This window comes from Chiroxiphia lanceolata, chromosome 12, assembly GCF_009829145.1.
Source record: "Chiroxiphia lanceolata isolate bChiLan1 chromosome 12, bChiLan1.pri, whole genome shotgun sequence".
Taxonomy (NCBI): Eukaryota; Metazoa; Chordata; class Aves; order Passeriformes; family Pipridae; genus Chiroxiphia; species Chiroxiphia lanceolata.
Genome location: NC_045648.1, coordinates 15,505,001 through 16,060,248, shown reverse-complemented (window position 1 = coordinate 16,060,248; position 555,248 = coordinate 15,505,001). Strand labels below are relative to the sequence as shown.

The 555,248-nt window shown below is 51.8% G+C and overlaps 24 protein-coding genes, 1 long non-coding RNA gene and 1 other non-coding gene across 51 annotated transcripts in view; 13 read left to right on the top strand and 13 right to left on the bottom strand.

Annotated features, from left to right (window-relative positions):
• The first annotated feature begins 13 nt into the window (after positions 1-13).
• On the top strand, positions 14-11,611 carry AP3B2 (adaptor related protein complex 3 subunit beta 2). 2 transcript variants are annotated; one of them, XM_032700612.1, is made up of 27 exons: positions 14-163; positions 2,731-2,806; positions 2,898-2,972; positions 3,102-3,197; positions 3,276-3,436; positions 3,566-3,632; positions 4,261-4,443; positions 4,559-4,735; positions 4,942-5,039; positions 5,311-5,365; positions 5,510-5,581; positions 5,736-5,798; positions 6,028-6,160; positions 6,243-6,352; positions 6,428-6,604; positions 6,689-6,875; positions 6,977-7,095; positions 7,306-7,417; positions 7,787-7,997; positions 8,072-8,243; positions 8,333-8,387; positions 8,813-8,919; positions 9,050-9,281; positions 9,393-9,477; positions 10,012-10,109; positions 10,786-10,924; positions 11,155-11,611. In XM_032700612.1, the coding sequence occupies exons 1-27, from the start codon at positions 51-53 to the stop codon at positions 11,303-11,305; spliced, it is 3,324 nt and encodes a 1,107-aa protein (XP_032556503.1). In that variant the 5' UTR covers positions 14-50; the 3' UTR covers positions 11,306-11,611. The 2 variants fall into 2 exon arrangements, with proteins under 2 accessions (XP_032556503.1, XP_032556502.1); XM_032700611.1 differs by having other exon boundaries at positions 4,556-4,735.
• Positions 11,612-13,990: 2,379 nt separating this feature from the next.
• Positions 13,991-52,990, top strand: CPEB1 (cytoplasmic polyadenylation element binding protein 1). Of its 12 annotated transcripts, none has more exons than XM_032700148.1 (12): positions 13,991-14,111; positions 19,362-19,518; positions 29,216-29,404; positions 43,954-44,168; positions 45,686-45,935; positions 46,207-46,320; positions 46,424-46,528; positions 47,403-47,539; positions 48,591-48,789; positions 50,375-50,469; positions 50,666-50,746; positions 51,462-52,990. In XM_032700148.1, the coding sequence occupies exons 1-12, from the start codon at positions 14,097-14,099 to the stop codon at positions 51,573-51,575; spliced, it is 1,671 nt and encodes a 556-aa protein (XP_032556039.1). In that variant the 5' UTR covers positions 13,991-14,096; the 3' UTR covers positions 51,576-52,990. The 12 variants fall into 12 exon arrangements, with proteins under 12 accessions (XP_032556039.1, XP_032556040.1, XP_032556038.1 ...); XM_032700149.1 differs by having other exon boundaries at positions 19,362-19,539; positions 46,424-46,477; XM_032700147.1 differs by having other exon boundaries at positions 19,362-19,539; positions 46,424-46,513.
• Positions 52,991-53,620: 630 nt separating this feature from the next.
• Positions 53,621-56,217, top strand: RPS17 (ribosomal protein S17). The gene is made up of 5 exons (XM_032700161.1): positions 53,621-53,737; positions 53,941-54,092; positions 54,491-54,596; positions 55,637-55,702; positions 56,088-56,217. Exons 1-5 carry the CDS (start codon positions 53,735-53,737, stop codon positions 56,166-56,168), a joined length of 408 nt encoding a protein of 135 aa, XP_032556052.1. The 5' UTR covers positions 53,621-53,734; the 3' UTR covers positions 56,169-56,217.
• On the top strand, positions 54,216-54,344 carry LOC116793118. Its single transcript, XR_004359383.1, has one exon. It is a non-coding gene; the product is annotated as a small nucleolar RNA SNORA71 (small nucleolar RNA).
• A 439-nt stretch (positions 56,218-56,656) lies between the features above and the next one.
• TERB2 (telomere repeat binding bouquet formation protein 2) lies at positions 56,657-62,154 on the bottom strand. Of its 2 annotated transcripts, none has more exons than XM_032700160.1 (7): positions 61,464-62,154; positions 60,630-60,711; positions 59,224-59,369; positions 58,165-58,223; positions 57,269-57,357; positions 57,062-57,147; positions 56,657-56,987 (listed from the first exon to the last, which is right to left on the bottom strand). In XM_032700160.1, exons 1-7 carry the CDS (start codon positions 61,525-61,527, stop codon positions 56,842-56,844), a joined length of 672 nt encoding a protein of 223 aa, XP_032556051.1. In that variant the 5' UTR covers positions 61,528-62,154; the 3' UTR covers positions 56,657-56,841. The 2 variants fall into 2 exon arrangements, with proteins under 2 accessions (XP_032556051.1, XP_032556050.1); XM_032700159.1 differs by having other exon boundaries at positions 57,062-57,150; positions 61,464-62,144.
• A 1,169-nt stretch (positions 62,155-63,323) lies between these two features.
• On the bottom strand, positions 63,324-66,019 carry B2M (beta-2-microglobulin). The gene is made up of 4 exons (XM_032700622.1): positions 65,895-66,019; positions 65,460-65,738; positions 64,968-65,003; positions 63,324-63,776 (listed from the first exon to the last, which is right to left on the bottom strand). Exons 1-3 carry the CDS (start codon positions 65,965-65,967, stop codon positions 64,990-64,992), a joined length of 366 nt encoding a protein of 121 aa, XP_032556513.1. The 5' UTR covers positions 65,968-66,019; the 3' UTR covers positions 63,324-63,776; positions 64,968-64,989.
• A 2,436-nt stretch (positions 66,020-68,455) lies between these two features.
• On the top strand, positions 68,456-74,202 carry PATL2 (PAT1 homolog 2). The gene is made up of 19 exons (XM_032700712.1): positions 68,456-68,532; positions 68,986-69,085; positions 69,204-69,505; positions 69,627-69,695; positions 69,807-69,872; positions 70,208-70,375; positions 70,491-70,580; positions 70,769-70,923; positions 71,032-71,115; positions 71,198-71,336; positions 71,445-71,565; positions 71,641-71,738; positions 72,074-72,118; positions 72,275-72,411; positions 72,649-72,808; positions 73,080-73,220; positions 73,301-73,398; positions 73,477-73,626; positions 73,834-74,202. Exons 1-19 carry the CDS (start codon positions 68,509-68,511, stop codon positions 73,871-73,873), a joined length of 2,187 nt encoding a protein of 728 aa, XP_032556603.1. The 5' UTR covers positions 68,456-68,508; the 3' UTR covers positions 73,874-74,202.
• A 3,018-nt stretch (positions 74,203-77,220) lies between these two features.
• Positions 77,221-89,693, top strand: SNX1 (sorting nexin 1). Its single transcript, XM_032699620.1, has 15 exons — positions 77,221-77,368; positions 80,647-80,749; positions 81,549-81,685; positions 82,230-82,296; positions 83,370-83,413; positions 84,349-84,490; positions 84,970-85,048; positions 85,300-85,375; positions 86,069-86,182; positions 86,309-86,402; positions 87,326-87,531; positions 88,192-88,335; positions 88,689-88,769; positions 89,072-89,143; positions 89,269-89,693. The coding sequence occupies exons 1-15, from the start codon at positions 77,237-77,239 to the stop codon at positions 89,317-89,319; spliced, it is 1,542 nt and encodes a 513-aa protein (XP_032555511.1). The 5' UTR covers positions 77,221-77,236; the 3' UTR covers positions 89,320-89,693.
• A 583-nt stretch (positions 89,694-90,276) lies between these two features.
• On the top strand, positions 90,277-94,774 carry SNX22 (sorting nexin 22). 2 transcript variants are annotated; one of them, XM_032699628.1, is made up of 6 exons: positions 90,277-90,360; positions 93,563-93,646; positions 93,757-93,861; positions 93,934-94,028; positions 94,171-94,241; positions 94,368-94,774. In XM_032699628.1, exons 1-6 carry the CDS (start codon positions 90,292-90,294, stop codon positions 94,451-94,453), a joined length of 510 nt encoding a protein of 169 aa, XP_032555519.1. In that variant the 5' UTR covers positions 90,277-90,291; the 3' UTR covers positions 94,454-94,774. The 2 variants fall into 2 exon arrangements, with proteins under 2 accessions (XP_032555519.1, XP_032555518.1); XM_032699627.1 differs by having other exon boundaries at positions 90,279-90,360; positions 94,174-94,241.
• Positions 94,775-94,934: 160 nt separating this feature from the next.
• PPIB (peptidylprolyl isomerase B) lies at positions 94,935-97,127 on the bottom strand. The gene is made up of 5 exons (XM_032699626.1): positions 96,859-97,127; positions 96,211-96,324; positions 95,987-96,080; positions 95,427-95,611; positions 94,935-95,285 (listed from the first exon to the last, which is right to left on the bottom strand). Exons 1-5 carry the CDS (start codon positions 97,012-97,014, stop codon positions 95,163-95,165), a joined length of 672 nt encoding a protein of 223 aa, XP_032555517.1. The 5' UTR covers positions 97,015-97,127; the 3' UTR covers positions 94,935-95,162.
• A 1,415-nt stretch (positions 97,128-98,542) lies between these two features.
• On the bottom strand, positions 98,543-201,284 carry CSNK1G1 (casein kinase 1 gamma 1). 4 transcript variants are annotated; one of them, XM_032699621.1, is made up of 15 exons: positions 201,265-201,284; positions 180,759-180,862; positions 159,111-159,524; positions 150,908-150,948; positions 146,297-146,366; positions 127,936-128,087; positions 121,937-122,171; positions 119,371-119,456; positions 117,316-117,400; positions 116,035-116,183; positions 114,388-114,492; positions 110,585-110,692; positions 107,047-107,153; positions 104,785-104,808; positions 98,543-101,806 (listed from the first exon to the last, which is right to left on the bottom strand). In XM_032699621.1, exons 3-15 carry the CDS (start codon positions 159,286-159,288, stop codon positions 101,752-101,754), a joined length of 1,395 nt encoding a protein of 464 aa, XP_032555512.1. In that variant the 5' UTR covers positions 159,289-159,524; positions 180,759-180,862; positions 201,265-201,284; the 3' UTR covers positions 98,543-101,751. The 4 variants fall into 4 exon arrangements, with proteins under 4 accessions (XP_032555512.1, XP_032555514.1, XP_032555513.1 ...); XM_032699623.1 differs by lacking the exon at positions 104,785-104,808 and having other exon boundaries at positions 201,265-201,283; XM_032699622.1 differs by lacking the exons at positions 180,759-180,862; positions 201,265-201,284 and adding an exon at positions 172,015-172,122.
• Positions 201,285-206,219: 4,935 nt separating this feature from the next.
• PCLAF (PCNA clamp associated factor) lies at positions 206,220-209,189 on the bottom strand. The gene is made up of 4 exons (XM_032700214.1): positions 209,121-209,189; positions 208,933-209,010; positions 208,044-208,185; positions 206,220-206,657 (listed from the first exon to the last, which is right to left on the bottom strand). Exons 1-4 carry the CDS (start codon positions 209,164-209,166, stop codon positions 206,600-206,602), a joined length of 324 nt encoding a protein of 107 aa, XP_032556105.1. The 5' UTR covers positions 209,167-209,189; the 3' UTR covers positions 206,220-206,599.
• Positions 209,190-209,571: 382 nt separating this feature from the next.
• Positions 209,572-237,219, top strand: TRIP4 (thyroid hormone receptor interactor 4). Its single transcript, XM_032700498.1, is given in 16 exon segments — positions 209,572-209,641; positions 209,644-209,668; positions 210,486-210,514; positions 210,517-210,651; positions 210,872-211,007; positions 213,097-213,328; positions 213,906-213,982; positions 215,926-216,057; positions 216,392-216,484; positions 216,486-216,605; positions 216,929-217,055; positions 217,746-217,933; positions 218,888-219,012; positions 219,367-219,458; positions 232,731-232,833; positions 236,977-237,219. Coding segments are annotated over 16 exon segments (1,737 nt in total). The 5' UTR covers positions 209,572-209,586; the 3' UTR covers positions 237,045-237,219.
• Positions 237,220-240,577: 3,358 nt separating this feature from the next.
• Positions 240,578-327,476, top strand: ZNF609 (zinc finger protein 609). Its single transcript, XM_032700739.1, is given in 12 exon segments — positions 240,578-240,652; positions 254,434-254,764; positions 254,766-255,247; positions 255,250-255,284; positions 289,520-289,745; positions 296,543-296,630; positions 296,978-299,333; positions 299,644-300,010; positions 300,171-300,346; positions 300,851-301,067; positions 301,208-301,286; positions 327,113-327,476. Coding segments are annotated over 10 exon segments (4,236 nt in total). The 5' UTR covers positions 240,578-240,652; positions 254,434-254,549; the 3' UTR covers positions 301,282-301,286; positions 327,113-327,476.
• On the bottom strand, positions 305,090-317,727 carry OAZ2 (ornithine decarboxylase antizyme 2). Its single transcript, XM_032700741.1, is given in 6 exon segments — positions 305,090-305,877; positions 307,560-307,645; positions 309,500-309,675; positions 314,274-314,354; positions 314,356-314,431; positions 317,636-317,727. Coding segments are annotated over 6 exon segments (573 nt in total). The 5' UTR covers positions 317,656-317,727; the 3' UTR covers positions 305,090-305,743.
• Positions 327,477-342,578: 15,102 nt separating the features above from the next.
• Positions 342,579-367,845, top strand: RBPMS2 (RNA binding protein, mRNA processing factor 2). Its single transcript, XM_032700740.1, has 8 exons — positions 342,579-342,772; positions 354,677-354,754; positions 355,393-355,431; positions 355,959-356,021; positions 356,828-356,978; positions 357,603-357,751; positions 366,243-366,312; positions 366,556-367,845. Exons 1-7 carry the CDS (start codon positions 342,713-342,715, stop codon positions 366,303-366,305), a joined length of 603 nt encoding a protein of 200 aa, XP_032556631.1. The 5' UTR covers positions 342,579-342,712; the 3' UTR covers positions 366,306-366,312; positions 366,556-367,845.
• Positions 367,846-375,613: 7,768 nt separating this feature from the next.
• Positions 375,614-379,684, bottom strand: LOC116793112. Its single transcript, XR_004359381.1, has 2 exons — positions 379,572-379,684; positions 375,614-375,728 (listed from the first exon to the last, which is right to left on the bottom strand). It is a non-coding gene; the product is annotated as an uncharacterized LOC116793112 (long non-coding RNA).
• Positions 379,685-382,719: 3,035 nt separating this feature from the next.
• Positions 382,720-401,466, top strand: SORD (sorbitol dehydrogenase). The gene is made up of 9 exons (XM_032700398.1): positions 382,720-382,881; positions 386,889-386,922; positions 387,649-387,813; positions 389,485-389,644; positions 392,211-392,329; positions 392,580-392,645; positions 398,427-398,602; positions 399,422-399,543; positions 400,310-401,466. Exons 1-9 carry the CDS (start codon positions 382,819-382,821, stop codon positions 400,473-400,475), a joined length of 1,071 nt encoding a protein of 356 aa, XP_032556289.1. The 5' UTR covers positions 382,720-382,818; the 3' UTR covers positions 400,476-401,466.
• Positions 401,467-402,274: 808 nt separating this feature from the next.
• Positions 402,275-420,606, bottom strand: LOC116792787 (dual oxidase 2-like). Its single transcript, XM_032700113.1, has 33 exons — positions 420,528-420,606; positions 419,732-419,812; positions 418,070-418,234; positions 417,270-417,457; positions 416,061-416,262; positions 415,343-415,509; positions 415,198-415,258; positions 414,979-415,075; positions 414,700-414,787; positions 414,271-414,373; positions 413,796-413,959; positions 413,187-413,353; positions 412,902-413,020; positions 411,942-412,079; positions 411,612-411,725; positions 410,795-410,997; positions 410,416-410,601; positions 409,787-410,012; positions 409,104-409,197; positions 408,729-408,904; positions 408,425-408,491; positions 407,878-407,973; positions 406,940-407,118; positions 405,927-406,157; positions 405,600-405,699; positions 405,433-405,482; positions 405,179-405,306; positions 404,818-404,971; positions 404,447-404,679; positions 404,141-404,299; positions 403,841-403,996; positions 403,617-403,745; positions 402,275-403,129 (listed from the first exon to the last, which is right to left on the bottom strand). Exons 1-33 carry the CDS (start codon positions 420,589-420,591, stop codon positions 403,007-403,009), a joined length of 4,608 nt encoding a protein of 1,535 aa, XP_032556004.1. The 5' UTR covers positions 420,592-420,606; the 3' UTR covers positions 402,275-403,006.
• Positions 420,607-425,632: 5,026 nt separating this feature from the next.
• LOC116792891 (dual oxidase maturation factor 2-like) lies at positions 425,633-430,591 on the top strand. Its single transcript, XM_032700328.1, has 6 exons — positions 425,633-425,779; positions 425,914-425,971; positions 428,180-428,314; positions 428,493-428,706; positions 429,676-429,890; positions 430,297-430,591. Exons 1-6 carry the CDS (start codon positions 425,633-425,635, stop codon positions 430,488-430,490), a joined length of 963 nt encoding a protein of 320 aa, XP_032556219.1. The 3' UTR covers positions 430,491-430,591.
• A 2,917-nt stretch (positions 430,592-433,508) lies between these two features.
• Positions 433,509-438,499, bottom strand: LOC116792960 (dual oxidase maturation factor 1-like). The gene is made up of 6 exons (XM_032700465.1): positions 438,353-438,499; positions 437,421-437,478; positions 436,749-436,883; positions 436,392-436,605; positions 434,491-434,705; positions 433,509-433,720 (listed from the first exon to the last, which is right to left on the bottom strand). The coding sequence occupies exons 1-6, from the start codon at positions 438,497-438,499 to the stop codon at positions 433,509-433,511; spliced, it is 981 nt and encodes a 326-aa protein (XP_032556356.1).
• Positions 438,500-447,174: 8,675 nt separating this feature from the next.
• NMB (neuromedin B) lies at positions 447,175-450,122 on the bottom strand. The gene is made up of 3 exons (XM_032699793.1): positions 449,892-450,122; positions 449,211-449,413; positions 447,175-447,452 (listed from the first exon to the last, which is right to left on the bottom strand). Exons 1-3 carry the CDS (start codon positions 450,022-450,024, stop codon positions 447,405-447,407), a joined length of 384 nt encoding a protein of 127 aa, XP_032555684.1. The 5' UTR covers positions 450,025-450,122; the 3' UTR covers positions 447,175-447,404.
• Positions 450,123-459,194: 9,072 nt separating this feature from the next.
• SEC11A (SEC11 homolog A, signal peptidase complex subunit) lies at positions 459,195-465,877 on the bottom strand. Its single transcript, XM_032699792.1, has 6 exons — positions 465,747-465,877; positions 465,525-465,634; positions 463,728-463,877; positions 460,335-460,454; positions 459,816-459,873; positions 459,195-459,671 (listed from the first exon to the last, which is right to left on the bottom strand). The coding sequence occupies exons 1-6, from the start codon at positions 465,795-465,797 to the stop codon at positions 459,621-459,623; spliced, it is 540 nt and encodes a 179-aa protein (XP_032555683.1). The 5' UTR covers positions 465,798-465,877; the 3' UTR covers positions 459,195-459,620.
• Positions 465,878-466,654: 777 nt separating this feature from the next.
• Positions 466,655-503,622, bottom strand: ZNF592 (zinc finger protein 592). 3 transcript variants are annotated; one of them, XM_032699790.1, is made up of 10 exons: positions 503,452-503,622; positions 502,117-502,228; positions 497,140-499,457; positions 482,389-482,567; positions 477,924-478,100; positions 476,981-477,140; positions 474,291-474,569; positions 473,125-473,237; positions 469,574-469,709; positions 466,655-468,403 (listed from the first exon to the last, which is right to left on the bottom strand). In XM_032699790.1, exons 3-10 carry the CDS (start codon positions 499,447-499,449, stop codon positions 467,885-467,887), a joined length of 3,873 nt encoding a protein of 1,290 aa, XP_032555681.1. In that variant the 5' UTR covers positions 499,450-499,457; positions 502,117-502,228; positions 503,452-503,622; the 3' UTR covers positions 466,655-467,884. The 3 variants fall into 3 exon arrangements, with proteins under 3 accessions (XP_032555681.1, XP_032555680.1, XP_032555682.1); XM_032699789.1 differs by lacking the exon at positions 503,452-503,622 and adding an exon at positions 503,119-503,203; XM_032699791.1 differs by lacking the exon at positions 503,452-503,622 and adding an exon at positions 502,429-502,726.
• Positions 503,623-508,994: 5,372 nt separating this feature from the next.
• Positions 508,995-539,761, bottom strand: LOC116792594 (mucosa-associated lymphoid tissue lymphoma translocation protein 1-like). Of its 5 annotated transcripts, XM_032699662.1 has the most exons (16): positions 536,421-536,536; positions 535,951-536,045; positions 535,566-535,684; positions 535,225-535,378; positions 534,555-534,733; positions 533,985-534,081; positions 532,313-532,339; positions 531,311-531,514; positions 527,425-527,602; positions 524,250-524,324; positions 523,519-523,646; positions 523,133-523,264; positions 522,856-523,007; positions 518,844-518,969; positions 513,806-513,941; positions 508,995-509,402 (listed from the first exon to the last, which is right to left on the bottom strand). In XM_032699662.1, exons 1-16 carry the CDS (start codon positions 536,519-536,521, stop codon positions 509,326-509,328), a joined length of 1,980 nt encoding a protein of 659 aa, XP_032555553.1. In that variant the 5' UTR covers positions 536,522-536,536; the 3' UTR covers positions 508,995-509,325. The 5 variants fall into 5 exon arrangements, 4 of the variants coding, with proteins under 4 accessions (XP_032555553.1, XP_032555552.1, XP_032555551.1 ...); XM_032699661.1 differs by lacking the exons at positions 508,995-509,402; positions 513,806-513,941; positions 536,421-536,536 and adding exons at positions 515,755-516,734; positions 537,082-539,761; XM_032699660.1 differs by lacking the exons at positions 508,995-509,402; positions 513,806-513,941 and adding an exon at positions 515,755-516,734.
• Positions 539,762-541,802: 2,041 nt separating this feature from the next.
• The window catches only part of ALPK3 (alpha kinase 3), a 33,677-nt gene continuing 20,231 nt past the window's right edge, over positions 541,803-555,248 (top strand). Inside the window, exons 1-3 of one of the 3 annotated variants that reach the window (XM_032699659.1) lie at positions 541,803-541,975; positions 551,730-551,768; positions 554,916-555,037. In XM_032699659.1, coding sequence (XP_032555550.1) covers positions 541,833-541,975; positions 551,730-551,768; positions 554,916-555,037 — 304 coding nt within the window. In that variant the 5' untranslated portion in view covers positions 541,803-541,832. Of the gene's footprint in view, positions 541,976-551,018; positions 551,662-551,729; positions 551,769-554,397; positions 555,038-555,248 lie in introns of those variants that run through there. The other 2 variants (XM_032699658.1, XM_032699657.1) reach the window with 2 other exon arrangements.

The following is a 555,248-nucleotide window of genomic DNA, read 5'->3' as shown; positions in this document are numbered from 1 at the left end:
GTGCCGGCGTCCCCCCCCCGCATCCCGCATCCCGCATCCCTCCCGCCGCCATGGCCGCCAGCCCGGCCTACGGCGAGGAGAAGGGCGGCTCCTCCAGCCTGGGCGAGCCCGAGTACGGCCACGACCCCGCCAGCGGCGGCATCTTCTCCTCCGACTACAAGAGGTGGGGACAGTGCGGGGACAGGGGACAAGGCAGGAGCCTGGCGCGGCGGCCGCCACCGCAGGCCTTGGCCGCCGTGCTCGGCGGGGACGTGGTACCCGAGCCAGGGCTGGAGCGGTCCCCGGGATGGGGACGGGGATGGGAATGGGGATGAGGGATGCGGACAGGGATGGGGACACGGGATGCGGTCACGCCGCCGTCGCTGCAGGTTGCAAAGGTCGCTGCAGGTTGCAAAGGCCAGGGAGGGTTTTGTGGGAAAACCCCAGAGTTTTGGAGATGGCGTGGTTGCAGGGGAATGTGCGGGGACCCCCACTGCACCCCCTCCTGGCCACAGTGTTCTGCTGTGGCTCTCGTGGGGTGACAGCCCCCCCTAGCCGAGGTCCCTAGCTTGGGGGGAGGGGGGCGCTGAGAAATGTCACCCACCCCTGCGTGGGGCAGGCTGCTGGGAGGGCAGGGATGCACAGGAAGGCGGGGGGTGTCCTGGAGCTGCAGGAATGTAGGGATGTCTTTGTCCCCACCTGCCCTGGCAGTGTCCCCAGTCTGGCTGTGTCCCCTATCCCTGCCCTTCTGGAAGTGTCCTCCAGTATGACAGTGTCCCTCCAGTACTGACCCTCTGGAAGTGTCCTCCACTCTGAACATGTCCCCCACCCTGACCTCAGTGTCCCCAGTCTAGAAGTGTCCCCCCCTCCCTGTACCCCTCCGTGATACCACATTGTCCCCCCCTCTGGATATGTTCCTCCTCCCTGATTCCCTGGCAGTGTCCCCAAGCATGACAGTGTTGCCCCACTCCTGGCCCTCTGAAAGTGTCCCCCATTCTGGATGTGTCCCCCATCTGTGACAGGCTGGCAGTGTCCCCATGTTGTTGGGTCCTACCTTCCCTGAACCTCTGTCAGTGTTCCCCCCTCCCCAATGGCCTGGCAGTGTACCCCACTGTGACAGTGTCCCCCCAGCCTCCAGCAGTGTACCCCTGTCTGGCAGCGTCACACTCCTACCCCTGACTATGTCCCCCAGTATGACAGTGTCTCCCAAGCCTGATCCGTTGGCAGTGTCCTCCAGTCTGGCAGTGACAACCCAGTCCTGGCCTGCTGGCAGTGTCCCCAAATCTGGAAATGTCCCCTGACCCCTGCCCTGCTGGCAGTCCCCCTGGCTGGCCATGTCCCCCATCTGGCAGTGCTCCCCATCCATGACCTACTAGCAGAATCCTCATCTCAGAGTGTGTCCCTTCCCTGAACCCCTGGCAGTGTCCCTCAGTTTGGCCAAGTCCCCCCCTCTCTCACCCCTGGCAATGTCCCCTGGCCTGGCTGTGTGTCCCAGCAGTGTTCCTCTGCCCCCAAGCCTGGCAGTGTCCGCATACCCCCTCTGGCAGTGTCCCCCAGCCCTGGCCACCCTGGCTATGTTCCCCAGTCTGTCCCATTCCCCTCAGTGTCACCCCACCACCCACGCAGGACATCCATAGGTGTCCCATCATGCCACCCCACCACCCAGGTGGGTGTCCCACCATGGTGTGGGGTCCCTGCCCAGGACTGAGCCACTCAGCACCCAGGGAAGGAGCTCCCTGCAATGTCCCCAAGCCCCAGCTGCAGGTCAGATGTCACTCGGGACGTGACATCCCAGGGTGGCCTCATCCACCACGAAGGGTGTTGCAATCAAGGCTGCAATCCAACCCCAACTTCAGCATCAGGTTTCAGCTGACTGTGCCAGGCACCGGAGCGGGGCCACAGCCCTGCCACTGTCCCCAGAGCCACCACTTCTGGCCGAAGCCATGCTGTCCCTGCCGCCCGTGCAGAAGCTGCTGCAGCAGCTACCAGTGGGACCGGCCAGCCGGCCAAAACCACCGGAGAGTGGTGACGTGGCTGAGGAGGTGACAAGCCCGGTGCTGGCCACTGAGGCTGGACAACCAGCCTGCTACAGCGCCCTGCGAGCTGATGAGCTGCGGCCACTCGCCGGCACCGAGCCTGCAGTGGCCACTGGCACCGGGTCACCACCACGGTAAGACTCCCCCAAGGAGCCCCCCCAGCCCTCCGATGACGGTGGCTCTGGACGAGCATTGTCCCATGGGTGCCACCCCCAACTGATGCAGGTGGATGCAGCCTTGCAGGTGCCCCCAGTTTGGGGAGGACACATGTCCCTTGTAGAAGAGGACAGTGGTGACAACGAGCCTTACAAAAGGCTGGTGGCATTTCACCAGTGCAGGGATGGGACTGGGGAACAGCTTTGCGTCAGGGTGCACTGGCACATCCATGACACCATGTCCATGAGGGGACAAGGGACACCCAACCAAACTGGGATGGAGCTGGTCATGGGCACCTGCAATTTGGGGACATTGTAGGGTAACAACCACAGCCAGGACAGGACGGGGTCTTTATCCCAGTGCCTGGGATGGGGACAGCACTGGGTGCCAGCACCATGCCAGTCCCTCCGGCTCCTCTTTCACCTGGCTGTAACCCAACTCCTGTCCCCATAAATACTGCATGGCAAAGGGTTGGATTGCCGGCCTGGCGGGCTGGGAGGAGAAAAACAGGACTAAAAATGGTTAAAAATGGGAATTTTTTTCCCCTGATGTGGTGCAGACATGATGACCTCAAGGAGATGCTCGACAGCAACAAGGATTCACTCAAGCTGGAGGCCATGAAGAGGATTGTGGCGGTGGGTGTTGTTGTCACCGTCGGGGACCGCTGCCGGTGCCGAGCCATGCTGTGCCGGCCACCCAGTGTCACACTGCTCCTTTACCCCCTAGATGATCGCCCGGGGTAAAAATGCCTCTGACCTCTTCCCAGCTGTGGTGAAAAATGTTGCCTGCAAGAACATCGAGGTGAGGAAGGTCTTGGGTGGCCCTAGTGACATCCATGGGTGTCCCCAGGGTCTGGCGCCTTCCCTGCAGGAGAGTTTTGGGTGTGGGCTGTGTTTTGAGGGGCTCTGAGATGGCACCTTCACCCCGCAGGTGAAGAAGCTGGTGTATGTTTACCTGGTGCGCTATGCAGAGGAACAGCAAGATCTGGCCCTGCTCTCCATCTCCACCTTCCAGCGAGGACTCAAGGTGGGATGGTTTGGGGACCCAGGGGGCAGTCTGGGGGAGCAGAGAGCCCCCACTGCAGCCCCCCACATGTCCCCATAGGACCCCAACCAGCTGATCCGCGCCAGCGCCCTGCGGGTCTTGTCCAGCATCCGCGTTCCCATCATCGTGCCCATCATGATGTTGGCCATCAAGGAGGCCGCCTCCGACATGTCCCCGTACGTGCGCAAGACAGCTGCCCATGCCATCCCCAAGCTGTACAGGTAACAGGGGTGTCAGCTCCTAAATTCTGGGGCTGCCAAGAAGGGTGTCAGTTGCTTGATGCAGGCAGGGACAGGCAGGGATGGGGAGGAGTTTGGTCCAGCCGCACCTGCCCTGCTTTTCCTTTGCAGCCTTGACTCGGACCAGAAGGACCAACTCATCGAAGTGATTGAGAAGCTGCTGGCGGACAAGACCACGGTGAGCAGGGCACTGTGTCTCCCTTGCCCCTAAACTGGGGACATCACTAGCCTAGTGTCCTTGAGAGAATGGAGATGTCCCCACTAAACTGATGTCCTTGTGGGAATGCAGCCATCCCCGCAGGGTTGGCATCCTCCTGGGGATGCCATTGTCCCCACTGATCCAGCATCCTCACAGGGATGGTGATGTCCCCACCAGATTGGTGTCCTCATGGAGATGCAGCCACCCCTGCAGAACTGGCATCCTGGTGGGAATGCTGCTGTCCCCAGTGGGCCAACATTCTCAGGGGGAATCCACCATCTCCACTGAGCTGGCATCCCTACAAGGAAGCCACTGTTTCCACCAAACTGTCATCCTCATGGAGATGCCACCATCCCCACCAAACTGGCATCCTCATGGAGATGCCACCATCCCCACCAAACTGGCATCCTCATGGAGATGCCACCATCCCCACCAAACCACCATCCTCATGGATGTGCCACTATCCTCACCAAACAGTCTCATGATGAAAATGCCACCATCCCCACCAAACTGGCATCCTCAGGGAGATGCCACCATCCCCACCAAACCAGCATCATGATGAAGATGCCACTACCCCAGTGAGTCACCTTGGGCTTTCCCTTGGCAGCTGGTGGCTGGCAGTGTGGTGATGGCATTCGAAGAGGTGTGCCCAGAGCGCATCGACCTCATCCACAAGAACTACCGCAAGCTCTGCAACCTGCTAATCGACGTGGAGGAGTGGGGGCAGGTGGTCATCATCAACATGCTGACCCGCTACGCGCGCACACAGTTCCTCAGCCCCAACCAGAATGTGAGTTCAGGAGCCCAGGGTGCCCTGGGAGCCTCGAGGTGTCCTGGGAGCCCCCAGGGAAGTGAGGTAAGGGGGGGTGCTCTTGGAGGGTGCAAGGTGTCCCACCTCCCAGCAGGAGTCCTTGCTGGAGGAGAACGCCGAGAAGGCTTTCTATGGCTCCGAGGAGGAGGATGCCAAGGACGCCAAGGCAGAGGCAGCCTCGTTGGCCAAGCGCAAGCCCTATGTCATGGACCCCGACCACCGCCTGCTCCTGCGCAACACCAAGCCCCTGCTGCAGAGCCGCAACGCCGCGGTGAGACCCTCACTCCAACCCTGTCCATCCTCTGAGGCCTCATCCCCACAGGCCAAGGAGACACTGGGGTGCTTGAGGGACACCCAGGGATGGGTGTCCCCAGGGTCAGGCTTCCTCCAGGTGCTGCCAGGTGGGACTCTGGGGGACAGAGCCATCCCTCAGGGTGTCCTCATGCCAACTGGTGACGCTCAGGTGTGTCCCTGCAGGTGGTGATGGCCGTGGCACAACTCTACTTCCACCTGGCACCCAAGGCAGAGGTTGGAGTCATCGCCAAGGCGCTGGTGCGGCTCCTGCGGAGTCACAGGTCTGTGGTGCCTGGGTTGTGGTGGTCTCCTACCCCTCCACCCCAGTAGTGGGACCCGTGGGGAGCTCCAAGACCCTGGGAGAGATGCCCAAAAAGCCCATCCCCAAAGGGACATAATGTTGGAGAGCTTTTTGGGCAGGCCCAGTCCAGACACAGGGTGGAAGCATCATGGTGGCACCACTTGTGGTGGGTCCTGCCCCCTATTGACAGGGACTTGCCAGGGGGGTCCGGCCCTGCCCCACTGATGGTAGCCCCCTCTCTGTCCCCACAGCGAGGTGCAGTATGTTGTGCTACAGAACGTGGCCACCATGTCCATCAAACGGCGGGTGAGTCTTGGACTTGGTGTGGGACGAGTTATCCCTATTGACTCTGGAGCAGAATGAGGGCTACCCAACAGGGTCACCAGAGCCTGCAGAGGGCCTCAGCAAGGGGGACAGGGATAGCACTAATGCTGCTGGCTCTGCATGCAGGGGATGTTTGAGCCCTACCTGAAGAGCTTCTACATACGCTCCACGGACCCCACGCAGATCAAGATCCTCAAGGTGAGCTGGAAACACCAAGCAGAACCCATCAGGGGTGGCTTTGGGGCTTCATGGAGCCCTTTCCTTGGGTCTGCTGTCCTCAAGCCCTGGGGACAGGAGGACAGCAACGCCCTGTCCCCTGGCATGTCCCCATGCTGCCCATCTCTTCCCACAGCTGGAGGTTCTCACCAACCTGGCCAATGAGACCAACATCTCCACCATCCTGAGGGAGTTCCAGGTATGCCGTGGCCACACTGAGGCCACCGGGGTGTCACCCTGGCATGGCTCTGGGTGCCAAAATACCATCATAGAGGAGACAGAGGAGAGCCCCATCAGGAGGAGTAGGCTGAGGCCATGCCAACCCCATGAGTGGTTCCAAAGGGCCCCAATGTGTGACCACTGCAAGGGGGGATACCTGGCACTGAAATGTGGGTGACACGTCATGTGTGTCTCCCATGCCTCTGCAGACCTACATCCGCAGCATGGACAAGGACTTCGTGGCAGCCACCATCCAAGCCATTGGGCGCTGTGCCACCAACATTGGGAAGGTGCGGGACACCTGCCTCAACGGCCTGGTCCAGCTCCTCTCCAACCGGGACGGTGAGTGCACGTGGTGGGAGTGAAAAGGGAGCTCCATCGCTCTTGGGGCAAGACCTCGCTAAGGCCGGGTCTCTGCCCACAGAGCTGGTGGTGGCTGAATCTGTGGTGGTCATCAAAAAGCTGCTGCAGATGCAGCCAGCCCAGCACAGTGAGATCATCAAGCACATGGCCAAGCTCACCGACAACATCCAGGTGGGTCAGGGCATTGCATGATACGCAGGAGCTGAGGGGTGGCAGCAGTGCCACATGTCCAGGGGCATTTTGCAGGTGCCAATGGCGCGGGCCAGCATCTTGTGGCTCATTGGCGAGTACTGCGAGCACGTGCCCAAGATCGCGCCCGATGTGCTGCGCAAGATGGCCAAGTCCTTCACCAACGAGGAGGACATCGTCAAGCTGCAGGTCATCAACTTGGCGGCCAAGCTCTACCTGACCAACTCCAAGCAGGTACTGGGGGTGTGGTCCCACGATGCGCCTCAGTTTCCTCAGCTGGGAGGGAGAGGCTGGCCCTGATCGTGTCCTCTGGCACAGAGCAAGCTGCTGACCCAGTACGTCCTCAACTTGGCCAAGTACGACCAGAATTACGACATCCGCGACAGGGCTCGCTTCATCCGCCAGCTCATTGTGCCCACCGAGAAGAGCGGGGCCCTCAACAAGTACGCCAAGAAGCTCTTCCTGGCCCAAAAACCCGCTCCTGTCTTGGAGTCCTCCTTCAAAGGTACCCATTCCTGGTCACAGGGCATGGGGACACAGGGCCAGCTGTCACTGCAGTGCTGCATGGCTGTCCCTGAGTTGCTGCCACCTCTCCCCTTGTCATAGATCGGGACCATTTCCAGCTGGGCTCCCTGTCCCACCTGCTGAACGCCAAAGCTGTGGGATACCAGGAGCTGCCCGACTGGCCAGACGAGGCCCCTGACCCCTCTGTGAGGAATGTGGAGGTGTGTGGTGCACCTTGGCTGCATGGGCCCAAGGTGGGGGCACCATCTCAAGGTTTTGGGAGAGGCCCAAAAGGTGCCCGGATGCTGTTTACCTGCCCCATGTCCCCTGTCTAGTGTTCACACACCCGCTTGGGGACAGGGGGGATGAAGGCTGCTGTGGGTCTCCCACCCATGGGTGATGGCCCTGCTCTGTCAACCCTGTGCCGGCAGGTTCCTGAGTGGACCAAGTGCACCATCCGGGAGAAGAGGAAGGAGAAGGTGGAGAAACCTTTCTACTCGGACTCGGAGGGAGAGTCAGGGGCCACGGAGTCGGCAGACAGCGGTGAGGACCCAGGGGTATGAGGTCACTGTTGCAGGGCCATCAGTCAGGTGCCAGGACGGTGGAGCCATGGGACAAAAGTGTCATCATGGTGGGGCCTCAGACAGGAGGCACTGCAGTGGGGACATCCATTCATAGTGGGGACATGGCAGGGGATGTATAGGGATGCAGGGGGGGATTGTGGGGATGCAGTGGGATGCAGTGGGAGGATGGGAGGATGTGGTGGATGCAGTGGGACACAGTAGGAGGATGAGACGCAGTGGGTGATCGGATGGGGGGATGCAGTGGGATGATGGGATGCGGTAGGATGCAGTGGGATGATGCAGGGGCATGGTGGGATGCAGCAGCAGGGCTGAGCTGTGCCCCCTGCAGAGCCTGAGTCCGGCAGTGAGGAGAGCGGCAGCAGCAGCAGCTCTGGCAGCTCCAGCTCTGGCAGCGAGGAGGAGGAGGAGGAGGAGGAGGAGGAAGAGGAGGAGGAACACAGTGAGGAGCAGTCAGAGGACAAGGAGGAGGAGGAGGAGAAGAGGCCGAAGAGGAAGGAGAAGGAAGGCTCCCGGAAGGCAGCCCCGAGGAGTGTGGGCAGGTACCCTCTGGAAAATGGGGGTGCCCCCAGCCAAACCTCCACCTCAGCCCTCCTGAGCTGGGCTCTCCCCACAGTCCCAGTGAGGAAGAGGAGGAGGAGGAAGGGGCAAAGAAGTCCAAGAAGAAGAAGGCCCTGCAGGGGAGGAAGGGCCGTGCTGAGACCTCGTCAGAGGAGGCCAGCACCTCTGAGAGCAGCTCCTCTGGCTCTGACTCAGGCTCCGAGGCAGAGACCAAGCGGAGGAAGGCGGTGAGGGCAGGGCTGGGCTGGGCTGGGCTGGAGGAAAGCATGGGGACACCCAGACCCCCCCCTTCACCCCCATCTCTACCCCCCTGCAGCCCCCCAGCAGCAAGGCCGGCCCCAAGGAGATCTCCCTGCTCGACCTGGATGACTGTGAGTGGCTGCCCAGGACACACAGGATGGCCATGGTGGTGGTGCTGAGGAAACTGAGGCACCGGCACCCACCCCAGTGGGACCAGGGACTTGTGGGCCCTTTGGGAGCTGCAGAGTTGGGACAGGGATGGGTGGGGTGAGGGGTCCTTTTCTGCAGAGGATGGCTGTGAGACATGCAGATGTGCCCATGGGATAGGCCCTGTGTGGCTGTGCCCGGGGGGTTGTGTCTTACACCCAAGGAGCTGTGCCACCAGGGCTGTCCCCATGGAGCTGTGCCACTGGGGCTGTCCCTGTGTGGCTGTCCCCATGGGGCCATGCCACCACAGCTGTCTCCACATGGCTGTTCCCATGTGGCTGCCACTAGGGCTGTCCCCAGGGGGCTGTGAGTTCTGTTAACCCTCTCTTCCTCCATCCCCACCCTGCAGTCACTCCCCCTCCTCCCCAGCCCATCCCCTCCAGCAGCATTGTCTCCACCAGCCTGGTGACTGACCTGGAGGGTCTCACGCTCACTGACACCTCCTTGACACCCACCGTAAGTGCCCCCCACGCCTTCCACAGGGAGCTCCCAGGGCCCCTGTCACCCACAGGGGGTTTTGGGGACCCCTGTCACCCACAGGGGCCACAGGGTGTGCTCGGCAGCCCACGCTGGTCCCTCGGTGCAGCTGCTGAGCCCGGCGTTTGGCACGGTGAAGACGTACGAGCTGCTACACCGCATGGCTGGCGAGGGGCTCGCTGTTGAGTACTGCTTCAGCCGCCGACCCTTCCCGGGGGACCCCCACATGGTGGCCGTCCAGATCCAGATCTCCAACAACACTGACGCTGAGGTGAAGAACCTGCGGGTCAGCGAGCCCAAGCCGCTCTCCGGCATGCGGATCCAGGAGTTCCCCGAGATCGGTATGGCGTGGCACAGCACGGCATGGCACGGCTGTGATGCTGCAGGAGAACGGGGACAGGGGTTGGTGGGTGGAGGGGACATGAGATGCAGTGGCACCCCTGTGGTTCCAGAGAGCCTGGCGCCAGGGGACACGGCCAGCGTGGTGATGGGCATTGACTTCTGTGACTCCACCCAGGCGGCAAACTTCCAGCTGTGGTGAGCATCTGGCACTGGGAAGGGCAGGACGGGTGTCCCCAGGGATGGAGGTCAGCAGAGTAGGGCATCGGGTGCTCCAGGGATGGGGAAAGTGGGATGGGCACTGATGTCCCTCCAAGGGATATGGAGCAGCTAGGGAGAGGGAACAGCAGGACAGACCACAGCATATCCCAGGGGATATCCCAGCAGGACCAGGCATGGGGTATCCCGGGGATGGGGGACAGCAGTACAGGCCATAGGGTATCCCAGAGTATCGGGGACAGCAGGACAAGCACCAGGGTCCTTCCAGGGGAGGGAGGAAACTGAGATGGGCACGGGGTGGTTGGGGGCAGTAGGAAACTCACTGGGCTCCCTGCAGGGGACAAGGAGGTGGCAGCAGCTCCAGGTCCAGCCTGATGGGTTCCCCCTATTCCCAAGCCCTTTTGTGCCTCAGTTTCCCCCCAATCATCCCTGCCCAGGGCAGGGATAGGAAGTGGGACATGAAGAGGGGACAAATTTTGAGCATGTGCCCCCCTCACCTGCCTGTCTCCCCAGCACCCACACACGCCACTTCTACGTCTCCATCCAACCACCCGTGGGGGAGCTCATGGCCCCCGTCTTCATGAGTGAGAACGAGTTCAAGAAGGAGCAGGGTGAGTGGGGGACAGGGATGGGGACAGAGCGGTGTGCGGGCACCCACTGCTGACACTCACCCCTGATTTTGTCCCCTGTGCCGCCCTCGCCGTGGCCCTAGAGCACCTGGCACGGCCGGGTGAGGGTAAGTGGCTGCTCACAGGCCCCTAGACTAGCTCTGTTCCCCTAACCTCCTCCTGCACCCCCAGCCTGCGGGTTGGGGTCACCAACCTGGTGCTGAGGTGGCCCTGCTGGGTCCCCACAAGGCATGGAGGGCTCATGCCACCCCTGGCGCTCCCAGCACTGTATCCGGTGAGTGATTAGGATGCCCCGGCCCTGTGTTCCCATGCTCCTGGAGCAGCACATCCCTGCCCTGGCCCCATGGATGGGGGGCTGTGCTGAGCAGGGGGTGCTTGGTGACCTGCAGCATCCAGCCCCATCACTACTGGTGACAGGAGCAGCCCATCCACCAGGCAGAGACATGGGGATGAGCCTGGGCAGGGTTGCGAAAGAAGGATTTTCCCAAATCCACTGAATCCTGAATAAGGAGCAAGCAGGGCAGCCAGCTTAGGATGTGCTGGGGGACCAGGATACAGTGAGCTGGCAGCTGGAGGGACTTAGTTTGGGAGATGGCAAAGCAGGGCACAGCAGGGAGTGTGGCTGGAGACGGGCAAGCCCCTCTGCTGCCTGCTCCAGGGAAGCTGACGGGCATGAGCGAGATCACGGAGAAGCTGACGCTGCCCGAGAAATGCCGGAGCGACCATGCCATTGTCCAGCAAGTGACCTCGGCTGCCAATGTGGGACGCGTGCCCTGCGGTGCCAGCAACGAGTACAGGTAGCTGGACTCCCACACCGGGATCAGGCAGGTGCTGTCACCTCTCTAGTCCCACCTGAATCAGAGTGGGGACACTCAGGGTTTCCTTTAGGACAAGAAACCTGCATGAACCCACATGTGACAGTGGCTGTGGGTGGAGGTGCCTGTCTGGTCCCTGCTGGAGCATCCCAGGGGACGGGAGGGAGACAGGGGACAGCTTGCCCTGAAGCTCCGTGTTCACTATTTGGCAGGTTTGCAGCCAAGACAGTGACAAGTGGGAGCCTGGTGCTCATCACCCTGGAGCGGCGGGAGGGCGGCGCGGCCCAGCTGACCATCAACAGTGAGAAGATGGTTATCGGCACCATGCTGGTGAAGGACATCAGCCAGGCCCTGGCACAGTGACAGCCGGGCCCCACCACACCCACGGCCCTGCCCTCCCACTCCCTCTGCTCCACACTGCTCCCTAAAACATTCCCTGCCCCGATCCCAAAAGGGGTGGCAGGCAGCGACCCCTGGGCCGGCTTTGCTGCTGGAAGGAAGGAGCGGGACAGGGCACATGGGATGCAGGGAGATGTCCTACTCGGAAGGGTGGCAGAGGTTCCAGCCTCCACGGAGCACAGCGTGCCCCCAGCCCCTCACCACCATCTCCCAGTGTAACCCTTATTTATTATGTCCAGGATCTCCTAATAAAGCTCTTCTCCAACCTGCTCCATTCCCCTCTGCTCTGTGTGCACAGTGGCTGGATCAGCCCCAAACTCCCCCCATGCTGGGCTTTGCCAGCCTCCTTTGGGCAGCCACAGGGACATCAGGGGACCAGCCATCCCTTAGGCAACTGGGAACATGCAGAGTCTCCCAGGAGTGTGTGGCTGCTGTCTCCTGAGAACATGGAATTGGGGTGAACCCTCTGGGGCAGGAGGCATTTGGTCCAACCAGGGATCCGAGGAGTCCTGGGAGGGTTCCAGCTATTTATTCAAGGCAGAATTGCTCATGCTTTGACCACAGAAGTACCTGCTACGTCAGGGCTGGGTCTGTTCTGCAGTGTCACTGGAGGGATTCCTGACTCCAGCTCCAGGAGGTTTTTCATCTCCAAACTGGGATTAAAAAAAAAAAAAAAAAAAGGAAATTTGACTCTGTATTAAGATTTCTCCTCCCAGCACAGGCTGGGTGGGATTTCAGGCAGCGCTGGCTCTCTCCATACAAAGCTGCAGCCCAGCTCAGAGCCAGGCCTGGTACTGGAGGCAGAGGATGAGCAAAGGACGCGCAGGAAGGTCTGAATCCCGAACTGCCTCCGCTGCTGCAAAAAGGGTGAGACGCTTTCTGCTTTTTTTGGGTAAGAGACGGGATAGAACCATCTTTATGTTTTCTGATGGGTGAGGAATCACTGGCCGGGGCAGCAGCACCAACCACTGGATGTCAAGTGCCTGTTCCACAGGGAAAAGTGCATTTTCAAAACAACATGGGCTGTAGCTGCAGCCTCAGTGCTGCCTTGCATCTTGGGAAGAGGATACAGTTGTGAGCCCCAGTGATGCCACCACTCCATTCCCCTTAGGGGGGCTGATTTAAGCTCTCAGGGGTCCCATCCCCTCACAGGGGGACAGGGAGAGTGCCACGAGCCAGCATGTGGAGAGCTGCTGGTGCTGAGGGTCAGGGCTGAAGCAGGACTCACAGTGCCACCACCACCCCACTCCACTTAGCGGGGCTGATTTAACCCCTTGAGGGTCCCATCCCCTCATGGAGGGCTGATTTAAGCCCTAGGGGGTACCATTCTTGCGTGGGCTCATCGAGCACCACAGCCTGTATGTGGAGAGATGTCAGTGCTGAGGCTGCCCTTGGGGACCTCATTTTAACCCTTTGGGGGTCCCATTCCCTCATGGGCTCAGTGAGTGCCACAGCCAGTGTGTGGAGAGTGGTTGGCACTGAGAACCTAAGCCAGGCACTGCAGTGCCACAGCTACCCCGTCCCACTTAGGGGGGCTGTTTTAACCTCTTGGGGTTCCCACTGTCTCATGAGGAGCTCAGTGAGCACCACAGCCCATGTGTAAAGAGCTGCCGATGCTGAGGGGACTCTGAAAGGTCTAAAGCCAGGCACCACAGCACTGCTATGACTCCATTCCCTTTAGGGACCCCATTTTAACCCCTTGGGGGTTCCATTCCTTTCACAAGGAGCACCACAGCCTGTGTGTGGAGAGCTGCCGGTGCTGAGGTGTGGCTGGGAGGGCTCCAGCTGGGCTGGGACGGCTCCAGCTGGGCACCACCCCCTTCCCCTTGGATGGCCTCATTTAATCCCTTGGGGGTCCCATGTCCTCATGGGCTTATGGAGCATCATGGCACAAGTGCAGAGAGCTGCTGGCACTGAGGCTGCCCTTGGGGACCCCATTTTTATCCTTGGGGGTCCCATTCCCTTCATGGGGGGGGCACAGTGAGCACCACGTGCTGCATGTCAGAACTGCCAGCACAGCTTCCCCCCGGGAGAGGGGCTGCACTCAGATACCACAGTGCCACCATCACCCCATTGTCTTTATGGGGGCTGATTTAATCCCTTGGGGGTCCCATTCCCTCATGGGCTCAGTGCGTGCCACAGCCTGTGTGTGGAGAGCAGCCAGCGCTGAGGTGTCCGCAAGGGGCAGCCAGACCTGGGGGCAGCCTGACACCACAGTGCCACCATCACCCCATTTCCCTTAGGAGGCTGATTTTAGCCCTTGAAGAGCCCCATTTTAACGCCGGGGGGGGGGGTGTCCCGTCCCTTCACGGGGAGCACAGTCCACAGCCCATGCGCGGAGAGATGGCAGGTGCTGAAGCTGCCCTTGGGCGGACCCCATTTGAACCCCTCGGGGGTACCAACCCCTCGGGGGGGCACAGCGAACCCCACATCCCGTGTGTGGGCGCGGCGGGCGCTGAGGGGACCCCGGAGATCTCAGAGCGTCGCGCGGGAGGCGGCTCCGCCCCTCAGCCCGGAGCCCCCCGCGGCCGGAACGCGCCGAGGGCGGTGCCCAAGGTGCCACGCGGCCGGCGCGCGCCGCGCGCATGCGCCGGGACCCCTCCCCTCAGGTGCGCCCCCCCCCCCCTCCTCCCGCCCCCGCTCCCGCCCGCCCCCCCGGCCCATAAAAGCCGGCGGGGCGGGCACGGTCCCGCTGCCCCCGGTGTGCCCTCCGCATCCTCTCGAACGGACCGACCGCCCCCACGCAGCGCTGCCCATGGCTTTCCCGCCGGTGAGTGCGACCACGTGCTGCCGTCCCGAGCCTCGTGAAACCGCCCCCGCCACGTGGTTTCACGCGGCTGTAGGGAGGGAGTTTCCCGCCGTTTTACCTGTGTGGGGGGCGGGTGGGAACTCCCGCTTCCCTCGGTGGAGAGGGGCCGGGGACTCCCATCCCGCAGGAGAGCGGGATTCCCCCGCTTCTTGTGCAAAGCGCTGGATGGGATTCCCCTTTTCTTTTGGACCAACTCGAGGGGGTCCCGCTGCCGAGGTACCGCCGGGAGAACGGGGCTGTGAGGGAGCTCAGCCTCAAGGAACCCATCAACTGCCCCGCGCTGCCTTCAGGGAAACGCTGCAGGAAACCAGGTCCCAGTCCGGCGAGCGAGTGGTGCCTGCGGTTCCCCTCATCCCAGGTTTTTAGGGGGTTGAGGTTGGGCTGGAGGTACTGAGCTCTGATTTGGATGGTGGGGCGTGTTTTGGCTGGAGGGGGTATTTGCTGTTGCAAGTGGTAGTTCTGCGTGCTTCTGAACTGCCTTTTTTAGCGTGTAAAGTGAACAAAGCTGCTGCTTTACTCTTAAAGCAGGTGCTGTCAGCTCCATGTAGTGTCTGGCTGTTGTTGGTGACACAGGAGACTCTGCCCCTACGTGTGCTGTGTGGGCAATGTCAACTTAGAGGCAAGTCTGAAAAACAGGTTCTTTTCTTTACCCTTCGCTATTCCCCAGCTGAAAGCAATTAATGCTCGTTGTGGCTGCCCCTGTGATGGGCTAACGAGGTGTGTGCTGGCACCTGGAGCTCTGCTGAGGGGCTGCAGGTACAGCTGTGCGCAGAGGGGAACTGGGCTTTGTGAGGAGCTTCAGGAGCCTGTTGCTTTGTTGCAGTTTGTCTCGACGGAAAGTTTCCATCAAACAATTAAAACCTTATTCAGCTTGGATATTATGCTGCAACAGGCAGCTGTGGGTATTGCTTGTGTACAAGGCTTTTTGAGTGATGGCTTCATAATGTTTTGCTCTAAGAAACACAACAAAACTAAGAAGTAGCTGTCTTGACAGGGAATTGTTTTTTAAAAACTGTAATTTTGGCAGAATTGGTGTTGTCCTGAAGTCAGTGCTCTCCTGTGAGTTAAGACCATCAAAATCCTTTCCAGTTTTGATTCCAGCCAGCTGTGTCCAAGACATCTTCACGCAGTAAACCCTGGGACAGCTCCTTAAGCTCAGCCTTGCTGATGATGGGAGTGCTGGTGCAGATTTGCTGAACCCTGTCTGGGATGAGCTCGGGGTGGGAGTGTGTTGTTGGGTGGAAACAGTTACACCAGTGTTGTGTTTTGCCATGAGTGTAGCTGACTGCAGCTTGGGAAGCAAAACACATCACTGAAAACGGATTTTTAGAGCTGCCTTTCGCTGAAGTACGGAACCATCTTGGCTTGGTTATATTGAGACTGGCACCATATTAACAGCATCTCAGATTTTTGTCTTGGGATTCAAGGCCCTCTTGGCTGTAGCTATAGCTACAGCAAACCCTCCGGGCATCAGGATGGTGCTGCCCAGGTGGGATTTCTAGGGAAGATATAAAAAGCAAAGGCTGCAGTGTAGCTGAGGTGGATGAACCTTGCCTGCTCCACAGCATCCCCAGGAGCTAATGCACATCTTGGCCATACCGGCAGCCAGACTGTGTTTAATGACTTCCCTAAGGATTAGGATATCCTAATCCTGTGCCAGTGCTGTTGTGATGCTGCAGGTTCTACCTAGCCCAGGGATTTCATTATCTCTAGGTTTCCTGCAGGTGCGTCTGGGGCTGTGGAGGTGCCTTTATTTCCACTTGCCTTGGACAGCTTTGGTGGGTTTAGCTGCCCAGGTGTGTCTTATCCCAGCAACACTGAGTGCTGCAGGTTGTGCCTGGAGTGGGACCCCCTGCAGGTAAACTGTGGGCTGTGGGGTTGGCTTGGGGCTGCTGGGCTGGGAACTCCAGGGACTTGCCACCTTTGTGATGCACAGCCAGTAAACAAGAGCTATCTGCCGCGGTGTAAGACTTGCTGGTGGTCTCTATGTTACTCTGAGGGAGGGGGAAACTCCTCCTCCCTATTTTTTGACGCTTGTTTTCTCACTTCCATGTGTCTTGTCTGGACTGCTAGAGGTGTCTGGAGCCTAAGAGTGCCCTCCTTGTGCCCTGAGGATGAATTTTCCTGCTTGGACGTAGGTTCTTGGCTGAGCCAGGATACGGAGGACTGCACTCCTGCTTGAGCATCTTGTGTCTGTGTCCCAGCTCGGCCACAGTGATTTAACCTGCAGTCTCAGGATCGTTTGCTCTGTGGCGCTAAGCCTGCTGCAGGGAACTGAATTCCCCCCTCCCTGTGTATGATCAGGAACTTCCCCAGAAACTCGCAGCTCTTAAACAGACAGTGGGTGTTTTAACAGGTGTCAGGAAGTGGCGTCTGACTCCTGGTGGCTTTAAAGCACCTGTCGATCGGCTTGGTAAAATTGTCTGCTTCTCTGGATTGGGATTGTGAGCTGGAGCTGGGTGGAATGGCTGAGAATGTCTGTTGGGTCCCTGGTTACGCCTCGAGGTGTCTCACATTGTGCCTGGTCACTGCTGGGGCCCGCAAAAGGACCCACGAGTGCTGCTGGACTGGTGCCTCTGGGAGCAGTGGGGATCGTTGGGGCGTGGGCTGTAGCTGTAGATTGTAGCTGCCGTGTGAAGAACTTCCAGGGAACCCTGGAGAGGCAGCGTTGCCAAATCCTTCAAGGTGGAGTAGGGAAAGTGAATCTGAGCTGGGCTCGGGAGCGCTCGTCTTGGTGGGGGGATGCCAGAGCGGAGTCTGCTCTGAGGACGCAGCCTGAGAGCTGAACTTTGGTATTTTTGGTATATTTTGGAAATATTAGTATATTTCCGAGAAGAAAGGATTTGGGTGGATTCTCCAGCTGCACGTTGCAAACTCTTTCCACCGTCCTATCCAGGCTGTTGGGGGTGGTTTGAGCCCTGCGTGCTCTGAAGACCTCCAGAGCCCTTCTCAAAGGAGTAGCTTTATTTTAGGGGTCGAGGGAGGAGGGTGAGCAACGAGCCCCTTCCTACATGGGGTCGGGTGCCAACTCCTTGTGTCCAGGATGCTTCCAGTATCTCAAGGATATCCCTGACACTCTAAGGTTAAAAGCTCTGTAGTGGAAGGGATTTTTGTGGAAAGCCTTGGCTGTGCTCTTGCTGGTTTCTGTTCTGTTTGGAGCAGGACTGGTGTTGCCAGTTGTGGGAAGTATCAGAGGCTAAATGAGCAGCAATGGGTGGGGTGCTCGGCTGCCTGCTCGGGGTTGTTTTGTCTCGCTAGCACAGACTCCGAGCGAAAAGCTTTGCCTCCCGCTGGAAGTGGTTCTTTAGGAGGAACAGGAGTAGAATGTGGAGTTCCACAATTGTGCCAAGGCAGCCTGATGCGGCGCTTCTTTTTATTAAAGACGACTGGCAATAGTTTTGTAAATTGAGCTTCTGTACTCCAGCTGCTTTTTATAAAGATGACTTAAAGCTTGCTCTGCCTGTTCCCTCAGCCTGCAGCTCGCTTTCAGCCATACCTGTTCTGCTTTTGGAAATACTCCTGTAGAGTCCCGGGACCTTGTCTGGGGGTGGGCTGAGCGTTTCAATAACCAAAAATCCAGCCCTCAGTGCTGAAAAGGTGCTAATAGTCCTAAATGGGCTGTAGTTCTCCAGCAATTGTTCAGGTCCCGCCAGGAGGCATCGTGCGAGTTGACAATGCAGTAGCTTATTCCTGCTGCTTCCAGGACTGGGTTTCGTTTGCTTTTTAGCTAAATGGTGGGGGGGTGGAGAAAACTGTCAGATCGAGCATTATGGCAGTAAGAGTCCTCCTAATGAGGAGTAGAATGCAAGTCCCAGACATGGGCCGGGCTAAAATTGCCTTCTCCGCGTGAAAGCGGTGTAGTCCTGCCTCCTGAAAGATCACCAAGGGGTCATTTGGAAGTGCAACCAGCTCGACGCTTCAGACTTGCTTGCGAGTGACGCAGAACTGTGGGGTAAGTGAGGCCCGAAACTTGCAGGAGCACATCCAAAAGGTGGTGCCTGTATTAAATGTCTCCTTGACAAGTACAAATGGCCCAATTTAGAGCTTTAGAGTGTGTTGGAGGAGCAGGGGCTCGTTTGCCAGCCTCGCTGCAGTTCAGTTCTTTAACTTGATTTGCTTAATAGCCGGGATTCTGCTCCGGAGGCCAGGACTGGCGAGGTTGTGCCTCCCTGCTCCTCTCTGTAATGCGGGTCTTAATTGCCGGCGATACCGATTGCTTAGCAGAGTCCTGCAGTGGCTTTTGGGTGGCGGGCAGACCTGCTCTTGGCCCAAAAATGCTGGGAGAGGTCATGTTTAGCGGTTTTTAGATTGGCAGAGGTTTAAATGTGGTGCAGCTGCTTCCAAACGATCCTGGATGTGAGCGGATTGTGAGCAGAGCCGGGGAAGCATCTGCTGTTCCTCGTTCTCTGCACCGGCACCAGGGAGCAGGAGGGGTTTGACCCTTCCCTTGCACAAACTTTACAAGAGGTAGTCCTTGTTTAGGATGGTTCCAAAACCTTGATGCTGGTGGATCCGTGCCCGTGGAGGGTTGTGCTAAAGCAGAGCTGTTTTGGGGTAAACTGCTTTGTGGGTAGGTGCTGCTACCTGAAGGGAAGATCGGGATTTGATCCTCTGCCTTTCCTCAGGATTTGAGGGTATTTGATTAGCTGGGAAGCAGTATTTTTGGGTTGGGTTGTGGGGTTTTTTTTTCTACAAACCTGTTTTCTGAAGTGATTGCTGCCGACTTGGATCATTCCAAGATGTTGAGAACTCTAACGCGGGTGGGGAGGTGAGCCCTGCTCTCCTCTGCTGCGCACAGAAGCTGCTGTGGTTCTTTGTGGTGTCTGCCTTGACCACGAGCATCCCCCCATTCCCCAGTGTCAGGAGGCTGATTCTGGGGGTAAGGCGTGTGGCTCTGTTACCACATCTGCTTTAGCGTTGTCATGTGCTAGAGAACAGCAGCAGGGAGCTGTGTTCACAACCCAACTAGTCTGGGTGCTGGAGCCCATCCCTGGTACCTGTGTGCGGCGGGCACTCTGCTTCGATGTGCATTGCTGACAAATTGCTGACCCGTTTGCTTAACTGCTTCTTTAATGCCAAGAATTGAGCTTGAGTGTTGCTAAGACCTGGAGCGAAAGCTAATGTGAGTACTGGAGGCACTCCAGCTTTCCACGACGTGTCGAAAGCTGAGTACTTGCCTATTTGACACAAATACTTGTTCTTTTTTACCAGAAGGAAGATCCTGGGAGGAGCATCAGAGACTGCTGGGATAGCCCAAATGCCCCTGCACTTTCCACTTGCAGCAATGCAGATATATTCCGCCGAATAAATGCCATGTTGGACAACTCCTTGGATTTCAGTGGAGTCTGCACCACGCCTGTCACAAAAAGTAAATGTGACACCCTACCAGGTGATGGATGTGACTGGGATGGAGGGGGGACGAAGGGGGGGAGGCACTTGGTGGGACCTGGTGAACATGTGGTGGAGGTGGTTACTGTTGGTGGGATGGGTACTGGCATGTGCTTGTGATCAGAGGTGCTTGGAGTCAGGGTTGATGCTGTTTTGGTTAATGCTGAGAGGCTTCGCTTGTGTGCCTGAAATGAATAACCCATGTATTCCCTGGCACTGAGGAGGTGCCTGGGAAGGCTTGCTTGCCTTCCTGTGATGCTGCAGGTCACTGCGTGGGCAGGATGTGAGTGCTTGCTGCCTGACCTGCCAACTCCTGGTGTGGATGATTCCAGCAGACTCCTTTAGCCTGCCTCTCCTGGAGGCAGGATTCATCTGCTTGCAGGGTTGGTGAGGCTGATCTGCTGCATACATTGAAATTTCAAAAGACTTTTGCATAACCATGTTTGCCACAGGTCAATTAACCTGTATTTAAGGGCACACCAAAGCAGCACAGGTGGGTGCAGACCTTCCTGCAAAGCGAGCCTGGTGTGATGAAATCAGTACTGCAACGTCTTGTTTCCTCCAGGCTGAGGGGGGTGGGCATGTTCTGCTGCCTCAAAACAGAAGTTCCGTGCCAAAGCAAAGAGCATTGGGTCTGGTCTTATTTTTATCTGAGTGAAGGACGTGCTTTTGTCCCTTTGCAGCAGCCCAGGTCTGCCAGTAAATGTACCTGTGCCTGATGTTCCTCTTGCCAAAGCAACTCTGAGCAACGGTGCTTGTGCCAAGGATTTAGGCACTTGAAAGAGGCTGCTGTTGCCTCTGTAGCCTTTGAGTTATAGGGTCAATAAACACTTCGGCCATTATTGGAAACAAACCGACCCTCTGGACATGTCCCAAAACAAAGTGGGAAGTAAAGGGCTAAACCTCCCCAGCTGGTGACCTTGCAGGCTGCTGTGGGCAGAGCAGCTTTCTCTGCAGTCACTTGGAGACAGGGTTGGCTTGGGCTCATGGATAAACTCAAGTTTTAATCAGATGGATGTGTGGAAAAAAGCTCCAAACAGGTGTCTAGGCACCCTGTGGGTCTGTCTGATGCCTGTGCAGTGTAACTTTGTTCTGGGCTAGTGAAATGACAGCTACCAGATGACTTCCAGTGCAGCTTAATCTCCTGGGTATTTGAAGGGCTTAGCACCGTGGACCAGGGGCTGATCCAGCCATGTGATCCTGTGCTGGCGCTGCAGAAATACCAGAGGAAGTGAATCCGTTGGCTTCGAGGGCTGGATCTATGGCCAGCAGTGCTTGAAGCATGCCTGGTAAGGTGGCGGTGGAGGATGTGCTGGGTGCTCCTGAGCAACTGAGTAGTGAATGCTAACTAACATCAGTGGTGTGGTTAGTGGTGCATTTTTAGAGATTTGCTGTCGGACTGAGCAGGTTTGACCTTTTTTGTCCTCTGGCACAGTGGGAGTCAGTGCTGTATCTGATCTGGATGCACTGGAAACATAAGGGAGGAATAAACCAAAGTATTTTCCTTTATCTCCATACAGTGAGTTCCTGAAAGAGTTGTTTCTGACTGTCTTGTAGAAATCTTAGCTATAGCCCTTCTTATTCCATTTGGGGTGGGAATATTTCATAGTGTCACAGAACACTTTCAGGATCTTTCCTAATTAAGTTTCAGCTTACTTGCCAAAGTTAACGTAGTTGACAGGGGAATTGTCTCCACCCTCTATGGCAGTCTCATCCTGTGAAGTTGTGGGTTAGTTCTGGGTTTAGGTCTGGGCTTAGAGCTGGCACATCAGTTTTAATTTGCAGTGCTGTCTTCTAGGCTTCGAGAACTCTTCTCAGAGGAATGGGGGTGTTTGCCTGACACTGAAATGGACCTGCTTACTGACCTGCTGCTTGTGAATGTTTGCTTGCTCTGCCTATTCCTGTGGTGTTTCTTAGGGATATCTGCAGTGGAGAGTCTGTCCTGGTGTGGAGCTGCTGCGAGGTGGTGCCTTGGCTGGAAACCCTGAGCTTCCCTTCAGCTGTATTAAACTGCTTGTGTTTCAGGTGATCACTGAGTAACTCCTGTTGAAGATGCCTTGTAGGGCAAGTGCAGTGGGACTTGCATGTAAAAAAGGGAGTCCTCCTCTTACAAATGTTATTTTTACTGCAGGGAAACCGAAGTTGTAGTTTGGGGACACCCCAAGCAGCTTTTTGCGTTCCTGCTGTGCAGCTGAGACCAGTCTCCCTCCCCTGTGAGTGCTGGTACAGCCACTCGTGCAGCCTGGGGACCAGGGTGGAGGCCCTGCTCAGCAGTAGCTGCCCTGACAGCAGGCTTTCAGCTTGTATTAAATCCCTGGTGCAGCGGCACAAATGGTTGTGATTGATTGTGTGAGGAAAGAATTCCTCACTTCCCAAAGGATACAGGGTGCTGCTGAGCCAGGCCTGGGGAGCAGCTGCCTTGGGTGCCCTCACTATTTCTACTGGTGGAAATATGAAAGTGCCCCTGGGCTGTACAGGAGACTGGTAAAAGAACAACCTGGGCCAGCAGTTACCAGGTGTAAGTTGGTGGATGAGTCAACACCTGCCAGAGCATCAGCAGTGCAGAGCTGTGGGTCTCCTGCAGTCCCAGCCTTGTTTCCTTAGTGTTGGAGCTGGGACCAAGGGCCTGAATGCAGCAGCTCTGCAAGCTGTGTCCTGTCTCTGGAGCTGAAAAGTGCTGCTCTTACTGTTTAATGGATTGCTGGTGAGAGTCTTTATGAAAAAAGCTGGCACTGCTAGCAAGGATGTGAATCCTGGGACATCTGTGATCCATAAATGGGGAGATGCTTTGGCACCTGGACCCTGGCCTAGGTTGTGCAGAAATTCACACCTGATGCCTGTAAAGCTGAGCACTAAAATTTGGAATATAGTATAGCTAACTGCCTGCTGCCCTGGGCAGATGGTTAAGCCTGGAGCAGGCTGTTGGACCTTGAACAAGGATATCCTGCCTTCTGTGAGCCTGGCTTCTGGGTAGGTGACCAGCAGAGAGAGATCCTTTGTAGTGTCTTGTTACTGCTCCAAGTCAAGTCGCTTCTGAAGAATTCATGAGCCTGTGGCACTTCTACTTTGTTCAGGAAAAACTGGTGTACTGTAGTTAGGCTAGATTATCATACCAGGCTTAATGAGCCTAGAGATCAACCATAAATACAGTAGGTATAACAGGTGAAAGGACTGTCTTCTTACAACTTAAAACTCTTTTTAGTGGGAGAACTTGGGGAAGAGATTTTACTCCAGCATTGTAAAAGCTTGGACCTTAATCTATTCTTGGTCCCTCAAGCTTTTCAGTTGTCATCTTCAGGTCAAACTAAATTTATCCTGGCTTGGACTTGTGTTGAAGAAGGCCCTTTGAGCATTAAGAGGATTACACGTGGTGGAGAAGGGATGGCAGAAGTTCATGACCTTTCACTAATGCTATTGGGGAAACACGTGTGGGGACACCTTCCTGGGTGCACAATGAGATCAGTACAGCAGCAGTCTGAGCAATGTGAGAGGACAGGCTGATTCAGCACTCTGGGATCCACGCAGCTGGAGTGTTATCCCCATCCAGGCAGAGCTGGGACTGCCACTGGAGGCTCTGCTTGCCATTCCTAATGTTTAATCTCTGTAAAGATCAGTTTGCAGCTGATGGTAATTCTTGGTGAATGTGGTTGTCTCATCAGAGTCATCTGTGTCATCATGCTCAGCCTCACCACCACTTCTGAGTTTTGCAGGGGGCTGCTCCGGGAGCTTTCCCAGCACCAAGCTCAGGCTTCTTTCCCAAACTTTGGGGTACAGTGCAGCAGTGTGGGGAGAGCTGTCATTGTAGAACCTGTCTGGTGGCTTCTGGGACAGGATTGTGGTGCTCTAGAACACCTGCCTGTCAGGCTGCTTCAGTCCTCCCTAGGGAAAGGCAGAACCTCCTCAGTGCAGACATCAACCTTCAGTGGCTTTTAGCCTGGTCTTGGAGGTGGGAGAAAGAACATGGCCTTGACAGAGGTGGGAGTCAACATCTCCTGCTGGAATCTGGAATGCTGCTTGTCCTTGAGCAGCTGCTTTGAAGGGAATGTGGTTTTAAAGTTGCTCTGCATGTTCTTCACTGGTCTGAATAAGAATCTGAGCAAGGCCAGTTTGCTAATGTAGCAAGTGGTTTGTTTGCTAGGCTTTAAAGCTGGGACTTGCTTAGTGGAAGGTGCTGCTACTGGATTTGGTTAAAAAAAACCCAAAATACTAAACCAGCTTTTGAAATAATCCTGTTCTGTAGGCACAACTTCCAGCCTAAGGAGAGTTAGGAGTAAAGCTCCCAGTTGAGCTTTTGCATGCCTGTTTTTGGCTTCAGCTGAAGGCAGTGCTGGCTTAGAAAGAACTTTAAAGAATTATAGGTACCCCCAAATGTCCCAGCTGCATTGATCTCCCTTTTGTTAGGCTCTACTCACTTAAAAGAGAGAAAGCAGCCATTATTTTGCTATAACTTGACAGTCCATTGTATGAAGAAATGGGAAATGCTTAAATGGTTTCCTGTGGATGGGAGTGGCTTCAGGTGCCAAGTGTAAAGGCTGTTGGTTGTGGCCCCTCAGGTCCTAATGATTCTGAGTGGCTGCTTTATTTAAGGAAAACTGAAGGACAAATGCAAACCCAGACTAGCTGATGACTAAATTGGCTTCCTGTTTGCTCTTAACTGGAGTCAGTTAATGATCTATCACTTGTTTAGCCACCCAAAAAATGTCTCTGGTATTGGAATGTCAATTCCTCTGCTCTTCCCTGTCCTGCAGCCTTGAAGGAAGATGCCAGACAGCACTGGGTGCAGCTGACTTGATGTGTATGGTCTGAGATCAGGGAACAAAATGCTGTAGGATGCAGAGACCCCAAAGGTAGCTCTCCTTACCTGTAGTGTGCAGGGTTCCCAAGGTCCTGAGGCAGAGTGTCAGCAGGAGGTCAGCTGGAGCTGGCAGCTCAGAACCCTTCTGCCTGCCCCAAAGGAACACTGGATGCCAGGCACACATCTGGAACAGTGAAATGCCACACCTGTGCCCCAGGACAGGAGCACACCTACTGCCTTTGGATTTCAAGTGTCCCATTGACAGGTCTTTGTCTAAGTGGATATGATGCTTTTCAGTACTGGAAAAGTGACTGTAGTAAATGGTTTTTGAAGCAGATCAGTGTTGTGCAGAGAGCAGGTGCTTGGCCTGGAACTGTTGCACTCTGCAGTGGTCACAAACTGGGTGGTGTTCCTGATGATCCAGCAGTTTCCTGATGTACTGAGCTCTGTCACTCAGGTTTTGGTACTGTACTTCTGTGATGGCTTCTGTTACTCTTGGAAGAGGGAGGTAGAGCAGCAAGATTGTTGCAGTGTCTCTTCCTTGGTTTCTGAATTAGCTGTTTACCAACTGTTGAAGTGTTTGTGGTTATGGAATAAGGCAGACTCCTTTATCTGGCTGGGAAACAGGTCACAGCAGCAAGTGACTCCACTTGAGGAAACCTTCAGATTAGAGGGGAGATGCTTAGTTGTGTTTCAGGAAAACCTCTTGTAACTTGTAGGTTTGTGACTAACAAGTGCTTTTCTGATGATCTCCACTGTACTTTGGGAATACAAATCGCTGATCCTCTAAAGGCTTATACTTGATATTTGTTTTTCTTGTGTGCAAAATGCGTTTGAGAGGCTTAGTTTTCAGGGGTGCAATTCTCAGCCTTTACAACTGGAGGTGTAAAGAGGTGTGAAAGGAAAAGCAGTGCTGCTGCTGCCAGCTGCCTTCCCATTTGTGATCCAAAGGCTACAGAACTGTGTATCTTGCCTCATGCTTCTCTGGATTTGGTTTGGAAGTTGAACCTTGGTCAGAGCTTTAGTCCACAAGGTAAGTCAGGTTTTGTCAGTGAACAGAGCTTACAGCTCAGCTGGGCTTATCGTTCCCCTGCCTTCAACACTAGGGGGCCTTGTTCATGGAGGGACTTTCTCTGGATTCAGGCTGTGCTAGAAACCAGCCTGTGGGAGCAAAAGGGAGAGCTCTTCCTGGCAGTGGAGGTGGTAGGAGTGGGATCTAGCTTGTTTGGTTCATGTTTGTTTTAACCTTTCTGAGAAGGTCCAGAGGAAGTAGGGAACAACTTTTAAGATAAACTCCATTTGCTGGATCATTAGCTGGGTTTGTGTGAGTGACCTGGGTTTGGAAGGCTCAGACATCTGAACATCTTTGTGCTTGGTTGAAGCATCACATTTCAAGTGTCTGATGGCACAGGGATGCTGCTGCTGTGGAATGAGGACTGAATCATACTGGTCTCTTAACATCTCTCCTGCTCTTCCTGCTCTCTTAACCCACCTACCACAACCTGCCTGTGGATCCCAGCTGCTGCTGCCAGGCCCTGTGTGTCCTTCCCATGCAGGCTTAGGCTGTAATTTCCTAAGTACTTTCTTGTTTAAAATGCCTGGTTGGTGCAGCCATGCTGCATACCAGATCAGGAGAATGAGCCAGGCTTAAAACTAACTCCCTGTGGCTTGGTTTTAACCAGATGAGCTCCTCAGCCCAGCTTCCTGTGTGGAAACTCACCTGCCTAAAGTGGTGTGAGTGGGGAGGGTGAGCTGGGGCGGGGTCAGGTGCTGGGAGCTGTCCCTGCCTGCAGGTGAGAGCTGAGCTTTGGAGGTCCTCTCCTCTAAGAAACCTTTGGAATGTCTTAAATCCAGTGCTGACAGTTGAAACCTGGAAAATGCAACTTTCCATGGGGGTGGTGGTGTGGAAAGCTGTCCGGCCTGTGCTGCGGTGCGTCCTGGCTCCAGGGATCTCCTGGACAGGCAGCAGCACGTCATCCAGGAGAGCCTCCTGCTCCGAGACCAGTGAGGGAGTGCTTCACTGAGGACTTTGATCTCATGATGCTGCTGAAATCAAACCGAACCGGCTTGGGAGGCGGCAACTCAGTCTCTCCCAGACGCTCGGGCACGAGCCCAGGGCAGCACGGCTCCTTCTGCCAGGATGGTTGGCTTCCAGTGGCAACTCCAGGGAAAAATCCAGGTTGGAAAGACTTGTGCTGGTGGTTGGGCCTTGGAAAAATCTGCAGTGAAGCATTTGGGTTGGGCCGTGTCAGGTTGCAAAGTGAAGTTATTTAGTATTTGGTAGATATTTAGCTATGAATAACTTGAGGTTATGACTCTTTAGACTGATTTTTTTTTTTTTTTAAGTTTAATTCTTCCTGCTCTAGTATGTGATTAGTTTTGTCTGCCTACAGCAGTTGATTACATTGTGACAAATTTCCAGACTCTAGCCTTTTAAAAAGAACTATTCCAGAAATCTGCTTAAATTCTCTTTTAAATTGGTGTTTTTCCTGGATGATCTGTATCCATCTTTTAGCCTGACTGGGAGCATTAAAGGAGAAGCAGACTTGTGCTGGCTGTTTGCTTCCGGTGGGAAAAGGTCTAATTAAAAACTGCTGGTTATCTGAGTGAATTCTGCTCTGTGCCTGAGCAGTTAAAGCTGTAACTGGATTGCAGGGAGCTTGTCTTTACTGTAGATTGAAGTCATCAGAGGGAATCGTGGATCTTTTGAACTTGAATCTGATTTGGTTTAATTAAACAAAACAACTTATTTCCTGAAAAATGCAGATAGTGAGGGAGAACGTGGCTGGATGCTGTGGAGCGAGTGCTTCCTATTGCTGATAAATTCGTTCTCTGTTTTCCTTACTTCTTCAGTAGTCTGTTTCTTCCAAGCTGTTTGGGTTCAAGTTGTGTTGTCAGTCAGTGCTGTATCCATGCTTCCCAGAAGAAGAAGCTTGGTGGGAATTAACCCTTTGAGTCTTAGCAAGATCCTGATCCTTAAAGGGCTTGGGAGTCTTCTGCAGCCAGGGATCTGGGCAAGAGCACAGCACTTGTGCATTTTCATAAACGCAAGGATGTTGCATATTCATATGGGCAAGTTGTGGTTGCTGTGGGAACTGAGTTGTCTGAGCACTGTGCCATGTCCTCTCCTCCCTACATCCAAAACAAGCAATCCAAAAGCTCCAGGAGGAACTGATGCAGTGAAATGCCCTGCTGGAGATGCAGCATGATGCTGCCGGAGTTAATAGTTGATGCTGTTACAGGTGCTTGGTAGCAATGTGACTGAACTGGCACTACAGCTTGTGCTAGTACTACTAGGAGTAGGAAACACCCCGGTGGGTGCTATCCTGGTGGAGTGCTGTGGAGGAGGCTGCAGCTGGGAGGGGGAAGGTGGAATGCTGCCAGCAGGTATGGTTGTAGCTGCTCTGATCCTGCCTGTGGTGCCACAGCCTCCTCGCTGGGATCTGGGAATGCTGGCGCTCCCCAAATCACCGTGGGGTGAAGGTGGGTCCCACCTCTGGTGGCATTAGCGGCCTGTAGGGTACCCAACTGCCACCAACCTGTGCCTGGGCTTCGCTCCTGGGCGCCCGAGTGGCACGGGATGTGGCTGTGGAAAAGGAGGCCAGGAATGCTGTCAGGCTGTCTGGGATGGCCGGGGCTGCACGTGAGGGATAACGTGACAGGCTGGAGCGACTGCAGCGCCCGCGGAAGAGCCGGGAGCGGTGTGTGCGAGCGAGGTGTACATCTGATGGCACCGTGGGAGGCTGTGGGGGCAGGGGGAGGAGGAGGAGACAGCTGCTGCTGCTTGGAGCTGGCTTATAAATGCCCTCTGACTCAGATTTCGGGTAGCACAGCTGAGCATCTTGCGGTTTCATCAGCCCCCAGATCCCTGCGTTAAACTGGAATTCTCAGACTATGAACCTGCTGTGTTTCCTTAGGCTGTTGGCACGGGCTTAAACCGAGGCAAGAATCCGGCATCTCCAGTACCAGTAGGCTGTGAACACCCTGCAAGGGAGGGGAGGGCTGGGAAGGGAGGACCAGGCGGGAGGAAGGTAAACAGGCCATGAAGATTCCTGGTGTGAAATGGGTCCGGCTGGTCCTCTTCCTCCTGTACCAACGGGATGTGCCTGCTCGGGCTGGACCCGAGATAATGGGCTGCTCTCTGGGTAGTGGGGGTTGAAGGTTATCCTTGTTACTCAGGGGTAAACAATGCCGAGTCAGTGAGGCACAGTGGCCAGGCTGAACCAAACAGATTATGCCAGCAGAATTGTGAAGCTTTGCATCGGATCTGAATCAGAGCCAGCAGCTGGAGGCTGGCCAGGACTAAAGTGTTTTTGGGTTTTGTGGGTGGAGGGAGGCGGGGAGAGGAGAGCTGGGTAGCACTAAAACTAACTGTCTGCTCTGTCGCTGCTGCCGCTCTCGTCGTTGCTGGGGGGATTGCTGCCTTGAGCCTGGTGTCTGCTGTGCTGGGGAGCCTTGCTTTGTGCTGCCTGCCTCCCCTGATTCACTGGAGCTGCTCCTCTCTCCTCCTGCTGCCGTCTTGTCTGTCGGGGGAAATCTTATCCTTTCTTCTTACCTTTATTTTGTAAGAGCTGATGCAGTTCTCTTGCATGGCTGAGTGACGTCACTGTCAGCACAGTAAGCATCAGCAGCCTGGTCACATGCTGACCCAGTCAGTAATGCAGACGGGATAGGAAGGTGGAGGGGCTGAGGGGGGTGGGGGGCTGGATTCTGGACATATGGTAGTCCTCCCTTTTGGGGTGCAACTGCTGGTTGCAGAAGCCGTGGCTTCAGAGCAGCACAAGACCTGGCTCGGGGCTTAACGCTTTGGAAAACTCCTTCTTTAAAAAGAAAAAAAGCAGCCCTGAACTCTCAGGCTTCTGTTTGTTCTCCATCTGAGCAGACATCCAGGACTCTGAAGAAGCAGTGGCAAGCAGGATGCTTTTCCCCACGTCCACGCAAGAGTCTTCCCGTGGCCTCCCAGACACCAACGATCTGTGCCTTGGCCTGCAGTCCCTCAACCTGACAGGGTGGGACAGACCCTGGAGCACCCAGGACTCTGACGCTGCAGCACAAACCAGCACACAGTCCGGTGAGTCTGCTGACACACGCAGCAACAGTTGTTGAATTTCTTGTATGTTTTTGGCTGGTTTCAAGCTAATGTGGAGCGATGAGCTTGTGTAACAGGGTGCTGGTGGGGGCTCACGGGGGCTTCTCGACCCGTGGTGCTTGTGTAACGTGGTAGCTGAGTTGGGGAGGCTGTGGCTGCCTATGCCACAGCCCCCTCTGCTCTGCTGTCAGTTCACTGCAGACAAGAAGTGCCCGGGGTTGTTTTGCTCGGAGCTGTAATGCTGGTGGAGGAATAGACTCGCTGGGAGAGGAGAAACCCTCTTGCTGCGTTTGGAGGGAGTGGGTGGGGGGTGTGGTGTCAGGAGGCTGAACGCTCCGGGTAGGAGTGAGGCTGAACTTCACTCCGGCAGCCCCAGGAAATCCCTGGTGGCAGGTAGCTCTGCAGGTGAGGGGATTGTGCTTGTAGAGGGATCCCCCTGCCTGACTGCAAAGGCCCTGGCAGCCCTGGCACTGCCCAACTGCTGTGGGGTGTGGTACAGCCAGCACCCGACAACTTCAGCTGGCAGCTCGCTAGCTGGGTGGGAGACTTGGAGGGATCCTTCTCCACTCCCACGCTCAACTAGAAATAGCGGGCTGTGCCTGGCAGTGGGCTGCAGGAGATGCAGTGGAATGGCTCCTTGTTTTAACTCTTCTGGTCCAGCACAAACCTACGTGATGGGCAGGGTGTGGGCTGGCAGCCACGCGCTGCTGGCTGGTGTACCCTTCCCCCTCAATCCTCTCCAGTCTGTTTTTGCAGCTGGCATTGGATGGGTGGGTTCCTGGGGTGCTGGGTGCTTCCTTTGGAGCAATGTGGGGTTCAGTTAACTCTTCCAGAGGCACCAGCCTTCTCTGTTAAATCACAAGAAAAAGGGATACTGAGTGCACAAACTTAGTGCATCCCTTTGGCATGGTGTTGGAGCAGAGGTGTAGAACAGGGAAGAATTCACTTCCTAGCCTTTGAGGGCTGTAAAATCCAGTTTCACAAACGATAGTGTGTTCGTTCAAGTATCAGTCCGTGGAAAGATCTAGTGCTTTGGCAGAGTTTGTACAAGTTCAGCCTGGTTGCTACAGAAACTCATCCCTTTATAGCAGCACGCTGCTGCTTTGTTAAAAGGGGAGTGCATTGCTGCGCAGACTGGGGTGACACAGAGGCCCCAGACATGGAGTTGGTGCTGACAGGAATAGAGAGAGCTTCTGAGGGGGCAGGGCAGTGGGATTTGCCCATGTAGATGTTGGAGGGGGGCAAGGGGGTGCTGTTGACCACCTCCATCCGGGGGATGCTGCCCTTGGGATAGGAGAAGCTTCTGGGACACAGCCTTAAATGTTGCTGCATGAGTTGTAAAACAGCAACTGAAAAAACCACACTAGTGGGGTAGCAGAGTTTGAACAGCTTGATCAGCACAGCACATCTAATTTGCACAAGTCTTGGTGTGGGGCCTGCCTGTGGGCCCTGGCACAGGCACTTGGGCTCTGCCTGCAGCCAGGCTGTTGTAGCTTTATTAAACCTTGCTCTGCTCTAGTGAGCAGATCTCTGCATGGTCCTGTGGGCTTCCCCTAATGAACCAGGGAATACCACACACTCCTGTCTGTCCTCCTTTCATTGCCAGCTGAAACCTTGAAGGAGAAAGGAGAAACAAGTTGTTAGTGTGCAGTGGGCTGGCCTGGTGCCTTAGAGCTGTGCTCTGAGCCCCTTCTGGCTGTTGGCAGCCAGTGGGGCCCTGCTGGTCTCTGTCTTTCAGGGTCTTTAATGGATGAAGAGCACACTTAGAGCAGGTGAACCCCCCCGTGAGTGGCTCTGCTGCTGCTGAAGCCCCAGCCAGGGGCTCAGCGCTGCGGAACGAGGCTGGCACGCGCAGTGGCGACCGCTTGGTGCGAATGTCCCAGCCCCACCTGCTCCGCTGTGCCATCTCCACTGCTCCCTTGGCCAGCTTCCTGCCAGGCAGCCTTGGCAGAGGCTCGGATGTCTCCGCAGTGCTCCAGCAGGCAGGCGAGCAGTGCTGGCATGAGCCTGGGGTGGGCTCTGTGCCTCACAGGCTGGGCAGTGGGGCTGGCAGGGCCTACTGGGGGGTTTCACTGCCAGGGGTGGAGGGGCTGCTGGTTTCAGGAGGGAGGTTCATTTGGAGATGATTCAAAGATGCTCCAGTGACCTCCCTGCTCGCAGAGGGTGTATCTGGTGTCAGGTGCCCCCGCTGACTGCAGTGCATCGTGCTGGAGCTCCTGCTGCCGCAGAGGCCTGGGAAGAGCCATGGAAAGAACTGAGCTTCAGGCACAGCCCTGGGCTCTGAACTGCGCCCACTGTGTGTTTGCGACAACCTGTGGTAACAGCTGCTGGAAGATGGCACCCAGTGCTGTCTGGAGAGGCCTGTTTCCTCACTCCTGGTATTCCCATTGGCCCATGAAGCTGGGATGTAAAACCTACCCAGCTGCAGCTGTGCTGCTTGCACAGAGGAGTCTCTGGCCTTCAGCAGCTCTGCAGAGGGTCTAGTTGCCCTATGGCTGGGGGTGTCATGGTTCAGAGACAGTGTTCTCCCTCTGTCCCACCTTCCCTTCCCAGCTGTGCAGCAGCTGGGCCAGGAGTGCTGATAGTCTGGGCTGCTGTTACTCTCCTGCTCTGAAAGTGCTGGGGACCGTGTGTGCTGGCTGGAGAGGTGAAAGGCTGGTCCCTGGGCACAGCTGTTGTAGCGCTTCAGCTCCACACACCTCCTGTGTCTGCAGAGCCTCAGCGCTTTCTCCTTCCTAAGGGCCGTGGACTGGCAGTGGAGCTCCTTGGGAGGGGAGAGCTTATAGTTCAGGAGCATCTCTTGAAAGACTGTGAAACATTCTGGGTGGCAGAGGAGTGTTCTGTGTCTGAAAGCTGTGTGGATCTGAGGAGCTGGCAGATGCCGGTGCTTCCAGGTGGCCTGTCCGTGCTATGACAGGAAGAGAGAGGATGTGGTGAGGATGCTTCTGTGTCTAAGTGCTGCTGAGCCCTGGAAGGCCACAGCTGGCCTTGACCCCATCAGGGTGTCCTGTGAGCAGGTGAGGCTGCAGCAGAGCTGGCCTTTGTCTGGGGACAGGGAGGGCTGGCGCTGCCAAGCAGAGCTGTTGTGCCGCTGGCACCCAAGCGTTTGGAAGGTTCCAGCAGTGACTCAGCTGTGCAGACCCACAGGGAGGTGGCTGGAAGGGTGGAAATGCAAAAAAAAAAAAAAGCTAACAATCAGGCTATAAATATTGCTGATGTGGTCCCCTGCAGTGCTGTGCTTGAGTACTGATGAGCTGGGACCTCCTCTCCTCTCCCTGCCAGCACAGAGCTTCCTCAGCCTGGGAAGGACCTTTGGCTGCAAACCCATCTGGTGTCACCTTGTGCTCCTAGGGCGGTGTCACCACGCAGCTTGGTGCAGTGGGATCAGGTGCCTGCTGATCCAGAGACTGGAGAGCAGCGGGGATGGTTTGTATGCCCCAATCCTGCCTATGTACCCTATTCCCAAAGGGCTGCTGAGCCCCTTGCACCCCAACAGGGTTATTTGTGAGTTTTCTTGCTGCACCTGGTGCTGTTAGACACTGAGGACATGTGCTGAGCTCTGGGGAGTGTGCCAGAGGCAATGCCAGTCCCTGGTGTCTGGAGAGAGGCTCTCTGGAGGCAGTGGCTGCTGCAGGCTCGAGCTGCCGGCAGTTATTGGCTGTAGGATTGAACTGCTGTCTCATAGCAGGCAAAGCATCTCAAACCCTCTGCTGCCACTAGATCTGTCAGGCTGGAAATACTTCAACAAGTCCCAGAAACCTGCTCTGTGGCCTGGGGAGGGACTTCTGCAGGAAACTGGCCTTGAACACTTCCAGTTCTGCCATTCCTGGCTGTATTTCTTGAGGCAGTGTTTCCTTATCTTAAAAGTAGCCTCACAGTAGGCAGGCACATGTGTTAAGATCTCGGAGTTAGTTCATTGCTCTGCAGAAGCAGGGAGGTTGATTAAGAGGCAGTGAGGTGGGACTGCCCTTGATGGTATCCTTTACCTTCACTGCCCTGTTCCTCAAGTGGCACAAGGAAATGGGATCTCGATCCAGTTTTTGCCTGGAGAACAGCAGTGCACAGCAGATCCCTGTGCAGATTTTGGGTCTCCCTGGCTTGTTTTTCAGCTGCTTAGTCTGACTGGTCTGTCCTGCCCTACATTGGGAGCTGTCCCTATGTGGGACAGTAGACTTGCCCACTGGGAAATCATCCTAAAACCACTCTCTTTAAGTTTGCAATGCTAACCTGCAAGGGTGTTTTCAGCAGGATCAAGTCTTCTGGAGAGGATGTCTGTCTGTCTCTCTAGGTGAAGCCAGCAGGTGAGCTCTTCTGATGGTGTCTGATGGAGCACCTTGCTGTATCTACCTCTCTGCTTATTGTGTGCCCCTAAAACTGCTGGTGCAGCTACAGATCTGAGCTTTTCCTTGGATCTGCTCTTGAGACTGCAGCTCCAGCCTCATCTGTGCCCTCTGCGGGGTGGCTGCTGCTGTCTCATTCTCCAACCTGCAAGGTTGCAGCTCCAGTCACTCTGCTGAGGAAATTGCCTTTGGTAAGGAAATGCTGCTGAATCTTCCCAGCCCTTGGTTCTCCTGCTTCCCAGAGCACAGCAACTAATTTTTTGCAATAAGCCTGCTTATCTGTAGTTGCTTAAAATCTGCTAGGCTGGAGCTACCGTCTGTTGTGTGTCGCCTGGCAGATAGCGGAGGCCTCTGAGCATTGATCACTCTGAAGTTTCAAGGCAAAACCCACCTCTGAAGGATGAAAGACCTGTTGCACAGGCAGAATGGTTGTTGTCATGGACTCCTGCTTTCTTCTTGAGAACAGCAGGAGGTATTCATAAGCTGCTTCTTCAGGTTGGGCTGTTTCCAGAGTGTCCTCAAATGCTGCGTGTGGTGGCAGGTACCTGAACCCACCCAGGTGAGCGTTGCTGCTCAACCTGGGGGTGGCTGTTCATAAACACGCTGTGGCAGTTGCTGACCTTCCTCAGACTGCTGCTTTGAGTGCTTGGATGCAGAGCTTGGGGCAGACAGGATTTGGATGAGGGAATTCCCCAGTTCTCCCTCTGTTTAATTTGCTGCTAGACTAACCCTGCTCTATAGAGTTCTCCCTTGTGCGTGTCCAGGTCTCTCCCTGCTGGTTTTCCTTCTGTCTTTTGGGCATGTGGCTTCAGAAGACCTAGTTGTACCCTCAGCTCCTGCATATTCCTGCTTGGCTGTGTAAAAATCCCTCTCCTTGTGCTAGAGGAATGTTTCAGAGGCTCATCCTGATGGGAGAGCTCAGCGTTTGGATAACACTAGGTTGGCACTAGAGTATCCAAGGATGGTTTTTCCTGCTCTCTAGTGAAAGGGAAGCTTTGGGTGCAGGGAGCAAGTGCTTCATCTGAGTAAGACATGGTCAGATCAAAGCCCAAATCTGCTTAGAAAATGCAGTGAAAGGTTCTTTCACACTACTGGTGGTGTGGCTGCTGGGGCAAGGAGACAAGGCTACCTCTTGCTGACCTCAAACCTGTGTCTGGTTCAGGTAAACAGGTATCCAGAGTTTTGGTGGTGTTCCTGAATTCCGTATTCTAGGTGCCTGTTGTTGCCTTGAAAAGAAGACAGGCTTTCCCAGCAGCCCAGTGATGTTCAGGGAATAGTAGTGGAAGCACAAACATGGTGGTGGTGCCTCCTGTGTGGAGTTGATGGGTGATAATGGCATAAGGGAACAAAGCTGGGAGCTGTCCTGACTCTCGGGGTCTCCCGCTTGGTGCTTGTACTCCAGGAGTCCCTGAAAGCTTGTCCTGTGCCATCCTGGCTCTTGTTGGGCTTTTCTGAGCTTGCACTTGGTGTGGGTGCTTAATGGGCACTTGTTCCTTGAGTGTTTCCATAAGGGCTGCTCGTGGTCCGTGGGCTGATTCCTTAGTGACCACGCTGAGGAGTGGGAAGCAGGGAAGCACTTAATAGCTGCACACTGCTCATGTGGCAGCAGTATTTGATCCTTAACAGAATAAAATATGTATCGAATAAGTAAAAGAAGTATCAAACTTGAGCTTGCTATTGGTTTCTAATGGCAGTTGCTCTTAATCCACCTCTTAAAGCTTCCATTTGAGCAACTTCTCCTAAAACAGATTTATTTTTATCTGTGCTGATGCTGTAAAACAGAAGATGCAAATAGAGGAGTAAGTAGAACAGGAACCCAACCAGCATCTCTGCTTGTATCCATCCAGAACTGAAGTGGGTCAGGGCAGCTCCAGTCCCGTGCTGGAGGCAGCTTGGTGGAGCAGGGGGGCACCACCCCAAACTCTCCTCTTGGCTTCTCAGGGAGGGGTGTTTGATTCTGGCCTCTGGAGCAGCCAAGTGTGCAGAGTGTCCAGTGGTGGTCTGGAGAACATTTCTCTTGGCTCACTCTGGAACTGAGCCTTAACAGGTGTGTTCTCTTCTGAGGAGAGCATTGGAGCTGCTGTTTGGTGGCTCTGAACTGCACCAGGCTACTGGTAACTTAGTCTTTTTGTGACTGATATTGGAGGTAGCAGCAGGGTGGTTTATTGTGTGCAAGCTCTGGCCTTGGGGGTAAGATTCATCCCCAGAATTGTCCCGGTCAGATGAGAAATGGGGTGGGTGAGTTTTCCTCCAGCCCTTGTACTGCTACATGTCTAAGCAGTGGATGAGATGGTTCCTTGCCGGACAGAGCCGACCTGAAAAGCTCTGTCTGCTGCAGCTCCATTGGTGGGAACATGGAAGCTCTCCAGAAGAGGGCCTGGGTGTGTTTTTGGTTCAGTACCTTCGCGGCAAACTCCACAGTGTGTGCTGGCCTAAGTGCTTCCACGTGGAGCTGGGATGGGGAACAGCTTTGGGAACTGCTTTCCCAGTGTGCTGGGGCTGCCTGTAGCAGAAGGTAAGAGTGATGCCTGCTCTTCCTCTTCCCCAGCTCCTGCTACCTTAGGCCTGAGTTTGTCCCTGGTGCTGTGTTGTCCCTGGGCCCAGTGATACCCAGGTGTGGCATTGCAGGGTGACCTGTCATTGGGGTGTCACCAGGGCCGCAGGGAGCGTTGGGCCTGTTTGTACAGGTGAAATCCCTCCTGCTGACTTTTTATGCAGTGACTGCGTGTGGAACTGCTGTAAGAGGGCTCTTAGTCCTCTGCAGTGTTCTTGGCAGGCTGGCTTTTTTTTTTTAGGGTAACTCAGAAGGGAACTCTTGAGGTTATCCAGCCCAATCTTCTGCTTGGGGTAGGAAATCTGCTGGAGGGTGGCAGAAATAGCAGTGGGCCAAGGGGGCTGTAGAAGCTAATTCCTGGGGTGCCACAGTGTTCCCAGAACAACACCCATTAAATGGGCATCTCCACTGGGTTGGCTCTGAAACGATCCACTTCCAGATGGTGCTGTGGTCCTTGAGCTGTCCCTGCACAGTCCCTTCCCGGTGCTGCTGTAGGACTGAACACATGGGGTGTGGCCTGGGGCACTGAGCAGGGCATCTCCAGCCAGGGATGCACCCTGGAAACACATCTCCTTGTGCCTGGTCCCTTAGGCACTGGCAAAACAGCTGAATCACAGGTGCTGTCTGTGCTGCTGCCAGCGAAGAGGCTGCTCCTGGGCACGGCAGCTGCTGCCACCCCTTTGGGAGGGATGCAGAGAAATGCCCAGCTCCTTGTCTCTCTGTCTGGTTTTCTCCCCAGGAGTGCAGAGGGAAGGTGAGGCAAACCCCCAAGGCTGTGATGCTGAGGCGTGCAGATCTCTGGAAGATAACTGGGAACCCACAGTCATCACTGGTGGGCCTGCTAGTGCCAGTCTGACAGTGGCTTTGTGCCAGCTGAAGGCCTTAGTGAAGCTCATGTGCCATTTCTCAAATAAGATTGCATTTGAGACTAAAGCCTGTCCTTCTTCCAGTTGTTTTTCCTTCACTACTGCCTTGTCCAGAGGGGTAGGGCCAACAGCCTACACCCCTCACCCTCCTCCAGAGAACCCCCCTTCCTAAAGGGGCTATCCTGGACTCACCACCCCCAGACTGATGCAGCTGAGAGTGAGGATGAGTCACTCTTGTTAGCACAGGTAACACACAGCAGAGTTTGCACCCTGGATGTTGCTGCAGATAATTGAGAGGAGTTTGGTACTTAAATATAGAAGTGTTTGTTCTTGAGACTTGCAAAGCTGAAACTTGTTGTGCAGAATTTGACCTGAATATGTTGGCTTTTAAATCTCTCTGGGACTGATACATGTTAAAATCTGCTGTACTTCAGTGTTCTGATCTTTTTAAAGACAGTTGTGGTTGTGGCAGCCTGCTTAGTGAATGCACCTGGACATTTCTAATTCTAAAGCCCATTCTAGCTGTCTTTTCTTATTTATATATTTACCTTAGGTGTCTGTTCTCCCTTCCTAGAAACACACAGGAGTGAATTCCCTGCCTCAGTGAGCCTTGTTGTCAGCCAGGCCCTGCTCTTGGTACCAGAGGAGGACTTGTGCTCCCTGGTATTAATGCAATAAGCTTCTCTCTCTTCCTAGTTCTGCTGCTGTTTTCATTTTTCAGGGCAAGTGACTTACCATGTTGGTGACAGAACCAAGAATAGACCTCAGGTGTCCTGACTCTAATTCTGTGGTTCAGCTGTGGGATCATGCTGCCTTTTTTATTCCCCTGCCCCCTTCTTAGCAAGCCAGAAATAGCTGCCTGAATATCCTCAGTTCTTCTTCGCCCCAAATGAAGAATCTGTGAGGGCAGAGGTTCCTCTTTTGTAGTTCAGAAACAAAAGGGAGGCTGTGCAGTAGTTCTTATTTAGATGGTGGTTGCTGCTGGTTTGATCACTTCTGCAGTTTTGGGAGCTACTTTTCTGGTAGTGAGCTGGTAGTTGGTTTGAGATGATTGAGACTTCTGTGGTGACACAGCCCAGAGAGGACTGTGTGCCTTGGACTTGGGTTGGCTCCTCTTATGACAACAGTGACTGCTTTTTTCAATGGATAATGGGAACAAAATCAAATTGTGAGGATTTGAGCTGGGTAGGACCTTTGGAGGTATCCAGTGTGCTGCTCAGGTGAGCTCCAAGGGCCTAAGGACAGAGTTCCCCTCCACCCCTGGCCTTGTCCCATGGCTGCTCCGCTTAAGAGGAAGAAATTCTTGTGCCACTGCTCTTGCTGCAGCTTCTTCAGTTTCTTTGTGCCCCTGTAAGAGTTCAGTGGTCTGTAAATGGAAGGGGGAATCCAGTGTCTGCCTTCCCTGTGCCAGGCAAAGCCCATTCCTGTGCTGTGTGGTGCAGCCCCACAGCTGGCTGTGGCTCAGTCGGTGGCCCTGTGGCCCCGTGTCCCCAGGTGTGCTGGCTCCTCACAGGCAGCTCCAGGTCCCACGGCTGCAGGTGAGAAGTGCTAGAACTTCACTTAGGATTAGGCTAGAGTATTGATCACCCCTTCCCTGCCTTTAGCTTTGAGCTGCTGACAGAGGGGGAGATCTCACCCTGGCAGCTTGTCTGGCTGTGTCACTGCCTGACTTAGAGATGTAACTGGAGTTGTAGGAGGAGGTTGAGGTGCCCATTTGCCTTTCAGACATGCAAATGTTTCTCTTGCCATGGAGTTGCTCAGTGTCTGTAGGAGGTGCTGCTTTTTTGGCTGACTAAAACATTCAGCTGCTCCCACCCCACCGGGGCAGAGCTTGGCTGGGTGGTAAAAACTGCAGACGAGCTGTTTTTTTGGAATTGCAGCAGGCTATTGTTTAGAACATCAGCTTTTTTTTTTTTTTTTCCCTTTACAAGCTTATTTGATGCATGACAAAAGAAACTGCACTGTGTTCAGTCTCCAGGGCCTTGGTCATGCTGCTTCCCTGCCCTGTTGCACTGCCCCAAAGTGTATATGGTTCTGCAGCCTCTGGGCCTCAGGTGTCACCTGGTGGGAGCAGCAGCGTGGTGGCACTGAAGTCTGGCTCTTCTGCCTTAGTTCTCTCGGTAAGAGCTTTCCTGTTATTTCTGCAAGAGCATCCAAGCAGAAGGGTGGATTTCCAGCCTTAGTAGTTGGTGGATGCAGGGGAAGTCTTAAGTTTACCATCCTTTCTGTGCTGAGTAGTCTCCCAGCAGATAAACTTCTGGAATCTCCTCTCTGGAGGTTGCAGTGTGGCTCTGTCTAACCTTGCTGGGGGTGCCAGCCAACAGAAGTGACCCTCTGAAGGCCTTGGCATCATGGACCTGCTCAGACAAGTCCTGAACTCTTCTAAATAGGCTTTTTTCAGCCCTGCAGTGAGCTTTGAGAGGCTGGAACATGTCTTCAGAGCACGACTTCAAAGAGTACATGTGTGTGTATGCTCCCCTCACACTCAGGGCTGTGCCAAGCGTGGCACGGAACCGCCTGCGCTCGGAGCCTGCAGGTGCCAGACGGTGCTGGCAGCATAAGAACTGGGGCCTGGCACCCTGCTCCTGCAACAGGATTGCTGTTTCCACCCAGGGGGGAGCTCCCACTGATGTTCTGAGCGTGGGGAGTGAACTTGAACAGAAGGACCTGGGCAGCTGTCAGGTGAGGGGGATTTTTGCTCTGGGAAAGATTCAGTTGCTACATAATTTGACTAAAACCGAACAGTGTCAGCACTGATCTCCTGTTGGCTTGTTCTGCGGGGTGGTCTCCCCAGAGCCGAGCGGAAGCACTTGTTGAGAGGACAGTGTGGTGGTGGCAGAGCTTCTGGTCAGCTCTGATTGTCAGGAGTAAATTCAGTGGATGCTCCATGTGGTGCTTAGTGCCATGGGCTAATTGACAAGAAGAGCTGTGTGCTCCAGGGTTCCGGGCACGTGCTGGGAGTCTTAACTGGCAGGTGGAAAAGTAAAAGCTGTTCTGAAGCTGTTTGGATTGGGTATTGGGCATCTTGCTGGTTTTTAGGCCAACTTTCCCAGGGTATGCTGTGAAGTGTAGCTTGTGCTGATGGAGTGATCTGCTTGAGACTGGGTAAATTCACTTTAAAAGTGGTAGTTCAGTGGTTGGTAACTGGACTTAAAGGATAATTTGGGGTCTGTGGGCAGAGTTGGCCTCAAGAGTTAAAACCAGTGCCTGGTGAAACCACTACTGTGGGCTCAGGGTAGCTGCTTATTTCTGTGAAGTGTCTGGTTTGGTGTGATGGCTCCAAGAGGCTTGTGCTCCCCTCAGTGTCTTCTGGAGCCCTGGGATGATGCAGGAATTAAGGTGCATTGCAACAGCATTGGTCTGACAGCATTTACTGGGAAAAGCTCAGCTAAGGAGGATGAATGGTTTTTAAAATGCTCTTTCTCCAGTGAGAGCCCTACATGCCCATGACCTGGCAGTGCCACATGGGTGTCAAGGCTGCTCCACAGAACTCTTAAACCTGCCAGTGCTGGGCTGACACGCTCTGAGATGGAGCAGAGCACACTGGCTCCGGATCAGTCGTTAAAGCTGCAGCAGTGAGTCAAAAGTCAGCACTGAGTTTCTACTAAAAGCTCCTTTCCTGCTGTCCCCTGCAGAGGAGCGTTGGCATGTGCCTCCCTTGCAGAGCTGAGCAGAGGCAGGAAAAGTTCCAGAAGCTCTCCCCACATGGCTGCTGTGCGAGCTGTGTTGACCCTTCAGTTAAAGTTTCCCCTCTAGATGTGAAAAATACTTACTTCTTTGCACTCACTTTTTTTTCTTAGTCTGTTTCCCTGACGTTTGCTGTTTCACTTTGGGACTTGCAAGGATGTTCTTGACACCAGGAATTGTTGATGCATCCTGCCATGCGTGTTGGGAATGATTATTCCCTTCCATGAGCTGTCTGGTTGGGAGGGGACACGAGGACAAACTCTCAGGGAGAACTGTGGCCACAAGGACTTTTGAGGGCTTTTAGATGGCCAACCTGTGTTGGGCTCTTGTGCCCCATCTGCGAGGAGGGGTTGGGTGGGTTGGAGCAGGGAGTTAGAGCAAGATTCCATCAGGATAGGGGTGAGGAATAAAATCTGGTGTCTTATGCTGATGTTTCCTAGGCCCCTAACAGGCTGGATTCAGGCACTCAACCTGGTCACTCAGCAAGTGTAAAGGAGGAAATGCTGAGCATGGCTCGTGGCTTTTCCTCCCAATGTCCCTGTGAGAGGCTGTGGGTACCAGCTGAAGCTGAGTCAGGCCCACTGGGGTGATGTGGGGTCTCCCACGAGCTCAGTGTATCCTGCAGAGCGTGTAACCAAGTGCTGCCTGTGCAGAGCTGTCAAAGCTGCTGGAGTGGATGGAATCCATCTGCATTAACAGCAGAATGTCAGCGCTTCCAGGACATGAGGTTAGGAGTGGGGCAGTTGGAGCCAGCAGGATTTTGCCTGGTGGTTAATGTTCAGACAGTGGATCCCTTTAAAGGCCAGTAATCCTGCTACTCCAGTGTGCTCATACTGGCCTTACTGGTTTTGTAGCTGTGGTGAGAGCTGAGCTTTCCTGAGAGAAATGTGTAAGTGGTGGCAGGGGTAAGGGTGAATAAATGGGGCGGAGCAGCTGGACCCTGTATGCCTTTGGGAGCTCCTTATGAGCTCCCAAACCCTTGCTAGTGCATCCTGAATGGAGTTGTGGTCTCTCATCTCCAGTAACCAGGAGATGAGGTGCAGGACAGCATTGCCTGGTAGCAAACTGCCTGGTACTTGCTGCTCCAGGTCTCTGGAATGCTGTGCAGCCAGGGTCAGCACAGGGCTGCTCCCTGCCCGGCGTTCCAAACCCACTGTCCTCGCTGGCTGGGGAGGAGGAGGGCGTCAGTGCGGGAGCGTTTGGGCCATGGGATCAGCTGCTTTGCTTTGCCTCTTGTGCTGTTTAGTGACTAATCAGATTTTGGAGCCTGTCGGACACATTCAGCTGTCTCCCTGGAACAATACGCCGGCTGTATTTTTAAACATGTCACGTGGCTTCAGAGAAGTCAGTGGAGCAGTGTAGTGTGGCTTGCCTGGGCTGGGAGATGCTCTGCCCTGCTCTGAGCCCTGACTAGGAGGGAGCAGCGTCCTCCCTGGCTCCAGCCACCTTCGTTCCTTCACCTCCTGGGGCTCTGCCCAGGTAAGGACTGCTGGGCCGACTGGGATTTCCCGTGGCTGCAGGGCTGGGTGTGAGCACAGGTGCTGCTGTTGGGGAGAGCCAAGGGCAGGACGTCCCTTTCCAGGTGTGGTCAGAGGTGAGTGTGTAGTCCTGTACTGTAGCCAAAATAGGGGAAACTTGTAGGGATAAGGCTCTGCAAATGTGGGAAGATGCTGTGACTGTCACTCAGGGCTCAGCTGGGTTGAGGGAGATGCTTCAAGTAAAGGACCTACCCATACCTGTCTGGGATCTCTGTTGGTGTTGTGAGGTTTCTCCCTAAGTGTGAGGCTGGAGATGCTAGTTCCACAGCAGGTGTGCCTCTGGATAATGTGACTTGGGACAGGTACAGCATCTCACCTCGGGCACCTCAGCAGGTTTCTCTGGTGCTGACACTGCCTTGTCCTGGTGTCTGACCGTAGTGTACTTGAAGCATGATGGCATTTTTACTTTCCTGGACTGGGAGGTGTTTTGGATTATTAATCCTCATCTGCACAGGAGCTGCTGAAAATCAAGATTAAAACCCTGTGGTCCAGCTGGCTGAGATCAGGTGGGGCTGGAGGAGCTGAAGTGGATCCCAAACTTGCTTTGCTGAAAACTGAAAGCTTCAGGACAAGCTGCCTTGTTTTTCAAGCTCTGAATAATTGAAACCATTTCTGAACGCTTTGCTCTTTCCATTGGGTTTGGGGACACATTCAACTTGCTGAGACTTGCTCCTTTTGAATAGAGCTGACTGGTGGTGTACCCCTGTGGGATCCTGCCTGGCTGAGCCTGCCCTATGCTCTCCCTCCTCCTGGGTGGCAGCTGCCTGGACATCACTGACCAGGACATGACTTTGACCCCTTGGTGGTCTGGTGCTCTGCCTGGGGGACAGCTCCATTTGCAGAGAGGAATTTGCCTGGATTCTGCTCAGTGGGAGACACACCTGCTGTGTGAGGGAAGCAGTCTGGCGAGTACCTGTCTGTTGGCTCTCAGGCAGAGGCCTGACCAGACAGGCTTGTTGTGAACAGGCACAGGGCTCACTGAGGGCTGCAAAGCCTCTCTATCAGCAGACCAGGCTGGCACCTTCCTGGCTGCCCATAACCACCTCCTGGTGGGGCTGATGTGAGGCAGTATCCCACCTCTGAGCTTGGCAATGCCTGCTGGTGTGCTCCTCTCAGCCTGGTGTGTGCCCTCATTGCTGGGGAGCTGCACCCTGGGCTCCCAGCTTGCTCTGGCACAAGCATCAAGAAGTGGTGTGGGCTGGTCAGAAAGGCCTGTCCAGAGCACCTCTGAGATCCATATCCAGGTTTTGGGGTTTCTGATTCTCTCCCAGACGAAGTGAGATTTCTGGCTGATCTCAGTTTCAGGGGATTAACCCACCCTCATGTTCGTCAGCCACACCAAGCTGCTGCTGCTGGCTCCGGCTGTGCAGCACTGTGGCACAATTGATGGCAAAGAGCTGTGGAGAGGGTTGGTACCTGCCAGAGGTGCCACCTCCCTGACATGCCATTTGTGGGCTGGCAGGAGCCCGGTGCCTCTGCCAGAAGAGCTGAGAGGAAGGCGGTGTGTTGTGCTGCAGCACTGACAGACACTGTCTCTCTGTTGTAGTTCTCAGCATGCTGAGTAACCCTCTCGGGAATGTCCTGGGGAAGCCCCCACTGAGTTTCCTGCCTCTAGACCCCATTGGTTCAGACCTGTCAGAAAAGTTTTCCACGCCGTCGCTGAGGAACTCCCGGTCCCTCCTGGACTCCCGCTCCAGCAGCCCCTCGGACTCTGACACCAGTGGGTTCAGCTCTGGCTCCGACCACCTCTCAGACTTGATCGTAAGTTTGGGTCTCGCGCCCACTCTGTGGTTCCTGGGATCTTGCTGTGTTTCTGGGGAGCACGGGAGAGCTGTGGGGGGCTGCCGGGGAAGGGAGTGCTGGAGGGAACTGTCATACCCGTGCTGACACAGCCCAGGGTCTGGGAGAACGGCTGCTCATGCACTCCCTCAGCACAAGCCAGTAATATCCTCATATTTTTTCTTCTAAATTAATATTTTGGCTGTTGGGCTCTGTGCTTACAGCCCTAATGGGTTATAGTAACTCCCAGGGAGGTCTGAGTGCTTGAGCTGGTGTGTGTCAGGGTGGGTGTCTTTGCCCTGATTCCAGCAGGGAGGTTGCTGATGAGCACAGCTACTTCCAGCGTCCAGCTTGGACTTCTCAGGAGCTCCTGTCCCTGCCTTTCATTGCCCTTCCCGTTTGCTGACTGCAGTTCCCCATCTCAGGGCTGTTTCTTCTTGAGCAAACTGGGTCTAGCCTGCTCCTATTCCCTAAAGCACAGCTAAATTTGGAAGGGAGGGAGCACGGCGAGTGTCAGTCTCGCTGCCCTAGTCTGTGCTGAGCTCTGTGAGCAGCAGCTCTGGATGCCAGCAGGACAGCCTGGTTTGCAGCCAGCTCAGGAGGTGCTGCTGCATGGCCTGACCTGGCCTTGGCACAGGAGGATAAAGCCAGGAGCTGCTCCTGGCTCTGCCACAGTGTGACTGTGGCCTTGACCCCTTGGACAAGGGGTTGGGATGTGTGTGAAGGACACAGCTGACTGGATGTGGGATTGATTTTGTTGTGATCCACCCTGGAGAATCAGGATCTGCTCTGGAAGTGGCTGCAGCACCCTAGGCAGGGATGGTGGCAGGCAGCGCAGGGCACAGGGCTCTGTGCTGGCCTTGTTTGGGAAGGTCAGGTCTCCTGGCATGGCCCTGGTGTGGGCAGCTGCCACAGGGATGGATCTGCAGCACAGCTGGCACCGTGAGCTGCACAGTGTCTCATATCCCTGCTGCTCCTTCAATCCATGCTTTCCTTCCTCCTGCACTGGGAGGGGCATGTGAAACCTGCTGGCTGTGGCCAGCAGTGTCCACTTCCTGGTCAGGCAGGCCTGGAGTTGGGCTGGAAGGGTGGGATCCAGCTGGTGCCTTTGGAGCTGGTGGATGCTACCAGTGAGCCCTGCCCACTGAAGCCATTCCTTCTGGGGGTTACAATGTCCTTGGAGTTGTGCAGCAGGGGGTAACTGTTGGCTTTGTGGTCTATGCGGTGCCTCCTGCTTAACAATCCCTGCTATTGATCATGGGCATGGGGGGAATGGCTGCAGGGATAGGCCTTTGCCAGGGAAGTTCTGGTCCTGTGAGGGTGCTGGGGCAACTGGGGGGCTACTTTCCTGCTTCTCCTAGATGTCAGAGGGTTTCAGGAGATCACTGAGAGCTCCTTCTAGTGCCATGGGTGAGGGCACAGCCCCAGTGTGGTGCCTCACCCCGGCATTATGCGCTCTTACTCTGGAGCTGGATTTCAATGTGGGCTTTCTCTTACAGTCAAGCCTTCGCATCTCCCCACCTCTGCCCTTCCTGCCTCTCGGTGGGGTGTCAAGAGAACCCCTGAAGATGGGAGTGGGATCCCAGCTGGATCAAGATCAAGCTGCCCTGGCTGCAGTAACTTCCTCCCCAGCCAGTGCATCGAAAAGATGGCCTGGAGCATCTGCGTGGCCTTCCTGGGATCTTCTGGACTCTCCGGAAGACCCCTTCAGTATCGAAAGAGAAGCCCGGCTTCATCGGCAAGCAGCAGGTGAGTTGGGGGTGGTCCTGGTAGGCTGCAGGGCCAGGGGATGGTCCCAGACCTCTGGTGGTGTCTGTGCAGGCACCATGGCTGGGCATGGAGCTTGCACAAGAGCAGGGCTTTCTCCAGGCACAAGCCTGGCTCTGGCTCCTACCTGCTGAGAGAACAGGCAGGTGTCTGGGCATCTCTGCTCAGCCTGTAGTTGGGGAACATGGGGGAGACCTATGAGAGAGTGGGAAGGAAGTGATCCTGTACTGAGTGTTACTGGTGTCTGTCCAAGCTGTGAACGAAGCAACCTGCACCTGGAGCGGGCAGCTGCCTCCCCGAAACTACAAGAACCCTGTTTACTCCTGCAAAGTGTTCCTGGGAGGAGTCCCATGGGACATCACAGAAGGTGAGCAGCCCCTGGCCCCACACAGAGGCCTTGGGTGTTGACATGGGGAAGGGTGCAGGATGGAGTTGTGGGGGCACACTGACCTCTCTCCTTCTGCCTGTAGCTGGGCTGATCAACACTTTCCGTGTTTTTGGCTCCCTGAGTGTGGAGTGGCCCGGTAAGGATGGCAAACACCCACGCTGTCCTCCCAAAGGTAATATGCCTAAAGGTAATAGCGACACGGTAGGGTTACTTTTTTCCCATGCTATGTTACAGCACGGATGCTGGGATGGTACGGCTGCATGCTGGTCACTGGATGGTACAGAGCACCCTGGGTAATGTCCCGCCCTCACCTGGGTCTGCACCTGGGCTGCAGAGTCACCCCCAACCCAGCGTCCCCACCCCTCCCTAGCAGGGCTGGAAGAGCTATGGGGTGATGGGAACCTTCTCTGGTTTGTTTCTGGAGCTCCACATGGGGCTGTGGCTCCAGATAACAGCTGGTCCCCACTGCCAGCATGTGGTGAGTCCAGATGGGCACCCACAGCACACTGACAGCCTGGGGACCAGTGAGACAGCAGTGTCCAGGGCCTGATCCTGTCTGGAGCAGCTGGACTGACATGTTGTATAAGCAGGAGGGAGTTCTGGGGTAGGAAGTGGCTGTTTGGTGCCCACTGGCCCTGTTCAGGTACCAGAGCAGTGTGAGGCACAACACTGGCACCCATGGAAGTGACTTTAAAATCCTGGACTTACCTTTCTGAGCCAGGATATTCTAAATGTGAAGCAGAATCCGTTTTTCTGCAGGCCTCACTGTGGCCAGGCTGGTTGGTGGTACCCACTTGGCATGTCCAGGTGTGGTTTGTGCATAAGAGACAGTAGCCCCTGTGGATGTGGGCATTCTGCCCCTTGCGCCACGCTGGGTTTGGGCTCTTCCCAGCTTGGCCATACTCTGGATTGTACAGAGAGTCTGCTGGGGACAGCAAGAGCTGTCACACAGAAAATTCAGGTGGCATCTGAGTGATTTTGAGGGTGTCTGCGAACTGGGATGATGCCTTCCTTCTCCACCACAGTTCTAACAGCTGCTTCTCTCCCTTCCCCTCCAAAAGGATACGTGTACCTGGTGTTCGAGTCCGAGAAGTCGGTGCGTGCTCTGCTCCAAGCATGTTCCCAGGACCTGCTGAGCCCCGACGGGCTCAGTGAGTACTACTTCAAGATGTCCAGCCGCAGGATGCGCTGCAAAGAGGTGAGCAGAGCCACAGGGGCAGCAGGGGATGTGGATGAGATCCTTGGAGAAAAGGGAAGCAGGGCTGGAACAGCAGCAGCAGGAGTGCTGGCTCCTGGCTGGCCTTAACTGGTGTGTTGCTGTGGTGGGGATGTGTCAGGGCCCTGTCTGTGTCCTTCACAACTGCTTGTGTTAAACTGATGTGGAGCTTGTGGGTTGGTGGCAGACCCTGCCTTCAGCTTCAGTTAGCTGGAAAGGAGCATGGGAACAGGGAATTCTACTGCTCCATTTCTTCTGAAATCAGACTGGGATCCCTCTGATGCTTTGTCAGGCCTCCTCTGCTTGCAAAACTGATGGCTTTCATGTTCCCCAGGCAGATACTTTAGATCCCAGGTTGTTCCCTAGTGCAGCCTTGTCTGGCTCTGACTTGTGCTCTGGAGGTACTGAGGCTGCTGGAGGCTCCATTTGGCCTTCCAGGAAAGGGGGACCTCAGATCAGGGACCACTGCCTGAGTTAGGGGAGTTACAGGATGGAGATCCAGCTCTCTTACCTAGACAGGCACAAACTAACTTGCTCCAGACAGCTCTCCAGGTGTCTAGTGATTGGCAGTGCTTCTGTGCTTGGTGATTTAACTCTACCAGAAGCTTTTCCTCTCTGGAACCCTCCATCAGCTGCTGAGCAGATGGGAGCTCCTGTTGGAGTTGGCAGTGGGTGGGTTGTTCCACTGATCCCCTCCAACAACAGGCTCCTGTGCTGGGAGGCGTCCGACTGGGCCATAAACATTTGGTGCAGGTATGTGGATTGTCTCCTGGCTGTGCCAGCCTGAAGGGACTGGTGGCTTAGACTCCAGTTTGGCTGGAAGCAGGAGTTGGTTTTGTTCTGTTGTGGACTCTCCAGATGTATTTGGAGCTCCAGAGCTGTGATGCCCTGGATGCGGACCCTGAGCAGCAACAACGAGTGACACTTGCTGCTCAGGAGTGTGGTCTGAGGGTCTGGGATGGCTCCTGTGAGCTGAGAACAGTGTGTGGCTCTGCAGGCTGTGCTGACCTGCCCTGTGTGTGTGTGGTTCCAGGTGCAGGTGATCCCGTGGGTCCTGGCCGACAGCAACTTCGTGCGCAGCCCATCACAGCGGCTCGACCCCAGCAAGACGGTGTTCGTGGGGGCCCTGCACGGGATGCTCAACGCAGAGGCCCTGGCAGCCGTCATGTATGACCTGTTTGGAGGGGTGGTCTACGCTGGCATCGACACGGACAAGCACAAGTATCCCATTGGTAAGTGACAGTCCCGCCAGCATCGTGCTCTGAGGAGGCTGCAGTGGTGCCCTTGGCTTGTCCCTCAATTGGAAGACTGCCCAGGTGCCAGGCTCTGGGAGCAGATGTCTCTTCAGCCTCTCCTACAGTCTGTGCTCCTCCTGACCATGGGGAGACAACACCAATCTTGGAGAGGGCTGTCAGAGTTGACGTGCCTGGGAACTGGAAGATCCTAGGTTATTCCAGAGCAGCTTGAGGGTTTTAATACCCCTTTAGGCATTGCTGAAGGGTTTCCTGTCCTTGTTTGGTGCTGTTAGTGATTGTTGGATGCTGCTGCAGCTACTCTTCCATCCCTGGAACTGAGACAGCTGTGGGTCTTACCCACACTTTAGGCTCTTGTCACTGGAGCTGAAACACTGCATGTCATGACATGTGTCCCCTGTACCTCCCTGATGGCCTCATGGGCCAGGGGACACCACTGAGGTGATTAGTCTGTGTGGGAAAAGCCCTACAGCGTGTACCTGAGGACCAGCTTTCCAGGCTCAGGCTGCAGCATGTCACAAACTTGAGGAGGGACTCTGAATCTCCTGGTGTTGCCAGGCAGGAACATCATCAGAGCTTGGTAGTGCAGAGCTGTCACTACTTGTCACTGTCCTTGGACAGTGGTCAGGCTTTTCTGGGCAAGTCTTGTGTTTAGAACTTGCCCATGGTGCTGAGAAGCCCTTGAAGTGTCTTTAGGGGGACAGTCCCAAGGGGGTGGGAATGGCAGAATGAATGACTGTTAAAGCAAATTCTGTGAGGCCATAGATGAAATATCACAGAATCTCCCTGTGCAGGGCCTGTGAGGTCCTTGGGTATGACCCCAACCTCCTGTGGTTCATGCAGAGCCTGTGTTGCTCCAGGTAGGCAAGAACCCTCTCCCAACAGCTCAGTGGTACTTCCACCCTTGGAGCTATCCTAAAGTCACAACAGTCTGCACTCAGTTCTGGTAACTAAGCTTTGCCCTGATTGTTTGTGCTGATTGAGGCATCTCCTATAACTCCAGACTGGATCCAGGCCCTCCCACTCATGTTCTGTTCCATGCTCTGGGAGGGGAATGATGGGTTTGGGTGACACTTGGTGCTGTGGCTGAACTGGAGGAATCTGCTGGTGTGTCAGTCCTGGAACACCTGGCACTCCCCTTAGGCCCCAAACAGGAACTGGGAGGAAAGCATGGATGTGTTTTCCCAGAGCTAAACAGAACTTGGCTGGAAGCAAGTGGTGCAGGATTGCTGCTGACTGGCAATGAGGCTGCAAAACATAAGGCTCTGGGGTGAGGGGGAGGCTGCAAAGAAAAGCTGCTGAGCTGTCTCAGCACCGGCATATCCCAGGCGCAGGTGTGGAGCCGCTGCTTTGCTGCCCTTGGCAGGGCTGTGCCAGCCTCCCTCCAGCTGCTGCTCCTCCTGGGAGTGTGGGGCCTGGGCAAGGGGGCAGGCAGAGCTCCCAGGCCCTAGAGACCATATTCCTGCCAGAGCTGAGCTGTGCTGGGGAAGGGGTGGTGCTGGCAGTGGCTCCCCCTCAGCCCCCACTGGTTCCTGCCTAACAGTTGTGGTCTGGCTCATTCCAGGGTCAGGACGTGTCACCTTCAACAACCAGCGCAGTTACCTGAAGGCTGTGACCGCTGCATTTGTGGAGATCAAAACCACCAAGTTTACTAAGAAGGTGAATGGGGCTGGTGGGGTAGCCCAGGGAGGGGGATCTGTGTTGTGGCTGGTGCTGCTGGGGGCACCACAGCCCACAGGCAGAGGGGAAGTGGGGAGCTGACAGCCCAAGGGGTGCTGGGGATGGATGTGGGGTACCCAAGAAGTGAACAGTCACCCCAGCACTGCTCTGTGCCCACTGCCTGGTTCTCCTGCAGGTTCAGATCGACCCTTACCTGGAGGACTCCATGTGCCAAGTCTGCAGCTCCCAGCCCGGCCCATTCTTCTGCAGAGACCAAGTAAGGCTGGTTCTCTTGTGCCAGGAGCAGTGGTTTTGTGTTGGTGTCCAGGGATGCCTCTTGTCCCTTCCCGAGTGGGCAGGATGGGGTGCCCAGCTGGGAGTGAGCCCTTGTTTTGGAGGAGGGGCAACTCTGGTGTTCACCAGGAAGCACAGGCACCTTTTCCCCTGCCTCAGTTTGGGAATGGTATGATTCTGCTGGTGTTGTGCCAGTGTGTCAGGGCCTACTGCGGGATGGGCTGGTGCCTCTGAGGGGGGAGAGGAAGGAGGGGAGGCTGCTGCTCTGCGAGCTGTGACAAGCTGGAGTCAGAGTGTGTCACCCTGAGGTCACTCGTGGGGCTGCCCAAGGCACTGGGGGCTCTGGCTGACCTCCCTTCTCTGCAGGCAGAGGAGCTTGGCCCAGGGTCTGGTGGCTTCCCACGGAGTCAGAGTGGGAGATGAGCAGCAGCAGCTCTGCTCCAGGGGCAGAGATGCAGGGGAGTTGGGGCAGAGCCTGGCTGCTGCCCCAGTACCCAGGCCCTGACTTTCAAACTGTTCAGAAGATGGAAGCTGGGCACATCATGCCATCCCTGGCATTCCCTCCCTCTCATCCACGGATCCACGATGCTGGCGGGGGCTGCTACACGGGGCAGGGAGGGAGGGGAGAAACTGCTTTGCTTCTGGCAACCTTTTGCTGCTGGAAAGCCCACGGTGTTGCTGCTCTGCTCTGCCCACAGATCTGCTTCAAGTACTTCTGCCGCTCCTGCTGGCACTGGCAGCACTCCATGGAGGTCCTGCGCCACCACCGCCCGCTGATGCGCAACCAGAAGAACAGGGACTCCTCCAGCTAAAGGGCGCCGGGGCCGCCGCAGGCGCAGGGGAGTCCCTTGGAGAACCTGCCGAGTGGGGAGCAGGGAAGCGCCTGCCGGAGCCAGGCCCGGCTGGGAACGTTCTTCCTGAGGACTGACGGGGAAAAAAAAACAAAACAAAACAAAAAAAAAAAAACAACAACAAATCTTACATTCATGTTTGCACTTGCTGGTCTTTTTGTTTCTGCACTAATGCACAGTGAGTTTTGTTGGGGTTTGTTTGGGGGTGTTTTGAGTGGGGGGGAGCGCCCCTCAAGCCATTCTGCAGTTCCCAGACTTTGGTTCCTGGTTTGCTGACGAGAAGCAAAAATTGAAAATGAAGAAAACCCAACCAACCAAGGGCCACGTGTCGCGGGGGTGTCGCCGCAGGCACCTCCGCCTCAGTTTTTTTATTTTTTAAAGGCGCTTTTTTACATTCCTTGCAATACTGGTGGAGAGAGCGCAGGTCTCATTGGTCATTGTTTTGCCGTTGCCATACAGTGCCTTTCCATTCATTTACCCCCACCTGGACGGCGTGACCTGGGTGTTCAGCTGGCGTTTTTTACTGTAACAACAAAGGAGACTTTGCTCTTCATTTAAACCAAATCATATTTCATATTTTACGCTCGAGGGTTTTTACGAGTTCCTTTTTACACTCTTAAAAACAGTTTTTAAGTCGTTTGAAACGAGAGATTTTTTTCTTTCCTGGCAGCTTTTAACATTATTGCAATTTGTGTCTGGGGGCTGCTGGCGGGACGTTGTAAATCAAGAGGTTTGCAACGGGACAGGCCGGGCTTTGTTTTTGTTTTTGGATTTGAAACTGGATGGGATGATGATCTCTGAGCTGCTGTATATAGTTTTAAAATAGTTTGTTGCACTTTTTTAAGTTGCACTTACGGGGGGTTGATAGAGGTTTTTAATCACACAAAGTCACAGGACTTAAACCTTTTCTTTTTGTAACAAGCTAAAAAAGGGCTGCGTTTCGGTGGACGATTAAGGTTCCTGGGAGCCCTTTCTCTTAGAGGGGACAAGTAATTTTCCATTCCTTCCCGAGATGTTTGGAGTAACAGTGCAGTCGACTGAAATGCTGCTGCTGGGATTTGAGACCTTTAATTATGCCGATTATTATTTTCTTTTTTTTTTGTTACTTCCCCCTCTATCGGAAGCTGTGTGCCAAAGAACCAGTGTCATAATTTCTCCCTCTTTATTATGATGATTTTTTTTTTTTCTTTCCTGCTGAGCTGATGTTGCATTGTTGCATATCCCAGCTGCTCTTTGTGGGGTTTTGTGAAGCTGTTTGTGAAGTCTCTACCTCATTGTAGTATATGCAGGCAAGACTGCACTCTCCTACAGACGCGTGGAGTAAGCTGTGGTGTAGTTTTTGGCACATAATAAACACGTTGCAGCAAAAAAAAAAAGCCCTTTCTTGTGCTCTCTACTGCAGGGGGGTTGGGGAGGTGTCTCTAAACTTGGGAGGGCTGTGGTGCCTCTTCCAGAGGTAGGGGAAGGGGTATGGATGGAGTTATGGATACTGTGGGTGACTTGGTGGGAGGGAGCTCTCTCTGCTGGGAGGTGTGTTTTTAGATCCCACTTACCAGAGGTGCTCGTGGGACTCCTGAGCTCTAGCGTCCTTTCTACAGGGGTGGGGAGGGCTGAGTGGGACTTGGGGTGCAGTGGAGGATGCCCACAGTGGGCACCCTTGGGTGCCCTATGTCCCTGGAGGGTTTTGGGGGGGGGGGGGGTAAGGTATTGGGCTCCTTCCTTGTGCTCTCTTCCAACTCTGCAGCCACCCGGGTGTGGTCATGCCTCCTTTGGGGCTGTGTGATGCGAGTTTGTGGGTGCTCTTATGTCTTTCACCACAGCCTATCCTGGGATGTTTTGGTGCCTCAGAACGGCCTCCTGGGCGGCTCCGTCCCGCCCTGGGGACACGGAGTGGTGCTGGGCAGTCCGGGTGCGGCCCCGGGGCCGAGCGGGGCGGGCGGCGCTGGGACCCTGCGGAGCCCCCGGGCCTGAGCCGCGCCCATCCAGCCACAGCCACGCCCCGTAACCACGCCCACGGCGCCCCTGTGGACACCCTCCGAGCCGCCAGGGGGCACTGTGCGTGCCGTGCGCTTCCGGCGCCTCCCGTCCCCGCCAGCTCTCTTTGCGCGGCCGCCGCCGACATGGTGGGTCCGGGCCCCGCCATCCGTCGCCATCCGCCCGCCGGCCTGCGGCGGGAGCGGCGGCGGGGACCGCGCGGGGACCAGAGGGAGCGGGGCGAGGGGCTGGGGGGGGCTGCGGGCGCTGGGATGGCCGGGGGAGGGGGCGCTGGGTGGGGAGGCGCTGGGCCCGGGCTCGGCGGGGCCTGACCGGTGCTGGCCCCGCGCAGGGACGCGTCCGGACGAAGACGGTGAAGAAGGCGGCGCGGGTAATCATCGAGAAGTACTACACGCGCCTGGGGAACGACTTCCACACCAACAAGCGCGTGTGCGAGGAGATCGCCATCATCCCCAGCAAGAAGCTGCGCAACAAGATCGCAGGGTGAGGAACGGGGGCGTTCTGGGTGGGGTTGGGGCACTGAGGGTGTCCCGGGGGGTTCGGCCCGGGGAGGTTCCGGGTGGGGTTTGGGCAGTAAGGGGTGTCCCGGGGGAGGTTAGAGCCAGGCCCTGCATTCGAAAGTGATCACGGTCCCGCCCGTGGCCGGGTCATTGATAGTGCAGGGAGAGGAGCGCGAGAGCTTTCCCGTGTTTGGGGGGGTCCCTGTCCCCCCCCAAACCCTGTTGCTGTCGGACACTTCGTCTCTGATGTCCCCCGGAGGTGGCGGTACATTGCCGGGGTGGGCGGTGACAGCTCCATCTCCTCATCCCCCCGCGGTTGGGGGTGTGAAGAAGGGTGGGGGGAGCCTCGGGGAAGCCCTGGACACCCCCGTGTCCCCACAGGTATGTCACCCACCTGATGAAGCGAATCCAGAGGGGACCCGTCCGTGGCATCTCCATCAAACTGCAGGAGGAGGAGAGGGAGAGAAGGGACAACTACGTCCCCGAGGTGAGGCTCTGCCGTTGCTCCCTCCTGCCTCAGCACATCTCCATCAATAGGTCCAGATTCCTTTAAAAAAACCCTCAGCTCAGGGAGGGTTTGGATCAAGGGGGCTGAGATGGACCCCTTCAAACCTACTGCTTGGGGTGGGAAGGGCAGCTGGTTTCTTGCATTTTGGTTTTCCTAACTTTAAAAAGGGGGTTAAAAAACAACTTATTGGGAGGCAGGAGGGTATTTCAGAGCAGCTGGAAACCTGCCCTGCAACCAGTGTTGCTGGAGAGGAGGAATTGGTGGCACCCCTTCCCCTTAGCCCTGTGCTCTAAAGATCCCAACCGTCACCTGGGCGAGGTGCTCCAAGAGCATTTCCTGTGTTCTAGGGGCTTGATCCCCTTGCTCCCAAAGCCAGTGGCCTTCAGGCACAGTGCATTTTACCCCTCTCCCAGATCTCCCTGGTGGGCTCCTGGCAGAGCTGCTGGTTTCTGTGCTGCACAAACCTCGGTGGTGCCAGGGTGTGGTTACCTTTGTATCCAGAGCTTGCAGGGAAGGAGCATCCCTGCTGCAGCTGTTGGCACAGTATCAGCTGAACTTGCACTGTTTCTTAGAAGAATCCCAATGTGATGTAGCTCTTGGGGAAGGAAACCCATGGTGATGGAGGTTTGGGGTCCAGAGAGGGCTGAGTTTCTCTGGGATTAAAGAGCAGGAGAGTGTAGGTGTGGAGGTGGGACACACTGTGGGCTACTACTGTTCGTGGCCAGAACTGGTGCAGTTGCAGGCCCAACCCCAGCAGCCTTGGCCTGGAGCATACTGGGCCTTGGTTTTCCAAGGATTTGCCATAAAACAGGCTCTTCTCTCATGCTGTGGCCTCTCACCACGTTCTGTCAAGAGAACTGGGCTCCATTGGGGTCCTCTTGGCTCTGCTGCTTGAGCTCTTCCCCAGAGTGGGCAGAGAGATCCTATTTGCAGTGGGACGGGACCGGAGTGGCTGTGGGGACGCCCAGGGGGTAGTGGGGCTTTATCAAACCACATCTCTGTCTCCCCTCCGTCCCCAGGTCTCTGCCCTTGACCAGGAGATCATTGAAGTGGACCCAGACACCAAGGAAATGCTGAAGCTCCTGGTGAGTGGCCTCAGTTATCCCCTGCATGGTCGGTGGCATGTCCTTGGCACTGCTCCCACTCGTGTTGGCTAAAGGCTCCATCACTGGGGACATGGTGGGGGTCCCTCTACCCTGGGTCCTGCGGGCAGATTAATTCCTATATGGCTTTTGGGAGGGGAGGGAGAGACATGGTGGCTTTGCCATGGGCAGGGTGGGTGTGCTCCTTGCCCTCCTCTCCAAGGATTCCCTCACCATTTTACTGATCTCCAGAGTGGGGTGATCTCCTCCTCTTTAGGAGACTTGAATTCCCTCATGGTGCTGCCACAGCACCTTCTCGCTCCCCACCCTCAGTGGTCACTGGGCAGGGTCCTGTTGCTGATCCTGTTATTCCCGTGTTGTTTTCCAGGACTTTGGCAGCCTGTCCAACCTGCAGGTGACACAGCCCACAGTGGGGATGAACTTCAAGACGCCCCGAGGAGCGCTCTGAGTCCGTCCCTGTGTGTCACTTTTCCAATAAACGTGAGGAAACCACCTCAGCCTGCCTGGTCTTTGGACACCTGTGTCCCTGGGGAGGAGGGAGGGCAGGTTCTCAGGTGCAGAGGACTCAGCACCTTCCTGTTTGCAGCATCTTCTTGAGTTCTTTTCTGGCTGCTTGGGGTGTGAGGATCAAAGTGGTGTTTTAGAGGCTCTCCTGCTTTTGGGGCCATGGGAGAGAATGACCGTGGTGGCTCCTTGGAGCTTGTGGGAACATGTGCTTCCCTGAGCAGGCAGCCCAGGGTCAAGCTGTGCCAGAATTAAAGCTGCTTTTTATAACCCCACTGGTCACTTTTAAGTGCTTAAATGAAAGGGAAAAGACTTACAGTTACTTGATAAAATAAAAGCAAGGAGACCTCGATGTGTCCTTCCAAGGAAAACTGTTCACAGCCATAGCTTAAACCCCCCTCCTGGTAGGAATAAAATGACAAAACATTTGTGTTTTGGAGAGAAATGTCTGTATTTGTGTTTGTTGTGAAATTTAGGTAGTTACTTGAAATATTTGCAGTAAATTTAGCAAGTGTTTGAATACACATTGAACATGTTGAGCTGCAGTCGGATAATTTATAAATCCTCTCTGGCAGCTCTTAAATTGGGAAGTTTTTGCTGCTCTAGCCACCTATGCATTACAATTTCCTCTTCATTTTGGTCTTCTTCTCACAGTAAATGCTAATTTTGGTTTGAACCCAGTAGGCTGTGTAGCCTGACGTGCCGGGGATGAAGTCGTGGAGCTCCCCTTCATATTTCTTCATGTCCCGGGAGGAGGTGTAGCCTGGGCAGGGAAAACAGGCTCACTGGGGTCCCTGCTCCCCCCCTCCATCCACAGACCTTTCCAGGTGTATTTACCTGTCACCATGTTATTCATTGGGTATTTCTGGAGGGCACGGTATGGAAATTCCCCCTGGGAAGGTGCTTCAGAGCCTGTTTCTTCGCTGCTGTATCAGGGTGGGGGCAAAAAACATTCTGTGTGTTAGTTCCTGTGCACTGGGATCGCTTGGAATTTGGGGGGGGGGGGGGGGTGTCCAAAATCCACCATCCAGGGTGGGAAAATACCTCTTGTCCAGATCTAGCGCTCCCTCCTCAGGTTCTTCCTCACAGCCATTTCTTACTGCCTCAGCTTCTTCTGTTGGATTTCCGTTGGGCTGTGAAAATCAGCACAGGGTTGAGTTAAAATGGTGCCCTTGGTCCCCCCCAGAGCACCTGGGACACGCTCCAGGAGTGGAATTGTTAAGGCTTGTGATTTCAGGTGTAATTTAGAGTTTAATTTTACGTGTAAGCACATTTTCGCTTCAGAAGTGCTGGGAAGTTGCTTTGAAAGGAGAGGGGGCACAAATGAGAGGGAAAATGCTGCACCAAAGGGTTGAGCTCTGCCTGTGGCAATCAGTGTCCCTGGAACGGTGAGTTGGGCATCTGTCTGAGCATGGTTTTCCTTGGCCCTCCTTTTGTTATTAATGTATTTATAAAAACACTTATTATCCTTTACAGACATGGCCAGACTAAGTTATAACTGAGTTTTCGCCTCTAATGTTCTTTCTGCCTGATCTAACTACTTCCTTAAACACTTCCTGAGTGTTCCTTTTCCCCAGGATGACACACCCTCCTTTTTTCCCCCTAAGTTCCTGTGAAAGCTCCCTGCTCAGCCAGGCCCATCTTAAAGAATGTCCAGCTTTCATCAGTCCCTTTGTTTTTAAGGTCAGCTTTCCAAGGCACTTTCCAAACTGGTGCCCTGAATAGACCAAAGTCAACCCTCTGGAAATCCAGGGTAGAGGTTTTGTTGTTGACTTTATGGAGTATTAAACACTCCATTTTGTGGTCGCTGTGCCTCCAGCTGTTTATACAAGACTTGATCCTGTATGTGGGCTGAGGGTCTGGGATGAAAACCAGGTTCCCTGGAGTTCATACAACCCTCATTTTTTTAAGCCACACCTGTAATGAATTTCTCATCTTACCTTTTCTTCAAGGACATCCACCTGCTCCCAAATAAAACAGCCGATTTTCCTTCTGATTTCTGCCAAGAACAACAAAACAAATGACTGAGAGCATCAAATAACGGGACTGTGGCCTTGCTGCCTGAGCGAGGCCCTGCAGGTGCCTCCGAGGACAACAAGGCCAAAGTGCAAGGTCCTGCCTCTGGGCAAGGGCAATTCCAAGCACAAATCCAGGCTGGGGGAATGGATTGAGCACAGCCCTGAGGAGAAGGACTTGGGGGTGTTGGTGGAGGAGGAGCTGGATATGCCCCGGCTGTGTGAGCTGGCACTGAGAAACCCCCTGTGCCCTGGGCTGATCCCACAGTGTGGGAAGCAGAGGAGGGGGTAATTCTGCCCCCTCAGGTGAGACCCCACCTGCAGTGCTGCTTCCAGCTCTGGGGTCCAACATCAGAAGAACATGGAGCTGCTGGAGTGAGTCCAGCTGGGGCCACAGAGATGATCTGAGGGCTGGAGCCCCTTTGCTCTGAAACCAGGCCGGGAGAGCTGGGGGTGTTCACCTGGAGAAGAGAAGCTCCAGGGAGACCTGAGAGCCCCTTCCAGAGCCTAAAGGGGCTCCAAGAGAGCTGGAGAGGGACTTGGAACAAGTGCCTGGAGGGACAGGGGAATGGCCTTAAGCTGCTAAAGGGTAGTCTTAGATTAGAGATTCAGCAGAAATTTTTCACTGTGAGAGTGGTGAAGCCCTGGCACAGGTTGCCCAGAGAAGCTATGGCTGTCCCAACCCTGGAAGTGCCTAAAACCAGGGCTTTGGAGCAACCTGGTCTAGTGGAAGGTGTCCCTGCCAGTCAGTGGCAGAGGGTGGAATGAGATGAGCTTTAAGGTCCCTTCCAACCCCAAACCATTCTGTGATTCTGTGATAATAGATGGGAGCATAAGCTGCCTCCGGGGAGGAGGAGCCACTAGAGCAGAAGTGAATTCCCTCCCTGCAGAGAAGTAACTGATGGTCCTGGTTTGCAAGAAGGCTGAGTTCATGGGGAAATCCCCTGGTGGGAAAACCCAGATGGATTTTTTTTTTTCCCTGACCTTCTTGCAGGCAGGCAGGGGGCAGGATGAAGTGGCCCAGAACCACCGAAGGCTTCTCCGTGGCACCAGCGCGCTCACATGCCGAGAGGTAACGGGAGTGAAAGACTGTGGCTCTGCCCTCCAAGTATCTGAGGCTCTCGTGTATGCTGGAAGAGAAAAAGAGAGCTGGTTTCCAAAGGTGAACCTGGAAACAAACCAAAACCAGAAAGTTTAGAGGGATGCTGTCATTAAAACCATCCTGCTCTGATATTTTTGCCAAAAGCACTTAATTTTCTGTGATTTTCTGTCTATGGGATTCCAGCTGCCAGCAACCTTGAAGGAAGGAGACCATGGACTGGGTAAGCATATTTGTAGGGATTAAGTGGCCCCACTCTGCTCTTGAGGTGAAACTCCTTTAGGGAGGGCAAAAACCTGACTTTCCTTGATTTATTCTTCTCCCTGCTGGTCCCTGCTCGCACTGATCCCTGCTCACACTGGTCCCTTCGCACAGCTGAGCAAAGAATGGTGGGTGGAGGGTGCTCAAGTCCTCACCGTCCTCCTTAGAGGGGAACTAAATCTTGTTTGCTGGGTTTAACGGTATGGATAATGATTAAATGGTATGGATAATGATTACATTTTCCCCAAGAAATTATCTAAGTACATAGATTGAATATGTTTTTTATAGATATTTACACAATATATAGTTATATATAATTCCCCTGGGAGAACAGTGCAGTCAGGCAGGAAGTGTGGCAGAAGGAATGTCGTTATTCCAGGTTTCTCGGGGTTCCCCTCTTGTGCAGCTGAGCAGGTGGCTGAAGGATTCCAAAAATCTAAGCCACTTCTAAACATTGGTGTGTTAAAAAGAAGCTGCTTAGTCCAGCCTAGCAATGCTGGAAGCATCGCAGCACCCTTTACCATAAATATATTTACATGACAGTAAATAATATTCACTGATATTGAGGAAGTGAGAAGTCTTTCCCTACATTTGTACGAATGTTCTGGAACTCTCTAATCTTTTATATTAAGCATTTCTGTCCTTTCCCAGCCATTTTTACCCCATGGTTCCTTTCAGAGTTAACTCACACCAGCTTTTTACCTCTGGGTTCCTTCCTTGGGGATGGTGTCACCTCTGTTTTAGACCCTGTTTTTCCAGCAGATAATTCACAGGCAGTGAGAAACCAGTACAATTAGTGTCATTGATATCAGAGTTAAGCCCAGCTCAACACATGGATGGTTTTTTTCTGTTCTGTCTGCTCACAGTGTAGCATGGGTGTGAGTTTCCCGACTCCACCAGGCAGTAAAACCCCAGCAGATCCGTACCAAGACTTTAAAAACACCCCGCTGACTTTTATAGGGTGTCTGTATCCAGGAAATAGTTCCCACTAAATACATTAAAGCCATAGACAAATGCTTCCATCACCCACCTGCGGGTGTCGGGGTGGGTGGCATCGCTGCTGAAGAGGTACTCGGCATCCAGCCAGTCAGTCAGTGCCCCTCCGCCGGCCACTGTGGGGGGACAGGGGGTGAGGGGAGGGTGGGCATCCCAGAGGGTTCCCATTTCAGGGTGACCTGTAATGGGGATGTCTGGTTGTGGGGCCCCAGGGGTGGGGCCTGTAATGGGAGCTGTGGTGGCCCTGCCATGGCTGTGGGACTCCCACTGCCCCACTGAGGGTTCAGGGCTTTTCCTCAGTGTGGGAGCACCATGGGCTGCACTGGTACAGGTGGAGCTGGCCAAACCCATGCTCTGCCTGCTGTGGGGGGCTCAGACCCACCGAGGGGTGGCGGGGCTGTGTCCCCACTGCTGTGCCATTAATGAGGGGTGGCGGGGCTGTGTTCCCCTCTCATCCCCACTCAGGGTGCCGAGGCTGTACTCCCACCAAGGGGTGATGGGGTCATGCCCCCTCCCCACCCCCATCCCCACTGATGGGTGGCAGAGTTGTGTGCCTACCGCTCTGCCCCACTGAGGGGTGATGAAGCTGTGCCCCCCTCCTCATCCCCATTGAGAGGTAACAAGACTGTACCCCTCCTGCTCTGCCCTGCCGAGGGAAGATGGGGCTGTGCCCCCATCAAGGAGTGACCGGGCTGTGCCCCCCCTCCTCAATCCCTACTGAGGGGTGACGGGGCTGTGCCTCCCCACGCTGTTCCGCCCCAGCGAGGGGTGACAGGGCTGTGTTCCCTTCTCCATCCCTCCGCGGGCTCCTGCCGGCTCGATGCCGCCGGGACTCCCCCCGGGCTCTGCCGCCGCCGGTTCCCCTCACCCCAGAGCCCCCGCGGGCCGGGGCTGACGCTCTGCGAGAACCAGGCGCGGCGGCCTCGGAACATCGCGGCGGGACAGCCCTGAGAGGAGGTGGAACAGCCCAGAGAGGAGGTGGGAACGCCCTGAGGCGAGGCGGGAGGAGCCTGAGAGGCGACAGTGGCGGGAAACGCCGGCGGGGGGACGGGGGGAGGGAACGTCGTGGAGTTGTGCCGGGGGAAGTTTAGGCTGGATATCAGGGAAAAATTCTTCCCCCAGAGGGTGGTCGGGCACTGAACAGGCTCCCCAGGGCAGCGGTCACGACCCCAAACCTATCAGATCTCAAGGAGTGTTTGGACCTCGGGCACAGGGTGGGATTGTTGGGGTGTCCGGTGCAGGGCCAGGAGCTGGACTCGAGCCCTGTGGATCCTAAGTTGTTCTAGAAGTTTTTCTCCCAAAACCACACATATTTCATTGACTCGGGAAACAGCTGGCTTGCAGCAGATTTGCTTGCATTTTATAAGGCAAAAATGAGGCTTGTTTCATGCTTTAAACTTCCCAAGATATGTCTCAGGATATCCTGTCTGCTGGGAACTGCTGATGAAGAGCCAGCATATCTTGGAACCCCAAGGATGCTGGATAAAACAGAGAAGGTGTTTCCAGATACTGAAATCCAGATCAGCCTCTAGGATGGGCATGTGTTGTTCTCCCACAGACAGGGGATTTTTCAGTAACCATCAAAATATTTCCTACGTAAGAGCAGAAAAATGCCAGACGTGCAATGAGGGCAAAGACTTCCCCCGTGTGGGAAGATGCTGACACAACTTTTGGAGATAGGTTGTCCTGCATTGCCTCCACAGTGTCTTCAGCTTCCGCAGTCGATTCCACTAGGATGAAGATTTCCTGGTGGAGGGGCTACCCAGCCATTACTCTCTAATGCTCTTGAGGATAGTAAAGGTGGAGCCAAGATGGTGGAAAGCACGTTGGTGGCCCTTTGTGATCCACAGGATCCCAGAACGTGCTCCACAGCTCCTTGGGCTCACGCAGCAGATTGAGCTGCTCTGCAGGGGACTCTGGGGGAGAAGTCCAAAGCTTTTCCTCCTTCCTAGACCATCTTCTCCCACACAAGGACCACTGCTGGGGCTGGCACAGTCCCTGGCCAGTCCCCTGTGTGGTGGCTCTGGTAGGTCCTGCTGTCCCACGCTGGGTGACAAGCCCTGTACATGACCACTCAGTTGTGACCACCTCACCTCTCTTGGTTTTGTTTTGAACACTCTGATGAGCCCAAATGGATCACCCATAACCAGGCCCTGCACCCCGGCAACCTCCCACCCAGATGCTGGAATGCAGTTATAATGCAAAAAGCTACAGAACAAGCCAAGATCCCTCAAAAATCTCAAGTGGGTGTTCTGCATCACAGCAAATCTTAATATACCAAGATGAGACGTGCAACCCCCTGGTCTCCAAGGACCCTTGTTCACATACTCAAGATCCACACTGGTCAGGTTCACCTCACTCTAACACTCCTCAAGCAATCACATTGATTTCTTCATAAAATAGGGTGATGGGAATAGCACCAGTTTTGGGTACTGGCATCAACCCCCCATGGTATGACAGACGACTTCCCCCTAATTGCTCTTCTCCACAGGGTCAGCCACAGGGAACAGAAAAACAGAACTGAAGTTTGCTGACACACACTTTTCCCAGGCTCAGCTTTACACCCCACACCCCAAGACACACAATCTGGAGTCCTCCCCCTTGGAGTGGGGACCATTCCCTGCCCCTCACTCGGCGAACCGTCCCACATCCCCAAGGTTTCTTTACCCCTTTTTTAAAACCTTATTCCTTCCCTTCAGAGCCGCGCAGGAGCCTCTAACCAGGCAGATACCACATTAACCAAAAAAATCTTTAATTCTTTTTTTTTTATTGATGGAAAAGTGTTTTTACACCTTCTCAGTAGGATAAAAAAGCACAACTGAGCATCAGGGCCACCAGGCTTCAGATTCACTCACAACCCAGCGGCTGCTAGAGCCCTTGAAATCAGCTCAGGTTGTCCAATGATTCTGAAAAAACATTTAAATGGCTACAATTTTATTAAGATAAAAATCCTGTACAATTTTGAGCACCTTAGAGCTAAAATTGTCTTTAAGCAGTAATGTAGGCATTTATAGCTACGTGCTCAAAAAGTCTCCAGAGCTCCCTTTCTGCTTCATGCAAAAGATATCTTGACAAGCATTATTAAAGAATTCCTTGAAGCAAGATAATCACTCTTGTGGTTATGATGAAGACTGGACACAAGCGTGAGAAGACTTTGATTTGCAAGAAGAATTTTTCAGACCTGCATAGAGAGAGAAGATGGACATCAATCACTCTGGTCACAGCTTCAACTATAATTATTTTAGGAGTCGAAAATGGTTTCCTCAGCAGCACTCTGACTGCAGCATCTCAGCTGCAAGTACAGACCCACCTTCCGGTGAGATAAAACTCCTGCAGAAACTGCTTTTCTGTCCCTTCCTTGGTGGGGTTCAGAGTTCAACAAGTCAAGAGGATCCTCGTTCTCCACCCCAGGCAGCTTATCCTGCTCTTAGCTCCTCCACCCCAGCTCAGTAAATCCTTGTCACCAGACTCCAGTGAAGTTGCCCATGTCCCACCTCCAGCCAAGGTTGGCATCCGTCACCATTGGTGACCTCCAGGCTGATGTCCCACCAACCTAAGCCACAGCGCCACTTGGGCACAGCACATCCCAGACCCTGCCCTGGGGGATGCCCAAAAGCAAGCAACAAACCAGATGAGTGGCCATATACAACTTTGTAGAGCTCTACAAGAGTAGGGGCACTTCAAGTGAGGTCCTGCCAAGGCTTGTCCTGGGCACAGTTAATCATTATCCAGCCTCTACCAGGGCACTTATATAAGTTGTTTCAGCCAGCGTGTTACGTCAGCTGGGACACATATCTTCAGTTTTCTTCTGATCAAGGGTTGAATTGGAATTTCCCTGTTGCTAAACCCACATCAGTTACAAGAATATAATCTGAAGAACATGGAACCCTCGAACTCTGAGACACTGGTAATAAACCCAAAACTGCTTCCAGTTTGTGCTTCACGAATCCCACATTGTGCTGCCTGTCTGCCACAGAGTTAACCAGCCTGCCTCCCCCAAGGCACGGATCTCCAGGCACAGCAACTGCCTCCTCCCCAGAGAGGAAATGGCACTGTGGGGCCTGAAGAAGTATTAGAGGACGTGTAACAACTCTCAATGGTACTTGGCAGACACAGCAAAGACATGGAAGGTTTTCTCCAAGGGTCTCCTTTCTTTAGATTCCTGTAGGCAAGGGATGGCCGAGAACAGGCCAAAATAGTGGGTAGAAGGAGTGTGGGGAGAGTCCCGTGCCCCAGATCAGCAGTAACATCATCTGCTTTTTGGGGATGGTTGCTTCTGTTCCTCAACTCTGCAAGTTACACACTCTCCTCCATATGGAAATGGGCTCACATTCCCCTTACCAGCACAGAAAGCAGCATCAGCATAACTCACCATGGATTACCCCAGACGCAGCTCAGAAGTCTGGTTCTGCAGGGAAGAAGGGTGGAGTGTTAGACTTCAGGGCAAATGGCACCCCCTCCCGAGTACCCACGAGCCCACCACTACTGGCTGTAACCAGAGAGCTGCCCTCGGCTGGGTCACCACCACAGTTCCCACCGCTGTGTCCTTTATATTCTGAAGGTAAAGCCCAAATCACTGTGTGACTCATCTTCTAGGTGAGTTCACTGATACTGGACAACATAGCACCACCAAATCCCTACGGACAACACCAAGGCACTCCCACCCTGAATCCTTCATGGATATGTGTAACAGCCTTTACAGCTGAAATCGAGTTAACTTTCCATCTCTAATGCAAGACCTTAAAAACCCACCCTGCTATAACACCCTGCTTTCCAGAAAGAAGAAGAGAGACACCATGGATATAAACTAACGAGCTCTGGCCCACAAACAGAAGCTGGAGGAAGAAGGCAGGGCAGAGCGTACCCCATCGGTAGATCCTCGGCTCAGACATGGTGGAATGCTCCACCCTGCAAGCAAAGGTGTCACCCTTCGTAGGGGTGAAGGGCACGTAGACCAGGCGCTGGAACTGCCACTTCTCGTTGAAGGACAAGTCCCCATACTGGACGCCGGTCATGGGCTCTCCGTTCTTCAGGAGTTCCACCTTGATCTTGGGTGGGTGAAATCCAGTGATGAAGCAGTGGAGGGTGTTCGCCTGTCCCTCCTTGGCGCGTGTGCGGGCGTAGACTTCGACCTTCGGCGCCTCTGGAGAGGGGGGCGAGGGCGGTGTGAGAAGCTGGGCATCGCGTCGATGCACCCACCCACCCCGACACGGTGACCGGACTCCCCGAGATCTGGGCCCCCGAGCCCCTCGCCCTCCCTGCCCCTCGCAGGACCCTTCACGCCGTCCCCGGCACTCACGATCGGCAGCGTCCCCCGGGCCGAGCAGGGCCAGCAGCACCAGGGCCGCGAGCCCCAGGACGCTCCGCTCCATCGCAGAGTCTCTCCCCGCGGCACCGACTGTCCCGTACTACTCGCGCGCCGCCTTTTATATCCTCGCAAACCCGCGGCCAATCGAAGCGCGGAGCGCCCGTTACGTCATCAGTGTCCGGGCAGAGCGGGAGAGCCGAGGTTGTGCGAGCCATCTGCGCGCCTGCGCACTGCGGGCAGAGCGACCTGTGCGCTTTCGCTTTCGTTTCTGCGTTGGGGCGGGGAGCCCGGGGGGCGCCGGTCACCAGGGGCTGGACGTGGGCCCGGGGGGGCACTGGCACCTGACTTGTACCTGCCACAGTGTGGCCACAGGCCCAGGGTAGTGATCACCCCCCTGTACTGGGCACTGCTGAGGTCACACCTCGAGTCCTGGGGTCAGTTCTGGGCCCCTCGTGAGGAGGACATTGAGGGGCTGGAGCATGTCCAGAGGAGAGAACAGAGCTGCGGAAGGGTCTGGAGCACCACGAGTGGCCTGGAGAAAAGGAGGCTCAGAGGGGACCTTCTCGCTCTCTGCAACTCCCTGACAGCAGGGTGAAGCCAGAGGGAGTCAGGCTCTGCTCCTAGGGAACAAGGGACAGGACAAGAGAAAATGACCTCCAGTTGCACTAGGGGAGGTTTAAATTGAATATGACTGAAAATTTCTTCCCTGAACGGGCTGTCCAGCCCTGGCAGAGGCTGCCCAGGGCAGGGGTGGAGTCCCCATCCCTGGAAAGGTTTAAAAGTTGTGTGGATGTGGCACCTGGGGACATGGGTTAGTGGTGGTTTGACAGTGCTGGGGGCACGGCTGGACTCGATGGTCTTAGATGTCTTTTCCAACCTAAATGGGGGTAAAACACACCACTTGCAGAAAACTTTGCATCCAGGGATCATATCATGCCAACAGCCTAGGATGGCACAGCTCATCCACCTTCCTTTCTGAACCTCCCTGGAGGCCTGTGTGGAATGTCTCAGTCCAGCAGCTGTGGGGTTAGGGATTTACTGTCGTTTGATGCAGCACAGACTCCCTGACATCAAGCACGAGAACCCCAAGGCCAAAGAACCAGGTTTTCTGGTGCCTTGGCTGGGAATGCTGCCGAGCAGTCTGGTAACGTTGCTTGGAAAGGGAAAAAAAAAAAGAAAAAGAAAGGAAAGTCATTACTAGTGGGGAGGAAACAGCAGCATTATAGGGGTCCTCTAACACCGGGCCTTTTAGGACTTGCTTTCTTAATACATCATATTAAAACGTAAATTAAACAAATACAGCACATATGGAGAACATCCCAAATGCAGCAGGTAAATCAGGAGAGGACAAGCAAAGGAAAATCCTGAAAACATTTGTTATCAATCCTCACTGGCCCAGACCCTGCTGGGTCTGTTGGCTGCCTGGTGAGTGGCGCAGTGGCCACGCAGCTGAAAACGCTCAGTGTTTTCACTGAGACAAGCAGAGCAGCTTCAGCCAGAACCTTATCAGGGATCTCAGGGCTCCAGCCTGAGATGTCTAAGGGCTGTAATGGTGACAGAGCTGCCATCAAGGTCACTGCATTGGGAGTCACCACCCCGGTCCAGCCTGACCCACAGGCAATTCTGACCCTGCTCAGGTGGGCAATCGCCTTGGCTCAGAGAGGACTGATCACACAAAGAGCTGAGGGAAGGATGCGGATCCTTTCCCTGCCTTTTGGGATGTGAATCCATGGCAATGACTCCACTGCAACCAGTGATGCTTGTCAGACTTTCCCTGTAAAGAGAAGCTGAACCGCAACTCTTTTCCACATGATGTTTTTAAAAGGCTGCAGTGATTTGGTCAGAGCAGCCAAATCTTCCTCTTTTGGAGCATTTCTGCTTTTACTGGCAGACAGAATTATTTGGGAGTGGGTAACATGATCGAGGTGCTCCCAGCACTCGGGGGGGGGGAAGGGGAATTAGGGCACTCTGCTGTGCTTTGCAGGACACAGTGATTCACAGTGTTAGCATTGACCCCTGTGCTTTCAAGCCCACATCTGTACATCTCCAGGGTGCTTCCAGCCGGACAGACCATATCCAACTGGTTTTCCATAACTCCTCAGAGGGGTATCAGCTTGGAGAACACAATGGCAGGCAGGGAACAACGGGAGCACTGGGAAAAGCTGAGTTGGGATGTTCTGTGCCCCGAGGGCCGCAGGTGGGGCAACTAAACCTCACCCTCCTCATCCTCATCCCTCGGCTTCCTCCTCATCCACGCCAGACGCGAGGGCATGCGCAGGGCTCGGCTGGGGGCCGCCATGTTGTACGGCAGGCACAGGTGAGGGGGCTCAGCCGGGCGCCGCCATGCTGTACGGCAGGCACAGGTGAGGGGGCTCAGCCGGGCGCCGCCATGCTGTACGGCAGGCACAGGTGAGGGGGCTCAGCTGAGGGCCGCCATGTTGTACGGCAGGCACAGGTGAGGGGGCTCAGCTGAGGGCCGCCATGTTGTACGGCAGGCGCATGCCGGGGCGGGGTGGGGCGGCCCATAAAAGGCGGTGGCGGGGGCAGCGCGGCCCCGTAGAGGGACGTGGGACGAACGGAGGGCGGGAGGAGGAGGCACCGCGGGATGGCAGAGGGCGGCGAGCCCGTTGTGAGTGCCCGCCCTGCTCTGCTGCTCCCTCCCCGCGGCCGCTTCCTCACGTCTCGCCCCATCGGCTGTGCCCGTTCTCCCGGGGCTGGCTCTCCCCGGAGCGGACACTGCTCTGGGGGTGCCGGTGCGGTGCTCGTCCCTGCCTTGTGCTTGCCTGCTTTTCGTGTCCTCGTAGCGGGCGGGGTGTTCCCTCTGAAGCCCAGTGTGTCTGAGCGCCAGCCGGGCTGGTGCCGTTCCGTACCGGCATCCGACTGTCCCGGCGGGCTGCGCCTGCGGGTCCTGCCCTCGCTGGCAGTGCCAGTGGCTCCCGTTCTTCCCTTTTCCAGCTGGGAGCCGTTAGGGCTGCCTGGCACCACCAGCGGGGTGGGGAGGAGGTTGGTGTCCCCCCCCCACTTTGAGAGCATGTTAGGGTTACCTCTCCCTTAGCGAGGACCCTGCTGCTTCCCATTCCAGATCCTTGAGGACTTCTTGCTGGTGGAAGATGCGCCTCTGCTGGAAATGGCCGAGGAGGATGAGGAGCTCGACCTATACAACGAGATGACTTTTGGGTTAGGTAAGACCTCAGGGGAGCCCCAGTGTTGGGAAGATCAGCCAGCCCCCAAAGGGGGAAGCAGGGACCCCCGTGGGCACTGCCCAGGCACTCACACCCTGCTCTGCTTGCCTGTTCCAAGACCGAGACTCCACAGAGGACGCCCCGAAACTCCTGGTGCCACGGAAGACGAGCCCTGAGGTGGCTGAAGTAGTGGCAGAGGAGACTGAAGTCGGGGATGAACCGGAGCCTGGAGCGGCTGAGCAGCCAGAGAAGCTGGGAGAGCCCCAGGAGGAAGGTGGGACAGAGCTGGAGGCGGAGCAGGTTGGCTCTGAGTTGGAGGAGGAGGAGCTGGGGACTGAAGAGCAGGAGCCCTGTGAGGAGCCCAATGACCTGGGAGACCCGGCAGTGATGAGAGCCGTGCAGAGCAAACCCACGCTGGAGGTGACGCGTGAGCGGAGGGGGGGGTCCCCCTGCTCCCCCCTTCATCCCCACTCCTGTGGGTCCTGCCCCACAGAGGGCACTAGGGGAGGGAGACGGACCTGTAACTCTTCTTTCCTTGCAGAGCCAGGACTCGGCAGTGCTGGACAGCAGGATTGGTGCTTGCTGGACAGAGTTTGACAAGGAGGACATGGTAAAAATGTCCCCTCCCATCTGGTGATGGGGCTGAGCAGCCCCCGCAGTGTCCCCTGCCCCTCTCCTCCTGGTCCTCTTGCCCCATGCCCATCATCTCCCTGTCTTCCAGCTGACGATGGATCCTGGGACGTGGGGCTCCTGCCCTGGCAGTGTCTCACCCCACCACGTACTGGAGGTGGGTACTGCCAGCTAGGCCCTCCTACCCTGGGACAAGGGTCACAAGGGGATTTGGGGTGAGTGGAGAATCTCCATCACACCTCTGGAGGTGCATGGATGTGTCTTGGGTGCCTGGTTTTGAAGGCAAAACTGTTGAGTTTGGGGGGATTTGGACCCCCATGCTAGGTGTCCCCTTGGGCTTCCAGCTGCTCTGCACTACCACAGTGGGAACCCAGGTGGTGCATGGTCTGTTTGAGCAGCGGTTGAAGGTTTCGGTGAGCTGCCTAGTGCTGGGGAAACTAAACTGATCCCAGCTGGGCCCCATTCCCACCTGCTGCTGCCTCCTCCCTGCAGGATAAAGCCATCCTCCAGGTCCTGGAGAGGCCCCCACCATCCACCAACATGGCCTTTGACTTCCTTGGCTCCTGTGTGCAGAGAGGCTATGGGGACTCTCCCCGGCTCAAGCACCCTGACTTAAGACTGATGTCCCCCAAGTCCTTCCCCCAGCACTTCATCCAGCAGGTAACAGGTTGGAGGGGGGCTCTTGCGTTCCCTCTTTCTCTGTCATCCTCTCCCTGGAGGTGCAGCCTGGAGGACAGGCTTGTCCCAGTGACACTTTCCATCTCCTGCCCTGCAGCAGGCAACTCTGATGTCTCCTCGCTCCCCGTGCCCCCCTCGGCCCTTCCCACCAGCTCGCAGGCCCCCTCCACTCTTTGCTTCCAACCAGGTAACACTGTGGGCTGGGAGCCACTACCATGGCCCTGGAGTGGCAGGGGATGGGGACAGTGGCAGGTGTGGTGTGGTGCCAGAGAGTGGCCCCTGTGGGAGCCAGAAGCCAGCACAGAACTGGCTGACTCGTCCAGGGCGCTCAGAAGGGGAGGCTCAGACCCTTGATTGCTTCTCTCTCCCTCTCAGACTGCAGCGTACAGGTCTCCAGCCCCTTTCCAGCCTGGGTCCCCCACCATGGACAGCCCACTGCAGCCCCTGGCCATGCACTTTGGGCCCATGTCCCCCTCCTTGGACCCTGCTCTCTTCTTCAGCCCCTCAGCCAACAGTCAGCTGAACCTCAGGTAGCAAGAGTGGGGTGTCCAGGTGGGACCCCACAAAGAAGCTGGAGGGTGTCCCTGGTCTGGGGGTGTCTCGAGCCCCTCCTGACCCCTGTCTGGTCTCCCCTGCAGCATGCCCAGCCACATGACCCAGCTGCACCCCCAGCACCAGCGGATCCTAACACAGCGGCAGCAGCAGGGCAGGCAGGCACAGAGGTATGAGGGGTCCCTGGGAAGCTGTGGGGTGCAGGGAGGGCTCTGGGCGGTCACAGCAGGCTGAGGTCTCTTCCTGTACCAGTATTTCCCCCAAGAAGCCATGGTCTCCTAAAGTGGACCCTCATGCTGGGCTGATGACCTCCAAGGAGAAGGACTGGGTCATCAAGGTGGAGATGATCCAGCTGCAGAGTGAGAACATGGATGACGACTACTACTATCAGGTGAGCTCCTGCTGGCAGCACCTGTGGCTTGTTCTCCTCAGGGCTGGGCTTTGGGAACCAGAGGAACCCTTCAGGGTGTTGGAGGGGACTCCTGGCCTGTTGTTGCAGTGGTACTACCACCGTCTGGAGCGCAGGCAGGCGGAGGAGGAGCTGCTGGGCGGGCGCAACAAGCTGGACACCCCCAAGCTGGTCACGCCGTTCATCCAGAAAGTGGAGACCTATGACTCTGGTGAGGGCTGGGGCAGGTGTTGGGGGCTGGGTGAGGGGCTGTGGCAGTGGTCTCACCGTGTCCCCCCTCTCGCAGTGGTGCGCATCGCCGGCTCGCTGGGCCAGGTTGCCGTGTCCACCTGCTACAGCCCTCGCCGGGCCATTGATGCTGTGCACCATGCCCTTGTGGAGGAGGTAGGTGAGGGGAAGCCAGGCTGGTTGGTGCCCTGAATTGCTTGGAATACTGCTTTGAGGTCCCACTGGACCATGGAGCAGCTTATAGGAGCTGCCCCAAGCAGTGGGATGGGGCACACAGTTGGAGGAGCTCCCACCTCAGCAGTGGCGGCTTGTCCCTGGCCAAGGGGTGGGATGGGGTTCTGGGCAGTCATGGTCCCATGGTCTCCCTGTGGGATCGCTCTGTGTCCTAAAGCCACCTCTGATCCCCAGGGAGCAGCTGGCCCCACACTGGGCCAGCAGCGGTGTCTGGGACCGGCTGTAACTCTTATGGTTTTCTTTCTCCTCTCCTGAAGGCTGCAGGGAGCCACCGGCTGCGGGCACTGCACAGGATCGAGAAGGTGAGCAAGCAATGATTTGGGGCAGGGTGGGATGGTCCAGGTGCTCCGTTTTCATCCAGGGATCTCCCAGTGGGACATCTACCTGGGCAGAGGCTCGGGTAACCAGTTGGTAGAAGATGTTCCAAGCTTCCTCCTTACTGTGTGCCATTTCTCCAGCTCTTCCTGCAGCTGCTGGAAGTGGAAGAGGCACAGCAGAAGATGTCTCTCGCCCTGGGGGTGGAGCAGGAGCAGCAGAGCCAAGAAATGGAGAGTCTCTACCATGCCTTGAAAATCAGGGCTTGCAACAGCGAGGAGTGAGTCTGTGCTGAGGGGAGTGGGCAGCACAGCTTGGTCCTTGTGGATCTGAGGTGGCTGTGGATGAGCAGGTCTGGGTGACGGGGAGTGTTGGATCCTGCCTGCTGTGTCACCCCGGCCTGTGCTGACCCTGCCTGTGAACCTCGCCCTCCACTAGAGCTGATGCTTGTCCTCTTGGATGGACAGAGATGCCCTGGGTCCCTTGGGATCTGTGCCAATGGAGCCTTCATTCCCAGGGAGGCAGAGGATGAATTCCTGCAGCTGCTGTGTGTGCGGAAGGGCAAGAAGCTCGTGGCCCGGCTGCTGCCCCACCTGACCCGGGAGCAAGGGGAGAAGATCCTGCTGACCATCACTCACCACCTGCCCTTCCTCATGAAGAAAGATGTGCTGGATGAGGCAAGTACCTCCAGCCAGGGCAGGGATGGCTTGGGCTGCCTCCTTCCCCTTCTGCTCTCACTGGGGGGCACTCTGGGCAATGGGGGGTCCTGTCTTGTGGGGTTGATATGAGACAGGAGCCTCTTCCCTTCAGGGAGGAGGAGAAAGGTCTCCAGGAGGGGTTAAAGCAGTTGTGGTGGCAGTGTCCGTCCCCACCTGGTGTTGGGATGGGGCTGTGGCTGTGACGGGTCGAAGGGTCTCAGATTCCTGCTCTCCCCTCTGCCCTGCCCAGTCTCTCCCCCTGCTCTACAGCCCATTAAATGAGGTGGTGGGCAGGATGACCTTCAGCAAACTCATCGAGGTCCTGCAGGAGCTGACCCAGCCTCTGCCTGAGTGCCCTGAACTCCCCCTCACCATGGCCTTGAAGAACCAGGTATGTAGCCCTGAGCCTTGTGGTGTCCCTGGGGTGCCACCACTGCTGGCTGTGACGTTCCTTCTGGTGCTTCCCTGCAGTTTGGGATCTCCTTGCTCTACTCCCTGCTGAGCCATGGGGAGAGGCTGCTGTCATCAGATGTGCCATTGGAGCCGCGGAGTGGAGACTTCGAGGCGTGGTGAGGGGCTGTGTGAGCTGTGGGGTGGGGAATCTGCCAGCCCACGGGGTGCTCACCCCTCTGTGCCGGTACCTCCAGGACAGACACGGTGTACGTGGTGGCCCGGGAGCTGTCGCAGGTGCCCAAGGCCTTGCTGGTGGAGCCTCTTTTCTTACCCAGTAACCTTCTCTCGCTCTTCTGCCGCTACCTGGACAAGCAGACTGTCCACCACCTGGAAGCCAAGATGGAGTGAGTACTGCCTGGAATGGCTCCCTGCCTCTCCTGGGGATCCTCTTGGAGAGGAGGAGCGGGACAGCATTGGGGCCTCACTGCTTCTGTCCCCCTTTGGACTTAACTCCAGACCTCCATGGGGCTGACCTGATCCTTGTGCCTTTGCTCCTGCTTCTCTGAGGTGGGTCAACAACCTGATGCTCCAACCTCATCCTTCCCCTGCAGGTGCTCCCCACTGCCATCGGAGGCTGCCATGTTATGCTGAGCCCCAGGAGTCGGGAAGGGGATCCGGGGCCAGTGGTGCTGGGAATGGGCAGGGCCCAATGCCATGGCTTTTGAGTTTGGAAGCAAACATTTATTTACCCTGGTGCAGGGCACTCTGGGTGATGTGGGCACTGGCAGGGCCAGCTCTGAAGGGCTGGTCCCACCCTGCCCCTGTGCCTGGGAGCACAGGGAGGGTGTAATTTATTTTGGCTTCGTACCCGGCAGTGTTGTCGAGTTTGGGGTCTGCACAGGGGTGCTGGGAGCACCTGGGGGGGGTGTGGAATTTGTGTATAGCACTTGATATAAAATAAAAAGGTGGTTAACCAGCTCCTCTGGCTCCTGCCGGCAGCTTCTGCTGGATCCTGTGGGCATTGCTGGGCATGGAGACCCTAGTCTGGAATGGTGGAGATCTGGTAAAGGGGAAGGAAAAGCATAGAAGGGGATGCTCAGAGTACACAGGAGGATGATAAAGGGGATGGAGGAGAAGGGAGTGCTTGGAGGGGGGATCAGAGGACCCATGTGACTGGGGACAGAGGGGGGTTGAGCGCCCAGGGAGTGGAATGGGCTGGGAGAGAAGGGATGTGGTGGGGAAGATGAGTCAGAGCTTGTCCTGACAGGGAAGAAAAGATCCATGCAGGTACCTGGGAACACATGGAAAGGATATGGGGGATCTTAAACATACATGGGTGGGTCATAAAGCACTTTTTGTCTCCAATGAACTCCCAAAGACTCTTTAGTCCTAAGTCTTGCAATCAGGACCACAGTAAAGTACCTTGAAGCATCTTTCTGAGCAATTTTGGCTACCCCAACCTGATTCTCACTCCTGCATCTAGACCTGAGCAGGTTCAATTTCTGCTCCCACTGTAGGAATTTTTGTGCCTCCTGCCTGGCTTTATGCTGGGATTTCCCCCAGTCCTATGGGACATCTGAGACTGGGCCACCTCCACCTGCCCAGAGGTCTACACCTGACACCCCAAGCCTGGTGTGTATTTAGAAGAGATTTGGAGCAGAAAATTGTCTCATCCTCAGACTGCCCAAGCTCCAAGCCAAGTAGGTAAAACTATCACTTTGAATGGGCATCTTTCAGGCGTCAGATGGGGAATTTGCAGAAAATAAGGATGTGAGAGTTTGGGTGGGATTTATCTCCACTGCTTATCAAGGCAGCTTGGTTTCCTCTGCTTCAGAGTGCAAGGTCCAGCTGGAAGGATCTCTAGATCCTTTTGGCAGCTGTGTTTGTCATCCTACTGCCTCTCCTGCTCATCTTAAAGGATGTGTATGCTCCTCATACTTCATCCTTGGGAAGTTTTGTGGGACAGCTGTGTTTCATCCCTAGCCATCCACTTCAAAAGAGTGACACTGGCAGGTTATCCTTGTTCCCAACCCACTGAGGCAATCCAGGAAAGATGCCTTTGTGGGGTCCCACCCGACAGCCAAAGGACGGGCCTTGCTGTTACAAATCTCAGAGGGAATTTCAGACAGGAGGGAATGAGCAGCTGTTTCCTGATAGCAGAAACTGAGGAGGACACCAGAGAGTCCTTCAGATGAGGATAAACTGTGTTATGTTTTTCTGTTTGCTTCTTGCCTGGCAGCCAGCCTGGATGAAGGATGGGAGTGTGACGTGGTTGCAACCACACACTAGACCAAGTTCTCCAGTGTGAAGGGATGGAGGTCTATGCTGGATTTTGCTGCTTCATTGCAGGAAACAGCTGAGGGAAAAGAAGGAAAATCCATCTCTTTTTGTTACTCTTCCATAACTGAGAGGCTCACAGCACCCAGCAGCTCTCTCAGTGCTTCCCACCCTCTCCATGGGGCAGCACTCAGGAATTCAGATGAGGGGCATCCAGCAGGTCAGGGACCCCCATATGGTTCATCTACATTCCTTAACCCACAGCTGGTGGAAGTCCAGGGCATCTCACCTGGCTCTGCCTCACTTGTTGCCCTGCTTGGCTCCTCCTGGTACTGTCTCGAGAGGATTGTGGCCTGAGGGAGTGGTGGTGACCCAGCACCATGAGGGGGCTGTCGCTGTCACTGTCACAGGGATATGGGGCTCATCCTGGGACGTCTTGGGACTTATAGGGCTTATCCTGGAATGTCTTGGTGAGTATATGGGGTTCCTTCTGGGATGCCTTGGAAAATATAGGACTCAGCCTGGGACATTGCCAGGTGGCTCATCCTGGGATGTTTTGGGGGAGGATGGGGTTAATCCTGAGAAGTCTTGGAGGTTGTATGGGGCTCATCCTAGAATGTCTGGGGGAATATAAAACTCAGCCTGGGACATCTTCAGGGTATGTGGCTCATGCTGGGATGTTTTGGGGGGTTATGGAGTTAATCCTGGGATGTCTGGGAGATACAGGGCTCATCCTGGCATGTCTTAGGGAATAGAGGACTCAGCCTGGGACATCTTCAGGGTACGTGGCTCATCCTGGGATGCCTTAGAGATTGCATGGGGTTAATCTTGGGTTGTCTTGAGGGTATGGAGCTCATCCTGGAATGTTCTGGGGGCTATGGTTCTCATCATGGGATGTCTGAGGGGGGTATGAGGCTCATCCTAGGATGTCTTTGGGGTTATAGGGCTCATCCTGGAAAGTCTTGGAGGTCATGTAGGTCTCATCCTGAGATGTCTTGTGCAGGTGTAGGGCTCAGTCTGGGACATCTTAAGGGTATAGGGTTTATTGTGGGATGTTTTGGGTGCTATAGAGCTTATCCTGAGATGTCTTGGTGTCTTGAGGGGTATGGGATTCATCCTGGGATGTCTGGTGGGGGGAGTATGGGGCTCATCCTGGGATGTTTTGGGGGAGTATGGGGTTAATCTTGGGATGCCTTGAAGGTATGGAGCTCATCAGGGCTCATCCTGGCATGTCTTGAGGGGTATAGGGAAGCCTAGGACATCTTCAGGGTATGTGGCTCATCTCGGGATATCTTGGAGGTTGTATGGAGTTCATCCTGGGGCATTAGCAGGGTACAGGGCTCATCCTGGGATGTTTGAGGGGGGGTAGTTCATCCTGGAATGTTTTGGGGAGGCAAAGGCTCTTCCGGGGTTGTTTTGGGAGGGGCAGGGGCTCAACCACGGCTGTTTTGGGGCCTGAGGCGCTGAGGGGACACGGAGCCCTGGACTCAGCCACTTCGACCCGGGGGACCGATGCTCCCCCAATCACCTCAATGGTTCGGCCCAGCCCCTCCGTTTCCATGGTGACCGCGCGACGCCCTACAGCGGCGCCGAGCGGCGGCGTTCATTGGCCGCCCGTGCCGGCGGTGGGCGGGGCGGACGGGGGCGGTGCCAATCCGAAGCCCGTCCGCCGCGGTGGCCCCGCCCCCGCGGGTTAAGGGGCGGCGGGCGTTTCCGGCGCGGGCGGAAGCGGCGGCGATGGCGTCGGGCGGCGGCCGCGGGTCCCGCTCGCCCTCCCCAACCGAGCGCCGCCCGCCGCCCTTCCCCGAGCCCCCCGGGCCCGGCGCCCCTGACAGCGACTCGGAGGGCGAGGACATCTTCACTGGCAGCGTGAGTGCGGCAGCACCCCTCGCGGGACGCTGAGGAACCGGGCCCGTGTCTGCGGGCTGCAGCGGGGCTTGGTGAAAACGGGGGGAAACGCCCCAAAGCCCCCCGAGATAAAGGGGGGGCGATGGCTCTGGGCGTGTGTCCCTGCAGGGAACCCCGCGCCCCCTCCTCTTGGGGGCCGGGTGGAGGTCGGGGGTGGCTCTCGTGTCTGTGGGGTTGCGAAGGGGCTCGTGCTCGGCTGCTCCTCGTTTCCCCGGGGTTGTAACCTCGCCAGTCCTGCAGAACTGGTGTCCAAGGCCAGGCTGCACGGGGCTTGGAGCAACCTGGTCTAGTGGAAGGTGTCGCTGCCCATGGCAGGGGGTGGAACAAGATGGGCTTTAAGGTCCCTTCAAACCCAAACCATCCCACAATGGCAGCTGCCGCTTGGCCTCTTTGCTGTGCAGCTTGTGAGGCTTCACGGTGGGGGGAAGCCCCATCTTCCTTCCCCCAGCATCGTCAGCTCTGGTCCCCTCGACATCCAGAGCGTCCTGGTGTGGCTGGTGTAGTGCTTGCTGCCCTCAGTTTGGGACTGAGGGATGAACCCCCAGTGCAGTGGGGGTGAGGTGACAGGAGGCATCCAGTGTCCCCTGCCTAGTGGGAGGGGGTTCACCAGTGCCCTACTGGGCTGAAGGGAGGGTCTTGGAGGGTTTGGTGGTATTGGTTCAGTGAACAGTTGCTACATTGCTGCACAAATTCCACACTGAAGGTGGAGGTGTGAAGGATTTCAGTACCTTTCCTTGTTTCTAACAAACTCTGTGCCAGCTCTGTCCTGGTGTTTGCTCCAGGCAGTGACTGGCAGGCAGGAGGGGAGTTAAAACACTGCCTCAGTTTGCTTTCCCAAACTGAATCCCTCCTCAACCAGCTGCTGGCCTGTCAAGGATCAGCATCTTCATGGAGCAAGGATCTCTGCTAGACAAGCTCTTCTAGCAGCCTAGAGGCTGGAATGCTGCAGGATTGATTCTCTGAGCTCCAGGAGCCTCTGCCCACCTCTCCCAGGCTTTTTCCAGCCTGTCTGATCCAGCCAGCAGTGCAGGAGGGATTGGTGTCTGTGGCAGGAGGCCCTCCAGCAACATTCTGCAGTTTCCCAGCCTGAGGAAGCCTTGAGCAGAGTGTGGGCTGTGACCATGTGAATCCACTGGGAATGACCTGGCCAAGCTTCTGCCACCGGCACAAATCCAGAGCAACCTCTGCTCTGCTTCTGGTGCAACTTGTACCTGGTGTCCTTGAGCTGTGCTGGTGTTGCCAGTGGCCTGGGATAAGGGAACAAGCCAGATCTGGGGGGGTTGTGGAGAGATTGTGACCTTGTGAGGATGAAACTCTGGCACTGCTCTGGGCAAAACAGCAGCTGGGTCTTGTGTTTGGAAAACAACCCAGGAAAGTGCAACCCTGGGCCAGGCAAGAGGAAAGTGCTGGTACCTCTGGCAGGCACCAGGTCCTGGAGATGGCCTGGAGCTTCTCAGGATCTTTCTTTGGTGAAGAACTGGAGGATGTAATAGGTGGCTTGTTGTGGCCCACCAAAAGGGATGAATGCCATTTAATTTCACAGGAATTCCTGTACTGGAAGGGGAGGCTGGGGAGCTGCAGCAGCTTATCAGGTTCTTAGTGGTGTTGTTGAAGCCACTGTCATAACTAATACTTGGCTCTTCCATGCAAACTGGTGGCTTTGTTTGTCTCTCTGCCCTTGAACATTAGGAAGACACTTTCTGGGAAGCAAGGGAGGCAGATCAGTCCAGCTGCTGATATTCATGTGGCTCAGTAGCCAGCAAAGAAGGGTTTGGGTCAGACCCAAATATAACTAAAGCTGGACCTCACCTGCCTGTGACAGAATCCCAAAATATGCTGAGTTGGAAGGGACCCACAAGGATCATAGAGTCCAACACTTAGCCCTGCACAGGACCATCCCCAGGAGTCACACCATGTACCTGAGAGCATTGTCCAAATGCTTCTTGAGCTCTGGCAGCCTTAGTGCTGTGACCACTGCCCTGGGGACACTTTCCAGCACCCAACCACCCTCTGGGGGAAGAACCTTTTTCTAATATCTGGCCTAAACCTCCCCGACACAACTTCAGACCATTCTCTGGGGTCCTGTCACTGGTCACCTCTGAGAAGAGATCAGTGTCTGCCCCTCCTCTTCCCCTCCTGAGGAAGTTGTAGACTGTGAGGTTGGATCCCTGTATGACCATATCCTTCTCTAGGGATGCCCCCAAGGACTAGCTCTTCCCAAAAAAGTGTCAGGCCGGCACGGGGGCACCTCTACCCACACACATGGTGTTGGGGGGTGCTGAATCCGGCCCTGGGACAGCTGGTGTTGTGTCGTGGGCTGAGCTAAACAAGGCCACAGCTCCGCTGTAGCAGCAGATGGAGAAGTAGGAACAGGGTGTGGTGCTTTCATGTCTGAGGGACTAAATTTAAGGCAAACTGGGAAGCGGTTCTGGTAGAAAACTGCCTTGTCCTCGCAGAGTGGGATTTGTCTACCAGCTTGAAGAGCTCCTGCAGCAGAGGATCTGTGTGAACCCTCCTCAACAAAACATCCTCAAACACAGGAGGACTCGCCTTCAAGTGGGTGTTTTGAAGGCTATTTCTTTTACCACCCAAAGGTGTGAGCCCACCTCAAAGAGGAGCTGCCTCAGCACTGCTTTGCTCCGTCAGGAGCAGCGGGATCTGACGGCGTTTCCTTGCTGGAGAGAGTGCCAAGGAGCCTGTCGGTCCGGAGTCACTGCTAATAGAGCTCCATTTACTGCCTGTCAAAGACCCGTTCTGTTCTCTGCCAGGACCTACAGAATAGCACTGCTGTCCCATTCTTCCTTGGAATATCTGTCTGCCTGCAAAATGAAGGGTGAATTGGGATGAGGGATGACTGAGGGATGATTTGGGATGCCGGCCTCCATAACAGGAATCCAGGAGCAACTTTGCTTTCTGCTGGGGTGGACTGGTTGGCATACAAGCTCTCATGTGGGCTGTCTCCTTGTCCCCAAGGCTGCTCCCAGCAGCCAGGATGGTCTTTCCTAGTGGGCTGGCACATCTGAGTGACCTGTGAGCTGCTCATGTTCTGCTAAAAATCAGAGTGGAAACTGGCTGTGGTGTTTGGTGTGACACTTGGTGTCCTTAACAGTGGCAAAGATACTGACACTGAAGGGTGGGTGGAAGGGCAGCAGGGTAGGGTGATGAAGAAGTGCCATGTTTGCTCCTCCATCCCTGAGAATAAATGACCTCATGTCTATGTGTTTTCAATCCTCTCACAGAGCAATCCCCCGGCCCCGAAAAAGGAATCTCTCCTCCCTGTGAGCAGCCCTTCCAAAGAGAACGGGGTTCATGTGGAGCAGGACGATCAGGACCTATTTGCAGGTGAGTCTGTGTCTGCTGGGTGTTTACTGGGCCACTTGGAGCTTCAGGACTATCACAAGTGCTCATCTCAAACTCCTGTTCTAGCTTGCATTGTGTTTGGGAAGGTTGGAGTAGCCTCTTCCAGGTGTCCAGGGTAATCATACCACAGGAATAACTGTTTGGGAGTTGAAGAGGATTAAAAATTGGTTTGCTTTAGTTTTGTTACCTTAAACCTTTGATGGTGAGCGTCTCCTCAGAGTTAAAAGACTTTCGTTATCCACCTTTTCCTACCTCTATGCCAGTGGAGGAAGCATCTCCAGTAGAGACATGGCTGTTCCCTAGGAACTGGAAACACAACACCCCTCAGCAGGTGAAAATGAGGAGGTCAGACCTTCCCCAGCATGGTGGGACAACTCTGGCAGAGAGTCAGTTTTGGAGACCTCTGCTAAGAGGTGGAGTTTTTACATCCTCTTGATGGAGAAGAGGCCTGGGAAGGCACCTTCCTCCCAGGCTAGCCTGCGTGCCAGGTAAAATCCGGCTTTAGCTGTTCCAATGTGCAGCTTCTCCAGCACACAGCAAGGAGATGATGCCTGGCTCCTTCTGGAATAAGAAGTTCATTGGATTAACATAATGTTCCCCAGCAGGAGTGATCAAATGCTCTTACTGCTTTAAGTCGTGCTCTTCCCAGTGCTTACAGGTGTCCTCTCAATGGATTTCTTTTTTTGCTAGTTTAGAGAGATCCTATGAACCAGAGAATATTGCAGTTGCCTTTCCAGAAACCCCAAGGAGAGAGACTGACCTTACAAACTTCTCTTGACAGATGCTACTGTGGAACTGTCCCTCGACAGCACACAGAACAACCAGAAGAAGGAGGTGGCCAAAGCATCCAACCCTCCCCCCTCGTTAGATGTAGCTGAAAGTTCTTCTTCTAGAAACCCTTCAAAGAGCTATGAAGAGGTGAGAACTGCTCTTCCTACCTGTCCTGCTGGTTCCAGACTATCCTTGGCAGGAACCTGTCCGTTTACTCAGTTGCAAACATGAATCTGAAAGGATGTAATTACTGTAATTGCCATATTGGATACCATGACTTGTATCTCAGGCCATCAGTCTGGGACTGATACCACTGGAGTGGAGCTTAGGTCAGACTGGTGACTTTCCACTCCTGTGGAATTGCAGGCTGCTTCCAAAGCTGGAATAGCAAGTGGTGGATCTGGTCCTGGGGGTCTCAGCTGGGACTCGGAGCTTTGCAGAGTTTCACCTTGGGGCTGAGCAGTTCGTGCATCAATCTGGGCAGATAGCACTGTAGGAAAGACAAATCCAGTTTGGGATCCTTGGAATGTGTATCCTGGACATGAGTGAGGAGCTGGAAGGCTTTATAAAACGGCCCTGGCTGGAGTGAGGTGCCCAGGCAGGGTGACAAGCTCACTGTAGTGGTTTGGGGTGGGTTGAGGTCTGGCTTCCTGGTTTTAACTTGCTGTCCCTATGTGCTTGCTCCAAACAGCTGGAGGAGGAGGAGCAGGAGGACAAATTTGACCTGACTGTAGGAGTGAGTGACCCGGAGAAAGTTGGTGAGTTACTGTCCTGTACTGCACAGTGAACACGGTTAGAGGAGCCAGGCTTGGCCATGGGACCCACTGCAGCTCCAACCTCCACGCTGTAGCTCTGGCTGTCAGGCTGTCTCCAAGAACAGAGTTGATCCTGGAGGAACTTCTCCAAGACTTCCTCCAGGATCTCAAAGAAATGACACTGTGAACAGCAAAATGCCTGGGGTGAAAATAAGCAAGGCAGAGGCAGCTTCTGGAAAACCAGGGAGCCAGGACTGGGGTTTTGGGATGCTTGGGGCCTGGAAATGTGACATGCCTTGTGTGGGGAAGCAAAACTCCCTTAGCCTGAAACTAAGTGTATTCCATGCTCTGGCACCTTCCCTAGCAGCTGTGCTTGCCAGGGAAGCAACTCTGGCTTCAAACTGAGAAGCAAGAGGGTTTCTGTCTATTGAAAGTGGGGGTCAGAGAGCCTTGTGCAGCTATGTGGAAACTTCTGGGATGCAGAGAACCCAAGGGAACACCTGATCCCAGCCAGAGGAGCAGCCTCACGAGTGGCAGGTTGTTCCCACTCTGTGGCTTGTGATCTCTGGAGCTGAGAGGTGCAAATCAGAGGTAGATTTAGGGGTAGCACTGGAGCTCTGAGGATGCCCTTTGGTTAAACTACCAGGTAAACAAGGGGATATCTGTGTTAGCTGGAGCAAACTGCCTGTGGTGTTCCAGGATCCAGCCCCATCCAGCCTGTCACTCATCCTGTGAATAGACTCTTCATGTGGCACACAGCCCCAAATTGTTGGGTGCTGAGCAGAAGTGTGGAGCCGACCCAAACACTGCCGGCGCAACAAGCGCCCAGTTGTCAGAGCTGACTCCATGGGAAGTGTGAGGAGGGATGAGCAGGCAGGTTGAGGAAGTGGCTGCTGGGCAGGGGCCTAGGGCCACGCAGCAGCACGCTGCCTGTGGTTCTGTGCAAAATCCAGGGCTCTGTTAGACCCAAAATTGGGAATGACGAGGCAGGAAAAGGCCAGGAGCCTTGTGCTTGTGTTCAGGGGATAGTGGAAAGCGCTGATGTGAATCCAGCATCTCGTTTCTGTCTTCCATAGGGGATGGCATGAACGCCTATGTAGCCTACAAAGTGTCAACACAGGTATGTCTAACTCCTCTGTGTCTGATTCTCCATTATTTTTCCATGTGTAAAGGCAGCTGGACTGTCTGTCCTTAGCCAAGCCAGCAGTGACCTAAATAAACAGAGGTCTGAATGCCTTGTTCCATGGATTCAGGAGTTATAATCCGCAAAGGATGAGCCTAGCTGTGGAATAGGGTTGGAATCTATTTGAAATGAGACTGGCATTATTTTCCCAGCCAGTTCCCTCTTTGCAACTCTGGCTAATAGGGATTCTCTGCATTCAAGGGAGCAGCAGGAATGACGTCCAGACACCAGGGCTGTTGCTGAAGGTTCAGTGCCAATGGCAGCATCAGACTAAGCTGACCTGAGCTCAGCACTTGCTGCAGAGCTGCTGTTGTATCTGGTTTCATGTCAGGACCTGTTCCCCTCAATTTCCAAGAGAAATGGAGCCTCCTGCAGCTGCTGGAGTGTTTTGGAGTGCTCCTCTGGGCTCTGGAAAGTTGTTCTAGCTGCCTGTACCATGGCTGCTGGGCTACAGGCAACACGTGGACTGAAGAGGGGACTAGAATACTTGTTATCCTTAATCCTGCTCTGCAAACACATCCTGAAGCACTGGTGGCCCCTGTAGTCTTTAGGTGACCTGCAGGGGGTCCCTGTTCCTGTGTGGAGCAGGGATGATGGGATTAGGCAGCAGGCAGGGCTTACCAAGCAGCCTGTGGCCACACTACCAGCTGCTCAGTTATTTAGTACCATTAATGATTCTGCTTGCTCCAAGGAGAACAGTTGGGAGGAAAATCAGGGAAAACCTGGGCCAAAACTTGCTCTGTTCCCTCCTGGCCTCTTGCAGAGCTCACGCTGTCCCACCACATCCCAGTGACAGGTAGAGCTGGCAAGGCCATGTGTGCCAGGTGAGATTCCCTGGGGATGTCTGACCCAAATCCCATCTCTCCCCCCAGACCAGCATGCCGATGTTCAGGAACAAGCAGTTCTCAGTGAAAAGGAGGTTCAGTGACTTTCTGGGTCTCTATGAGAAGCTGTCGGAGAAACACGCCCAGAACGGGTTCATTGTCCCTCCACCGCCTGAGAAGAGCCTCATAGGTGAGTGGTGGAGGTGCAGAGCACAAGCACTGGGCCTTCACAGCTCTTGTAGGTCCTTCTGGTGGTGAGCTCTGTGCCTGAGGACAGGCCTGCAGCAGTCTCAGAGCTGATAGAAGCTGCACAGTAGCCAAGGAAAATAACCTGGGTTCTGTGACACAGACAAAGCTCTGGTTTCCTACTTGCAGCTCTGGGCTGAAAGTCTTGATGGAGTTCACAGATGCTTCCACACCTGCTTGGTGTAGAGTAAAACCTCTGTGGTGTCACTGAATTGCTGTTTCACTTGAGTCCAAACCATTGGTTTGCTTCTTTTCTGTGTCAAAACTCCTTGGGTTTAAATTTCCGAGTAGCTCTTGCTGATCCAAGGTCTAATTCCTGTTGTAAGATTCCTCTACTATCACCTTGATAGTCTGTAATAAACCACTTTACCTTGTGTGTGGAGTTTAGAGCAGCTCATAAATCACGTCTTCCTTCTGTGCCAGGCATGACCAAAGTGAAAGTTGGGAAAGAAGATTCCTCCTCTGCAGAGTTCCTAGAAAAACGTCGGGCTGCTCTCGAGAGGTACAACCCCAACAGCTGTCCCTGACCAAGGGAGGGACCTCTGAGAGGTCTGGTCTTGCCTGGTGGCATCACCAAAGTCTGTGGGGAGGTAGGAAGATTGGTGGGTGAATTAGAACAGTTGTTGGCTTTGATTTCCTGCTTTCCAGCTGCTCTTCCAAAGTAAATACCAAGCGTGTCACAGCTCACTCTGATGGCTCAGAGCCAGGTTTGCTGCTGCCAAAGCAACTCCTGGTGTGTGTTCCCCTCCACAGGTACCTCCGGAGAGTGGTCAGCCATCCAACCATGCTGCAGGACCCAGACGTCAGGGAGTTCTTGGAAAAGGAAGAGGTCAGTAGCGTGGAATGAGGGAGCTCCAAGTTTCTTGGAAGTGCTGAAGGCAATGGTACCTAAGCAGTTAAGGAGGCAGGATGCTGCAAAACTCTCCTCTTAGAGTGGGAATGGGAACTGGGGTGGTGGGTTGACAGCAGGTACCCACCAAAGCTGCTCCACCATCCCCTCAGCTGGACAGGGGGAGAAAATATAGTGAAAGGCTTATGAGTTAAGGGCAGGGAGAGATCACTCAGCAGTTACCTCAGGCAAAATGGAATCGTGGAATGGTTTGGATTGGAAGAGACCTTAAAACCCATCTCGTTCCCACCCCCTGTCATGGACAAGGACACCTTCCACTATCCCAGGTTGCTCCAAGGCCCATCCAACCTGGCTTTGGACACTTGCAAGGATGGGGCAGCCACAGCTTCTCTGGACAACCTGTGCCAGGGCCTCACCACCCTCACACCCATCAATTCCTTCCCAATATCCCATCTAACACTGCCCCCTGGCAGTGGAAAGCCATTCCCCCTTGTCCTGTCCCTCCAGGCTCTTGTCCAAAGTCCCACTCCAGTTCTCTTGGAGCCCCTTTAGGCACTGGAAACATTTCTAAGGTCTCCCCGGAGCCTTCTGTTCTCCAGGTGAACACCCCTAGCTCTCCAGCCTGTCTCTGTCTTTTCACATCTCAAAGCAAATTTTTCCATTCCTTTCCAGCTCCCAAGAGCAGTAGGCACCCAGACTCTGAGTGGAGCAGGAATACTGAAGATGTTCAACAAAGCTACAGATGCTGTCAGTAAAATGACCATCAAGATGAATGAATCAGACATAGTAAGTGTTGGGACACCCTGGGCTGTCCCTGTCCTTGCTCTGGAGCCATGTGCCCTTCCCAGCCCCAGCTTTGGGTGCAGGGAAAGCCCCACGTGTGGGAATCAGCTGCGGATTTACCCTTTCCAGTGGTTCGAGGAGAAGCTGCAGGAGGTGGAGTGTGAGGACCAGCGGCTGCGGAAGCTGCACGCGGTGGTGGAGACCCTGGTGAACCACCGGAAAGGTGACCGGATCAGCACCACGCACTCCAGGGCTTGGGCTGTGACAATCACACCCTGGGCAGTGCCTGAGGGGGGTTAGCAGTGCTGGGCGTCCCAGGGAAACTTCTGAGTCTCTTCATCACAGGAGACAGAAGTAAAAATGTCACCCCAGTTCTTCTGTCCAGCTCCACAAGCTTGGGATGGTGGTGTGGAAGGGAACCTATGTCCTATGAGATCACAGAATCCCAGAAAGCTCTGGGTTGGAAGGGACCTTAAAGCTCATCTTGTTCTGTCCCTCAGCCCTGGGCAGGGACACCTTCCACTCTCCGAGGTTGCTCCAAGCCCCGTCCAACCTAGCATTGAACACTTCCAGGGATCCAGGAGCAACCACAGCTTCTCTGGCCAACCTGGGCCAGGGCTTCACCACCCTCACAGGGAAGGATTTCTTCCCAATATCCCATCTATCCCTCCCCCCTGGCAGTGGAAAGCCATTCCCCCTTGGTCTGTCCCTCCAGGCCCTTGTCCAAAGTCCTTCTCCAGCTCTCCTGGAACCCCTTTAGGCACTGGAAAGGGCTCTAGGGTCTCCCTGGAGCCTTCTCTTCTCCAGGCTGAACAGTCCCAATTCCCTTAGCCTTTTCTTGGGGGAATGAAGGCTGCTGTAGCAAACCTGAGCAGACCTGATCTTAGGTCTTCCCAGCCATCCTCTAGCAGGGAGTGAGAATGTTTTCCTTCTTCTGCATGTTTTGACTGACTCCTGCAAAGCTGTACCTGTCCCCCTGCTCAGCTGCTTCCTTTCTCCTCGTGGCTGGAAGCTGCTGGCTCTGACCCAGCCAGCATTGGCCCTTCCAGCTGATATCTCCTGGGACTCAATTCCTTGGGCTGAACCCTGGGCTGGGGAGCACCCGGTGCAGCCCAGCCCGTCTCCTGACTCTCATCCCTTTTCTAGAGCTGGCATTGAACACAGCCCAGTTTGCCAAGAGTTTGGCCATGCTGGGAAGCTCGGAGGACAACACGGCCCTGTCCCGGGCACTGTCCCAGCTGGCTGAGGTGGAAGAGAAGATTGAACAGCTGCACCATGAACAGGCCAACAATGACTTCTTCCTCCTGGCTGAGCTCCTGGGGGACTACATCCGCCTGCTCTCAGTTGTGAGGGTAAGCACTGCTCCTGCTCCTTGTACCCAGCTTGGGCTTAGGGATTCCAGGAGGTCTTTCAAGCTCAAGCAGAGGGTACACATGGCATGGCTTCTCCAGGAACAGAGAAACTTGTTGGTTGTCCAGGTGAACAGGTGGTTAGGTTGGAAAATTGTGGTAGGTGAGGTCTGGCCATGCCGCTGTTCTCCAGAGGGGATGTGGAGCAAGTTACCAGCTTGTAAGTGGCCTCAGCCCTTCCAGAGGTGAAGGCTGAGGCTGTGAGCTGATGACCTGTGGTCCAGGTGGTGCAGATAGGCCTGCCAATTGCCTGCTGGGGAAGAGCCTTAGTCTTCAAGTCTGGTGTTCTGGCCTTGCCGGAGGCTGGAAGAAGCAATCCCAAGAGAGCAGCAGGTCTTGCAGGCTGAGCCCTTCCCACCCCAAACACATCCTGCCTCTGAGCAGGAGTTTCTGGAGGCTACAGAGGCCAGGACACAACCTCCCTTGTCTGCCAGTCCATACTGGGAGCTGTGGGTGCTCCAGAGCAGGATCCAGTCTGTGTTCTGGCTCAGCTTTGGTCCAGCACCTCAGGTATCCCCTTGGCAAGTGTCTCCTTGCCAGCAGAGCCCCTTGGAGCCGCTCTGGCAGCACAGAGCTCAACGTCTGCCCCCTCCTTGCATCCAGGGAGCCTTTGACCAGCGCATGAAGACCTGGCAGCGGTGGCAGGACGCCCAGACCATGCTGCAGAAGAAGAGGGAGATGGAGGCCAGGCTGCTGTGGGCCAACAAACCTGACAAGCTGCAGCAGGCCAAGGAGGAGATCTCAGAGGTAGGGAATGAAGAGCATGGGATCTCTGCTCTGCTCCTACCCTCCATGCTCCGGCAGGGGACCTTCCGGGCTGGGGAAGAGATTGTCAGGGCTGGGGCGGACCTCCTGAGCAGGAGGGTCAGGTGTCTATGGCCAAGCTGCAACAAGGGATAAGCCAGCCTTGAGTGGAGCTGCTCATGGTCCCACCTCCTGTGACTTCCCTGCTGAGCTTCCTCTGGTGAAGAGGACCAGGAACACCGGGCTCTGCTCCAGCAACACCTCTAACACATCCAGTCATGGCTACAGACACCCCTGGAGAGGGGAGCAGGAGTTCCTTCCCCTGCCCTGAAACAGCACACTTCCTCTCTCCACAGTGGGAGTCCCGTGTGACACAGTATGAAAGGGACTTTGAGTGGATTTCTGCCATCATCCGCAAGGAAGTGATACGGTTTGAGGTATGTTTGGGGCAGCCTTGGGCTGGGAACACCAGCCTGGGTCAGCCATGGGGCACCTGGGTATCCAGCAGTATCCATAAATCCAGATATGTGTGAACTGTGGCATTGCTGAGGGCTTTTGGCTGAGGGGGTTTCTCCACAGGGTATCTGTTCAAATGAAGGTGGGTGGGCAAAGATCCTCCATCTCCCAGGCCCTTGTGCTGGTCCTCTCGTGAGGCCCCAGGAGGAACAGGAACATCCTGGCAGTTTCTCTTTCAGAAGTGTTTTGGTATTTGATTCAGCCTCATGCCCATCTCTTGCAGAAAGAGAAATCCAAGGACTTCAGAAACCACGTCACGAAATACCTTGAGACGTTGTTAAACTCTCAGCAACAGGTGAGTGGCCCCTGATGTAGTTTTACCTCCAAGTTCAGGCCCAGGTTGTGAACCCCTCAAGTGTGACCCCCCTCTACAAGTGCGTCCTCAAGGCTCCTGACTCTCTCCCTCTCTCCTCCCTGCAGCTGGTGAAGTACTGGGAAGCGTTCCTGCCTGAAGCCAAGGCCATTTCGTAATCGGACCGAGCGAACAAACCTTTATTTTGCCTTTTTTTTTTTTTTTTTAATATATATATATACATACACTATACCTCCTCCTCTTTTCCACGTGAGCGACCCCTCGTTCCACCTGCTGGAGCTGGTAGAGGTGTCACCCCCAGACGAGCAGCTTGTGAGCCAGTAACTCTTCTAACTGTATATTTTTCATTTAGCAACATATATTTTCTTACTGAAGAAGAACTAGTTTCCTGCTTCCAGACCAGACCCGCAGCCAGGGGGTTATCAAGATCTGGCAAATGTCTATTTTTCAGGCAGGGTTTTAGGGCTCTAATGATTTATCTTACTCCTGCAGTGCCATTAAAATTCTGTAATAAAACTTCTATCAGGGCAAACAGGCTCTGAGTGTTGGGGGTGGGTGCAGGGAGAGCTAACAGCACATTCTTTGGGGTTTGGGGGAGGCAGTGGAGCCTCCCCCGTATTGTGTCAGGGACAAGGGTGACCTTGGACACTGCCCTGGCCACCTGTCCCTGCTCCTGATTAGGCTTTGGCTCTCTGCCCTGCTCCTAGTGGGAGCCGTTTTTAGGATCTGAGCTCAGCAGGGGTTCTTGTAGTGGTTCCACTTTGTGGCATTCCTTAAAATCCACTGGGAAGCCTTTGGGGTGTGATGCTCCTGCCCAGGGACAGGTCTGCCCCTTCAACCTCCCCCCAGCCCCCTACGTGTGGATTTCACCAAAACCGATACCCCTTCTGCCTTAAAAAAGGGAAAACGCAGCTTGGTTCTGACTTCCCACTTTCCTTTCCCCATATCCCTCTAAAGCGGCGTCCCGGCGGCTCCTCCATTCCTCCCCTTCCCCTTGTGCTGGATGTGGTGTCGCAGGACCCTCCCCGGTGTGCTTTAGGGACCGTGTCCCCGCTGTGGGCGCTCGGGGCGGTCCCTCCCCGGCCCCGCAGCCCTTCCCCGCCCCGCGGCTCCCCCCAGCCCCCCGGGCCATGATCGCCGTCTCTATCCCAGCGGCGGAACCCGCGGCGGCTTCGCGCAGCCCCGACAGGGCACACACGGTGAGCGGGGACTCGGGGGGTGGAGGTTTGGCTGCCCACGGGGGTCCCTGTCTGCCCAAGAAGGGTGGAGCGGGGAGGTGTCTCCCTCTACCCCGGGATCTGGAGGTCCCCAGTTGTCCCCGAGGGTTCCCCATCTGCCTCGGGAGTGGAGGTCCCTGCGTGTCCCCAGGGGTCCCTGCCGGTGGAGGGGGATGGGGCCTGGTTCGGGGGTCCCTGTTGGGGGGTTCCTCTCTCCCGGCATGGCCCCACGTGCCCTGGGACTGGAGTCTCCCGCGCTCAGGGGGATTTGTCTCCTCCTGCCCCAGGGTTTGAAGGTCTCCAAGTGTCCCCAGGGGTTCCCCACCTGCCCCAGGAATGGAGGTCCCTGCCTGGGGGGGGCACAGACCCTCTACCTTTGAAAGGTGGGGGTGTCCCTGGTCTGGGAGTCCCCTCTGCCCCCGTGGGTGGGGGTTACCGTCTGTCCGGGGAGGGTGGATTGGCGTGTCTCCCTCTGCCCCGGGGTCTGGAAGTCCCAAATGTCCCCAGGAGTGACCCATCTGCCCCAGGGGTCCCTGCTGGTGGTGGTGGCGGAGCTGATCCGGGGGTGCCCTCTTGGGGAAGTCCCCGTCTCTCCCGGCATACCCCCACATCCCCTGGGACTGGAGTCCCCCGTCTCCCGGGGGATTTGTCTCCTCCTGCCCCAGGGTTTGAAGGTACCAGGGGTCCCCCACCTGCCCCAGGAGTGGAGGTCCTACCTGTCCCCAGGGGTCCCTGCCGGCGAGGGGCACGGACCCTCTACCTTTGAAAGGAGGGGTCCCTGCTCCGACCCTCTGTCCCCCTAGGTAGGGGGATACCTGTCTGCCCGGAGTGCCCTCACCCACCCTGGGACTGGAGGTCCCCAAGTTCCCACAGGAAACCCCACGTATTCTGGGGAGGAGTTTGTCTCCCACTGCCCCAGGGGCTGGAGGTCCCCAGGTGTTCCCTGAGGAGTCCTCACCTGCCCCATGGGCTGGAGGTCTCTACCTGTGCTGGGTCCCTGCCGGGGGCACCCTCTGCCCTTGAAATTGGGGGTGTTCCTCTACCCTCTACCCAGAGGGATCCCCTCTGGCCCCAGAGGGGTAGGAGGGTCCCTATCTGTCCTCAGGTACCCCCATCTGCCCCAGGCACGTGTGTCCTTCATCTGCCCCGGGGGTGGGATGTCGTGAAGTGCCACCCCTCCCCACCAGGACGTCCCCAAATGCCCAGGAGTGGCAGTCCCTGCCTGCATCCAGGGAATCCCTGCCGGGCGGGGGTGTAAGAGGAAATGACACAGCCCCTCTACCCATGGAAGGGGTGGGGAAAGTGTCCCTGGTGAGAGTGTGTCCCCTCTGTTTTTGGGGGAGTCCTTGTCACCCCCTCTGCCCCTGAGGTGCGGGTGTGTCCTTCTCCCAAGTGTCTGGGGTGTGTGGTCCCTGCCAGTGCACTCTCTACCCCTGAAATATGAGGTCCGTGGCCCGAGGGGTTCCCTCTGTCCCCGGGGGTAGCTGGGTGTCCCCATCTGCCCTTGGGGATGACGATCCTGGGGCAGGGAGGGGAAGGTCCCCCTTTGCTCAGGAGGTTGGATGTCCACCCCTGTCCCCAGGGTACCTCCCTGCCTGAGGTGCCCCAGTGTAGAGGTCCCCAGCTGCCCCCCCTGGTCCTTGCTGGAGGAGGTCACTGGGGTGTCTCTGTCCTGGGGGGGTCACCAGAGGTTGAGGTCCCTGCCTGGTTACCCTCTGTGTTTGAAAGGGGGGGAGTCCTGCTGAGCTGGGGGATTCCTGCTGGCCCTTGGTGGTGGTGGTGGTGTCTCCTGTTGGCTCCTGGTTGCCCGTTTCTCCCACAGAGGGTTCCCATTTACCAGGGAGATGGGGTTCGTCTCCACCTGTCCCAGAGTTTGGGGCACCCCAAATGCCCTGTGACTCTGTTGAGAGTGGGGCACCCTCTGCCCTGAAAAGGGGGTGTCCCTCTGTCCTGGGGGAGGTTCCTCTGGCACCAGGGAGTTGGTGGGTCCCTATCTGCTTCTGAGTGGCCCCTCTGCCCTGGGGATGAGGGTCCCTGCTTGCCTTGAATGGTGGAGGGGGGTGCGGGGTCCTAACATGTCCACCCGGATGTCCCTACATGCTCCAGGAGTTTGGGGGTTTCCTGCCTGCCCCCAGCGGTCCTGCTGGCTCTCAGGGGTCCCACCTGTCTAGGGGAACAGGGGGGGAGAGGGGAGAGAGGGGTGGATGGGACCATCTACCCGGGGGAGTGGAGGTCCCCATCTGGATCCTCATGGATCCCTGCTTGGGAAGGGGGACACACAGCCCTTGAAAGGGAGGGGACAGGGGTCCTTGGCCCAAGGGGTGCTGGGCAGGGGTCCCCACAGGGTTTCCTACTGAGGTGGGCCCTCTGCCTTTGTATCTTGACTCAGGGGTTACCCTGTGGCATCATGGGATGGAGGTCCCTGTATGTCCTCAGGGGTGTCTGCCTGGGGACATTCCACCCTTGAAGGCACTAGCTGTCCCTGGCTGGAGGATTCCCACTGATCCTGGGGAATGGAGGGTGGGGAACCCCTGGTCTGGGGGTTCCCTCTGGCCCCATGGGGAAAGAGCAGGGTCCCCTGCCTGCCCCAGGGGGTGGAGGTCCATGTCTGTCCTGAGGTGGGGGGAACCTCACCTGCCTTGGGGAAGGGTGGTTTTTCTCCCTGTCCCAGCAGCTGGAGGTCCCCATGTGCCCCTCCCTGGTGTCACCACATGCCCCAGGGGGTGAAGGTCACTGCCAGCCCCAGGGGTCCTGACTGCCCTGGCGTTTGGTGAGGGGTGGGATGTCAAACCAACCCCAGGCTGTCACACCTTCCTGACTGATATGGGAGGGAGTGTCCCATCTGCTTTTGGGGGTTCCTGCCTGCTCCCATGGTGACCTCATCTGCCCCCGGAGGTTTGGGAGTCTACCCGAGAGGCTGGAGGTCTCTGCCTGTCCTGGACAGTGGGAGGGGGTAGAGATTCCCAAGTACCCTCCCTAGGTGGGGAGTGTGTGTGTGAACTGGGGGCTCCTGCCTTCCCTGGGAGGATGATGGGGATGGTGAGGATGAGGATGGTGAGGACAATAAGGATAGTGAAGATGATGAGGACAGTAAGGATGAGGATGATGAGGACGGTGAGGCCAGTGAGAATGATGATGATGAGGCTGGTGAGAATGAGGCTGATGAGGTCTGCCCCCCTTGCAGGTGTTCCGGGTGGAGGTGCTGTGCGATGGCCGGCGGCACACGGTGACCAAGCGCTACAGCGAGTTCCAGGCGCTACACAAGCGGGTGAGACCCCCTGGCTCTGCTGGAAGGGGACACAGGGAGGGGACATGAGGAGGCTCAGCCTCATCCTCCCTGGCCCGTACTGCCCTGATGCCCTCCCCACTCCACCCCAGATCAAGAAGACCTGCAAGGTGCCTGACTTCCCCCCACGCCATGTCCCCCACTGGATGCCCAAAGCACTGGAGCAGCGCCGGCAGGGCCTGGAGCTCTACCTGCGGGTGAGGTGCACACAGTGGTGGTGGTGGGGGGGTGGGTTTTTTGGGGTGCTGACCTGTCCTGGGCCACGGTAGGGTGTCCTGTACCACAACAAGGAGCTGCCCCAGGATGTGCTGGACTTCCTGAAGGTGCGGCGGTGCCAGCAGGACCCCAAGGCCAGGAGCCCCTCGTGAGTAGATGAGTTCTGCCAGTACCAGGGTTATCCCGTACGGCACTGGGATCATCCCCCCGACCTGTGCGAAGCACCCCAGGACACGGGGCTGGGGATGATGGGGACAGGCTAGGGGCTGATATCCCCTCTCCCATGGCAGCAGACTCCTGCCTTCCCAGCGCCCTGTCATCGGCTTCTGCTCTGATCCATACGTGGGGCCAGGTGACACTGGTAAGGAGCAGGACCACGGAGGTCCCCCAAACCTCCAAAAGGTTCTCCTGGGTCCCTAAAAGATGTTTTTCCTTTAATGGGGCTCAGGAGGGAACCAGCTGCTGCAGCTCTCTCCTCTCCTTGCAGATCTGCTCCCCAACGCCGTCCTCACCGGGGTCCTGCAAGGCCTTTACCTCCCCCCGAGCTGCACCCCCAGCCAGGCAGTGCCTTGAGCCCCTGGAATGCCAGGCTCCCAGGCACCCACCCAGATCCCAGGGCTGCAGTGGTGAGGAAAAGATCTCTGGGGTGAAAATGACTCCTCCACACTGGACTGGGGCAGGAAAACTGGGTGGGAGAACCCAAGGGGACAGTGGGAGCCACAGCTGCTCTCCCACCACCATCCAAAAAGCCTTTTCTGAGAGAGTAGGAGCTCTGCCTTCTTCCCGATATTTTGGGGTTGTGGTTGGAGCCTTTGGATGCTGAACCATGCTGGAAAACCCCTCTGCATCTGGGCTTTGGTGCAATAAATCTCTTGGATTTCACTGCCTGGCAAAGTACTGTGCTGTGGAATTCTGTGAAGCAAACCTAGGGCCAACTGTGGCACTGCTCCCAGCTGGATGGAAGGTGGAAGAAGGGAGATGGAAGGCTGAGGGGTGCACACAGGTGAGGGATGGGAAGGGATCTGCACCCCCCTGAAGGTAGGAGAGAGGCAGCTCTTTAAAAAACACATTGGTCACATTTATTGGAGCATGTGCTTCTTACAAAAGTGATGGAAGAGAAGCCCGTGCCCCATCCCACTGGCTGGGAGAGGGGCCTGAGCAGTGGGACACAGCAGGACTCCGTGGCTGCTCCCCTGCCTCAGAAGCGGGGCAGCCCCAGGCCCGTGGCCCCCTCATGCCCCAGCAGGTCCCCAGTGCCGGCCCTGCCACCCCCACTGGTCCCTCACTCTTTGGCGATGGCAAAGGGCTTCTCCACCTCGATGGTGCCGCAGTCAACGATGGCAACGTCCTTTAGGGGCTTGTCCCGGCTGTCGGTCTTCGTGTTCTCCACCTTCCGCACCACATCCTGGGTGGAGGAGAGGTGTGAGAGTGGGACACACAGGCAGAGCCAGCTTGGCCAACCCCTGTCCCTTCTCCAGGTGCCTCCCAGCCCATTCGCCTGCCCAGTCCCACTCTCCCAGGCCCCCTTTTCCCCCTGGGCCCTCACCATGCCCTCCAGCACTTTGCCAAACACCACATGCTTCCCATCCAGCCACGGCGTCTTCACGGTGGTGATGAAGAACTGGGAGCCGTTGGTGTCTTTGCCAGCGTTGGCCATGCTCACCCAGCCCGGCCCATAGTGCTTCAGCTTGAAGTTCTCGTCAGGGAAACGGTCCCCATAGATGCTTTTTCCTAAAGGTGGGGACAAAAAGGCAGCGCTGGGGTGATGATGGTGATGGGGGAATGAGCACTTCCACAGTGGGGATGAACACCAATGCCACAGGGAACCATGAGCTATGGGCTGCTGGAGGGAGCTGGAAGCCCCCCATGAGCTGGGCAAGGAGGGTCATGCCCCCAGGGACCAGAGCAGGAGGCTCCCAGCACCCCAGTTACCCCAGCACCCAGCTCTGCTCTGAGGCCAGGTCTCTATGAGCTCCATGCCCACTCATTCCTACATTGCTCCAGCTCCACACTGGTCCCAGGGCAGCCAGGCAGCTGTTGGGAACGTGGCTTCTGCTTCACTCCCAGACAGTGGCTGGATCCATGGGCTGGCGTGGGCCAAGTTACCTCCAGTGCCATCGCCGCGGGTGAAGTCTCCTCCCTGGATCATGAAGTCCTTGATCACACGGTGGAACTTGCTGCCCTTGAAGCCAAATCCTTTCTGGAAGTGGGGAGGCAGAACACGGAGTGAGGCAAAGGGATGACCCAGAGCTCCCTGCACCCAGCACTGCCCCAGGTCAGTAGGAGCCTCCCAGGGGTCAGTGAGGCCCAAGGGGCTGTGGGCCCCTCACCTCTCCGGTGGCCAATGCCACAAAGTTCTCCACTGTCTTGGGCACCGTCTTGCCAAAGAGCCCAATGACGACGCGGCCCACGTCCTCCTCCCCGATCCGCAGGTCGAAGAACACCTTGGGGGGGTGCAGGAAGGTTAGGGGGACACCACGGGAGCCACACTCACCTTGTTGGGCCAACCCACCTCCCAAAAGTCCCACTCACCCAGTCCAACCAGGCCCAAAATCGCACTGGGTCCAGTCTCCCCGGCCTCTCTGCCTGCATCCCCTCACCCCACAATCTCAGCTGGGCTCCTCCAACCCAGGCCTTCAGCCCAGGCCTCTCCCACTCCATCTAGGACCTCCTCACCCCACGGTCCTTCCTCCTCACTCCAAGCTGGGCCTCCCCCACCTCAGCTCCCCCCAAGCTGGGCCAAGTTGCCCCAGGTCTCCTCCGCCCATCCCAGACCCCCCCATGCCAGCTGTCCGCCCCTCCCAAGCCCTCTTCCCTCACGGTCTCCCACCACACCCTCCCCTCCCCTCCATCCGGGCCCCCTCAGCCCCAGACACCCCTCAGCCCATCCAGGCCCCCCTCACCCCAACAACCCCGTCCAGGCCTCCCCCGCCCCATTCGCGTCCCCCACGCCGGCTCCGGCCCGGCCCTCCCCCGACCTTGGCGGTGACCTTGGGCCCCTTCTTGCGCTCGTCGGCGCGGGAGGCCGCGGGCAGCAGGAGCAGGAGGGCCGCGCCCAGCGCCGCCGCCGCCACCAGCACCTTCATCCTGCGCCGCTCGCAGCCCGGCCACAGCGCCCGCCGCGCCGCCGGCATCCGGCCACGCCCGCCGCGCACCCCCACCCGCGCCGCGAGGTGGTACCGCCCTCGCTGCCGCCTGCCCGCTCCGCCCGCCCGGGCGCGACCAACAGCGGTCGCGAGAGGGGGGGGAGGTGGCGCCTTCCGGCCGGGCGGGGCGCGGGCGGCTGCCACGTTGCCCCTCGCTGGGCGGCCGCGGCGCTGTCAATCAAGAACGGGCTGGCGTGATGATTGGACGTCGTAGGGAAGAAGGCGGGAGGGGGGCGGGGCCGAGGGGTGTCGGCGGCCTATGTCGGCCGGAGAGCGGAGGGCGGGGTGTGAGGCCAGCCGGGGCCCGTGACCCGTGACCCGAGGCCGGTGTGTGTCCCGGTGTCCCCTCCCGAGGCCCGTATATCCCCCTGGGGCGGTGCCCCCAAGGCCACTGTGTCCGGTGTCCCCCTGAGCCAGTGATCCGGGGCCGTTGTGCCCCCGGTGTCGGTTGTGCCAGTGTCCCCGGTGTCCCCAGGGGCAGGGGGACACTGAGCAGCCAAGACAAAGGAGCGCTCGATCCCCCCGGGAGGCCGAGCCGTGCCCCGGTGCAGCCAAATGGCTGCGAGTCAGTGTAAGTGAGCAGAAGGGCCTTATAAAGATGCCACCCGAGAGCCAAACAGCACCTTTGGAGCAGCTGTCACTGTCCCCACACAGGGAGAGCACTTGAACGAAGATGTTCCCGTGCTTGGAACCTGCTCCACGCTGGGATCACTCTTGGGACACCTTTCCCCCCATCTCCTAGCCTTAAATGTAGCTGTTTTAGTATGAGCTCTAATTGCCTGTTCCCAAAAATTTTTTTTTGGGATACATGTGCTTTGGCAAGGATACAAACCCCAAGCATCTCCTCCCTGGCCTTTAGAACCTGCGACTTCACCTTTGAGGTTTGTCTTTTGGGGGACTGACACCAATCCAGAGCTGACACTAAATAAAAACGTAACCCCCACATCTTCAACTAACTCCAGGATTTGTAATCACAGATCGGTTTGGGTTGGAAAGGACCTTTAAAAGTCCAACTCCTGCCATGGGCAGGGACATCTTCAGTGATGGTGCTAAGCTGCAACACCACAGTCGCTCCTGTGTGCTTCCAGCCTGGTCACTCCTGCTATTTAAGAGGAATTTGGGCTTCTCTCTCTCCCTTTTTCAATTTTTATCCCACAGCCTGACCCACTCTTCAGTTTTGCCAGGGGAAGAGGTGAGGCGGGCAGGTCCCAGCACCCCTTTCCTGTGGTCCCTCTCAAGGACTGCCCCAGGACAAGGCATCCTATTACCCAGGACAGCTGAACTGGCAATGTGCAGCCACAGGCAGAAGGGAAATCAGTGCCACCACGCCTTGGCCAAGCTCTGTGGGGCCAAACCATGGCTCAACACGAAGTTATTGAGAGGGTCCTGCCGGATCCCACCCCCTGCACCATCCCCTCCAAAGAGGGCTCAGCGCCCAGCAGAGCCAAAGGAAGACAAAACACAAGCACCATGCTCAGGCTGAGGTAATAAATACATCTATTCATGGAGAACAATGCAGCAGTGCAATGTTTTATTGAAAAAAAAAATAATAATAATCATCTCACTTGATACCTCAGAAGACTGCATCGCAATGTTGGCGGGCTGAGCCGCAGAGAGACACGTCGGAGACCAGCCCAACCCCCAGGGAACCCCCAGAGAGCCCCCTCCCCTCCAACCCCAGGGTTTCCCCGCTCCGACCGCTCCCAGCAAGGAGAGGAGGGTTTGCCCAGGTTAATGCCCTGTGTCCTACCACAGCATGGCTGGCTCAGTCTGGCTGCATCTCCTCATCACCTCTGAGCTCCCTGGGGACAGCGGTTCCCTCAAGAACGGGACTTGCTGTTAACCTGCTTTATTTGCCTTTTTTTTTTTTTTAATTTTTTGTTAAAAAGCCACCCCACATCTTTGCCCTTTTTTTTTTGAAGAGTCCAACGTACGATTATAGTGCAAGAGGGCTTGGTACAAGTGAGCATTACCAGCATGCCGTGGGGGGACAGTCCTCCCCTACAAACACATCATCGTAGGATTAAAAGAACATCATATCTCTGGAGAGAAGCCGTAGTGGGTCACCATGAAACAGCTTTCAAACCAACCCACTTAAAACCAAGGTCAGGAAAGTTTCTAAACAATCAAAATACATTCACTTAAAAAAAAAAAAAAACAAACAAAAAAACTGAAACAAAAGAAACCAAAAACATTTAAGAACAAAACCTGTTGAGATGGCCCCTTTCCCCCCCGCCCTCCCTCACCCTGCAAACACTTACATATGCTGCAACTACAAGCTGCTCCTTGAGTGGAGGCAGCGAGGAATGACCAAACACGGCAGGAGATGCAGAAGGAATCGAGTTCTGGTGACAGGCACTTAGTGGGGCTTGGGAGGGCAGCAACAGAAGTGTCTCAGGGCCTGGCTCCATCTGCAGCAGGCAGGGCGGCTCCCGAGGAGCTCCCATGCCCATGGACCCTCCTCCCAAGACGCCAAACCATGGTTTCCTACAGCAGAGAGGGGAACGCCTATGCCAGAGACAGACACGGGGCTCCTGGGAGCCCCTGGCAGCAGAGGAGTTCGGGAAGAGAAAGGTAGAACGTGGCCACGGTCCCTGTCCTCCCTCTGGCAGGAGGGGACAAGAGGGTGAATGTCCCGGCGGGAGGTGAGGGGTCCCCTTCCTGTCTCCTTCCTGCCCTGGCCCACAGCATGGCTGGAGGAAAGCGCTTTGCAAAGGGAGAAAGGGGTGCACGTGTGAGCTGAGAGCTCCTTGGGATAAGGCATGGAGAGAACATGGCCAAGAGACACCCCGGGGGGATCCCGGTGAGGAGTGAGGCCTTTCTGCTCTAACCAGTGTCCTGCCTGTCTCAGGGATGCACGAGGAGCAAGCCCAGAGCTCCCTGCCTGGGGCGATCTCCTGCCCTCTACACCCACTTCTACCCAGCCTGGGGAACTGAACCTCCTGGGAATGCCACTCTGTGAACTCCAAGCTATGCAGATCATCATTAAAATACATAAAAGATAATGAGATCTAGTCTCTCCCTTTCCTCCATTCACGCTCTCCAGGATTTTGGGGTGAGCCAGGCCCGAGTTTATGACAAGCAAGTCCCTCAAGTGAACAGTCCCTGCCTGGTCTGGTGTCATATATCGAAAGACTAAGTCCAAGGAGCTTATTCACAACGTTCCCAACAGCTGCTCGAGTTCTCCCACAGCCCTGCCACCTCCTGGGAACCCCTGGGCAGCCTCCGCCTCCTCTGATTTGGGAAACACTGCAGGAGGAGGCAAGATTTCCTTGTTTTTACGGGTATGCAGAGTGCCCCAAGCCCCTTCCTTGCTATTGGTTTGGCTCAAAGTGGTGCAGAACCGTGGCTGCTCCGGGGGTGGGACAGTGTCCCCCATGCCCGGCCCCATGCTCATGGAGAGGACATAAAGGCTATTCCAGTCAAACCTATCTGACCATCAGGAAATGGGATCAGTGTTAAGGCATGAAGTATCCTCTCTCTGCCAGGGAAGCTTTGCTCCTGCTAAGGTGTTCTCACAGAAGGTTCACAACCACCCCACAGAGGGATTTGGGAACGCTGCCCGGCTGCCCACACTTTGGGAAACGGCTGCTTCCCAGGAACCTCAATCCAGATCTACCTCTTAAACCAGCACAAATTCCTCTGGCTCAGCAAAGCCGATGCCACTTCCTCCTGCCAACACCGGGTGACGGCCTCACGTCTCCCGGCCAGCTTGGTCAGGCATGGCATAGGAAACCATGGAAGGGACATTCACTGGCAGCTAGGAAGGGTGAGTGGAAATTCAAGTATGCTTTCCTCAGCGTGTGCCCCAAGGCGGGCGTTGGGAGCCCCAGCCTGGCACGAGGGTCCTGGACATCCCCACTTGAGGGCATTCTGTGCATCCACCGTCTTCCCCGCTGGATGTCTGCCTGCGCTGGCGCGGCCACGGAGAGATCCACAGATACAATGTGCATCTGTAAATGCTAAAAATAATAAAAAGTGCAACGACGTCAGCTTCTTTAAAACAATCCACATTGCTCTGTTACCGTCAGAGGAGGGAGGTGTCAAGGGAGCCGGAAAAAAAACCCTAACTGGAACAGTAGATTGCAAATTTCTCACAGCTTGCACATTACAGTGTAACTGTTCCCAAGGAGCCGCAGAGGGAACCTGTCTCTTCCTGCTGCAGCGGTCAGGCCCTTCTCCCAGCAACTCTCCTGCCTGCCTCACATCCTCCTGTCCTCTCGACAGCCAATCAATCCTATTGGATTTCTTCACTTAATTAAGGAGGGAGGAGGACGGAGGAGCACGGAGCGCAGGGGAGGGAGGGGAGGAAAGTGAGCAGGAACTAAGCACAGTCCTCAGGTTTGCGTGAACGATGCCTTCGCCGTAAACAAGGGGAAGGAGGGTCAGCCAGCCAGCCCCCCTCCCAGGGCGACCAAGACCTGAGCCAGCCACAGTCCTGGTCCCAAAAGGAGCTTCAGGCTTGGAGTGAACGAGGGAGACCATTCAGCAGATCCACCTCAGAGTGGTTTGTTTTGGAACGTTTTCTTCTCTTTTTGGTTTAAAATGTCACTTGGTTGGTTTTTTTTTTGTTTTGTTTTTGTTTTTTTTTTGTTTTGTTTTGTTTTTCTCTCTTCCTCCTCTGCCTCCTCCTCCTCCTCCTCCCCCCTAAAGAGAAGCCCCTTCCAGTGATTCAGGGCAGGAGCTGCAGGCGCGGTGGTTCCTGCAAGGCCCAGGAGGCACCGGTCACTTGTGACGCTGAGCCGTCTTCTTCCGTTTCCTCTTAAAGAAGCAGCAGCACCTGGGACACAAAGGACAAGGAGAGTCAGCCCCGTGCCCTGCACCAAGTCCCGGCAACCCCAGGAAGTCCACACCGCCCCGGGGTCCCTGTGTTGGCCACATGCAACAGCACCTCTGCTCGACAGGCCCAGACACACCTTCGGCCCCTGGAATGGTCAGCAGGGGCTGGTGGATGGTGATCCCACCAGCCCAGACTGGGAGACCACCAGTGAGCCGTGTGGTGAGAGGATACACCACCAGGCCCCTGAGCTGGCCGGGCTTCTCCCTCCCAAGGCTTTATGGGGGTAGGAACACAAGGAGCCATCTGGGAAAGCAGTAAATCAGTATCCAGGTGCTCTGTTCCCTCTGTCCGACAGAGGAAGCGGACTGGGACAGTGAGCCCTGGCTGCTCTTCCCAGCCATGAGACACATGGTTTTCACCACTGTTCACTAAAAAGACAAGTTCCAAAGAGATCTTGGCTCTGGGACCAGGTTTCTTTACTGAACCTTTCATCAGAGCTTCCACATCGGATCAATCACTCAGTGCCAGGATGCAGAACCCCTGCTTCTTTCCCCATCTGATGTGAGGGAGGTGCACAAGCCCAGGGATTAGGGGAAGCAAGAAGGATGGAGAGTGGAGGCTGAGGTGGGGAGAGGAACACCCAACACAGCTGCACCATGAGGAGTGATGGGTCTCCGTGGGATACACTAGGAGCAGTCACCCAGATCCTATAGTCCTGCTGGCTTCCTACAGAATCCCTTGGTGCTGAAGGTGTATCTATCTTCCTGCCCTCAGCCCACTGCCAGGAATACTCTGCACAGGTGCTTGTTCTGTGCGAGTTCACCTGAGCTACGTGTCTTTCTCCATGTGCCAGGACAGCCACCTCTGGAGAAGTCTGGGTGATGCTGGAAGACTGCTCTTCCAGGCTGGTGGAAGGGATGCCTAGCTAAGCAGTCAGAGTAGACCACAGAATCACAGAAGATCCTGACTTGGAAGGGACCCACAAGGATCATCGAATCCATCTCTTGGCCCTGCACAGGACACCCCCAAGAATCCCACTGTGTGCCTGAGAGCGTTGTCCAAACACTTCTTGAACTCTGGCAGGCAAATGTGAAGATGCAAAGACCATTTTCTCCCGCAATCATCTGTTACCAACAGACTAAAAACATTCAAAACCACTGTAACAACTTCTCCAAACTATTTTCTGCTGGGTCCTTTGTGGAACGGTGGCATTACACCTCCATCCTCTCAGAGCTAGAGGAACAGATTCGTTCCTACTCGCATCCCAAAGGTGCTTGTCCCTGGGTGCATGAGCCTTTCTATGGGGTGCAAAAGTGATGGGTGACCACCACCACGCTGTGAGCATGGATTGTCTGTTGAGGAGAGCAAATCCCTGCCACAAAACCCTGTGGGAGAGCCCCCACAGGGCCCACAAGAGGGACTCCTCCCACCGCACGGACTAAGGGCCAGGAGAAAAATGTCCATGGTTTGTCTCAAGGTTCCTGACCAGGCCCAGTTTGGAGGTGGGATGAGGAGAAATGCCAAGCCCTTGTTCTTGCAGGAGCCTCCATCACTGCCCACCCACCCTGAGGTGTGTGTGCCACCTGCAGCCCCCCTGGCCCAGGCTGGAACCCCCACCCCAGGACAGCTCTTGTGTTTTGTTGTCCCAGGCCATCTGCCCCCTCCTCCTGCTTTAACCTGTCGCAGTATTTTTCTCCCACAGCAGCCACCTTCCTTCATGACATGGGCAATGGTGGGTAAGGGGGAAGGTCATGGGGAGAGAGGATGGAGGATGCACGAGTGATGGTTTTGCATGCAGCGGGTAAGGGAAGAAGAGGCTGAGCAGCACTCGACTCCTTGGGTACCCAACAAAGGGAGCTGACTGACTTCTGGCTTTTCCTTGTGACTGTCTTTTTAGGCTCTTACTCAGAGGTCCAGGGAAGGGTTCAGGAAAGGAAATCCTGGCAGTTCAGACAGGCAGAGGCAAAACACCAAAATAAAAGAATAAGGCAGGCTGACAATTACAGAACATGATCTCTCTGCATGCAGACGATGCCCAAGAGAACAGCCCCAGACTACGACATACAGAGAAGCCAGAAATGCCAGAGGTATTGGAGGTGATGCCTATGGAGAGCAGGGCAGAGGCAGTCAGTCTCCCATCCAACAAGGACATTCCTCACAGCACACGGGCCTGATCCCCTCACTCTGGGGCCATTCCCACCCATCAGCCCTCCCTGAGATACAAATTCCTCATGTGAGTCTCCACTTGGTCCCCTGCTTACTGGGTATGTGGCTTCCCCAAGGGGCAGGAGGGAGGGAACATCTCCATGGGACAACCTGAGACTGGGATGCTACAGCTGCAGCTCTGAAACCCTGATAAAGCCCTGAGCTGGGCTTGGACCAGTGCTAATCCCAACCCTTCCATCCCTTCTTTCCTGGAGACATCCATTCACCTGCACCTCAGCTGGCTGAAAAGGAGCTGCCTCCCACCCACTCTCTCCAAGCAGGGGCTCTGTCACTAATGAGGACTCCATAGTCTTGTCTTTCCATCCTCTCTGGCCTGTGCTTCTCCAGAGGAGACTCTCCAAGGAAGTGACTGCCTCCCCAGGATACCCAGCACAGGGTTTTCCCTCCATAATCGTCTGCGTGAGGAATTCCTGCAAGAGGCCCAGCAAGCCTGGTCCCAACTCTGCCCAACTCCATCAGGCATCATCTGCTCAGGGACATAAACGTTTGGGGGAGATGGAAAGCCAAATAGGAAAAGATTAAAGTCTGATTTTACATCCATGTGTTCAGAGATCAGCCGAATTGCTCGGCCTAGTGTGGCCGCTCGGACACAGCCCACACCCTCCCCAGTATTGCACGTGGCCCTAAAATCAAAACAGCTCTGGGTTGGCTTTGACTTTGTGCTTTTTTAGGGTTTGGTGGGTTTGGTTTTGCCAACCCCAGTCTAGTCTGGTCCGCTCCCCCTTGCATGTGGACTGGAGAGAGGGACTCACCACAAGTTGAGCATTTTCAGGCAGCTACAGAGAGTGTAGAGAAAAAACACAGAAAGGAAGAAAGAGCGATTAGTTCACAGAGGTGGGATGGAAGCGAGTCACCGCAGCCATGCAAACATGCAGTGCAGAGGCAGACACACACCAGGCCTGCCCGCCGCCCGCCCCAGCCCTCACACCACCTCTGCCCTCGCTGTGGTGCCGCTGACAGCCGCCACCTTCTCCAGGGGTTTTCCACCTTCCCCCTGTTTGCCATGGAGGTACCAGCCCCATCAGGTTCTTATCTGGGGCTGGGATCAGAAAGCGACTCCAGGCCACCATCTGCTCTTGTGCCCTGCAGCTCCAGCAACAGCAGGGCCTGATGATGGATCTACACTTGGAATCAGCCCTCCAGCAGAATCCATGTCTGAGATCAGGAGCTTTTCTCCAGCACACCACAGGCAGAAGCACTGGCACAGCTCTGCCCTCTGGAATGCCAGGGAAAGCCCCTTCTGCTCTTGCACACTGTCTCAAAACATAGAGCCCAGCTCCAGCTCCTGCCAGCTTTCTCTGGCACACTTTGCTGCAGAGCACAATCCCAAAGTCCTTTGCCCTTCTCATGTGCCTGAGGGGATTTCTGATCACAGATGTGAGGAAAGATGAAGCCAGTGCTCCCCGTGGCAAGCGGAATGAAGAGGACTATGCTTGGGAATTACAATAGACCCCAAAGCTGTCAGTGCAAAGCACCTTATGCTCTGCTTCCCAGCACCACCAAAACCAATTTGGGAGCACACAAACAAGGGATGGAGAGAGACAGACTAGCTCCATGTCCCTGAGGGACAGGGCCTGGGCAGTACAGCTCTCCCATGCTCCTTCCCACCTGCCTTGATGTCTCCCCTGTACATGGAGGGGGGTCTGGACACTGACCTCACTGCAGGAACATGGGCTGGAGGTGTTCCTGGTCCTTCCTTGCACTGGGTTGTTGTATCAGAACTGTTAAGAGTGACAATGTGCTGCATCCTAGGAGCCGCATGCCTGGGGGGGACTCCCTTCAGAGCCCGTGATGCCAAACTGGTGGTCCCTGCCGGCCACACTAAGAGGAATGTTGCCCACTCTGCAACCTGCACCTCAAGATCTCCCCCACCCTGCTGAGCCTGATGAGGAGCCTGCACCAAATCCAAGGCTTGCTTCTTGGGCTCAGAGGAGAAGGTGTGCCTGCTACTGCTGGGATCAAGGCCAGGCCAGCTACCAGCGAACAAGATCCGGCACAGGTGCTTTCCGAGGGAGAAGAACAGAAGACCTTCAGGACAACCAGCACAGATGACACATACCCAGGGACCTTTCCCTTCCACATACCCTTCCTTGCACCTGCCAGTTTTTCTCTTCACCCAGGAGTGCCCACAGAAGTTGGGGCAAACGATGTGGGACAAGCAGCACCAGTATCATCCAATCAAATAATAACCAGGCAGCTGGGCCATGTCCCAGCACTGACCAGTTCAAAGGCAGCTCTGGCCCCACTGACCCCTCGCTTGGGGAGTGCCAGGATTCTGTGGTGACCCGCCAGGGACCTGGTCTAGTTCAGAGGCAGAGAGAAGGTGCCATGTTGAGGATCATGCAAAAGGTGACACGATGGTGCCGGAAGCAGCACGTGTGCACAGGAGGCCAAAATGGGCAACGCAGCAACTCTGGACATCCGTTCTCACTCCTGATCAGAAGCTACAGGAGAGGTCAGTACAGAAGGAGCACCTTCTGCCCCACAAGCTGCTTCTGGTTCCTCTCATTCAGCTTCCACAGAGCTGGACCAAGACAACCTACAGGGAGAACTACCCATCCCCGTAGGAGTTACTTTTGCACCGTTCTGGATACTTGGCACTCACTTCTCACAGCCAGAAATAAAGTGTTAACTCTCAGACCAACAATCTCTTCACTGAGCTGTGCTTGAGCTACTCCTACACTCTCAGCACGAGAGCACAGCGCGTTCTCCCTCTGGAAAGGGGGACGCTCCCCAGGATTCCTGAAATTTCGGGATCTGTGCCACCATCTACCTGGCAGGACATGCTCTGAGTAAGAGTTACGTTCTCCAGGCATGACAAGTGTCAAAGAGAAGCAGCAGCAGCAGCAGCAGCAGCAGCACTGATGGCACCATGCACAAAAGCAGCAATATGCAAGGAAAAGGGCACGGGACACGAGCATCGAGTACTTTCCCACAGGAAAACATCCCCACTCGCTTCCCAGGAGGAGGATTAATGACCAACCAGTAGAAAGCCTGTTGTAAAGCAAACGTACTTAGCTTCCTCCACCACCTCCACCTCTGCCTGTGCTGTGATGGGCGCGTTGGAGTGTGCTCCCGTCGGGTCATCCACGTTCAGCTCCCCGTTGGTCGAGCTCACCACCTAAACACAAAGGAACACCCCATTAACGAAGCTCCCCAACAAGGAATGCTGTGGGAATGGGAAATCTGCAGGATAACCGTCTGCTCCTGTCTCTTTGCATGCTGTCAGCAGGCTCAGGTTCTGTGAGTGCCTTTCAGTCACTGGCCTGGTCCATCCCAAGCAGAGCAGCAGGAAGGGGACTGTTCACTAATTCCCACTCCCATGCCCACCACATGTCGTTCTGGCTTTGGGAGGCCACTTTGGGAGTGTAGCCACTGGTGTAAGCACTGTCAGCCCTACACAGACACATGATGTGGATAATGTTGATTGTTTTACCCTGACGCTTTTACAGGTGAGTGGCTGATCCTGTTGCCTGGCAGCACCATGGGCAGAAGCCACTCCAGAGCCACCAGTCTCACTCCTTACACAGCTGGTTTTTGGAAGTGTGTCCTCACCCAAAAGCTATTGACATGGTCTCTCATCTCTTTCTGCCTCACAGCTGCCATGATGGCTCACTTCAGCATTTCCATTACAGTGATGACCATCCAGCTCCCAGCTCGTGGCAGTTGAATGATTAATCACTGCTTCACTGCCACAACAACCACCAAGGAAGCCTGCAAGGGATGGAGGTTTGGCTGGCCTTTCCACAATCCAGCTGGATGTTAGGACAGGCACCTGGAGCTGCTCCTGGCTCCAGAGCTGTAAGGATGCCTGGTTATCCCTCCTGCTCCTCCTATTCACCTTTCTACAAGGCAAAAGGAGGCATCTCCTGTGAGGGGGGAGTCAAGGTGCTACCCAGAACTCCTGGTGGCTCTGGACGACCTGACCACCAGATATGAAGGGAAGGGAGCCCTTGCAGCAGATGTCCCCTCACTACTCAGCACATCCATCCATGCTCATTTTGAACACTTCAGTCCTACCAGCAGCTGCTGTTTCTGCCCACCAGGCCCCAAGGCGGGTGGGTCCTGCCAAGGTGGGTCAGGACTCAGCTCATGTGATGCTCAGAGCTCTCCTCAAGCGACAACCCCTTGGCTTCTCTTCACCCCTCTCCCAGACTCATCATGCCGTGGGCCCACCCGGGTTCTCCAGACTCCCACGCGACTCTGCAACGCTGGCGCTTAATTGTGCTGTTCCCAGGGCTCTTCCCACACTTTGTTCAGCTACTTGTTCAGTTCCATTTTCCAAAAGGTTTTGATTTTCCTCCTCGCTTTTCATGTGCTGCTGCCTCATTTTCAGGTGGCAAATTCAGCCTTAAAGGAACCGGTGGCTCAAAGGTGCCGACCCCCCCAAGGGTGCAGCACGAGCTGGGGTGTCTGTTGAGAAACAATTCCAGTCTCTGTAGCCACATACAGCACATTTCCTGTTCTCAGCTGCATGTAAGCAGAATTTTAATGCTTACAGTGGCACATGGAGGCCCATAAACTGCTTAGGTAGCTGCATTAGTGCTGTAGCTACAAGGAAACCATTCCCCTTACATTAAGAAATATGAATAAAAACATCTACTCTGTACTGAGTGCTGGAGTCATACAATCACAGAGCAGTTTGGGTTGAAAGGGACCTTTAAAGTTCAGCTCGTTCTATCCCCTGCCATGGACAGGGACACCTTCCACTAGACCAAGTTGCTCCAAGCCCCGTCCAGCCTGGCCTTGAACACTCCTCCAGGTCCCTGTCTGCTCACGTCTGAGATCAGAGCTACATATTTATCAGTTCCTACTTGTCTTTGTTTCTCTGCTACTCAGCAAAATATCTTTAAATGAAAAAAGGAACATGACTAATCTAGCCAAAAGAATCATTCAACCCAATCAAGTATCAGGAAAAAGTAAACATTTCAACCTAATCTGCATTTCCCTAGGGACATCCTGCACTACCCGTGTCCTCAGCTCAGCTCTGGCCCACTCCAGGTACTAATTCCCATTTCACCAGAGCCAATTTTCAGAGTGCTGTGTCTGACAGCAAAGTGAGCTCTCACAGCAAACCTCTGCCAAAGAGGCAGCGACATCAGTGTTCCTGTTTGCTTGGGTGATTCCTGCACCTTCTCTCCAGCACATCCAGCCAGCTCACTCTGGCACCAGTGTAAGAAGGTCCCTCAGTGAGCCTGGGTGACAACCTGAGCAGGTAGGACTTCACAGAATCACAGAAGGGTTTGGGTTAGAAGGGACCTTAAAGCTCATCTTGTTCCCACCCCCTGTCAAGGGCAGGGACACCTTCCACTAGACCAGGTTGCTCCAAGCCCTGTCCAACCTGGCCTTGGACACTTCCAGGGATGGGGCAGCCACAGCTGCTCTGGCCAATCTGTGCAAGGGCCTCACCACCCTCACAGGGAAGGGTTTCTTCCCAATATCCCATCGAACCCTGCCTCTGGCAGTGGGAAGCCATTCCCCCTTGGCCTGTCCCTTCACACCCTTGTCCAAAGTCCCTCTCCAGCTCTCTTAGAATCCCTTTAGGCTCTGGAAGGGGCTCTAAGGTCTCCTTGGAGCCTTCTCTTCTCCAGCTGAACACTCCTAGCTCTCCCAGCCTGGCTCCAGAGCTGAGGGGCTCCAGCTTTCAGAGCATCTCCATGGTCTCCTCTGGACTTGTTCTAACAGTTCCATGTCCTTGTGCTGTTGGACCCCAGGGCTGGAGGCAGCACTGCAGGGGGGGGCATCACCTGAGCAGTGCAGACGGGCAGAATCTCCCCTCCCCTGCAGCCCATGCTGTGGGATCAGCCCAGGGCACGAGCCCAGGGCTGGGGCATGTCCAGCCTCTCATCCACCAGCACTCCCAAGTCCTTCTCCCCATGACTGCTCTCCATCTGTTTATCCCCAGCCTGGATCGATACCATGGCTGCCCCAACACAGGTGTAGCACCAGCACTTGGTCTTCTTAAAACTGCATGAGATTCCCATGGGTCCACTTCTTGGGCTTGTCTAGCTCAAGACATTGTTCATTCCTTGTTCATAAACAGGAATTTTTCAGGAATTAAAAAACTTATTGGTAGTGCCACCTCCAACACTGTCACTGTCACACATCCCCTTCCAGTGCAACCATCCAGAGATGCACCTTGGGGGCACCATGCCCTCACGCTGGTGCTGTTCTGCTTTGGAACATCTGAACTCTTTTCCCACATTAATGGGGATTATCTCCAACAAACTCTATTTCAGTTGCTCATACCACCCAAGAGAACCTCCAAGATGGGAGAGAGGGTGCTTTATAGACCAGACCTGCTAATGCACACACACACACACACACTGCTTTCTGTCCTCAGTTTGACAAATCTGAGTTCAAAACAGCACTTGGAGGAAAAGCTTCATCAAAATGGTAACATCAACAGTTGCCATCACAGCTTGGATCCCACAAACCCATGGCCTGAGTGTTACGTATGGGATAGGACCAGTGAGAACACTCTCCTAACCCCAGCTTTGCTGTAATTTGAGGAGAATTCAGGGTGTTTAACACATCAGGAGGAAGAGGTACCTGCACTGATCCTCCGTGTCGATCCGCAGCCAAATGAGATGTCAGGTACGAGGTATTTGTCTGCCGGCTCGGCTGGATCTCCCACTCTCCTCGGCGATCTGACGACGCCTGCTCATGAGTTCAGGGGCACGAGAGAAACAGAAGAGAGGGCAAAAGGTGAAAGAGAGGAAGAAATAAAAGGGTGCTGGTTAGTGAGTTAGTTTCTTTGCAAAAAGCAAGGCATTTACACTTCTAGCTGGGCTAGAATTTCCCTTTCCCAAGTGCACCTCGTTATTTACATCTGTGGTGGCTGCAGTGATCCACTGCTGGAGTGGATTTTGTCTCCTCTGGCTGATGAACAAAGAGGAAGATCTAGTCCAGAACTTATTTCTTTCCACAGCTTCATTTCCATGGATTTCAGCATAGCAACAATCACACTGCCAACATTTCACTGTCTGTCAGGTCACACACACCAGAGCACTCGGCATGGCAGCAAGGTTGGATAAACGAGCTGAACCTCCCTCGAATACATAATTTTAAACTCAAATTTGCAACATAAAACAAAGCCAAACACTTCATTTCACCTGAAGCCAGTTCCACACACTGATTCACCTGTGCAGTGCAGAAGGAAACATCCACCACACCTGCTTGACTGGAGAGAGGGTTGGGGGCTTTTTGGGTTTCTGCAGAAAAGTAGATAAGAAACTTTTGCTAACAAGTTTCCTCTCTGTCCCAAACAGATGCAAACATCAGGCAAGCAAATGATTAGAATTTTATTTGTTTAATTAGAAGAATCCCTTTGCACTTGCACGAGAAGCTTCTGTGGGTCACCCAGCTTTGATGACAACACACCCAGTGCTCACCTAAGACCCAGGAATATCTCAGTGCACCTGAACCCAACTGACCCAAGCGGGAGGAACACAAGACTGGGAAGTGTGGGACAAACAAATCTGTGTTGGCCTCAGGCCTCAGCTGAATGAGACACCAAGGATCTGGCCAGGAAACAAGAAGCTCCAGTGAATAAACACCAGGTTCTCATCAGTGAAGGTGAAGCAGTAACCAAAGAGAGACACCTGGTACACAGAGAGACTCCAGAAGTCTCTGAACAAACCTCAACACCCACTAGTAAACTGTCAGTCTACTAGAGCAGGAGTACATCCAAAAAGTAGGAAAATTAAAAGAGAAGTTCCCTGGCATTTCATAAAACATCTGTTATTGTTCCCTTTGCTCTGACTCCCTCCCAGAGTGATCCATGGTGCTGCTCCTCCTTCCAAACAGCCACCAAATCAAGGTGCTATTTCTGTATAGGTGGTCTTGTTGTAGGATCTAGAGTGGTTTAGGCTGGAAGGGACCTTAAAGATCCCCTGGTTTATCAAATCTTCTTACTACACATCCTTCCTGTCAGCCTGAGACACTGCTCATGCTTTTTGTCCTTGGTGACACACTCAAAGGAGAAGCACCTCCCTTGGAATATTTTTTAATGGCTGTAAGTCACAAGAACAGGAACAACTGGAGAATTTGAATGAAGGTTTTACAAGCTGGTGGAAGGCAGATCCTGAGTGCTGCTTCTTCCACAGCATTGGGTGCTTGGCCAGCCCAGGCTGTGAAGCAGTACCGTGGTACTTCAGCCCTGGGCGAGGCAAACTCCTGCCCAAGGGCCTGCAAGCATTTTCCAGGAAAGGCTTCAGTAGCCACAAGAGCAAGATTTGTCTCTTTTATCTCTACAGCCAAGTACGTGACAAATTGGGTTTGAAGTCAGCTTGAGCTGAGCCCAAAACAACCCAAGTTGTGACACTGAGGAAGTGATGCCTGTGAAATTTAGAATAGAACAGAATAGAATAGAACAGAATAGAATAGAATATCCTGAGTTGGAAGGGACTCACAGCAAACATCGACTCTAACTCCTGGCCCTGCATAGGGCACCTCAACAATCCCACCTGGTCCCTGAGAGCGTTGTCCAAATGCTCCTTGAGCTCTGTTAGCCTTGGTGCTGTGCCCACTGCCCTGGGGAGCCTGTTCAGTGCCTGACCACTCTCTGGGGGAAGAACCTTTTCCTCATATCCAACCTAAACCCCCTCGACACAGCTTGGGAGCACCGAGTTCCCACTAACACTCATCACCTTCCTCCCAGCTTCCAAATCACATGACAAGACTGGCACCTAAAGATGGGATGGGGGAGAGAGCTCACCCATCTTTGATTAAATACCCTAACTTCCCAGAGGAATGGGGTACAAAAAGGACATCACACACGTCAGCTCTTTACTGGGAATCAAGTATTGTAAGAGATCTGCAGTTATTATACCCAAGAACAAAAAAAAGGCCATTAAATCTGGAGACCCAAACCCACGCCTCCAATTCATGCTTGAGATGTTTCTTTTTTCTCATTTTTTCCTTTAGAGAAATCCTTTGCTCAAGACTTAAAAGGAATGTCCCTTGGAAGAGAGCTGTTTGTGTTCTGGTGAGAAGAACCTGATTTTCCCTGTGTTATATTAAATAATTCATCATCCTAAGCAATGTTTAGGTGAAAATATTACAAAAGCTGCTGTGGAATCCCACATCTGGACTATCTGTGTGGCTCAGAAGAACAAGCTGCCTGCATATTTTGGGACTAACACAGATTTCTTTGGACCTCATACTATAATTAGTAAACTAAAATGCCTGAAAACGAAGCCAGGTGTCACTGTCCAGTCAAGGAAACAGGATGCCTCACACATACACACCATGAAGGTCTGTGGTCGATGGGGACAACTGGAGATTCCACCCAGAACTGGGGGATCAATGCATCATTCAGGGAATTTATTAAAGCAGATTATTGTGGCAGAGCTCACACACCAGCCCACACTAATCACTGCACAAACACTGCACTGCACGTGCTGCAAACCACCCGCTTCCAACACGGGGTGTTCACACAGACTGCAGCTGATGGATTGGGATATATCCTAGTCTACAGTAGTTGCTTGACCCTTCATGGCCCAAGGAAAGCTGAGCCCAGAGAGGTTACGACACCTCACACGTGGTGTTCCACCCTTGAACCCCAGTTTGAGGAGCTGTGTGGGGGCAGCGCCAGCAGCCAAGGAGCTGAACAGGACAGAGGTTGGAGGAGCAAAGCGAGCCCAGATCCACTCCCTGGGAATAAGAGCAGCAACAGCTCCAGCCAGGAGCCCCAGCTGGAGTTCTACTGAACATCTGAGCAGTTCTGTTAACACGGAAAATCCAAACTCTCAACACCAACAAAGCAGTAGAATGAGAAAGGAGAAAATGGGGAAATTCAAATTCAAATCATGGCAGTTCATCTGGACCATGATGCCCAGCCTTCCCAAGGGTGCCTGCCCTGCCAGTCCTTTGTGCTCTGCAACACTCACACCGTGAACCGGACACTCCAAGAAGGATACATGGGTGTATATGGGACACAGATCTCTACTGCAGCCACTTGCTCTGTGGGCAGAGGGCGCCTGGGACAGGCTGCCATCACCACACCTCTCAGGCTACTCTACATCCATGTGCTGTGAGTACAAGCACCCCAAAAAATGTTGTAGGTCAGGGCTGGATCACTGACTTAACCAGCTTACACACAAACTACAGACAAACAACCCATTCCAAACTGGAATCCACTTGGCTCACGAGGAATTCCACAGTATTTCAACAGTATTTCAACAACCTGTTGCTTTGACAAAATTCTCCTCAAATCACAATCTCAAAATGAAGCAGGGATTGTCCTTGTCATGACCAGGAATCAGTCCCAGCCACCTGTAATGTTGTATGGCATCTGCTTTTCCGTGCAAGAGGAATTCTGGGAGGGGCCGGAGCCGTCGTGAGCAACACACCTGATTGCGAAGGGCCTGCTGGGATGGTCGATCCCGGTGGACGTGGCTGTCTCTTGTTACTGCAGATGTCCCAGAATCTACGTGAACAGATCCCACAGGAGTAGGCTGAAAAACAGAATTTTGGTTAGGATGAAGACTCTCACATGCACAGACCCACCATGTCAGGAAGCAGGAAAACATCAAAGGTAATAGCCAAGGAGAATTACAGCCAGGGCTATAAAATCCCTGTGATTTGATGGCCATGTGATTTAACGGTGGACACCAGCCCCAAATCTCTTGTATAAGAATTAATTAAGAAGATATTGTTAGGTGTCAGTCTCGCTGTCAGATCACACCTAATGTGTCTCACACGGGGTTATTACAACTGAAAATATACACTTGTTTTCCTCATCCTCTCGTCTCACCACTTGTAAAAATCACGCTTGCACAGAAACAGGACGTGTTAAAATTAAAGCTTCATCTGCTCTCTCCTCACCAAAGTCATAATCCCTGCTCCCAACACCGAGATCTCCATAGCAACCACCGCGGTTGGCAGCAGTAGCACGCTTGTCTTACAAGGTGCTCTTTATCAATTGCCTTTGTAATTAAAGAAAAATGAGGAGAAAATCTTGATTCACAAAGGGAATGATTTCTCAGGAACTGTTTTGGGCACAGTAAACATTGGGAATGCTAAATATAGTTGGGACAGTAAAGCACCAGCAGCAGTACCTAGTTCAGCACTGAAGACAACGAATTTACAGGTGTCATTGCTGCTGTTTGGGGTAGGTCATGAGCAGAAGTACCCAAACCAAAGAGCTTTAGACTTTTCTACCACATTTCCCCATGACACAGCTTTTGGCCAAGTACAACTGGTTTTTGACAAAGAAAGCAATGCAATGAGATCAGGGTTGCAGTCCACATGGAGTCATGGAACTGCTAAATGGAGCTTGGTTACTCCAGCATTTCCTTGTCATGTGCCATACAAAGCTGGTTCAGCCTGTGGAGTGTCTGCCAAGATATTTTGAGCTCAGGAGGGCAGGGTTAGATTAGATATTTGGGAGAAATTCTTCCCTGTGAGGGTGGTGAGGCCCTGGCACAGGTTGGCCAAAACGCTGTGGCTGCCCCATCCCTGGAAGTGTTGAAGGCAAAGTGGGATAGTGGAAGGTGTCCTTGCCAATGGCAGGGGGTGAGAACAAGATGAGCCTTAAGGTCCCTTCCAACCCAAACTATTCTGGGATTTTACTATTCACTGAACATCCATCAGAGCCCTGTCTGGATCTCCCGTACGTTCCTGATGAGAACTTGACCATTACAGGAGTCTTCTATGATTCTCCTGCTTTAAAATGGATTTTACATAGTTGTCTCCAATCCTGAGTTAGACTAGAGGGAATTCAGTCTGGTCATATTCACTGTCACAAGTGGGGAAGTGGGGCTTGAATATCCTGCCAGTGCAAGCCCGGAGATGTGGGAAGGGGCCTTTGTCCCTCAGGGGAACTTTGAGGCACTGACAGAACCCCCGAACAATGTCAGGGCACTTCACTGCGTTGAGAAGTAAAAGATTTGACCCTAAACTCACTGGCATTGATTGGGATTACCAGGGACAAAGAGGCAGAGGTGTGGAAGCAGCCCCTGGGAGGCAAGGCGGGGGATTTCACAGGGACAACTCACAATTGGCCTGCCGACCCAGTCATAGGCATAGTCAAAGGTGTAGCCTTTCTTCTCAAACAGCTCCGTGAAGATGGTTCGCAGGTAGTCGTAGTCTGGCCTCTCAAAGAAGTCTAATCGCCGAACGTAGCGGAGGTACGTGGCCATCTCCTCTGTGGGAAAAGGGAAAGGCAGCAGCTTTTATCCTGAATCTTCCGAATGAGCTCTTAGAAAACAAGGTCAATTCACGCTGTGCAAGAATTGTCTGGGCTGCCAGCGCTACCTCTGGCTTTTCCTCTACAAGGAGCAGTTTTTAGTAACAGCCCACAATGAAAAACAATTCAAACACTTCTCAAGCAAAGATGGAAGTCCCACCTCTGCTCTACCTCACATCTGACCTCCACACCTGGTTTTATTCTATACCTTTGTATAAAATAAACACAACGAGAAATAAACTCATTGAACCTGCCAACAGGCTGCTCACACGCATTTAAAATGTTGTTGCCCAGAGAAGCTGTGGCTGCCCCATCCCTGGAAGTGTTCAAGGCCAGGCTGGATGGGGCTTGGAGCAACCTGGTCTAGTGGAAGGTGTCCCTGCCTGTGGCAGGGGGTGGAATGAGATGAGCTTTAAAATACAAACCATTCTGGGATTCTATGAGTCTATAAAATAGCCACTGACATCTCATCTGGGGAAGGAAAGCAGGAGATGGTGGTGGGTTTCCTCTCCTTCATGTCAGGACTTCAGAAAACACCCAAAAAACTCCCCAAACCCACTCTGTGAAGGCCACAGGGTACCTGGGAGGGCTTTAACTTTGTATCCTGTTTAACTGGAGAAAAGGTGTTGGGCTCGGCTAGAAACACATCTTTAGTTAACAACCCCCTTAAAACTGCTGTCAGAAGGTGGAATTCAAGGATAGACACACCATTCCATCTTCCAAGCTGGCCACCTACACTTACAAAACCTGTAAAACCTTGCATTTGGAAAATAATTAATTTGGTACATCCAACAGTCATTTGGGAATGGGAAAATAATGAGGAGCTCCTTTGGAAGGAAGCCAAGAAGCTAAGGAGTTACACGAGGCCCTTGAGCACTGTCCAGGCTCCTTGATGGGAAGAGTTAAACTCATTTTAAGCCCTCAGGCCCTGCTAATTTATAGCAGCAGCTCCAGTCGTTTTCCAGCTTGAGGAACAACATGATGCACACACATCATCCAAATACTTTCTGTCAGAGGGGCTCAGGACCATCCTATTTAACAAGGTCTGTCCCCCTCCAGCTGCACTCACACGGTCCCATGAGGGCTTTACCTGGAAAGTTCTCACAGAGAACTTCAACCGGAGTGTTTCTCTTTGTGTCCCCAATCTTCTGATACCTCTCTTTTAAGGTGTCAGCCTGCAGCGCACAAAGACAAAACAGTTGTGGAGAAAGAGTTCAACCATGTGAGAAAGGACATGCTGTATGGGAAGAAAAACAAGGTTTTTAATGCCCGTTCTGGGTGGTATCAGGAGATGTTACTTGTAGCTGAACTGCCTCCTGACTACACTGACAGGAACATTTTATGGGCTGTGGGCAGAGAAAATCCAAGGCCGTGTTCAAAACATCCTCAGTAAGGAAAGGCAGGACGCTTGTTAGTGTCTTACAAGGCTCCCTTCTCATAGTGCAGTCCTCAGGGCCGTGCAGGGAAGGCTTCATGGGAGAAGCAAACAAAGCTGCAGGAGCTGGGAGGGCACATCAGTACCTCCCCCAGGCTCAGGGCCATTGGCAGCTGAGCTGCCTCCACAAACGCCTGCAAAATATATCCACTGCAAGGGCAATTTGGGTCTTTCTGGGTGTAACAGAAAGACACCACACAGATAATGACTTACATCACTCACACTTCTCCCAAATCCCACGCTGCTCCCACACTGCCTCTCCTTTCACCCCCAAACTGCCTATCACTGAGACAGCACTGACCAAACATCTGGTCATCAAGGAAATGAAACAGTTTGCTGTTGGATTTCCCCCTAAATCCCCTCTGAAGCACAGAACTCTGCTCCAGCTGCACCCTAAAAATGGGGTTTATTGCCTTCATTTCAAAATATGCCAATTAAACCTGGCAGCAGCTTAATTAGCATCACAGATGTTCTCTCAAGACATGGCACTGACAGTACAGACCAAAAGTGTGAGCTGAGGAAACCTAGAAGAGCAACAAAGCTGTCCCATTCTAGGTCAAGCTGGAGAGCCCGAGTTTGCCCTGGACCTCAAAAAGGAGTCAACTAATTCTTATCAAGTTCAGCACCAAACTTAGGAACTTTTGTAGAACCTTGTCAAAACCTGGAACTATTTCAGAATAATTTACAGGATTAATTTAAAGCAGATGAGTTCAGCTAAGCCAGAAATATGTACTAGAATAACACACAGAGGCGTGAATGTAAAGTCAGAAACATTCTGATTTCTTTCATGACCCTTTCATGCTTGAAAAACCCTTTCTTTGCTTTTTCTGCCATGTGTCTGATAAGGCTGAGCTCCGACTAACTCTGGATAGGTGGTGACAGAAGAGCTTAACAAGGTCTATCACCCAAGCTGCTTCCACTGACCATCGCAGTGTCCTGCTGAGCAGCTCCTGAGCCAAAAACCTCACCTTTTTCCAACAGGAGTTCTCATCTTCACTAACAAACCTTCTCCTATCCTGATCAGATTTGGTGCCTTCGCTCCCTGCAATTCCAAAGCTGAACACAGCAGCTTAACCATCAGGGAGGTGATGGAGAAGTGAAGATGCAGCTTCCAAGAGCTTCAGAGCCAGGAAATGACTCGCTCCTGGTTAACTCAGCTGATGGATGTTGGCGGCACTCAGTAACTCAATTGCCTGCAGGCCTCCTCATTGTACACGGCATCCCATAAACTCCTCAGCACTGAGTGTCCAGCGTCTCTGGAGGGAAGCCAAGCTCAATCCTTCTGCCAGAAAACCAGTTTTTCAAGCTGAAGTCCATCTGTTCATCTAAACTCATCAAACTGCTTCCATTATAAACACAGATCTCAGATGCAGCTGGAGGATTGTGTGCCCTAACTGGAATTTCATAAACAACCACTGTGTCCCCGTTGTGCTCCAGCTCGGGGCAGCTTCCAACCACAGCTCTCATTGCTATCCCTGAACCTCTGCTCAGTCCTCTCTCCAAAACTGTACCAGTTTGGCAACTCAAAGTGCCAGGTGACATATTTCTACCTTAAAATCTTTCCTGTAGCTAAAGCTAATGCCTCGTCCTTAGACTTCAAGGACCTAAAGGAGAGGACAGTGTTTCTGGCTGTGTTTTGTCGATGTTTCCCCAGTGGATTATCCTTTGGGCAGAGACCAGTAGAAGTTTTCAAGGGCAAAACCTACCTACCTTCAATCCCTGCCAGGGCAGGCTGCCTCGGAGGAAATACATGAACATATGGCCCAGGGCTTCCAAGTCGTCTCGACGACTTTGCTCTAAAAGAGAAGAGATGACAAATCATTGCTGCAGAGGCAGAAATGGCTCTGAGATGTCCTCAGCAGCCACACCTGTATCTGAGATAAAGGTATCACAGAGACGTTCCCTCGCTGTCTGCAGCTCAGATCTCGTGCAAAACCACCTAGAAGCTGTTTCAAAAAACCAGAAAATATGCAAAATCAGCTGGAAGGCATGAGAGAACACAGGAGCTGTACGACAAACAGCCCAGACTGTCTGGGATAAGTCTTAATTGCATAGGAATAAAGCAGTTCCCCAATCCTTCTCCAGCCTGCCAGTGTCGATGGTGCACCTGCCATGTGGGGCTGGATCATTTCCTCTGGAGTCCATGGGAACAGGGGATACTCACAACCAGCTGCAGGGAACTACCCTTGCACAGTGCCAACCCTTTTGCAATCACTCCTGCATCTCATTGCATCAGAGCAGGTCTAAAATAGCTCCTTCCAGAGCTGTGAAACACTTGCTGCTGTTGCCATGCAGATGTTCTGATTATAAATGAAGGGGGGGAAAAGTGGTCTCGAGCCAAAGGAAAAAGCATCCTTAAAATAAGCTACCAAAATGTATCCAAAAACCCAAGGGAGGATAGAAGAGAACAACAAATGTGGAGTCAACAGCACAGGACTGGGGCTGGGCTGGGTCCTTGGGTTTGCTGAGCTCACAGACTGATTTGGTGCAACATTCTCGCCTCCAAATCTCTATCTGCACCAAATGATGTGCTCCACAGCCACATGCCAGAGCAGATCCAGCCCACAGGCCATGACAGACGTGAGCTGGGCTTGCTGCTGCATCATCTGCACAAGAGGAAGGCAGTGCTTTGCACAGCGTGACTCCTTCACAGGCAGCAGTAACCTAACCCTCAGCAGATGCTGGGAGTGAGAACACTCATGAGAAGGGAGCTGAGATGACAGTTCCTGCAGGTTATCCTGATAAAAAGGAGAAAAAAAGAGGATGTCCTGGGTAATTCAGTGCAATGATGAACTTCTCAGGAAGATGGTTGAGTGCACTCGTCTCTCAGAAAAACTGCAATTAGAAGCCTTAGTTTTAAGCGTGAAGGGACTGATTCTGCCTGGGCTGGTCTTACCAGTGAAGCATCAGCCCCTCAAAACCCCTCTGGGCAGAGACAGCCTTCCCTGGCTGGCAGCCAGTCCTGTCCTCCTCAAATACAATCCCAGAATTGACTCTGACCCTTTCCCTGCACGAGCCCCAGCGGGAGCTGAAAACCTGCAGGGAAATGGGTCCTAAGGAAGGCATGTGGTGCACTTCAAACACAAACACATCTTCCTTCCACATCACCTGCACCGGCAGCTTCCGAGCCCGCTCCCGCTGTGCTTTCCCATACCTCCACCCCTCCCTGACTCTTTCTTCACTTTCCAGCATTAGAAGTTGGGCTCATCCCTCCTTACTCCCCAGAGAGAGCGAGCTCTCCAAGTGAAGTGGAAGCCAGAATACTGGGAGGCCATTCAAAGAATATTCCATTATCTTCCCCTTTTTTTTTTAGGGATTTAAGTGAATATAAACATTTCATAAGGTGTTTTTTTTGCCTTTCAGCCACAGAAATGTAATCTTATGGTATGAGAGAAAGCAGCGAGGAGAGGAGATGAAAGCCAGGTTTAAAATTAGTTAAACTATTCATTTTCTCCAATCAATTACTAGGTCAGGGAACATCCAACTCTAACATCTGGAACTAGAAGGTACTGAGACAGTGCTGTGCTATAAAAATCTATTTGTCCATCATTTAGTGTGGCAATCACCACCTGCCTGCTTGTCTTTTATCAGTGCAGGGCTGCTCCCAGTTATTTAGTTCTCAATAACAACTATAATTAAGAGGCTTCCAACATTTCAGCTGCCTCAATTCCTCAAAAGAGGAGGAAAAAAGCCTCACAACTGTAAACAGCATGGCAGCATCAGGAGGTTCACAAATAGCTTGAAGAGCAAGAGAATTGTAAGCCAAGACACCATCGGAGCCCTACTGGACTCACATGGCAACTTGGAGCATGTCCAGAAGAGGGAATGGAGCTGGGGAAGGGGCTGGAGTACCAAGAGCTGCTGAGGGAGCTGGGGGGGCTCAGCCTGGAGAAAAGGAGGCTCATGGGGGACCTTCTTGCTCTCTACAACTTCCTGACAGGAGGGTAGAGCCAGGTGGGGGTCGGGCTCTGCTCCCAGGGAACAAGGGACAGGACAAGAGGAAACGGCCTCAACTTTTGCCAAGGGAGGTTTAGGTTGGATATTAGGGAAAATTTCTTCACTGAAAGGGTTGTCAAGTATTGAACAGGCTGCCCAGGGCAGTGGTGGAGTCCCCATCCCTGAAAGTGTTCAAAAGCCTTGTGGATGTGGCACCTGGGGACAGGGGTTAGTGGTGAACACGGCAGTGCCGAGGGAGTGGTTGGATACAATGACCTTAGAGAGCTTTTCCAGCTTAAGTGATTCTGTGACTCTTGGAGCTCCCCGTGAGCAGACAGACCTTTGCCAAGGTGGGTGTTGATGGACATGTATCTCGCCGTTCCAGTTAAGCTCTTGTGCTCCCTGTAGGGTATGTGTTTTTTGGTTTCCGGGTCAATGTACTCCTTCGCCAGTCCAAAGTCTATGATGTGGATGACGTGCTCCTTCTTATTGCCTTGCCGGCCAATGAGGAAGTTTTCTGGCTTCACATCTCGGTAGATGAGGTTCTTGGAATGCACGTACTCCATCCGAGAGATCTGCAGAACGACAAGGAAACGGTTATTTGGGAGCAGATCAACCACCGGGAGAGATGGAAGAGGAATTCCTCATCCCCTCCTTTCCCTGGCTATTGTGCTGTGCTCCCTGACTTTATTCCCACGGAAATGGCAAAAGCTGTTTATGAGGCGTTACCGCCGGGATGCAGCTCTTGGCAGGAAGCCATGGGGAACTGCAGCAGCCTTTTTGTATTGATTTTAAACATACTAAACCAGTTACCAAGAGCTCTTCCCTTGCCCACCGCCTTCCCTTGTTGCTCTGTGTCTTACCACCTTCCTCCCTCAACCCATATGTTGTCTTAGACACGCCAGATTCTTCATGGAGGGGGATTTCTGGGCAGGCAGAAGCTTTATGATCCTCAAAGTTGACTAAAATAATAATTAATCTCACTGCTGTCAACTAGGAATAGCTGGAATATTTGTCAGCTTTTGATGAACATTGTTCTGGCAGCATGACTGAAAGGTAAGGTGAAAGGGCACGAATCCCACTTCCAAGGTGACAGAGGGCCTCCAACAACACACCTTGTTCAGAAGTTCACCATTAAAATTGCTTCTGAACCCAAATATATTGCAGGTGATGTCTGAACAGGTTGCCAAGCAGTTCTCCTTTGAGTCCCTAACTTAAGAGATGATTCCAACTGGAAATAACTCTCAATTTATTTTAATTTATGAACTCTAATTGCCTTTTTAGGTTTTAAATGAGAACACATGAATCCCCATTTCAGGCTGTTCTGGTCACAGCTGCCCCACCTGCCGTCAGACACGGTGGCTTTGGTAAGCAAGGTGCTTGTTTGGAGAGGCCACTGGGATTGACCCACATGCACGTGGGCTTGCAATACTATGACACCACCACAAAGCTCCCACAGACTCCCAGTTCTGCACTAACGAGTGTCAGTCCCCAGAGGTCAGTGCCGCACCACTGTGATGTCAGGATGGTGCCCTCAGATTTGGGGAATGTCTAAGGCAAGAGCCACCAGCTGGTCATCCCCTCTGAGTGGATCCCAGCAGGAAAGCTCCACAGGTTGGAGCTCTGGATCACTGAGCCAGCTCTCCCCAGGCTGAACAACAGAGAACCAACACCCCATCAGCCCTTCCAACTACCCTGCTCGCCATGACTGTGAGCACTGTTGGGCTGACAAACCCCACCTGCTCCTCCATTTCTTGTTGAATCAACACACCAATCCACGGGGCAAACACAGATCATTCTTCCTCTTCAGAGACCTTGGATCCACACCTGGCTTAAAGCTCCATATGTGTGTGATCCCTCCATTCAGCTCCCAAACCCTTACCAGGTACCTGATTTTTAAGGAAAACCTGCTGCATTTCCACCTCTTGGAAAGAACAGGCAGGAGGGGGCAGCACTCCTTGTAAAATAAGCAGCTCTACAAGGAGGGCAGAAGACAGGAAAAAATTGGCTGCAGGTGAATCAGGATTAAAAAACAGGACTTGCTCAAAGGCTCTTCAAAGAAGGAACTGGCACGTGCTGCCGCTCCCCTCCCCTCCACGCAGTGATTGATTTCAATGTGCTGGGAAAATGGGTTTCACGGCTAACAGCCATTATTTCCAATCAATTACAGGCTGATGCAGAGCAGAGCAGATGCTCTTCAGCCATTCTTCACGCTTTGAATCATCTACAGGACACAGCAGCAGGTTGGGAAACAAAAAGATACCTCGGGAGGCAATTCAAATGAAGATGCAACCCTTGAAAGTGGAACAAAGCACTTCCTCGCCTCTCCACATGTAACAAGCTCTCAAGTAGAGCCTGACAGGCTCATTTGATTTGTTCCTGCTACCAGAGCAGCTCAGTTGTTGAAATCCCAACAGCAATTAGACAACCTGAAAAGAGCCTCTTTTTTTTTGTTCTTTAAAAAACTCACAGCAAGTTGCATCAGGCAGGACAACAGCCCGGACAGCTGAGGTGTTAGATGAACCAGCAGCAGCACTCAGAGGTACTTATTTACCGGCCTTTTTTCCTTCCACCTGCCTTTTCTGCTTTCACCACACACACACATATGTTGTGGGGTCTTTCATATTCCTTCTTCTTTATTTCCACCTGCCTGGATGCTTCATGCTGGAGAGCCACGACGGGTGGAAGACACTCTCCGAGTCAGAAAGATGTTTCCTGGAGCAGCTTCCATGCTTTATTCCCCCTGACAAGACGCTCACCCTGCTTGTGGCTGCTGTGATGTGGAGTATCTGGGCCACATCATCCTCCCAGGCTCACTGCCTGAGAAGACACGAGCAGTGGTGGTGTGGCACGACCTCGGCACAACTCACACCCATTGCACAGCTGAAGGAGGGGAGAAGGGGAGCTCCCGCTCTAGAAATGTGCTGGATGCAGAGATGCAGTGCCCAACTCCTCTGGGTTTGAACCACAGGCTCTAACTATTCTATAGTCAGAGAAACCACTTGAGGAGCTGGGACTAACTTGGAATTGCTTTTATACTGGATAAACAGCAAGGACAGGAGCACTGGGGGTGGATGGAAGACTCCGTTTGTGAATTAAAGAGGGATTTTCGTGGCCAGGGCTGGCCCAGTCCATCCTTGGGCCACAAATCTCCATTTCAGATGTTGGAGAAACCCACAGGAGGGGAGAGAATCCCTTGGCACACAGCAGGACCCCTGTGCTGCGGCAGAGAAATGAGAGGATATTGTGACATTTACCAGATGCCAAACAAACCCATGCTTTCATTTGCCTTCCTCTTGCCAAGGAAGGAGGTGTAACAAATCCTCTTCTCCCAGAAAGGTAACTCTTAAGGAGCTGATCTCAATGGCAATCTCATCTCTAGATCCTCCTGATAAATTCAAGCCCTTCTTCCACTCATCACCTGCTTGAATATCAGGGATATTCAAGATCAGCAGAGATACAAAATTTACCTTGTTTAAAGGCAATTTTGATGGTCACCAATGAGAAACCTTTTTGCCACGACTTGGTCCAGACCACAATCCAGAGTGTTTGCCCAGTGCCTGGCACAATGGACCTGCTGAGCTGTCAGGGAGCATCGCACAGGCTGGACTTGGCCAAGAGTGAAAAACTTTAGTCTGAATAAAAACCCATTGTCCCCTGATTTATGGGCTGCAGGGACTGACGTAGTGACCATGGTTTTAAATGCCAAGCTTGGCTTCATTCAGGAGCATCACTCCCTGGATCTGTTTGGCTGCACGTGGAGGATGGAGGAAGCAGCTCCAGTCTGAACGATTTCCAGGCAGGCTCTCCTTGAAGACTCATTATCATCCAGTCTCTATCTCCCTCGGCCAGGAGAGCCTTCTTGGTATAAAACTATATTTTAATTCTTCTGCAATCACACTCCTTAAAACAACGACGCTGTCCTTGTTTTTCCTAGAGAAACTTCTTCTCTATCTTTTAACATCTTCAGATTAAAGGATCCATTGCAGTCCTGAGATGATGCAACCTGTCAAGCTCAGTAAGGCCAGCCAAACACAAATGTGTATTAAAAAATATCTTTCCACAATGTCTCTCATTAAAAATTGACCACTGGACACAAAGGGACCGGATGCTCCTACAGACATAGGGATCATCACATGTAAGTGAGGGGAGAAAGATGAGGAGAACAAGGGGTGGTTACCCTTTATTCTCATGCCCATGGTTGGAATTCCAGAAGCTTAAGCAGGTTTGGCTGGTCAGAACCAAAACAAAATGTAATTCCTGGATGTGAACCGCTGGAGTTTGACAGTCCAACTTCCCTTCTCTGATGTGTGTCTCAAACTGGAGGGTGACACAGTGACTGCAATCATTTAGTGTCAGGAAAAGATAAATCCAAGACAATTTCCCCCAAAGCCTTGTGGCTGCAGTGAAGGGTTTTCATTCCAGTCATGTTAAGTGCATGCCAGCTCCTTTGGGAAACATGTCTCCCAGGCCCAGGGAAGGTGCTGGAAGGTGCTGGGGTACACCTGAGAATGATAAATCTGTTTCCTTCAACGTGCACACTCCAAGCTGGCAGCTCATGTAACCTCCCTGAGAACACTGAAAAGGTCCTAAAACATCTCCCTGCAGCAAAAGGAGCAGTGCTGCCCGGTCCTTTGGGAGAACATCAACTCCTCCACTTCCAACTGCTTTTGGGGTCCTCCCATATCACTCTCAGCATCTGTTTTCCCACTGGTACCAGTGTCTTGCTGAGCTCCAGGCTTGCTGAGGGTACAAGGTCAGCAGATGATGCCAATGAAGAATGCCCAGGCACAGAGCTGACCTGCAGCCCTGGAGCACGACAAAAGGCAGCTGACACTGCTGTGACAGTCTTGATTTCCCCAGCAGTCACAAGGGAATGGATTTACACCTTTCATTTGCTTCTTTACAACCAAAAGGTCACATGAGCTAAAGCCTTGGCTTTGCCAGCTGTTGCCACTTGATTTAATCAAAACCAATACCATAAATTGGCTTTCCACTGATGAAGGAACACTCAAAACCAATAGAACTTGACCACTCCACCCTGGGAGACCCAACTGCACGAACCTAATACCAGGCAGGTGCTGTTCAAACTTCTGCTGCTGTGACCTCAAATTTCCATTTAAGATTCTGCTCTGGCACACTTCAGTTTACCTGGAAAGGATTGTGTTCCTCATCCCTTACCATCTTCTCTTCCCTGCAACACTTCTATCCACAGAGCTGTTAATGTGGATACACAGTCCCTACTCTGCTGTGGGGTATCTGAATGATCCCAAGGTACAAGTATCCAAGATCTGGATATCTGCAGATACCCATATACTTGGGAATCTGCAGACCACAGGCTGAAAACCAAAAAGCTAAACTCAAATGATCACTGACTAGCTCTACTGACTCAGGGAAGTTCCCTCACCCTTAGGACATTCAGTTTTCACACTGTTCACATTCAACACGGACCCCTTCCAGCTTGGCTTCCTTTCCTTTTCAGGTAAATTAAGGGCTCTGTGGTGTTGCCCATAGATCTATTATACTCCAACTGTTAGTAATTTAAACCCATTGGCAAATTTTGACCAAATTTGACCAAGACAGGGCCCTCCAATGCTGGTATTTTGGCTAAGGAGAGCTCAGCTCCCATCGCTCTGCAAGGTTTCAGTCTGTGAGTGGCCCAGTAGCACCAAACCAGTAGAACTGGTAGGACTGTGGGAGGGTGCTGTGCTCCCTGTGTCCTGGGGAATGGGTAAGAAATGAGATGTTCCTGGGACGTCCGAACAGAGGGAGTGAGCTGGGGTAGGTACCGGGGTAGGGCTGTGTAGGGGACATGGGACACAAGTCCGTAGGAATCCAGCGTCACTGGTTCTGCTGCGCAAGGAGCGAGTTTCTCATAAGCATAACTTGACCTTGCCTTCATAGGCAAGAGTTCTTCTCACACCTGAGAAGTTTTCTTTCATAAAAAACATGGAAAGAGACTTTTTATCAAGGCCGGCAGGGATAGGACAAAGGGAAACATTTTTAAACAGAGGGCAGGTTTAGTTTGGATGTAAGGACGAAATTCTTCCCGTGAGGGTGGTGAGGCCCTGGCACAGGTTGCCCAGAGAAGCTGTGGCTGCCCCATCCCAGGAAGTGTTCAAGGCCAGGTTGGATGGGGCTTGGAGCAACCCATGGTGGGGGGTTGGATTAGATCTTTGAAGGTTCCTTCCAACCTGAACCATCCTGTGACTCTGTAACAGAAGGAGATTCTCTCTCCAAGCAACAGACTGCCCTGAACCTTGCACTGCACCGACCCATCCTCAGCTCTCCAGGACTGGCAGACCCGAGTGGCCCTGTGGAAGCCCCACTGTCACTCACCAGCTGGATGGCAATCATCAACACCGTCTTCAGGGTGAATGTCCTGTCACAGAGGTCAAACAAATCTTCCAAGCTGGGACCAAGCAGCTCCAGTACCATGGCGTTGTACTTCCCACACGGCCCAAAGTAATACACCTGGGGAAGCCCTTCAGCTGGAAGGGATGAACAGAGTTCAAATCAGTCAGTGGGACAAGGTTAATTCCCTTCCTCTGGCACGTACGTCTTTCTCTGGGCAGAGCTTTACTGTTACCTTTTGAGTGATTCTGTTTGATGTTGCCCAATAAGGAAATAAGTTCCAGCACACACTGTGAATGAACTGAAGGCCAAACCAGTGCAGGCTCTGCTCAGCTACACCCTTGGACAGACAAATGGATTTCAGAGCAATAACACGACCACATGAAAGCCTTGAGCTTTGGCAGCTTGAAGACTTGGACTTAGGGAACAAGACACAGAGTTCCCTGTGCTGCACTAAACACCAGGCAGAGAACAAGCCCAGATGTCGTTGGCACTCGTCAGAGCAGTTAGGAAGATGATAGCCCTTGGAGAATATGAGGCATGGCCAAAAAAGGGCTGCTTTGTCACTCAAGATAATACACAGCCCTTGTCTTTCAGTACAACCTTACACAACGGTTACTCCTATTATACTCAGGGAAAGGAAGAAAAAAACCTTTTCCTTTCAAATAGAGAAAAGCTTTAAATTTTGACCCATCACCATGTAAAAACAGGTGATCATAGTCATTAAACATATGTGCACACACATAACTATTAACATCCAGTCGGTAGGAGCCAGAGCCCACCTTCCCACCCAACTCAGCTCAGCAAGAGCACACAGTGTTGATGCTCAGCTGGCAGGGGGTTTTTGGGTGGATCAGCTTTCTAAAAGGCTTTGGAAGGGAAAAAAACAGCCTTAGTATTGGAACACTCACAGAGCTGCACAGCACTCCTGAAATTACCTTTGAGTTCAAAGTAAATCAGAGCAGCCCATCCAGGAGGAATTCGGTGCAGGGCTAAGTGCTCATTTTGACAATCAGCACCTGCACAGCACTCAGCATCCCAGCACCAGCATCAACTGTGTAACACTCATAAAAATATATGTATTTGCAGTCAACACCTCACAAGCAGTTCCAAAACACAATGGAAGGGTTTTGTTTTGAAATGTGGGGGTTTGTCCTATGTCAAAACAAGGTATTTGCTTGAATCCCCAAAGATAGGGTATCCTGCTATTCAGTGTAAAGGCTGAGCCTGGGGAGCACCACTAACAGAGATCCATAAATTACAGAGCACAGGACCTGAACACAGCGTGATCATTAATTTTATGGCATGTTTTAAGTAGGTGCAGGCCCACACCTCTATTTACATAAGATATCAATAATAGAAATAGCAAAATACTCAACTAATTAAGTGCATGGTTTGGTATCGCAGTGTTCTCAGGCAGTGGAACAGGGAAACACTTAAGGCTGGAGTGCATCAGCAACACAACAACTGCATGTCCTACTCCAGATTTAGGGAAGCCTTGTTAATCCACAGCACTCTTCAATCTGCCAGCAATGTCATAAATGTGGTGCTGAGATTACTAAAGCTTAAATGCTACAGAACTTGTGCTCCCATGTACAGCTCCAAAAGAACAAAATGTGGCTTGACAAAGATTACCAGAGGATGGTTTTAATCTTGTTAACTCGGGGAATCATGTTAGGTATCTGTCATCGGGATGCATTAATGGGATATTACAGAGTGTTGCAGGAATTCTCTGTCTAACCAGAGTTTTGTGTCCCACGTAAAACATTTACCCAACCTGGTTTTGGGAGGCTGCTGCTCCTAACAGAGCTCCGTGCTTTAGAAAGCACTAACAGCCATTAAATTCTCCAGGAAAACAGGATGGTTTGATGCAGAAGCAATTCAGAAAGCCAAACAATGATGGCATGTGATCCAGGCAGCTCCAAAATGCTTTCAAATATCCCCAAATCAACATAAATGGCAATTTCATGCCATCAGCTTAGTGCTGAAGGCTGGAATAATTATGAGGGTTCTTGAAGTAACTCATGGTGAACCACTGGGTTTTCAGTGAAGTCTGATGAATATTTGCCTACATAATCACCTCTAACCCAAAGATCAGCATCTCTACTTTTTTAGAGACAATCAAAGAATAATAGAAGAACAGAATATTCTATGCAACATTTAAAACTGAGATCATTATAAATTCTAGATATAGCTATAAAGTGAGTACTTCTACCACAAGTCTCAAAAAGCAGAAATCAGGAAGTAATTGGGATTAGGACTGTGCTAATTAAGGTATGTGGGAGAATAAAATTGCAGAAAGGCTTCACAGTGGTGAAGGATCCCATTCCCAGAGCAACGGAGAGGAGAACATTTACAGCCTCACTTGGTCAGGAGGGAGCACTGCAACTAAAATTCAGTTCCTACTGGGCATAAGAACCAGGATGATCCATTGCAGCAAGACACAAAATGTGGGGATTTCACATCAGGAAGGAAGAAACACAACTATTTAGTGCTCTCTGGGATACCAATTCCTTCATCTTTACCCCCTCAAAGCCTTGCAGCCAAGAGCTTGGAGAACTCTCCTTGTCTTTAACCTCTGGGAAGGCTCTGCTCTGGGCGTGAGCTCCAACAAGGTGAGGCTGTACCAAAGAACATGAAAAAAAGCATCCTGAGACATTATTGGCTTTGGGTGTACTTTTAGGGTTTGATTTCCCTCTGAGGGTTTTCAGCAGCAGTGCTGCCAACCCTGCAGTCAAGAACTTCCCTGCTGCCTTTGACAGAGTAAAACTGCTGTAATATAATTCTAATTTCCAGAGCTGCATCGCTGTGTCCCGGACCCAAAGAAGCATCACTGATGAGCCCTGTGAAGCCTCCCAGCCCAAGCCAGGGCTCCTCAGCTCCACATAAGTTACTGAAATGAAGTTAGGAGGGACACAGGGTAACATGCCCTGAGCTCATTCAAACTCAACTCAACTCACTGGGAAGGGGCAAAGCTTGAAAGAGAAGTTGTGAGCTTGGTGTACATACTAAAGGGAGTCTGTTGGCAGATGAGATTGGATGGAATTTGAGATACAGGCAGCTCCAGACCCATTCAGAACAATGAAAAGGGTCAGCCTAAGAAAATCTGCATCAAATTTGATTTAACCACAGCCCATCTGCATAATTCATGACGTAGCTTGGCTCTATTTCAGGACAAGTGTCCTGGTGCCACTGAGTCCATTGCCACAGTGAACCACAGAAACTCCATAAATATCACCAGCAGATCTGTAAATACTTAAGGACGTTGTCAACAAGAGAGATTGATGGAGGAAAAAGGACTTTTTTGTCTGGGCTGTTGGCTTTCAGGTTTTTAATGGTGTCAGGAGAGGACTGGAAAGGTCACACAAAGCCAGGGTGCAGTATTGCAGGTGAGCAGCTCTGGAGTCAAAGACTGCAGGATGAAAAGCCACTGGCAGAGCAGAGTCTCATCTTAAGAACTCAAAGGTAAACTCAACAACCTGAAGTACAAACCATGATCAGTTTAATGCAATTAATGCATGAAACCACACTGAAACTAGGAATTGCTCCATGGCATTAAACAGGAGCAACAAATTAAGGGAAGAAAATCCAGGCATGACACATGCAGGTTTTCCTCTGGAGAACAGCACTTTATTACAGTGGAGGCTGCTGCAAGCAGAAATCATCTCAATTTGCTTAACGGCTTTGGTCTTGCTGCTGAGTGATTTGGCTCAGCTACATGGAAAAGGCCCCGCTCCACCCTCGCTCTCACGGGAAGTTTATCACCCCAATAAACACAGACTGATCGCTGCACTGGAATCCACAGGCAAATTCTGCTACTTCAGCAGAGCGATGTCTTGGAAAAAATTCAAGCTGAGCACAGCGAAAACCCAGCAAAGCATTTCAGAGATTAAAGCCTTGCGGCTGGAACGACAGCGAGCGCAGACAGCAAAGCCAAAAACTAAGACTCTCCTTCCCCCACACTCCTGAGCAGCCCCACGAGACTGGCCTTGGCTTTCTTGGGATGCTAAACTCTCACTGCTTCTGGGCTGCCACCAAAAGGGACCGCCCCATCACCTCCTCGTGCTCACGGCGATGAGCAGTAAGTTGGGTCAACCCAAAAAAACTTGGCTTGGGCTTGAATACAAGAATGGGAACAGTAACAAACAGCAGGACCACTGCTCTTCCAGAGCGCTTCATCTGAGCAGAATTAACACCCGGAACAACTCCTTTCAGCAAATTTCCATCACAAGATCGACCATCCTGGCTGATCCAAATCCTGCTTGTCTTGCTTTACAGCACGACTAACAGCCCTAAGAGCTCCTCAGGCATCCGGCACACTCCAAGAAGCCACATTAGTCCAGGCACACAGACATTCCAGGCACACAACCATTTCCAGGACTGGCTATGAAATGGCAACAGGCAGAGATGTCAGTCAAAGGTTATGCCCAAGGGAAATCAGACTGTGCAGCGCCTGCCCCACATGGCAGGCCCGGAAAGCAGGACCCATCTGCTGCAGCAGAGCACACAGACACCGTGTATGACCACGAGAGGCTACAAATAAACCTTAATAACAGCCAGCAGCCCAAAAGACACCCAACTGCAAGCAGCTACAGGTGGCACCTACACCAGTGGAGAGGCAGAAACTGCGTCCCCACAGAGCAAATAACCAGGAGACTCCACAGCTTGTGAAAAGTGATCAGTACAGTAGTATCTGAATCATCCATGTTTTTGCTCTCAGGGGAATTGGTTTCTGCTGCCCTTCCATGTGGTGTGACCAAATAGAAAAGCTGATGTTTTCAATTTCAAGAATTACAGAAGAATTTCAGACCCTCTCTTCACTCAGGTTTCAACACTGAGCTGTATTGCAGAGCTAACCCCAAATTAGATACCCAAAACAGAAGGAGGGGGGATCAATCCAATATCCAACAAAGGGCTGATGCTCGACACAAAACCACACTCTGTGTGAGCAGCAAGAACTCTTCTTCATTGAGAAGGATGCAGAGACACACCAGCAGCAGCAGTGCACAGAAAGTTCTGTGTGATTTTAAAGCAGTGCTGATGAATGGGCCGCAGATTGTCTCAAAATTCCCATTCAGAGCAGAAAGTTTATTTTTACAAATCACAGAACACAAAATTACACGATGAACAGCATAAATAGCAACTGTGCGAGAGCTGAACATCTATAGCTAAAATTAAACATGTTCCAAACAAATTAAACAAATTGCTTTAGAGTAGTCAACCCATTTAAGCTGATTACACTAATGAGGATCTACCCTTCTCTTAATTTTCAGATCAGAATAAAATCCTGGCTGAAAGAGAAGCTTTGTGATCAACATCAACTGGGCCAAGATCTCAGCTTTTAACCTCTTCAAACACATCCTGTGAAAATCTACCTGAGCACGTTGGTTAATGGGTTATGCCTGTGAGCTGGGAGTAAAAAAGCTCATTTTGACCTTCAGGTTTTGGAATAATCTGCTTCAAAAACAAAAAGAGGAGAGAAAAGTTGAGATAGGTTAATTACTGGGAACAGAGTTCATAGAATCATAGAATGGTTTGGGTTGGAAGGGACCCTAGAGATCATCTCGTTCCAACCCCCTGCCATGGGCAGGGACACCTTCCACTAGACCAGGCTGTTCAGAGGCCCATCCAACCTGGCCTTGTTGTTGTGTTGAAGGTCTTTCGAGTGTTTGATTGGATGCATTTCAGAGATGTCTTCCCTCAAAATAATACTGCAAAAGCTTTGGGATACAGCCTTTCACCTTCAACCTGAACTGGAGGAGCTTGGGGAAGGACAGAGACTTTGGGTGATTGAGAGGATTTTTTCTTGTTTCTTGCCAGAAAACACTCAGCAGTTGAGATGCGAAGGCAAACAAGAAGAAAATGTAATTTCTGACTCCAGCAGAAGCTCAGTGTGACAGCGCAAGGTCTGCCACAATCCAACCACTCTAAGGCTTCAAAAACCTGGAACCGGCACCAGATTAGGGAAACAACCTAAAAATAGCAAACCGATCCCACAGACACACGGAGAAATATCCACCTGGAGCAGTGGGGTTGGAGCAGTGCCGTGACTCCGCGGTGCCCGAGGACAGGCAGCTCTGCAGCAGCTCCCTTCCCACTGCTCTGATTCACGGAGATGACCACCATGCTTGGGGGTCAGGCAGGAGTGTTTCCAGCCTGGCTTACGACTGTAAAGCTTATGAATAATTTCCTTGCTCTCCTGAGCTTTGATACTGTGGTTTGAGAGCCCAGGATTTACTTTCAGTTCTCTCTCTTTCACTCATCTGATCAGGGGGGAAGAGGAATCAGACCTGCCCAAAGCACCAGGCGGCATCCCCCCGTCTGCTGCCCCTGAGCATCCTCCTGCTCCGTTTGCTCCAGCTGCTGCCAGGCACCTGGCGCTCCACTGCCAGCTTTTCCCAACATCTCCTCCCTGGACTGGACAATGAATCATCCCCCTCCTGGGAAATGCTGCAGGCTCCATCACTCCTGCCCAGCAGGAATGGCTGTGGCAGGACCTTCCACTGCAGTCCTTTGGCGGGTGAGGAGGCGCAGAGCCACCTCCAAGAGGGAGGAGAGGCAGAGCAAGGCCTTCCCCTTGCCCTTGGATGTGGAAGAGGCACAGTTCAAACACTCTGAACCTGAGAGGTACTGGGAAGTAACACCAGGGTAATGTCACAAGTTCATCACAGAAGAGTTTGGGTTGAAAGAGACCTTAAAGCTCATCTTGTTCCACCCCCCTACCATGGGCAAGGACACCTTCCACTAGACCTGGTTGCTCCATGCCTCGTCCAACCTGGCCTTGAACATTTCCAGGGATGGGGAAGCCACAAGAAAGTATTGGATCAGCATCTTCTCCCCTGATGATGGCAGAGGAAGCCAAGTTTTGATGGGAAGAGGTGACACTGAGCACAACAGTGAGTTGTGAGGAGACAGAGCTACTGTCATCTCCAACGAGGTCCACGTGGACCCTGAGACTCCAGCCTCACTCCAGCACATTTTGTGCATCTTCTCAGGATATGCAGGATGTATTTAAGCCCTGCTGTGTTTTGAGTAGCTTGTTAGTATTTGAAATGACCAAAAAAAAAGGTGTGGAAAAAGGAACAGAAGAAAAACAGACATGGGAAGGACAGAAGGAAGAACATATTTGTTCTCGCTGCTGGTAAAAATCCAGACTATTTGATTTTTACTTCAATTTCAGTAAAACAAATTTCAGGATGGCTGTGTTATTAGAATGGGGTGGCATTTCTTCCTCCTTGGGTGGTACAAGCTGCTTTCCTGACATCATGGCTTGACTCTATTAAACAACTCCTCACATCCACAAAGGAAGAAGCAGTTGCAGAGGGGGTACCAAGAGGACGTTCACATTTGTATCCATAAAGATAAAAAAAGACTGGGAGGAGAAACAGCCCTACTGGAAAGGCTGAATGCAGGAAAACTTTCAAAATCTGGGAAATTTACACAGGAACATCCATTCACAGGCAGTTTTTTAGCTGTAACAACTAAACCAGTCATGTAAAATTGTTTCAATTCTTGACAAATACAAAAGAATAAAGCACAGCACAATAAATTGCTTTTTTGGCAAGTTTCAGGAGACGGAATTCACTTTTCTAGGGCTCAAGGAAAATGACTGCACTTCAATCTCCACGTTACTGTTGGATTTTATAGCAATATACCCTTTGCAACAACCTCTTGCTTCAGTGATTATAGCAGCTGGCCCATAGAACAACATTTTAAAATAAGGATAAAACCAGTATATAATTTTAGAAGAGTTATTTTAAACTACCCCAAAACATTCTAGCTTAAATTCCACCTTAATTATCTACCTTTTCCCCCACACCTGCAAAACAAAGATAAGGGCAGAAGAACATCACTGCACAGGTTGCCCAGGGAGAGGTGGAGACACTCAGCAACAGTCCTGGAGGGACTGAAAAGCTGTGTGGATGTGGCACTTGGGGATAGGGTCGAGTGGTGGCCTTGGCAGTGCTGGGGGAATGGTTGGACTCGAGGATCTCAGAGGGCTTTTCCTACCTCAGTGATTCTGTGGTTCTCCTTCCCTGCCGGTCCCCAGGCTGGGTGAGCTCTGAAGGGCACGCAGAGCCAGACCATGTCAAACCAACCAAAACAAACAAACAAACAAACAAAAAATAACCCTCCAAAAAACCTCCAAAAAACCCAAACACAAAGTGTTTCCCAGTTGGTTTTCCTTGGCTGTGCAATTCCTGTATTGGGTCAGCTCTACCTGCTGAGAGAGTCAAGTGGCAGGTTTTGGCCACTTCTTTTTAACCAGGTAACAGCAAAGTTGTGATGAAATCACAGTTATTTTCTTTCCTTTCAGAACAACTTCATAGAATCATGGAATATCCTGAGCTGGAAGGACCACAAGGATCATCAAGTCCAACTCCTGTCCCTGCACAGGACAAACCAACAATCCCACCCTGTGCCTGAGGGTGTTGTCCAAATGCTCCTTGAGCTCTGGCAGCCTTGGTGCTGTGCCCACTTCCCTGGGGAGCCTGTTCAGTGCCTCTGGGGGAAGAACCTTTTCCTGATACCCAGCCTAAACCTCTCCCAACACAGCTTGGGAGCATGGAGTTCCCATTAACACTCATCACCTTCTTCCCAGCTTCCAAATCACATGACAAGACTAAAGACAGAGGGGGCAGAGCTCACCCAGCTTCGTTTTAATACCTTCACGTCCCAGAGGAAAAGACTACAAAAAGGACATCACATATTAGCTCTTTGCTGGGAGTCAGATATTGTAAAAGACCTGCAGTTATTCTACCAACCTAACCCTCCTCTGATACAGCTCCAGTCATTCCCTCGGGTCCTGTCCTTGGTCACAGAGCACAGTGCTGCTCCTTGGGAGGAAGATGTGCACATTATGCATATGAAGTGATGCATGTTAATGACATTACAGGTATAAATTTCAGAAAAATCAATGCCAGAAGTTCTTGGTTTTAAGAGAGTGTTCAGCTGCACCCAAATTTAACTCCAGAAGCAGTGCCAAGGCAGAGGCTCCTTCTAGGCAGGTGAAAAACGCTAAGAAAGCAGCAATAATACAAGGCTTGTGCTGAATTGCTCCTGTGCTGCCCAGAGAACCATTTTGATTTGATCACACCATGTCACAAGTGGCTCCTGCCCTTCCTCAGCTCATTCCCATTGGAGACTGTGGGCTGGAGGCAGAGCTTTGACCGGCTCCTCCTTCCTGCCCGTCCACAAGCCAGAAAGCCATAGCATGAGTTAAGTGATGCTTTAAGGTCCTTGGGCAACAACCAGGATGTGACACAAGAGGGTGACACTACCACAGAGACAATACTGAGGGATCTGACAGCCTGGATTACAGCTCAGCTCCAGCCCACATCTCTGTGGAGGGACCAGAGTTGTTCTAGCCAGGCTGGCACAGTGGCATAAGGCAAAACTGGCACGTCCAGGCAGGATTTGGCATTGATCCAAAAGCATTTGGGTCTGGGATGACATCAGACGGGTCCAATTCAGCGAGATTAAAGCAGCAGTCACATCAGACATAGAATCTCTGGGTGCTCAGAGTAAGGTGATGCTCAGGCAGCTGAAGGCCAGCTTCACACCAGACCATGGTGGGACAATCTGATGGCATTTTTGGCAGCACAGCCCCGTGTGCCATCTCCCAGGTGTGCTGGGATCTGCCTGCAGAGACGTGGGTGCACATGGCCCCACAACACTCATGCTGACCCACTGGGAGGGGGGGCACTTGCTCCTGCAGCAGCAGCATCAAACCAGAAAGTGATGGATGCTGAGAGTCAAACCCACGTGAACTCCCCACAACAAGCCAAGAGATGGGCATTCATCAGTCCCATAACTGTGGTAGGTTTGGAGGGAAAAGCGGGTTTTTCAGATGAGTAGGAAAGTGTTACCCACACGGTCCTTCCAGCCTGAGGGAAAACCTCCCACTCCCTCTTATCACAGGAGAACCTACCGCCAAACAGAAGTTCAGAGGCGCTAAATGAGATCCCACCTCCAGATACTATCTCTGTTTCACCTTAAGAGAGCCGAGCATGAGGGGGTAGGAATGGAATTTTAATGGAAAAACTGCCATTTTCAGACAGAAAAATTATTACAAAAGTGCAGAACTCCCCCCGATCCATCACAGACTCAGGGGAGAGGCTGTGGCTTATCTTTTACCAAGCAGAGGGGGTTTTTCAGTAGCAGGCAGGACACAGCTCTGAAATGCAAACTCCAAACCCATGGGAGAGCTGGTCTGGGAGGTGGGCAGCCCTCTGGACCAGGACTTCACTTGTGTCAGACCTCTCTGGCACAGTTCAGTGTTTCACCTTGAAAACCTCTGGCATGTGTAGGATGCCTCTGCTGCTTTGAAAGGGATCCCGCTAAATCAGGCACCCACCTTCCAAAAGGGAATCAGCTTTGTTTGGATCAAGGCAGGCTCAATACTTGCAACAGCTGCCCTCCCGAAAATGGATCAGATTTTACAGCTCTAGACCTTAATTTGCTCCTAAGTACAGCATCCTGGTGGCTTGAAAAATGTTCAGAGAAGGAGCAGGAAAGGGGGACAAGCAGAACAGCAAGGCCAACCGGTTCCTACATCCTTATTAATGATCCTGGCCCTAACTGCCAAACTAGGTTTCCCATTCGGTGTAAATGTAAATTCCAAAGTTTATCTTCAAACATCATGGGTCATGTGGCCTCCTCAGCCCTGGAAGTGTTCAAGGCCAGGCTGGACAGGGCTTGGAGCAACCTGGTCTAGTGGAAGGTGTCCCTGCCCATGGCAGGGGAGTGGAACGAGATGAACTTTAAGGCCCATCCCAATGCAAACCAGTGTGTGGTTCTCTGATCTTCACCTCCCCACTCTGAGGGCTAAGGCACTCCAATTCCCAAGCACACCCTGGGCTGCCAGCCAGAAGGAGATATTTCAGCTCAGGGTTTGCTATTAAGCACCAGAAGCAGCACAGAGACCTTCACCATTAATTGTTTGTCCCTCTCCTTGAGCCCAGCTGGACCCTCAGAGCATCTGGCCAGTGGCACATCCCACAACCTGCTCTCAGTGCATATGGCTGACTACGAGGACAACCCAACGAGGCATCTGGGATGACTCAGATGAGTCCAACAAGTTTACAGCCATGTCAGGCTTCAAGGAAAAGTATCTGCAGGAAAGGTATTCTTCAGCTGCTCGGTATCACTGGGGTTTGATTTGTGATCACTGCCACGAATACCGGAAGAGTAAGAGATGCACGAGGACTTTTCAGAATATAAAAAGGAAACTGCCCTAATCCCATATTCAAATATTAATGGCCTTGCTTTAAAAGCATCTGGCAACTTCCAATTGACAAAACCTAAATTTAGCCCTAGGAAGTCAAAACTTCTGATGCTGAGATGCTGAAATGTGCACACTCAGGAAGCCCTTCCTAACAAGGGAACTGCCACGTGAAAAAAAAAGCCAAATATTTTTAGACAGTAAAATACGATTCTCTGGAGATCAACAGCAAGCCAGCTCTGGAAGCAGCAGGCTATAACCAGGCACCTTACAGTAATCCAGAATATCTCATCCTGCAATTTCAAAAGCTCTGAAGTCTGAGATCCCTCAAGTTCGAGCTCCTTGGACTACCCTGACTTTACAATGAAGCTGCTGATCACCATTCCTTAAGGTGCAGCTCAGTGTGGGGGCCTCCACTTTTTGCTTAAAAAGGCCATTTTCGGGTGAATGAAACCATATCTCTGTGCTGAGCATCACCAACCTGTCAGCAAGGGCACGTTTCAGTGCAGGATTTGGGAACGGAGAAGATTTTTTCCTTGTTGGTAGGAAATTAACCCAACACCTTCAAAACTTCAGGTCTATCACAGGGATCTGAAGTAGGGAATGATGGACACAAGATGCAGCCCAAAGGTGCAAGCTGCTTTCCTTGCAAATAGATGTCAATTTTGTATGACCTTGCACAGATGAGTCACTTATTAAATGCTTATAGTCACTGAACACTTGGATTCTAAAATATTTCCAGCATTTCAAAGGAGGCTGCAGTGCTCCTCTGGACTGTTGGAATGTGACAGGTATGAACAAACCATTTCACACAACGAAGCAGGACACAAAAGTACCTCAGGTGACATTCATGTGTCACTCCACACCAGTCCAGACCCACTCTGGGGTGCAGAGGGGCAACCCCTGGAAATGTTCAAGGCCAGGTTGGACGGAGTTTGGAGCAACCTGGTCTAGTGAAAGGTGCCCCTGCCCATGGCAGGGGGTGGAACGAGATGGGCTTTTAAATCCCTTCCAACCCAAAGCAGCCTGTGATTTTACAATAATCCCCACCCAGCAGCTCCACCTTCCCTCAAACCATCACCCAGCTGAGGGGTGACCTGGCTCAGCTCCCGGCCACGGTGATGTTTCCATCAAGGTGGCACTCCAAGGAGTGGGATTTTTGAAGATTAAAGTGGCCGCAGCCACGACTAATGGGTATGTTCACACTCCTTAATTAAAGAGGGGTGTAGACCTCTGGCACTAACCCTCCCTCACGTGGCCTTGAGTTCCTCCAGCTCCCTCGGGGAAGAGTGTTGGGCACAGCCAGCTCCCCGGGACATCGCCAGTGTTGGCAAAGTGCTCCACCACGGCGACTTGTTTACATCCATCCTATAACGAGCCTTACCGAAATGATCCCTAATTACCACGTGAGTGACAGCATTGTGCAACCAGCATGGAAAGAATTTCTCCATAAAGGACACTGGTACCTACAAAGTGTGTGAGTAAAGCAAGAGCAATAAAGAAGAACGTGCTCAACGCAGGCGATCCCAACAAACCAACTCCACAGGCAGCATGGAGCAGCAGGCACTCAGCCACACTGGAGAATATATATGCAAATATTGACTAGACTATGCAAAGGCTCAGTTATTTATACCACCTTAATTTCCCTCGGTCCTACCTCCCGACAAGTAAACAGACTGCTGAGCTTGGGAGAGTTGTGCAACAGAGAGAGGGCCCAAAGTAAACACACCGACTCCATCCTTCATTAGAGGTGAACTTGTTTACAGAGCAGGAGTTAAAACAAAACCACAGAATCCGTCAATATTCTATATGTACCGACATACCCCTCCCTGACTCAGAACATTCTGCTCCTACACTGTGACTCATCCACTGCGTGGGCTGGGGACAGCAGAGATCTCGGTTTCCTGGGATTCTCCAGCGTATCAGACTCCTCTCCTGCTTCCCACCACGCCACTGTGGAGGTTCATGATGTCCAGCATCCACTTGCCAAAGTCACCTGCCCATCCTGGGGATGAGCACTGGCTCCAGAGCTGTGGCACAGAACCCAGCTGGGCTGAATGAATCACATGTGCCAAGGTGGGACTGCGAAGGGTGGGGGAAAGTGACTCATCTGCCAGCTGATATAAAAATAAACTACTACTGAATCAAAAATGCATGAGTTGTGCACATGATGTGCACAGGCAGAAGTTGTCACTATGTGGAAGCTCCATCATCGGCTCCATGCAGCCACAAGGAACCTGGAAACAAGCACTGCTCCATATTACCTTCCAAAGGTGATGCTTACAGGGAAGGCATCATATATGGTCTCAGCAACAAGAGGGAGAGATGCCAGAGGTGCTCTGAAATGCAGTAACAAAAAACCCGACAAACATAATTCCTGTACATCTACTGGTCCCTGTTGGAATCACAGAATCTCAGAATGGTTTGGGATGAAAAGGACCTTACAGACCATCTCGTTCCACCCCCTATCATAGGCAGGGACACCTTTCACTGTCCCAGGTTGCTCCAAGCCCTGTCCAACCTGATCCTCAACACTTCCAGGGATGGGGCGGCCACAGCTTCTCTGGTCAGCCTGGGCCAGGGCCTCTCCACCCTCACAGGGAACAATTTTTTTCCAATGTCTCACCTAACCTTGCCTCTGGCAGTGGGAAGCTATTCCCCCTTGTCCTGTCCCTCCAGGCCCTTGTCCAAAGTCCCTTTCCAGCTCTCCTGAAGCCCCTTTAGGCACTGGAAGGGCCTCTCAGGTCTTCCTGGAGCCTTCTCTTCTCCAGGTGAACACCTCCAGCTCTCCCAGTCTGTCTCCAGAGCAGAGGGGCTCCAGCCCTCAGAGTATCTCCCTGGACTCACCCCAGAAGCTTCTGAAGAGATGAGATTGTTCTAACCTGGAATCAGCCTTGAAACAAACAAACCATTCTTGCTATCCATAAGCAAACAGAGCCCACAAGACAAGACCAAAGGAATCACTAAGACCTTGGTGTGCCACCAGTAGGATCTGGCTGCTGCAGGGCTCCTGCAAACTTTGGGAACTTCTTTATTCACCCCAGACCAAGCAGGAGGGTCCTGCTGGGTGAGCAGAGGGCACTTCAAGCAAAGCCAAAGCTTTGTCCTTTGGTACCAACTGCCCAGGAAACAGGAGCATCCCGGGAGCCAGGAGCTGGCTCTGTCTGATCATGGCCAAATAACTCAGTTTACTCCACAAACTTTGAGTGCAGGAGACAAATGCCAAGCTCAGGTGACTGATCCAACACTGGAAACATGCTGGAGACTTGAAATGCTTCTGGCAGCACTTGGAGATGTAAAAGCATCTGGTCAAGTTGGACGGGGAGCTCCTCTTGTCCTTAAGGTCCGGAAGAAGCGGATTCAAGTCGCCGTACAAAGCCTCAGAGCAAGGGGAAGCTCAGCAGACAAGGAACCATCCTTTGGGAGGAGGACACAGCCAGTCCTCGAGGAGGGTCATAGAGCAAGAGCCTAATTCTGGGGAATGCCCATCACCCTTGGACTGTGCTCCTCACGTCCATGCAGAGGTAGGTATTACCCAGGAAGGAAAAAAATCAGGACTGACTGTGCTATCACCAGCAAAGTGAGATCCTGGTCAGGATGTGAGTGCAGGCCAGGATGAATCCCATCAGGATGCTGGTGCACACTCAAGTGGGTTAGAGGACAAAGAGCAAACATGAAACAGTTCAGTATGACACCGTAGAGGACTGATGACAGGAACACAACCTGTTTGCAAAGAGATTGTTAAAACTATTCCAATTATCGTGGTGAGCAAATGGATCATATCCCAGACTGCCTAAAACCTAAAGGAATTCTCATCCTTCCCTGGGACACCCTACGGACCAACCATCAGGTCTCTGACTCCGTGCCCGCGCTTTGCTCTGTTCTGTTCCGCTGCCCACACCAAGGTAAAGCACTGAGACACTATTTTAGGTTATTAAATATTTAATTCCACAGCGAGACAGACGAAGCCAGCAGATGGTCACTGTGCAGCAGGGCCTCACTCGACTTCTGGGGGGCAGAAAAGTTCAAGGAAGAATCATGGAAAACAATAAGCAAACATTCTTCCTCTTAGAGGGGCAGGAAAGGGAATTATAGGGGAGCTGTTAATTTCTCTTAATACAGGGAAACACTGAAATATCAGAGACAGCACCAATCACCCTCACAAGCACATCAGAGATGTCTTAGTTGATTACTCCTGACCCAGGACTATCTCCAGTAGCTACTTCTGAATCCAGTGGATACATCCAGCAGTACTGAGCTGATTTGAGAAGCACCAAAAAGAGCCACATTCCTATAGATTAGATCCCTTTAGCAAACCTTTCCCTCATCCAGTATAACTTGATCTAGTGTGAAACACCTTAAGATGTCTGAGACACATGAAATCCAGTCTGCTCCCCGGCTAATCCAAGATGACCCATGATGCTCATCCAAGCCACGTGGCAGGAGGAGAAGCTGGTGCTGCTGGGAAGGAACAGATGCAACTTTGGTGCCTTGTCAGAAAGTCTTTGAACATTGACGCTGATGGAGCACGTGGCACAGGAGGTCACAGAGTTGCTGCTGAATTCAGGAAGAGGCAGCTCCCACAGCTTCCTCTGTTCACGCGGAAACATCTCACACGGAAGCTCATCCAGGATTTCTCTTCTGAATCATTGGGCTATTTGCAACTGCACCAAGGGAAATGCAAAACTAGACTGAATAGCTTAGAAAAAGGAAAAAAAGAAGACTAATTTCACTAGTATTGGTTAATGTCAAGTGAAGCAGGTCACTGATACCCACATTCATCCTTCAGGCTTTGATCCATGGCCAAGTACGTCCCTTCCAAACTACGTTTTCCTACAATTACTATCCAAGAGCAATGCGCTTAAAAAATGTTTATTCTGAGCATTCAAGAAGAAGGAAATCACTACTAAAACCCTTCTCATTGGGAAGAAAACCCCATTCTTCTCCAAATGCTGCAGGTGATGACAATTGTGACGTCTCAGAGACGCCGCTCACTGAGACCATCTGGTCGCACACGCAGTTGAAGGCAGCAGTTGTGTTGATGAGAGGACCAGGCTGCCACCGCGGCATCACAGCAGAGCTCTCACCAGTCTCACTTTTTCAGCGAGCGGTGGGAGGTTCACAGTGCGCCACGTCATTTGGCAGGATTAATTGGCTAATTTATTGAGCAGTGTGTCACATGGAACGCTCCTGTCGTTCTCCTCTGAGTCATGCACACCATGGGTTTGGACACTTTCAGTCTTCGTTTGGCGAGTGCACGATAATTCCAAGTAACCAGACGAACCTAGTGGACGTTCAAGACTGTTTGAGCAGTTTTGAAGCAAGGACCGTTTAGGGGAGCCTAGCATTACCAACATCACTGGGAACAGACCACTCCATTTCTCCAAAGTCAGCACATATTTAGCTCCAATCTGTTCATACAGACAGACACTCTTCCCCTGACCCTCCGCGTGCTGTGCAGACACTGAGTCAAGGCTCCTGCTCCTGGCAGCCTGACTCCACCAAAATTTATTTTGGTGGGACTCCAGGTTTCATGGTGAGCCCAGAGCTGTGGTTCACATCCTCCACCCAACCTCCTGGTCCATTTCCAGGTGTTTTAGCAAAACTATAGTGCAAGAGCTTCTAATGGCATCCAACAGCTTCCTAGAGCTGGGCATGCAGTGCCCGTGGGACCACACAGAGATAGAAATAGTCAGGTTGTCCATGAGGCTTCTCAACAGTCTCTTGATAAAATGCTAGACAATGGTAGATTAGAGATTGGGAAGAAATCCTTCCCTGTGAGGGTGGTGATGCCTTGGCAGAGGTTGCCCAGAGAAGCTGTGGCTGTCCCATCCCCAGATGTGTTCAAGGTCAGGTTGGATGGGGCTTGGAGTAACCTGGTCTAGTGGAAGGTGTCCCTGCCCATGGCAGTGGGGGGATAAGATGAGCTTTAAGGTCCCCTCCAACCCAAACCACTCCATGATTCCACGAATGTCCTAAATGGGTGAGCATTACAGGACAGAAGGTTTATATTCATTAGGAACAGGAGAAAACCCATTAAAAATACTTTATCTAACCAAAAGAAAGCCAAGCCCTGAACTTTTGATCAGTTTTAGAATTCCTCAATAACATCTTTAAAGAGCGGTAGGAAGCCAACTGGCACAGGAAAAACAGGTTGGGATTCATCCATGTGTCACAAGACACATGGGCCGGGCTATCCCAGAGATCACAAGCCCCAACAGAACTCAAGCAGGGAGTTCAAATTAGTATTTTGGTAATATTACCAAAGTATTTTTGGATATCCACTGTACATCCTCTGCCAGTGGAAGCTGGGTCCATTCAGAGAAAATAGGAAGAATAAAGTCAGAGGAAAGTGTAAAAGAATTACAGCAACGGCAGAAACTTGGCAAAGCCCAAAGTCAATATATGATCAAGGCACATAAGAAGCAGAGAAGGTCTTTGGTTCACTTCTTCGTGCAGTGGGAAAGCTGTGGAAATCCTTGGCATGGGAAACAGCACATGATAAAAGGCACTTCAGGTTTAAAAAGCAACCATAAATTCACAGAAGAAGAATCCAAACACTATTAGACACGACTCAAGTCCTGTATTAGGGAAATCAAGAACTGCCAGAAAAAGAGGTATAAAAAACCTCCACCTTTGGCTTATCCTGTTCTATTTTTCTCCTGTTTGTTGTAGACTATGGTCACACAGAAGATACCAAGCCCAGTACACTCTTATGATTTAATAAATACCAATGAAAACAGTATTTCAGGTTTTTATTAGGAAAGCTCTCTGCTTCCTACATAATTTCCTATATTTTAAGACTTTTTATCACCTTAATAAGGTCATTCTATAAGCAAATAACCTTCCATCCATTGATAGACCCAACGTTTTACAAACACACTCACATGGGTATTTCCCAGATCAGTAAATCCTCATTAACTTGAGGTTTTAGGTCCACACAATGACCCAGTATCATCATGATGATCTTATTCTCACCCAAATCTCTTCCAAAAATTGTGTGAGGCTGAAAGAATTTGCCCAGATTGATAAGTTCAAGTCAGAGTTAGACAACAAATACAATGGTGACGTTTGATTTAATAAAGAAATCCCTTTTGATAAGCTTAAGGTAGGTTTACTCACCTGCACTTCCAAGTTGTTTATAAAATCTGTATTCTAAATGAAGCTGTGGTGCCCGGGATTTAATTGGTTCCTAAGACAGAGATAAAGAAATTGGTTAAAATCAATTTGACCGAAAGAAAGTTTGATCCAATACTTGAAAATTTGTTACTGTGCATAATTAAAATGTTCTAGACTGAAAGTCCAACAACAGACTTCACCACTACAGGTCATTTAAATAAGAAGAGAACAAAAAGCAGTAAGATTTGCTCTCTGGAGAAGAAATAACCTCCTCATTTAAATATAAAACTCATTCACAGCAGTGACATTCAAGAACCATTCCACAAAGCTCCTGGTCCTTGAAGAACGACCCTGGCCATTGGCAGAGGGAAGTCAAGGTTGCAAAGGCTCGAGCCCAAGTTTACTTTGTGGTCACTGTGGTTGCCCAGAGGGTTTTTTGTTGGTCACCAGCCTGTATTTTTGAGAAATGTTGAGTCATGTGTGCGTTTTAGGTCAGCCCACAGCTGCTTGCAGCAAGGACCACAACACAGCCAGACGGTGGGTAAAAGGAACAAGTCTCCCCACCCAGTGGCAGGTGTCAGTCAAACATCTCAAAGCACTCAAGAATATTCTATTTTTATGCACAGAATAAAAAAAAATCAAATGGCTACGTCTGCAATGCACCCAAACCATTCCATTTGTCAACTGTTACTCATCTGCGCTTTATGCGCACGACTTAATGCCCACGATCCATCAAGGCATTAACGTGCAAGATTACAGGGCTTCTAAAAATATAAAGTTAATATGGAGAGGATTAAGAGACTGGAGTAATTACATTTGCAATAAAACTGTGCACTTGGGACAGGCAGAGATGCAGGTTCACTGACTGCCAGGGCAGCTTTGAGATGGAAGTTAACACTGGCCTCGATTTTCATTGACCTCTGATCTGCACTGTAAGACTAATGTCCACACTGGGTGTGAACTCCACGTTAAACGCTTTTTTTGAAGTGGGAAGTAGGATTTTTGTCCAGGAATTCAGGCAATTTGACTTCCAGCTGAGCTGTTCCTCACCAGCTCAAGTCATCCACTCCATTTCCCAGCAAGGGGAACAAATGCTCCTGGTTGTTTATCAACTTAATCATAGAATCACTGGGGTTAGAAAAGACCTCCAATGTCATCAAGTCCAACCTTCCTGATGTTTAAAAGCTTTAGAAGTCAATTATCACAGAATCACAGAATATGATGAGTTGGAAAGGACCCACAAGGATCATCGAGTTTAATTCCTGGCCCTGCACAGGACCATCCCCAAGAGTCCCACCATGTGTCCCAGGTATTGTCCAAACACTCCATGAGCTCTGTCAGCCTTGGTGCTGTGCCCACTGCCCTGGGGAGCCTGTTCAGTGCCTGACCACCCTCTGGGGGAAGAACCTTTTTCTAATATCCAACCTAAATCTCCCCTGACACAACTTCAGGCCATTCCCTGGGGTCCTATCACTGGTCACTCCTGAGAAGAGATGACCAACTACTTCAAAAACAACGAGGAAAAATATTCTGAAGGCAAAACTGAACCTGCACTGAAGGCAAATATAAAGCAACAGACAAACTAGTTTGTTATGTAAGTCACATTTAAATTAAGATAATTGCTACTGGTGGCTTGAGGGAGAGTCTACAGACACCTGAAGAGTGCAGGGATTCAGGGCAACAGGAACTCAGCCTGTTCAGGGAATAGTTTATTTATCCCAATGAAAAGGTGGAAGGATTGATGTAGCAGGATGTGATGCTGCTCATGATGTAATCAGGGAAGGAGTCCCGAGCCACTGCTGCAGCAGGAGCTGCTGGAGCCTGAGCTCAGGACGCTTGCCAGAGTTGTGGCAGCTTCCGAGAAGATCATACCAGAACAGATGGTTGTCCTGTAGACCAAGGGCTTAGGGATGCTGGCAGATGTCGTGTTTGCAGCAAAAATAACTGAACTGCTGCTGTCCAATGGCGAAAATCCACAGCTTGAACCAATGGTGCCACTGTAGCTACGAGAGGGTGCGGCCTGGTACTGCGCCCAGGCTACAGCTGAACGTCACCAGGCTGACCTCCTCCAGGGAAGGAATTCCCACCATATGCAATCCAGCTTTGAAAACTCTTGGAAGATTAAACCAGATGCCCTTGACCTCAGCTTGAACTCAGCTGAAGAGCAGGACCAGGAGCTATATGGTGACACCACAGAAGGCAGAACACAGGGACTCATCTCCACTGCCAGCAATTTTCCAAGGTGCAGCCTCAACCCCAAAAAGAAACCTAAAACCCACAAAAGAAACCTCATTTTCCAGCTTTAACATCATGACAGGAGGCAGGAATAGCTGAGACAGCAGGGCTGAAGTGGCAGAAGAGAATCTCACAGTCAGAAGGACTTGGAGCAGAGCTCTGACTTGGTTCAACAATGCAGATTAAAGAAAACATTGCCTACAAATACCTCAAAAGCAGCTACTCCACCACTAATCCAGGAATTATTTGAAGGATAAAGGAAATTGCAGTTAAGTCCACATGTAAGAGCAGCATATTTGCTGCTGACAAGTCTGAGTAATTCCTACTCCTGAGGAATCTTCTCTAAGATTAGGAGACCAAGGAACCCCCACCTTTTCTACTGTTCCCTCATAAAAATTCTCCAAAACAGAGCAGGTATGTGAACACCTGGATGGTCATCAGATGGTAATTCCAGCCCTTCACATAGGAAGGACCAGAGATTTTTAAGCTTGAATCACAACAGGGCAAATAAAACTGAAATGTGTTGCAGAGTAACTGCTTTAACACTCAGTTATTTGGGGGGAAAAAAAGAAAAGAAGAAAAAAAGAGGAAAGAACACGACCAGAAAAGCAGGTCAGATTAAAGCACCCTGAGGCAATGCCATGGAGCCATGTGGCTGTGGAAAGGCTTCAGGTTGCTGGGAGGTGTCACTGCAGGCACTTTTTTGAAAGAAAAAAAGACTTTGGACTAGTCCAGCTGTGTTTTACCTGGACTCTTACTTCCTTATGGTTTTCAATGTGATAACTTTGGAGGAGTATCTTTGAAAGCAAACTGGGAGCATTATTGACTGAATAAAACACTTGTCTGTGTACACAGCACATCTTCTATTGCTTAAAACCCAACAGTCCTCCTTCCTCATGGGGATCCATATCATGGGCATCCCCTATGGAGACAGGCTGGGAGAGCTGGAGGTGTTCACCTGGAGAAGAGAAGCTCCAGGGAGACCTTAGAGCCCCTTCCAGTGCCTAAACAGGCTCCAAGAGAGCTGGAGAGGGACTTTGGACAAGGGATGGAGGGAGAGGCCAAGGGGGAATGGCTTCCCAGTGCCAGAGGGCAGGATTAGATGGGATATCAGGATGTTGGCTGTGAAGGTCGGGAGGCCCTGGTCCAGGTTGCCCAGAGCAGTTGTGGCTGCCCCATCCCTGGAAGTGTTGAAGGCCAGGCTGGATGGGGCTTGAAGCATACTGGTCTAGTGGAAGGTGTCTCTGCCCATGGCAGGGGGTGGAACTGGATGATCTTTAATTGTTCCTTCCAACCCAAACCATCCCGCAATTCTGATCCTAAACTCCACTGCAGGAGTTTATTTATTTACTTTGGGGAATATCCTCTGACATTTGCCAACAGTCTCGAAAACAAGTCTCACCTGCAAAGCCCTGGTTATTTTTCATCGACTGTGCATCATAAGGAGAATGCCAGAGATATGGAATCTGTGGCACTCGAACGTGATCACAGTTAATGCACCACATCCATCCTGGTCTTCTGTAACTGGAGTGATTCCTGTCATTTTGCCAGACAGCATCACCAGGACAAACAGGCAGGTTTGCTGCCAGTATCAAGTTAGAATCACAACTTTCACTGCAGGTTTTGGGGTCTGGATCATGATTAAAGAGCATTCGGGTGAGAAGAGAGCATATCAGCTGAAGAAACTGAATCTGAAAACTTCCAGGGACCAAGGAAACTCTTGGTTTATAGATAGGAAAAGTTAAGGCATAAACACAAACTATTGGGCTGTGAGTTTATAAATCTGCAAGTGTTATAAGTTAGGGAGTTCCCCATCCCCCAGATACCACAAGATGATGTGACTGTATCTCCTGGCCACACACAGCAGCCAAAGACTGACCTTCACCAAACTGGATCTTGTTTTGCCTGTTGCACCTGCAGCCTCTCGGCATCATACCAGATCGAGCTGTGCCCTACTCCCCAAGGGTATTTGAACCACAGAAACTCCCTCTTTCCTGTCTCTCAACGCCAAAGACATGGAGCAGCAGGCTGCACCACGCCAGGTTCCTGACCAAATGCTCTGACAACTGAAGAATCCATGGAGTCCTGAACAGAAAGGCTCAAGCTATGGAGCAGAAAGAGGTGGTAAACCCACCCTCAGTGCCCTTCACTTGCTGCTGTAGGACAGCTACACACTAGTTAGGTACCAAAAGCACTCAGCAGGTGGAAGGATGGGTTCTTCCCTTGCTTTTAGTGTTCTTAAGAATTTATGTTAGCTTTAATAAGTCATTCTAGCTGAGGGTGAGAGCAGCACTGAGCCTGAAGTGAGAAATTTCCTTTTGGTCTGAATTTTTAACATGAAGTACAAGTCATTTAAGGACACCTGAAGCTTCTACTCACCAGTTTGATCGCTACATATTCATTGGTGTAGAGATTTTTACCTGTAAGGAGAAAAGAAAAAAATCTTTTAGTTCCACATTCAGCACTCACAGCTCGAGGCACAATAAGGAAGAGTGTCACTGCTGCCAAAGGGCTGTTTTTGCAATTCCCCACAATGTTCCCGCCTTTAACAAAGTGTAAGCCTCAAAATAATCAGTTGCAGCAGTTCAGCAGGGCAGGCAAACACCACCTTCCCCTCAGCACAAGGGAATTGTGTTTTAGGGCAGCACTTATGCACCGTGCACGCCTTAGAGGAGGTATCCCAGAGACATGGGTTTTTATTATCTACATCATGCCAAAGACATCTGGGGAACAAAAAGCTGAAGAGACAGAGCATCATTTCTTTTGGAAGTGTCTTGGATCTGTTGGACACGTAACAATTTCATCCTGGAATCTCTAGGGAGTTTCACCAGGTTAATTATGCTCTGGGAAGCACGAAGGAGCGTAGGATGAGCACAACCAGCTGAGCACACGTCCAGCTGAGCCAAAGCTCTGGGATCTGCGTGTGCTACAGCTGGAGGGGAATTTTTCCTCCAGGAGCCTGTCTGGTGTTTGAAGGGAGCCCTTGGCCCCCTCAGCGACCTGTGGCAGCAATGCACAGTTACATGTGTCACAGAGCATCTCTCCATGTGCTCTGATGCTGCCAGTTACAGTATCACTCAACGACCTCCGGTTCCTCTGCCAGGGAATCTGAGCAATCACCTCCCCTTCACCTCCACATTGCTCATGCCTGACAGCAAACTCTCCAGGAAGAGATCCCGCTGGGGAAGGACACTCAGGCAGGCCTCGGATCTGCTCTGTCCCACCACGCTGGCAACCCTCTACCTTTCTGACCTCCTCTGGTCCCACTGTCCCCTTTGAGGAGGGCAGCCCCCAACACAAAAAGCTCCCCATGAATTTAGCCAGGGAAGCATTGACCTTTGCTCATCACTGCTTAGCACTGCCACAGCATAAGTCATGCTTCCATTCAGCAACTGTAGTTCTAAAATACAGAAGCGATCCAGGCTGGAAGTTATCAGCGTTTATTTGTAGCATCAGCCTGGTTGTGTTACACACTTATTTTCCAATTCCTATCATGGATATTGATGCTTTGCACAGCCCAGCTCTTGAGAAAGCCCAGGACAGGGAGTGACATCGTTCAGAGCAGGCAGGAGCAGCTCTGCCATATCCACATGGCAGCATTAAAACCATGCTGTGTCCTCCTCAGCACACGGATACAACACAACAGCACTGGGAGACTCAATCAAATTAAAGACATTACGAACATGAGAGAAGACAGACAGTCGTTTTTAAATCCTGAAATATCAAGGGAAATTCAGTTTACTTTATAACAGTTTCATGTTTTCTACATTTCAGTTCTTTTGATGCTTTCCCTGTTGTATCTCTCAGGGTAGTTCTGGCCTCTAAATTTGGGATTAGGTGTTCCCAGGCTCAGCCTGCACCAAGCATACTGCTTTAACATCCATCAGGAAGGCAAAATTTTATAGCTCCAACCTGTTCTGGTAACTGGTGATGCAGTTTAACACAGGGCAGGCATTTAAATGCAAGGTTAAATATCCTCAGGGAGGTGTTTCTGCAGGCAGAGGTGAAAGCTGAGCCTCAGCACTAACCCCTGACACACAGGGTGCTTTCCATCTATTTCTTTCCAGTAAAAGATATAATATTATGCCCAGACTGGAAACAAAGTGTAGAAAGGAGGTTTTGTAGTTTCATTGGGAATACTCAGACATTAGAAAGCATTGAGGGGCTAAAAGGCCAAACTGCTGGAAAAGGAGATGGTAGATGAACTGCTTCACCCTCTGAGACAGACCTGGGCTGCAGCAATGGCTGAAGGCAAGATGATGTGATGACACTGAGGGAAGGCAGCCTAAAAACACCTGGAATACCTGCTCTGTGTGAGGGACTAGAGAATGACCCCCACTGGCAGTTGAAGCTGTAGCTCCTCCCCCTTCCCGATGGAGCTCCAACCAACATCACAGAATGATTTGGAAGGGACAGTTAAAGACTGCCCAGTTCCACCCCCTGTCATGGGCAGGGACACCTTCCACTATCCCAGACTGCTCCAAGCCCCGTCCAGCCTGGCCTTCAACACTTCCAGGGATGGGGCAGCCACAGTTGCTCTGGACAACCTGGGCCAGGGCCTCCCCACCTTCATAGGGAACAATTTCTCCCCAGTATCCCATCTATCCCTGCCCTCTGGCACTGGGAAGCCATTCCCCCTTGGCCTCTCCCTCCATCCCTCGTCCAAAGTCCCTCTCCAGCTCTCTTGGAGCCTCTTTAGGCACTGGAAGGGGCTCTAAGGTCTCCCTGGAGCCTTCTCTTCTCCAGGTGAACACCTCCAGCTCTCCCAGCCTGGCTCCACAGCAGAGGGGCTCCAGCCCTCAGAGCAGCTCTGTGGCCTCCTCTGGACTCGCTCCAGCAGCTCCATGTCCTTGTGCTGTTGGACCCCAGAGCTGGAGGCAGCTCTGCGGGGGGGGGGGTCTCACCTGAGTGGGGCAGAATCCTTCCCTCACCTGCTGCCCCTGGTGGGGATGAGCCCAGGACATGGTTGAAGGTGCTCAGTTTGAGGACACTGAGCCAGGGAAGCTCCAGCCCAAATATGTGAGAAAGTCAGATGCTTTGAACAGCAAAAGTCTCCAGGGAGGGAAGCATGAGAACTCCAGCCTCTATGGATCCCATGACCTCCATCACACCTTTTCAAAGCAGGGGTGCACTTCCACCCACAGCCCTTCCATCAACACCTGTGCTCTCCCACCAATGCAGGACAACGGTATCAGGGAAACAGTGCTCTTCCAAACTTGTTTCAAGGCAAAACGGACATGGCCAACACCCTCCATGTACACAGAGCCATAATCCATCTTATTATGGTCTGTTTTATGAGGGTGAGGACTAGATTTTCATAATGAAGTTCCTCAGTTAAAGAGCTGGGATTAGCAGCACACCAGGCTGGGGAATCGGGCCAACAGCCAAAGGTAAATGAACTAATTCATCCTCCACTGCATCCCCACTGGAGCACTACAGGAAGATCCTGAACGTAAGGGGGTGCAAATGGGTCCAGCCTCTGAACTCCAAACCCTTCCCAAAGCTACAGCATGAGATGCTTGTTTTGCCAGCTACAATGGCAAAGCAAATCCCCAAAATCTCTTTGCTGGCTCCAGACTGACATCTACCCCTCAGTTTTGCTGTCACACTGTCCAAGGTGCAATGGTTTATCCTTCCTCCTCCCCCAAGGCAGATTAGGATGGAAGAGCAAAGGCTCCCAGGAGACAGTGACCTGTGCAGTGAAACAAGCCCTGAACAGAAGCTGCACCTTAACTTGGTACGACAAACGATCCGTATAACTGTGCTAACAAAAGCCTTTCAAGTTGAGGCAAAGCTTTTGATGGAGCAGTGAGTAAGTCCATGCCTCAGTTTTGGGGAGTTCCACTGACAATTATGAACTACATATTCCAAAGGAGAAGCGATGCATTAAGTCGCGGGTATTCACGTGGGAAACCTCGCCAAGCGGATTTCTCAAGGCCTGGCAGTGAGACACAGCAAATACATGGACAGATTGCAGGCACCAGAGGAGCCCAAAGCGAGCCATCTACAAAGTGATGCATCTGCACACACACCAGACTCTGTGGGCACTCAGGATGTGCCTGATTGTTGTCCCTTTTAGAGCACATGTTTCCTGCTAACAGCCCCTGGTGCAGACCCTACCCAGGATCTGTTCTCGCCCTCCACATCCCACATTGTTCTCATCCAATATTCACATTATGCCTTGTTATTTGGGAACTACAGCCCCAGTACCCAATGCTATTATCATCTTTAATTATTTATTTGATTGTTTTACTTGTTTGGAAGCAAAGCTCCTGGCTCCAAACTACAGCCTGGATGGTTCTTGCTTTTGGGGGGCACCTTCCCAGATCAGATCCACCTGCTCTGACCCAGCAATCTACAGATAAGAAACTTTTCTGCTAGTCTGGGGCTTGCTACTCGCTGCTGAGATGTGCTGAATCTTCAGGAGAACTCTGTGTGAATCATGCTGACATCTGACTTCTGGATGCACATAAAAAACACAGACTTCTCCCCAAATCTCCTTGGTGCAGCAACCCATCAAGGGAGGAATCAAGATACAGATCAGATCTAGCCCATCCTAACTATTTTTTCCACCCTCAAAGTAGGGAGAAAAGCTGCATTAATGGTAATTTTTAAATACTTGGACACGCAGTTTTGAAAACGCCAGATAACGTTGGCATTAGAACAAAAAGATTTGGTCTCCAGTAAAAACTCTGTGTCTACAGCACAAGAAGGACATGGAGCTGTTGGAACAAGTCCAGAGGAGGCCATGGAGATGCTCCAAGGCTGGAGCCCCTCTCTTTTGGAGCCAGGCTGGGAGAGCTGAGGGAGTTCAGCTGGAGAAGAGAAGGCTCCAGGGAGATCTGAGAGCCCCTTCCAGAGCCTAAAGGGGCTCCAGGAGAGCTGGGACTTTGGACAAGGGCCTGGAGGGACAGACAAAGGGGGAATGGCTTCCCAGTGCCAGAGGGCAGGGTTAGATGGGATATTGGGAAGGAATTGTTGGCTGTGAAGGTGGGGAGGCCCTGGCACACGTTGTCCAGAGCAGCTGTGGCTGCCCCATCCCTGGAAGTGTTGAAGGCCAGGTTGGACAGGGCTTGGAGCAACCTGGTCTAGTGGAAGGTGTCCCTGCCCATGGCAGGAGGTTAGAACAAGATGATCTTTCACTGTCCCTTCCAACCCAAACTATTCTGTGATTCTATGATCTGTTCTATCCAGAACTTAATGCTTATTTTAGAAAACCCCCCAACTTACTGAAACTGCAATAAGAATTTTACATTAGTTCCTATTTAATTGCATTACTAAATAAGGATATCAAACAGAGGGAAAAAAAGAGACTTTTGTGGAGGCTTATTTATCCCTACCATGGCTCATGGTTCAGCGTTTGGGAAAAAATTTCCTGGTGCTCCAGCTCCTGAGGCAGCATGAGGTTTGACTCGGCAGATACCAGGGAGTTGCACGATTTGGTGTTGCACAGAAGGCAATGAAATCCCAAATCCATCAGCATCTGACATGGGAATGGCAAACAGGACCGCCTGCTCCCTGCTAGCACCATATTCCTGCTAGTAGGGTGAGCCAGTTGGGAACCAAAGCCCTCCAAGGCCCCCTCCTCTGCAGCCTGTCTGAAGAAATAGCCACTGGTTAACCCTGTTCTATCTTATTCTAGGTCAGATCACAGAATCATTAGGGTTCGAAAAGACCTCCAAGGTCATCAGTCATCAAGTCCAGTCTTCAACTGAATCCCACCATTCCCACTAAATCACATTGTGCAGTGCCACATCTACTCCTTCTCTGAACACTTCCAGGAATGGTGACTCCAACACTTCCCTGAGGAGCCTGTTCCGATGCTCAATCACCCTTTCAGTGAAGAAATTTTTTCCTAATATCCAACCTGAACACCTGGCACAGGCTGTGGTCATTTCCCCCTTTCCTCCTATCAAATGCTGAGTTTCGTGTTCATCTCCCCATCCCATCTCCTCAATGGGCTGGGATCCGACTGTGCTGCTCCCACATGCTCCAAAAAAGTCATATCCCCGGGGCAATCTGTATTTTCAGGAAGAAAGATCAACCCTGAGCAGGGAGATGGATATTCACAGCAAACAGCTTCCGTAGGCACGTGCCATCTCCTCCCTGAACAATCAGCTCCCCTGATACAAGAGCAGCTTGGAGTAAAAACACAACACTTGAAAACAGAGAAACTCTCCAGGGAACTGGAAAAATCTCTTTTCCCCTTGTTTATCAGGCTTTGCTCTGCCTGTACTACTGGGGTTTAACTTCTCTGAAACCATATTAAAAAAGTCAAAAAGCGGAGGGCACACCATTCATCCTCACAGGACAAAACTGTTATCAGAGACTTGCATGCTCGGATTTCAGCTTCTCCTTCCCCCCGGACATAATTACCACCAGTCTGTGCAAGAGAAATAGCTGCTATTTGAGCAAACAGGAGTTCTTAAAAGATAGTGACAGGCAAAAAGCAAGAGAAGTTTAAAAAAAAAGGGTAATACAGCTCCTGGAAGGACTTTACACCTAATGGTTGTTATCAGTACGTGTGGCTCATTGCCCAAATTCTTAGTTAACCAGCATTAACAATACATGTATTATTAAAAGCAAAACAGCCACTCACCTAGCAGGTGTTGCATTTCCACAGTTAAAACTTAATTTCTCTGTAAACTGACTTTTTCAGAAGTGAAATCTCTTCTCTGAAGTACATGCTATGAAACTGTAATCACAAACCCAGTAGCACTAAAATTTTAAGAAATGTGAAAAAGAATCATGGAAACAGGAGCTGCAGCCCCAGCACCACCAGGGGCAGCAGGGGAGGGGGGATTCTGCCCCTCTGCCTCATTCAGGTGAGACACTCCCCCTGCAGAGCTGCCTCCAGCTCTGGGATCCAACAGCACAAGGACATGGAGCTGCTGGAGCCAGTCCAGAGGAGGCCACAGAGCTGCTCCGAGGGCTGGAGCCCCTCTGCTCTGGAGCCAGGCTGGGAGAGCTGGGGGTGTTCTCCTGGAGAAGAGAAGCTCCAGGGAGACCTTAGAGCCCCTTCCAGTGCCTAAAGGGGTTCCAAACAGCCCCTTGGACAAGGGCCTGAAGTGCCAATTCAAGAGGGAATGGCTTCCCACTCCCCGAGGCAGCGTTAGAGAGGATACTGGGAAGGAATTGTTGGCTGTGAGGGTGGTGAGGCCCTGGCCCAGGCTGGCCAGAGCAGCTGTGGCTGCCCCATCGCCAGAAGTGTCCAAGGCCAGGTTGGACAGGGCTTGGAGAAACCTGGTCTAGTGGAAGGTGTCCCTGTCCATGACAGGGGGTGGAACAGGATGAGCTTTAAGGTCCCTTCCAACCCAAACTATTCTGTGATTCTGTGATTTGGGCACCAGCTGAATAAACCCAAGAGACCTGTACCTGGAGGGATCCACTAGAGCCACTGAACCTCAGTGCAGAGTTTGGATTACAAAGCAATTCAACATCTCCCTGGGGATCCTGACATTTGCTGTTGGGGGGGATTGAGAATGCAATAGAGTTTTTCATGTTATGTCACTGTAAGGATCCAAACCTATCTTCAGCTGCCAATTATACTCATGTGCAGGAAGACGGGAGTTTCCGTCCCTGCCCTTGGTTTCTCTCCACCTCTGGAGCATTATCTCTGCTCCTGCAAATCAATAAAATGTCTCTGATGTAATGCTGAAACCAAACTACCCGTTTACTGAGACACACCATAAGTGAGCTGGTTAATCTTCACACTGTGGAGAAGCAGCAGTTTGTAGAGATGCGACAACCCAACCTCAGAGTGAGAGACTACACAGATTAATTTAAGATGACATAGATTCCGAGTAGGAGTCTACAAAAATACTATCAATAGTTACTTGTTATAACCCTTTGGTTACAGGAAGCAATACTGGTGCTTCCCCCACCTCTTTTAAAACACAACCATTGTTTGGTTAGGACGACTTAAGAGCCCAATGCACTGAGCTCTTGAGTAGTCCTAAACAAACAATGCATTAGTGGAACCATCTGTTTGAGTGACCAGCTGCAAGATGAGGTTAGGAGACCAACAGTCCATGAAAATTCACGGGCTGTTGGGCTGGCTGAGCGGAGCCAGATGGCCAATCCCATGCCCTGCTCCTGCCAGCGAGTCCAACACATGGGACAGAGCAGGGAGACTGGGATGGGGCTGGAATTAGGGTAGTGAGGTTAGAGAAGGATGTGGAATCGAGTCTGAGTGCTTGGAAAGAGTCTCACTCAGCACTTTAAAAGAGTGTTCTAGCTTATGGACAAAAATCTGAGAGCAAGATTTAGCAATTCACACAGTTAAGAAGATTTGTTTTCACCTTAGGCAAGACATTCAGCGCTGAGAACAGTCTTCATTTGTTGGGATTGTTCAAAATTTGCATCTTTGGCCTCTCCAGTGTATTCCCTTTGACTTTATGCAAATCAAAATCATGTTAGGAGTTACATCTTCTGAGTCAGAAGCTTCAGGTAAGGCAGCTCAACACTTGGGAAACGAGACAAGCGCACGCGTTTCTCGAGCCAGGGTAAGTTTTACATATTTATATTCCAGTGGTGAAATGCTAATTTGCATAATCAGGCCACTAAAACGGTTACTTCTTACCTAGTCTGAGTTCTCCAAAGTTCCCACAACCAATCTTCTTGCCCACTCTGAAGTTGGGTCCCACCATAAGAACGCCAGAAGATGCTGATGAGCTCGGTCGGGAACCGTGCCCGCTCCTTCCTGGCATTCCCTTCGTCGTCCGCTGCCTTTCATCCTTATCCCTATTAGGATGGTCCATGATCTTAGTGAAATATCTCTGCCAGTAAGCTGGCAGAAAGGATTTGGAGTACACACTCTTCTCCTTAGAACAGAAATTTATATCCAAAAGTATCAGTCAGGGTTCAAGAGAGTCATGGAAACTCATGGAGTTCTTTTGGCACCGGATCCAGTTTCCTAATGCATCTTGATAATGTACCAAGGGGTCGATTATGTTCTTGAGAACTCAATAAAGGCAGGTTACTTTTGGTTTCTTACCTGGAGAAAAGAAAAAGGATATATGAAATAAAAATCATTACTTTAAAATACCAAGAGAGAAAAGTACAACAGGGCCAATGTCCACAACTTTCCTGGCCTGAAAGAATTTAACAGCTATAGGAGGACTTTATCATTTTATTAACAGTTTTCTGATAAAAAGCCCCAACCTTATGAAGAGTTCTCAGTGCTGTCCATCCACTGCTTGCTCTGTGTCCCCTCCCTGGAAGTGTTCAAGGCCAGGTTGGACAGGGCTTGGAGCAACCTGATCTAGTGGAAGTTGTCCCTGCCCATGGCATGAGGTGGAATGGGATGAGCTTTAAGGTCCCTTTCAACCCAAATCATTCTGTGATTCCACTGGAGTTTCCAGGACTGATGTCACGCTAGCTAACCAAAGCCATTCCAACAACACCAGCATGTCAGGTGGACACTGAGAGGAGAACACGTCCCACCTTTAAAGTTTTTTTTCTTCTCAGTTCATATATTTTTAAAGTGTCACGCAAAAGCCAGACAAAAAATACAAAGGCGTCAATGAAAGGTGCCAAGAGAAGAAAATTTTGAAGCACTGAAGTCAAATTCTCCTTCTTTTTACCTCTTTCCAAATTGATCTAGAATATCCTGAATAACCTAAGTTGGAAGGGATGCACAAGGACCATCGAAGTCCAACTCCAAATCGACCTCAGATATATTTGCTAATTGAAACCGCTGTATTACAGATATGACCAAAATCAGTAGCCAAAGCAAGATTATTTTGAAAAAGCCAAAAGTTTCCTGAAAGCTACATTCACACACGGTCCGCACTGCTCACAGGATTTAACTATCCCAAAAAATGAGGTGTTGGAAAACCAGACATTCTAATGAAATTGCATAAGGGACTCATGAGCCAAGATCTTGGAAATTCAGATAATCACTGAATCACAGACTGGTTTGGGTTGGAAGGGACCTCAAAGGTCATCTCATCTCATCTCATCTCTTTTCAACACCCTGCCATGGGCAGGGATACCTTCTACTAGCAGGTTGCTCAGATCCCCATCTTCTCCAGCAGCCACATCCATGATGGGCAAACCAAAGCCTGACAGTTCTCTTAGAGGAACTGAAGTAAACTCTCCTCCCATATGTCCAAACCTGGCACCACCACAGCTCTGTGGGTGAGCAGCTCTGGAGTACTCCAGCCTGTGACCAGCGCCCCTCCTGAGCACCTTATAACTCCTGATAACTTAGTCAAAAGGGGACAAGAGACAGATGCTTCTCAACCCCTGCAGGCCAAGTGGTTCTTCCGTGCTCAGGGACCAGCCCAAAGGAGACAGGCAGGAGCTGTATGGACCCTGGAGGTCCTGTCCCACAAGTGCAGTCCAGGGAGTGCATGGAAGATCAATATTTCACCCTGGGACCGTTCCTAGGACGTGAACTCACACTGAGTCATTAGTGCAGCCAAATGGTTCAGCTCGGCCCCATGGCAGCCAGGAGGAAGTTCTACCACTCACACATGAAACTCTGAAGCCTCTGTAGGAACAGAGGGCCTGAGGGGACTGCCTAGAAGTACCAGTGGCAGTGCATGAGCTTCCCCAAGCATTTGGCAGAATGAAGGGAAAGGCTGAGGGATGCTTTGTCTGTAAGATGCTGCATCAGGGGATGATATCAGGTACTCTGGAGATGCTTGTGATGCAGTTCTCAAACTCTCTCCTCTTTCAGCTTAAGGCCATCCCCCCTTGTCCTATCACTGCTTGCTCTTGCAAAAAGTCCCTCTCCAGCCTTCTTGTAGGCCCCCTGTAGGCACTGGAATTCTCCCTGTTGCTCTGCACAAAGGTGGATCCCTGCAGGAAACATCACACAGCATCTCTGCAGCACATCCAGGAGGTCTGGAAATCACCAGGTCACCTGAGAACCTCTGTGTCACAGCCACACCACTGGTTTGGCCACATCGACCCAAAAACCTGAAGTGTCAAGCTCCCAACATGCTCCCGAAACAACACGTGAAACACCATTTGTGATTCAGCACCACTGACCCACACAGGAGAGCTGGAGATGTTCATGTACAAGAAATTATTTCACATTACCAAGCTTTGCTCGTCCCTCCAATTAATTCAAGATTTAACACTTAGAGCTGAATACGGATAAGCAGCAAACGTCCGTTACCAGCAAACTGGACGAACTGCTTTCTCATCAGAGACATCTCCACGTCCTTCAGGTGCCCTGCCCAGTGTAGACACAAGCACGGTTGTGTCTGCCCTGTGGAACCGGTCTGCAGGAGCGCTGAGGAGGCTCTATCAGATGTCAGAAAAGCACTTGGGCTGGACCCCACCCCAGGCCATCCCTGGGCTGGTTTCAAAACAAATCCAAAACAAACAACATTGAAAAGGACAGTTAGTGAAACTACAGAATTTTACTGTGGAACTGAAACCTAATGTGAAGATGACCTCCAGCAGCTGATGGATTTAGGTGTTTCTGATAAAATTTAGAAAGCTAAAGCTGGAGTGGGGTAAGTTTTGGTCTTTATCTCTGCTATGGCAAGAGAAGCAGACACAGACCATTGCAGTCAAATGTTGTTTTAACTTTCAGTTAAACTACATTTTCCATGTGATAAAACATATGGGTGTGGTACTTGGAGACGTGTCTTAGTGGTTGCCTTGGTAGTGCTGGGGGAACAGTTGGACCCAATGATTTCAGAGGGCTTTTCCATCACAAACAATTCTATGATGCTGGAGTGCTTCTAGAGCTGGATCCCTGAGAAAGATGAGTAGAACACAGGAATTCCAGGAGCAAAAAACAGCAGCGCTTTGGAAAACACACTTGATCCCACCAAAGCCAGAGAGGAGGATTTATTTCGCTAGGAAACTAAAGTAATTATTTTCATCAAGGTTGGATAACCCATGAGCAACAACTCCAGACCTCAGAAAAGGAAACAGAAAGACATCTCTAGCAAGAGCACACACCCTGCTCAGTTTACCCCTTGCTCAGCACATCTCAGATGGGACAAGTAACTCCGTTTTCCTCAGGCAGGCCCAGAGTTCCACCACGCATTTTCTGGCTTGTGAAATAAGATGTTACCGGTTACGAGCTCCTACGCCTCCATCCCTCCCCCGCTCCCCATCTGGATGAGGTCTCCCCAGGGAGAAGGATGAAAAGGTCACGCCTGACAGTCTGCAAACACTAAACATCCTCTCTCAGCTGAAAGCCTCTCGCAAACAGGAATTCAGAGTAGTGATGGATGAGTGAACCAAGCGCTTGAGAACCTCTTTATTAGGGCCAAGCCTACGAGCAGAGCCCAGCTCTCAGCACATGGGATCACACACAGATCTCACACTGTCGTTACTATGTATTTAAAACAACAGCAGTAAATATGGCGTCAAATATGGCCTTGGAGGACTGGCAAAGTACTCAGATTTGGAGGAGGAGAGGCAGAAGAATGAAGACCAGACTGCAACCTGAATTCAGTCACATTAATATTTAAAGGCTGCTCAGAACACCAGGACGATTTCCTGCCACGATTCAAACTTCTTCATAACGATTTCCCTTCCTACCTTTCCACCCACTCAGCAAGATTGCTCTTCGAAGTTACTTCCATTTGAACAGAGCTGCTTGAAGATACTTTCCTAATGGTGACTCAGCCCAATTCCAGGATTCGTTTCACTACAATACAGTTGGAGACACAGGAACAGTTATTCAATGAAAGACACAAGGCTTGAAAGGAAATCACTTGAAGCACAGTTAGCTAAATAAAAACCAACAGCTCTGTGTCCTACACACTTCCAAACACTTAGACCCAAGATCTAAGTCACGACCTCACCTCCATCAATAAAACCGCAGTGTTACAGCTACAAACCAGCTTCTAGATGGTGTTGAATCATAGAACGGTTTGGGTTGGAAAGGACCTTAAAGCTCATCTCATTCCATCCCCTGCTGTGGACAGGGACACCTTCCACTAGACCAGGTTGCTCCAAGCCCTGTCCAGCCTGGCCTTGGACATTTCCAGGTAGCACTGGAAGGCAGCTGCTGTTGGTGTTGAGATCAGTAACACAGTGCAGTGTGAAGGAAGCTTTAATCACTTTACCACTTCCTCGTTATGGCCCAGACATTGCTCAGAGCCTCCTGGTTTCCTGCCTTCAGTCTGAGAGCAGCCATAGGATAGGACAAGTAAATGAGAGACTGCTGTGAAGAAGTCAAAGCCACCCTTGTTCCTACCCTTCCAAGGAGAAGTTCACTTCCCTTGCACTCAAAACTTCTTTGATCTCCTTGAGTTACTCTGGAGACCCTTCCAGGATATGAATGAGAGTTGTCCAACTCTTGGTTTGTGGTATGATTTCAGAAATCTGTCCAGTCTGAAATTGTGAATGAACTCCCTCTACTTCAAATCAAAGCAAGCAGTTCTAGTCTGGGTCTGTGTGTGGTTTTGATCCATGAAAGAGTCAATACATGCCAGAAATCAAACTGCAAATGCCTGGCAGATGGAGCAACACCCCAACAAGCAGCCCTACAATTCCTTTTTTCTTCTTTTAAGAAGAAACCTTCAAGAAAGCCCCATTTTCTGTTAGGATGGGTGATGTCACCCTGCTGTCTACAGACATAGGACCTCAATTCCTCAAAGCAGCTCCAAGATCATTGCTTTAGGATAAGGCATATGCCTTATCACTGGGTTTTCCAACACCCACCCCATGTGCCTGTGTAATACGTCTGGTGAGTCTCCTGATCTGGAGAGCACTTTCCAGACAAGATCTGCTACTTCCCACATGACTTCAAAGTCAAAATCCTCCAGGACTCTCAAATGACATGTTATAAACATACGGATATGAGCTCATCAGCTTCCACCCTCAGACTGTGTAAAAAGTAGAGCCTTCAGCAGCAGAAAACTTTGCTGGCTTTACCACAGATCGGGATAAAGGGCTCATCCTCTGGAAAAGGGACAGCAGGGAACAAGGGTGCAGGGAACGAGGAACATGTGGAAACCAGGACATATAAGATGTGTTCACTCACGTTCTCAGCATCTGCCAACTCATTTTATGAGCTTACACCCCTAAATTTAGAGGAACAAGTTGGCTTTGTGTCCTCTGCCTCACTGTAACAGGAACAGCTTTTGAGGTGTCACCGCTCTGCCTTTATTAAAACACAATTAGTAAATCCTTTGCTGACAGCTCTGCTCTCTTCTACAAGGACACAATCCACTGGCTTCAGGTCCCTTCACGCCTTCTCATCCCACTGCCTCACCTTCTCCCTTTCACGACATTTCATTTCTTATTCTGCTTCTGTCCTTCCAACTGGCCGCAACAAAATTTTTCTTTTTCCAAAACCATCCTGTTACTCACTCCTGGCAAAGCCACTGTTCTACTAATGAGAAAATAAAAGTTATGAGATCTGCCCTGCTCCTGAGGAGAAAAACGAACAGATAACCAAATATCCTATCTTAGAGTCACAGAATCATCAAGGTTGGGAAAGCCCTCTAAGAGTCCAACAGTTAACCCAGCATTGCCATGGTCACCACTTACCCATGTCCCCAAGTGCCACATCCACATGGTTTTTGAACACTTCCAGGTATGGTGGCTCCACTACTGCTCTGGGCAGTCTGTTCCAAAGCTTAACAATGCCTTCCATGAAGAAAATTTCCCCTGGCACAACTTGAGGCCATTTCCTCTCATCCTGTCCTTGTTCTCTGGGAGCAGAGCCCGACCCCCATCTGGCTCCATGCTCCTGTCAGGGAGTTGGAGAGAGCAAGAAGGTCCCCCTGAGTATACTTTTCTCCAGGTTGAGCCCCCCCAGCTCCCTCAGCTGCTCCTGGTGCTCCAGCCCCTTCCCTGGCGCCGTTCCCTTCTCTGGACACACTCCAGCCCCTCAATGTCTCTTGTCATGAGAGGCCCAGAACTGACCCCAGGATGTGAGGTGTGGCCTCAGCAGTGCCCAGCATAGGGGGACAGTCACTGCCCTACGCCTGTGGTCCCACTATTGCTGGTATAAGCCAGGATGTTGCTGGCCTTTTTGGCCACCTGGGCACATGTTCAGCGGTTGTCACCAGCATCCCCAGGTCCTTCCCTGCTGAGCCATTTTCCAGCCACTCATCTCCAAGTCTGGAGTATTCCATGGGGTTGTTGCAACCCAAGCACAGAACCTGGCACTTGGCCTTGTCGAACCTCATCAGACTGACCTTGGTCCAGCAATCCACCCTGTCCAGATCCCTCTACAGAGCCTTCCCGCCCTCCAGCAGATTGACACTCTTGGTCTGACCTGGAAGAGGACTCTGCTCTCGTGCCTGGCTATTACACAAGCCAAGGAAGGGAGGATTCAAGGCTGAATGCTTTCTCCACTTAGTCACAAGAAATATCTTTTTGGTTTTTTTTTTTTGCCTTTTTCTCTCCCACTCAAGAGCTTTTTGGTTATGTGGAGGGTTTTATACCAGGAGATGCATTTCAACTACCCGCCTGTACCCCAGCAGCACCTCCACACAGAGGAGATCAGCATTTATCTGTGCTTCTCCAACCAGCACTAGACTGACCTGGTTTCAGTGTCCTCAATGTTGTGCAAAACAACAGAAAAACTGAAAAAGTAGGTCAAAATTCTCTGTTGCAGTTTCAAGCCGGGAACAGCACTGACAAAGCTGGTTGCAGACTATGGCGAGCAGGTGCACGTCACATCAGATGCCCCACACTTGGGAGATTCCTCCCAGCCTTGAAGGCTGCAGATGCCTTTCAAACATTACAAATTGCTTCTGTTGAATCATTTGACCCAACAATTTAATCTTCAGCTTGTGCAGTTAGTTTTGTTTAGTGCTTCACAGGCAGACAACAAGGAGGCACACAAATAGTATTTAAGTCTAAATTGCTGGGAAGAGAGAAAGATGAACAACTGTGGATCACTACACTCATTCCTGACTCATGAATGCCCAGGACTGTCAAGTTGACATCCCCCAATTACAGTTTTTATGGACAGGGATGAACCCAAACAAACTCATACTCTTTTCCATCTGAGGGAAGTGAACTTTGATGAGGTCTTTTCCTCAAAGACATTGTGAATATGCTAAAACACATTAATTGTATAATCCTCAACTAAATACGATGGCAAGTTCCTTTTCCAAGTGGGTCTTGGTTGATTGTTTCACCAAGAGCAATCTAAGTATTCATACTCTAAGTTCATTCCTGAACTTTGCTCTCAATCCCCTCCACGCAAGCTCAGCAGGGAAACCAGGAATGCTACAGAGGGAAAAAGAAATTTACTTGGTAATTTAGTTCTTTCACACAAAGAGAGTCAAAACAAAGCATAAAGCATTTTCCAGGGAAGTGGTTTGTGTGACTGAGCTCGATCCATCGACTTCTCTTCCCCAGTTGAGTCCCAGCCAAGCACGTGCCAGCAGCCACAGATGCATATTCCTATAGATGTAACAAAGCACTAGAGTCCATAATCTGACAGAAAAAGAGGGTTAGTGCTGTTTATGAAGAGGTGGATTATGCTGGAGCAGCTAAGGAACAGTTGAATGCTCGAACAAAACAAAAAAATCCCCTAATGAAACCTGAGCTCTGCATATTTTCGGGTTTTTTTTAGGCTGGGCAGAGAAAACACTGAAAAGCAACTGCCAGATCAGCTCCCCTCTATCTTCTGAGGCTTGAGCACAACATCAGACACCATCCCTCTGCAGATAAGCCTGTCAGAGAGCCAAACCCCTGCTGTCAGCAGCACCAACCAACGCAGGTGCTCGGCCCACACACTGAGCCCGCCCAGCACCAGCCCCAGAGCCCTCAGCGCCCTGGGGTCCTGCAGCCCCTGCCATGGGAGGGAACCCTCACACCAACAGCAGTTTTGAGATCTACCTCCTGATTTTACAGCAACCGACCGCAGCTTTACAATCCAGCGTTCAGAACTGTAAAGGTCAGAAAAGACCACCGAGATCGTCAAGTCCAATCTCTGAAAGGCTTCTCAAAGAGCCTGGTGGTCAGGATCCCAGCTCTGCTCACAAAACAGGCTGTGTGAAGCCATGTAAGATCAGTTTCCAGCAGAAACAGATATTTATGGGGATGCTACAGAGAAAATGAGGAAAAAACTGGCAGCAGCAAAGGGTCTGCAAGAGACCTGGGGCAGGATGAGAACCCTGCAGACATTCTCTTCTCTGATATCCAGGCGTCTCATAGACCTGTATTTTTATTTTCATCTTCAAATACCAGGTTGCTTAACAGTAAAAAGAGAGGTGCAGACGTGCCTACACCATCCCCTTCCTTTCAGATAATGGATTTGAAGAAGAAAGGGGAAAAGATAACTTCTAGACAGCCATGTACATCCATTATCAAGGAATGACCCATGCCAGGAGGGTTCAGGTGCATCCATGGTGGCTGATGGATGTAGTTTGCTGGTGTCAACGATGATGAGTAAGTCCTTTCCAAGACCACCACAGCAGCCCAGGCTCTGGAGCAGCCTTGGATCACTGGCAGCAAAAGTGATTTTGCAGATTTACAGCCTAATGTAACACAGGTGCACCTCAATCATCCACGAGTGTTTTATCTGCACGTTGCCTGGCAAGGAAAAGCAGCCGGGAGGATGAACTACAGACAGGCTCCAAGAGCTTGAAAAGACTGGTGAATTTGGCAGTGAAACACAAAAAAAGCCCAAAAAACCTTTGCAGTATCCAAACCATGAAGTGCTTTTTTTCTGCTTTCAGAAAGGAACGCAAGTATCAAGTTCAGAGCCAATGCAGCTCTCACGGTGTGTGGGGCAAGGAAAAGCCTCTTACTAGAAGAAAAGTCCTTGTGAAGTTGAGGAGATGAGATCAAAGGAAACCAAAGACCCCTTGATGGCAAGGGTGGGTAGAAGCTGTGCTAGTGGAACTCAGCTTGAGAGGACAGGCAGCCCTGAGGTGGTGAGAGGCAGCTGGCCGTGTGTCCAGGGGAGCCCAGCATTCAGGAGGTACGTGCTTCCCCTGTGGAAGGACACATTTGTGTTGAGTGCCACCCAGTATCCATAAAAAGTGTCATTACAGAACAGCAATGAGGGGGTATTCAGATGGAGCCTCTCTATATCCCAGCTTGAGAAGAGCTCCAGGTCCCCAGGCTTGGCTTGGAGTTGCCAGATGGGAAGAGTTTGCCTCCTTTCTGTCCCACCAATACCCAGGGTACCTCAAAAAGCTGAAGACAAACAAGGAGAATGGTTTCTTTGTTACCTCAGAGCAGAAGGACACCAAACCTCCGCCAAGTCTCATACCAGCTCCTAAAATGAGCTTCAGACACCACAGGCAAGATTCAGGATGAGCCATTAGATGCTCAGCATTTGCACCTAATGGCTCAGGAGATAGGAGAACATCTGACCTCTTGCAGCACTGAGCCCTAAACACAGTAGTAAGGGCTCTCTCAGTGTCCAAGTGTCACTACAAAGCAGCAAAGCCTTGGAGAAAATTCCACTTCCATGCAACAGGAGTGAAGTTATGAAGCTGCATCAGAACGAGGTGCCTTCAGAAAAGGAATTTCATGCAAGTACCTAATTCGGTGCAAGGGTTTGGGCATCGAGTGCCAAAGGAAGATTCAGCCCAGCTCAGGTGTGTCCTGCAGGGATGAACAGCAGCCATCAGCCAAAGGACAATAGGCTGTAAGAGACATCTGTGTTCTTCTGTGATGCTGAGTACGACCCCACAAGAACTCAAGCAGCTATTCTTCACCACCACACACCCTCATACGAAGAGAGGATGAAAAGAGAAACCCAGAAGAAGGGAACATGTCCACAAACAGTTTAGGTGGGTAGAAGTCACAGGTACACTCTGTGCAGCTAAACTCTGAGACCTGACCTGGCGGGCAAAGCCCAAACGCCCCACAACAAGCGGGGAGGAGGAGAACTCTGCAAAGTCTGCGTCACTCCATCCCACAGACTCTTGACATTGCCCAACAGACTCGACTCCGTGTTGCTCATCACCAGAAACTCCTCCTAAGAGCTGGGGAACGAACTGGAAACACAGTGATGTAAGAGATGGTGAGCTGGAACAGCAGCATCTCTTAAAAAAATAGTAATGGTGATGCCAAAAGGAGAGAGATGGAGTGTACTAAGGGGAAACACAAGAAGAGTTGATACTTCATTATTTAATGTATATGTATTTTCATTTTAATGCCTGAACTTCACCTTCTCCTTATGTGAAGATACTGCCTTTTCCAGCAGCCATGGAGAGAGGATCAGACCACGCTGTCACCTCAGATAATGAGACATTTGGCAGGAATTCAACTGACATCACCTACATATTTTGTTTGCAACTAAACCACGTCTTGAAAAAGAAACTACATACCTAAGACCTGCCAGGGGAGAGAAACCTGCCCCAGCCTTTAATGTGCTGTTTATTTGGAGGCAAATTGCTGTTGGACAGGGGTGACCGACCTCTGCACCTGGTTACAAGGTTTAGAGCACAAGGGAGCTGAAAAGGTAAGAACCAAGATTCCTGAGTAATAAATCCTGCTCGTTTGGGTTTAATAAATATGTTGCTTCAGACTCTGTAAACAAATCTTACCTGTGCTGCCAGCACCCTGCTCCCCTGCCAGCACCTTCTTCTCTCCCATCTCTGTTTCTGGTAGAGGAAGGTTTTGATTGGGATAGATCATTTCCATTAAAAACTGACAGAGATTGATATTTAAGGCTCTGTTACACTCAAAGCCTGAAACCTTCTGCAGCAATTTGTCTTCCCTTCCTGCTATGGGATTATAAAAACTCCATGAAGTCGACACTGCAGCCCCACAACAAACAGTCTGAAAAAACCCTCCTATCCCACAGGGCAGCATCCTCACAGCACATAAAGAACCACCCCTTCCTTTTTCTCTGAGATTTAGGATTCCTTTGTTCAGATCTCCCAGCTCTGTGTCCTGATGAAGCAGTTCAGCTGTCAGAAGAGATGGATCCGGATTGCCACATGATTGAAAGATGCCAGGAATTACCCGCAGAACAAGCAAAATACCCACTGGAGAAGCACAACTCCCTCACAGGAGGGCCAGAAGACATTTAGATCCTGTGTCCTGCCTTTTAAAATTTCATTTATTTTATTTTTCTTAATTTCTTTCTAAACAAAGCAAAGGTTGCTCTGTTTGCTGGCAGAGGAGCTGCCTCCTCCCCAGTGCAAGGTCCAGCCTCAGTTACTGGTTTCATTCTGTGCCTGCCATGGCTACACCCACACAAACCTCATCCATAAAAACCTGCACTTCCTCGGCAGAGCAATCAGGCACCCTAATCCCCAGATACAGTCAGACAGTTGCGTTTGTTCACAGAAAGTAAATGTTTGTGCCGAGTTCCTTCCTCAATCTGGCAAGGAAGTGCCCAGAGTACCCGCCCGCAGGGGGAAGCCAAGCAGAAGCCATTGATACTCCAGAGAGCAGCTACACGGCTTTAAAAAAATATAATACTTGAAGGTTTCTGTGGTTGGTTGGTTTTCTGGGGTTTTTCTTCTGCAAATCTCAAGGTAGGGAGTTGTCAGCGCCTTAAAAGCCTCCGCGTGCTGGATGGGTGTTTTAGCTTCTTCCAGATTAACTGGAAGCACCCTCCAATACCTGACATTTTTCTCCCTGTGATTCTCAAGTGCATATTCTTTCTAAAATCACCCTGAGATGAGGTCCATGCACTAGGACAGGTGAGGCAGCATCAGGGGAAGCAGCCACTCCACATCAGCATCCCTGTGAAACCACTCAGCACACCAGGGCATGTCTGGGTGGCACGAGCAGCATCAGAGATGACAACAAACAGTCTGGTTTCTCACAGACTGGAGAAGCTCTAGAGGTGTTTTCTGCCTGTACCCATCCAGCCTTCATGCACCATCCAGCTCATCAAATTTCCCCCCTTAAGCTCCCAGTGATGGGGCAAACTTAAATTTGTGAAGGCGCAGCCTGGTTACGAGACATCGCCATCCCTTCCTCGTTCACACTCTTCTGAACACAGGTTGACAAACAGGGATGCTCAGACATCACCTGCCTTTGCACCACATGATGGAGAATGTGCCCAAGAGGGTGTTAATGCCTGCAAGGACATCTAGCAATCCCAAAAATCCTTGCATGTCAAGAAAAACAGCATGAAGTTGTGTCAGGGGAGGGTTAGGTTGGACGGAAAAGGTTCTTCCCCCAGGGGGTAGTTGGGCACTGAACAGACTCCCCAGGGGGGTAGTCACAGCCCCAAGGCTGCCAGAGCTCAAGGAGGGTTTGGGCTATGCTCTCAGGGACTGTTGGGGTGTCCTGGGCAGGGCCAAGAGTTAGACTGGATGATCCTTGTGAGTTCCTTCCAACTCAGAATATTCTATGATCTATGACATTTCAAGCCACAAAACTAACTCCAAAGCCATATCCAGTTTCCACAGGACATTTATTTTCATTATCAAAGCCAGATATTCACCAATGCTGCTGTACCAAGGCCATGGCAGCAGATTTAATTCACACCAACCTCTGCCACTGATAACGCTTTATCTGCACCTCAGCACTGTCCCACCACCTGATGCTCATCCCTCAGGTCAATAAGGCGCCTAGGTAGTGAGCAAACACTTCAGCCACCTTTCTCTGCCAGGTCACCTCACCATTTTGGTTACTTCCATTCAGATTTGAACTCCCCAGTGCCAGAAGAGGATTCCCACTGAAGCTCTTCAACACCCTGAAGGACAATTCTTGATTCTCAACCCATGGCACGTCCAGCTCCGAGCAAGGACGGCGCGTGGCAGAAACAGGCAGCGCTGACACAAACAAGCTCATGATGCATCTGATGGAGCAACGTCAGCTTAAGGAAACGGCCTTCAAACCAGCAGGAAAAGAAGCTGAAGAGATGTCTTAGTTTCGGAGAGGTAATTTTACATGACAGCTTTTCCCGCTTCCCTCCTTTCTCTCGTGTTGAGGACTTTGCACAGGTCATGGCCTGGCTCCTCTGTTTGCTGTAAACTCCAGACATGCCCATGTAAAGGGAATACTGTGCCAAAACAAACAAATCTGCCACCCACTTGTGGTCCAGAGATTTATTAGGAAGGAAGGGCAATGCACATACCACTAAAACTGTAAATACCCTGGGTATGGACAAGAGTGAAGTCCTGTGGTTAACAACACCCAGGATTTTCTTCCATTCCCCAAGGAATTACTTATGTGTTGGCACTCTCCTGTTTCAGAAATTTCTAACCTATTAATGTGTTTCACAGGCTGGCTTGGGTTGGAGGAGGCTTAAAGACCACCTCATTCCACCCTCTGCCATGGGCAGGGACACCCTCCACCAGATCAGGTTGCTCCAAGCCCCGTCCAACCTGGTCTTCAACACTTCCAGGGATGGGGCAGTCACAGCTTCTCTGGCCAACATGGGCCAGGGCCTCATCACCCTTACACCCAACAATTTTTTCCCAATATCCCATCTAACCCTGCCCTCTGGCAGTGGGAAGCACTGTCATCCAGGCCCTTGTCCGAAGTCTGTCATCCAGATCTCCTGGAGCCCCTTTAGGCACTGGAAGGGGCTCTAAGATCTCCCTGGAGCCTTTTCATCTCCAGGAGAACACCTCCAGCTCTCCCAGCCTGTCTCCAGAGCAGCTCCACCTCCTTCTGCTGTTGGACCCCAGAGCTGGAGGCAGCACTGCAGGTGGGGTCTCACCAGAGCAGGGTGAGGGGCAGAATCCCCCCCTCCCCTGCTGCCCACGCTGTGGGATCAGCCCAGGGTTTATGGGTCCCAGCACACACAGCCAGGGTGTGTTGAGCTTCTCATCAACCAATCCCCCAGGTCCCTCTCCCCAGGGCTGCTCTCCAACCATTCTTCCTCAGCCTGTGTTTGTGCTGGGATTGCCCTGGCCCAGGGTCAGGACCTCGCCCTTGGCCATGCTGTGCTCCACGAGGTTTGCACAGCTCCAACTCTCCAGGTCCCTCTGGATGCCATCTCTTCCCTCCTCTGTGCCTACCACACCGCAGAATTGGCATCAATCCCATTTGACAAAGAATTCAAAACCAAATTTCTCCACTGATGCTAAAGCCAAAGGAGACCTATCCACATGTGTTCCCTCACTGGGGAAAACAATGAAGCACCAGCTCAGTTATGCAGTGTAACACAGAGGAATCCACATGGGAGAGGAGTCACTCATCCCTGTCCACAAGAAAAGCTTCACAGCTTGGGCCTTATTAGATATTGGATTATCCAAACACTGCAACCACATTTCTTAAGCTGTCCTTGAAGTCATTTATTCTGGCAGTACAGCAACAGAAGCTGTAGGAAGGAAGTGCAGCTCCGTGCTACCGTATTTCCCATCCTAGAATGACTTAAAAATCAGTGACACTGTAGAGAGAAGCCTAAAGGTTTCTCAAGAACCAAAAGTGCTGTAAGATAAGACAACTTGGATGAGTTTGGTGCAGACAGATTAGCAAACACCTGACGGATTCCTTGGATTAGAGAAACCAAAGCCAGTGCCCAGTAAGGAAACAGTGAGCAAGGAGTGACAATCAGAAGATTCCCTGGTCCTTGAAGCTGGAAGAGAAAGCTGTTTGTTCTACCCTCTCACACTCATTTAGACTTCAGAGTTTTTATCTCTTAAAACAAATCAGAGATGCCACATGGATACTTGCAGAGACCTGTAGCCAAGGAAAGCACATCCTGACGATAATATTCCTCTGTCCGGCAACACATGGCCTTGGACTAATCCCAACTGGCAGATTCCTTCATGTTGAGCTGTAGCACTTATTTCACAAGCACCAATCTCGCTGAGCAGAGAGACAAGAGCTTTTCCCATCCTATTAGTTTTAATATCAAGTAAAACAAGAAGTGGAGGTTTGGTCCCATGCAGGACTTGCATCCTAACCATGGGAGAAGTCAGAGATGCCACCAAGCCTCTTTCTGTCCTCTGAAAGGCACCAACCTCCAATCCAAATCCTTCCCCACCACCATATCTTCACTTAAATACAGGTTGAGTCTCTAAGAATCCCTTGCTGGAACCCTGCCTCCGTCAACCACAAATCCCTTTTAGGTATTACCTTAAACTCTATTTCCAAGATTAATTACTCCATTACAACGCCTGTTCCCCTTCCATGCCAACAACATAACCTTGAGAAAGCTGGAAAAACAAGCCCAATTCTTCTGCCTACAAGGCAATTCTTCCACAAGGAAAGACAGCACCTCTCAATTGCATCTCTACACAACAGCCTGGTGCATCAAACACCATCTTTTGTGGTTGCAAATCCCAAAATGGCTCCGTGTTCAGCCACAAAATACCCCTCTGAATCACCGCATGTGGAAGAAAATTCAGGCTATTTCTAGCTGAGTCTCCTCAGTCCGATTGTAAAAACTGGCACAAGGACATTTAAGATTTTTCAGGAGAAATTCATGCCCTGAGATTGCAGGTGTGAGGGGCAATCACATTTGACGCAACACCCCATCGTGGGTGGCCAGTAGCAACATCCAGCCAAGACCACAGGAAATGCACAGTGATGCTCTGTGTCGAAGCAAAGGACTCTGAGACCATTTCATGACCTGTGATATCATCAGTGCAATGGTGCTGGACTGTTTTTCCCCACTTGACTGCACTTCTCCTGCTTCTGTGAGAATCTGTGCAGCCTCCTGGTCCCTGTAGCTAACAGAATGGAGCTCTGCAGCTTTGTGTCACATGGGGCAGCTCATCTCCTCCTCGAACCTGTGACCTTCAGAGCTCATTTGAGGTTAACCACCATCCTTGTTCACAGCAGTAGCACTCTGTCCCCAAAGACAGCATCCCAGAAAAAGCAAAACTTGATACAATTTCAGCCAACTTGGACATCTACATCAAAAAGGTCTTTTTTACCTATTTTCCATTTCCATCGATAGGTGAGAGCACAAGAACTGGAAAGATACTGTTTTGTCACAGAAACTGCCCAGATTTGATTCTCATTCACCTGGAGAAGAAAGTTTAGGAGAGAAGGAAACTGAGGGCCATCTGACATCTGTCATCTGTTATAGAAAATGTTAAAAATTGGACATCCCAGCACCTCAAGACAATATTAAAATGGAAAATAAACTCTTAACCATGGTGATCTGGCCACTATTCTTCTGCAAGCCTCTGCTGTTGCTTGAGGAAGGGATGACAACCACCATATATTTGCCTGTAGAAATCACTCACCATCACCTGCCAGCTGGCCAGGAAGCAGGTCAGATAGTCCCTGTCTGCAGTTGATTTCTCCTCTTCCCCAGGGCACACGTGCAAATGCTGCACAGCACAACCTGACACCCCTCACACCAAAGGATTTCTGACAGGAAACAGGAGATGCCACTTCCAGGAGACAGCACTTCTGGTGGTCCTTGAAATGCTACCAAATACACATGATGATGCCCACGTATTCTCTGACCTCCCTTACACACTTGCATGCTGAGAAATCAAAGGATCATGAAGATTTTATAGCCCTTTCCAGGAATCATTCCCTGGATTACTGTGGTAAATGCATGTTAGCGTTGGGGTTTGGTTGTTTTAAGGAAAGGTCAGTTATACTGTACGACAGTTTTCCCAGTTCAGGTTCACATATAAGAAAGTAGCAAATACCTGGATCTTTGTGGCAATCAGATACAAACTAAAGCAATTAAGCTTTAGTTTTCATGCTGGTGGGTTTTTTGTTTCCCAGGAAAGCATCACTGAGACCAAGCATCCACGTACAGCTCAAAACCAGCTTTCCCAGCTCTGTTTAAACAACAGAGTTTGGGCGTGAGTCAAAGCTCCATATGTACACTGCTTCAGAGACTCCTGGAATTATGGAATGGTTTGGGTTGGAAGGGACCTTAAAGCTCATCTTTTTCCCCTGCCATGGGCAGAGATGCCACTCATTAGGTCAGGTTGCTTCTGTATTTGATCTGACAGTCGCTCAGATACATGGGAACGTGTTTAATATTCGATCACCTGCAAGTGCTGATGGGAAAGGAGTTCAAGATGCCACTTCAAGTACCAATCTCATATCCTACTACAAGAAAAGGACATTCAAGTTACCTCCTGCTCAAGTGATACCAAAATTTTGTGGTAGGCATCTAGAACTTCTGAAAAACCACTAAAACACGTACCAAAATCTCTATGGATGATGGTGGCTGGAGCATCCACACTCTGTCCTGAAGCATTTCCAGCACTGGGAAAGTCTTATTTCCAGCAGAAACACCTTTAACCTAAACCAGCAGACACTTTGACCTCTGAAACCTTGAAACCAAACTCTGCAGAGTTGAACTTCTCTACCCAATCCATAGTTCTTGAGTACAGAGCTGTCACCAGTACCCCCGGTTAAAGACCAATGCATTTCCTCTTGAAGATTATCTGTCCTATACACACCTCCAGGTCCAAACTCCACAACAAGGGGAGGCACAATGGAAGCAAGATATTCTTGTGGGGAAGGGAAATGGCACAGTTCTGCTTTGATTTATCTGGTCTCTGCAGACATGGACAAGAAAACAACAGACCCAAAAATCCAGGTCCCGGATCATTCAACCCCAGCAGAGGAGTCCCTGTGCAGACTTGTCCCATGTAGAGTGCTCCTGGAAGGACAGTGCTACACAAACTCCCAAAATGGGGATGTTTCAGAGACGAGAGCTGCTGGGACCTCCTCACGGTGTCCACGAGGACCACTCACCCCAAGTCCACCAGTAAAACGTTCGGACACTCTTTTTCCCCACCTGAAAAACTCAGGTAGGAGTTGGTTTCCCATGGAAATATGAAATAGAGCCAGTCTAGCAAAACTAACAAGGACTGATCACAGAAGACCTAGAGATCCATGGCAGGATCCCCACGTTGGCATATCCACCAGACAGACTTAACCCAAACAGTGCTAATTGCCCCAGGAATGCTAATTCTCCTAAGACAGCCTGATCCCAACCCCCCACTCCCAACAGCGCATTTATGGAAAACCATGGAAAAGGCCTCATAGTGTACCACAAAAATCAGGATCCATCGTTGCACGAATGGAACTGCCAGGCTTGCAGTGGGATTTTAGCAAGGAAATGGAAATCATGCTGACACACAATTGTTCCGCCCCCCCGTTCGCCTTCACACATTTCTCACAGGTCAATTTTAAAGAATTAAGTCTTGTTCAGTGAAACATCTGGTGGCTGTTGCTACAGGAAACGGACTATCTGCAACATTTGAGCAAAAATAATGAGTTACATAAAAGCCAGACTGCTTAAGCAAGGACAAGTGTTTTGCCAGTCTGTGGCAAACCTTACATGAAACATTGTGTTTCATTTTTGGGTCAGAATACAATGAAGTGAACCCATACACACAACCAAAGGCATAGAGATTCAAGTTTTCTCTAAGTTCATGAGTACATAATCATGCTGTATTGGAATTAACCTTCTAGCCAGCAACTGTCCTAAAGATTTTCTGTAAACAGCAGAGACAGATGAATTACAGCTTAAAAATGGACCAGCTCAGCTCTAGGCACTTTCAGATTTAGTTCAAGCCAGGACAAGTTAAAGAGTTAGAGAAGAGGGTTTTGGTCTTTAACTCTTTGAGTCAGGAGTTCTCCCATACCTCATGGAAGAGTATTTTCCATTAATACTACAGATCCCCTTTTCCTCAGGGTTTCTCGGCATCTGGAGACCAACATCCACCAGTTGATTCTACACTGGGCTGAACAGGAGGAGTGATTTTGTGGGAGAAGCTGAGCAGGAGCTTTAACACATCACCATCTGCATCCCCATGACCATCCAGAAGCCTTTAAGATCTTTGATGGGGGCTTTCCATCTCTTGGAGTCCCAGCACAGGAGGGGCAGCACTCCCGAGAACATCTCCAGCAGGCAGCTCTAATATACTGGAATTGCACTTCACATGGTGTACCTTTCTACAAATAGATATTGCTGTTCTTTAGGAGAGCTTCAGCACTTCAATAATCCAGAAGCCTGATGGATGACTAATACAACCAGAAAGCTCCATGCACAGAAGGATATTTCAGCTTCCACACATCACCAGAGCTGCTCTTGGGATGCAGCCGGAGAACAGCAGAGGCACCTCCGGCTTTCACTGCTTTCCCTGGTTCTGACATGGGCTCTGAGGCTGCAGCTGCTGCTCCTCTTGCTCATTTTTGCCATCCAGGGAAAAAAATTTGCTCCTAAAGCCAGATTCCTCGAGCTGGACGTGGCTCATCGAGCACGCTGAGGACACCGTGAGCCAGCTCCTCACTCGTGGGGATAACACACAGCTGCAGGAGGGGAAGCACCTGGCACTGGCTCCACTGGAGCTGGGAAGGAGTCAGGCCAATGCACCTTGAGGATCCCAAGGCAGGGAACATGCAGGTGAAGACACAAACAGACAAGTAATGGTAGGAGTCAGGGTGCTGCTCACAAGTGCAAGTCATGGAACGGGAGAACCATTTCATATTCTCTAAATATGAAATTAAAATATACAAAAAGATAAAAGGAGACAGAAACAGGATAGAAGCTTTGCCCAAGTGAAAAAGCACACTACGATCCCAGACCTCGTGGAAATAGGTTTATCTGATTCCAAAAAATTTCCCAAGATCCCAGACATTTTACAGGCAGGATATAGAAAAACAAGGCGATGACTTCAGTCAAAAAAGAAACCCTTCACAACATCACAGCAGCAAAGCTTTACACAGCAGGGGCTTATCTTTGAGAAAAAACAATGTGACACAAGGCACAGGCAGAAGACACAGTCTCTGCTGGACTCAGAGAAGATATTAAAGCACTGTACTGCACCAGCCTGAATTGCTCAAACGAAACACTTTTCAACAATTAATGACACTCCTACTACTGCCACCAAAAATAGACAAATTGGTTTTAGGGGATGAAGCTGCAAAAATAATTTGAGATACAATAACAAGCAAAATTGAAACCAGATTTCTCCTCCAGGCTGGAAGCTACTGAGAGCATGAAGCTGTTGTCCATCCATCTGCCCCCTCTCAGCTGAAATTACCAAAAGGCAAGTGCTCATGAAGCTTTCTACAGAGAAAATTCTAACTGGAGATTACAATTCAGAAAGAATTTGTTTTGTCACATCATTTTGGCCAAAAATAGGAACATTCCCAAAGGATGGTGCACAATTATGGCCCTAAACAAAACTCTCCAAGGACTTAATCAGGATCACTTAGACTGCACAGAAGAAGAGTTCATCACTATATAAATGCTTTTTCAGAAGTCCAGAAAGGGAAACCTAGTGCCAGTTTCAGACTTTATGTACACCCAAAAACTTCTTGTGCCAAGAAGGGACTTGCATTCTCAAAGTCACCCCTCTCACTAAACCACAACACTCGCTGGTTTATTTTCAGGAAATCAAGGGATGTCTCCATGTTGGAGTCAGTCCAACACTCTCACCTACAAATGTTATTCCTTTTGACTTCTGCAGAGGAAAATTTTCAACAACTTCAGTTTTCTGCTTGTTCCATAGGTCAGTTGTTACTGACTAGGCAACCCAACCCCTATTTTACTTGTCACACTGGAACAAACACTAACAGAGCACATCAACTCTCCTCTCAATAACAAACTTAAAGCAGTTTTAGAGAAGCTTCAGTTCACCACAAAAGTCTCCGGACTCTCCCTGACTTTAATCCTGCCCAGTTTCTTTGTTGGAGCTATTTGTCACTGACAGGCAGCATTGCAGTCACCTACTTCTCAGCTCAACATGTGTGTTTCTAAAAATAAAGCCAGAGAAAGGAAATCAGGGATGCAAGTTCCCAGAGAAGTTACTTCAGATGAAAAATGCTGAGAAAATTGAGAGGAAAAAAATATTGAAACGGGTATAAGGAGTAAGAATTGAACAAGTTGCATTCAGGTCTCTAACCATCCTTCCACAGGCTTGGCAGGTATTTCACACCCAGTGAGAAGTTACTGGATTTTTAGTGTCTTCCCTTATATACAGAATGGTTTGGGTTGGAAGAGACATTAAGGCTCATCTCATTCCACTCCCCTGCCATGGGCAGGGACATCATCCACTAGATCAGGTTGCTCCAATCCCCTTCCAACCTGGCTTTGAACACTCCCAGGGATGGGGCAGCCACAGCCACTCTTTGAAACCTGTGCCAGGTTCTCCCGACCCTCACAGGGAAGGATTTCTTCCACATATCTCACCTAAACTTCCCCTCTGTCAGTTTGTATCCATTCCCCCTTGTCCTGTCACTACAGTTCCAGATGAACAGTCCCTCTCCAGCTTCGCTGTAGCCCCTTCAGATCCTGAAAGCTGCTCTTAGTTCTCCACAAAACCTTCTCTCCAGGCTCAACAGTCCCAGCTGTTCCAGACTGTCTCCATAGGGGAGGTGCCTCTTATCAAATATGGTTGGGTTCGGGTTTTTTAAGGAGGAATATTTGAGTTCCATGCTGAGACACTACAGAACACCAAAGGCACGTGACACTCACCGCACGATTCGTAACTTCTTAGGCTTGTTACCCAAAATCACAGGGCAGCAAGTGCCGGGGCACGGGAGCAGCGGAGCAGCCAGGCAGGCATATCTGTACTGACCCTGGGGAGGAAGAAAAGACATTTTAGAAGGTCTCCATGCAACAGTTCACACCAGCAACTTCAAATCTTGCTGCATTCTGCTTAAAAAACAAAAAAGGCATTGTTTGTTTTCAGTTGCATGTGGCAGCTCCCAAGTACCAGGGATGAAATGGAGCCAAACACCCCCACTTAGAGGAAAATTATTCTCCTCACCCAATGTCAGGGCAAACTCAGAGTTTTCCATGCAATAAATAACAGGAATTTTAGTTCAGAAGACAGTGTTTTCTTAAAATACAGATGTTTCTTGCTCTTCAGTAATTTGGGGTTTGCTTTTTGGTAAACTGTGTTTCCCCACCTTGGGAAACAGGTTCCCAAACCTGACCTTCTGTGACGCAGCACCCCTGGGCTGGCTCCATCTCCTGAGATGCTCCAGGCACTTCGGTCAGAAGGAAGCACAAGGGTTTGTCTGAGACTTTTTCTCCTTAGAAATACCCTCCTGAGCACAGGGCCCAAATACCAATTTTTGAGGGGAAGTGTGCTGTAACAGGAGTATGGAAATGACTCCTGGAAAACTCTTCCCGGAGTGACCGAAGTCACGCTGTTCTGTTCCCCACTCAAAACTTGGGCACATTAACATCCTTCTGAAGAAAACACCTGGGCAGTTCTAATAAAGATAAGAATTTTAAAAAGCAGCTTTAAGTTCTGAGTAGCTCTGACTGTCAACTATAAAACAGGCTCTGCTAAAACACCACGGGAGACTCCCTGACATGTGGTACTTACACAGGCTACAAGCAACCAGGCTCCCCAGTGCCCAGTGGTCATGCCAAGTCCATGTCTAAGTTGGCACTTTTATCCTTATGTTCCCAACTATTACAGCAAGGATAGAAGTTTAAGGGCCCATATTAACATCTTAAACCTCTTTCTTGTTAAGCATATGGGGATACTGGAGAGCATTTTTGCTTTCTCTGACATCAAGTGTAGGACAGCCCAGAGCTGCCGTGGCTGCACTGCCCAGTGACGTTGCTTTAACTGGATTATGCAGGAATTTGATGTCCACCTCCGCCCTGTACTTTCAGAAGTTCGTGGTCAGTCCAGTCCAAGTCACATCCATGCTCTCCCCATGTCATTCCTGGTTTCTGTCCTCGAGAAGCTCGGAGGATTGCTCAGTGGTGGTAGAGCAGAGTTCAAAAGTCTCCAGGAGCTTCCAACAGCTATTATTAATCAATCCTCCTCTGCAATTATCCAGCATCAGCTCCGGAATGAAGCCAACCTCATGGGTGAGGAACACACACCACCACTCCAGCTGTGAGTGACAACCATTCCTCTCAAATGAAAAGGCATCAGGGAGCTGAATGGAGTCCTCAATATTAAGTTTATTACGAAGCATTTAAGGTCAGCTTTTGTTCTACCTGACACTAAAGTCATTCCAAGTTATTTGACCGGGTCAGAGGCTGCAGCAAGGAAGAACCAGCCAAACTTGTACCAAACCAAGACCTACAAGAAAGGAAAACACAAACACCTATGCCCAGGGAAGCAGGGACTGCAGCTTTATTTAGTCACTTGTCATCCACTCCTGGGCAAAGAACAGAAGCATCCAATTACCACGACAGTCCACAAATTTAAATGCCGAACATCCTTTCAGTTTTGCTGTCTTGCCACTTTGAACATGCCCCATTTAAACTTAAAGGAAAAACAAAAACTGTGCATAAAAATTCCAAATGGGCTTCATAGGTCAGAAAGTTACTCAGTTTCTTTACATCAATCCCAACCTCTGGTAAGAGGTGGTGACTCCAAACCAGGAAGCGAAACGGAAAACTCTATTTATAACCCACTCCATGTACAATGATTCACTTTAGGAATAAAGGTAAATAAATCATCTCGTGCTGCCCCAAGGTTCAGGTCTGAACCAGGGGTTAGGCATTATTCATGTTCTGCTCGAAGAACAAGATGACCAGCACATTACAGAGGATCAAAGTGTAATGTGGAAAAACCCTCCACGCTGGTCAGGCTCTGCCACTTCCTACTGGCAAGGACAAGTGACAAAACCCATCCCCACCTCATTCAAGACCTTTCCTAACAGAGCTTTCGACCTGCAGCACAGCAAACACGACTCCCATGTTCACACAGACAGGACTCCAGCATCTCAAGAGCCCATGAGGGCTCAAAAGGCAGAGTTCAACGTCCATCCTTTCCCTGGTCATATACTCAGAAATCCTGACCCCATTAAATGAGGTCAGGAAGGTAGGAACCATGTTTAGCTGCAAACATGGCATGGAACAGACAGGCACCTCTGGCAGCAGCAGAAAGCAATGGTTAATGACCAAGAATATGTGGGCAGCCCAGGTGGAGTACCAGTTTATCCTGGTAATGAGCTCCAGCCTTTCCTTTTCCATAAAGCCTCGCTGCCCAAAGCCTAACATTATGAAAAACCCAGGGACCATCTCCCTGCATGAAGGGAAGATTAAGGAAGAAAGAAGAATGACAATGAAACTATGAACAGCAAGAGGGACCCTCTCTAGCTCTTGACAGATAATTAACTCTTTTTGTACTTAATTAAACACCTCCAGACAGAGAGCCCATTTCCTGACACATTTCCTTGATGGCTCTAGTGAAGCCTTAGGTTTGGAGTTGCACAGCTCAGCTCAAAATCAACAGGCCTTGGCGTTGTACTACCACACAGAAGTCATGCAGGATCTGAGGAGGAGGCTGCTCTGCTTCCTACCAGCCAATTCAGGAAGGAGAGTCAGTTACTTTCCAGAGTGCCAAAGGCAGAGGGACATGAAGCATTCAGGGGTGTGGAGTTGGGCACGGGTCCCGCACCCCTGTCCTCAGGACGTGCCCCTCTGTGTCACTTGACAGAACCGTGGCAAAGCTGACCATTCTCAGCACACAAACAACAAGCAGCATCTTCGTCGGCCCCCAAAGGCCACTTCAGGAAGAAATTCTGTACTGTAAAGGTAGTGAGGCACTGGAACAGAGAGACTGTGGACTTTCCGTCCCTGGAAGTGTTCAAAATCAGGTTGGACAGGGCTCTGCTCTAGTGGAAGGTGTCCCCACTCATGGCAGGGGGTGGAACAAGACAAGCCTTAAGGTCCCTTCCAACCCAAAATCATTATCTGAATATCAGAGAATCACAGAAGCACCATCACATCGGCTGGAGAAGCCTCACAGATCCCCTAAACCTCTTCCAGTTGTCAGTGGGAGAGAACAAGGCTCCACCAGAGGCTTTAAGCCCCACTAGATGTTTTCCCCACTACTTTTCAAAGCAAGGAGCAGATGAGAAGCTTATTTCAGTTTCAGAGTAAAAACTAATGGCTCTGAAGGCAGCGTGTGAAGAGCTGATATTTGCTACCTAGAGGACACAACCAGGTCTTTCATCTCCTCTGGGGGTCAGAAAATATGTGCCAGCCTGAACTGAGAGATGCGACTTTCGTGGCACAGCGCTTCAAAGTTGGGGTATAGCGCAGACACCTCTGGGCTCCCTGAGGATGACTTTGCTTCTGCCACAGCAGGGAAGGTGACTCCACAAATCCACTCCTCCTCAGTTCTCTCAGGAAGCTGGTACACAGTTTTTGGACCTTTTGTACTTCAGTTCATTATTATTTTATTACCAGTTAGCAGCACAAAACTCTGGGTAACACTTCAAATGAGCTCCTCATCTTCAGGTTTGAGGTGTTTATATTCTTCTCAAATTAGAGGAAGAGAACAATACTAAAATTCCAATCTAATGGACTATCCCTACTCCGAAGTGTTCACACCACTCAGCATGGCAAAAAAGGTACAATGGCTCCCAACAGTATCAGATGATGGAACAAAACTTCAAGAGTGAACACAATGCTCCAGGACTCACATCAAGCTTGGACAATGAGAATTTCGCTTAGCAGTGCACAGGATGTGTAATTCTCCAGAAACAAAGGATTGTTGAAAGAAAAGCAACCCACCAGTCCTGGATCAAAGGATGTTCAGGTGAGCAGACCCTCAACTAAAGCATTCCACACCCAATATGGAAAAAAATAACATCTCTGAAGACCATTTCTGGTGCATGGAAAAGCCCATACAGGATACCACAACTGTGCCAGACAGCTTCAGTATAAACCTTTAAACATAGAAGCTGAAGTTGTGTCAGGGCAGGTTTAGGTTGGATCTCAGGAAAAGGTTCTTCCCCCAGAGGGTGGTTGGGCACTGAACAGGCTCCCCAGGGCAGTGGGCACAGCACCAAGGCTGACAGAGCTCAAGGAGCACTTGGACAACACCCTCAGGGACATGGTGGGATTGTTGGGGTGTCCTGTGCAGGGACAGGAGCAAGACTTGATGACCAGTCATGTCTTCCAAGAGCCAAAGCGATGAACCAAACAATATGGCCCAGCCAGCTTCCCCTCCAGTTTGGAACAGTGGCTGTACACAGATGTTTGGGAAGGAAAGGAAGAAAGCAAAAGACTGAACTTCTCCATGCATTTTTCAACCTCCAGTGGTTTGTAGTTCTGGGCCTTCCCAAGTCACTTTGGGCTTCTGAGTGTTCTGGGTGTGATTGCTCGAGTTGCCCTGTGAAGGGCCAGGAGCTGGACTTTGCTGATCCTTGTGGGTCCCTGCCAACTCTGGATATTCTATGAAGGACACTCAGTGCTGCCAGTTCTTCTCCAGATAGATAGAAACTTTTTGTAGCCACAATAGCCCTTGGTTGCCTGAACAAAAACATCTGAACCCACCTCCTGTTAGCTCCACCTGATCCTCTCCGAATCTCAGGGCAGCAGAAGTGGACTGCCCTCCCACATCCACCACTGATGATTTTGTGACCTGACCCACCCCACTGCTGACCCTTTAATATCAGCTGGATGTAAATAACCATTTCTTGGCAGAAGGGAAAGAGTGAGACATGAACTTCAACTGCACAGACTAAATAAGCAGCATTGTCCTAGGAATAAATCAGCAGCGTTATCTGCCAATTATCAATAGATATCAAAACCAGCAGAGCAGCAGTGAAGCAGAAAGGACCCCGACGACACATTAAGGTTGTCTGCCCTCAAAACATGGAAATTAGCAGGGTCAAAAGGGGAAAACTCAGGCCTTGTTGAGTAGATTTTGCAGTCTTTTTGCCAAAACCAAATAAATTCAACACCTGGAGAAGAGTTGGACAGAAAGTCGGATGCCTTAATCACTGCACTTGAATCAAAGCTCTTGCTTGGACTCATTAATTTGCAAATTCCTCCCAGAATATACCCCAAAGCCAACATCTACATTCATTCTGCTCAGCTGGAGAAAAAGAGAGGCAGCTTTTATCCCACACTGTACTTGGGCAATGCTCATAACAGCATTTATTAGCTGACACCTGAGTGAAAAAATGAAATTATAAAAACCTGCTGCTTGCAAACCCCATTTGACATCTCTGTCCCAATTCCCTCAACTCAGGAGTAGCCCACACATTTCCAGCACAGCAAGAGAACACCGCAAGCAGGTCTAGATCTCAATCCTGCCTTCACAAAAGGAAAACAGCAAACATTTTTTGGAGTTACCTCATGGTATATCCAATTGCCATCCCAGCGTGGGAAGGTTTAATATTCTCACTAAGCTCCAGAACTTGCATGTACCTCTAAGGCATTACAGGAGCCTGCATTTTGTTAACAGCAGAATATTGAAGATTTCAAACCTGATACCAATGCTCTCTGGGATTGAAGGGGACAGAACAGTGCCTCAAATAATACAAGGAGACTACAAGATTTAGAGAAGGCAGGTTCAGTTGGAGTCTCCTCTCAACACAGGAATGTCATGGAATGAAATTCTTTAAATCCTTTGACTCATTGGGAACAGAGTCCTGCTTATTCTAAATTAAATGTCACTATATAATATGTTTTCCCTGACTATGCTGCAGATATTCCCAGCACAGAGCTCTACTACGTGCTTCCAGCAGCAATCATTTCATATGATGTGGTCTGATGACATCTCAGCCTGGGAGCGCAGAGATGTGACGGCTCCACTAAGGGCACTCACAAAGATAACTCTATTTTATCCTTTCCACGAGAGCCTCTGCTCCCCAAGCCCTGACCTGTCTAGTACAGCCTCCAAAGCCTCAAACTCAAACAGGGAAAGCCCACCTAAGGAGTATTTTACTTTTCACTTCAAGATGATTTAACCTTTTCCTCCCAGCAGCTGCAGATACCATGCAAGGAACAGTAGCCTGCAAGAAAGAGAATGTACGGCTCTGGGAAAAACAAGCACACATCTTAACGTGAAACATCTGCTTTTTACTCTTTTTTAGCTGCAAAGAAAGAGTTTCCCTTTTGGCTTCCCATGAAACAAAAGAAGAGGGTACCCCGTGACAAAGTGCCCAGTGAGGGTCTGGGTGTCCCAAGCTCAGGGAGGGCCAAAATGGAACATCCACCTTGACTAAATATCGAGTCATGAAAATATTTAAAAGTGGGATTTTGAACTCTCATTATCGTATCAAAAGAGGCTTTGAGGAACACTCTGATCACAACCTGCCCTAAGTGCCTCTACACAGCACTCGCTCCCCTTCAGTTCCTTCTGAAACACACAGAGTACCTGGCTCACACACTCCTATTACCATTATCACAGTGCACTTTGCTCATATTTTGTATTATTATTATTTTCTTTTTTTCCAAGAATCCCTTTATGGGTTACATGAGTCACACAGTTAATATCCTTCTGCACAAGAAATGTTCCCACTCCCAGTCCTTCTGGGAAGAGGGATAAACCCCTCCTAAGTAAAGTTTAAAGTCATGACAAATGGCATTTGTCGTCTTCAGCACAGCCGAGTTCACGCTCCCAGGTGTCAATCCCAACCTGGACCATCATGCAATAGTACTTTAAAAGAAAAATAAAAAAATTATCCCATCTAGTCTAAGGACTTCTCTTGCAAGATTCCTTTGATTCACATCTGAAGATGAGCTGCTTCAGTTCTTCACATGCTTTTGAAGGAAGGATAACTGAGCTCTCTTGGAGCACTTGCCTCTCTCACCCTGCAGAGCAAAGATGATTTGCTCCATGTTTCCCCCTTACACTGGTTTACTCAATCATTAACAGACTCTTGATTTAATGCTCTTTCAAACAGCTGGCTCAGCTGAGACTCCTCCTCAAGCCTAAGTACAAGCCACAAACTCAAATGCAGATCCTTTTTCACTACCTGAGAGATTCAGAAAGCTTGTCACATGCTCAGGTGACACTATGGCTCTCTAAAGAAAGGGGATGACACTAAGTTAAGCTGACTAGTCTCCATTCCTCAGGGCCTCTGCTGCTCCTCAGAAGTTTTTGGAGACCTCAGGTTCCTCGCTGCTTCTGAATCTCCCTCCTGGTTCTCCTCCTCCTTGTGTGAACCCCACAACAATCCACACGTGTCCCAAGAATTGGGACGATGCCTGCAGTCTAGAACTGGCACCAGGATGAAACAGCATCTCTGAAAGCAAACCCAAGCGTGTTCTCCATAATGTGGAGCAACTGAAAAACTGCAGCAACCCCCTGGAATTCCTGCTGGTTTCTCCCCTTAACAGACCCACTGGTGAGCAAGTCTAACTCACTATAGTAACAGGAGAAAACCAACCCAACAATACCTGGAGAGCTCTGTGCCAGGTTAGAGAGTCAGGGCAGCTCAGGAACAGGTTTGACGAGCACCAGCAGCAGTATATGAGAAAGGCAGGACCAAAACCTCCCCTTTTGGGCACAGCAGTTCCCTCTGTGGAGGTAACAAAAAAGCCTTCAAAGCATTACAAGCTTTGAACACTCCACAACAGGACATTTCAATCCCAGGCAAGGTATCAAAACACCAAGTTTCAGTTTAGGCACAAAACCACACAAACAACTCATCCGTGCTATAAAACACTGCTTTAATAGTCCAATTCCTGATTAAAACTAGATTTTTAGCAGGCACAGAGCAGCGAGCTGAAAAAGCAACCCAGGGTTGATCAGCCATGACATGAGCACAAGCAAAATAGCACCGGGGACGCACTGCAATCATCGTTACACAGACACTGCCTGTAATTAGTATGACACGGGGTAGGACATTAACATGTGCAGCTTCACTCAGGGTTGTCCCTGCCCCGTTCCGGGCTATCAGCCCATCGCCTCCCGCAAGGAACGCCCAGCTCCCTGCGGGATCCCACACCAGGGAAGCTGAAGAGAGGCATTGTGATCACCTCCTCCCACTTTCTCCATAAAGAGGTGGAATTTCAAGAATTTTTCCCTTTTAAAGGGACTGAGAACTTCATGTTGAATTACTTTCTTCATCCCTTATTTCTAATTTTATTTCCCTCATTTCCATTTCTACCTATCCCATCCTGGAATGCTTTTACTCCTGAGCCGCAGTACGTTGTGCGTCACATCTCCTTTGAGCCAGGCACAGCACAGAAGAGCTGGAGGTATGGAAAATGTGCTGGGAAACAGCTGGACATTGCCCCTCCTGGAAGAATCCCTAAGCCATCTTCTGGAGCTCTTCAGAAATACCACCTCCCCATGCTGCCCCAGGATTCTGGGAAGGCAGGAGGTTTTCTTGACTAACATCAAGAAAACACTTCTTGTGTCAATTCTGTCCATAACGATGGTGGATGATCCAGGGAGCAACAAGGTTCTGCAGTCTGCTCCAGCATCCAGCACCGCTGGATTACAGATGTTACCATGGACCTACTGCCCAGTCCCACCACCATTCATTTTACGGACCTGCTGACCCTGGGTTTGTCCAACCACTTTTTGAATGCAGCTAAAACAGCAGCTCCCACAAACTCCTACAACAAGATCCAGAAGTTTGTTCCCACTTTTTAAAGAAATCCTTCTGATCCCAAGAGTCTCAGGCATTTCAGACTCCTCAGGACAGGCAGCTGTTCCTCTGACTTTAACTCAACTTCTCCATACGTTTTCCAACGCTGGTGAAGATGCAACAACCAGAAACGCACAAAGCAAGAGATGTAGTCACACACTCACCCACTGCAATTCACTCAGCGTATTACTCAATGACCCTAATCCTTCATCAGATTAATACTCCAGTCCTCCAAAAAAATAACACAATGTGTACTACCTGTAGCAAGCAAGAGACCAGCGTGCCAACAACAACCAAGTCGCTGTTGGGGAGGTGAATCCTGGCGGCCCCAAGCTGTGCCCATGCCAACGAAAAGGGGTTTGCCCACTCACCTGCAAAAGAGTTTCTCTCCCAAGCCAAAAAAACCACACCACTCACTGCACTCCTAAACACAGCATGGCAGACACCTGAAAATCCTGTTCGACTTCCCAGCAACAACTCTCCCCATTCAGCTGGCAGTGTGCTACCAACTTCAGAGGAGTCTGCCATTTTTGGAGGGTGGCAGAAGAGCTCCAGAAGCCTGAGTACACACTGAAGGCATCTTTTTCGTTATGCTTGTAGGATGAATTATATATTTAATTAGAAGCAGCTTCAATGAAAAGCTGCTAAAGCTGAACACAGAGGATAAGTCTCACTTCACACAAGAAGGCAAACCCACACGAGGAAGCAGATGCCAGAACCGGCCACCTCTGTGCACCATCTCACACACACTGCAAACTTCTCCCAGAAGCTGGAGTAAAGTGCTATTTTGCACAGATAAGCTCAATGTTACCTCGAAGGCAAACATTACCCTTCCCACAGTTCAGAAATTGCATCTGTATGAAGGTGCTTTGATTCAACTTCCGCTTTCAAGCCCTAATCTCCAGTGTAGCTGTCAATTAGAGACCTTCATTACCAAGTAATCTGCTCTACACACCATGTTGTGTCTGTTTTCTTTGAAGCCTTAACACCCACCGGTGAGGATGGCTTTGTACCAGTAGATCACTCGTGGACCTTTTGCACTGCATTCAGATCCGGAGTTAATTCCTGCCAACAGCAGCACTGGAGGCGTCGGCCAATGACAAACACAAAAAGCTTTTTGGCGTCATCGAGCCTCAAAGCTCCGTCCACCACAGAAAAGCAGAATTTATGTGTTGATAGAGATACAAGTAGGAAAAGTCCTTGCAGCACAAGGTCATACTAAGCTTGCTAGAAGACTAAATTTAGCCACCTGTGCCTCAGGCAAGTCTGTTAGTTATGGGAAGCTCAGATACTGGTCTGGAGCACTGGTCCCTGGGTAAATCCCTTGGAAGACTCAACTCCATTTAATTGCAAATGATCTCGAAGCTATTAATGGGGAGCCCAATCTCAATCCATCAAAGAGGCGATGTCTTTGAATGCTGCATAAACCCAGCACCAGGACACCACGATCCTGTCAAGGCTGGTTTGCTCGAGTTGTGTAAAGTACTACTACGTTTAGTGTCAGAGTCAGCAGGAGGAGCTCAAGAAGATTTAACAGATGGGGTTTCAGCACAAATGTATTTTAGAACACCTCCTTAGCAAGCACATTTCCTACTCTAACACACCTCACGCTACAGTTCTAACAGCTACACAAGAGCAGATCGACGAGAACTCAGGGATTATTCCAAGCTTTTGTAAATGTTAGCAGAGACTGATCAAACAGTTTGTGAAGACAAGCCCTGGTTTACCAAAAAGTGTCACAGCAAACAGTTTTGTCAAACATTTAATTTTCCAAGCCAAAAAGGCAGTGGTGACTCAGCTTTTTTCAGCTGTGTTAGAGGTCTTAGGATCAGTATGAGCCATGAGCCCATGACAGGACCACAGCGCTCAGCTGAGGTCCATCGTCCGGGATCGCTGCAAGAATCTACCCACAGGAAAAAACAAGTTAAAGAATCTGGTTTCAAGACACCGCTGGGGAATATCTGCACTATCTGCCTCAGCCCTGCAGGCCTTCAGAGATGCTGAAGGACCTATTTTAATGCCAGAAACCTCAATAGGAGCAACCACACAAAGCCAGGCTTACTAAGATGATTGCACCAAGTCCAACTGGGCACAAGGTTTCTCATACTGAATATTGAGTGCACATGGTCCAACAAGGCACTTGGAAGTCACAATCCATCCCCTCACGTGTCTGCAAACAGATGGTAACACAGAAGGAAGCATCCACTGCTGCTCTTACACCAAACCTGTCCCTGCAGCGACCCCAGCCAGGAGGATGCCGAGACCCACAAGCCCACCAGGCAAAACCCATCTCTATGGCCACAGCAGCCAAGTTACCCCCAAACCCCTGTCTTTGATCACATTGTCTCTTTAACACTGAAGCACCAGAAAGGACAGAACAAGTGGTTCCAAAACATCCCGCTCCCAATCATGGATCTTGACAAGTGAAGGCACTCTGGCACACGCAGTAATTCGTAGCGTTTAGAAGTGATAAAAACCACCGAGTTCCAGCGCTGTACCCAGTAAATCCAGACAAAGGGCTGTGAATTGCTGAATTGCTTTGGAGCCTAATACCAGTTTTGGATGGTAACCACAGAACAACAGGGATTTCAGCAGAGATATTCCCCCCACGGATGCGGAGTGCAGCCCAACGATGATTTACCAGCAGTGGTGTTGCATCTACCACGAGTCAAACTGAAGCCTCAGCGCTGCCAACACTGCACAGATTCCTCAGAATGAGAAACTTGTCAAAACCCTTCCAAACAGAGGACAGCTGGGAAGCAGTATCAGATGCCAAAGTGGCTACAGGTCTGATCTCAGCTGCAGGATGATCATTTGGAGAACCTGAGGGTCTCCAAAGCATCCAACCTGGTACTGAAGCCAAGCCAGCTCAGGTAGTCCATGGTTCTCAAAATGGGAGTGCAACCACGGAACAAGCACTGTTCATGGTGGAGAAGAATCATAAAATCACAGACTGATTTGGGTTGGAAGGGACCTTAAGGGCCATCTTGTCCCACCCCCTGCCATGGGCAGGGATACCTTCCACTAGATAAGGTTGCTCCAAGCCCTGTCCCACCCGGCCATGGACACTTCCAAGATCCTCGCTACCCAGAGGATGTGCACACAGCAGGTATTTTGGGAACATTTATTTCCATCTAAGAAGTTACTTAAAGCATGTGTTGGCCCAGTCCCTCCCTCCCAGCACAAACCAGAGTGTTGTGACCTGCTCCTGCAGCCCTGCCAAAAAGCAACAGCAGGAGCAAGTCAGCATGAGCCTCCTAAAGGTGGGACCTTTGAAGTCTAACCTGGACTTGAAAAGAGACAACTACAAAGCCTGTGGCATCTGCTTCATTAAATAAGACGTTACATGTTCTTAAGTTTCATTTGCTCATTGAAACTTGGTCTTTTAAGATCTAGGAAATAAAAACAAGCTGCAGAAACTAAACTGGCCTGGTGCATTAGAAAGGAAGACAGTTACACAGTACCTAAGGACAGTCAGTTTAGCCAAAATGGGATTGCAACACAATGAAGCAGCTTGTACCAAACTTTCAAAGAGTTGAGCTCTTTCATGACACTTGCCAGAACTGCCACTGTCAGTGAATAATATTACCAACTATATTTTAGAGGACTTCCTCTCATTTTTTTTAATAAACCTAAATAAGCATAAGAAAGATCTACAAGGAATTTTGAGTCACAAGAAATGAAAGTTTGAAGATCCACCAAGTCTGATATGCTTGAAATTGCTACCCTTCCAAAACCCACCGAAGGAATTTTTCTCCAATAACATTAACAGTTGAGCTCAATGATCTTAAAGGTCTTCCCAACCTAAACAACTTGATGGCTCTATGGTCATTCATACACCCCTTCATCCTTTCTGCGAGCTCTCCATTAATATGAAGGACAAAAATCAACAGCATATGAATCCATACTCTGACTTGTAACTCAGAAATGAACGTGCAAAGCCAAGGAACACTAAGTTTGTCTTATTTCTACACACAAGATGTTACCTGTGCCAGGGCCTCACCACCCTCACAAGAACAATTTCTCCCCAACATCCCATCTAACCCTGTCCTCTGGCAGTGGGAAGCCACTCCTCCTTCGCCTGTCCCTCCACGCCCTTGTCCAAAGTCCCTCTCCAGTTCTCCTGGAGCCCTTTGAGACACTGGAAGGGGTTCTAAGGTCTCTCTGGAGCCTTCTCTTCTCCGGGCTGAACACCTCCAGCTCTCCCAGCCTGGTTCCAGAGCAGAGGGGTTCCAGCCCTCAGAGTAGCTCCGTGGCCTCCTTTGGACTGGCTCCAGCAGCTCCATGTCCTTGTGCTGTTGGACCCCAGAGCTGGAGGTAGCTCTGCAGGGGGGGGGGGGGTGTCTCACCTGAGTGAGCAGAATCCCCCCTCCCCTACTGCCCATGCTGTGGGATGAGCCCAGGACACAGGGAAGTTAAATCATGAACTGAGCTCCGCAGCAAATCGCTGAGATGGAAGTGACTAGATTTTCCAAAGTAAAATAAACAGCTCCAAGGAACACTTCAGACAGGTTGGTTTCACAGAGTTCAAGTAGGTTTCTCCTACAACTTGATTTAACTGCTTTCAGCACTGACACACTGATTCCTTGTGGGCTGGGAAAAGGAGTAGCTCTATAGGAAGCAGGTATTCCAGAGTTTTCTTAGCCTCATCACAAACTGCAGGAACTCACCAGGCTTTATCACTAGACATTAAAACACATATATAGGACAGCAGCTACTCAGGATATTTAATAAATTATGTGACTCCCTCTAATGCCCCCCTCCAGCATGGCCAACTCCTCTTGGAGAGCTACAGAAACTCGACGGCTTCAGGAAAAAAATTGGGACTGCAGAGAAACCTCCACTTCTTTGTAAACAGCCACAATTTTCCCAGCCTAAAGGAATGTCATAATATAATCATAAGGGGGAAAAAAAAAGGAGCAGGAGAGCATAAGCAGAGAGGAAAACAGTTTTCCCATCTCCCCAGTGAATATCCCCAATTCCTGCGTTAAACGATCGGAGTAGCAAATCCAAGCTATTCAATTGTCTTCTTCAACACAGAAACTGTCAGGCTGATCTTCAGGGTGGAATTGCTGTCAACTCTTCAGGCTATTAAGCTGTTATCCGGAAGAGATTTGCTCACAGACGAGCAAACCAAGCCAGAAGATTCAGACAGGTAAGAGACACGGATCCATTGCAGGAGACGGGCTGCTCTAAATGGATCCGACAGGAAGGAGAAACATATGAAAAGCCAGGAGAAAATGGTGGCAATCTCACCGTGATTGAGCTTCGTTGCTGCTTTTGCCAATTTCTATGAAAAAAAGGAGTCCTTTAGAAGGTAGGGAGTGTCTGATAAACCAGAAATCAAATGGGTAATTTAGCCAGGAGTTCAAATATCTCCTCCCTCTACTAAAAAAGAAAGGTCAGGGGGGTTTAATATGGATCATAGAGATGAAGTAGGTAAAACAATTCTGAGATTTTATCTGAGGGTTTGGATTGGAAGGGACAGTGAAAGATCATCTTGCACCATCTCTTGCCACGGGCAGCCATGCCTTCCACCAGGTTGCTCCAAGCCCTGTCCAACCTGGCCTTCAACACTTCCAGGGATGGGGCAGCCACAGCTTCTCTGGACAACCTGGGCCAGGGCCTCACCACCCCCACAGGGAACAATTTCTCCCCAACATCCCATCTAGCCCTGCCCTCTGGCAGCAGGAAGCCATTCCCCCTTCGCCTGTCCCTCCACGCCCTCATCCAAAGTCCCCCTCCTGCTCTCTTGGAGCCCCTTTAGGCACTAGAAGGGGCTCTAAGATCTCCCTGGAGCCTTCTCTTCTCCAGGCTGAACATCTCAACTCAACCTCTCTCCATGGCAGAGGGGCTCCAGCCCTTGGACCATTTTTGTGGACCCTCTCCATCAGGTCCATGTTTTTCTTGCACTGAGGACCTCAGAGCTGGATGCGGCGCTCCAGGTGGGGTCTCATAAGAGTGGAATAGAGGGGGAGAATTCCATCCTTTGAGGTGCAATCCACGCATTCCACACTGCCCTTTCTGCCTCTGAAGACTGAAGCCTTCAGCTGTCTCAGGTCAAGGTGACCACTGCCAAAGTTTCATCAAAAGCAGGAACTCTGCAGGACTCCAAAGGGTGTGTCTGCAGCGAGTCCCTGTTTGTGCAGCAATGACTAAATAACATTGGGAAGGAGCCACTGCCCGTGGTCTGCATAGGACAGGGAAGTTTCTGGATGCAAAATTTAGGCTGAGAACAGGAAGGCAATGATCAAGACCTGTGTGACAGCATCTCAAAGAACTGCTCTCACACTCGTGCTTGAATTCATTAGGAACTGGGAAGGTTTTGGGATGACTGGAAGCTTGTAAAAGAACAAGGACTGAATGGATCAATGGATCAGTCAAGACAGATGCAGAAGGGAAGCAGAGAAAGCCAGCAGTTCCAGAGGAGGATGTATCTGGAGAATGATGCAGCTTTGGGGGGAAAGAAGGTGATTCATAAGAACCTCATCTTCTCAAGAACTCCTACAGATGGACCAACAATTAGCCATGCAAAAATCCATAGCCAGAAAAAAAATCAATAGAGTACAAGTCAAATATCTGGTTTTAAAATGCTAACACAGATGTAGCAAGTTCATTCAAAACACTGTGGAGAGTAGACAAGCCAATGGAACATTTAAAGAACACAGGGACTAAGCAAACAGAGGACCTAAGCTGACACCAACATTTGAGTAACTTAGGGTTTTTGAGTCAGCAAAAATTCCCCTGTAAATCAGAATTCCAAGTTTAAACCAGAAAAATAGAGTCTCAGCCACCCAGGCAGTGACAGCAGCTGTCACACTGTCACCAGCAGGCTGTACAAGCAGGAGACACAGCGTTGAACAGGCTCCACATCACCTGTGTCACCGGTGCCAGTGTCAGGTCAGTGTGAAATGCCAGGACCAAGTTACTAAAGAGCATAAAGTGACTCCTCCTCAGCAACGGATGAGAGAAACAGCAATTCATAGAACCATGGAATGGTTTGGGTTGAAAGGTACCCTAAAGCACATCTCATCCCACCCTCCTACCATGGGCAGGGACACCTTCCACTAGACCAGGTTGCTCCAGGCCCCATCCAACCTGGCCTGAAAAGCTTCCAGGGATGGGGCAGCCACAGCTTCCCTGGGTAACCAGTGCCAGGGCCTCACTACCCTCAGAGCCAAGAATTTCTTCCTCATCTCTAATCTAAACTACTTCCTGCCTTCACCTTGGATAGCAGCTGGAATACTGGTGTGAGCCTCACGGTGCGATTTGACCGTGCCACAGAAGTAATCAAAGCCAACACATCCTGTACAGCAAAGCTAAGTGTCCAAGAAGGAAACAAAATCTAAATTTATATGGTTTTATTAAGAAAGCAAACAAAAAAAATAGGTTAGAAATCACATGATTTATTATTGGGTTAGAGAATCAATAGACGACGTCTCCCGAAAGTTAAAACTGTGTTTTACACCCGCCGTGCTGAGCTTGGCCACCTCCACTCTCCCTGTTTGACCCCAGAAGCGAAGTACACCAGGCTTTGGGTGGCAAAGGACCACTCAGAAGACAAAGTGACAGCAACACTCTCCCTTTACACTCCAGGAGGATGGGGAAGTGCCCCCTGATTAAAGCTGGTACCTGAAGGACACTCGGCCCAGCTTTCACAGAACAATTCAGGGCATCTGGGCAACCCCACACCAGGAAAACCAGAGCTGGTCTGAACTCGGCCTAAACGGCTGCAGGGGTTATTGTATTGTAAAAATGAAGTCATGTCTCAGGAGTCAGTTAGGGGCTGTTGTCTTCTTTTCCTTCTTCCTTTTGCAGTGGATGGGCATACGAAAAAGGGAAAGGCAGCTGATATGCTCCACTGAAAAAAAAACAAAACAAGAATCCTACATGGCAGGATCCTTCAAAGCTCTTTGGAGAACAAAAGTCTAGAGGATGAAAGGAAAAATCCTTCATGTACATAAATAACTGGTAAAAAGGGTAAGGAAGGGGGAAGAACACATCACTGGTTGGTTTTGCAGCAGAAGGGACTCGCCAAAGGATTCTGCTCAATGACACTGAGCTGTGCACTTACTAAGATGACAACATTTGCTACTCTGAATAATTCAGGATGATCAGTAAATAAGAGCCATGACTCCAAGGAATTGCAGTAAAATCTCGTGATGTGAGTGGGTGATACAATTCACAGCACAGCACATCAGGAACTACCAACCTAACTTTGACTTCAAAAAATATGAGAGACTGAACTCAAGCCAACCCTGAGGAGCAGGACTAGAGCTGAGTATTCTACAAAACCCATGGTTTTTAGATCACTGACAAACAAGCAGAATGTCTGTAATTATAGAGACAATAATACAGGATAAAATACTTCTAAAACACCTCTCAAGAGGCACCTGCACCCTAAATATCACCCACTGAGCTGATCAGCACCTCTGCCAACCTCCCCTTTTCACCTGTGCTGCCCCTCCTGCCACACCTGTCTCAAGAAGGCTGGAGCAGAGCTGGCAATGACATGAAGAGGGAGAAGAAATGTGGAAGGGAAAGTCTAAATATATGGGGACAATTCAGCCAAGAGACCACCAGGAATAGAAAAAGCAGTTTCCTAAAATCATGAACATCATGAAAAGAAGTGTGAAGGTTCCTAAATTCAACACCTGGCTCAGGGAGGTCATGAACTGCTGGAGAGAGAAAAACAAAGCCCTATTTCCCCAGATTAGATCCGCTGTGTTTGTGTTCTCCCCTCCCCAAGCATCTGCTCCTGGTTACCAATGAGCAGGATACCAGGCCAGATGGATTCCTGGTCTCATCTGGTAGCACTTTTTAAGGCATTACACAGGATTTCATCTGTTAACCTGAAAATACGCAGCAGCTGATTGCTTCCAAAGAGCTGGAAATGAGTTTAAAAACCACAAAAAAGGGGGCAGTGTCAGGGTAGAGAAGGCAGCAAGTGACTGTGGACTGGGATGGACTGAGGATCTTGCCTAGTTATCAACTCCCCTCGCAGTGGAACTCTGAACCTGACCAAATATTTTCCAATAGTGACTCTGGAATAGCAAGTCAAGTTTGTCAGTAGAGAACTGGAACAGCTTAAAAACTCCTACAGAAGAGCAAGATAGATGGGCTGGAATGAGGCAAGGTCACACACTTCAGACTTCACAAGAAATGCTACTATGAACTGGAAAGCTCTTTAATCCAAGGAAAAAGAGAGAGAGACACAGGGTATTAACTTGTCGCCACGACCTGCGAGCCACCAACCTGACTCAGACATGAAGGATACAGGCACAAAGGAATTCCCAACACATGGTACAGCATCCCAGAGAGCCCTCCCCTGCCATTCTGGGCCCTGCTCTGCTCAGGGATTAGCTTTGAGCAAACATGTGCAGGGAAGAGATCGACCAAGAACAGGAACATAGTGACTGCAAGGGTGGTGTGCGTGGTTCGGAAATAAGGAGCCAAGAGCTGAGCCAAGCTTCTGAAAGCATCAGCAGAGAGAGGAGCTGATTTTAGGAAGCAACACTGGTACAAACATAGTTAGGTATGTACCAGCACAGATCAATGTATTGTGAGAATCTGGAGTGAATTTCCAGCCATCACGGCCAGATAACAGAGCTTTCCACACATAAAACACAGCAAGAAGCCCATATTGGCCCAAACCTGCAAGGACTTTTGGCCAGTAGCTGAAAATATGCAGTTATAGACCTGTGAGAGAAAGCAGAGAGCTGAGCCTCCTCTTCCTCACCACCCAGCTCTTAAAAAAATAAAAGAGGCACCAGTCAAGTCCAGAAAAAGTGATTTCAGGGCAGGCGCTGTTTGAAGAAACACTTGTATTCAAAGTTTAGGTCCTTACACAGTGTGTGAGCATAAAGCTCGATTTTATCAAGCCAACAGTCTAAAATTTCAGTGGAGTTGGCAAGATTTTTGCCAAAAGGCCGGAATATCAGCAGTGCTGGGATGCTGCTACTTCAACATGGAGAGCAGAGATTTCTCTGGCCAGCTCTTACCTCCATCCTCCATGCTTCCTAAGTACATCCATGGGGTTTTTTTAACTAAGAATCATTTTTTTTCTACATACCACAATATTCAAATTCTTTTCTTATCTGGGCACAACTTGCCAGTGGTCACCTTCCCCATCCAACAACTCCTGCTGATATTTATCATCAGTGGCATCTCCAGCTCACCCCTGACTCCAAGAGCTCCAGTGTGAGCCCAGCTTCACGTGGAGACAACCACTGTGTGCATCTCTCTACAACAGCAACCTCACGAAACCCAAATTCTCCCATCAGTAACAAGTCACATCTCAGCCGCACTTCCAAAACTTCAGCCACTGGCAAGCAGCAAGGAATCCTCCACAGACTTTGCTGCCTGAATCTCCCCACACTCGTAACTCAAAGGCACTCTCTGTATTTTTGGGAATGTGTCTGTGGGAAAATGCTGCTAATATCTGACAAGAGCTTCTCTTCGATAAGAGCAAACAGGAACAAAGCTCATGATTCCCAGTACACCCACTATCCTCTCCCAGCAGAGACCAAGTTACCAACACAGTACTGAACCAAGGATGCAGAGATGGTTTAGTTGGGTAAATCACAGTGAACAGCTGGCGAGCTGAGAGAAAGAAAAGGCAAGTCCTGAAGAACTTGGGGAGTGGCAGCACAAGCTGGTTACACACAGGCATTAGGTCACTGATAAAAAAAAATCAAGTCTGAGGTCACACCCATGACAGTGGGACTTCAAGCAGGTCACCGTGAGCCTGGTAATGAGAAACAGGGAAAGGCGGAAAACTCCACGTGAAGTTGGGACACAGGAGGCAGCTTGATAGACCACAAGTTTGGAATCTGCTCACGATGCTTCCTGCGAGCTGAAAAATCAGAGAAGGGCCAACAGGATGGCCAGCAGCAGAGAAACACTGGGAAGGGAAGAATCAACCTCATGAGCCAGCTGTGGCTGCCCCATCCCTGGAAGTGTTGAAGGCCAGGTTGGATGGGGCTTGGAGCAATCTGGTTTAGTGGAAGGCATTCCTGCCCATTGCACAGGGGTGGAATGAGATGTTGCTTTAAGGTCCCTTTCAACCCAAACCACCCTGTGATTCCATGACTTGGACAAGACAACGAAGCCCAGCCCTCAGAGCTCCACACTGTGTCAAGCAGCACATGGAAATACAAACTTCCCAGGTGTAGGGGGCACATACAACTTCTTCACGCAAATAAGTTGCCGATACTCTTCCAGTTACACAGAGCGCTTCACTTCCTCACACTGGGCACAACACCAGGTTCAGGAGTTCCCAAGGCACCTCCAGCTCCTCCCGCGGCAGGTCCCTGCCCCTCACTCCCGGCACAGCCCCCCAGCCTCTGAGGGAGGGCTGCCAGACTCCCCCCACCCCAAATCCTCCCTTTCCATCCCCCGGCCGGCGCCAGCGCACAGACCCCGAATCCGCCCCGCTCCCCCTCGCCCACGCCCGGGGGGACCCGCGACCCCCTCGGGCCGCCGCCCTGCCCGGGGTCCCTCGGGCAGCTGCACGGCGGCTCCTCCGCCCGGCCGGAGCCGCTCCTGCCGCACCGGGAGGGCTGGAGCGGCGAGCCCGGCGAAGCCTCCGCCGCGGGCGGGCGGCCGGGCCGCCGCGAACCGACCGCCGGGACCCCGCGGCGCCGCGACCCCCCCGCCCGTACCTGCTCCGGCGCTGCGCTCCCCGGGCGGGCGGGCCGGGCCGGGCTGCGCTGGGCCGGGGCCGCCGCCGCTCTCACCCGCGCCCGCCGCGGCTCCTCCCTCGGCCGCGCTCGACGGGCACGGCCCGACCCGGCAGCGCTCGGCGCCGGCACCGCCCCGCGCGGCTCCGCCCTGAGCCCGCCCGGCTTCCGGGGCACCGCGGCCGCCTGGAGACCGCGTGGCGTTGCCAGGGGGAGGCGGCGGGCAGAGCGGGTCCGATCGGCACCGGAGGCGCCTCAGCACAAACCTGGGCTTAGCATCTACTGGGGCTCAGCACAAACCTGGGCTTAGCATCTACTGGGGCTCAGCACAAACCTGGGCTTAGCATCTACTGGGGCTCAGCATACACCGGGGCTCGGCTCAGCACTCGCCGGGGCTCGGCACAAACCTGGGCTCAGCATCCTGCGGGGCTCAGAACCGCCCGGGGCTCTCAGCACCCACTAGGACTCAGCATCCTCCTGGGCTCAGCTCGGCACCTGCCTGGGCTCAGCACACACGTTGGCTCGTCACCCGCCACACCACAACCCCGGCCCCCCACTCCTTCTTGGGAGGAAAAATGTTCCTCCTGAAACACCTTTCACCCCAAAAGTCTCTACGTTTCCTAGCTTTTAGTAGGAAATATGATGGAGAATATTTGCTGTGAGGGTGGTGAGGCCCTGGTACAGGTTGCCTAGAGATGCTGGAGCTGCCCCATCCCTGGAAGTGTCCAAGACCAGTTGGATGCAACTTGAAGCAAACCTGGTCTAGTGGAAGGTGTCCCTGCCCATGGCAGGGACAAGATGATCTTAAGATCCTTTCCAACCCTTAATTTTCTATAATTCTATGGAGGGGGAACTCCTGGGGTCATCACTTGGACACTCCCAGGCTGCTGCTGCTGAGAACTTGGCATTTTCCAGAAGAATTTTTTAAACTGCCCATATTCAGAGCATCATAGAATCACAGACTGGTTTGGGTTGGAAAAGGCCTTAAAGACTGTCTCGTTCCACTCTCTGCATGGACGTCTTCCACAAAATCAGGTTGCTCATTCCTTGAAAATAGTTAAAAAACACCATGAGGAAAAGCTTTATCCCTGGCATGCAGCCCCCCAGCCTGGGGACAATCTTGTTATCCAGCCACACACATCACAGCTTGTCAGCTCTTGGACCCCACCAAGGATGAACCACAGGTCTATTTGGAAAAATCACTTGGAAAATGTGTCCTGATCCAGAATTCAGGCATTAAAATTATACATTTCCCTTAGTATCTCATATTCCTGTGGCCAAGCTTGGAAATTTTCCCCTGGCACCATAATTAACATGAAAACAAAGCCCAGTTCCAATAAAATTGGTACTATTTCACTTTAGCTTTTTTCCTGAGTCTTTTTTTAAAATATTTATGTGCAATCGGCCAACTCAGCCATAGGGTTAATAAAGGATAATATTTATTTTTAAACCATTTCAGTTTCAATATTAATATCAAAATAAGAATGTCTCAATCCAGCACCTGAAAAGCCTGTCCTGGTAGAGCATCATGTCGAATGCCATCCTGAGCCTCTGTTCCAGGATGAGCTTATTTTGCTTATTCTTTGTGACATTATTCATGGAAATTAATATAATATGAATATCACAACATCCCCCCATCTTTGATGAAAGGGAGAGGCACTTTTGTGATTCAGCTCCCATTTTTTTTCTGCTCTGAACCATCTGGGCCCTCCCAAGGAGCATCTTAATTCTGAAAAATTATTTATCATCAATTTTAGTCCAAGTAATTCTTTTGCTAAGTCCTATTAAACATGCGGATTCTCATTAGCCCTGCGCTAATCCCTCGGGAGTTTATCCGAAGACTGGCCTGCATGTGGAATGACACATGAAGGGAGCTCAAAGCTGACCCCAAAACGTTTTGGATGGGTTAGGCCACCCCAAAAGAGGTTTTACTCAGCTCGTCATCCTCGACCAAAGACAGGTAAGAATCCAGACCAATTCCCAAGCGCCTTATTAAGAACAGAAATGAAACATCCTGCTTTTCTTCTCGCAACTGCTGCAGCGTCTCCCGTCGGGATGAAGCGGCTCGTGGCCGGCTGGAGCTGGTGGGCAGGACAATCCCCCTTTGTCCAGAGCAGCAGGAAGGACAATGAAGCTCCTGTTGAGGATCAGGCATAGGGAGGCACCACCCCAACAGGACAGCGTGGGCGGGGGAACCCTGCAGACACAGACCTCGGATCCTTCTGGATAATGTGCAAAGAGGGAAAAATCAAAGCCCAAGGGAAAACAAAGACTAAAAGGACGTTTTTTTGGCAGAGGAGTGAGAGCAGAGGAGCAACCACACAGAGCAAGAGGTACCAGGGTCTTGTCCTCTCTCCTGATGGAAACAGCCCTGTAATCACTCAATCCAGCACAGGGACTACACTCGACCAGGCTTGAATTTACCAAAATTAATAGTACTGTGGTGTGAGAGGGAGTCTGGTGTGACTCCCTTAACATAAGCAGGCAGCACCTGAACACAGACTCACAGAGTCCACGGCAGAGAGGCTTCATTACGAGGAGTGGGAAGCAAAAAATCACAGATACAAATTAGACATTTTTTTTTTAGGAAAAGCCTTAGAAGTCAGAAAAAGCTTTGCAACCCTCACATGGGGGATGAGGCCCCGAGGTTTGGCGCTGGATTTCCCCTGGCAGGGTGAGAGGTCAGCAGCTGCCGACCCGGCCCCCTCCCCTCCGGCTGCTTCCCACGGCTTGGACATCTGCTGTCCCTGCCGCCCAGCTGCCCCTGCACCGCTCCAGCAGGGGCAGATCCCTCCTTCCAGCTACATCCAACAGAAATGTGCCGTCTGGCCTGGTTCGGACACGAGGAGAGAAGGGGACTGCCGGGAAAAGCTAAAGCCACTCTGGAGTAACAGCAATTTGTGATTATCCCTACTTGGAAAAGCCTTAGGCTATGGGGATGGGAAAGGATGGCATCTGTCCCATCACTCTCTCTTGCCCAGACAAGATAATTTTGCCCCCTAAGCTTTAAAATCCAACATATTAGACCCTCAGGAATTCTTATTTCCTAAACACTTACATCTCATCTCCTAAACACTTTGTGTGCTCACTTTGCAGCTGCTTTCGGAGCATCCACGAGCTCCTGCAAAAACACACATCCAATTATGCCAGCAGTGAACCCCTGAGCTCTCCTTTGTGATGCAGGTACATCCAACATCCCCCAGTAAAAGTCTGGGTGTCCCCAGCCTGGATCAAAAGGACCTTCAAGCATGGCAGGGGGCTCAGCTGAGGACAGTTTATTGCTCATTAGTGTTCTCAAGGCTGCAACATTCTCAAGGTCAGGGGTCAAATGAGTAATTTGGAATATTGACAGAAAACTTCATGTGTTGGGATGGGTATAAAATCTGCTGGGGGAGCAGGTTCCCCTCACTGCCCACCCCTGTCCCTCCAGCACTCCTGGGTTTAAGCAGGACACAGGGACTCAGCCGGTGACACGGTGGGTGATTCTGCTGATGCCACTTCCTTACCTGGTGAGATAACACAGACTCTCAGGAAATGAGCAATTCCAGTCTGTCATCCATACATTTATATATTCCCCTGCACATTGCCTAAGTAAATAAAGTGGTCCAAGGCAGAACGAGCCTTGCCCTGGTCCCTGGCAGAGCCCACGTTCGGAGCTGCAGAGGCTGCTGACATCTATGGTCAGCCCGGGGTATTGACGCTTAAAACTATCGGGATCACAGACTGGATAGGATTGGAAGGGACATTAAAGCTCATCCTGTTCCACCCCCTGCCATGGGCAGGGACATCTTCCACTAGACCAGGTTGCTCCAAGCCCCATCCAGCCTGGCCTTCAACAGTTCCAGGGATGGGGCAGCCACAGCTTCTCTGGGCAACCTGTGCCAGGGCCTCACCACCCTCCCAGCCAAGAATTCCTTCCCAACATCCCATCTAACCCTGCCCTCTGGACCAAGATGATCTTTAAGGTCCCTTCCAACCCAAATTATTCTGGGATTCTGTGATTCGGGTCTCCACCAGCTATTGCTCCTTGACCCTGGGAGAGCAGCCGTGATATAACTCCAGACAAGCAGCTCATCATCCTTCTCCCCTCTCCATCCTGACATTCACAGCCCTCCCGGGGCACTAACACGTTTAACCCCAGAGGGGAGTCAGGGACGAGCAGATCTGATCAGAGCTCAACAGTCTTGGCTGTTTCCCAGGCAGTTTCAGAGGAGAAATGGAGACTGAGGACACAGCTAATTTGGAAGGTGAAATGGCCAAAGGAAGAGCCGCCCACAGTGCTGCTGCGCCTGTGGGACAAGGCACTGGGATGATGTTTTGTGTGATGTCAGGGTAGAGAAGTCTGTGGTTTGTACAGCATGTTACCACGAGCTTATTCCCCTTAACTGACAAAAGTTCCAGAAATTTCTATTAAAGAGAAATCATCATTGCTATTTCTCATTTAACCAACTCAAACTGCTTTTCTGTGACATCCCTCCTTTTTATCCATAGACTTTTTAGGAAGAGGCTTTGACAGCAGTCACCACTTTTCCCACCATAACCACACCAGGCTGACCTACTAGAGCTGCCACTAAGTTCTCCTCATGTGCTAAATTCAAATTTAAATCTCAAATTCCCCTTTTCATCCACTCAACGCTACTCTGAGCATTTGTGGAGCTTCTAAGAGCAAAAGCAGAACTCTCAAGATTAAGACCCATCACAAGACCCCATTTGCTTTTTTCCTAAAACTACCCCAAAAGTTGTGTGGGAACCTCAGGCACTTCACAGTAACAAGTTTAATTTAGAACAATCCTGTTTGTTTTAATTAAACTCCACCTCTATAATCACAGCAATTGCCAGCTGCCCGTCCACCTCACCGGGGTCTTTCCAAATCCTGTTTCCCATCTCTGGACAAAGAAATCTTCATTAATAGCTTTTTCAATAAAGACTCGACAGCAGTGTGTGCTCAGAAGGCTTCAATGTATTAAAAAAAATAAGGATCTGCTTTCTAAAAACAGAACAACCACGGCCATGCAAGTCCTGGACAAGCAAAAGGCAATCAGAAGATGAAAGACAAAAGCTGCCTGACATGCAGGAGGCACTGAGGAACTCAAGGAAAACCAGATAAAAACTAAACCAACAATTTACACTGAATGCTAAGTGCCAAAATGTATAAATTAATTAATTTCTCCACAGTGTTGCTGCTGTCTCTTAGACTTTTAGTCCTGTACAACAGCCGAATGTAAGCCATAACAAATTATAAAAAACTATAAAAATGTACAAAAACCAGCTCAACTAGGAGGAGAACTTTATCACGAAAACTGAGGTCAGATCATGTCTACTCTTCCTCAGAGGACTCTCCATCTTCGGCAGGATCCGGTGGCAGGGGCCGAGCTCTGTAAGAAGCATTTCAAAAGCATTAACAGAACTCAATCAAAGGTTTGAAAGGCCAACAAAGCCCTTTTCCCAGAGCCTGAGTGACCTAAATGACATTAATTAGCCCCAGACAGCACCTTGAGGCTTCAGGACTGACAGAAGCTGCTTTATCCCAAGGGCTGCGAGCCCACATGATCAGCACAGACTTTCCTTTCAAATGGGAAAAAAAACATCCCACATCAAATATCCCTGGACGGTCTCTGTGTGTTCCTGACCCAGAGGGCCACACGCAGGTCCCACACCTTTGTTTGGAAGCTGCATAACTCCTGTTTCACACCTGAGTTTCAACCCAACTTACTGACCAAAGAGGTTGTGCAGTTGAGCGAGTACAGCTCTTGCTTCTTCCAGAACACACTCGGAAGCTGCAAACTGTTTTGTATGGGGACACGCTGTGTTCTCACCACATTTTCTGTTTCACCAAGAGGTAGGATGCACTTAACAGCCTTTGTTTGCCTGTCCTGCAGGACAATTCCAGGCTGATTCTTATGCCCCCCCCCCCAGTAATTTAGGAATATCTATAGTTGGTGGAAAAATAGAGGCTCAACAGAGAATAGAAACAGTGTCTGTAAGATAGTATTTTATACTGCCATGTTTTCAGTCAGTAGGGCAGAATACAAGTTAATTTTTGAGGTTTCAGCTTGGAAAAGCAATTCTCTGGCACATGGAAGTGCTGTAGTGCTCTTCTAAGCTTTTCTGAAACATCGCTGTGCTTTGTAGGCACATGAAATTAAGTCTAAGCACTGAGAACTTGCCTAAGCTACCAATTACCTCACTCATATCCCCCCCCACCCCGAGGTCCCCGGAGACAGATGCTGCACTTAGTCAGACTTTGCTGGAAACTAGGATACAAAGGTTTGGAGTTTGGAAAGTTTGTCAGCTTTCCATCAGTCACCTGCTCCTTCACAAACTGTAGTTTCACAGCAGTCAGGGAGGAACACTAACCACAGCTTGTATCATCCAACGACACCAACACCCCCCTCTCAGGCCTCCAGGAATGTCGCTCCCGGGATTATTTGGAAGTGCCAGGGTTTTGCTGTTTGATATCACCCCCCAGACCACTCTCTGACAATCCACATTATGGCAGCACCACAGAGCCCCAGCTGCCCCACGACAGCTCTGCAGGTGGTTTTTGCTCTCTGCCACACTCCAGGGAGCCTCAGTTTGGTTTTTTTTTTTAAAGGAAGTGAACGTTAAGTTTAAGTTTGGCACAACCAACCCCCGAAACTCCCCAGGCGTACAAAACCTGCCCTTCCACGCTGTGCTTTGCTCCTTCCCATTACCCCACGGGGCGACACTTCTGCACTTCCTCTCATCTAATTGTAGGGATTTTTGCCCCTGATACTCACCCCAGGCCGCTGCTCCCGGGCACGGCTCCGTCGGGCGCCCGGTTCTCCTTGGGCGGGAGCTGCAGGAACTCGCCGATGCTCCTCTGCCAGGCGGGGATCGGCCGCACACACACCGGGTTCAGCCCCACGGGGCGCCGGTCACCTGCGGGGAGGGCGTCAGACACCGGGATGGGAGGGAAGCGGGAAAAGAAGGAAGCAAGGAGGGGCGGAGAGAAGGAGGGAGGGAAGCAAGGAAAGGAGAGGGAGAAAGGAGGGAAGAAAAGTGGGAGGGAGGGAGGCAGGAAAAGAAGAGGGGGAGGAGGGAGGCAGGGAGGGAAGGGAGAAGAGGAGAAGAGGAGGGAGGGAGGGAAGGGAAGAGGGAAAGGAGGAGGGGAGGGGGAAGGAGGGAGGAAAGGAGACAGGAAAAAGTGAGGGAAGGAGGGGAGAGAGGCAGGGAGCGAGAAAAGGAGATAGGAAAAGAAGTGAGGGAAGGAAGGAGGGAGGGAAAAGAGGAAGGAAGGAGGAAAGACGGAGACAGGGAGGAAAGGGAAGGAGAAAGGAAAGGAAAGGAAAAGGAAAGGAAAAAAGGAAAGGAAGGAAAGGAAAGGAAAGGAAAGGAAAGGAAAGAAAGGAAGGAAAGGAAAAGGAAAGGAAAGGAAAGGAAAGAAAGGAAAGGAAAGGAAAGGAAAGGAAAAGGAAAGGAAAAAAAAAAAAAAAAAAAAAGGAAAAAAAAGGGGAAAAGGAAGGGAAAAGGAAAGGGAAAGGAAAGGAAGGAGGAAAGGGAAGAGGAAAGGGAAAGGAAAGGGAAAAGGAAAGGAAAAGGAAAGGGAAAAGGAAAGGAAAAGGAAAGGAAAGGAAAAGAAAGGGAAAGGAAAAGAAAGGGAAAGGAAAAGGACAGGAGAAGGGGCACCCTTCCTGGCCGGCGGCGGCGGTCCCGCGCTGAGGTTGGCGGGGCCCAGCGCCTTCCGGGGAGCGCGGGCGCCCAACACTGCGGGGAGAGCGGGCGATCAGCGGCGGCACCCGGACCCGATCCCCCTCTCCCCCCTGTCCTGTCCTGTCCGTCCCCGTCCCATCCCGTTCCATCCCCCCCGTCCGCACCCTTGCGAAAGGCGCCGCCGCGCTGGTCCGCCTTGGTCCGCACCATCCCGGCACTGCCCGGCCCCGCCCCGGCCCCGCCGCGCCCTCAGCCGCCAATGGCAGCGCGGGGGCCGCCCCGCTCCCCGCGGACACTCGGGACCCGCACGCTACATGGGATATAGGGAAGGAATTCTTCCCTGTGAAGGGGTGAGGCACTGTACAGGTTGCCCAGAGAAGCTGTGGCTGCCCCATGGCTGAAAGTGTCCAAGGACAGGTTGGACGCAGCTTGGAGCAACCTGGTCTAGTGGAAGGTGTCCCTTCCCATGGCAGGGAGTGGGACTGGATGATCCTTCGGGTCCCTTCCCACCCAGACCATTCCCGGACTCTACGAACGGGCCCGGAACTGTCGCGCCGCGGGCGCGTTGCCGGAGGGAAGGGAAGCGGAGGGTGCCGGGCGGTGCGGTGCTGTTTCCCGCCCCCGCGGAAGATGGCGGCGCCCAGCGCGCTCCTGGGGTGCGTCCAACACCTGCGGGGCGACTTTGGCTGGACGTGGGCGAGGAGGTGGTGAGGTGAGCGCAGCCGGGACCCTCTGCCCTCGACACCCCTCCGCGGTCCAACGCGGAGGGAACGGAGTGTGTCAGAGCGGCGCTCGGGGGTCTGTGCCCAAGGGTCGTCCCTCGGGTGGGGCACTGGGGGCGGGAGGTGGCGGGGAAGGGTATGTGGGGTCACAGAATCACGCACTTAAAAGCCTTTGTTTGTTTGTCCTGCAGGACAATTCCGGGCTGATTCTTATGGGGGGCCCCCCAGGCAGTTTAGGAATATCTATTTGGTGGGAAAATGGAGGTTCGGCAGAGAATTCTCTATTGAAAACAGTGAGACCTTTATACTGCCAGCTTTTCAGTCACCAGGGCAGCCTACAAGTTTATCTTTGAGGTTTCATCTTGGAAAAGCAATTCAGTTACTGGCACATGGAAGTCACCGGTGCTCCCCTAAGCTTTTCTAGAACACTAACAAAGTAAGTCAGAGCACTGAGAAGTTGCCTGAACTACCAATTACTCCACCCATTTTCAGAAACCCCCGGAGGTCCTTGGAGACAGATGCTGCACTTTGCCAGACTTTTCTGGGAACATTATTTCCATAAGGATACAGAGATTTGGAGACACACTGTTAACTCTTCAGCAGTTGCTTGCTCCTTCACAACTGGTTTGGGTTGGGAGGGACCTTAAGCTCCTCCTCGTTCCAACCCTTCTGCCCAGGGTTTTTACTACAATCTCCACAAACCTAATCTGAAAGGGAGAGCAATGACCACCTGTGCCATTAAACTCCTGGATCAGAGCTAGAAGAGCAGCCCTTACCCACGTTTATCCCTTTTCCCCCTCCTCGTAGATACATCCTGTCCATAACCAATGAGGATGAATCCGGGAGTACGTCATCGACCTCCTCCAGGGCACCGATGGGAAGAAGAGCTGGTTTGTGGAAGAGCTGCTTTCCAGGTGGAGGAAATCCTCCCAGCTGCCCTCTGAGCCTTTCCCAGCATATCGGAAGAAGGACGGTGAGTGCCACAGGGAAGAAGGAACCAAAGTCTCCAATAAACTTGTCTGGGTTTTTGTGTTTATGAAGAATCGTATACCATGAACCCCTGCGTGGGTAATGGTCTCATTCCTGATTATAGGGACAGGTTGAAGCCCATTTTTAGTCACCGAATAGAGTCTGGGGACATCTTTCCCTTGCTGGTGCTCACCCAGCCTCTCTGTGCTTGCACACACTTCCAGAGGCTTCGGAAGTGCCACGGGCTGGAGACCAAGGGAAGAAGGGGAAACGCAAAGGCAGGAACAAGCAGGAGACGCCTGCGTACACTGAGCCCAGCACACACGTGGAGGAGGTGAAAACCCCCTGGACCTGGCCAAGGTGAGCATGGTGGGGACACTGGGGTGGCTGGGGGACTGGGCAAGCTTGGAACCTGAGATGTGGGAAAGGAATATCAAACACCAATAAAGGTGGGATTGGAAAGTGGAAATGAGCATTCAGACGTTGAAGCTGGCATGCCCATGGCCAATGGAACCTGGCTTGTGCCAACCATAGTGTGGCCACAGGCCTAGGGCAGTGACTGTCCCCCTGTGCTGCGCACTGCTGAGGCCACACCTCACATCCTGGGGTCAGTTCTGGGCCCCACACTCCAAGAAAGACATCGAGGGGCTGGAGCATGTCCAGAGAAGGAAACGGGGCTGGGGAAGGGGCTGGAGCACCAGGAGTAGTTGAGGGAGCTGGGGGGCCTCAGCCTGGAGAAAAGGAGGCTCAGGAGGGACCTTCTGGCTTTCTCCAACTCCCTGACAGGAGAGTGGAGCCTGGTGGGGGTCGGGCTCTCTGCTCCCAGGAACAAGGGACAGGATGAGAGGAAAAAACCTCAAGCTGTGCCAGAGGAGATTTAGGTTGGATATTGGGGAAGATATTTTCATGGAAAGGCTGGTCAGGCGCTGGCACAGGTGGAGTCCCCATCCCTGGAAGTGTTCAAAAGGCACGTGAATGTGGCACCTGGGGACATGGGTTAGTTGTGGTACATGACAGTGCTGGGTTAGTGGTTGGACTTTGATCTTGTAAGGCTTTTCCAACCTAAATCATCCTACGATTCTATAATATATAGTCTGGGGAGAAAACTTGTGTATGTTTGTGTCTATAATGGGGAATAAAATAATCAACAGGTAGCAAATCCATGTCAGGGTGGATTTTGCTCCCCCCAAATGCCTGGATGGGAGAGCAGACGAAGGAAGCTGAGGCTGTAATTGGGAATAAAAGGGATTTCTTTAAAGCAGAGGTGTGATGGTGGGGAATTGAGGAAGCCACTAAGTGGATAGAACATTCCTTCTTGCTGTATTTAAACCTTCCCAGTCATGCTGAATTAACTTGAATTGGCAGCTGAAATATTTCTGAAAGAAACTGCAAAATAAGATTGTAGAAATGCTAAATCCCAAGAAATGCTGCTGTTTCCAAGCAGCACAAGGCTGTGCAACAAGCAGTAGTTGCCTCCCTCTGTGACAGTCAACTTACGCTTTGTAGCAGCATCCAAGCCCTGAGAGGCAGAGATGAACCTGAGTAAGGAGTGGAACTTGAATTCGTGTTTTTAAATGGAAGTTTTTGAAGCAGGGAGGCTGCAAAGTGTTTGTGAAAGTGTTTGTAAGATAAAACCCCACGTTTTTGAATTGAAGGGTTAAAATGGGTATTGGTGTTCCATTGCCCTGGAGTTATCCTCTAATTTAATTAAAATTAAAAAAACCCAACAAGTGAGAGAGCTCTGCTAAGGTCACTTTATCTGGTTTTGGGGTTTTTTCATGGTGGCACTGTTTGGATCTGGCAGTGGCACTAAAACCAGTCAGGCTTTACTGAGGGGACTGGAAATGCTGCATCACTAGAGTGAAACTCAGGTGAATCTCAGAATCACTGAGGCCAAGTCTCAGAAGGAGGAGCAGAGTTTATTTTGCAGCTCAATACTGGAACCTGCTGTGCATAGAAAACCTCTGCTGAGGTTGCTGTGCCGGGTGGGACATGGGAAAGCTGCTGGGAGCTGCCCTGGCTGTGAATGTAGTGGCCCTGCTGCCACCAATAGTTCTGTGTTGGGACAGGCACACACAGGGTTTCCCAGGGCATTGCCATAATCTAAATAGTCTTTGGAATAAATCTGGAAGTAGCTGAGCTGCTGTTTGGAGCTGTTAAGCCCCCGTGAGCTGCTGCTGCAGCCTCGATCCGAGCAGCTCCAGCTCACATAGGCAACAAACATCAACTGCATCAGCAGCATCCCTGTTCCTTGATTTGTTTGGATTCTTGGAGCTTTTCTGGCAGGCCTGAGCTTGTCTTTCCGTTCAGTCTGGGGTCTGGTCCAAGTTTCCTTGCAGTGAGGCAGAATAACACTTGTGAGTCCCCTGCCCGAGGGTCAGTGCTCACTCTCTGCTGCCAGTTTGGCACTTTGAGCACTGTTTGTTTGTTTATTTCTCTGCTTCCCCAGGCCCAGGAGCAGCAGTGTTGTCGGCAGCAGTAGCATTTCCTGTAAGAAGAAACCCAAATACGTCAGCCTGTACACCAAGGAGGGGCAGGACAGGCTGGCTGTGCTCATCCCAGGCCGTCATGCCTGCGAGTGCCTGGGCCAGAAGCACAAGCTCATCAACAACTGCCTGACGTGCGGGCGCATCGTCTGCGCCCAGGAGGGCTCCGGGCCCTGCCTGTTCTGCGGGGCCCTGGTGAGTCACCAGGGGGGTTTTTTTTGCCTTGCTTGGACCTGGAGAAGTTTGCTGGATTAGCCTCTTAGATAGAAGTTCCTCTAGCAAAGTTCTAAAGCTGTGTGCAGGAAGGAACCTCTTAGGAGGTTTCCCTCATCATTTATATCAGTTTGGAGCTTGTCTGGTTTCTGCCAGTCTCCTGTGCATCACAGCAGTGTCCAAAATATCTGCAAAGCTTCAGCCCCATCCTGGGCACAGCCCTGGCTGCCTTGTCAGGGACAGGAGCTGCAGCCAAGGCCAGTGTCCTGACTTTTCTTCAATGCTTGTGCAAGGTGAATCCTTCGGGATATCTGTTACACCCATATTATGTTTAAAGGGCACCTTTTGGAGAAAGAGGGCAAGTTAGTGGTGGCAGATGAGAGGAAATTCCTCTTCATGTGAGAGGAAAATATTGGTTGGGTGGACAAAATGTTTTAAATCAGATTCATTGCTACTTTGAAAGATCAGTCTAAATCCCAGTGGCCAACGAAGAGAGAACACCTCTGAGTTAAGGGTTGTTGATGGGCTTCCCAAGTCTTCACTTCCTCTTTTTCTTTAGGTGTGCACTAAAGAAGAGCAGGACATTCTTCAGCGGGACTCCAACAAGAGCCAGAAGCTGCTGAAGAAGCTCATGGCAGTAGCAATTCCATACCTGGAATAGAGTGAATCCAGTCAGTTTGTGCATGTTATTTGCTTCAGACTTCACTGAGCTGCTTGCCCTCATTACTTCCCGGTGTCTGTGGTGGGTGTTAAGAGGATGGATTGGAAGTTGGCTCCTTGGATCTTTCCTGCAAGCCTTGGCAGCACTCCTGGGCTTCAGCAGAGGTGACAACTGCGAGTGTCAAATGGCAGTGTATGATGTCCTTACCCTGAGGCCCCAAGGCTGCTCCTTAGGCATTCCAGAATCAATCACATGAACTGGATCATTGTAGCAGTCCTTGAAAATTAGGATAAGTCTCCTGTGGAATGTGTGCTGTGGAAGATGAAGTGCTGCTATCTGATGTGCTGGGTCTGCAGAGGTGGTGGTTAATATTTCCTAATGGCTCTTCTTGTCTAACACTTATCTTGGGAGCTAAAAATAGGAACAGAGCCAAGACAAGCAAGAGGAAATAATACCCAGTGTCCCAGCGAAGACCTGTGCATTGTGGGGATGTTTGTCTGAGTTTAGCTGAAATGCAGCCAAGGTCGTGGTGTTCTTGGTGGAAAAATACACTTTGCTGAAGAAATGGGGAATATTTCTTCTCCTTAGAGCTGCTGAGGTGGCAGGAGGTCCTGGAAGTCCTTGTGAACACCAGCTGGTCACAGAGCTGGGATGTTATATCCTGCCTGTAGAAATCCTGGTGTACTTCAGGATCCTTTTCCTTACCAGTTTGATCTCTCCCCCCTCCTGCCCCTGCCAGCTCTTGCTTTGTTATCTGTGTAGGTAAAAGCTGGAACGTGGTTTGCTGTTTGTCTTGGGAGTGAAAAAATGTGGATCAGTGACCACAGGGAAACACAGACAATTGTTTGCCTGCAAGAAAGGCTTTGCCTGCCTGGTGGAACATACTGGTTTGTGCCATTTGGGCTTTGGGGCAAACCTGTTGTGGGTTTTTTTGTTGTTCGCTGTTGTTTGGTTGGTTGGGTTTGGGGCCTTTACCAGGAAGGTTAAGAAGAAAGAGCATTTTCTGGGAATAGATTTCTCCATCTCTGGCAACAACTGGACTGGAGAACCTGTGTGTCAGGAGAGGATGTAGTTTGTGAGAGGCACAAACAGCAGCAGGTGGAAGGCTCTGGACATCCCTGGAATTGGTACTGATTTGTCCTGGGCAAGAGGCTCTTTGTGGGGTAACAACGTGTAGGGGGGGTTTGGCTTTTAGAAGGGGACTCCTAAAAAAGCTGGTTGCTGGAGAAGAGAAGCACTGGGGAGAACTTAATGCCCTTTCCAGTGCCTAAAGGGGGCTTTTGAAAAGGAGAGAGACTTTATAGACAAGCATTGATAGGACAAAAAGGAATGGTTTAAACTAAAAGAGAAGATTCAAGTTGGATATTAGAAAGAAATTCTTCTCTGTGAGGGTGGCGAGGCCCTGGCACAGGTTGCTCAGGGAAGCTGTGGCTGCCCCATCCTGGGAAGTGTTCAAGGCCAGGTTGGATGGGGCTTGGAGCAACCTGGTCTAGTGGAAGATGTCCCTGCCCATGGCAGAGAGGTGGATTGAGATGGTCTTTAAGGTCCCTTCCCACCCAAACCATTCCATGATTCTGTAATTCAAGGCCTGTGGTTGGTGATGCACAGAATTTTGACTGCCCAAATTGTTAGGGAGGGGTGAAGGAGAATCAAAGACCAAGAGCTTCTCTCTAAACTGTACCCAGACCTTGTCACTGTAGCATTTAGATGCTTTCTCCTCTTCCGGGGAAGGAGTCTGTGAAATGGGCTCGAGGGAAAATCAGGGCTTCAACCTCCTTGGAAAGATGCTGGTCTTGATGCCAGGTTGTTCTTTTAGCTTCTGGGATGGCATTTGGTTTAGGGGGCATATCTGCAGCCTGGCCCACCCAAGCTGGGCTTGAACTCACTGACTGCAGGGCTATAGTATGTTTTCTATCTTAGGTGCTGAAAGTTCCGGGAATTTGGATGCCATAAGCAAGGACTTGCTGCCTCGCCAGGAAGCGAGACTCAAAGCAGGCCTGGAGATGGCTGTGAAGCACAAAGACAAGCTGTTGGAATTTGACAGGACAAGGTAAGATACCAGGTGAGAGACTGTCATGAAATAGCACAAGTGGCCTGTCAGGCAAGCTGCCTTTTGCAAAAATGTTGGGAATTCCTTCTGAAACCCGGGCTGCAGCCACAGACACCTTAACGATGGTGTTTAGTGGAACAAGAGGGAGCCCCTGGAGCAGATCCCATTTGGGTGTCCTTTCTTTGTGTCCCTGTAATTCCAACTGTCTGGAGAGACCAGACAGGAGCTGATTGGAGGGCAGGTTTGGGGCAGGTTAGTGGCAGGTTTGGGGTGGTCAATGCTCTGTCCTGTTCCCACTGTGCTCATCCTCTGCCGTGCTGCTTGCTCCTCACAGCGTGCGGCGAACCCAGGTCATTGACGACGAGTCAGATTATTTTGCCACAGACTCCAACCAGTGGCTGTCCAAGCAGGAGAGGGAAGCTCTCCAGAAGAGAGCAGGAGCTGCGGGAGCTGCGCCACGCTTCTCGGCTTGCCAGAAAAATCACCATTGACTTCGCGGGCCGGCAGATCCTGGAGGAGGACAACAGCATGGCTGAGTACCACAGCAAGTGAGTGAGCACTGGCAGCGTGCCCAAGAGCAGGGAGGTGAAAATCCTCAGGGATAGTGGTCTGACATGTCTGTTAAAGCTGCCCTGGAAAGAGGTGTTGCAGAAGGCCTGTCTCAACAGAACCAGTTCAGCTCAAATTCACACCAAGCTGAGTTTCTGTGGTGGAGAGGAGTGACTGTTCAAACTGGAAATCAGACTGACAAGGAAATTGTTTAGTTGAGGGAGGTGGGGAAAAACCACTTTGGATCAGAATGTTTGTGTGGAGAAAGGAGACATTGCCTGGGGAAACAGGGAATTTTCATGGCTGTTGTTTGTGCTTGCAGGCTGGATGAGACCATTGAAGCCATTAATCGTGGTGCTCTGAGCGAGCCAGGAGGGAACTCAGAGGCAAAGGCAATGCTGAATTCTGGTGTTCTGGTGAATCCCCGTCTCCTCCAACCTGCTCCTTTGGTCAGTGGGGTTCAAATGATTTATTTCGGAGTAATTACTCATTTTGGGAGAGTTGAGCTGAAGAATTTTCAGTTCTAGCATGTCTGTTAGTACCCCGCAGGATCACAGAATGGTTTGGATTGGAACAGACCTTACATGTTGTTTTTTTCCACCCCCTACCATGAGCTTCCACTGGACCAGGTTGCTCCAATCCCTGTTCGACCTGGCCTTGAACACTTCCAGGGATGGAGCAACTTCTCTAGACAACCTGTTTCAACATCTCACAACTCTTAACAATAAAGAATTTCTCCCTAATATCCAATCCAACCCTGCCCTCCGTCAGTGGGAAGCCATTCCCCCTCTTTCCCCTTGTGTTTTATCCCCTCTTTCCTCTGTGTCCCTCGCTGGCCAGAGAAGGCTTGGCAATGCCCTGCTCTGTTTCCTGCTCCTGGTGTGTTGGTTTATGGGAGTTTTAGCCTCCTGCCTCTCCTTTTTAGGATACACAACAATTTCTCAGAGTCAGAATAAGGCTTTGTCACCCTTTCAGCTCTATTTTATGAAGCCTGTTCTGCCAGATTCCATTACCAAAGGGCATAAGGGTAATACCTCTGTCCTTAAGTGAAGGAAAATTCCAAATAGGATTTGCACTTGATACACATTGTTCCTCGAGAGGTGCTAACCTTTTTCCTGTTTCTTTTGAACCCTCTCTAGTGGGTGGACCAAACTGGTTTGCTCCCGCAAAGGAAAAATATTCATTCCATGGATGCTGAAAGTGAGTCTGACTTGGAGCGGAACAGGCTGCGGATTCAGGATCGAGAGCTGCTGGAGATCTCAGATGGTGGTTGGTGCCTCAGCATGCACCAGCCTTGGGCTTCCTTGCTCGTGAGAGGAATCAAAAGGTGAGGTGTCCCAGGCAGCTCCTGCTCCAGGGGAGATGGAAAGTTGTGTTTCTCTTCTGTGGACCCACTGGCTTTGTGCAGTCACTGGTAGCTGTGATAGCTCCAGGTTTGGAACCTGTGCTTCCTCTTCCTGTGTATTAATGGTTTGAGGAGCTGGAGAGTATTTTTTTGGGCGAGTATCTAACCTGGAAGGGACAAGTTTCTTCCCACTCCGTGAATGTAGAGAGAGGCTGAGATTTCTGAGCTGTAGTTGGGGCATACCTGTGTGGAACTTGAAAAGCAAAGAAGCTGACAGTGTAAAATATGTTATTCTGGTCTTTTTGGCCTTTATAAAGAAGGCAACAATGGCACCATGTTTAAAAAAAACCCAACTAGACACATTCCCCTTGACATTACCTTCCCCCTGTGGACTGGGAATCAAGGTACCAAGAGAAGCTCCTTCTGTTAATGGAGGACAAAGAATCTTCCTGAGCATTTTTTTCCCTTCACTGAATTTTTTCATTTTAGAGAGCAAAGCCTTTTCACTTCCCAAGCTAAAGATGCTATAAATCCTAAGGCATTCTGGGGATGCTGGAGCCGCTCCGGTACAGCTGCAGAATTCCAGGATCCCCCACTGACTGCTCCATGCAGATGCCTGGTCCCTTAGTGCTCTCTCGGTTGCTCTGTGTGACTTTTGGAGCTTGTGAGGGAATTGTGTGAACAGATTGTCCTACCCGTGTGTGCTGGCCTTGCTGGGAATTGATGTCCTCTCCAGCCATGAGGACGTGCTCTGCTTTATTTGTGAGGTCATTTTTTGCCCATGTCAGCTTTTCTTCGTGGTCCTGGCACATTGCTTGAGTTGGGATAATCAGGGCAAAGCTTAGCAGCAAGAATTGGATATATTTGATTGAAAAATATGTCCACGTGGGTAACCTCTGCTGGAATTTTAGTCCAGAATTCTCCTCTGTTCTCTAGGGTGGAGGGCAGAACCTGGTACACATCTCATCGGGGGAGGTTGTGGATTGCAGCTACTGCTAAAAGACCTTCCCCTCAGGAAATCTCTGAACTGGAAGCCACTTACAGAATGCTGCTCCAGAAAGGTGAACTCTCCTTGGATCTTGGAATGATTTGGTACATTGAGCCACGTAATGAGCAGTGTCAGAAATCCCTCTCTGCTTTGCTTTTAACCTTTTGATCTTGAATTTCTCTTCATCCTTTCTGCATTCCTGTCAGAAGCAGGGAAAGCTGTATATAAAATTAAATTTTCCAGTCTTAGTCCAATCATGGGGAAGATCCTGAGCTGGTAAAAGCGCAAGTTGTTAAAATTGCTGTATGTGTTCTTCTGCCTAAAAAAGCAGAGGTGCATGTAGGAGAGGGAAGGGCACAGGGGCTGGAAGACCCCACCTGTGTGTGCAGGATGTGAATCCCCTGAAAACATATTTCTTTTGCTGCAGATGTGGAATTTCCAAGCGATTATCCCTCAGGTTGCCTCCTGGGCTGTGTGGATGTGACTGACTGTTTATCACAAGAGCAATTTCAGGAGCAGGTGAGTACAGCAAATAAACCTTTCCAAGCTTGCATTAACCATCAGACTTTTAAAGTGGTGGAACTCACCTCTGGAGAAGACATTGAGTGGAGATTTTAGACTGTGTTGAGAGAAGACAAAAGTTACTGCAGGGATTTGGGTGGCAGAGAACATGAAGGGGCTTGGAAACTCAAGACAGCTTGGAAACATGGAAAACTCTGCAGCTGTGGTGGTGCTGTGCCATAGGACCTTATCCCTGCCCTGTGGTGCCAATGGGATCACCTCCCCTGGTGAGGGTGGCCCATGCAGAGGCATCATGGTCTGTAGCTACTGGATCTGCCCAGTGCTTCTTCCTGGAGCTGGAGGTCACAATGGCCTCACTGGTGACATCACACTGGCATAACTGGTGAGTTGTGAGTTGTGCTCTGATTGGGGCATCAGAAGAAAGAGCTGTGGGAGAAGGTGAGTCCTCTCCCACCAGAGGATGAAAACAAGAGAGCCACATGGTCTTCACGGAGACCCTGCAGAGAGGACATCCAAAGCCCATGGATACAGGGAAGGAGGGACACTGGAGAGTGCAGTGGGCTCCCAATGGAGTCAAGGGGCATTTAAGTGGCCTTTTTCTCAGTGAGGCAGGTGATTTGGTGTCCAGGGACAGAATAAATTTAAGGTACCAAGGCTGCCTTCACCTCAGGCTTCACCAGCAAAGATCTCTCAGAGATCCTGGAGAAGGGTTCAAGGAGGAGGAGAGGGATTATGTGTAGTGAAGGGAGGTTGAAATCAGGAGTCTTTTGAGAAATCTCAATCTGTACAAGTGCATGGGTGATGGTGCTGTGCCTCCAGATGTGCTAAGAGTGTTGGCAGGTGGCTTTGTGAGGCCACTCCTACCTTGGGAAGGTTATGGAGACTGGGAGAAGACCCTGGTAACTGTTAGATCCACCATTAAAAAGGAAAGGAAGGGATGCCTGGACACAACCTAGTGAAGCTGTGTCTCAGTCATGGGAGAAAGGCACAGAGGTTGGAGTATGAGTAGCAGAGGGAGCTTTGGTACTGGAATACCATGAAATCTGCAGGACTCTTTGGCCTTGTATGGGAACAAGCACTGGGAGAGAGAGAGGAAGGGACACTGGGGCCAGTGTACGGATTTTCTTCTGTAGCATCCACTAATTTACAGTTTGGTCTTAAATGGAGATTCTTATCCATCTTCTGCTGTCTGTTAACAGTGGTGAAGAAATACATCCTGATCTCTCACAGTACTTTTCCTCCTCTTCCTTTGTGGATGTGTTCTCCAGACATTGGTAGAATGACTGTGACAGCATCTCTGGTCTGGGAATTGCGCTGTAGGTAACTGGGTTTTAATCTTCCCACGGAGGACCCTCACAATATTAACCATGTTCTCTGGGAACTCTCCCAGTTTACTGGCACTGCTTGGCTGCAGAGGCACTGGAGGAAGAGCAGTGTATTCCAGAAGGAGCACCATTATCCACCCTATTAGTGAGAGATTCCCCTCTCTCCTCAATGCCATGGCACTTCCAAGGCTATATTTCACTGGCTTTTTGCTGCTCCCACATTGCAAACTACTTATAACTCCTAATTTCTTGCCTTTCTGCAGTGGTTTTGTCCGTTTTTTCCCAGGATTGCTTTAAGCAGTGTTCATTTCCCTCACTGGTAAGCTTGAATCCAGTGATCTGAGCCTCTTTCTGTAGTTGCTTTATGAGGAAGTGTCTGGTTTTGTGGGCTCTCATGAGCAGCAAATGCACGTGAAGGAAGCTGAGCTGAATTTAATTGCAAATGTCAGCACGATGACAAAGTGTGCAGCACCAGCTCAGAAATCCGAGTTGGATCTCTCTGGGAGGAGTAAATCCCTGTTGCTCACGTGGGTGATTCAGCCCAGGTTCATCAGGAGCCGCGTGTCAGCACCGTGATCCTGCCAGTTCCTGGTGTGCAAAGATCCCTTGTGCCTCAGGGGGAGAGAGAAGGAAGATGATGTGTTTTCCCCACTTCTGGCGTGCAGAAACATGGGATATTTCCTAGAGGTGTGTTAGCAGGCAAAGTGAGGTGATGCAGAGCAGAGACCTCGTGGGGATTGAGCCGCCGCGGAGCTTTTCCAGGCGCTGTGCTTTGACTCACACCTCTCCTCTTCACCACCTCCTCTTTGAAGCTCCTGCATGTTCCAGAAGAAATCATTTCACAAGTGCAGGGTGAACCATGCTTGCAGGTTATACCCACCTCCCAAGGATGAAATAGTTCCCTGGCTTGCTTATGGTGTTTTGATGGTGGTCCAGCCATCTTTGGCAGCCATGGAGGCTGGTTTGACTCTTGTGACCATTTGTTCCCCTTGGCAAGGGAGACTCTTCCTGGTCTTGGGTCTGTTCTTGGTCCTGGGGCTGTTCAGCCAGGAGAAGAGAAGGCTCTGGGGAGGCCTTAAAGCCCCTTCCAGTGCCTAAAGGGGCTCCAAGAGAGCAGGAGAGGGACTTTGGACAAGGACAAAGGGGAATGGCCTGGAGGAACAGGACAAGGGGAAATGGCTTCCTACTGCAAGAGGGCAGGCTTAAATGGGATATGGGGAAGGAATTGTTGGCTGTGAGTGGGTGAGGCCCTGGCCCAGGTTGGCCAGAGAAGCTGTGGCTGCCCCATCCCTGGAAGTGTGCAAGGCCAGGCTGGACGGGGCTTGGAGCAACCTGGTCTAGTGGAAGACGTCCCTGCCCATGGCAGCAGGGTGGAATTGGATGATCTTGAAGGTCCCTTCCAACCCAATCCAGTCTGTGATTCCATGATTCCACGGCCTGTCCCTCCTGTCTCTCTCCTGTTCTCTCTCAGCGCTGCTGTCACCCACTCCCTGTTTAGCACTGTCTGCAGATTTAATTTCCCTGCTGTTTGCATCCTCTCTCAGGTTGCTAATGAAGATGTTGTGGCTCCCTGCTGGTATTTTTCTGTCATTATCTTCATTTAATTTTATTTTTTTTTACACTTGTGCTCGAAAAACCAAAATTAAGCAACGATGCCCCAGCAGAGTCAGAGCCATTCCCTGCCTGAGCGCTTGCATTATGGTCAGGGAGGGGTTATTTATCCACATTTTTACTGGACATGTAAGCCTGGCCTTGCATCACCCCTCAGAGGGCTCAGTCCTACCTACCTCTGCCCTACCTGCAGTATTTGAGGCCTGTCTGACATTGCTGAGGTGGTTTGCAGATTTTCAGGGTCGTGTGGGAAGTGATGATGGAACAGGATCTGATGTGCTGTAGCTGGTAGGGAGCAGAGGAGGAGCAGAGGTGTCTTTGGGATAAGGACCAGTGGCATGTCAGGTGACATTGCCTTAATCCCAGTTGTGCTGCTTACTGCATGAACTAGTTAAATCAGCTCCTCTGGGTCTCTCCCACGTGGAAAATAAAGCAGCACTTCCATCAGGTTATTTACACCTCGTTTTACTGCTCAGAGCTCTGATCTCTGGACTGAAGCAGCTCTAGGAGCAGAAGCTATCGTTGGGTAGGAAAGTCCAGCCCAGATGTCTAGTGTCATCTGCCTTGTCTGCAGGGGACCGAAGCAGAAGCTGTTTCCTGAACTCAGCCCTGGTTGCCTGGTGCCAGGAGATCCCTCTGAAATCTCAGGATTTCCAGTTGAGCTTTGCACATCTTGCCCCTCCTCGGAGCACATTCTGAGCTCGTTTCCTTCTCTCCCTGGCAGCCACCCAAAACCTCCTGGTAGAGACCAGAATGATCCCTTTGTTACACTTTTCGGTGCTAGAGGTGACCTGGAAACTTTCTTCCCCCTGTGGAGATCCGAGTGTTGACGACGGCTTTTCCTTGCTCCGGGGCTGACGTCACCGACACCTTGAGCCAAGCGAGGAGCTGCCCTTCTTTTCCTGCAGAGGTGTCGGTGACTTCAGCAGCACCCACTCGGGATATGTGTGATGGGGCAGGCGGGGCTTGGCACGGCCCTAAAGCTGGCAGGGAAGTGTTTACACTGATGCCATTTCAATGTGCTCTGAAGTCCATGTTCATTTTGCTAATGACTTTGATCCGAGAGACTATTTGACTGGGAAAAGAATGTTTCCTGCTGCTATTTTGGTGGTTGATAGGTGTGTTTGGGCTTATTTTGAGTCCAGGCATACACACATGATGATGTCTGGCTGTAGTTATATCCCAGGCTGAAATATTGGGTAATTATGTTTGATGGGAGTTAAGTGTTTATTTTCATTTCTGGGTGATCACTTAGTGTCCTTAAATCAGCACAGGGGAACATGGCAAAGCTATTTTTGTGCCACAAGATTGCAACTATCATGTAAATAGCTCCAGCTTTCCCTCTCAGGAAATTTGGGTTTAATCTCTTGGCCTCCTCTTCCCTCTCCAGTGAAAAGAACAGCAAAAAACATTAGACTCAGGTGCCCAGTGTACAGGACTCAGTTTAGATCCTCAAATAGGAGTGGAGAAGGGTAGAAACTTTCTATATTTAGCCTCCAGAAGGTGCCTGTTTAGATTATCTCCAAATAAAGGAACAATAGCCCGCTGGGAATATTTTCCTAAGGAGTTAATGAGAGGGAGAAACACAAACATAGACACTGACGTGTACTTCGAAGAACAGTATAAATACAGAGACTTTTTATGGGGACCTTCTCCCTGAAGGAAAGATTTCTTAGGGCAGGCTCTGAGCAAGACAAGTGCCTGTTTGTGCGGTGCAGGGGCTGTCCTGGCACCTTCCTCACCCCCTCCACCGGGATATTTGCCTTCTCCTTCCTGAGGCACCTCTCCCGATGAAAGATTTTTAACTAGATCAGATTCCTCCTGGAGCAGTCTAGGTGGCTGTTAATGATTGCAACCCATGAAAGGCCTTTGAACTTTACAGGTCCCTGCATTCTCCTGAGCTGAATTTGTCTTTCCCACATAGCCTAATGCCAGATCCACTGGTGGATTAGGCTGGCTCGCAGGGTGATGCATCTCTTTAGTTTGGGTTCTCACCCCACAAAGCCCCCTGGTTTGTGGTTCTGGGAGCAGAGCAGGAATACAGCTGGTTTAGATTAGAGAGGGTAAGAGATGGGGGAGTTTTTCCGTATGGGAAGTGCTTTGGTTTTCATCAGAGGCTCTTCTGAGGCTCCAGCTGCCTCACATACGCTAGCAGGTTTGCTCAGGCCACTGCTCAGGCTGTTAAGATGAAGGAGAGATTGTCACTTGATGATGATTAATTTAGGAATGCATTAACATGCCAAAGAAATCGAATGATAGAGGCCTGCTTGCCCTCTCCTCTGGTTTCCTAGACCCAAGGGAAAAAGTGAAGCCAAGGCTGAAGCATATGACTTAATTAATGATGACTGTGGACTTAGCCTCTGCTACCATTTCAGCAAACTACTCATGAGCTGGCAGGGCCTTTTCCCTCTCTCAGATTTGGTCACTGAGACTTGCTACCTTCTCGGTATTTGGTTTTTATTTAATCCTGAAACCAAGGGTTAGATAAAACTGACCTGGGGCCTGGCTGCTGCTCGGGTGCCTCACAGCCTCCCTGGCTAGGCTGAGCTGTGCCCACCCTTTCCATGGTGACCTCAAATGCTGAGAATCAGCTCCAAAATACAGCCCTCACCATACATGTACCCAAGGACTCTGCATGTCATGGATTCCCTAACCCTGAACAGACTGGTTTCTCCACATCCTGGTCCTGTGAGAAATGCCCTCCCGTTTGTTGTGTTGAATCAATCCTGGAAGCAGCTGCCGGGTCACACCTCCTCAGGGAGCAGCAGCAAGGGTCACTGCGTGGAGTGGCAGCTGTCCAAGGAACCAGGGACAGTGGTGCCTTCTCTGTGCAAGGCTGTGTTCCCAAAGTTGGGGTTTTCTGAACTTCTTTTGTGTGTGTCCTACCCCTGTGCTTCCCAGCTCTGATTTATGGCAGGACTTTGTGAAGCTGCTTGAAGTTGTCTGACTGTATGCAGCAGGCACTGTGAGCTACCTGTGCCAGAGGCAGGTGCCCTGGTTCCCCATTGTGTCCTCCTCCCCACTGCCTTTTCCTCCTCCTTGCCAGGTCTAGCCGAGGGTGCGAGTGGTGGGGCTGTGTTGGAGCTGAGCTTAGCCCTGCTTCGGCCATTCCTTGGCACGGGGGGATAAAACAGCTCTTTCGGCCTTGTACTCTCCCAGATATTTTTCTAGGTCCACCCAGTTTCTCCCAGACCAGTTGTCAGGCGCTCTATAAACATCTCCAGCCCTTCCAGGGCTTAGCATGGGCGGGTGTTGTCTCGGGCTGGGATTTGAGCCGCACAAGGGTGTTGGTGGCTGTAGGTCCCGCGATGCCGGTTCAGGGAGAGCCAGGGGGTGCAGCGTTTGCTGGCACCGCTGAGTCCTCGGGGTCTCCCCGTGGACAGACTGCTCGGAGTGCATCAGCACGAGTTTGAACATTAAATCTACATTTCAAAGTCCTGTTATTACTTATTACGTTTTAATTGCTTCCCCTGCCCTTCGAATCAAAGTACAGCCTGTGGTGTAGGAACAGCACGATGAGAGCCGGGGCTCCGGGCTGGGAGGCGGAGAACACCCACTGGATGGATCCGCCCGGCCGGGGGGAAGGATCCTGCGGTGATCCCGGCCTGCTGCGCCTGGAGCTGGTTGTGTACCATCCAGGCGTGCGAGGGGCAGAGCAGACAAGGGTTGCCAGGCATCATGGTGGGAAGAAGGGGAAAGGAAGGCCGGCTCACAGAATTCCTTGCGCATCCTGGCGCAGGGAGCGTGTGCCAGCACACGAGCTGCCAGCAGCAGCTGGAAGCGCTCAGGAACAGCAGGGAGGATGTTGACTGCAACAATGCATCAAGGCTGCGGTTTGTAACCTCAATAGTCAGGCAGTTAAGTTTTTTTTCTCTTTTTTTTTAACAAAGACATTTTGATTGCCAAATCCATAACCATTAGCAGCTGTGGTTTCGAGCTGTTCCTTCCTCACACGTTGCAGTCTAGACCTGACAGGCTTTCAAACAAAAGTTTGGCTGCCGGCTTTTGTTTGGATTTCTTTGTGATCCTGGTTTCTTTCCTCCTTTTCCCATTCCCTTGATTCAGATTGAACATGGATGTGTATCCCAGCCGCTGTGAAGTGGCTCTTCTGTATCCCTGAGCTCTTCTGTGGCCAAGGACAGCTTGTAGTGTTCCTTGGGTGCATGTTCTGGATGTTTCTGCCTCAAGCTAGAAAATTTGGCGTTTCTAGAAAGTTGGATCTGCTTTAGGCTTTCTGTTTAGGAAAATGTTACATTTCTCACAGGCCAAAAGCTGAGTGCTGAGGCAGAGGGAGCAGGTCCTTAAAAGATGATGCTTGAAAATGTTCTCAGAGTTTGGAAGTGTGATGCAAAACCATGTCATGAGGGGGATCAAAGCTTGGATTGAAGTGCTTGGTGCTGTGCAAGTACTTTCCAGAACTGGAGGGCTGAGTCAGGAGGTGACACGGAGCAGTTGCAAAGCTGGGTCTGCTGTTCCCAGTTGGGTGTTACCTTTGGGTGAACATGCCCTGGAGCGCTCCTAGGTGAAGGCTGGGTTGGGAAAATTGGCTGGATAATCTGCCAAAAGGAATATCCTTGCAAAGAGATGATGGAGACCACTGCTATGGAAACAACAGACAGGAAACTGATGCTCCCACACCACTCTCCTTGGAAAAGTGACAAGGATGGATGTGGCTTAACATCCAGTTAAGCATCATCTCTCTCATTTTTGATGGCTCTATTTCTCCTGGATCCACATGTCCACGGTGCAGGTGTTCCTGTAAGTGCCCTTCTTTGGCCGCAGCACCCCTGTCAGTCCCCAAAAACTACCAACTTTCTTTTCCCGTTTGCAAACCACTAAAGAAGCATTTTCTAGCTGGATGGTGAGCAATTTCCCTCCAGAGAGGAGGAGAAAATGGCTGTTTAGTAGTTAATTACCTGTTACGTTGCTCTGACAGCGATGAAGCTTATGAGGCATGAAAGAAGAGCGGATCCGCCTCTCCCACAAATCACCAAGAAAACGGGGTGAAGGAAGTTGTGCTCCCCGGGGATGCCTCACATCCCACTGCTCTCCTTGCACATGGCCAAGGGGTTTCTCCAGTGCCCGGGAAGAGCCCAGCGCGTGTTCCTACCTGCTGGGGAGAGTGATTTATTGCCCCTGCTGGTTTCAGCAGCCCTGCTCTTTCCGAGGGGATGTCGTCTCCGCCAGGGTGATTTTTTTTTTTCCCTTTGAATGTGTTTTATGGTGAACTCTCTTGCCAACACATGGGCTCTGCTTGCTTTTATTCTTTCCAGACAGCATTGCTTTCCAGTGCTGCCTCTTTTATTCCAAAGCTCTTGGAGAGCAGCAGGGAAATGAAGGCTGGAGCTGGTGTCCTGGCCCGGCACTGCCTGGCAGGGCGAGCCGTGTTTTCCCTGTTGTTCACCGAGGAGCCACGCCAGGAAAATGATTCACCCCTTTCCATTATGAACCTTGCAGAGCATCTCAACCCTCTCCTCACTGCCGGTGCCCCCGGCCACCCTCGGCAGCTGTAAGATGGAGAGGGTGGTAGTGCCCCGGGGAAGGACTACAGGTTCCAGCGTGCAATTCTGCGCCGCTCGGGCTGACCGGGATGTGCTCCACGGGCACGGGGAGCGGAGGAGAGCTCAGGCTGTATTGAGGGCTCCGTAGGCAGGCGTGTGTGAAACGCCGAGGCGATTCCCACCCCGTTGTCTCCCTTTGTGTCCCGAGGCCTTAATGAGAACGAAGGATGCTCCTAAAAGGTCGCTAACGGAGCTGCCGGGCAGTGTTTGGGCTTTGTGCTGGCGGAGCCGCTGCTCCCTGCACGCGGTGCCTTTGTTCCTGCCTCGGATGCGCCGGAGCAGAGCTCATCTCGTTAGTGATGGTTTGGCTTGCTCCCAGCACGTTTTCTTTCGGCTCTTTCCATTCCCCTACCTTCGGGTCACGGCGCTCGGGTTCAAGCCAACGCAGCTTATTGGAGAGGGGTGAAGAAATCCAGGGGTTCGGGACGGCCCTTCTCCAGAGCTTAGGGTCCCGAACGCTGCGTTGGTACCAGTGACCCTACACGGTCCTGGCATCCCACTGCAGGCTTTACCCAAATCAGGGAAAAAGTATTTAACAGATTGGTGTAGGGGGAAAAAAAATAGCAGGAGGTTTTTTTTCTCAGCTGTCAGAGAAGGTGGGTTTGTGTCTCTGCTGGCTCCGAGCTGGCTCGTCCCCTCCTTTGCTCTTTTGCTGTGGGCTGTGGAACGGGAGGCTGGCAGCCCTGCTGCTATTCCTGGTGCTGACAAGCTGCTGATGGGAGACAAGGGATGGCGAAAACGAAGTGTAGGGAACATTCATTAGCAATTAGCCCTGCCTGCAGCTTGAGCGAGGTGGCTGTTGGGGACATCCGATAGCCACTTAATACACATTCAAAGCAATGGCTCTGGCGTGAGGGTGAGTCTGGTGGCCAGTTTTCAGAGGAGCCCAGCCCTCAGCTCCCTTTTCCAGCTACATTTGACCTCGAGCTCTTCCTGCATGCATTAAGCCCTTGAGATCTGCTTTTCTTTCCCCTCCCAGCTAATCTCCTCACAGCCAGGATCTTACAGACCTGTTAGCAGCAAACTGAAGCCCAACTGGAGTGGTGGGATGAGCAAGGAGGGTGGTGTTTGTGTGGACGCTGGTGTGTAGAGCACGTTCGTGGGGTTTTCAGCGCGAAGCAGTGGGCAGGAGCAGCAGTTGGTAAAGCTGTGCCAGCTCTTCACAGCCCACGGAGCCCACGGCCTCTCAGCTGCCTTGTCGCCAGCCCGAGGTGGCAGAAGGTCTGAGAGGAGGCTGAATCATTTTATGTTGCATAACCCCTCTCTTTCAAGCTTCTCTGCTCATCTGCAGGATTGCAGGAGGGTGCATTTGCTCCTTCTTGGTGGACAACCTGGCCTCTGGACTGTGTTTGTTGTGGCCGCCTTCTCCTAAATGCAGAGTTGCTTCCAGGTAGAGGCAATGTCAAGCCTAGAGTACCAGCACCTGTTTTGTTAACACCCTCAAGATGAGAATGACGAGTACCATTGAATTTAAGAAGGAACATCCCCCATCAGACTCCTGACTGGGTTTGATTCTCAGTTGCCAGAGAAGAGGGAGCATGGTGTCCCTCTGAATTGGCCTTTTATTTGAAAAAATGCTGTTGCAGATCCTCTTTACTGGGGATCGTGGAATCCCAGAGTGGTTTGGGTTGGAAGAACCTTAAAGCCCATCTCGTTCCACCCCTTGCCATGGGCAGGGACAGCTTCCACTAGACCAGGTTGCTCCAAACCCTGTCCAACCTGGCCAATATGACAGGATATGTTCTGTCCTCTCTCCCTGCCACACTCCATGTGGGTTTTGGGCTTTTATTCCAAGCCTCAAATTTACTGAAGCGCTGATGGGCAGTGACCACTGTCTGTGGGATATAGTAATAGATATAGTAGATATAAATTTGTTCTCCGTCTCCTAAACTTCTGGCATTGCAGACTGTAGAGTGACTCGACTGACCTCTCCCAACAAAAACATTGAGAAAGGAGGTTTATTACTTGTTAGACACTTGGGTAGCTGTAGAAAATGTAACGGAGGTGAATGTGTTTGGTGTCTTGGTGACAGCATCTCCACTGAGAGTGGAGCTCCCTATATTTCTGTGGGATGAATGAATGGAATTAGGTCATGGAAGGGACTGGGGGAAGAGGAGAGCTGGGCTATTGGGTTGACTCATTATGTTGTGAGGGCTCACTCTTAACTTCCTCACCTGGGAGCATCCTGACTCTAGGCAGAGGAGAGGGTTACAGCTCTTTCTCAACTCCAGCAGGCAGGAATATTCTGCTTTTTTTTCTTCAGCAGGATGGGATAAGAGGTTTCTGGGGTAGGTACAATAGGAAGCCTTAAATGCAGGGGCTGGACGAGGGGCTCCTTCCCTGCCTCCTGGGACTGAGATGCCAGAGGAAGGAGCGAGGCTTTTTAAAATGCAGGACACGAAGGGATTTGGCACAGGGACAGAAACATACCCTGGGAGCGAAGATGAAAGGCTGTGGTGTGGAAGCCTGAACCGGAGTCGCAGCTGTGGCATCCCCTCGGCCTTGGGATTGGATTGAACTGGAAGCACTTGGAGCTGAAGGCTTGATCCTGGCTTTGGATGAAAGCTGTCAGCGGAGAAGCCAACCTGGCTGTTTCCTTCACTGCTGAAGGCAGGGTCCCTGTTTGGGGGACGTTCCCTGGCTGGGGGCTGTAAGGGATGTGAGGGGGACATAGTGGTGTCAAGGTCCACCTGGGAGATGGTGGCTGACAAGATTTGGGAAACAGCTGCACTCCAGGCATAGGACTCCTATTACACACTGATCCTGGACACCCAGCCTTGAGGTGTAGTGGAGTGGGGATGGTCCATCTCTGTGAGCAGGTTTGAGTGATCCTTTATGCCCCTCCAGTCTATGGAGTGACCTTTGGAGGCTGTGGTGACACAGAGGCTGCTGGATATCTCAGGTCATCTGGCCATGGAGGTACTGCCAATCACCTGCATGATGGCGAGAGCGATAAAGCTGCGCCAGCATTTCGCACTCTCCAGGCTTTGGCTGGGATATTCACATTGGCTCTTTCTAACCTTCCAAGATCCTCCTTCCCTGCAGATGGGAAATGAAAATCCTTGGCATTGGCGTGGAGCAGTGGAAGCAAGTCAAGTAAGGTGACTCAGCCAAAAAAAAATAAAGAGGAGGAAACCTGTCCAAGCCCAGATCGGTGCAGCAGGGCATCGGCATGCGGTGCGGATCAGGGCACCCTTCCCCCGCACAGTGCTGCACAGAGCAGCTGAGTGCCCCTACATCTCTGTCTTAGTCCACAGACCTTACATGCTGTTGTAAAATGAGAGGGGTTGGAAACACTTTCCCTGGTTGATCCAATCCCAGCGTTGGGCTTCTGTAAATCCCCCTAACCGCTGGCAGTGCTGCCAAACCTCCTGCAGCACAGGGAGAGCAGGTCGCTCCCTGCTTCCCTCTCCATGTCCAGCTGTTCCAGGGCAAATCCAAACTCATCTTGGCAGGTCGGTGAGAGCTTTTCAAACACTCGGCCTAGGAGTCATTTGTTAGTAACAAATGGGGGATTTGCCAGGACACGCAGCTCCATCTGGTCTGGCATCCTGTCCCCTCCAGCAGCCTTGACAGATCTGCCTGGGGAAGGCAGGGGAGCAGGAAGAAAAGAGAAGACAGTTTTCCCATGGAAGGAAAACCACTTCCGCAGTCTGTTTGAGCAGTATTTCCTGGGCTGGAGCACCTTCATGGCACGCCCTGGCCTCGGCGCCTGTCAGCACCAGTTCTGCAGCTCATGGACAATCTGAGGGCAGTGTTGGAATATACATTTTTTTACTGTTTTGCATTTCACCTCTGAATGCCAGCAAGGCTGAGCTGCAGCCAGTCAGGATTTTGGTGCACTTCCTGCATGGAGTAGGTTTTTTTCTCCTTTTCTCCCCCATGGTTAATGAGAGAAACAATCTTAGAGGCTTTTTCCAACCTAAATGCTTCTATGATTCTATAATCTGTTTATGCCCTTCCTATATAATTCCCCCATGTCTTCATCGTGGTGAAATCCCTCCATGGACTCCTTGCACAGAGCCAGCCCTGAGCTGACTTCTCTGAGCCATCACCTTGGCGTGTTGCAGGTGTGTTGCTCACCTTTTAGATGCAGATGAATCTCAAGGGCTGTGTGTCCTACAGGAGGACAGTGCACACTCTGCAAATCTCAAATCCTTGTGTCTAGACTGAGCTTTGTGGGGAAGATTTGGGGACGAATCTGTAGCTGGGTCAGCTGGAGGTGGCCAACCTTCTGGTGGTCATCTTCAAGCTGAGTTTGGCAGGTTGTTTTGATTGAGGCGCTGTTGTGCTGCCTGTGACCGGGTGGGGATACCCATTCCAGGGAATGCATCAGGCTGAAAATCAGTCCTAAGCCTGTCCCAGTGAACAGGCAGGCTGGAGAGGGCAGGGCCCCGACCACCTCCCTGTCAACATACCATGTTTCTGATCAGCTTAAGTCAAGTGTGAAACCACAGGGGAAACACAGGTCAGTGCTAAAGGGGGTTGAAAAGAGTTTGGAAGAAGCCAGGGTGAGTGGATCCAAAAATGCAGCAAACTCTGGCAGAGGCACAGTGGGAAGAGGCTGAGTGAGGGGCTCTCTGAGTAACACCCAAACCTGCAATTGTTTGGGGTTTTTCATTAAAAGCTCTTGAAGTGATTTAATTTGAGCTGCTACAGCATCAATATAACCCATGTCTTGGTTAAGATCCCTCTGCTCCTGCCCACCAAGCTCTTTCCATGCCTGCACAGCCGCCCTGACTCTGTTCCCTGTGTCTCCCTGTGTTTCGCAGTATCCAGACCTGAGCCAAGAATCCGGGTCTCCATTTGTCTTTATCTGCACTGATCCCCAGGAGATGGTTGTGAAGTTTCCCATCAAAGGAAAACACAAAATCTGTAAGTAGTAAAATTTCCCCAGCTGCCCCATTGGCCCTTGGAGCCTGCTCCCCTTGGCACCCCGGCTTGCCTTTGCCAGATGAGTTCCCAACCTTTGCCCTCTGCTCTTTGATCTGGAGGTGTTTGTTTAATGGCTCGAATACATCTGTAATATTTTTTTGTGTTCGGTTCCCCTTGTCCCAGATGTTGCTTGCTTCCAAATACATGCCTCTTCCTGCCTCTGCAAACACTTGGGGAGTCACAGGGCTTCTGTCGGTGGCTGATCTGCTGCCGGCTTCAGCCTGAGTTGGGATACAAGAGGGTACGGCAATGCCCCGGTGGATCCACGTGACCTCCTTGTCCTGTAGTTCCAAATCGCCCTCTTGCCCCTGATGATGATGAGGGCTCGAACAGCAAGAGCTGCAGGGCCAGATGGATGTTCCCCATCCAGAGGCCAGCGGGCTGGGATGTCCTGGCAGAGCTGGCAGGGAAGCGCTGCAGCATCTGTCCGTGCTCCGTTTGCCAGTGTCGTTGGTCCCTTTTACGAGCCACCAGCCCCTCCGCAGGCTGCCAGTTATTCCTGCCCGCTGCCGTAAAAAGGATGGAGGAGGGATGCGGCAGCTGGGGAGCCCACAGTCAGCTCCAGCCTTATTAGCAGCCTCTCCACCACACAGCCCGGGGAAGGTGCTGCACATGCTTGCAGGGGATGTGAAAAATTAATTTGACGGGCTAAAAGCAGCAGAAGCAGGAACGGTCTTGGCTATTTGTTTAGCAGAGCTGACACCTGGGTGTTCTCCCTCCTTTGCCATGTGGATCTCTGGGAGTAGTTACCTGGGGCGCAGGAGCGGTGGGATTTCTCAGGAAAGGGCTTTTGAAGCACAGAGTAGGGTTATTTTTATTGGTTTTGAAGTTTTTTTCTCTTCTCTGCTCAGGGAAGCACCTTTCTCCCACAGCTTCAGTTTCTCTCTGAGTGTTCAGGTGTTCCTGCAAAACCATTTGGTTTCTTCTCTGCCTTTTGGGGCAGTACCTGGGAGGTGCGCTCAGCCAATGGTGACCAGCAATACTTGGAGAGCTGCAGCATTTGGATCTCACTCAGTCCTCCCCCTGGATGGGTCATTCCCAGTGCCAGTGAGCATACAGGAGTTATTAAGGATGCAAACATCTTGGCTGTGGGAGAACATCCTTGTGGCTGTTGCATGCTGGAGAAACTGCATCCTTTTTTTAACTTGTTTGAACCTCTCCTTGCTCTTGTCTAGGCTCTCTCGTGCCCCTTCACTCCCACATCTGCCTCCAACCATCCAGGGGTAGGAGAAGGGGATGCTGCCGTGCGGGGTGAGCACGGGATGACCGGCTTGTGCGCGTCTGCCTCGCCGGGTGCAGGTGCTGCCAGTCCCCTCCCCATCTGTCACATCGTCTCCTTTGTGTTGTGACACTTCCCTTCTTGGAGAAGGATCAGTCTAACAGCCTGGAAGGAAGCCGGCTGTGCTGGCAGCTGCCTGTGCTCCTGCTGCTGCCCCAGCCTTCCCTGCCCTCCATCCCGACAAGAGCTGTCACGGGAGCAGTGCAGGAGGACTGTGGAGCTGCATGTTCACCCCCCGGAAGGGACATGGTCCGTCTGGGTGATATTTGTGACAGCCTAGGGAAGGAGCAGGGAAGCCTTTGACCTTTCATCAGGGCAAGGCGCTGTTTTAATAGGAGCTGGCATTGCATCCCAGGCAGGCAGAAACTTAATTCTCCCAGCTGGAAGCAGAGCAGAGGGAAGGTGCGGGCTCGCATCCCCACCTGGGCTCGCTGGCTGCCCTGGTCTCCTTGAAACCTGGCTCAAGCCATGACAAAATGCCAGTTTGTCTTGTTGGGAAGCCAAGCCAGAGCAGTTTTCCTTGCCAGATAACAGCATGGACCTCGCCGCGATGACATCCGGATGCTTCTCCATTGCAAATTAGTTGTTTCTAGCAGCCTGGGGATGGGAAAAAAAACCCCTAATGTGGCTTGGGTTTTGCTTCCAGGGTTATTGTTTGCATGGAAGGGATGGGCACAGTGCTTCTGTTGCATCTGAGAGTACAGCTGTCCCCAAACGCATCCCTGCATAGTTTTAGCACGAGGACAAAGCTCACTGGCTGTTCTCGTGGGAGTTTTCCTTGAATCCTGGCTAAGCTTCCCTGAAACATCGTTGAGAAACCTCCCTCCAACAGCCAGCGGCTGGAAGAGCGGGCGGAGGGACACGGTGTGTGAGATCAGCCTTAAATCATTGAGCGGAAAGAGCCGGGGACCCTGGGGCTTTGCCTTATTTTTAGCCTTTTCTTAAAGGTTACCTATGTGGTGTGATGTTTGCCAGCTGGAAGAGCAGAGGAGCCTCCCGATGGTTTTGGGGTCCAGGAGGAGCAGGCAGACATGTGAAATAGGATGCTGACAGCCCTGGTGGCACAGTGTTGGGTGGGGAGGGGACCAGAGCATGGAGAGAGTGGGAACTCGCTGCCTTCTTCCTGCCAACCCCCACATGGTGTGGGGACAGGCTGGTTGGAAATGTGTCCAGATGGGCTGGCTCAGTGTCCAGCCATAGCAAGGAGGGGGCTTCTTCCCCAGCCTTAGATGGTGGTGGGGAAATTATTCTCCGAGGTGGCCAAAGGGATGGAGGATCTCCCAGACCATATTCCAAACCCCATTTCAGTTTATGGATCAGTCGCACGGTGACCTGCAAACCCTCTTTGTTGAGCCAGAGAAGTACCTGCTTCTCAGGCACATGGGCATTTACTGGCCGTTTCTGGAGCAGTGGCCAAAGTAGAACTTGTTTGGAGCTTGGTGGATCTTGTCCCCACCACAGATATGCTGTAGCTGGGTTGAAGCAACACAGCTCTTCCAGGGACTGCATGGGCTGTGCTTCATCCATGGGCTTGATACCCCACAAGGATGATGCTGAGGGTGAAGTACTGCCAGCTCCGGCTCCATCCACATCACTGAGATTTGGCTGGGATGGACTCTATCTTCTATTGAGATGGAACTCTGATCCCTTTGCCTCCTCTCCTGATGGTGTGCCTGCAGTGGATCCGATGTTCCTCCTAGAGGATGCAGGGAATGCTCCCCAGGGATTGGGGCCACCCTCCCCAGCTCAGGATGGGGCCTGCAGTTTTTACTGCTGCCTTCTGCAATGCCTTGGAGCCCTGTCCCTACTCCCAGCTACAGAGATAGGCCTAGGCTGGCATTTGGAAGATGGGAAGATGCAGGGGAGCAGCAGAGAAATGGGTTCCTGGGGAGACATGGCATTAGAGGAGGTAACTGGTGCTGGCGCAGCCTCTCTGGGAGCTGCAGGAGCTTTGCCTGGGAGAGTGGGAGCATCCTGGCTTTTTTACAGGCAGGAAGAAGGGGACAGGGACACTCCTCCAAGGCAGCTCATCATGCTCCTGGCTTGCTCACTGTGCCTGGCTTCTGGCTTCTGATGCAGGAGTTCCCCAAATCCCACGTCCTGATGTCCTGCCCCTCTCCCAGGTGGGAAAGCTGAGCTGGCAGCCAAGGCACTGTGAAGGACAAGGGGAGGCAGTGTTTGCTCCAGGTCCCACCAGAGTTCCTGGCCGAGGTGGCAAAGGCAGCACAGCCCTCCCAGCTGGTGGCCTTGAAGGCCACCAACCTGGCACTTGGCAGCAGAGAGTGGTTGTCCCAATCACACTGGGTGCCCATTGCACCATCGTCTCCAAGCTGAGGGTTTGTTGTCCCCAAGCCCGGGTTTCGGCCATGCCGTGGAGAAACATGTCCCCGACACGGTGCTTGATGGTCCCCCGTCTCCTCCGAGTGTGTCAACACATCCCGCGGGCGAGCACAGGGATCGGTTCCCCCCCCGGTAGTGGCAGGCGAGTGCTGGATGTTAATTTACTCTCCTCCTCGCTGAATTTTCCCCTCTCTGGCGTCTCTTGGCCACGTCGGACACGCTTGTCCCCCCTGGGGCCGGGGGGGGGGGGGGGGGCTGGCCCGGCTCCTCGGTGTCGTCCTGCGGAGGAGGCCGCGGTGGCTGGAAACGCCTGGCTCCTCAAGCAGGCTAATTGGATGTGACAGGAACACACTAACTAGGAGACCTCGCTGCCTCCAGCTCATTTGCATTGCAAATAGCATTTAAAAATAAAGAGTGATGAGGGTTTGTTGTGGTTTTTTTTTTCTTTAATCCTCTCTTTACAGGGAAACTGGATGCAAAGATCCATCAGGGAGCGAAGAAGGGGTTAATGAAGCAGAAGGCTGTGGGGTGAGCGCCAGGGGAGCAGCACCAGTTCCCACGAAGCACCGGCTGCCTCCAAAAAGTGCCAGCGTGGTCCTTGGCTCCGGAAAGCAGGTGCAAGACAGATCCATGATCCCAGATTACTTTTAGGTATTGCTCTATCTGTTGTATTCCAAAAGCATTAAAAGAGATGTGTTTTCACCAAGCTCTGTGCTTCCCGGGAAGTCAGAAGGGTGGGTGGGAGATGGAGCTTGATGGGATGGGGTTCAACAAGCACTGACATCTCCACATCCTCCTTGGAGCAGTGAAACCCAGGAAGGTTGAGAGGAGCTCCCCAACAGCAGCCAGCCCAGCTCCATCCTGGCTTTGGCAGCATCTCCCCAAAATTGCCTCGAGGTGTGTTTGGCTGGATGGGGTTGGACATATGGAGGAGAAGGAGATGAGGGGGATGGCTCCCAACAGCCAGAGAGCCTGAGTCCTGCCCAGTGGGGATGGAGGGATGGAGAGCCCCCCAGGGTGAGAGGGGAGCTCTGTTCCTGCTCAGAGACTTTCTGCTCACAGGTGCCGTTCCAGCCCTTGGAATTGCTTGCTGAGTGCCCAACCTCAGATCCCTCTCTCCTGATTTGTAGCAAAGCAGCAGCCACCCCCCAAAACCTGCCCCCCAGCAGTTGTGTGTAAAACACCTTCTGAATAAGATGAATTTTGCCTTTTTCTCTAACTCCTCCCGTTCAGCCTTTCCCTGTGTCACCGTGTCTGTGCTCATTATGCACTGTTGTGCACTGGGCTGATCCCTTCGTGCCACGGTGCTCCAGGCTCGGCCTGAAGCTCTTCCTTGTCACCTGGAGCCCACCTGCTCCAGGGGGGACGGAGCAGCCACCCAGCACTGCCAGCATCCCTCTTCCTCCTCCTCTTCTCCAGGGATGTGGTGGTCACTACCAGCTCAGCTGCTTGGCACAGTCACTGGTTGCAGGTTGTCCCAGCCCTCTGCCCTTTCAGAGAGGAGAAGGAGGGTGTGAAGCCTTCATGCAGCTGGATGCTGCAGCACTGGAAATCATCCCATGCCATTTGCCCTGGGAGTTGTCTTCTGGCTCTGTTTGCTGCCTGTGGGATCTCTGAGGTGCTGGAAATAGTGGGCTGGATCCAACGCCCACCCACATCATTCCACAGTGGGAAAAATCTCGCGGGTGTTGCAGCTCTGAGTTGCCTGTGTTTGGGCATGGATGTTGTGGTGTGAGAGCTGCTGTTTGGCATGGCCGAGGGGGATAGGCTTCTCCTGCTTCCTTCCTCCTCTGGCTGCATCCCCCCATCCGCCGTCCCTTGTCCCATCAATGTGGTCCAGTCAGCTGTGCTGGGACTCCTGTAGAGTTCCCTGCACTCTTGTTACACAGAGATCCTCCTGTCTCAGGTGGTTGTGCCTTGAGAGCAAGGGGAATGTCTGCAGTGCCCAAAGGAACAGAGCTGGAGATGGACAGGGGCTTGGGGAGTCATCCAAGGGTCCTGGTGCCTTGGGGAAGGAGACAGGAGAGGCCTTCCTTGTGGGCTGGGTGGGAGAGGTAGGAGATGGAAGTCCAAGCACCCAGGGAGAATGTGCCCAGCACCCAGGGCCTGCACCCAGGCCAGGATCCAAGTGCTGCAGGGTCTCCAACTCCTGCTCCTATTCCAGGAGTGCAGCACTGTCACACAAGGTTGTGACAGAGTGGGATCTTGTACCATCCCTATGATCCTGCATGGTCCTACCTGCCCCTCACAGCTAGTGCCCATCAAAATCTCCATCCCAAGGCACTGCTTCCATGGATAGGTCACCCCCCCGTACCTAAGTCGGGTTTTAATATGAGCCTATGATTGACTCAGTCTTAAACCACGTCCATCTCCTTCATCCATCTCTGTGACAGTGGCAGCTGCCTTGTCATCTCCCTGTCCTTGATGTCATCTCCAGCTTTCATCTCCGAGGGTTTCACCACCATCAGTAGGATCCATTGAGTCCTGCAGGGTCTCTGACAGCCTCGGCAGGCTGGATCATGGGCCCTGCTCATGGTCATGGCAAAACATGCCGTCAGAGAGATGCCAAGATTCTTCCCAACAGAGCCGCTTGCTTGGCAGGGGGTTTATTTTCCTCTTGTATTAGTGACATCACTTATGGTTTCGCTGGGAAGCTGCACTGACCCATCCCTGGTTTGTCCTGTGTTCCTGCCTGATGCTGGTTTTCCCACCCTGGGAAGCATAATTCCTGTCTGAGATGTGCTGAACATTTGGGCACCAAATGCCCAAAAAACCTTTTACCCAGTCCTTCAAAATACTTCAGTAAAAACAACCTGTTTTCGTTGATACAGGTTGTCTTGGGGCCTGTCAGCATTGGCTTTGTGCCATGTGAGAACAGTTTCTCCTTGTCATTGGGATAAGGAAGGATTTCTCCTCTTTCTTTTTTTTGGGCTGTAAGAGTTCTCTTCTCATCCCTCTTTTCCTGCTGCTTTAAACTTCTTCTGGCTCCCTTCCCACCTGCCTCAGCCCCAAAAGCCAGAGAGACACCCAAACCTCAGCCCTTCACGGCATCCCACCTCCTCTGCCAGGGATTTGAGTCTTGTGTTTTCCTTGTTTGGGTCAAAAAACTTCAGAAGAAATTGGTGTCCTCCTGAAACCAGAGGAGGAAGACACGCACTGTCCCCAGGGATGGTGGCACCTCTCCAGGCTGGAATACCCACCCCAGCCCCTCCACCCTGGCTGGGTGGAGGGAAGTGGTGCTCCCCTCTCCATCACCTTTGCTGCAGGACTATGTCCCTGCTCTGTGCTCCAGATTCCAGCTTGGATCATTCATCCCAGCTTGATGTACTGGTTTGCCTTGTGCTGGACTGGTTTGGGGGTGTCCTGAGGACAAGGCTGGGATATCCCCATGAGGATGAGCCAAAATTTCCTCACCAGACCATGGGGCTGATGCTGAGGCTTTGGGAAGGGGAGTGGAGGGTTTTGGAGTGTCCTGGGACCAGGGCTGAGATGAGCTGAAATTTTCTCCCCAGTCAGTGGGGCTGGTGCTAAGTCTTTAGGGTGGGAAGCAGAGGGTTTGGGGGACATGTCACCTCCTGGTGAAGGGGGTGACTGGGGATCCAGGTGCTCCTTCAGTTGAGAAAAATATTTGGAGAGGAAAAGTGGCAGTGTGGGGCACGATGTGGTGGGTTTTGGGGTGGGTGTGGGTACCCCAGGGTGGTGACCCCCACCTGCCCTTCTGTGCCAGCTCAAGGAGCTGAAAGCGTGGCCGGGGGGGTCCGTGCCGGGCTGGGGTCTCACACGGCACCGCTCAGAGCGTGAAACCCCAAAAAGCTCTTCCCCACCCGCACCGCGGCGGCTCCGGCTCCTCAGGCGGGGGATGCTCCGCTCCGGGCTTTGCCCGACTCCGGCTCCCGATCCCTCCATGCGGGGGACTCCGCTCCGTGTTTCCCCCCCAGCCCGGGGACGCCGCTCCGCGTTCCGCCCTCCGCGTTTTGCGCCGCGCCCGCCCCGCCCCGCCCGGCGGACCCGGCGCGGCCTGCGCGGCGCGGCCTCAGCGCGTGGCGGCCCCGGCCGGCCCGGCCCGGCCCCGGCCCCGGCCCCGCAGCGCCGGCCCGGCCCCGCATGGACCGCACGTAGCGCGGACACCCCAGCGACCGGGTGAGTGCGTGCCCGCCCGGCCCCGCGCCGACCCGCCGCGGGGGGGCTTTTGGGGGGGGGGGCGGCGGTTGGGGCTCCCTCTCGGGCATCGGGCCTCGCTTCCCCCCCCCCATCACACGGGCTGGGCCCGGGGCCGCCGCCGTGGGCCGTGACCGCCGGGCCGGGGTTATGTGCCCCCCCCCCCCTTCGCCTGTTATCCCTGAGGACGCGGCTGTGTGCCCCCCCCGTGACCCTTGGGAACAGGGTCTGGGTGCCCCCATCCCCCCACGAGACTACTGGGACGGGGGGTCTGGGTGCCCCCTCTGCTGTGATCCGGGGACGGGGCTGTTCCCCGCCGTAGACCTTGGGGACGGTGGTCTGGGTGCCCCCCCCACTCTGTGACCATGGAGGCTGTTGTGTGTCCCCCCCGTGACCCTCGGAAACAGGGATTTGGTTGCCCCCGCTCCGCTGTGACCACTGGGGACGAGGGGCTGCGTGCCCTTCCGCTCTTGTGACCATTGAAGACGGGGCTATGTGCCCTCCCCTCCCTACTCCATGGCCATGGGGACGGGAGTGACCCTTGGGGACGAGGGTCTCTGGGCCCACCCAACCCCGTGACCGTGGGGGCGGTTGTGTGTCCGCTCCCCGGGGCCGTTGGGAACGAGCCCCCCCGGGTGTCGCGGCGGTTGGGGGTCGGGTCCCCCCGCAGAGGTGCCGGATTCCCCCCCCGCCACTGCAGGGGTCCCGCTCAGGGTCCCGGGGGGCTCACCCTGTGCGGGGTGCGGATCCCTCCGTCTGCGAGCGACGAGGGGCTGGTCCCCTGCGTGTCCCGGGGGCGTCAGGCCGCTCCCAGGGGTGCGGGGGAGAGATCCCCGTGCGTGGGGTCACCGCCGTGGCGGGTCGGAGGTGGGGGGGGCAGGCGGGGAGGAGGTTGCCGAGGGGCAGCGGTGTCCCTGGGGTTGGGGGGATCTTCCCCTCTTGAGTCCCGTCTCTATGCAGGGAGGGTTTGGGGGGCACAGGAGCAGAGGGGACCCAGGAGTGGAGGTTCCCCTGGAACAGGAAGGGGGACTCTCGGCACAAATCCCACAAGGTTAAATTTTCTTCAAGGCGTTTAGGGAGTGTGAGTTGGGGGGGGGGAGTCAGACCCTGAGAGCAGAGCCCCTCCAGGCATATCTCCCCCTGGGCTGTGCTGTGTGCTGGTGACCTGGTGCTGCAGGATGTGCCGCCCGTCTTTGAGGCCTTTGAGCCCCCGAGAGCCAGCGGGCCGATCCGGGGGTGACACTAGTGGTGGCAACGTGGCCGGGTGTCCCAGGAGGGCTGGGGCAGCCGGCGGGGCAAGGGCGGTGGGGCGAGGACGGAGTTCCTGCGTGCAGCTCTCCCGCCCGTTGTGTACACGGGGAAGGTCACAGGTTCAGGTCTGGTCTGTGAGATTTGGCTCCCCTCCATCTCCCAGCAGCCTTCTTTTTTCCTTTCCTTTTTCCCCCTTTTCTGGGAAGGCCCTTTCCCTCGGAGGAGGTGTTAGCCACTCATTTTCCGTGGCGGACACTGGAGAGCCCACAGGCCCTCTCCCCCCCTCCAGAAGATCCAAGGATGCCGGCGGCGGGGCTGGCGGTCGGGCTCCGGCGCGCGCAGGCAGTTCCTCGCCTGGACATCCTCAGGAAAACCTATTTCCACGCTTTGTGCGATGACTCCGGCATCGGATTATGCCGCACATTTCTAGCTCTTTGTTGGCAGTGTGCGACCGCACACGCACGGCACTCGGAAAATCCAGGCAGCTGATCTTATTGATTAACTCTGGACCAGAAATAATTTATAATTTATTATTTGAAGCCGTTTCGGTCACGAAACGCAAATCCTTGCCCTTTTACGCCCTCGTTCATCCAGTGAGGTTTTCTCCTCTCCTGTGCAGTGGAGAAGGGAGACGTGTGCAGCGCCGGGAGCACAGTGTCTCTGTGGTGCAAAGGGACGAGGATTTAATGTTTCACCTGGACTGGCCTGTTGTGCAGGGCAAGGGCTGCTTCAGTTAGCCACCGGAGGAAATTAATTATCAAACAAGTTGTAATGACCTGTAATTGAGTACGACCAGGGCATGGGAAGGAGGTTTTATTCCCCTTTCCGAGCTGAGCACTCGGACCTGGTCTGTGTGTTTGGTGAGTCGCCATTAGGCAGCTCATTAGCTGGAGAGGCCGGTGTGTGCAGAGGTGTCTCTTAGCACACTTGTTACCTCTACAAGGGCTGAAAGCGGCACAATTTTTTGGGGTGGACCCATCTGTCTGTCTGTAGCTCCGTGCTGGGTGGCAACCCCAAACAATCCCTTCCTTGCCACAGTTGCAGGGTTGCAAAGTCCCCTTGTGCTCTGTCGGTGGTCACAACGTTGCTTCTGCTGCCTCAAAAGCTTTTTCCCTGTAAATCGAGCTGAAAATGTGCCATTTTTGGGAAGAAAGGGCTTGTGAAGGCGGTTGAGGGGTTCTCGTGTGGTGTTGGAGGTACCCAACAGCTTGTGTGTCTTTATTATGAATTAACAGGAAGGACAGACTGGAGTTTGCTCCGTCTGGTTTATTCTCTTGGAGAACGGGGATGCCTCAAATCAAAAATTGCCTCTGGGTTGTATTTACAGTGAATTTTTAATTGTGATTGCATAAATTAAAGAAAACCATGAGCTGCCTGGTCTTTCTTGTGCTTCCACATGGACATCATTCCCAAAACAAAGTCAATATCCGTGCGTTGTGTCCAGTCCATGACAGGTGGTGGGATCCCACTCCTGGACTGATGGTGGTTGGGGACTAGAGTCATGTGTTGTGCCCGATTTATTCGGCATTCCCTAGGTGTAGGGATCTTTCTCCGCACGTTCGTGATGGGCAGAGGGAGGAGCTGGGCTTGGCCGGGCTGGGAGCAGGGATGCACCTCACGGCCGTCCCGCTGTGCCCTGCACGGCACGGCTCCGATTGGGATTAGGGCCTGTGGGCGCTGATGCAATGCTAGTCCCAGATGTAATGCAATAAGCCTCTTTGTCCCCTTTATCCAGAGCATTATGTAAATAAGATGGTATTTATGGTCCCAGGTATGTTGTTCCGGGGCTGTGTGACAGCCTGCATGCGCAGTGATGCCCTTTGAGTGTTGGCACTGCTGCTGGTGTTCCCAGCCGGGAGGCAGGGACCTGCCAGGGGCAGATGCTCGGGGGAGCACGTCACATGCTGGTTCCCTACGGAGAGGAGGTGAGGCCGCAGGTGACCTTGCCAGGAGCTGGTGACAGTTTAACTGCACTCGGTTGCCGGTACGTGGTGAGGGCAGTGAGCAGGTCAGCGTTGGAGTCTGCAGGGATGGGTTGGTCTCCCACTGAGTTCACGGAGAGGTCCGTGGTTATCTTTGCAGACTTCCTGCAGAACACGGGCTGCTGGTTCTGCAACCTCAGGGTTGTGAGAGTCATGTGTCTCTTCCCAAACCTACCTTGTGTTCCTTTGAAGCTGATGGTGGTTTGTGGAGAGGTTTTTTGGGAAGCACCAAAGTCCCTGAAGGACCTGGAGATGGCCCGGGCTGTCTGCAGTTCTCCCGTGATGCCTCTTCTGATGCTTCATGGGCTCTCTGGGCATGGGGAGAGTTGGTCCCTTCCCCATGGATCTTGCCCGCTTACTTGAGACTGTCATAATTTGGGTGCTTGTGGTAGCGGCTGGAGGGAGAATGATGCTGTGACGTGGGGGTGCTTGACTTCATCAGGGTTTGGGGATGTGGCAGGTGTGTTGAGGAGCCCTTGTAAGTGTGAAGGACCTTTTGTAAGATCAGGGGTGTGGGTAAGTGAGCCAGCTTGGAGCACATGGCTCTCTAGGAGCTCATGGGTGGCCATGTGTGGCTCCTGAACCAGAACTTTGGCCACCCCAGCAGCAACCAGTCTGCTCCATGTACCCGTGCTGGGTTGACTTGGATGAGGAAGGGTGTTTTTTGGTGTTAGGAAAGGGCAGGAAAAGAGATCCTACTGGGGTATGGCTTATTTTGCTGTGTAGATACACTTTCCAGCTACCAGGCTCCTTGAGGTGTGATGTGGTGTCAGAGGAAGGAGTGAGGTTGAGCTTGGGCAGTCCTACACTGAGAAAATAGAGGATGGCTGCCTGATCAGGAAACTTGCTCTGGGACTCCATTTGCTCTTGTGATTGCTCGAGTTTTTCTTGACTTTATATAACTTCTTTAAAGGAAACCGATTCCCTTCTGCATTTGGATGGAAAATCAGTTTTTGAGATGAGCCCAAGAGGTTGTTTTGTTTTCACTGCAGCTGAGTGTCCTTCACACGCACAAAACCCACTGACGTAGCTGCTGAGCGTCAGCTCAGATGTGGTGTGAGGGGGTATGAAAGGATGCAAGTGCATTTTTTTGTGGATGAACAAGGATGATTTCAGGAGAACCTTGGTATTTTGTATTTAAACATTAAATGCTCAACTTCTACAATTCATTGCCTTATGCATGGTGTAAGAAAGAAGGAAAAGGGGAAGATAATGTTGTGACTTTATGCTGCTCTTTCCCTGAGCACAGAAAGGTTTTGTGGCATCAAATTTTCCTTCCAAGCAGTTCCTGGGCTGCTCAACCACTCTTCCAATGGCTGGAAGGATGAGATCTCTGTACAGTGCTACATCATGTGCGACTTGGTCACACTGATTTATTGATAACAAAATTGATTTTAGTGACTTTGCTGAGCCTGTTTGTAGTTTGGATTAAACAGAGCATTCCTGGTTCAGGTGGGTCCAAAGATTTGGCTTGGAGTTTTCCCTGTGCTTCTTCAAAGGGATGAAGGGTGGATCTAGAGGATTGTGCTGTACAGCCTTAAAGGAGTGAAAATGAGGTGTGTAATGACTTCGCCATGAATCCAGTGGGTGGAGAGTCTTGCTCATCTCCAGGAGAATTACTACTCCTTCCCTAAAGGTTTAGCAGCCATGGGGAAATTTCTTCTTGTCCTGAGGGTTTCCTGTTTATTTTTGAGGGGATTTCACATCTAATTTGCAGCTTCCCTCTGTATCCATCACCACAAGTAATTCCAAGTACACTAGGACTTCCCAAATAAGCCCAGCCCGCTTTGATACATGGTTCTGGCTGGGTTTTATTGTATTCCTGTACATGCTGGCTAATTCACAAAATTTGGCAATTTGCAATGGGTCATTAGCGCGAATTAGCAACTTTCTGATGGATATCAGAGCTCTGCAAATGTGCCGTATTAATCTAGGAGATACACCTATTTATTATCCCTCCCAGGGAAAAAAAAGGGGATTTCTCGGCATGGTACTCGCTCTGCTTGCATTTGTCCCTGTCTGCGTCCGCCTTCCCTCCTCCTTTACTTCACAGTCTGGTTGGTTTTTTCCCAAAGTGTTCCCAGGCTGATGGTGTGACAGGAAGAGCGATTACAGCTGCACACACCGGCCTGGCTGCAAACGGAGCCTCAGCTCAGGGAGCCAAGGTGCCCTAATTGGTTATCGAATGAAGGGAATTAAAGGCATTAATAGGTGAAGTGGCAGCTCCTTCGGTTTTGGAGCGGCAGAGAGATGTTCGTCCTCTTCTGAAGGCTGGGAAACAGCCAAGGCTGGCTGCGTGCTCTGCTCCTAAAGGGAAAAATAGAGGAAATAAAGCCCAGAAGCTCTCCCTTCCCTGGGAGCAAGCAAGCCAGTGGCTGCCTGTCCTCTCCAAACTGTGCTGTCAAACTAGAGCTGTGGCTGGGAGACACCACTCAGCTGGGATCACTCCAGTGCTCTTCCTTTGGATGGAGAAGATGGAAAAGAGACGTTGACTTTGGCACAGAGTGGCAGCACAGCAAGTGGTTTCCTGTTCCTGCTGTACCTCCATGGAGGGTGATCCTTGTTGGAAACCTGTGTGTCTGCAACCATGTGAACCCAGCTTGGGACTGGGCCCACCATGGGGCAGGAGGATGGCAGGGAGACCAGGAGCAAGTGGAGGAGCTTCCCTGCCTCCAGAGCCCTGGAAGGAAAAGGGACAAATGGCCTGTTCACTGGTGCCCAACACCCTGAGCTCATGATGATGCCAATAACCCCGGGTGCCTTCCCACATCCCTGCTAACGGCTTTGGGTGTGCAGGGGAAAAGGATGAGCTCCCTTTTCCAGTACTCACTCCAGCAGTTATTTATGCCCCTTGATTGTCTTTGGTCTTCGCCAGCTCTTCTTTCTTCCCATCTCCGTGACTGATGCTGCAGGGATCTTTCCTGGTCACATCCATCTTGCTGCTTCCTCTCGCTGCTGGCGATCTTCCAGCCTGTGCAGAGCTCTGAAGTTTGGGAGCCTTTTGGGTTATTTTTATGTGCTCTCTACCCTTGTCTGGGCTGTGTGTGAGGACAGGTCACCAGTTCAGACACCTCTAAGCCTCTTGTAAATCAGTTCCCTTCTGTGCTGGGGTTAGCAAGGGTGTAAATGGACTGGTTTTTAAATCCACATGGCTGCTCGGCTTTCCCAGTGGAAACCAGCTCTCTGCTCAAGGGACAATCAGCCCCTAGGTTTGTCCCTATGAGAAGCATTGCAGTGCCAAACAGATTGGCTCAGACATCCTGTTTTGAGTGTTTAATGTTGTTTTTGGCACCAGCCAGCAGTGACATGGCTGGCTGGGCTCAACACGAATGGGCTTTGTGTGGGTAGGGGAGCACCAGGACTGTGTCTGGTGCTGCTGGAATGCACTGGCTTGTCTGGGGCAGGCTGATCCAAAGCGATTCCGAGTTAATCCTGGCTGGTTATTGCTCGCAGTGTTGCTTTTTGCTTTTGCCACCACGTAGCTGCCAACGGTCCGTGTGTCAGCCTTCGGCAGCCAAACTCTGTGGTGACGCCCCTCCGCTCCTGTGGCACTGCCCGTGCCTGCTGGGCCCCTGCTGGGTGCCGTGTGCCGGTGACGCCGTGACACCCAGAGGGTGGCACGTGGGGATCATGGAGAAAGTGGGAGATGCAGGTTTTGGGTGAAGATGGGGCTGTGTTTCTAGTTAGTGTTAAGCCATCGTGTGCAGGTCCGGGCACTGCAGTTACACAGGGGTGTCCTCCAGCGTGCAGACACAACAGTGAGGGGAAAATCCTGCTGGGTGTCCCTAATTCAGGATAGGTCTGAGAGCTGAACTTGCAGGAAGGAAGCTGCTCCGTTATTTTAACCATCAAATGCTTTTTCTCCCACGCATGCAGGTTTTTCAGTTCCTCTTTCCCAGTACAGCTGAATGTTTAGAGCACTGGGCAGCAGTTTGTGCTTGAGGATATGGGTGCTGAGGTGCTGAGAAGGCTCTTGGCCATTTTCACCTGCCAGAGATTTTGGAGTCTGCAAGGTCATGCTTGCTGGAAGACACCTAGCCTGGCGTTCTTAGATAAGCAGGCTGTGATCCAGCCAGCATCCAGAGCCTGAGCCTTGCTGCTCCCTGCTCATTCCATGGCAGAGGCTTGGGAAGCGACAGGGCAGTGCTGTCAGAGCTGTAACAAAGCACTGGCATGGCTCTTGCCTGCTCATGCTGTGCTTGATGCTCCTCCAGTCTGTGCCACTGAGTTATCCCAGCACTGTGGCCTTCCATGCAAACCTGGCTCCTGCCTGGCAGGAGAGTCCTCAGCTCTCTGTAGGAGGGCTGTGGATGCAGAAACATTGCTGGACTTAAGGGCAGCTACAAAGAGGAGCCACATGGAGAAGCCAAGGGGCAACAGGTACAAATTGTGCCAGGAGAGGTTTCATCTCAACATAAGAAAGTAATTTTTTATAGTGAGAACAACCATTCAATGAAACCACCCTCTCTGGGATACGGTAGAGTCCATGTGGCTGGAGGTTTTCAAGATACGACTGGACGGGGTGGTATAATCTCACCTGGGCTCCCTTTCCTGTGAAAGATTGGGCAGGGTGACCTTTCAAGGTCCCTTACAACCTGGTCTGCTCTACGTTCTGTGACCTGAGTCATGCTGACATGTATGTTCACACTTGTGTGGAACGATGGTTCTTGCTCAGCTTCCCAATGGAGAAGTGACTCCAGCAGCACAATTTGGTGGAGAGTGAGCAGGCATTCCAAGAAGGTGCTGTTTGCCTGCTGTCCTTCATGGGAATGGAGTGGAGTGTTTGGTGCCTTCCTGTGGGCCTGTAGGTATGGATGTGCCTCCTGCTTGAGCTGAACACCATGCAGTTGTGTGATGGTTCTCTCACCAATGGTTTTCTTGAAACATGAAGCTCTTGGACTTCCTTGTGAGTTGGCAGAGGAAATGTGAGCCACGTTTCATTCAGTACAGAAGTAGGTACCTTAAAAAAACACACAAGTTGAGAGACATCAAAATCAAATACTTGCAAATCTGAAGAACCCTGGGCTCTCGAGGCACGAACAGGCAAAAAATTGGGACTTTGGTGATGACACTTCCAAGACTGACAGGAGGATTAAAGAGGTACTTGTTCCAGTTTTCCCTGTTCCACGATATAAAGGAAAACCTGAAATGTTTGCCTGTCTTTGTATTCCCCCTTTCTGTGTGTCTCTTGTATTGGGGCTGCATGTGGCCTGTTGGGAGTTGAGGGAAGTGAGGGATTCTGGCAAGAGTGGCTTTACCTGTCAGCCGTGTTCAACAATGTTGGGTTTTTCAGCCCTAGGTCAAGTTCCTCATGGTGTTGAGGTTAAAAAAGTGTCAATAAGAAGCAAACACTGAGCTTTAGCTAATCTTGTATTTTCATCAAACACTGGCACTGCGCACACATCTTTTGTATTGACAGCTTTGCTGAATGTTGTTGTGTGCCGTAGTTGTCCTGAACATTGCTATAAAGGCTGTGTTTTAAGGTCAGGGGTAGACGGGGGTGGGTGTGAGGTTGAATTTTGATCCTAGATGCATCTTTTGCCTGATGAAGAATGCAAAGTGGATGCCTGAGTGTGTATTTGGGAGCAGTTGGGTGTTATGGCTGATAGATCTCCAGAGCTTCCCTCCAGGTAGGGTGATTGCCTGGCTGCTCCAACACCAAAGCTCTGCTCACCTTTCCACCTTCCTCCATCTCCAGCCTCTTCCAGTGACCTCTTCTGTTCTGCTTTTGTCATGCTTGGACTGAAATATTTCAGGCTTTTCTCAAGAATGCCAACAAATGACTCATCACTTGAGTGCTGCCCTGTGTCAGGTTCATCTCCAGTGTCAAGGCTCAGCCTACAGAAACTTGGGAGTCCCGGCCTAAGTTTGGCAGTGTCTCTCCCGGTGCTCTGGCTGCAGTGCATGCTGGAACATGTAGTCTTAGTGGGGTGCACCTCCATATTAAAAAAAGAAGGGTGGCTCCATTTTATTCAAATTGGGTTCAGCCTTCTCCCTCCTGGCAGCTTGCCGGCGCCGTCCCACTCAGCCCCGAGAGCCACCGAAGTTCTCCCGGCGCCTTGTGTGAGCGCGGAGGCGGGAGCGCAGCTCCTCCATTCAAAATCTTGCTTAATTCCACATTGAACAGCTTGTTTTGAAGCCCTATGCTTCAGCGTGTTTTGCAACAGCTCGGACTCCCGCCGGGCGCAGGCGGTGGAGGGATCCTGCCCACGTTGGGTGGCAGTTCTGGAGGGTGTCATGGCAAATCTCCTTTGTCTGCTACGGCCTGACTGATGTCTGGGGGAGAGCGAACCCTCCTCCCCTGCGTGATTTCTTGAGCTGAAAGCAGCAAGTGAGTGAGGAAGCTCCTTTGTGCAGATTTCTCCGTCTCCTCTTGTTCGTGCCAGCTGGCTCGCGTTCAACATTTCTCTTTTTTTCTCTCTCTCTTTTTTTTTTCTCTTCCCTCTCCCCCAGCTCTAGAGAGAGGGGGCGGGGAGAGAGGGAACATCTTAAAAAGAAATCTGCAGAAAAGACATGGGAGTTACTTAACAAAAATCCAACCCAAACAAGCCCAGCTGGGGGATTACAGGCGCGGTGGTGGGAGCCGAGCGGGGAGTGAGTGCGGCAGCTCGGAGAAGGCACCGCGTTGCCCCCCACCACCCCGAGTTTCTTTAGTCGTAAAAGGAAACAAAAAGGGATCTTGTGCGGAGGCAGCGGATGGGGAGAGCGGCCGGCTGGCTGCCAGCCGCGGGAGGAAGGGCCTCGCATTGTGGCCCCTCGTGCTGCTGCCTTGGCTGGGGGCTCGTGGGGAGCCCTTTGGGGGTCTTGGTAAGCTGTTGGGAGGGGGGCAGCAGCCCTTCCACGCCACTGCCTTTGCCTCACCCAGGAGGGAGCGGAGGGCTCTGTCTGCTCTCCGGGGTTGCTCCTGGCTGGAGAGAGCATCTCGCCGAACCCTCTGCTCCCTGCCTCGTGCCCCGCTGGAGGAAATGCCATGTCCTACAGATTTTCTCCCCCCCTTCCCTGTCCTCTTTGCTGCTCCTTCTTGCGGGCATTCCTGAAAGTTAATCAGGGTGAAAATTGCAGTCGGTCATGTCTGGAAGCCACCAGAGGCTGATCCTGGAGCGCTGCAGGCTGAAGCACATGGCTATGAGACAGTCTCCCTACGTGTGGGCTGGCTGCTGCCAGGAGAAGAGCTTTTCTCCTGCATCTTGCTGCCCTTGGGCGGTCAGTGCTTCCCTGCTTTGGTCTCTTGGCCTCCGGTAACCGGCGGAGAAAGCTGGAGTGGCGCGGGCTTGGCAGGTTCTGAGCATCCTGCACTGGTTTTAGCACAAAGAGGGGGCTCCTGCGGTTTCCTCGCTGCCTTTTGGAATGCGAATGTTCTGGTGGAGGAGCTGTCTCTAGGTGTGTGTGCAGCCCCGAAAGTGAACTTTCAGGTTTGTCTCTGAATACGGTTTGGCTCTGTCCCAGCCCGTAGATGTGGATTGTAGAGGTCTCAGCACCTAATGGAGCTGAATTATTCATGTCTGGTGCTGTGTGTGTGCAGCATTCCCAAGCAGAAAGCTGTCTCCTTGTAGGATCTGCGCTCCAGGACTGCTCTTAAAACGCTTCGTTGGCAGGTCTCCAGGCCAACAAGTGAGCACATGCTTTTCATGTTGCGCGGGGATCAATCCTGCGATGGCAGGAGGTAAGGGGAAGGACACATTTACAGCTGAATCAATCTCCTCGCTCTGTTTTCTGAGATGCCATGATTTATGGTGGCGTTACACCGCCCAGCAGGAGAGCAGGGAGGATCTGGATAGAACCCGGCACTTCTCCAGCTTGGGCGAAGCAGGCAGTGGGAAAGGCACCTCTTTCTCTGGGACGCGGGCTGTGGGAGCCAGGGTTCCCCATCTACCAAAATAATGATGACAGGGTAGGTTGGGAATCCCTGGGGGTCTGCCTTGGGAGAGGGACCCAAAACGCTCCTTCAGCTGCAAGGTAGAGCCTGCAAGAGTGGAGAAGAGAAATGGGGAATTGGAAGTTTCAGGGAGGGGGTTTTAGAGCGGTGGGGAATTTTTTAGAGCCACATGCAATTGAGGATGTTCAGGGGGTCCCCCCACATCATGTAAATGGGGTCCCAGCCTTCAGTCTAGGGCTGGAAAGGGCCCATCCCTGCTCCAGTCCCTCTTCCCGTTGTGGCACGTCATGAGCTCCCTGCCCTGCTCTTGGCATGACGAGCCTTCCCCCGGCTCTTGCCAATCCAGCATGTTCCTGTCCGGCCTGTTTGTGATTCCCTTCCCTCTGCATTAGCAGAGCCTGGGCTCCCTCGGCGCCTCCTCTGTAGGGTGAGGGTTTTTGCTCCTCTTGTTTTCTAACCCTTTGATTGTTCCTAGCTCTCTAATTGCCGAGGACTCAGTGGACTTCTGGGCTCCTTCTTCCTTTTGTTGTGGTAGGAATTGGCAAAAACTGCTGCTGCTTGCAGAGTTTCAGACCCAAGTCCCGCTCATCTGCTCTCCTTATTCCACATGTATAAATAATATTTATGGAGATGTGTGTGCGTGTGTATCTGCACGTTTGGAACAGCAAGGTGAATTCCCTGGTGGGAGCGGAGAGCCGGCCGAGCCGGCATCGTGGAGTTGTTGCATGGAGCGGTAGATGCTGTGCCTGTCGCAATACAACCCTGCGGATTGTCCATTGCTTTTCTGCCACTACGAGGTCAGATCCTTGTCCTTTGTCCTTCTGATCCGAGCTGGCTGTGACCCTTTGCCTGCTCCAACCTTGGGTTGGCAATTCTTGGATTTGGAGGCTGAGCCTCATCCTCTCCCAGCAGCTCCTGTGTGTTGGTCCTGCACATCAGCGCTGTGTCCACCTGTCCATTGGGGTTGTTCCTGGATGCCATGCCTCAACTTAGGGCTGGGAAGGGGCTGTTACGAGCCAAAAATCTGGTTCATCCGTCTTGTTACCATCTTTGCCCATCTGCACAAAGGGATTGTTGTAGATCCATGGCACAAAGAGATGGCTGTGCCATGCAGAGGTGAGGTGGTCGCTGCCAATTGCTGGCCCCACCGGCGGTTTGGAGAGAGGCTCCGAAGAGACAGGTTGTTGGGGTTGGGCTGGACACCCTGGCTTGGGACTGGGGAGCAGGTCCTGGGGCAGGAAGAGGAGGAGGAGGTAATAGTAGAAACACGCAGGGCAGCTTTGGGAAGCCGTTAGTGACTCCGGTGCACAAAGTGATATCCTGATTCGGCACTTTCCCTGCTGCTGAAATGAGAGGTCAGTGCTTTTCATTTCCAGCTTGCACGCAAGCCCCCAGCTCCTAGGGTTAAAAATCTCCGTAATGACCTGTCAGAGAGCGGATTATTAGCTGTACAGAGCCGAGGATGCTGTGGGGAGCAGATGGAAAATGGTCTGGCTGCGGCAGCCTGGCTGATGAAAGAATCCCTGGCATTTTTACAGTGTTTGCATCTCTGGAAACGCACCGTGAAGCTGCTTTCCAGGCTCCTGCCTGCTGGGGTTTGAAGAAATTTGTGTGTGTGTGTGTTTTTTTTCCCCTTCCCTTCTCATTTCTCTTCAAGTCACCTGTTTTGAAGTGTTGCTCGTAAATAGTACCAGGAGCCAGCAGGCTCGGAGCTTGGTGGGGAAGGGGAGGACAGTGCTCCTGGAGAGGAGCCTCATCCAAATGGGTGGTCAAGGATTTCTTGAGGGTTCTGGAGCGCAGGCGGCCTGGCTGGATGGTGCTGGGAAGAAGCTGTTACATGTGTTAATTATGTCTCGTCAGGGTAATTGCCATGACTCTGTAGCTGTTCAGGTTCGTGTGGTGTCTTTTTTGTTTCCCTCTGGGGTGAGGAGGCTGGGAAGCTGGGAGATATTTTTGGGCTCATGGGGGTCAGCTGGCGTGGCAGGTAGGGCTGAGCCCCCTTCCCAGTGGGTAACTTGTCACGGTACTTGTACAACTGGGTCTTGGTTTCCCACTGGAAGCTTATTGTGGAGGTGATGGTGGTAAACATCCCAAATCCGTGCTGTGTTGTGCTGCCCTGAGGTGTGGATGGGAACCCTGTGCTTCCCTGCGATTTGGCCTTTGGCGACCGCTCTGACGCGTCCCAAGTGTCACAAGCACTCTGAAGCCTGGGATTTATTTCCCACTGAGGCACTCTGCTTCCCTGGCGAGCGGCTCTCGTCCCTCACAGCAAGGCTGTGTGGAGAGGAGCCCTCCCTCCGGGTGGCATCGGCAGGAGGGAATCAATTCTCCCTCCCAGGCAGCGCTCGATAATTCAGAGGGAAATGGCGAGCGGGGAAACGTGTGAGTAATGTCTTGTTGGAGCTGAGAGCCGTGACCTGCCAGGGCCGGTATTGATCGAGGATCGGTGCCAGATGGCTGCTGCTGCGGGGGCAGCTGCCGAGCAGCCCCAGCCTGGGGGATGGCAGGAGGATTCTGCGAGGGGAGATTTGGGAGGTTGGGGGTTTCACCCTGCCCAGATCTCTCCCGGCTGCAGGTGCGGCTGCCAATGAAGGCAGATCTGCCTGCCTGTGGCTCTTCGTGCGTAACCTTGTTTTCTTTGCTTTCCCTTCCAGCAGCGATGCCGTCACCTGGGCAGACCCCGACCACTGGAAGCCCCCAAGGACGTAGGTGACCCCCAGGGCGTGGAGACAGGGAAGAGCCTTGAATCGTGAGGGTTGTTAACTCTAAGATGTCCTTGAGCAGCGGAGCTTCCGGAGGGAAAGGAATTGATGCGAACCCGGTTGAGACGTACGACAGCGGGGATGACATTGGTGTAGGGAATCTCATCATTGACCTGGACGCTGATTTGGAGAAGGATCAGCAGAAATTGGAAATGTCGGGCTCCAAGGAGGTGGGGCTCCCGGCACCCAACGCAGTGGCGACACTACCGGATAACATCAAGTTTGAGCCCAGTGCCGGGCCCTCAGGGCAAGGAGGGCAAATCCAAGTCAAAAAGGAGCAAGACTGGCAAGGACAGTGGGAAGCCGACCCCGGGGTCCTCCCTGTTCACTCCCAGCGAGGGAGCTGGTGGCAAGAAGGAGGCTCAAGGACGCTCTGGGGATGGCGCGAACTCAGGTGGTTTGGTGCCTGCCGTCACCCCGAAGGGCTCGGAGAAGTCGGCCAAGGCGTCTCGCAGCGTGGCCGGCTCCAAGAAAGAGAAGGAGGGTGGCTCATCCAAAAGCAAGAAGGAAAGGAGTGAGGGGCAGGGGCTGTGGTGGAGAAGGTCTAGCGTGCTGCAGCCCCTGGCCCTGGCAGTGAGGGTGGGACAGTATGATGGGGGCCAGGGGACAGAGCCTGCTGCTGCCGAGCAGCTTGGGAGTATAGCTATTGACACGGGAGCTGCGCTCAATCCCTTGGGAGTTAAGTCGGAGCTGGAGGATGGGGAAAGTGATGCCGGCAGCTGAAGAAGGTGAAATCGGAGAAGGTAAGAAAGGTGTCAGGGTGTGGGTGACGTTGCTGCTCCTGTGCCAGGATGTCCTACTGTGGGTGGCAAGGGAATGGGACCATGTGTCTTGTACTGCTGGACCAACACTGGTGATGGCTGATGCCTCCTGGTTCTAGTGTGAAGGTGGTTTGGCCATATGATGTGCTGATGTCTGGACGTGGCAATGGAATGGCACTGCCAAGCTGTGCCTGGCTGCTGGGAACCGTGTGTCAGCAAATCACCTGCAGCCACTGTGCTCCAGGTACCATCCTGCTGTGCCCTCTGGGATTTGGTTTCTTTGGTGCTGTGGCTGTGCCAGTGGGTCCAGGCCTCTCTGGCCTCTGTCACTCTGCAGTCAAGGTGATGTCCTGGTGCTGAGCTTCAGCTCCCAACGGGACACATGGCGTCTGTGGGCCACTGTACTCTGTGTCCCACTGGCTTCTCCTTGAGTACCAAGGCTCCCTGCAGCCCCTGGAGGAATTTATTTCTCTCTGGTTGCATCATGTGCAGAGAAGGATCCCTTAATGTGTCAGTGAGCGTGGGATCTGCATGGGCTCGTGGGTGAGCACAAGGAGCAGGGCTGACAGGAGTCACCGCCTCGTTCCTGGAGCTGCCGATGGTACGTGGGCTCTGTCCCACGGGTGGTGACGATCCAGCCCGGGCCAGCCAGGGCTGCGGGTGATGTTTGTTGTGTTGCTCCTCTGCTGACATGTGGCAGCGATGCGGAGCTGGCCAAGCTGCTCTTCCAGGTCACCAAGGGCACAAAAAGCCCCACCAGTGGCACATGGCCTACAGGGTGAGTGGCTGTCTGTCTGGGTGGTCCTGGGCTCTGGGTGGCTGCATGGCTGGACATGGCCATTTTGGGACTCTTTTCTTGTTTCTCAGTAATCACAGTGGCTGATGGGTAAATGGGGAAGACTTTGGAGTTCTGTGGGTAAATGAGGAAAACTTTGAGCATGTGGAGGTCTGCACTCTCCGCTGTGCCAGCTGCACACGGGTGTCTCCAGTGTGTGCCTGTGGAGCCACATGGGGTGAGCATCACAAGCATGTGTGTTTGGGATGGCTTGGCCCTATTGCCATCAACACTTTCTGGGGTTGGTAGAGTGGCTGGGCAGCTTTGCACATCGCCGTGTCTGCAGCTGGTGGCTCCCAGGAGGATTTCTGCTTTAGTGTGGGGATCACAGTGTAGGCACCAGGATAGGTGGGGAGGGTACAGTGGAGTTGGGAGAGGTTCTGTTGGGGAGCATGTATGGAGAGAAGGGCGGTGGAGATGGTTAGCCATGGGATGGCTCTGGGACAAGGGCTGCTAAATGGCTTGGGGCTATATCCACTTGAGAGGAAGACCCTGGGGCAGGTGACTGAAGCCTGTAAAATTCAGGAGTGGTTTGGAGATGCTATGTTGTTCCCTTGTCTGTTCTGGCAGTGGAACCAGAGTGAATGAAACCAGGAAGAGCAGCAGATGCTGTTCTACATGATGGACTGGAATGTTGCTGCTAAAAACTATGGATGGTGAAAGTCCGCCAGTGCTCTGGGGCAATTGGTGGGTTTGTGGAGGAGAAGCCCATCAGGGTTTGTACAGAACAATGTCTTTTTTGCTTGGGAAAAGCATGAGGACGACAGGAGCTTGGGAAGTGGTTTGGGAAGTATCTCAACGTGCTTGGCTGTTACATTCCATCACAGCCATCTGTGTTGGCCGCTGTCACAGGCAGCACTGGAGCCGGCTGGACCTTGGGTCGTACCCTGCATGACTTGCTGTGCTGTTACTATCAAAGATTTATTTCTTTCACTAATGCAGCTGCAGAAATTCTCTGCAGCTGAAGGGGTAAAATGGAGGTGGGGTGTTGGTGGAGGAGGAGCTGGACACGTCCCAGCCTTGTGAGCTGGCACCCAGAAACTCCCTGTCTGCTGGGCTGGTCCCACAGTGTGGGCAGTAGAGGTGGGAGGATTCTGCCCCTCTGCCCTGCTCTTTAAGGTCCCTTCCAACCCAAACCGTTCTGTCATGTCCATGCTGATGCCCTGTGAGGAAGGTTCTGCCATTTTACTGCCATATATTCAGGCACAACCACCTCAGTGAGTGCTCAGCTTGGAGGGCTGATCCCTGTTTCAAGAAGGGATTTGATGTCTGGATCTGCAGGAACACATGTTGCCTTTGCACTTAGGAATCATTGACTGTGTTTCATCAGCCTCCTGGGGGCAGCTGGATGGCTTCCTTTGGGTCGGGAAAGCCGTGGGCGAGGAGAAGAAAGGTGTCTGCATGACAAGGGGTGGGAAGACAGTTTTGTTTCTTGAGGAAGAGCCTGAGGCTGGGCAGATGCCTGGGACAGGGTGGAGGACAGAGGGTGTGCGATGGGGGACGTGGTGATGGGGGATATGGCATTGGGCTCATCCTGTCTCCTGAAAGGTGTGGAAGTGCCCTAAAAACTGCATGTGGAGTCCAAAGGATGAAGAGCGGAGGTACATGCTGGCTGCGGGAGGGACGCTCCTCCAGGCAGTGCATCCAGGGGATGAAGGGGGCAGGTTCATTCTGGCCTGGCAACAAACCCTGCCTGGGAAGCGAGAAACTTGCTCAGACCGAAACAGGAACGGCCACAACATGACTCAGCCCAACCTTTGGACTCCATCAGCTTGTCCTCTGCTTAACCCTGTGCTTCTCCCTCTTCCGTTCCGGGCAGGGAAGCTGGTCTCCATCTGTGGATGAAGGGACTGTCTGTCCCTCCACTGACTTCAGCCCAGGGTAGGCGACTTCCCCGTCCGTAGGTGTATGCTGAGCTTGGCGTCTTCAGCCAGGAGGTTCTGTTGTATCTCCATGGCTGGATTAATGAACACTTTAGCAGGGAGTGTTTTGACTTGATGAGGTGCTTTGGTGCCTCAGCCAGTTCATGCCCCAGCCAGCTCACCCTCCTTGCCTCTGCTTCTGCTTTTGTGCTCTTCTAGTATCTCACTGTAGGGTTTGGCAGCCCTCAAGTCTTTGCAGGGTGTAGGAAGAAGCTTTGCTGTCAGTTCTTTCAGGTACCCTTCCATGTCAGCCAGTGCTCTGTGGTGCCATGTCCACAGGCGAGGTCACCCTTACTCCCGTGTCTGACATTGCAGCGATATGAAGCCTGTGGATGTAGCCCATGGGTTGAATAAAATTTGTTTTGCTATTGTGACCCCATGGCTCCTCTGGTTGCTGCTTCCCAGAGTGAAGCTTCAGGAACTGAATATCCCAAATGTCCCTTTTCTTGGTGTGGATCTTGGCCTTTTCCAGGCCTGTTACATGCTCTCCTTGAACCCGATGCCATCAGTGTGTGTTGGGGCACATCTCCAGGGATGGGGGCTGATTGTGATGAAACCCACTGGCAATAACCCTGCTGAGACCTTCCAGGGTCTCTGGGATGGGCTGAGCACCTCACACGAGTTTGCCTCAGGCTGTGGTTGGTGCCTGGGCAGCTTCTTGGAGCCCCAAAAGATATTTGGGGGGCCAGCAATGGAAGCTTAATACTTCTTGCACCAGGGAGAGAAAAGAGCTTGTGCTGACGGGCCCATGACCAGAGTGTGGGGACCAGAGGCTGGATCAGTCCCTGGGTTATTGGCGATGGGGGTTTGGTCTGGGGGGACAGTGGTGTTTGGGAGGGAGCGGCAGCTCTCGGCGAGCAGCCACGCTCAGCAAAATGGCCGTGCACGGAGGAGCAGCGCCGCTGTGCAGTCCCTGCCCCACCGGCTGCCGTGGCAGGGCCGAGCTGGCCCCGGGGCTCGGTGGCTGCGGCGGTGGGCGCTCGGTCGCCAGCTCTGCACCCACCTCGCTGCCCGTGCCGTGGCCCCTGCACCCGCTCCTGGGCACGCCGGGCCGGCCAGGGGATGTTGAGCATTAAACAAAAGAGCCTCCCAGCTCTTGGCTGCCGCTTCGGCTTTGTTTTGATTGAGAGGTTGTTCAGCAGGAGGAGGGAGGGGGTGTTTTTTTTCCTCCTCTTCTGACGAGCGTCCAGATGCGACGCTGCTGCAAACAAGGGAAAGGCAAACAGAAGCCGCTGGAGACTCAGCTCTTCTGAAAAGCCTCTCTGGGTCACGTGCGCTGCGGTTTCGGGCAGCCAGGAGGGTGAATTCGGTCGTGTCCCTCTGTGGGAGAGGGGGGTGAAAGCTGCTGGTGCATTTTTTCCCCTGAATTTCCCCCTGGACACTGCATGGTTATGCCCTGAGTGTGCTCAAAGTAAAGATCCCTGCTATGGGTGGCGCAGTGGTGAGGGGACATTGTAAGTGGGAGGGGGCACTGCAGTGGCTGGACCCCAAAGCTGGTGTGAAAATGTACTTGTGGCTCTGTGGGTGGAGAGCGTGACAGTGGAGGCGGTGGGTGGTCACACCGTGCCAAGTGGCAGCTACCAAAAAAGAAGTGTTCCCCAAAAATACATCTCTGAGCTCTTCTTGCTGCCACTGGCTTGTCTGACAGTTTGCAGTGTGGCTTTGGTGTCACCTTTGTGAACCTTCTTTCTCTAACTCAGGGACATGCACCTGCGTGGTGTCTCCAGTGCTGGTCCTATAGCCTGAGCAGGATGTGGAATGGATCCCCAGGCCCCCCCATGAATCCTTTACCTAGAATCAAAGCACAGTTGCCTTTTTTTAGCCCTTTTTCCATTTTGGGGGGAGGGATGAGGTTTGGTGGTGGATGCTACGGTGAGGATTGGGGTGGGGGGTGCTTGGGTGACTCCAGCTTGAAGAGGTGAGATCTCCCCGTAGTTCTGCTGGGTCCAAGCCCAACAGGAGATGGGTGTAAACTCTTTTAGGGACATTTCTTGATGTGGGGCAGAGCTAGGATGGGACATTGTGGGCTGGTCCCAGCCTTGTGCTTTGAAGACGTGCTTGGGATTTTGACTGGTAAGGGGTTCCTTTTCTTGGGGCCAGAGTTTGGGTGGAGAAGCTCCCAGTGGAGGTATTTTGGTGAAGACAATTGCTGCTTTAGAGACCCTCCAAAACTGGCTCCATCCATCTCTTCAGAGCTGATGTTCACCCCGTGCTTCATTTTCCTGAGGGATTTTTAGGACACCCTGGAAGCCCAGCACTTGGGTAGGGACCTGTTTGTACAGAAAACCCTGGGGAAAGCCATTTCCCACCCCTTACTCCCCAGGACTCGGCTCTTTCCAGGGAATGGCAGCCAGAGTGACATTGGCAGCCCAGGGAGGTGCAGGGGTGCAGGCAGCTGCCGGCTCTTGCCTGCTCTGCTCGCTGTGATTCCTTTTCTCCAGCCATACTGGAATCAGATCCCTCCAGAGCTGCTGACAGGGCTGTGTTGGGAGGCCTTGGGAATGACACTGCTCGTTTCCTTATCGTCCCCAGCCCCGCTGCCTGGAGCCTTTTGCTCCAGGAACAAGGCAAGAAGGGGGCACGCAGCCAACATGTGTCAAGAGCTACAAAGGAGGAAATTGGCCTCGTTCACTTCAAACCATGGGGTTAGTCCTGGAGTTTTGGCTCCTGCTGAGAGGTTATTATATGTGGGATTTTTTTTTATAACCGCTGGATGTAGCAGGCTGGGAGTTCCAGCTGATCCCCCTCTGAAGGCTTTACAAAGGGAAAATTGCATCTCTCCCTGGTTGCTTTCCCAACTGGCAGTGTTAGGAGGACTAAAGGGCTGAGTTAGCTTTGATGCCCGACCCATCGGTGTTGCCGTATCCCAGTGAATTGGTCGTCGTGCCAAAATGCGGCCCATCTCCACTGGAGCGGGAGCAGGACATACGGCTCCCCGTCAAGGACATGGTGATGGGAAATGGAGCAGCACTGAGAAAGCGGAGAAAACATCTCCCCGCTCCTGAAGCGTGAGAGCGGAATGACACCGTGAGAGCAGAACGACACTGTGCTAACGAGGGGGTGACAGAGAGGGGGACGGCCCCTTCTCTGCTTCCTTGGCACAAGCGACCTGTGAATCCGCTCCCCCAGCGCTTTGATTAGAGATTCTGATGGCAAGGCCGGCGGGTGATTGATCCTGCTGACTCACGGACCTGATTCTTCCTCCGAGGGCAATGGGAACTGCTGGAGACCGGTCAGATTTGGAGGCTAAGGGGCTCGGGTAGACTCTGTGGTGTTTTTTGCTTTGCTTCCAGGCTGGCGGTGGCTGCTCATTAGCCTAATGACCCCAGTTACCCAGCACCATTTATCTGCTGAGGGAGATTTCTTTAAAGGAAGATTTGCGCCTCTGGAGCGCTTGGACCCCGAAGGCTTCAAAACCCAGCGAGCTGCTCCCGCGGCCCTGCCGGGGAGCTGATGCGGGGGGAGTGTGCCAGGAATAACCCGCTAATGAGCAAAGCTGCTCCTCCAGCAGGCAGCCAGGGAGGCCACGGGGGGCTGCAGAGCTCAGTGCTGCCTGCATTCCCCCTCCTCTGCTTTTAAAGGCTGCTTGGCTGGGGATTCGCTGCCTTTTCCCTGTTTTCTGCAGCTATGGCGTCTTCTGTGCCGTTGCTTTCACACTGCTGGTTGCTTGCTCTGCTGCTGCTCTTGAGGATGCTTTGGGCCGGAGCTGTGAAATCCATCTTTCCTGTGAATCCTTGTGTACAGGCAACCCCGGAGAGGTGCTGGACAAGAGGGCACCCAAATCCCCAGAGCTGAAGGTGGGAAGGAGAAAAGGCAGTGGTGATCACAGTGGACTTTTGGGGTGACTTTGTGACATTACTACCTTGTGGTAACCAGCGCCTGGAGCTCGATCCCTCATCGGGTGCAAGAGGAGCCACCCCAGGGCTCGGAGCTGAGCCAGCAGCTGGGAGAGCAGCCCAGGGCTGGGAAGCAACTGCCGGGCTCCGGAATGATTTAAAGCCACCAGCAGCCTGACGATATGTTGTATTTGGTGACAACATCTGCTCGAGATATTCCTGTCCCTGTTACTCATTCCTGCCCACGGACCAGATCAGGGAACTGATCTGATGTAAATAAACGCGCTCGGGTTTTCTGGGGTGAGCTCAGGTTGTGGGCTGGCATGGGCGGGTGAGCTGGGATGGGTGGGGGCATGAGCAATGGTGGTGGCACCTGGGGCTGGAGCTGGGGGCACAGGCAGTGGTGGTGGCGGCACCTGGGGCTGGAGTTGGGGGCACAAGCGGTGGTGGTGGCACCTGGGGCTGGGAACAGGGGCTTTGCCAGGATCATGCTGTGGTGTGAGGGTTAGGGGTTCACTGGCCTCTTGCAGGGCTCACAGTGGTTTGACCAGCACTGCTTAACCCAAGAAGGCACATGGTGCCCATGATCACCATCTGAACCTTGCCAGCTCCATCTCAGCATTCTATGGGCAGGATAAATCCCTTTGCAGGAGAGTGCTACTACAGAACTTTGGTAAAGGCATGTGTTCATATCTGCTGACATTTCCCCTGTGCTTGACACTGAAGTGGGTTTAAAACTTGGTGTCTAGATTTATTCTAAAATATTGTCTGGCCCTAATGCACTTGGGGTATCTTGAAATGTGTCACGATGAATTGTGCACAGAGCACGCCCACTCTGCAGGCCTGAGCTGGAATTCTGGTTGGGACATGGAGGTTGCCATGTTTTACATCCCATTGAGGGGATGGAATGTGATAAAAGTGCATTTTATCCAGTGCTGAGGAAGCAAGAGGACCCATCCGGGCTCGGGACTGCCCTCCCTTAATGCAAATGCTGGAGCCTCTGTGCCTCAGTTTCCCCCATCCTCTACATGGATTGGATGTTCCCCTGCTTGGCACGAGCATGGGCTTTGTAGGGGAGAGCACTGGGTGCTCCAGGTGCAGAAGACACCATTGCAGCTACAAATCCTGTGGTTGTGGCACTGTGGTTTTGTTGTTGTTTTTTTTTTCCCAAGACAGACAGTAATTTCATTCCAGGAAGCTCGCTCGCTCCCCCAATTAGCCATGGAAATGCAGTGTTGTGATATTTTCCCCGGGTGCTATGCAAACGAACGCCCTTCCCAGACTCCCCTCGCTGGCCCCCCCATCCCTTCCTCCGCTTGTTGGGATGCAGGTACACTGCCTCCCGCACCGGAACGGCCCCGCTCAGCTGTTTAACAGATGGCTGTGGCGTGTTTGAACCGTGTGGCTGGTGGCCACGAAACTTGGGCTCAGCCCTCAAAAAAGGACCCTGGAGCTGGGGCTTGATGGTGGGTTCCAGGGGGGGCTGGAGGAGAGAGCTGCATCCACCTGGCGGCTTGTCTGTGGATGGTGGCCAGTGGAATCGTGTTGTCCGAAAGGGGTGGCCATCCCAAAAAGAATCGGTACCACTACAGCTGGTGTTGGTGCTGGGATGCTCCATCACTGGCGTGGTGTGGCAGAGGGGCTGTGATGTCCTCATGGTCCCACATGGAGCACGGTGCATGCTGAAAGCTGATGTGACTACATCAGCTCCAAGTGAGTGTTTCCAGCTGATGCTACCCTGCCAGCTTGGGATCCTGGCCCACCCTCCCTGGTGAGACACTGAACCCAGGTCTGTGCTTCTGCATCCTCTCGACCACCACAGCATAGGGAAGAGATGCCTTTTACAAGGAGAAGAGAGCAAAGAAAGTGTTCACTGAAAGGGTGCTCAGGCATTAGAATATGCTGCCCAGGGAAGTGGTGGACTCTCCATCCCTGGAAGTGTTTGAAAGGTGTGTGGATGTGGCACTTGGGGATGTGGTTTGGTGATGAACAGAGTGGTGCTGAGTTAATGGTTGGACTTGATCTTAGAGGTCTTCTCCAACCTTTATGATTACACAGGAGAGAAGGGAGGATGTCAGTACTGTAGCTGAGTGAGGAAAGGAGCTTGGAAGAACAGGTGAGCACCAGGTCCAGTCTGTGTGTGCTCAGGGGCCAGGGGAAATTGTTTTCCAGGGCTGAAAGGATCCTGTTAGGAGAGGATGGCTTGGTGCCTGGCAGCTCTTTGAGGTGGTGACTGTCATCTGGCAGAGCTCACCTATGCCAGTAAAGCCTCTCCTACCTGGGCATGGGAGAGATCAGCAGATCTATGGGATGCCTTGTACACAGAATGGCCTTTTAGGATTTCCAGAGCTGTTTACCGTTCTGTCTCGTGGAGTGGGGAGGAAGGCAACTATGTCTATGTTATCACAGAGCTGGTTTGCTGACAGGAAGGTTTCTTTCTTTGCTCAGCATTAGCATTTCAAGGTGCAGGAACTCTTTGGGTATTTAGTGTTTTATGGTTTTGCAGGCTGGCTTAGTGCTCTGCTTTGTGGGCAAGGTGAGGGAGCAGGAGGAGCTGAGTGATGAAGGTCCCTTTGAAGGAAACCAGCCTTTTGATTGAACCCCTGTGGCCATGAGAAGAGCTGCCCTGACCTGGGGGAAAAGTTGAAGCCCCTTGGTAACCAGGTGGGTGGTTCAGCTCTTGGACTGGGTCTGGATCTTGCATCAAAAAAGCCACGGCTGCATGTGAAACCACGCCCCAGCCTGGGAATGAGCGAACGTGCCACGGCTTTGCCAAGTTGCTGCCTGGTTTGTTTGTGGAGGAACCATGTCCCTGGAAAAGGCCCTGCTTTTGAGGGGCTCATAGCCTGTGTTCCTCTCTCCCGTTTCCTCCAGACCAGGAAAACAGGAGCTATTGGTGTTGCTCGTAATAGATCCCTCAACGGTAGCTTGGGCCAGCGTGTATGTCCTGTCCACTTGGTCTCTGTAAGTAGGTTCAGTGTTTACCTGCTCCCCCAAGGGCCCAAGGAGGTGCATGGCATTGAAAACTGGAAACATGGGGGTTTCCAGGCTGTGGACTCCTCAGTAGTGCCTTGGGTCTGTCAGCACCTCCCCTTGTGAGGCCCTGCAAAGGCAGAAGGCAGAAGGCCTGGTGCAGAGGGCAGCAGTAGATCCTGTTCTGGTTTTTCTTGTGTGAACAGAGGCCGTTTTGGGGTTCTGTTGCACCACCTCTGTACCCAGCGCTCCCTGTGTGCTTGAGCCCTGGGGCCAAATGCATCCACTTTTATGCAGGGCTCTCCTTGGCTACTGCTGGCTGGGAGAAGAGGACAGGTGAGATAAAGCACATCTTTGTGGTGTCCTGATGGTTCCAGCCTTTGGCTGCAGGAACAAGAGTGACCAGACTTGCAAGTGCCTGTTGTTTCTGGGCAAGAAACCAACAACTTCATCCTCCAGGCTGCCAAAGCAGCCAGATTTTCCTGGGCAAGGAGGGGATCCAATTTGGTGCAGTTCCCAAGCCGGTAGCATAACGAGCCCATGATGAGAGGTTGACTTCTCTTTAAAAGCCTCCGTCATGAAGCAGAGCATGTTGAGATGGGGTGAGGGAGTGGGATTTTGGTAAATTGGATGTTTTTGGGCATGGAGACCTGTGTTACAGTGCAGTGCTTTGCCCCTTTCCCGCTGCTCTGCTATTGTGTGTTGCCCAAAAGCCTTTCGGAACTCTTCTCCCTGGTGAACCCCTTTCAGATGTTGCACTGAAGCAGCACCCGGTGAGGTGCCTCAGCAGCCCCCATCAACTGAGCGATCCCAGCCTCCTGCCAGCCAGTAAGGCCATTAAAACCCAGTCTCCTCTGGGAGCTGATGGTCTGATATGGGAGATGGAAGAGCATCGCTTTCAATTTCCCATTGATCTTAACGAGACGGTGTGGCAGACTCGGATGGCCGGGCTGTGTTGGGGGCTGTTAGCTCCGGCACTCAAAGCCGCCCTCAGGTCCGCTTTGCTTCTCAGTTCTAGGAAATGGAATAAAGAGGAAACCACTTAGGAGGATTTTAATCAGAACTTGGCAGAAGAACGTAAGGAAACCCAAGAAATCTTCTGACAACCGCGCTTCACGCTGAGATTGCCGATGAATAGAAAGGGCAACAACGGGGCTGTGGCTCAAGTGGGTTGGGTTTCTTCTGGCTCGTTTAATGGGATCACATTAATGTTCCTGCCCCCCCGACTGGGTGAGGGGAGAGGGAAAATAAGCCTTCTTCAATGTGCTGGAGACTTGTCAGCTGGAAATGAGGCTGAGTCCTCTGGGAGTAGTTGATGACAGTCATCCCAGACCTGCTGGAGATGGCCAGCATGGCTCAGGAGGAGGAGATTGCTTAATTTATAGTAATAGTGGCCTTGGAGTCCAGGGCAGTACTGTGGTATGGTTGGATTTCTTCAAGAAGTTGATCTTGGCAGGCTGGAGAATTGGGCCTGTGTGAACCTCATGAAGTTCAACAAGGCCAAGTGTGAGGTCCTGCCCCTGGACCGGGGCCATCCCAACACAAGGACAAGCTGGGGGAGAATGGATTGTGTGCAACCCTGGGGAGAAGGACCTGGGGATATTGGTGGGTGACAAATAGGACATGACCTGGTGATGTCTGCTCATAGTCCAGAAAGCCAGTTGGGGCTCCATCCAAAGGATGTGTATCTGGCAGGTGGAGGGAGGGAGTTCTAGAGAAGGGAGACCTTAGAGCCCCTTCCAGTGTCTAAAGGGGTTCCAAGAGAGTTGGAAATGGATTTGGGACAGGGGCCTGGAGGGACAGACAAAGGGGAATGGCTTCCCACTGCCAGAGGGCAGGGTTAGATGGGATATGGGAAGAAATTCTTGACTGTGAAGGTGGTGAGGCCCTGGCGCAGGTTGTCCAGAGCAGCTGTGGATGCCCCATCCCTGGAAGTGTTGAAGGCCAGGTTGGTTGGGGCTTGGAGCAACCTGGGATATAGTGGAAAGTGTCCCTGCCCATGGCAGGGAGGGGTTAGAATGAGATGGTCTTTAAGGTCCCTTCCTTCCCAAACCAGTCTGTGATTCAGTGGTGCTGAGTTCTGGATGGTGAGTGCTTTTAGGAGTGAGAAGTGCTGCTCTGAGGTTCAAAGCCCTCGTGGATGATGTCTAGGTTCAAACTCAGATGTGTGTGAGTAGTGGACAAACCTGCTGTGATGGGAGATTTCATCAGCTCCCCAGCCCCTTGCTTAGAGCTGATGGCAGGTTTCCCATAACATCTTCTCAGCCCAAGTTTCTCATTTTGGGGTTTGGCTCTGTTCTAACTCCTTCTGTAAATGGTTATTTTGGAAAATTTGATTAAAAATCCATGGAGTGGTAGGAGTAGCTTGACCATTTAGGGGCAGGAGAACTGCAGGAGCAGTTCTTGCGTGTGTGTCCTGCAGCTGGGTAACCCAAACCAGCTTTTATTTTCCGATTCCAGGGGAGAGAAGCATGTAGTTCTGGTTTATGAGCATAGGCCTGGCATTGCTGAGCAGAAACCCCCCCAAGTTGTGTTTATTTGTAAAGGCCTCTTTGAGACTCTGTTGTACCACGGCTTTTTGTTTTATTGATATTCCAACATCTGGATTGTTTTCCTAAACGTGCTTTCGTCCAAGAAGAGGTTAAGGGAGTGAGAACTGTTCTGATAAAGCTGCCAAAAATAATCTTTGCTTGAGACTAAGTACCGCTCTCGGGACTTCGTCTTGTAAAACAATTTGTGGTGAGCACGAAGAACAACCCCAGGAAGCCCCGAATACTCCAGATGGTCGTTCCTGCTGGGGGGGTTGGATGACTATAAATTCTCCATGAGAGTGTTTGAGTTTGTCACATGCTGCCTGAGGTGATCTAATAGCGGTCGGGGAGGTTGCAGGAAATTGTGGTTGAGGTGATTGAATCCTTGAGAGGAGAGATCTGCATGCACGTAGTCGGATTGACGGGAACAGTCTGGAATCTGCTGATGCAGACATTCATCTTTCTTGCACCCTGCAATGGATTGCTCATGAATGGGTTGTCATCTCCTGTGACAAGCTGACATAACAAGCCTGATAGCTGGTGTAGCTTTAGGTGTTGAGGATGCGATGGTGGCAGTGTGGTACAGATGATCCGTGAGGTATTGTATGAAGAGCCATCTGAAAAGTAGGTTGGTGACGCTTTGGAGTTGTGTTTGGCTCTCGACACCTGGGAAGTGCCGAGCTAAGCAAAGCTCAGCAGCCTCAGCGCTGCCCCCTTCGTCATCCTCCTTCTGGCAGTGTTTTCGCTAAAAATCACATGTCCGTATGCTGTGACTTTGTTTGACAACTTGTGCAGTGACAAGGAGCTGCACTCCTTCCCTGACGAGACGTGTAGGTATACGTGGCATGTGTTCTCCCAACTTGTGTGGCCACGAAGCAAAATATGGTTTGGATGCCATCTGCTTCCCAGGGGGCAGAGTTAGAGCTACTGCAGGATCCATGAGATCCAGCCCTGCCTGTGTGCTGTCCTGCCTCTCCCAAAGCATCTGGGAATGGTTGTACTGGGTGAGCTTGGTTAATTCACAATTAATGGGTATTAAAAGCGTGCTCATAAGAGGACTTTCTTCTGAGCCTCTTGGCTGGTGGCTTGTGTATCCCTCCTGGGAATGACACCACAGCCCATGAGCAGAGGGTTGAAGTCATGTCGCATAGAATATCCTAAGTTGGAAGGGAGCCACAAGGATCATTTAGTCCAATTCCTAGTAGCCTTGACTCCATAAACATTTCTGATACTAACTTGGAGGAGGTTGTGTTAGTGGGACAGTGTATTCCTTCCTCAGGGCTTCTCTTGGCTCTAGAAACATGAACTCTGGATAGCACCATCAGAAAGCATAATCAAAAACCACCTTGGTGGCTCTGCCCACAATGCTCCTCACATTCCCAGGATGGCTGAACACATCCATGCTGGGCAGGAGCTGTGCTGGCTCCTGGCTGGGGTCATGGGGCAGGATGGGGAGCCTGGCTCTGGAGACTCGTTGGAGGGCTCCAGCTGGCGTGTGATACAGCAGGGCCAAAAGCAGCCACTCTTCCACCTGGGCCAAGAATTTGTAGAGGTTTAATCACCCTGTCCTGGTGCTGGACTGGAATGATGTCAGATTTACTGATGTCAGTGTCAGATTTACTGCTGGTGGCCCCTGGTCACCCAAGCAGTGGAAGCAGCTTCTACAGCTGGTGTGTTCCTGGTTGGGCAAACCCTGCTGGACCAAAACTAAAATTTCAGCAGAACTGATTAGACATTTTTAAATATTATTTGATTGTCCACACTGCAGGTCTTCAGCTTGTTTCTTACGGAGAGGTGATCATACTGTGTGTGCTTTGGAGTGAAGTGTGACCAGTTTGGTGAAGGTTTTGATACTCTCTCTTACTCAGATCCTCTCTGCACAAGGGGAAGGAGTCTTTTATTTTTGTGTGTTTTTTGTGGACTGGACACCACATTGTTGCCTGGGCCATTTTCAGCCTGGTGGTGTTTTGCTGGGAAGAAACTGTAGACTAGAGCAGCTGCCTGGGCTTCACCCTTCAGAGGAGATGGTTTTGGGGGAGTGAGGATGGACAGGGAGACTGCCTTGGGCTTGCAGGTTGATCTAAAGAATCATCCCTGAATCCCTGTGGGATGTTGGTGTGTGGATGTGAGTGCATTACGCAGTTGGAAGGTGTCCCTGCCCATGGCAGGGAGGTGGAACGAGATGAGCTTTAAGGTCCCTTCCAGTCCAAACCATTCTGTGGTTCTGTAAGTTGAGTTTGGCTCTAGCAGATGTTCATTTCAGAATGATGGTGTCCTGCTCTGCAGAACTTTGCCCCAGTGTCTGTGCCTGTCTTCTTATGGCTGAGTGCTTCAGTACCTCTGCTGCTCCCTCCAGTTTTCCTGGTGGCGGAAGCAAAGGAGCTGGAGGAGCCACATTTGGGTGCCACCTTGGTGTTTCACAGAATCACAGACTGGTTTGAGTTGGAAGCAACCTTAAAGCTCATCTCATTCCAGCCCTCTACCATGGGTAGGGACATCTTCCACTAAACCAGATTGCTCCAAGCCCTGTGTCTAAACTGGCCTTGAACACTTCCAGGGATGGGGCAGCCACAACTTCTCTGGGCAGCCTTCACCTGGGCAAAATGTTTTCTTGTTTGTGTTTTCTTCTAGCGGTGTCTTTTAAGAGTCAGACTGTCCTGGGTGGCTGGCTGGGATGTGAGGTCGTGCCACACTTACTGCTGCCCTGGGAAGACCACAGCCATGGTCTTCCTGTTTGATGGCTTCTGCCTGGAGAAGGGAACAGGGTACATGAGGACGGGAGGCAGCACTGGGGGATTGTTCTGCTTTGAGATCTCCAGTCTTGCTGTTGTCCTGAACCACTTTCTGCCCAGCCAGGTTTCAGGCCTCAGCTCTCTGGACACAGCAGGTATTTGGTGATGATCTCAGTGGAGAGTTTCCCCACACAGTGTTTATGTTCAGCCTAAGGTGGTGTTGCCTCCTGCATGGTCATCGGAGCTTTGCTGCTACCCCAGGAGGTGTCCTGCCTGCTCTTGGCCACCCCTTCCCACATTGATGCTCAAGGTTTTGTGCAGCCATGTGGGGAACTGGGTCACAGAAGTGATCCAATTAAAAGCTCTGCTGGGCGACATCAAAAGCAGGTTTTAACCAGGCGGTTTCCCAACGCTGCACAAATGCCCGTGTTAGGAAAAGAGGGCTTAGGGCCTGGGCAGGAATAGACAGATGTGGATAGAGTGTGGTGGGATGGTTTCTTCTGGAGGTGAGGCTGATCTGTGAAGGTTTGCTGTGTTGGTAGGCAACTGTAGGGACAACAAACCCAACTCCCTCTGGGATTCTGGCTGATGAAGCTTTGTTTTCTTCCCAGAGAGCTCAGTCTCGCTCCCTTGTGGATGGGCTGATGTTCCATGGCTGCCGTTGCTCATGGAGAGCCCCTCCCCAGGTGTTCCAGAGGCTCCTTCTCTCCCAGGAGTGCAGTGCCAAGGGCTGTGGGCGCAGGGGAAGGCTGGAGCTGCACCGCACCCATGCCCATCCTCGCTGCCTGGGGCGAGGGGGGTTGCCTGCAGTAATCCTGACTAATCCTTTAATCTGTATCAACACTGATAGGTATTACAGCAGCAGATAGGTTCAGACCATGGCTTGGAGCTCAGCGATATCCCCACCCTCTTCCAGCTAAATCTGGGCTGATTGCGCTTTCTCTTAAGGGGACCATGCGTGTTTGCTGAGCAGCTGCACTGGGTTGAGAGGGTGGATTAGCTGCTGCCCAGCTGGAACATGCCCTTGTTGCTGGGCTCCAGCTTGCCAGACAAGTCCATCGATCCGTCTACGTGTGTTCCTGGTGACCAGCATCCTGTGCTTGCTGCAGCAACCACTCTGCTTGTGTGTTCCTTGGCCAGTCTGAAGCAGATCTGCTGCCTCTTGCCTTTTACCTGGGATGTCCACCTGGATATAAACCTGATTTGGCTGTAAACACATCATGGAGTTCATGCTTTTCCTGAAGCAACCAGTGCTGTGTGGTTCCTTGCTGCCTGCTGCTCATAGCAGGATTTTCCTCCTCCCCCATCTACAGAACAGGACTCCCACACCCACATACTTCTCCTCCAGGCCTTCCACACCCTCTTCTTTTTGGGCACCTTTCCTCATGGCTTAGGTTCTGCGATGTTCTCACGTGTACAGCTCCTGGGCACCTCTGGTTCCCCAACGGTCCTGCCCCGTGAAGGTGGGGCTCCAGATCTGCTGTCCTGTGTTTAGTGGGCAGCAAACCAGGGTTGTTAATGCTGGGAAAAGCAACTCCCAGTCGAGTTCATTGTGCAAAACAAACCATCCCTGTTGTTTTTGCTGTTGTGGGCTTGTCCGCCCTTTCCTGTCCTCTTCCAGCTTCTCCCCATGCTCATGGGATTGCTCTGAGTTTGCCACTGGTTCCCTCATCAGCAAAGCCATGGTTAATCCTTCCATAAATCCTTTAAGCTGTCAGCAAACAACCCCCTTCTTAAACTTCTAGCACGCAAGCTTGGCTGGGACAGAGCCTGGCTCACACACCCCAAGGTTTATTTTTGTTCCCAGATTATCACCTCCTTGTCCTTTCTGGTCCCAGTTTTGGCCATCACTGGAGGTTCCCCCACCATGGCTGTGGAGCAGCGGATGGATTTATGGCCTGTGGTGATATATCTTAGGTATAAAAACATTCAGGGTCTGGATTACCCAGTGATGGTTCCAGGTGTGTCAGGTGGTTTGATGTCATGGGTGATGATTTGTTCCTTAGGTTCCACGTGGATGAGGTCTCACCTCTCAGAGGAGCCACCTGTCCTGCAGGTCAGTGTGTGTTGGCCCTTCTTCTGGTCTACATGAGCTGGACATGCAGCTGGTGGGGCCAAAATGGGCTAAAAAATGAGAATAAAACTTTTTTGTGGTCATGCTCCTGTGTCTGCACCCAAACCCTCACATCTTTGCTGTTTGGCTCTTGGCCATGATGATGGTGCATTGACTGTTTGGCTCTTCCTTCAAAACACAAGGTTGGATCTCTGCCTTGGGCTGTATTTTTATTGGTGATTAGGTTTGAAGCTTCAGGTATTGCATGTCTTCTTTTGGAGTATCTCTGAATATCCCTGCCTTGGAAAATCGACATCCTCCAAGGCATTTGGCAGAACTCAAGTGAAAAAAATCAGTTTCTCGAAGTCTCAACCCACATATCTTGAGTTTCTCTCCTGTGAAATTTGACTTCTCCCTTAAAACTCCTGATGGAATACACTTTGGAAGTGATGGGACTCACTTTGCAGGGCTGTCAAACAAGCACCACAGACCTTTTCCCCCTGTTGATCCCAGAGGGAGGAAAGGCTCCGCGACTCCCTGAGGAATATTGAATGCATGTTGCCGCTGAGTGGCTGTTGTCTGGGGATTACTCACTGAAACAGAAGGAAGGGAAAAACAGTTAATGCAGTGTTGGCAGGTGGCAGCTCCAGGAGCTCGTGTCCTTCAGGCCTCCATGATTCAGCTCGGCGACTCGGGTCCAGGTGGTTCTCAGCTTATCCTCGGGTCTGCAGAGGAAATGGGATTTGGAGGAAACACAGTATTAAATCTGAATTTCTGAAAAATTGATTTCTTCAAATTGATTTTTGGAAAAAAAGTGCATTTGTCAACACAGGCTAATTGTAAAAGGCACGTGGCTCATGGAGTGTGGCCCTGTGAGCACCCTCTGTTCACAGGCTGTTTTCCTGCTTTCCTCACTCTGTGTTGAGGCAGCTTTGCACCAGTGTTGGGATTCATGGAGCAACCGACTCTACCCCGACGCCTGTAACACCGTGAAACCCCGGGGCCAAATTTGGGGTGAGTCAAGGTGGGAGAACATCCACGGGCAGATGCCAGGCAGCTGCAGAGCTGCTCCCATGAGCACAGCTCCTGCTGCTGGCTGCCATCGCGCTTTCCAGGAGCTCGAGAAGGATCAGCCTCCAGGCATTACATGCTTTCACGAAGCCTGATGTGCTTGCTCACCTACCACCGGCAAGCAGGGGCTTGAACAAAAGCCGTTTGCCTGCATCTGCGGGGTTTTATTTATTATTATCTTTTTCTTTTTTTTTTTTTTTTTTGCAAACTAGCTGGGTGATCTGGGCTCGGCTGCTGGCACCGCGTCCTGCAGCATATGACAGATAATCGGCCTGGCTGCTGGCCCGCGGAGGAGGCGAGGCTCCCATCCATGTGTGACCTGGGAAGGCACGTCGGCTCCATAAATCACTGCCTGCTGCTGCTGCCGGTGCCTCGCACCTCTCTCCAGCTTCTTGGCAAACTCGGTATCCGCGCGAGGCTCCGGATGGCTCCTTGCCGCTGGGCAAGCGTGTGATCAGGGCGAGGAGGCAGGAGAGGCTTCTGTCTGGTCCCCTCGCCCCCTTTAATGTCAATTCTCAAGAGATGAGCCAAGAAAATAACTGGTAAACTGCCAGGTCACCCTTCCGCCCGTGCTCCTTGCTCGTGCTTCTTGTGCCAGGGCACACAGCTCCTTATGGACACCGGGACTGCTGCCTGGTCCCACTACAGCCTGAAACTTTCACAGCCAAGGATTGGTGTGAAGGTGGGTTTGTTGGGTCTTGAGTATTACTCAGTGCCCAGCCTTAGGGTGCATGAAGTTTCTACCTCATAGGGGTTAATTCAGCGAGTCTCCACTGCTCTGCTGTGATTGGTCCTGAACTGTCCCGGGAGCAGCCTGCTGGGAATGGGTCTGTGCTGCTGAGCCTGATTCTAGAAGCAGCAAAATCAATGCAGTGACATGTTGTGGTGTCCACTTTGAGGTACCAAGCAGGCTGTTCCTGGGGGTATCCTCGGAAGGAAGCCACTGCTGCCCAGCTGAGCCTTTCCTGACAGCTCCCCACTCCAGCCGGCAGCTTTCCAACATGGAATGTCTTGTGCTTCTCTAAGCACACCTGAATTGGAGTCCAGCTCCTTGGATTTTTTGAAGCCACTAACAGGTTTGCTCTTGAGCAGGAGGAGGGCTTGGGATATGGCCAAGGACTTTGCTGGATCAGTGCTTGGGAGTACCAGCACTGAGGTTTGGGGTGCTTCACATTGTAGGGACGAGATAGGGAGGAATCCTCTGATCTTGGCAGGGCTTGTTAAGGCACGGGCTTGTTAATGATGCAAGAGGCCTTTTTGTGTTGTTGGGTGAAGTGCACAGGGCTGGCTTGGTGGGAGCACGGTCAGGCCTGAGCCTTGCGAGCACTGGCAGTCCTGACAGTCGCAACACAGACCAAAAAAATTGCTGTGTGTGTTATTCCAGCAGGAGCAGAGGTGAGCAGAGCTGCCAGGGGAGGCTGCCTCTACCTGGTTTTACCATCCCAGAGCCGACTGTGGCACAGGCTGGGCTGCCAGTGGGATGAAGAGGAGAGTTAAGTGAGATGGCTGCCAACCAGTTGGCGTACATTCCTATGGATGCTTTCCTCATTTGTTTACCTTCCTTTCAGGGCTAGGTTTTCCAGCTGGGGATCAGGCTAGCATCTCTTGACTTCCCCTTCCTTGAAGGTTTTTTCTCCAGCTGTCGGAGTTGCTGTGTTCAGCAGGCTTTTCCCTAAGCCTGCTTCCCATGGCTAAAGGCTCAGCAAAGCTGATCACAGATCCTGGCGCTTGGTTGGCTGCTCCTCAGAGATGATGCGTTTCTGGTATCCCGTGCCTCCACTTTCCAGGCTGCATTGGGGAGCTGCAGCCTGGGATCAGCCTCTGGGGATCAAGCTATGGAGGCTTTGATGGATGATGTCTCCCTGGGACGAGCTTCACTCTCCTGCTTGCCGTGGTCAGTGGGAGGTGACAACTGCTGAGGGACTGGGCTGCTTTGGGTGGAAGTTGTTGGTGCCATTGCAGATCAGAGCTCCAGGGTGGTGGTAGGAGGCTCTGTCTCCAGTCCCTGCTTGGCGTTGGCAGGGATGCTTGCCTGGCTCTTGCGAAGCGTGTGGAAAGGTTGTGTGGTGTGGAAGGGTTGGAGATCTCAGTTTGGGGCTAAGAGATGACTTCGGGTAAAGGACTTTGGAGCCAACGTTAGTGGTCAGGTACAGCACAGGAGATGCCCTGGGAGCAGGATGCAGCAGGTGAGGCCACCAGAGCTGCAGCTGTAAATAGTGCCCCTCTCCTTAGGGAAGGAGTAAATGGTTTTCCCTTTCTTGCTGCATGCCTTTCTCTCTCCTGGCCCTGTTCCTCCTCTCCTCCTTCTCCCTGCCATTAATTGCTCAGTGCTTGCTGATGCAATAAAGCAAGATGTGTCTGCAGCCTCGGCGCTCACCCCCCTTTTCTGAGATCTTCCTCTGCCTGCCTGTGAGGAGGTGGGAGCTGCTGGCTATGGAAAGGGCAAGTCCCCACATTGGCTGGCTCATGCCCATAGTGTTGATCCCCCAGAGAGGGGAAGTGGCTGAGCCAGAGCCAGAGCAGGGATGTCTCTCCTGGGCCTGAGGAGGTGACTGGCTGTCTCCCGGCACTCCTGAGGATACGAATAGGCTGGAGCAGGACCGTCTGGCTTCCTGCAGCTGATGTGTAATGGCTGTAGCTGCCAGCCTGAGGTGGTGATGACTGATGGGCATGACATGGCTCAGGGCTGGGGATCATTTGTGCAGCAGCTAAAGCCGCCTGAGCGATGAGTTACGGTCTCTGGCTTTCAAGGGAAGAGAGTGACAGTCATGGACCATGGGAGTGCTCAGCTAAAGGAGCAGGACTGCAGCTCAGCGATCTCTGGGGATGGCAGCTGTGGAGGCTGCCAGTACAGAGGGCAGAGAGGGCACCTGCTCTGCTCTGGGTGGGAAGGGAGGTTGCGGAGGTTGCGGATATGATGGAGAAAGGCTTTTCCCTCTGCCACTCTGCCTCCCATGTCTCTCCCTGCCTGCTCAGCGCTGCCCAAGGCAGTGTCACCATAGTGTCCCAGCTGGGCACCGGCTCTGTTTCTGCTCTCTTCACTCCTTCCTCTGCTGCCCCTTGGCTTGTGGTGTGTCACATTGGCTTTTCCCATCCTTATCTGTGTTCTCTGGTTGCCTGTTACCTTATCAAGGCATGTTCTTCAGGTCTTCTTTCTCCATGATGTCTGTTGGTGTTCCTCCACGTGAAGGGAATAATTTCTTGGCACACCAGGTTTTAACTCTTTAATTCTGTTGAGTCACTCCCAGCCCCAGGTCCTTCCCTAGTCCCCATGCAGCCTTTTGCTCAGCCTTTCATCTCTGCAAGCATCAAACTCCTTGTCTGAGGCATTACCTTTCAAGCACCAGCATTTGGTCTTTAGTCTCCATGACCAAGAAAGCATCTCTGGGATCTGCTGTATCAGCTGTGCCCCTCTCCTTTCCTGGCAGCCTCTGGGAGGCCCTTGGGGAGCTACTTGGTTGTCATCACATGAGCTACCTGATGTTTAGGGCACATGGTTAAGGTCTCTGCTGTAGAGAAGACTTTGGTGGTGTTCAGACAGGTGCCAGGATGTCACCTTCTGCCTTGGCTTGGCAAAAGCCACCATCAGGGGCAGATGTTGGCAGAGATCCCAAGTGATGGGGGAAGGGGTGCAGGAGGGCTTTTGCTGCCCACACTGCTCTGATCTCAGGGATTAGCACAACATCCCTCCCTCCATCCATCCATCCATCCATCCATCCCTGCATCCATCTGCTTCTTGCCTTTGTGTGCACGTTCCAACCTGTTTCCTGTGTGTCCTACAGCTGCACAAAGCCCTGCTGCTCCCTGGCCAATGCCTTGTTTCCTAGCCCCGACCTCCAGACAAGCAGCCTGCTGGTATGCTCTGACCATCCCAGAGATGCGATTGGCATGTTGAGAACCTTCTCCCTCTGTCCAAATAATGTCTCATGTGATGACTGTCAATAAAACACTGTTGCTCTTCCTTTCCCTCAGGTACGAGGCAGGAGTAGATGAGTGTGTACAGACACGCCGGCTCCGTGTTTTTCAGGCGAGATGGTGTGATTAAGGTCAGATGGGTTTATTACAGGCAGACATGCATTTCTGCTGCTTCAAGGAGTAGAGGGATTAAAACCTGTTGGCCAACCATTGTGTGGGTCCTGGAGCTTCCAGTGTAGGCTTGGGAAGACTGCCCCACTGGTAGTGGGGGAATCCTCTCTTACAGGTTTCCACTGGGTCATGACACGGATCCAGTGACATTACTGGTAGAGACTCTGGCATCCTGCCTTGTTCCACTTGCCTTGACTTTGTATTTTTGTGGGTTTTATTTTCCCTCCTCAAGATCCTGGACTTGAAAAAAAAAAAAATATCTCTAATTAGGAATTAAATGCCAAGACTGTGGGACCAGCTTCCCAAGGAGCTTGGAAATGTGGAAGCTGTAGGATGGTGGCTTCCCTCTTGCTAAGGGCATCCTTTTTATGGAAGCGACGGAAGGATGACTTGAACAGTATGTGATGCCCACCCATGGCCTCTGGGCTGGCTCTGAACACTTGATGGAGTCCAGCCCTGAATCCTCAGCATTTCTGGGGCTAAATGATCTCTATATCGTCCCTCAAAGCCAAACCCTTGGCATGGAAAGCCCTGGGAGCAGATAAGAAGCTTTCTGATCCCACATCTCACCAAGGCAGTGGGGAGGATGGAGGGGGTGGAAACAGCAGCCAGCAGGTCATTGGGAGGTCATTAACCCAACTCTGGCTCCTTTGGTCACTTTCTTTGCCTTGGAAGAGCTCTCCACAGTGGGACCCTCCGGGTGCAGGCTTAGGGGTTCTTCACAACCACCATGGGCTAATCCCTCACTGAGCCCATGGCTCTTTCCTGGGCCCAGCTGGGCGGCTCGGGGTGCAGCACTGGCACTCCCCATTCCTTCAAGGGCTCCCCTGTTTATGGCTACCCTGTTTATGCCCCCGCCTTGCTGGTCATAAAAATCCTCCAGGCTCTGGCTTACAATCTGTTGTGTCTTTCCAAACAGCTCTCCCCCCAGCTGCCTCTTTAAGCTGAGAGTACCATGATCCCTCTCTACCCCAGAGCAATGGTTGATTTTTAATGATGGGTGGCCAAGTTCAGGGCTGCAGTGGCCAGCAACCCCAATATGCAGCAGGCCACCTTGAGCCTGCCATTCTTGGGGCTAAATGCCTTATTTATTATTAATCCACTCTTTTTCATGGCATTAGGATTACCCTGCTGTAGCTGGCTGGCAATTTGAAGAATCAGTGACGTTTCCAGCAGGGTGGGGAATGAAATGGGTGAAGATCTGGGTTTGCTTATGGTGGGTCTATCTCCAGCAGTATCTTTGCCTTATTTTAGGGATGCCAGGTAAAATCCAGCATGTTAATTAAATACAACCTTGACCCTGCTGCTCCTCTGATCCAGGTGCCCACCAGCCCCTGGCATTTCATTTTTACATGTATGCAAAAGGTGCTGCCATGGGTGGAAGGAGGTACGGTGGCTGCTTGTGCTGGATGGTGTTTCTTTGGTGGTCACTGTTTTCTGTCTCATTTTGCTTTGTTCGTGGCAAAGGGGAATGATTTCTCGTTAGCTGGGACTTGGTGACCTGTGGGTATCCCTGAGCACAGCCTGAGAAATGCGAGGTTAGAGGCTAAAAACCTTCCTGGAGCTTAATTGGGCTGGAAGAAAGCTTCAGCTGTGGGTGGTGTCAGCATCCCCGTTTGGTGGGGGCTGATGTTGGATTTCAGATCCAAGCTCTTCCCTTCGCTACGGTCCGGAGGAGCTGATGAAACAGCCACTTGAAGCTATTTTTCTATTTTACATGGAGTGCTCTCGAGGAGGAGCATGGCTGCAGTCGGCACAGTCCTGGGATGTGAATCACAGAGCTCTGCTCCCTGAGATGGGCTGAAAGCCCCGGCGTGGCTCCACCACTCCCTGACTGGTTGGTGGCTGCAGGTGGTGAGTTATGGTCTGGCTCGGCTCCTCTTCTCTGTGGCTGCTCAGCTTCCCCACGAGGAGCCATCGATCCTGCCCAGCCAGCGGCTACCGGTCGGCAGCACAGACCCGCCAGGTGAGACCTTCACGCCCCAGCCGTGTCCAGCAGCCAGGCTCCAGCTCCCACGGGCAGTGTGGGATCAGCTCTGCCTTCTCCTGGCAAAGGTCCCTGCCCGCAGTGGGGGGTTTGGATCAAGATGGGCTTTAAGGTCCCTTCCAACCCAAAGCAGTCTGTGATTGTGTGATCAGAGCAGAGGCACTGAGAGGCACTGGAGTCAAAGAAAGGGGATTTGCTTTTCATCTGCGAGGGGTGGAACTAAAACCCAGAGTGATGGTAGGGGATGGGACCTGTGGGTTCACATGCAAAGCTCATTCCTCCTCCTCTTGCAGCTCATCCTGGTGTTAGGAGCGTGTGCTGTGCTGCTTTGGGGTCGGTGCCTGGGCACCGTTCTGCTCAGGGCTTAGAGAGGCAGCAGCTTGATTTCAATAATTAATAAAACCTTGGGAATCGGCTTGAAAAGCTTTCTGTTGAAATTGCTGCATCCAGCAGGCACCGATTCCTGTGTGTTCCTGGTGGGAGCTCATGGACACGGGTGCAAAACCTTTGCTTGAGGGATTGGGGTGAACCCAGCATGTATCAGCCATAATAGGAACATTGGGTTATGCTGCTTTAAAAATAGCATGTTAGAAAGAATTTTCTGGAAAACTGGGATTTGAGGAGTGGGGGGAGACGCAGTCGTGGGATGCAGCACAAAAAGCGAAGACATTTGTCATGCCCATGTTAGTGTGAGGTTTCTGTCTTGTGTTCTGGGAGACAGAGGCACTTACTCAACCACTGCTTCTCCAGCGCCACCTGAGTGGGACACGCAGTGACACCCTCTTCCTTGCCCACATCCTCACGTGTCATGTGATTGGGCTCATTCCTTGCTCACTCTCCTCCTGTAACCTCCCCATCGGGCCATGGAACAGAACTGGCTTTGTGTCTGGAAAGCACCAGGATCTCTCTGGCAACTGGAGCAAAACCTACAAAGACGGGGAGATGAGAGCCAAGCGGGCAGCTTCCTAAACGTGCAGCCTGCGGGGGCTGGGACGTGCACATCATACCAGAGCAGGTCTTTAATATTAAATAGATGGAAGGAAGATGTCTCCTTTTGCCTGAGGGATAAATAGATCTGAAACTCCTCCTAGACTTTGCTGCTTGTTGCATCCGAAATATGTGTGTCTCGCCCTGAAATTGAGCCTCTCCAGGAGCCACCAATCCTTGGCTACAACCTGTGTGTAAAAATGCTCCAGTGTAGGTGGTGTGACAGCAGGTCTCTGAATGAAGCATCCAAGGAATGGATTTGCCTCTTTTCCCCTGATCCATAGCCGAGTGCACCACGCGGTCTGGACGTGACACTTCTCATGGTGCCACCAAGGCAAGTGTCACAGCTGCCATCCCCTGGTGCCCTCAGGGTGGTGCTTCCCCAATGCTGGACCTCCTTCAGGAGCTGTGTGGGTGCCTCAGGAGGTGCACCTTGCTTTGCAGGGACCAAGTGTTGCCTCATTCCCTCTTTACTCTTCTCCAGACAAATTTTGTAGGCACGAGCATGGAGCTAGACTTCTCATACCTTGGAGAGAAGAGTCCACAAGACCCTCAGGACCAAATGCTGTATGTAGCCATGGACTGTAGAGTTTCTTGTGCTGGAAAACTGCTTAGAAAATCCTCTAGCTCGCTGCTGCCATTTGTTGGGAGACCAATGGGATGAGTGAAGGATTTTTTCCTTATCTGCTTGGCTATGAACCTCCGAGTCCGGCCATGGAGGTGGACCATAGAGCTGAAGCTACTCTCTCATCAGAGATGCTCGTTATCATGGTTGCAATGTGGAAGAACATCAAATGAAGATGACCCTGCCAAAATTTGGTGAGGCTGAGATTTGCCAGTGCCTCGTCTGAGCTTGGGCAAGTCCAAAAGTGATGGATGTTGTCTCTCTGAAAGGAGGAGGACCACTGCTGAGTCTTGGGAAAAACCGTGGATGTGGCTTGTTGGCAGTTTGGAGCCCAGCATGGGGCAGATCTGAGGTGTACTGAGGGGGTGCCATGGGGAGTGATGTTGGGTGCCTTATGTTATTGCTGGAGAGATGTAGGAAATAAAGGGGGAAGGAGCAGAGCAGTGGAAGGATGAAAGATTTTCCCACTTGGAAAATACTGGTGTTCTTAGGAACAATCTCCTTGCCAGGAAGCTCTGGCCAACGTCTGTCTTAAATGTTCCTATGCTTGATTCATCCCATTTCCGCCTTGTTCCTCTGCATCATCCTGCGTAATTCCTCTCTCTCCTTTGATGTTTTCATCCCTCATTGTTTGTAGATTACGGCTGTGTCCCCACATAGCTGTCACTGAACCAACCTTTCCATATTTAGCTCTTCTAATCTCCTCTTCCAGACAATCCCTTCAGCCTTGTTATTTTGTCCCTCTTCTCTGAACTTCCTTCAGTTTGTCTCTTGTGCCCTTATTTGTCATGAATGGTTCAATGGAAGGTGTCCCTGCCCATGGCATGGGGGTTGGAACAAGGTGAGCTTTAAGGTCCCTTCCAACCTAAACCATTCTGTGATGTTAAGATGGCATCTTGGAAGTGATCCCCTCTGGGTCACTGGAAGGACCACCTTGGGGGAGTGCTTGACTGATTTATGTACCTCTGTGAGTCCATATCCCCCCACTTTTCTTACACAGTGACCCTGAGTGTGAGTGACATTTGCTTTGGACCCGTTTGCAGCCCTTGGATGTTGGGAGCACAACCCAACGCCGTAGCTTTGGCTGCTCTGGAAGGTACAGCTGACCCCATGCCACACTCAGCTTGGTTGATGAAAACACCCGAAAGCCAATCTCACCTTTCATCCCACATCCCATCTCTTCTTTCTTGGCTCTGCTCTGCAAACACCAGGGCCTTTTTCCACATCATCTCTTTTGCTTTACCAGTGTAAAAGTTGGTTTCTTAGTGGTGTAATAAACCCCCATCAATGCACATGGTTGTGTTGTCCACTGTGGGTCCGCAGTGGCTTTGTCCCTTCTCACCTGGGAGTGGGCACTGGATACTGAGGTGGAAAGGTGGTCCCTGGACCGTGCACCCAGCAAGCAGAGGAACCTGTCCTAGATGAGACAGGTCTGAACCCGACTCATTTTTGCTTCAAGCCTTGAATCCATCTCCTCCCTTCCACGTTTACTAGAATCTAGTTTTATGCTGAAATGGTTTGTAAATCCCAAGCTGTCTCCCCTCTGGTTGACTCTGTGTACTGCAGCTTTCCAAAGGTAAGGACTTCGTGCTTGGATAAGCATTAATTAAATGATTGAATTATTAATGCTCTGAGTTTGCATGTAGGGGGGGCTGTGTACGTGGCTGTGCCCTGGTGCGAATTGCCAGAGGCCCAACAGCCGCAACCACCTCCGAGTGTTGGAGGTTTAGACTTGCAAGACTGAGGTAGAGGAAAACTGGGTGAAGAAACTGCAGGAAAGATTGAAGCAGGCAGGTGGAGCCGTGCCATTCCCTAACGGAGAGCTGAGCTGCTGTGCCAGCTTCTTGTGCTCAGCCCTGACCTACCAAGTGTCAGCCTTGGCTTGTGGTCCTTGATTGCTAATCCTGGCCAAGGTTTGTTGGTAACTTTTGTGTTCTCACTGTCTCCAGGAGCCTGTTTCAGCCTCTTTCAGCCTGACCTGTTGATCTGCCTAAATGGAGGTGCCAAGCTCTGCAATATGTTCTTTATCCCTAGTTGGTGGTGGGTTGTTCCTGATGAACCTGTGATTGGTGCTCGGGGTGTCTATAGCACAAACACAGACCCTGTAGGTGGGCTATAGCCACTTGGCATGAAAATGCTGCTTCTCATGTGATTTCCCTTGCCTGCCTTGCAGATTTGGGTTTTAGGGATGTCTCTAGCTTGGCTGTTTGCAACCTCTATGTCCTTTGGCCAGGTTTATGGAGCTGGTGTTTATCAGCCAGCTTTTAACGGTGGCTGGAGCTGCATCACACCACAGCAAGTGATTCGTGAAAGGTCTCATAGATTTATGTCCTCCTTCCAGGAGGTTGATGCACTGAGGTGCTTGTGAAACCTTTTATGTTCTCCTTTGCCTGCCCTGATGTGCTGGTCAGTGAGTGCAGGTGTTAATGGTGGCTGCTGAGCACTGCTCGGATCCTTGGGTACAGTTGCCTGGTTATTTGGAGGAAAGAGAATAAGCAAAAGCAAGACTCTGACCCGTGGTGGTTCTTCCACGTAGCATCCTGACTTGAAGGACACACGGCTGGTGTCGACAGGAGATGTTGGAGAATGCAGGATGTGAGAAGCCAAGCACACATCAGCAGTGTTGGCCATGTTGACAGGAGGGTGGGTGCAGGTTGTGGGACTTAATATGTGTGGGATCTGGGTTCCCAGTGAGAAGTTGCTTGCTGTCATCAGAGCTTTCCTGCTTGGACAACACGGCCAGAGGTGAAGATGACTCTGGTGACCATGGCAGCAGCGACGCTGAAGAATAGGCCAAATCCTGAGTTGGTCAGTGTGAAGGACACTTGTGGGCTTCATGTTTCCAACTATCTCTGTAACACAGACGCATCTCCAGTGCTTTTCCACACGGGATCTTTCCCCTTTTCCCCCACCAAACAGCTGCTTTGCATTTTAATTCAAAGAGGAGGAGCGCCCATTGCTGCCTCTACATGGGATTTCAGTGGTTGGTGATAGGTGAACAGAGACTCAACAACATGTTCTCAGTCAACTGGTGGGACCAATGCACGGAGGTCCCAGCTTGGATTTCTTTCCCATGTCTCTTGCTCACATCACCTGTCCCCTTTCATCGCTGCTCTTCGCTACCTCTCTCCTACCGGAGACACCTTTTTTTTTTCCCTTCCGACAACAGATCTGATAGTCTTGTAAGTGGTTGGAGCAGGTGACTTGGTGCCAGCACGTCTGCCTTGGATACTATTCCTGGCTTTATTGAAGCCACAGTAATATGCAAGACTGTGCCTCTGCGGCGTCTGCCTCCTCTTGATCTTGAAACGCTGCAAGTGCTCAGATAAGCCTGGCTGTGTTCAAGCAGGGATTTTATTCCCCTCTCTGCTGCAGAGAGAAAGCGTCTCGTTGGAGGTCGTGCTGGGTTGTATTTGCATTTCTCCAGCGACGTGGCTGTGGTTGATAGGCATCCAGCTGTTTGTATCACCTGGCTGTTGGATCAGTCCCTCACTGGTACTGTGGTGGGAGTTGTACCTCCGGCATTATGGGGTAGGATGTCGCACCCCGACATTCCCATTAACTATGACCACGTCTGTTTTCAGCGGTGCCAAACTGTATCCTAAAGAGACTGTGGAGAAAAAGACTCCAGACCAATTTAGTGTATAAGATAAGATCAAAAGAGTGGGTCCTTTAATCAGACCTCAGGCCCAGGGGAATACACACGGTGCTGACGTTGGGGCCATGAGCTTTGTGCAGAAATCCTCCTCCAGGCTTCGGTTCCTCTGACCTGCCTACTTGAGGCCAGGTCAGGCCTCCCCAGCCAGGTCCTCCCCAAAGTGCTCAGATGAGTCTGAGTTGGCCACTATTTCCTCTGGCCCTTCTGTAGGGACTTGCTAGTGAGGGAAGGAGTTTGCATGGGTGGAGGCAAACCTCCTCCTGCACCTCAAAGCTGGGGTGCTTGGCATGGCCGGGAGAGGACAGGGAAGCACCTTTTGTAGGCAGAGCCTTCCTGTTACACCTTGGCATCAGCAACCCTGTGGCTGGGAGATGCCATGAATCTCAAGCAGGTGTCTGAGGGGTGGGAGCAGATGGTAAGGAGCACCAGGGACAAGTTACCAAGAACTGTGGTGGGGAATTGGCCTTTCCTGGTTTGGTTTCAGGGAGACGGTGAAAGTCTTGGGTGGCAGAACCAGTCCGGAGTGTCTGGGAATGTGTTCACCGTCTCCCACCCAGCCTGGGGCTGGGAAATTGGGACCTCTACTCCTTAAAAATCCTTACTTCCCATCCTAATTGCCCGGCTCTTCAGTGATGGCTCTGGCCAGGAGGTTGCAGGCTCTCCTGTCTTCTGTGGAGCAAACTCAAGGAGTGTGATGCTGAGCCCTCTCCCCTGTGCATATGTGGGAGCACATGGAAGTATTGATCCTTCCTTGTGGCATTTACTGCTTCTTGCTAGGGGGGCTGTCAGAAATGTCAATCCTTTTTTCTCGGAGCAGCTGCCCTGTTGTCCTGTGGGTTTGGATTTGCCAACTAAGGTACCCAGTGTCTTCCCTGACTGCATTCCTGTGGTCCATAGAAATAACTGGCTTCACTTATTTGAACTGGGGTTTATCCAAGGAAGGGAAACTGTCTTCTAGAACAGATTTCTTTTTTCACATCTTGGTGTCAGCAACCTCAACCTCCTACTATAGCAAGAGGGAAGAGCAACAGGCAGCAACATTGGGATCAGTGCCCCAGACCACACTTCCAGCTCCATCCTTGGTCCTGCTGCTTGTGCCATCATTATTTCCCTGCATGTGTGGATTTGTTGGAAGCTCTTACCAACTGCTTTCTTGTTGGAGAAATTCAACCAGCAAACAGTCAGGGTTTGGTGCCACCTGTGCTGTTTGAGGAGGGGATCTTCTGGAGCCTTTTCCATGCCATATAATTGCCTTGAGTGGGGGTGCCCTACACTTCACATCCTCTCTGCCCTTGTAGATGCACCACAAACGTCTCTGCTGGTTGCTCTTCTCTGGGGTTTTGGCATCACTCTTGGCTCTTATTGCTCAAAAATGCACTTTTCTTGACAGACTTTGATTACTGGGGGCAAACCAAAATTCTTATAAATACGAATGAGTGGTCTAGGTGGTTCAGGGGGCAGCATCAAAATTTGTGGGGTGTATTTATGTTTGGTTTGGCCTCTTTCTCCCAATAGCTGATTGGTGCTGTGGTGCCCCTTTAATGACTGATGCTAACGAACCCTTGCTGGCACAGCTCTAAGATGGCAGGAGCTGCTTTGTGTGCATCACCCACACTGTGCTTCCCTTCATGTGGGACCCCATCCCACCTTCCAGCGGGGGCTATAACAATGGGTAGGTTTTAATTACCCCCCCAGAGCCCGGCATCGCATGGTGCCGGTGGTATTGCCTCGGACTCTCCCTGGATTTGCTTTTCCCCCATCGAGCAGCGCCTGTTCTGGCCGCCGCCGCCCAGGCTTGGCTCAGTTCCACTTCTGTCCTCGGCGGTGGTGAAAGCACGTTCCTCGTGATGGGAAAGCCTCCACCAGAAACACAAAGGGCTTTCATTAGGGGAGGCAGCGGCGGGTGGCCACGGACGGCCAGCGCCGGCACCGGGAGGCTTTACCCCACATAACTCCTGCACAGGGGTGGCTGGAGACACACCAGCTCCCTCCAGCAGCGAGTGTGTAGCCAGCATTTAACCTTAGAGCCTACCCAGCTTGGAAAGAGAAATAAATTTTCCTTCTGCGAAGGGGATTTAGGGCCTAGAAGTCTTAAGGGGGTGGCCAGAAGGTGCAGGGCTGGCTTTGGGAGCCAGGGATCTCTACTAGTGTACCCCTGACAACCGGAGGCAATGTGAAAGCCACTGCTCTGCGGGCTGAGTGCTGCCCACCACCCCCTTGCCAGCATTTCCCTAGGTGGAGGGAGCTGGGTGCCCACCGAGGGGGAGAGTGGCTGGCAGAGCTGCTCCATGGTACCCAGGGCTCCCCCAGCCATCCTGCATCTCCTGACCTTGCTTGGGAAAGCAGGAGGATGATATGCTGTGCCACCAGGACACAAGCGGGGGGGAGGTAAATCCAGGAATTGATCCATCTGTCTTGTCCTCCAGCCTGGCTTTTGGCTTTTTTCAGATATGTTCCAGTAAGGAACCTCTGTTCCTGCCCTCACCCCTGGAGAACCACCCTGGGCCTTCTTGTTTTGCTCTGGAGCTTTGGGCAAGGGAGCAGGAGAGCCGCCTTGTCTCCCCACAGCTGCTGAAAGAGGCTATTTGTTCCAGAGCAGGGTGAGATATGAAATCCCATCAAGCCGCCTCGCTTATTAGAGAGATCTCAGCGAGCTGCTTATTATGCACCATGGCATAATGCAGATTACGAATGTGACCGGGCGATAATTAGCAGAGCTGGAACTGTAATTAAACGCTCCTGTGCTGCACTGTGGTTTCTGTTGCAGAGTGGAAGGAAGCTGAACGGTTTCAGAACCCACAGGTCTTTGACGTGCACATGCAGCCGCCGCTCCCAGGGCGATGGGGGAGATGGGGGCAAGCGGTCCCCGTCACCCCCTGGGCTGTTCCTGGTGCCCACCTGAGCCAGGCAATCCTGCCTGGTTCCTCCCTGGCTCTCCCATTGCTGGAGACTGGCTTGTGGTTTGCAAAATGTGGCGTTGAGGAGCCCCTTCAAAGGAGCCTCACGCTTCCTTGGAGCATCTTGTCCTGGATCCACCGAGATGCGCGAGATGAGGTTGCTGTGTTTTGGGGGGGTGGGAGCCTCTTGGCAGCTCCTCTGGCAGCCTCCTGGGGTTGTTTTATGCCAAAACCACCTTCCTCTAATCCCATGGGATGCAGTTGGGCAGCCTTGGAGGTGAGGTTGGGCTCCTGGGGGAGAGTTGGTCCTGCTGGTGGGAGGTTGGAGGTTATTGTGGGGAAAAGAGCTGTGGAACACAAGCTATGCTGCTGGCAGAGGGGAACATGTAGTCCAGCCACTGCTGCTTCAGACCTATGGGCCATCTTGAATGCCCAGTGGTGTGGATGTGCTCTGACGAGCTGTCTGGAGAGACAATGGATGCAGGAGGACAAGGAGAGGGCTGCAGACAGAAGATGCTTTGTGTTCTCCTGCTGGAAGAGCAAATCCCCTTGCACTGGCAGAGCCAGAAGGTCTCACAGTTCTCCACGAGGGTCACATTTGCACCCCCTGCCCACAGCCACCCCTGTGGGAGCAGGCAGAAGCCGCTGGCAGATGTGATGTTCTCCTCCTTGCTCCTATGCCTAGAGATTTGTGTCGCTGGGGATGCAGGGAGGCTCTGTGGGGTCAGGAGTTGGTGGGGAGGTGGGATGCTCCAGCCACTTGCTGTGTTGTGTGGGGCGGGTGAGGTTGGATGTGCAAGGTTCTGCTGGAGTCAGATTAAAGGATAGAGGTGTGAGAGCAAGAGAGGGGAGCAGGTGAACTTGGCAGCTGGTCAGGACCAGGGTGGGAGTCAGCAGCAAGGATGGAAGTGGTCATGGGCTGGTGTCATACCTACACTTAGTGACCACAAACTTGGGCTCTCCAGGTCTATAGTATCTCCCCTCAGCAGAGGTTTAGGGGGACTCTCTGGGTTTAGTACTGGGTGCTCTAGAGGGATCTTCCCCTGCTTGAAACCATAACCCACGTGAGTGGTCGCTGATGATGTGATGAGTTTCCTCAGTCCTCTTCTGAGGTTGCCCAGCATCTGATCCAGATCCAGATGGTGAAGAGAGAAGATCTGAGCTGAGGAAGAGCAGCTCACCCACAGCTGTTGCAGATCCTCATGAGCCAAGGCGAGGGACTGGCTGGCTGTGCCTGGCTTGGGTAGTGAACCCCGAAGGACAGGAAGTTACCCCCCCAGCCCTTCCCTTGACCAGTGCAGAATCAGCCCATCAGCCATCCTGCTCCTGACATTGCTGTAATCTGCTTCGTGGCAGAGCAGCCAAGGATCTTGGCTTGTCAGCGGCAGGGTGGCTTGGCTGGGCTTTCACTTGGCATGTTGGCTTGTTGGCTTTCCAAGCTCAGCTCTGGTCATGGAATGTGGTTTCCATGTGCAAGGAGAGCACAATGGCTGGATCAGGCTCTAAAGCAGACACTTGCACAGGGAAGAGGGATATGATCCAAGCGACTGCGTCTTCAGGTGGTCATAGGGTAGATTTGGTGCTGGAAGGAGACCACTACTCGTTCGTCCTGTCCTGCCAGTTGAGCAGAAGCTCTTCTAATGAGCCATCAGGTCCAAAGTCATTGGCTGCATTAACATCTGAGCCATAGCCAAGAGGCATCCCCAGCAGGGATGATTACAGAAGCCGTCGGGGAAGGAACTTGGCAGAAGCTCTTTCAAGCAGGAGCGCAGATATCTCCTGCAGGATTTCTGGGTGTGATCTCTGTGACTCCAAAGCGCCCAGGGTTACATGGGTATGGGCACACCAGGGTGGGACAGCCCTGTGAGATCCTTGTCCTCTGACAGGGTGTGGGACGTCAACTGAAGGTGGCAGCCCTGGGCTTGTGTTTCTCCAGGAACGTAGATGCCTGTTGATACTTGTTCTCCCTTCCATATTCCCGACAGTATTCCTGACGGTGACCACGTGTTTCTCCTTCCCCACAGATGGAGTCTCCGGTCTCTACGCCCGCGGTGTTGCCCTTGCACCTCCTCGTGCCTGTGGTCAACAACGACATCTCGTCGCCGTGCGAGCAGATCATGGTACGCACCCGCTCGGTGGGAGTGAACACCTGCGACGTGGCCCTGGCCACCGAGCCCGAGTGCCTGGGCCCCTGCGAGCCCGGGACCAGCGTGAACCTGGAGGGCATTGTCTGGCAGGAGACGGAGGACGGTAAGTGTCACAGAGCTCCTCGCTCTCCACCAGTGTCATGGTGGAGTTGTGGCAGTCCCTTCCTTCCCATGTCCCTGCTGTGCCATTTGTTGGCACGTCCTGGGCTTTCCCGCCACCAGCTGGGTGGTCAGGACAGAGGAGCCATGTGGGAGCGGCCTGTAATCCGTCCGGCAAAGGGAGTAACGGGCCAATACTTGCGTCAGCCCCGCTCGTTGTGTTCTCTCCTTGCTCAGACAGCGGGCGAAAATCTGAGCTGCCATTTCTCTGCCTCTCGACAAGAGCTGACTTGTTCTGGAGGTGCCGGGGAAAGGCCGTGCCAGCCGGCACGGGAATTCAGCGGAGTTGACTTCATTTTTGCTTGGCAACCCGCAGGTCTGTCACAAAAACGCTCAAACCCTGGGAGGCAGCAGAAATCTCCTGCTGGATTAAAAAAACACCAGCGGGAGCTCTCAAAATCGACTCGGCGGGAGATCAGCCTCTCGGCTCTCTTGCCAAGCCAATCCAATCTTTTTTTTCCACTGGAGCTCGTCTCATCTGTGCACAGCTTGGTTTGCTTTCCCAGGTTCTTTGATGGGTTTTCGTTGCTGTTGAGGCTCTGCCAAGGAACGCAGGGATGAATAGGTGGCTCAGCAGCCCGCGGCAAGCACTGGAACCCGGCCTTCCCTCCAGCCTTGCTGGGGTGCTGGAGGTTTCTGCCTTGGGAGGTGCGGGGTGAGCTCCTTGTACTTGTGTCTGGAAGCAGAAAGAGCCTGGAAGCACGAAGGTGAGAGAGCAGCAGTGGTGGAGGCTGGTTGACAGTCATCTCAACCAGGTATCCATGCACTCCTCTTGGACATCTGCTCCTACTCTCCCATCGCTATTCCATGCAGAGAACAAAGCTGTTGGCTTTTATCCCTGGCTGCTCCTCACTGTGACTGCCTTTATCCTCAGTGGAAGCTGAACTGAAATCTGTGTTCCTGTGAGCTGCTTTCAGTGGGGTTCCCTTCTTGCCCTGTGCTTTGGGAGGACAGGGATGGGCCCAGTTTGCCTTCCCCCTCTCCCTACTGGGAAACTGGTTTTGAAGCAATGATTGGTGCAGGACTGAGTGCTGCAGTGGCCCCTGATGTGAGCATAGAAGTTGTTCCCCGTGGAAAAAGCATATTGAGAAATAGCATCTGAGCTATTGGGAAGAGAGGAGTCCATGGACCATACTGGGGAAGACTGGAATGTCTAGCTTGGAATGGGGACCTCTGCACTCCTCTACCCTCTCTGCTTCACCATCTGTTCCATATGGAAAAACTCATCCGGATCGAGGCAGCTGGGAGCTACGTGTTTTTTATGGTGCTCCAAGGGAGAAGGACATCACACATTGCAAAATCTGGGAGAAGGAAACAAGAAGCAGGAATGTTCAAGAACCCTGCTCTGCACATCTCAGGGACCAGGGGATCTGCTGGGGGAAGGTGCTCTGAGGAGACCTGCTGAGCTCCCAGCACTGGCACTGCTGGCTCCAGATCTGCAAGAGCCCCATCACTTTACAGGATGCAGCACCTTCAGTGGGGAACCTGAGGCACAACCGGGCTGGGGGCTGGGACATGCAGCACTGCAGAGGAGCATCGGCACCCCCCACTCATGGGGCTCCCCCACCTCCCTGTCCCCATCAGTCTATTCTTCTGTTGTGACTTTCCTCAACCCAAAATCCCCAGAGCTGCAGAGTTGCCTGAAAATCCCAGGACTGCTAGAGACCCCCACGGGCAGCAGCAAAGCTGATGAGAGCTTGTATGGGTTTTTTTGGATGGAAATCAGGAGAGGCTTATGGTGGCCATGCCAGGAGGGATAAACTGAATATCCCTGAGGCAGAGAGCACAAAATCATTCTCCCTTGCTAATTTCTGGTTGAGAGGCAGTGCCATGAGAGCAGTTTCTGTTCTCCCCTCCCTTTTCCCCTGCTCCCCATCCCACCGTGAAGCTCTGTGCCTGTCTGCCTGTCCGTCTGCATTACCCCTCACTTCTGCAGCCACCGTTTCGGAGCGTGCCTTGGAGGCGTCCTGCCATTTCCCACAGCCCCGATATTTTTAGTCTGTGGTAATTCAGTGAACTCACACAGAGATCCTTCTCTGCCGGCTGCTGATGGTTGCCACCGTGGGGAGCAAGGATTTCACATCCAGCCCTGCAGAAGACGAGCCCTGACGTTTCCTTTGGTTGCTTCTGGTCGACTGCGTGTGTTGGCTCTGGTTATAGCGGCATCTCCTGTCCTTGAGTGAAAAGGCAGGGTGGAACCATCCCTATTTTTTACCTAGCATCTCCCTCCTGCCTTCCCATTTCTGCTGGTGGGAGTCAAGGGTGATGCTTGACCTGGCTGTCCAAAGCTGGAGCTTGTGAAGTGTTTCCGATGTCGTGAGCATCTCCTCTCACCCGAAGGATATAGGGGAGAAAGCTACACCAAGGGCATGTCTTGACAGCCAAATGAGGTGCTTCCAGCACCTGGAGACTGCCCTCCAGATCTCCAGAAGGATCTCAGCACCTCACCCAGAGGAATCTATCTCCCTTGGGATGTAGCAGCCTCACTGAGCCACTTGGAAGGACTGTGGGCAGCAGGAGCAGCTCTTGACTTGCATCAAACTTAGAATCACAGAATCTTGGAATGGTTTGGGTTGGGACGGACCTTGAAGATCATCTCATTCTCTAGAATGAGCAGAGGAAAAGGGAGGGGAGAACAGAAATGGCTCCCATGGCACTACCTCTCAACCAGGAATTGGCAGGGGGCAATGATTTTGTGCTCCCTGCCACATCACTCTGCTACCTCATTAGCTGCCAGGTCCCTTCCATCCCCCTCGGTGGAACTGGTGTCACCTGGCTCAGAGCACAGCACCTCCTCAGCTCTGCTCCCTGTGAGCAGACTAGGATCCAGCACCACACCAGTGCTGTTCACAACCAAAACAAGCATAAAACCTCTGAGCAACAAGGATTGTGGGGTGGCAGCACCTGGAAAATGTCAGTACACTCCACGTCCCTTCCTCCAGCTCCGTGCTGGGATGGTGGTGGCAGGTCACCCATGGCCGAACATTGCACACTCCAGGTGTTTGGATTGTTCTTTGGCAAACATCTGTTGAGGGTATGATGGAGTGTGAGCATCCTCAGGGGTGGAAGATGCCACTGTGGACATGTCCTTGCTTGGAGCAGGAGGGAGATACAGTAGAATGGGGAGAGAATGGAGACAGATGGGAGGGGCGAATACTGGAAGGTTTTACTGTAACTGAGGAAGCCTGACCCACATTTGATGGCTTTGCACATCAAACATCATCACCCACAGCCTTGGGTAGTGCCCAAGGATGTTTGAAATGGAGGGTGTGCCAAGATTGCATTGCAATGGGTGGGCTTTGGGGATTCCAAAGGGATACACCTTCCTCTGCATACACACTACAGTCGTCTTATCCGTGTCTGCTTAGGTCCAGAATCAGGAGGTGTGTTTTTAAGACTGATGCAGGAAGAGTGTGAAGCGAGAATGTGGCTTTCTCATTTGCTTTAATGATGTTTCATAGAATCATAAAATCACAGGGTGGTTTGGGTTGGAAGGGACCATGGGCAGGGGCACCTTCCACTAGACCAGATTGCTCCAAACCCCATCTAACCTGGCCTTGAACACTTCCAGGGATGGGGCAGCCACAGCTGCTCTGGGCAACCTGTGCCAGGGCCTCACCACCCTCACAGGGAAGCCATTGACCACAACTCTTTGAGTGTGACCATCCATCCAGTTCCTTATTCACTGTGTGGTCCATCCATCAAATCCATGTCTGTCCAGTTTAGAGACAAGGATGCCATGTGGGACAGTGTTTGATGCTTTGCACAAGTCCAGATAGATGACATCAGTCACTTTTCCCTCATCTACCAGCACTGGAACTCTGTTGTAGAAGGCCACCAAATTTGTCAGGTATGACAGAAAATTTCCCCAAGGAAAATTTTGCCCTTGATGGTCATTGGTGAGTGATTGCTCCTCAGTGAGTGAGGTGACACTTGTGCTGACCATCCCTTGCCCCGTGGTGTCCCCTGCTTTCCTGGCATGCTGTCCATGAAGACCTTGGGGTGTTGTGTTCCAAAGCCTGGGCACTATGGCCAGGATCTTTGCACATGTGCAGGGTCTATGGAGAAGCTGGAGCATCCTGAAAGTGATGCAGCTGGAGGGGAAGTGAAGAAGAAGCCTCGCAAAGACAATGCAGCTGGAGGAGAAATTCATGGAAGAAGGAGCATCCCAAAGTCATGGCATTCTGGAAGTGATGCAGCTAGAGGAGGAATTCATGGGGATGTTCTTGGTTGGACTTGGGGGATTCATCTTTGAAAAGAGGGGGGAAATGTGCACTAATACAATGGGTCCTGGTGCCCACAGCAGCATTGTCCTCCATCCTGCATAATCCCAGGATTTTTTCATACGCTGCCAACCTGGATGGCAACCTTACACCATCACCCACCCTTAATTTTTCCAGCCAGAATACGACTCTACAGTGATGGGAACAGTTGGTTGCCAGGGTGCTGAGTGGTTTGCACCCAGACTTGAGTAGTGATGATTCCTTAAGAGCTTCAAAGGTGTCATCTTCCCATGAAACCAGGTGGGATTGGAGTTATCCAAGTGGGATTCTTCCTCTTCAAGAGCATCTCCATTCTCAGAGGAGCGGGGCTGTTATGTCCTTACTGCCCACTCTTGCCATGCCTGTGCCTGCCCATCATCCTGCCACAGGAGGGGGACACGGTGGGTGAAAAAAGCTGCTTAGGATCTATCCCAGGGTTTAAATTGTCCTAGGTTATTGTTGGAGGATTAGGAAGGGATTTGGTATGATTGGTTGCAGTGGGTTAAATATAGGCTGGTGTGTGTTGGAGGGCTGGTGTTCCAACAGGGAAGGGAGGGACGGTGCTGGCTCGCTTCGCCCTTTCCTCTTTCATCTCTCTCTTGTGATTGCGGTGGCAGGGAGTGAAAAAACGCCAGCACCTCCTTTCTAATATCACACTTTGGCCCTGGGATACACAAGGGACTCCAGTGGTTTGTCATGCAATTAACTTCCAGCGGCGCATGTGGGCTTCGCCAGCTCAAAGAGGGATTGAACTGGCAGGGAGGGCAGAGGGACTAGGAGGAGTGGGGTCCAGGTTGGGGCTGCTTGCTCCTCAGTGGCTGCCAGGTCCTTGGGCAGCTCCTGGGACCATCTCACAGCAGCCCCACAGAGGTGTCCTGGGAATGGTGGGGCTGGGTTGGGGCACAGGATGCAGCCTGCAGTTTCTTTGGGTTTTAAGGAAAGGGGGACAGGCTCCTGCCTGCCAAAAAACGCTGCATTAGGAGGAACAGAGATAGAAGAGCACATTCCATGTGCCCTTCTTGGGATGCCTGGGACTAGCATTCCCCTCTTCCTATCCATCCCTCCACGTGTGGGGCCATGGTTTCTATCTCAGGTCATGTCCATCATCATATCTTGCCCGTGTCCATGTTAAGGCAGGTCCCCAGCACCTTCCTCCAAAGGCAGGACTCAGCCATTCCTGCTCACAGGGATGGGCCAGTTGTGGGTTTTGGCCGTGTGCTGGCACTGTGTCTTCCCATGAGCTGCTCCCAATGTTTTCCTGGAGGAGAAGGAGAAAGAGAAGGCCTGAATTTCATTTCTCTTTCTGAGGGAAACCCACATGTCGGGCCTCGGCTCCATGTATTATCCATGCCGGAGTCTGCAGCTGGCTGCTGGCACAGCACAACGGGGATTGTAGGCTGAGATTTATAAACACGCTTCAGGCACAGCTGCTCCGGGCTCCCTCAGCTCCATCCATCTCCCGGGGCCGTATATCTCGCTGCGCTCATCAACCCTTGCGAACGCGTTTCCTATCTCCCGAGTTTTACCTTGCTTGGATAAACGTGCTTGGCACAACGGATTCCGCTCTACTAGTGTGGAAATCAGCAATCTATGGCAGGGAGGAGGTGCCCCAACGCTGAGGGATGCTGTGGAAGACCCCTCTGCCTCCCAAAAGTGGTGCTGAGAGTCCACGGCCTTGGCATGGGTGCGAGTCAGGCTGCTCCTCTTCTGAATTAGTGGGAGAAAGCTGAAACTCCAAGTTTTCTGAGTGCCTTTGCTCTGAGATAGGAGGATGTGGCCTCATAGATGCTTCTCCAGGTGGAGATATAGGGCAAAGGGGTGTCGCTGGAGATGCTGGAGCAAAGCAACATGGGGTTGTTCCACCAGGATTGGGTTTTCCTGCCAGGAGTAGTCGCCTGAGCGGGAATGCTGAGCTCAACTTGCCATCTAGTGGCAGTAATGACATTTTCCAGAGAGCCATGAGATTCGTGGCCACACTCGGGGGGTGTCACAGCCCCACTGATGTGTCTGCAGCTCCACATTGGGGCCCACAGGCTTGCTGAGGGCTTTCTGCATTTCCCCTGGGGGCTTCCCAGCCCTCACTCCCTAGAGATTGCCTTCCTTACCCTACCTGAATGCACATGCAGCTATAGTGGATCTTCAGCCTCCCCACCAGATCCCACAGCCTTTTGGGGATGGCTGGGTTTAGCATCCCCACGAAAATAGGGAAGAGGAGGAGAGGTTGAGTGGATGCCGGCCAGAGCCGTGCTGAGAGAGGGAATGAGCTGGGAGATGGGAGGTCTCTAGCTCCCATTTTGGTGCCCCTCCAGCCTCTCCCAAAAGAGAGTCTCATCTCTCCCAAAAGCCCAAGATCCCTTGTCTGCCTTCCTCCGGCACTAGAGCTGAGCTCTTCCTCCTGCCTATCTGAAGGTGCAGGTCCCTGCACCTTGACTGCTAGGTCAAACCTGGCCCCATCTGACCCTTTCCCCTTGCCTTGCAGGGATGCTGGTGGTCAATGTCACCTGGAGGAACAAGACGTACGTGGGGACGCTGCTGGACTGCACACAGCACGACTGGGCTCCTCCCCGGTAAGTGGGTGGTGGGCTTCGGGGGCTTCCGGGCACTGAGGGCAAACCCAGCCCCATACAGGCCCCATACACTCTGCTCTGTGCCTGTGGGGCTGCCACAGGGGTTGGCATCTCCTGCCTGCACAAATGAGCTGCTCCCATGGCTCTTTGCCCTCGCAGTCACAGGTCCGTTGTCCTGGGGGAGTGAGGATGGTTGAGCACATCCTGGTGGACCTCTCTAGTTCCTCTTTATTGGCCAGTGGGGGGATGAGTCTGTGGGATTGGTAGCAAGGGGAGGAAGGGGATTCCCACCGTGCCATGGGCATGACCGTCTCTCTATTAAAACTCCCATGTCCTCCTCCCGGCAGGTTCTGTGACTCTCCCACCAGCGACCTGGAGATGCGCAATGGCCGGGGCAGGGGCAAGCGCATGCGCCCCAACAGCAACACGCCAGTGAACGAGGCGGCCGCTGCCTCGGACAGCAAAGGGACCAGTAACAGCAGCAAGACCCGGGCAGGAGCCAACAGCAAGGGGCGCCGGGGCAGCCAGAACTCCTCGGACCACCGCACCCCGCCTGGCGGCACGGCCGAAGATGTGAAGGCCAGTCCCTCCTCTGTCACCAAGCGGAAGAGCAAACCCCTCTCTGACATGGAGGTGAACTCCAGCTCGGAGGACTCCAAGGGCAGCAAACGCATCCGCACAAACTCGATGGGCTCGGCCACCGTGCCACCCGCCACAGTCAAGGTGGAACCGGCTGTCCTGGACCGCAACTGCCCTTCTCCCATCCTCATCGACTGTCCCCACCCCAACTGTAACAAGAAGTACAAGCACATCAACGGGCTGAAGTACCACCAGGCCCACGCGCACACAGATGACGACAGCAAGCTGGAGGCGGACGTGGACAGCGAATATGGTGAGGAGCCCTCCCTGCACGCCGACGTTGGGAGCTGTAACGGGGCCGCCGGCTCTCAGAAGGGCTCGCTCTCACCCGCTCGCTCAGCCACCCCCAAGGTGCGCTTGATGGAGCCCCACAGCCCCTCCCCGTCCAGCAAGTTCAGCACCAAGGTCCCCTGTAAGAAGAAGGTGGGTGGGGAGGGGGACACGGACCCAGGTGCCCTGTCCAATGATGGCTCTGAGGATGGTCCGTCGGTGGCTGATGAGACGAGTAATGACGACTTTGACTCTCTGGAGAAGCGATGTGTTGATAAGGACAAGTCAAAGAAGGCCTCTGGTGCTAAACAGGAGAAGATCCCTTCCAAAAGCTTGAAGTCTGCCAGACCCATTGCACCAGCCATCCCCCCGCAGCCAATTTACACCTTCCAGACCGCCACCCTCACCACTGCTAGCCCCGGCTCATCCGCCGGCCTCGCCACCACTGTGGTCCAGACCATGCCCAACAGCCCCCAGCTCAAACCTATCCAGCCCAAGCCAACAGTGATGGGAGAGCCCTTCACTGTCAACCCTGCCCTCACCCCTTCCAAGGAAAAGAAGAAGAAAGACAAGAAGAAGAAGGAGCCCAAGGAGGTGGAAAACCCTTTGACTCCTGGCAAAGCCTGCAGAGCGGAGGAAGGCAAGAGCCCTTTCCGGGGGGAATCCAGCGACCTGGGAATGAAAGGCGAGGGGCTGCTGAATGGTTCATCCGACCCCCACCAGAGCCGGCTCGCCAGCATCAAGGCTGAGGCAGATAAAATCTACAGCTTCACCGACAACGCACCCAGCCCCTCCATCGGTGGTGCCAGCAGGCTGGAGAACACCAACCCAGCCCAGCCCCTCACCCCGTTGCATGTCGTCACCCAGAACGGGGCAGAGGCCAGCTCAGTGAAGACCAACAGCCCAGCCTACTCAGACATCTCCGACGCTGGGGAGGACGGGGAGGGCAAGCTGGAGAGTGTGAAGGCGAAGGATCCGGAGCAGTTGGTCAAGGAAGGCGCCAAAAAAGCTCTTTTCCCCCCACAACCTCAGAGCAAAGAGTCTCCCTATTACCAAGGCTTTGAAACATACTATTCCCCAGGCTACCCCCAGGCCAGCCCAGGTCCCCTGAACCCCAGCGGGCAGTCCGTGGCTGAGACACAGGCCTTGAAACTGAAGAAGGACGAGGAGCAGGAGAACCCAGATGTGAAGGTGAAGAGCGAAGGCTGCGAAGAGAAGAAGGCAGAGCTTGGTGGTGGCTCCAGCCAGCAACCCTCAGTCATCCAGCAGCGCCCCAACATGTACATGCAGTCCCTCTACTACAACCAGTATGCCTACGTGCCGCCCTACGGCTACAATGAGCAGGGCTACCACGCTCACCTGCTGAGCACCAACCCTGCTTATCGCCAGCAGTATGAGGAGCAGCAGAAGCAGCGGCAGAGCCTGGAGCAGCAGCAGCAGCGGGGACTGGAGAAGAAGGCAGACCTGGGCTTGAAAGAGAGGGAGGCAGCGCTCAAAGAGGAGTGGAAGCAGAAGCCACCAATGCCACCGACACTGACCAAAGCCCCAAGCCTCACAGACCTCGTCAAGTCAGGGCTGAACAAGCCCAAGGAGCAGGGAGGTCCTGACATGGCCAAGTCTGTCATCATCCCCAAGCTGGAGGACTCGTCCAAGCTGTCTGGCAGCCAGGTTGCCGAGGGGCTCAAGGTGAAGCTGAGCGAGGCCAGTCACCTTGGGAAGGAAGCTGCCGAGACTAAGGCTGGCTCTGAGTGTGGCCGGCAAGCGGAGGTGGACCCTGTGCTCTGGTACAGACAGGTAATGCTCTGCCCTGTCCACCAGCCCAGCTGGGTGTTTGCTTCTGGAGGAAGCCCCTCACTGTGGCTTTGCCACAGGGCTCTGCTGGGACCATCACCTTGGAGAACACGTGTTGTCCTCTGCTTGTGGTGGGACTCCATGAGATTCCCTTGGGGCCCAGAAAAGGGATGGGGCTGTGAGGCTACAGATCAGCCAAGGAGAGCCCGGGGAAGAGGAGTGGAGTTCACTGGTCTCCTCCAAACTCAGGCTGGGTTTGGGACAGGCAGGGCTGGGGGGAGGCAGGTGTTCTGATGGTTGGCTGTTCTTGCAGGAAGCCGAGCCCCGGATGTGGACGTATGTGTACCCGGCAAAGTACTCGGACATCAAGATGGAGGATGAGCGGTGGAAAGAGGAGAGGGACCGAAAGTTGAAGGAAGAAAGGAGTCGAAGCAAAGAAGCCACATCCAAGGAGGACGGGAAGGAGAGCACCAGCTCCGAGTGCAAGCTGACCCCCCCTGAGGAGCCTCGCATGGTGGGGAAGGACCCCAGGCCCAGTGTCCATGTCCCTGTGTCCTCACCCCTCACGCAGCACCAGTCCTACATCCCCTACATGCACGGCTACTCCTACAGCCAGTCGTACGACCCCAACCACCCCAGCTACCGCGCCATGCCCACCGTCATGATGCAGAATTACCCAGGTAGGGAGCCAGGGCCTTCCTGGGGACGTCCCTTCCCAGCTGTCCCTGCTCTCGGGATGGGGGGCAGCTGCAGGACATCCTCTCGCACACATACAGAGCCATGTGCTCCCACTGTGCTGCCCGAATCCTCCCTGTGCTCTGACTGCTTTTCTCCCCCCAGGATCATACCTACCCTCCAGCTATTCCTTCTCTCCGTACGGGAGCAAGGCATCCGGCAGCGACGACAGCGACAAGTCCCGAGCCAGCCCCAGCGTGAGCTGTAAATCCAGCTCAGAGTCCAAGGCCCTGGACATCCTGCAGCAGCATGCCAGCCACTACAAGAGCAAATCGCCCACGGTGAGGGTCAGGAGCGCACTGGCTTCACCCAGCTGGGACTGTGGAACAGTCCCAGGATTCTGTACCCAGCTGGGAGCAGCTCCGCCTGCCATGGGGTTTGCTGTACCTGCTGCTGTGGGAGACCCACAGCCATGGTGTATTACCACAGTACAAATGCTTTGGGATGGACCAGCCAAACCTGTGGGCTGGCCCAGGGAAGCACTGGGGCTCCTCCAAACCCTGCAGGAACCTGGTGACACTTGTCCATAGCCTTGGAGCTAGTGGGTGAGATGCAGGGGCTGTCTCCATCCCATGGCTTCTGCTGGGCTGAGCTGGGAGACGGAGTTTGGACATGGTGAGGAAAGAGTTGCCCTCAAACAGGACTTGTGTCCTCCCCACGGCTTTTGGGCTGTGAGCCTGGTCACCTCATGGGGGGTCTTTGGGCAAAGGTGGGGAGTATCACCCTGAGATGTGCCCCGGAGTGGCTGATCATGTCCCTCAGCGTGTCTGCTTTCTCCTCTCCAGATAAGTGAGAAAACATCTCAGGAGCGGGACCGCAGTGGCTGTGGGGTGGTGGGGGGCAGCGGGAGCTGCAGCAGCGTCGGGGGAGCTGGAGCAGGGGAACGGAGCGGCGACCGGCCCCGCACATCGCCCTCCCAGCGCCTGCTCTCGACGCATCACCACCACCACCACCTCGGGTACTCGCTGCTGCCGGCACAGTACAACCTGCCCTATGCAACAGGTGAGAGCTGGGGCTGGGCTCAGGGGGGCTGAGAGGGAGCTGGACCCACCCGTGGGCTGTGGGAGCCCTTGTGCTGTTCCCTGGTCTGGCTGGGTGCCTGGCCTGGGCTGCCGAATCCTGACGCCACTTCTCCTCCGCAGGTCTCTCCTCTACAGCCATCGTTGCCAGCCAGCAAGGCTCTACTCCCTCCCTATACCCACCTCCCCGGAGGTGAGAACGGTAAGGCTCTGCTCCTGCTGGGATGGGCACGCAGGGGGTGCCCTCAAGGGTTTAGGGTCCACCCATCGCCCCAGGGGCTCGTGGGAGCTGACTTGCCCTTGGGTTGTGGCAGGATGTGAAGCACCGGGATGCCTGGGCTGTACAAGACATGTGACTGGCTCACATGGGGAAGCGCTGGAGACTCCTTTAGACATCAGTTGAATGGTGTTAATTGTTCTGCTTGACGTTCCTGCCCCGATCCGAGGCAGACTCTGTCTTCTCCCCCCCGTCGGACACACACTGACTGCCCCCCACACCCCCTTTGGTGAGTGGGTGAGCTGGTGCCTGCGGAAATATTTATTCTACTGGGCACCAGCGCTTGGGATGGAGGCGTCTTGCCCGTCTGGTGCATATGAAGAGGAAACAGAAGCACTGAGGTTTCTTGATGGATTTGGGACCCCACCGTGTCTCTTTGAGCTGCTGCTTCATGATGGGACTCGGGGCAGGCGGGGACTCGGAGTGTGGGGCTGAGCCTGCTGTGGGGTCTCAGGAAAGGAAGGGCTGGCTCACATGGAGCCACAATGGGCTTGGGGGGGGGCTGTTGTGAGCCTGAAGGTGGTGTCAGCCTGGCTGGAGAGAGCCGTGGGGCACAGGGATGTGCTGCATGTGAAGCTCTCCCTCTCCCAGTCCCTCATCTGCCCCGGTGAAGCAGCCACTGCCCCGGGGGGCCAGGGCTCCATGGGGCTGGGGGCAAGTGGGGCACAGAGTTGGGGGCTGTGCCTGTCACCCCACCTGGGGCTGCTGGGGTACCCCCATGCCATGCACAGTCCAGACCTGCCTGAAGCTCCTGCCCATCACTTTCGAATTGGTTTCTGAGCTGTAACTCGGCAACACCTCCAGCCTTTCCTCTGCCCCCCTACCCTGGTAAATGCTCCCCAAACCCTGGGGCAGCATATCCTGCTGGGGGGTGGCTGTAGCTCCCCTTTTTATCCACCTTTTGGTTTTAGGGCGGCTCCCCCAGGCCATGGGCAGGGTGCAGCGAAGAACAAGCACACTTAGGTTCTGCCAGAGGCATGTGGGGCTGTGCTGGTCCCTGCTCTGGCCTCATGCCGGGGCTGGGGGCACCAGGCCCTGGAGGAAGCCGGTCCCTGCTCCCGGCTGTTCCCCAGCACCGAGGACAGGGGCTTTCTGGTCCTCTGCCCCCAGCCCCAGAGCAGCTCTCCCTGGGCCGATGCTCTACCTCGGCCCCGCAGCGGCTGGGCCGCCCCAGCTCTCCCCCCTCTCCTGCTGCCTGGCTGGGGGGACGTGGGGGCCGTGGGTCTCGGTTGTGTGTGTGTGTCCATGTCGCACCCGGCCCCGAGGGCCGCTGTACGGGGATGCTCTGCCCGCCGGGCTCTGTACATACTGTAAAAAGCAATTGTTTGAAAGCTGTTGTTTTGGGTTTTGTTTTCTTTCCCCATTTCTCCCCCATCCCACTGTACCCAGCTGGAAAGGAGGCTCTGGCTCTCTCGGCCCTGGTTCAGATGCTGGCAGCACGGTGGCCCCAGCCCGCTCTTGTTGTTCGACTCATTTTTCTCCCACTCTTCCTTGTCTTTGGAAGGAGGCGGGGCTGTGTGCCCCAGCGCGCTCCGCGGGGACAGGGTGGGCTGTGCCCAGCGGCAGCTCCACCCGCCCCGCGCCCCTTCCAGAGCCACACGCAGCCACGGGGCTGGGGACTGGAGGGCTCGGGGTGCTCGGGGGAGCCCCACATCACACCCGTAGAGGAGTGTCCCACTGGCTGCTCCTACCTCCAGCCTCGGCCGGTCCAGCACAGCCTGGTTCCCAGCGCGGCCGGGGCCCACCAGCGGCTCCAGGGGCACAGAGGAGGGCGTCGGGGCAGGGGGGGCTTGGGGGGTGCCACAGGCTTTGTTGGCAGTTGAAGGGTGTCAGGGGGCTGCTCCCCACCTTCCCAGTTGGGTCCCGCTTGAGTCTCCCTTTAGGTGTTAAATGAAACAACCGTTTATGCAGAATAGGTTTGAGGTTTGACGTATCTGGGTTCTCTGGGTCAGTTGTTGCCCGTGGGGCCTCACCCGGCCCCCGCACTGGGGGAGGGTCCCCCCTGCCCGGCCCCTGGCCAGGGCGTCGGACCGTTGGTGTTTATAGCTCTTGTTTCCATTGGCGTTGCTGTGTTGGGTTTCATTTCAGTCTTCCTGACTCTGCCCTTCTGTAAAGTGTACATTATTACCGAGTTCCTTGTTTTTTTATATATATATATATATAAATATATATATATACAAACTGTACTCTTCTTGCCTTTGTACATTTGGGCAAGGAGGGAGAATAAATCTTTTTAAGAGACAATCACAAAACTGTGAGGGTGGCTTTTTCTTCCTGCTCCCCCCAAGTCTGGTCCTTTATCCCCCAAAAGCTGTGGCCAGTGATTTTTGGGGGTGGGAGAGGGGGTTACCCCATCTCTGCGGCATGTGAGAGGGCTCAAGCAGCCTCATTGGTCTGAGGCTGCATCCCTGTGCCCCTGCATCCAGCCCCTCCACACAGCTCCTGGGGGTGCTGCAGCTGAACTCAGAGGGGATAATTTGGGGCAGAACCCCCCAGGCTTGAACCCCTGTGCACCAAGGTCCTGCCCTCTACCACTGCCCCAGGGAAGGCACTGGGCAAGCGAGGGGTGCCACGGGGCAGGGCTTGGCTCCTCCAGCTCCACCACGGAGCTGATCCATGCAAGAGGCAGGACCCAGGGGCAGCAGAGGCACCTTCCACATTTTCTTGAGGGCGTTTCTGAAGACACCAGTGATCTGAGACCTCCACATCTGCCTGCTTGTGCTGGAGGCAGGGCAGGGGAGAATCTGGAATTGTCAGAGCCAAACGTGCAGTGGCACAGCCTTGTCACTACAGCTCATTAAGGAGCTCAGATCAGCCTCACTCCAGCTCCCATGAACCAGGATCCTGCACTTGACTAGTAAAGGAGCAAAGTGGTTCCCATCCCATCACCTTCAGGATGTGCCCGAGGGGAGCACCATGTGGTGGCAGCAGGGCCCTAGCACATGCAGGGGCAGGAGCAGGGGCAGCTCCAGCTGTAAGAAGGGATAAAACTGGGCCCTTCAAAAGCCAGAAGCAGCACTCGGTGCTGCTTCAGCCAGGGAACACCCATTCCACAGGTCTCCTCTGTCAGGGGTCCATTGGCACAGCCCAGCTCTGATTCTAAACCAATTTAGGGTCTGAGGAGGGAGCAGAGCCACTGGCCCCTTGGTTTCATGGGATGGGAAGGAGGGAAAAAGAGACACAAAGTTTAAGGTTATTTATTCACACACACTCATATCCCAGCCCTACCTCAGTTCCCCCTGACGAAACACTGATCAGGGTGGTTATGGAATGTGAGAGCACACAGGGACAGTCCCACATGCTGGAAGAGCTGAGGGCATGGGCTCCCAGGACACAGGTGACACATCCCCCTTCCCTGGGGCCTGTCAGAGCCAGCCAGGATAGAGCTCCCATGGCACAGGGACAGAGCACTGCCTCTCCAGCATTAGGCAGGGCAGGGATGTGACCTACTGCCAGCACCATGGCCCCATCCTGGGAAAGCCCTTGGATGGGGAGACCATCCCACTACCTGCCCCCACACAACCCTTTGGTTTGGATACAGCCTTTAGCAGCATCTCAAGCCTTGAGCTCATGCCTTTGGGAAGGTGGAGTAGAGGAGAGGGCCCAGGGCTGCTCTGTACCCGTCCTGGGTGGAGGGTAAAGGCAGGAGCTTTTTCTGGCTCTTAGGACCATCCCAACCATCAAGGTGCACGTCAGGAAACTCTTCATCCCAAATAAGCAGCCCCAGGTGTGTGAAGTTCATCTGAATGCCCCTTTTATTGAACGCCGTGATAGTGCAGTGGGAACATGGAACAGGGTTAAGACTGCGTAAAACAAAAGCTGGAAGAGCAAGAAGTTTCAAAAGAAAAAAAAGAAAGGGAAAAAAAGTTAGACCAGTTAAACCAGCATTGGAGCAGAGACGCATGGGGGGGTTTAATGTAGTGTTAAAGGATAAACTCGAGCGTCTCCTGCACGTGCCCCACACCAAACCAGGCGATTTGCTTTAAGTCTTGAGTGGGAAATGAAAGCGTTGTCTCCCAGCTGAGCACACACCGGGCAGGTGGGAGGCACCGCCGTGGGTCCGGTGGAGTCCCGGGGCTGGTGCCGCACCCCGAGCAGGGCCCAGGCCCCGGGGCTCCCACACCACGCAGCTGCACGGGAAGAGCTTCTATGCCAGTTCATAAACATCTTCCTTTTCCTAGTGATGATTACATGTGTGATAGATAGTTCTCTAGGCAACACGTTTCAATGAGAGTCAACTCTGGGGATACACAGCCCAATCTAACAATGAGAAATGCGCTTGCAGTCCAACAGAAACTTGGTTTCCCTTTCCTCAAGAAAGGAGGTGGAACCCTCTCTCCCCTCCACAGCATGTTGGGGTCCCGCTGGAGTCCCCACTGCAGCTACTCTTCGTCGGAGGAGGAGCTCTGATCCAGGGGGTACACCATGAACATCACGTCCGGCCGCGACGGGACTGCGGGGTGACCAGGCCGCACGATCTCAAAGCCCAAGAAGCTGAATGTCTTCAGGAGTGGAGCTACCAAAGAGAAGGAGACCCATTACCACCAGGAATGATCCTCTTTACCTGCCTCGCCCTCGAGCCATGAGTATTCCAAGAGCATTGAACACCCTCTGGGAGTGCATCCAGAGCTTCCTGCACAGAGAGGAACTATGTTAAGGTGACAGCCCTTTCCAGCGGGAGGTTTTGTCTCTTCCTGTGCTCATCCAAGTGTGAAAGGGATTTGAGCTGTGCAGCTTTGTCCGTGTTTCTTCTTTCCTCTGACAAACAGTGACAATTGGTCATCTACCTGCACCAGCCGCACATCCCTGCTTTCCCAGGACACACGTGGCCATCCCACAGGTTTTATCCTGCACTTCTCTGGGCCCTAAAGCAGAACAGACAGCAGCAAGCAGGAACCTGCTTAGGAGGTAGGCAGACACTTGCTGTCTCCATGAGGAGGTCCTGGAGCTCAGTGCAAACTCCAGACAGCTCTGCACAGCTTGGGAGCACCCCTGGAAATTCACACATGGGAATTGCGAGCAGGGTCAGCCCAGAAGCCCCCACACCTCAGGGCTGCCAGACAAGGTTCTGTGACACAGTGACTGTTACCGAAGCGATGGCTTCCCTGTGACCTGTGACAATCACTCCAGTGCAACGTCTGGTCCCTACAGGCCCCTCGGGTGATCAGCTCCAGGGCACTGAATGGCCAAGCAGAGTTGCTCCTGGAGGTATCTTCCAGGCAGCACTGAATTTCAGCTGCACTCGGGATCTGGGTGCTCCACAACTCCCACAAACAAGCCCTGGTATGGGCTGTCCCCTGTCCCCAGCCTGTCACCCACGCAACCGCCGCTGGTGGTGACATAACAGCCAGGACTTAATCTGCAAATTATTCTTGGCATGGTAATATGGGATGATGACATCTTCCTGGGCTCAGCTCAGCTTAGCTCTACTAACGCCCTTCGTTTTGGAGAAGTCGGTGCAGCTCATGAAGCTGCAGAGTAAAATTAGAGCTGGGGTTGGAATTACTCGCTGGGTTACAGCCTGTGCCTGGTGGGACTTAAAGTGACATGTCCCCAGCCTGCTACCTCCCCCAGGCCCCCCCATGCTCTAAGCCCTCACCCAACGCGTCTGTCTTTAGATCCTAAAGCCCCCGGAGCTGTAAGAGTTTCCAGCCAGGGCCAGGATTACCTGTAAATCTGGGAAGGGCAAAAGTGCCAGGAGATCTTTAAAAAGCAGCTGAATTACGGGGCACTAATCTGGAAGTGCTTGTTTCCCATCTAATAACTCCTCCCTGGTTTCACCTTCCACATCACTGCAGCCTGGTGCCAAACAGAGACATCACTGCTTTTAGCAAAAGGGGAATATTAACTGATTCTGGATGAGAAAAGCCTCCCAAGTCATTCAGGAGCAGCTTTCTGCACCAGAGTATTTAATGGCAAGGCACAAAAGAAGGTCTTATCATGGAATCACAGAACGGTTTGGGTTGGAAGGACCTTAAAGCTCATCCAGTCCCAGCCCCTGCCATGGGCAGGGACACCTTCCACTAGGTCAGGTTGCTCCTCCACAAGAAACTATTTCTGTGAGAATTTCACATGTAACGACCTCTGCAACAGGAAGGGTCCCATGGGCCTTGCCCTGGAATTCCCAGGTTTCTGTACAGCTCCAGCAGCACTTTGTGGGCTGTTGGGACAAACCCAACCGCAGGGGCCAGTCCTCACCTCGATCTTCTCTGCTTTTTCTGAAGCAGATGAAGACATAGTTGACTTTCATTTTTTCTTCAGCAAACTCCAGCAGTGCTGACAACCTGCCAAGGAGGGGGAAGACAAAAGGACATCAGCTCTAGGAAGTTCTGTCCTGAGGAAGCCTCTGTGTGTTATTCAAATTATCAACTGGATGTTTTCAGGCACAAAGATTGTTTACAGCCCCCTTCCAGTGAACAATGGGTGCTGAAACAATGGCCTTCCTGCCCTGCAGATCCAAGAGTTGTCCTTGCTGTGAGTAACCGACAAGTCCCTGTCCTGGCAGCCATGAACACCCTCCCCACCCGTGGTGCTTTGGGACTGAAGCCTTAGTGGGCAGGAAGCAGAATATCACAGCTGGTCCCAGGCCAGGCTGCGTCCCCCTCTCCACTGGCAACGCACACGGGGGGGATGTGGGAATTCTGTGCTTTTTGGGAAGGAAAAACATTCAAAACTGAGCTCCTGGCAGGCAGAGAAGGAGAACAAACCATCCCTGGAGGAGCGTGTGCGCAGGCAAAGCTGTTTCCTGAGCGCATGGACTGGATGGCACAGCTGCTGCACCCTGAATCCTCGCTCCCTGCCTTTCCAGTTGGATTATTTCTGCCACCTCTTGATGGAAGCGGCGCTGCATTAACCCCTCTGTGAGCCCCCGGGGTGGCACATGGAGCCACTGCTGTCACTTGTAACCACTGGCGCTGCCAGAGCGGTGACAAACAGGCCTTCACTCCACATCTCATTAACCAGCCGTCAGCACGGGGGATTAAATTTGCAAGGGTTCTGTTAATATGTTAATGAACTACTTTAATTATGGCCTCTCCTCGGCTGTTTCACCCAGCTAAAAATAACCTGACAAAACTGTGCTTTAAGTCACAATGACACTGGCAAATAAATCCCCTCTCAGAAGGACCCGCTCCCCGGAGAGCCGAGAGATTTACGGGCCAACCAGAGAAATTACAAAAACATTTATCTAGACTTGGGGTCAAATGAGACAAGTGTGAGACAGCAACAGCACTGCCACTTCCTGAAGGTGCCCAGTGAGGGGTTTTTCCTTAATTAGCCTGTGTCACTTAGGGATGAAGCCTACTTGGAGATTTAGGAGGAGCTGAGAGCTCCGCAGAGGAATCCAGCAAAGCCACAGCTCCATTGCAGCGGAGACCTCTGGCAGAGCAACTTGGCAGGAAGGAGCTGCTCTGGAAGCTGCGTTTACACAAACTTCCCAGAGCTGAGCTGTCTGGACAAAACACGACTGGATTCTGCCAAGAGAAAAATCAGAGCTCCTGGCAGAGCCCAGCGCCAGCGCGGCAGCGCTCCAAGAGCAGATCCACCTACTGATGAGGAGAGCATCCATAGGATGGAGGGTTTTTTTTCCCTGAAAGAGTGGAAAACCTGCCAGGATAAGACTTGTCAAGTGGCCAAGATAAAAATATAATGAATAAAATGAAAAAATAATAAAATACCAGAGAAAGGCTTGTTGGCTTTCCATACCTAAGTATGCAAAGATTCATCTGCTCATTTATTGCTTGTTTTTCATTAGTATTGGGACTCAAAAATGGTAACTCATCTGAAGTATCAAAATATATGAAGGCCTAACAGAACAGTTCTCTGCAGACATGGGAGCAGGATGTGCTTCAGACACACAACCCAGGAATGGAGCTGCCATTGCTCAGCTCATTCTCCCTGTACCCACAGCATGGAATCCCAGCATGTTTTGGGTTAGAGGGGACCTTTAAAGTTCATCTCATACCATCCCCTGCCAGTGATACCAGGGACACCTTCCACTAGACCTGGTTGCTCCAAGCCCCATCCAAACGGGCTTTGGACACTTCTAGGGATGGGGAGTCCACAATCACCTATGTAAGCAAAGCCCTGCCCCCCCCCCCCCAGGAGCCATGGCTGCAGCCCTGGGATCCTGAACTTACCCTTCTTTGCTTCCATCAGCTAATAATCCATCAGGGATTTCCACAAAGAGGCTCTGGTTTGAGAGCACTGCATCCCAGGAGGAGGTCTTCACCTCTGTGACCTTGTACTGGAAGTGGACAATGTGAGGCTTCCCTTCGTGCACTGGGACATCTTGGTTAACAGTGATCTTCTCGTCCTGGGAAAACAAAATTGTCAAGTCCTGAACAGCCAGGGGACAACTGGAGAGAGCAAATGCAAATAAATGGCGTAAGGGTTTTACTGAGAAGAAGATTATGCTTTTCCCTTCCCCTTTCGCTGGCTCAGGGACACATCTTGCAGTTCTCAGCCCTCAGAGTGATTTCTAGCCAAGGGTAGTGATGGTTCATGAACTGTCCTTCAAAGAACACAACTGGACCCAATACAATGGCAGAGTTTCTGCTGCCACAGCCTGACCAGTCAAAAACAGTGCCTCCCCCATCCCCAACACAGCCTTTCTGTTCCAGGGGCGACCACAAATTGCTTTCCCAGATGTTCCAACCCATGGTTTGCCTCCTGGTGTAAGAGAGGAAAACACACAGCGCAGGGAGAACCCAGAGCAGATCTGAGGCTGGTGAGAAGGTCGTCTCCAGAGACCACAAAGGCATGTGTCCCTCTCCAGCCCTGCCCCAGCAAGAATGCCAAGCATGCGGATCTCAGATCCAGTTCGGCAGTTCCTAGAAAACAATCCCATGGTTAAAACACCATTCCTCCAGACAATTCCAGCAGGCAGTTGGCTTGCCCCGTAATGATTTCCATGTTTCACTGCAAAGAGCCCCAGTGAAACAGCAAAGACCTGAGTTAACGCTGTCACTGCAGGGGAAGCTGAACTGTCCCGTGTGTTGGTGACAGCTCCTGCATCCCTGTTCCCTCACATTCCCAGTCACCTGCACAGCTCTGAAGGGCATAAGTAAAGCAGATATCCAGGGTCATGTGTGCTCTACTCCCGAGTCACGGGAATGCCTGGGAAAGCCATGTGTCCCTCCCTCCTCGACAGGTGGGGTGGGCAGTGGTTTCCTCCACTTCGGTCATTGGGGGAGCAGTTGTCCACCCTCCAAGTATTTTAATTTGACAGGGTGATTAATTCAACAGCTCCTCACAAGCCCTTCCTGCCTCCTCAAGCTGCTGTCCCAGTGCTTTAATTCCTATTACCTTGTGTCTTAAAATAGTTGCCCCTTGGTTTGACTGTTGTGACAAAGAGGCCACCGAGGACCTTAATGCTGGTGGACAAAGTAACCCCACTGCAAATCAGGAGCTGCTTGGCCTCAGTGAGCAGAGCAGAGGAAGCTGCCCTTCATTTAATGCCCACAAAGCTGATCTGAAAAACAAGTTTACACTTTACCAGAATAAATATCCTGTAGGAAATAAGTTTATTCATGGAGTTTGAAAGAAGTCTGCGTGGCTGAGCTCACTAGTTTTAAGCCAAATGCACCAAGAAACGCACCCACAGCTGCTCCAGTGAGGTCAGGCTGCTGCAGAGCGAGTCAGGGCTGAGCCCTGCACTACAGACGTATTTAAAAAAAACAAATCCAAGGGGATTATGTGCATATCCCTCAGCACTGAATTTATAGTTTATAGCCTTTTACAGTTGTTGTTAGTGTGCAGAAAGCATCTCTGTTCCAGAAAAGAGGCTTCTCTCCAGAAAAAGCTCACAGATGCTGCTTTTCTCATATTCACAAAACCAAAACCAGGGTGAGGAAGTTGAGGAAAGAGGGCTGGGATTGACACGTGGGAGGGAGAGGTGTGCCTTTGGGTGGGAAGACTGGCAGGAGCACTGCCATAGGAGGGGAAAAGTGTTCCGAGCCATTTGGCTTGGAACTTCCTTGTCACCAGTTCTGCCCTGTGCTCCAAACCCAGCAAAGTTGTTCCCTGAACCCCCCCATGACAGCCCAGGAACCAAAGGCAGCACAACCACAGGGATTAACAGAACCAGTTCCCCCGGTTCAGTGGGAATTATGTTTACACAGCTCAGGCAGCTGACAATCTATTTCTAGGCATCCAAACAGAGATGCTGGGGAAGAGAAGCTGTTCCTCTGAAGCAGCAGCAGCCCAAAATTCTTTGGAAGCTGCTCAAAGCAAAATCCTGTCTACACAACAAGCGCTCAGTTTTAGTTCACCCTGGAAAAATCCCCCCACAAAATCCCCCTGCCATGTTACTGTGGGCAAAAAAAAACCCCAGCAGACTCTCTCTTACAAACTGCTGCCCAAAACGAGCTCTCCAGCCCTCGGCTCCGTTTCAGCGACGCAAAGCCACAAGGACCAGCTTCTACTTGGTTCCAATTCACTGAGCACAAAGTTTTCCAGCCCAGCTCCGCTCCTCGGATGTCCCGGGAAGGACGGGGGGGAGGCCCCGATGTGTTGGCAGGGTCAGGAGAAAGGATGTTATGATCCACCCCGGCCAAGCGACTGTAGAGAGCCACGGAAGCTCCGGCTGCTGGCATGTGCTGCACCTGCAGCCTCCTGCCAAGTCTGCCAGCCAGGGCACATCCTGGATGTTGCTGTGGCATTCCCAGCTCCAGCAAAGCTCCTTGGATGGAGGGCTGAGATTTAAGTCTCTTAACGCAAAAATACCAACACCTATAGGGAGCCCCAGCTGTTTAACTCATAGCGCTGCTGTATCTGAGTGCTGTGTGTGCTGGAGGAGGCAGCTCCTTTGGAAAGGTCATCCCTTGGACTGCAACAGCTGATACAGCTGGAAAAAGGACTTAAGCTTTTGGATCCAGATGCCTTTCCAGGTCATTCCGATGGCTGCTGGCTGAAAAGCTCAGGCTGCTGTAACTACAGCACTGCCAGACTTGGGCAACCAAGGAGGCAGAGAGAACCCCTGTAACCCCCACCTGAGGTCTGACACACCTGGGGCCCCTCATTCCAAGACAGACACTGAGGGGCTGCAGCATGTCCAGAGAAGGGAATAAAGCTGGGGAAGGGTCTGGAGCACCAGGAGCAGTTGAGGGAGCTGGGGGGGCTCAGCCTGGAGAAAAGGAGGCTCAGGGGGGACCTTCTTGCTCTCTACAGCTCCCTGACAGGAGGGTAGAGCAAGGTGGAGGTCGGGCTCTGCTCCCAGGGAACGAGACAGGACAAGAGGAAACAGGCTAAAGTTGCACCAGGGGAGGTTTAGGTTGGATATTAGGGAAAATTTCTTCACTGAAAGGGTTGTCAAGTATTGAACAGGCTGCCCAGGGCAGTGGTAGAGTCCCCATCCCTGGAGGGATTTAACAGCCATGTGGATGTGGCACCTGGGGACATGGTGTAGTGGGTGGCCTTCACAGTGCTGGAGAGCAATTGGACTTTACCTTAGAGGGCTTTTCCAACCCAAACAATTCCATGATTCTATGTTACAGAAGGGGCTGATTTTCTGACAGATTCTGCTAGTCTTGTCAAGCAATAAAGCCAGGAAGAATTCCATCCATATTTCTGGGATGCAGCTATCGGGATGACATCCCCCGTGCCTACACACCACTGCCAAAATCTCTGCAAGTTCATGGCTGTACTGAAAACTCAGAACTGTGATTCCTTCCACCAGCTCTCCCTCCACACTGAGTCCATTTTCTGCCTCTGGGCCTTGCCTGGTGGTGTACACGAGGCTTGGCAAAGCTGGGTGGTAGGAGTTTCACCTGCAGGGTCTCCTGTTTCTCACCTAGACAGGATTCATTACTTGTCCTGAGCCCTCTTGAAGCTATTTTTGTACCTTCTTTTTGCACCTTCTTTCTGTGACAAGGAGCCTCTTGTGCTGCTTCTCTGGAGTACACACCCCTCTAACATCTGTGACAATTCACCTCGAGCATTCAGCTGATGGTACGTTGTCACTAGAGGCTCAGAGGTGAGGAACGTGTTAAAAATTCACCAAAGGAAACTCTGAAAGCAGCTGTGAGGTCTGGCATTCTCTCATGAATTCCAAGAGGAGGCTCTGGGAGCTGTGGCCCAGAAGGGTCTGTATCTTTTCATCATGTAACGTCTGTGTGCCACCCACGGGGTAATTACAAATCAAGTCTAACACCTATGACAACACCCCTGGCTCAACAGCCAAATTTGCAAGGTGAGCATAATTTTAGGCTGCCTCATCCCTGGCATGTGGAAAAGCAGCCCTTGTCCCAGAAACAGAGACAGATGTGAGCCAAAGTCACACAAGTGCCAATTATTCTACAGGAAGGAGCAGCCAGATCTCATTCAGAAGGAAAGGTCCCACGGAACAAAGAGGGATGAAAAATGAGAGAACTGCACAGAGCCACGTGCTCCTGCAAGTCTGCAGACACGAACCTTCCTGATCTTGCCCTGCCCTTGCACATGTTCTAGAAACACCCCAGGCTGGGAGGTGGGTGGCTGCCTTTCCCATCTGTACCTGGGTTCAGGCAGCTCCCAGGCCCTGACAGCTTCACCTTCCAGACCAGGGCACAGGAAGGAGCTTATCAGCCCTTCCCTCGTTGTTTCACCTTTCTGCTGCCCGCTTCCTCCTTCTGCCAGACATTTTCAGGAGTCCTTTCATGTTTTGATAATGCAGGCTCTGTTGACAATAGCTGCAACAGGCCCCTGGGAGCAGGGCTGCTGAATGATCTGCTGCACAATGGGCTCTCCTTTCTTAATAAACAGGTGATATTTAAGCAGGAGAGCCCTGCCTGCAGCTCAGTCGCTGAAAAATTACCTGTTCTCCCACTTATTACCTTGGAATTCTTTGCACTTATTCCCATCAGACTGCAAAAAGAACCAAACACAGTTGCAACACGGGTACAGGTCATTACTTAGACGTTAAATCTTTCTCACCTTATATATCAGAGCCGAAAGAGAAGGATCCCTGTTACCCCCTCGCCCACCGGGGATCTTCGACAGTGGGTGAGGGGCATCAGGAGCACCACAGAGGCCCTGGAACGATGTGCCTGCAGCACTGCAGCTGGGGACAGTTACTCAAAGGTAAAATACTACTGCAAGAAAAAGAGAGAGAGAACACCAGGTTACATTAGCAGGGATCATGTTTTGGAGGCTCTAGCTCCTCAAAACCCCAAATCACTCGTATCCCTGCTCCTCCACAGCACCCAGATGTCGACGTCAAAACCACCCACTGCCCCAGTGGCACCAGAACTCGTGTGTTTGGTTAGGAATGGAGGAGGGGCTGGAACCAGGAACCCGGAGAGAGTGCTGAGCAACCTCATGCTAATCAGAGAGGCCTGGAAGGCTGCCAGGAGCAGATGGCTGGGAATGCATGACCAGATGAGCATGCATTTTCTAGAGACAAATATCTACAAATAGATCAACAGGGCCCAGGAGGAGGAGGTTTAAGTTTCATGTTTTCAAACCGAGGAGGAGCGAAAGGGCTGGTTCTTCAGACACCTTCAACGCGCTCCACAACATCCACGGCAGCGTGTTCACAGGCATGTGAAGCATCAGACAAGTGTCCCTCACCCCAACCCTAAAAATTGTAAGTTCACCCCAGAGATCTACTTTTACAAGCAAGAAAACACATTTCCCTTCCAATTTCCAAGTTTGTTTGGAAGTCCTACACGTGGTCTTCCATGCTCACTTTGGACACAACCTTTAATACCTGCTCTGGCTTTTAGGAAGCTCATGAAAGCAAACTAATTTACTTTCTGCAGCTTTGCTTCCTCTCCAGCACCACGAAAGCTCTGTGTGGAGGCTCAGTGTTCCTCTAACACAGTCTGCAAAAGCCATGCAGGGAAACCAGTCCTTCCCCAGTGGAACATTATGGAACACACCAGAGCAAAGCTGTAGAAGCAGCACCACAACAAAGGGGTGAGGGAGGGTTTTCATGAGCACAGGGCCAGGAACGAGGCTAAAGTGGATAAACTCTGCAGCTGTACTGACAACTCGCTGTCTGTCCTGAAACTTCTCACTTGAGCTGTTCCCAATACAGTGTTTTTCCACTCTAATCCCTCTCCACGAGGCAGACAGGCTTAAATATCCAAACACCAAGTATGGAGCTGCACTGTCAGAACCACCTGAACTGCTGGGGATCACAGACTGGTTCAGGCTGGGAGAGACCTTAAAGCATGTCCAGTTCCAGCCCCTGCCATGGACACCTTCCACCAGACCAGTTTGCTCCTGTCCAACAAGGAGCAACAAGGTTACAAGCCCTGTCCAACCTGGCCTTGTAACCTGCCTGTGCAGGCTGCAAACCAGCTACTAAAATCTGGCGTTTCTGAATGCCAAAAACAAAACTCAGGAACGCAGTTACAACACAGGCAGAATCCCCCAAGGATCTTGGCTTCCCACCTCCTACCAAAACCATATTTCTACAGGAAACACAAATATTCTTCCTCCACTTGTTTCTTCCTCCAGGTTCGCTAGACTGGGCTCTGGCGCAGGGTTCCCATGTGCCATGGCTTAGAGCAGGGACCTCTTGGAGAACAGGCTATTTAAATACACCAGAAGATGTTCGAGGTGGAAGCCAGCGAAGCCGGGTGTTTTGTGCTCCCCCGGTGTGCCCGGGGCTATCAATGGGCCAGTGTGTGTTCAGTAGTAGTAGCTGTGGAGAGGATGACAAAGCACTTTGTGCCGTCCCCACCCCCAGAAAGCTGTTGGCAGCTTTGTTATTCCCTTCCCTCCTCCCTCACCCCCCAGCCAACAATGTACTATTGATAGCTCTCTCCAACTTGCGGCCAAGGCATGGAGAAGCTGGATAATGAAGTGGAGTTGTGGGAAAAAAAAAAAAAAGTCAAACAGAGAGGCAGTAGTTTTCATGCAAAGCAGCTCAAGACACTTCCCAGTTTCACTTCCTCTGACACATGCAGAAGTCAAAACACAAGCCCCCTTCAGCCACCGAGCCCTGCCTGTGGCACTGCCCAGACCTGCACACCACCACTATCCCTCCAAAATTAGGATCCCTGCACGTCACCATTATCCCCTTCCAAAATTAGGGTCCGGAGAGCAGCACCCTCAGGGTGTATTTGGGGCACAGACTAAAAGAGATTTTGCTTTCTCCAGCTGTGCTTCAGCTCCTGGGAAAAAGTTCACACAAACACCCAAAACGTCTGATCCCTCCATGCATCCGTGCACCAACAGCCCACTGCAACCCAGCTCCCTCAGGTCTGTTTGTAGCTTAAAAATTAGGCTTGTGCTCCCTTCTGACCTCTCTCCTCCTTGAAGAAGCTTTCCCACAGCTTGGTTGAGATTAAGACCTTTCCCTGGAGAAACTCCTCAGCAAAAGTGGCTCAGCTGAGCCCGGCCCGAAAGGGGAGCTGGAAACCAGCCGGTGTTATACTCTCATCCTGCGGGTGTAATTTTAACTCCCTAAGCTCCCAGCGATCCCAACCCCGTGCCCTGTCCCTGGGAAGCGCAAAGGACACCTCAGCGACTTGGGAACTCCTTCACAGCTCCTTAGCAACCCTTGCACCCGGAGCCAGGCCGGGACCAGTCCCTCGGGGGCTGAAATCTGCACACTTTCCTGTGTTTTAGGGGGTTTAATTGTTTTGAACACTTAGACCAGAAGGAAGGATCCAAAGAGCTCCCCTGACACTGGAGAAATGACGTTCTTTTGTTTGTTTTCCTTTCTGCCCCTTTCCAAAACAGGCTATGGAGATGCAGCTGCACTTGGCCCACAATAATAACAATATATTATTATTGCAAGACACATATCCAGGATTTGAGGAGCAAATTGCAAATAACCATCTGATGACCACAGCACAGGTCAAGCATCTCCCACAAAGGCAGCAGCCAAGAACCGGGGCTGCTCCGTGCGCATCCTCTGGGCTCTTATCGGCGACAGAGGCGCAGGAAATGACACTCTGGGGACTCTAAACAAGGAACAGACACACGAGATAAAATCGGTCAGCTGAGAAAAATACACAGATCCTGCAAGTTGGTGCCTGCTGATCCCCAACCTGCCTGGAAAAAGCCACCTTCCCGCAGGCAGGAAGAGGTGCGGGAGGTGCGGGGAGGGAGCGCCAGGACCGGTCGGCGAGAGGTGCTCAGGCCGCGGTGAGCCCAGACCCACCCCCGGGGGGCTCCTTCACGGGGAAGCGACGCCTCAGTGGGGATTTTAATCGCGTAAAGGCGGAGCGGCCTCCCCGCCGTCCCGCGGCCTCCCCACCGCCTCAGCGCCTGCCCGTGCCCCAGGCCCGCCCGCCGCCGCCGCCGCCGCGCTCCGGGGCGATAGGACAGGCGCCGCGCACCTGTCCTGGGTGTTTATCATCCTGGGCTCGGCTCCGGTCCGGCTGCGGCTCGGCTGGTCGCGCTGGTGCCCCGCTGCTGCCCCGCTCCGCGCCGCGCTCCGACTGACCCCGCGGGCCCGCGCGCCGACACGCCCCCCGCGTCACGCGCCCGGCCCCGCCCCCTCCGCGCCGCGCGCGCCCGGCCCCGCCCCTCGCCCCGCCCCGCGGCGCGCGGGCAGCCTGGAAACCCACCGCCCCAAACAAAGGCGCGCGCCCCGGCCACGCCCACCCGCCGGTGATGTCACCGCCCCCCCGCGCGCGCGCGCCTCGCGCGCCTCGCGCGTACCCTGAGGGGGCGAAGGGCGCGCGCCCGAGGCTCCAGGTTCTCCCCTCAGAATCCCGGTTCTCCTCGGGGAGCCGGTTCTCCCTTCAGCATCCCGGCTCCTTCAGCCCCCCCTGTGGGGCAGGTCTCACGTAGTCCCTAGGCCCCAGGGCTGGCAGCAAACCCAGGGGTGGGAGCAGGGCCGGCCTCCTGGGCTGTGGGAAATGACAAGGCCCCGGGTGGGAACTGGAGCCGAGGTTATGGGAGAAGAGGTTTGGGACCATCAGGGCCGAGGAACGAACAGCCGAGTGCCACACGGAACAAGACACTGGTGCTGAGGTGAGAGATTGGGCAGGGAGATCCTTCCCTGTGAGGGTGGCGAGCCCTGGCCCAGGTTGCCCACAGAAGTGTGGCTGCCCCATCCCAGGAGATGTTCAAGACCAGGCTGGATGGGCCTTGGAGCAACCTGGTCTAGTGGAAGGTGTCCCTCGTCATGGCAGGGGGTTGGAATGAGATGAGCTCTAAGGTCTCTTCCAGCCCAACCCATTCCATTCTATATCCTGCTTAAAGTATGGGGCTGGTGCTTAAATGTGACTTGGGATGCCAAAAGCCCATAATCTGGATGAGTAGGAGCTGGAGTAAGGAATGAATACATGGATAACATGATGTGGAGCTGCCCATGGCAGGGCTCTGGAGGGGCTCTTGGTGAGCAGTGTATCCATAAGGGAAAGGCAGCAGCAGTCACATAGCCAAAGGTGAGGCTCCTGGAGAACCAGGCAGAGTGAGGAAACTGTGAGGTTCAGTCCTGCAGGGCTTGGTGGGTGCTGAGCCTTCACATAGGGTCAGGGATCGGGAAGCCCTTTGGAAGAGAAGCTCTGGAGACCCTGTGGATGCCAGCCCCAAGGGCTGAAGTCCTGGAGAACCTCACACTGACCCACCTGGTCTCACACAGGGGCAACCTCAGCCCTGCCCCATGCCGGAGCTCCTGAGTGGCACCTGCAGCAGCCTGGAGTGCAATGCCCTGGTGGGTTCACGGACCCTGGGATCCCACAGGCAGCCCTGGGCCTGGGCTTCCCGGTTCCCAGCACTACCCTTCACTCGGCAGGAAGGGACCAGCTGTTCTGCAGAGAGCTGGACACCAGCCAGGGCCCGAGTTCAAACAGAGCCCATTAAATGGCTTTTCCCCCCTTCCTTCACATTTCCAGCCCTGCTTGCAGCCGTGGTTCTATTTATAATGCCCAGGAAAAGCAAGCTGAGACTTTCCCACAGTGCCGGCTTCTCTGGCGATTGTTGTTCGGGAAGCTGGAATGTTTGTGGTATTATTTTTGTATCCCCCCGGGAAGGGTTTGTGTTTTTTATTGCGTGTCACTCTGTGTCCCCATCTGTGCTGAGGACGAGAGTGTGCGAAGCACGAGGTCTCTGGTGCTGCTCATGGCTCTCAAACACTTTGCTGAGGTGCTGCTGGTTTGGGTGTCTGTGCCCATGAGCCCCTTTTGGGGTGGGTGGTGGGTGCTCTGAGAGGTGTCCTGGTAGCCATGGGGCTGGAAGCCACAGGGGCATCGCTGGTAGCCCCTGTCTGGGTGCCAAGCCCATCATGTCAGTTGCTCTGTGCCTCAATGTCCCCCAGGCACAGAGGAGGGAACACGGAGAATCCTGCATCGTTCCTGCCCTGCCTGGGGTTCCAGAATCAAGATGTGCCCTTACGCCACAGTTTTGGGGTGACAGAGCCATCACACGAGGCTGGGCCTGACAGCTGGGCTGTGGTGTCACTGTTCATGTGGTGCTGCTGCTGGCGGAGGCCAGTGGGCTCCTTTTTTTGCCTTTCTTGGCCATGCGAGGCCATTCCCTGCACGAAGCTGCTGTGGGATATTCTGGGCATGGCTGGACTGTGGCAGTTCTGTGCTGCTCCTGAGCCTCCCAGCCCCTGGGCAGGCAAGTATTTCACAGAGAAAAACCCACCTCACTTGGACTCTGAGGTGCTGCCTGTCCTCTCCATTGGTACTGGCAGTGGCAGCACTGCCCACAGCACTCCTGACTCTCCCTTTCCCTGCCCTACAAGGCCCTGCACTGCTTCGTTCCCGCCTGTGCTGGGGATTCTCCCTGCTGTCCTTTGGTTTTATTGCCCTGCCCAGGACTTTGGCAGTGAGAAATGCTGTTGTGCCACATTTTTGGACAGTTTCTTTTTGGCGCAGCCAGTCTGATGAAGAACGCACACCTGAATAGCTTTGCCAGGTTTTGGGATTGATTATCCCAAATTCTAGGTGTGGAACACAAGACATCTGCAACCTCTCTGTTTTAGAGGCTTGCAAACACTAGTTGAGCCTCTCCTTAATTATCCCCATTAATTATTGTGGCTAACTGTGGACTATGTAGCTCTTAAAAATACTGTTCATCGGGACAAACTACGGAGAGAGGTGATAGGTTTTTCCCCAGCTGGGGAATGGAGACCCAGAGCTCCTCTGTGCCTGGAGCTGGTGACACTCGTGGATCCTGGAGCTGGTGACACTTGTGGGCTGAGGCTGGGCAGGTGGCTCCAGCCTCTCAGAAGTGCCTGATGTTGGGATGGAAGCTCTTAGGTGGGAGAGAGGCGAGGCTAAGGTGACGGGAAGTTGATCACTCAGTCACAGCCTTGTTGTGCACAGGGCTGACAGCAGAGACACTACCCAGGTATTCGGGGCCACGGAGGCAAGAGGGGTCCCCGTGGGATGGCTGTCCCTCCAACATTCAATCCGTGCTCTTCTTTGCAGTCTCCCTGTTAGTGAGGAAGCTCCTGGAGTGGGTTCACCCACTCGACAGCTCCGTGGCCATGCAGTCACAGGGGCTCTTGCTGACCTCGCCATAATAAAGTCGCTCAGATAAGGGAAACTACAGCGCTGCAGGGGGGGGGTTGTACCAGGGAAGCGTCGGGATGCAGCCCTTCCCTGTGCCTGTTCCGCAGGGATTACCACACACTTGTCCCTCGGCTGTGCCCTCCTTGTGGGAGCGGAGGTTGGGGGGTGTGTGGTGGGTACCGTGCATTGCTGACGCAGTTTCTCGGTACCTGCAGCAGCGCTGCATAGCTGGCTGTGCTTAGAAGTGTTGCCTAATGAAAAACACTTCCAGAGGTTTCCAGACAAAGAGGGAAAAGGGTTGGGAGCTTTAAATGTAATTAATACCCTGTAGTTATTTAAAAACATCATTAGAAATGTGTCATTCAGAACTTTCTAGGGCTGGACATGTATCCAGGGATGGAATTATGTTTTCGTCAGCACCTTTTCATCCCCCTTCTGTGACTGCTCTTTTCTTTTTTTTCTTTTTTTTTTTTTTTTTTACGTGAGGATCTTGTTTTCCTAAGGGAAAAACAAAAATGAACACTGCCAAGGAATTTTGTTTTCATACCTCAGTCCTCCCAGCCCTGCTGCCAGCTCTGTCTTCCTGTGCTGACATGTCTGTGTCTGTTATAGCCTCAGCAGTACCAGGAGTTTTCCTGGGATTTTGGCTCCCTGTGTTTTGAGGTGAGCTGTGGATAAATTCCCTAAAGCTGGCCCATCTGTGCAGCTGGAACTGTGTCTTGAGTGCCCATCTCCAAGGTGGATTTTAATTGTTTGAGCAGTTGAATTGGTTGGTGTCACTCACCCGTGTCTTTGATCTGCTTCACATCTGTAACAACAAACAAGGTTCCTTCCAGGCCATGCCAATAGTTTTCTGCTCTCCCTTTATATTTCCAACAGGATGAGTTGATTCCTTGGCAGACCTGCCTGGAGCTGGGGGTCAGATTGAAGGCACGTTGCTGACATCAGTGGCTTGCTTTTTTAATGAGCTTTGTCAGAATTCGTTCTTTAGCCATTAAGCGGTGCCAGCGTGGAGTTCATGCATGAGCTGAGCTGAAACCTGCTCGGTGTGAATTAGTGATGAGGGAAAAGCAGGTCAGGGAACGTCTTGTTTCAGAACGCTGTGATAACTGGCGTGTTCCAAGGCCCGGAACCAGGGAATGGGCAGAACACAGAAATCATGGCAAGGGATGAATTCCCTCTGCTGTGCCATGAGGAGGTGTCGCCCCTCCTTATGCCAGTGGGATGTGTGTCGGCACCAAGGGAAGGTGTTCCCCTGTGGCATGAATCTGAGGGTGTTGGATGGGCTGAGGAGCTGGATGGTGTCAGGGGGATGAGCTGGTGATGTGATGAGAGGGTCTGTCATGGACTTGTGTCACTGATGAGCTCCATGCTCCTGGAGGGTGCTGTGTGCCAGTGCCAACACCTTCGGAGAGGGCTCTGCTGGGATCTGCCACTGCAGAAAACATGCCAGGGAGAGTCCCTGGCTGTCCCTCCAGGTACCAGTGTTGGGATGAGTTGCTCTGGAGAGGCCAGAAGGGTTTTTACCGGCAAACACTGGGAAAAGGCAATACCTCCACCCATGGTGATCTGGCACAACAGAACCAAGGAATGGGGTGTGATGGAAAAAGTAATCCATGGCCTACAGCTTTCCCAGGAATGTGTAGGTGTGAGTTTGAGACATGTGGCTCCCAGCTCTGGCCTGTGTCAGCCGAGCTGGCAGCGAGGAGCACCTGCAGGAGCCAGGGTTCACTCCAGAGGTCACCTCTTCCTCAGCCAAAAGTAATACTTGTGTGATTCCCTTCCACTGCCTGTAGCTCCTCTGCGTCATCCCTGCTGCTCTGTGCCTCAAGCTCTTTTCCTTGGCTGCTTGTCGAGTAGGACACACTCCAGGGTACTCAGTGCAGCAATGGCGGGTGGCACAGAGACAAAAAGGGGAAAAATCAAGGACAAATTGGTGAAAAGGAGCATACAGGAAGGGCCTTGGGTGGTGGGGATTTGCCTTGCTGCTGGATTTTGCACATCTGAGTGCAGCCAGGGCTTTCTATTGATTTTTTTAAAAGCTCTTTCAATTATTTTTACAATGAGCTCATCTTTCCTGGCACATCCCTGCTCCCTGTTCATTCCATACCAGGCGTTGTTCACTTCTCTGCAGTTACCCACGTGTTAGCTGGGAACAGCAGCTCCACTGCTTATCCCTGGAGAAAAATAGGTCTTATCTTGGCTGCTTGTAGATGCTGTGGGAAGGTGGGATGGATGGAGCTGGGGGTGTTTCTGATGGAGCTGCCTGAACTTGACCAGAATGGGGCCTGTGTGCTGCCTCTGCACAGCGGGACTTGGCAGAAGCTGGTTTGCTGTCTGTTTTTGGTGCTTTGGGATATGCTCCTATGAATGGAGATGGCTTGTGGAAAAGGCTGAGTGGTGTGTCGGTGATGTTGGGAGCCACTGCTACTCCAGCCAAAAATCCAAAAGGCCTCTTGGAGCTGCGTTTTTAAGACAACAAGTGACTGCACACTGCAAGGGCCGTTGGAAAATTAAAGTGTTGCACCTGCCCAGAACATTTTGTGGTACCTGAGTGAGGCTTCTTAAAAATTTCACGTGGCAAGAACTCAGAACTGTCTTGGAGGAGCTTGTTTTGTGTCATTTGTCTTTAACCTAGGGTTGTACCATAAAATAGGAAATCTTGGAAGTCCCAAATCTGAAAATCTGAAGTCCTTAAAGTGCTGTCCCAAAGCTCTGCCCTGGTGAGGTGACACCAGCAGCACCGTAAGCCTGGCTCTCCCCTTGTCAGTCTGGCTCTCCCCTCATTTTCACATCACAGCTTTAAGCAGACTGAGCCTAGGAGTAGGTCTTATGGGTCCGACACCAGGGGGTTGGTCCCGTCCTCCAAAGGGGCTCGTGACCAGTCTCAGGGATGCTGCACAGCAGCACCAGTGGTTCGGGCCAAGGATTCGCCCCCGACTGCTGAGCTCTTGTCTGCTGACACCTCCTGTGCTGGCGGTGCAGCCGTTGGAAACAAAGAGCTGAGAAGCTTGAGGACCTGTCCAGGCAAAACACCTCCCTCCTTTTGCTTTAATAATTTTGTTTTTCTCAATTCTACCTTCCCATGATAATGTGTCTGGGCCTGTTTCACTGCACTGGATCACTCCAGTGAGCGTTCAGTCCAGGTCTGGGATCCACATATTTCTAGAACCTCCTCATCCTGATTCCGTCCCCTTCCATGTCACATGGACTTTACCAAGGGGGTTTGAGGATGCACTGGCTGCAAAAACCCCAAACCTGTGTGCTTGGATTCTTCTCTCCCGTGGCTCTCTGGGCGTGTGAGGCGTCTGCTGGGCGCGTTTCCGTTCCGGTGCAGCCGGATTCATAAAGTTCCAGTTTTCACGGCCCTGCAGGAATTTGCAGGCTCAGTGAAAATGCTGGGGGCTCCCTGCAGAGGCTGTCTGGATGTTCACCCTCCAGATCATTTGTGAACAGAGGCAAAGGGCTGATGGAAGAAAATTTTTCCGCAGAGCTGCCTGCCCTGCTGTGGCCTGGGAGCCCACACGTGGCTCCTGGCTTTTGTCAGCAGCTGCAGTGTGTTCACCACAAGTCAGGGCACTGCTAACCCTTAGGTTGCTCCTTTATATTATCCAAATACTGTTAAAATTGTCCTCTGGGTAGTTTTATCATTAATGTCTTTGTATGTAGGTGCTTGTCTCCTTGAATTTGTGCTTTGTGATCTAACAGATAGTTTTCCAAATGATGCATTATTTACAATATGCTAAATTCCTTCCTTTGATATAAACTTACAATCCTTTCCTGTTTCAAATCTATGGAATATAGGAAGTGTTATTCGAACACAGCTTTGTACAAAGAATGGAGAGAGGAAAGAAACAAGGGGGGACAGGAAAAGGGCCTCCTTTTGGAACAGAAACACCTTTGTGTTGCAGGTGATTCCAGCTGGATTCGTCCTGGTGCTTCACCCACCAAGAGGAGTCCCTGGGAAACTAAATGCCTTTGTCCTCAAGACCCTATGGCTAAACAGATTTCCAGAGACCTCTCTCCTTCAGGATACCCAAACATGCTGGTCTGGAACACTGTTGTCATTATGTGCAGGGGGAGTCTCCTGTTCCTTGGGCTCTAGTTACAGCCTTCAAGTGATCTCAGGCTCAGGGAAGGTCTAAATGATTTGCAAGAAGAAACTTAAGAACATGCTCATCAAACAGCAGTCAGGGATCTATGAGCTGCCATCTGTAGTGCTCTGCAACACTGATAAAAAGCTTCCTGAGCCGCCTGCATGGAGGGCATTCCAAAATTCAGCACCAGAAGCTGGGTGTACATGATGTTGGATCTCACCTATGGGTTTGGGGCATGGATAAAGATGCTACACCTGTTGGAAACCTCACTGAAGACCATAGTAGCTGGTAGGATGTCCTGAGGAGGGGACTTGTGAAGCCTCTCGAAGGGAGGCTGGCACTTGGATCCCTTGTATTTGAGGTTTTGAATAGCTCTGCCTCGGTGTGTGTGTGTGATGAATGATGTGGAACGTACCTGAGAGCTCTGGTGCCCAGTGTGCAAGGGCTGACCCTGACCAGGAAGCCCCCCTGCTTCCTGCCTCCTCCCGCACAGCTCTGGAAGAAGGGATGGGAACCAGTGCAAGGCTGGCAGCACTGACAGAGTGCCCCCCTCAGCCAGCCCTTCAGGAGTGAGGGGATGTGGTTTTTGGCTGGAGCCAACCCTGGTCGTTTTACAAACTGTTGTGTAACAGCTCTGCTCAGGGCACAGACTTGTGCTGGACATGGAGCCGAAATCCCTCGGGACAGAGTGTCCCGAAAGCTGCTCTCCTGAGACATCCACAGACCTGTTGGAGGAGGCACAGCAGTTCCTGGCCGCGAGCAGATCCCACCCTGGGTGTCACGGCCGTGGGGAACTCCGCACGGAGGCTGTTCCCAGGCTGGGCTGGCTCTTGGCCTCTCCTTCCACCGGGATCACAGCGCTTCCGCCACCACGTCCCGGAGCCATCCAGCCACAGGAAGTGCAGCGGGTCATGGGAACCGGCCCGAGGACAGGAGGCTGAGCCTCCGTGAGAGCCAAGCGCCTCGCCCCGGCACGCTGCCTCTGCTCCTCTGGAACGCCGCGAGGGGCTGGGGGACATGGGGTACGCAGGGTACGTGCGGTGCAGGGTACACGGGGTGTGCAGGGTACACGGGGTACGTGTGTCACCAACTCAGGCACGTGGCCCCTCGCCAAGCGACACCATGTTCCTGCCACCGCCCCCCAAGTGCCCATCACCAAAGTGCGGGTGCCCAGCATTCCCTTCACCCCGTTCCCTCCCCAGCCATCACTGCCCCACTGTACCCCCTGTCTCCAGGTGCTGAGGGAAGCCGGGCAGGGGGGCAGGTTATACGGACCAGCTGAAATGCCTCATGTGACTTTTAGCATTTTCTTCCTTTTTATTGAGTGAGGAGCTTCCTTGGAACACTGAAACCTCTGAGAGCTAGGGAATTATTAAAGTGTCACTTTTAGCTCTGACAGCATTTTTTTAAAGCATTTTTAAAACTATTTGCCAAGTTTTCCTTTCAGTTGATCCAAAAGGGCTGTGTTTTGGAGTTCCTTGTCCTCCAGATCTCTCCCAAGACTTGCTGGGGCCATCATCCTGCTGGAAGAGCCACGGGAATGTGAGCGCAGCAGTGCCTTGTCCTTGTCCCCGAGTGCAGCCTTACTTGGCCCGCTTTCACCAACGGCCCTGTGGGGGTTTTATGGGATATTTAGCTCAGTCACCATCTTCCAGCTGTTTGCTCCTTGCATTTCCAGCTCAGTCTCTTGCAGTGGGGCTGGATGCATGTGGGGATTGTGGTTTATTTGGGACAGGAGTCTGGGATTGCTTTGAAGCCAAAAGGAGTAGCAACAGAGTGGGGAGGCAAAGGCAAGATACAGACAGAGTTATTATGTAGAAATTTCTATTGGTGATGGTGAAAAAATAGTAACTTGGTCCTCTGTCCCCTACATTCCCACTAATCACTGCATTTTCCTCTATTTTATGAGGTTTATATCAACTCCTGCATGATCTTCCTGTGGTCTTGCAGGGGCACAGGTAACCTCCATGGACCAGGAGGGTTCCTGGTCCCGGGAAAAGGATACCAGGAACAGCACCATGTCTCAGTGCTGCTGGCAGTGAAAACAGAGAGCTCGATGCATTTAAATCCCACCTCCTAACACCTGGATCTTGGGGACTCAAATGTATTTTCCAATGTTTTCATGCCAAACCAGGTTCTCACGAGCCTCCTTCACTCCCCCCCCCCAAAGAACTGCTGCTGGAGGACACGGAGCTGAGTTCCCTGCGATACCCTGTAACTTTTGTTCCTGTCTCGTGTCTCCCCGCAGTGGTTTCACACTTTGCCCCGGAGATTTCGGCTCTCGCCGTCTGGCGTCGCAGGGCTGAGCGGCAGCAGAGCTTCCCAGCAGAGGTTCCCAGCTGAGCTCTCCAGCAGAAGTTTCCTTCCATCGCGACGGTTGGGGTCACTCTTTCACAACGAGCGTTTTTCTCCCGAGCTCCAGCTGCGCTTTCCAGTAGGAGGAACCCCGAGCATTGCATCCTGTTAACGTGCCGGCCGGGATTTCGAGCTCTCGGGACACTCTTTGCTGGACAAATGCACGGTCAGCAATATCTCTGATTTTAATAGTGTAGCCATGCAGGAATAAGCTTTTTATGTGGCCTCGGAAGCTCAATAAATTAGTGTTCAAGCTCCCTGGGCTTCTCTGGCTGTGGATCCCGCAAGGGAGCTGGAATCTGCTCATCGTCTGGCCTCTCCCAGCTGTCATCAGTGGGGAAGGAACGATGTGGCTTAAACTCACACAGTCATCCCCAGGTCTGGCACGTGAACATATGCCATGGCGTTTGTCATGGTCACTGCCCCTCCTTGGCACCTCAAAACTTCTGTGGTGCTGCTACAGGGGGAGTGTGAGGTGATGCCAGGACCCTGCTGGGCTTCCTGCGGAGAGGGCTTATCTCATATTTGGTTTTCCCCTCTTCTTGGTGTGAGCAGGGCTCAGACCCACCGGACCCATTCTCAGCTTGAGACACCTGGCCTGGCTGGGGAGAAGAGCTGATGGTGGTCCAAGGGTTTGGCTTGTGGTGGGCACAGCAAGGTCCCCCCCCGGGCTGGGCTGAAGCCCATAGGCTCTTCCCTGGTAACGAGGGGCTGGGGGCGGCCAGACTGGAGCATCCTCAGGGGGTCCAGCCCTGCTGCTGTCCCGTGTGAATGCGGCCGCTCCCAGCCCAGCCGGCTCATGTGTGACCACGTGGGAACGTCCTGTCCTGGTGGAGGAGGAAGGGGGGTCAGTGGGGGAACTGCGGGGGTGGGAGCGAAGCATCACCCGGCGATGGGAACTGATTGTACCAAGGAGAGGGTCTTCAGGGATAAATTTAGTGGTGCTGAAAGAGCCCAGCTGGCTCTGCCTGCTGTGCGATGGGCCGAGCGTGCCAGGGGTGGCTGTGGCTCCTGCTGTCATCAGGTGGTAAAGCCCTGGACACCCCATGGGGACAGGAAGATGGGGTGGGAAGTGGGGAGCGTTGACCTGTGCAGCCCCAGCCAGCCTAACCCCTTGCCAGTCCTCCTTGGTGGGTCAGTTTTTGCTCGAGGAAAAGGAGCTTGGAGAAGACAAATCATCCAGGGCTGATTTGGGAAGCAGGTCACCCAAGTGCAGGGTACTTTGAAATTCCCAGATGATGGCTTTGTGATGTCCTGCCAGGGTCTGGCAGTGCTTCTCCTTGGAGGAGGATGTGCCCAGTGCCAGGAGCCAGCCCCAGCCTGGCACACCAACGGGACCCTGAGGAGGTCATTTGCTTTGTTAATGGTGAGGGTGGGGGTCCCATCTGCTGAGCAGGGGGACCAGCTAGGCTTGGTGACACCATACTGCCACCTCACAGGGGCCATGGTACCAGCAACATCCCAGGCCTCACCGAGTGGCCGACCTGCAGTGTGGGAGGGAGCTGTGAAGGGCTGTATTTGCATGGGCAATGTTTCCGTCTCTGGACTCGATCCAAGGCCAGGCTGGATGGAACTTGTAATGACCTGGTCTCGTGGAAGGTGTCTCTGCCCGTGGCAGGGAGGTGGAGCAAGATGATCTTTGCGATCCCTTCCAACCCAAACCATTCTGTGATCCTCACACAGGAGCAGCCCTGCATGGTTCTCCCTTGGGAAATGGTGCTGGCAGGGAGCCTTTCTCACTGCTTTTATGTTTTCCTGGGCTCCCTCTCGTGTCAGTCCCGGAAATCCCATTCATCACCTGGATTTTCCTTTGGCATTTACCTCCCTGGCCCAGGTCAGGTGATGTCTTGCTGCTGCAGTGCTTATGCCATCTCTTTTCCCACCATCCTGTCCCTTCATCTCCCTTCTCCTGAAGATATTCACAAGGACACACAAACATCTTCCAGAAAGGCAGCCAGACTTGGATGTCAAGCTGTGCCTCCCTCTCACACTTCCCCGTCCCTGGAAGCGTTCAAGGCCAGGTTGGGTGGGGATCTGAGCAACCTGGTCTAGTGGAAGGTGTCCCTGCCCATGGCAGAGGGTTAGAATGAGATGGGCTTTAAAGTCCCTTCCAACCCAAACCATTTTGGAATTCTGTGATTCACCTTGCACTCAGCATGTTGGATCAGCTGTGGCAAACCAGACTCTTCCAAGAGAGCCAGGCGTCTTTCCTTCCTGCTGCCTGAGGTTTTCACAGGTGGGTTTCTGCCAGCCCCTTTGTGCTGAGCAGACTCACTTTTGTGCTTCTTTCCCGTCGCCATGTTATTAATTAACCTGGTTAGTCACGTAACCGTAGCGCTGGACTCGCTATTGTTTGAACTGGTGAACCCAAGGCTTGATTCACTCCCTTCTCTCTGCTCCGAGGTACTGCAGCTCCGTGGAGGGGGAAGTTTGCACTGTCAGCTGCCTTGGGAAGAGCTGAAATTTAGAGGGCAGTGAGGGATTTGCAGGAGGAGAAGGAGCCTTGGTGCAAGCTCCCTGGGGCTGTAGGGCTCTGGATATTCCTGAAACCTGGGCTTGGGTTTGAACGTGGTCGGCTGTGGGGCCGAGCTTTTGCCGCTCATGTGCCAGCAACACCGCTGTTCCTTCCGCCTCACTGCACGGCAGCCGGCCCGAGCCGGGGCCTGTTTAATTCAGCAAGTCATAAATTCATAATGCTTATTTACCACGCAGTGCCATCAATATTTGATAGTGGCCACCAGCCCGCCGCAGCACGGCCCACGGAGGAGAGGGAGGTGGCTGTAGGGGGCTGGCGATGGGGCTGGCACGGAGCGGGGCTGTCTGTGTTAGTGTGGCGGTGCGGAGACAGGGCTGGAGAGACATGGGCTCCTCCTCCGACCCTGCAAACCTGCCAGTGGTGGGATGAAGCTGTGATGGCTCTGCGGAGAGATGCGTGGGGGCCGGGCTGGCAGCTGGAGGCTGTCAGGTCTGGGGAGGAATGGAGCAGAGAGCCAGGCACAGAGGGGACCTGGCGGTTGTTGATGAAGAGGGAAATTTGGAGACCTCGGAGGACACACACAACTTGATTGTCCCCAGGGTGTCCCAGGATGACCATGGGGGCTGCCCCGTATGTGCCACTTGAGGCTGGCTCCACTCGGCAGAGGTCTAGGGATCAGCGCTGTGAACTCAGGAAGCCCCTTGACCCCCGACCCCGGCTCACTAATTGACTGCGGGGAGGGAAACTGCCCTTCGTGGAGGGGTGAGCAGGAAGGAACCTTCTCCCTGAGAGCTGCTGAGGCTTCAAGGAGAAGACGCGGGCGGGGGAGTTTAGCTGTGCAAAGACAATATTTTGCAGTTCACTCCAAAAGAGCTTCTTCCTGCTCATGGATCTTGAGCGTTTTGCCCATCGTAAGCAGAAGCTGTTGCAGTCAGCAGCCCCCCTGCAGCTCCTGCCAGAGCCGGGCCCCTGCTCTGCGCTGGCAGTGCTGAGGGTCTCGTTTCTTGCTCTTTTGAAGGGGGCTGCTCTCTTCTGCCTGCCCTTAGCCTGAGCTCCCCCTCCCCTGGTTGTGTGAAGGTGATCGAGGGAGCCAGGTGCAGGCTGTACCCTGGAAACCCTGGACTTGCCCAGAAGCCATCCTGACTTCCCACCTAACGGCTGCCGTGGTGGGAGGACAGTGTGCAGACCGGGGGCTCTGTGGCCAGTGGAGCCTGATGGGATGTGACAGCTCCAGACAGGCATACAGCTGCAGGTTTCCATCACAGAGGGGACAGGGCCAAGGCAGCTCGGAGGTGCCTGGTGGGTCGGTGCCTTCTCCAGCATCGCTCAGCAATCCCTGGGTGCTGAGGCCATGGCACGCTGCCGATAAGGTGGCCCTCAGCTCCCGGCGCTGCTCTCTGAGTGGTGCTCCGCTCTCCCTGCTGTGCTGAGAGAAGCCAGGCCAGCCCCAGTGACAGGTCTCCCCTTTTACGGTAGCTTTTATCTGTCCCTGGGGAATGTGGCCCCAGCGCCAGCTGGGCCGCCTGTGGCGGCAGTGGCAGCAGTGCCGACAGCCTTCCCTCCTGCTACCCCAAAGTTTCCCTCAGCCAGCCACATCCCTGCTCTGCCAGCTCCCAGACCCACTGCTGCCATTCCCAGGGGATGTAGCAGGAATTAAAGCCCCTTCCCAGCATGCTGAGGTCCTGCCCCATGCTGGTAGCCAAGAGGGCACATGTTGAGTGGTGACTTGCAGCTCCGTGTTGGACTGGGGACAGCAGGGTGCCCATGCATCCCTGAGTGGTGCATCCCAAACCTGTAGCCTTTTATCTGCCCCAGAGGCTTTCTCAGCTCAGACCTGAACTTTTTGCTCAGGACGTGACTCCCCACACTGTCCTGGTTGTTGCAATACCAGTGCTGGTAGGTCTGTGGCTTCGGGGATTTGGGAGTATGGCGAATGTGGGCATCTCTGCTTTAATTTAGGGTGAGAAGTGCTTATGGGCCTCGTGCTTGAGTCCACACTTCACTGTCCAAGTGGTCAGATCCCTCCTCTTACAGCCTGGAAAGGACCAGATCATGTGAGCTAGTGCAGAGAGAGGGGTTTTCCATGACAGCATGAACGTCCTCTGTACCAACCATTGTCACCTTCCCCCTACAGTGAGCCCAACACATGGGTGACAGTGTGAGAGCACAGAGACCACGCTGCTTGGAGGGGATGAGCGAGATGGAGGTGAGCTGGGAGGAACTGGGAAGATGGGGTCTGCCTTGGCTCTTGCCAGGAAGCTCCTTTGCAGTGTCACAGGATAGCTGATGGATGGCCATGGTGGATATGTGCATGGGAACAAGCCCTCACTGCTGTCACCAGCAGAGTGGGAAGACATGGGACACCTGCAGAAGAGGTGTCCTCCTCAGTCGCTGACCCAACAAGCTGCTTCCAGTTGATCCCTGGTAGCATCCCTACCAGTGCATGCCACTGCAGGGACAGGGTGGCTGTTTGGTGGAGTGCTCAGCCAGCTCCCAGCCCTCCTTCGGGTGCCCGTTCCTCTGAAATATTCATCAGTGTGCTCCGCTGGAGACACCGAATTGCTCTAAACCTCTCTGAATATTTCATCCTCCTCCCTGCAAATGGTTCTGCTCGGGCTGGTGACGTCCTGGGCTCAGATCTCTCTGAGATAAGCTCCAAAAAAGGCAGGTTGGTGTCCCCACAAGCCTGCCTGCTTGCTACGGCTGTGACACCAGCCTGCCCCACCATGCTGCCCCTTCTCCTCCTCCTCCTCCTCGCTGTCTCCATAACACCTCCCAAACATTGTGTTTCTTCCCCATGCTGTTTCCATGAGCACAGTTCAAAGTTCTGGCAGATGAATCCAACAGGGACACTGGGAGCAGACAGCAGGGCTCCTTGGGGTGCAGGGATCAGCGAGGTTCAGGGATGGGCAAGGTTGCCAGGATTAGGGATTAGCAGGTGATGCATGTGCTAACAGTGGGTGCAGGACTGTGGGATGCAGGGATGAGCAAGAGGAACAGGGATTATGAGGGACACAGGCATTAGCAGTGATGTGGGGAATAGCAAAGGGTGTCAGGCTTGGCACAGCAGCTCAGCCTTTCAGCGGTTGACCCTTGCTGCTGAGTGCTTCGAGGCACCCGAGTTACTCATTATTCTGATTAATTCATCAGCAGTTTTGACCAAATAAGTCAAGAAAATGAAAAAATATCTGAAGAGCTTCTTACCCCTTGCTGTCCTGCCTGGGTTGGGGTTGGGAGCTCTCGCTGCAGTGCCAAGGCCAGTTGCTGCCCCCTCAGCTGGTTTTACTGTTCTTGGGGACGGGTGATGGAGGAAAACTGGGATTGCCAACCCTGGGGTCACACAGAAACATGTCTGACTCCATCTCACTGCCTCACCCCACTCCTTGGGGGGCTCTTTCTCCACCTCTCTGCTCCAGGAGTTAAAACCTTCCTTCTATCCTGGCATTGCTCATGGAAAGTTTATATATAGCCTTTTGTTTTTGCCAGCATCCCCCATGAGTTTAAATAGCTCTTCCCTGTGTCTGGTGTTGACCCCGGATGTATTTATAGAGAGCAATCAGATTTGTGCTCAGCACCGAGCAAACCAAGCTTGTGTCAGCCCCTGAGGGAGGCCCTTCCACCAGCGTGGCCTCACGTTGAGCCTTGCCCCTGAGGAGGAGGAGGAGGCCTCGAGGGCTGATGGGGGCCGCTCGGGGGGTTCCGAGCTGGGGCTGTGCCAGGCTGTGCACGGCTTCCTTTATGGGGGTGCACCAATTCTGGCCGTGGAGCAGCTTTTTGGATTGCCATCATTAGGGTTCAGAGTGAACACTGACCTGCAGGACCAGTGCTGCTGTTCCTTTGACACTGTTTCATGCATGGAGGTGAACTGTGTCTCCGGTGCCACAGGCAACACAAAGCCAGGGCTGTGAGCAATCCTGCGGAATGGTTTAACTCCCCAGAGTTAAATGGGAGGCTCCTGCCACCTCTCCTGCAGCCAGCCAGCTCCCCCCGTGGGTGCCAGCTCTGCTCCCACCCCGGAGGTCCGTGCTGCCGGGCGGCCTCCCCTCCAACCTCAGCTCTTGACTATTTAAGGCAAATCTCCTCGCTGGACTTTTAAACAAAACCCGGGCTCCTCTCGCTCTCCTCATTTTAAATAACTTGCCTGGCGTAAACAGAATGAGGCATAACACTATAAATCAGGCATTCCCGGGATCTGCCTGGCAGGCCGTGCGCGGGGGGCTCACCAGGCCCCTGAGCTTCCCCAGGAGCTCTTCTCGGGGCCTGGGGGGAGTGATAAGAGGGCAAGAGGGGCTCTGGTGGGGCAGGCGTTCCCAAGGAGACTAATGCGATTATGGGCTGCCGGCCTTTGGGGTAAAATAATTAAGGTTGCAAAATAGTTTCCATCACAGCCCCTCACTTGTCATTCCCCAGCAAGGCTGGAATTTTCCAGGCTGTATTCCCTGAGTGAAAATGAATTTTTCCAGGGAAGTTTGAGCTGGCAATGGTCAGTGATGCAACGGGTGTTTCACAAAGGTTTTGGGGGAAATACCTGGACTGCAGGTGTGAGCCCAGTGTGTCGCTCACAGGGACATAGGCATTTTGCAACAAAGCTTGCCCCATCAGCTGAAGGGATCAGCTCTGGAAAATGGGCCCTTGTGCTGTTGGTCCTCAGTGTTTATGCCCTGTGGTCAAAGCAGAACAGAAGTAATTATAGCTTGTCCTGAGGACCAGTGCTTCCCATGATAACACTCTTTGTATTCTGTGGTTTTTAGGGCTTTGCCAAACTTTCATCATGAGCTGAATCTTTCGTTCTGGGTGTCCAACATACACCAATTCATCAAAACAGCCCAGTTTAAGCAAGTCTGGCCTTGCTGGGTTTGAGAATTGGGAAGACGTATTGCGTTGGTTTGCTGCCAAGGCTGGAAACTCCAAGGGTTGAGACCTGGGGTGCCTTGGGGATGGGAATGGGCCACTAACTGTGCCTGTGGGGAATCCTGGGCTCTGGCCAAGCAAAGGAGCCCTCAAAGACCCCGCAGGTGGTGCAGGAACCTTGGCTGTGCTGAGCATCCCTCATGTAGGGACGGCACTGGGAGAGTGCTGCTGTGGTGTGTTGGCTTTTGTACCCCCCATACAGGAGGGCAGGAGTGATGGTGGAGCTGCACTGCCATCCCTGGCCTGCCCTGGCACTGCCCTCTGCCTTCTCTTCTTCATTGAAAGACAAGCAGGATGGATGGAGCAACCTCTTGCATGGCGACCCTTTGTTTATCTCTCAACCTCCCCTGACTTGCTAATCCCTGTCATTATCCACATGACTGAGGAGCAGCCTTCGCTGGGAAGTGTCATCTTCAGGAGGAGGGCATGGATCCTGCTTGGCCAGAGGAGATGGGAGGCTAGAGTCAGCAGGAAGTCTCCTCCATGCCACATCCATACTGGGATCTCCCCCGTGCTGGGCAGTATCCTGCAGGCTCTGAAAACAGAGATGTCCCAGACTGCCCTCTGCATTGCTCAGTGCCTGGAGAACAGCTGGAAGGAGGAAGGAAGCTTCAGGAGACTTCTTCCCTACCCTTGAAGTCACCTATGGACACATACCCCAGGGTAGATGTGCTGCCTGAGGGGAACCCATGGGAGGTGTCCTGGGGAAGGACACGACAAATGAGCTGATACAGGGCTTTTCCAAGCATATGGCTTCCACAGAGAAAGTGCCACATCCAGGCTCGTCCCACATGTCCCCTCTTGCTCCCTGGCTTGCTCCAGCAGGCTTTGGGAACTGTGGTGCATCCTGGGTCATCACCGGCGGCAAGGGCGGCAGGGGAGCTGAGCTGTGCTGCGTGTGGCGGGATTGCTCACTTGGGTTTTTGACAATCTGTTTTCCAAGTCGGGAGGTCATGTGTATGTTGGTCGTGTTGCCAAGGATTCCTCCACAACACGTCCTTTTGTTTTGTTTGACAAGGTCTCCAGTGTGCAGAGGGGCTGGACATTAATAACCTTGGTGAAAATGGGACGCCTTCCCCTGGGGAGTTCGAATAGTGCCTTTGGTGGTGAGCAGGGGACGTATCACACAGCACAGCTCAAAGCTGCCCCCCACCTCCTTCTTGACTGTCCAGATGATTAATGGCAAAGTTTGGGAGCATTTCTGCCCTCTATGTGATCCATAATGCCTGTTACTTAAGTATGAAAATAATTTAGCAGAGGATGAGGTCTGTAGAGACCACGTTGATGGGCAGAGGTGGCTCTGGTGAGCAGGTTGGGACATGGCTCCTCCACTTGGTAGCACCTGGCTGAGGGATCCAAACCTGGATTTGCTGACACCCAGAGGGGCCTTGGCCAGGTCCTAGTTGTAGGACCACACACAAGGGCTCGGGACACCAACGACACTGAATGTCTCTCAGTGCCCTGGGTCAAGCCACATTCTGTCCCTGCTGCTCCAGCCACCCCTGTGGGCATTGAAGCCGATGTTCTCACTGAGCATCCGATCAAAACCTGAATCAAACAACCACAGAGGAGTGAAGGGGCAGGATGTGGCCCAGCAGGACTTGCCACGTTGTGCTGTGCCTCCTCCCTGCTCCTGGGACAGGTCTGGAGACCATCGGTGCCACTCTGTTAGTGCTGAGTGCCAGGCCCTGAGCAGAGCTGCTCCTGATGGAGGCAGCGATAGTGGGGCTGGGAGGAGCCTTCCTCTGCGGAGCCGAGAGCCTGTTCCAGTGATCAGCTCCTGCTGTAGCTCCGGTGAGGTGGGATGGATCCAACTAAAAAATCCCTCTGTTATGGCTGGTATGGGACCACAGGAACCTGGGCAACTCCCGGCTCCTCTGTGGACAAGGTTGTTGGTGAAGTCCAGCTGCACTACGGGAAGAATTTTGGCCCCTGAGAATACTGTGGTGGTGGCTTCAGCTGCTCTCCTGACTGAATGGTGGAGGAAGAAACTGCAAGGGATGGACATGGAGGGACAGCCTCGATGCTCCATCATGTCTGCTAGGCCTGGGCACATCTCCTGGAGCTGAGGCAGCCCACACCCTGCACTTGGAGAAGTCCAGCTTTGAATGCCCTGTGCGCAACAGCTCAGTGCAGGATGAGTGCAGGAGCCAGGCTTGTGGCCACCCTATGGGGCTGGGCTGGCTCTGGGGCCTTTAATTAACAGATTCTCTATAAAGGATTCCCCCTGGTTCATTCCCTCATAATTAATATGCCCAGACAGTGCAAGTGACACATTAATTATGAAACTAAAGAGGTAACAGTGCATTGTTTCAGTGCTGCACAAGTGAAGAGGAGCACTGCCTTTTTTCTTCTCTGTATTTCATCTTCTAGGCAAAAAAACTACGAGTTTTGGGTCAGGCTAAAGTCCTGTCTTCATTTCCTAGGTGACTAAGTGGCAAATCCCTCCATGCAGCCGTGCTTTTTCCACTGGGAGATCGCCGGCACTGCTGCATCTGCAACCCATCAGAGAAAGCGTTTGGGTTTATTGTTCCCGCTCCTGGCTCCAAACAGGCTTTTCTGTTTGGCGCTATCTTTTTATTCAAACTGTCTAAACACAAGCTCTCCTCACCCGTTTTTGGTCGGTAGCCCACTCGGTGGGTTCACGTCACGGGGCTCAGCGAGCGTCCGCAGAGCTCGGCTCTGGCGGCGCTGCCAGGAGCCGCTCCGAAATGCCCATAAAAGCAGCTTTGCAGTGATCCGATGCGTCTGAGCAAACATTGCGCACACCTCCGAGCCCTTGTCTCTCTCAGTTAACTTCAGCTCGTCCTCCTGGGGGAAGGCAGAGCTGGAGAAGACGAGCGGTGATGTACGGAAAGGAATTAAAGTTTGAAAGCACTCACTGCCGTCCTCAAAACAGCTACTCCAGGCATGTGATGTTGGATGAGCCCTGTAATTCCACTGCTTCTCTGCCCTGCACCCACTGGGCCACCCAAAGTCCTGCACAGCTCCCAGGATGGGGCTATTTGCATCCTGTCATTCGGTACTCAAATGTCAGTCGTCCCAGGTACTAATTTTCCTGCCATGACTTTCACCCTCTGTCCTTTGCTGTTGTAGCCACGTGGCATTTGACCAACAGAAGGACCAAATCCATGGAAGGGGTTGGGAGCTGCTCTTCAGCCTGGCCTCGGCCAAGTGCCATCCCTGCTGTTTGGGGACTGATGCACCAAAGGAGGCTGTGGGATCAGGAGAAATGGCTGGGCAGGTTCTGCACTGGGCAGAGATGTGGACTGGGAGGTGGGGAAGCACTGAAGTGGCTGGTGAGAGGTCAGCAAAGAGCTGGGCTGGGTTATTCTGGCCAAAAAGAGGTTGAAAGGGGGTCTCCTCACAGGCTACATCTCCTAGAGGTGTAGTTACAAAGATGGTGCAGATACACTTCCCTTGATAGTGGCAGATGATGTTATGTGAGGCAACAGCCACACGTGGTGGCTTGGGAAGGTTGGGTTGGGTGTTAGGGAAGACTCCTTCCCCGCTGGATGGTGCAGCCTTGGGATGGACACTTGGAGAGGTGGGGTTGCTCCATCCTTAGGCATTTTCAAGGAAGGACCAACCTGACCTGGTGCTGGTGACAGTCCTGCAGGATGTTGGATGGGAGACTCCCAAGGTCCCTTCCCACCATCACTACAACAAGTCTACAGATGTTTGGATGACAATCCATACCAAAACCAGCACTTCAGCCCTAAAGCTTTCACCTGCCTGTGGCTGGAGAGGTCTCTGAAAACTCACCTGAGGTCCTGTGAAGAGTCTTCAGTGACACCAGCACCCAGCTTGCACGTGTCCATCAGTGGTCTCAGCAATGACAGTGGGGTTGGCTAGTCTCACTGCTTGCTTGGAAATCAGGGTTCCTCCATATCCCATGGTTGGTGGCCTCTTCCCAGCCAGCGTTGCAGATCCCAGTCCAGTATAATTAACCGGAAAGACTAAGGGCATGAGGCAAGAGCAGCTGGAATGGATGGAGGATGGAGGAGAGCAGCAGAGCAGTGCTGGCTTGCAGAGGCCAGGGAGATGTGGGGCCTCCTGGGCAAGGACAGGAGGAAGAAAAGTTGGCACCAGTGGCAAGCAGAGGAATTTCTCCCTTCCCTTCCCCATACCTCAGAAATGCTGGAAGTGGCATGGGAGTGTTCTCTCTGCCCTAGGACAAGTGCCAGTGCTCAGCTGTTGTCCCAGATAAGTAGTGAGAAACAGTAAAAGCTATCCAGCACCTCATCCAAAGTGTGTGGCACCACCTGCAGTGGGCTCAGGAGAAACAGGGGCCCAAGGAATCCCCTATGACAACTACCATGATCCCCGAAATGAAATTCATGGCCTCTTTACAGGTGGATGAATGAGGCCTGGGAGCACAGGCAGCAGAGTGGGCAGCAAATGCAGGAGCCCAACCGGTAGAGAGACGACCCTCTGTTATCACCTTAACTGGTTAACTGGTGAGCTGGTCACCTGCTTGTTGAAGAGTGAGAAAATGTAAAGCTGAGAAAACTGTGTGAAAACACAAGATTGTCCACAGCTGGTTGTCATTTCAAGTCCTACCTCAATTTCTCAGCTGATTCCAATCTGTTTCTATCCCAAGTACTTTGTTACCCCTTTCTAACACCTGCTTGCTGGTTGTGAGCACCTCACTCCTTTTCCTTGGTGAGGCACTGTAGTTCCCATTGTTTGCAGGCAGGACTGCACGGTTGGAGCTCCTTGTGTGGGACAATGTCACAGGGTTCATTGCCAGCTTGTCCACCCTGTTGTGGAATTGATGTGGGAGAGGTGGATGCCTCATAGCAGTACCTCTGCTCTTCTAACCAGCACATCTCCATGGATGTAGTATGGCAAGGACAAGGCTGTGGTGCAAATCTTGGCCAGACTGCAGAGCCAGATGTGGAAGGGGCCTCAGGGGAAAAAGTGTTGGTGTAAAAATACATCACTGTGAGACATGGGTAAGCAAGGTCAAACCAGAGTGTTGCTTGGTTCTGCACTGGTTCAGCTGGTGTGGCCTCTGATTGCACACTTAAAGCTGAGCATTTCCATGTGGAAGTGGAGAGAATTGTCAGCCAAAACCTCTGCAGAGACATCACTATTTTCTGGTGGACTGGCTTACCTGTACAAGCTGGTAGCAGTGACTGCTTCATGTGTCCACCCCTTTGGGTTCCCAGGGGCAGGAATATCTCCCCACACAGCTGGTTGGACCATCAAGGGCTCCATGTGCTGAAGCACATGTGGCTGTGCCTCAGCACTTTGGGAGGGGAGAGTCTGCCTGGGTATGATATTTATTGGGACAACAAAGGGATGATGAGCCACAAGATGCTGGGACGTAGGGATGCTGACACCACACACAGCTCTGAGGAGTGAGCATGCAAGGAGGATGCTGCTCTTCTAGCCCAGTGGGATGAACTTGCCTATAGAATAAACCACAGCTTGTGACCATCAGTGCAGCAGTGATGTGGTAGACCCACCATCATCACTCCAGTGTGATGGACGCAGCAGCTCTTCTGCTTGTGGCTGGGGTTTTCCTGCTGTGGAAGAAGCAGCACGTCTCCCCTACATGTGTGTGCAGTGTGGCTTCCTTGGGAGTCTGATGAAAACCCGCTGCTGCTTCTGAAGTCCACCCGTTTGTGCCTTCCTTCTCTGGCCGCAGGCTCTGGACTCAAAGTCTGTAGAAAGTAAAACACCAAACCTAAACAAGGAGAAAGAGCTGCAAGGTTATGCTGGGTTTTGCTTAATTAGCACAGGAAGCAAATATTCCTGGTCTTCATCAGGGCGGGTTCACTTGGAGTCTCTGTGGCATGGCAGGCAATGCTCTTCCTGGGAGTTACTCCTGTGCAGCCTTATGCTGGGGATGAAGTTATGGGGAAGCACAGCAACCCTGAAGATCAGGGAAAGCCCTTGCTCTGCTGCAGATCTGTCCATGCCGAGCTCTGCGGATGAACTGGGGGGTTCTTACTGTTGTGTACAGGGCTGGCGTGTGAAGTCCTCCAAAAGACCACTCTGTAGGACAACATTTTAAATAAATAAAGTGCAGTTTTTTAGTTAAAGAGTGGGGTTTTTCTCCCCTTGTGCAGGTCCTGGCAGGGATCTCTGGCTTAGCAGCTTGTTACAAAGCCTTGGAAAAAGAAGCGGTGGCTTTGCCGCTGTCTGTGTGAGGACTCTGTACACAAACCCGCCCTGCTGCGTGCAAACAGCTGCTACTGCTGAAAGCCTTAACCTCGAAAGCAAGGAAACATAAAGCCAATGCTCCCAGGAGGATGTTTCCTCTCCTCCAACACACCTCTTGCAATGGAACCATTCGCCCCCAACAAGCACTTGACTGTGGGCACCACCTTGGTGATGGTGTTCCTTGCATTGTCTCTCTGGCACTGGCTGCAGAGCACCACGGGTTGTGCTGGACAATGCTTGTGCATGGGGACAGCTGAGTTTATAGGGTTACATTTTCATAGGGAGCCTCTTTGTAACCAGGTGGTGAATGGAGTCAGAGGCTGGGGCTTGAACAGGGCAGTGGACCCAGGTGTGGTGGGGAAATCGTCTGTGGTTGTCCCCAGAGAGGCTCACACCTCTTCACAACATGCACATGAGCAAAATGATATCCCTGAGCTCCTGCTGGAAGGAAATGATTACAGAGTCAGGATTTTGAAGCGACATTCAGTGCCAGGGCCAGAAGAGGACAGGGAGCACTCATTTCTTTTGCAGCCCAGGGGACTGTGGGACCCCTTGGGCAGGGCAGGGCTGACACTTCCCCTCACTTTCACCTGTCCTCGGTGCTGGGGAAGCAGCAAGGACTGGGTATAAGCAATGCTGGTTAAGATAACAGGGCTCAGATCCCTGAACATCTGCCACTTCATAGGTTGACCCCAAACTCTTGCAATTTTACACCTTTGCCTCACACAGGGACCAAGGTGGGGGATGCAGAGTGCAGGAATGGGCCGTGTATTCTATTTTCTGCTCATGTTACCCAACCATGGGCTGTCCTTTAGGATAAGGCTGGTTGGAGACGGATAGTGAGGATGGTGAGGCCCTGGCATAGGTTGCCCAGAAAAGCTGTGACTGCCCCATCCTTGGAAGTGTTCAAGGCCAAGTTGAATGGGACTTGGAGCAACCTGTGATAGTGGAAGGTGTCCCTGCTCATGGCTGGGGATTGGAATGAGGTGATCTTTAAGGTACCTTCCAACCCAAACCATTCTGAGATTCCATGATTCTATGCCTGAATCCTGCTCCTCCTCCCAAGCCTAAGAACAGGGCTCTGCTCTGGGCACCCACCGATGTCTGTGGGGATGGATGTGGGGCTGCCCTGGCAGAAGGAACTGGGCTGCTGTCCCCAGGGTACGAGGGGCTGCTATGGGGGGGCTTTGGGGCTACTACCCGGGAGCTCAGAGCTGCTGTCCTGGAGTTACAGGACCCCCATCCTGAGCTCCCAGGGCTGCTGTTCATGGGGCTCGGAGCTCTCATCGGGGTGTCACAAAGATGCCGCCTCGGGGCTTTCGGACCCCCGCGGGGCTCAGCCACATCCCCCCGACCCGGGGATGGCCGGGAGGAGCGGCCTGGCCCCGCCGCGAGCGCAGAGCCCGGCGGGCCCTTTAAGAAAGTCGAAACCAGAAAGTTCATCAAAGTTGAGACAGTTTTTCGTGGAAAGGAGGGGGAAAAAAATAATTAAAATAACTCGAACCCAACAACAAAAAAAACTCCCCGCGGCCCCGGGGGGGCCGGGCCGGGCCGGGCCGGGATTGGCGGTGGCGGCGGCCGGGGGCGGCCCCGGGCGGGGCAGGCGGGCGGGTCCCGGCCCCGCTGCTCGGTGCGCGGCGGCGGCACCGGGAGCGGCGGGAGCGGCGGCGGGGGCTGGGGCGCGTCGGCCCCGCAGCTGCGGCTCGTTGCGCTCCGCTCGGCCCCGCTCCGCCCGGCCCGGCCCAGCCCAGCCCGGCCCGGCCGTTAACAGCGGCGCCGTCCCGGGACGCCGCATGTGAACCGGGAGGGCAGCGCCGCACCGCCCCGCACCGCACCGCCCCGCCCCCGCGCACCGGCACCTCACCGGCACCCCGGCTCGGCCCTGCGGAGCTCCGGAGCAGCCGGCACCACCCCCTGCCCCGGCACCCCACCATGAGCAACCTCAACAAGGACACCGAGCACACCAACAGCGGCGGCAACGTCGAGGAGGAGGTGGGGACGGGACGGTGGGTCGGGGATGGAGCGTGGGGAAAACGGGAGCGGCGTCGGTACTGTGGCACCGGGGCGGCCGGGGACTGGGGACGGAGCGGGTCAACGGAGCTGGGGCGCGACGGCGGCAGAGAACCGGGAGCGGCAGCGGGAGCAGGACGGGGCGGCGGGGGTGGAGCGCCGGGGTGTTGGGGGACGGGGGATGGAACGCGGCGCCGTCGGGTAACCGGGACTGGGGTGTCGGGGATGGAGCGCGGCGGCGGCGGGGACCAGGGAAGCGGCACTGGGGCGTCGGGGAAGCCGGGAAGGAGCGCAGCGCCGTGATCGCGGAACAGAGGACTCGACGCTGGGGCTGGACTCCCGGGCCGTCGGAGGACTGGAGCCTAGATGTCGAGGATGCCCCGGGCTGAGGAGTCGAGGCCGGGCTGTGGGAGCCGGAGTACAGAGGTGTCGGGAAGCCGGCGCTGGAGCCCCTGGGCCGTCCCGAGGAGGGGCCGGAGCCGGGTGGGACGAGTTCCTTGCTCAGCCCCGTGTTCCTGTAGCCCTGCAGGGCGGGGGGCTGGAAGGTCCTCACTCACTCCAGTGAGCCCTCTCCCCAAGTCCCTGCAGCTTCTGGATCTAGCACTGTTCTGCCCGTGTGGGCTGCAAGGGACACAGTTGGACGATAGTGATGGAGTCCTTGCCTGTGTGCTGGCAGCCTGGCTGGGGCTGGGGGGCAGTGAGCTGCCCTGCCAGTGGTCCCCTTCCCCTGGATGCCATTGCAAGCCAGAGCCTAGATGCTGCTGGACTTAGGGCTGGGAAGGCTAACAAGGGTTAGTTGTCTATAGCCACATGCTGAGCTTGCAACCCTCCAGGTTTGCCCTTTGGCTGTCAGAGCCACTGGCTGCTGTCATCACTGCACCCCTTGAGTGAGTGTTGGTGCAGTGGGTTTCCAGCTGCCCTCCATCTTGGAGAGGGCTCTGGAAAATGCCTGGTATCGGTAATGTTTTGCTGCAGTCCTCCGTGCCCGGCCCTCAGGACCAGGGAGGTGCTCAGTCCCCTCCCCTCGCTTTCCTCCGTGCGCTCGCGCCGCCGCAACATGGCGCCTGGCTTTCTCCACCACCCACTGGGGCCGGACTGGCCCTGTGTGCCAGCTGACTTGGGGCCATCGTGTCCCCTGAGCTTCAATCCCAGCAAGGGGGACCCGGGTAATGGGGTGGAATGGATTGGCAGGTGGTGGCCATAGCAATTCAGTCCCCAGTGAGGAGCAGGACTTAGGTGATGCGCTGATGCGATGGGAGGTGAATGTGATGCTGCTGGTGGGATGTCCCAGCCTCACTGGATGGCACTGCTGTGGGTGGGTTGAGAGCCGGAGCACCTGGGGCCCTGTGCCCACTCCCGGTGTGGGGAGGCTCAGAAACAGGGGCTTTCACGGGCTGTGAACGCGTGCGCAGAAGACTCAATGCGGCTCCTTGATCCAATTATTCACTGGCCTGCAAAGTCCCCCGAGGTTGCTGCCGCTTGGGGCATCCCATCCCACGGCATTGCTCCAGTTGGGCTGGTGCCTCATGGGTGGTGGTAGGGTGAGTTCATGGTGCTGGGGCAAAGCTGGTCCATTCCCCACTGCTGGGCGGTGGTTTGGCAAAGCAGGTGCTGCAGCATTTTGGGAGCCTGGAAATCCTTGCTCTTTGGAGAGGCTGGTCCTCCCAGGAATGGTGCTCCGTGACTGGAAAACTGAGTTAAAGATGGCATCTCTGGGGAATGGTGGGGGTTGAACGAAGTGGCTCCTGCTCTCCATTGTGCTGCCTCTGCATGTTTGTGGGGAGGGGGACGGTCTGTCCACCCTACTGGATGGTCTGTGGCCTCACTGGGTGTGTCTGTCACCCTGTACCCACAGCTGCAGCAAAGGACCCACCACTCTGGAGGTGGCTGAGGGTGCCTGGGAGGTGGTACGTTGGGACTGGGGAGGGGATATGTCCCAGTCCCTGGTGGACTTGCTGTTGTAAAGCCCTCTCTCTTCCAGGATCCACCATAAAAAATGCTGTGGGTGATGAGCACAGCTTGGGCTTCATGGTGGCTACTCTGAGCCTACAGGAGCCCTCTGAATGCTTGTTTTTCTGGTAGCTCCTTCTGGCTGACCAGGAGCTGTTCCTCACTGCAGAAGCTAATGGAGGCACAAGGAGTGACCTTGTGTTCAGCATCCAAGCATGGTCTAGGGGCCCAGATTCTTGTCCAGAGCTCCCCTTGATACAAAGTGATAAACACGTTTAGAGTAAAGCGGAATCCTTCAGTCCCACTATACGCAGGAGGGTGTGCTGGAATATTTTCCCACACTGCATGGATAACGCTGCCAGATCTGGCGCTGTGGACACTCCTCCATCCCCCCCTGCCGTGTGCCTCCTTCGCCACCTTCCCGAGCCTTGGCAGAAGGGCTCCTTGTGCCCCAGATATGGTGAGGCGAAGCTCCCAAATTCAGCCTTTCCCTTTATCTTATCTGCGAGCCCCTGGATCTTGCAGCCGCTTCCTGGCCGGTGACATGCGGAGGACAGGAATGCCTCTCTCTCCTCTCGAGGTCGTTAACGGGAATGTTAAACAAACAGGGCCTAATGTCAGTCCCTGCTGTTCCTCACCAGACACCTCCCCAAACGTGGTCCCTCCCCACTTGCTGCTATCTTCTGTTTAATTTTCCAGGCAGCCGCCAATCTGCGTGACAGCGTCTGTCCCAGTGCTCCTGAGGGGTGCTGTGAGATGGGCAGCTGCCTGGGTGCTGCACTCCTACCTCGGTGGCAGGCAGAGCTTTTTCTTGCAGCTGGAGGAGCTTTCTTGCTTCCTGTGAATGCTGTGTGTTGTGTCCATGGCCATATTGCAATAAGGACCCTGTGTGTTCACCCTGCTCCCTTGGATTCCTGATGCAGAAGTGTTGGTTCTACTCTGGAAGTTCATCCTTGCTCTCCTAGGAGGTACCTGGGAGGCTGTAGGCCCAGAGGGAGTGTGAGAAATCTGGAGCTAGCTGTCTAGATGCCCAAACCAGGCAGTTGAAGTCTGTGGTTATCCCATGTGCCCTCTTGGCTGGTCTCAAGGGCCTGATTGCAGCTCCATGAGTGGTGGCTGCTGCTGCTGTTGTAGAGCCTGGGCATCCTGGACTGCTAAAGGTAGAAAGCATCAAATGTGAGGTTGTGTAATGTGAGCAGAGACCAGGTGAGGACCAGGAGAAGTTACCTGGCTAAGTTCTGCTTGGAGAGGATCATCTTAGGAAGAAATCCTTCTTTGTGAGGGGGTGAGGCCCTGGCACAGGTTGCCCAGAGAAGCTATGGCTGCCCCGTCCCTGGAAGTGTTCAAGGCCAGGTTGGATGGGGTTTGGAGCAACCTGGGATAGTGGAAGGTGCCCCTGCCCATAGCTGGGAGGTGTAACAAGATGGTCTTTAAAGCCTCTTTCAACCCTAACCATTCTGTGATCTTCCCTGTTGGTCCCTGGCAAGGTTGCAGTGTTCCCTGTTAGAAAGTGCCCTCTTGGGGAGGCAGAAGCTCTCAGCTCCCGGACAACCCTCTCTGTAGCAAGTTCTTCATCCCTGGTTTTCCTTGGCTGCTGTGCACCAGGGCTGCCAGAATCGCCTGGGAATGCTGCTGGTGAGCAGGTTACGTGCTGGATGTCTGTAGCACTTCATGGACTGGTGCCAGGCATCTCTTGACTTCTGTAATCTCTGCTTGAGTGGACCTAGATACCTCGTGCATGTGTGGATTCCAGCTCTCTGGCTGGAAACAAGCAAGGTTAATGTAAGTTCTGGATTCAAATGTCTCTGTGACTATGAAGAATGTGAGGCTGTAGTACTTACAGTCACCACTCACTAATCCTTCTGCACTTGGCCTGGCTGAAGCAGGATGGTGCCTCAGAGCTGTTTTCATGCATCCTAGAAGTCTCCTCAGTGTTCGATGCAGCTTTCTGTCAGTGACAGATTGTTGGCTGAGCAGACACCCTGGAGTCACCATGCGCGCAGAGGTTCTGGGAACTGGTGTGTTCCCAGACCTCCTCTTGGTCTATCACTGAGTTGCTCTGACGGGGGGAGGGATATGGAAATCTCCCCATTGTCTCCTGGTGTTCTGGTGCCTGTGAATACCCTCTGAAGGAGCTTCCTTCTTCTTTCTTGCTCTTTAAAATCTAAGTTTCTTAGACATGAGTCTGAGCATTAACATCTCAGTTAGTCCTGTGATGGGGGTAACTCCTTCCACCTGCCACCTGGCTGTGTAACTGGGGTAGTAAATGAGACTCAGCTGTTGCCTAAAATTCAGGCTCTCAAAGAAACCTCTAAGACTTAGTTTCTGAGTTTTAGCAGGCAGGCATTCTTTATTGTGGCTTCAGAAATGAGTTTTCCTCCTTGGCTAATCTGAGGAGTTGCTGAGCAGAGCTTTCCCTAGTTGGCCTCAGAATGAAGGGGTTTTTGGTGGCGCCTGTGGAAGTTAGGAAGGGCCAGACCTGAAGGCTCCCTTGCTTTCTCCTCACCAAGATAGAAAGGATGGCCTTGGCGATGTCTGGGAGATAGCTAAGAGTATTTCAGGTTTTCCTGTCCTTCCTCATGGCTCTGCTAGAGGATCTGGTGCTGTGGGAATTCAAGAGTTGCTTGCTGGAACTGGTGTGGAAGGTTGTAGAGCCAAAAAGATCCTTTGGGCTTGCTGGTCTTGGCCATACCAAGTCATGGAGACTTTGCTGCTTGGATCAAGGAGCAATGCCTGTCCTGGAGCTCTGAGTGCCTCAAATAAAGACTTCAGCTTGAAGTCTCACCATGGCATGAGTGTAGAAGTGAGGTGGTCAGACTTCACTACAATGCTCAACACCTTCTTGCACCACAAGGGATGATGGAAACTGAATTCCTCCTGTGTGCCCAGCACTGTGGAGCTGGACCTTTGGAGGAGCAGGGTAATGGGACACTGGAGCTGCAGAACTGTGTGATCTTGAGCCAGCTCAGCACATCTGATGAGGAAGGAGCAGTGGCACTAGGTGACCCTGCCCTTGGCATGGCAGAAGTTGGTGCTGCAGGTTTGGCAAGGATGCTTTGGCCACTGCCCCGTAGGGTCATAGTGGGGTTGGGTGACTGGAAACCCAAGGGCCCAGTCAGGTGGTCTTACCCATGGGGAGGATCTCCAGCCCTGCTGTACAGCCCAGGAGAGACTGTGGGAACCTTGCACCTTCCTGTCTGGGATGGTGCCTTCCCTCCTGTGCTGCAGGAGGTGGTGAGAGGTTCTTGCATTGGTGTGGGGTCAGTCTTGGCACGTGTCCGTGTGTCAGAAGCTGTTGGCCTGGGGATGTGTGTCCTTCCCGTCTGCTTCCAAGGGCAGAAGGCCAATGTCTCCTGAAATGTGTAGCTGCCCCGGGTCACCTGTAGCAGTGGTCTGAAGTGCAGAACAAGCTATGGATTGTGAGAGAGCACCCGGAAGGGCATGTTGCAGGTTAGGGTTGGTATTTTTGGTCCATGTTTGAGTGGCACAGCCCTTCCCTGCTGTCCAGTGACCTTGTCTTGCCAAGAGCTGGACTGATGCAATGGTGGCTTAGTCCTGTGGGTGCTTGTCATCCTCCAAGGATGTCCTTGTGTTTGGGGGTGACACTCCAATATTCACCATCCACAGCCGAGAGCTGCTGTGAGCTTTTAGCTCACCATCCCTTGGGTTTTGCTGTTGGGCCATGGAGGTACCTGACCTGCTCCATGGGGCTGGGGCATGGCCAGTGGTGTGCTGCCCCGAATTGGGTTGATTTGAGGAGAGACTCATTTGCCTCTGGACGTGTCCTGGGAGGCACAAGACTGAAAAGTGCCCAGGAATCACTGTATGGCAGGGCAAAGCAGATACAGATATAATTGCTTAAAGACCTGAGCTGAGAATGTTCCTTGTGGGGGTCCTGCATCCAGACTCATGTCTCCTGCCAGCCTCTACTCTGAGCAGATACTTGTCTCACCTCTGTGCCTCCTGCCAGGAGAACAGATTGCTTGGGTGTGGGCAGGAGGAGCTGGTCTGCAGCAGGTAAGGTCTGTGACTCCAGCCGATGGTGACTGGTGTCTGCAAGTCCCTGACATCATAGGGTGGCAAGTGTGGGTCTCTGGAGCCCACGGCTTAGTGTGGTGTCTGGGTAGTGCCAGTGTGGATGTGAGTGTCCTTCAGCATGTTGGTTGTGCTGCTTGTGCCTGTCTCCTGGCTTAGTGGACCTCTTGGCAAGGTGGAAGGTGACAATGACATCCTGAGGGTGCTGAGCCAGCATCTTCCTGAGCTGGGAGCTGCTCTGTTGGACAATAATCTCTTGGGAATTGCAGGGCTGGCCTTTCCAAATGTTTCATCAGCTTTGAACTCCTGTTGTGGTCCGAACACCTTCGGGTGCCATCCTTTCCATGAGATGCTGCAGGGACACAGAGGATGGGACTTGATAGCACAGGGAAGCCTCCATGGCAGAGCCACACCAGCAGTGCTTCCTCTGCTGGGGCCAAGGGCTATTCTTGGGTGCTATCCCGTTGTGCCTTATCAGCTCCCATGTGCTTCCTGCTCCCCCAGGCAGGGGCTGGTGCCTCTCCCTGCTTCCCCCTCACCCTGACCGCAGGGGTGGCTGAGCCCTGCTGACATCCCCCTGCCTGATGTGGGAGATAAGCAATGCTGAGGAGGGGCTGATCCATTGATGAGCAGTGTGAAACACCCCAGCCTTGGGGACAAAATGCTTGTGTACTTGGGCTTGCTTGTGGTCAGCCTCCCTCCCTCTGGGTGAGCAGGATGTTGTTCCTGGGATGTCTTTCATGCAAAAGGCTGATTTTGGAGGGAAATGCCTGAAGCCCCACCTTGCTTCAAGTGCTGGGAAGGTTCAAGGCCTTCTTTCCCATCTGGGGATGGGTGAACATCTTTCTGGTGACAAGGGAAGCTCTGTGCCTGCTTGAGGCTTCCTGGCTGGAGCAGCTTCTGGCCTGATTCTGCACTGGAGCTCAGTGCAGCCTTGTCTGAGGACATCAGGGCTCTGCCAGGGCTGGAATGGCAGCAGGAAGCCAGCTCTTGCCACCTCTCTGCTGATGAGGGGAGGGGAAACTGAAACACAGATCAGGGAAGGAGCCTGTTACAAGCCCCTTCTCTCGGTGTCTTGGCCCATGGTGTGGAGGCTGCCCTGCTGTCCTGCCGAGCTGTCCCTTGCACAGACCACCATCTCTCTTCCCCAGTTTTCTCCTCTCCTGTGATTCCTGGGACTTAGATGCGCTGAGGAGCAAAACTGCCCCGTGCTGGATCTCCCCCGTGCAGTGGCAGGACCTGCACTGAGAAGAAGGTGCTGTCCCATTTTACAGCCCCGCCGCTGGACTCTCGCGTTCCCCTCCCCGCAGCCCTGTTGTGCAAGCTCGCCTCCCTGATTTCGCTCCCGTGCCTTATAAGTCCCGGCTCCCCGGGCAGCCGCAGCCTCGCCGCATTCCAGCGGCCTCGCGTCAAGTGGCCCTGGCTGCATCGCCGTGGCCGGGACCGGGGCTCCGTGTGCCGCTGCGGCTCTGCTGGTGGCCCCGGGTGCCTCAGAGGCACCCCGCTGGGATGCTCTCCTCTGGGAAAAGCTGGAGTCCATGTCCCTGAGCTGGGACATGTCCTGGCTGCCAGAAGCGGGGAGTGCCTTCAGGATGCTGCCATGGAGCTTCTCCCTGTCCTCAGCAGGATGACACAGGGCTGGTGGTGTAGGAAGAAGGTTCAATGGGCCTTGTGAGAACGAGTGGGAGATGGCTTGTCTGCAGGAAAAACTTGCACGCAGCTGGTGTAGCTTTCTGGAGAGGGGAGTGTCCAGTGGAACAGTGTTGGAGGAGGCACTAGAGCCCATTCCTGCTGTAGCTGTCCTCAGGTGTCTGGAATCACTACTGGGAAAGGTTTGTGTGCTCCAAGTGCTGGGAGTGTGGATCCAGGACCTGCCCAGTTTGGAGGGGCTGGAGTGGCCCCAGTTGTGTTGTGGGTGATGTAGCTGAAGGCCTGAACTCACAGAAGGGGAGGGTCAGCCTTACTGGTTCCCATGGGAGGAATCAGAGTAGTCTCCCAACAAAAGCCCATCACCCACAGCAGCCTTGTGGGGGGTAGGTACCTATGCCCTTACATTGGGCACCTCTGACATAACCTGACCCTTGTTGGGCTGTGGGGCAGCCTCTGGCTCTGCTTAAGGCTCCCTTTTGAGAGCTCTTATTTAAAAGCAGCCATGGCCAGGAGCTGTGGATGCTGTAAGAACTGTACTGACCCTCTGGTGGCACTGGAGCTGTGGCAGGTCGAGGCAGGTGCTGCTGCCTGGCTCCTTTGAGGGTTTGGTGTGAAGCTCCTGGGTGTGCTGGCACAAGGTGTGTGTCTCTTCAGGGAGATGCAGCTGTGCAAGGACTGACACTGAGACCTGAGGGCTGAATGGGTTTGTCCTTGTCCCTCCCTCCTCCTGCGTGGGAAGCTGTGCTGGGATCCTCCCTCTCTAAGAGATGGCCTAGATGGTCTTGTCCCTCCTGGCATGAATCCTGTTTTCCGTGGCTCTCCTTCATCTCTGCCAGGTGTTTGGACTGGGGAAATCCCAAGAGGGGCAGGGATGGGGCAGGGAGAGTGTTTTCTACAGGGCCTGCAGTAGTGTGATCTTGCTGGGCTGTCCTAGGCAAGAGCTGCTCCCTGCCCTGCTTCCCTCTGTGCCTGTCTGTCCAGTTCGGATCAGCCCTGGGTGGGATGGGGTTGCTCTCACCTGGTATCTCGAGTGGGTGGCAGCAGAGCCCAAGAACAAGCTTAGAACATGGTAGTCCTGGGGATCTGCTCCTGCTGAACGTCTGGATGTGCAGTTTGACTCAGGAAGCTCCTGACCCAGCCCTGGATGGATATTTTTGGTGGGTGTTTTTTTTTTTTCTGTCCAGTGGCTTTTCCAGCTGTGCAGTGGGGAAATTCAAGATCTACATGGATCTGGCGTTTAGTGCAGGGAGTTGAAGCAGGGCAATTATATTTTAGCAGAAGCTTACCCTGTCATGGCATATTGAGTGTGAGGTCTGAATGCCTAGATTTTTCAATCCAGGGTGGTCCTACCAGCCTCTCAAAGCCTGCAGGACTTGGGCTGCAAAGGGCTGACTGGAGAGTTTCAGTTTGGTTAACTCACTGGAAGATGCTTGTTCAGATCCTGTTGCCCTCATCTACAGTTTGCTCTCTTTGGGAGCAGGGGAGGAGGCTGGACTAGAGCTGCTCTTGGGGCACAAGAGGCTCAGACTGCTGAGCTGCCTCCTGCTTTTCTTCTGTGGGATAACCCAGATCTCCTTTGCTTTATGCCTGGTGTTAGAAGTGAACTTCCTCTGGCTTACCTCACTCTATCTATTGCGTTATTGCTCAGGTCTCTCATCAGCTTCACCCTCCCTTCCCTGAATAACTTGGTCTCTTTCCTCTTACCCTTCTCTTGATCACTTATGGATGTGTTAAATTGCAGAGAGCTTGGAAAACAAACCTCTTGGTCTTGTTGCTTCTAACAAGCTCTTCTGAGCAGGGACTTTTTTCTTAGTTTGTCTTGCGTACACCCTCTTTGAGGTGGTTGGATGGTGGCATTTGGGATTTCCCAGGCTTTGGGGTGATGCTGACCCTTGGTGGGTGCTGTGGCTTGGCTGTGGGACCCCCTTTCCAATGCTGTGGATGGTGGCAGACAGGATTGGGAGGCAAAGGGAATCTTTTGGCCTGAGAGAGAATGTTTCTTGCTGCCATCCTTGGCAGCAACTTACGCCTCTGGCGCTGGGAGCTTGTTACCTCTGATACTGGGAGCTTGTTGCCCCTGACAAAGAGCTTTCCTGGGCACCTGCCTTGCTCTGTTCAGGCCACTGTAAGAGCTCCAAGTGCCAACTTCCCCTTCCCTAAGCCACTGCACAACTTCCATCCTGTCATGCCTGTCGCAAGGACTTACTGAGCGACGTGTCACGGGGCCATTTAGAGACCCAACAGGGATGCAGATTTCTATCTGCTCGGAAGAAACATCCATTCTGGGGGCTGAGCACACTCAGATCCTGAAATATTGAAAAGGGATGAAGCTTTCACATGGCTGAGGCACATGTGTGCCACCACACTCTGCAGTCCTCCCCTGCAAGAGATGGCTGTGGGTCTTCTGGGAATGCACTGCAGGCACTCCTTGTGGCTCATGCCAGAGCGCAAGCGCTGGAGTCTTCAAGGCATCCAGAAAACTGAGAAACAGTGACATTGCCCCCTCTGTCTGTGCATGGGGTGCCCCTGGAGTGAGGCACTGAGGCATCAAATGAAGGGTGGCTGGGGTGGGGAGTCTGTTGGACTGAGCCTTGGTGTGTTCCTGAAGTGCTCCACATAACATTCTGCTTTCCTAGGTCAGACAAAGCAAAGGTGTGTGGTAAGGCCATCCATATTGAGAGGGATCAGGGGAGGGGATGGGAAGGATGCTCAGTGGCTGCATTCTCCGGTCTTGAGATGTGCTGAGCTGGAGAAGGGCTCCCCACACTGGTGGGGGGTGGTGGCACCTCTCAGTCTCAGCATGCACAGAGAGCACCCCAGCCTTTCACGGTCACTGTCCGTCCTGGGGGGCTTCAGCTGCCCCCTGAGTTGATGTGAGGGGTGTTTCTCTGCCTTGACAGGACTGTCCTGGGCACAGGAGGTCAAGGAGGTGAGTTTTCTTCTGCAAATAGAAGAAACTTCTCTGCATGGAGGAATCTTGATTTGGCTGCCCCAGAGGAATTACGGAGTGCAGAGGCTCCCATGTTTTCATGTGCTCACTGTCTCTAGCCCAGGAGCAAGGCAAGTGTGTGCTGCTCAGTTTGATGGTAAAAGAGGTTTTGGGTACAACCCCTTTCCCTGGGGAAGGGGAAATGGCTGAGCAAAACCAAAAACGTGGGAGTAGAGTCCTTTTGCCCTGCAAATGTAATGGGGTCACTCCACACTGGAAGCAGGCCGGGAGATGGGCTCTGGCTTGAGGCTCCTGCTCCTTGTTAATGATGACGAGTGTCTTCATGACCCCTGTTGTGCATAACTTCCCTTTCCAGCTCTTTGCTGATTTACAAGAAGTCTCTGCAGCTTCATCATGCTGCTTCCTATGGAAACAGTCTGCCAGCCAGTGTGCAGGGAGAAAGTGGCCACAATGGTCTGACTGTTGAGCAGAGTTCTACCAGGCCATGAGCCTTCAGCACTCTTCTTCCCGGCTATTCAAGTGAACTATTCTCTCTAATTTTAATGGATTATCTATTGAAATCCTCCTCTGACACCGTGTTTTTTGCTTACACATGAGTGTGTTTGGACTTGGTCCATGACTTCTACAGCCTGGGAAGAGCAGCAGCCCTCAGGGCCTTGGTGCAGCAGGGCTGCTGTTGGCAAGGCACAGCAGAACAAACTGTGAGAATGGCTTTGGGAGAGACTTCTGAAGGGTCTGATGTGTGTTGGGGAAGGATCTAGGCCAGGACCCAAAAATCTTCCTCTAGTGGTGTTGTAGGTGTCAAAGGATGTGAGTGGAGTAGTGAAGTGTTTCTCAAAACTGAGGGCTGTCTTTGAATTGATGACTGGAGTAAAGTGTCAGGATAGGCTTAGGAGAGGAGATCTAGTGTGTGATCTGTAGAAAGAGCTGGAGAGACAACTGGGTCTTCTGCTGGTTTCTTCTGGACCTTTGGGATGTGTCAAACTGTTAGTTCCTATGGAATGTATGGTCTTTTCCAGTTTAGCCATCAAGGATGTGGGCTGGTGATTGTGCCCTGATCAATGCAGGCCTTTCTGCCGGGCACTGAATTTTTGTAAAGGTCTCCATCCTTTGTGGCAGGAATGAAAGAGGGCTGTGTGTCTTTTATCCTGGACAACGTTCCTCTAATGCAGGGAAGGGTTAGTGGACCTTTGGTTCAAGGTGTCCTACTCTTGCTGCACATGGCTTCCAAGCTCTGCTCTGTGGTCCCACGTTGGCACCAAGCATCTCCTTTCAGTAGAGCTCGTTGGCCTCTCCCCTAGGTACGGACGCTGTTTGTCAGTGGCCTTCCTGTGGATATCAAGCCCAGAGAGCTCTACCTACTCTTCCGACCATTCAAGGTAAGGTCTTCAAATCTGATTTTTGGTGCCAAAGACGCTGTTTTGTGGATGACCTGGCAGCAAAGGTCTGTCAGGGGGAAGGGAGCATGATGTGGGAAGGTGGTGTCTGTGCAAGCTTGGGGAGCCTGAAGCCAACATGGTGTCCCATGCTTGTGCTCAGATGGAGAACCTCCCTGGGAGCCTGCCGTTGGAATCATGCTGTCTCTAAGCTTGATGAAATCCGCTTGGACCAGCCCTCCCTTGGGGATGTATCCTGATCCCCTAAACTCACTATCTCTCTCTAATCACCACCTGGGCTGTCCCTGGGGAAAGTGGGGTTCCCTTGTCTGCACTCCTCTAGCACGGGGTGGGTGGTGTGTGCTCTGTAGGCACTAGCCAGGGCAGGGTGCTCATTTTCATAGCTGGAAGGAGTGCTAGAAAATGGGATTTATTCCCCAGGGGCCAGGATGGGATAGCTAAGATACCTGCTCTGCCCTCAATCTTCTCCTTTGGTGGGAAAGAAGTGTTACTGTCCTTGCTCCTGCTGCCTTATTGAGGGCTTAGTGCTACAGGAATTCCCGGGGCTGTCACCTTGTGTCTCAGTTGTAGCTTGGCTCCTTTGGGAGCCTGACACTGACTTGCTTTCTTCCCTCCTGCAGGGTTATGAAGGGTCACTGATCAAGTTGACTTCAAAGCAGGTACCTCCTTCTTCCAGCCTGGGTATTTTTGGCTTCTGCTAGAAAACCAGATGTGCCGGAAGGGGAGGGGGGATCCCATTTTGTTTTCAAGCACTCTCTGGGATCAGCACCATGTACACAGCTGGGTTCTGCTGACCCCGCTGTCCTGGTGGTCCCAAGCATAAGCTGAATGTTCCCATGTTTTCTCTTGCTGTCCTGGGTGAGACCTGAGGCTTCGGCCTCAAACCTTGTGCTGCCATCAGCCTCCCCTACTCCCATCCTGACCAAGGCAGCAGGCCCCCTAGCTGGGGGCTGTTGGGGTGAGTGGTGTCCCCACACATGGGGATGCCAAAATGTTTTGGTGTGCTGGGAGAAGGCACAAAGTGGGAATCTTGGGCTGATGACCCAAGACCCTTCAAGCTCTGCCTGAAGCCCCTCTGCAGCTTTGGATGGTCTCTTTTGCTTGCTGTCTGGGGCAGAGGCAGGGGGAAGGTAGTCTGAGAAGTTGCAAGAGGCTTCAAAACTGAAATTGTTGTTATTTCTTTTAGCCAGTTGGTTTTGTGACCTTTGACAGCCGGGCTGGTGCTGAAGCAGCGAAGAACGCCTTGAATGTGAGTCCCCGAAGTGCTGGGGGGCTGTGGGCCACATGCCCTGCTGTAGCTAGACCTGGAGCTGTGGGTTTGGCTTGGCCGTAGGATAGGACAGGAGGATCTCCCAGCTGTGCCTTTGAGTAAGGAAGCAAAACAGTCCTGCAGCATCCCACCAGGGAAGCGGGAGAGCTGCTTAAGGCTGACATCAGCCTGAGCAAATGGATGTCAGCTGTGTCCATGTTGTTTCTGATAGCTGGAAGACAGCTCTGGGGCCTCTGAGGGTGTAGGGAACTGTTGTTGCTGAAGAAAGTCTTGAGGATGGTCAACATGGGACCCAAAATAATCCCTATCCCATGTGGGCCTGCAGGAGTTGGTGGGATCTAGTCAGCAAGACATGGTTCTGCTCTGGTATAGACCTTGCCTTGGGCTTTGGTACACCTGCAAGTGCCTCTGCTCAGGCTGGCAGAAGATGTAGTGGCACCATAGAAGGGAGCTCCCACACAGGTGGGGGTTATACCAACTTGAGTACAGACAGGATTATCTCAGCCCCAGCAGACAGATCTTTCCTGGCCGGTGTTGGCAGCCATAGTGGTTGATGAACTGCACCTGAGGAGCAGAACTGTGTCCCTCATGTTGGAAGCAGTGGTCCTGGGCCAGCTAAACATAAAAATAAAAGCATGTGGGAGCTTGAGTTTTGCAGTGAGATGACAAAAATCTGGGCATGTGACTGCAGCATGGTGACCTTAGTTCCCTGGTTCAGGGGAAAAGCCTGTGCTTGGACTGGAAACTTCACGTCTGAGAGACTCCTGTGCTTTCTCCTGTGACAGGGCATCCGCTTCGACCCTGAGAACCCCCAGACCTTGCGGTTAGAGTTCGCTAAAGCCAACACAAAGATGGCCAAGAGCAAGCTGATGGCCACACCGAACCCCACCAATATCCACCCTGCCTTGGGTGCACACTTCATTGCACGGGACCCCTGTGAGTATGCTGGGAAGCACTTGGAGATTGTTGCTGGTCCCCCTGGGAGATGCCCAATCCTGGGAATGCTGTCAGGGTGAAAGGAACCCTGATCCACATCTGCTTTGACTGAAACCTGCCTGGTGCAGAGAGGTTGGAGTTGCAGGAGAATAACAGACATCTGCTGAGGCCAACACCAGAACTGTTGGGAGAGTTGGTTTTGGTAGTTCAAGTGATACCGTAAATCCCTTAAATCATCCCTAGTTGTGAAACATCCCTGGGTGTGAAGCATAAAGAATGAGTGCTGTGCCATCACCCTTGGTGTGGCCTGGTAGGGTGAGCAGCCCCGCTGAGCATCATTGGGTGACGAGTGATGTCCTCTCTGAGAGCCCCCATCTTCTGTCCTGTGGCACCAGCCCTGTGCTGCATGTGTGAACCAGCCTGTCCAGAGCCTCTGTGGAACCTGTTCATGACCTCTTTTGGCAAGGCTGGGAGGTCAGAGGAGCAGCTGGGCACCCAGCTTTTGTACCTCACTGGGATGGCAGCACAAAGCTTTAGCCTGGGGTGGGAAATCCAGAGCCTGCCCCCAGAGCAGGCCTTTGGGGTGAGGTACTGAGGTCTGTCCCCTTGTCTCCTCCTGCACAGATGACCTGACTGGAGCGGCTCTGATCCCAGCGTCCCCTGAGGCGTGGGCTCCCTACCCCCTGTACACCACGGAGCTCACCCCTGCCATCCCTCACGCCGCCTTCACGTACCCGGCGGCCGCTGCTGCGGCCGCTGCTCTTCACGCTCAGGTGAGTCGCTCCCCACCTCCCGTGCCAGGATCCAGGCCCTCCTCTCTCCCCGCCCTGGCACTCATTCCCGCAGTCTCTGCTTGCCAGTTTGACCCTGACCTCTGCACCTTTGGCTCCTGGACAGAGCCTGCCCCTGGCTGTGGGCATGGGGAGCCCAGCCCCGAGCCAGCTGCAGGGGAGGGGTCTGTGTGGCCGAGAGCAGGCAGAGCTGGGCCATGATTTCTGACCCTGCAGGTCCAGCCTGCTTTCCTGTGAGGGGCAGGCAGGTGGGAGGAAGCCAGGGCTTGATGTCTGGCTGACTCTGTTGGTCCCCATGGCCAGAGAACCATGTTGAAGGACTGCTGGGAGGAAATGCTACCTGTCAGCAAGTAAAATAGCTATGAAAGGTCCTCCCTGAAGTCACAGCAAAGGCAACAGGCTCATCTTGGTGCTGAGGGGCTCAACTGTGACCCAAGTGACTCAAACACTTTCAAAGCTGGAGGAGGGTGTCCTGCAGGAGACGAGTGACCAGAGCCTTGCCATGGCGAGGAATTCTGATGGGACAGCCTGTTAGCCACTCTGGGTGCAGGCTAGAGAGAAGGGTCATTCTGTGCATGAGCCTCTGGAAGTGCTGGTGGTGGTGCAACCAGCTGCCTAGGCTTGCTTGCTGACAGCTGGGGACGTAGGGATGCCTTTACTGGTCTGAAACTGGGATGCTTTAAGGTACAGAGACCAACACAAAGTCCCTGAAACCATGGAATGCAAAGGGAAAGCCAGAACAGAAGCAGTGTCCTAATTCCAGGTTTAGGTGCTTGACTTGAAGCACTTGTCAGGAGAAACTGGAGCCCTGTCTCTGCCCTGCTCAGTGTTCCCAGCCAGTTGTGCTCTTCCTGCTTCTGTCTCTGCTCCCATGGCGGTGCTGTGGGGGATTGGGGCTTAACCTCTGAGCTCTGCCTGCCAAGCAGGGCGTTTACCTCTGCTCTTCCCTGCTTAAATGGAGAGGAAGAGGAGCTGTGCTCACTCATCTTGTCCTCCTGGCTGGCAGTTAGCTCTGTTGGCCCTTTGGCGTCCTTGTGCTTTCAGCAAGCTTTGTGATGGTAACTGCCCAGCTTCAACCCAAGCTTGCTTCCCAAATGCCACATGGAAGGGGATGCAAACTCCTGGCCTCTGTCCTGCCCCTCTCACACCTGCAGAACTCTCCTGCTTCTGCCCTTCTACAGGTGAGCTGGTGTTGTGCTGAAGTTCCCATGGGGTAGGCGGGAATCATGTGGGATTTAGGGCTGGACCAGGGACTGGGATGTTTTTCCAAGGACCTCCAGAGCCAGGCTGGTCTTTCCCTGGGAGGCTTGTACTTGCTGGTGTTTTCCAAAAGTGGTGGTGCCCATAACTAGAGGGGTGTGTTGTGCTCCTCACTGGCCCAGGAGAGCAGGTGTCTTCTTGCCCCTTCTGTGTAAGGTGGTGGAGCCAAGGTTGAATTGTCCCTGGAAGGGAGGACCAAGAAAAAACAAACCACTCCTTCAGCCTGGTTGAGGGAGGTGAAACATTTACTGCTGTTGCTTCAAAGATGGTCATTGGTGACTGTATGGGGACCCTGAGTGTGAGGGTTGGTCACCAAAACTTTATGGAGCATGGTGGGGGAGAAGGAAAGAGGAAAGTTATCAAGGAGGCCTTCAGCCAGATCTTTACCCTCTGGGGTCTAAGTTTCTTCCCTCCAGTTGGCAAGTTACTAGTTTTGAAAGAGATTTTCTGGCCTGACTATAAGACCCTGAGACTCCAAGGAGCCCCCTGTGTAGGTAGAGCTCTCCCTGCCCAAGAGGGTCTATGGGTGGTGATGGCTCCCTTAGGGAGCCAGTGCAGCCCCTCCAGGCCGTGGCTGGACCCAGCTCTCTTCCCAAGAGGCTGCCAGCCACAACTGCTCCTCACTGTGCTGAGCCAGCGGTGACCTCGCAGGGGCACATTCTGGCACAGTATATGTTACCAATAAAGTTTTACATGGTTAAACATTACTTGGGCTGGCAGCTGTGGGCTGCCCAGTCTCCAGGCTGGAGCCCTCTCCCTTGCAGAGCTGAGGCAGGGTGTAGTAAATTAGGGAGGTGACTTTTGCTCACAGACTGGGCTAAAACCTGTGCCCTTAGTCCCAGTGTCCTGAGCCCTCACTGTAGGGGTTGGCTTGCACATGTGATAGGTTCATAGGTTGTTCCCCAGGACAGCCACAGTTCTTTCTTCTGAGCCTGGTGTTGGCTGGAGGACGTTCCTGGGGATGGTGGAACTGTAGCAGCTCCACAGCAATCATCTCTGAGGCAGGAAAGCAGTTGGAGGCCGTAGCTAAACCGAGATCTTGTTGCAAGAGACTTAAACCTGAAGGGCTCGTCCTTTTGCAGCACCAAGTTCAGCGAGGGGGAGAGGAGGTGGCTGCCCTTGGCCTTCTGAAGGGCTGCCCAGAGGGCTGGCAGGAGAGATGAGGGGCAGGAGGTGGTGTGAGGCTGGCTTGGCCTTGGGAACCCTTGGTAAACCACTCCCAGATGAGACTGATGGCCGCTGCTCCCGGCACTGCTGCGCCACGGTGACGATCCTGGCGGGCACCAGGCAGCTGTAGCTGTGACTGCAGCCTGACCCTGCCCTGCTGGGGACTCTGCTGACCTTTAAGATTGTCCCATCTGCCTTCCCTCCCTCCCACCTTCTCTCAAATCCCTCCTTTGATGTCCCTAGTGAACTCCAGCCATGATGCCAGCGCAGGCTAGCCCTGAAGCTCAGAGCTGTCCCTGGACATGGGACGCCCTAGTGATGCCTTATTGCAGCTAGTGGAGTGGCTGTACCACAGCTCCATTCCTAGAAGTGTTAAGCATGATGGCAGCCACATCTGGAAAGACTGGTAAGGTAACCATCTCTCCTCCAAGGTGCACCATGGGATTTGCAAGCTTCTGCCCATCTCTGTAGCCCGTATCTCCTTGGCAACCCAGTGCATGGGCCTCACGCTACCCACCCACCAGAGCCTGGGGAATGAGATACCAGGCCTTCTTTCTAACCCACATCTCCAACTTGGCAGCACATGACATGGCGCACACAGCATGGCACCATCTTACATCAGCTCCTCCCAGCTGAGCCAGGCTCAGCCAGGCCCCGCCGGTCAGAGGGGAGCAGCCCGGTTGAGCCAGGGCAGAGACCACCCTGCCACTTGGCGTGAAAGAAACCTGGTTTCTCCCCAACCTTGACCCTTTGAGGGCAACCAGAAATACACCTTGACCTCACTCCTGGCACACGGTGGGGGAGGTGAGTGACGTGATAGCGATAGCACACAACTAAATTTTAGTGGGCACCTTAGACAACAGCACTTGCCGGTCACTTTGTTCCAGAATCGCATACCGGGACAGACCCTGCCCTTAATCATGGGTCTAATCTCACATCTTTCCTCTCCAGTTACTGGAAATGAAGCCAGTTCCTACCTGGAGCTTGGCTTCTCTCTTGCAACCTGAAATCACAGGCAGTACACAGGTTGTGTGAGCTGTAACGGAGGGAATTGGCAGCCTGGGAGAGAGGGGAGTGGCATAGGAGACTGGGAGCTTGGGAAGAGGGAAGGTGGACTGGTTGGCAGGGAGATGGTTGATCTTTGACTGAAGGAGTTAAGTTGTGCCTCAGTTCTCCTTGCAGTGCTTCTGAGCAGACTTTTTTCCTCTCTGTGCAAGTGATTTTGGGGAAAAGAAGCCACCATGTTCCTGGAGCTCTTCTGCAAAGAGGTGCTTCTGGCTGTGGCTTCAGGACTCTGCTCTGGGCAGGGCTTGCCCTGGGAAGCATGGGCTGGGTACAGGATTGGTTCATAAGAGCATGAGTGAATCTGCTGGTGGTGGCCACATGGTGCTTGCTGACCTGTTGGATATCCAGAGCCCAGGGAGGCCCTTGGAAGGTAGGGAGCCAGGTCATGGCTTGAAAGCTTGGAGATGCCAATCCTTTTAGGAATTGGGCTGCCCTGGGTGCCCTCAGGGCATCTGTGTTGCTGCTGCCTTGTCTGGAGACTTTGAAGAGATAGCAGAGATGTATCTCTGATGCTGGAACCTGTCCAAGTGAGTGGTGGTTGGAAGGAGCAGTCCTGGATTGTGGGTGGTGGTGGTGCAAGAGGTTGTTACCCCAAAACCCCTTTCTCTGCAACTAAGCACTGACAGATCCTCCCTGGGATGGATGGAGACAGTGATGGATTTTCTGTCCTTAATAACTTGTTGCCTCTTTATTTGGGTGGTTGTGTAGGGGCTTAGCAGGACTATTTTTTCTGGGCAAGCTCCATGCTTCCCAGTGAAGCCTCTTCAAGACCTTCATGGTCGTAATGTCTTCCTAAATTCAAGTGACTTAGTGGTGGCATAGCTGACCAAGCAGCCCCAAGCCCTAGGCAGTCCTCTCCTAGCCAGGGAAAAGCAGGCAGAAGATGTTCTGAGCTCCACCAGGTACCTGTTGAGCAGCCATCCTCACTAAATGGTTGGGTGAACTGGACTGAGATGCCATCAGAAGAGACTTGTGGCCATCGGTGACTTTCCCTGCCTGGCTCAACCCAAAGGAAAGCAGCACAACTTGCTTCCACTCCAGGAAAAAGGGAAATGCTTGTTTGCTGCAATCTGTGAGGGGAGTGTGTCTCCATGAGCTGTAGGGGTACAAGGCATTGGATTGATGGATGGATGCCTATCCAAACATTCCTAAGCAAGAGGATGGATCAGTACTTGTCTTCTCCTCTGTGTTCCTCAACCTGGTGTGGGATGATGTGCTGATCCTCCAGCTCTCTCTTGCTAGAGCTGCCTGAGGAGACAAGAGCTGTCTGAGGAGACATGTGTGCTCAATCTGACTGCATCCTGCTTTCCTGGTGATGGGCTGAACTGCTCGGGTCTCACACATCATGCCAGCATTTGGATGCTTGTTCCCATCCCCCTGGAGGACCCTGGAAGCAGGTGGCCTGGGTGCAGTGCCCGCTGCTGAGGCAGAAGGTGCGTGTCCAGTGTGCACTAATGGGTGAGGAGGTGCCTTGTGGGTGCAGCTGCACCACTGTCCTGGCCTGCCTGGGTCATGTTCCTATTGGCCGTGTTTCCAGCTGGAGCAGAGCAGCTCTTACCGGCCATCAGCGTGGGTTGCCCAAGGCTCTCTCCTGGTGACCTTCAGCCGGGGGAGCAGTGACTGCGAGGCTGAGGATCTCAGCAGCACGAGTGAAGATGCTGCTCTGCACGTGAGCAGCTGGCAACAAGACGCAGCTCTTGGATGTGTTGGTTGGATCCTACCAGCTCCCAGCAGCACAATGGAGTACTGTGTTCTTGCCTGTACCAGAAGCCTTTCTGGTCCCTGGGACTATTCCAGCTGTAGGGGTAGCTCGGAGCTCTGAGAGCTGCTGGGGCTGCTTGCAAACCTAAAGGTAACTAAGGAGGAAAGGCAGGTCCTCCAAGTCAAAGGTGGCCTGAGGATAGACAGACCTGTGTATTCAGTCCTTTCCCTCTTTCCTTCTGAAGGAATTGCTCTCCATGAGAATAGTGGGCAATGGATACTTAAATTCTGAGGGTAATTGGGAGAGACAAAGGAGGTCTTTACAAGGAGAGTGAAGTGCTGATGTGGTGTTTCTCTGCCGTATTTATAATTTCTTTGTGACTTTTAGGCAGCTGCTGCTGGTGTGCTGCAGCAAGTGAGGGATGTATCACCTGGCCTCTGGAAGGTGTCAGGTAGAGACACATGTTTCTCCTCTCCAGCTCTTTTTCTGGACAGATGTTGAAGGTGGCAGCATGAGGCTGCTGCAGTCAGCTGGCAGTTTCTGCCTGTTCCTACAGGCGGGCGAGCAGGAGATGTTTCAGTGGTGTGACCAGCCTCCTTTCCAACTGTGAGCTAATGCTTCTCCAGAAACAACTGTGTCTCTTCCAGTAAAAACCTCCCTTGTTCTGCTTTCCTTGCCCAGTGCTGGACATCTCCATTCTTTCTCAGCTTCCTCCTTGACGGATGTAGTATTTTGAGGGGTGTGAAGAGAAAACTGCCTTGGCAGGTGCCTAAAGAGCGTGTCCTCTTGGCTGGCTACTGCCTCCGATCTGCTGCTTCCAGTGCTTTCTGCTGCCCTCAGAAACGTCCCTCCTAGTGAGTTCCTGCCTCGTCCCATCAAGCCCTTAATCTTTCTGTGGGCTGAAAGACATGGCAGGTCATTCCCTTGCCCTGACATCGTGTCAGAGCCTTGGACTATATCCAGTATTGTCACGTCTGCAGGAGCTCCTGCTGGGCTCCAGGCTGAGCATCTCTGGATACAGGGCTAGGCTGGTGGTCTGTGAGGCCACAGTGTGTTGGGCTGGGTGAGTTTGGTGTGTGAGCACTGGAGGACCTACAGGAGGAATGTGAGGAGAGGGGTCCATCAGCAGTGGAGGTTTATTAGTGCCAGAGCTATGAACGGTGCGTGTTTTAAGAGAAAAGCAGGATTTTTGTTGAAACTAGAGGTGCTGAGGCTCTGCATGTGGGGCAGAAGGTAGTTCAGACCCCTGAGGAGAGGCTGTAGGGCCACCAGGCTGAGGGAGTGGAGTAGGCTGTGCCGGCTCACACAAGGCCCTGCTGCTCAGCAGAGCCCAGCGTGGGACGGAGGCGGCTCTCGGGGTTAAGCACTCGCAGCCTTGTGAACTAAGGGGGAGTTTCCTGTTGCTGCTGGGCAGGAGGAAACTGCTTCCAGCTGTTGCGGGGAGGGGTGCTGGAGTGGGAGACACTGGCCAGGGATGACGGCTGCTGGCTGCCGAGGAGATGTGGCTCTGCTGAGCAAGCACCTCCTGGTGACAGGGCTTGGGGGGAGCAACTAACCCCTGTCCTTGCTTTGGCAGCTGTTGTGGTGGCCCTGTAAAGTTGTCTGTGATGCTGCTGCCCACTATGAGCCTTCCTGGTGGTGTCAGTGCGAGGGGACAGCAGTGTCTAGTGCAGCATGGCGGCCCTGACTGGGCAGCAAGGGTCCCTCTCACAGGCTAATGAAGAAGTGAAAACAGGCTGGGTGTGGCACCAAGACAGCACTTTGGTCCTGGCACTGGATGGGAGCCCTCTCTGGGGAGGAAGGTCTTGGTAATATTCATGTCCTTAAGGCTGGACTGACTGGTATGCACTTGGCTGCTGTGTCATGTAGTGAGGTATGGGGCCAGCTGGGAGCTGACTTAGTGGCACCCACTTGCCTTGTGAAAGTGTCTGGCAAGAATCCAGCAGGTTATGGAGCCATAGAATGGTTTGGGTTGGAAGGGACCTTATAGGGGGGGTTCTGCTGCTTTTCTCCCCATCTTAGAGCCAAGTCTATCGTTCTGCTGGTTCCCAGAGCCCTGAATGTACCAAGCTGTGCTCCCCTGCCAGCAGCTGGGGAGGGAGGGGTGTGGGATCACTGCTGTGCTCCAGCTCCCTTTGCAACCAGCAGCAGGATGGAGCTCCAGGCGCTGCTCCTGCTGCTGGTTCTGTGCTCAGTCAGGTGGCATGGGCTTGTCTCCTGCTGCTCCCAGGCATGGAGCTGCTAACACAGCCCAGCCTGACAACCAGCCTTGCTGAACCAGCAGGAGCATCTGAATGTCTCATGCTGCTGGGTGTTGCCAGGTTTTCTGCATCTCTTGATGGGCTGGAAAGTGTCTGTTCAGTTGCTGTTCCTTGTCTGCTTGTCGAGGCCCCATGCAGCTCCTTTCTTGGCAAGGAGCAGGTCTGAGCAATAGAAGTAGCAGCAAGGACCTGACAGGGAAGCCTCCAAGCCTTGCTGGTTTGCAGCTCTACCAGGTTCTTCCCATGATGTGGTTTGCCTGCAGCTTGTTCTGGTGGCTGAGTTGTGACTCTGTGAGTCTCGCTGTGGTGGATGAGCCGCTTCTTACCCATGTCATGCAGAGGCTATCTGGTTTTAATGTGTAGTTTTAGATGCCTCCTTTGGCTGGCTGAGGGTGGAGCAGCCATCACCTTGGGGTGCTATGTGCTCAAAGTGAGCCCCCTCTTCCCTGCTTGAAGCTGAACAGGGGGGAAAGAAGTAAACTTGGAGGGGGGGGGGGCAATGAGAGTGTGCTGGGGGTGAAGAGTCCCTCCTTGTGCCAGCTTCTATAGTGGTGAACTTCATGGATAGCTTAGTGGTGACGAGCTTCCCAAGCATGAAGAGTGGTGTGTGCTGTAGTGAGCGGGGGCCAGGTGTGGGTGTGAATTTTGGGGCTGCCTTCTGGTTATGCCAATAGACAGAGAGTGCTCGAGGTGTTGAGATAAGCCCTGAGATGGGCTGCTGGCTTCCTTCTTGGACACGTGGGATCCTGCCATGCTCCTTCAAGGAGGACCTGGCCAGGTCCCAGTGCCACCAGAGCTGGCCAGTGTGAGGCTGGCATGCTGGGCTGTGCTGGCATGGTGCAGCCCCAGGGTGAGATGCTCCTCAAATAGTATTTGGGGCTCAACCCGGAGCCTCCTTTCCTGTACTGGAGACATCTTTAGTCCGTAGACTTTGCACACGGCTTGAAGAAGCTGAAGGTTTGTGCTCTGTTTGAAATAATCCTGGATCATGGACCTCTGCCGTGGCTTTCTTTTCCAGATGCGCTGGTATCCTCCCTCTGAAGCTACCCAGCAAGGATGGAAGTCTCGTCAGTTTTGTTAGTTCGTTAGTAAGTAATTAATTACTCTTGGAGCCAGATCTTTGTGCTGCTCTTCCTTGGGCTCTTGTGCGGGAGGAGGGATGGGAGCTCGAGCTCAGTCCTACACATCCCCCAAGGACGCGGTTGTGTTTCAGGGATGGGTTATGGGAGCGGGGGGACCCAGCGAGCTCCGGGGTAGAGAGGGGGCCGTGGTGCTGCTCAGGGGGCGGATCCAGCCAGCCCCCCTCGCTCACGGCCGCTCCTCTCCCGCAGTGTCTCTCCTCGACTCGTGTTCCTCCCCCCTGCCTCTCCGCGGAGGGATGTGCCAGGGACGATCGCTCCGACTCCTCTCGGTTTGGTTTGCGGCCAGCGGACAAGGCGCCCGGCCCCGCCGCTCTCCCCCCGGACTGTGGGGTACCCCCTTCCCCGGACTGTGAAGCCGCCGCGGCCCCAGCCGTGGGGCTGTGCGCCGCCTCCATCCCCCTCTCCCTCCATCCTTCCCTCTATCCCTCCCCAGGACATCCTCCCTGACCGAGTTTCGCCGGCCGGCTGCGCCGAAACCCAGCCGGGGGGGCTCGGTCCTGGGCTTCCCCGGGCTCGCCCTGCCCTGGGGGGCGGCTCGGCTGAAGGAATCGAAAGGCAAAATGGGTTTTGCATGTTTTCTGGCATGAATTAAAACACTTAACTTGTGTCTGTGTGAGTGTAAGTTTGTTTGTTCTAGCGTTTGTGTAACCGTTAGCAACAGGTCTTGGCCCAACGGATTGATCCATCAAGGTTTTCCTCTTGCTCCGGTGAAGACTTGGCTTTCAGAAATACTAACTGTCCTTGTCTCACCTCGTCTCCCACCTCTACCCTCCCCTCCCCAGGACGACCAGAAAAATTTGAAAAACGCCTTTTTTTCTTTTTTTTTTTTTTTTTTTTCCTTCTCCTCCAAGTACAATGCACTGGGTTTCTGTTCTCATCCATTCTGCTCCTGTTTTAAAGTCAGGGTTATTATTTTTTTTTTCTTCCTTCTTCAGACTTCTATATATAGAACGACTGTAAAATATCTAACCTCTTTTTTGTTTTCCACATCCTTCTGATTGGAGAGCATCCAGTCCTGCCAAATAATCAGCCATCCTTATGGGAATACCGAACAAAAAAAAAAAAAGTACGAGTATTTTTGTACCATGTGTAATAAGGAAATATTTATGCATCATAAAGAATTTCTTGTGTGTTTGTGTGCAATTAATTATTATTATTATTATTAAAGAGAAATTGTAATCCTGTAAGATAAGTTAATGTTTAGTTAAAAGCTTGAAAGAGAAGGGTTGTCTTCTGTACCAATGATTCAGTCAGGCATAGTAAACAAGAAATTGTGCAATTTTTGTTTTAGCATCTTATTGCTTGGTATTGAAGTGCTTTAAGTATTATCTGACCATGGCTGTCTCGCTTGTATTAAAAGATTTGAGAATAAGTTGCTCTATAATTGCTGATCCTATGAGAATGTGAAACTGGATAATATATGAAATGCAACCAAAAAAAAAAAAGAAAAAATATACCCAGAGGCTGCTGTGACTCTTTCTCTGGTCTCGTGTGTTTTCTTGTGGGCTTAGGGTGGGATGCTTCATGCTTCGTGTTACCCATGGCCTGTCCCCTCCCCACTCCCATTTCCCAGCCTGGAAGGAGAGGGGCTGATTTGGGATGCTGCTTTGGACCATCAGATGCCATCTTCCTCCACTCTCTCAGAGAAGGGCAAGTCCTTGCTGGCATGTGTTGGAGGGGGTGTTGGTGCTGAGCTCTGCTGGAGGCCTCTGAGAGGGCAGCCCTGAGCTTTTTTTGGGTGTTTTTGTTCCCCCTCCCAGCTTCTGGGGAGGCTGAGGCCTCTCCTTCATGCCAGCAGTCAGCAAGGAGATGTCCATAGAAGGCAAATGTCCTCCACGACTGGAGCGTCGCCCTGGACTGCCCAGTTCCTGCTCTGGTGCAGGACACCCTGGCCTGGGCTGCCCAAATCCTTCTGTGGCCTTATCTGAACCCCCAAAGTAGCTGTTGGAATGGCAGTTGTGGGGCAGGGGCTGATTGTCCCTGTGGGGTGTCCTGGGGTTTCCCTGCTGTGCCCAAGGAGCCCCTGGGGCTCAGCTCCCTGAGTCCCTGCCGTGGGCACTCCAAAGCCCTCCCACACCGCTTCCCGCCCCAGGGATCAGTGTTTTCCTCTCTCCCCAGGGCTTCTAGGGCAGTGCTGAGCGAAAGCAAGGAGCAAGGAAAAAAATCAGAAAAAGCAAAAGGCAGGTCTAAAAATAGCCCTGCTGGCCACCATGCCTGGGAATGGGCTCAGCTGAACGCTTTTGCTCCAGGAAGTGACTCGATGTGGGGCCATGGGCTGCCTGGGCCAGAGCAGCACTGCCAGCCCCTTCCCCCATGGGATTCCCACCATCCCAGCTCCTGCTCCAATCCCAGCTCCAGCAGGCCAGCTCTTCCCTGCTGGATCTGTCCACATCTCACAGCTCTGCTCACCTGAGCAGAAACACTCCAGAGAGCAGCGGGGCCTGGTGATGGGAGCGTGCGAGGCTTTAAATTATAGAGCAGATTTTTTTTCTGGGTTTGTTGTTTTTTTTTTTTTTTTTTTAAAAAAAAAAGCCTTTAGCACATGCATTAACATGGCCAGGCCATGAATAATTTACACATGGCTCTATTAAGCTTTTACACTGGGACCTGCTCAACACAGCTCGCCTTGGAGCTAAAGTAGGTCACGTCTGCTTCGAGGGTCCCCGGGCGTCCCCTCCCTGGCCAGAGAGGGGCTGAGGCAGGCGTGTGGGCACACACATGTGTCCTCACTTGCTGCCTCGGCCCGGCCAGGAGTGCAATGCCTCTGCCCCTCCCTGGCTGCTCCCTGCTGGGGTCCTGCTCAAAGGAATACTCTGGGCAGTGATTCGGGGACAAAGAATGTCCTCAAAACTCAGGGAGTAGAATCATAGAATCACAGTGGGAAGACAACCTTTGAAGATCATCCAGTTCCAACTCCCTGCTGTGGTCAGGGACAGCTTCCACTATAGTGGGTTGCTCCAAGCCCTGTCCAGCTTGGCCTTGAACACTTCCAGGGATGGGCAGCCTCAGCTTCTTTGGTTAACCTGTGTCAGGGCCTCACCACCCTCACAGCCAGGAATTTCTTTTCAATACCCCATCTAACCCTGCCCTCTGTCAGTTTGAAGCCATTCCCCCGTCCTGTCACTCCAGGCCCTTGTAAATAGTCTCTCTCCATTTTTCTTCTCGACTCCCTTCAGATACTGGAAAACCGCAGTTAGGTCACCCTGAAGCTTCTCTTCTCCAGGCTGAACAATCCCAATTCTCTCAGCCTTTCCTCATAGCAGAGGTGCTCCTCTGATGATCTCGGTGGCCTCCTCTGGACTCTCTCCAGCAGATCAATGTCCTTCCTATACAGGGAATACAGAGAATGTCCCCAAAGTGTCCATCTTCCCAGGCAGGATGAATCTCTGGGGTGCAGGGAAGCTCTGAATGGGGCACAGGCTGGTGGCATCACCAGGAAAAAGGGATCAGGTCATGGCACCTTTGGTCCTTGTGCTGCCCAGACCTGTTGGCCAGTGGCTGTAGGACAAACTGACCAGGGAATAAGGAAGCTGGCATTGGGATTGGAAGAAACATAGGGGAAAAGGCTGCTTTGGGCACACTTTCATTTTACAGTTTACTGGAAACTTCCTCCTCTTTTCCTTGTTTTGAAGGTGGGACAAAAAATAAGTCAATTTGGGTTCTTTCAGGCTGTTTTCTCCTGAACATGCTGTGCTCTGCCACAGCGTGGTCTGGGCGCTGCAGCAAGGAGCATTTTGGGAATAGAAAATCCAGCTGCTGTGACGCAAAAGGGCCTCTCAGCACAGCTGTGCTGGATAAGCTGCTCCTGTTGGAGCTGATCAGACACACTCACAGCCGACTAGGGCGTGTGCAGGGGGGACAAATCCAAAACTTGGTCCCTGTTCCAACCAGAGAGGTAGGAAGGGATTCATGTCAACACTAGCGTTCATCCAGGGATGTGCTGCTCACAGGGGCTCTTGTCCCCGAGGTCAGAGCACCCTGCAGTGCTGTGCTCCCCTCGTGGTCCCACACACCTTTGTTGATGGTTAAGGGTGAGTCGTGTAGGTGCATGATGGGTGCCTTCAGCCCATTTCTACGGGAAATGTGATGAACTATTTTTTGTAAAGTATCAAACCCCAGCAACTCCCACCTGCTGGTCTGCACCGGCAGTGCAGGGAGAGGAGCTGCCAACATTTCCTTTCCACCCATCCTCTCTCGGGCTGAAGCCTTGTCGTGGCTGAAGACCATTTTGAATACGCCTCATGACCTCCCAGTTGTTGGTCCGTCGGGCAGACAGCGACAGGCATAACTGTGAGATGTCTCAGAGACCCCCAGATTCATCCTGCAGCAAGATTTAGCAGCTACTGCTCCCAGCTGACTTCCAAGAATCATAGAATCACAGAATTGTTTAGGTTGGAAAAGCCCACTAAGAACATCAAGTACAACTGTTAATCCAGCACTGCCAGATCCACCAACAACCCATGTTCCCAAACACCACATTTACATGTTTTTTGAACAGTTCCAGGGATGGTGACTCCACCACTGCCCTGGGCAGCCTGATCACCCTTTCAGGGAACAGATTTTCCCCAATACCCAGTTTGGTATTGGGCACAGTTTGAAGCTGTTTCCTCTTGTCCTGTCCCCTGGGAGCAGAGCCTGATCCCTACCTGGCTTCATCCTCCTGTCAGGGAGTTGCAGAGGGTGAGAAGGTCCCCCCTGACCCTCCTTTTCTCCAGGCTGAGCTCCCCCAGCTCCCTCAGCTGCTCCTTCCCCAAGGTGTTCAAGCCCCTTCCCCAGCTCCATTCCCTTCCCTGGACGAGTTCCAGACCCTCAATGTCTTTCTTGTTGTGAGAGCCCCAAGGCTGAGCACAAGGTTTGAGCTGCGGGAAGAAGCTGCAGCTCATGCAACGTTTCGGGGATTCCCTTGGCAAACACATGTGGTGCAGCCCCATAAGGATGAGGAGCAGGTCAGGGAGCACCACCTGCCCCAGCCCTGTGGGGGGCCAGCCCAGCTGTGGCATATGACCAGATAAAATGACTGTCTGAGCTGTGTGATGCTGGATGAACTCGGTAGCACCTCTGGAAAAGCCAGGCAGGGCTGCTGGGTGTACGAGCAGGATCACCCAAGACCCAAACATCACCGGGAAGGCAGGAAGAGGCAGGGAATGACGGAGACCAAACAGGGAGGAGACAATGTGCTGGCTGCTCCTCACCTCCTGTTTCCTTATTGCACAGTGCCCCCGCTCAGGAGTTTTGCTTGGATATCACCACACGGTCTTCTAGCTCCAAAAAATACCTCTGTTATCCCCCTGCCATCCATCTGCTTGTTAAATCATTCTCCAACCTAGCAAGAAGACTGTAGAGATTTGGAAATGGCATCCCAATCCCCCATGGAAAGATGCAGGTGATAAACAACGGATGGCACAGGGATCACGTAAGTCTGTGGGGACACAATAGATGCCGGGGAAAGGTGAGGTACCAGTCCCACCCCCAAAGTGATGGATGACATCCCAGAGGTGTCTTGGGAGTCAAGGTGCTTCTGCAGTGGGAGTCCTGAGGGTTATTAGGTATAGGAGTTACCTCCATCGCAATTAAAAAATAAGTAGGATCGGGTCAGATCCTCAAAGAACAAAACCTGCTCTGAACCAGTCAGGCTTTACACGGCGATGTTATTTGGGATAGTGAGATGGGAAAGGTGCTGCCAGTCTGCGCTGAAATACGACACGCACAGTACAGCGGGAAAGCCAGGAGGTGGCATCCGAGACTTGAGCACAGGAAACCAGGACACTTCCTCCAGCAGGAGCTCAACAGCAGGTTGCAGCTTGGGACAGTGGAGAAAACACTCATGGGTTTTGCCATGGACCTTCCACTTCTCCTTGGGATGGGGAAGTAGAGGTATTTCAGGCAAATAATCTCTGTATTAAGTTAATATAGGAAAATATTTTTATTTTTTTCTGGTCAGCTGCAGTGTTGTTACCAAAAATACACTGAATTTCAGCTGTGCTGAGGGGGAGGTTCATAGCCCAACCAGGCTGTGGTGGGACTGTCACCACTCAGGCCAGTCGTGGCTTGTTCCAGCCGAGCCTGGAAAGCCCCTGAGGCTCGAGCTGTCCCTCTTGTGGGTGCCTCTCCCATGCATAGCTCCTGGTATTACTCATTTAACTAAAAAAGAAGAAGATACGTGATGCCCTCTGTGGTGACAGAGTGATGACACACTCAGCTCTACTCTGTGCAGGGCACTGGGAGCCTCCCCAGTGGAGCAGTGGGCTGCCTGTTCAGCTCCCGTGGAAAGTGAGTCTGGAGATGAGCAGGAGCACCACTGTCACATCTTGGTGGTGTAGGGACAGACAGCACATGACACTGGGACATCAGCCCAGGATGTGTTGGGATGCCCAGAGGGACCTGTTGGGCTTGCAGGTCTTAGCCCAGCACAGGAAGGACCCAGAGGAAAGAATCAGCTGCAGCAACCCCAGGGACAGGAAAAGCAGGGAAACACCAGCTCCTGATAAAAACCTGGCAGGGTCTCCAAATACACCTGAAATATCCTGCTCCCTTGGTCTGGGGCATTCAAACCAGGAGAAATCCCAGCTCTTCCTCTGAGATGCAGATGGGTTGGAATCTCTAGGATGTTTGTGCTGCTCTTCCCTTCCTTCCATTTCCCCTGCTCCCTAGGCATGGCAGACAGAGCATGCCTCATCACCTGGGCTTCATCCACTGGGCTTCTTCAGGTGGGATTTACCTGATGGCCTTCATCTCTGGGCTTCATTGTGGCTGACTCACTCCTTTCATCCTTCTCGAGGTGACAGGAGTGAGTGGGACCTCCTGAATCTCTCCTAGGTTCCAAATCTCCATGCTGTTCACCTGGGACAGGTGTGCCAACAGGCAAAATGGGAGTGCCAGCTTTTGCCAGCTTGTCAAAGCCAATGGCTGGTGCAGCAACTACTGGTTTCCAGGGCAGGCTGGTCCCACGATTGTTGTGGTTCCATCTGCCCTTTGTCCTCTATCCTTGGGGTCGTGCTGAGGGCTGGGTTGGTTGCTCAGGGCTCTGTGGGTGACAGCATGACCTCGTGCTGTCTTGGTGAGGTGGGTACCTGCTGTCCTCAACAGGTGCTTTTACTCTCTCTGGTGGCAAAGACATCAAGACCTGTCCACCCCCAGTTGGACTCACACAAGATGTGCTCGAGTTTGCCCAGAGATCTGCTGGCCCCATCTGAGAGGCTCCCATGGGACCTGCCAGCATTAGGGACAGGGGCTGGGGGGGCTCACTACCAAGGTTTTGGCAGAAGACCATGAATCTTGGAAATGTCTGGGAAAGGCTGTTGGCTCCACTCTGTCTACAGTGTCGGTGGTTTCAGCCTGAGCTGGATCATGCCCTGCTTCCCTCAGCAAGAAGCATCATGGCTGCCCAGCTCCAGGAAGACCAAACATTTGCCACCTCCCTACCAGGAGTTGGTTCATCTCTGCCAATGCCCCCAGGAGGTCTTTGTGCTGGTGGGTGACCACATGTGGCATTTCACAAGGTGCCTGCTGGTGCAGGTGGATGCCAATCAATCCATTCCAGCACCTTGCCTTGGGAACAGGTTCTGCTAATGCCGACAGTCTGAGCCACGGATGCCATTGCTGGCCAAAGTCAACAGCCGTCGGCACAGCTTCCGCATGCTTGCATCCACAGAGCCCCTGGTGGGGTGGGAAACAGCCTGACAACACGTCCCTGTGTCACAAAAAAACATGTGCCTTCTCCTGCCCTCCTGCCAGACACCTGCGGCTTCTGCTTCCCAATCCCAGACCTGGCTGTAATGAGGGCAGATGGGGAAGAGACTGGAGCACAAGTCTGATGAGGAGAAGCTGAGGGAGCTTGAGGGGGCTCAGCCTGGAGAAAAGGATGCTCAAGGGGGGACCTTCTCACTCTTTGCAACTCCCTGACAGGAGGGTAGAGCTGGGGGGAGGTCGGGCTCTGCTCCCAGGGAACAAGGGACAGGATGAGAGGAAACGGCCTCAGGCTGTGCCAGGGGAGGCTTATTTGGATATTTTTAAATATCTTCATTGAAAGGTTGGTCAGACACAGGAACAGGCTGCCCAGGGAAGTAGTAGAGTCACTATCCCTGTTGTGTTCAAAAAGTGTGCAGTTGTGGTACTTGGGAACATGGGTTAGTGGTGACCACGGCAGTGCTGGGGGAACGGTTGGACTTGATGACCTCAGAGGCCTTTCCCAGACTAAATAATTACAGAATTCTATGATCCTGTTTCTGAACCAGCCCTTGTCCATGTGCCCTGAGCACATGAAAATGTTGACAAGGACCAAACAGGGTAAAATTTGATTAAAGTAAAATAAACCCTCTATTTTTGGGTTACTCCTCGGGCGTAGCACTCAGACGTGGGCTGAGAATCAGTAAGGAAATACTGCTCTTCCACGGAAGTTGCCCCCTGCCTCTTTGGTGGCAGTTTGGGGAAATTGAAGTATTTCTCTTGTGGATCAGCCTGGCTGTGCGAGGATCTTCCTGAAATGCAATGAGTGGATTTCAATAGATGCATCTTAAAATCACCCTTTCTTGGCTTGAACTTTGACTTGGACCTGTTTCATTATTATTTACCAAAAAAGGCTTCCCTGGAAATCTCAAGGACCATTGTGTCTGTTGTCTTGGTTTCTTTTCTCCAGAAAAAAACCAGAAACAAAACCAAAAACAAGTAAGTTCTAAAACATTTGCTTGTGTCACAAATTCAAGGGGGGTGGGGCTGAGTTCCTATGATGGACTTGGCTTTATGGAATAGACATAGAAATTTGATGTCCAATATATGTAAAAAAAAAAATGGTGGTGGAAACTTAAAAACAATGTTAGCATTTAACTAAACTAGCTAAAATTTAAATTATTAGCTAAAATTCCTTTCTTAGCATTTAACAGTTTAAAATTACTATTTTTCATTTCTGGCAGAGAGGACCTGTGGCTGGGAAGCAACATTGTTGGGAAGGGGGAGGGAGTTTTTCCAAGCGGAAAAAATTCACATTAAGAGCAGTGGAGTGGTTGGGCAGAGGACGGAGATGTGGTGAGGGGGATCTTCATCCCTGGAGACCTCCAAAATTCCCTCCACCCTCAAACTTTCCCCCAGCCCTCACGATTTAGGGGATATTGCATGGGAGAGGTATAGCTCTGGCTAAGCAGGTCTCTCTGGCCACACTCAGAGGTTATTTATCACTTAATACATGTGGATGAAGAGATTATTGGTTTTTTGCTTAAAAAATTTTAAGTTTCTAGCTCAGAATAAAAAATACCTATTGTTTCGGGATTAAATACATGATATTGAATGCAGCCACTGTTTTCCAAAGGGTTTAAACATTTCTGAAATGTTTGGGCATGTCTTGGTGTTCACTTCTCATCACAACTGCCCTTAGAAAAAAAAAAAAGCATTATATAAAAGAAAACTGAAAGGTAGTAACTTCTTTTTAATCTGTTTGTATTCTTAAAAAAGATCATTACAAACAGACGCACAAATCCCAAGCCAGTAAGCAAATATTTGGTTTCTAAAGGAAATATCTTGTAGTTAAGAGAAAATCGATCTCCCAGCAGGGTATTTGTGGATCAGATCAGAGCAAAGCTGCCATGCACGGAAAGTCCCTGAGTTAGAAAATAAGAGGAAACACTGGTGACACTCACAGAAGGTGATTTTGGGTGAACACTGGAAAACAAAAGGTTTTCTCATGTTTTGCTCAGTGGGAATAGCCAGAACTATGGACTTGTCCTTTCTGGGAAAAGTTATAGGCATGAATGTCAGATCCTGCAGCCCCAAGGACAGTGAGGGACTGACCAAAGCCAAAGCCAAGAAAAGAAAGGGAAGAGTTGGGCTGAGCTGTTCAGGGTAAAACTATCACTGACCCACCACATCAAAGGCTTTTTGCAGTGAACTGTGGAAAATAGCATTTTTATAACTACTTCCATTTAAATTCATATCTCTTCCTCCCAGCATAGCCTTGCATAGACGGGGCAGGATGTAAGGCAGCATTTTGGGACAGTCCCAGAAGAAAACCCAAGTGGTAGAGTGCTACCAGAACTAGTGAGGAACAGCATCTCCAGAGCCTGTGATGATGGACAGCTGCTAAGAGAGAAGACATCTCCTTCCTGAGGTAATGGAGCAGGGATACATGCCTTTCCTTGGGCAAGATGGTCCTCAAAACTATCCCAGAAAGAACAGAGGACCTGACTGAGGGAAACCAGCTCCATGTCAGCCCAGCAAGCCATGCCTGGCCTGAGTCATACCCAGCAAGAGATCTCACTCCTCAGAAATGCCATTGGTGTCAAGAAAGCATTTGACAGTCTTTGTTTCATACTTACAGAGGTGTACCTTGGGGTGCCCTGACTTGCCTACAAAGATCCCACTGCTGCTCAAAGAAAAGCCTCACAGTAAACATGGGCAAAACCAACCTGCCCTGTGGATATTCTGGGGCTAGAGAGACAGGCACACTCATGTCCAGCACCTGAGAGTGCTCTTGTGAACACCTTCCTCTACCTCCTCTTCCCATGGATTCTGGACTGATTTACACATCCCTTCTCTCTGTCACTTGCATCCCGCTCTTTTATTCCTTTTCTAGGATCTCCTGCTCCTGTGGATATTTCTGGTCACTATGAAAAGATGCATTAATTCTTTGTGGGGAAAACTGGTCAGCTGCTTCAGATAATTTTGAAAATGTTCTTCTAGGGAAGAGCAAATACAGACTTTATACCAGCACTGATGCCTACGTGACTGAGATCGTTAGGAGCAAAGCTTGGGCTGAATGCCATGTTCTGCTGGTTTGAACCAAAAAGTAGATCAGAGAATCATGGAATCATGGAATATCCTGTGTTTGAAGGGACCCACAAGGATCATCAAGTCCAACTCCTAGCCCTGCACAAGACAACTGCAAGAATCCCATTCTATGCCTGAGAGTGTCGTCCAAACGCTTCTGGTTATATTCCACCAACGTGCAGCATGAGCAGCCTGGGGAACTGAGACAGTGTTTGGCTCCCACAGAGGATAGTAAGGCTGGAGAGGAAGTTGCCAAAGGAAATTTGTCAATCTCCTGAGTGAAAAATGGCTGCAAAGTCAATAAAATTGTACTTCAAAGAGAAGGGGATCAGAGGAGGCAGGTGGGAGCAGAGCAACACCACTAACAGAACGGTGCTGGTACATGGATACGGGAGAATCACAGAATATGCTGAGCTGGAAGGGCACAAAGATCATTAAGTCCAACTCTTAGCTGTGCACAGGACCATCCCCAAGAGTCACACCATGTGCTTGAGAACATCATCCCAATGCTCCTTGAGCTCTGGCAGCCTTGGTGCTGTGACCACCGCCCTGGGGAGCCTGTTCCAGTGCCCAACCACACTCTGGTGAAGAATCTTTTTCTATTAACCTGCTCTTGGAGTGGCAACATTGGAGCAAGGAAAGAATAGGTATGGAAGGCATCAAAATAGATTAACAAGAAGATCTTACTGCTTGTAAACCTGTTGTATTAACCACAGATATCTGGAAGAATGGAGAAGGGGTGTTTGAGGGCACGTAGAGCAGGGGTTACTCACAAAGCAAAGAAGAAATTCCCTGGATTGTCACCCTGACCTCAAAACCCCAAACTCCACCAAACTCCTCTGGATGACTCTGGCAGTGTGCACCCTGCGCTGGCATAGCCTGCCAGGCTCCAGGTGACTCACTCTGCTACAGGATATTCCAGGAAAGTACACCAAAAAAATAGGTGGACACCTGTCCCAGTGTCAGCCACACAACACACGTCCCAGATCCACTGCTGCCGTTCAGATAAAGTTCCTTTGCAAAAAAAATTTGGTTGTGAGCTCCATATTTCTGAGGGTAAACACATGGTGCCAAGAGACTGTCAGCCACTGGACTCCTGTCCTGCCTCGGGTTTGGAGACAGAGTGGTTGCCATAATGGTTGACATGAAGGGAACAGCCACTCTCCCGGGAAGGGGGAACATACTCGCCTTCATACTCTTAAAAATCGAGCATGTGGGCCCTAAACCTTTGTCTCAGAAAGACATTTCAAATGATTTCCTGAGTGGTGCCTCTCTCTGGGGACAAACACGCAAAATATTAGTTGAGGGGATGATAAGAGGTGTCATGACTTAGCAGCAGGTAGAGCTGTCAACAGGTGTAGACAAGGAAGTCAGGACTGAGGATGGCTCCTGTGGAAACTATAAATCTGAGTGTTCAGATATACCTGACTAATGAAATAATGGCTTCCACAGGAGAGGTGGAGGGAGGGGTAGCACATATGCGCAGGGATGGATGAAAGTCTTGATGCAGAACACAATAATGATGCAAAAACTTATAACCAGCAGTCACAAAGGCTCCCGGGGCCTTCTCCTGCCCTCACTCAGCTGCCTGGGCAGTTGGCTTATTATTTCAGAATCTAATTGGCCCCACTTGGAGCTCTTCCATAGGATTACTGAACTTCATTCTAATCTAGGTCCGATGTTATCTTACACAGCCTTAACACTCAAGGTCCCTTTGACTCAGAGGTGAGATAAGGCTGTCACAGGATGATGGCTTTATGGTTGAGGTGCTGTTATTAAGATTAGTACTGTAATAATTAATTGATTTCTTTTTCTAACTTTGTCAAAGGTTCTTGCTGATCTTAGACAGGAGCCTTAGAATTTCCTTTGTCAGTCTGGGAGAAAACATTTTGATCTAGTTGGTCAGAAACAGAATTGTGATCTTGGGATGTGGAAGAAGCTTCAGAGGGACCCTGTTGAGGGTGACAACACCTCCCAGGCAAACGTGAAAATTCTTTACAGGGGAACTAAGAGGAGAAGAATAGGAGTAGTTGCCTCCAATGTAAGTCCTGCATGGAGATGGAGAGCTCATGGAGGTGAAGAGATTTGGCCCAGGCTACAGAGAATTTAGCCCTTTGGTTGCATTTAGGACCAGACAGAGGCTTGCACCGACATCTGAACTTACAGCAGATATTTGGCTGCTCCACACAGGGCCCCCAAGCCAACACTAAACCTGAGGCTGCTCCAGCACATGGGAATGCTGAAGGATCACCACAAGGATCCTGGAGTCCAAACCACTGTCCTCACCCTCTGCGGGAAACCAGTGGGCAGGTGACCTCCAATGCTGCTGTTTATTTTGGGGGTGTTCATCCACCAAAACATGGAGATGCATCAGCCTGAGGTCCTGCCAAACCTCTCCTCCCTGAGTTAGTTCTGAGAGGTGTTTCATAACTTGCAAACAAGGAAAATACCTGTTGAATTTGACTGCTGCGAGTGAACTGAGTTATTTCCAAGTCAACAAAGCACCTATCTCCTTATCCAGCGATGCCACAACAACCCTGATCATTGACTGAACAGGCAAACGTTTTTTTTGGTTGAATTAATGCAAAATGGAAGGGTTCTGTGCGAGGTCACCTGTGGCTATGACATAATCCCCACAGCACCGCTATTCTGTGCCTGAAGGAACATGGATGGCCTCTGTGGTCAGGAAGAGCTGGATGCCCACACACATAAATGAAAGAGAAATGAATTCGGACTAAGTCCTAAGTGCGGTTTGTCTTTGGTTGGCAGTCAAAAAGGCCTGTCAGGCAGAGCTGAAGGCACACAAAGAGAAACGGACCATGGCAAGTGCTTCCAAACATCTTTGAAATGAAGATCTCAGAAGACTTGTAGCAGCTGGTGAAGTCCTTGTGATCCTAAACAAGAACAGGCCCAGTCAGCACACTGGAGATAGCTGCCAGGCAGGAAATGCCAGCAGGGGAGACACAGATGGGAAATGTGATGTGGATCTGATTCAGAAGGGAAGCGGGAAAGAGAAGGGGAGGCAACTGAAGGCAAAATGCTGACAGTCATGGCAGGGAGGAGCAGAAGAGCTAAAGGAACCAGTTCCCCTGCCCCAGCAAAAAGCCACTTGTTGCCCAAAGGTTGGCAAGGAACCTTCTTCCTCCCCTTCTTGTTGCAGGGCAGGAGCAGAGGCTGCAGATACAGGACTGTGTTGGCATCACTGTACCTTGAGAAGAGCCAGAAGGGAGAAGACAGAACCACAGCACTTCAAACCTGTCCCCCTTCCCTGTCAAGTGACACCCTGGGAACACCAGCAGCCCAGGCTGGTTCTCCAGAGCATCCCCTGGCATGCACAGAAGTCATTTTCACAGCAAGACAGACCACATGGTGGTTGAAACATATATTTTTTGGGGCTACCCAACACACCTACCACCAGCCTGGTCTGAGTAATGCCCACAGAGGAAATCCTGGCTGCATGCAAGGAACCAGCATGGCTTTGGCAATGCAGCCTGCAACTGGGCTCCAGGAAATGTAGGGAGTTCAAAGGGAGAGAAATTATCCAGAGCAAATACTGAACCTGTGAGAAATCTCCCTTGAGAAAGGAGGAAAAAGGCTGCATGGGTATGACCAGCTTCCCATGCATCCCCAGCCATGATTAATTCTAGGGAAGTCTGCTTATTCAGGGTTTTATCTGTAGATCAGCAATATTGTGGAAGAGAGTCCGCAAGGAAAGCAGGACTTAGTGCTGCAGAAGATGATTCCTGTGACAGCTCCCAGTGGAGACCCTGACACCCTGCAATGCACTTGGGGAGCAAAATTGACAAAAGAACCTGAAGGACTTGGATCATAGCAAGAGCCTCAAGTTCCCAGTGGAGCTCCCAGTCCATACCTCCAGTGTTTCTTCAGATTTAGGGAGCCCAAAAGCCCACAGCGTCCAGCTGTGTGGTGCTGTGTGCAGGATTTCATGGTGAATCCCACACAGATAATTAGTGTGGCAATTCAAGCCTGGAGGCAAACACATTCTAAAAAGGAGAGGCACAAGCTGGTGCCTTGAGAAAACAACCATATCCAAGAAAAGATGGCTATTCCGTAAAAGACAAATATTGCCGCTTCAATGGATGTGGTGGAAATTGCATTGTTGTGTAAACACTGAGTAAGGTGTTTTGTCACAGCTTCCCTCTCACACACACACACGTTCTCTGCCCTCAGAGTAACCACAGGAGCGGCTCACAGGCACTGATTTGATGCTGACTGACCCTGATAAGTCTTCCAGGAATTATGCTGAAAGGGGAAAAAAAAAAGCATCAGTCCTCATGTGACTGGGAGGTGAAACATTGTTACAGGGAAACTAAATTCATAGATACACCCATTCAAGCAAGGAAGAGGAAGAAATAATAGTAGAAACACAGGCTATTTTTAGCTGGTTCTGGCAACTTTGCATGAAAAATCCTGTATGTTTTCTGTTTTTTCAAGGAAGTCAAACTTGGAAAGCTTTCAGCTGCAGAATGTTCTTAGAATGCTCTTCTCTCTGATGACCAGCGACAGGACCTGAGGGAAAGGCAGTAGCTCTGTCGGGGGGGGCTGGATACCGGGAAAAGGTTTTTCCCCCAGAGGGTGGTTGGGCACTGAACAGGCTCCCCAGGGCAGTGGTCACAGCCCCAAGACTGACAGAGCTCAAGAAGTGTTTGGACAACACTCTCAGGCACAGGGTGGGATTGTTGGGGTGTCCTGTGCAGGGACAGGAGCTGGACTTGTTGATCCCTGTGGGTCCCTTCCAACTCAGGATATTCCATGATTCTATGACACCGGAGGGGATAATCTTTTTGAGATCTTTACCAACTCCTTTTGAGTGGAAAACCTCTCATTCCCCAAAACCAGAACCCCTGAAAATTGCACTTTTTTCCCCAATAAGCCATTTTTGCAGCTGAGATAACCACATTCCTACGATGCCGTGTCCAGGCGAGCCCACAGATCAGCATTTTATTGGATTTTAGTCAAAGTGCAAGGTGCGGTGTTGCCACCAGCATGGCCTGAAGCTTGGGCTGGGGCTGGATCTGGATGTGGGGCTGGAGTAGGGGCCAGGGCCTGGAGCCAGGGCTGGAGCAGGGGCTGGAGCTGGAGCTGGGCTTGGAACTGGGCCTGGAGCTGGGTCTGGAGCTGGAGCAGGGGCTGGGGCTGGAGTTGGAGCTGGAGGTGGGAATGACCCTGGAGCTGGGTCTGCAGGCAGGGCTGGGGCTGGAACTCAGGGTTGGAGCCAGAGCCTAGAGCAGGGGCTGGAGCTGAGGGCAGGGCCTGGACCTGGAGCTGGAGCAGGTGCTGGGGCTAGGCCTGGAGCTGGGAATGGCCCTGGAGCTGGGAATAGCCCTGGAGCTGGGGCTGAAGCTGGAGGAGCTGGGGCTGGGGCCTGGAGCTGGGGCTGGAGCTGGAGGAGCTGGGGTTGGGGCCTGGAGCTGGAGTTGGGGCCTGGAGCTGGGGCTGGAGCTCAGTGCTGGAGCCAGGGCCTGGAGCAGGGGCTGGAGCTGAGGCCTGGAGCCGAGGTTGGGGCTGTGGCTGGGCCTGGAGCCGGGGTCGGTCCCCGGTCCGTGTCGCCGTCCCGTCCGTACCCGCTCGGTGCCCGGGGGGCGGCGCCGGCCCCGGCAGGGGGGGCGGGGGCCGGGGCAGGGGCGGCCCCCCCGGCGGCGGCCCTTGGACCCGGTGCCGCGCAGAGCCCGAGCCATGGCGGCGGCGGCGGGGCAGAACATCGCCGTGGTCGTGCACCGAGCCGGGGACCTGCGGCTGGTACGGCCGGGGCGGCGGGGCCGGGCGGGAGCGGGGCCGCGCTCGGGGGGCCGCGGGGCGGGGGGGGCCCGGCGGCAGCTCCCGCGGGTCTCGGGGCTGAGCTCCCGCACTCGGGGGTGTCCGGACAACCCGGTCCCTCCCGTTCTCCCCCTCTGGTTCCCCCTCCCCGGTGCCGGGCTGCGAGCGGGGAAAGGCAGCGGCTTCCACATTCCTGGGGGTGACCCGGGGGGCGCAGGCGCCCAAATTCTGGGGTGCCCCGTGGCTGGGGCGCCCCCAGCCCCGCTCTCCGTATGGCAGCTTCGGGCTCCCCACAGCGGTACAGGGAAAGGAAAACGCACCTGCTCTCGTATGCCTCGAAGGTGAAACATTCTCACCAGAGAAATAAATTCGTGGATACACCCATTCATGCAAGCAGGAGGGCGCAATACTATTAGAAGCACGGTCTGCTTTCAGATGGTTCTGGTAACTTTGCATGACAAATTCTGTTGTTTTTCCAAGCTTGGGAAGCTTTCAGTTGCAGAATGCTTTTAGGGGACACTGGAGGGGATAATCTTCTCGAGATCTTTGTCAATTCCATTTGAGTGCAAAACCTCGTAGCCCTGAAAGCCAGAATCCCTGAAATCTCCATTTTCCCCCAACAAGCCATTCTCACAGCTGAGACAAGTGCTCCCAGGGAGCAGGGATGGAGGGTGGTTGTAGCTGCTTTGGGCTGTCAGAGCCCAGGTGAGCTGCAGAACAGAGGTCTCAGAGGGAGCAGGTGCTGCAGGACCCCCCTCACTCAGAATGTGTGTGTGTATGGGGGTTATTTTGTACTTTTAAAGTACTTCAGGCTCATTCTGCTTCTATCACTGTGAACACTTGGCTCTTCCTGGCTGCTGAATCATCATAGCGCTGCTTGGGGATCTGTGTTTGCCAGTTTGACGAGTGCCAAATGGGGGAAGGAAGATTTCCATGGGCAAACATTGGCAGGACACACAGTCCTGGCAGGAGGGCTCTTGGGAGCACACAGACTTTGGATACCCACAGTGCCTCGTTTGGAGGATGGTTATCAGGGATTTTTCACCATTCCCACCCAGCCCAAGCTGCATGTGCCAGAGTCTGAGTGGTGTCTGTGGGGGTGGTTCTTGTGCGGCTCCCAGGCACCTTTGACACAACTGCACTTTCACTACAAGCACGTAGAGCCTGGGCCTGGAGCCTGACTACCAAAAGAAATAAAATGGGTTGAGGATTGAGGTGGTCCCTCTACTTCAAGAAACGTTTTCAAACTCCTGTGATTTGTGACGCTCGTGAGGTGGACACTGACTCCATCACATCTGTTTTGCTGGTCTCTAAACTGGATTACACCCACATGCATGAGTTTTCCTTGGGATGTTTGACATTGGAGCTGGTCACCAGTGTGCCCCTGCCTCACTGGCAGCCCCTTGGTGTCATCCTCCTGGGCTTCCCTAAAGTTTCTTTGCCAAAATGTGGATGGTGCTCACTGTATTGTCCCACTGATCACTGAAGGAGTCTCAGCAGTGAGCTCTGAACTTGTTATCTGTTATTGATACCTAAAGCTGGGTGAGACCATTTTCCTGCAATTCCCACACTTTTCTTGATTCTTGGACATGTTTCCCATGGGAGAGTCACTGTGACCCCTGCACTATGTGAAAATGCATTGACTTTGTTTTTATTGACTCTCCTCTTGCCCTTGGGTGGTTGCCACAGGCTCCTGTTTGGTGCCTGCTGAGGATTTATTGGTTTTATGCTTGTACCATGACCTGTCTTTCCCTGTCTCCTTTCACAGAAAACATTTGCTACATTTCCTTTACCAGTCACCATTTCTGAACTTCTCAGTGAACACCAAACAATAGCAGAACTCGTGTCTTTGCTGTTCTCTGGTTTGGTCACTCCTATTTTCTACAAATCAGGCTGGAGGACTCACTTCTCACCAAGGTGTCTGGGTTTTTTTGGGCACAGCTGTAACTGAAAAAAAGTATTCTTTTTTTTTACACACACCCATCTTCAGCTGGCAGGTTTTTTTGTTCAGCCTGTGGTCTGTACCTCTGGTGTGTCACCAGATCGAGAGTGCTTATTGCATTTTCTGTGTAAGAGAAAGACCTCTTTTAAAAATAATGCTCTGGGCTGTGTTCCTCAGTGGGACAAAACAAACCCCCCACATATTAAAATTGCAGATACAGGTCTGAACCCAGAACACAACAATGATGCAAAAACTTGTACATTTGCACAAAGGCTCCCGGGGCCTTCTCCTGCCCTCACCCAGCTGCCTGGGCAGTTGACTTGTTATTTCAGAATCTAATTGGCCCCACTTGGAGCTCTTCCATAGGATTACTGAATTTCATCCTAATCTAGGTCCAATGATAAATAACTCTCTTACACAGCCCTAACATTCAAGATCCCTTTGACTCAAAGGTGAGATAAGGCTGTCACAGGATGGTGGCTTTATGGTTGAGGTGCTTTTATTACAGTTAGTATTGTTTTTTAATTGATTTGATTTAATTAATTTAATTTAATTAATTGATTTCTTTTTCTAACTTTGTCAGAGGTGCTTGTTGATCTTAGACACTTTCCTTTGTCAGTCTGGGAGAAAACATTTTGATCTAGTTGGTCAGAAATAGAATCGTGACCTTGGGATGTGGAAGAAGCTTCAGAGGGACCCTATTGAGGGTGACAAAACCTCCCAGGCAAACACAAAAATTCTTTACAGGGAAACTAAAGGGAGGAGAATAGGAGGTTGGAAAATTTCAGTTGGTTGAATTGTATGAGAACAATTCAATGTGTTTTCAGAGTTTCTCTTTCTGATGTTTAGAATGATGTTTAGAATGGCAAAGTACAAAGCAGGAGTTGAGGAATATGCTGGGATTGAGAATGTACTTAATTAGTGAAAATGCAGAACAGTGCTCTTCAAAATTTGAGCAGCAAATGGATTCTGAAGGTTCATTGTTGGCACTACTTTGGGGGGGCTTTTCTTAGAGACGTGATTGTTGATGTGGATGCTCAATGGGTATTGTAGTGTCTTGGTGTTGTAAAACCCAATAAGATGATTCCTTTTGGGTTTTGATGCAGCTGAGGGAGCTCAGTGAAGGCAAAATGCCTGCAGACCTTTTGGGTGGAAGGGTGACTTGAGGCCAAGTGACCATTCTCTAACTCTTGTAACTCTAACTTTTTTCATCCCATAAAGAGGTGCCATGGCAATTACAAGAGGACATGACCTGAAATGGGATTTACAGTAAAGTTTAAAGATGATTTATACATTGTTATGAATAAATCACTATGCAATTATTATGTACACATTATTATACATAAATATTATGTATAAATTATGTATCACTGGAACAGGGTGGGGAGGCCCTGGCCCAGGTTGGCCAGAGAAGCTGTAGCTGCCCCATCCCTGGAAGTGTTGAAGGCCAGGTTGGACGGGGCTTGGAGCAACCTGGTCTAGTGGAAGGTGTCCCTGCCCATGGCAGGGGGTGGAACTTGATGATCTTTATGGTCCCTGCTAACCCAAATAATTCTGTGATTCTTTGATTATGTACTAAAAATATTTCCTATTATTTATAATAATAATATAATCACCGCAATATTAAGGCTTTACAGAAAGAGGTGGTTCAGAATCTTCCCGGTCACACAAGGTGATTTTTTTTGTCAGCCTTCAGGGATGAAGGATTAAACTGAAACTTGAGGCTGCTCCGGAGCAGAGAAGTTTAGTATGTGGCTCTTGTTTGGGCAGGGAAGGGAAATGTACTGCAAAATAGTTTGGAGAGTGGATTTCCAAGCTGGCAGTTGCTCACTCAGAACAGATCCCATAATCCTCCCCTGAGCCTGGAAAACGAGCTGCACTTAAGAGGAAGCTCCTCATTGCACAGCAGGGTCTTACTGAGCAGACAGGACCAAACCCCTCATCTGCTTCTGGATTTACGTGAGCTAACCTGGGCTGGTTTTCCGCAAGGTATTCCAAGGGCTATGTACACACAGCTAAATGTTTTTTTTTTTCCTTTTCTCCATAGGAAACCCGTCCAGTCCCAGAACCGGGTCCCAATGGTAGGTCTACAGATGATGCTTCTGTCTGCTTTCTTTACTTATCTCTTGGTTTTCTCATTCTCTTTTGTTACTCCTTGATATTATAAATTTATATATGGATAAAATATTTCAGAGGAAGTATAAAATAATCCGAAAAAGACTGTGTGGCTGAAACAAGTAATACTGATTTTCCAGCTGAAAAGAGGAGCTGGAGCAGTCACAGATACATCCCTTTATCTGGCTTTTTCTGCTTCCTGTTCCGTCAGTTCATGTGTGTCACATTAAATGGCTCTTGGGACATGTCAGATGATCTTATTGCAGGACTAAACATTAATAGGGTGGGCATATGGGCTGATAGAAATTTGATTCACTAACTCTCCAGGGCTAAAACCACAGCTTAGGGAGAAGGAAAAATTAAATGGACTTGCTCTTTTATTCCTGCTCCAGCAATAGTCACACCCCTCTTAAATTGTATTTTTTTGTGGTCCATATTTTTTGTTGACATTAGCTTTTGTCTTACCATATTTTAAGCCTTCCTGATTTGTGGGTACATGCGTAGTTTGGTATTTCATGGCTTATGAATGTGTGAATGTGCCGTTCTGGTGTATTTATTTAACGCCAGTAAATTTGGATGTGTCAATACTGGCTTGGCCTTTGCTGTGGGGCCCAGGGCCAGCCAATGTGCTGCTCTCCCAGTGCCTGAGAAGGTGAGTTTTCTACAAGGAGCTTTCCCTGCTGTTCTGGCAGAGGTCCTCCTGCGCATGCATTCCGTCGGGATCTGCGGGTCCGACGTCCACTACTGGCAGCACGGCCGGATCGGGGATTTTGTCGTCAAGGACCCCATGGTGTTGGGGCACGAAGCTGCCGGGACTGTCGTCAAAGTGGGCTCAGGGGTGACTCATCTGAAACCAGGTATTTGCAACCAAAACTGTTTGGTTTTCCTGCTATTCAGTTCCCAAAAATGTGTCCATAGCAGGCTGGGCTTCTTTGGGTCACATAAATTTATCTGGGGTTCTGAGGTCACAGCGTGATGTTCTCCTCCACAAAGTGTCACTGTGCTGCTATTAATCACCCAGCTTGGCCACTGTGGTGTATGATATTCCTTAGGTAGCTTTATCCTGGGATATCTTGAGCTTGCCTGTCTGTATTTTGATACAGAGCAGAGCATATGCCAGTACAAGGTGCCTTTTAAGGAAGCTTGATAAAGCTTCAGAAACCAAGTACGTTGCTCTTGCCAGAAACCTGCTGTTAATGTTTCTTCTGTGTGTGTGTTCTTGAAGTAGCAAAAGGCCTCCTGCAGTGCAGAGAGGTCACTGGAGCAACTGCTCCAGGCCTTGTGATGTGACCTCCACTGCTCGCTGTGCTCCTGAATGTCCTAGAAAATGGGCTGAGCAGGGAATTTTGTAAAGTTTGCTGATGAGAGCAACTTAGGTGGGGTGGAGAGGATGCAGGAGAGCCAGCCAGAGTTACAGGGAGACCTGAGAGGTGCCATTAAGATCCAGGTGAGATTCCATGCAGGTAAATATAAAATGATGTCCACAACAGAAGAAACAAAAACAGCTTTGTAACTAAAATGCCCACTGTTGAGGGGTGAGACCTTTGGCTCTGCCACTGAGCGTGGGAGCGTTGCCTCAGCAATGGTGAAAAATGCAAATCACTGTTAGGAAAGGTACACAGACTCAGTCAGAGGACATCAGTGCCCATCTGGATTCTGTGTGCAGTTCCAGTCTCCTTCTTTCCAAAGGGATGTAAAAGAGGTGAGGGCAGAGGAGGACAAGGAGATGACGGGACGTGGAGCAGCATCTCTGTGACACATGTCTAAGTCAGGAACTTTAGCTGGGAGCTGGAGAGACAACTCAAGGATATGTGGCACGTCTGAGGACTCATGGAGGGCAGGGAGAGGCCATGTAAAGCTTTCCTGTTCTCTGGTTCCTCCAGTACAAGGGCAAGGGACAGTCAGAACCACGTACAGCATCCACTGAGATGTAGCGGACCAGGTAGTTTACACAGTGGAAAGAGGAGGAGAAATCGTTCAGTGTTACTAAATACAGACAAACCACATACAGCTTGGGAGGCTGGGAGAGCATTCAGAATGTGTGTGTCCTGCTCCTCTCACCCCTAGACATCCCCCAAGGCCATCTCAGAGGCGATGCTGTGGCCTAGATGGCTCTTTGCTTCTGTCCATTCTCCTGCTTGTCACCATGTCTGGCTGATAGCCTTTGGTGGAGAAATTTGGCTCCAATTGGCTTCCTTTTCCAAATAAATGGGCTGGTTTGTGTCCCTTGTGTACTGGCAAGTTGTACTGTGGTCACATTCTTCCCTCTATTGGGGAGAAAACTTAATTGCCTCGTGATTGCAATTAGATAATCATGGAATCATAGACTGGCCTGGGTTAGAAAGGACCTTAAAGCTCGTCTCATTCCACCCCTTTGCCATGGGCAGGGACACCTTTCACTAGACCAGGTTGCCCTGGTCCCTCATGCCTCTCTTGTTCCAGGGTTGTGTTTTTGTGCTTGTGTTTTTTGGTGCTACTCATACCTGTGTGCCACCCTCTCCCTGACTGACACAGCCTTTCCCTGGCAGGTGACCGTGTGGCCATCGAGCCGGGCGTCCCGAGGGAAATGGATGAGTTCTGCAAAACTGGCCGCTACAACCTGTCCCCAACCATCTTCTTCTGTGCAACCCCCCCCGACGATGGGAACTTGTGCCGCTACTACAAGCACAGTGCCAGCTACTGCTACAAGTTAGTCCGTGCTTGCTCTGCAGGGAAATACACACTCCCTGGGGGAAGCAATCACCTCTTGGCCCTTCTGAGTACTCTTTACATGATCCCAACAGGTTTTGTTGCCTTCTGATCCATAAATAACATGTCTAAGCTTGGATGGTAGCCACTTTGCAAAGGATTTGTCAGGCAGGTGTAGTTTATCCCCTCCGGTGCCAGACATAAACATTTCTTGCATGTCTTCTGGGATGTCACTTCTGCTTTACCCTTTAATTATTTTCCTTTTCCCATTTGCTCCCTGCTCTTAGTTTGTTTTCTGCTGTCTTTTTATATTCCTTGCCTTCTTAGGCTGGTGCCTGAAGGTCTTTATCTAGTTCTTTGAGCTGAGCTTTGCTGCTGCTCTTCAGGAAACACCATGGTGACTGCTGACACCTTGCTCTGTCATTTGAAACAAAGTCATCCCACTCGGAGCAGAGCAGGAACAGTAAGCAGTGGCCCTGCTGAGCTGTTTGTCTTGTGTGACTCTGAGTGTCCCCACTAAGCTGCCAGCGTTACACATCTGTTTTCATATCCAGTTCAGCAAACCCGAATATGTTATTAGTTGTGGCAGGACTGACACATTTGCTTAGAAGCAAATCTGTGCTTAAACACTCTGGCAAATCATAGAATCCCAGAATGATTTGGGTTGAAAAGGACCTTAAAACTCATCTTGTTCCATCCCCCTGCCATGGGCAGGCACACCTTCCACTTATTCAGGTTACTCAGAGCCCCATCCAGCCTGGCCTTGAACACTTCCAGGGATGATAGGGCAGCCATAGCTTCCCTGGGCAACCTGTGCCACGGCCTCATACACTCTGGAAACCTGAAAAAGCCTCTCCAATGTTACATCCACATAAGTGCCTTTAACAAGGAGTTAAAAACAGCCCAGTTAAAAATAATGCCCCCCTGAGACTGCTCTACCTGTCCAGCATGTTCTTTCTCAGTCTGTAGAGAGCTGGTTCTTCCATGAGCAGGAAGGTCCTTGGGATTGATCCTTGGTGTCTGCACAGGGAGCATTCAGGATTGCAGCAGTCGGAAGGAGGCACTTGACTGCTCTTCTCCTGAGAGTCCTAAGGCAGGAAGCTTTCAAAGCAGATCCCAAGCAGCTGCTGTCAGGATGAGGTGCTGCTCTGGATGGGAATAACATCTCACTGTCCAGACCCACTGTCACTGATTTCCTGTGTATTAAAATAACATTTTCTGACAACATCACAAGTTTTTGCGTGGGAGGACATGGCTGGTTTGTGGCTGGCTTCTTTCAGGGGTTTGCTTTTTTTCCCTCCAATTTGAGTAAATATAACTTTGGCTATCTTATTTTATTTTTGAGCTTTGAAATGCAAAGCCTGGACTTGGTGCTCCTGGTTTCAGATCTACAGAGTGTGGCTGGCTGATGCCAAGCAGATTCTCTGGCATGAAGCTGCTCTGCCAGGACAGGTTTGCTGGGAACAGCTGATGGCTGAGCTCAGTGGGCTCTCACACATTTGACCAGTTATTGTCTGTCCTGCTGGTGAGCAAACTCTCTGTTGGATGCTCCAAGTAACTTGATGGAGGTGGGATCATACTGTGAACCTGCCCTCCCCATTGACAGGGCAGTGCCCAGATCCAGCCGGAACAAACGTGATGCCAAAATCTGTGACAGATGAACTCTTGCAGTCAGACCTTTAAAGCCTCCTGGAGACAAGAGACATGCAGATATCTTACAGCTGTCTTCCCACAACCATAATTTCCATTTCTTTGGCTTCATGTTGTCCTGGCTGAGATCTGACCTTGAGCTTCCCAGGGCTGTCAGAAAAACCCTCCTGGCAGGTACAGCTCCCAGCACCCTCTATGAGGGAGCCCATGCTGGTGGCTCCCTGGTGGACAGCATTGTGGGGCTGAGATTTATCCTGTCAGCACTTCAGAAGGGTTTCACCCCCCTCTGCTTTTTTCCATCACTCACACTGGCTGCGTGACGGGGCTGTTTCTGCCTAAGGACTGCTGTGAGGGTGTGTGCTGGGACCAGTCCACTGGTTTAAAACACTTGGTGCATCAGGGGAGCAGGTCCTAGGTGTTATGGGGAGACCTGGACCTGGCTGCCTTTGCTGGTGGCTTCACCTTTGGCAACCAGATGTTTTCTAAAAGTGTGGAGCTGAGTGATCCAACCCAGGTGAGAGGTCTGGGATCTCACTGGTGGGTCCCAGTCATAGGGCAGCCCTTGGGGTCGTGCATATGCAACTGGGGTGTTTATTCCAAAGGGAATGAGTGGCAAAGGAGTCCTTGGGTTCACTCATCAAGTACTGGAGAGTTGATGTGGGGAAGTTTGTGGGTCCCTGTGTTTGGTGCTTGGGCAAACCTCACTGGTTTAGGTGCACTTGATGCTGCTTCAGAGGAGAAAAACAGACAATAGAACTTCTTGAAACACATTCCAGCCTGGCATTTCTCTCACCAAGGGTAAGAGTGGGTTTTGCCACTGTGATTTACACCCATGTTTGGTCTTCAAGTGTCATGGCTTTCCTTATCACCCTCATAAACCTCTTTGGTGACTGTTGCTTGTGTCCCATTCTTGCAGGCTTCCAGATAATGTCACCTTTGAAGAAGGAGCCCTTATTGAGCCCCTGTCAGTGGGAATCCATGCCTGTAAAAGAGCAGGAGTCACTCTGGGAAGCAAAGTCTTCGTGTCTGGCTCTGGTATGGTGAACACATTCAGTCCTTTGGTTCCCTGTCTGCTGGGAGGGGATGGGCAGGGCTCAGGTTGAGCTCCTGGGCTCTGCTGTCAGTGGGGGTCATGGCACAGCTCCAGGGGTGCCAAGGGGGACCTTGAGGCTGCCAGAGCCTCCTTTAACCCAGGAACATGCAGGGCTCTGGGTTCAGTGTTCAGAGCCTGTGGCTGGTGCTGCTTGGCAGTGGTACATGTTCTCTTTAACCCCCTTGTACCCAGGACCAATTGGCCTCGTTAACGTGATTGTTGCTAAGATGATGGGTGCAGCTGCTGTGGTGGTCACAGGTAAGTCCTTATATCCCTTGTGTGCCTATTTCCCATGATACAACACTTTCACAGAATCATTAAGGTTGGAAAAGACCTCTTAGATCATCGAGCCCAACCATTAACCCAGCACTGCCAAGCCCAATGCCACATCCACATGTTTTCTGAACACTTCCAGGGACAGTGATCCCACCACTTCCCTGGGCAGCCTGTTCCAGTGCCTGACCACCCTTCCAGGGAAGACATTTTTCCCTAATATACAACCTAAACCTCCCCTGGCACAACTTGAGGCCCTTTCCTCTCATCCTGTCCCTTGTTCCCTGGGAGCAGAGCCCGACCCCCACCTGGCTCCACCCTTCTGTCAGGGAGTTGTAGAGAGTGAGAAAGTCCCTCCTGAGCCTCTTTTTCTCCAGGCTGAGCCTCCCAGCTGCCTCAGCTGCTCCTAGTGCTCCAGACCCTTCCCTGGCTCTGTTCCCTTCTCTGGATATGCTCCAGCACTTTGACTAACTTGAAATTATTCCTTCAAGTTTACTGCTGGGGAAGGCAGCCCAGGCAAATCTGTTTGTGACTGGAGTAGTAGCCTGTGCCTGTCTAGAGGGAATCCTGTTGTTCCCCGGGACAAGACTTAGATCTCTGCCCTAACTGGGATCTCCAAGAAGATGCAGTTTGCAACTCCTCTGCTGGGTTAGAGGACCAGGGTCATAACTCCTGATTCCCAGCATGGACAAGTTGTGTGGGTGGAGTAGCTTCAAGGCGAACAGTCCAGAATAAAGAAGCAATCAATGGTCTGTGGATCAGACCTAGAAACCTTCTTCAGACTTTGAGCAGGTATTTCAGAAGAGTCAATGCATCTGTATGTCAGCTCTGAGCTTTTTCTGTGTGCAGCCACACTGTGCTTCTCACTTGTCTTTCTCTGTCCTTCTTTCTGCTCCTGTTGGGGGTTTCATTTTCCACTGGTTATCCACATAGACTGAAATGGCCTTTTCAGAGTCCCTGCATTTCAGAAATGGGCCTTCCTTGCACAACTGAGGTTTCTGGTCCAGCTGCTGCTTGCAGCAATCTGCATCTGGAAAACCTCTGAGGAAGGAGATCCCACCTTTCAAGGTACCTACTCAAAGTTTGCACCACCTCTTAACGAAGAAGCTTTTTCTGGGGTCCACTCACAAACTGTCATTTGTGGGGATTTACCCTTGTCTGCAAGAGCTGAAACAAGTTTTCATCACCTTTGTAGCTGCCCTTCAGGTTGTTGCAGAGCTGTTCCATCTCCCCTTTTTATCCCATGCTAAGCCAGCCCAGCTGCCTCCACCTCTCCTCCAGGTTCAGTCTCTCTCTCTGTAGCTTGCCCAAAAGAAGGGAGAGCTGGAGAAACCTCAGGATGTTCACTGGTTGAAATCTCCACCTGGGGTTTGAGCAGGGCCTGGAAGTGGTGTCTCCAGCTCTCACTGAGACTCTCTGATCTTTCTGAGTGGTGATGGCCAGGAGGAGCAGTTACAGGTGCCACTGGACAATGAGCAAGGGTTGCTGCAGTGCTTTTGGGTCAGAGCCCCAACCTGGACCTGTCAGAAGGCTGCTACTGACCTCCCATGCTTAGGGCCAGGTGTATAATTGACCTCTCGACTACTGTGTTTCCATCTGTGGGTTGAGAGATAAAATTCAGGTCCCACCCTCTTGCCTTTGCAGAAACATCCTTCAATAGTAGCTCAGGTCAAAAACCAAGGCAGATTATTGCCTTCTCCTCCCTTAATCCTCTTGCTGCCAAGTCCAGGGCATTTTTAGTTCTGCTGGCCTCACCCTGAAGGTGTGTGTGCTTGATGGACGGGATCAGTCCACACCTCAGATTTTGTGAAGTGTTGTCATTAGCGGATGGTGTTTGCTGTAGCAGGAAAAACAGCTCTGTTCCTGAATCACACACGAGGAACTTTGCTGCCCAGCTGGGCTGGTGCAGGGGCTGGGGGTGACCCCGTTCCTGGGTGGGGAAGGGCTTGGTGAGCTGGCAGTGGTTGGTGGGGCTGAGGCAGCTGGCTCAGTCTGTCACCCCATTCCCACTCCTGCCTGAGTGTATCTTCCCTGTAACTCTGGGAGCTGCTGCTGCCTCTGCCCATAGGCTGCTGCTGGAGGCCCTGGGTGAGCTGCTCTGGGTATCATGTGCCACAGGACTCCAAGTGGCCACAGGAAGTTCCTGGTGCCTGGTTTGTAGGGTCAGTAGGCTTGGATACATGGAATTACCCCTTCTTATCTCTGTGTGCTGGCCTAGATATTGGTTGTGACTCGTAGACATCTCCCACACAAGAGGGGTTTGGCTGAGATGTTGAGAGACACCCATGGAGGTGCTGTCCCTAGTCAATTATCTGTGTGTGACATGAGCTGAGGAGTGGGTTTGGTTTGGCTCGTTGCCCCTTGGGATTTTGCTGCTCTTCTCAGAGAATTGCTTTTTGTGTCAGCTTTAGGAGCCAACACCTGTGAGATGCCTGTCTGCCTACAAAGGACCTCTTGTACTTTGCGATCAGATTCTTTGAATTCATTGCCTGGAATTTTTATGATGTGTTTGTCTGTGAAGAGCTTTGTCTGTGCAGCACTTAAGGCTTTAAATGTTTGTGTTTGTTTTGACAAGCTGCTCACAAATACAGAAATATTTAGAAAAGCTTTTTCCTCGCCTGGGGAGAACTCATCTCCTATAGCTTCTGTCTGGCTCACCTGGAGTGATTGATGTATTTAGCAGGCTCCAGGTGGGTGAGAAGATCAATTTGTTTCCTGGGTCCTCATCTACTCTTCACAAAGGTCCGTGTCTTTCTCCACTCCACTGCTGAGTGGGCGTGATTGATATTTATGTACAACCTTCTCCTGTCCTTCTGCCTTGCTGCTGCTCTGAAAATCTGCTTTTCTCCTTAGAAACACATAGAAGTTCAGCCTTACTCCTCATCAAGTGAAGGGACAGTTTAGGTGTTTGTATGGCAGTGTTGGGCTCTCTTGCCTTGCTCTATCTGTCACTAAAGTTGCATTTAGTAATTCCTATGTAAGGGAAATTATTCCTCTTGTGCTATCTGAATCCTAAGTTCTGGGTGTTGGTGCCTCCAGAAACCCTGGAAGTCAAGGTCAGGGAGGATGAATAACTGTCCAGAGCTCAGCTCCTTTGAGAAAGAAGATTAACACAGAAAGTGTGAGAGCTTCAAGAATATTTACCTGTCAAATTGGCTCATAAACCATCATGAGAAGCTTAAAGGTAATTTGATAACTTATTTGGAAGCAGAGACACAGGACTACTCTTGTTCTGGCGGCCAAAACTTTAGTTAGCTCCAGTGGCCAGGAAGTGAAAACAGATTTCTAACCAGAGGCAAGATGCAACCCTGTAACTGTATAATGGACCATTTTCGCAAGACTTGTGTGGGGTTTGGCCTCAGTAAGGTTTGAAATTCAAATGACTTGGTCCCTCCCAAGACTCACAAGTGTCTGGAGCTCCGAACAAACCAGTAACCTGCAGATCTGTCTGCTTCAGGAAGTGCTTCATGCTGATTCACTTAGGCCAGAGATATTATTGCAGCTCTGAGCAGGGCTGACGGTATTTGCTGCCATGTCCCATGTGCCTCTCTGAGCCAGGACTTCCTTCCTGAGCAGGTCAGCAAACCAGAGGCCAACTACAGCAATGGTGGGGGCAGGGGGGCTTTTATTGCTGCCCAAGAGTGATTTTTTTTTGGCCACTTTGAAACACACTGGCTGTCCTGTCACTCCAGGACAAAGTCTCTGGATTATTTCTGCCAGAGAGACGGTTTAAAATACCTTAGTCACTGGGCAGATACTAAAAATGGCTGAGTCCAGCTGTGTCTGCTGTGAGCTGGTGTGAGACCAAACTTCACGAGGAGTTGGGTCCATTGCTGGGAGCACTGTTGAGCCTTGTGGTCTCCTTGGCATACACAGATTTGGGATACAACAACTATGCTGGGCAGAAGTGTTTCTTATCACTTCAGGTGCCTCCAAAAGTCCCTGCCCATGCTCTTGGAGCACAGGAGGTCTCTGAGTGCAGCTCAGCTGGGGTCAAGCATGACCATACACATGGCCTGGAGCCCAATGCCCAGAGCTTGGGAGGGACAGACCTGACTAATCCTCCTGCAGCCACAGGAATGAGAGCCCACATTGAGGCTTCCAGGGTGATGCTGCCCTTACTTTTCAGCCTTAGCTTTTCCTCTTTCATCTACATTTCATTACCCTTTGTTATCCGTTCTTGAAACTCCCTCCACAGCTCTTCTGGGTGCTCATCTCGGTGGGTGTGGCCACACCTGGCATCCCAAGCCCTCCCACTGCCCATAGGGTCTTGTCCATCACCTGCCCTGCCAGTGAGTCCCATCCTGTTCCCTGTGTGATGGGCAGGCAGAGCCTCTGGCCCAGCTCCCTCCCAGCACGTGGCTGAGTCAGAGGGGCTCATGTCAGAGCACTGGCCTCATCCTCCTTCCCTTTTCCCTTGATATTTTCACCCCATCCCATCTCTGACTTCTCTGAAGACTGTGCCCTGGTGAGAGGGGTGTTTTGCTCCTTGCTGTGTGTCCTTGAGAGGAGTGTGCCTGTGGCAAAGGCATCGTTTTCTGAGTCTTCAAGTTCAGGACCCCTGGGAGGAGACACTGTTCACCCCTCAGTTTTGGGTCTAGGAAATCTTGGCTGTTACAGCTCTTGATTCAGCCATCTTTTCCAGTGCCAGCCTGCAGACCCCTGTAGACTACTGCTTTAGTGCAGGGCAGAAAGGTTGTTGACCTGGGAAATGCCACTCTTCTCCTTAGCTGTTCACCTCCTTATCTCCAGAGATGTCCTGGTCACCACTGGTGTCTGCAGAGGGGTGGGTGGCTTCTTTCCACGGGATGTGGAAGAGCATAGACAGTGTGGCTACCTGACAGGGCAGCTTGTACCATGGTACAAACCATCCTGTGAATCTTCAGAAGGTATTTACAGTGCTGTCAAGAACCCTCAGGACAGAGTACTGGAATTGAGCCACGCCCTCACAGATGTTTATCATCTCCAGCTTTGTTGCTCTGTCTTAATGGGGTGTCCAAAGTCCACCCTATCACCAGATCCACTCCCTTTTTATTTTATGGGCTTGTCTGTTCGCTCACCTGTGACAGAAACTGTCTGAGAGACGCTCAGCAGTCTCCAGTCTCATCATCTGGGGCCGCCCAGCACAAGAAAGATGTGGACCTGTTAGAGGAAGTCCAAAGGAGAGGCATGAAGATGGTCAAGTGGGAGGGCTGGAGCCCCTCTGCTCTGAGGGAGAGCTCAGGCTGTTCGGCCTGGAGAAGAGAAGGCTCCGGGGAGACCTTAGAGCCTTTTCCAGTGCTACAGGGGCTCCAAGAGAGCTGGAGAGGGACTTTGAACAAGGGTCCAGAGTGACAGGACAAGGGGCAATGGCTTCCCATTGCCAGAGGGAGGGTTAGATGGGATATTGGGAAAGAATTCTTCCCTGTGAGGGTGGGGAGGCCCTGGCACAAGTTGTCCAGAGAAGCTGTGGCTGCCCCATCCCTGGAAGTGTTCAAGGCCAGGTTGGATGGGGCTTGGAGCAACCTGGTCTAGTGGAAGGTGTCCCTGCCCATGGCACAGGAGGGAACTGGATTTGCTTTAAAGTCCCTTCCAACCCAAACTAGTCTGCGATTTCATGGTCCTTCTCTGCCTGCTCAGAAGGAGTGGACACAGACCCTTCCCTCTCTTGGTTATGCTGCCCTGTGCACACATGTAGGAAGCAGTTTCCAGACTCAGGTTGGGAGTTTCATACAGTTTCTGTTTCATACAGTGCTCCAGCTCTTGACTTGTTTTGCTTTTCCCCAGATTTATCTACCTCTCGCCTGCAAAAGGCCAAGGAGGTGGGGGCAGATTTTACCATTCAGGTGAAGAATGAGACCCCTCAGGAGGTGGCCTCCAAAGTGGAAGGTGTGCTTGGCTGCATGCCCGACATCACCGTGGAGTGCACAGGGGTGCAGGCCTGCATCCAGGCTGGCATTTATGTGAGTACCACTTGTCCCCAAGGCAGAGCAGGGATGGCATTGGTCTGGTTTTGTCTGGGATGCTGCAGTGAATGAATTATTTCACTCTCACTGTGCTTAATTTCACTGGGCTTGGTGTGGGGAGAGAAGGTGCTCATTAGACAGCAAAAGAAGAGAGGCAATTAAAGAGTTGACGTTGACATGGGGATAATTGATAATTAATTTGATGCTCAGGTGCTAAACCACTTCCTAAAGAGACCTCAATAAGACCCCAAAACCCAAGCATGGCTGTGCAGCAGTGTCAGGTAGCTGGTACGAGCAGGACATCACCTTCTGTTAAGTTGAAGTTACATCCAAACAAGGAGAACAATCAAGAAAATTAATTCCAGAAGGTGAAGGAAGCAGTTAAGGAAGCGATGTTTTGCTGCCATGAACATATTAAGAAGAGGATGGGGTGAAGGTAGTGAGGAGTTTCACAGGGAAAAACAAGGAGGGGAATGGGACAAGTGGCAGAAAGAGAAATTCCAGTGAAGCACCAGGCTTAGTTTTAAATCTTTCCTATTGAAATCCCAAAGCACTCTTTGTAGTCCTAAATGCCAGCCATTTTTCAGAATGAGATTTAGATACAAGAATCCTTTGGAGATTTTCAAAAGATTGCATTTTTAGCCTTGAATACTGTGTGTTTCACTCTTACAGGCTCCTGACAGCATCCTGCCTCTCCCCTGGCTTCCCCATCATTCACTGCAGCCGCAAAGTGTGCCTTTATTTTTGACAGACCCTGCACAGGCTCCAGCAGCTGCATTCTGCAAAGTGTAACATGTCTGTGTTTTTGCTCTCCAGGCCACTCGTTCTGGTGGGACCTTGGTGCTGGTGGGGCTGGGGCCTGAGATGGTGACGGTGCCCATTGTGAATGCTGCTGTGCGGGAGGTGGATATCCGGGGGATATTCCGCTACTGCAACACGTGAGTCTCATGCGGGGGGGAGCTCGTGTGTCTCCAAGCCCGTCTTTAGAATTATTCAGAGCTATAGTTTCTTACCAGTGGAGCAAGAATCTTTGCTTGATCTGTAGCTCTCCGGGAAGGATTTATGGGATGTTGTCAAGCTCTGTCATAAAATGAGAAATGTCTTTAAGTAGGTAATTTGGGAATTAGATTAGGTGCTGCACCCCTTTGTATCCCTGTTGCTCTAACTTGGCCCATTCCTAGTTGGACTCCATGACTGTGGTTGGACTTGATGATCTTTGGAGATCTTTTCCAACCTCAATGATTCTATGATTTTAAGTGGAGCAGCAATGCAATCCAATTGAAGAGGCTGGAAGCTGACTGAGGCTTTTCCTTTCCTCTCCTGCACTGAGTCCATGAGTTTGAGCTCCACAGTGCTCAGTGTGCAGGAGAAGAGGCCAGGTGAGGGGAGAGCGGAGCGTGAAAGTTTGGTTTTCATTTGATGCTTCCATAGAAGTTGTTTCCTTGATTTTCACTTGCTTCCTACTCAGCCAACTGTCTGGGAAGCAGAGCCTGCCTCCTTGGTGCTCAACAGCCCAGCTCAGTTGGCTTGTCCCATCTCCCATGCTGGATGCTTGAGATTCCCTCTCCAGAAGATCCTTTGCAGGCAAAAGTCCCCTTGGCTGCCTGGGCTGAGGAAATAGCTGCAATGAATCAGGCTCCTCCCTGCTCTTTCCTTGGGCTCCAAAGCAGTGCTTGCTCTCATCCCCTGCTGTTTTCCTTGCAGGTGGCCCGTGGCCATCGCTCTGCTCGCATCCAAGCGGATCAACATCAAGCCCTTGGTTACACACCGCTTCCCCCTGGAGAAGGCTCTGGAGGCGTTTGAGACCACCAAGAGGGGTGAGGGGGTCAAAGTCATGCTGAAGTGTGACCCCACTGACCAGAGTCCCTGAGCTGCTGCAGTGCCCAGCCCTCACCCCACTGCACCGGCCTGCCTGGGACGCGCAGGATGAGGCTGCAGGAAGGAGGCTGATGTGGGGCTGCTGCGTGTTTGCAGTCACCTTGCACAGCTGCTTCTTGTAACTAGAAAATCAAACAGTGATGAGGGTGGGTGGCACTGGGATTCACCATTAGAGCACTAACAGGTAGCTGCGAATGGACAACCAATAGTTTGAATCAAAATGTTGGGTGAGAAATGAGGGTTTTCACAGTTGGTTCTTTTCCAGTAGCCCCTCAGCAGAGCCTGGCCTGATGCCTCTGTGCTGGGGGAGGTGCTGGCACTCCACCTTCCCACCCTGCACTGTCCTGAGTGCAGCCCTTCCTGCATGACAATCCCTGGATGTGAGATAGCCCTGTGCAAATATTCCCCCTTCCACTTGCACCTTCCCTCAGGGATGCTCAGGGATTGTACAGCCTGTGGAACAAAGCCTGGCCATCCCCCCTCCATGGGAAGCATCAGTACGTTCAGGTCATTCTCTCCATGCTCTTTGCAAATATCCCAAAGCTCAGAGCCCAGGGTTTTTGTGAAGCTGGTCTGGAGGCCAGCTGGGACCACATCTGCTGTGTCACCCCACAGCAGCTCCTTGTGGGACCACTTCAGGCTGGGAAACTGGGACTGCTGAGGGCCTTGTCCTTATGTGGTTCCCAGGGAGGGGCTGCTGTTGGAGGATACAGCTGCTTTTAGCATGGAGGGAAGCGCAGGGGAGCCGTAAGGGGACAGCATCATTCAAAGGTTTTACCACTGTGAACAAATCATAATTTTCTGGGAATATCGAACCTTCCTGCTGAGCTTGTGAGCCATGAACGAGGTACTAATGAGGTAGCAGGTTGCAGATAAAATCTAATCTTTGATTACAGTCATGTTAATTTTAGTACTGAGAGATCAGTTCCTTCCTTGGGATGATACTGAACTTTCCTCAATAAATTCTGTGTACCTGAGACCTACCTGGTGTGTCCCTTAAAGTGTGGGGTGACAGTGTTGGAGGAGTTTCTGACTTCGGGCCTTGGTGACTGTGCAGACCTGGGCCTTGCCAGGCTGCAGGTTGAGCTCGGTGTTGGCAAGACTGTGAGACCTCAAATGACCCAACGACTTGCAAATCAAAGCTTATGTTTATTCCAGAGGTGGCCAAGTTGATCCTGGCAGAAGTGGAAGCCCCCAACTCCATGCTGAGTTTTACAGGGATGATACATAATCCAGGGGAACTTTCTGTAGCCAGAAGGAGAAGTGGCCAAAGTATGTGCTCAGCACATTCCAGTGCTGGGGGGATCCCCACTGGCATGGCTGGGGACCACTGGCCATCCTGACTCCCATGCTGGAGGGAGCCCCATAGTCAGCCTGGGGGACAAGTGGCCATCACAACACCCTGTTATTACTGAGAAATGGAAGCTTGCTCCCTGTGCTCTTGGGAAACTGTTTAACATCCGGAGGGCTGGAGCTATTCCCACGGCTCAGCCTGTTTGGACTCCTTGGCTAATTGGCTCCCATGCCTGGTCTTGCTGGGGTCATGGCCACTGCAGGGGCATTGTGGGGTGTGATGGGTCTGGGGAGGCACAGCCTGGGGGGCTGTGTCTGTATCCCCCACCCCTGACCCCACGTACGTCACCAGTGCAGGGGACACTCGCTCCAGTTCAACCCATTTCCCAGTGAGCTGGAGTTAATGCTCTGTGCTGGGAGCAAGGCCAGCACTATGCCATGAGTATGGCAAACCTCCAGGGGACCAAGAACCAACTATAAGAGGCAAGAAAGTGTTTTAGTACTTTGAACAGCTTTATTTGAGCTCAACCCCAGCCTGCAAGAGAGGCAGCAATGCAAAGCCAGGCATTACTTAAAAAAGCACAAGTGATCCCTGATCGAAGGGACGCTGCTGAAAGAAGCCAATGCAAACACAACTAAGGCCCTTTGCAAACCCAGAAAAGGCTCAGAGAGTTAACAAGCAGGCACCCACAAGTGTATTAGGAAAGCTGAGCCTTTTTCAAGGAGAGAGATGGTGGGAAGCTCTTTGGCTCCTCACCCCATGTGTGCTCCACATTGGTCTTGGGGCAAAGTGCTGTGGATTCAGGTTGTGCAGGCACCAAGGTGTTCCCCAAAGCTGGGCAGAGACATTCCCTGAGTCCCACAGCAGAGCACAAGCTCTGTGTTGTGGGATTAATGTAGCAGAACTGTAACTCAAACACTGGTTTTTTGACTGGGCCATGCCAGTCCAACCCTGGGTATGGGGCTGCAGCAGTGTGTGGACAGTATTAGTATGCCCTGGGCTCAGGGGTTCACACTGGGGCTGTGTGGGGTGATGATGGGATGGCCATGCTTTACTGGCACACCAGTCTCAGCTCTGCAGGTCTCAGTGTCCCTGCTCTCAGCCATGGATGGCTTTCTCTGGGGTGTGATGGTGAGTGGGAGCCCAGGACCATGGCCACCCACTGCATTGCTGCCCAGGTGCTGGGATGGACCAGACTGCAGCCCAGGGTGAAAAAGCATGGGGTAGGGTCAGAAATTCTCATAGTGATGTGCGAAGTAGGTCTGGTCCTTCTTGTTCATCTGCCGACAAGCCTGTTCCACACTCTTTGTCATCCCGGGTGGGCCACAGCTGAACACCCCAATCTTCTGCACCTGGGAAGGGGGAAGCCAAAGGGGTCAGACCCAGGAACACCAGCTCTCCCTGCAGTCCAGCCCCCCTTGGTCCCTTGCCCTCTGACAGCTTTGGCCATGGACCATGGCTGTGCTCTCTGTCCCAGCCTCTGGAGGCTTTTGGGGAGACTGTCATTTCTGTGAGGACTGTTAAATATGGTGGCTGTGGAGGCTGTGAGGGCAGTGGAGGAAGGATGGGAGCCCCAAGACCTGGTTGCAGCCCGGGTCCTGTAATAGCAGGGGGTGTTTGGCTAGCATGGGAAACTGCTGACTCTTGTAGCTCAACCTGGCTCCAGAGGGAAAGCAGGATCCATGCTCCAGAGGGAAAGCAGGATCCATGCCCCTTCTGCCCTGTCCTTGGTGCAGATGCCAACAAGCTCTCCAGGACCTTGGGGACAAGCTGGGACCAGTCCTCCACTGGCCAGTGGATGCACCTCCTCCTGTGCCCTGTCCTCAGCCAGGCACTGACCTCAGGGTGCACCTCCTGCAGTGAGTTGAAGAAGGGTACAAAGGGAGGGCGCCCAAAGTGGGTGATGGAGCGCAGCCCCGTGAACAGGCTCTTGTTCAGCACCTTCTGGAAGTGCCGCTCACAGATGTACTGGAAGAGAGATCGGTGCACGTCAGATGGCCCTGCACGGCCTGGCATGGCCTGGCACGGCACAGCAGCCTCTCTGGTGGGGGGGCAAGGCTCACCAGCATGGTGGTGCGCAGATCGAACTTCTCGGCCAGCTGCGTGATGTAGATGTGCACAGAGACCAAGTTGTTCCTGTCCGACTCTTCCACCTCCCGGATGATGTCTGTCAGCCACTCAAACTGCCGCTGCGTGCGTGTCACCCAGATGAAGTAGATCTGTGGTACATGAGGATGAGGCTCAGAGTGGGGCCAGCACCCTTACACAAGTCTGTGGGCTCCATGGAGGATTTTACCCCCAAAGAGGCCAGAAGCAGCAGGAGGCATCTTGGGAGGGCTTGTCTTTCAGATGCTTCCTCTTACCTTCTTACACAGCAGCTTGGAGTTTATGGATGACTTGAAGACCAGGTCCTTGAGGATGGATGCGAAGGGTGTCACCCCAATGCCTCCTCCCACCAGCACTGACACCTCAAATTTGTTCCACTCCTGGTGGCCCTCTCCGAAGGGCCCGTCCAGGTAGAGCTGGAAGGGAGTCAGCCATTAGCAGAGCATCTCCCATCTCTGCTTGCCCAGGTCTTGGTTGCCCTCAGGTCTGGAGAAGCACCTCAGGCTTGGCATAACCCCTTGCTGAGATGCTCTTGGGCTCAGATGTCCCTGTGCAGGGCTCACCTTGGGCAGCTTGCCAATGAGGGCCAGGCTCTCTGGGGAGTAGAGTTCCCGCAGGCGAGTGGTCCAGGGCCCCACGGCACGGATGTGCAGGCTCAGTGTGTCCTCGTGTGGTGCCGAGGTGAGGGTGAAGGGGTGGTACTCTGTGGTGCCCAGGGCCACGCAGGCGATACGCACCCACTGCCCGGACTTGTAGTCAAAGTCCTGCGGCCGCTGGAACTGGAGGTGGGTGACACCTGTGGGGAGATGGGGATGGTGGCTCTGGTAAGGTGGAGATGTTGAGAGGTGGAGGCTCCTGCATCGCTGCAACCCCTGATGCTCTTGCAAAGAGCCTGGGCTGGGCTGGTGCCCTGTGGCCAGGGATGACATGGTACCTGAGGGCAGGAGCTCGGCTTTCACCACGCTGATCTCCACCTTCTTCCTGCTCAGGCTGAGCAGCTTGTCTGCACTGTAGATGAGAGCTGGGACGATGAAGTAGATGTAGAAACGAGGCTGCTGGATCAGTGCGTAGCTGCCATGGATGATGACCTGGGCAGGGAGCAGAACCCATTAACAGGGCAAGCCATTGCCCCAGGGCTAATCTGGTAGCAGCTCAGCAGCAGCAGGGAGGCAGGAGTGGGGCCACCAGCTCCCTTGCAACCATCCCATCTATTCCATCTCATCAGCTGCACTGACTCAAGCCACAGGCTTGCAGTGCATTGGCACCACCCCTCCCTCCCAACCCAAATCCTTTACCAGGACATAGAGCAGCACATAGAGGTGGTGGGTGATCCAGAAGCTCTGGAAGCTGACGCGTCGGAAGTGGTAGGTGGCGAACACATACATCACAGCAAGGACCACAAGCAGCAACACTCCTGTCATACCTGTGAGAAGAAAGGTTGGAAGGTCCTAGGGGGAACAAAGCAGTCCCATAGGGGCTCTCCCTGGGCTGGGCAGAGAGCTGCCCATCCACACAAAGGTGTGCAGGTCTATCTGCTAGGTGTTCTCACCTGGAACAGTCTGGAAGAACCACCAGTAATACTTCTGTGGGAGCTGTGACCTGGAGAGGGACAAGAGATTGCACCATGGAGTGACCAGAATGAACTCTTGGTTTCCATTTTCATTCCTATCTGTGCCCAGGACACTCTGTCTGGCCTCTGCTCTAAATCCCACCTACCCATCATTTGTGAAGACATTGGAGAAGAGACAGGACAGCACGCTGAGAGGTGTGACTGAGAAGATATAGACATTCACTACATGACCTGCAGTGTGGAGCACTGTGAGAGACAAAAATAGGGAGAAAGAAGCATCACTTGATGTGGATGGAGATGTGTCAGATGTTGATGTCCCCAGAGACCCGGAGATTCCTCCTCATCTCTAGTGCAAGGCATCTACGTCTCCACAGGGTCTTAAGCTTCTGCCTGGTCCTGCCATGGTGTGATGGGCTGGTCCTTTTGCTTTAGCTGTGGTTTATGGGTGGCACATCCCCCAGCAGCCCCTTCACCTGAGAAAATCAGGGCTGCCATGGCAATCCAGCGGTGGAAATCGACGGCGGCATCGAAGGGGATGTAGTAGTTGAGGAAGGTCTCCCGCAGGACGGTGATGAGGTTGCGGCACATGGTAAGCAGGATGTAGGAGTACAGGAAGGAGATGGAGGCAGCTGCTCCCCGGGAGATGATGATCCCCACAAAGGTGGTCTGTGCAATTCCAGTGCTGGGGGATGCAAAGGCATAGTCTGGGGAGAGAGAGCAGAGGGAGTCAGTGTCCCCAGCCATGACCTTTCTTGCAACAAAGGGGCATGACCCCCCGGAACTGCTGGGTGAAAGGGTATCCTTGGAGATCCAGGAAGGGGATTGTCCTCCTCTAGTGGGTACTGGGAAACTGCACCTTGGGAACTGTGGCCTCAGTTGGGGAATCCAATATAAGAGGTCTCCACAAACTGAAATAGAGTCCAGTGGAGGCCACTAGGATGGGTGAGGGCTGGAGGATGTCATGTAGGGGAAAGGCTGAGGGAAATGGGTTTGTTCAGGTTGGAGGAGATGGGTCAGGGAAGACCTGGTGGCTGTCTGCAACCACTTCATGGGTGTACAGAGGTGGGAGAGCCAAAGTTGTTCTGAGAGATGCACAGTGGAAAGATGTGAGGCAACAGCACGAGTTTCACAGGAAAAAGCTCAGGTTTGATGTAAAATAAAAACTCTTCACAGGGAGGATGGTCAAAAACTACCATAGGCCCAGTGAGGTGGTGGGATCACCAACCTTGGAGCTCTTTGCACCTTCTTTAGACAAGGCCTTCAGCAGCCTGATTCAGCTTTGGAAATGGCCTTGCTCTGAGCAGGGCATTGGACCAGACCGTTCCAGAGGTTCCTTCCAACCTCAGTGACCCTTTGGTTATTCCAGGGGAGGAGTGACACTGTTGCCCAAATCTGTGCCAGGCAATGCCCCACCACACCCAGCACAACCAGCAGCTTTGAGGCACCAAGTCCACGTGGGGGGCAGCGGGGCTGGGTGAGCACTCACAGTAGGCTCTCTCCACGAACACGCCGGTGGTGATGGCGGAGAAGAGGATGACGCAGACGATGTGGCGCCGGTAATTCTCAATGAAGCGCTTGAACTCCTGGATCTTCTGCTGAACTCGGTTCCGCTTGTACCTCTTCCGCTGCGCCTCAGTGTACAGCCGCAGCTGGTACTGGTTCCCCCTGGCAAAGACAGGAGGGTTGGTGTCACTGCGAGGTTTCCCCAGCTCAGGGCCACGCTGCCCAGATTTGGGGCTGCCTCCCCAAAGTGCTGTGGCCACCTCGGCACATCAGTGATGGGGTGACCTGCAGAGCGCAAGTCAGAGGGTGATCTCAGGTCAGCCTTACAGGCCTTAACGGTTGTAAAACCTGATAACAAATGTGTAAACAGTGACTCATAAATAAAACCATAGATAAGAACTGCCAGAGATAATTTTCATAGTAATAATCAACTGTCCAAATGATTCTGCAGAGGACCAATTTCCTTAATTGGAGCAATTATGGCAAACCAAGATATTGTTGCCAACAGTAAAAACAACTGAACTGATTCCTTGCAGAAATACTTGCTGCTGCCACAGCAGCAAGGACCAGAGTCTCTCCTGCAGCTCTTGCAGAGAGCCCAGGTGACCCAGCAGCATCCCAAGGGATGGAGGAGCACAGGCAGGAACTGTCAGACAAGACCCCTCTCTAAAAACCACTATCCCAGGCTCTGGAGTTGACCACTTCATTTTGTTTTTTTTTTGTAGAGGCACCCAGACCAAGCTATGATACCGTCTGTGCCAAGTTGGGGCTGTTCCTGTAGCTCCTTGGCCAGTGGGAGCCTCCTTGCAGCAGTGCCATTTGACTGGAGGGCTGCTCAGTCTGACTAGGGCACGTGAGAAACAGTAAACAGGCTGAACCTGAACCCCAGAAGCACAACCATAGAAGAGAGGTTGTACTCACTTTCTGCCTGGTCTCTTCCTCAGCTCTTGCCCTTCTCGTTCCACGTAGTGACTCACAGTGTCCAGATTTGGGTCTCTCTCCTCCTCTGAGATGGTTCTGTTGGAAATAGAGCTATGTCTAGCCCAAAGCCCTATTTACAGGAAAGGCTTGGCAAAATTAGCCCCTTTTCCCTGCTTCCCATCTCAGGCTCAGCTGTGAAGGCATCCAGCTCTTTCCCACAAATCTGTTTGTTAACTTTAATTGCACGTGGGCTGGATTTGTTTCAACATAACCCTTCCCTCTGAAAAGCAAGGCAGGACTCCCACCCCCATGTAGGGGATGCAACAGGGGCTCTGCAGGGGGCAGTTCCTCCCCTTTGGCTGTGCCCAGGCAGGAGGGCAGCAGCCCCACCCCGGTGCCTGGTGTGCACCTCCCACCAGGATCATCCCCCTTCCCCAGCACTGGAAGTGCCAACACCTGGTGGGAGCATTTGTTGGAAGGACTGGGGATATGCATTGGGGCAGAAAGAGGAAGAATAGCAGAAACAAGACCAAGGAGGGGGGCTTACCCTTTTGGCTCTTTCTTTATGAAGGAGACACAGTTGTGCAGGTTTTGTTTGAATACCTCAGGGACACCTTTGAGGAGCAAAAGGACAAGCAGCCATTCAGAGTATGCAAGACAAGGATTAGGATTCTCCCATGGGCAGGGAGAAGCTCTGAGCTGACCCAAACCTGTTGCACATGAAGCAGCAGCTGGTGCCCCATTACTGCAGTTGGGTTGGAGGGATTGATGGGACAGGATTTGAGAGTTCCAATGCCCATTTCCTCCCGCCCTGTGGGGCCTGGGGTGAACCAGTGCTTGTGCCCACTGACCTTTGACACAGAGGTGGGTGAGACGAAGCTCGCTGTTGTGGTCCCGCAGCATGTAGTGGAAATTCTCCCACGTCAGCTCATCCCTGTCCTGAAACCCTGAGGCCCGAAACATGGACTCAGTCACCTGCTCTGCCTGTTCTCTTGACAGGCAGTTGTTGGAGATCTCAATGAAGGACCTGGAGCAAGTAGGGGAGACGGGAACATCAGTTAATCAGTTCAAATAACATGGCAGAGCCCCTGACAAGTTTTATGGGAGTGGTTGTGAGTGTTGAGCCCATGAGCTTCTTAGGCACTGAATCACAGAAACTGGGACCTGCTTTTGAAGATGTGTGTGTCTATAGACATTGTGAAAACATATCAAGAGAGGAGAAGTACCTGACCATCCTCAGAAACTCCTCCTTGGAGAGGAACCCATTCTCATCGATGTCATACATCCTGAACATCACCTGGGACTTCTCCTCTGGGGACCCTAGTGGGGAGAGGTGAAGTAAGAAAAAGATCACATTTTCATTAACAAAGATGCTTTCAAACACTGTCTTTGAGCACATGGACCTGCAGCAGTGAAGCCTCACCCTTCCACTGACTTTCTCAAGTGCAAGGTGAAACACTGGGTAGATATATGTTCTTGGGCATTATTTTGAGAAGTCAAAATGTGCTTTTACACAGCAATGATTTTCTGGAAGATGTTTTGATTGAATCTGACATTTAACGCCTCCATCTATGAATCCAGCTTTCCGGTGGTCATTTAGGGAGATTTAGGTGTCAAATATAGTTGCTATGATCTCTCAAGGACAGGATGCATGGTCCCTTCAGGAGACAGAGCAAATATGTCTGTGGTGGTGGAAAGTAGCTCCCCTCATTAACAGTCTTCCAGAAAACACAATTACATGGTCACTGCCTCATAACTCAAGTTGAGCTTGTCCTAAGTGAAGAGAATTTTAATCTGTAGCAGTGTCTACAGACTGACCTGCTGGATGGACCTTGTCCTTCACTCTGTCAGAGCCTAGAGATGGGACTAAGGATAACAGATGGAGTCACCAACCAGCCCCAGCTCCCACCTTTCATGAAGACCACCAAGATGTCCAGGAACTCCCGGAAGGAGATGTAGCCGTTGCCATCTTTGTCAGCCAGGGAGAACATGGAGTCCACAAACATGGAGTGGGCCTTGAGCCCCAGGGCCTCGGCAAACTCAGCCCTGCTCAGCTCACATGTCAGAGACTCCCTTGCCTTCTGTGAAGATTTGAAGTTGAGCTCTCCTGCATCGGACCTGTCGATTTCCAGCACCTGCAGGTTGTGTCCCACAAAAGAAATCCTGTGAGTACCGGCTCTTGTTTCCTTCCTGACCTATTGCACAAAGACTGGTGGCTTCCCTGGCACAAAACTCATGACAAATACCATGGGGAAAGTCCCGTATCTCTCCTACACAATGTGGCTTTCACACTGCATACCACTGACCATTCAGTTACATCATCCAAAAGCCTCTTTGCAACTTTAGACGCTTATATCACTGCAGCAGGTCTCCTTTGTCTTCCGTAAAGGAAAATGTCCCTCAGTCCTGGAAGTGTTAGCAGCTTCCTTGTATCTGGCTTACCAGCTCTTATGGAGAGCAACAGCATCAGCATTCATTGTTTAATCAATACAGAAATACCTTCTTCCAGGCACCAGAGCCTGCCACACCTCTACACACCTGAGCAAACAGGTGCCTGAAGAAAATCTCCAGAATTTGTTTTCTCTGCTCCTGAGTGACTGCCCATTTCATAAGGTTCTGCTCCTTCGTCTCAGACAGATGCAGGTAGAGGCCATTCTCATTCAAGTAGTTTTGTAGCTTTTCAACAAAGCTGCTCCTCTCGGCCTCCTCGCAGAAGAGCAGCACCTGCAAAGGACCCCACCGACTGGCTGTGATCATCAGAGGCTCAGCTCATGGTATGAGCTGGACCTGGTGGTTTTCAGGAGGACACAACCATCCTTCAAGGACCTACACTGTTCCCAGTGCCCTGACCGAGTGGTGCAGAGGACTGTGGAGGGTCTAGAGAAAGGTGAAATACTCCAGGCACCATGGTACTCACCAGGTCGTACTCCTTGGGGCTCTTCAGGAGCAGAGCTTTGTTCCCTTTGTTGTTGGAGAGGATCACCTCCACCCTTTGGTAGGCTTTCAGGTTGATGCTCCGCATCAGAGACCCTCTCCCATCCAGCACTTTGAGCACTTTGTCAGCTTGGAGCTGGATGTAGACAGGACAGCTGTCTGTCTTGGGGCCGTGCCACTCCATGGCTGATGGGAGAGAGCACAGGACTCAGCTGGAAAGGGGCACCCAGGCTCCTACTCATGCCAGCACCTCCTTCACCCAGATGCAGTTTGGGAGAGATTTCATGACCAGGCACATCTTAAAGGAATAATGATGATCTCCCAACTGCACAGCTCAAGCACACGGCCACAGGAGGAGTACAAACTACAGAGCAGGGAGGCAGGATTTTTCCAGTACCCAGAGCAAGGAGATACAGTCTCTGTCCTGGAGCTACTGGTGCAATTGCTTTACATGGGTTTCCTTCAGGCAAGGTGTGATCTGAGGAGGGTTGGAATTAGAGGGTCATATGATGACTCAGGTTGGAGGGGACTCGGGTTGGAAGGGTCCCTTGCCCAACCTCCTGCCCAAAGTAGGACCAGCCACAGGTCAGTCTGCTCGAGGATTTATCTGGTCAGGTCTTGGATAGGATGGGCTACCAAGCCCTCTGGGCTCCCTGCTCCACTGCTTGACCATCCTAGGGAAACAGTTCCTCCTTACATCCCATCTGGATATAAGCCCCAGGCCCAGCCCTGCCTCACTGTGTGCCCTGACTCCAGCAGCATCACCAGACACTGTCACAGGGTTGGCAGTACCACCTCACCGTGTGTGGCCTCGCCGGTCACCTTTGTGCGCACTCTGGTGCTCTGCTGCTTCTGCAGCTTCTTGAAATCTCTCTTGCGGAAAGCAGCGACGATCCAGGCAACAAAGAGAGTCACTGGGGACACACAGGAGAAGGAGGTGTGAGATATCACAAAGCTCCTTCCCACTTTTGGCTCCCTCCTGGTGCCCAAGGACCCTGCCAGCTCAAGGACCTCGGGAGCAACCAGGACTCAGCAGTTCCTGCTGGGAGGTGCTTGGTCCATGAGCACTCAGCCCCTTTCTCTGGTGGAGAGGTGGAAGAGAATAAGGGTAAGGAAATGGAGAGACAAACCCAAAGGCAGACAGCAGAGGACAACGATGATGATCCCAAAGCCTGCGCCGCTGCCTGCAAAGTAGTCCAGCACCACCATGGGAGTGCAGTTGGCCAAGTGTTGAGCTGTCAGCTGCTGGGGCTGGGGGCACGGGTCCCCTGTAAGGGGGAGACAACCTGTGAGTGTCACCAACCTTTTACCCATCTCACCTCCATCACCCCCAGGAACCTCTGCGCTAAAGTGTGGATGGGGCTCATGGCTGTCACCCAGGGAGCACTTCAAAATTGGGATGCTTGAGTTAAACTCCAGACACTGGGTAGAACCTTTGGTTTTGGGTTGAACCTTTGCCTGCCACAGCAAATCGAGTGCAGAACTGGACTCAAGAGCTCTGTGGGCTCAGCGCCATCACTCCCCCAATGGGATGGTCTGAGCAAGAAGCACCCTGGACCATGGAAAATTTGGGTTCAGAGCTTCTGCTCATCCAGACACTGCAAATCCAGGGAGTTCTCCTGGTGCAACTACATGGAGTGCATACCAAGGAAACAAAAACACCTTACAAGGGCTGGAACGCGACCCAGATGAAATGCTTACGGTAAATGGGAGGGGTGTGGCAAGATTCCGAGAGGAAAAGGCATATTGCCAAACACAGTACCATGCCATGGTCTGGTAACCATGGTGGTGTTGGACCAAGGGTTGGACTTGATGATCTCAGAGGTCTTTTCCAACCCACTTGATTCTATGATTCTATGCCTTTTCAGCTTGGGGTCAAGCCTGGACTTCAGTCCTCTTTCACACCTGCATCACTGCATCAATGTCTTGCTCACAAGTAACCCTTGCATTTTGTACCCATTTTGCTGGCTTAGGGTCACATCAGGCAACAACCCCAATGTGTTCCCGGTGTCACTGAGTCACTGGCTCTGTCACCAGGATGGCTCTGCTTCCCTCACTGCCTTGCTGGAGCCATTTGCTCCTGCACTCACCCTTTCTCCAGGTGAACACATGAGTCTGGATGTCTGTGGAGTTGGCGTAGGTGACAGCAGCCAGGACGTCGTGAAAGGTGGTGTTACGGACCTCCTTGATTTCCTCCTCTGTGAAGAGCCTGTGGAAAAGGACATGGGGACAAGGGGTGGCCCTGGGTGTTACTGCCCAACAACAGGAGGGAACTGAGAAAGCTGGAGGATGCTTTTTCCCTCAGCTCCAGTTTCCCTGCACTACTGGGGCTTGCACAGCAGTGGGCAGATGCCAGATAGGGAAGAGGCCTTTACCCATTCTTGGTGTTTTCGAACCAAAACCTGTCGCTGTCACGCAGGCGCACAAACTGCTCCAGGATGATGGTGCTGAAGAGGGAGCCATCAGCCTCCAACATGCCTCCAGGGAGCAGCTCCAGCCCAGCCATGTCATTGGCATACAGGGCAGCGACCTTTTGCAGGACCTGGTGAGAAACGCCCACCGCACACGTGTGAGCACCGGGAATTCTGCCAGGGCACCAGAAAGCCTTGGCAGGCCTCAGGAGAAGCAAGGAATGTGCATTTCCCAGGTATCACACATCTGTGGGCTGGGAAGGTGCTGAGCCCCACACAGCCTGGAGCTCATGGCTTGGACTTGAGTAACTAAGCGTCACTCCCAGGGCATCTCAGCTCTGGGAGGAGCATGGTGCCCAGCAGCACAGGAGCTGAGCACCAGGGCAGGATGATTTATTCATGCCATGTAATTACACAGTTATCCCAATGTAACAACTCTGCAGGCATGGAAGTCAGATAGGGCAGAGCATGCATTTCCTCTTCCTATGATGCTGGAGAATTCAGTTCCTGCCTGGAATGTCCCAACATTCTCTGACCCACATACATTCGGTGCCCAGGCCACCTCCCTGTTACCTGTGGCTCCAGGTGTGGTGCAAGGTTTGACCAGTTCTGGAGAGGTTTCAACCCAAATTGCTCCCGGGCTTGGTTATAGGTTGGCAGGCCGAGGTCTCGCCCGCGCTGGATCCAGCTGGCCACATAGTCAGTGCGGGAGTACTTCAGGGGCCCATACCAGTAATCTGTGTGTGGATTTGAAGCCATGGTGATGGTAAGGTCGAACCAGAGGAGCTATAGCTGCTGGGCTGGCCTTGTGCCTCTGCCTTGGGCTGTGCTGAACACAGATATCATCTCCATGCCCTTGCCAAAATGGTCCCATGGACACGCTTAACACATCCTGTGGCTTCTCTGCACCTCCATTAACAAGGCTGAAGCTGAAGCATTGTTTGGTTGGGTGCTGCTGGTGATGACAATGGGACTTGCCTCCACACCTCACTCCCTGCACAGCCCCAGGAGTGAGGGTCCCCCACTGATAAGCAGCTGCAGTACAGACCTTGGAGATCTTCCACGACAATGTTGTCCTCCCTCTCTGCAATCTGTGAGCTCATCCCCAGCAGGAGGCTGTCCACATCCTCTGCCTGCTGCAGCCCTGGCCTCTGAGGGGAGATGGGAAGAGCAGGTGATTCATTAAATGACCAAGGATGGGAGATAGCCCCATACACCCCACAGGGGTGCAGATCCTGGATGTAGGGGGATCAGGGACTTCTTCCAGGCTCATTTCCTCTATGTCAGCTCAACCTTGAGGTCTGAGCCTGATGCAGCTGAAGGAGGCATCTGGGGATGCTGGATGGGGAGGATCTCACACCCTGGGCTGACTGTCATGCTCTGCACCTAATTTCCTTTGTGGTGTCCTCCATAAAATAGAGCCCCTTCCCAGCCAGCCTCCCACATCCTCAGGAATCCTGCACTCCCTTCCCTGTACCTCTCTGCTCCAGTAGCTGTTGCAGAGCCGCACTGCTGGGAATGAGCCACTGGGGCCAGACACGTTCTGGAACCGGCACTCGCTGTCTCTGGAAGAGCAGAGAAGGGCTGGACCTACAGCCCTAGCCACAGCTGCCCAGGGCTGACAGGGCTTGCCTGTCCAAACCAAGAGCAGGACATGGGAAGGGGCAGGCACCATCGCCAGCTACCACCCCAGCTTGGGCATCCCCTTCCCTGGCAGGGGCACTGCATTCCCACAGCCCTGCCAGGCTGCTCCTACCTCTTATAAATGCCTGGTGGCACCATGGTGGCCAGGAATTGCGCCGCAGCTGCCACGAACTCTGGCGAGAGGCTGGGGTCCAGGTGCTGCTGGTAACCTGGGAGGCAGCAGCCAGGTTGGAGGAGAAAGGGGCCAAGCTCCCTCTCCCACCTCATCCCCCACCTCCCAGGTCCGCCTCCCCCCTCCTTCTCACACTCTATTTCCTGTCATACCCCTCACCTTTGTACTCTGGGATGTCTGACCCCAGCAGGGTCGGCAGCCACTCGTACAGAACGATGCTCTAGGGAACAGAGGGGCTGGGTCAGGGCCAACACCAGGGAGGATGTTGGGGGTCCCAGCAGAGCTGGGGGGTCCCACCCCTCACCTGGAAAGTGGCAATGACCCTCTTGCGAGCGTGCTGGAAGAGATCCTCATCAGACCAGGTGGGGTGCTGCTGGGCCAGCGCTGTGGCCAGGTGGTTGTGGTACCGAAACCAGGTGATGCTCTCAGCCTGCAGGAAGGGGTTCTCATTCCCCCAGGCGCTTCCCAGGTCTGCAAGAGCCACCAGGACCTTCAGTGGGGGATGTCACCCCCCACTAGCTTTGCCCATGGCTGAAGAAGCACTTCCAGCTCTGTGGCTGCAGCCCAGTGTCCCCTCATCTCCTCACCCTTCCTCCCTCCCCAGGGAGACCAGGAGCCTGAGCGAGTGAGTAGCAGGACTGGCCCCCCAGCATGGGTCAAAGGTTGGGCAGGTGAGGAACTCAAAGCAAGCTGAGCAGGTTTGTATCAGCGGCAGCCCCTTTCCCCAGAGGAGATCTCCTGGGATCAGAGTGACCAGCACCTGCTGGTTTCTGACCTGTTGCCTCCTGGGCATGTGGCATCTGGAGGTCAGGGGGTGTCCTTGCTGAGATGTCTTCACTGGGGCACACACCTTCCTCCCCTTGGGCTGGGAAGCTGCCTGCTCTCCCACAGCCCTCCTGACCCACATGTCCTGCCCCGCTGTACCCCCCGCCCTTTCACTCCGGGCTCAGCTCCAGGGACCTCCTGCTCACAGTCAGGAATGGACAAAGCAGGTGAAAAAACACTGGGAATGCCACCATTACCGTAGATGCCTTCGAGACCACCCTGTCCCGTGGATGGATCGATCGCCTTCCACATGGGGACCCTCCCATCCGTCTGCCTCGGGAGGCGTCTGACAGGCCCCGATGCCAACTGTCCCCCCGAGAAGCTCCTCAGGGCGTCGCTCCAGGAATGCGAGGGGCCGTAGATGGAGCTGCCGTCCAGCCAGCCCGTCACCCCGTTGGTCTAGGGCAGGCACAGGGAACAGGCGTTAACAGGCGCCGCCGGGGTTTCAGCAGAAAGGTGCAAAAAAGAGGTGTGAAAAGCCCCAGCCTGGCTCTTTTGTTCTTGCAAAGCAGCCGCCCCATCCCCTGTTTTAACAAGAGCTCTCAGGATGCAAACACAACAATCTCTGTGCAAACTTCAGGAATTAGTGCAAGGTACCGGAAAAGACAAGGTCCGGATTTTTCATAAGTACATTTTGGGGTTTTTTTCCCCAGTTATTTTTGCTATACCAGAAGCAGACATCCATGAATCCCTATATGTGCTGGAAGGGGACTAAACCCATCTCTGGGGAAACTGGGAACAAAAGAGCTGTCTCCTCTGTCCTCACAGCAGGGAGTCTGGCTGTCCTGACAGCATGTTGAGTATCTGCTCTGCCAAACTTTGCATAAAAACATCCTTTTTATTCTGAGAATACACTGGAGTTTTCATTTTTCTAGGGTTTTAAGTGCTGCTAAAAACATGACTTGCTAAACTGGTCTCATCATGGTTTGTCACGTGAAAGGTTCAGGAGGGTATTTCGCTCCAGTGATTTTGGCTGGGAAGCTTTCCAGCATGAAAGAAATCTTGGGAACACGAACAGCACAGCAAAATTCAGAGAAATTGGAAGAAAACCTGGATTTTTTTCCAAAATTACTGAAATTCAGGGAAGCTTTACAACTTTATATACAGTGCCGGCTCAGCTTTGTGATATGTTATTAAAGATAAGAGTTCATGCTTAAAACAATCTTGCATGATTAACTGACCTAATTATGTTTTCCTTTTCCAAGGAAAGCTTTGACCTCAGGCAACAACCAGTGTCGATCAATGTGAATCTTGGACTTTGTGACTTTGGGTTCATTTCTTTGGTTCAAACACTTGAGAGATGTATATTTTTAAGGAAATAGTGGTGCTCTCATCTGAGTTTTGCAAACTCCCTTGGCTGCTGCAGCCCCTGATGTTGGGCGAAGGGCAAAGAAAACCACACTTACCTGTTCCCGGGGGCTGTTGGGGCTCTGCCCCGTCTCCACAGCCCAGTGGATGCGCTGGAAGGGCAGGACCACATCTCCAGTGCCAGCAGGGTCAAACACTGGGTCTCCGGGGGGGATGTAGATGTTGAGAAACTCAGCAGGGCAGCCGGGTTTCTCCGTCTCCAGGATGTCCAAGAGCACATGGAAACCTGACAGAGACACAGGCATGGTCAGCAGCCAGGACAGCTGCCAACAGCACCTGGAGCAGGACATGAGGGTGGGCAGCTGAGCTGTAGGTGGGCTGAGGGGACTACCACGTGCAGCAAGAGTGTTCAAGGCCAGGTTGGACAGGGCTTGGAGCAACCTGGTTTAGTGGAACAAGATGACCTTTAAGGTCTCTTACAATTCAAATCATTCTGGGATTCTGTGATTTTCCAGAGACAGGTGTCCCTGGGCTTGTAGACCCAAGACCCCACTGCTCTGACTTGCAGTTCAGGCCAGCAATCACTCCCAGCACAGCCTTGTCACATCCATCAGGCATTTTGCAATGGGGCAACTCCACCACTGAAACAAAAGAGGAAGTTCTCAAACAACAAATATCAGTACTTGGGTCAACTGCCAGAGGCCATCAAAAAGCCACTGTCTCCTGGCTGGACACTACTTTAGGATGGTGGCACCCAAGGCTTTGTCTTCCCCGTGTAGGCCTTCTCTGGAGGGGTGTGTGAGGAGCGCTCCGACGTGTGACCTTGGGTGTGTGAGAAACCAACATTTTTCCACACAAACCAGCATTTTTCCAGCCGGTGCCAGGCCCCAGGTCTTACCAAAGAAGACAGCCAGCACGGTCGTGTTCCTGTGCGAGGGTAGCCCGGAGGGGCCTCGTGCCACTGCGGTGCTGAGCTGGCGAGCATTGGGCACACGGGGCTCCTGCAGCGCCTGGTAGACGCCGTCGGCGAAGTTGGCCGGCAGGAGACGCAGCAGCCGAGCACCTGCAGCACCAAAACAACATGGAATGGGCCCAGGTGGTACCCAACAGGAGGCACAGCAAGAGGACACCTGCCAGAATCCCAGGAGAGAGGAAGAGGTTGGCATAGATGCTCATAGAAGCAAAGGACATGCAAGCTTTGGTGCCCCCACCCAAAACTTCTTGCAACACTGGGGTCAGTACTCTTAAAACCAGGGAGATCCCCATCTCCCTCTCTTCCAGATGTCCTTCTCTTGTCCATGTGCATGCCTGTTGCCTCCTGGAGGTCTGGGGTGGTGCTCCAGTGGGCACCTGGAGTGATGTTGAGCTGCCCCATGTTGATTATGCAACCCTACACAAGTGTGGGGTTTGCCAGCACCATAAGGAATACAAGATGGAACAGCCAGAGAAGCAGCAAGACAGATGAGAAGTTGAGAGAGAAACTTTGCACCCACTGCCAGTCCCAAAATTGAAAAGCCTAGAGGCAAGAGGTTGTTTCTCACTGAAAAATGAGTTAATTTTGAACAGCTCCTCACCAGTGTGGTGGGTTTCATTTGCTGGAGTTCCCCAGAACTGGGGAAATCCTGAATTCCTGCCTTAGTTTGGGGCTTAGTTCCCATAGTTTTGTTTCCAAAAGTTAAGGTCTGATCTGTCTGCTCTGGAAGAGGGAAATCTGCTCTGCCAGGGACCTGCTGGTTTTCTCTGTCAGGCTTTGGTGTAACCAGAGGATTGGTTTATAACATGTCATGTTATAAAGCCATTTGGACTCAAAGGAAGCTGTGCAATTGTATCACCTTATCACCAGATCAGCAACTAATCTGGGCTGCATTAAAGATAATTCAGAATCTTGAATATTTTAGATAAGATCCTACTTGATCTGCCCTGGTCACTGGCTCAGGGACATTTCCTAGAGTTGAGCCCCTGGGCTGGTTGTAGGCATGAGGAAGCAGTTCACCACTGCCAGAGGGAAATCTCTAATGCCTCACCCAGTACAGACCAATAGATGGTATCTGCCCTGTGCAGGGCAGAAAATTAGTAGGTCCAGGATCCCGGCCCATGAACTCTTCTGCCTCTACCCTTCTGTTGAATCCTGCTTAAACTTCATGCCCATTTTGGCTAAAGATGGCTTTTTGCAGCTCTGGGCTCCCTGACTATCACTGAAACACCTGCTGGGAAGAGTTGGATCCTCCCTGCCTTGGACATTTTGAACAGCCTCACAAAGGCACAGCTTTTCCGTGGGACTGATCCAACCTGCAGATGGTGCCTGGGCAGCAGCTAAAAGTGGCAATGACAGGACATTTGAGACAAACTGCGCTGTCTGTCCCCTCCAGGCTGCTCTAACAGGGCTCTCAGGTGCATCAAGGGACCTCAGGGCCACGGGAAGTGGCATTGCCTGCTCACCTGCCTGGTTCAGGCTGAAGTCAGAAAGGGTTTCTTTTCTCAGCCATAAAGCAACCCAGACGCCAATGTGCCAGCTCCCCTCACCCCGTCCCACTGTCCCCTCCCCAGGCCTGGCACTCACCCACAGAGCCACGGCTGTGGTGCAGAAGGTTGTTGTACCAGCCGTCGTAGCGCTGGACCTCCCAGGTGATGTTCTGGGCTCCTGGAAGAGATCGGACACACTTGGTGAGCAGTGAAAAAGGAAGTGTGAAATGAGCAACTCCACTACAGAATCATATTTGTATCATGATATTTTCCCATATTCTTTCTGAGACTTTCCATACAAGCAGTTTTTTAGACAAGTTTTGCACTCCTTTTGAGGGATAACATCTAAAACTAGAAATTCATACCTGTGGTCCCGATCTCCCCAAATCAACTTGTGGCCACCACAAGTCTATTCCCAAAGGACCATCCTCTCCTCCTCTCTCAATGGACCAGAAGAAGTCTCTCCTTATTTCTGACTCCCACAATGTCTGTATGAGTCAAGGAAAGACCTTGACAATGGAGTTATGCTTGTGTTTCAGGATCAGTTAACTTTTATGTTAATTTTTTTTGCTTTTACTGTAGTACTATCAAGGAGGTGCCACTCCTATTTATATATCTAAAGTGCAGTAGGGAAGTCTCCCAACCTACATTTTACTCCATTTTTTCTTATCTCCTCACAAACTGCATCATAAAAACATAGATTACCAGAATGGTTTGGGTTGGGAGGGACCACAAACATCATCTAGTTCCATTTGCCCTGACATGGGCATGGACACCTTCCACGGGACCAGGTTACTCTGATATGATGCCCCAAGGGATAGAGGAAACTCCCCTGAGGGGTATCAGCTATCCAGCATCTCCCTTTTGGTCCCCTTCTCTGAAACTGTACTTACTCCCCAAGGTCCACGTCCCCAGCAGAACCACAATCAAACTCAGTATCATCGCTGCACGTTGCATTGACCACTGGGTCGTTGTAAGGAGGGACCTGCAAAGGGAGAGGAGATGGAAGGAGCTGGAGCTGGGCTGCTCCCAGAAGCTGGGAACACGCACAGGCCAAAATCTCAGCTCCTTATGATTTCTACTGCTTGGTAAAACTCCACTGCCATCAGCAGCAGTATCTCCCAGCTGTGGGAAGTTGGCAGGGGGCATGTGAGACCCCATCCCCTTGGGGAAGTTCTGTCAGGATGTGTCAGTTGGCCTGAGAAGACCTTTCTGCTGAAGCAGGACCAATGGCCCTTGGAGTACCCCAGCTATAGGCTCTCATATAATCCACATTCAGCTGTGCCAGCTCTGTTACAGAAACACACTCTTTGTTACAAAAATAAGCACATTTCAGCTGGGAATTTCTCTGGTATTGACCCATCTAAGCAAAATCCAGCTGTAAACATGATGGAAGAGCCTCAGCTCACAGTCAGGCATCCCAAAGTGTGCGAGTACTGCATACAGGACCTCTTGATCCCCTCTGAGCTAACCCAACAGCCCTCCCTCATGACCAGCCTTTCTCATGATGCTTTGCCATCTCTTTTTCCACAAAACCCCTGGATCCAGAGCAGATTTCATCAGCGGGACCTGAACCTTTAAAACTCCGACCAACAGCTGACAGAAGAGAGGGATTCCCAGCCCTGAACAGTGAAGTGATTTACAGTCACAAATGAAACAATGCTACTACCGCTGGCTTTCCATGCACAGGAATTCCAAATCTGAATTTAACTCCAAGATGGTTTTCCACTAAATATGTCTCTTTGTCTCCGTTCCAGCACTGTGGGTGTGTATCCAAAGACCACCACCATTTCAGAGGAGCTGTGCTGCCAAGAGATGCAGCAATGCACAGGATTCAGCTTTTCCTACACTGCTCTGTTACAAGCCAAAGTGATATTTATAATTTTTTTCATTATTTTAATTAAAACCTAAAGAAAATAGAGCAGCAGCACTGCTGCAGAACTTAGTGTGGTCATACTGGTAGAGGAGAGCAGACACAAGTCATTCCAGGATCCTGGAGCCTGATCCCTATGGTCCTTGTTAGTCACAGCTAATTTCTGTGTCTCCCCAGTGCTGGTGGGACAGACTGGGGGGCTGCCACCTTCCCACACCAGCCAGCTGGGTTTCAGAACAGGCTCTATCTCCCCAGCTTTGGATCTCATCCAGAATATCCCAGCCTGCACACAGGAGCCAGTGGTTTCCCCAGCTTTCCCACATGGGGACACCCCTGGGACCAGCTGCCTCAGTGCCACCAGAGCACAGCAGGGACTCCATCCCCCGGTGGAACATAAGGGGTCCCTACCTGTCCCCGTGGTGTCCTGTGCCCACGCAGGGACACGCACCGCCCCAAACCTCCGTGTCCCGTGCCCCGCTCCCTCGCCGCAGGGACTTGCGTGGCTCCATCGCACCCTGCAGGTGAGGACACGCATGGCCCCATCCCACCCGTCCTCACACAGCACCCAGAGCCCCCCGTCCTCGGGACATGGGTGTGTGGCCCGACCTCTTCTATACGGCCCCATCCCAACATCTCCGCCCAGCAGGAGAAAAGGGGAGTAGCACTCGCCCCTGTCTCCCCCACGAGTGACAACGCGCCTAGACAGAATCCCCCCAGGCAGCAGCGTGCGTGGCATCGGCTACCGGGTCCCCGCGCGGGGGCAGGGGAGACACACGCGGTCCCAACCCCTCACTTCCACGCAAGTGGGAACATACGTGGCTCTGACGCCGAGGACCCACCCCACCCACGCAGGCAGGGACACGCGTAGTCCCGGTCCCTCAGACCCCTCACCCCAAGTGGGAACACGTGCGACACTGAATCCCCAGCCTCTATGCAAGTGATAACACACACGTCCCCCATCCCCCAGTTACCCCAAGCAAGAGGGGACACCCGCGTGCCCAATTCCCCAGGACCCCTTTCCCCACGCAGGCGGTGACACACATGTCCCGACCTCCCCCCCCGCAGGGGTGACACGCGTGACCCCCATCCCCCAGGACCCCTTTTCCCCTACAATCGGAGCCACCCGCGTCCCAATCCCCTCGCCAGCGGGGTCACGCGTGTCCCCGATGCCCCAGGACCCTTGTCCTCACGTAGGAGGTGACGTGCGCGTCCTGATCCCCCAAGACCCCTGTCCCGCCTCCGCAGGCGGCGACACGGGCGTCCCTAACACCCGGTACTCCTGTCCCGCACAGGGGGTGACGCGCGTCACCGATCCCCTCGCAGGCGGTGACACGCGTGTCCCCGATCCCCCACGCCCCCTGTCCCCCCACAGGTGGTGACTCGCGTGCCCCCCATCCCCAGTGCCCCTGTCCCCGCGCAGGCGGTGACACGCGTGTCGCGGCGCTCACCTGCGGGAGCCGTGCGGGCAGTGTTGCGGGGCGGGCCGCGCCGCCGGTTACATACGGCCCGCGCCCGCCGCCGCCGCCTATAAGAGCGCCGTGCGGGACGGAGCCGCCCGCTCCCGCCGCCCGCGGCACCAGCAGCAGCAGCAGGAGGTAGGTGGGGGGAAAGGGCGGCCGCCCCCCGCCCACCGCGGCCCCGCGAGGGGCCCCCGGCGCTGCCCGCCCAACTCCGGGGGTCCCGACTCACAGCGATGCTTCCCGCCTGGAATTAACCCTCGGTTTCTCCTATCCCGGTTTGACCCTCTTCTTACAGGGGCAGGAGAGTGCAAGGAGGTCGCCCCCCTCGTCCCGCTTCCCCCCTCGCGGATTGCAGCTCTTATCATTCAGTTTCCAGGGGACAGGATTTCTCCTGTTTCTACGGAAAATGCCGACCTGCAACCCTGAGCAACCCCAGCTCGGATTGCTGCTGGCTCTGCTGGCAGAAGTTTTTGGCTGAGCACTTCCAAAAATTTTTTTTACCTCAATTCATACTGGGGCAAGAAAATAGAGTTTCTGTAAGGAGAAACTTCTGGGGTTTGGGCAAACTTTCTACTTTTTTTGTCTTTCTCCCCTGCAAGGCCAGAATATTTTAAAAGTCCATTTCTGCTGAATTACTGATTCTTCCTTAAAGATATCTCCTGTCTTTCCTCTCTCCATACACTGTGACAGAGAAAAACAGGGGTCTCTAGTGCCACAGCCAGGCTTCAGCACGGAGGATGCTTTCCAAGGCTCTAGAGGTTTGCTTTCTCCTACCCTGAGCTACAGGCACCACTTTTCCACTGGAAAGCTGCAAAAATGCCAAGGAGCTGGTCTTCTATGCAGGGTAATTAAGAGAGAAAGATTGGGTGGACAGCAAAAAAGTTGTTTCCCTGGAAAAATCTCTATAAAACAAGTCCCAGAAGTTGCAAAGCGAAGAGGAAATGCAAACACTCCTTGGTGTTGGTTTAGAGATAAATATAGATTTAACCAGGCAACATTTTCCATGTTACGTTCTGGTTTTTAATTGTTTTAAGCTGTGAAGAGTTGTGTTTTGGTAAATACAGACTTGAAAATCTTTCTTTCCTTTGTTGCATCTCGTAGCAAATTTGGGCAAAGATACAGGGAAACCAGTGGAATTCAAGTCATCAAGATTTAACTCGTCCAAGGTTTAACTGCTCATTTATTTTGTCTCTGGCAGCAGCTCTGGCTGTTTTGTGGGCACATTTGCTGGGCTCGGGACCCACAGCTGGACTTCAGTAGCATCAGGAATCAGCTACAGCTCCTGCTTGCCAGGTAATCATGGTAATTGAAAGCTATCGTTTTCAGAGAAATAACCCAAAACTATTACAGCAAAATAACCCTAAGGAAGATTTGTAAGAGCACATGACAGCTCTGTTAGTCTGGAGCAGAGTCAAGATAAGGTCAGGTCCAGATCTGTTGTAAAACCTCAGTCTCCATTAAACTCTTTGCTGTAATTATCTGGGTTACTGGACAGAAAATGATTCTGAAACCAAATGCTGCTTTATGCATTGAAAAGTGATTCAGCTGCTCAGGCAAACTGTTTTATGATACTTACTGTGATTCCCACCCACTTCTAGCGATTTGGGACTTGCTTTTTTGTGGCTGAGCTGCTCTGGGTTGGATATTACCTAAAAATATGATTAATACTGTTGGCAAAAAATAAGAATAAAATCAACTGCTCTGTACAGGGACGGAATGAAATGGTGTTTGGTCATGAGTCAGATTAGTTCTGGCATTCCCTAACTTTAGCTGACTTCCCAGGGTAGTTACATGCAGAGAGGTTATTAAATAAGCAAAATAAGAGGACTAAGCATGTAATCAGTTTTGGTAGAAAAGATTTAACCCAGGCACAGAGTGAAGGTGTGTAGTTACTGGAACTGGAGTGTCGGAGGGTGTTCAAAGTCGTCTGTAGGAATGACACACCTTGTCATCATATATAATCCACTTTCCTTTAGCCTTGAGATGTGCTCCCAGTGTTTGTGTGCTCCTTGGACCCACATCCCAGGACTAGGGGTTGCTTCTGGCCCCCCTGGACCAAGTGCAGTTCCCCAAATCAGCAGCTCCTGGGCAAAAGCTTGTTGGAGGAGATGGGTGGGAATGGGAGTAGTGGGCTTTGTTCTGCTTGGCACTGGTGGCCTCTGACTGGGGATAATTTTGCTACTGTGAAATCTGTGTTCTCAGTGGTTCCTTGTAATTTTGAAGGATAGCTCCTCTGTGGTAGTCACTGGCTCGTGGACCTCCCCTAAGGGCTCACCACAAAGGGGAAAGCCCCGGCTGCACCTGCTGGAAGGAAAGACCCAGCTCTGTCCGGGCAGGAGCTGCTCAGCAGGTTCCTGCCCTTGGGCTGCTCCTCACGCTGCAGCAGAACGGTGGCTTTTGGTTCCTTGGGCTGGTGGAACCCTGCCCCAGGCACCTCCTCTCCTCCACCGAGGGCTTTTGGGTGGTGCATTCTCTGCTGGGAATTATTTTGCCTGCCTGTTTCCTTGCAGCGTCACATTTCCTTGTCCCTCCCGAGAGCTCTGAGGACCTCCTGCAGCTGGTTAATTGAGCTGGGGTTGGCCACCACGGGCTGGGGGCAGCTGAGCAGGGCAGTGCAGGATCCCTGCTGTGACACCTCTCTCCCGCAGGCTCCCGGAGGTGCAGGATGACTCTCTTTGATGGCATCTACCCCTTCTACCCCCAGCAGAGGAAAGCTGCTGGCTTTGACATCAGCACCATTATAGTGATTGTGGTCTTCCTCACGTTGGCCTGCAGCTTCCTGCTCATCATCCCAGGCATCCGTGGACGGGCGGTGCGTGACCCCGGGGATAAGCAGCTGCTCCCTGTATTCTGGATGTTGGGACACTCCCGGGTGGTTTGGGGGTGAGGCAGGAGGAGAGCTGGGGCTGTTCCTCCCTGCCTGATGTCCCACCTCTCTCCCTGCAGAGGTTGTACTGGACTCTCCGTGTTCTCCTGAGCCTCTTCGTGGGAGTGGTGATCGTTGGTAAGTGCTGTGCAGTCCTCGAAGGGGGATTTAGGGGCAAGATTAACCCCCAGGGCAGGGTCTGTGTCTGGGAAATATGAGCTGGGGGTCACAGCTGTGGTTTGGTTGAGACTGGTTGTAGGGCCTTCCTTACCCCTGCTCTGCAAAACACTCACACAGCTTTCTAAAAGGGCTTCCCCATCCCTGGCACAGGGGCTGAGAGCACTTGGAGGTGCTTGTGGGAGCTTTGCTGACTTAAACAGCCCCAGCTCCACTGGGCTGCACAGCCCTGTGTTCCTCCCACCATGTGTGTGACCCGACAGGAGCAGGACACACAGGAACAGGCACAAAACCAGGGGTGAAGTGCAAACAGCAGATTTATTTTCATTACTTCTTCTACTGGAGGATCTTCCAAGAGCACCGGGTGGTGGCACACAGGCAGGGAGGGGACACTGGTACGGCGTGGCTCAGTCCATGCTAGAGGCTCACCAAACCTGCTGTTCTCACTCTCAGTATTCCAGGGATTTGTGCAGGTGTAGTTTACTGATGTACTTTGATCTTTCCCATATAAGGGCAGGATCTCAAGCCCATTCAATAGGTGCCTATGAGCTGTCTAAACACAGATATTCCACTTCTTCAACACACAAGGCTAGACAGCGATTAGTATGGTCTATGGGTTTTTCTACACTCCAGTTGCAAGTTGACAGAGTGTTACAATCCTCTTCACCAATTTTCTATTCTCTTCCTCCACTGTGTGAGCCTTCCTGTGCTGCCCAGGGCTGTGGCCAGGCACATTTTGGGCATGTGAGGAGCCTTGCAGTGATGTGGAGGGAGCAGGTTGGAATAAAACACAAGCAGGGCAGCAGCTGTGGTGGTGGGGTAAAGACTTTCCCAGAGGCAAGGTGGGAGGAGATGGAGTGGATTTGATTTAGTAAAAACCAGGAAATCTTCTGTAATAACTGATGCTGGAAACCAGGCAGTGGGATCCCCAGCTTGGACAGGGCAATAGGATGGGTAAGGAAAGAGGTACTGGGGGCATAGAAGACACCAGATGGTGAGAGCAACCAGCCCTGACCCTAAGTCAAAGAAATCCTACTGCTGTGAAGGACACAGTAGATTACAGGGCTGCTCAGAGAGGGATGATGAAGTACAACCCAAAAGACTCAGCCCTTGATTCAACTAGGCACGAGAAGCAGGTAGCCAGGCTGTGACCAGCTGCCAGACACATGAACCAGCCTGGCATGTGGTTGCCACCCTGGAGATGTCCAGGTGCTGGGAGATGCCTGGGAACATGGTGACAGGCTGAAAATGGCAGAGGGAGGGTAGAGGTCAGGGCTGGCTCCACAGCCTTATCCCTGGAGAGCCATCCAGTGCTGCTCCTTGACAAGGATGCAGAGAGGTGCTGCTTGGGCACACGGGAGGAATGAATTGTTCTGGAGCCAGAGTTTGCTGGCAGCAGCAGGGTACCCTTGCTCCTGCGGCCAGAAAACATTCCTGTGGAGCTGCCACTGGATCAGTGCTCTCACAGGTTGATTCAGCAGCCAAACTTATTTTCAGGAATGTTTTTTTGTTCAGCCTGAGATCAAATCACTGGCTTCATTTTCAGCCCATTTCCCTGCTGGAAAATGAAGCCCATCACAAAGTAGAAGTGCTTCAGAAAAGGGTACCTTGTTCCAAAAAACATATACCAGAAATGCTGCAAATTTTTCTTTTTCCCCCAGCTGGAATGACTGTCTGAGCTGTTATGGCACTTCCCACCCCTCTGTGTCACCTCCGTTTGGCAGTGACCTTCACTATTCACTAATAGTGCAGTTTAGGGAGCTTAATATGTGGACTGAGACTCACCCCTGTTCCTGTGGCTGATAACCAGGCTGATCTCTGAGCCCTGTCCCTGGGTGCTGTAGCGCTTGCCGTGGTGGGGAAGGGAAGCCCTGGAGAGGATGTCCAGGGAGGGATCAGGTCATGGCGTTCATCCCTGGGGATCTGAGCTCTGCTGCTCCCGGATCCAGGGGACTGATGTGTAGCAAGGGGAGAACCTGAGCTCAGCAGGGTGTGGGAGCTGGTTGAGGCACGTCCTGGTGGCTGAGTCAGGTCTCCTGCCCTCCTAACACTCCCTTCCAGTGCTGTGGTGGGAACACTGCCATTGGTGCTCACCCGTGATTCTCCCCTTGAGCATGACAAAGCCTGAGACCAGCCCCACTTTAACCCAAGCTTTACTTTTCCTGGCAGTTGTCCAGTTCACAGGGGACTGGGAGACTGGCTGGGTGCAGGCAAACACCTCCTACAAGTCCTTCAGCCGTGCCGTGGTGAATGCGGACATCGGGCTGCACATTGGCCTGGAGGGGGTGAACATCACACTCAAGGGTGAGTCTGACATCCCTGTTTGAAGCTCTGGAGTGGCCATGGCACCAGGAGTCCCCAGCTGCCCTGTGGGAGCCCTTGGTCTGTGGCAAGGCTCCCTGGACCTTGCTGTGCCCGTGCTCCTGGCTGGCAGTGCCCAGGTGCTGGCACACAGCAGGACCTCGGCTTCTCCCTCCTTCAGGAAACCCAGTGAAGCAGATCAATGAGACCATCAACTACAACGAGTACTTTCCCTGGAGCTTCAGTTCAAACTATGACCGCAGCTACAGCGAGGGGCTGGAGAAGGGGCTGCCCAGCCCCATCCTCTATGTGGCAGAGAAGTTCACCTCGCAGAGCCCCTGCGCCGTGCACAGGCAGTACCGCATCTCCGGCCACTACGCCTCGGCCACGCTCTGGTGAGCCTTCCTCTGCTGGTGCAGGCACAGGAGATGCAGGGATGTAGGAAGGGCTCTGAAGCTTTTTCCCTAGGCCTCTGAGATGGATGGGATTGCATCCTGTTAGTAGGAATGCTGTGTGCATGGAGAGGCCCCTGCAAGGGCTGCAGTCAAACTGGTTGCCCTGTAGGCACTTCAGAGTGAGCAGAGAGGAGGTCCTGGTTCTCTCTGCTGGCCAAATCCACCAGGGCTCGGCACAGGAGAGAGGGACATGGTGCAGGTCCTTGCTGTGATGTGGTAGTTATGGCAGAGGTCCATGGATGGAGTTAGTGGCTCAGAGAGGGCCACAGACACAAGAACTCTTCCAACTGCTCACTGCTCACTTGGGATGAGGGAAAGCTGGCCCACAGCTGTCAGGATGTGGTCCCTTCCACCACGTCTTGTGGAGGTCAAGGACCATTGCAGTGCTGTTCTCCCTGCTCTATGTTTGACAGCAGGGATGCAGAAGCTAAGAAAGTGGCCTGGTGATACTATGGAGCAAAAGCTCCTGGCCCATAACTGAGGACTTCCCCTGTCACCCAGCTCCTCAGCCAAATGCAGAGCTACTGCCAATGACTTTTGCCTGCTTCTGCATTTATCTCAGTCCTGTATGTGGCTCTCTGGCCCCACATGTGGAAGAGCAGGGAGCTGAGATGGTCCAGATACACCAAATGGGCTGCCACATCCTCCTTCAGGCTGGTACTCTCTGTGGGCTGAACAATGCAAAGAGAAAATACATGTTTCTGCCTTCTGGGTGTAGCAGTATGAACTCTGCACATCTGTTTGCTCAGCCTGGGGATGAGGGATCACTCCTGCCTGCCCACAGAGCTTCTCCACCTTGTACAATACACCCTGGAGCCCAGATTCTTTTCCCACGTGGAAATCCTCACACAGAGCACCCTAGTCTGTGGCACTCACACGACTCATGTGTTGGTCTCCTCTTGTCTCCAGGGTGGCCTTTTGCACGTGGATCATCTCCAACATTCTCTTCTCCATGCCTGCCCTTGTTTATGGAGGCTACATGCTTCTGGTCACAGGGGCCTTCATGACCTTTTCGCTGCTCTCGTTCTCCACTGTGAGGAACTCCCCAATGTGCCTGATCCAGATTGGGACTGCAACCCTGCATGTAGTCTATGGGGGATCCTTCTGGCTCACCCTAGTGATTGGTAAGGACACCACGGTGCCCCAGGGCACACCACCTTGTCCCTCTGGGTGTGAAAGAGTCCCAGTGTTTTCATCCCAGCTGGGAAGTGCAGTCCCCTGGAGCCCCAGCGTGTGCCTTGGCAAAGCAGATCCTGGCCAGAGGTGTGGACAGGAGTGGCAGAAGGGGGAGCACCATCCCCATCTCAAGGGCAGTGAAGGGACTTTCAGTTCCTGAGATGCAAAGAGATGGGGATCACTTGCCTGGGTTTTGAGATACTCAGTGTAGCTGAAGCCCCCTCGTACAGTGGAAGGTCATCTTCCATAAGCAAAGGCATTGTCCCCTGGCAGGGGACCCTCAGAGGAGGGCTGTGGGCTGGGAACTGCGCTGGTGTGTACAGGGACCCTCCCAGAGAGCATGTTTGTTTCCAGGCTTGCTCTGTTTTGTGGCTGGGATCACCGTTGTGGCACTGCACCACCTCAACTTGGACTTGCTGAAAACCTTCTTTGATCTCCGCGAGGACAAAGCTGAGGAGCACCACGAAATGGCTGAAGTGTATGTCAACTCCTATTTTGTGAACAAGGCACTGGCTCCTCCTCAGCCCTCCGAAACCAACAGCCTCTAGAAGAAAGTTTTCCCCACTTCTTCCCTGAAGGTGAGCCTGAAAGGGCAGAACACAAACCCTTCTGGATGTCCCCACAGGCGCATTACCCTGTTCAATTGCCTTTGAAGTCCACATTCGGACAGGTCCTGACAGTGCCCTCTGGAAAAGGGCAGGCTTTGCTGGCAAGCTGTAATCAGAGCAGCTCACAGCTCTAGAGACTTGAGCTGCACTCACTTGGGAGTCTCTGTGCCAGGAGAAAATCCCTTCCTGCTCCATGCCCTGGCACAGTGTGGAGCAGAAATCTCCAACAGCTGGTTCCCACTGAAACTGAAAATCTGAGCTGACAGGTGACATTCCTCACTGGGAGCACCCACAACACCCACGACTCCAGGGATTAAACTTGCTCCTTTCTTCCCCAAGCACTGACATTTAGTGTAGAACTTTAGGTGAAGCCAGGAAAACCAGGCCCAGATCCAGGCTCCGCGGGCTGGATGTTGCAGGAGCTGGAATAAAAAAACTGGTCCAGTAATAATGACTGAGTAAATGTACAGTGGAGTTTGCTGGGGAAAATGTGATGGTGGGATTATTTTCACTTTCAGATTTGGGCTTTATTATACAAGACTTGTAGTCAGGTGTGGGCCAAAAAGATGCCTAAAGAAAGGAGGGAGAGGGAAGAATGAAGTTACCCCTGTCCAGCTGGAGCACACCTGGGCTGTCTGGGCATCAGGACAGGGGGAGATTCTGCCCCTCTGCCTCACTCAGGTGAGACCCCACCGGCAGAGCTGCCTCCAGCTCTGGAGCCCAACATCAGAAGAACATGGAGCTGCTGGAGTCAGGCCAGAGGAGGCCCCAGAGATGCTATGAGGGTTGTTAAGAGCCTTACTGTTAAGTTACTTATTTCTGTCACACGATATTTGTGTTGCACTAATGTGATTTGTTATGTACGAGAATTATTTTCAATAAAACTTTATTAAAACCCTCTCATTTGAAACACTGTGGGCATTTGGGGGCTGGTTTCTTAAGAAGTGGTTGTGGGGCACATCTGAAGGTGACTTCTGGAGAGCCCCCAGCAGCAGCAGCAGCCTTCCCACGGAGAGGATACCCCAAAGAAAGGACAAGTCTACCTGGCACATTTCAAGGTAAGCCACTGAGAAATCTTTGTCCTGAGGAGCACCATGTTGTGAGGGTGTAGGAGAACCTCAAAAGGATTTTAACTAGCTGAGTGGTGGGACAAAAGCCATAAGATTAAACCAACAAAACTCCCTTAGGCAAAGGAAGATCCTTTCTTGAGAATTTCTTGCATCCAAACATGTCAGGCACGAAGGCATCAATGGGAAGATGCTACAGCCAACCACAAATTGCTGGGGCTGGTGTGGGATAGATCCCGTGACTGTAAGCACAGGAGGCTGAGGGGTTTCCCATCCTTTCTACCACTGTATCTGGCTCTCTCCAACCTTAATCTCCTGCTTTTGGGCATGATTCCTCCTCAAGAGCGTCCTCACCAGAAGGAAAAGTTTGTGCTGTTGTATCAGACATACAAGGGTATGAGAGGAGAGATTTATGACAGCTGAATTTCTATTGAATAAATTAAAGGGGTTTGTTGTGCCTTGGATCTAGTCCATCCGTAGGCTGAAGCATCTCCTGGTAGAAACCATTGTGAACATCCTGCCTGAAGTCTCCCAAGCCTAAGGAGTTCAACTCCAAACAGTTTTGAGTTCTCTTGGTTCTCACTGAAGGCTCTTCCATCCGGAGTGGGATGTGTCATGGCTGAGCACCTCCTCCCCAGAGGTCCTGTCCCATGATGATCCCTCTGCAAACTCCTCTGCTGGGCTAGAGATCACTCCCATCAAACCTTTCACATGCCTGGGGGCACTCCAGGAGCTAAAGTCCCTCCATATCCCCCCTGCTTGTTTGCCTGGGGATGTCCTGATACCCTATTTAGGGCATATTGATTGGACTTTATTGCCCTGAACCAACCGTCTGTAGTCTGATGTCCCATACAGGACCACTAAAGGGCTCTGCCTTTTCCTTCTCCCCTCCCTGTGGCTGCCTTCAGCCCTCAGAGGGACACCTCTATCAACAGACAAGTGAAAGGCCAGGTCCAACTTATTTTATTGAGATACAGGGAAAATAAGTGAGCACAAAAGAGAAAAAAAAAGAAGTTGTGAAATCCGCACAGGGGAAAAGGGGTGCAAACCTACCGTGTGTTCCCTCCCTCACTGTGTGGGCAAGGTGCCAGCAGCCAGGACTGGGTGGCTGCATCCACCTTGAGTGTGCAGAATTCCAGTGTCTCGTGCCCCATGACATGAGTGTTTCCACAGCTGAGCAGCAGGAACACAGGCCTCCCAGACCAGAGGTGCTGCTCCCCTGTCGCTGGTTGGTCACGGCTGATCTCCAAGGCACTGTAGCACCTCTGTTCCCACCTTCTCCTCTCCCTCCCTCCCACCTGATCTGGGACCTCCAGCATCCTGCTAAATCATGGTCCTCCTTGCCATCCTGCCCTTCACCCCAAGAGGAGATGCTGGATACAAGGCACCCTGGTGAGCACAGCTCCACCTGTACTTCCTGACCACTGATGGGAAGAGCATCCCTGGGCAGACGGAGTTTCTTGGGGGCCTTCAGGGTGGGGGTGCTGTTGCAGGGGCTCTACTTCTCCTTTGGTTCATATCAGTGAGTCTGCAGTTACTTGGTTTCTCTCCAGTTTGTTCTGGTTTGATCTCCGTACCCTGGGGAGGACTCAGGCTTTGTTGGGATGGACTAAGGGGAAGGGCAGTAGCCCAGTGCCTGGAACTGGACAGCCAAGGTTGGGGCATGGATTCTCCTCATGACTAAATTTCTTCCAGCTGCTGCTGAGTAAAACAACAGAGGAAAAAAAAAAAAAAGAAAAAGAAAAGGACAAACTCTTCTATTTGAGGTATCTTTCCAGATTTGGACGTTCTCATCACAAGGTACTTGTTGTGTCTCTTCCCACGTGGGCTCCTGCTGGATTTGGTGAATTCAGGAGCAGTGTCCTCAGGCCTTGCCCTGCCTCCCCGTGGTTCACAGCTGGGTGGCTGTCACCTCGGAGAGCTCGGCCGGTGGGACCATCCACACGTCCTGCAGGGAGCAGCTGGGCTCGGCCAGTAGGCAGGGCTTGTCCCACACCTCCTCTGCTCCCTTTTTCTTGTCCAGGTTGAAGATGAGCTTCAGCTTCTCCGGCTCCTTGGAGTTCAGGATGATGACGCCCAAACCCAGCAGCAGGCACAGCAGCCCTGCCATGCACAGCACAAGGACACATTAACACTTCCTCCCAGTGTGTCCCAGCTCCATCCAGCTCCAGATGGAGGATGGTGACATGTGGCATCACCTGGTAGGTCTAGAGAAGGTGTTATTTCCCTTTCCACATCTGGATTCTGACATCAGTTTGGGCTCTCCACTAAAAAAAGGGAGGTCAGTGAATTGGGGCAGAGAGTTAGGGCTGGAACTGGGGAAAGGCTGGAGGAGCTGGGCTTGTTTAGCCTGAAAAAGAGGAGTGTCCAGGGGAACTTAGTTGCCAACTGTCCTTGGAGGTGTTGTAACATGGGAAATTCTGATTTGATGAAAGGAAATAATTGCTCCCCATGAGTGGGACTGCTGTGGGGCAGGTTCTGAAAGCAGAGGGAATCTCTGTCTGTGGGGACATCCACCTCCAGACTGAATAAGGCTGATGTGGCTTTGAGGTTATCCCTATTCTGGGAGAGGGACCCCTGAGGGTCCTTCTGGGCCAGGTCTTTCCCTGACTCTGCAATTCCTGACTGTCACGCTCTCCTCTGGGAACACCTCCAGCAGATAACTTCAGCCATTCATATCTCTTGACTGCTTATCTCTTTTCCCCCCAACCTTGGGGGAAAAAAAATCTTTTATGCCCTTAAAAAAAAAAAAAAAAGTAATTTTCTGTGACCAGCCATGGAGACAGCAGGGGTGAAGTCCTGTTGAGACATCACTGAACATCATGTCTGCAGGGATGGAGAAGAAAAGCCCCTGGAGCAAGCTGAGCACTCACCTGTCACTAATGTCAGCCAGAAGGATTCACCATAGTCTGTTTTCAAGGAAACTGGGCCAAACTGGATGGGGCACTTGGGGGTGTTCTTCGCAGTGAAGAAGAAGAGCAGTGAGAAGAGGATCAGTGCGGCAGTGAGCAAAAGCATGTAACCACCATGGAGCAGGATGGACATGGAGAATAGCAAGATGGAAATGAGCCACGTGCAGAAGGCCAACCTGTGAAAGGACCATAAAAACAAGTAGGAAGCATCCTGGGATAAATGTCTGGAGAATCCACTCAGGGTCTCCTCTTCACTTCCCAATGGAGGGACACAGCCTCGGGCAACCTGCTCTAGCTGGCCTTGCTTCGGCAGGTGGGCTGGACAGGCTGATCAGAGGACATCCCTTACAACCCAAGCAATTCTGTAACTACATGAGTGGTGGAGCTGTGGGACAGGTCCAGCAGTGATGGAGTAGGATCTCTACACCTGGGAACATTCAGTGTTGAGCTTCGCAAAGCCCCAAGCACCTTGATATGGCTTTGACATCAGCTCTGCTCTGGGTGTGGGACTGGAGTAGAAATCTCTGGACGTCCCTCCAAATTAACTTTTTTTTCTGATTCTTCTGATCTTCCACAACTGGCCACCCCCAGGCAGTTCTTACCTGTTCAGAGGGACAATGGCACCAAGGGACATCTTTGTTTGGAGAACTGCACCTTAAGCCATGCCCACAGCTGATTCAGCACCTGGAGTGAACCCAGCTGCCAGCTCTGCCCTGTGTGTGAGGTTTGGGTTTAGCCCACTGGGGAGCTGAGCCTAACAGCTCAGTTTTTCTTATTCCAAGAATAATAATGAAAAACAAATTTTCATCAGCATTCCTTCCTTGAAATACTCCTCCTCAATAACAGAAATATTTGGGCAGGGATATTCATTCTTCTTGAAAATAAAGACAGGGACCTGGAGCCCTTCCCCATAGGGAGAATTGCAAGGTTCACTCTTTCCCACCACCTCTGAGACACATGGGGGTGCTCCGAGACTCCACAATCACAAAACACACAAGGGCTCTCAGCTTTGCACCACAAGACAGCCTCTGAGTACCCTCATGATGGTCCCTCCTGCTTCCCACAGGCAGGTCTCATGTCCTCTTGGGTATGCAAGAGGAAGCCCTTCACAGCTGGTCTTACTGGGGCTCCTTAGTCCTTGGGAGAGGATCCTGAACTATAAGCCTCACAGCTGCATCTGTTTTCCCTTAAACGAAGAATAATTTTTCTCTGACCATAATTTTGTACATCAGGACAGAGGACACAGAGAAGGACTCCAGCAGATGGGTAAAAGCTGCCCCTCTGCTCTGGAGCCGGGCTGGGAGAGATGGGGGTGTTCAGCTGGAGAAAACAAGGGTCCAGGGAGACCTTAGAATCCCTTCCAGTGTCTAAAGGGGCTTCAAGAGAGGTGGAGAGGGAATTTGGACAAGGGATGGAGGGACAGGACAAGGGGGAATGGCTTCCCACTGTCAGAGGGCAGGGTTAGATGAGATATTGGGAGGCAATTGTTAGATGTGAGGGTGGTGAAGCCCTGGCAGAGATTGTCCAGAGAAGCTGTGGCTTCCTTGTCCCTGGAAGTGTTGAAGGCCAGGTTGGATGAGGCTGGGAGCAACCTGGGATAGTGGAAGGTGTCCCTGTTCATGGCAGGAGGTGGAATGAAATGAGCTTTAGGATCCCTTCCAGCCCAACATTTCTGTGATTCTATGATTCTATTGTTCTATGATTCTATGACAGACCAGGAAGCATGAGCATCCCTGATCCTGCTGAAAGCCAAGGATTTGGCATGGCCTTACAAGGAAGAGGGTGGCTCCATCAGATTCCCTCTGCTCTGCCTGGTTCTTTCCAGAGCAGAGACAGGGCTGACTTCTCTGTCTCTAACTCACCAGAGCGTGGCCGAGGCGTAGTGGCCGGAGATGCGGTACTGCCTGTGCACGGCGCAGGGGCTCTGCGAGGTGAACTTCTCTGCCACGTAGAGGATGGGGCTGGGCAGCCCCTTCTCCAGCCCCTCACTGTAGCTGCGGTCATAGTTTGAACTGAAGCTCCAGGGAAAGTACTCGTTGTAGTTGATGGTCTCATTGATCTGCTTCACTGGGTTTCCTGCCAGGTGACGAAGACTAAGCAGCCTTGGAGGCAGCTCCAAGACTTGCTGGTGTGGGGGCTGCAGGGCCCACAGCCCCAGTATCTCCGTGTATGGCTGCCAAACTTGCCCCCAGTCCCCTCCTGCTGTGATGTGCACTCACCCTTGAGTGTGATGTTCACCCCCTCCAGGCCGATCTGCAGCCCAATGTCCACATTCACCACGGCACGGCTGAAGGACTTGTAGGAGGTGTTTGCCTGCACCCAGCCAGTCTCCCAGTCCCTGGTGAACTGTATGGCTGTGAAGACTTCAGAGGTTAGTTATGGCCTGGCAGCAAGACATCTAGTGCTGGAAGCACCTGCCTGGTCACCATGGCCTGGGCATTACCTGCCTCGTCCCAAGGGCAAGGACTGGGTTGTGAGCCACAAGGAGGAAAAGTCCTGTATGTCCTTCCCCAGTATCAGCCCTGACTCATATTGGGTTGGTTTCTCCTCAGCCCCAGTGCAGTCCCTAACCCTTGAGGCAGTGGGGCTGATGTGTCAGCGCTGTCTGGGCACTGGTCCTCATCTAAGCACCTTCCAATTTGTCTGCCTGGAACTTGGTGGTGGGATTTTGGTGACTGCCTTGGATATGACCACCAGCCTTCAGAGAGGAGACTTGCACCTTCTCCCAGGTGCTGGAGCCAGGTCCCAGACACAAGATGGGTGTGGGTCTTCCCCATGAACTCATCCTACAGGCTGGACTTGGTGCTTGGCTGCTCTGTTCGTGCTCCCTCACTTTTCTCCTCCATGCCTTGGGCATCCTTGATCTTCCCCCCTAGAACCCCAGTACTCACTGAGGACCACTGCTCCCACGAAGAGTCCCATCACCAGCCGCAGGAACCAGAAGAGTCGCTGCCAGGGGTGAGCAGAGCAAGGGGACAGATCTCAGTCAGATTTTGCTGTGGGGACCTCAGCACCAAGCGTGTCACTTAGAAACACCAGATGGTGAGGAACAGGCCCATCCCTCCCTTGGGGACTCACACCATGTGCTTTGTAGGCAGGTGGCACGTGGGGGACATGTGGCTGGTGGCCACAACCCTGCTGTGACGGCGGGGAGGCAGCAGGGAGATCCAGACAGAGCCACGAAGGTCAAAACAGTCCTTTGGGGAAAGCTGTGACATCCCCTTTCTGGGAAGGAGCATGGAGGCACTCCCTTAAATAGTCTTGAGCTGGAATTTCCACACTTGTGGATGTTTTGGCAGCTGGCCACAGCTGGATGTAGAAGTAGTGACTGGGCATTTGTAGTGTGTCCCCTGTGGGACAGAAGCCCCTCAGCCAGTCCTGCTGCAAAGCCAAGCACACAACAAGCACGTGGCTTGCAGTGGGGTCTGTAGGCCACACAGAGCCCAGTGAGCAGTGCTTGGACATGCCCAGTGCACACCTCTTTCTTTTATTGAGGTTTCAGGGAAGGTGGAGTGAGGTCCTTGAGCCTCACCCTGCTTTTCCACTCCTGTGAAATCACTTGGCCTTGTTCATAGAGAAATCAAGCCAAGCTCAAATCTAGCTGCCTCAGAAATTTGGGATGGTGGAGTGGTGTCTGTAGCATGGGGTCCATGCTGGGATGGGCTGGTGCTCACCCCTCTGGCTTGCTAGAAATCCCAGAGCCTTTGCCCGTGAACTGTGGGCAGGTTTGCTCCCCAAAGCTCTTTTCAAGGCTGGGAAGGAGGAATGTGGGATACATAGTTCAGAGACCAGAGGTCTGTACTTCCCCTGCTTCTCCACTTACCCCCTTGCCTCTGATTCCTGGCAGGATGATGATGAAAGTGGCCAACATGGAGAGGAAGATGGTGATGATGACAGCCCGGGTGGTGTCAAAGGGGAAACAGGCATTGGCACCGGGGTAGAAGGGGTAGGAGCCATTCCACAGCGTCATCCTCCTTCCTGGGAGGGCTGGAAATTGACACCAGAGAGACAGCAGAGCAAAAATCACCTCCACAGTTTCACCATACCCAGCCTTCTCCACAGAACCATCTCCTGCCCCCCTGCCAGTGCTCTTCTTGTCCCAGGCACGGCTGTGTGTGCATCTCCAATACCTGGGGCACTGCAGCCCCACACAGGCCATACTCAGGCATCTCCCACGGGAGCCCTCCATCTCCTCGGGGTACATCTCAGAGCAAAGCTGGGTTGGAGTCACCAGGGCATCTGCTACAATCCTCAGGTTGTCCCCAGTGTGGAACAGCAAGACATGCAAACGCCACTGGGCCACTCGCTCCTCTCCTCTGCCTGTTCTCTGTCCCTGCTGTCTTCCCCATGCTCGTCCCTCCCTAGTTCAGTCCTTTATCCTACAGCCTGGCTCCCGTTCGAGGTTGCTGTGCTCGGGGCGCTGGTGAATCACAGCATAAACACGGGCTGTGCCTCATCGAGCTGCTCCTCGCTGAGCCCCGGCGGACTTAACTCCTCATCGTCCAAGGAAACAGGAATAACCCGGAGGGGACAGAGAAGCTGCCTGTCCCTGGCAGCAGGGTGCCTGTCCCAGGAGCCAGCTGGAGGGAACGGTAGGCAGAGAGATGCTGCTTGGGAAGCCAGATGTTTTTGCCATGGCGCTTGACCAACTCACTTTCCCGCTAGGAAAGGGCTGCTCAGCATCCCTCGGGAATGGGGACCATCCCAGCAGTGGTTGCAGGAACACCCACACCCCTTTCCCCACGCCGAACCTACCTCTGCCGCGGCCGATCCCGAGGGATGGGTGCTGTGCAGAGCTCCGCTGTGCTGCGGGATGTTGCCTCGGGATGCTGCCTGCCCGCCCGGCGTGGAGTCACGGCTGTGTTTCTCCCGGTGTTTTTAGAGTGCCCGCCTCCAAAGGCGGCTGGATTATCCAGCCTTACCCACAGCGGATCGGCCCCCTCTGGCGTTCCTGCTGAGCCCAGGGTAGGCAAGGCTGGCACAGTACTGGGAGAGGTTTGCCTTCTTTTCCTTGACTTTTCCTGCAGAGCGGTGAAAAGTTCAGCTGTTCCTTATGGCACGAAGACCCTGGGGCTCCCAGGCTCCTCGGGAGCCTGCTGCGAGAGAGCAGAGGGCTCAAATCCCTCAGCTGCACTGCCCGGTGAAACATTCCAGCTGAGATCACCTGGCACAGCTTGTGGCTGCACACCCTCCTGCTTGACCCTGCTCCTGACTCCATCCACCGGGACAAATTTCTTGGGAAGGTCCTGGCTGACCTGTCAATCCCTGGGCAAGGTGACAGAGTGACTGGCAAGGGGGATCATCAGAGATCTACAGGTCTAGAGGTGCTCCCAGCCTTGTTATGCAGAAGATGCTCAAGTTACTAACTTGGCCACAGTGTGGAGATCGTGGAAATTCAAGCTTTTGGGGTTTGCTCTTGTTCTGTGGCAGTTTGGTTGGCTGAAGCAGGTTGCATTGGTGCCAAGAAGGACCAGTGTGGCAGAAACACTTTCCTGATCCATGTTTGGGGACTTGTCTCCAAAACTGGCACAGTTACAGCCATCCCCTGGATATTTCTTTCTGCATCCCTGTGGATGGGTTGGCTGGGTGCCCTGGAGAGCTGAGCTTCCGACCCCCTTTGCAGAGGGATATAAAAATGAGTTTTCACTCATGCCCAGCAGTAAATAAAGGCATTTTTGGTCAAAGACTTTGACATTTCCCCTCAAGTGCCAAACTGGTGCTACTCAGTCTGAACACTGAATCCCACCACAGAGGTGGTTTAAAAAAAGTAAAGGGTGGCAAGGGTGCCATGGCTGAGGAATGTGTGTGCAGAGATGTGCTGTGGGGCTGTCTGCTGGGGATGTGGAACCAGCTCTGACTCTGAGAGCCTCTGCAGAGCAGAAGGAGACGTGGACTTCACCACAAAAAATGCAGATCCTCGGGGGTGTTCTCACAAACACACAGGCTTTGGACTGCTTGGAAAGGTCGAAATACCTCTCTCTCCAGCATGGGAGAGGGATAACTGAGGCAGTGACTGGTAATTAGCAGGCTGAGATTAATCTAGATGTGGAAGATGCAACCATGTGAGGTGGTATGTGGGATGAGTGCTTAGACCATCCATCCCTCATTGAACTTCCTGGAGATGGAAGAGGCAGCAGTGGGATGAACCCTGCACTGGCTTTGTTAAACCAATGTGTGGAGTTTGCCTGGAGAAAAGATTGAGGTGCAGTGGGTTTTGGGCTGTTCAGATGAGCATCACAAACATCTTTTGGGAAGATGCCCTCTTGCCAAAGATGAAAGGGAGGGGGAGGGAGTTCCCTTCCTCCTCCAAAGGAGGTGCCCAGCAACACAGGGTTTGTGTGTAAGGACATTGGGAAACTCACAGGGCTGCTCTGGTTCCCTCATCTGTCCCCAGCAGTGATGGAAGTGGGGTGGGATGGTGGCACCCCTTCCCTGGGGTGCTGATGGGGCCATGGGCTGGCAAGTGTGGAAAAGTTGCTGGATTTACCCCTCACCCAGTGCTCTGCATCTATGAGAAGCTCCTACAGAAAGCTTAAGGCCATTATTATAACTGGGCTTTGGGGAGTTTCCCCCTTTTTTAAAATCTTCTGGGTATTTCTGCAGGTGGTAAAGCTTCATCCCAGTTTCCAGGGAACAGGTCTGGGTGCTGCTCACCAGCAGCTCACAGCCTCCTGCTCAGGGCACTGCTCCCACCTCAGCACCCTGCCTTCTTGCCTGGGCAGCCTCTGCTTCACACCCTTGGGAGTGATGGATCCCCTGATTAGGGATGAGTCACCCGATCCAGGTCACCTGCGGGAGGTGGGGGCGAGGGGAGCAGCACCCAGCAACTCTTGCACAAGCAGCTGAAAAGTGTTGGATCAGCCACCTCTGTTAGTGCTGGGAATTGAGGTGGGGAAGGTGTGGGGACATGCCTGGGCAGGGAGGTGATTTTTGGGATTGAGCAGGAAGATTTCCGCCTGACCCATCGGAACCAGTGGGACAGATGTGGTGCTTGTGCCCAGATCACCCTGCCCCACTGGCTGTCCCCATCAGCCCTCTGTCCTGTTCCCTGACACAGGGAATGCTGCAATGGGAGTTTAGCTGGGGCTTTGTTGTGATGGAGCCCATCCTGTGTCCCATCCTGATGCTTGAATCCTTGCCCAGGAATCTTTGCCAAAGCTGAATGATTCATTATGGAGCAGCTTGAAAGGAAGAACGGGAGGAAGGATGGAGTGACTCTCTCTGATCAGTTCCACCTTGGTGAGCAGAGAGGTTTATGGTGCTGTGGCTGTGCTGTTTTGGCTATGGATATATTGGCAAGAAGGATCTATTTTTCCAGCTCTGTAAGTCAGTTAAACATTTTCAGCAAAGGGGAAGATGTTGCTGCCCACTACACTGACCAATAGGTTTTGTATCTTATGATGGAGACAAGTCAGGGTCAACTGAAAGGGCTGCCAGGAGATGGAGGCAGAGCTCTGCAGGAGCCACATGTCATCCCAGTGGGAACTGAAACAGGAGGGGTTTCAGCCACGCTTTGAGGAAATACTTGTCTAGAAATTGTGTTGAGTGTTCAGCCCACTGCCCTTTCCAAGAGCCATCAAGCAAGAGAGGAACAAGTCTCTGGACATGGCCTGGACCTTCTGAAGCATGCTCCAGGAAGATCATCTTGTGTGGGGGCTGCTTGAGAGTCTCTGCTCCCAGGCCCAAAAGGACTTTCAGCTCCTGCCAGGGCTGTTGTGGGTTTCCATGTGGTGTCAGAGACCCAGGGGACAGAAACCCAGCTGTCCCATTACCTTCCCAAATATATCTATCCTGCCCTGAGACTCCATGTCTGATCCTGTGGGCTCTAAGATCTGTGCCTGGGTGGGGAAGGGGACACCCCGGTGTGGGAATGGGGCTGTTCTCTCTTCCTTCCCTTGCCCCTTGCTGGGGTTGCCCAGCTTGGATGAGGGGCTGCAGGTCCAGCCCCTCTCTCCTGTCCATAGACCCGAAGTGTCCCTTCCATGCTGCCCTAATCCCAACTCTACAACAGCTGCAGGAGCAGGGGGATATGGGGAAGGAGCATGAGAGAGTCTAAGCAGGTACCCTGATGCCCTGGGAGAATGGAGGAGAGGGAGAAGACATCACCTCCCATCTTGCATCTGTGTTACGGATGTTGCCTCCCCAGTAAAGAGCAAATGGGTTTGCCAGCTCCCAAACTGCCTCTCCAGCCTCATCTCTGAGGGGTCCCTCACCTGACAGAGCTCTTCTGCCCTGGAATGAGTGTCAGGAAGTGTATTAGCCTTTGGGATGCAACTCAGTAGGGATTTTACTGTCCCAGCCTGGGGAACCCTGTCTCCACAGATAACAGCCTTTCCTGCCAGTTTGATGCAACTATTAGCAAGTTGAACTTCTCTGGGCTTTGCTGGGGCTTGTTAATGATGCACTGGGTGGTAATTAGCACTTTCATCCCTGGCTGCAGCTTAGAGAGTAACTTTCTCCTTAATCCCTGGCATCAGAGGTCTAATTAACATGATATACATTTTTCCATGGAACTCCTGTGTCTCATGTCTCTCTGACAGCCTTGGAATCCCTCCACTTGAATTTGGACCACCTCCTGCAAGGTGTGAGCTTGCAGATCATGGATCAGGAGGGTGAACACTGTGGTGGAAGATATCCAAGGCAGATCTGAGGTTGGCCAAGTCTCCCGTGCACGTTCTCTGACAGCTCAGGGTGCCACAAGGGCTTGTGGGCTGGTGTCCAGACCTGTCCTCACCCAGTGATTTTTTCCCACAAAGCATCACCTTGGGGTGGTGTCACAGTTGGTGACAGTCCTGCTGTGAGTGAGATTGAACTAGAGACCTTCAGAGGTCACCCACTAGTATTTATACAAAGCTTGTGGCCCTGTTCCTCCCACCATAATCACACAGACCTCACAGCAGAACTGGTTCCTTAAAACCATCCAGAGCATGTGTTCCCCTTCCTTCCAGGGAAGGGAAACATGGCAGGGAGCTGGGAAGCTGGCCTTTCATGAAAAAGGACATGGTCTTTGAGGTCTAGGGCCACCACCCAAATGTTCCCAGGCAAGAGGAATGGAGCCCCCTTTGTCCCAGGTCCCAGCTAAGTATTCTCACAAGTCCTCCTGCCCTGCTGCAGCTCTTGTATCCCTTTCCATGGCACTTGCATCCGCCAGCAGCACAGCTGTCCCCCCAGACCAGCAGCACAGCCGGGTGGGAGCCGCTTCCTGAGGACATGCTGGAGGCTGATGGTTCCCTTATCAGTGCCACCACCCTGCACCAGTTTGTGTTGGTTCTAATTTGAAAGCACTTTGAACAGGTACAGATTTCCTCCTGGAGGTGATTGGGTCTTCTGTGGCGCATCAGAGGATGGAGGATGTCAATGTTGTGGGAAGGGTGAGAGCTGGAAATTAAAAGAAAGGAGTGTCCTAAGTTGACTCTTTTTATATCCTGCCTAGAGTAGGAAGCGGTCTTACTGTATCCACCTCTGCCTACTCCTTCAGGAAGGAGATTTGCCTGAATTACTGCTTGGATTGTCTTCCCCCACTGGGAAAACACCTCAGTGTGGCTGTAGTGACCTACACACGTTTTATAAAATCCATCAATTCCACAGCAGTTCTGCAGCTCTACAATCCTGGCAGAGTCTTAGCGTTGTACAAGGGGTCCAAAGCTTGCCTGGTGGACATGGTAGGAGCTGGTTTATGGCCCCTTCCTCTGCAGCACAGCAGGAACATGCACTCCATGAGCTGTTACTGCTGCAAAGCAATTTCCCAGTGCTAGGTTTATCACACTAGTGATATTTGATACTCCACAAGCATAAGGAACCAATTAATATATGAATACCTTATTCCTGTTATAGTCCTTGGCTGTCAAAAATGCATCATAACAAATAGAAAATGGCAGTGAGATTGTGTTGGACCTCCTCTGGCTGCACTCCATTGCCCTGATGATTTTGGGAGTCTCATGTGGAGGGTCCTGTGGCAGGAGGGTGCTCATCCAACCCCACAGCTGTTTTTGTCTATGCTGCACCAGAGCTGCTTCCATCCCATAAAAAAGTCTTTGTGGGTGTGTAGCTGAAATGATCTATGTCTCCAGCCCAAAGCAGCAGCACTTGGTGCACAGGCACCATAAGAACCTCTCCTTCTGAGTAGGGTCATATAGAGGACTTTGGGTCAGGCACAGTAAACCTGGGGCAGCAATGACACCAAGTGGTGGCAGTGGACTTTCACTGACATCCCTCTGAGCCAGCTCCTATTCTGAGTCAGTCCCACAACTAAAGAGAGACAAATGTCAGTGGTGAAGGTGACTTGTCTCCATTTGTCTCATTTCATGTCCTTTTCCCATCCCTGGTGTCATGCCATGGCCTCAGGTTGTGGGGAAAGCCCAGGAACAGTGACAGTCCCAGCTATTCATGAGCTGTCAGGGCTCCTGAGGATCTGTGTCACTGGTCTGAGCACCTCAGGGAGGTCATCCCAGTGACATTACCTGAGTGGCCTCATTGCTCGTGGTGTACAGAAGCAGCAGATGCTGCTGTGAGCAAGGGCTTGAGCACAAGCAGCAGCGTGGAGGGTCATCCTTGAACCCCTGAGCAGCAAGGTCATGAGGAGGTGGCTTCCCCAGGTGTAAAAATGCTTGGGGGGGGTTGTTTGTTTCCAAAACCTGAATCAGTACCAAATACTTATATTATACAAACTGACAATTAATTTATATTCCACAAGTTGAGTCTGTTTTCCCCATGACAGCAATCACCAAGTGACCTCCCCCCTCTTTATCTCAAACCACAGCGGTGGGTGGGAGGGCAGACAGACAGACAGGACAGGTTCTGCCTGGGTGGGTGGGAGAACAAGGATCTCACCTAGTTGCCTCATGGTCAGGAACCTGCTCACCCTTCTGTGAGCTTGCCTGGGTGGTCCCATGACACAACATCAGGTCAGGAACTGCATTAGGCTGTCAGTCCCTCTCACGCTGCCGGCTGAGGGGCATCTGGTCTCTTCCAGTGTCAAACACGATCCACAATGTCATTATTTTTCTTGCTTATAATTAATTTTAAGCCAAGGCTTTGGTCCAGCTAATGAAAGGCGAGCTGGGGGTCACCCACATCCCAGCACACAGCAGCCAGTCTGGGCGAAAAATACAGATAGGAGGAAAGATTCCTGTATGGATGGCTGCAGGACAGTGGGAAACATCTTCAGCAAAGCTGGTGGGTAGGAGACCATGAAGGACACAGGAAGGGAATAGCTACAGGTGGGGTGTTCACCAGCAGGTTGGAGAACTTGGGAGGTTCTAAGTGACAGCAACGTGATGCTCTTCCCCAGGGCTGAAGCCAAACAACGGCTCCAGTGAGGCAGAGGAGGCTTTGAAAGATCTGAACTATCCTTGAAGGGATAGGGAGCAAGGTGGGAAGGTTTCCTACCATGGTTTTCATCTCTCTACTAGTTATTAGCAGGTTCAGATGCTGGATCATCCCTTGGCTTGGTGTGATGTGGTTCTGGGCTCCTGTAGCTCTTGGGAGAAGGGCTCTCCTCCCTGTGGAATCAAAGGATCAGGCTGAATTTAGTATTAGAAGGGTGGGAAGTGGGGTGTGAAAGTTTATGGTTTCACTTATGGCATCACTCTGGGGAATTTGCTGCCAGGTTTAGCTCTTCCTGGGGACATGTCCAAGGCTGGGGAGATCCTCCAAGGGCTGGAGCACCTCTCCTATGAGGAGAGGCTGCGACAGTTGCAACTGAAGAACAGAAGGCTCCAGGGAGACCTTAGAGCCCTTCCAGTGCCTAAAGGGGCTCCGAGAGAGCTGGAGATGGAATTTGGACAAGGGATGGAGGGACAGGAAAAGGGGGAACAGTTTCTCACTGACACAGGGCAGGGTTAGATGGGATATTGGGGAGAAATTCTTTCCTGCGAGAGTGGTGAGGCCCTGGCCCAGACTGGCCAGAGAAATTGTGGCTGCCCCATCCCTGGAAGTGTTCAAGGCCAGGTTGGATGGGACTTGGAGCAACTTGGTCTAGTGGAAGGTGTCACTGTCTGTGGCAGAGGATGGAACAAGATGGGCTTTAAGGTCCCTTCCAACCCAAACCCATTTACGATTCCAGGACTGGGTTCCATTTCAGTGCATCTATGAGCAGCATGTTTAGAAGGTGCAAAACCAGAGCCTGCTCCTGGGACTGTGTTCCATCACCTATTTCAGGCAGCCCCACTGCTGCCCTTCTCCTCATCTTGCACAAGGGAGGGCCCCAGGGCTGTTCCTCTGCCCACATGAGTGTTTAACTACATGCACAAGGTAAGTGAACATCCCAAAGCAGGCTCATCATTGGTCTGACTGTTTAATGGTTCAGCCAAGGCCAACAAGCCTGTAGCTAAGCCCGGGGTGCCATGAGGTAGGGACCCTGCTTGAGCCAGAAATCCCACCACTGCCATGACAAGATTTTGCTGGTGATATTCCAAGTAAAGAGGGTCACAAAGATGTTCTGGTAGTGAATGGTGTGATCAGCTCATCCAAGTGTGCTATTTTGTCATGTTTGGGTCTCCTTCAGCCAGAGGCTGCAGGGACTGAATCCAACCCCTCCTGGCTGTTGAGAGCCAGGAGCTTCCCTCCAACCCCCACCAAGGTGCTCCCAAGTCTCCACTGTCCCTGCACGAGCCCTGGGGTCTGCCCTCCCACCCCAAAGAGGAGTCTGTGCAAAGAGCCAGCTTTATTCACAGGTGCACATCAGACATCAAGAACACACAAAACATACAGGAGCTATACAGAGAGGCTCCACTTTTCATACACACAGTCACTATTAACAATATTACAGAAAGAATAAATAAAATGTTGCTATAGAAACCCACAAGGACGATGCTCTCCTCAGTTCACCACGCATAGCTGACCTTGCAGATCTCATCCTCCCCAGATGCACCTCTTCAGTTTGAAAAGTACTTCTCCAGCACCTTTGTTAAAAGCCCAGTCTCCTACAAAACAAGGCAAAATGGTGAGACACCAGGCTCTGTGTCCCACTGAGATCACCTGCTGAGTGCCACAGGGCAGCAGATAGGACAAATGTCCCATGCTGGAGTGTGATGGCACTTCCAGGGGTGGCTTGGGACAGCCCATGAGAAGGCTCCTGCCTCCCACCTGTGCTCCAAGGGCTGGAACACAGCTGTCAGACATCAGAGGGAAACTTCACCAACACAGTGGCAGCATGACTGGGAATGAGCACTGGCAGGGCTGGTAGGGCACCAAGACCCAGCTGGCACCTAAGGCAGCTTGGGGCAGCCTTTGCCCAGGCACATCTGCAGTGTGAGCAGTGACTGTGTGATTTACCTGCACGGGGAGAGCCACAGGGTTCACTTTTACAAAACTCACACCACATGCTCACCTCAATGAGGCAGGGCAGCACCTCCACCAGCTCTCCCATCCTCTCAGCAAGTGCCCTCCTGCTCAAAGGCTCCCCAGGGAGGATGGAAAAGGGTCCAGGACCCCCCCACCCTTTCAGCTGCATCCGAGAAGCAAGGCCTGCAGCAGCACAACATCTTACAGGGAGTGAGGTGGGCTGGTGCCTTCAGCCATGCCCAGCTGTACCTTCACCTCTATCCCAATGGGACCAGCTCTCGAGGGAAGCCTCAGTTTGCCTTAATCTGCTGAAAGTAAGTCAAGAAGGTGCTTGAACAATCAGTGGCACTCAGGCTCACAGCCCTGCAACTCTGCTCCACTTGTGCCTTCCCAAAAAAAGCAAAGAGGAGTAAGCCCTGCCTATCCCTGGATAGTAGGAGTAGCTTTACCTGCGTGCAGTGTTAGTGGATAGCTCCTCAAGCTCCTGGCTCAGTGGGACAGCACAAGTGGGACACATCTAAGAGGATTTCATCCGTTTTAGGCTCTTGGTTACTTCCTGCACTGGTTGGAAAGGGTGAGACACCAGGGAATCGTGCAGGAGGTAACAGACCAGCAGAGCCACACGGACTGAGTAACTCCATCTGCGGACTGAGCAGTTCCACCTCCACATCCTGTTTGAGGATCTGTGTCTGTGCATTGCTCCCAGGGGTAAGTTTTGTACTAGGAGCTGGGTGAGCTCCAAGGTAAAAGACACACTGAGGAGCCTGAGGATCTGCTGATACACAGCAGGATTACTGGAGCTCCTGCGCACTCCCTGCTCCCCAAAACCTGCTCTGCAGCAGCACACACCTCCCCTCTGCAAGGCTTTGTGCCCCTCAGTAATGAGGGACCCCAATCACAGTGACACAGAGCCAAGATGGGGGCAGAGGAAGCCCAAAGCTCTTTGCTTGACACATGCCTTTCCCTTCCCATACCATGTCCCTCTTGATCTCTCTCTGCAGAAATAAGAAGGGAAAAAGGATTTCCCTGTCCCTTCTTCACGGCAGCTACAGCAGCCACCATTCTCTTTTGCATCTGGGTGAGGAAGACCCAGGTGCCTATTAACAACCCCTGCGCTGGAAATCACCACTGCCACAGCTCCATTGCAGCATTCCTTGTTCATCCTCACACCCTTCCCAAGCACCCGGGACTATTTGTCACTGCCCAGCTAGACATGGCCCTCGGGACACTTCTCCTCTGCCCCCTTCTGGCTGGTCTTAAGGAGTGGTTTAAGGGGAATTAGAGAAGCGGAAAGAGGAGGGGTGCACCTCTAGCAGCTGTGCAGAGGCTCCCACCTCCAGCATGGCTCCACCACCTCCCAGCTCTGAGTGTCTCCCTCCAGCTTAGTCAATATTCACCTGGTTAGTGAGGTCATATTTCCCTTGGTTCTCATCCAACAGTCTTTCCTGCAAGAGGATTTTCAGGAGCTCCCGGGTCAGCAGTTCCATCATGTCCTCCAGCAAGGCTCGGAGGGAGGGACCGAAGACCATCGGCATTGCAGGTTCCTCCGGCGACTCCAGGTGCGGGGACCCCGTGACACTCTTCTTCCCCATGAAGTGACCTGCAACACCACGCCCCGTGTGTCCGCGGGGACCCAGGGCTCCGGCTCAGCCGGCACCGAGCGACCTAGTGCCCAAATCAGCTGAGTCAAGGGAAATCCAGAAATCCCAGGTCCTCATTCCACGGGACTTTTGGGGATTTTGGGGAAACTTTCTGCCGGCAGGATTTCCGGGGTTACAGACATGTCCGGGGATGCCGGACCGGTCAGTTGCCTGGGGCGTTGGATCTGCTAACCCGGGGATGCTCGACCTGCCACACAGGGATGCCGGACTTGTCTCGCGGGAATGCGGGTGCAGGTAGCCTCACCCCTGCCCTGGCCTCCCCCTGCCCAGCACAGTCCTGCCAGGATCCCCCTCCGCCCGCGGGGCACGGGGGGGAGCAGGGGGCTCCGCACAGGCAGGGACAGAGCGCTCGGGGAGGCAGGAGGTCGCTGTGCCCCGCACATCCCGCTTGTCCCTGCGACCCCCCCCGTCCGATACCTGTGGCCCAGAGGTTTCCGCGGGGGTTGACCTTGATCTTGGCGGCCTGGCTGCGGTGCTCGGCGAAGTCGAGATGCACGGCGGGTCCCAGCGCGGCTCCGCAGAGCAGCAGCAGGAGGCAGCGCAGCGCCATCGCCGCCCGCGGGACCCACGCCCGCTCCGCCGCCTCCCGCTTATAGACCGGAGAGGGAGGGCTCGGCACGCCCTGACCGCTCCCCCGCCCCCAGCCCCGCCCCCAGCGCTGACAGACCCGGGAACCACAGCCCACGGGGTCCTGAACCCTCTGCGTGTCCCCATCGTGTGTCATTCCACAGCCCTGACGGGGCGGGACACGGTGACAGACCCACCGCTGAGGGGACAGACTCATCGCCGAGGTGGACAGTGATAGACCCATCACTGCACCACCCATCAGTACACCTACCCACATGCACAGATCTCTCCATCATGTCCCGTCCATGCTTCCACCTCCTCATGCTGCCCTTTTGCACTGGAGCTCAGCCACGAGCTTCATTCCCAGTTTAGCCAAACCCATCTCCCACTACATCTACTTGTGCACCTGATTATTGGGATGGACTTGGAGGATCCTGTCCTTCAGGACCTTGCTTGGGTGATAGGTCTGGTTCTGCCCCTCAGGCACCTCTGAGCACCTCTTAAGGACCTCCCAGCTCTGCCAAGCTCCTTTACTTTCCCGAGAAGCCTCCTAAAGGGTCCCACTGACAGCTCTCTGTAGAGGGTGAGGACCAGAGCCTGTGTATCACTTCTCAGCTTTTCCACTCCCTCTGGGATTTTGCAGACCACTATTTCTTGATCACCACACCCAAACCTTCCATGGATTATCACATTCCCCATCAGCTCTTCCTTTTCCACTAATGGGATGGAGCTGTGCCCAGCATGTACTGCTGTTCAGGAAAACAGGGCTGGACATGACACGTCCCCCTTCAGCAGCAGCGGGTCAGAGCCTGAACTGCAAACACAGCTCTAAACTTACAGGGAGAAAAAAAATCATAAAGTGCTCCTGTGTTAGCCTGGGATCCTCCCACAGTGAGTGTGTGTCCCCTTGGGTGGCCAGAGGCTGGCCAGCCTGTGCTCCCTCCTGCCCAGGATCTGTACCACAATGATGGGCAGGGCCTTCTTCTTCTCCATCACCCATCAGGGAGGTGGCTGCCTCCACCAGCCTTGTGTCCAGCTGTGCTGGATGTCTTGGGCTGCCATGGGGGATCTCACTCCGCTCCCTCACCATGTGTTCAGCAGCAGTATGGCTGAGCAGGCGGTACTGGGCTTGCTCTTTGAGGAGGTGGCCCCTTTGGGGGCCATGGGGCACATGAATATGATGGTCACCACAGATGTGGCACTAGCAGCACCACAGCTCTGACCTTCACGTTCACATCGTGGCAGTGTCGCCTCCTCCATCGAGTCAGTGGAGAGAGGAGCCCTGAGGCCCTCAGTCCCGGTGGTTGGGACGACCACTTGGGCTCTGGTGTCCCCAGCCAGCCCCCACATGCCGGTGCTCCAGCTGGACAGACAGATAGAGACACCCCCAGTCCTTCTTCATTTCCTCTCACAGCCTGTGTCCCTCCCCCCATGTCCTGCACTGTCACTGCCCTGACAAAACACAGCTTGAAATGGACCGACATTATCCCAACCCTTTTCTTCAAAACAGTTTTAAATTCACTCATAGTGCTGGAAATCTGGGGTGTCTGGAGAAGGCCTGGGATGTAGGAAGGCAGGAGGAGGAGGATGTGAGGTCCAGAGAAGGTGCTGCATTTGAAGGAAGAGCCTGGTGCTGCCCAGCTGAGTCTGGTTTCCCCTCACGCTGGGCAAGGGGTGTTTTTTGAGAAGATGAGCAGCGTTCCTCCACTGCAGGGAAGAGCAAGATGAAGGGTTACCTGTAGGATTATGAAGGATGAAGCCAGGGATAAAGTGATCCCAATTACAGAGGGTAGAGGAAAGAGCTCCAGGCAATTACAGCACCAACTGAAGCATGACGGGGTTAAGTCCTGTTCCTTCAGGGAAGCACAGGCAGCCTCCCGGGGACATGGGATGAGCAGTGGGAAGCAGCACACTGTTTCTAACATGGTGAAGGCTTTTGCACTGTTCTAACTAAATACACAACGAGTGGACACACATCTTCCTCCTTTTTCAGCTGGTGGCTGCAGGTGTTACTTCAGCCGAAGTGGGAGCAGAGGAACAGGTATTTTGATTCCAGTGGCACTGCAGGCATGGGAAAGGCTGGGAAAAGGAAATCAGGGAGTTCCTGCCCTGTTGCAGTGTCATTATAAACCCTCAGAAACTGAGGGGACACTGGATTAATTGCTGAGTACTGAGGCTTGACCAGATGGAGTGTGTGTGGAAGATGGGAGCCCATAACTCTGATTTCAAGCCTGGGAAGAGCAATGGAATAGCTGCTCAGGGACTTGGTGGAGGCAGGAAGAAGGAGCACGACTCAGGGCAGCCAGTGGGGTTTTTATGGAAAACAACTGGTAAAAGGGCCTTGAGCTCAGTGCTTGCTAAGCAGCAGCAGCACCAGTGCTGGGATCCAGGCAGGGCTCCGAGAACAGCAATTCCATCTTCCCCAGCACTTTGGTAAATACCAGCCCCAGACAACAACAGAGAGACCAGGTTTTCTCTGGATTTTTCCAGTCTTCACAAAGAAGTGACGTTGCACTTAATTTTGGAAAAACAACTGCTACCCTTGGGAAAGGCATCAAGGCAGGACCTGAGCTCAGCCTGGTAGGGTTTGGGGTAGATTTGCTGCCTCTGCCTTTGTCCTGCTTTGGTGCCCAGAGCGAATGCCTCACCTGGAGCCTGCTGGAACCTCCAGCATTCCAGGCAGGAATTGTCACTGCAGTGGTCCTCCACTACTTGCTCTCTCTGGCTCAGCAGAGATTCACTTTCCCAACAGCTACCAGCCTCCAAGGGAATCTTCCCAGCTTATACATAAAAAAACACAATAGAAATTCTGTTTTATAAATCTGTTTTGCTGACAGAAGTCAGCATGGCTTCCACAGGTGGTGCAGGAGATAGGGCTGTTGGCCACCAGCTTCCTGCAAGGAGCCAGGGAGGACAGAGATGACTCCTTGAAAAATGCCAGGCTGCTGATGGTTATTCCTCGAGGCAGAGGAGGGGGCTGCACAGAGCTAACTCTCCCCTCTCCCATGAGACTTAACCTCTGGAGCTGCGTGTGAGCAGCCCTGCACAGACCCACACCCTCCAGGAACGGGCCCTTCTCACCCAAAACACCTCAGCTTCCCCCGGTGTCTCCAGCTGGAGGCAGCAGGGGTTGTTTTGCTTTGTTTTTCCCCAGTAATTCTCACACACCATTTACTCTCCCGATCACTGCTGACCACAGATCTGACATTTTCACAGCAAAATTTGTTACAACCCTGACGTTCCAGATGGTAACACTTAACTCGGAACCTGTTGTTTTATAAATGGAGTTAAAATTGGTTTTTCCCCCTGTGCACCATTTTATATTTATGTACATTTGAATTTCATCTTTTTTATTACCCAGGCTCTTCCCTCTTGCCTCCAGCCTTTTGTTCTTTACCTTTTAGCAAATGATTTTCCCCCATAAGGATCTCAGCACCTCTTCCAAGGCCGCTTTCTTTCTTCAGGAGCCTTTGCTGAGGGACCTTGCCAAATACCTTTGGGAAATCCCAGTGGGCTCCCCTTGCCCATACACCTCCAAACTCCTTCAACAAGCTCCAAGTCTACTTTTGGGGTGCCTTATTCCTTATCACCTGGGGTGTCCTGTTCCTTATCAAACTCTTATCTGCTGTATGAGCAGTAACAGACCTGTGAAACGGGCATGATTAGCAAATTCTCCAAATGTACTGAAAAATTAAGTAGGATTTCACCAGGCAAAGGAGATTGTAACTATGCAAAATAAATGGATTTCAAAACTGCTCAGCCAACAGGTCCTTGCCAACAACAAATGTAAGACCAACCTGGAAAAACCCTGGTTCAAGAGGTTTAAAGCAAGGTCCATTTTATTCCTTCTCTTTTGAATTATGATTTGCATTCAGGTCTGGAGTCCTCAGCACATGGCAGACAGGAACCTGTTGGAGCAAGTCCAGATACGGCCACAGAGATGATCTGAGGGCTGGAACCCCTCTGCTCTGGAGACAGACTGGGAGAGATGGGGGTGTTCAGCTGGAGAAGACAAGGCTCCAGGGAGACCTTAGAGCCCCTTCCAGTGTCTAAAAGGGCTCCAAGAGAGCTGGAGAGGGAATTTGAACAAGGGATGGAGGGACAGGACAAGGGGGAATGGCTTCCCACTGTCAGAGGGCAGGGTTAGACAGGATATTGGGAGGGAATTGTTGGGTGTGAGGGTGGTGAGGCCCTGGCACGGGTTGCCCAGAGAAGCTGTGGTTTCCTTGTCCCTGGAAGTGTTGAAGGCCAGGTTGGATGAGGCTTGGAGCAACCTGGGATAGTGGAAGATTTCTCTGCCCATGGCAGAGGGTGGAATGAAACAGGCTTTAAGGTCCCTTCTAACCCAAACCATTGTGCAATTCTGTGCTTTGGTACCTTGGCATTGACTCTGTATCTCCCAGAGAGGTGACTGGATGGCCTGGAACAGACTCTGAACTGTGGAGCTCCAGAACTCAGTGCAGGCTTCCCATGCCCTGAAAATACCCACCTGGGCAGGCAAATGTGTGCTCAAAACCGATGGCTCTAATAAAAAACAAATACAAAGGGCAAAGGCCTCAAATCCCCCTATTTATCTCCTTCACAGAGCTCCTGGTGCCAATAAAACTCTTAGCAGCAGTTAAGTTGTTTCAGCCTCTTCACCACTTTTCCAAAGCCAGGTCCTGCCACGTGCCTGAGGGTCTATTTTGATGCATTTTCCTCTTGTTTACAGATATTAAATCCCTCTGTTACATCCATTCGTCCACAGGCAATAGCTGTTGTTTATAAAAGATAAAATTTGAAATCTCACACATCTTGTTTTCAACTCATTTTCAATTTTCATTTAAGCTGTAAATGAGTTGTGGTTTTCCCTGAGGTTTCCCACTCACTCCACGCCTTCAGGACATATTACAAATAACTGCTCTGCAAGAAGACTCAGAGAAGAAAATCATGTTTTCTTGCAGGCAAATCCAGGCCCAGCTCAGAAGTGATCCAGCCAGAATTGCACGGCAGAAATCTGACACCCCAATTTGAGTGAACTAAGGTTCAGAGAAGTTAATTTTCTCCGTATTATTTTACTTCAGTCTCTCAGCTCAGTTTCTACAGGTGAAGGACAGGTTGGAAAAGGTGAAACCAAGATGTTCATCAGAGAGAGCTGCAGGCAGGGTTTTTGAATTATTAAACAAAAGGAGCAAAAATAGCCAAAAGATGAGGAGCTGGGCAGAGGGATCAAGAGACTGAGAGTGTGTCTGCTCCTGGATCACAGATGTCCTGGATACAGAGGATGGGTTTCTAGTCCATCCCTGTTTAGACTGTTCTTCTCTGTGAAGATGTTGAATCCCCCCAAGGTTTAGGGAGCCCTGTGAGATCAGGCATTCAGAGGACATGCTAGAACTGAACACGTGTAGGAATTTCCCCATGAGCAGGAACAGATTTAACACACAGTGTGCTCAACCAGCAAGAACCAGCATGCAGGCAGGTCCTGCTCCACAGGGAAACAGGACTATGTATGATGGAGCTGGTGGTTTTTTACAGCAACTGAGGGATAAACAGGGATAAGCAAACAGTTGCTACTGGGCAGACTACGAACAGCACAGGCACCCAATTACGGTGAAATAGATCCAACAAGACAGATTTCTCAGGAAAGCCACTGTGCCCCTTCTGAATCCAACATGCTCAGGCTGGTGGATTTACCCCTGCAGAGACCTGTGGCTCCTGACAGGTGAGATGACAAGGGAGGGAGAAGGTAAAAGGGGCAGGGAGCTGTTGAATTGGCTCAAAAGGCAATGTGGGTGCTGCTTCTCTCCTCCCAGCAATGAGACTGTGGGGCTCAGTCACCCACCACGCATCAACTGCCACCCTGAGCTGCTGACATTGCTGAACGGCCAAAGCTGGGCCTCTCTGGCATCACCCTGGCACTCCTTGCTGCTGGAGGATGAAAACAGGACACTCCTCATCTGATTCAGGCACTGAGTCACTGACACCATGTGGGGCTGCAGCAGGGCCAGAGAAACAGCTGCTCTGCATTCCCCCTGCTCTGGCACAGGAGGGTCCCCAAGGGATGTGCTCTGCCTAAGCCACCTCTCCTCTCTTCTTCTCCTTTTCCTCCTTCTCTCCTTCTCCTGGCCAACTCTTGGTATGTTTTGCGAGCTGCACGCTTGGTTTGCACTGTGCATTTCTCCAGCAGAAAATGGTGTTCAAGCCATGTATGGACAAGGTTTCACCTTGGAGATTCTCCTCAGAAAAAATACAGCTGACCTGTTCTGATTTTGAGGGCAGGGAAATCACCACGAGATTATCCAGTCTCTGATGATTTACAAATCTGAGCCCTGTATATTTCTGCTAAGCAACGTGCAGAGACAGATCTGGATGAACCACCTCATGCTTGCTGCTGTTTAACCAACAACTGCGAGTTCAAGCATCGTAAATATACAAAACCAGCCTCCGTCTCCTGGAGCTTCAGCTTGCAGCACATAACCCCTCACAGCTCACCTCCCAGCCACCATGCTCTTGCTTCTGCATTTAGCTTTGATATGAAAAAAATATCACCCAACAGAATTCCAGCAGTGATCAGGCACAGCCCGGCGTGGCTTTGCTCCATGAAACAGCTCCTGCTCGTGAAGGAATCCATACCCTGAACTGCGGATGTGACCGAATAGTAATTAAACACTGGAATTGCTACCAGAAAACCTGCCCTGTTTGGCTGTAACCACAACAGAGACAGGAGCAATCTCAGCCCTGATAAAATTTTGTCTTCATTACTCTTCTCCTTTATAAACCAGACCTTTCAACACCCATGTAGTTTACAAGCAAATCCCATTCCTGTGGTGACACAAAGATCTCTGTCCATTTCTAAAGCCTCCAGTGTCACAGGCTTTGCTGGAACTGCCCAAAGAGCTTCACCTTTACAAAAAAATAGAATAATACTGAAATAGAACACAAAGACACATCAAGTTCTACCAGCAAATGCCCTGGCTCTGTGGGTACTCAGCAGTGCTCCCAAACAACTCAACATCAGCACCGAGCCGGCCGGAGATCCTGCTCGCTCTGTGGCTTTTCTGCTCAGCAGAGCAGAATAAACCTGGTGGGGAAGAGCCAGCAACAACTCTGTGTCATCCTGCCCCCACATCCCCAGTTTCCAGTTTGTGCAGGCTCATGCCCAGCCCCCTCTCATCCCACTGTGGAGGGAAAGGTGTTGCAGGGATGCAGGAAGTGATGTGGGAGGTGGTGGGTGCTGGAGCTGTGAGGGGATTGACTGCTCGTTTATCCTAATTAGAGCCAACACCTCACTTCACGGCCACAGGTAGCAGAACTGCACTGAGCTGAAAACAAGCAGAGCACAGGCTGCAGAGATGAATTCTCAAATCCCACAGTACAGCCCCCTGTTTAGGGCAATTGTTTCTGTTCAAGTACCTGCAGACCCCAAAGAGACAAGTCCCAAAGCTGGGCTGCAGCGGGCTCCGGCCCACCCCCACCCCAACAAGCCTGCATTTTTTAAGTACTTTCTGGTCAATTCCTTCACACAGCATCATGCACGTGCAGGGCACACCCTCCTACAAGAGCCCAGGTGGGAGTTGGCACCCACATTGCCACCAGTGTGTCCTCCAGCCACAGGGACTCCTGACACCAGCCATGGTCATCCCGCCAAAAACTGGGGGCTCAGCAGTTGAAGAGCTAATCCTTGCTCCATAATCATAAATCCTTTCTGTTTTAGCCTTTTTTTTTTGTTACATTAACTCAGTGACAGGAACACGACTGCTTCTCCATGCTCAGATGTTTGGAGAAGGTGTGAAGTGGAGGGGACTCCAGAGCAGCAGCAGCACTACCAGCGAGGTGTTGATTAGCAGCTTTCAGATGAACTCAACTCAGCACTTTGTGTGAGCCTGATTTAAAATCCCATTTATGCACAAAACCTGTTCAAGCTGAAGGTAGGGACAAATTCAGCCTCAGCACAAGTTGCAAAGGCAGAAATACTGTTCCAGATCCTCAGGAAGGTGTTCCAAGCCCTCAGGAAAGTGCTCCGTGGTGATGGCAGCTCTCAACTAGGGATTCTATGTTCTCTCACTGCTGCCTGGGTTTGACTTCTGACAGAACATCCAATCCAAGCTTTATAGAGAAACTGTATCCACATCCTCCCCTCATGGACTCTAACAATGGGAGCAAGAGATACAGGTTTTATTACCATTTTTATTACTAAGTTACGATTACTTAGAGCAACAGCTCCAAGGTTCAGTGCTGGGGGCTGGACCTGTTAGTAGACTCTTTGTAGTATCCCACAGGTGATTTTTTGCTTTATCATATTCAGGGAACAAAGCACCAGGTAACGCCAAAACCAACAAAATGGTCCCATGGACATAACTAATGGCACAATTCAACTCCAGAGATGGGACAGACCTGACAAACCCAATGAGGGACATATGCAAGAAACTGGAAACAGCCATGAACACCCCACTGGGTTTTGTCCTTGCCTTTCCTGACTGCTTTTGCCTTACACAAGCCATGTGAGTGGCAGCTGTGATGATCTGCACTGATCCCTGTTGCTGTGGAATCTCAGAGTGTGAGGAGTTGATAACTACAATTACCTTGTACCTTTGCCCTGGGCTCTCTCTGACACCACATCTACACCAGCAGGACCACGAGCCTGAATGAGAAGCCCACAAAAACAGCTGTTGCACATAGTGACAAGTGGGTTTTTAAAATCAGACCTCAGGGCAGTCTGCAGCTTTCAGGTGAGCTGTTAGACCTGGCCAACTGCAGGGAGTACCAGAGACCTGAAATCCTTTTCCAAAACTAGGCAATTTTTCTTATTGCTTTGTGCTAAATCATCCCTGACAAACAGCTGTGGATATTTCCCATCTCAGTCCTTCTGTTACCTAGTGCTACGATGCATGAAGTAATACTTTGCCATCTTCTGCCCCAAATACCTTGCAGTCTTGAAGTAGATTATTTCGGTGTGACTTACAGAAACAGAAACATTAAACAGATCTACAGCTCAGGATAGATTATTCTCCAAAAAGAGATGAAAGGAGCAGCTACTACTGCTGTGTGAAGAGAGGACAAGTTAGATGGTGGCTCTAGGAGTCAGTCTGCAACAGCAAAGCCCAGGTACCCCCCAGAAACTGGGCAAGGAGGCTGCTCCCAGCAGGGCAGTAACAAAGAATGTGGCAGGGCTCGTACCGGGCGAGAGGAAAAATCTTTATTCCAGTTCTGAATTGGCAAAAAACCGTCACGGCCACAGCTCACCATTGGACAGTTCAGTCAGCACAGGGAGAGGGCACCTGGCCCAGTGAGGCGCAGACTGAGGACACGGTCCTGGAGGCACTTGGAGAGGAAGCTCAGCTTCAAAGTACAAACACTAAACAGTTTGGCTGAAATTTTTAATATAAAAATTCACTAAAAAGGCTGAAGTGTGACAAACCATTGGAAATACTGTGACAAACATTCGCCCTTACGCAGTAAAAACCAAAACAAACCCAAACTGGCAAGAAGCTTTGAAACGCAGGTTTTCTTCTTCCTCCTGGCACTTCGGACCATCAGCTACTTAAAACGTTCATCTAGAAAAATCCATGGCACCTTCACCTCGTAGTTCAGTGCAAGGGGCTACTCTCGATGCACCAGCACAAACAAACCCAGTAAAAAGAGGACTGCATACTGGAAGAGAGAGCAGAGGAGACTCAGGAGTGCACACTCACGTCTGCAGCAGCAAACATACAGGATACAGGGTTCTGCCTGTGTTCTCAGGAAGGAATTTCAGCTGGGGTGGGAAAAGCAGGTAGGAAATGAAAGAGCTCTTACCTTAAATTTTGGATAATCATTCATTAAGATAGTCACTATTCCAATATATGGCACGAACCTACAAGAATAAAGGTTTTCTTAAAACACACAGTATTCCAGGCTGCAGAAGAGTCATGCTGAGAGCTATAATCAACAGGTTGGGGATTTTGTCCTCCCAGGCAGGGCAGCTGTAGCAGTGGGGCTGAGTGGGAGCCCTAGAGCATGTTTCAGCCTCTGCCTGGTTCAGATCTTAATCTCCTACAAAGGCTGAGCCTCACAGAATAAATTTGATGGCAATTCTGATCAAGCCTGAGCATTTGCTGCTCTTGCACTCACGTCCACCCGGCATCACCATCTCAGGATGCAGCTCACAGCTTGATATCTCCCCTTAAGCCAAGCTCAGAACTGAACCACCTGTTCTTCTGAGCTCTCCACGCTTTCAGACAGGTCACAAAACCCAGCAGGGAGGGCTCAAGAGGAGGGGGAATTCCCACGTGGCTTCAGGGAGGGCTGTGTACAAAGCCACACCACTTCACTCACCCTCTTGCTCGTCCTACTACGTCCTTCTTCTCCAGCCAGTGCTGCCCCCGTTTGTAGAGCCCTCTGTCATCCACAGCATTGTTGTCTCCCTTTGTCAGAAATTTGATGTCACCGTTTTGCCTGGCAAAGACAAGACAGGCAGGTAAGGCAGGGAAGGAGCTCGTTAAAAGCTGTTCCAGAACAAGTGTGAAGAGCCCAACACAAGGGCACTTGAAGCAACCATGTCCCTACAGGGAAACTCTGTCAAATGCAGCAGAAAGCAGATGTTTTGGAAAAAAACTGCCAAGGAAAGAATGAATTCTGGCCCCAGTCAAGCTTTACAGCAGAGTTTAAGAACAGAACCAGCAGGATGAGGCACACACAGGTGCAGCCTCTTGGCTTTTGACCTCTCTCATGCTGATGCTTCTCTTGTTTCACACAAATGTTCTGGGCTCCCTGTATCACCCAGAAGGAGAGTCTGGGGTTGAAGCATGCAGTTCTACTCAGCAGTGGGCAGAAGCAAGCTGAAACTTAGAAGTTATTAGGAAAGGAGGATGGAAAAAACCAAATAATACCATGATGATACTACACAAACTCATGGTGTGCCTACAGGTGGAATGCTTTGGGCAGCACTGAACCCTCTACATCTTTTTCTGCAATTGGAGGGAAGAACTGGTAAAGGTTCAGAAATGGATGACAAGGTCTGGAATCACTCCTATACAAGAAGCTAAAGACCTTCAGCCTGGAAAAGACAGAGCTGATGGGAGATATGATGCAGTCCAACACAAATGACATACAACAATCAAACAGCTTTTCACTGTCTCTTCCAATGCAAGACCCAGAGGGAACCAAGAGGAACTCAAGAGGTAAGGGGTTAAAACCAGACAGAGAAGGTGCTATGCAGAACTAGCCACAGCACAAACTAAACTGTGTCTCTGAGCAAGGGTATTTTGGTTGCTAAAAAATTATATTGGTTCAAAATGTAACCAGATACTCCATAGAAAAGAGAAAAGGAGGCTATTCATAAATAACTGGGACTTTGTGCTTGAATCTGGAACTTGTAGAAAGCAGGGAAATTATATACTCTTTAATTCATCCTGAGATGAATTAATTAGCTTGCCAGAAACAAGATCCTGGAGCAGACGAACCTTTGCTTTGACCTGGAAAGAGCTTTATAGATCCTTCCCCAGCCATTCCCATTCAGCTTGTGCCACTCCTCAGGGATCAGCCAGGCACTCTCACCTCCCTGTGGCACCTGCAGGCAGGGGCTGAGCAGGAGTGTGCTCAGTGTTTGGATCTCAGCTTTCTCACAGAAACAACACATCAAATGCAGCACAGGAAAGCACAGAGAAGGTCTTTGGAGCTCATGCTGTTTTCATCATGCCTGAATATCAACATGTGTTCCTTGACAGGAGAAGCTTGGAAGGAAAAAAACGGCGGGGAAAAAGAACAGCTCTTTCTCCAATGCACACCTGGCTTGTCATGTGGGAACAACAAACACTCCAGGAGCTTAGAGACACAGCCTGGGAAAAGATAAAGATCTCCAAAGGTGCAGATAATGTAGTTTAGCTTTGAAGAGTGATGACACAGGAGCACAGCACCTTATTGAGCACAATCAAGGCTCTATCAGGACGCGGTATGAGAAGCCCCAAGCACAGTACTCTGCTGTCTGAGAGCTGAGTGAAGGCTGGTCTGGCTGTCCTGTTCCAAACCCACTAAGTAAATTTTGACCGCAGACTCTTTGTTAGTGATAAAGAATGAACCCAATTTTGGGCTGAAACAAGAAGAAAAGGCCAGCAAGTAACAGATACTTTCTCACTGACACAATACTGATGTGAACTGGGGCCTAAGTTGCCACATAATCATGAAAAACTCTGTTTCTGTTTTCCTGCATTTTGACACTCCTGTCAGCTTCTGCAGAGACCTTTCACTTCTAAACGGGCATCAGAAAACTATTATTTAAGTAGTGAAAGAAGCAGCTGACACCCAAGTCCTGCCTTCAGGTCACAATATGGATTTTTTCAGTTTCTCCCTCCTAACACAAAGATCAGGTTTGGGTTTGGTTGTTTTAGTTAAATGAAACCTAAAATACTGGAGAACAGCTTCACCTCACAGAATCCAGGATTGGCACTAAGGTCGTATTACATTTAAACAAAAAATAGTGCTGGATACCTTAATATCTTGAGATAGAGCTAGGCAGAAAAAGAAAGGTGGATAACATCTGGAGAGGAACTGCTGGACAGAATAGGGAAGGAGGAAAGTTGTATTTCACCTAAAAGAGTACCCACAACATCACAAAAAGTGCATGTGCAACATGAGGTATCAAATTCACCCTGTAAATTGACCTTCTTTTTAAATTAGTGGTATCAAAGAATGGCACTTTGAAAACCAACATTGTTCAAAGTTTTGGGTACAGAATAAATCTGAACAGCAAAGAATCTGCTCTGCCTCCTGGGAGAGGTGCTGCTCCCTCAGAGTCAGGATTCCAGCTGCACTATTTCTGTGCACAAAGCTGGTTGACCTTGAGCTGGGTCAGACAACTGGTCAGCCACCAAACCACTGACTCCATTCCTTCACACACACAACCTGCCCAGTGCTGAGAGACTAAACAGTACATGGAGACTCTGAGCATAACAACACACAACTTCCTACAGGGATGAAACACACAGACTCTGCAGGACAGCAGGAACCAGGACCATAAACAAGCTTTAAAACATCACATTCTACACACAAAATACTCCCTGCCACAGCTCTGCCTCTACAAGAGTCACTTCACAAACACACAAATGCAGCTGTACTATGGGAGACAGCACAGCAGCTCGGGGTGGAAAGGATGGCACAGGACACAGTAAGTGGTGTCAGCCTTCCATTGCCTAAAGGGCTCCAAAAGAGCTGGAGAAGGACTTGGGACAAGGGTCTGGAGTGCCAAGACAAGGGGGAACAGCTTCCCACTGACACAGGGCAGGGTTACATGGGATATTGGGAAGAAATCCTTCCCTGTGAGGGTGGGGAAGCCCTGGAACAGGTTGGCCAGAGAAGCTGTGGCTGCCCCATCCATGAAGTGTTCAAGGCCAGGTTGGAGGGGGCTTGGAGCAACCTGGTCTAGCGGAAGATGTCTCTGCCCATGGCAGAGATGAGCTTTAAGGTCCCTTCTAACTCAAATCATTCTGTAATTCTACAACTTGGAGAGTCCAGGAGACTGGCACAGACTCCCCAGCTTGTGCTTTCTACTGAATGATCTTTCCAAGTAAACCAAGGAGGGCAGATTTTGCTTCTCTGAAACTTCTGTGTTACTTCCCACAGCACCTGGATATCTATTATTGACATCCCAGCCACTCGTTAACCCAAGGACATGAGGAATAATATCATTTAGGTACATAACAGCAGTAGAACCCCCCCAGATCCTTAACATACTTCTCGTGGATTTTCAGGACACGATGGACTATAGGAATTTCCCTTCCTTCTATCCTAAAGACGACAATTTCTCCCACTCTGATTGGATCTTCAATTCGGTTCGTGAGGAACAGGAGATCTCCTCTGTGGAACGCAGGCTCCATGCTCCCACTGAAAGAGAGAAGAGGAGCAATTGAACAATATTTAAACACTCAGAATCAGGTTTCAGAATTTGTAGTCCTTTAAGAAAAATCTCAAAGAACCTTGATGAGAAGAAAAGCTGTGGATGCCCCATCCATCCCTGGAAGCGTTCAAGGCCAGGTTGGAACCTTGATGAAGAGCTCCCAAGAAAAACCACCCTGGAGATCAGGCAGGTGTGTAACCTCTATTGCAATCAGGTTTTCAATCACCACAGTACCAGCAGTTTGGATTTTTTGGAACAAGAGCACTGCCAGCACCTGGTGTTACAAGCACATCCAATAGGAAATACTTTCTGAATAAGCAAAAAGCTGATGACAAACAGTATCTTTTGATTTCTGGGCTCACCTCTGGCAGGGCAACACTGGCAGTGCTGCAAGCTTTTTTATTTAATTTATTTGTTACAGATTGATTGCCCTCAGGAACAAAGCACTGAAAATATTGGACTCCTGAATTCCCATCTGGAACAGATGCGCGTGAGAAAAATTCATTATTGTGATTCATCGCTTTGCTTAATGATCTCATTTCAGGCACCTTGACTCAAGTTATTTTTCTCATGTCTTGTAAATGGCAATTGTTACCAACTACTTATTCTTCCCAATTCCACATAAATAATGCAAAACAGAAAGATGAACTTTAAGTACCATGTACATTCATGTTTTATCTGGAGACTGCGCAGCAGCTGCTCTTCAGAACAGCAGATCACATCGCTGAAGAGGGGATGTGACCTCAGTGCCCCCCGTCTTACTCACTGGGAGGAACAGCAGGAAACATCTACCTTATGCTTTGCATCAAGGAGGGAGTTTTGGTAAGTGCCATGTGGTCGTGGCATTACATCACTTCTACATCATGAACACCAAACAGAAACACAGAGAAAGGCCAGTGTGGACGCAGAACAGCATCTGTGCCAGCATCCAATGGAAGCTCACAGAATTTGTCCGAGGCAGCAGGAGGGTGGGAGTAACACCATTGGTACCAGCACTGGTGGTACCCTCTGCACGGCGCTGCTGCAAGGGCAACATCTTATACCCAAAACATCCAGTGACAGATGATCCTCAGGACCACCTCTGTAATGGACAGTCACAGAACTACAGAATCCCACAAGGATTTGGGTTGGAGTGGGTCTTAAAGCCCATCCAGTTCCACCCCCTGCTGTGGGCAGGGACATCTTCCACTAGACCTGGTTGGTCCAAGCCCCATCCAACCTGTTCCTGAACACTTCCAAGGACGGGGTAGCCACAGCTTCTCTGGGCAACCTATTCCAGTGCCTCACCACCCTCACAGGGAAGGATTTCTTCCCAGTATCCCATATAACCCTGCCCTGTGTCAGTGGGAGGCCATTCCCCCTTGTCCTGTCCCCTACTTGCCTGTTCATAAAGTCCCTCTTTTTCTTTCTCACAAGCCCCCTTAAGCCCAGCCCAGCCAGCTGACAGAGCAGTGGGCGAGATGCTGTTTTTACCCACTTCCTCTTCCCTCGCTATTCCTGAGCCTGGATTCTCGCTGAGCCTCTCGCCCGCTGGGGCCGGGGCAGGAGCCTCCAGCTGGCCCATGCCCGCAGGGAATCCCCGTCGGGGGCCCGACCCCGCAGGGGGTTTAACCCCCCACACCCCCGGGACTGACCTCAGCACCACCACGATGGGGCTCTCGCTGCCCGTCACCACCATCAGCCCCTTCCAGATCATGAGGGCGGAGGACACGATCATGCCGAAGTTCAGCACCTGGTAGTACAACTGAGGGGGGGGTGGGTCGGTCAGGCCCCGCCACCCGCGCAGGGTAGGGCGGACCGGTCCCCCCACCCCCCGGCCCCACGGCCCCCCCCGGGCCCCCCGCCCCATCCGGCACCTGCCGCTTGTTCATGCGCCGAACATCGTCCAGAAAGTCCAGCGACAGCATCGCCGCCGCCGCCTCCTCCCGCCCGGCCGGCCCCGCTTCCGCTTCCGGCGCGTCACTGCCGCTTCCGCCGCGCGGGGTGGGCGGCTCCGGGGGGCTCCGGGGGTGGATCCGCTCGGGGGGCCGGGGGTGCTCCCCATCCCGAACTCTGCGGAGGGCACCGGGAACGCGTCCCCGGGACTCACCGACACCCCACATCCCACTCAACACCGCATCCAACCAACACCCCACCATACACCCCACATCCAACCGACACGCCTATGAACCAACACCCCACCCAACCGACGCCCCAATGAACCGATACCCCACCCGACACCCCATCCAACAGACATCCCACATCCAACAAAACATCCCACCTGACACCCCATCCAACTGACCCCCCATATCCAAAACACCCCGTCCAACACCGCATCCAACCAACACCCTACCTGACACCTCACCCAACCTACACCCCATCCAACATACACCCCACATCCGACACAACACCCAACCAACACCCCATCCAATGCACACTCATCCTATGTACACCCATCCAACACACACCTCACATCCAACAGTCCATTCAACTGATGGCCCATCCAATCACCACCCCATCTAATGAACACCCCATCCAATCAACACCCATTGAAACTAACTCCTATCCAACCAACCCCCATCTGACATCCATTCACCTGCCACACACATCCAACTGACACCCATGCACCCAAACATCCCATCTGACAACCCATCTAAACAACCCTCCATACAACCACTGGCCCATTTCATCCAAACCCTACTCATCAACCAACACACCACCCAAATCCAGACAGCCCCAATGGGCCGTATCCAAACATGGCGAGATGAGATGGCGACGAGCCCAATGCAAGGAGATAAATAGTTCTTAAATTATTTAAACATCATCAGAGTAAACAATAAGGAGCGGGGTTCTGGCTCAACAGAATGAAAAAAATAATGGTATAGAAGGTAATTATATTACATGAAGCGTGGGTGTGACAATGAATGAGGGAGGAAAGAGTCAATGTGACTACATAGAAAGAAACATCTCCTAAGTGATAGGCAATGCGGAGCCACAGCAGGAGAGGAGCTACTGCTGGAGCACCAGCCCCACCACGCTGCAGGACAATGGCTCCCACTGGTTCCAATGCTTCTGTGAGCTCTGCTCTGCTCCTCTCCCCTCAAAAAGAGCTGGTCAGAGAGCCCTGGCACCGATGCCATCAGAAGCTCCAGGATGGTTTCACTCCAGTTGACCCCACAGATGGAGCAGATGATGTTTCCCCCTTCTGGTGATACTGCCAACCTGCCCAAGCTCCCCATCAAGACAAGCTACTAAGCACCAGGCCTGGCAGCATCCATCCTGGAATGGCTTCCGGCAGCACAACTCCACTGACACACGAGGGGGACCAGGCCCTCCTTAACTGTGCTCACCTAGGAAGACAGGGGCTATGAAATCCTCTCTGAGGATGGCTCATGTCCAAGACATTTCATTAAATTGCATTTTAGAAAAGCAGGTTGTTATTCGGGTAATTAAGAATAACCAGCACAACTCACAGCTCGAACCCGTCCCCTGTGACGTGGATCCTGGACCAGCACAGTCCTGACAAGCGCGTTTTGCTGAGCCAGCGTTATGAGTTAAAATGAGTAACACAAAGGCAGGATGGGAAGAGAAAAAAGAAGCCATAAATAGAAGGAGAAAGAAAGGGAGATAGGGAAGTCGTGGCTGGGACTCCAGGCAGAGGCTGAGGCAGTGCACACTCGAAGGAGGAGAGCTCGTCTGAAGGAAACTGCAGCTGCAAAGTGCTCCTGGATCCTCAGGAGTTGGCCAAGCTCCAGCGAGGATTCTGGCCCTGCTTTCCCTTTTCACCTCTCTGGGCTGGCAGAGAGTTAGTGCTTAGGATGCAATGGCAGGGTTGGTTTTGTTTTTTTTTTTTGATTTTAAATTTCCCTTACAAATGGAAGTTAACGGAAAGCAATGTCCATCCCAAGAAATCAATAGAATATTTCAAAGATCTGCCCCAATCCCCACCCTGTATTTTGAGTAAAAACCCCCCAACCAAAAAACCCCAACCAACCAAAAGGGCTTTTTTCTGTTTTTAAGTCTTAACAGACTTTGCATGATTGTTCTGTGAGGTGCTGTTGGGGCCCTCTGCGCCACACGTCTGACTGTGCTCACAAAGAGCTGAGTCACTTTTGCACTCTTTGTATTTGTTCTCCTCTGCTGCCCTAGTGTTCAGCTCTCCATTGTAGCTCTCATGTCCATTCTCACTCATCTCCACTTGATACTTCTGCCTTTCATCTTCCTCTTCCTCCTCCTCTTCTTCCTCCTCCTCCTCCTCCTCCTCCTCATCTTTGACTTTATGAACAATGAAGAGGTGTCTGTTCAGAGAGATGTGGGAGGTGTAGCACAGGCCGCAGAACAAGCACTGGAAGGTGGAGCTGTCGGTCTTGTGCCGAGGTATGTGTTCCTGGAACTCAGTCCGGGTGTCCGTCGTGAAGCCGCACTTGGCGCATTTCCAAGGTGCTTTCAGTTTTTTGGCTGGTGGCTCATCCAAACCCACAGTGGTCTCTGCCTGACCCAGCTCATCCGGTGCCATCCTCTTTGGAGATTTTGCCTGAAAAAAACAAGATTAAAAAGTTACTTCGCTGTTTGAACCCACAGAATAATAAGTGCTAAAATCCACACGCGTGTCTGAAGACACCTGAGGGTGAAGCCATGCCCAAGGGATTCCTGGGGCATTCCATTCCCTACCAGTACCCAAACACCTCACCCCATGGGCAGGATCTCAACTGCTGTCCTCTGACATAAGATAGGAATGCTGTGAGAGGTTGGCTGGGCAGAAGAGTGATGGAGAAAGAGAGTTTAGAATGGTTTAGGTTGGAAGGGACCTTAAATATCATCCAGTTCTACCTTCCACTAGATGAGGTTGCTCCAAGCCCTGTCCAATCTGGCCCTGGACACTTCCAGGGATGGGGCAGCCACAACCTCTCTGTGTAACAATTTGGTGTGGGAAGGAACAGCCCACAGAGCAGGGACAGCTGAGGAACATGGGGTCATCATTAGCCCAGACAATGCTTCTCAACTCTGAAAGTTTTCCCCTCCACTCAAGCTTTGTCTTTGTGGCATCTCTCAGTAACTCATCCTCTCTCTCTAAGAATCCTGCAGCTTCTTCTCCCATGAGGAAGGCTCACTTGCTTATGTTCCTGCAGTGATATGCAAAAAGTATATTTTTAAAATAATGGAGCACAGAAGCCCAATCAGCCAAACCTCCACTCCAAACCAACCCAAGATATTACACATTTGCTATACGAAATTACACAGTCCAACTTAGGAGAAATGCAGTTCTCATAGGTAATGGATCTAGTAAGTATTTTAAAACAGAAAATAAATCTTTTATAACTAGCAGAAAACGTAAGGGAGAAAGAAGAAAAATGTGCCGTGCTCATGAACAGGATGGCAGGGGAAAACAAAGGTCATAACAAACTTGAATTACAAAGTAGACTGAAAAAAGGTCAGTAAAACATAGGGCCACACGGTCAAAAAAATCTTGAAAAACACAAACTCCCTTGTCCTGGTGCAGCTCAGCTGTGCTCTCAGTGCTGCTCCTGACCCTGCAAGAGAGAAGCAGGCTGGATGGAATGGAGAGGGGGAAGGAAATCTGCCCCATGGATGGGAGGGTTTGACTGGCACAAGGCTGCAGCTCGACTCAACACCCCAAGTGAACAGCTACTGACTGGGTACATTTAACTGGACGTTTATTTTTCATTAAAATAACATCAGTTACTTCTGCTGTGTCTCTCTCTGGAGCTTTCGCTTTGGCCATCTGGGACAGGTCTGGGTTTTTGATGCCATGCATGAGGCTGATGTGGTTCTCCAGCATGAATGGCTGAGGAAATGTCTGATTTTCATCTGTGCAGTACCTTGAAAATACAAAAAGGAAAACAATTTATTAAAGGAAATGCTCTTTGTATTGTGCCAGACCAAGAGGTGTCATTGGAGACAAGACTCTGGTGAGTAATCTACCATTAGATTACCAAAATACACAGCAAAGCACCATTTTAATAATAAAACACTACCCCTGAGAGAAAACTAGAGTAGTTTGGAATTTCCCACAGTAATCATGAAGGAGAGTAGGGTGTGTGTTATTTACAGGCTAAATAAATACAGGGATTAGTGGGGGATCAGGCCCTCTGTGACACATCCTACACTGGATACGTGATCCGGAGAGAAAACATATAGAAAAAACCCAAAAAGACTGAGGAGAAAGACCTTCACAGAGAGAATGATGAGTTCTGTGACACTGAGGAGTCCTGTAGCAGAACCTAGTCCTGCATCCAGCATTCCCAAGTACCCATGGGAACAAGCATCATATCTACCAGACCGTACGTATCATAACACACTTAAAATCCTTACAAAACTGCTGAAATGCCAACTTTAACACCAATAACCTAGGCAGAAGCACTTGTGAACATGTCATTTATAGGTAAGTCTTCACATTATAACTTAGCAGGACTCCAGTGCTGCCAGAGAGCTGGTTGACATTTCCAAAGGAGCTGTGAAGGGGATATGCCTTCACCCCTGGTCTCTACCTTCACTCCTGGATGACCGAGGTCTACTGGAATAAGTGCCAGGCCTTGCAGACACACAAACCAGCCCCCCAAAGAGCACAGAGGCCTCTGTTAGCAATGGAGAAACCCCAAATTGACTATTTGAGTTGTTCTGATGCCTGTCAAGCGAAGGATCATGAGCCGCACATTGACCCAAGCAACGAGGCAAGTGACACCAGAGCTCCCTGAAATGCCCAAATTGCAGCTGAGACACTGGCAGCATGGGATAGAAGTCAACAGAAAGGAACTGAAGAGTCTCTGGGCAACAAAGACATCTTTTAACAGGAGAGAGGAAGATTCCTACTGATCTTCCAGTAACTAGAGGGAAATTAAACAACAGTCAGCAATGATGTGAAAACACAGATGTGGTCGTTGAGTACTTCTGAGTTTTAACAGGAATTGCTTAGATGATAAATCAATATTTAATGATGATGGATTTTTTTTTTCCCTCGTGCAGGAAAGCTGAGAGGTTATTAAGTGGTATTTATCAAAAATAAATATGTTGAAAATCAAGTGTTCCAGACAGTTTGTACTTAAGACTTGGAAAAGAAGAGCAAGATCTTATAACAATAATCAAGTGAATTATGAAAGAAAATACACAAAACATCCCAATATTTTGCAATTTGTCCTAACTTGGAATTCTTTTCATGTGAGCAGGCAAAGATGTTCTCCCCTAACCTGAACTACTCCAGTGATGAGTGTGGCAGGGGGGTGTTCAAGCAAGTCCTCCATCACTGGTTTCTCCCTACAAATTTAATTGAAGGCAGAGACCTAAGCAGGGCAGGGGGAGAAGGGGAAATCTCAGCTGGGAATGTTAGAAGCCAGAGGTCAGTCACCTACAAGCCAGCATGGTGGAGTTAGAAAAACAGCCAGTTGTCAGATCAGTGACAGATTTTATTCATGTTTCACATGGAAACCCAGGAGAAGAGGGTAACATGAAGTTAAGGCATCAAAACCCCTGAAGGAATAACAGGCAAGAGTGATACAGAATGCCAGGTGGGAAGAAGGAGAAGAGAAACCAGAACTAGGATAAAAAAGGGCAGTGGAGATGTGATGCCTTACAGAGCCCTGAAAGAAGACAAGGAGGAATTCAAAGATGGGAGGAGATGATTTTTAGAGCAGTGCTCTGGACAAGCTAAGAGGGATCAAAGGGGAGACAGGACAGGAGAATTTGGACTCAAACAAAGAGCAGCTGTTGGAGATGCTGGGACAGTATTTCAAAGAAGGTTTCATCTGAAGAGTGCTGTGATTTCAGTAAGTCTCCCATTATAATGATTAAAGAGAGCACAAGCACTGTTCAATTAAGACTTCAGCAACAGATTTTGTGAAGGAGCAACTACAAGCTGGAGAACTAAATACAACCACAATCCCCTCGGATTTCTATCTGTATCTTCTCTGCTGGCTTGACTGTGGCCCCTTAGGTGAGGCTGTGGATCCACAGCTGTGAGTCGTTCTGCACAGTAACAAAGGCAATGCACACAGGAGGCTGGCATATCCCAGGTTATCTGGAATTTCCACACAAATCCTTCTTCCCAACTGATGCTCACTTTGATCCTGATACACACCACTTTGAAAACAACTAATCCAGAGAGAACAGATCTGTACAGATCAGGTGAATGGAACACCAAAGACCATCACCCGCAAACTTAAAGCACAATGAAACACACCAGGAGACATTTCTCTCCTCCAGAGGTTCCAAGTCAGGGCATAGTTACAAGATATGTAAAGTTTAGAAGTCTTGGATGAAACAATGTGTCAGAACATATTCCCAGTGGTAATGCCAATACTGTATCCATTCACTAAAAGCTACTGTGGCTCACTAGACAGTCTCCAAAGAAATTAAGTATCTGAGGGATGTACTTATACTCTTCAAGACTAGCTTTTAGCAACTTGAGTGCAGTAAAGTGACAACATACTTCAGACACACTCACATTAAACCAAAATTTCAGATAAATTAGAAAAATCCCTCAAACTACATCACTGCAAACTTCCTTTTCATCCCAAATATGTTTTAATCCTGATTCAGAAGGACGTCTCAGAAGGAGGCAGGAGGTAAGTCCGCACAGTCACTCTGTGTATGACTTATTCTGCAGCAGTTGTAGAGGTAGATTCATAAGCACTGGGCTTTGCCCTCACCTGAGACTATATTCACAGTTAAAATATGTTCACCAGCAATGATTTTCACTCACTGCTGATTTACAAAACTCGTCTGAAGTCTCCAAACCCATTTTCCAACTCTGAGGTTGTGACTTCCTAAGCAAATCCAGCAAGATTAATTCTCCATTGCCCTGCGGCCTGTGCAGTCACTTCTGCCTGTGTACAGTGGTGGCAAGAATGATTCTTTAGCATTTTACACACCTCCTGCACCCAAGGAGAAGATGCAAGAGTGGTGCATGACCACACCAACCACGAAGCAGCGAAAGACTTGCCCAATATGTTACTGGCTGTTTCACAACGGTGCACAATGTAAATCTCATTTTGCACACGCAGATCTCAAATCACACCTTCCCCTAAGTTTCCAAAGGGCATTCATTGTGCAGTCAAAAGCAAGGACTTGTTTTAACCACCAGATCTCTTGTGTTTAACATATTCTTCTCCTCACTCTCCCTCTAATAACTGAAGAGTCTGGAGTAGACAGGAGCAGCAGACACGAGCTATTACAACTTCCAACCTTGAAGGACTAGCCTGTCGCTGAAAAGCAGCTTGAAAAAGGGCACTGGGTACGTACCAGCAAGTGTAAACTTTCTTTGCTGTGTCGTGGTTATTGCGGATGTGTCTGCGCAAGCTGTTGGAGGCGTTGAACGAGCGCTCACACTGGCGACAGGGGTATCTCTTCATGGACTAGCAGAGGAACAGAAACATGTTTTAGTAGCAGGGAGATGGAAGGCACTGACTGGATTCTAACATTCCCGTGCTCTTCAACTGGGTATGACCTCTCAGATGCAAAAAAATCCCTTACATAACATCTAATTGCACTGATAAAGATCTCTGAGACTTTGGAGTCCTATTTAGACTCAGCCCAACAGTTGGCTAATACCAGAACTGATCTTATAAAAAACAGGACTAGATAAAGCACATGCTTAATTTTACTGATTTTTAATAGGAATTGCATTAGCTGCTTCTCCTGTGGGCTCATTTCGCTCCAGGACCCCCCGCAGAATGAACTCAGTGGAAGGTCCCTTCAGCCCCAGAAGGCAGCAGGACCCCAATGAAGTATAAGTCCACTTACCCTTCTCTCTCCTCATAATTCAGCACAAGAAAAGGGCAAGATGTTAAAGAGCATCACACAGTCCCTCCTGTTACCCATGTATATCCACATCCCACTAATCAACTCTGCCCCATAACCAGCCTCCTCCAAAATCTTCCTACAGCCCTGCATATAACCTGCATGCAGATTTTATTCCACTTAAAATCTTCTTAGACTTGTTTAACGAACAGATATATGTATTAAACTGAAATACTGGGCCAATTTCCTACCTCTATAGAATTCAAATGAGAAAATCTAGCATTCTGACCCTGCCCCCATTGTCTCTTGGTATTTATCAAGTGGGATAATTCAGCCCTCCCCAAACCACATTAGAAGGAATCAAAGAGCATGTTCCAGATTTCCACAGCCTCTGCTCATGGCTGGTGACTCAGTATATCAAACAAGAAGTCCTGATGCTAAAATACTAAGAAATCTGGCTGCACACAACATCTTGGCCTATGTTCTGCCAGCAACAAAGATTAGCTTGACACAAGTAGGTCAAGGCAATGCAAAGCCTGAGCTGGATGAAACTCCCAAAACTGAGATTTGCAGTTCTTGTAATGACAGCCCTGCACAGAGGCCTGGTGTGCAGGAACCTGGGACTCCTCCTCAGTTCCCCAGCTTAAATGTCTCATCTGAATCCTTACCCTTCCATGATTTCTCTTCATGTGGGACACATAGGTTTCCCGATCAGGGACCCACTGTGAACATTCCTTGCAAGTCCAACCACTTCTTCTCAGTCTGGACTTGGATTCGGGATTGTGTCCTTCCACCCTCATGTCCTTCCTCGTCAGAGGGGAGTGGGAAGTCCCATTGGCTACTGACAGATCCTTTGGTGAGGCATGAACCTGGTTCCTTGAAGCCTTCTCAGATTTCTGCCGAAAGTTTGAGAGCTCCTCAGGATTTTGGGGGACTCCATGGACACCCTGGATAACAATAACAGTGGAAACAGAAACAACGTTTATAATTCACTTACACACATTTGTAAATAAACACTATTTATTATTTGAACAATAATTTAAGTCCCCACTGCCCAAACAATGTGTTGGTGTCTTGCTCCTGTGCATTTTTCCATTTCTCCTGGAAGCTGGCTGTGGTGCTTTCCCAAGCAAGAGATTTTCCTAAGAAACATGAAGCTTCTGTTTCTCTTTCCTGCATGACAACAGCAGCTCCTTGGTGCTGTCTGTTTAGCATTTTGGATGAGCCCTGGGAACCCTGGTTAAATAGGGAAGATGTAATGGAAGAGAAATGTTAATTGTCATTATTTCAAGAGCTTAAGCTCTAAAACCACAGATCTTTGGTATTAAATGGTATTAAACACAGAGCTCTGAACTAAATGTTTGCTGGTATCTTGGGGGCTCCAAAGCTGCTTCATCTTTGCTCAAGGGAGGGAAGAGACAACCTTTAAGTTTCTTCAACCCTAGTTCCTTCAATTCTACCCCAGCTATTGCTATTTACATTTTTCACAGTTCAAAACTTAGCTCCTGCCATATAATACCAAGCATAAAGCCAGAGACCTGCCTTATAAGGAATACGGCTCCAGGCTCTTTAGTTATTCAACAGGCCAAAATCCAAAGTCCCCTAAAAAGTTATTTTAACAAAGAAAATTGAACATAAGGAAAATAATCAAAAAATGAAGAGCTGTGGGAAAGCAAAAGCAAGTAAAACAGCAACATACCAAAGAAACCTCAAGAAACTCCCCTAGGAACAACAACAGTTCATCCACACAAAAGGCTAATTTAAAGGTTTAATTGTGCACAGTAATTAATAACGGGTAAAGTTTCAACACACAAAAGCCCCAGGCCTTTGGAAGTGTTTCTGTGGGTTAGACACCAAACAAAACTCCAAACACAGGGTCTCAGCTGAGAAATCTGTGTGCTTTGCACCTGATCCAGCTGATGGCCACAGAAGCTTTTCATGCTCCAGGGCACTGCCAGATACTCCAGAACACAGACACGTCCATTTTCTCCCCATCTGGAAATCTCCAGTGTTTTAGTGCCCGTTACTGCATTGTTGCACCACCGGGGGAAGATAAACTAGGAGCACGGTAAAATGAAGGGAAGCCAGAAAGCCTTCAATTACCACCTCAAAGACCTGCTGATGGCCAAACAGCCTCGTGGTTAACAGGCAGAAGTTTTGTGGTAGAGATCTCAGGATGCTCCTGCACCCTGAGGGTGGGATCTGCAAAGGAACCACAAGTTGTGTACCTCAACTCCAGCCTTTCAGCACTGGGGTTGAATGTCTCCTTGAAGGTCCCAGCCTTAATCTCAACTCTATAATGCAAGGAGATTAGCGATCACGGACTTCAGAGGAGGGCTACAAATTGTAATTCACTACTGCATGCAAAGTGCTTCCAGATTTGGAAGTTAAAGGCATGGGGGAGAAAGCAAAGATTTTGAATGGGTTTTGCTTTCAGGAGTGAGCTAATGAATCTTCTTGCTTTTTCAGTAAGTATAAACAAAATAAAGTCACTGATGAAAGAAAAATATGTCCTTTTTTATCCCAATCAAAGGGAAAGAAGACTTTGCAAGCTCTTCCTTCAGAATGCCACCAAGAACTCTTTGGACAGGACTTCTATGGCAGTGTTGTTAGACATTGTACATAGAATCATACTGAGTTAGATAACAGAAAAATGTGGCACTTGTACATTTACAGGATAATCAGATCTGCAAGGCTGGTACCTCCAGGGCAGTCATTTCTGCCTCTGTCACTCCTCTCCTGCAGGCTGGTGTGGTTCAGAGCAGCCAAGGACTGAGGATGTTAAATGTCATGTAACCCCTCTCTGAGGCAGCTGCAAAGGGGCCAAAGCTCTCCAGGTGAGCATCCAAAAGAGGCAGATTCAGCTTTCACTATACAAATGGAGTAACACTGTGGGCAGAGAATAATTCTCCCTGTCTGACAGCCAAAGATAATGCTGCCACCCTAATTTAATCCCTTCTCTGGGTTTAAGAGGTTGTGGACTCCCCATCCCTGGAAGTGTCCAAGGCCAGGTTGGACAAGGCTTGGAGCAACCTGGTCTAGTGGAAGGTGTCCCTGCCCATGACAGGGGGTGTTACAAGATGAGATTTGAGGTCCCTTCCAACCCAAACCACCTTGTGATAAACAAGCCTTTGTCATACAGTTAAAATACATCTAGATGAGAGGAACTGCCTGCATTAATATGAACTAACACAAACCACTCCACTGAGTGGTTTCTGGATCCTGTAAATCACCGTAGTCTGTTTTTCCACTAATATATTCCTCAAGAATCTTCCACTTCTTGAAGCAATTTTCTCACATGGTTGATGTAAACTCAAAGAATAGGATCTTGCTCTAGTAGGGGGGGGGAGTTACCTACCTTAACATGCTGCATTAGCTGCTGTTTCTGCATATACACCAGCTGACACTGTGGGCACTTAAACACTCCCACTAACAACTTGTTGGTGTTCTGCTGGAAGTGCTCCTGGAGCAGCTTCTTCTTGTTAAAGACTGTCTCACAAGAACATTTGTAGATCACCCTGGAACAATTAAAGAAAGTAAATTCAATCTCTCTTCCTTAAGACGACAGTGGAACTTAGCAACTCCAGAAAGGGATAGGCTTCTGAGGAGGGCTGTGCTCTCCGTGTATTGTCAAGACACACCCACTTGGGTAAACTGAACCAGTCACTCGACTGGGAAGAACAACAAAATGCCTCAGGCACATACCACAGCTTGCTAAAAATAAGTTTACTTCTGTGCATATGCATAACTATGTGTGTGTGTGTGTGTGTGTGTGTGTGTGTGTGTGAGCACAGACAGATGGGAGCAAACCCAAAGTATTCCAGCTGGCTACACACTGCTCTCAATCCCACCCTTCCATTGTTCCTCCCTTAAAACATCCATTTTTGGCACTAGCTCAAGCCTTGGATGGAAAAGCTACAGAGTAGAAAAATCACAAGGTTTCTGTCTAGTGATTTTTGGGGGCAATGCTCCATGGGGTAACCCTCCTCTTTGAGTGCCAGATGCAGCAGTTGCCCTGGAGCCATCTACCATTGAGGTGCCACTGCAGGTCCTGCTGGACAAAGACGTGACAATTAAGTTCTTTTTATGGATGTTCAGCTCTTCCCAGCCCAAACTCCTCTCCTCCTGCCCAGGAGACCATGTTTGTACCAACAAGAGCACGCTCTGGCTCGGAACAGAGAAAGCAGCAGCTGATCTTATATGAGTATGGAAACCAAAACCAGAAAAAAGACTGGGAGGGAAAGGGGGAATCCTGGAGCTACCCAGCAAAGGAGGAGAAGAGATAAAGCCAAACCACTTACTGAGTAGCCTTGTGAGGTTCTGCTGGGTGCTGGCTGGCCATGTGAGCCACGGTGCTGTCAGCTGACTTGAAGGCCTTGGGGCAGAAAGAACACTTGTGGAAGACTTCGCAGTGTTTCTCGTGGATGTGCACTTTGAGCATGGCGAGGGTCATGAAGACAACTCCACAATGGATGCACCTGTGGGAGGCATGGAAAAGAGATGAGTTACAGCCACACCATCACTTCCATCATATAAGGAAAGGACCAGGAAGCAAGGACTAGGTGGTGGCAGGTCCTTGGTTGGTTTCTTACATATTAACGTGGAAGAGTCAAGGAGGAATATGATACAAGAATTCTGGGCAGACCTCACAACCACATGTTAAGAAACAAGCAAACAAGACCTACAAAAGAAACCTTCAGAGACTAGAACAACCCCCAAAAAAAGGAAGATGTGGTTGAGCAGAATGTCAGCCCTGTACCTGTGAAAGCCAATTCCAGCACAGGTACAAATGAAGGATTACAGTAAAAGTACCTGGTGAGATCTTCAGGTAGCAATAAGCAGCACAAATACCAGCTAGTCCCCAGTATAAAATAAAAAGAGAAAGAATATCCAGCTAGGAAAACATCAGCAATTGCTTCTCATGTCACCAAGCCCTAGAATATCAAGACAGCAACAGCAAAGATACTGAAAACAGCAACAGAAACACCCAAGGAACTGATTAAGATCATTAAAATCATTAAGATATAGGTGCTGCCTAGAAAGTGCTTGTCTGGGAGAGCTGGGTGGGTGCTCTGGGAGGAGAGAGAGAGAGGGGAGCAGAGGTTGCACGTTGAGTCACAGGATTCTTCTTGGCAGCTGAAAACATGGCCAAGAGGAGTGCAGGGCCACCCTGCTGGTCCCAGCCTGCCTCTCCTCCCAACATACACCTGCAACAGGTCTTGCCTTATACTCCCACAAGATGGCAACAATCAGCAGCCTTACTGTGTTTAATACTCAACCCGAGATCTGCCTGCCACTCTCCAGCACTCCATGGGCACATGAGGGTGCAGACACCCGCCCTCATCTGCCTCAGGAACACCAGCCACAGGGTTTACCATCTCATAGGTGCAGCTCTGCTGACCTGGGACCAGAATAGTCTCTCCTAAGAAGATTCCACGACAATGACAACAGTGCATACCTGCTTAAGCCAGCACTGCATGTGCTCCGTTAGAGCAGAGGAGCTCAGCCGGGCAGTTCAGGGATAGTGGGATGCATGAGACACGCAGGGGATAATCCTCATAAATACCTTTTTTCCTCTGCTCTGAGGGCTGCGTTTGCCCATGGTGCTGTCAGGTCTGCGTTTGGTGCAGATGGATGGACCCCAGCTATCACATAACTGGAACAGCTCCAAGCCCATATCAAAAACAAACAAGCCGCTGGAACATCCTTCCCTCGGAACGAGCCTCCCAACAGTGTTTAGGAAACAAGCCCAAGCTTTGAAGTTACACTTCAAAAGATCATTAGGCAGAAGCCAGCCCGAAAGGAGCCAAACCCTCTCCCCTTCACTTTAAGAAAACACAGAAATGCTGTTTTCTTAGTGTTTGAGAGGGAAGCGGTGACAGAAGCCAGTGTCATCTTTGGGGGAGCATGAAAACATTCTGATGGGGCAGCTCTGCCTTCAAGCCCAATCCTCATCCATGTGAGACAAGGAGAGAGAGAGAGACTTTCTAGTACAGTAACACCAGGAACCATGTTATTAGGGAAAAATAATTCCTCAAGTATAAATGGAGGAACAAATGCTAATCCTGGCAGCAAGGAATGGCTGGTACCTCCAGGAATATCCAACGAGCTCCTTCCACAAACACTCCCTGAACTACCAGGAGATGGTTCTGCATTACGCTTGGTTTTGGGAAGTACTTCGTTAAGAATGAGGGATGAAATAAGCACTAACTCAGGGTCAAATGATCACAAGTTAATTTAATTTACAGTAAATGTAAGCTTAAACAACAGCCACTTAGTAATTAAGAAGCCCAGTGCCAGAAGGACAAAGTTTGATAAAGTAAACTAATTAGCTGAACAAAGCGGATGGAGGATGTCAAGAAGTTTGCCATGTAATTCCTGCAAATTGCAAATTCTGCTATCATCCCAAGCACTCCCGGATCCCTCAGGGCAAGGAGGGGTGGCTAAAAGTCTTGGAAAGCATCCTGTGAGAGGAGATAAAGCTACAAGATGTTGTCTTAACTCTCTGAACACTTCCTATACCGTCACCTTCCAGCCCCTCAACTCTCCAAATGGCACCAAAGCAGGCAAATGAGTTCCAGATCAGCGGGGACAGCTGGAAGGGGCTTGGAAAAGGTGGGGAAGTGACACTTAGAGCCAAGAGGAAAGGAGCATTTAGGACAGACTTGTTGGGTTTCATTTTTAACTGCAGAAGCCCGTTCTCATTTTCACTGCAATCATTAGCCATGACTCAACCCCAAACCAAACAACCATCCCAAATTTAATTGAATGCACTGGGGTATTGGCAGAAAAGGAGAGAGAATAAGGGCTTATCACAAAAGGCAAACCAAACTGATGCACCAGAAATTCAAGAGAAATAGGGATATAAAGAGAAGCAACAAAAGTCAAGCTGATCCTGGGAGGGATTTACAGAATTCCTCAGCTTTTCAGCTCTGCAAGTAACAAAAGTGAAAGGAAAGAAGTAAAGTCACTCGGTGACCACAGGACAGATACCACAGATTATCTAGATATGGTTCTGCAACCAAAACAACTCTCTTCTGATTTCAACAATGCCAATGCCATCAACCCTGCAGCAGAGACAGGCAGGGTAATGAGGATGGTACATCCACAAGTTCACCTGTCTAGTGGACTCAGTTTTCCCAGATGAGCTTGAGCAGATGTGAATTAGAGGAGAAGTTAAAGAAATTTAGCTTCTAGAGAAGCTGGATAAAGCTAAAAAAATCCACAAGTATCATTTGTGAACTCTGCCTTGGTTTAGATCTTCAATAATGTCCCTGGTACAGAGATCAGGTATCTGCTAAGCGCATCTGTAGACAGATGGAAGCTCTTGTTGCTGGATTCCCAGGTGCCACTGTAATTCCAAAAACTGCATCAAACCCATGGGTAATTTTCTACACGATTCCCAATTTTCCATCTCAGGGAAAACATTTTTTCTCCAGCTTTCCTCCTTCCCAGATTAAGTCATTTTCAAAGAGCCCCAGTGTCACAGCCATTTAATTTGTGATGGAATTAATTCTCTGTTGTGGGCTGGGCCTCCTCAAATCACATCCCACATTAAAAAACCTTATCTGCATATAATTAAACTCAGAATTGGTTTGTTATGTGCCTCTTGTCTTCACGGCTGAAAGAAAAAGCCCCTGAAAACCCCAATGTGATTTCAGAGTAAACCACACAGTGGAGGCTTCCTGAATTTGCAGACATCTTAAAAGAACAGCTCCAAGGGCAGAAATTGCCCTGCTCGTTTGAAATCTTAAAGTATTTAATGGCAATCAAGAGAAAAAACAGAACTTTAAGAAAACTCAAAAGATCTCAATCTCATCTCCCAAGCAAATCCTCATGTGTGAAGAGCTGTGCTGCAGCTGGGGTGATCTCAACATGCCAAAGAGGGAAGGCTTGTAGGGAAAAGTAACATATTAGAGCAAACAATTTGGTTGGAGAAAAGACACTGCACCACATCCAGGACCTTGGGAGCCTTCCTCCACCTGTCTCAGCTCATGAGAAGTGTCTGGAGAGTTGCAGGGGCATAGAAGGAAATAATCTCAGTCCTTGCCATGAAGGCATACATCTTCAGTCTTTACAACAGACATAAATATAAATTCAAGCCTTAAGGAGATTTAGAGGATTAAGATCTGCAATCTTTTTGCTGTAAATATCAATCCCGAGACAGCCGACTGCAACTTGAATTCCATACAAGTGCCTTTCAGCTCAGAGATGCCACAAAATTACTTCTGCTCTCAGAAACCTCCCTGAAATTCAGTTAGTGATTTCCCACTTAAATGTTTTTTGTCATGCAGAAAAACACATCAGGCCCAGGCTACATCCACTTTCATTAGAATCACAGAATGGTCTGGGATGGAAAGAACCTTAAAACTCATCTTGTTCCAATCCCCCTGCCATGGCCAGGGATACCTCCCACTAGACCAGGTTCCTCCAAGCCCTGTCCAACCTGGCCTTGGACACTTCCAGAGATGGGTGTCTTGGTTTTGGCTGGAATAGAGTTAATTTATTCTCAGTAGTTGGTACAGTGCTGTGTTGTGGATTCAAAATGAGAATAATGTTGATAACACACTGATGTTTTGGTTTTTGCTAAGTCGTGTTTATCCCATGTCAGGATGTGAGTCTCCTGCTCTGCCAGTGAGAAGGGACACAAAGAAACTGTGAGGGAGCAGAGCCGGGACAGGAGCAGCCACAGCTTCACCACCACTACCACCACTTTCCAAAAACATAAGTCCCAGCTTGGCAGAGGCCCTGTGGGGCTGCACACACCTGAAGCCGACTTTGCGGGAGTAGTGCAGGCAGTTCTCCTTGACGTGGGTTTGGAAGTAGGCCGAGCGGCACACGGCCCCGCACTCCGGGCAGCAGTACGGAGACTTGTGCGCGTGGATCCTCTGGTGGGCACAGAAACTGCACTGGTTGGGCAGCATCATCTGGCACACTAGACACGTCTGAGGAGAGAAAGGTTATATTAGCTATATTCTCTACTTGGGGCTTTTCCCCCCAGCCCCAAATTCACCCTAGAAAACTTTCAGGTTTAGAGGCGGCTCCAGCACATTCCTTCAGCAGCAGCATTAACTCTATGAAGTCTTTGGCTACTCTCCTTATCATCTTTCACAACAACCTCCACAGTTAGCCATACTCAGTAACAGTATCCATGTTTAAACCATGCCCTCTGTGGTTTATTTCCTTTTTTTTTCCCCATAAAAAAGGAAAATAAAATCTTTCACCTCTGAGCTCTGATGACATTCCACTTGCTCAGCACTTTCATTTCCGCATTAAGAGAATTTCTCGACTTGAGGAGGAGAGCACTTTTCTCAACAAGCCCCCACGCTGCACCAAAACAGCTCAAAAAAGCAGAAAAACTCCATTACAGCCTGACTCCAAACCCTTGCTGCTGAAGGCAGTGCAGTCCCAATGTGCTCCTTTCCCACCAAAATCACTGCTGTGTCTCTTGCAAAATTTCTTTGGATCAGATGAAATCAGAACTTTCAAAGACCACAAACTACGTATGCTTCCCTTACAGAAACTTTTTGATGACTAGAAATGATGCAAAGACTCTTTCTCTCCCTGTTTCATCCTTTATGAAATCCACCTTTCCCCACATATTTACTATCAAAACCATTTTGCAGAAGCATCGTTTACTTGACATGTGAAGTTTTTTATGTGGATGTATCATCCCAATTTCATCAGCTGTCAAATCTCTGCTCCCTTTCACGAGTGTCTTGACTCTCTGTACTCCTTCAAAGCCCAGGAGCAGCTACTCATCCTCTGCAGGATGCACATTACTGGATGCCTGAGTGGGATTAGACACTAGCCCACCCTGAGCCCTCCAGGAGCTCAATCTCTCTTCAGACATTAATAATCCCGCACAAAATCACTCCTCTAGCTTCAGAATGAACTACAGCAAGCAGTTAATTATGGATTATCAAATCAGGTAATTTAACTAAATAATTTATGTGGACTTTGCTGCTGGCAGCCAGGGCAGAAACCCAGGACAGAAGTCCCGAAATCTGACTGAGAAATAAAATAAAATTAATGGCCACCTGCCTTTTCTGTATCACTGCGATTTCATACAGCATCTCTGTGATGCTCCACTACATAACATCCATCAGGGAACTGTCAAAATCACTGCAGGTAAGAGAAAGCATCACTTATAATAAAACGCAAAGCAATGACAAACCTGAAAGGTTCATGGGGCAGAAGGGAATTACTGAAGGTGGAAACTGAAATTGCCAAATGCATCAAAAGCTGCAGACACGTGATCTGGGATGTGTTGCAAACTTAAGTTTAGAGAAGAAAAGCCTTCCCCAGGAGGGAGAGAAATGAGTGGAAGAAACGTGGTAGGACCCCCATGCACAAACCCAAGTGCAATTCAAGGAAACTCAAGAGCATTTCAAATGCTGCAGAAGTCCCCTAATTTCAGCAAAGAAAAACAGTGCTACTGAGCCATGGGAATGCGAGAATAGGAAATAGAAAAGCCTCCAGGATCTCTCTGTGAGGAGCTGAGCAGGACCTCCAACACACTCTCAAATCCCCAAGTAAGAACTACAGGAAGAAATTAATGTTTGGGGCAGTTTTATTGTTTTATGGTATTTTTTCTAACTGGCTTGAGATTCACAATGGAAAATTTATCTCCTTGGTGCTGTTAAAAGAGGGCTCCTCTTGCTGTGGTCCCAACTAGTGTTTAAGGCAGACTCAGCACAACCACAGTCTGAAAGCACATTCGCCCTTGTAGCTCAGCAAGAAACACTCTCCATATCCTGCCTTGTCAAAGCCAATTCAGTTTCGATTTTAAGTCAGTTTGAGGCTCACCTCTTCCTCCCCAGCATGTCATACCCACTGCTCCCAAAATCAATCAGCACACATTAAAAACTTGAATTTTCACTGCTCTGAATGTGCTCGTGCTGGATCTAAAATATGCTAAAATCAGTATTTGATGAACTCCAGCCTGGGCTCTGCTGCCTGGGGATGTGCAGAGGAGCAGTGAGGAAGAAAGGCTCTGCAGGGACCAAAAATATGCTAATGTAGGGCTGAAGAGTTTGAGGAGTGCTACAAGAGGCATCAAAACTGTGGTTACCTCCTTGAGGCTCGGCAGGAAGCTGCCAGAGAGTGCGGACACACGATAGGGGAACAAAAAGCAAGACTTGGTGAGGATAAGGCTAAATGAATTCATTGCTCCTGCAGATGCCAGGGAAGGAGCTGGAAGGATTCCCATGCTGACACCACACTCTGCAGGGGGACAAAAAACAGCCCAAGCCTCTGAGCTCGGATTGTTTCATGGAAGAATCAAGAAGTTGGGGAGTAAACAGACAAAACGAAGAGCAATGAGTCACAAGGATGTATTAGTAAGAATAAGGAAAATTGTCATCCTTAGGCAGCATTAATTCTGGACTTGGGAAAAGTCAAGGCAGCTTCATCTTTCTGGCCTTACAGAGCCATTAAGGCTCTCCAGAGGAGTCAGCAACCATGCAGGTGAGGAAGATCTGAGCCACAACAGGTTCAGGCTACCTGGATTTCCAAAACAGTTTTGCATCATCCTTCACTAAAGGATTTTGAGGAAAGTAAGCTGCCATTAAACTTAAAATTCTGAGGAAACCAAGCTAAGAGAAGAAGGTTTTTGCTTGGGTAAGTAAGTAAGAAGAAGAAAGGAATGTCCTTTGATGGAGGAAGGTCCCAGGAAGTCCTGCTGGGATTTGGGCTCTTCAAAATAACCTCAAAGTATCTGGGAAAGTGAAACAGCAAAGCTTGATGATTAATTCTACCGCAACCAAAACCAGCACCCTGACCCAATAACTCAGCAATTTACAGATAAGGACTGACAACAAGGGCTGCAAAAAGAACATGCAGGACTGAGTGACCAGGTAATAAAATGAATCAACCAAGGAATAAAGTAGAGCTTGAAGAAGGCTTCAGAAAGAGAAGAAATTATAACTGGTATCTTTGTGCTCACTCTCACCCTTTTCCCAAGGAAGACACGAGGTCAGAAACCTGCCCAGGGGGAATCACAGGAGGCTCTGCTCACCCGTTTGACACCGGAACCCAACTTGCAGTGGTGTGTGGGCTTCCCCACCAAAGACTTCCTCTTAAAGACAGTGTTTTTTACTTTTGCAACTCTTCTGTTTTGTAGGAGAAACTGTAACTTGGTTCCAGATGTCACATTTTTATCTCTCTCCTAGTTTTCCATGACTTTTCAAAGAAGTCTGGCAGCAATTTGAGACATTCATTAGTCAGTTATTTCTAAAGCATGTTACCAGGATAGGATTTTGAGTTGTGTAATGTCTGTGTTTTTCATATACTCCCATAGCCTACGCTTTAATCAAGAGTTATTTATTACAAATTTTCTTTAATTCCAGTTTGCCTGCCACATTTCATTTGGGCTTTTCTTCAACAAGTCACATTCACACACACACAAACGCTCAGAAGCTCAGCCGTTTCGGAATACTTGAGTTGATTCCCATTTTTACTTATTAGCTTCTTCAGAAGGGGAAAAAAATTAAATATTCACTGAAATAGAGTGAAGGCTGAAAAAATACACTACTCAGAAAAAGTTTGTCTATTAAACCCAACCCTGTGGCCCCAGAGGTGTTGGTAAATCAGGGAATGTATAGTTAACACACAGTTTTGCTCTGGAAGGTACCTGTGAAAAGGGAACTAGTTTTGGTTCAAGCAAAGAAATGTTACATCAGTTTTAGTCTCGTTGCTTTACAGATTTAAGTGATAGTGATGAAGCTCACGTCCACTTAAGAGCTGCCCCCAGAATACAAGGGTCCTCCTTAATATGATCTTCACAGAGTTCCAGTTAAAAACACTCGGGCACCAACCCTATGGCACAGGACTAGGGTTAGGAAAGAAGAAAAGAGTCGTAAGCCAAATGATCTCTAAATTAAGAAAAAAACAACTAAGGTCTCAGAGCGAAACAGTCAGAAGGGAACAGAAATCATATTTGCAGAATGTTAACCTTTTAAAGAGTGCTTGTCCTTCACATATTCAAACCAAAAATCCCCCACCAGTGGTGCCCCAAAGCCCCAGTTCTTCCCAAATCCAGCCTTTTGTGAGCTTTAATTTTTCTACTTCGGGCAGAGCTGCAGGGACAGCCAGGGGATCACAGACAGAGATTAGCAGGATCCTCCTGCTGTAAAAAAAATAATGACCAATTACTACTTAAAGCTAACCTTTAAGTTCACCTGAGCTCTCCCTTACAGCCTGGCTGGGATCAGAGGCAGCAGCCTACACCCCTCAGCAGAGCTACTCCAGCAGTGGTGATGTGCTGGCTCTGGTGATGTGCTTTCCCTCTGCCCCTCTGTGTTCTCTTCCCGCATCCCAGCCGGATGACTGTGTGCTGGGCCACGCTACAGCCAAGAGCCAGATGTGTGGAGGACGATTTTGACTGATTTCAATCATCCAGGTGACAGCACTGCTACACAATATTTCACCAGTGTGAGGAGAAGCAGCAAGCAGAGAATTTCTTTTGCTGTCACTGTGATAACTGAACTACGCTCCTGGCCACGCTCTCTCTAGATGAATAGGCATCACTGCATTAACGTGTTAATTTATAGATGAAAAATAACCCTACAACAGAAACTCAAGATTATTAATTTGAAGAAGAAAAACTCAGAACCCAACTGATACCCTAAAATCAACGCGTTCAAGCTTCAGTGACAAAATACAGGTCAAGTCCAGTCCTAACACAGAGGTTTTATCCTAATAAACACTCTTAATAGCAGATACTGATATTTCCTTGGCTATAGTTATCTATTTTGTCAGCCTAAGGCACCATTGCCCTGAGGGAGTCTGCTTGACCTTCAGCCCAAGGACATGACCACGACACACCCTTTAATCCCAAACTCCCATCCATCTTCTCATCTGATACCTTCAGCTCACTCCCCCTCATATCTGTTCATCCTCAGCCTCATCACTGCATCCTACTTCCTCCCATCGACCTTGTTCTCCCTTATTTGTATCCCTGAAACTCACTGAATTCCCAACACTCCCAAATCCAGCGTCCTTCTCAGACCTTCACCAAGACCAACTCCTACACACATCTAAATCATCCCAACACACCAGGATGCTTAAGCCTCAAAAAGGCACTCAATTAAAACCTTATCCCTGGAAACTAAGGCTGTTCAAGAAACACAAAATCCATTTTTGTGTACATGGAAAAATCCCTGGCTAAAACATCAGTAAATCTAGAAACTCAACAGCTTTAGGAAACAAAGTGGAATTGCAATGGCAAAAGCCACCAGCATCACAGATCTTAAGACAATGTTGCATCAAATCAGCTTAATTCTGAATTTGCTCAGTCTGTAGCTCTTTTATCTTTATGATCTCAGCTGTAATTTCAAGAATTTCAGTTTCCACATCTTTTCTTTCTGACCCACCGTGCTGTGTTTACATGGCAAGGTTTTGGCAGTGGGGGGTTCAGGGGTGGCCTCTGTGAGAAGACACCCAAAGCTGCCTCCACGTCGGACGGAGTCAGCTCCATGATGGACTTGTGGCTGGCCAAGGCTGAGCCCTTCAACAGCACCTCTGGGATAAAAGACTTAGGAAAGGGTAAAAGATGCTGTGCAGCAGCTGGGAGAGAGGAGTGAGAAGATGTGAGAGAAACAGCCCAGGTGCCAGAGCAGAGATTCCCCTGCAAAACACCATGAATCCATGCTGACACAGGTTGTGCCACTCTGACCCATGGAGAACCACAGAGGGACCACAGCACCCTGAAGGAGCTGCAGCCCTCTGAGAGAGAGTCCATGGAGTAGGTTTTCTGGCAGGACCTGGGACCCCATGGGGGACCCACACTGCTTCAGCCTGTGCCTGAAGGACTGCACCCCATGGAAAGGATCCATTCCAGAGCAGATCCTGAAGAACTGCAGCCTGTGGAAAGGACTCACACTGCAGCTCTTGGTGAAGGACTGTCTCCCATGGGAAGGACTCCACAAGGGAGCAGGGGAAGAGTGTGAGGAGAAAGGCTGGGTGGGCACCTGGTTCCAACCAGAATTCTGAACTCCCACTTACTAAAACTCTCATATACTGGATTAAATGAGTCTTCACATCCCCACTTTCAAGTCACCAGTACAACCCCACAGGCACACACTCCCTCCCTTTTCTTAGGACGGCAACATTAAAGGCCTCTGCTCTTCCCTCCACCCTGCAGGGCTGATTCCTGTCAGTCAGGGGTGATGCTCTGGCTCTTTCTTCTCACCTTGCACTTCTCAGTGCCTTGCATCCCATCAAACATAGCACCACAGGTGTTGAAACACCAGCTTTGCTGTGATCCTCACCAATCACTTTGCTTTTTCAGTGATTCCCTTCTTACTTGACCCATCACTTACTTGCTCCCGCTCCAGAAGGAAGATACACAGTAAACGCCTCCACTCATCCCTTCCAACAGCCTCTCCCAGGACCAATTCTTACCAGTAGGTTCTTGTTTCCTGGGATTTCATGACTGGTTTATGCTAAGCCAATGAGTTCCTCCACCCAGTGGGCAGTCACAGAATGGCTGAGGTTGGAAAGGACTTCCTGAGATCATGTGGCCATCCAACACCCCTGTTCAAGCAGGGCCATGTAGAGCTGGTTGCACAGAACGTGACTAGGTGGCTTTTGAACACCCTCCAAGGACAGAGACTCCACAACCTCCTTGGGCAATCTGTGCCAGCGCCAAGGCTGCCTTTGGCCTTCACACCCTCAGTTTGCTCTTCCTTGCTGGTGAGTATGAGGTCCAGCTGAGCACCTCTCCCTGGCTTCTCTGTTGGAATCACTTGGCTCAGGACATGATCATCACAGCTGCCCAGGAACCTCCTGGGCTGCTGACATCCTGCCAGGCTGTCCCACTAACACAGATGAGGATAGCTGATGTCCCCCATGGACCACAGTCTGTGAATGTGAGGTCTGTAGGTAGCCTCATCCACTGTTCTTCCAGGCCAGGTGGCCTGCAGCACACACCCACTAAAATGTCACCCATATCTTCAATCCCAATCCAGAAGCTCTCAGTTGGCTGTTCACCCATCCCCAGGCAGGGCTCCGGGCACTCCAGCTGCTGCCTCACATACAGGACAACCCCTCCTTCCTTGTCTTCCTGGCCTGTCCTTCCCAAAGAGCCTGTGTCCCTCCATCACAACACTCCAGTCATGCAACACATCCCATCACTTCCCTCAACGCCAACACAACCAGAGTCCTGAGACAGCACACAGGTCATGGAATGGTTTGGGTTGGAAGGGACCTTAAAGACCATCTTATTCCACACCCTTCCATGGGCAGGGTCACTTTCCACTAGATCAGGTTGCTCCAGGCCTGGCCTTGAACACTTCCAGGGATGGGGCAGCCACGTCTCTGGTTCTCCAGTTCTTTGTGTTTATTCCCCACGGCGTGTGCATCAGCATTAGACACTTGAGAGGCAGGACTGAGCAGACCACCACCACCACCAGGGCTCTCATGGCCCTGCCCATCACCCCCAGAGCTCTGCAGTCACTTTTGATACTCTCCAGGTTGTCTGGGGCAGCACCATTGGTGACCCCATGGAAAAAGAATGTGGGAGCAGGATTATTCCTGTTAGTGCCAGCAGACACCAGCTTCCAGCCTCAGTTCCCATTCCTTCTCATCCCAGCCTCTGTCCCAGCTGTTCCCTCCTCCTTGCTCTCAGACATGTCCTGGCCCCCAATTCACACCCCTGCTCTTCTCCTCTTCCCCCAGCTGCTCCCAGTCCCCGGGGGATGCAGGAGCACCAGGGCCATGCAGGCAGGCGTGGGTGGGGGAGGAGAGGGGGGGATTGTTGCCTCGTGGCAACAGATCACACACTGATTTAAGCAGACCATGGAGCCGCACCCCGGCTTTTCTTCCTCCCCAGCCTCTCCTCCTCCTCACCCCATGCTCTGGTGTGGCCTCAGGGTGCAGGCTCTGCTCTCCTGCCACTCATCTCTTTGTCTGTGCTCCCAGCCATTCTTGCCTGGAGCTCCGTTCCCCCAACGTGCTTTCAATCATAACATCTTCCATCCCTTTGCTTCTACAAAATCCACTGGGAAAATTTCCATATAAAACAAAATCTATCCTCGCTCGTACCTAAGGACTGCATTAATCACCCTTGGTTTGGGAGAGGGAGAAAGCAGTGCTTTATGGACCAAGGGAATTTTTTGTTGAATTTCAACTCTCTTGTTTTCTAAATTAAAACATGAACTTGGGAGGGGGGGAAGGAAGAGAAAAATAGCAAAAATACAGCTGCTGCCTTTATTTTTTGCTGCTGGGAAATTACCAGGGCAGCATGTGGTCCTACTAGCTATTGTCAAGTTTTAGCCAATAAATAATAAAGCATTGATTTAAGAGGGGAAAGGAAGAAGAAAAAGAAAAGGCAGCAATAAAATTGCTTTTAAATAACTCCAGTGTAGGTGGTGTGTAAACAGGATACGTCATAACTCATTGAAAAATTCTTACTGGACAAAAAAAAGAGAGAAAAGAACATGGAAAAAAGTAAGGAGAACAAAACCACAAAGGTTCAGGAAAATTCAGAGGTCCTTAGTTTATATTTTGCACTTTATTTGAGTTCTTAGCTACCTTGGTGGATTTTGGGTGGTCAAGGTAAAAAAGAAAGGGGGGGGAAAAGAATTAAACATCTCTGGTTACCAGTAGATGGACAATTATGCCCAAGAGGCTCAGGAAGTACTTTGAATTCTTGCACATGTTATTGTGCACTGGTCTGTCCTTGCCCAGAAAACAAATAGGCTCCATCTCAAAACCAGTTTGTGTCTTTTGTTCCATTACTTCTGCTGCAAACCTCTTTCAGAATTCACTCCTCTGATGATTACAGACTGTCCTCTAATTTTCAGTGTAAATCTATTTCAGTCTGTTCTTGCATCATTGCTGCCTCTAAATTTAAAAACTCCTTTCTACAAACATCACACCAGATACAGGGCAAGAGTGGATACAGAGGACAAAAAGCACATCCAAAATACAGGCACCAGGACCTGCATGGGCTTTGTTCCCTTCCTGTAATTTGAGCCCTGAAAATGCTAAAAACCCCTGCCTGATGCTGATGAACTGCCCAGGGCAATCCCTGAGAGTACAGGAAGTGCTTCTTTTTGGCAGATTTAGTTTCTGGTGGAAAAAAAGTGCCACTACCCTTACCTTAATCCTTTGTCTGCTCCAGTGCTGAAGGAGACCCACTCTCACTTACCAGGTCTTTGCCAAGCAAAACTCATAATGGGTTTTTCATTTCCCCACAAGAGATCATCTTTCCACTTCTCTGTTCATTCTTCCTTCATTTATTCCTGTCTATCCTGATAAACACAAACAGTACACTCCTCTCCATCTCAAGGCAAGCAAGAGGGAGCATTACCACAGCCCTGCCTGGTGCTGCAGGTTGACTTAAATCCCCTGCACAACTGTCACCTTGGTCATTCAGGGACTTCTCATGACCAAATATCCTGCTTTTGGTTGCTTTTCATCCCATTCATACTCAATCTTCAAGATCACCTGGGTCCTCCTGTAAAATATTCCCAATTTTCCATGACTTCTTACTTTGTTGGTTTGGTTCAGCAAATTTTTCTACACATTCAGCCTCCAAGGTCCTTAACACAAACATTAACTGCAGAGGTACCTCAAGCCATTCCTCAGATCTCACAAGAACCTGATCCCAGTTGCAGTTATTTCCCAGATTTTATCTGATTCTGCTCCACCCTCCTAATCCAACTTCTTCAGTACATCCATTGCCCACATAGCACTCTAACAACCATCTCACTGAACATCAAGAAGATGAGGACCTACTCATTTCTCTACTCCAAAAATATGTGTGCCAGATTAATTTGGCATAAACTACAGCTATTTAAATATCTTTTCTCCCCCCCCCAAAAAATCTTGCTCTAGAACACACCACCACTGTATCAGACCAAACAGACCTGAAGTTACGTGAAACATCTGCTACCACCTTTTGAACATCTGTATGAGCATAATGCCTACATGCAGCACAGCTTCTGGTTTGAACAAAATCCAACCTACCAGCTATTCAAATTCCCATGCTGCTTCCTTCCTTTAGTTCAGCCATGGAAAAGCAGTACCTGCGTCCCATCGAGCACCTCAATTCACAAGCTTGTAAAAACTGCAGAATTGGCCTCACTAGTTGCCAAAAAAAGGCAAAGTCACTGTGATCCGTTATGATGACCCACTCAAAACATCCACCCAGTAAATCCAGTTCTTTCTCTTTCTGAAGTGGGTTATTCCAGTCTGTATCCTCCCTGTAAGATGCAGAGATCCCACCTCCATGTTTGGCTGGAAGGAACTGCCCTCATCCTACACATATTCTTCATCAAAGTAAGCTAGGAAGGATTGCCCTGCTGTACTGTGAGCAACTGCAATCATGTACATGTTTAAAATACAACATTAAGGTCAAGCTCTCAATCATTTCTCTAAAGGTCTTTCCACTCCACCTTCTCAACCACAGCATCATCCCCCCCTCTTCCTCCCATGCTCTAAATCTTCTCCTTTCCCCGCTGTCCAGACCACATCCCTATCTTTCTTTCTTTCTGCAACACAGCTGTGACCCAGCCATGTCATTCTCATTTTGGCCACACCTAGGAAAGTCATTTACCCATTATCTGTCCCATTAAGGTGGGATTTACCAAGACCATGCAGAAATGTAAAACCAAGTATTTCCCAAGCCACCAACTGGGACAAAGAGAAAACCCAACAATCCCCTTTTAAACAGCTCTGGGCAACATGAAAACGTCAAAGTAATTCACAAAGTCATGGTAAGAAATTCCAATTAAAGTGAGAAGTCTTAAGTATCAGCACAGGATAAGTTTTCTCATGGAGCAGAGCCAGCTTAGGCTCTTCCCCCTCTCCAATCCAATCATTCCGGTCTCTTACCACAGTGTGCTTGTCCTTCAGCTTCTGGGTAACTGAAAACATCATATTGAAAAATAAGTCTCTTTCCTGCTACTTCTTTTCTCCATCAACCCTGTTGGATCAGCCCTTCCTTCTTAGCAAGGTGCCACGCCAGTGCCATATGAGGTCCAAAATGGTTTCGGAGTTAAAAGCACCATAACTGAGCACTTCAAAGCCTGTTCGGCTTCTCAAGTTATGGTCACGTTGGATGTGCATGTTAATAATCCAGATTTGGTGTCATTTAACAGAAGGGCTTCCAAGAACACCGATCAAAAATCCACCTGGCTTATTTTCCATAGGTCAGGGGTCTCCACCTTCTAGTACAAATCCAGGTGCTGCAGGTAAATTGCTTTTACATGTTGCCTTCAGCCAAAGACACTCTTTACATTACACATTCATCCACCCTTTCTAAGAATCCTCTGTTTTAGGGACCATCTGGTACCAAACATCTCAATAGTCACAGATTAAAAGCTTTTGGCCTGATACAGTGGGGACCTGCCCTGATACTTCTTGAAGCTCTTCAAAAGGCATAAATTAAGCCATGGTTTTACATGGAAAATATCAGTACTTCATAGTTTCTCAAGGAGGCATGGCAAAGAGTTTGTGCCTGAATTCTGGGATTAAGGAGAAATTAAAAAAATACTAAAAAATTTATCAGAGTTGCAATTTTTTGTTAGCTTTAAGAAACAATGACAATCCCTCTCCATACTGTCGTTTCAATACACTGAGAAAGGCATCAGGTATGGAGGAAGAAATACACACTGTTTTTTGCTCAAATGCATAAAATTATGATAACCACCAGATAATTAGTCTCTTGAGATCTGGGGATGTGATTCATGTCCGAGCTTGCTCACCACTGTTAATACCACCCTACCTCTGCATCCTGACGGATCGTCCAGCCACGGCAGCCTGCTCTGGATCAAGCATCAGTACATGACTGGTGTGTACTGTGGTTTTGTAATGAGAGGTACCAGTAGATAAATGAACACCTTCTCCCCTGTGCACTGGTTTTGAACCACTACTGGGAGGCACTAAAAGATGTTCATTACATCAGTGCCTTCCTCAGCAATACAGTTTCATAGTCAGAGGATCACAGAAGGGTTTGGGTTGGAAGGGACCTTGAAGATCATCCAGTTCCACCCCCCTGCAATGGACAGGGACACCTTCCACTAGACCACATTGCTCCAAGCCCATCCCACCTGGTCTTGAACACTCTCAGGGATGGGGCAGCCACAGTTTCTCTGGGTCCCACCATCCTCACAGAGAAGGATTTCTTCCTAACCTCTCATTTCTACCCCTGTCCCAAAAAACAAGGGTCCTGGCACAACTCTGGAGATGGAAACCAGAGTTTTCAACCATCTAAGAAAGTGTTTGTGAAATCAGTCACTTGATCCTCTCCTACTCATACCAACATTCCTCTTTTTCCTGATCAAAATAGAAATAGTAACCCAAGGAATTAAGTTCCTTAATGGAGAGAGCCAGGGGTAGCCACAGTACCACCTCAGGAGGGGGTTGGCCAGTTCCTGTTCTCCTGTTCCAGGAGTTTATGATGCACATTCCAACACAGCTTTACCTATGGCCTTCCCACACCATGATTAATATCATTATTATGTTCATTTATACCCGATATGCAAAATCTTCATCTCCTCGGGCCTTGTTACCGCTGGGGGCTACACAGTGTGTTACCCACATGAGACAAGGGATGACAAGGCCATCCACACCTCCTCCCCTGGACACCTCAAAGAAGCAGGCATCCCTATGAAACCACCGAATTTCACCCATCCTTTTACTCTCTCAGCCCAGTGCCACCAAACCCCTGCGTTCTGGGAGAAGGCACCAGGATGGTTTCCATCAGCTCCTGTTAAATCCAGAGGCACACAATTACAGGCATATGGGCACAAAGTGTTATTTCCTTTAGAAATGTAACAGCTTTATTGAAACAGATGTTCTGGGAACAGCACGGAGCACCACCGAGCAGCCTGGAGGACAGCAGATATGGTGGAAAAGGACTCCCAGAGCAGTGCATGCATCCGGTGGAGCATTAGCATGGGAAGATCAAACAGGGAGGAGCTGGTTCCACAAGCTCAAAAGTAGCCTCTTTTTCCAATGCTTCTGTTCAGAAAAATACTGCACAAATAATCTCATATCTAGCAGAACAACTTGAAGTGAGAGGCTTAAACTCTATTCTTGGTTAAGTTACAGAATAAATTATTTGATTACAAGCTAAAAATACTTACTATCAGACATCCTTTCCCTCTTTAAGGAGCTCTTGAATTGATAATCGCAGAACAGAAATAGGAAATACATTTTTAATGCCACTGATTAACATTTTAGCTCACTTTGGAGCACTCACTGTATCCCTTCTCCTGGAGGTTTTAATGCCAGACTGCTGACATTTCCTAAAAATGCATTATAGTTGAAAAATAAGTTGGGGTGTTGACAGAGAGCGGTGCTCACTGGGCTGCCTCGGGCAAGAAAACTGATTACGTGGCCACGCTGATCCCTTCTGGCCTTGCCAATTTTTATGACATCAAAACCATTCAGCCATAATCTATTTTTTTTTTTGTGGCTGATGAATTTAAGATAACAAAGCACCTAAATGGGACCACAGCAACCTCAATACTCCTGCAAGCCATTCAAGGAGCACAGAGAGGCTCTGGGGTGTGCAGGTGCTACAACAGCCATGGCAGACACCCGGTCATCCCCCCAAAATGTTGGCACGGAGTCCTTGTTTGTGGAGCCCTTGCACTGGGGAGCCTGCCAGCTTTGCTGGCAGCCAGACCGACCTGGAAAGCTTTCTCCCCCGTCCAAAGAGATAAGGAGAAAGGATTCCTCCTCTTCTTCCAACCTAGGGTTGGTTAATACTTAAACAGGATTGACTGTGGCTTCCAAAATTAAAACCATAAACAAAGCATATGGTCTTCGTACACACTGAAGACCATCTCCTCCCCTTCATCTGGAGGATCCTAAGCTGGAGTTTTTAAGGGGATTCCAACTCTCTGCCTGTACGTACGAGGGAGGTCCACCAAGGCGGTGGAGACCCAAGCAGGGCAGCACAAGAGGAAGGCAGGAAGCCATTAACAAGGCTCTTGAACCCTCCAATCATGGCACCCAAAGGGCAAAAGTAGCCCAAACCAGCCTTCCATCCCCCGTGCCACAGGGCTCGGCTCTTGGACAGGCCCGTCCCAACACACACCTGACCATGCTGCAGCAACAGCACCCAACATGCAAAGCATTACACGGAAGGTTTTGGCACGAGTTCCAGGAAAGGCAACATTAAACTGTGTCAGATCTCCTCCAGCCACGCTTAGAGCACAAAAACCTGTTTCAGATAATGCTCCACTGATCCTCCCCTACTCGTGCACACCTCATCCAAAAGATCTTTGATCTCCAGCAGCTTCCTTTGATACTCAAGGATCTCCAGTCTCCTTACTATGCTCTTTTTACTAGCAAAGGGTAAAAAGAGGGCAAGCAAGCAACACTAAGTGCCTCTTCACACTCACACGTCTGGGCTCATGTGCATCCCAAATCCTCCCCACAAGCACTTTTTTAGGCAAAGTAACTCATTTGCCACCACCATGCCTATTTTTTTCCCCTTGAGGACAATCTTTTTAAACTCAGAGAGATTTAACTAACAACATTAAAATGATGACTTACCAGTCTCTCATTATCTTCTGAGGTTCTCTGGTAATGAGCTGCTAAAGAAGCATAATCCTGCTCCTGCTTGTTACACTCCAAACACTTAAGTCCATGACGGATTAGCCTCTGTGGGTCTGGGTAGAGAGGCAAGGCTGGCTGAGTGTTCACAGAAATCCCCACCCCACCTCCTGAAGCAGCACTGGACTTGGGTGGAGGAGAGGATGAGTGCAAAGTCTGAGGAGCCAGAGAGGCTGAAGAGCTTGTAGGAGAAAGTGAAAACATTTGGTCTGTGGAAATTGGTTTCATGAGCAGCTGAGAACACTGCATGATAAATCCTTTGCTCTTGTGATCTCGTGCATGTTTAAGCAAGCTACACTTATTAAAAAAAAGGAGCATAGTTGAACACTGTGTGCACATGACTTCAATGTGAACGCTTCGCCTACTATAGTGTTGAGTCAGGCTTTTCTCTAAGGCAAACGAGTCCCCACATTCCAGGCAACAATACCCAGAGGCAGGTAAATTAATACTGGTGTCAGGCGGAGGGCTGAGGTTCGGAGTATATATGGGCACCGGGTTGGCACTGTGCAGCACTTTGTGGAATGCCTCCATGACAACGGGAGCAGCTTTCTTGACTTGGTGCACCAGCGGCACCGACATCTGTGTCACCTGAGGCTGGTTCCGCCTCTGCGCCGACGACTTTGCCGTAACAGAAGCAGCAACACTGTGGGGGACCAAGTTGAGATTTGCCAAGTGCACGGCTTTGGGAAGAAGGCCGGAGGAGGTGGAGGCGTTGGACGGCTGCGTCGCCGTACCCTGCTGCTGCCTCTTGACACCCACTTTTATGGCACCGCTGCCGCAGTTTGGCAGCGGAGATAAGGACACGGTACACGTACTGTTTGCAATATCCATCCTTATACTGTCTGAGTAAGGACTTGTTACGTTTGACAGCTGGATAGCCACAGCAGCCCCATTTTTGGTTGAATTCCTGCCAGCCTCACTTTCCATAGCTGCACTAGTGTCAGGGGATGGGAAAGATTTGATAAACTCTTCAGCAGAGGAGGTTTCCGCAGGTGACTCTTCTGAAGATTTGCCCAACTCATCGTTTTCTGGCAAAATTCTCGTTACAGTCCTTTTAATTTCACCAGAGGATGTCTTGATAGTCTTTATTCTAACTTTGGGAATAGCTGGCGGAGAGCCAGCTGCCATGGAAGGAGAGCCTTTCCCGCTGCTGTCACTGCATACACTACGAGGACTCTCAGGTTGCTTGCTGGCCTTCCTGACCACCTCCAAGGGGCTTCGGGGACTCTTTGGTGACTTGGGCATTTTTGGACTTCCCTTTGTCCCGTCTTTAAAAGGACCAGGTTCCTTGGTAAGATTTGGCTGATCGCCTTTTGGAATACATGCAACCTTTTTGGCCTGAAGAGCTACTAATGCTGCCACACAGGATGACAATTTGGAATGAGTTGGCTTTAACCTCTGCCGAGGTGGGACTGACACGTTCAGCTCGGGCACAGACCCCTTACTGTCTCCTAAATTATTGCGAGGGAGGTCTCCAAACACCAAGCCTTCTCCAAGAAAGCTGTTGCTATCTACCAAGTCCTTGCTTGACTCCACAAACCTCTCTGCTGCTTTGTCCTGCTCTCTCCTGCTCATTTCCAGCCTATTCTCTGGCTGGCAATGGATTTCCATCTTCTGTTCCTTTTTACAGTACTGATCAAACATGCTTAATTCAGGCTCTGGCACCTTCCTAAGATGATCCAGGACTGAAGCTCCTGTCGGTATATACATTGAAGGCGGTGGAAAATAGGGAGTTTGGGCATGTTTGGGTTTATCCCCAATACTGTTTTCTCTGAACGCATCCTCCGGTTCAGGGCTGGAAATGGGGCTAAACTGACTAAATGTTGGCAAAGGCTCTGACTTGGACTGGTCCAGTTTATCAGAGTAACCTCTGGAGCTGTCACCATTAATAAAAGTTGACTCAAACTTGCCATAATTATGGACTAAAGCATGAGCCTCTGCTGGCAGATCAGACCCACGAAACCCGTTGTGTAACAGACCGGTTCCGAGGTGATTCCCCTCCTTTTCTGCCTCAAAGGACTCCTGGCGACTCGTGTTCTTCACGATCACACTCACAACAGGCGCATCAGAGGGAGGCAGAGAGTGGGACAAGGAAACGTTCTCATCGATGCACATTCCCGACGACTTCAGGTGATTCTCAGTCTCCTCCCCAGCTGATGGGATGGTCTCCTTGGCATCCAGGCTAGTCGGGTCGGGGATGTCAAAAGCAGCCAAGAGGTCATCAAAGTCAGGGGTTTTCATGTCCCCCATGATGAAAGCTACAATTAAAAGCACAAGAAATACTTTGTAAGGTACATTTCCCCCATGGACAAACTTTGTAAGACTCATCTGCATCAACATTTGTGATAAAAACCACAGCTGCCCAAAGGCCAGTTATGGGCAGAGCTGCTCCCAAGCAGCATGGTAGGAAACAGCATCCCCTTCTCCTGGGATCCCCAGCAGCAGAGCTGGTACAAGCATGACCTTTTACACAACACCAAGCTCATGGAGGGGACATCTTTTCAACCTGTCAGGTGCATCACTACTCCAAAACCAGCTGCTGTCATAAGCCTCAACAGAAAAGGTTCTGAATTACATTAGTACAGGGGTTTTTGTTGTTTGGTTGGGGTTTCTGTAGAGCTAATTGCTGCAGATCTCTCAGCAGATTCTCACATCTGAAGAACTCAGCTGTCCTTCAAAGAAGGAAGGCAGGAGTAAACAGGTGCCCCAAGAGAAACAGGCCTGAAAAGTGAGATGACTCCCTATTCTGAGCAAGTTAAATAAAAGAAGTCTTCAGTAAATATTTCAATACTGCAGGTCCAAGCAGGGTTATTTGAAACAGAGGCAATCCTTAATTAGGTAACCATGTGAGGCAAAACTGCCCAAAGACAGAATAAAGGACTGTATCCAAATCATCACAAAAAATGGTGTTCCCAGCCAGCAATCTCTTCCTAAGCCCTCCAGAAGGGAAGTGGGGACTTGGACACTCAACACTGTGACCTACTACAGCAATAATCAGCTCTGATGAGATGCATAATGAAAACTGACAGCACAGTCACTCGAACATTTGTGTTCACTAATGTCAGGAATACTGTTTTTCCCCTGTTAAATCAAAACATTTTCAAGTTGGTGCAATACAGAGACTTCCCATTCATTTAACATGTTTTCCATTTAAAGCCCAAATGTGCATGCATTGATGTATGCTGTATGTAGGGGAGGGGAAAAAAAACCCTGAAGAGTGTCAACAAAACTATCAGGGCACCAGTTCCTGCTTGGCAAGGAGCACCCACAGGCAAGGTAAGTCGTGCCACGCTCACTTGACTTGGGCTGCAACAGCTGCCAAAGCCAGCGGCAAGAGAGGGAGACAGAGAGGGTGGCAGGATTCCAGGAGAAGGGGGAAGAGCTGGGAGCAGAGGTGCAGGCAGAGAGGAGGACCGTGGGACAAGACAGAGGAAGAGAGAGAAGCTGTGTGATGCCTTCCCAAAAGGCCCCTGATTTAAGGCTGCTCTCATTATTTACAGTTGGGTTTAAAAGTTCATCAAGCGTCACATTCAAACCAAACAAAGCTCAACCCTTCTGGCCAGGCTGCTGGAATGGAGAACAACTCTCTGGCCATGAGAAATCACTTCAACCTGGAGCACAAGGACACAGTGGTCTTTGAGCCTTAGCTCAGCCATGCCTCCAGACAAGTCCCAGAGGTGCTGCTTTGGTTAATCTACTGCAAAACACTCTATGGAGATTTACTCGGCTTAAGAGTGGCTTGCTGTAGCTGAGCTTAAACTCTTTCTGAAATTAAACCACAAATATGAATGTCCACAGAGGGCTGTGCAAGAATTTACAATCACATCCCTCGAGGAAGCGCAGCTGGGTGTGACATCCCTGGAAGCCCAGATTATCCATACACTCCACATCCCAGCACTCGATAAGGACTTCGGGAACATCACAGATTACTGCAGTTGGCAAAGGCATGGACCTGAAACTTCCCCTTCCTTTGGGTGGGAAATCTTGTGCCAGCTGGAAGAGAGCTAGGCACCATGCAGCTCCCAAAATTTCTGGCACACAAATCCTTCCGCAAGGAAGACACTTCATCCTTAACCTGGCAGGCTTGAGTTCTATACAGAGATAAAGGAGCCTGCCAATCACTCCTGACTTTCCCCTTCCCACTCTGGAACACCTCTCCGCCTCTTCAGGCGAGGGTGTTTTAAAATCTGAGACAAAATAAATCCCAGGTATCTGCAGCATCCCCAAATACCCTTTCCTTGGAAGAAACCTTGCATTTTCAGAAGCTTTGTGTACATCTTTAAGTTCTGTAAAAGGCCAACTTACTCTCTTTGCTACCCTGGGAGCACAAGTTTCTACTCAAGTATTTCTCAAAAAAATTGCATCTTAAACTTGTCATACACAAAGCTACAACTTCTCAAAATAAAGCAAAATTTGAACCAGATTTTAGAAAACATGCATCTTATCAACAGAAGTGATTTTTAAATGACATAAATGGTGTTAAGTAAAAATTTTAAATTTATCTCTGTTCACAGACAACAAACAGAAAAAGGATATTAAAGGAAATTATGTAAACTAGCTCGTGAGGAAAGCTGAAAGTAAAGGCCTTTGTCCTTACTCCATCCTTCTTGTGCAAAGGACTTAAACCCCAAGCTTGGAATCTAATGAAAACATGGAGGTTGAGATTGGCAAAGCAGTAGAAGAGGTGAATAAAATGAGCAAAGAAGGACTTATAGAGTAGAACACGTGTATTTCAACGTGCAAATCCAACCCCACTATAGCACATTTCTCCACAGTTAAGGAAACCTAGAAGGCTCCAAGCCACGCAAAAAAACCCTAGGGAAGGATGTGAAACCCCAGGGCCTTGTGTCATGGATCAGCTTCCAAGTTGGGGAGAGGCACCACAGGACCCACATCCCACACTCGCCCCATACAAACCTTTAGCTAGCGGTGCTATTCCCAGGGACCTTTGGAGACTGGAAGCAGATGCTCTGCAGCTCCCAAACCAATGTGTACCATACTGTTCAGGGAGGAGGTTTGAGATTGCCACCTAGTAGGAAAGCATGAAAACCCAATTACACCAAGGAAAGTAATCATAGAACGGCTTGGGTTGGAAGGGACCTTGAAGACCATCTAGCTCCAACCCCCCTGCTGTGGGGGATTATTTATCATGAACATTATCACTAAAAAATATTGATAATTCTCCAAAACAGCAGTGTACAAAGGAAAACATTGCCAAGGACTGCTCACACGGGGCTGGTGTCTCCGGGAGGGGATGCAGGGACTGTCTGCCACGGGAATCCCTTGGGAAGGCAGGGATAGCAGGAGCCGGGGAGCGCGGGGAGGGCAGGGGAAAGGGGGCACCGGCCGCACAGGGGCTGTCAGGGCTGCGGGGAGGGGACGGGCACGGGGCAGCCGCAGCGGGCCGGGGGTTAAACCGGAGGGGTGGCTCAGTGGCAGGCGGGACCCGGGGCTGTAACACCCGTGAAAGTTTCAGGAGCCCGGTGCGGCTCTCGGTGCGAGCGAGGCCGCGGGGGACTCGCCCGGCCCGTGGCACCCCCGCACCGGCCCCGGCCCACGCCGTCCCCACCCGAGACAAAGGCTCGGCCCCGCCGCCCCCCGCGCTGACAGCCCGGCCCGGCCCGGCCCGGCCCCGCCGCACGTGGGCCGCCCGCCCAACTTAGTTTGTGCCGGCGCCGCCGGGCCGGGCCGCCGCGGGCGCCGCAGCCGAGCCGGGGCCGGGGGGAGGCGGCGGCCCCGCGGGCCGGAAGAGCCGGTGTGGGCGCGCAGGGCTCGGTGCGCCGGCGGCGGGGCCGCCCGCCCTGCCCGCGGGGCGGCAGCACCGCCCGGCCGCGGGGCCGGCGGGAGGGAGGGAGGGCGGAGGGCAGCGGCAGGGGCGGTCCCGGCGCAGCCGGGCCCGGGCGGGCGGGCAGGACTCACCCACGCAGGCGGCTCCTCCGGGCCCGCCGGGCCCGCGCGGCCTCACCCCGTACCGGGCACCAACGGCCGCAACATGGCGGCGGCGGCGGCGGGCGGGGCCGGGGGCGGAACGGGGCGGGCTGGGCACGGCGGAACCGCCCCGCCTTCCCTTCCCTTCCTTTTCCTTCCCTTCCCTTCCCGCCCCGGCCACAGGGCCCCGCCGCCCCCGGGCCCCGCCACCGCCGCCCACGCCTCAGGGAGGCTCCTGACAGAGGCGCCCCCGGGCCAGGCCCGGCCCCGCCGCCCCCTTATGCCGCCGGGCCCCGCGCTCCTGCTTTTCTGAGGTTTCCTCACCCAAAACCTGCCCCGAGAACGGCTCAGTCACCGCTCGCTGTCTTAAAGTCCTTCGTCATTGTGTCCCTGGTGCGGTTTGCCCGCAGTTACACTGGTTGACCCGTGTCCCAGAGCGAGGATACGGGGAGCTCCAGCCTCACCCCGATCCCTGCGGAGGTGACGGAGCCAGTAACCCCTTGGGCCGTTTCCAAACACAGCACGGACAGGGAGATGTCTGGGATCAGTCGCCGAGGGTTACAAAGGGCTTCCATCCCTGATAACCTGATGCCTTCTGCATCGAAATTACTAAAACAGTAGATTTAGATTAGAGATTACAGAGAAATTCTTCCCTGTGAGGGTGGTGAGGCCCTCGCCCAGGTTGCCCAGAGAAGCTGCTGCTGCCCCAGTGCTGGAGTGTCCAAGGCCAGGTTGGACAGAGCTTGGAGCAACCTGGTCTGGTGGAAGGTGTCCTGGCTCATGGCAAGGGGAGGAATGAGATGAGCTTTGAGTTCCCTTCCAACCCAAACCATTCTATGACAAGCTTGGGGGATGAGAGAGAGAATGTTTATTCTTCAACCGTGTCCCCTTTGGGGGAGAGACATGGACATACTGAGTCCAGCAAAGAGCCAAGAGGATGATAAAGGTGCTGATGATGAAGCAGTTGAAGCATCTCTTGTATGAATAAAGGCTGAGCGAGTTTGGACTGTTCATCCTGGACTAGAGCAGGCTCAAAAAGGGGCTCATCCATGTCTATTAGAACCTGCAGGGAGTGTGCAGAGAGGATGGAGCCAGGCTCTTTCCAGTGGTGCCCAGAGACAGGACTGGAGCCCACCCACTGATACACATGAGAAAATACTTTTCCCCTGTGAGGGTGACCAAGCACTGGCACAGGTTGCCCAGGAAGGCTGTGGAGTCTTCATCCTTGGAGACGTTCAAAAGCAGTCTGGATTTTCTGAGCAACCAGCTTTAGGTGGCCCTGCTTGAGGCTGGACCAAATGACCTCAGAAGGTCTCTTCCAACCTCAACTACTCTGTGAGGATTTGCAGCATTTTGTATCCAGGTGTGAATATGTCACTCTTCCATCGTAATAAATAAACAAACAGTATTTCTTGAGGTTTTCTTTCCTGTGTCCTGGCATTTTAACCACCTCGCCCTGGTACTGGGTGTACAGCATTGGTCAATTATTTCTCATCTGGTTAAATACTTATTCTTTTATTTGTCATCAATCCCATGGGCAAAAAAATTTCTTTTTTCTAACTGACACATTGTAGCTTCACATCTTTGATTTCTGAATCAGTGTCATCACCCTTCTCCTTTTGGAGGCGATAGCCAGTTTCTCCAAACCAGCAAAAGCACAAAGGGAGTCACAAAAAGGAAACATTTTCAATATTGCAACTGTTAACCTGTAATTTTAGCACATCCCTGTGAAAAGCTCTAAGTTGTACTAGTAAGACAGCTGACATTTGTTACACAATTACTAAGAGCTGTCACAGTCCTGAACAAGTTGTGGCTTGCAGGAAAGCTGTGGTAATTTGAAGGATTGTGCTAATTAAGAAATATAATGCTAGTGGGAATTTAGCTCCATCCCAGATGGCCGAGGAGGAGAGTCAGCCCTGGAGTGGCTGGGGTCCCTTTCTCAAGACAGCAGAGACACAAAATGCACTGAGGAGAGTCTATATCCTTCTGCATCATCTAAAAATCAATTCCTTTTCTTATTTTTAGTTGAATGTGGTGACTTGACAAATCTGGAAATAAAAAAACCTTCCTTTTTTTTTAAAAAAAAAAAGTTTAAATTTGTCCCTTTAGACTTGTTTTGTAAATGTTGTGGAATCCCCATCCCTGGAATTGTTCCAGGCCAGGCTGGAGGGGGCTTGGAGCAACCTGGTTTAGTGGAAGGTGGCCAGGGGGTGGAACAAGATGGGTTTTAAGGTCCCTTCTAACCTAAAACACTGTGTGATTCTGTGCTTTGATGTGGAAAGGACAAAAGATGTGGGTCTAGGGAACTGATGTCTAGAGCAGCCTCCTGGAGCTGGAGCAGCGTCGGTGGGCCCCCCTGTGCCCTGGTGGCACCTCAGAGAGGGAAACCCCTGGATGAAATACTCTCAATGTCCAGCTGCATCTGAGACCTTCACTTTTAATTCTTAATCTGCTTGGGGTTGTTGGTGCTTGCTTTTCGGCTGAGGGAAAATAGTTCTTCCCAGGTGCTGGCTGTGTCGGAGGGTGTCTGTAGGTAGGCGGGCTGGCAAGGACGGTGAGACCCATTTTATTTACAATACAAACATCACAAAGTCTGGAGCACTCATGCCCAGCAACTGTCAGTTTTCACATCAGCAATTCATTTGTTTCTGTCAGAGGTCAACGTTAGAGGGAACTACCTTGAACTGGTTGCAAAACTTGTGTGTTACAAAACTATAACTAATGTTTCAGAAACTCCAGGGAAGGTTTATTATTGGCAGGGTGAGAATGAATCCCCAGACACAAACATTCCTCTAACATAACAGCATAGCCTTCAGCGTTATCTACACACACAAAAAAGCCATGCAACTTAAATCAGGGTAATTAATTACACAGATGCCTTCTATATACATTTAAAACCATTTACATCTATTGCTTTGGCTGTCTGGTCTCCCTCGCTCCCAGGGCATGCCTTCTGCATTGCCCTAAACTGATTTTTCTGCCTCTTTTTCCTTATTGACACAAATATGGATGAGCCAATGCATCTCTTCATTGAAGATCCCTCTGTACTGATCCACCACGAACATGTAAAAACTTGCCTCTACTCCAAATTCATGCTCAAGACAGCTTGTACTGGTCATGGTACTCTCTTGCAACCACGGAGCCCTGACCTCAAATTCCTGAGTCAAATTGAAGGGAACAAACCTGTGTATCCTAGCAAATTTGAGAACAGGAATAAGAACACTAATGTGGCAAAATCCTATTGGAGAAGAACTGCTTCATGCCCCGCTACGCTTCTAAATCCCACTTGTGGGAATTTGTTGGATTCCCAGGTGGAGACGTGATGAGATAGGCTGATTTCTTGCAGGGAGGTTGCAGTCAAACCCTGCTGAAGTGCCAAGGATGCACGTTGCCCATATCACTAGCGCAATACCAAACCTGTTCTACTGCTCGACTGGAAAACTGGGAAAATAACTTCCAGACAGCCAGTTTTCTTCACCCATGAGAACTGCAGGCTCTGGTGCAGTACGAACACGCTCCAAGGTCTGGGCAAGCAAGGACCCTTTGCACAATCCTCTGCGCCCCGGGCTCTGTGTTGCTTTGCCCAAGTAGTGGTGATGCTTGTAAGGCACTACATGACTGCTGAACATGAGCAGGGTTCACATTGCTGAACAGGAGCAGGATTCACAGCGCCCCTCTTCTTCTCCAGCTGCCTCCAAATGGACTCACTCCCATGCTCCAGGCTATGGCAAGAGGACTTTATCAAGATGCTCTCCTGCTGAAGCGATGTTTCATGTGGCTGCAGCCTCGGGTCTGCAGTGGCCAGGGGAAACTATGGTTTTCCCATGCTTTTCCCAGGGTGGCAAGGCTGCCTTGAGCTGTTCTTGCCTTTGCATCTCCAGTTGCCCCATGTGGTGGCAGTGGGACAGCTCTGTGAACTGGAGATTACTAATCCGGGCTTGTAAACCTCTTCAGGGAAGAAATTAAACTTTGAATCATTCCTCATCATAGAATCATATAATCGTTTAGGCTGGAAAAGCCCTCTACAACCTTTGAGTCCAACCATTAACACAGCACTGCAGTGTTCACCACTAACCCACATTCCCAAGTGCCACATGTACACATCTTCTAAATCCCTTCAGGGATGGTGACTCCACAACTGCCCTGGGCAGCCTTTTCCAATGCCTGACCATCCTTTATATGAAGATATTTTCCCTAATATCCCACCTAAACCTCCTCTGACACAACTTGAGGCCATTTCCTCTCATCCTGTCCCTTGTTCTCTGGGAGCAGAGCCTGATCCCCACCTGGCTCCACCCTCCTGTCAGGAAGTTGCGGAGAGTGAGAAGATCCTCCCTGAGCCTCCTTTTCTCCAGGCTGAGCCCCCCCAGCTCCCTCACCTGCTCCTCATCAGACTTGTGCTCCAGCCCCTTCCCCAGCTGAAGTCCCTTCCCTTCTCTGAACATGCTCCAGCCTCTCAATGTCTTTCTTGTCGTGAGGGGCCCAAAAGCGACCCTAGGATTTGAGTTCAGTTTAGACATAGTCCCACAAATGGTTGTGTGGGTAAAAGTGAAGACTGTTGGCTCCCAGGTGGGATCCAGCCAGAGGAAGAACTGCTGGGGCAGGGAGACCAGTGGCATCGAGCCACATATGCCATGTTGCTCCTGGAAACTCCCCTGAACTTTGCCAGGAAGTTTAACCAAAGCTTGAGAAAACTGCAAGAAGAGTTAATTCCGTGAGGGTTCTCTGTCTTAAATTGCAGGTAGCACCCTCCAAGCAATATCAGTGCAGTTGTATCTTGAAAAGCCTCTCCAAGAAAGCTTGAGAGAGTGCTTTGCATGCTCACAAAAAACAGGGATATAGGACTGTAGGTGGTGGCCAAGGTGTGTGGTGCAGGCATAGCTAAGGGGTGAGAGAGATGTTTATCCCAACAGGAGGAACAGGCAGCCAACACGACCATGTCTGAAGTAAGGTAGGAAACACAACCATGTCTGAAGTGAGGTAAGGTAGGCAAGAAGAAATGAGTAGGTGAAATTGCTCTGCATGCAAATTATCTCCCAGAGCAGTGGAGGCATTTAGAAGAATGTATGGATATACTTCCAGGTGTCAAACAAGGATTAAGGGCAATGTAGCCTAAAACAAGATGTAGGACTGAAATCACGTACAGAAGCTAATTCCAGTGCTAGAGTAAGGATAAAATAGGTCAGAAGTGAGGGCTTCTGGTGCACAGCCCCCTGACTGACCATGTCATTTCTGCCCCAGCCCATTCATACCTGAGCACTCTTGTTCTGCTCCTGGCTGTTGAAATTACCTCAGGCACTTTCCCAGGTGCTCACAGGAGCCCTGATGATCCTTCCTGGAGCACAGTGGAAAGGTCTGGAAAAGGTCTCCGGTGGACTGTGAGGCATCTGAGAAATTTAATCTGCAGTGGGGTGGGTCCAGCCCCAGGCAGGGTGGTACATGTTGAGGCTTTATCCCACAGCCTGCACTGAGGAGCAGGACTGGATTTTAAACTCTGCCCAGTCTGGGGCAGAGGCTTTTCTTCATAACTAGGGATAAGAGGATAGCTAGCAACCAAAGGATTTGTCTTCTTGCTCTCCAAACATTGTGAATTCCTAGGAATCCCACGAGTGAGGCAAAAAAATCCTGTGTTTGATCTCCACCCTGTCATACTAAGGCATCTGCATCAGGAGCTGGTATCCCCTGTGTGTCTCCCCTGAGCAAATGTGTGCCAGTGACTTTCTTTCCCTTCTTCTCCAGAACTTCTGTTTTTTATCCCTAGAGGGAGAAGGACCTTGGGAATTCACACATGATATCTCACCTTGCTTTGTCTTTAAGTTCAAACCTGGCTTTAATTGGGCTCTTCAAGGAAAAAAAAAAGAAAACAATTTTAAGATTTGTTAAGGAGAAAATTCTTTTTATGCCTTAAAACCATGAGGGACTGTGCTGAGAAAGCACTGCAATAGAACAGTCAAAAGTCATCTGAAAATGAAGTTTTCCATCGTGGGCCTCCATTGACCCCATTAACTGTGAACATTAGAGCATTTTTGTGTCCTTTTTTATCCTGTTAGGTATCCACAGGCCCTCACTTACACTGGGCTGTCACTCAGGACACTAAACGATGGGCTGTGGTGGTTCCGATGTGTCAGTGAAAGATGTTTAACTACAGGACAAACAAATGTCTCTGGCCTTCAAGAAACAATTTTCCAAAGGTTGAACTCATCTTGACTCACGGCAGCGCAGCAGAGAAATGGTCTCAACACTCCCATTGCAGCACTGGGAAGCAGCAGCATTTCCTGGGAGGGAAAATAGTGGAGAGGAGCCAAGAATGAATAAGCAGCCTTATTGCGTTGTGGATTATAAAACCTCTTCCTGTGAAAGGGCTGAGTAGGGCTCATTAAAGCATTGATGAAGACAAAGAGTAAAAACACAGTGAGGTAGACAGAGTAAAATTATAACCTACAGCTTTGGGGTAGGAAGGAAACAGGTAATAAGGGAATTGGCCTGTCTGGGTTGTAGCATGTCTCACCTTCTCCTGGAGCATCTTGCTATGTCATAGAATATTCAGGGAAGAAATCTTTCCTAATATCCACCACTCCAGCTCTCCTCCAAACTCCTAATATTACAAGCACATTTACATTCCCTGGAATGTTTCCCCCCAAAAGCAGCCCAAAGACTCCCTAAATGAGCACCTGAAAAGATGCAGAGGCCTCAGATACCTCGAGCTAAAAGCAGTCATTAAAAAGGTATAAACAAAGGGCATCGTGATTGTTTTGCCACGTCTCCAGACTTGAGAGGAGGCTGAAATAACCTTTACATTATCCCATTAGCATTTTCTAGCGAAAACAACGGCATTTTAGGAGGCAGAACAATGTCTTTTCTTATCATCCAGAAAGGTCAAAGGTATTTATCTGATTTAATATTTTATAATTGATATTAAGTGACACAGAAGAATAAGGGAGGCAGGCAGGTGATGGCTGCGGTGACACAGCAGAAGCTGCCCTCTGCTCTTCCAGTAATGTCTGGGGCTGGGCAGGAGCCAGGTCTGGGAGCAACACCCCCTTGTCCATCAACTCCACAGAAAAGAGCACTTTCTGTCATGCCTCGCTGTGGTGAGGACCCCAGATGCCAAGGCCTTCACGCTCACAGTCCTGCCACTTGACCCTATTTCAGTGTCACATCTGCAGGAGCTCACGTTCCAACCAGTGCAGTCCAAGGGATGAAACACCTCAGAGAATCACTGAATCATTAAGGTTGGAAAAGCCCTCTAAAATCTGAGTCCAACCATTAACCAAGCACTGCCAAGGCCAGCACTAACCCACATCCTCAAGTGCCTGATCTACACATTTTTTGAACACTTTCAGGGATGGTGACTCCACCACTACCCTGGGCAGCCTGTTCCAATGCCTGATCACCCTTTCCATGAAGATATTTTCCCTAATACCCAATCTAAACCTCCCCTGACACAGCCTGAGGCCATTTCCTCTCATCCTGTCCCTTGTTCCCTGGGAGCAGAGCCCGACCCCCACTTGGCTCCATTCTCCTGTCAGGGAGTTGCAGAGAGCGAGAAGGTCCTCCCTGAGCCTTCTTTTCTCCAGGCTGAGACCCCCCAACTCCCTCACCTGCTCCTCATCAGACTTGTGCTCCAGACACACTCCAGAACCCCAGTGTCTTTCCTGAAGTGATGATCTCCTTGTCCTGAGTGTATCTCCATCCTGCCTGTCCTCCGTCCTTCCCCTGGTTGGGCAGGGTGGTGACACAGCCCTGGGCAAACTGCTGCATCCTCCATAGTGGGAAGGGGTGAGACAAAACCTCTGCAGAAGGGAGAGGGAGAGTGGGAGAAGGAGGAGGATATAAAGGCTGGGATCTCGACACTAGGCCACAATGCCCAGTTGGAACAAAGGCAGTGCACACACACGGTCAGGCATCGATGCTCTCCACGATGGTCACTTTGAATCTGGAAGAGCAGCAGGTCAGGACCAGCACCCCTCTCTAGGCCCCCAGACTGCCCAATCTCATGCACCCTACAGGCAGGTAGGGACAAGGGTCCAGTGTTACAGTGGGTGCCCCATTACTGCCAAGGGTCTGCGACCATGCAGCCCGTGGGTATCTCCTATTTTCCATCTTTGGTAGGGAATGGAAATGAGGATGTTATTCTTTGCTGAAACATTTTGGAAAGTCACAGCTGAAATCTCTCACTTGTCTCTTCCATCTGTTTATTTTTACCACTTAATAACACGTCTGTCTCTTCAACTATTCCTGACACCGTTGCAAGAAAATCCAACTCTGTGAAGACAGTTTTATCAAAGAGACATTGGCTCTTCATTACTGTGTGACACCACGTCAGCTCTTCTCCTGTGCATGAAGTCTGCTCTGTAATTTCAAAGGGTGTCTTCTATCTCTTTGAGGAGGTGATATGACCAATATATTTGAAATTGTTGCTTGTTATGCAAAAGGTTATCCAAACTGTGAAGATAAGAAGCAACTTCAAGCGCTTCAAGGATTCTCATTTGTTTGGTGATGTTTTTCTCTTCACTGCCACATGATGTCACAGACCTAATTTCAAGTGATTAGTAACAATGGCAAAACAGTCATTGAAATAATCTGTGATAGAGAACTCTGGGACAACATGAAGAGGCTGTGCTATCAATAATTTCTCACCATTAATAATATAAAGTCCTGGTCTGCAGACACCAGACCTGCTCCTGCCTCTGCTTTCCAGAGGTGCCCCAGCTCTCTGCAGAGGGGCAGTGTGTCTGAATGCGGGTCAGTGCTGTTCAGCTCCTTTTAAATTTGAATAATCTTGGGTTTATTGACTTGGCAGTGGATTACTTCAGTCACCTCTTTTGTTTAAAACTATGCTTCTGGTTTCATTTGTGAACCAGCCACCTGAAGGGGAGGCCTGGAAGAACGGAGTCTGAACCACTTGACATTTTCAAATGAACTGTTTTACCGCCTTTCCCTTATTTTCTAGCCCTGCCATAAGTTTTTGGTTTCATAAATTTTGGAGCCAGCCAAGCTGAGCCAATGTCCTTGTTTTCTTTTTGGACAGGGAGTAGGGATATTTCACTGAAACAGAGTCTTGGAACTCGCAGTTTGCTGTTCAGAATCAGTGAGAGCATGTACATATTCTGGTACCAGAATCCCAGCACTGTTGATTGGGAGGGACCCAGTCCAACCTCCTGTTGGAAGCAGGACGGTTGCCAGCATTAGGAGAGAGGAGAGGAGAGCACAGCCGTGGGTGTCTCCATGTGCAAAGCATGATGGATAAAGGCTGTCTGTGACAGCAGCACCTGGATTTAATGATTCCAGACCTCCTCACTAGTCCTGAGCCTGGTATCTCCTTGTATCTTGTGCATGGTCCTGTTGTGCTCACAGGAAGTTGACTGCCAGTACTTGGTGTTCCAGAAGTGATCCTCAGCTAATAAAGCAATCCTCATCATTTCAGAAAAAAGACAAGTCCTGTATCAAATCAGTGTAAAAGATCATTCTGTTCACTCTTTGTCCACATGAAAGGCAGTGTAACTGCCAGAGACCATGATAACCTGTCCTTTGGGAAGCTCCTTTCTTCCCTGGGAAGGAATGGCCACCCAACACCTCCAGGACCTCTCCTGCCTGTATAAGAAGCTAATTCCAAAAACTAGGGAAAGAGGACCAAAACTGCACTGTTGAATCTCAGAGTTTTCCTGTCTGTCCCTCTATATGTTCTATTCCACTGCAGGTGTATCCCATCAACAGCACCATGAGCTCTGCCCTGAAATGTGGAGTAGGAAATGATCTGGCAGGTTCTGTAGATCATGGAAAATCGCTAAGTGGAAAATAAGGAGAACCTAGCAGTTTCTGAAGAGTAAATTCAAATTCACTCATGTGAGGGAGAAGGATTTGTTCCAAAAAGATAAGAGTTAAGTGAGCTTGTAAGTAAAATGGCTCAACATTGCCCCATATTGATTTTTTTCTCGCAGAAATGACTCTTTCAACGAAGGACTTGCCTTTATGCTTCTCTCTCTCTTTGGCTGAGACTGAAGAGTGGCTGATCTGGGACAAATCTACCTTTTCCTTGCTTTGGTCACAAAAAACCCAGCTGAGAACAAACCTTCAGGAACCTGCTGCCAACAGAAGGGTGCCAGGCTTGGGTGCATCTGCCAGGGCACATGTAACACACCTCCTGACTGTGGCTAGGCTTGTGATTTTCCAGTAACACACTGAAATGGCATTTCCCAGATTCCCTGATTTCCCCTGCCTTGTTTTCTCAATCCTTTTGGGTGCACTTGCCTTGTTTTGTCAGAAACTGCCAAACCTTAGCAAGTGAACCGAGAACTGCCTCCCAAATGAATTCTGTAGCAGAAGGAGAGCATATCAGGCTGTTGTCCAAGGTCCTTTCCTTCAACACATCTGCACTAGCAGAGAGGAAAAGAAGGGCACCTATCTAAAAATAAAATTATCAAACATTTAGCTGTTGCTATTTTCATCATATATTGTTTTAAAGCTTTGGTTCACTTGGTGCCTCTTAAAGAAAATATAGACTTGGGTGAAGGGAAGCACCTGTATTACCTATAGAAATGCTTCTGAGTGCTGAGCTGTTTGCAGCCTCTGGGCACAGACTGGCCCAGAAACAAGGGAAGTGGAGAGTGATGGCTGTGGAAGGTATGGAGGCAGAGAGGGAATGTAAATTGGAGCTGATTTCTTGGTCCCACTTTACCTGCTGTTGCCGGGGTGCTCCTTCCTTCCCACCCTTCCAGCCAGCACAGGGAGCTGTGGAGCCCAAGGCCGCAGATCAGGAAGGATGTGGTCAAGAGACACACGGTGATCCTGGGATGACTTCTCTGTCCTGGATGCTGGGAGATGGAAACACAGATTCACAGGAAAATTTACAGGCACTCAACAGTTTAACCACCATGAGGGAGTATGGATTTCACATGTGAGCGGGGGATGAAGGCAGACACAGCTTCACCTTCTCCTACAAGGACTCCAGCTGTCACGGCCACAGGCTCAGGACACAATCAAACTCCACCTTTTCAGTTCAGCTGATGTTCCCAGACATAACACACCATCATCTGAGGAGCATGGGAACACGGCAGTTCCCCTGGGCTTGGCTGTAGGGTCTCATTGAAAGAACAGGAGAGCAGGGACAAGTGCTGTGGTTGACACCAGGACAGGAGGACCACTAAGGCTGATCCAGTCACTCAAGAGTCAGACTTACAAAGGTGATGGATAAATCCCGACTTTTTACATCTACACACTTCCCTTGACATCATTTCATCCTATCTAGTAATTTGATCCACGTTCTAAATCCAAATATCAATACTTTCAGTTACCTAAAAAAAGAAACAGTGCTCACACATAGGAGCCCAGAAGCTAGAATTGAAAGCATAAAACCCCAGCAGGTCAACACTGAGTCACACCCTGGCAATTAGAGGGAAAATGAACACAGTTAACTCAGAACCACGTGAAGCTTTGTGCGTTCAAAAACACCAATAGTGTTTTATTCACAAAAAAGAAAGACTGGCTTTGAATGAGATTAACATTCACATGAGGTGACATTTGCCATGATAATGTGAGCCAGAAACAAGTCTTGCCCCAACAGTACAGGAGGGTGTGTATAACCCTCACAGAGGCAACAAGACCCCCCAGCTCTTCCCAAATTCCTGCAGAGCCATTCTGATGACCTGTCCTCAGTGGCTGCTGGTGTTGAGTTGATCTTTGGTTCTCCCTGCAACTAGTTTATTGTTTTCTGGTTTAGCTTCTCTATCAGTCTATCTTATTTAAACTACATCCTTTTTATTTTTTTGAGCTTTACATTTTTGCCTTAGAGACTTTCCAGTCTGCAGCCAGATGGGGCCCCTCTTCTTTCCCTTGGCTCTACTCACTGTGAGGAGAATAAAAGCCTCCTCTGTTCTCTTTGGACAGGTTTCCAGCACTTGTAGGATGGTTTATCTGGAAGGAACATTTCAGATTTTTCTGTGCTTTAAAAGACACCATAGACAGGGATGTATCTTCACTGCTGAAGGAGAGCAAAACTGAGAAAATGCTCTCTCCAATCCTCTTTTAAACTATGACAGAGCTCAGGCCCTCTCTCCACTTTGCTATCCTTGACCTCTCAAGAAGTTTTGCTCTCCAAGCTTTTTCTTTCATAGGACCACAACAGCCAGAAGGGATCTCCAGTGCTCCCTGGTCTAGCACCCCACCAGCTTGGATCAGGTCACCAGCATCTTCTGCAGTCCAGAGTGAACTAACCTTCAAGGATGGAGACCTGACACTTCACTGGGGTCACTGGCCCCTGTGGAACTATTGGATCACCTTCCCAGGCCCTTACTGAGCAACCACCTTTATCAAACAGATATTAGGGTAGCAGTCAGGGAGGGGACTGTGCCCACCCAGGATGTCCATTGGGCCCTGCTCACCCTGTGGCTTTCTCTGGACAGCTGGTTGTCCAGGAAAGGTAGTACTTGAGGTTACCCACAGCATAGACAGGCACTTAGAAAAAACAATTTGCACTAATAATAACTTTTTTGAGGTTATTCTTTATCAATCCCAGTATTTTCCATCTCTCCTGTAGGACACTGCACCTGAGAGAAACTGGAGACTGCACAGGGCTGAACACCCTTTAATGCCCCTTGGACCATGCTGGAAGGGGCAGGTGTCAGTGTACCTGCTACTCCTGGTGGCTGTTCCTGGTGGAAAACCAGCCTCCCCCCTAAACACACACTGGACGGAACTTCCTTTTCCTGGCAAGTGACTGTCACCCCAATTATAAATACACTCTTCAGAAACACATAAATGCATAACTTAACACCTGCTTTGACACAGGCATGGGAAAAAAGCAACACTGTTACCCCAGGGAGAGCTCACACCATTTCACCTGGTCCCCTTGGTGCAGCCCCGTGTCCCTTGCACAGGTGTGGTGGCAGCCAGCAGCCACGGCTGGGACTGGAGCTGGGGCTGTAGTGTTTGGGGGTTTCTCATCACATTTAATGCTGCAACGTTTGTTTTCGGGCAGAAGATACCAGCAGTGCCCTTGACTTGCAGCAGTGCCTTGGCAGTGTTATGACTGGCCGGGTGGCCCTGTCCTCTGCAGACACCACAGTGACTCCCCACTGATCCCGACGCTCACGTGGGACTGGGGGTAGTCCCAGTGGGCTTCAGGCCCCGCACGCCACAGGGTGCAGATGGGAGAAGCCTTTCCAGGAAAGCATCCTTGGCCTCACTGGGACAGGGTGATGCCGAGACTGGGAGGCAGCTGTGGATTCTGAAGGATTCAGAGCTGTTGCCTCAATTAAAACCAGGGTGGAGGGTCAGGGGCCAGCCCGGAGCAGCGCCGAGCAGAGCTCGCCCAGGTCGCTCTCGTCGTTCTCCTCGGGCTCGCTGCTGAAGGTGGAGGGGCTGCTGCTGGGCAAGCTGTGGCCAGAGCCTGTCCTCAGGGATCCTTGTCCCTTTGGGTCCTGTGTGTCCCGGAGGCACACAGTGCCTGTGCTGGCAGGAGTTTGCTGGGAGTCTGGCTGAGAGTCGTTCCTCTGGCTGAAAAACTGCCCCAGCAGGGATTTCTGGAGGGTCGTTCGCAGGCTTTCACAAGTCCTCTGCTTTGTGCTCGGCTGGGTGTAATGCAAATCCAACTGCAGGACCACATCCGTCTGGAAGGGGAGAGCGGAGGACGCTAAGTGAATCGGAGACTCAGACTGGAAGCAGAGCTTTCCTGCTGTTGCTGCCAGACATGAGAGCCTTGGCTGGCTGTTGAGCAGGCTCACAGCCCCATGCTGTGGCGTGATGGAGCAACGCTACTGCCAGAGAAAACAAGCTGTTACACACTCACACAGCTCATGACGTCTGTGGGCCTCAGCCATGGATTCTGGATTTCAGGACTGCTCCTGAAATCAGGCCACCTCACTTGGGATCTCGTCAGCCCCATCAGTGAGCCCCAGTGCTCACTGTCACTGTGAGCATCACACCCAGGATGCTGGCACAGGGGAGCAGGAGAGGAGGCAAGGAATGGCACCATGTCCATCCTCACCGTGGCTGGGACCACTGCCCAGGGGAGAGGAAAGCATGAAAGGGAGGGATATGAACCACTCCCAACCCTGGAAGTGTTCAAGGCCAGGTTGGAATGGGCTTGGAGGAACCTGCTCAAGTGGAAGGTGTCCCTGCCCGTGGCAGGAGGGTGGAACGAGGTGAGCTTTAAGGTCCCTTCCAGCCGAAACCATTCTGGGATGCTATGAACTGAGACCACATCACACTGTAAAAGGCAACAGCTTTAAGCAGCAGCACTCCACAGGGATCCATTCACAGCCTAGCCCTATTTTAGAATTTTATAAAAGATGAAGAAATCAGAAAATAACCATGGCAGCCAAACACCTGAAAGCAAACCCCCAGCATGGGGCTGTGCCTGAAATGCCTGGCTGTACAGAGCAGGGAGATGTATAATGGAACAAGATTTTGACAGGCAATGCAGGGTCCAGGTCTCCTGTCGGCACTTAAAAGCAATGCAGAACAGTTGGGAAAGGTTCAGAAAAGAGCTCCAGGAACAATCAAGGACTGAAAGCATTGCCATATGCTGAGGCACGTCACGTACTCAGCAAACAGAGCTTGCTGTGGGCAGCAGCAACCCAGGCAGAGAGCAGCGCTCAGTGCAAGATCCACTGGCTGTCCCTCCTGGGGAGGAGAAAAAATCAAAGTAGAAACAAGGTGCACACTGCTGGGAGAGACAAGCTAGGGGACCAGCAATTCTGCCTCTCTCATGGTCTTTAAATAGTTTGAGGGTGTTTTGAAATGTGTCAAAGAGGCACAGTTTGGATCATGCTTGGAAGAGTTACTCTGACGACAGGAGCTCCTAGCCAGCCCATGAGCTCATCTTTCAGGCAAGAATGCAGCCTAGTGAAGACATCCTTCATGTGAAATATTTAGGCAAGTCTGACCTCCCCTAGGCTGATGGAGCAAAGAACAGTCTCCCTGGCCAGGTAGCAAAGAAAAACAGAGCAAGCTATGATGGGTGATGCCGCTCCCCACTCCCAGGGCAGCTGCTGTGGGTCAGGTTTGCTGGGAGGGCCAAGCAGGGGAGACAACACAAAAGCAAAGAGCATCCATGCTCAGGCTCTGCAGGCTGATCTGTAAATCAGAAAGGTTTTGCAGAGGTGGAAAAGGTGAGGAGAAAGAGGACAGTCCTCTCCTATGGAGCCAGGCTGGGAGAGATGGGGGTGTTAAGCCTGGAAAAAAAAAGCTCCAGGGAGACCTTAGAGCTCCTTCCAGTGCCTAAAGGGGCTCCAAGAGAGCTGGAGAGGGACTTTGGACAAGGGATGGAGGGACAGGCCAAGGGGGAATGGCTTCCCACTGTCAGAGTATGGGGTTAGATGGGATACTGGCATGAAATTCTTCCCTGTGAGGGTGGTGAGGCCCTGGCACAGGTTTCCCAGAGAAGCTGTGGCTGCCCCATCCCTGGAAGTGTTCAAGGCCAGGTTGGACAGGACTTGGAGCAACCCGGAATGGTGGAAAGTGACCCTGCCCATGGCACGGGGGTGGAACAGGATGAGCTTTAAGGTCCCTCCTAACCCAAGCCAGTCTGTGACTCTGTGAAAGAGGATGGCTTTTGTTCCTTGACGATCAACAAGCTCCTCTAACATCGATCTGGATGTGACACTGACACAGACATGTGGTCAGAGGGGCACATCCAACTGCAGCCACGGGGATGGGGAGCACCAGTTATGAGAGGATGTAGGAGAACAGCAGAGAAGCACCTGGAAGCTCCCTACCTGAATTTTCTGAAGTCCACAGAGCTGGAAGACGCAGTCCAGCTCCTCCCACTTGTACACGGAGGCGAGCAGAGTCTCCACATGGTCCAGACGGCTCTCCCTCTGCATGGCCACAGCCTCCATCTCCTGGGTCAAGAAAACAAGAGGAAATGCAAGGAAATTTCAGCATCAGCATGGAGCATTGAGGCACAAATGCCCATCAAAAGTGCTGCTTCTCCACACACAGCAATGCCCAGGGCTTTGATTGACATGCTGCAGGTTGGAAATGCTGTGTATCCTAATGGAAGTACTACAGAGAGCAAGCAACAGAGATTTTGCACATTCACCTTGTGACAATCAGTGAGAAGACCAAGCTAAACATCCCCGGAGTACATCTATTGGGAAAACTGGGGTATAATGGGATTTGCAGCAGAGCAAAGAGCAGCTACAGCTGGTACCACAACCACTGGTAGCGCCAGCATGGTGTCATGGAGGGAACAAATTTTCCAAGGGCACAGCTGGAGGAAGCTCAGAGTTGAGCCGAGTGCCAAATTAGCCCCCCACCATCTACAGAACTGCCAATTCTTGCTGAGTTACTCCAACTTAGCCAAAACAGCCCTGTCTCTATGAGATCCCCTTCAGTACTGATTGATTCTTGGAGTCACTAATAGCACAAGAACTGACAAGGGAATAAGGGCCTTTCAAAATCATAGATTCATGGAATATCCTGAGTTGGAAGGGATCCACAAGGATCATTGAGTCCAACTCCTGGCTCTGCACAGGACAACCCCAAGAATCCCACCATGTGCCTGAGAGCATTGTCCAAATGCTCCCTGAGCTCCAGAAGGGATGCGGTCAGGACCATGTCTCTCTCGCTTTGGATTTGAGCCCTCCAGGATGAGTGACAGATCACAGTCCACCAGCCCCTTCCAAAAGGTGCTTCCCTTCGCCAGCTTGCTCTGGCAACTGTCCCAGTTTAATCCTTGACAGAAGTTAAGGATTGGGCATGGTGATGAAGGAGGCTGTTAGGATATTTGGGGAGGTAGAAATTGGAGAAGCCCTGGGAGCTCTTCCTGGCCTTTAAAGACCTTCCCCAAACTGCTGCCTGCAAGTGGTCAAAGCAATTTGTTTCTAGCCAGGAGAGTATCAGGAAATGCTGGACCCCAAACACTAGCAGGGATCTGCAGGCATCAGGATCACCCCTCTGTGCACGGCCTGGTGGAACAGGAGTAGTGTCATTGCTGATCCAGTAGATCCATTGGAGGCTGCAGAAACACCATTTATCTCTGTGCAAGGGAAAGCCAAACCCCATCTCTGCACTTGTCAGCTCGCTACTGCTATGTCTGGAAATGGCTTCAGGGGTTATTGGTTCTATTGCTTTCTCAGGGATCACAGGGAGGTTGACCAACTTGCAGCTCCCCAGATCTTCGCTCCTGCCCTCCTGGCTTTCTGCCAGGCCTCAGGAGGACCACAAGCCAATGGAGTCTCATCACCAGCTCCCTCAGCACTTGCGGGTGCATCCATTAGGTGCCACTGATTTGTGAACATCCAGTTTCTTTAGTGCTCCCTGACCTGGTCCTCCTCCTCCTCTGGGTGTAAGTCTCCCTTGACCCAGACCTTTTTCCTAGTCTCAGGGGTCTGGGACCCTGAGACTAGGAAAGCCCTTCTTGTTTCCCTCAGATCCAGCCCCAAATGGGCTTTGGCTTTCCGAACCCCAGGCCTATATGCTTGAATCACATCTGTACAGTCCTACATCACCTGCCCCTGCTTCCACCTCTTGTACACCTCCTTTTCACGTGTGAGCTCAGGTAGGAGCCCCCAGCAAATCCATGCAGGCCTCCTGCAGCCTTTGCTTGACTGCCTGTTCATCAGGATCCTTGAAAATCCCCCAGCTCCCCAGGGCTGTGTCTCACAGGAACACAGCTCTCCAGTCTAGTGACTTCAAGACATTCACCTGGGAAAGGAGCGACCTGATGTGTTCGCTTTAGCAGGAGGGTTGGACTGGATGATCTCTAGAGGTACCTTCCAACCCCAAACATTCCATGGCTCTGATCTCAAGGGATCAATTAAAACCCTGACACATGAGATTCAAAGCCCCTCAGCTACAGCAATTCATTAACCACAAGAATCTGCACTCTGCTAAATTCCCAGCCTCCATAGCCTCCTGTTCCACAAACTAATTCCCTTCCACATTCTCCATTATCATTTCTGGCTGTGTAGGAGAAAATGGAGAGAAGCATTTTCTGAATTAATTTTTTTAGCCAATTCATACTTATTTATAAACCTTTCCCCATGGTGGAATACATTTTTTAATGAAGATGATGCCCAGGAATTGGCAAGGCCAGAGTTTTAGCTAGCCTAGAAAAACAGATATTCTATATAAATGGGGGGAAGGGTGACTGGAAAGACCATTAGGTCAAACAGTTCCAGATCAAGTGAGTGGAAAACAAGGAGATCTAACATAAAGGTTTTTAAAAAGTAAGGATTCAAACAGTATAGAGAAAAAAAATGGGAATGCCCTAGCTGTCAGCATTGTTCCTTTCTACACGTGCTACAGCAGCCTCTCCCTCTGAAGACAGTGCTTGTCAGGTAAAATGCAAGTAAATGTCAGGTAAAAGGCAAGACACAGGATGGCAGGGAATATGGGACAACTAAAGAAAATTGATCAATGCCAGAAAATTCCATCCTAATTATCCCTGCCAAACACACAGCAAGCCCAGTTAAATCCCTTTGATAAGCAAAATGTGGCAAGTGGTGGGAAAACTATCATTTCCTCAACCAAGCAGCTTCCTGGGATCATTCCCCAGGGCTTGCAACCTCCTCTTCAGCCTGGTTTTGTTGGTCCTACACTTCAGCAACCCCACCTTCCCCAGCATCCCCCGGGAGGGCTGGCACAGGGATCCTGGCAGAAGCCCTGCACCCTCCTGCAGATACCTGTGCACTCCCGTGGTCCCAGGGGTGCAGGGGTGGCCTCTGTGGGAGTCTGAGGTGGGGCAGGTGCCAGGGCCGGTGCCAGGGCCAGTGTGGTCGGAGGATGGTGGCAGGACGTGCTGCTGCCTCAGCAGACACCACTGGAGGTCAGTGTGAGCCAGCACCGCCGTGCAGTGGGACAAGGACAGGGATCCCACTGCTGAACTGGGGTGCCTTTTTTGTCTCCTCAACCCTCTTGAGACAGCTCCAGAGGCAGGAGCACACGACTGAGTGCCCCTTTGCCCTGAGTTGCTGATGTGGGGTGGATGCATGCAAATATCTGCTCACACACACACACACACACACACACGTTTTTCATGCATGATTAGGGAGCTCACAAGGGGAAACGATGCTCCAGCTTGGGAACAGGTAGGATCAGGCTCCAAACCTCCTGGATACACCACGCTGCATCAGTCATCCCAATGTACTGAGAAGCAGTGTCCCTCCACGAGCAACAAGGGCTGAAAAACCCACCACAGTCAAGCTACACTTCAGCAAAAGGACTAAAGAAAACGAGGGAGATGGTTAGCAGAAAGGAGCAGCAAGTTAAATCCTTAGTGGTGGCATGGAGACTATGGAGACCACCAGGAAAGACCATGCTGGGCACGTGGTCTGTTAGGAAAGGTGTGAGAAAGGGTGGAAGGAAGCTGGTACGGCTCAACAGGGAAGAAATATGGAATATGAGCAGAGCAGGCTAAGAATGCATGCTTCAAAAAGCCAGATCTGCTTCCAAACATGGAAAACAGAATGGCTCTTCACCTCAATCAGATTAAATACAATAATTTAATCAGGCAGGACAGAAATCAATCTGAGGAGTAACTGGTTAAAGCCATCAAACCGGTGCAAAATCCTTTTTGTGATGCACGAGGAGCAAGGCAGGTGGCCTGTAGGGAACCCACTGAGGTGTGGAAGGAGCCTCAAGGAGGTATGTGCAGAAGAGGGGATCCTTTTCCACCTGGGATCAGCCTTTCCCAGCCCTCAGGACCCCCTGGGCTGAGCCCAACCACGCTCCCACCTGTGTCCTGGGGAAAGCAGCCCAGGAAGGGGAGCTTAGAGGACTCACCGGGGGCTGGCAGAGCAGGAGGCGAGGGGCAGTGACATGGGCCGGGGGGGGCTGCAGCTTTGCACACACGGACATCAGGTTGGAGAAGAGCCGCAGGAAGCGGAGCTCTGCCCGGGCCCCGCAGGGAAAGGTCAGTGTTCTGCTCAGCGGCTCTGGAAGGGAAATCCAAAAGGGATCAGCTCCTCAGAGGGTCCAGCCAACATCTCCCTGCAGCCCGGTGTCCCTGAGGGGCACAGGGACCTCCATCCCTCTCCTCCCCATGCCCTGCATGGCTCACCGTGGTTGTGTCCCCAGCGCTCGGCACCTGCGCCGGAGGGACAGATGGGGTCTGTCAGGGACCGGGCTTCCTTCAGGGTGTGTTTGATCTCCATCACCTGCTTCCCAGTGACCAGGGGATCCCGGCCAATGTCTGTGGGAAAGAGTTGGAGGCACATGGGTCACTCCAGGTTCCTTATTGATTTCCCTGCCTTTCAGATCCTACATGAATGTCTCCATACTGCTGCCAGGCTACTGAGAGCTCACATGGGGCACAGCCTGAGATTTGGATTTTAGGGAGGAACGGTTGGCTGGCTGCCTGGGATGGGGTGGTGTGGAGCCACTTGGTCTCTGGTCTCTCTTCTCACCCCTGCTACTGAAGCAAGTGGTTTCTCGTTTGTCCCTCACCTTCCAACACATCCTCCAACATGTGTGTAACCTTCTTCTCTTTCAGAATGTGTTTCTTCAGGTATTTCATGAAGATCCCAGAGCTAAACTCCCCATCCTGCAGTTCATAGGCTTCTGCATCTTCACTCCTGCAAGAATAAGGACATTTCTTCAGAGTCCTCACATTTCTGCACCAGGCACAAAGTCCTGAGGGTGAGTCTGGGCTTGCCAACTCCATCCAGACTCTTCTGGCTGAGTCTGAGTTTGCTTCTCAAGGAATAACACAAAGTGCTTGGGTTTGGCCCAGGAGATGGTGGGAAAGGCACAGGATGGGAAAAAGCAATGGAAGGGGATAGGTTAGAAAAGCACAGTCTCCAGCCTAAGCAGGTGACAGAAGGTAAAAAACCAGAAAAGCTGGCACTGGAGCAGTAAACAACACCCATCGTCTCAGGACGCTTCAGGTGGGCTGTTCATGGCACATGAACCTGGGGAATCAGGCTCAGGCCTGAAGGACGGGTGACAGTAGCTGAGGTCACCTTTATGCACAAGCACAGGCTGCCTTGAGTGATGGCAGGAGGAAGGACAGAAGTGCCTGAACAGCAAATGCAGCAGTTGGAAGGTGAGAGCCAGAGGAAACATAGTGAAGCCCTCTCCAGCCTCCAAAGCCACCGTGCATGAAAGGATGAGAGGGGGTATGGCTGTGCCAGCATCTGGTCCTGTGTGCCAGCGTGGGGACAGCAAAGTGCACTTACGTGGCATAGCCATAGACAGTATTTCCCCAGGGCTCCAGTGGCTGCACCTGGGAGAGGGCACGTCCTGGGTTGTACCTGGAAGAGAAAGAAAAGGCATGAGTCAGTGTTGAGGACATCTGTCAGCTGGAGGGGACAAAGCCCACATGCTCTCCCACATCCATCTCCTAGGGATGGCAATAGCATCAACCCTCACCTCAGATCCAACCACAGAGACGAAAGTTGGGAGTCCCACCAAGAACCCAAACCACAGGGAAATGAGTAGATAGGTCCAGCTGTGACCTCTCTGCACTGGTGAGCTGCTCCCTGCCCCACACTGAGCCTGGAGCTGTGGGGACAACCTTCCCTCCTCTCTCCCGAGGCTGGATTTTAACAACTCCAGGCAGCAACAAAGTGCAGAGAACACATGGGGTCACTGTGGCCCAGTGGACAACTGTCCCTGCGGAAATCAGAGGTGTGCACAGAACATAGTTATGGCTCAACTGCCTGTGCTGGGGTCTGGGGCACCCCACAGGGCCCCTCCAGACCACACACACACTTCTGCCTCAGAGAACCAAAGCAGGTTATGGTTCATACACCCCCAGATGTCACTGAGAGATGGGATCAGGAGACACACACCCGGGTCCTGAAGCCCAAAACTGGCCCCGATATCCTGGTCTAGATACAGCTGAATGAGAACAGCTCCTGTTATTTCCAAAATCAGGTAGAACCACAGTGACAGGCCTGGTTTTCACCAAAAAAGATCTCATGGTTGCACTGAATGGCCAAGCCTTGCCCATCTGACTGCATGGGGACAGGCTGGCTCCAGTTCACACCAGTGACATGGAGCTGTTCCCAGTCACATAGCGACAAGAGCCAGGAAAAGAGGCAGCATTACTCCACATTATTCAATTCCAGCACAGCTTCCTGAGGCTGAAGCTGGCACACTAAGGAGAGCAGAAGGGATGGCTGTATCACCAGCAGCCAGTGTCACCTACTACTGGTGGCACAGTCTGGAGATATTTCATGGTACGATTCAATTGGCTTCTGTAAGTTGTCTTAAAGATGATCAGAAGAGAAAATGTGGGAAGAGATACGCTTCTAGATACGAATACTGAGATTTATCTGCTCCTCAGCTGCTCCTAAATTAATGCAGAAATCTGGCATTTCAGGTCCAAGGATAAATCAGAGAATTCCTGGAAGAGGCAATCGCATCCGCCCAAAATCAGCACATAAATGTATGAGGCTACACACAGGCTCCATGTTCCTGGTTCCTCCTCTGCTAAAGCTGAACATCTGCTCCCACTTGGCAAAGGAGGCTGTGTTTCTCACCACCCTGGCATTTCTGATGCCAACATATGGGGTGAGGAGATGCTCTGGGTGAGCTCCTTCTCAGCACAGACACAGCCCCTCCTGGTTTGTCCACAAGCTGTTGACAGACCTGCAGCATCAGTCGGACCAAAAGGGCCTTGGGAAAGGAGACCCTGGGAACCTTATTTTACACAATGTTGTAAACACACACAGCTATGAAATCCAGACGCTTTCCCAAGCTAAAATTGTGACTTCTCAAGATAAAGGAGCTCAGGAGAGAGTTTCTACAGCAATCCCCCACAAAATCAGGGATAACACCCACTGCATGAAGTGCTGTGCTTGTGGAAAAGGGGAGGTGTGAGCTTTAGGGGAGAAGAGAAAAAAACAGCTGCACAACCTTGCCTAAACATCCCAGCAGATCTCACACTGCACCCTCTTCCCAGAGCCCATTGAGACTCCACTGAGCACAGGAACGCCAAGGAAGGAGAGAGCAGCTCAAAGGCAGACAGCAGCTCAAAAGCTGTTTTATAGACTGTTAACATTTGTGTTGGTGATCCCTGTGCAGCCTCCATGTCACCTCCCCATCATGCACTGCCCTTGGACAGCAGCCCAGAGGTGCAGCTCCAGCGGTGTATCCATGAGAGCCAGGTGTTCCTGCCTGGCTGCATGCCATCCTCTGCCTGTTATCCTGCTGGGGGGAGCAGGAAGGTGCTGCCAGGTGTGCCAGGGAAGTAACACACTCTGCTTTCAGCAGAGAGCAAGAAGGGAGAAAGGGGATGCTTCACTCTGGGGAGCTCAGGGCAGGATCAAGGCACATTAAGATCTGGTGACACTGGCAATTCAGACCTGCAGGATAAGTCTCTGCACAGCCAGCTTGAAGCTATTCAAAGTGAGCATCCCCACCTCTGCAGCTACAAGGCATCAAAGATTTATCCTCTCTCCAAGGGCTGGCAGCTCTTTCAGGGTATCAAAATCCCTGTCGTCTTTCCGGTTCTTAGCACAGGAACCACAGCAGGAAGAGAGAGACTTTCCTGCATTTGCTCTCCAGGTCTTTTCTGACCTGTAAATCTGCCTCAGGAGACTGAAATAAATGAACTAATGACAGCTTCTACTGCAACAGTCCACCTACCTCTGCTGAAATTGGACAAGTAGTAATTTTCTGCAGCAGGATAGAGGTCTGCAGGCCAAGAGAGGATGATAGGCTTTCCACAGACAGTGGGAAAATGCTGATCTCTGACCTCAGCAGCAGCTGCTTCACAACACAACCACTTCAGAAGGATTTAAGGCCAGTAAAAAGCAAGTAGCAGGGCTTAAAATATTTTCCCCATCATGCTGCACTCTTCTCACTGAGATGTTAACAAGAATGCAGCCAGGAGAAGAGAGGTGAGTTGAACACTCCCAGCCTGAGCACTTGGGAAACATGGACCAGGAAAGCACACGATCAGCAAGACAAGGTTAGGTGGGTCAGGCTTGAAATATAAAAGACAAACCCTGTGCTGAGTTTCAGCCAACAATTTATGCCAGACACAGCCATGATTCCATGGGCTTGAGGCAACCTGCCTGTATTTGCCAGGCTTCTTCACCTCAAAAAATCCAAGGATTTTTCAAGCCCCTTCTCTCCAGCAGATCTCAGACAATACTTGATGCTCTCTGCACTAAGATGGGAATGACCCATCTTTCCATAACATCCTGCAGGACCTAAAAGTGCTGCTGATTTTATGACACACAATCAATAACCATTGATGGAGCAGCACCACAGGGGACGTGGCCCCAGCAATCCACGGGAACACCCCACAGGGGGAGTTGAAGCCCAGAGCTGAGGCTGGACACCCTTCCCTGGCCCCTCAGAACACCCATCCGAGGTGAGGAAGGGAGAAGAGCACCCTACCACTTCCTGCAGGTGTCCAGCAAGATGATGTTCAGGGCTGTCTGCTGCTGCTGCATCTTCTGGAGGATCCTCTGCACGCTGATGCAGTTCTCAGGGGCGTAGGGCTGGGGGGCATCAACAGGGACCATGTAGTTCCTCCCCAGATGTTCGTACCCATGCCCGGCATAGTAGAATATAGCTGGGAACAGGGAGAAGAGAGAATGAATCAGGATGCCAACCTGCAGGTCTGTAACCAGCTCCCCATGGCCACATCCCATCTCCTGAAGTGATACTGGAGCAGGGCAAACCTAGACCAGCAGCACCTATGGAACTGCAGCTACGCTGACCTCACAGTTTTGACTTTTTTCCAATTTATCCCTTTTGGCAGAGTCAGAAGCAGCCCTGAGAGGCTCCCTTGTGCTTGTGGACTCCCACGCTGTTTGTCACCTGAAGTCACTGGGTTTACATATTTCCAAGCCCTCTGTGCTACAACACCCAGGCTCAGCACCTGCCAGGCTGAATTCCACCTTTGTACAAAGTTTGGGTTAATCCTCAGGTCTTTAAAGGAAAATGACAACAGAAAAAGATTTTACCACAGGATTTTACATTAACAGTCTTTTAAATGAGAAGCTTCTCATTTAAAAGAGCTTCCTCGTTTTGGAGAAGAGATTAACATCTGATTAGGTGATGGGAAACACTCTCCAGATTTCAAAGGTCTGCCTGTATTTATACACCTATAAACTGGTGAAAAATTAGACAGAGATGGAGAGACAGAGAGTTCTCCAAACGTCCAGAACACGTGGACCACACACAACAACCTCAGACCAGACAGGAAGACCTGTAAGGAAGGAAGAGTCAGACCCATCCAGGTGCTGGTGGGAAGTCCAATACTCAACAAGAATTTTGGATTTTACTCCTATGCACATGGAACTTAGTAATGTTTTCTGCCTTCACAAGAGATGGTAATACAGGGACTTTCAGGTGGAAAGCACTGGGGAGCTCAGCATGGCCCAAGCTGGTGCTCCCCTCTGACCCGTGTCCTGTGCAGGGCTTTCCTCCTGCACAGGGATCCCTATGTGGGCTGAAGCTTCCCTAAAGGAAATTGCACAGTGGCTGGTCACCCCTCCCCTGCGCTGATGACACTGCTTAGGGGATGCTGATTGATGAAAGCCAACTTGGGGAACCGAAATGGGTTAAAAATAGCTCTGTGAGGTGACACAGTTGTGCTACCACAATGGAGGGATGGTGAAAAGTGAGAGATCAGAAATGGGAACAAGCAGCTAAAAGGCAACAGCAGGAGAAATTCTTCAGTCAGACTCACTGCCAAAGCTCACACTTGAGTGCGTAACCTCTCCTCTGTATTCCCTCCACTGTTCCTGCCCCTGGACTTGGCAGGACACTCGCCTTGATCTCTGATTCTGCAAGGGACGTGGTGACAGGGGCAGGAGCTGAAGGACTAAAAGCATGACCTCATCGTGTGGAAGATGGAAAACATGATCTCACAGTCAAAGAGGCCTCGAGTCACCTTTGGTTTCTATTCTCAGGGGACAATGGAAAGTTTCTCAAATGGCTGTTTCCACAGATGCCCACAAGATTTGGGCTCCTCTTCTTGTGGATTGCCAGCCAGATACGGCGGGCTCTGATCTGCAGGAGCTCTGAGCTTTTGTAACTTGCAAAGCAAAGCCACAAAACCCTCCCCTGAAACTAGAAAAGAGTATAAAACTGGAAACCTTCTGGAAAAATTAGATGCAGGCATTACAGGCTGGGCCCCTCAAGTCATCAAGCACTGGTGCCTTTCATGCCTCTGCCCCTGTTCATGCAAGGAAGTGATGACATCTGTCACCAGGCAGCATCACTGATGCTTGGAAAAAAATTAAGTGCTACAGAAAAGCCCACAAAGAACGATTCAATCCTTAAAGTTTCTAACTTTTGAGGTCTTGTGCACCTGAATGCACCACCAGGTGCTCCCCAGACTATATAAATCCCAAAGACTGGTGTTCAAATCCAAAAAGACATGTTTCACAACAGCTGAGCAACTTTTCCAGCCTCTTCTGGACATAATTTCTCTCCTGAACAGGACAGTCAACAATTTGCTCAGAAAAGGAAAGGGCTTTTTTATTCTGAGCTCTTCCCACGTCGTGTGAGTCAGAACTGCTGATCACAGACAAACTTCCGAGTACCAAATTAAAAAGGGGAAGCTCCAGGCACTGCTCATAATGCAGGAAATGTCAGCGTGAGGCTTAATTAAGGCATGACTCCATATTCCAAGTATTTCACTCACAACTTTCTGCTCTCGTTGCATTTCCAGTGCAATTTTTTTGACTCAGGACTTTTTAGGACACTCAAAATAACATCCAGGGGGATTCCTCGTTCGCCTGAGGAGAGAATGATTTAGATCACTCAGAGGATGCTTGGGGCCTTCAAAAATTCTCTGCAGCTTTTCTAAGAGATCTGGAGGAAAAGCAGCCCAATGACCCACCACCTCCATACCGTGAATTGGAGAAGCCTTTGGTATATAGAATCACTAAGCTTGGAAAAGACCTGCAAGATCATCAAGTCCAGCCTTGGACTGAATTCCACCATGTCCACTAAACCATATCATGCAGTGCCACATCCACTCACTTTCTGAACACTTCAGGCCCAAAGCCTGGGAGGGGGGGGGAAGGCGCTGGCCTGGTCTGGGATGGTCTGGAGTTGTGGAAGTGGATGAAGGTCTCACAACAGCCTACAGTTCCTGGAGGGGCAGTTCCAGAGACCATAAAGCCTTACTCCCCTCGTCAGCATGGATCATACAACATGGGGCACTGAGCACCAACCCATGGAGGCTCATGTTCAGCAATCAGCCCTCTCTTCCCTCTGTATGTCTACACAAAGCTCTCCTGATTTCAGCTGTGGTGATTGCCATACAGGAGGTGTAACCTCCAGGTAAAGCCTGAGATACAAGAGGATTTCAGAGAGCAACCACAAAAGGAAGCTGCAAGTGAAGTCATAGGAATCCACTGTCACCAGGTGATGCCACGGCCGTGTGCGGCCCTTCCCACCAGCTCAGCCTCCCTGGTGAGTCAGTGCTTCCCGGAACAAGGTGGCTGCACAGCATTTCCCTTGTGGCCATGTCCCTATTATCCATTGCACAACCTCCAAACCTCCTGCTGAGTGCCAGGCTGGAATCAGCCCACGCTGACTTTCACTGTCTGGGTGCCGCACAGGTGGGAGATAAGCCTCACACTGAGGTTTGGAAGCAAAAAAAGCCCACTTGGCAAGGTATTTTCAGGATACCTCTCAGGCTGGGAGAATTCAGGGACCCCAAAGGTGCTGCTTTACCCACCAAATCTGAACACCTGCTTTAAGACCCACAAGATCTGCCGGTTGGGTTTGAGGATCACTTCCCACTGAGAACAGTGCACAATAAGCTCAAAGCCCAACCTCAAAGCCACCTGCAGCTGGCAATGCTCTTCTGCAAAAGAGCTCTCAGGGGCCCAAATTAGACCTTCAGGAAAGAGAAACAAGGAAATCATAGCCAGATGCAGCAGTCAGGGCTCAAAAGGAGCTCCCCTACCTCACACAGGATAAGTCTCCTCAATTCTGTTATCTACAGAAAAATGAAAACCCCTTTTCCCATTCACTATCAGAAGCATTGGCTCCCCAAAAACTCAGCGTGAGCCCATGCTGTTGGTGCTGGAGGCTGCCACGTGATGGAGAAACACTGCCTTTGCTGGCTGTAACCTGCCCAAAACCGAACAACACTTATCCAGAGGCTTCTGTCAAGCCTGGCACCACTGCTGACTGTGCTGCAGGTCTCCCTTGAGAGAGGAAAGTTCAGTTTTTTCTTTTTCAATTCAACAGCTGTTCAGAAAATTGCCAAATCCCTGCTCAGCATGGGCAAGCGGCTGGGCTGGCTTGGCCTTACCATAGACTCCCTTTTCCAGGAGCTGCAGGAACTGACTGACCGCTGTCGCCATCTCAGCCTTGTTCAGATCCAGGAGGGAGACCACCTGGAAGCCCAGCTGCTCCAGAAGACGACTCAGCTCAAACACATCCTTGACAGGAGCCATGAGGTTGGGATGATGCTGGTAGCGGTTGTTGCCCACTAAAAGTGCTATTTTGCCTGTAGCTGAAACAAACACCAAGTGACAAAGCTGTAAACGCTCGGTGGGAGGCAAGGTCTCACCTTCTCCGTTGGAGTGAGGATTCAGGAAATCTAAGAAAAAATTTAGGCAGGAAGGAGAGACCCTAGGCTGCTGCAAGCCTCAAGCACCCTCCAGAAAGCCCTAGGCTTTCTGAACGCTTCAACAAAATACACAATCATTTTGACAGAAAGGGTTGAAAAGTTTACACTTGACAGCCAAAATCTCAGGAGTGCAGGAGGTTCTGCTCTACCTGCCCTACCGTGACTGTGGGCCTGGTGTGCCAGCAGTGCATGGGAGGGGTATGCGCTGAGCCAGGCTAAGGAGTCCTTTCCCTCACAGGGCTGAAATAGAGAAACCCTGGGGTCCTGCTTTGATTTTATCCCCACCTCCCCACTGTAAAAAAAAAAAGGATTTACGTCACTCAGCAGTGGTGGGAGTGAGGAGCTTTGGCCTGCTCTGAGGAGGTATTTCAAGGAAGGGAAAAGGTGTCATGTGAACAACATCTTTAAACTCATTTGGCAGCCCCAGAGCTCAAGACTCAGTTACTCATTAGGAATAATATTACTCCACTTGCTGAGAAAGATCAGGGCTTGGCAGGGGATGGGACTCATCTTGTGCCATGCAGCTCTGATCCCAAAAGCAGAGAGCCTGTTGCAATGTGGGCATAAAGGCTTGAAGTGGTCTTTGCAGGAAAAGAACTCCCCCTGTCTTCCCATCCACCCTGGGGCCTGGCTTTGAATTAAGATAATAAGTGCTCAGGAAGAAAAGATGACAGTACTCACCAAAAAACTTTTCAGAGCCACATGTACCTAGGAAAGAAAGAGGGAAATGATAAGCCTGTGCCCAGCATCCAGTGCCAGGTCTGAATCCTGCTCCAACATTCCCAGCAATGCACAGCTGGGTCAAACACATAGAGGATCTGTATAAGCAACGCTCCTGGGGCAACTTCTTCACAGCCTGACTGCTAACCTTAAACACACTGGTCTTCATGAAATCCTGCCTGATTTATAACATCCTGAGCATCTGGGAAGCAAAGACTGGAAAAGGGGCAGGCCAGGGAAGGAGGGTCAGCACGGAGGAGCTCATACCTGGGCTTCCTGATGCGACACCTTCTCCCTCACTGCAGCAAAAGCAAAGGTAACACAATGACTCAAGGTCAATAAAAGCTCCAAAACAGAGTTTCTCTCCCCATAAACGTCTGGTGCAGAGGGAGCCACCATTTGCTTTTGATTGTGATAATATTCCCCGAGTTGTTCATCTCCCTTCTCTGACTTTCTCTGCTTTTTAGCAGTTCTGGCTCAGAAAAGCCCCCCCAAATGTGACTCGCTTTGGTGAGCTCCACAAGCTTCCCTGCCCAAGCACCTCAGGCTTCTTAAAATTGTTAGTCAAACACCTCCAGCTTTTCCTATTTAAATTAGAAATTAATTTCAAAATTCATCCCAGGAGAAAATTCTAAAACCCTGCAGGCTCTAAAAGAAGAAATTAAAGATAAATTTCATACATCTCATGGGTCTGGAAGACCTCTGGCCCCTGAACCAGTGTTGCTGAGGCACCAGGAATGCCTGGAAAGTTCAAAACAAAACCATTCATCCCATTCTGCCTCTGACAGAGGCACCCGTTGCACATTAAGCTCTGTAGCTGTAACGCTTTGAACCCAACCCAATCTGGTGTCTTTTTCTTGCTGCCTGTCCCCCCTGGATGCAGTTTTGCCAGCTGTGACGAGGCAGGCAGATTGCTCTCTGGATATACAGGATCAATTTGGAGATGCACTTTGGAGAAATTTTAAAGCGAGCTTAAAAAGCAGGATGAGAAGCTTATAGCATAGAAAAATCTCTAGATGGAGTAAAGAGCCAGCCAAGCCAACTTGTGGTATTCTTGCTTCACACAGAGCAAAGGCAGGGGGCCAAGGGAGAGGTGAAGCATGTCTGAGGCTCTGGGGACACATCTTATCCCTGGGATCTGTCACTCATGCAGCATCAGCCCTCAGCTGCCAGCCTGAGGGGCCTGAACCTTCCCAAAACAAACCCCATCCTCTCCGGCTCTCTGTGTCTGAGTGCATCACTTCATCCCAGTGAGGCTGGAAATGAGTTTGGGCACAAGAGCCCACTGCGATTTGGCTGTGGAACTGTGAAATCAGTACCTTGGCAAGGCGGGAAAACCACAGGGAGCAGCTGAGAGCACCGAGCCTGCCCTAACACAGCAGGTTTCTGGCAGACTGCAGAACCCAGCATCCCACCCCACCAGACAGCGCATCACCGGGTCCGCGGGGTTCTCTTTTCCAGCCACTGCTTCCCTCGCTCCCTCTGAGCCCTGATACCAAGGAATCCTATTTATCACAGCCCTCGTTCACCAGCTTGGTGCTTCCAGACAAGAGCATTAAATTCCATTGTACCCTCTAACTACTTCTCACTCCAGGTGATGTGCAGCAAAGCAACGCGGGTTGGCTCTGCTCACCTACGTGAACGTCCACAGCGTTGGTCCAGTGCTCTCCGTGACTGTTGGAGGCACAGCAGAGGTACGTGCCCGAGTCACTGACCTTGGCATGGGTGATCTAGACAGATCAAAAGTTAAACCACATTATTTATGGTGAAAGTCTGTAGCTCCCTGCCAGGATCTGCTGAAGGCACCCATGTTCCTGGAATAGAGTACTTTTCCTGCTATTCACTGAGACTTTGCCTCACAAAGAATCAGGACAGGGACAAGAACCAGAGCAGTACTGGCTAGCAAGGACTCTGGTTCTCCAGCCCAGGATCCTGCTCAGAGAGGGACTAAAGCCACCACTGAGTCAGGTTGGCCATAGCTCTGTCTATTCCAGCCCTGAACATCTCCAAGGACAGAGACCTCACTGTCTTTCTGGCTCCAGCGCAGCACCGTTCACCTCCAAATGAACAACCTCTTCCTAGTGCCCAGCCTGAACTTCCCCGTCAGAAGTGCGCAGAGGACTTTCCCACAACCCTGCAACCAGCTTCTCCCATCACCCGCCTCAGCAGCTAAAGCTTCTGAACTATCCGCAGACAACCTTACCCAGAGTTTTTTTCTCTTGTGCTGTTCCAGCAGGTTCCCATTCCGGTACCACTGGTAGCAGGGGGCTGGGACCCCCATGGCAGCACACTGCAGCTGCAGTGGCTTCCCCACCTCCACCCTCTGCTCCGTGGGGTTGAGGATGATGACGGGCTCTCCTCGCCACAGCCGAGGGGGCAAACCTGCAAGGCAGCAACATGGAATTGGTTCTCCCTCCACGAGGACAGCAAACAATGGCCATTTGTCACCGTCACCACTGCACCTTTCTGCTTTGGGAGCAAGGAATGCTTGGGAGCAACACCTGCAATAGCCAACGCCAGACCACAGCCCTGCCTCTGGCTTCCCAAACCTGACCCTTGCCCTTTCCTGCCAAGGGTGCAGTCAACATGCTGAGGTCAACCACACCCTGAGTTATGTTTGGTCAGCTTTGAAGTAGCCAGATGGACTCTTCTAGTCCCAGCACCCCAAATAGCCCTAGAAAACCCACAGCGAGTGACCAGCAGGAGGTGTAGGTACATGCCAGGTTGGATGGGGCTTGAATCAACCTGGTCTAGTGGAAGGTGTCCCTGCCCATAGCAGGGGTGTTGGAACAAGATGAGCTTTAACGTCCCTTCCAACCCAAACCATTCTGTGATTCCATGATACATCAAGAAGGTAGAAGACATGCTCGTACCTCTGGCGACACACTGATGGACCTCCACCTTCACCCAGTCAGAGAAGACAGCATTTCTGTAGAGGTCATTGACTCTGCAGGTGTAGAGCTGGGTCTGCTCTGCAATAATGGGCAAGTCTGGGTTGGTTGCTCCAGGAATCTGGTGGCAGTCAGACTAAAGGGAAAACACAGGCAGTGGGCAGTGATTCCCTCCTCATTGCTGGCAGCAGAAGGCACTAGGAAGCCCCTTGTAAGAGCAGCAAAAGTGGAAATTCCTGATTTCCTCTCTTCCTTCAGCTCCCCCATTGTGTGCAGGGACCCAACCTGGTGCCATACCCAGGGACACACGCTCCCACCCTCACCTGGTGCTGACAAAACCACTGGTACTGCAGCAAGGTGTGTCCCTCGGCTCGGCACCGCAGTGTGAAGGAGTATCCCACTGGGACAGAGATGGAGACTGGCTGCTCAGTGATGGTAATGGCTGTGGAGAAACAGGGTGTGGAGGTGGAAACAATGCAGTAAGCACAGCCCAGGGCTCGCTGGGCTACAAGAGTGGCATCCATCCTAGCAGGAAGGGAAGTTTGGAGGAACAAGGATGCTCTGTGCAGAGGGAATGGACGAAAGGACGGACGGGTGGATGGGTGGGTGGACGGGTGCCACGAGGATGCCACGAGGCTCTTCTGGGTGCTCTCTCAAGTGCCATAGGGGTCGCACGGTCACTCTTCCCACCGCCCCGTGGCCGCTCACCTTCCTGCATCGCTTCTCCGGCGGCTCCTTCCCGGCCTGGGCGGCCGCCGGCCGGACCCGCGACGGCTCCTCTCCCCGGGACGCGGCGGCGGCACCTGCGGCGAGGGGACGGCGGCGCTGGCGGCGGCTCGGGCCGGGCCGAGCGGCCGCTCACCCGCCGCGGCGGCCCATGGCGGGCTCGGGGCTGCGGCGCCGGGCCGAGGCCCGCACTCCGCCGCCTCGGCCCCCGAACTTCCGCGCTCCCGGCCCGCCCCGCGGGGGCGGTGCCGCCACACGGCGGGGCTGCGGCGGCTCCGCACAGACCGGCCCCGCACGGCCCGGCACGACACGGCCCAGGACGGCCCTGCCCGGTACGGTACGGCCCGGCCCGGCCCCGCGCGGGGTCGCCGGGGACGCGCCCCTCGCTCGGGTGCCAAGGCTCCCGCACCACCCTGCCCACGAGTGACCTCTCTCCCTCCCCGCCGCCTTACAGGTGTATTTGAACATATCCGCTCCCTATGGGTGTCCTCCTCTCCTTCCCGCGGTGTCCCTCTCGCACACTCCTTAGAGGTGACCTCATCTCCACCACCATTGTTGACCTTCCTCTCATTCCCACAAGTGTCCCCCTTACAGGTGTACTTGTCCATATTCCCACGGGTGTCCTCAGCCCCCTCTACACAAGTGTTTTCAACCCCACCAGTTACCTCATCCCCATCCCCACTGGTGACCTCAACTCCTTACCCATGGGTTTCCTCCCTCCTTCCCATGGTGCCCCCTCCACTCCTTACAGGTGTGGATATCCCCAGTGGTGACCTTGCCCCTCTCCCCAAGAGTGTCCTCCCCTCCTCCCCACAGTGCCCTTCCGCCCTTACAGGTGTATTCACCCATATCCCCACGGGTGTCCTTGCCTCCCTCCCCACCAGTGTCCTCAGCCCCTTCCCCACAGGCGTCCTTGTCCTTTCCCCACAGGTGACCTCACCCCCATCCCCATAGCCGACCTCACCCACATCCCCAATGGTGTCCTTAGCCCTTCCCCACAGATGTTCTTGCCCCTGTTCCCATGACCACCCTTGCTCTCATCCCCACAGCCACTCTCACCCCCTTCCCACTCCCACCCAGCCCACCACCCTCACACCCCACAGCCGCTCTCACCTCTCTCCCGGGAGCCACGGACAGAGAGGCTCATGTTGGACCCAGCGCTGCTCTGTGGGTAGGCACGTAGAACCTGCCTCCTCCTCCAAGAAGTCCCCACCAGCTGGGCCAGGCATCACGAGGGCCCCAGGGGAAGTGGTGCTGGCAGCACCAGAGTTGCACAAGCCCCTCTGGAAGGGAAGGGACACAGTGGAGCGTCAGGACTCCAGCGCTGTGCCATGACTTGCACTTACAAGGTTAGGGCAAGGTCAGACTTGTTAACCCAGAACTCTTCACCTTTCAAGAGGTAGCAGGACTACAAGGAAATGAGCTGGAAATGGTGGATGGAGAGGACAGAGGGTGGCCAGGGAGTGACTGATTGTCATTCCCAAAGAACTTTGCAGTGACCAGGCAGCGAGACTGACACAAAGCCTAGGAGGATGAAGCAGGTCTGGGCTCAGGACTTGGAGTGACAAGATTCCTACTCCCAGGGCAGAGAACTTCCCACCAGGCTGGCTTCTCCCCAATAGTCCTAGGAAGCAGGTCCCCACAGAGCCAGGAGTGATGGAGACCAGGACTTCTGAGCATGAGGGGGGACCATGGACCAGCTAGAGAAGAGGCTGTGAGGGGCTCTCACTTCTCTGCTGAAATTTCTCTCCCCTGGGGCTGTAGCAGTGCTTATGGGCTGACCAAGGAAAAGCGAGGCCATCAGGGATGTCTCTCCTGAGTGGCAGCATGGAAGAGCACAAACAGGTCTTCAGGATAGCAGAGAGAAGCAGTTGTGGCTGAGAGTGGTCATGGATCACCTCCACAGGGCAGGGCTGGGCCATGCAAGGGTCCGAGGGACTAAGCAAGGCTGAAGGATGTCCCTCTCCCTGCTGCTTTTCTCTTAGAACGGATGGGGAAGAAGGTGGTAGGGAAAAGCCAACCCAACACAACTGGTAAATGCAGGAAGGATTTTCTCTCTCCATGTCCTTTCCTCTGTGCAGGATGGGACAGTTATGCTGCAAAAGCAAGAAAACCTGCTACACCCTGTCCATCCAATGTGATCCTGAATAACCCCTGCTCCAACCAGGACTGGTCTTTTCCTTTCATGGATACAGAAAAGGTGATGCCTAGCTCATCTCCCCAGCTGTCTGAGATCACATGGACCCTCCTTTTTCCTGATTTCTTAGGGGTCCAGCCAGGCATTTGGAAATACACACTTGCAGGTTTAAAACCTATGAATGATTGCAAATGAAGGTTCTGGCTGAATATGTGCCAGCAGCTCTGTGCCACGCCTGTGCTGCAGAGTTATTATCCATGCAGCACAGGCAGCTAATAAAAATGATCATTAAATTAACCCCAGCACTTTCCTGGAGCTAAAGATGACAATTCTGGTTGATGCGGCATCTCTTCAAACAGCTGGAGGTTGCTGCATTCCCTGTACACTCTTTCTCCAGGCTTCAGAGAGAGAATCCTTCTCCAAATACCTGCTCAAAAAGTCTGTCATATTTGTCCTGCCCTGGCACAGTCTGTGTGAATATCTGGGGAAGAACCAGGGGTGAGAGCTTGTTGTCAGAGTGCAGGAAGAAGCCTGTGATTTTAGAAAGGGAGGAACTTATGGGCGCAGGGTGGGAAAGGGAAGGATAAATTGTGCGAGAGGAGTGAGAAAACATCTGCGACGTGCTGTGAGTCAGTGCTGGATTTGCAGGCAGAGGAGGAAAGCTTTGCTAACAAGGACTGAATCCTTGTGGCTGGCTGGCTTAGGCTTCAGCAGCTAAACATGTTTCCAAAGTGAGACGGGAGCAGAGGGCACTGTCACTCTCTGTGAGCAGAATGACAGGAGAGCAGATGTGAGAGGAAGCTGTCCCAGCAGGGATAGGCACAAGAACCATTCAGAGCCTGAAAGAGCAGAAAAGAATACAACCCCCGTGCGTCTGGGGGGAGGATCAAACACCACAGCAGGCTTTGTCTCATCACATCTGAGCTAAACCTGCACTCACTATCCAGGTTTCCCTCCACTGCTGGGGTGAGGCACTGAACCACATTGTAACCAGGGTGGGAAGGGACCCCTGGGGGTCTCTGGTCTATCCCCCCACTCCAAGAAGGACGTCAATCATCTGCTCAGCACCTTGTCCCCTCCACTGTCTCACAGGATGGAGATAGCCCATTTCTCTGGGACCCTGTGGTACTGTTTGATCTCCGTCACAGGCCAACTAATTTTCCTAACATCTAATCAGAACTGTCCTCCTTGCCACTTGCATTTTGGCCTCTCAGTCCATCACTCTGCATCTCTGAGTCTGTACCTTCCTGTGAGGTAGTGAAGGAAACAAGGAGGTCTCTGTTTAGCTCTCCCCTGAAGCCTGAACCCCGGCTTCTCTCACCCTCTCCTCCTATGTCAGATGCCTGAACTCCCTCAATCTTTTTGGTGGCCTTCACTGGACTCATTTCAGTAAATCAGTGGCTTTCCTGTATTTGGTACTCTGCAACCAGACATAGTTCCAGGCCCAAAGCAGAGACCTACCTGTTCTGGATGCCCTTCTCAGGTGGGCTGGGCTCTGTTCTATCAGATCAACATGCCAAGAGATTGGGCTCATGGTGAAATAATGTCTAATTCATATGCTGGGGCTTGAATTCAGGTTTCCTGAAGCTGTGGGACCTGAAAGTCCTCCTCCTCTTTCCAGAGAAAGGGATGGGAGCAAGAGAATGCTACATTACCTCCTCCCAGCCCAGCATCCTCCCTCCCACATTTGGGCAGCAGCCAGGGCGCAGTGAAGGGTGTGAGATCAGGGCACGCACACTGAATATTCTTATGTCGCTCAAACGCTTCTTGAGCCAAAGGTAGTGTCTTCATCCTGCATAAACCTCAGGAGATTTTTCCTTCCACACATTTGTCCTGTGGATTTTATTAACCCCTACTGAGCAGCCACAGCTGTGTGTGGGAGCAGCTTAATGCCAAGAGGATGGAGGAAGCATCTCCCTTTTACTGACTTTACCTCCTGCTAATTTCACTTGATGCCCCTGGTCTTGTTCTCCTCGTCCCTCACAGCTGTGTATGCCTCAGTCATGGCACCTCAGTTCATTCTCCCAGGCTGAAGAGTCACAGTCTGTGTAGTTATTCTTCATGCAGCAGCCAGGCTGGACCTTGGTTCATCCTTGCTGACCTTCTCTGTGTTTCAGGTTTGGGGTTTTTTTTGGGTCTACTGTACTCTGTTAGAGATGGATTATTCCTAAGTGGCATTAGCCAACACAGAGCCCACTGCTGCCTATCTAAAATGACTATTGTGGTTTCCCCGATGGATCATGTTATGTTTGTTTTATGCAATTTCATCTGCTATTTCACTGCCTGGAGAAGACAAGGTCTTCAGTCAGCCCTCTGGGACCACCTTTCCTTATATTTCTTAGGACCACATCCAAATGTCTTAGGAGGTCCATCTCCTTTGCCTTTGCCAAGATTAAGTATCTTCTCTGGTATTCAGCCATTTACGTGCCTAATAATGTGATCACCTGCCACCATAGTGCACCCTGTGATCACCTGTATGGGTGATGCACACACTGTCTGTGTCCATGCACATCCTTGTGCCAGTGCCTATCCAAAGTCACCCTCCAAATCACAGTGTTAGCTGGGAAAAGGAATCAGGAATGTCCTGCTCCAAGTGATCCATCACCTGCCCCTGATTGCTGTTGCATCCGCTGCCTCTCCCGCCCCAGGAGGATCAGCTCAAATCCTGTTCTCTTTCCCAGTCTGGAGCAATTTGCCATCATCTCCCTGCTCCTGCAGCAATCACTGCTGTGCAGCTGTGCACAGGCAGTGATCCACAGTGAATCTGCTCTATCCATCATTCCAGGGCTGGAGGGATGCGATGCCACCAGTGATGTGCTTGCGGCGCATGATGCAGCAGCTTGACAGGCAAGAGGAAGGCAGAACAAGAATAAATCCAATTTTACTACTCATTATGTTTTCATTTGGTATTAAATCACTGCTGGTAATAGTTTGTGACACATATCCACCTTTTATAGCCTGTTTTGTGCTGTCTTTTCCATGGAGACTATAAATACCATCACAGACCTTCTCCTGAGCATTCTGGGATAAAGAGCAGGCTGCCAAGGCATAAGACCCCAGTGTGAGGATGTGACTGCTGAGTGGTGCCACCAGCAAGGGTGGGAGCCTCGTGCCTACAAGAAATCAGGGGAGGTTGTAGCTGATCCTGGGAGATCATAGAACCATGGAATATCCTGAGCTGGAAGGGACATGGAGGGCTGAAGTCCAGCTCCTGGCCCTGCACAGGACACCCCAACAATCCCACCCTGTGCCTGGGAGCATTGTCCAAATGCTCCTTGATCTCTGGAAGCCGTGGGGCCGTGACCACTGCCCTGGAGAGCCTGTTCAGTGCCTGACCACCCTCTGGGGGAAGAACCTTTTCCTGAGATCCAACCTAATGCTCCCCTGACACAGCTCCAGCCATTCCCTCGGGTCCTGTCACTGGTCACCAGAGCGAAGGGGCATTTGAAGTGTGAGAAATTCCCCTCATTGAGGTGGAGGTTATTATTTAAAAAAATAAAAAAAATAAAAAAAATGTAGACTTCTTCCCCAAAAGATGAAGTGGAGCTCGCAGCCATGGGGAGAGGGAGAGGCCGGGCAGCCAGCCCAGAGAGGCCGGGCCGTGGCCGCTGCGTCACGTCCCCAACACCCCGACTGACAGCGGCATGTGCAGGGTCGCTATAAATGCCAGCGGTGACTGACAGGGCGGGCAGCCGCGGGCAGGGGCAGCCTCAGTCCGGCCGCCGCCATGGGCTCGACCCGCCGGGCCCTCGCCGGGCTCTACGGGCAGGGATCGGGCCACGCCGATGGCGCCGAGGAGGCCGAGAGCGCGGCCTGGGCCTCGCGGCCGGACCGGCGGAGTTACCTGCTGGGCATCCGGCCCCAGAACAGGTGAGAGCGGCCGGCCCGGGGGAACGGGCTGCTCGGGGGGTGTCCCCACGCTGGCCGCTGCCCTGGGTGCGAGTGACACCGGGGACGGCGCCTGCGGGAGACGCGCCGAGGGCGGGCGGGGGCCGGAGGCGCGGGGGAGGCGGTCCGGGCTGCCCGGAGGGGCAGCAGGGCAGGCTGGACACCTCCCAGGCCGAAAGGCAACGCCCGGCCCCAAACCCAGCTGGAAGTGGTGTGGCCACCTGGGCCTCATCATGCCCTGTGGGGATTCTCCCCACGGACCATTCCCAAGGGGGAAAAGCCAAGTGATGGCTTGGGCTCTCCAGAGGGGCTGGTGGGCCCCGGGCTAGTCCCTCTTGCCCCCTGGAAGGAGCTGGGGGTGTCGTGGTTGTTGCTGGGGCAGGGGGTATTGGTGTTGTGCATCACATGTAACTGGGTGGGTGTGTGGAGTCCTGGAATCATTGAATAGAATTGTGCAATATCTTGGGCTGGAAGGGACCTGCAAGGATCATCAAGGAAGGGACCTGCAAGGATCATCAAGTCCAGCTCCTGGCCCTGCACAGACACCCCAACAATCCCATCCTGTGCCTGGGAGCGTTGCCCAAACACTCCTTGAGCTCTGTCAGCTGTGGGGCCATGATCACTGCCCTGGGGAGCCTGTTCAGTGCCCAGTTGCCCTCTGGGGGAAGAACCTTTCCCTAATATCCAACCTAAACCTCCCCAGACACAGCTCCAGCCATTTCCTCAGGTCCTATCACTGGTCACCAGAGATTGATCAGTGCTACCCCTCCACTTCTGTTCATGAGGAAGCTGCAGACCCTGATGTGGTCTTGGTCGATGGCTTCCCTGTGAAATCCTGACAAACATGAGTGTCTGTCTCTCCAGTTAAATTCAGGGAACAGCACTGACCTTCCTGCCTTCATTGTAGTGAAGCTGCTCAACACCAGACACAGAGCGAGGGGCCACACTAGTGCCTTATCTTATTGCCAAAAAGGCATTTCTACAATGTAGATAGGGGCCAACAGCAATGAGAACAGCATTCCTGGGTCAGGAATGGCCTCAGGCAGAGGGTCTGGGGAAGAAATAAGGCTTTGTTCACTGGGGAGAAAGTATGAGAAACATGCTGTCAGCTGAGCCTGACTGAGGGTAGCTCACACAAAAATACAGGGCGATGTGCCAGTGGAGCCAAAGGTGTCGGTGATTGTGTGAGGTGTTCAAAAAAAGCCTCAAAATTACTTTGAATGCACTGGGAATACTGTTCAGTCTCCAAACGACTGTGCCTCTTCCCTGCTGATGGTTTATAAATAATCCATTTCCAGCATGTCAGACACTGATGCCTCAAAGAGTGAGACATTCATAAAAATAAACACAGGACCAAAAGACATAAAAAAGGGCTGCTTGGAAGTCAGGTGTTAAAACTGGGTAACACCAAAGTGGAGCTGCCTAAATTGAGTTCCTTTGTGCTGGCATCGTGGGGTGCAAGCTAATTGTGGTCTGGCTGCACACAGTGGCATCTTCAGCACCAACAAATGCCAATACAGGGTCCACAACCTGCAGCCTCAGGAAAATCTCTGAGCCCAGTGACTCCATTCTGTGGATTACAGGCAGAGAGAGGATTTAATAAAGAAGATCTCAAGGTGCTTGGATTGCCTATAGCTTGACTTGAGCATATTCCCCCTGACTGTGCTCGAATTGCAGCTTTAATCAGTTTAACCATAAAGGAAGGTTCATCCATCCTGCAAGCAATACCTCCAGTGTTCCCCAAATCCCCTGAAGTTTTCTTTACATCTGCTGAGGAAGGCATGGAGTGATTTTGGTCTCCTGGGCAGTGCACCTGATGTCTTCTGACTGGATCGACTCTGTGGCTGATGTATGGCAAATCCAGCCCATTTCTGCAATGCTCTGAGCCCTGAACTCCTTGAACTTGTCAGACTGGTGCTGCCAGGGCTGCACCCCAGTTCCCATCCATGGGAGCCTAATCCTGGCAAAGGGACTCTGTGCTGCCACACTCAAATCTGCAGCACATTCAATTTCCACAAACTGGCCAGTCCTTTTTCCAATCCGCTTATGTTTGTGGTTGTCAAAGCCTGTGGCAAGGCAATTTTGTTTTGCCTGTTAACTCCACTGTCTGCCCCTTCTGTTGTAAGAAGTGGTGAATAAATATTTGCCAAATAGCAAAACTGACCTTTCCCTGTCATGGCAACTTCCAGTTTCCCTGATGAGTTAGGGTAGAGTCATATAAAAGTCTTGTTGCCTGTGGAGCCCTACAAGTGGTGAAAGCTTGAGCCAGGATGTGTGGAAACTGTTGTTGTTGTCTAAGATGTAGGGTAAGGGGTTGAATAAAGTGGGTCTTTTTGTCCTGTAATTAAATAATGGATCATAACAATTATGGAAAGCAAGTGAGTGGAATGGTGCAGCAAGGAGACTTTCAGAAAGCAATTATGAGTTTAATTAAGTCCAGGAACATCTGGAGAGCTTGCCTGGGAGAACTTGAAAAGCAAGATGAGCAACATGCTGAACGGCAGATAACATTGAGCAGTTCTCTTTGACACAGAACAGATTTGGGTTTGGAGCTAACAAAGGCATGGGACAAGTGATGCAGACACAGAATTGCGGTGGGAGGCTGCTGTGGTGGTTAGAAAACAGAAATGGATATTCTGGTCTAAAGAAAGTGCGGGTTTCTTTCAGGCTTCTCTGTTGCTGTCTTTATATGTATTTATAAAGTGTATTTAATAAAAATATTTGCCTGCTCTTTTCACCCATTCTTAAAGCAGTAGAAAGTGTAGTGACAAGGTAGAGGTACATGCAGGCATCTTTAGGAAAAGAAACTGAAGTTGGGAATCCCTGCTTCTGGGGTGACTTGGACACATTCTTCAGTCAGCTCTGGGGTCTCAGCATAGGAAGGACTTCCAAAAAGGAAGGACTCTTTGAGGAGGCCACAGAATGATGAGAGGGATGGAGCCCCTCTGGTCTGAGGAAAGACTGAGAAAATTGGGATTGTTCAGCCTGGAGAAGAGAAGCTTCAGGGTAACCTAATGGTGGCCTCCCAGTACCTGAAGGGAGCCTGCAGGAAAGATAGCTAGAGATTGTTTACAAAGAGATTGTGACAGGCCAAGGGGGTATGGCTTCCCACTGTCAGAAGGCAGGGTTAGATGGGATATTAGGATGAAATTCTTGGCTGTGAAGGTGGTGAGCTTCTGGCACAAGTTTCCCAGAGAAGCTGTGGCTGCCCCATCCCTGAAGTGTTCAAGGCCAGGTTGGATGGGGCTTGGAGCAATCTGATCTAGTGGAAGGTGTACCTGCCCACAGCAGGGGTTGGAATAAGATGAGCTTTAAGTTCCCTTCCAACCCAAACAATTCTGGGATTATATGTAGAGGGCAGCCTGGATGATCTTACTTGGTCTCCCTAATCCTACAGGAGGAAAGGGATGTTGTGTAAATTGAAGGATATGAATTTGAAAACCAGAACATGCTTTTTCTGTTTTTTAGCTTGTAGAATATGCCAGAGGTGGTGCTACAGGGGCCAAAAGAATAGAGGTGTTGAAAATGACTGTAGAGAGAATATAAATCCTTTTATTAGACAGAGTGTTCAGGGTGTTTACGCTGTGTGCCCTCAGGAACTGGTATTTAGGAAGGATTTTTCCTGTGAGCAGACAACTCAGTGTCAAGAGATCACCGGCTTTCCTTTGCTGGTCTTTTAACATACCTGATATTGGACAATGTGAGGAGCAGATTGGTGATTTGCCTTCTCCCCTGGCTGCTGACAGGACTTTTTTATTTTGGGGTAGCTGTTTTGTTTGTGTTGGGTTTTTTTAAACCCTCTTATGTCTCAAAGCACTTGACTATAATTATTTCACGAAATGGGAGGAGGAGCTGTCAGTCCTTTCCATGGTCTGCCTTAGCTGTATTCATAGGCCACAGCTCCAGGACATATCTTTAGGTTTCCTTTTTGTAAGAACTAGTGAGGCTGGAGAGTGTCTTGTGCAGAGAGATGCAATTTTATATAAAATCTTCATTTGAGTCCCAGGTGAACTCCTCTGCTGGCAGCAATGTGCACCTCTGGCCTCGTGCAGGTGTCTGCTCCTTGGTCTCGTTAGAGCATTGCCTCCTTGCTTATGTGTCTTTCTACTGTCATAGCTGCATCATACACAGATATTTATAGAGTGTAGTGACATTGCCTCTGATCTTTTCTTGGATGACTGTCTCTGTTTGGGGTGGCAGTTGAGCTCAGGAGACAGCCTTGCCACCTGGCTCTTCTGGCTGGAAACCATTCCCAATCTTGTCCCTCTTGCTTTGCACATAGATCTTTCTCCTTCATTCGATATTGTTGCTATAATAAAGTGTGCTGGAAACTCAGGAGCACTTGTTTCCTGAAAAGCATGTTTAGTTCAGAGGAGTTCCCTCTTCAGCAGCTGGGCACCTGTATCATCCTGTGTGACCTTGCTTTGGCAAGGAGTGGTGTAACTCTTAGGTAAGGTGCCAGCTGAGGCACCTGAGAGCATTCAGTCAGTTTGATTTGTGGGATGGAAGTGTCCTAAACTCTAAAAGGAGGGACAGCCAGTACCCACTGGAAAGGCAAAAGTAAAGGTGTCAATGATTCAGCTTCAAACCCTGTGATCTGTAGGACAGAGGCATCTGTTTCCCATTGGTGTAATTACTTGCATAGTGGTATCTGGTTTGAGTGGGGCACCTTGGCAGTGAATAACAACACTGAATAACAATCCCAAGCAGTCCCAAAGGGGGATTTTTCAGCCCCCTTTCCAAAGTCTCCTGTCCATATATCCCCTAGAAAGCCAAGCAGAGATGAGTGTGTAGGTGATAACCAAGGCTGGAGGAACCGGGGCTGGACAAGCAGTGCCCTTCAGGATCCCTGTTAAAATACAGAGCATATCACGTGTGAGAACTTTGGTCTTCTCTGGAAACCTCATAAAAGGAGATGTTTCCCAGGCCAAAGATCCCATCTCATTGAGTGTAGGGGAGTGTGTGGTCCTCTCCAAACAAGGCATCTCCCATGCCACAGCAGATGCAGTTCTCAGCAGAAATTAAAACCTGCTCTACCCTCGCTCTGTTTCAACAAGGGGAGGAGAGTCTCGGGTGAATGAGGCTGTTATCTCATAGTGACTCAGTCTCACACTTCACAGCATCACCTGGTCCAAGGAAGAGGAAGGAGTAAGAGCTGTTACAGGCAATTTTACTTTCACTTTTCTTCTTTTCTATGCACCGTGAGCTGCCAGGAGGATGTCACCTTTCCTGGGCATCTCATTGTCCAATATTTGCTTTACTTTCTTTTGCCATTTCTTATTCCTCTGTGTCTTTCTAAATTTAATTTGGACCATAGAAACAGCAATAATTCAGAGTTAAAATACACAGATCTGAGCCATCTTCAGAGCATTACAGAGGCTGATACAGGAATGTGTAACTTAATTTATTGTTCTCCACCTTCTCTGTTAATGAAACCTAACTCTCAATTGTTACACACAAGTCTGTGTTCATCTCAGCACAAAGTAAATTACCTGCATAAAAAAATGCCATATTTCTGCAGTTCTGACATCGATTCAGTCTGTGACCTTGACAAGCAAAGACTCAATACATCCATTTTCCAATCTGAAATAACAATGTGTCTTGTACAGCAACACAGCCCTCACAGCTGCTTTATCAGGGACTGCTGATAGCTGCTGCCATGGTATATGAACACCAGCACACTCCTTCTGTGTGTGCATGGTGTGCTTGATAAGGAGCGGGACACATGGTAGAAAAGCGGCCTAAGCATAACCATATGTACATGAAAGCTTCATTATTGGCTTTTAAATGTTGAAAAGGGTTTGCTGCCGACAGCTGAGGCAGTATTCGGAGTGGCTTGTATTTCTTTCAAGTAGTATTAACCTTGGAGGCAGACAAGTTCATAGGAAACCTTATACTTGGAAGTCTACATGTGCAAAACACGCCAAATAATGTCACGGGTCAGAGAGTCAGCAAGGGGATTGCCAGGGCTGTCCCTCTGTCCGGCTCCCGGGATGGACAGGCTGCCCTGCTCTCTGTGGGCTTCCCAAGGAGCTTTAGTGCAATGCTTCTTCCCTCAAAACATAACTCAGAGCTCTCTGCTTTGCTGTCATGGACTCATTTTGCTGTTTCCTTCCTGCGCTGGGCAGCTTGTGTGGCTCAATTTTCATGCTGTGAAGAAGCACAGAAAAAATACTGATGACTGCTGCAGTTCAAGCAGCTCGAGTCCAGGTGCTTGTCCATATGAGGATGGAGCCACTGTTAAGCCTATTTCAGGGTCTCCTGAGCTCTTGTTGACTTCTATGTGAGGAATGAGCCAGAAGGAGAAAGATTTCTTTATCTCGGGGAGAAGAAATACTGAAAGAGGGCAGTTTCATGGAGTGATTGCATGAGAGGGTTAGAAAAGGTGTGAGGTTGAACGTCTTTGTTTTTCAAGCAGTTAACTTTTCAGTGCCAGTGGGGTGATGTACCAGCCCAGGCCATCAACTTGAGTGGTTAAAAAAACGTGAGTGGTGTTGACAGTTCTGCCTCCTGCCCGTGCAAAACTGAAATTTGGCAAGTGCCTAAAAACGGGGAAGGCTGTCTTCACTTCCAAAGGAAATTATGGCTAGTTGAAGGGCTAAAACATTTAAGAGTATGATAAATGGCCGAAGGAATTTGAAAGCCTCTGATACAACAGAATTTAAAGAAGAACTGAGACTGGTAGAAGGTATGTGCTAGAGGGGTATAATTCTGTGTCCAGCTGTTAATAAACAAACCTGTATTTTCAGAACTAGCTTATAAAAAGCTGAGCTTCATTTCATGGATGTGAGGTGTGCCCGAGCTGGCCTCCTCCCACTGATTCTGGACATGCCTAGAGCAGACCTCTTTGAACTCACTTCTCCAGTAGAAAGAAGCCTTATACTTGAGATTGATTCACCACTTCAGGTTCCTCAGGATAACATAAGCGTTTACATTCATCCAGTAACTGTAATGGCCCTGAGCTCGCTCGAGGGAGACACATCCACTGCTGATGCTGCATTTCGTTAGCAGAGCCCTGTGCTGTTTGTGCTAATAAGTCCCTGGGGAGCCCAGGGCACAAACAGCCCAGTCCCAGCAAGGATCAGACCAGGCACACTGGGGTTTCCAGGTGGGTAGATTGGGTTCAGAGTCTGATGTAGTTGTGCTGTTGCAGCTCTACATGGATATGCTGGAACGTAATTGAAGTGAAGCACCAGCTGCCTGCAGGCAGGGCTGTGCTGGCTGCAGCATCCACAGTTTGATCTTCCTCTCTCGGGGTTTAAAACTCTAGTCTGAAAAGCAAATTTAGCATATTGAGGTTAAACTTCAGTTAATACATCATGGCCTTTTTCTTCTGATAATATCAAAGCTCCTCAAGAGACCCTCAGTCCAGCGTTCAGCGTTGTCTGAGGATGTGAAGTGAATAAAGCCCACCTTGCCTTAACACTGGGGATTAAAAAAAAAGCACTGTCAATGTTCAGTGTTTGATCACATGCATGAGCACAAGGGGTTCATGGCACTGACACCTTTCCTTCTGACTCCTCTTTTCTTTACATCTAAGCCAAGACACATCCCCATTTGTCTTATGCAAGAAATGATGATTAAAACCACACTTCTGCCTACACTAGCATTTTCCAGCAAGGATTTTGGGATCTTCCCTCAAGGGATGGCCAGGTCCTTAGTATTCCTGGAGGGCAAGAGGATGTTTTTCCCTTGCAGTGGTAAGCAAAATGGTTTTGTTTATAGTTGAGAAGTTGGTGGTTGAGACAGTTTAAGCCCATGAGTTGTGTTTCCAGCCAGACGGAGCTGCCTGGGGGCATCCCAGAGCGCAGGGATGAATCTGTCCATGGGATCACCTGCAGTGGTTGTGCTTGGGAGGAGCATGGGGAGGAGGAAGCTGGATCCCTGGGAGGTCAGGACAGGGTGAGAGCAGCAAAAGGTGCAGTTTGAGCTCTTGGAGCTCTGAGGGTGTCTGTGAGTGATGAGGACAAGGTGAAGTGGTGATCAGTAAAGAAGGTAGTGCAAAGGTGTGCCTGGCAGTGCCAGAAAGGACATGGAGCTCACAGGGATGTCACAGGTGGTGGAGCTCAGCTGGACAGACAGAGTTCTTCTGTCTGACTTCTCCCATGGGCCAGCACAGCACACGAAAGATGGATTGTGTGTGATGATCGTGATGATCAGCCTGTTATGGTTAATGTTTGATTTTCCCAGCTGGATAATGCCCAATCTCTGGCATCCTCTGGCTTCGTGAACAGCAGTTGGCACTGGGAAGGGATCAGGATTGTGTGGCTGGGGGTGGAGAGGGTGAAGCCACTGCCACCCATGTTTGTTGGGTTAAAGCTGCTCCTGAGCAGCTGTCTAAAACTTCTGCTGTCTTTGCTCTCCTGAAGAAGAGTCAGTGAGCCCTTCAGGGTTTTTTTCCCCTGGTGTAAATGTGCAATGATTTGTGTAAAGCATCAGGCCTCCCAGCTGAACTACTTTTTTTTTTTCTACTCATGTAAAGGTTCTGCCTCCACAGGTGGAACATACAGTTGTCAGAAGCACTTTTCAGAGTCTCTCTGTCGTCATTTTTAGGGCAAGACTTGGAGTCCTGCTGACTTCCACATGACTGGGACTTGCACATTTGGGTAGGAGACCTGAAGAGGTGCACCTTCAGGTGGACCTTCAGGTGGTTCTTCCTGCTGTCTTCTCTAGCACCTTCACAGAGCACTGAAGTTTGGTGGTTCACTGGTCTTCACAGCAGAAGCTGAGAAGGTTTGATCTGTCTGCATGGACGGATGTGGGAGTCTGGTATCCTACATCCCAGAGGGGATATCTGTGCTGCAGTCATTTCTGAGGCTACATGGTGAGGTTGTTGCATAGGCACAACTATGTATCTCAGTGCAATTAAATCCCTGAGCTTACTTGCTGTTGACTAGTCAGTCCCTGGTTAGTTTTAGATTTTTCATTGCCATGCGGGTGAGCTCAGGGCCTGAGGAACTGCTTCTGACTGCTCCAGGTCAATGTGCAGAGGTTGTCACACTGTCCCAATCTGGCAGTATGGCCTTTTGGCTAGGACATGAGTCCTTGAAGACACTCTCGAGAGAGAGCTGATGACCACTGGTAAGTAGCTCATCGGGGTGTCCTTTGTGCAGGACTCGGGTGTTTGATTTTGTTCCCTGAATCAGTTAATGTTACAACATGCTCCTGCAAAGAAAGCAAAACGTGTAGATTCTTGTAAAATCTCCTTCTGTTATTTTATTTAAATGTTTTGCCAGACCTTAGTGATTTGGTTGGCAGGCTGGAAAGCCGCCTGTAGTGACTAGGGAGCTATCAGCTTCTCCCGGGAGCTGTCCTTGGAAGCACAGAGGGCACCCAGCTCAGGCCACCTGCTTGCCATCAGAGAAGGGGGGGGCCCGGTCCAGACTCCCTCCTGCTGTTTAATTGGACACCTCCCGGGGGGAGTTGCCTGCTTTGAGCACAACGCTGGTGCATGGAAGGCTCAAGGTGCTGCTTCTCAGAAACCTACTTGTATAAATGTCCTGACACCGGTTCTCTGCAGTTAACGACCATTTCATTTTTACAGCCTTTGATTTCAATTCACAATGTGGCTTGCTCGTCCTGGCAGGCAGCCTAAGGCAGCTGTACCTTCTTTAAATAGGAACTCTGACCTCTGCAAAACGACTCATCATTAATACGTCTCTGTAACGGTTTGTTTATTTCAGCTCCTTTCCATGCTTCTCTCTCTCTAATGGTTTTTATGCTGTTTTTTGCTTAGCTTATCAAGCAGCAGATTCTGTCCCTCCAGTTTAGGAAGGTAAAACTGCGTTGCATTAAACTGTTCTGACCAAACACTTTTCTGAATCTGCCTGCACATGACTAACCTGTAGTGCTTTGGTACTAACTAATTAATCAGTCGAGAGACCTGAAGTGATCTAACAGCCTCATTCTGCATGATTGGATCCCTAATACTTTCTTGAACTGCAGACAGAAAAGTGAATGTTCATTGTAATTTCTGTATTAAGGTGCAAGAAATATTCCTCTTTTTTAGCCAAAGGTTGGGTGTTCTTGATATTAAAGTGAGACTTCCATACAGAGACATTAAAAATTGGATATACCTGCCCTGAGACTTTTAGGACAGAAATTTTCTTCCCCCGTCCCCCGCCACTGTTGTGAGTATCCTCATTCACTTGGACTCTGCCCCAAAATGCACTTGTACAGCTGTACTTTGCCTTTGGGAAAAGAACACATTTGGAAATGCACGTGCATTGCTGGTGTGCTGCAATGGCAGGTAGAGGAGTGACTGTGGAGGGAAAAGCCTCTCCTGAACACCCCTGTAGCTGTGGGATTGCTAACCAAAAAGTCAGAAAAAGAAAATCATGATGAAGAGGAATACACTTCTCAAATCTCCTTCTCCAGTAGGCTTTTGTATGGAAATCCCTCTTTAATGTGAAAAGGCTACTGAATTGCTAGGGTTCCTTCCTAGTCTCCAGGGCTTTTTCTGCCCCAAGGATGCAGCTCCAGGAAGGCCCGGAGGAAAAGCGGCTGGTGCTTTGTGTGGAATTCCTTGAATACTCTGAATTACTCGTTTAGAAAGCAATTTGAATTGGACGAGCCTCTTTGCAGCTGGAATGAGTCAGCTGAGAGCCCCACAGTGCCCAGCCTCCAAAACCCCTGTGGCCAACACAATGGTTTCTTTGAAAGACTCAGTAGACCTTCCAGGCTTCCTGCCAGGTGTCGTTGGGCAAGTCTCTGATTCATCTGCTGAGCCTGTGGAGCTCCCAGCTCCTGGCCACGCTGCTTTCCTAAACCATTCAGTAGCCTTTGCTGTATTTCACTTGGTTGTGGGATTTGCACTGAGTGGACCAGACTTATTCCTGGTGCTGCCTGCTGGTGCTGGTGGCGTGGTGCTGGGATTAAACTGGGTCCTGAGTGTCACTGTGTGTGTGTGCATCACTTGATTTTTAAGATGCTGACCCAGTTGCTCTCCTGCTGGGGTATGAAATGTTCGTTGATGCTTGGGAAGTTCCTTTTTGTGGATCTAAAAGGCATTTACTGGTATGGGACTGGGGATCTGTATTTTGAAGGGAGAATCAAAACCCTACCAGTAACTGCCTTGATATTGGATTGTCTGCCTTGCTCTGTGGAAATGGGCATTTGGGCATTTTTTCTCTTGAGATTGGACTTCGGAAAGGTTTCTCTGGTTTGAAACAGCTTTTGACTCCCACAGCCCTTTCCTGGCTCCCCAACTGTATGAAGACCAGTGTCCTGTGGACCATTGGTTTCCACAGAAAAGAATCTGAGCTGTGGAATCTGTTTTTTTACCCCATCCCACACGTATGTTTGGATACAGACAGTGCTTATAACCCTCCTACAGTAGATGAGTCAGGTTTGCAACAGCCTGAGCTTCCCCTGTCCCGACCCTTACCCAGCACAAGGTGCCTGGGAGCTGGGTGAGACTCCAGTGGTTTGTTACTCAGGGATTCATCTCCCTGTGTCTCTTACAAACCCATTCTAGCAGGAAGTCAGAGTGAAAATCATGACACTGCAGCCTCCAGGTAAGTTTTCAGGGTAGATGGAACAGGCAGTTGCTGTGCCTGGAGCTCTCCTGACACCTTCAGCCATGTCTGCTCAGTCCCTGTCGGTGCACTTGCCCTTGCTGGTTCACGCTAAATGTGGGGTTTTTCCTCAACAAGTTTGCTTCCTTAGCAGGTAGAGCATGAGTAGCAGCAGCACCAGCATCCTGCCTGCAAGCCAAGGGCTGCTTGTGAGGCCGGGGTCCTCCTCGTGGAGCCCCCACCACGTGCTCTGAGCCCTTCTGCTCGTGGTGGAGCTGTCTCAGGAGTGGTTTGGGGGTTTGTTCCACCCCTTGCATGTCTCTAGAAGCTGATCACTTGTTTAAGGAATGTCTTTCACTGCTAAAAATTATATAAATAGAGCTGCCAGCTACGATTCTCTTGTAATATCTGCTGTTTCTGCCAAGATCCTTTTGCTTGAGACCATGGAGTCCCCTCTCCTACTGTAAACATGTAGTGTTTTAATTGCAGAGGGAAAAATTAAATAAGAAGTTCTTAGTTTCCAAGAGTCTCAGAGCATTATCTGAATGAAGACCCAAGTTGGAATTTATTTAAGAAAGCCCAGATCTTCTGGGGCCTCCCTTGGTGATGCTTTAGCAGGGTTGGCAGTGCTGGATGAATACAGTGATTTATTGCTCTCATTGAACAGTGCTGAAATATCTGGGAAATTCAAGGCCCACTTTGGAGCTTCACAGATTGCACTGACTGGATAGTTCTGGCTATTTGGGTATCCCAGCCTAGACTTTGAGGTCAGTGCCTGAACTCAAGGAGTAGGGACTGTGAGTCCTACCTGCAGCAGTGAGAGGTTAGGCAGGAAATGCTTGCCAGTTTCCCAGCTAATTCCCAAGCTCAGAAAGCTGCCAGACAGGCTCAGTCTCCCTCAGTGAGCTATCTCACAACTACCAGCTTTTCTTAATTCTCAGACAGCTGCTGTGTTCTTGATATGTGTTCAGTTCACACTTGGCCTAAAATGACATAAGAATTCTTCAGAAATAAAGAAAAATCCCAGTGAACAGAACAGCACTTGAAACACTGACGGTTCAGAAATTACTTTGTTAGGTCTGGCTCTGAGCCTGCTGACTGGCCAAAGAGATGTTTTGTTGTAATAAAGAACTAAAATGGTTCTTGACATTCGTTGCCCCCATAGCCATAAGGGCTAAGACAAAGGGAATGTCTCCCAAATGACACTTTAAATTGCCAGTCATCTTAGGAGGGAGAAATCAGTCAAATGCTCTGACACTGGACTGGACTTATGAGCAAGTGTAGGGATGATGGGAGGGAAGAGGGCACGTACAACAAGAGCACAGGCTGCTGAGATGAGACAGAAAGCAGACCCTTTGATTTTTCTGGTCCTTTGATCTCTAAGAAATGCTTCTTGAATCTTCCAGGAGCACCTTCTGCGCAATCATTTCTCAGCTGACGGAGGAAACACAGCCACTATTTGAAACCACTATCAAATCCCGTTCTGTGTCCGAGGACTCTGATGCTAAATTCACGTGCATAGTGACAGGTAACAGTGTCTTCAGTGAATAACCCGGTCCTGCCTCATCTGCTGGACTTGCTCTAGTTAAGCTCTGCAGCAAGTGGTAACAAGGATAACAAGCCCACCGTTGTCAGACTGCTAAGTAGAGATTTGGCAATTGCATGATGATTTTAGCTTTAACTTAAGGGAGGGGGGAAACAGCTGAGAGTGTAAAGAGGCAAAGGCATAAGCTAACATC

Bases quoted from the DNA above. Each gene is read 5' to 3' on its own strand.
- AP3B2 (XM_032700611.1), top strand. From the start codon at position 51: ATGGCCGCCAGCCCGGCCTACGGCGAGGAGAAGGGCGGCTCCTCCAGC. The intron at 3,633-4,260 runs GTGAGCAGGGCA...TTCCCTTGGCAG, and splicing joins TGCTGGCGGACAAGACCACG to CTGGTGGCTGGCAGTGTGGT. The intron at 4,736-4,941 runs GTGAGACCCTCA...GTGTCCCTGCAG, and splicing joins TGCAGAGCCGCAACGCCGCG to GTGGTGATGGCCGTGGCACA.
- CPEB1 (XM_032700146.1), top strand. The intron at 44,169-45,685 runs GTAAGTTTGGGT...TTTCTCTTACAG, and splicing joins ACCACCTCTCAGACTTGATC to TCAAGCCTTCGCATCTCCCC. The intron at 50,470-50,665 runs GTGAATGGGGCT...GTTCTCCTGCAG, and splicing joins CCACCAAGTTTACTAAGAAG to GTTCAGATCGACCCTTACCT.
- RPS17 (XM_032700161.1), top strand. The intron at 54,093-54,490 runs GTGAGGAACGGG...GTGTCCCCACAG, and splicing joins CTGCGCAACAAGATCGCAGG to GTATGTCACCCACCTGATGA. The intron at 54,597-55,636 runs GTGAGGCTCTGC...CTCCGTCCCCAG, and splicing joins GGGACAACTACGTCCCCGAG to GTCTCTGCCCTTGACCAGGA.
- TERB2 (XM_032700159.1), bottom strand. From the start codon at position 61,527: ATGTTCCGAGGCCGCCGCGCCTGGTTCTCGCAGAGCGTCAGCCCCGGC. The intron at 57,151-57,268 runs GTATTTTCCCAC...ACCCTGATACAG, and splicing joins GCGCTAGATCTGGACAAGAG to CAGCGAAGAAACAGGCTCTG. The intron at 56,988-57,061 runs GTAAATACACCT...TTCCCTGCCCAG, and splicing joins AATGAATAACATGGTGACAG to GCTACACCTCCTCCCGGGAC.
- B2M (XM_032700622.1), bottom strand. From the start codon at position 65,967: ATGGAGCGGAGCGTCCTGGGGCTCGCGGCCCTGGTGCTGCTGGCCCTG. The intron at 65,739-65,894 runs GTGAGTGCCGGG...CCCCCTCTCCAG, and splicing joins CCCGGGGGACGCTGCCGATC to AGGCGCCGAAGGTCGAAGTC.
- PATL2 (XM_032700712.1), top strand. From the start codon at position 68,509: ATGGCAGAGGGCGGCGAGCCCGTT. The intron at 71,116-71,197 runs GTATGAGGGGTC...TTCCTGTACCAG, and splicing joins CAGGGCAGGCAGGCACAGAG to TATTTCCCCCAAGAAGCCAT. The intron at 73,627-73,833 runs GTGAGTACTGCC...CTTCCCCTGCAG, and splicing joins CACCTGGAAGCCAAGATGGA to GTGCTCCCCACTGCCATCGG.
- SNX1 (XM_032699620.1), top strand. From the start codon at position 77,237: ATGGCGTCGGGCGGCGGCCGCGGGTCCCGCTCGCCCTCCCCAACCGAG. The intron at 81,686-82,229 runs GTGAGAACTGCT...TGCTCCAAACAG, and splicing joins CTTCAAAGAGCTATGAAGAG to CTGGAGGAGGAGGAGCAGGA. The intron at 88,336-88,688 runs GTAGGGAATGAA...CTCTCTCCACAG, and splicing joins CCAAGGAGGAGATCTCAGAG to TGGGAGTCCCGTGTGACACA.
- SNX22 (XM_032699628.1), top strand. From the start codon at position 90,292: ATGATCGCCGTCTCTATCCCAGCGGCGGAACCCGCGGCGGCTTCGCGC. The intron at 93,862-93,933 runs GTGAGGTGCACA...GGGCCACGGTAG, and splicing joins GCCTGGAGCTCTACCTGCGG to GGTGTCCTGTACCACAACAA. The intron at 94,242-94,367 runs GTAAGGAGCAGG...CTCTCCTTGCAG, and splicing joins CGTGGGGCCAGGTGACACTG to ATCTGCTCCCCAACGCCGTC.
- PPIB (XM_032699626.1), bottom strand. From the start codon at position 97,014: ATGCCGGCGGCGCGGCGGGCGCTGTGGCCGGGCTGCGAGCGGCGCAGG. The intron at 96,325-96,858 runs GTCGGGGGAGGG...CACCCCCCCAAG, and splicing joins GGCCCAAGGTCACCGCCAAG to GTGTTCTTCGACCTGCGGAT. The intron at 95,612-95,986 runs GTAACTTGGCCC...CCCCACCTTTAG, and splicing joins CCGCGGCGATGGCACTGGAG to GAAAAAGCATCTATGGGGAC.
- CSNK1G1 (XM_032699621.1), bottom strand. From the start codon at position 159,288: ATGGACCATCCTAATAGGGATAAGGATGAAAGGCAGCGGACGACGAAG. The intron at 146,367-150,907 runs GTGAGTAGAAGC...TCTCTGTCTTAG, and splicing joins AATATGTAGCGATCAAACTG to GAACCAATTAAATCCCGGGC. The intron at 110,693-114,387 runs GTGTGTTGCTCA...ACTCATGAGCAG, and splicing joins AGCAGGCCCTTCGCAATCAG to GCGTCGTCAGATCGCCGAGG.
- PCLAF (XM_032700214.1), bottom strand. From the start codon at position 209,166: ATGGTGCGGACCAAGGCGGACCAGCGCGGCGGCGCCTTTCGCAAGG. The intron at 208,186-208,932 runs GTGCCCCTTCTC...CCCTCCCCGCAG, and splicing joins GCCGCCGCCGGCCAGGAAGG to GTGACCGGCGCCCCGTGGGG. The intron at 206,658-208,043 runs GTGAGTATCAGG...TGCTTCTTACAG, and splicing joins CCCGGGAGCAGCGGCCTGGG to AGCTCGGCCCCTGCCACCGG.
- RBPMS2 (XM_032700740.1), top strand. From the start codon at position 342,713: ATGAGCAACCTCAACAAGGACACCGAGCACACCAACAGCGGCGGCAAC. The intron at 355,432-355,958 runs GTACCTCCTTCT...TATTTCTTTTAG, and splicing joins TCAAGTTGACTTCAAAGCAG to CCAGTTGGTTTTGTGACCTT. The intron at 356,022-356,827 runs GTGAGTCCCCGA...CTCCTGTGACAG, and splicing joins CAGCGAAGAACGCCTTGAAT to GGCATCCGCTTCGACCCTGA.
- SORD (XM_032700398.1), top strand. From the start codon at position 382,819: ATGGCGGCGGCGGCGGGGCAGAACATCGCCGTGGTCGTGCACCGAGCC. The intron at 382,882-386,888 runs GTACGGCCGGGG...TTTTCTCCATAG, and splicing joins GAGCCGGGGACCTGCGGCTG to GAAACCCGTCCAGTCCCAGA. The intron at 387,814-389,484 runs GTATTTGCAACC...TTTCCCTGGCAG, and splicing joins GGTGACTCATCTGAAACCAG to GTGACCGTGTGGCCATCGAG.
- LOC116792787 (XM_032700113.1), bottom strand. From the start codon at position 420,591: ATGCAACGTGCAGCGATGATACTGAGTTTGATTGTGGTTCTGCTGGGG. The intron at 404,680-404,817 runs GTACCATGTCAT...ATCTCCCCACAG, and splicing joins AGCCGAGCTCCTGCCCTCAG to GTGTCACCCACCTCCAGTTC. The intron at 403,746-403,840 runs GTGAGCCTTGCC...TCTCTCTTCCAG, and splicing joins ATCTGCGCACCACCATGCTG to TACATCTGTGAGCGGCACTT.
- LOC116792891 (XM_032700328.1), top strand. From the start codon at position 425,633: ATGACTCTCTTTGATGGCATCTACCCCTTCTACCCCCAGCAGAGGAAA. The intron at 428,315-428,492 runs GTGAGTCTGACA...TCCCTCCTTCAG, and splicing joins GGTGAACATCACACTCAAGG to GAAACCCAGTGAAGCAGATC. The intron at 429,891-430,296 runs GTAAGGACACCA...GTTTGTTTCCAG, and splicing joins CTGGCTCACCCTAGTGATTG to GCTTGCTCTGTTTTGTGGCT.
- LOC116792960 (XM_032700465.1), bottom strand. From the start codon at position 438,499: ATGACGCTGTGGAATGGCTCCTACCCCTTCTACCCCGGTGCCAATGCC. The intron at 437,479-438,352 runs GTAAGTGGAGAA...CACCCCTGGCAG, and splicing joins CAGGAATCAGAGGCAAGGGG to CGACTCTTCTGGTTCCTGCG. The intron at 436,606-436,748 runs GTGAGTGCACAT...GTCACCTGGCAG, and splicing joins GGTGAACATCACACTCAAGG to GAAACCCAGTGAAGCAGATC.
- NMB (XM_032699793.1), bottom strand. From the start codon at position 450,024: ATGGCGCTGCGCTGCCTCCTGCTGCTGCTCTGCGGAGCCGCGCTGGGA. The intron at 449,414-449,891 runs GTATCGGACGGG...GTGGTGTTGCAG, and splicing joins CGGAAACCTCTGGGCCACAG to GTCACTTCATGGGGAAGAAG. The intron at 447,453-449,210 runs GTGAATATTGAC...CTTGTTTTGTAG, and splicing joins AATATGACCTCACTAACCAG to GAGACTGGGCTTTTAACAAA.
- SEC11A (XM_032699792.1), bottom strand. From the start codon at position 465,797: ATGCTGTCGCTGGACTTTCTGGACGATGTTCGGCGCATGAACAAGCGG. The intron at 463,878-465,524 runs GTCAGTCCCGGG...TCTCTCTTTCAG, and splicing joins CCCATCGTGGTGGTGCTGAG to TGGGAGCATGGAGCCTGCGT. The intron at 460,455-463,727 runs GTATGTTAAGGA...TGTCTTTGCCAG, and splicing joins GTCCTGAAAATCCACGAGAA to GCAAAACGGTGACATCAAAT.
- ZNF592 (XM_032699790.1), bottom strand. From the start codon at position 499,449: ATGGGGGACATGAAAACCCCTGACTTTGATGACCTCTTGGCTGCTTTT. The intron at 478,101-482,388 runs GTGTGTGCAGCC...TGCCTCCCACAG, and splicing joins TCCCGCAAAGTCGGCTTCAG to GTGCATCCATTGTGGAGTTG. The intron at 473,238-474,290 runs GTAAGGATTCAG...TTCCTCTGCTAG, and splicing joins TGAAGAGAAATCATGGAAGG to TCCATGAAGAGATACCCCTG.
- LOC116792594 (XM_032699661.1), bottom strand. From the start codon at position 537,197: ATGCCTGGCCCAGCTGGTGGGGACTTCTTGGAGGAGGAGGCAGGTTCT. The intron at 518,970-522,855 runs GTGAGTCCTCTA...TTCTTGACCCAG, and splicing joins TCCTGCTCTGCCAGCCCCCG to GAGATGGAGGCTGTGGCCAT. The intron at 516,735-518,843 runs GTAGGGAGCTTC...CTCCCCTTCCAG, and splicing joins GTGGACTTCAGAAAATTCAG to ACGGATGTGGTCCTGCAGTT.